General features: G+C 42.5%; 16 protein-coding genes across 19 annotated transcripts in view; 8 read left to right on the plus strand and 8 right to left on the minus strand.

Moving 5' to 3' along the window:
* LOC120019294 (cation-independent mannose-6-phosphate receptor-like) overlaps positions 1 to 2,980 on the minus strand; it is a 34,915-nt gene extending 31,935 nt beyond the window's left edge. Inside the window, exons 1-2 of the mRNA XM_038962598.1 lie at positions 2,838 to 2,980; positions 1,483 to 1,622 (exon numbers count right to left, since the gene is read on the minus strand). Coding sequence (XP_038818526.1) covers positions 1,483 to 1,622; positions 2,838 to 2,980 — 283 coding nt within the window. The remainder of the gene's footprint in view (positions 1 to 1,482; positions 1,623 to 2,837) is intronic.
* Positions 2,981 to 3,615: 635 nt separating this feature from the next.
* On the plus strand, positions 3,616 to 6,035 carry LOC120019436 (uncharacterized protein C1orf198 homolog). Its single transcript, XM_038962725.1, has 4 exons — positions 3,616 to 3,970; positions 4,427 to 4,477; positions 4,591 to 5,277; positions 5,503 to 6,035. The coding sequence occupies exons 1-4, from the start codon at positions 3,665 to 3,667 to the stop codon at positions 5,557 to 5,559; spliced, it is 1,101 nt and encodes a 366-aa protein (XP_038818653.1). The 5' UTR covers positions 3,616 to 3,664; the 3' UTR covers positions 5,560 to 6,035.
* A 744-nt stretch (positions 6,036 to 6,779) lies between these two features.
* Positions 6,780 to 8,675, plus strand: LOC120019726 (C-type lectin domain family 11 member A-like). The gene is made up of 4 exons (XM_038963145.1): positions 6,780 to 6,987; positions 7,249 to 7,348; positions 7,449 to 7,640; positions 7,760 to 8,675. The coding sequence occupies exons 1-4, from the start codon at positions 6,877 to 6,879 to the stop codon at positions 8,158 to 8,160; spliced, it is 804 nt and encodes a 267-aa protein (XP_038819073.1). The 5' UTR covers positions 6,780 to 6,876; the 3' UTR covers positions 8,161 to 8,675.
* selenol (selenoprotein L) lies at positions 8,543 to 14,541 on the minus strand. Of its 2 annotated transcripts, none has more exons than XM_038963142.1 (9): positions 14,354 to 14,541; positions 13,910 to 13,988; positions 13,644 to 13,697; positions 13,478 to 13,523; positions 13,226 to 13,350; positions 11,812 to 11,926; positions 11,153 to 11,275; positions 10,876 to 11,013; positions 8,543 to 9,141 (listed from the first exon to the last, which is right to left on the minus strand). In XM_038963142.1, exons 1-9 carry the CDS (start codon positions 14,457 to 14,459, stop codon positions 9,007 to 9,009), a joined length of 921 nt encoding a protein of 306 aa, XP_038819070.1. In that variant the 5' UTR covers positions 14,460 to 14,541; the 3' UTR covers positions 8,543 to 9,006. The 2 variants fall into 2 exon arrangements, with proteins under 2 accessions (XP_038819070.1, XP_038819069.1); XM_038963141.1 differs by having other exon boundaries at positions 13,226 to 13,353.
* A 227-nt stretch (positions 14,542 to 14,768) lies between these two features.
* LOC120019727 (tetratricopeptide repeat protein 13-like) lies at positions 14,769 to 31,879 on the minus strand. Of its 3 annotated transcripts, none has more exons than XM_038963147.1 (23): positions 31,685 to 31,878; positions 29,251 to 29,345; positions 29,071 to 29,146; positions 28,918 to 28,988; positions 27,931 to 27,996; positions 27,597 to 27,689; positions 27,145 to 27,261; positions 26,931 to 27,041; positions 26,735 to 26,817; positions 26,465 to 26,606; positions 25,477 to 25,651; positions 24,651 to 24,807; positions 24,320 to 24,450; positions 23,891 to 24,023; positions 23,632 to 23,724; positions 23,411 to 23,494; positions 21,851 to 21,935; positions 20,278 to 20,384; positions 18,744 to 18,879; positions 18,241 to 18,320; positions 17,997 to 18,075; positions 17,759 to 17,838; positions 14,769 to 15,936 (listed from the first exon to the last, which is right to left on the minus strand). In XM_038963147.1, the coding sequence occupies exons 1-23, from the start codon at positions 31,848 to 31,850 to the stop codon at positions 15,822 to 15,824; spliced, it is 2,475 nt and encodes an 824-aa protein (XP_038819075.1). In that variant the 5' UTR covers positions 31,851 to 31,878; the 3' UTR covers positions 14,769 to 15,821. The 3 variants fall into 3 exon arrangements, with proteins under 3 accessions (XP_038819075.1, XP_038819074.1, XP_038819076.1); XM_038963146.1 differs by having other exon boundaries at positions 20,278 to 20,387; XM_038963148.1 differs by lacking the exons at positions 14,769 to 15,936; positions 17,759 to 17,838; positions 17,997 to 18,075 and having other exon boundaries at positions 18,744 to 18,953; positions 20,278 to 20,387; positions 31,685 to 31,879.
* Positions 31,463 to 39,062, plus strand: LOC120019728 (protein ARV1-like). Its single transcript, XM_038963149.1, has 5 exons — positions 31,463 to 32,130; positions 32,490 to 32,609; positions 32,771 to 32,924; positions 33,164 to 33,385; positions 38,019 to 39,062. Exons 1-5 carry the CDS (start codon positions 32,038 to 32,040, stop codon positions 38,144 to 38,146), a joined length of 717 nt encoding a protein of 238 aa, XP_038819077.1. The 5' UTR covers positions 31,463 to 32,037; the 3' UTR covers positions 38,147 to 39,062.
* A 9,876-nt stretch (positions 39,063 to 48,938) lies between these two features.
* Positions 48,939 to 53,035, minus strand: LOC120019729 (protein FAM89A-like). The gene is made up of 2 exons (XM_038963150.1): positions 52,621 to 53,035; positions 48,939 to 51,380 (listed from the first exon to the last, which is right to left on the minus strand). The coding sequence occupies exons 1-2, from the start codon at positions 52,870 to 52,872 to the stop codon at positions 51,120 to 51,122; spliced, it is 513 nt and encodes a 170-aa protein (XP_038819078.1). The 5' UTR covers positions 52,873 to 53,035; the 3' UTR covers positions 48,939 to 51,119.
* Positions 53,036 to 54,765: 1,730 nt separating this feature from the next.
* Positions 54,766 to 58,465, minus strand: LOC120019730 (DNA-dependent metalloprotease SPRTN-like). The gene is made up of 5 exons (XM_038963151.1): positions 57,795 to 58,465; positions 57,509 to 57,608; positions 57,251 to 57,379; positions 56,852 to 57,170; positions 54,766 to 56,727 (listed from the first exon to the last, which is right to left on the minus strand). The coding sequence occupies exons 1-5, from the start codon at positions 58,103 to 58,105 to the stop codon at positions 55,739 to 55,741; spliced, it is 1,848 nt and encodes a 615-aa protein (XP_038819079.1). The 5' UTR covers positions 58,106 to 58,465; the 3' UTR covers positions 54,766 to 55,738.
* A 317-nt stretch (positions 58,466 to 58,782) lies between these two features.
* Positions 58,783 to 61,350, plus strand: LOC120019731 (exocyst complex component 8-like). Its single transcript, XM_038963152.1, has one exon. It carries the CDS (start codon positions 58,920 to 58,922, stop codon positions 60,987 to 60,989), a length of 2,070 nt encoding a protein of 689 aa, XP_038819080.1. The 5' UTR covers positions 58,783 to 58,919; the 3' UTR covers positions 60,990 to 61,350.
* Positions 61,351 to 67,297: 5,947 nt separating this feature from the next.
* On the plus strand, positions 67,298 to 85,399 carry LOC120019523 (E3 ubiquitin-protein ligase TRIM9-like). Its single transcript, XM_038962818.1, has 10 exons — positions 67,298 to 68,056; positions 73,939 to 74,034; positions 74,752 to 74,874; positions 77,289 to 77,399; positions 78,678 to 78,831; positions 79,884 to 80,044; positions 80,401 to 80,539; positions 81,766 to 82,069; positions 84,904 to 85,066; positions 85,349 to 85,399. The coding sequence occupies exons 1-10, from the start codon at positions 67,298 to 67,300 to the stop codon at positions 85,397 to 85,399; spliced, it is 2,061 nt and encodes a 686-aa protein (XP_038818746.1).
* A 55,741-nt stretch (positions 85,400 to 141,140) lies between these two features.
* On the minus strand, positions 141,141 to 381,109 carry LOC120019504 (exostosin-1-like). Its single transcript, XM_038962801.1, has 11 exons — positions 380,142 to 381,109; positions 183,764 to 183,857; positions 181,208 to 181,315; positions 174,437 to 174,556; positions 171,382 to 171,514; positions 168,078 to 168,196; positions 167,630 to 167,725; positions 153,068 to 153,157; positions 148,759 to 148,919; positions 143,704 to 143,875; positions 141,141 to 141,326 (listed from the first exon to the last, which is right to left on the minus strand). Exons 1-11 carry the CDS (start codon positions 381,107 to 381,109, stop codon positions 141,141 to 141,143), a joined length of 2,247 nt encoding a protein of 748 aa, XP_038818729.1.
* A 39,111-nt stretch (positions 381,110 to 420,220) lies between these two features.
* Positions 420,221 to 466,622, plus strand: LOC120019552 (scavenger receptor class A member 5-like). Its single transcript, XM_038962852.1, has 8 exons — positions 420,221 to 420,332; positions 422,701 to 422,832; positions 437,883 to 438,557; positions 445,282 to 445,362; positions 446,020 to 446,127; positions 449,312 to 449,368; positions 461,236 to 461,424; positions 466,373 to 466,622. The coding sequence occupies exons 1-8, from the start codon at positions 420,221 to 420,223 to the stop codon at positions 466,504 to 466,506; spliced, it is 1,488 nt and encodes a 495-aa protein (XP_038818780.1). The 3' UTR covers positions 466,507 to 466,622.
* Positions 466,623 to 473,100: 6,478 nt separating this feature from the next.
* LOC120019734 (lymphokine-activated killer T-cell-originated protein kinase homolog) lies at positions 473,101 to 481,378 on the plus strand. Its single transcript, XM_038963154.1, has 6 exons — positions 473,101 to 473,201; positions 473,410 to 473,600; positions 473,791 to 474,100; positions 474,737 to 474,866; positions 480,448 to 480,627; positions 480,763 to 481,378. Exons 2-6 carry the CDS (start codon positions 473,422 to 473,424, stop codon positions 480,993 to 480,995), a joined length of 1,032 nt encoding a protein of 343 aa, XP_038819082.1. The 5' UTR covers positions 473,101 to 473,201; positions 473,410 to 473,421; the 3' UTR covers positions 480,996 to 481,378.
* LOC120019733 (N-acetyltransferase ESCO2-like) lies at positions 481,374 to 486,186 on the minus strand. Its single transcript, XM_038963153.1, has 11 exons — positions 486,084 to 486,186; positions 485,454 to 485,519; positions 484,441 to 485,338; positions 484,266 to 484,353; positions 484,130 to 484,169; positions 483,828 to 483,957; positions 483,576 to 483,707; positions 483,284 to 483,373; positions 482,701 to 482,844; positions 482,076 to 482,260; positions 481,374 to 481,884 (listed from the first exon to the last, which is right to left on the minus strand). Exons 1-11 carry the CDS (start codon positions 486,182 to 486,184, stop codon positions 481,752 to 481,754), a joined length of 2,007 nt encoding a protein of 668 aa, XP_038819081.1. The 5' UTR covers positions 486,185 to 486,186; the 3' UTR covers positions 481,374 to 481,751.
* A 61-nt stretch (positions 486,187 to 486,247) lies between these two features.
* On the plus strand, positions 486,248 to 491,376 carry ccdc25 (coiled-coil domain containing 25). Its single transcript, XM_038963155.1, has 8 exons — positions 486,248 to 486,434; positions 486,811 to 486,858; positions 486,970 to 487,009; positions 488,752 to 488,879; positions 488,997 to 489,100; positions 490,228 to 490,430; positions 490,538 to 490,583; positions 490,720 to 491,376. Exons 1-8 carry the CDS (start codon positions 486,410 to 486,412, stop codon positions 490,747 to 490,749), a joined length of 624 nt encoding a protein of 207 aa, XP_038819083.1. The 5' UTR covers positions 486,248 to 486,409; the 3' UTR covers positions 490,750 to 491,376.
* A 26,083-nt stretch (positions 491,377 to 517,459) lies between these two features.
* On the minus strand, positions 517,460 to 529,062 carry LOC120019295 (scavenger receptor class A member 3-like). The gene is made up of 7 exons (XM_038962599.1): positions 529,056 to 529,062; positions 524,227 to 524,262; positions 523,903 to 523,947; positions 523,238 to 523,357; positions 519,528 to 519,608; positions 518,060 to 519,103; positions 517,460 to 517,896 (listed from the first exon to the last, which is right to left on the minus strand). Exons 1-7 carry the CDS (start codon positions 529,060 to 529,062, stop codon positions 517,460 to 517,462), a joined length of 1,770 nt encoding a protein of 589 aa, XP_038818527.1.
* Positions 529,063 to 536,478: the final 7,416 nt, after the last annotated feature.

Here is a 536,478-nt window from a genome sequence, read left to right on the forward strand (position 1 = left end):
GTGTGATTCAATTAGTTTGATATCAGTGCTTCCTCTGTTTACAGCAAAAGCTGAGGATAAGGCTCCTGTGTTTTCAGTTTGAGGATTTTATCACATTCATTACAAATACTACAGGAAAAGCCAAGCTTCTGTCATCATTGAGGATGACAGATAAACTCCCAGTAAAAGGTAGCCTACGTTTTAAGTTGTTTCACTGACCAGAGCTTACTCTTGACATATAATCATTAAGCAAACTTGGTCCTTTATCACAACTTGTGTCTTCGTGGAACAGCATTAAACCGACACATCACTGAAACAAATAAACTGAATCAAAGGACATTATGACTTGACTGGCATCTGACTGGAAGCCTTTAAGGCCCATCCTTACAAGGTGTTCATGTTGCTAATGCTGACCCTTACTGTGTCCTGACAGCAACATCTCCTACAGTGATCTATTTTCCATCAGAAAAACATTGTGCCTTGTCAGCAGGGCAGCTCATCAGATGCCAACCTCACTTAATGAACCATCAGCACATCCTCCTGACAGAAGCAGAGCCCTGTACTAGACTTTGGGCCAGTCCGTTAAAGTGCGACCAATTTTGGCGGGAGCAACTACACTACCAGGCAGCCGTATTTGACATGAAACAGGTGGCAGCCCAAGCCGGTAAACAGGCAGAGCTAATTGAGATAGAAATTCAATTTAACACAGCATTGCCAAAATGGAGATGGCTTTTACGAAATTCGGGCCCATGTTACCCACCCAGAAAAATGATGGATTACAAATCAACCCGACATATGGAGAGTCCTGCAAAAACATTATTGGTACCATCGTGGACACTATACGGGAAGAGGGTAAGTGCTATCCGGGATCCTTGGGACATCCCTACTCTAAACCCTAACCCTAAAAGCAAGTTGATTAGTTTTTCTGAGAGGAGATTAAACATTTATTTAGTTATCCAAGTATAAGTTCTGTCAGCATGTTTCCTTGTTACAACATTAATATTATTACACTGTTTTGTATTGTTAGTTTTATGATTATTAGTTATATTAGCTGAATGCAGTAATGGATAACAGTTTATAGTTGCACTTTTAAATACAATAAAGGTTATGTTTTAATCACCTATATCAATATGGTTGCTGTTGCACTTTTGAATAATTATTAAATGTTGTTTTTATTCTAATGTCTTGCTCAATCTCTAGTGATGCGTTCTACATCATCAAGGTAACAACTGACGACAATTAAGAATGATAGGACAGTCATTAGCAGGAAAAAAGAGAGTTTTTTTTCTGGTGCTCCTAAATGTTGTCTGGTGTGCCTTCCTTTTTCCAGTTTGGAAAAATTATCATGTAGAGCCTTGCTTAGGGCCAAGAGTTTTCCCACAGCATAAGTTACCAGACCAGGAAAAACTCTGGAGCCTTCTAATGAGCTACAAAGGCCTGTTCCCAGTTGGTCCTGACCAGATCACCTTATCTGGGAAAACTACTGTTCCTAAATATACTCACCCACTGACTGATTCTTTTGACTGGTGAGGTTGCGGGCACAGACAGCACTACCGGCTCCACATCCTGTGTTAGGTGAGGAATCACAGAGCTTCAGTGTGTATTTCACTTTGCTGTCCCGGTCTATAGCCTCCCATTTGTAACTTGAGCAAAAGTGGAGAGAAAAAAAAGAAAAGAAAAATCACATGTAGAAATTCATTTGTAAACATTCACACAATCTCAAAGCTTACAATAAAGCACACATTTTACTGTTTAGTTGTCCATGTGTCCTCAAAATATGGGGGGACTCTTCCTGGGGTCCAAACAGAAATCAAAACACAACAAATAAAATACATAGCACTACATTTACATCACAATTTAGTCATTTAGCAGATGCTCCCATCCAGAGGGACCCACAGCTAGTGCATTCATTTCAAGATAGCCAGGCTAGACAACCACGTATCACTCACTACACAATACAAAATACATACAAAGTGTCTCATAATACCCTGATCAGCCAACTGACTAGAGACACCACCTTTCTATAAAAAACTGCCTTGTCAAAACTGGACCAGGAACTACGCTTGCCTAATAAAATCAGACTTTTAATACCAATTGGATTTTAGATACAGTCAAACAATACACTGCAACATCGTGGGAATGAGCCTTACAAGATAGAATGTTGAATACAATTACATTTGAACTTACTCTACCGGTTGTCCTTCAGCTGCTCGACATTTGAGACAGAAATGTCAAGTTCAGTAGGCCTACTGGCGCTCTAAAAAGTCGGGTAAACAATATTTTCATGTGGATATTTTATCACTTGGCACATGCACAAACCAATGTTAACACCTGTTAGTATGCATGCATCGCGTGCATGTACCTCTTGCGCACCTACCTTCCGTCATGAGCAAACATCTTGATTGCCACATAAATATACCAGCGTTTTGAAGTTGGTTTAATAATCATATCCTGTGGATATGTGTCTAATTTCGACTAGCTGAAGGACCATCACCACAGACAATAGACAAAGTTCAAATATAATTGTATTCAACATTCGTGTCAGACGTGCGTGGTGTTGCCTACACAATTGAAGACATCGCCACATTTCGTGACTAGGGTTACAACAGATGAGGAGCTGCTGGCAATGGAGACAGACAGACATACATACACATACATACATACATACATACATACATACATACATACATACATACATACATACATACATACATACATACATACGGAAACATTGTATAATTGTACTGTATCACTCTAAATGCACTGTATAAGCTGCGTTTGTAGCTAAATACACTTTCCATTTGCTAAGAAGCTTTATACGCTCTTGTTTATTGCCATGAGAGCGAGCAGTGCCTTACCTGCAGAGGTCTTGGTACCACTGGCTGACATCAGAGCCCGTTGTATCCGAGGGAAATGTAACCAGGACCGTTGTGATCGACACAAGTAACGTTACAACGATTTTCCAAGGCGCAGCCTTGTTACAATTGCACGGCGAGTCCATGCTTTGTATCCAGTATTATAAACTAGACTCTAGAGCACTATGTCCGACATCATACAGCAGAAGTCCTCGGGTAGTCTTACAGGAACTAGGTGAATCACATGATAAACTCAACACGCGAAAGAAGACGTCACGTGGTATGACCTTCCATGAGTCATCGTGAAAACATATATTTGAATTTAGAGCACAACAAATGTCTGGAGGAACAAAAGACAGCCAAATGAAATGGGGTTAGAATCACAAGTCATCTATGCTCTTTTTGTATTCTCAGAGCACTACAAAATGAATACTAGACAGTCCATCATCAGCCTTTGATGTTGCGCTGTTACACTTTTTCCATTGTGTTATTTATTCCTACCGTAGAACTAGCCCAACTGGACACTAGATGTCGCTAATATTCCTTATGGACTACCGTAGAACAAACATTTCTACAGAGCGAGATGGCTGAACTGCAATTCAGCCACAGAGTTTCTAAATCTGTCTTTGGTGTAGCTTTAAATGATCCACTGTTTGTTGCGATGAATGATTTTGAGAAACTACTTCCTCTCCTAAAATGCACATAAGGCATTGTTTATTTCTGGCGCCAGATGGCGCTTGCACATCCGTGAAATGATGTTTACATGCAAACGTCATCAATGACTGCTCCATTTCAACGCCCACAGAGAGTACTGTACAGCTGGTAGAAAAATGACTGCGGCGTCGATGGAAGGGGCCGATGTCCATAGGATGGAGCAGAAAAAGTTGGAGTATTTCTCATCCATCAACTCCATGGCCAGGAAAATAATGCAAGAAAGGGAGAACATTAAGGAGAGACATGGATCCGATTGGGAGAAAATGACACCGAATGAACAAGACAGCGCAATCGACAATGGAATGATGGACCCCCATATTCGTGCTCGATATGCTATGCATAGGGTTGACCGAGAAGAAGTAATTTGTTATCCTAAATTACTCATTCAGACAGGACAGAAAATAGTCCATTTTGGTGACGAGGTATGGACTTTTACCCCATTTGCATTGGTAGCCACATATATTAATTTTAGAGAATTAGCTACGTTTTCTTGCACGATTCCAGCTAGTTAAAATGGCTAAAGTAGCATGCTAGCTAGCCACGACGAATATTTGGGCTGGTGGTAAACGTCACACCAACAACACAATGCAAGAGAGCGAGTTGGATCAGATGGCAATTTTCATCATGGTCTTTGCCATCCCCATGGGAATAATTATTTATACGATACCATGCGCTGTCTGATTTTGACAAAGCTGGGGAAATAGACATTTATGTTTTGCACTCAATTCGCTGGATTATCAAAATATTCAGACAGCCAGGTAGTACAGTCCTACAATCCAGTAATCTGATTTGCAGACTGTTTCTGCGTGTGAAGAGTAGTGGTTTATCACGAATCATCACACTTTTACGAAAACATCTGTTTTTGTGTTCAATTTTAGGACATAACTTGGCAAGATGAGCACTCTTCCCCATTCTCCTGGGAGACCAAGGTGCGTATGACTGTCCTTCATGTTTTCTTCTATCATTCACAAGATTACCTTAAATTGATGTAGGACTACACATTTTATTTTTTGTCAACACATCATCTCCCCTCATTTTACAGAGCCAGTTGGACTTCAACCTGACAACAGGTGAATCTGTGCAGGGCATCTCCTCTTCGACAGCTGATTACAAGCCAAGCAAAGTCACCCAGAGCAGCCAGCTGAGCAAGGTGACCCAGAGCAGCAAGGTGTCCAATGGCGAGAGCCTCGGCCTGGGTAGGAAAGAGGAGTCCTCCTCCTTCTGGAAGATCAGTGCTGAAAGATCCAGGCTGGAGGGTGAACAGGCAGACTTCCACTCACTAACCCCCAGCCAAATCAAGTCCCTGGAGAAGGGGGAGAAGCCACTGCCCTCTTATCTCCGTCAGGAGCCCACCCCCAAGGAGACAGAGGACACTCCACCTCCACCACGAGTAACCAAGCAGCGAGCCACCAGGCCGCCTGCGCCTCCTCCCCCTGTACCCATCAGTGTGCCCCCCCTAACAGCCATAAGTGTGACCCCTATGAGCGTGACCCCTACCCCTGCTCCTATCAGTGTGTCATCCACAGTGGCTGGCTGGGAGCGTGCTCAGAGCACCCTCCCCTCAGTCAGCAACACAGTGGAGGAAGTTTTCACTTCAGGGCTAGCCAACAAATCCCCGGGGCTGCCCACCAAGTCCCCTGCCCGCTCAGGCAACACTGCCAGAGACAGAGAGGAAAAGGCTGCTGCTCAGACTGAGTCGCAACTGGCCACCAGTCCCACCTTCGCTCAGGTGAGTTTCTGGAACAACCTATTGTGAGCGTCTGCTAAATGACTAAAATGTAAATGTTAAAACTGATCAAAGATATTTTGATCCAGAAAAATTGGCAACAGCATTTACCTGTGTATTAACAGTCTAATTACTCTACTAACAACATTGAACTAACATGTTACATAGTACATTTACTTCAAGTTGTGTGCTCAGTTCTAATTGAGATTTCCTATTTTCTCCTACCAGTTTAATACCAGCAGTAACCTCCTGAAGACCGGATTTGACTTTCTTGACAACTGGTAACAGCAGCTTCAAGCAACATAACTTGAGTGACTGGATCAACTCAACACTAGAAGGACCCTTGTGATGACCATTTTAATACATGTATTAAGGAAAGCCAACTATTGAACTGACCATGTCTATTTATCTTAAATGGCTTGTTATGGCATATCTCACTACATGCGTGCTTTTGTTTCCCCACTGCCAGAACCCCCACCTTCCAACTGTTTCTCTACCTTTATTACTCAGACCTTGTATTAGTGCTAAGCATTACAGTAGTGTACACTAATGAGAAGCACTCAAATTGGTATGTTTAGGTAAGCCAGCATGTTAAGTGATTTATACCACTTGCAATGTAGATCTACAACCATTTTACAATACGAGAGTACTATTTTACTGAATTTTGTATGTAAACTATATTCATTGTATCATAATATGCTATATTGCACTCATGCATTTTGAAAACACAGATTCAAAGCAAATAAATGAAATGGAACCAGGTCATTGTTCAGGGATGAAGTTATTTTTAGACACAGTGACAATATCAGTCCACCATGTGGCAGCAGAAAACTTGTGGGTTCAGTTGAGAAAATCTCTAAATCCACAAATAGAGAACGAACTGTGAACTATCAATTATTGCAAAGGGCAAATGTTTCAACAGAACTTCCCTTGCCCTGATGAAATTGAGATGTAAAACCAGCAAAGCATCAGACCTATAGGTACTTTATATCTCTGTTGGTCAAGTTCCTCCAATCAGAAGTATATACTGTCAAAGACATGCATACGGAGGATACTGCAAATCCTATTTTTGTATTGTACTGAGTTATTCTCTCACAGCAATCTGAACATTTCAGTTAAGCCACACACCCAGCCCTTTCAGTGTCTGGCTGTAGCCACATGCTAGTAGACCTAGCTAGCTCATATCCAAGTCCTGGGGCCTGTGGAATGTAAACTGATTTGTGTGGCATTTTAACTGGCGTTCCTCATGTCTGCCATGGCTTCAGCACATACATTGACTCTCATTTTCCCTGCAATTTAATCACCACAACCCTGCCTCTATGATTTATTTCCATTGGCAAAGCCTCGCAGGTTAGCCCTAATAAGACCATTAAATGTGGACTGTAGGAACATGTGTGCCACCAAAGGTCCTTCTCTGTAAAAGTACACTTAATACAAAGCGTGGAAGTGGGAGGTGATAGGAAAAACAAAGAGATTTCCTGTTGTTGGGGTGGTGCGCTCAGGACAAGTCAGAACGACAGAGTGTGGAGGGAGTGAGATTGAAAAAGTGAGGGCAGGACAGAGGAGGGATACTGAGGAAAAACAACGTTATTACAGAGGAAAATGGGAATAGCAGCCGTCCTAGTCACCGTCGTGTGTATGTGTTCACTCAGCTTGAGTGCTCCGGACGGCGACACCAAAGTTGGAGATCCTGTCGATGCAACACCAACTGAGGTGAGTATTCACTTGCACATTTTGAGCTAAGACATCAAATCAGTTGAGGTACAGCAGCACCCTGCACATGAACACAAATAGAGTACTGTAACATCTTCATGATATTGTCATAATTACATGGAAACCCCTAGACTGGTTTTATGTACTTTTAACTCGTGTCTTTTTGTGGAATAAGTATAACAGCCTCACCATTATAAAGACAATCATCAAAGGAGCAAAGGAGTATCGATTCCACGGTTTACTATTAACGGTTTCCTTCAGATTCCAGAGACTCAGGGGAAACAGGCAAGAGGAGATGTACCGGAGGAGCCAGAGCCAACCAGTCCTGTCTCGGACTTTGACAACACATACAACTATATTTGTACGTCTGCGCAAAATCATCAAAAGTATATGCTACACACTGTACAAATTATTGCTGAGTTGTCAGACATTAACATCTTGTGAGGTCTTCTCTTGCACAGTGTCCAGGCTGTCAGCGATGGATCAGGCCATCCACAGGCTGAATGTGGGCCACTATACACTGGACGTGAAGGTGACCCAGCTGGTGGACAGAGTGTCCCAGCTGGACGGCACCATTGGGGAGGTACAGGACACCATGCAACAGATATCCCTCCTCACCAAGGAGAACCGCAAAGAGATTGGCCGCTTGGAGGGTATGTCTTCATATACCTCCCTTTTCCTCTGTTTAGTTCAAATGTTTTACAATGGAATACTGAAAAACAATGACAAAATCATGAAAAAGGAAAGGTGAAATGTTTCCTCCACTTCCTAGGATGTCAGAAGGGCCGGCGGGTGGGATATAAGTGCTATCTGATCTACCGCACATATGAGACGTACCCAGGTGCAGCTCAGAAGTGCATGGAGCGGGGCGGCAGGATGGCCATGCCTCAGGACAGGAAGGAGCAGGAAGCCCTGGCAGACTACGTCAAGGCTTTCTTCCAGCCAGGGAACTGGCCTGTGTGGCTGGGCATTAATGACCTGCGCTCTGAGGGACTCTACCTGTTTGAGGACAACACACGAGTCACCTACTTCCAGTGGCGCAAGCACTTCCTCTCCAGCCAGCCGGACGGTGGCAAGCGGGAGAACTGTGTGGCCATGGCGTCAGATGATGGGGACTGGTGGGACAACTATTGTGACAGGAACATGTATTACCTCTGTGAGTTTGATGCCTGATCCTTTTTCTTCAAAAGTATCAGAAATTTCAGAAAAACAAATCCAGCCAAGCTTGACGACAACTTTGAGTGGATAGTCTATCGTGAGTAGTTATGCATCTTATATATTTCATGTAAAATCTTTTTATTTTTTTAAAGCAATAGGGGATGTCGCTGATCTACAAAGAAAATGTTAGTTTACTAGCTGATGGTGCTATTGTTGAATAATAATCCACAACACATTTAACATACTGTTCACAATATACTGTACACAAGTTAGACAGATGGTGCTCATATTAGTCCACACTGAAAAAAGAAACATACGGAACTCATTACTCACAGCAAGCTAAGCCAGTCTCTTTGGCTGAATACTTTGGATCGAAGACTCACACAATTGTTTTTATTATCAATATATTTATTAAAGGTATCATGATTAAAAGTATACCATTTATTACTGTACTTTTTCACAGTTAGTGTAAACCCAAGAACAGCATAGTTCTAGTACAAATATTGTGCAATAAAATATTTGAAAAGGTTCCTTTTTTTCACATGATCAAGATCTGGATTATTTTTACTCAGTTAATGATTATTCTTAAAAATCATAATTAAGTTCTGAATTAATTTAAATAAAATGTCAGTAAACATTAGAATCGACAATCTTAGAATTCAGTCAGGAATAATAGCAGTAGCACAGCACTGATCCCTCAGCAGGAAGGGAGGTTGTCATTGACTTGTGAGTTGCCATCAGACACTGCTCTTCATGAGGTCATGAGTGTGACCAGTGTCTTCATCCACATAAGCCAAGGTGGTGCGCTTCCTCTGAGGGGTCAATGCCATGTCTACTCAGATGGAGTGAGTCACTACTACATTAGAAGCTGGTAGGACGGCCAACAGATGAGATGGTAGCCACCATCTGTGCTACTTCAGGCCTGTCCATTGGATTCTTGCAGGGATGAGAGAAGAGCACTGTCCCGCCTTCATCCAGGACAAAGTCCCCGCCCATCTGAAATCATATCAAAAACTGAGTTAGAATGAGGACATGGATTATACAAACCTATCCCAAAATAATTGGGCATTGTATGGATACTTTTCTAAGAGGAAATATTTTGTGTGTTTAATGTATAGCTACTGTAGGTCGTATCTTAAGTAGGATTAAATATGTTCAGTTAGATATCTGAATTAGAGGTCGACTGATTAATCGGAATGGCCGATTAATTAGGGACGATTTCAAGTTTTCATAACAATCGGAAATCGGTAATTTTGGATGCCGATTTTGCAGAATTTTATTTAATTTATTTTTACACCTTTATTTAACTAGGCAAGTCAGTTATGAACACATTCTTATTTTCAATGATGGCCTAGGAACGGTGGGTTAACTGCCTTGTTCAGGGGCAGAACGACAGATTTTTACCTTGTCAGCTCAGGGATTCAATCTTGCAACCTTACGGTTAACTAGTCCAACGCTCTAACCACCTGCCTCACAAGGAGCCTGCCTGTTACGCGAATGCAGTAAGAAGCCAAGGTAAATTGCTAGCTAGCATTAAACTTATCTTATAAAAAACAATCAATCAATCATAATCACTAGTTATAACTACACATGGTTGATGATATTACTAGTTTATCTAGCGTGTCCTGCGTTGCATATAATCGATGCAGTGCACATTCGCGAAAAAGGACTGTCGTTGCTCCAACGTGTACCTAACCATAAACATCAATGCCTTTCTTAAAATCAATTATGACATAACATTGAAGGTTGTGCAATGCAACAGGAATATTTAGACTGATGGATGCCACCCGTTAGATAAAATACGGAACGGTTCCGTATTTCACTGAAAGAATAAATGTTTTGTTTTCGAGATGATAGTTTCCGGATTCGACCATATTAATGACCTAAGGCTCGTATTTGTGAGTTATTATGTTATAATTAAGTCTATGATTTGATAGAGCAGTCTGACTGAGCGATGGTGGGCACCAGCAGGCTCGTAAGCATTCATTCAAACAGCACTTTCGTGCGTTTTGCCAGCAGCTCTGCTGTTTATGAATTCAAGCTTATCAACTCCTGAGATTAGGCTGGTGTAACCGATGTGAAATGGCTAGCTAGTTAGCGGGGTGCAAGCTAATAGCGTTTCAAACGTCACTCGCTCTGAGACTTGAGTAGTTGTTCCCCTTGCTCGGCATGGGTAATGCTGTTTCGAGGGTGGCTGTTGCGATGTATTCCTGGTTCGAGCCCAGGTAGCGGCGAAGAGAGGGATGGAAGCTATACTGTTACACTGTCAATACTAAAGTGCCTATAAGAACATCCAATAGTCAAAGGTATATGAAATACAAATGGTATAGAGAGAAATAGTCATATAATTCCTATAATAACTACAACCTAAAACTTCTTACCTGGGAATATTGAAGACTCATGTTAAAAGGAACCACCAGCTTTCATATGTTCTCATGTTCTGAGCAAGGAACTTAAACGTTAGCTTTCTTACATGGCACATATTGCACTTTTACTTTCTTCTCCAACACTTTGTTTTTGCATTATTTAAACCAAATTGAACATGTTTCATTATTTATTTGAGGCTAAATTGATTTTATTGATGTATTATATTAAGTTAAAATAAGTGTTCATTCAGTATTGTTGTAATTGTCATTATTACAAATACATTTTAAAAATCGGCCGATTAATCGGTATCGACTTTTTTTGTCCTCCAATAAATCGGTATCGGCGTTGAAAAATCTGAAATACCTGATAGAAGTCTTCCAGGAAACGTGGTGGGATGTCAGGAAACTCTTGGCCTAACACAACATACTCTGCATATTGAAGCAAGGAGTCGAAATTCATCACATTTGAATAGGAAGATCCCAGGCCAAATGCCTTGTAAATCTGAAACAGAGAATATGTATCCAGTTGTCTAAACATTGGCATAACACTGAGTACATAAAAGCTTTACATTCAGCTACCAGAGGTCAATAGGTCATGATCAACCCTGAGTGACCCTCTATAGTGGCAGCACACCTCTTACCTTCCTCTCTGGGTCAAGCAGCATGTCGTACTTGCAGCCCGTCTGATCTAGCCAAATCTGAGCACCTTCCCGACAGCCAAAGGAGACCACCAGTACCCGAGCTGACTGAGAATCTAGAAGTCCCTGAAAATGAAGGATTGGCATTTGAAAGAATGTCTGTGTTTCGAGTGCTCTTGTGCAAATCATTTTATGTACTCAAGTACTCGCTTGTTAGCATATAAAATGGGTCTGAAATGCAAAATAAGTTTGTGCTATGCTATCGGTTGTTCCAATTAGGTCTACTGGTTGTTCCAATACACAACTGAAAACTAAATGTAAAATGTTTTCACTGCATTTTACATACTCCACAAACAATAATCATCTTAGAGATTGACATTTTGTCAGTGCTTATCAATTCAACATGCTAAATAGTTGCATTTGTACATTGAGTACTTGTATTTGATTATTAACAATCGAAGACAAACCTTGAATCGAGTACTCAAACATATTTGAGTACTCGTGCCCATCCCTACTGAAGATACATAGTACAATAGGGGCACTGACACTAGGCTGCTAGAGGACGTTACAAGTTAAGGGCACTGAAAGATGGTAGGTGATGTTACATGAAATCAGAAGCACTGAGAGATGATAGGAGATACGCTCCTCTCAGATTGACTGACCTGTTGGGTCGCAAGCTCAGCCACATGCTCGCGTCACGGTAGTCATCCAAAGTGTCGGATCAGGACCAGCAGCAGATTCTCCCCTTTCCCAAAGTACAGTCCCAGAGTCACATTCCTGCACAACACAACAACATAGGGTCTGTTTGGGTAATTTCTGTCTAAATAGCAGACACGATTTTCTCTGTAACTTTCTCCTAGTTCTTCGGAGAGTTTATTTAAAAAAAAAATACACTTCACAAAAATATAAACGCAACATGTAAAGTGTTGTCCCTGTGCTTCATGAGCTGAAATAAAATATCCCCAAAAAATGTCATACGCACAAAAAGCTTATTTCTCTTATTTCTTGTTTACATCCCTGTTAGTGGGCATTTCTCCTTCACCAAGATAATCCCTCTACCTGACAGGTGTGGCATATCAAGCAGCGTATTAAACAGCATGATCATTACACAGGTGCACATTGTGCTGAGGACAATAAAAGGCCACTCTAAAAATGTGCAGTTTTGTCACACAACACAATGCCATAGTCTCATGTTTCGAGGGATCGTGCAATTGGCATGCTAACTGCAGGAATGTCCACCAGAGCTGTTGCCAGAGAATTGAATGATCATTTCTCTACCATAAGTCACCTCCAATGTCATTTTAGAGAATTTGGCAGTACGTCTAACCAACCTCACAACCGCAGACCATGTGTATGGTGTTGTGTGGGCGAGCAGTTTGCTGATGTCACATTGTGAACAGAGTGCCCCATGGTGTTGGTGGGGTTATGGTATGGGCAGGCATAAGCTATGGACAATGAACACAATTGCATTTTATCAATGGCAATTTGAATACACAGAGATACCGTAACGAGATCCTGAGGCCCAGTGTCGGGCCATTTATCCGCCACCATCACCTCATGTTTCAGTAAAATGCACAGCCCCATGTCGTAAGGATCTGTACACAATTCCTGGAAGCTGAAAATGTCTCAGTTCTTCCATGGTCTGCATACTCACCAGACACCCATTGAGCACGTTTGGGATGCTCTGGATCGTGTACAACAACGTGTTCCAGTTCCCGCCAATATCCAGCAACTTCGCACAGCCAGGCATTTAAGAGGAGTGAGACAACATTCCACAGGCCACAATCAACAGCCTGATCAACTCTATGCGAAGGAGATTTGTCATGCTGCATGAAGCAAATGGTGGTCACACCAGATACTGACTGGTTCTGATCCATGCCCCTATCCTTTTTAAAGTTATCTGTGACCAATAGATGCATATCTGTACTCCCATTCATGTGAAATCCATAGATTAGGGTGTAATTAATTAATTTAAATTGACTGATTTCCTTATTTGAACGGTAATTCAGTAAAACCTTTGAAATTATTGCATGTTGCGTTTATATTATTGTTCAGTATCTATCTATGCTGACTCACTCTCCACTCCTGGCATCTGTGAGGGGTGTATCAGCACTCAGATTCTGTGAAGTTGGGCCTCCTGTGAGCCGTTTGTCACTTGTCTTCAGCTCAGTATCTATGCGGTCCAGAAAGGCATCCCATTCCTCCTTCAGGAGCAAAAGCACACACACACACACACACACACACACACACCCTCATCTCTCAAGTCTTTCCAAGGGTACACCTCAACCACAGGTAACAATGGACCATTGTGCAGACTGGAAGACTAACCTCCAACTGCAGGAGCTCCTCTACTTGCTCTTGCACCTTGGCATGGCTGGTGAAATATTGGGAGAGAGAGGTGTCTGTCAAAGAGAGGTGTCAGTTTCATCTAAAATAACATTTGTCTGCAGATTTGTGGTCACACAGTTCTTTGATACTTGATCTTCAAACTCACTGATAAGACTTCTTCCACAGGTCTTCAGCATCGATCCTCTTCTTCACACCAATACTAACAAATGTTAACAAAATTATTCAGCAGAATTGAACCAAAATGACCCCAACCCTCAGTATGTCAGCAAAACAAATGAGGAAAATAAAATAAAGTAGGCCGAACGTCTCTAAAATGCACCCACCTGTTGTAGAAGTTGGTACCACAACGTCTCTAAAATGCACCCACCTGTTGTAGAAGTTGGTACCACAACGTCTCTAAAATGCACCCACCTGTTGTAGAAGTTGGCAGCACAAGTCATTAGTCCAAATAAAGTTGTAATTTTATTTGGGACAAAATCTTCAATGGAACCTGAGGAATGACAAAGTAACAATGTAGCCAGCTGATTGTGAAAATGTCAGTGTTGGCAAATGCATGACAGGGCTTAGTTCCCTATTGTTCAATTATTAATCCCCAACACACTCTCATACTTAAAAGAACATGCCCTGTAGGCTACATGTAATGTATCAGATGATTTCAGGGGGATAAAAAAATAAACTGATGGTAGCAAAATTCACTCTAGTGCTTACAGACACCACACTGTCAATATTAATAGCTATTTATAGTCTGCTGCTCTTGGCTCACTTTACAATTTTGCGTAGGTTACATGTGACAGTTAGCTAGATAATGGAACAAGATATCTACAGAAATACTGGTAGTAACGTTATATACTGTACCTGCTGCTTCTTGCTTGCCATTTTCAAGTAGGATTCTTCCCATAGTATTCAAGGCTTTTAAACCATAAATAAGAGTATCCTCTGCCTCACTGATATCTTCAGCCATGTTCGGACCCGGTCAGGCTCCTTCAGCAGAGCAGAATCACTAGTGTTTAACTGCTACTGTGCAGCAAGCAAGCAAACCATATCCTTGCTTATTGAACACCACATGACTTGGCTAAGGGATGGTGGTTTACAGTATTTAGGAGCACTTGTGCGACATCTGCTGACCTGAATCATGAAGTACAAGTAAGGTGTGTTGGAAAGGTTTAGCAAGCTCATTAATTAAACATCTTTGTGGGTGATGTGGCATAACTGTAAATAAGCATATAATTATCACCTCTGGTTGACTTGAAATAAGAAACAAACAAACCACTCATTTGTCAACCAATTGTATTGAACATACCAATTCCCCAAAATCTCCAGATGTCATTCCTTCAAGTTTAAAACTTCAAGATGGGACATATTGCTCGCTTAAAAATCCACATTTGAGCTTTAATAAACATAGCCAATTCACCCAGTGCTAAAATACAATTTTAAAAATCCCAGCAATTCAGCACAATCATTGATATGGAAACATTATAACAGTAGTTCTGCCAAAAAAAGTCAATTAAGCAGTTCTCTGTTGTTGGATGTGATCTTCTGGAGCTCATTCAATAAGGACCCATGCAGGCAATGCATATTCTATCCTGTCATTAACAGTAAAAGGGTAAGTGGGGAACAAACTGAAAACCAAAGCTTGTCCTGACATGAGGTTCTTCAGAGCAATTGAACAAAATCCCCAAAATGTATCCCTGAACGTTTGTTCTAATGTTGTGTCTATAAGACCATGGTCAAATTATTTACAAACATTTTACAGAAAAAAGAAAAGCAACAATGAAAATCACAGATGTCTCAAAATAAACCCAGAGGAATGATATCATGGCACAATGTGTTCTTTTCCCAAAACACGTTGGACACAACCTGAAACCAACCCTTCCTCGTGCCCTTTTTGGGTCAAGTTAAAAACAATTCCAAAAAATGGCAATGGCACAGAGTAACACTGTCCAATATCAACAAGACTAAATAAAAAGATTGCTTCACTTTTCTAAATGTTCAAGTATCCCAAGTGGAACTGCATAGCCCTGAAGTTAAGTTAACATCTTTCTCTGCTTATAAACTGAATAGCTGCGAGGGTTGGTAAAAACAGAATTGTGGCAATCACGATCGAGAGATTACCTCTCATTCAAATTAATGTAATTAATTACATTTCGTAGCTTTTACATACTAGACACTAGGGTTTTGCTGGTATTGCATACATAGGGCCATACCTGAACAACATGTAGTTGCTCTGAATCATGTTTAGACAGACGTTGTGCTTTGGGGGTTGAGCTTGGCCAGAGACTATGAGCAGACAGACAGGCCTTTGTTCTCATCAGAAGAAGTGGTGTTAGGACTTCTTTGGACAGTGCGATGTGGAGTCCGTGTTGAGGACCTCAATCATGGTTCTAGTCGTTGGGAAGGTTCCTGCTACTGACGGAAGACTCTGGTACCACACTGGTAGGCTAAGAAAATAAATATAAAAAAAATAAATATATACACACAGTACCAGTCAAAAAGTTTGGACACACCTACTCATTCTAGTGTTTTTCTTCATTTTTACTATTTTCTACATTGCAGAATAATAGTGAAGACTATGAAATAACACATATGGAATCATGTAGTAAGCAAAACATTTTAGAAATATATCCAAATATATTTGAGATTCTTCAAAGTAGCCATCCTTTGCCTTGACAGCTTTGCATTTTCTCAACCAGCTTCATGAGGTAGTTAGCAGGAATGCATTTCAATTAACAGATGTGCCTTGTTAAAAGTTCATTTGTGAAATGTATTTCCTTCTTAATGCGTTTGAGCCAATCAGTTGTGTTGTGACAAGGTAGGGGTGGTATATGGAAGACAGCCCTATTTGGTAAAATACCAAGTCCCATATTATGGCAAGAACAGCTCAAATAAGCAAAGAGAACAGTACATTACGTTAAGACATGAAGGTCAATCAATCCGGAACATTTCAAGAACTTTGAAAGTTTCTGCAAAAACCATCAAGCACTATGATGAAACTGGCTCTCATGAGAACTGCCACAGGAAAGGAAGACCCAGGGTTACCTCTGCTGCAGAGGATAAGTTCATTAGAGTTACCAGCATCAGAAATTGCAGCTCAAATAAATGCGTCAGAGTTCAAGTAACAGACACATCTCAACATCAACTGTCCTCAACTGAGGAGACTGTGTGAATCAGGCATTCATGGTCAAATTGCTGCAAAAAAACAGACACCAATAATAAGAGGAGACTTGCTTGGGCCAAGAAACACGAGCAATGGTGGAAATCTGCCCTTTGGTCTGATCAGTCCAAATTTGAGATTTCTGGTTCCAACCGCTGTGTCTTTGTGAGATGCAGAGTAGCTGAACGGATGATTTCCGCATGTGTGGTTCCCACCGTGAAGCATGGAGGTGGTGGTGTGATGGTGCTTTGCTGGTGACACTGTCAGTGATTTATTTAGAATTCAAGGCACACTTAACCAGCATGGCAGCCACAGCGATACGCCATCCCATCTGGTTTGAGCTTAGTGGGACTATCATTTGTTTTTCAACAGGACAACAGGCTGTGTATGGGCTATTTGACCAAGAAGGAGAGTGATGGAGTGCTGCATCAGATTTTTTTTATTTAACCTTCATTTAACTAGGCAAGTCAGTTAAGAACAAATTCCTATTTACAATGACGGCCTACCGGGGAACAATGGATTAACTGCCTTGTTCAGGGGCAGAACAGATTTTTTTTTTTACCTTGGCAGCTCGGGGATTCGATCCAGCAACCTTTCGGTTACTGGCCCAATGCTCTAACCACTAGGCTACCTGCCGCCCCCAGATGACCTGGCCTCCACAATCCCCCAACCTCAACCCAATTGAGATTGTTTGGGATGAGTTGGACCGCGGAGTGAAGGAAAAGCAGCCAACAAGTGCTCAACATATGTGGGAACTCCTTCAAGACCGTTGGAAAAGCATGCCTTATGAAGCTGGTTGAGAGAATGCCAAGAGAGTGCAAAGTTGTCATCAAGGCAAAGGGTGGCTACTTTGAAGAATCTAAAATATAACATACATTTTGATTTGTTTAACACCTTTTTGGTGACTACATGATTCCATATATGCTATTTCATAGTTTTGATGTCTTCACTATTATTCTACAATGTAGAAAATAGTAAAAATAAAGAAAATGAGTAAGTGTGTCCAAACTTTTGACTGGTACTGTATATGGTTATCAATACACAGAAATAAATAATTGGCCAACTTATGTGTTTAAAGGTGATGCAAGTGGATATGCCGAGCTACTCACCTCTTTAAATTCATCCAGTTTTTTGCTGTTTTACTAAAGCTGTCAGGACTGTGTGTTGTCATGGCTTCAAAATCAACCAACTGGAGGAATTTAAAAAAATAATAAACAAGGAAAATGCTTAAAAACAGGCTCATTGATAACTACATATAGTATACATAACCCATTTTCCACCACTGGAAAATGTAATGTATTATAATGACGTGGTGTAAAGTAGAGCAAAACTATTCAGCAGTATTACCTTCCCTTTGGGGATTCTGCCTATCACCTCCTTCCCACTGGCCATCAGTGCTCCCATGACAACAGAGTATGCCACAACACTGTAAAGGGAAATGGGGACAAAATATAGAGAAATTAGACTGATTTCATAACTAAAAAACCTTTCAAAGTAAAATCACAATTCAGACAGAACCAAACTGAAAACTGTGTCGTTACATCATGTCTTGATGGTTACAGCAGAAAATATGACTTGGATAACACCTTACCTAGACCCTCTGGAGAGGGGCATAAGATTACAGAAGTAGTAAACCAGGGAGAGAATTAAATTACACACTGCATCTGCATCCTGAAAGAGAGAAAACAAAACCAATTCATACTACAGGGTCCACTTAGAGGTAATATCATTATACAACCATGGGAAACTGATATTGATACTGTATGTGGGCCGTCATGATTAAGTCATATCTGAAGTTTGTTAACTGAATTTTAACTTGGGAGGGATCTACTAAGTTTAATAAGGAACGGAATAATGAACAGGTTAGGTAGCCTCATGCAAAACTGTCCGCTCCCAATTTTTCAGTGGTAGAGAGTGAATCTATCAACACAACAAAAAGGACAATTTTGGATTTACATCAGATAGTAGAGCAACATTATGGATCGAATTGTTGAGATGGCAATTCATTTCACAACTGGAAGCCAACACTGACAGTCAGACAAAAGAAAACAGAGGGAATGGAAAACAAGCGATCGAGAGAGAGAGAGAGCATACCCCAAGTTCAGTGGACAGCATGAGAGCCTTGCCCTTGGCAGTCAGGTCTTTGTAGATGGATTCAATCTCAGACTGGTACTGCTGAGTGCGCTCCTCTGTGGTCTGGGTCTCCACTGAGAACAGCATGTTGCCCACTCTAAGGCCACACAAATACACACCGTCTGAACAAACACTGTGGTGTGTAACATGGTCTGTACAACCGCCGTGGTACTGTACATCGACATTCATCAAGGGACAGACAACAAGGTGCACTTTAGTGAAAGCTACAGGGTTAGAGCTGAGGAGAAGCTGAATCATAGTATTTCAAGACTTTCATTTCAAAATGTCTTAGAAAGTTTGAGCTGAATGACAAAGAATTCATATCGGTTCAAATGATTTAAATAGGCAAGTCAGTAAAGAACAAAAATATTTATTTACAATGACGGCCTACACCGTAGGGGCTAGGCTGTTTATATTTCATTTCTCAAACGCAACCATTTATTTTTGGGATAATCTTCCACACTTGAGGAATCCTATACAATATGTTTCTCACTGCAGCTCTTGCCTCTTGCAGTTTCTGTGTTTTTGTTCTGCAACCCCAAATGGACTGATTGTCTGGTTCTTTCAAAAGCCACCACAGGGCTTTTGGGAAAGTTAGATTTTATTTCCCTGTTCAACATGGTTTTAGCAAGGAAAGGATTAGTTGTTTCTACTACATAATGTAACTGGAATGCAATGTCAACAAACAGACCTAGAACATTTGTTAAAAGTTCCCTGACAGAAACATCTGAGCTGTGAATTCAAATGAACAAAAATGTTATTCATTGAAGCACAGGTAACTGCCAAAATAAAGGAAACACCAACAAAGCGTCTACATAGGGCATTGGGCCACCACGAGCCGGTGAACAGCTTCACAGCACCTTAACATAGACTCTACAAGTGTCTGGAACTCTATTGGAAGGATGCGACACCGTTGTTCCACAAGGAATTCCATAATTTGGTGTTTTGTTGATGGTGGTGGAAAACGCAGTCTCAGGCGTCACTCCAGAATCTCCCATTAGTGTTCAATTGGGTTGAGATCTGGTGACTGAAACGGCCATGGATTATGGTTTCCATCATTTACATGCTTGTCTAACCATTCAGCGACCACTTGTGCCCTGTGGATGGGGGCATTGTCATCCTATGGGGGCATAGTCATGGTAGCCAAAATAAATGGCCTGACAAGCATTTTTATACATGACCCTAATCATGTTAATTGCTTAATTAACTCAGGAACCACAGCTGTGTGGAACCACCGGCTTTCAATATACTTTGTATCCCTCATTTACTCAAATGTTTCCATTATGTTGGCAGTTACATGTATTTAACTGCTTTCAACTAACCCAAGTTGCAATACCAAACCCTGCCGTTTTTGAACATTAAATGATGTACCATGATGGGAAAAATTCTCAAATTTCCATTTGATTGGAAAATCTTAGGTAAACCACTAATGGAGGTAGACTATAATGTCAAGAGCTCAGTTCTTTACTCATGTATTAGAACCAAATAAACTGACCTGTCTCCCGTTATGGTGATTGTGAAGCCGTCATATTCTTTGCCAGGGTCTTTTAGACTGGGCACCTTGGAGTTAACTGTGAAGCCATCTCTTGTTTTACTGTTAAACTGCTTCAGGATAGAAAGGCAAAACAGCAGCATATCAGGCATTCTATCAGCGTTGAAACACATGCCAAGTTGACCTAGATCTCAACTCTGATGTACATGATATCACACACACACACACCACTCAGTAGTTCCTAGCTGCTATTCCCATGAATACATCAGGCCTCAAACCGAAAACACTATCATACTAATTTGAGGAGTCAATATTTTCTTATCAGGGTGTTGTTCCAGGGCTCGACATTCAAGTAAATTTGCCAGTGGCTCACCAGGACAGCGCCAACTGAAAACTACTGACGCAAATGAAAAAAAATACTGTCCAGAGTCAAGATCTGACAGGAAAGTGAATGATGCTCCCATAATTTCAATAGCAAGTGATTTTAGATTTAAATTTGCAGGCTAAGCAAGTAGCCGTATACACAGTTCATACTGGCAAGCCAAATTCAAGGACCTACATTTTACATTTCATTGTTGTTAGATCCCAGCCCCACCCCCAACAAAAACCACATTATACAAAAAAAGTATGCATTACCACTTGATGAATAATGCATTTTTAATATCCCTACCCAATGGAATTATACATTGACATTCACATTATGTTTACATTCTAAAATATGTCAGAATAATGTGGGCATTGACTGACTAAATACAGCATGCCCCAATAAATTATCCTGACACAAACACACTAATAAAGTCTGTCCATGTGGTAGCTTTACTTGGTCTCGCCATTTGAGAAGAGTTATTGAGGGGTTATTGTATCATGTTTTAAAACGAGAAAGCGAAATAAAAACGAGTACCCTTTGTAATTGAACGCTTTGTATGGAAAACCAAGTTGTAGCCAACATTTGACGTTGTCTCTCTTGCTCATAATGCTCGGCTTTACCTTAACAAAAGGCAACAGACTAGCGCAACACCCGTCAATTGAAACGGGCAACATCTCTCTTAAAAACCGATCAAAAATGAAATCACGGAATAAGTATATTGCTATTGGAGCAGCAGAACCTCTAAATTGGCAATAACATCAAGGACTTTTAAAGGTCCAAATAGCCTTGAGGAAATGTCTGATTTTTATGGTCGGATATTCAATGATGCCTGCATTGTGCGTCGCAAATATTCAACCAAGACTTTGAACTTCAAAAATCTTGCCTTAGCGTTTACTGGTGAGCTAGATATCATAACTTGTAACATCTTTCCTACCCCCACTGTCGGTCTTTGGTGAGCTGCTCCACCAAACAACCATCTGTTTGACAAATTATCTAGGCTGTGCGTGTGCAAGCGCATGTGATAAATAATCAACAAACTAACAGCTTCGGGAATTTAGTTTTTTGAATCAATTATATAGCCTAGATTAAAAATAGCATTATTACAACAACAAAAATCACTAGCCCAAGCGGGCCACTGACGGGTATTATCGACGGGCCCGGAGGGTTTCCTAAACCTCCCTTGTATGTCTAACCCTGTGTTCTTATTACCTTCATTATGGGGATAAGGTCTTCCACCGTGTTCACATTTTCCAGTGCTTGTCTAACTTCCAGTAGGCCTCTTGGGTTGTATGCCCTGAGGACAATGCATCAGTAAGTCAACATACAGTGCATTTGGAAAGTATTCAGACCCTTTCCCTTTTTCCACATTTTGTTAATTAAGTTACAGCCTTATTCTAAAATGGATTATATTATTCCCCCCCATAAATCTACACACAATACCCCATAATGACAAAGCGAAAAACATGTTTCGAAATGTTTGCAAATGTATAAAAATTAAAAAAAAAGAACAAATACCTTATTTACATAAGTATTCAGACCCTTTGCTATGAGACTCAAAATTGAGTTCAGGTGCATCCTGCTGCCATTGATCATCCTTGAGATGTTTCTACAACTTGACTGGAGTCCACCTGTCGTAAATTCAATTGATTGGACACGATTTGGAAAGGCACACACCTGTCTGCTTAAGGTCCCACAGTTGACAGCGCATGTCATTGCAAAAACCAAGCCACAAGGCCAAAGAATTGACTGTAGTGCACCGAGACAGGATTGTGTCGATGCACAGATCTGGGGATGAGTACCAAACTATTTCTGCAGCATTGAAGGTCCCCAAGAACAAAGTGGCCTCCATCATTCTTAAATAGAATAAGTTTGTAACCACCAAGACTCTTCCTAGAGCTGGCACCTGGCCAAACTGAGCAATCGGGGGAGAAGGGCCTTGGTCAGGGAGGTGACCAAGAACCTGATGGTCACTCTGACAGAGCTCCAGAGTTCCTTTGTGGAGATGGGCGATCCTTCCAGAAGGACAACCATCTCTGCGGCACTACACCAATCAGGCCTTAATAGTAGAGTGGCCAGACGGAAGCCACACCTCAGTAAAAGGAGTTTGGGACTACCGCTGGGAGTTTGCCAAAAGGCAACTAAAGAACTTTCAGACCATGAGAAACAAGATTCTCTGGTCTGATGAAAACAAGATTGAACTATTTGGCCTGAATGCCAAGCGTCACGTCTGGAGGAAACCTGGCACCATCCCTGCGAACCCCAAGCACACAGCCAAGACAAAGCAGGAGAAGCTTCGGGACAAGTCTCTGAATGTCCTTGAGAGGCCCAGCCAGAGCCCGGACTTGAACCCAATCGATCATCTCTGGAGATACATGAAAATATCTGTGCAGCAACGCTCTCCATCCAACCTGACAGAGCTTGAGAGGATCTGCAGAGAATAATGGGAGAAACCACCCAAATACAGGTGTTCCAAGCTTGCAGTGTCATACCAAAGAAGACTTGCGGCTCTAATCGCTGGCAAAGGTGCTTCAATAAAGTACTGAGTAAAGGGTCTGTATACGTTTATTTTGTATACATTTGCTTTGTCATTATGGGGTTTTGTGTGTAGATTGATGAGGAAAACATTTTAATCAATTTCAGAATAAGGCTGTAACGTAACTAAATGTGGAAAAAGTCAAGGGGTCTGAATACTTTCCGAATGCACTGTATATCACCATGTAGAAAATATTTCTCTAATAAACAATCTGTATTTTCTTTAAAAAGGCACACCTGTGGTAAACCAATATTCTGTCTTTGATGAAATTGAGTATGTTGTCAAAGTAGGCCAAGTATCTTATGTTGATGATTTGTCCTCTGTGGAAACAAACAAAACAGGTAAACCACATAATCAAAAGGATTATCTAAAAATACAACTTGACTCAACAGTTGTGTGTCAGATTTACACAGCGACTATCTTTGAGACGATTTGATGTCATTTTCCTTTAGGTTACCTGATGAGGTTGATATGGTTATTGAACCCTCGGCTGAGACTTCTGGCAGGCATCTGGTCCAGCCACAGAACAGGCTGGTCTGGATCAGCGATCCTTCACAGGGACAGAATACCACAATGACTTGAAACATGTACCAAACCTCAGACTGACAATACAGAAACAGTAGACAGGGTGGTGATTGATACTGCAGATGCCCATTGTGGTAATAACATTTTGTTTAAAAAGGTGACTATAAAACAATCTCACACCCAAGCCTCACCTCCTCCATTTGACGGCAATATCGAACATGTCTCTCCACTGCATCTGCCTGGTTTTGCCGTTGACTCGCACCTTTGAATTGCTCCAGGTGCGCTGCATAGCCTGCATGACCTCCAGGGTTGCTAGGCCCATGGCTATTGAGTTGAAACACAGCACACATTCAATTTCAGAACTTGGAAATATACTGTTATGGAGCTACTGGATTAAAGCCATAGGATGGGGTGAGACAATATGTATTCGAGAAAGACCAACATGTACAATAGTTTGTTATCTTGAAATTAGTTCCAGCATGCACATTGTTTTTAACAAAGGACATGTTGTTCAGGGCTGATAGTCACATTGAAACTGACATAATTACTTCATCTGATTTCAGCCAAGAATGTACAACAGATTTGAGGCTGAACTCAAATGTGCTCAGTATCTCACCCACCTCTGTGTATTCTGCGATTGGGAAGAAATCCTGGTGTGTCGTATTGCATAAGGGCACCAAGGTGATCAGCAGCGCAAATGAGCTTCTGAACTTCAGTGTTGTAGCTTTCAAAGTTCTGAGGTAGAACATCCCTACAACGGCAAGGCACAAAACAAGATCAGTTGGGCAGGTTGCAAATGGGTTGAATAGCACAAACACTCAGTAGGTCAAAGTCATCTACTGTAAATGAGCCTGCTCCATTACCCATCAGTTAGCCTATACTACTATTATACCTGACACAAAATACTGAACTATGTTCAGTCAGCAGCAGGTTCTATCCCTTTAAACTCACTTAATATGAGGCTGCAGTCCTGGCTGCTCCTCATAGTCCTCTATAAGGAAAGGAAGGTGTTTTGCCCAGTGGTTTTTGAAGTTTCCTGGAAGATCCTGATCAACATTATATTCTGCCACAGGTTTGTCGAGATGTGAGTGCAAGTAGCGAGAGTATTCTGTGGGGGGAAATGACATGAGGAAAATTCTAACCATATCTCCATAGGCAAGAAATGATCAAAGACACAACATTCCGCTTCAAGTTGAAATTTTTGTTCGGAGGTCACTATAGCTGACTACACTCCTCGGTGAAGGAAGTTTCTGATGAACTCCACCAATGGAGTGGAGCAGAGACCAGGCTTTGTGGAATTCAGCTTAGACTACATCGACTCACTCAAGGTCAATACTTACATTTCAATTATGAAATGCTTACCTTGTACCCATGTTTGTCCTCCGTAGTTGCGTGCCTTTCTTCGTTTGCTGAAATCCACACTTTTTCAATAAACAATCAAATACAACCGCCGACTGTTTGCTCATTGCTGTTGCTCTAAAATGGCAACTCAGCGCAAATGCGACCATTGAATCTCAACAAGGAAACAGTCGGTGGTTGTATTTTATTAACGTTTACAGAAAAAGTATGAATTTCAGCAAAGAAAGGCACGCAACTACAGAGGACAAACATAGGTACATAGTAAGAATTTCATTTTTTTTTTTTTAAGAATTGACCTTGGGTGAATCGATTTTAGCTGAATTCCAGAAAGCCTGGTCTCTTCTCCACTCCGTTGGTTCATCAGAAACTTCCTTCACTGTGGAGTTTAGTCAGCTAAGGTCACTAATGCTACGCTCACCTCGGAGGTATTTCACTTTGAGATATTCCGAGCTTGCCTTCTGGCCCAGCAGAGGGTCATTCAACATGACTTTAGTCTGAGCCTTGATTCCTTCATAGAACTGCCCCATGGACACGTGGCTCAGACCCTTCATGTACTGACATACCTCGTTGTAGGGCTCCAACTGTAGACACCTCTGAAAAACACAACACGGAAGTGTTACACATCAAGTCCAATGACACACATAGGTGTAAGAATAAAAAAACGGAGGGAGGGAACCTCAAATTCACACATGCATAACTCTGACTGAAAGTGGATGTCACTGCAGTCACTTAACCTTTCGGTGTTGACTGTGTGAACGGCCTGAGGCTAACAGCTCTAGCACGGTGAGTCATGACCCCACCAAAACACATTCTCCACAGGCAGCCTGGGAAGCACATGACACGGTCATATAAGGTGATGTGTTGGGGGAGGTAACAGTAACCATCATAGTAACGCGTGAGGCCTACTGAGTCGCCACAGCGGGGCTGCTGATGGGACAGTAGGCAAATAGGCAGGGCGTTTACACTGCCAAATGCTATCTTGGGGACAGAGAGAGGATATGGAATGATGACGACAGTCAAAGTGTGGCCTACGTGACACGAGTCTGATCAGGGGCACGGCACTGCTGCTCGTTAGACTGCGATGCCATCAACCGCCTGATGCCACAGTGAAGACAAAGCATTAGCAGAAACGCTTGTAACGGCTGGATTGATGTTATAAAGGGAGTGGGACAAGTATTGATCCGAGGGGGTTCTCTCTAGACAGCATGCTTAGAAAAACTGATGCAAATGAGAATCATTTGAATGGCAGGCCAGCCCCATCCTAGCCAGTACTATTGCACATACAGCGCACAGTAAAGCAGTCTGTTATCATAAGAGGGTAGACGCAGAATAACTAGTTCAGCTATACTGTAATTGGTAGACTGATATCGTGTCCGGAGAAAGAAGCTGTGCGACACGGCCATTACCTTGAAGTTGCCGACTGCCTCCTGGAGACTGCCGTGGTGGTACAGCATCATGCCTCTCAGCTGCAGAGACTGGATGTGGTTCTGGTTGAGCATCAGGGCTTTCTGGAAGCTCTCCATAGCTGCCTCAAAGTCTCCAAGCTCCCTACAGACAGGACACAGGGATCACTCACTGCATTGGCCCATGAGTACTAAGGCCCTGTCCTTTTCCTGACCACGATGTGAACAGACCAGGTTGAAACCAAAGCAGGTCATAGAGCCTCCCCAATGTACCTGTAGGCCTGTCCGAGACTTTTGTACGCATCTATGAAGTCAGATTTTAATTTCAGGGCCTCCTTGAATGTTTCAATGGCTTCCTGAATGGGGGGACAAGATTGTGTCGTAAACATGCAGTGATTTAACCAAAAACGGGTTACACTGGCAGTACTCAAAGTTGAGCAACTATGGTTTTCTACAAAAATGTCTATACCTTTAGCATTCCTCTGTGGAAGAATGTTAGACCTTTGTATAGCATGGCAATGGGCTGGTTTTTCTTCAGATCCAAAGACTGTTGAAAATCCTCCATAGCTGCCACATAATCCTATTCGGGGAAAAACAAAATCAGAAAACCAACTATGGAAACTTTATATATCAACGCCAGCACTCAGAGGCCCCATATACAGATCATGGTTTGTCAGTCTGACCTCAGCGATAAAGAGCAGAGTTCCTCTGTGTCTGTAGAGGCGGGCGGAGGGCTGGAGCTGGATGGCTTTGGAGAGATCACTCAGAGCCTCACTGATCCTCCCAAGCGGAGAAAGGATCTGCAAGTATATTATTCAAGTAAAACTTGACACACATGAAATCCAAATGGTCTAATGGTCTAGTAACTAGACTACTTCAAGGCATAGCATTAATACAACAGTAGTTGCCTCCCGTGTAAGATTTTTTTTTTTTTTTAAAGCCTGCTTGAGAATAATACCGCCCTCACTCATTTGTAACCATTTTGCATGGGGTGACACAGAAACTTGCTCCATTTTAAAACAGACATGCAATTCAAGCATGATAGTAAACACCAATGAAAACCAATACCCAAACAGGTATAACACAAACAGTGGGTTAACCCATGAAGCATTAACAGGCCTAGCATTATCCTCACCTCTGCCCGCTGTTCGTATACCTCAGGGCGGTTGGGCTCCAGAGTGATGACTCGGCTCAACTCGAACAGCGCCAAGTCTGCATTCTTGATGTCCTTCCATAGAAGGAGAAAAGAAGAGACAGTGTGACCCCTATTGGACACCAGGACAAAAAAAATAAAAAAGGCCACTCGCAGCCTTCATCAATCACATCCACTGACAAGCACATATGCTAACTGCTGAGCATTGCAGATTATATTTTTATTTATGATGTGTCATACTGAAAACATTTGCTGTGAATAAAACTGCTGGTATCAACATTCTGTGAACTAGTATCATGCCGCTGTGATCACTTACCTGCAGACTCTTTTTCCCGTATGCTATCCCTCTCCCGTAGATGGCACTGACTACCTCTGGATCCCCCTAGTAGAGGACAACACACACTGATATGTCCTCCATTGCAAACCACACAACATATTCAAAGCAGGGAGAAATGAGGGGAAGTATTGTAACGTAAACAAGGCAACAGTAAACATGTCGTCCCCCACGAATGATGCAATTAGTGGCAACAATTTAAAGCAGACTACACTGACAGTAACAAAACATGTGCCCGTTATAGCGCCATGAATGTTCTCGTCGATATGAATGTTCTTGCATATGTTGTGTCTTGACAGTGTTTGCAACATGTGTACCAAATGTTGTTACAGTATGATTATCTGTGACTGATTTATATGCATTTATGTGCCAGACCACACCCATGTGAATGTTCATTGGTCAATGTTATTTTAGGTACTAGTCTGGAAAATATTGCATTGAGAGACCTTTGTCCTTGATGCCACATAACAAGTTTTGTGCGGATTGGTCATTCTTTGCTAGGAGAGTACCGTTTTAAGTGTTTAAAAAATTCAAAATGGTGGAAAAGCCATCATGGCGGGACTTAGGGGTCCCTGAGGCGCATTTGTTCCTTGTGAGGAGAGGGACCTACGTACTGAATTTCATGACTTTAGCTCAAACGGGGTGAGGGGCGTGACCTTTCAAAGTTTGCATTTTCAATCGCTTGTTATAGCGCCACCATATGGCCAATCAGTGTAATTTAGTAAATGCAGGATCTCTACGGCAAGACGCATCATTCACCCAAGTTTAGTCAAAATCGCGCCAGTGCTGTCAGAGTTTGAGTGTGACGAACGGAGACAAATCGACGATGAAGTCTGTACGTCTGTCTCTCTACTATTAATATATTTATCTAAACAAAAAATATGCATTATTCAAACTGTCAAGAAGGCCAGACCAAGACATGTATAAAGATGAGTGTTGTAATTCATGCATCTATGAATGTTAACCAACCTGTAGTAACAAGGAGAAGTGTTTGATGGCTTCATCGTACAGGCCATTGCCAATAAGAACATATCCTATAGCTGCAATGAAATGAATAATGAGAGTCAAGCAATGTATAGCTAACACTCCACAAACCAAACTCTTTCAGGAATAACTTCTTACCAAGCTCCTCATTTGTGTTGTGGTTGTCCACTGCAAAAGGGAATCGCTTCTGCTCTATGAACAACTTGGCTTGTCTCTGTTTGAATGAAGACAACGGTAGTTACTCCACTACAATGAGTCAGTCAAACAGAAATGCCCAGGCAAAAGCACTGAGATCTCAGTGAATTTGGTGCATCTCACCAGGATTTTCTCTGCGTTGAGAGAGAAGACAGACTCGCATGGTGGGTTGCTTCCTTCCTCACAGTCTGGGTCCTCCAACTGTAGAATAAAGGACTCTGTAGGGAAATATACAGCATCAGACAACAAAGCACCTAGACTGCTGCCAACTTGGTCATTATGGTGACGCACACACACAAACTCAGAAAAAAAGGAAACGTCCCTTTTTCAAGACCCTATCTTTCAAAGATAACTCGTAAAAATCCAAATAACTTCACAGATCTTTATTGTAAAGGGTTTAAACACTGTTTCGCATGCTTGTTCAATGAACGATAAACAATTAATGAACATGTACCTGTGGAACAGTTGTTAAGACACTAACAGCTTACAGACGGTTGGCAATTAAGGTCACAGTTAAGAAAACTTAGGACACTAAAGAGGCCTTTCTACGGACTCTGAAAACACCAAAAGAAAGATGCCCAGGGTCCCTGCTCATCTGCGTGAACGTGCCTTAGGAATGCTGCAAGGAGGCATGAGGACTGCAGATGTGGCCAGGGCAATAAATTGCAATGTCCGTACTGTGAGACACCTAAGACAGAGCTACAGGGAGACAGGACGGACAGCTGATCGTCTTCGCAGTGGCAGACCACGTGTAATAACCCCTGCACAGGATCGGTACATCTGAACATCACATCTGCGGGACATATACATGATGGCAACAATAACTGCCCGAGTTACACCAAGAACGCACAATTCCTCCATCAGTGCTCAGACTGTCCGCAATAGGCTGAGAGGCTGGACTGAGGGCTTGTAGGCCTCTTGTAAGGCAGGTCCTCACCAGACATCACCGGCAACAACGTCGCCTATGGGAACAAACCCACCGTCGTTGAACCAGACAGGACTGGCAAAAAGTGCTCTTCACTGACGAGTCGTGGTTTTGTCTCACCAGGGGTGATAGTCGTATTCGCGTTGCATTGCCAGTGATGTCTGGTGAGAACCTGCCTTTACAACAGGCCTACAAGCCCCCAGTCAAGCCTCTCTCAGCCTATTGCGGACAGTCTGAGCACTGATGGAGTGGGTCGGACCCCCTTTTGCCTCTAAAACAGACTGCATGGAAATGTTGCTCAATTGGTATCAAGCGACCTAACATTTGCCAGGAAACATTCCCCATACAATTACACCACCAGCACTAGCCTGTACCGTTGACACCAGGCAGAATGGGGCCATGGACTCATGCTGCTTAGGCCAAATCCTGACTCCATCAGCATGACGCAACAAGAACCGGGATTCGTCAGACCAGAGCATATATTTTTCCATTCCTCATTTGTCCAATGTTGGTGATCGCCCAGGAGCTGCTTCTTCTTGTTTTTAGCTGATAGGAGTGGAACCCGGTGTGGTCGTCTGCTGCAATAGCCCAAACGTGACAAGGACCAACGAGTTGTGCGTTCCGAGATGCCGATTTTCACACCACTGTCGTACTGTTATTTGCCTGTTTGTGGCCCGCCTGTTAGCTTGCTCCATTCTTGGCCATTCTCCTTCAACGAGCCGTTTTCACCCACAGGACTGCCACCAGCTGAATGTTTTTTGTTTGTCGCACCATTTTCGGTAAACTCTAGACACTGTCATGTGTGTCGTCCGTTTCTGAGATACTGGAACCAGGGCACCGACGATCATACCATGCTCAAAGTCACTTAGGTCACTCGTTCTGCCCAGTCTAACGTTGAATCAAACAGTAACTCAATGCCTCGATGCCTGCTTTATATAGCAAGCCATGGCCACGTGACACTGTAGGAGCGAACCATTTTTGTGAACAGGGTGGTGTACCCAATAAACTGTCCCTGGGTGTATAAGGATCAAACATTGGCAGGATTCAAGGCTTCTACCTGCAATGAAGGGACTGCTCATCAAATACTAAACCTGTATTGTTGATTTGAGTCATAAAAGCCTTAAAAAGTTGTGACACTTCAGTGGGAAACCCATAGGATGATCTCATTCATTCATTCAGCTGGATGTTTTTTATTCATTTGCAAATCAATTTGATTTTCTTTCGCTACAATGCACATTCCAATACATAACCTGTTCCAGCAAGACAATGAATGAGTCAGCGCGAGCTTTGAGGTGCGCTCTGGGTTACGTTCACGCTCAGGAAAGGCGTGTACTTGCTGGCATCGTGTTAAAAACTTAGATACATAAGGATATCATAGCACTGCATTATTCGGGGAAACTGGGGACCTTGTCGAAGTACTTTCTGTTAGTCTTGAAAGATTAGTTGCGGGGTCTCTGATTCCACCCTGACCTTTACAATCAAATCCTAACCTCTACGAGAGAACGAGTTCTCTCTCGCTTACTATGTAACTTCCTGTCAACGGGTGCGGAAGAATAGGTTTGGTTAGTTTAGCTAGCTGCCTACACAGCGAGTTACGAGGACGTGGCAAAACTGTGTTAAAAGACCGCTTACCGCAATCCGTTGTGTATTCCTCCCACTCTGACGGAGAGCTGCAACCATGTTTGTGCAGTTCGCTATTGAAGAAAGTGAGTGTAGAGAGGTATTCCGTGGAAAATATAGCACGGGATAAGTACAGAAGTGAGAGAGCTACCACAACAACACTACCAGCAGGTGCCATGTTGTGTTTGATGTGTAGGTGAGGAGCGCTGGAGCTTTGGTAATGTAGTTCCCGTGTTCCTACTCCCCATCGTGAACTGAGCTACCAGTCAAACTGCAAACGACTACAACTCCCAACCAATCACGCACAAATCCAGGAAGTCAGGTTTTTCAAGCCGGTTTCTATATCGTTACCAACATAAAACAGAATGGCAAAGCGGTTTACATGTGTTGAATGCAATAAGGACGCGCACGAGCTTCACAGAGATTACAAAAATGGGATCTTGAAGATAACCATATGTGTGAGTTGACTAGCTGGCTCATGTTGATTTATTGGTGAAGATATTAGCTAGCTAACTGGTGATGCTAAGCTTAGCTAGAAATTATCCAAAGGGACCTGTGACTGCCAGCTGTGTAACTTAGCTAGCTGGGTTTCTCTGCTCTGTTTCTATTCAAGTTATGATGCCTGATGATGGATAGCTAGCAGAAATGTATATAGAGTAAGTGTTAGTGGTTGGGTCTCTACCCTTATAACAGAGAAAACAGTAAGCTAGCTATCTAGTTTAGCCATAAAAGATGGAGAAATGCTTTTTAAATGTTTAATTTAACCTTTATTTAACTAGGCAAGTCAGTGCTTGTGGTCTGTCTCTATTTCTTTCAGGGATCCTGCCAAAAGCCTGTAGACAAGTATATTGAATATGATCCCGTCATTATTCTGATTGATGCCATTTTATGCAAAACTCAAGCATTCAGACACATTCTGTTCAACACTACATTGAACGTAAGTACAGTAAGACACTGAAAAGCTATTCACTAGAGTCAGAGTACAGTGCAGTTTAGACAATGTATGCAGCTTCATCTACATTGCATTGCATTTGCATTTACTCTGCAGACAGAGACTCAAGAAATGATGCCATGTCTTGTTGATGGTTTCTTCCACAGATTCACTGGAAGCTGTGTGTGTTTTGCCTGCTATGTGAGGCCTACCTGAGGTGGTCACAACTTCAGGGATCTGAACAGAGCAATGACCCTGCAGACATCATTAGATACACCAAGGAATGGGATTTCTATGGCATGTTTGGGGTGGCAGCTCTTGGTGGGTATATAAAGCATGGAAAAATAACAGCCACACTATTATTATTATTATTATTATTATTATTACTACAACTCATGCATTTTATTAGCAAACATGCATATGACAATGTTAATAGCAATGTTATAACAATGTTTCCAAGTGTAGGGGAAGTGACAAATCCTGCTTTCTTTACACATTCATTCCATACAAATGACAGCCTTCTGATGGTTGGTGCTGATTTCATGTTCATTTGTCCACAGAATTGGGTGCGTTCTCTGTCGGAGTGCTGTCCTTCCTGTGGCTGGTGCAGTGGTTGCTTGGCTTTGACTTTGAACTGAGCTTACTGCTGAAAGCCCTCCTGCTGTCCAGCTATGGCAAAGTCCTGCTCATCCCTGCAGTCATATGGGAGCATGACTACTCCCCACTCTGCTTCAGCCTCATCAAGCTGTTTGTGCTCACGTCCAACTCTCAAGCCATAAGAGGTACATTAAACAATTCCTCCATCAGTGTTGCAATGCTCCCATTAGTCACTCACATTTAGCTCCATCTCTGTTCTTGACAATTCTGCGAGGGATTTGGAGGGAAAATTGGTTGAAAGTTCTAATTTCTCATTATTGATACTAGAATATAACCTATTTCATACACGACATGACCAAAAGTATGTGGACACCTGCTCGTCGAACATCTCATTCCAATATCATGGGCATTCATATGGAGTTGGTCCCCCGTTTTGCTGCTATAACAGCCTCCTCTTTTCTGGGAAGGCTTTCCACTAGATGTGTGAATATTGTCTGCAGGGACTTGCTTCCATTCAGCCACAAGAGCATTAGTGAGGTCGGGCACTGATGCTGGGAGATTAGGCCTGGCTCGCAGTCGGCGTCCCAATTCATCCCAAAGGTGTTCGATGGTGTTGAGGTCAGGGCTCAGTCAAGTTCTTCCATACCGATATCGTCAAACCATTTCTCTATGGTCCTCGCTTTGTACACGGGGGCATTATCATGCTGTAACAGGAAAGGGCATTACCCAAACTGTTGCCACAAAGTTGGAAGCACAGAATCGTCTAGAATGTCATTATATGCTGTAGCGTTAAGATTTCCCTTCACTGGAACTAAAGGGCCCGAACCATGAAAAACAGCCCCAGACCATTATTCCTCCTCCACCAAACTGTACAGTTGGCACTATGCATTGGGGCAGGTAGCGTTCTCCTGGCATCTGACAAACCCAGATTCATCCGTCGGACTGCCAGATGGTGAAGCGTGATTCATCACTCCAGAGAACGCGTTTCCACTGCTCCAGAGTCCAATGGCAGCGAGCTTTACACCACTCCAGCCGACGCTTTGCATTCTGCATGGTGATTTTAGGCTTGTCGGCCATGGAAACCCATTTCATGAATCCCCCCCATGAACAGTTCTTGTGCTGACATTGCTTCCAGAGGCAGTTTGGAACTCGGTAGTGAGTGTTGCAACTGAGGACAAAGATTTTACGCGCTTCAGCACTCAGCAATCCTGTTCTGTGAGCTTGTGTGGCCTACCACTTCGTGGCTGAGCCGTTGTTGCTCCTAGACGTTTCCACTTCACAATAACAGCACGTACAGTTGACTGGGGCAGCTCTAGCAGGGCAGAAATTTGACGAACTAACTTGTTGGAAAGGTGGCGTCCTATGACGGTGCCACGTTGAAAGTCACTGATCTCCTCAGTAAGGCCATTCTACTGCCAATGTTTGTCTATGGAGATAGCATGGCCATGTGCTCAATTTTATACACCTATCAGAAACGGGTGTGGCTGAAATAGTCAAATCCACTAATTTGAAGGGGTGTCCACATACTTTTGTATATATCGTGTACATAAATCACCATAGATATCACATTTTCAATTAAAGGGTAAATGGACAGCTCACAGGGTATTGATTGGGAGGCTAGGAGCACTAGTGTGCACCAGCAGATGGCAGCTCTTACTCCTAGCTTGAATCTATGTTAGAACATGAATTCAGTTGTTCCCTAGAGTTACTAAAATAGGCAGTTTATAAATAGTTCCAAAACTGTCCAAAGCTAATCCATTAATTAACTGGCTTACTCTTGCATTATGCTTTTTTTTTTTTTGTTAAACAATCAGCCGTGCAAGGCAAGCATTTGTCTCTGTGTGCCGCTGTGATTTGTCACATTTCACAGGATAATGCCCTATTGGATTTTTGTATCTGTTTATTGCACTGATGGGTTATTCAGTTTCCTGACAATAATGATTAAATGGAAGTATTTCTGCAATGGATTTGATAAGTTGATTTAATCATTAAACCCTATTTGTATGGGATTCGTTTTACTGGGGGACGGTGGGTAATGTAATTGTGTGCACGAGCACAAAACACCACGTCTGTCATTTTAGTCCCGTCCAAATCTGCCATGTCAGTAATTTTGGGATGGCAGGAGAGTAACAATTCCAGCCAGAATAACCTACTATTTTTTTTGGCAAACTCCAAAGTCCTTTGATAATACTAGTCCCTTGTGAATAGACATTCCTGTGTTTTGAGAGTAATGTCTGAGTTTGACAGGTGTTGCTCACAGTTTGAGCAAGAAAACAATAACTGATTCGATAAATTGAACAAAGTGCTGCACATAGTTTATATATGAACGGCTTACATGTATCAACTTTCACAGTGAATGCTTTTATGTACAATGCCTTCAGAAAGTATTCAGACCCCTTGACTTTTTTCACATTTTGTTAGGTTACAGCCTTTTTCTAAAATTGATTCAATTGTTTTTTTCCCTCATCAATCTACACACAATACCCCAATGACAAGCAAAAACAGGTTTTTATAAATTTTTGCTAATTTATGAAAAATAAACTGAAATATCACATTTACATAACTATTCAGACTCTTTACTCAGTACTTTGTTGAAGCACCTTTGGCAGTTATTACAGCCTTGACTTCTTGGGTATGACGCTACAAGCTTGGCACACCTGTATTTGGGGAGTTTCTCCCATTTCTTCTCTGCAGATTCTCTCACGCTCTATCAGTTTGGATAGGGAGCGTTGCGGCACAGCTATTTTCAGGTCTCTCCAAAGATGTTCGATTGTGTTCAAGTCCGGGCTTTGGCTGGGCCATTCAAGGACATTCAGAGACTTGTCCCGAAGTCACTCCTGTGTTGTCTTGGATGTGTGCTTAGGGTTGTTGTCCTGTTGGAAGGTGAACCTTCGCCCCGGTCTGAGGTCCTGAGCGCTCCAGAGCTCTCTTCATCAATGATTTCTCTGTACTTTGCTCCATTCATCTTCCCCTCGATCCTGACTAGTCTCCCAGTCCCTGCCGCTGAAAAACATTCCCACAGCATGATGCTGCCACCCATGCTTCACCGTAGGGATGGTGCCAGGTTTCCTCCAGACGTGACCCTTGGTATTCAGGCCAAAGAGTTCAATCTTGGTTTCATCAGACCAGAGAATCTTGTTTCTCAAGGTCTGAAAGTCTTTAGATGCCTTTTGGCAAACTCCAAGCAGGCTGTCATGCCTTTTACTGAGGAGTGGCTTCAATCTGGCCACTCTACCATAAAGGTCTGAATGGTGGAGTGCTGCAGAAATGGTTGTCCTTCTGGAAGGTTCTCCCATCTCCACCGAGAAACTCTAGAGCTCTGTCAGATTGACCGATTGCTCAGTCTGGCTGAGTGGCCAGCTCCAGAAAGAGTTTTCGTGGTTCCAAACTTTTTCCATTTAAGAATGATCTGTGCCTCGACACAATCCTGTCTGAGCTCTACGGACAATTCCTTCGACCTCATGGCTTGGTTTTTGCTCTGACATGCACTGTCGACTGTGGGACCTTTTTATATAGACATGTGTGTGCCTTTCCAAGTCATGTCCAATCTATTGAATTTACCACAGGTGGACTCCAATCAAGTTGTAGAAACATCTCAAGGATGATCAATGGAAATAGGATGCACCTAAGCTCAATTTCGAGTCTCATAGCTCCCGAGTGGCGCAGCGGTCTAAGCCACTGCATCTCAGTGCTAGAGGCATCACTGCAGACCCTGGTTCGATTCCAGGCTTTATCACAACCGGCCGTGATTGGGAGTCCCATAGGGCGGCGCACAATTGTCCCAGCGTCGTTAGGGTTTGGCCGGCGTAGGCCGTCATTGTAAATAAGAATTTGTTCTTAACTGGCTTGCCTAGATAAATAAATAAACAAAAATACAATTTAAAATAAAATCATAGCAAAGGGTCTGAATACTTGTGTAAATAAGGTATTTCCGTTTTTTATTTGTAATAAATTAGCAAAAATGTCTATAAACCTGTTTTTGCTTTGTCATTATGGGGTATTGTGTGTAGATTGCTGAGGATTTTTTTTTAAATTTAATCCATTTTAGATTTAAGGCTGTAACAACAAAATGTGGAAAAAGTCAACGGGTCTGAATACTTTCCGATGTTTTGGGCGCATGAATTGAATACTACCAAATGCATCAGTTAAAAAATATTGTGCCTATTAAATGTAACCCTTGCTGTTAATAGATGGCAATGCAGCATACAACTGACCTAAACTTTTTGAAATTATAAATTTACTTTTTCATCCATAAAACGCATCTCAAGTGCATGTGCACTGTTTAGCTCGCGTCTGAAGGCTGGGGGGCATTTAGGACATCTACTGCGGATCGCTAAAATATCCGAATGATTATGATCACACTTCCTCAATTCAAATATTATGGCGACACTATACCAATGATGGCTGGTATGGTTTAGAAACTCGGGAACCAAGCTCTATCAGTGTAGCCCTGTTATGGCCTGGACCTATTGAAATATCTTCACACCTAGGAAAAAAACTCCAGCTTTCCATCATAACTGTCAATATATTGAAAAAAATGTAGAATTACAAGCTGCAGTTTTGAAAGAACTAATCACGTCCGAATCGTCCTCTCGAATAACGGACATTCTGGGGTAATAATTATATAATCAACGTTCTCTAGTAATACTAGTCCCGTGCGAATAGGGCTTTAATCTCATTCTTATAAATGTTTTTCTATTCTACAGCAAGTAGGAGTTTACCATGATTTCAAAGATGTTCAGAAGAAGTACTTTTCCTGCATATTGTCATGTTTGTGTTCTTGCAAAATGTGATCATTTTCTCTCCTCTCTTTTCCAGTCATTCTAAACTGCAGCAGAAGGCTCTCCCTGATGGCTGTGTGTGTGGGTCTGCTGTTAGAAACGTGCGTAGCCCAGGCGTTGCAGACGCTTCCATGGAGCATACAGGACTTCCTGCCGTTCCAGTGACCTGTTTCAGGCCAGTCCTGAAGAACACACTGTTACAATGGCACCTATTATACCCTGGACCAGAGTGGTGAGGAGAAACTGGCAGTGCTGTGTGGAGTGTGCCTAGTGATATACAGTGATTTCCAAAAGTATTTGGACAGTGACAGTTTTTTTTTACAACACTTTGGATTTTAAATTATACAATGACTGATGTTAAAGGCCCAGTGCAGTGAAAAATGATTTTTTTCTTCATATTGTACAACAGCTGATGAAACTGACACTGTAATAATGTAAACAATTTTATCAGTGTTATTTCCTGATTTGTTTCTGGTTGAAAATAAAAATCTACACATGACCTTCTAAATCAGCAGGTTTGCATGAGCGGGAGCTTTGGCTTGCCTGGTGACATCAGCAGGTGGTAATTGGTTAATAAACCAACAACAAAGAATTCCAAACATATCTGCCAATAACAGCTAGTTTTCAGTTTTCTCTTCCCTACTCAGACCACTCCCAGATAGTTCTAGCAAAATTCCTGCTTGATAAATATTTGTTTGCTAAAAAAACCTATTTTTGTTAATTTTGATGGAAAACTAATACAGTAAGGTACCTAATTGTTACCCAGAAATTATTTGATCTTGTTATAAAAAATAGTTGCATTGGGCCTTTAAAGTTAAGACTGTCGGCTTTAATTTGAGGCCATATTCATTCATATCAGTTGAACCGTTCAGAAATTGCATAACTTTTTGTACATTGTGCCCCCATTTTAGGAAACCAAAAGTATTTGGACAAATTCACTTATGTGTATTAAGGTATTCAAAACTTTAGTAGTTGTTCCCATATTCCTAGAATGAAATGACTACATCAAGCTTGTGACTCTACCAACTTGTTGGATACATTTGCAGTTTGTTTTGGTTGTGTTTCAGATTATTTTGTGCCTAATAGAAATGAATGGTAAATAACGTATTGTGTCATTTTGGAGTCACTTTTATTGTAAATAAGAATATAATATGTTTCGGAACAGTTCTACATTAATGTGGATGCTACCATGATTATGGATAATCTTCATTGTAATTAATCGTAAATAATGATGAATGAGAGTTACAGAAGAACAAATATCATACCCCCCAAGACATGCTAACCTCTGACCATTACAATAACAGGGCAGGTTAGCATTTTTTGGGGGGGTATGATATTTATGCCTCTAACTTTCTCAATAATCATTATTTACGATTTATTCAGGATTATCTGTAATCATGGTAGCATCCACATCAATGTAGAAGTGTTTAGAAACATATTCTATTATTTTTTACAATAAAAGTGACTCCAAAATGACACAATACATTATTTACCATTCATTTCTATTGAAGCACAACCAAAACAAACTGCAAATGCATCCAACAAGTTTGTAGAGTCACAAGCTAGATGTAGTTAGTCATTGAGTGCTAGGAATATTGTACCAAATACTAAACTGCTGATACACATATAAGTGAATTTGTCCAAATACATTGGTTCCCTAAAAGGGAGGGACTATGTACAAAAAGTGGTGTAATTTCTAAACGGTTCACCCAAAACATTTATAATAATCAAATAAAAAAACCTGATAGCCTAAACTGCACTTTTTAACCTCATAGTCAATGTATAATTTCAAATCCAAAGTGCTGGAGTACAGAGCCAAAACAACAAAACTGTGTCACTGTCCAAACATTTCTAGGCAAATACTGACACTGTGGACCTGACAACAACCTCTCTGTTGGGATTGGAGTTACTGAGGACACGGGACATTCCTGAGGCTATATGTGAAAATATCTACCATTATAGAAAGCAAGGTAGCACATAGTGAATGTATTCTTAATTCCATGCAATGCCAAAAACCACAAGCTGTGTATAAGCAAAACATACTTTGATATGGAACAGGTGTGTGTGTGTGTGTTACAGAAAGAACTTGCATTGATGGGCTTTACAGTAATCACATGTATTGTCTTAAATTGTTTTGAATTTAAGCTGTAAAAAAGAGCAATACTCTCTTGGTGATCAAGCCTATATGATTAAGACTAGGAACCGTGGAATGATAAGCATTTGACACACATGCTCACAGAGGCTGGCTTTATGTGCTAAGGCCCCTTGAGACCTTCTAATCGGTTATGTAGTGCATAGCCAGATATCAGTCTGCATATTTCCTGACCAAAGCCAGCTGCTTTGTTAGTATTTCTTAACTGTATAAAGCATACAAATCTGTCCACTGGAAATGCTGTTGTTGTATGCAGACAGAGCCTAAAGTCAGTGTGAATAAAAGTATATTTTTGATAACGCACTGATTTTTCCAGCAGGTCTCATTTGTTGTTTCTCTCTTCCTTTTTTTACAGTGATATTTTTTTTTTTAAATACATGTTTCTCATTCCTGCCATAACTCGGGTTCAAATGTAATGCTAAGATGCATGGTGTGCTCACAAGTTGTAACAGGACTTTACATTGTTGAGTGAACTTTGCCTTGGAATGTTTTGTTTGGTATCTTTACCTTGATACCTCAACTGGATCTGAGCATCTGTCAGGCTGAATGGTCCAGGATGACAAACAGTCATTGTTTTTAGACCGCTTGCCTTTCAAGCACATGTGGAATGAGAGGAGAGAAGATTAAAAAGTGTATCCTGAATAAATACTGAGTATCAGTATCTTATCCAATCAAGAAGGCATGTCAAGTAGAAGCTAGCAACCTGCAGTCTGCAGTGCTAGAACAGAGATTCATCCCCACATGTTCTCAGGGCACATACTGTTAAAACCAATAAACAGAGATCTCCTTAAGCCTTGCGTGCTGACCCAGCCCAGTGCTTTCAAACAGTGGGAACGTGTTATGAAAGGCCTCAGGTGGTCGCGGGTAATTGTAGATCCATGCTTTGAAAGATTCCAATGCTTGTGAAATTGACCGATGTGCCTTAAGGACATGTCAAAACTGGTTTTAAACCCCTGTAATAATCCTTCCAAATAAAATACACATACCTAGCTCAGTGTTGGTAATTGAGAAAGTCAAAGTGTTCCAGCAAGCTGGTGGGTGAGATTAGCAAGCTTGTAGTGAGTGTTGTACTAGCATTATTCAACCTGAGGGGTATACTACAAAGCAGCATCAAGCAGCATCGAGTTAGCCAGCTACCGTGCCTAAATATTCTGATATACAGTGGGGAGAACAAGTATTTGATACACTGCCAATTTTGCAGGTTTTCCTACTTACAAAGCATGTAGAGGTCTGTAATTTTTATCATAGGTACACTTCAACTGTGAGAGAAGGAATCTAAAACAAAAATACAGAAAATCACATTACTTTTCCACATTTTGTTATGTTGCAGCCTTATTCTAAAATGGATTTAAAAAATAAAATAACCTCATAAATGTACACACAAAACCCCATAATGACAAAGAGAAATCAGGTTTTTAGACATTTTGCGAATTTACTACAAATTAAAAGAGAAATACATTTACTACAAATTAAAAGAGAAATACATTTACATACAGTAGAAGTCGGACGTTTACATACACTTAGGTTGGAATCATTAAAACTCATTTTTCAACCACTCCACCAGTTTCTTGTTAACAAACTATAGTTTTGGCAAGTTGGTTAGGACATCTACTTCGTGCATGACACAAGTCATTTTCCCAACAATTGTTTACAGTCAGATTATTTCACTTATAATTCACTCTATCACAATTCCAGTGGGTCAGACGTTTACATACACTACTATGCCTTTAACAGCTTGGAAAATTCCAGAAAATGATGTCATGGCTTTAGAAGCTTCTGATAGGCTAATTGCCATCATTTGAGTCAATTGGAGGTGTACCTGTGGATGTATTTCAAGGCCTACCTTCAAACTCAGTGCCTCTTTGCTTGGCATCATGGGAAATTCAAAAGAAGTCAGCCAAGACCTCAGAAAATAAATTGTAGACCTTGACAAGTCTGGTTCATCCTTGGGAGCAATCTCCAATCGCCTGAAGGTACCACGTTCATCTGTACAAACAATAGTACGCAAGTTTAAACACTATGGGTCCACACAGCTGTCATACCGCTCAGGAAGGAGACGCATTCTGTCTCCTAGAGATGAACGTACCTTGGTGCGAGAAGTGCAAATCAATCCCAGAACAACAGCAAAGGACCTTGTGAAGACGCTGGAGGAAACAAGTACAAAAGTATCTATATCCACAGTTAAACGAGTCCTACATCGACATAACCTGAAAGGCCTCTCAGCAAGGAAGAAGCCACTGCTCCAAAACCGCCATAAAAATGCCAGACTACAGTTTGGAACTGCACATGGGGACAAAGATTGTACCTTTTGGAGAAATGTCCTCTGGTCTGATGAAACAAAAATAGAACTGTTTGGCCATAATCACCATATTTATGTTGGGAGGGAAAAGGGGGAGGCTTGCAAGCCGAAGAACACCATCCCAACCGTGAAACATGGCGGTGGCAGCATCATGTTGTGGGGTTGCTTTGCTGCAGGAGGGACTGGTGCACTTCACAAAATAGATGGCATCATGAGGGAGGAAAATGATGTGGATATATTGAAGCAACATCTCAAGACATCAGTCAGGAAGTTAAAGCGTGGTTGCAAATGGGTCTTCCAAATGGACAATGACCCCAAGCATACTTCCAAAGTTGTGGCAAAATGGCTTAAGGACAACAAAGTCAAGGTATTGGAGTGGCCATCACAAAGCCCTGACTTCAATCCTATAGAAAATTTGTGGGCAGAACTGAAAAACCGTGTGCGAGCAAGGAGGCCTACAAACCTGACTCAGTTACACCAGCTCTGTCAGGAGGAATGGGCCAAAATTCACCCAACTTATTTTGGGAAGCTTATGGAAGGCTACCCTAAACATTTGACCCAAGTTAAGAAAGGTAAAGGCAATGCTACCAAATACTAATTGAGTGTATGTAAACGTCTGACACACTGGGAATGTGATGAAAGAAATAAAAGCTGAAATAAATCATTCTCTCTACTATTATTCGGACATTTCACTTTCTTAAAATAAAGTGGTGATCCTAACTGACCTAAGACAGGAAATTTTTACGAGGATTAAATGTCAGGAATTGTGAAAAAGGTGTATGTAAACTTCCGACTTCAACTGTAAGTATTCAGACCCTTTGCTATGAGACTCGAAATTGAGCTCAGGTGCATCCTGTTTCCATTGAATATCTTTGAAATGTGTCTACAACTTGATTGGAGTCCACCTGTGGTAAATTCAATTGATTGGACATGATTTGGAAAGGCATACATCTGTCTATATATGGTTCCACAGTTGACAGTGCATGTCAGAGCAAAAACCAAGCCATGAGGTCGAAGGAATTGTCTGTTGAGCTCCGAGACAATATTCTGTCGATGCACAGATCTGGGGAAGGGTACCAAAAAATGTCTGCAGCATTGAAGGTCCCCAAGAACACAATGGCCCCCATCATTCTTAAATGGATGGAGTGTAGAACCACCAAGACTCTTTCTAGAGCTAGTTGCCCGGCCAAACTGAGCAATCGGGGGAGAATTGTGGTCAGGGAGGTGACCAAGAACCCGTTGGTCACTGACATAGCTCTATAGTTCCTCTGGAGATGGGTGAACCTTCCAGATGGAAGCCACTCCTCAGTAAAAGGCACATGACAGCCCTCTTGGAGTTTGCCAAAAGGCTCCTAAAGTCTCTCAGACCATGAGAAACAAGATTCTCTGAATCTTGGCCTGAATGCCAAGCATCACGTGTGGAGGAAACCTGGCACCATCCCTACAGTGAAGCTTGGTGGTGGCAGCTTGGTGGTGGCATATACAGTATACAGTAGCAGTCAAAAGTTTGGACACACCTACCCATTCAAGGGTTTTTCTTTATTTTTACTATTTTCTACATTGTAGAATAATTGTGAAGATATAAAAACTATGATATAACACATATGGAATCATGTAGTAACCAAAAAAGTGTTAAACAAATTCTTCAAAGTAGCCACACTTTGCCTTGATGACAGCTTTGCACACTCTTGGTATTCTCTCAACCAGCTTAATCTGAAATGCTTTTCCTACAGTCTTGAAGGAGTTCCCACATATACTGAGCACTTGTTGGCTGCTTTTCATTCCCTCTGCAGTCCAACTCATCCCAAACCATCTTAATTGGTTTGAGGTCGGGTGATTGTGGAGGCCAGGTCATCTGATGTAGCATTCCATCACTCTCGTATTTGGTCAAATGGCCCTTACACAGCCTGAAGGTGTGTTGGGTGATTGTCCTGTTGAAAAACAAATGATAGTCCCAATAAGCGCAAACCAGATGGGATGGCGTATCGCTGCAGAATGCTGTGGTAGCCATGCTGGTTGTGTGCCTTGAATTCTAAATAAATCACGGACAATTTCACCAGCAAAGCACCCCCACACCATCACACTTCATCCTCCATGCTTCATGGTGGAACCACACATGCAGAGATGATCTGTTCACCTACTCTGTGTCTCACAAAGACACGGCAGTTGGAACCAACAATCTCAAATTTGGAATCATCAGACCAAAGGACAGATTTCCACCGGTCTAATGTCCATTGCACGTGTTTCTTGGCCCAAGCAATTCTCTTCTTCTTATTGGTGTCCTTTAGTAGTGGTTTCTTTGGTGCAATTCGACCATGAAGGCCTGATTCACAGTCTCTTCTGAACAGTTGATGTTGAGATGTGTCTGTTACTTGAACTCTGTGAAGCATTTATTTGGAATGCAATCTGAGGTGCAGTTAACTCTAATGAACTTGTCCTTTGCAGCAGAGGTTTCTCTGTGTCTTCCTTTCCTGTGGCAGTTCTCATGGGAGCCAGTTTCATCATAGTGCTTGATGGTTTTTGCATCTGCACTTGAATAAACGTTCAAAGTTCTTCAAATTTTCCGGATTGATTGACCTTCATGTCTTAACGTAATAATGGACTGTTGTTTCTCTTTGTCTACTTGAGCTGTTCTTGCCATAATATGGACTTGGTCTTTTACAAAATAGGGCTATCTTCTGTATACCACCCTTACCTTTTTACAACACAACTGATTGGCTCAAACACATTAAGAAGGAAAGAAATTCCACAAAAGGGTGGCTACTTTGAAGAATCTTGAATATAAAATATATTTAAATTTGTTTAACACTTTTTTGGTTACTACATGATTCCCTATGTGTTATTTCATAGTTTTGATGTCTTCACTATTATTCTACAATGTATAAAAAATATTCAAATAAAGAAAAACCCTTGAATGAGTAGGTGTGTCCAAACTTTTGACTGGTACTGTATATTTTATAAGATAAGATTAAAATGGGTTTGGTCTAATTGATAAAAAAACAAAACATGTACACGATATATGCAAAAGTATGTGGACACCCTTTCAAATTAGTAGATTTTGCTATTTCAGTCACACCCATTCCTGACAGGTGTATAACATCTACCATACAGGCATGCAATCTCCATAGACAATCTTCAGACATTGGCCGCAGAATGGCCTTACTGATGAGCTCAGTGACTTTCAACGCGGCACCATCACAGGATGCCACCTTTCCAACAAGTCAGTTCGTCAAATTACTGCCCTGCTAGAGCTGCCCCGTTCAACTGTAAGTGCTGTTATTCTGAAGTGGAAACATCTAGGAGCAACAACGACTCAGCTTTGAAGTGGTAGGCCACACATGCTCACAGAACGGGACCGCCGAGGACTGAAGCGCGTAACGAGTAAAAATTGTCTGTCCTTGGTTGCAACACTCACTACTGAGTTCCAAACTGCCTCTGGATGCAACGTCAGCACAAGAACTGGTCGTCGAGAGCTTCATGGAATGGGTTTCCATGGCCGAGCAGGCGCACACAAGCCTAAGATCACCATGTGCAAAGCCAAGTGTCGGCTGGAGTGGTGTAAAGCTCGCCGCCATTGGACTCTGGAGCAGTGGAAAAGCGTTCTCCGGAGTGATGAATCACGCTTCACAATCTGGCTGTCCGACGGACTAATCTGGGTTTGGCGGATGCCAGGGGAAGTCTACCTGCCCCAATGCATAGTGCCAATTGTAGAGTTTGGTGGAGGAGGAATAATGGTCTGGGGCTGTTTTTCATGGTTCGGGCTAGGCCCCTTAGTTCCAGTGAAGGGAAATCTTAATGCTACAGCATACAATGACATTCTAGATGATTATGTGCTTCTAACTTTGTGGCAACAGTTTGGAGAACGCCCTTTCCTGTTTCAGCATGACAATGCCCCCATGCTCAAAGCGAGGTCCATATAAAAATGGTTTGTCAAGATCGGTGTGAAAGAACTTGACTGATCTGCACAGAGTCCTGACCTCAACCCCATCAAACACCTTTGGGATTAATTGGAACGCCAACTGCGAGCCAGGCCTAACCGCCCAACATCAGTGCCCGACCTCACTAACGCTCTTGTGTCTGAATGGAAGCAATTCCCGCAGCAATGTTCCAACAGCTAGTGGAAAGCGTGGAGTGGAGGCTGTTATAGCAGCAAAAGGAAGACCAACTCCATATTAATGCCAATGATTTTGGAATGAGATGTTCGACAAGCAGCTGTCCACATACTTAGCAGCTGTCCACATTCTTTTGGTCATATAGTGTATCTAAGTTTAGCTTTGTTAATGAATCAGAAGTAATCAATAGTAATTTCTGGTTGCTTGTCAACGTTAGCTAGCTTATTGATCCTGCTTTGCAGTATACCCCTCTGGTGAAGTGATTGATCATGAGTCTGGATAATCAGATTAGTATAACAAGAATCACATCAGAGGCATTACAATTTTGAGACCAGTGTATAAATGTGCCCTTAAAGGGAAATAACATTTGATTCATAGGGACAAAAGATGTCATGAAGAATAGATCATGTGTGATTTATAATTCTCTATGTCAGTGAAGGAGATGAACAAGAGCTCAGTGTAAGCTCATGATGATAATTCCAGCCAGGTCCAGGGCTCAGAGAGTAAAAGTCAGACAGGATCACTGAAGCAGAGCTGACTGTTCTGTGCCAAAGCCAAGCTGTGAGCTCTAGACAAGTTAACCAAGGACGGTAGGTAGCCTAGCGATTAAGAGCGTTGGGCCAGTAACCGAAAGGTCGCTGGTTTGAATCCCTGAGCCGACTTGGTGAAAACTCTGCCGATGGGCCCTTAAGCAAGGCCCTTAACCCTAATTGTTATGCTTAATCAACTTGGTCTCATAGACTAGACATAACATAGTAAATCTAAATCCGGGACACTCAAATTAGTATGATATGGTAACATAAAACAGAAGGTTACTAAAGGCAAAAACAAAAGGAGGACAGCTCGTGGTAATGGCTTAAGCGGAATTAGTGGAATGGTATCAAATATATCAAACACATAGCTTCCATGTGTTTGATGCCGTTCCATTGACTCCATTCTTAATTCTATTGCAGCCCAATGCTAGAAATGTGAAATAAGCAATAAGAAGTGTGCTCCATTATTATGATCCTACACAAAACACAGCCCTTATTTTAAGTGTTTGTAAAATCCCCTATGTGAAAAATGAATGGTGTATACTACTTCATCTGAAAACTCCTAAACTGTACTAGTTACATGGTTTATACATTTACATTTTAGTCATTTAGCAGACGCTCTTATCCAGAGCGACTTACAGTAGAGTGCATACATTTTTATTACATTTTACATACTGAGACAAGGATATCCCTACCGGCCAAACCCTCCCTAACCCGGACGACGCTATGCCAATTGTGCGTCGCCCCACGGACCTCCCGGTTGCGGCCGGCTGCGACAGAGCCTGGGCGCGAACCCAGACTCTGGTGGCGCAGCTAGCACTGCGATGCAGTGCCCTAGACCACTGCGCCACCCTGGAGGTGTGAAAACACTACTTCAGAGTGTTTTCTGGAGTTTGTAAAACCAAGGGAATTTAATTGTTTTTTCCCCCATTAATTGATTAAGCTTTGAGGTGAGTAGTGTGTTTGTGGTCTGAGTGTTGACACAGCCCGGTTGCACATAGCCCAGTGCTTGTGTGGCAGAGTCACGCATACTGTACCTTGGATTTACTTTCAATGAAGATTATGTTAATCCACCACAATCTCCTCAACAGATGCTCAGCCCAGCACAGCACAGCACAGAGTCGTGTTCAGTACAGGCTGCATTCCAAAAGGGCACTTCTCATCTGAATACATGCAGCCCATACTGTACTCTGAGGAACACACATAAGTCTGAGTGTGTGGAGAGGAGATTAGTTCTGCCCTGATATTAACTGCCCAGCTGGGTTGCTTGGTATATGACAATGACGGTTGACGCTCACTGCCTGTGAGAAGATACAGTAACAGGGAAACTATCTGAGGGTCCACCAGTGTTGTTCACATGATTTGTCTACGGAGCCTTGACCTAATAAGAAAACACTTGCAGAGCCAGATTGTGCAATAGCTCGCTACTTTATCTGAGCAGGACATTCCAGAAGCTTTGCTTCTCAGTTTTCACTATGAGATAGAAACACTTATCTTCAGCAGTACATATACAGTAGATGTCTAGTTACTTGTCACACTTCATATACATTAATTGGTGCTTATTTTGAAAAAGACAATCATTCTTTAAACTGTCAAACAGCAATAGTGTTGAAATTGCACACAATTCTCTAAACACAGTCAAAGAAGAATGTCTCTATGGCAGCTATAATAAACTATCCAAAGTCACTCTAAAGTGCAATGATGCAATGTTCTGTTGGTGCCAAAGGTGGCATTTGATCAATACCCTATCAAGTGGTGCATGCTGACCTGTAAAGCCAAAGCTCATTTTAGAGCTACAAAGTAGAGACAGTTGTGTTCAGTTGCCTGTGAATAACAGTTTCATTCAGGAATAACAGACAAATCTGAGTAAAGTCATTTTATTAAATCCATAAGTATAACTATCACATAAAAGAGCATAAAACCAAATTTCCAAAAACAGTAGTATGGTCATTCACTGAAAAATAACAAATATGAGGAATGGATTGAAACAAAACATAACCTTCAAATATTGTCTTTGAGTTCTGTCGGAGGGAACAATCAAATATACATCATAGATGAAATTCATATTACGTAGATAACAGATTCATTCATCTTGACTTTTTTCATTCAAAATATGGACTGAAATCATTGAGTAGAGAAGCAAATCTAAACTTAAAACACATCATTGTTCTTCACACTTTGATCGTAAAATGTTTGCTAAGATTGAAGTTTAATTACCTTGGCTTGAGGCCTATATTGGCTCTCTGTAGATTCTGATTCAACGCTAACTCCTTGAAATGACTGTGGTAAAAGAACAGCTTTCTGACTGGATGAAATCAAGACCAATCAAATGTATTTATAAAGCCCTTTTTACATCAGCAGATGTCACAAAGTGCTATACAGAAGCCCAGCCTAAATCCCCAAACAGTAAGCAATGCAGATGCACAAAAACATTGTTCATCTGGATATCACCACATGAAACCGAATCTCATCGGGATGCAGTTGTATACATTTCACATCTGTATTACTCTGGATTATTGACACTGGTGAAGAAACCTTGTTTCCTTTTACGGTGGGAATTAAACAAGTAACTGTGCTGTAGTTACAGCATACTATGCACCACGTGTGCCATCAGACCGTCCGAAAGACATGACCAGATTGAGAAAAGTGCTGTGAGATGAAGGGACAGATAACAGCAATAGCCAAGGTTGGAGACCTAAAGGCACAAAAGGCACTAAGTGTGGAGATTTGTTTAGTGTGATGCAGAAAAATAAGAGACTGCTATCCTGTAATACTGACTTTCAATGTGGGGCTGGTGGCAGTAATATATACATTTTCGGTGAAGCTGGAGGTAGAAAATTTAGTACATAACACATTGAGGCATAGGAGTTACCAAGGATATTTTCTTTTAACTCCCCATTTTGAAAGCCTGCTGTAGCTGACCTCCAGTCATCCGCTGGTGTATATTGTCAAATGGCATTAATCATAGTCAAGAAAACACATGTCTAAACAGATCAACCTCCTGTACTACAAAACATTCATTATATTGTGTAACATTGGAGAAAAATAAAACTGACTAGGAGCATCTAGAAGAACATTGCACAATATCATTCCTAAAAGACATTACAATTCAGCCCAGGTGTGTCAATTGTACTCTTTGGTTTGCGTACCACAAACACATGAATTGTGGACCAGTTTACACAACAAAAAAGTCTGGATACAAAAGCTAAATTTCACTTCTAGAATGGACTTCCTAGCCTATATTATTTTGATGAGCAGTCTACACAGCTAAATGTTGAGAGTGCAGACTTGGTGTCAGTTGGCTATGGAACACCATAATGGACACAATTGCCATACGTGCACTAAATGCATGTCCTAGTGGGGTCAATATATGAATTCATGAGTACCCTGTATTGATTTGTTAAATGAAAACAATGGTTACGATGGTGATAACTGTACTTAAGTCGACAATCTAGTTTCATTGAAGAACTGTTAACTGAAAAGGTATGGAGATCCACAGCACAATATGAAATTAAGCACACCATAGGGCTTCGAAGAAGCACATGCTTACTTACCCCGGTATAAAACCATTCCAGAAGTAAGCGTTTCCAGCATTTTAATACTTTTTCACATTTCTATACTTTTCTCCAGCCTACTCCACCCAGTCCACAAATCCATAACAGTCAACATTGCCACTACATGCCATCTAAAAGTTCATTTCCTCCCTCACTGATTGCAGGGACAGGAATCCCATCCCTTTTGTTTATTAAGACCTTCCCAGTCTCTGGGATTTCAACCCTGTAAACATTGTGTTGACAGAGCTTGGAAGTACTCACAACGAATCATTAAAAAAAAACTCAACTAAAAATGTCCATAGTAATGAGAAAAAAAAAGACCATATTATAATTTATAATAAATAATGAACCTTTGTTTATATATTTGTATGAAAAGGTCTGCAGAAAAAGTACTATAAGCCAGCAAAACAATGCATGGCACAGCTCTTTATTAAAAAAAGCATATTGCCTCAAATGTGTGGAGTCAAGCAGCTCAGCTCTTGAGTTTCTCAGATGGTGATGTGGAAAGAGTCTCCTAGCCAGGAGTCCTTGCTAGTCCCGTTTTTGGGAGATGTCGCCTCACTTCCCTCCGGTTGGTCAGTTGGTGTTGTGCTCGTCTCCTGGTAGTATTCATCATCTTCATCAAAGTAGCCATTCTCTATCCCGTGCCCGGCACTGAGGTCATGGCAGCTGCCCTTGTACTCCTGGATTGACTCGTGAAGGGACCAGAGCTGACACAGCAAAGACATATCCTGCTGACGCAACCCCACCTGGAAAATACAAAATTAAACCAGGATTATTTTAAGTGCTCACCTAAACTTTAGAGATTAGACAAAAGAGCAGATCGTACTTCATGCCTAGCCCAATATTGGACTAAAGGAGCCTAACATTGCTTCTTCTCTACCCAACGACTAAGGAGTAAAGGTGCAGTCTATGCATCTAAATGTTCTGTTTAAAGGGTGAATTGGCTCAGGAAGCCAACTCCATCATCCAAAAGGTGAATCAGTTGCCAATTGTAGTTTGGTTCTTGAAACATAAATCCCCCTACTTTCATAACACATCTAAATAATTTCCCAAGTGCAAAATACACACTTACTGCTCACTTAAACCGATTTTAACAGTAGCAGCAGACAGTATTTCAGTGACAACATGTGTATGGCTTCTGTCTTCTGCAGACAGCCAATTAGACGCGGATAGCTAATTAGAAGGTAGTTAACTCTGTATTCCATCTGTTTTCGTAAACAAGTACTGTAGCATAAAATATGGCCGTGTGGGAACTCTACCCCTATAAAGTTATGTATCAATGCAACATTTGTTGTATTATGTTTCGCCGATAATAGCTCCTTCATATTATAAATGAGAAAGTCCTTATGCTTCCAAAACCGTACTGCAAGTGATGCCTGTTAATGTTCAGACCGAGCGTCGCGGCTCCCACCCTACAGAAGATAGCTTCATCCAGTGAGTTGGGTAGTGTAATGGAACAGTCATGACCAAGGGCTACTTCCTGCCTTCAGCTAGAAATATTTGTTTCTCTCCATTCAATCAATATTTTATGGGATAAAATATTAATCATAAAATAAGCCTACAGTGAGGATTTCATTTCGATTTGTAAGCCTTCAAATAGCTACTCAAAGAATCATCTGTTCACAAATCAAATTCACAAATTTAGTATAGACTGTAGGCTATCAAAGAAAACCAAACTGGCATCAAATCCTACAAGCAACAACAATGTATCATGTTTCATCGTGGTCCTGCCACCGTTGAGTATTGGCTACAGTGTTGCAAATCTTATCACAGAAATTGGAAACTGCTAGTGTAAAATTTCTGTTTACATGTTTCAGCTGACTATAAAAATTACGGTACTAATTAGACCATGAATTAATTTGGAGTAATTTCGTGACTGTCAGAACAGCGGTTCTCGTGATTTCACCATTCTGCCTTGTAAAATGAGATTGAAAACAACCCATCACGATCCTGTTTGCAATCAGAAATCACATCCCCTCCACTTACCATTTCTTTTCGGAGGAGTGCTAAAGCCGCATCAAGGTTGGCCGGTTTATTCGCAAGCAGATTGTCGGAATTGTTTCGCCCACGACTAAGGTCGTCTTGGATCATGGTTTTCTTTGCATACATCCTTTCCATCTCTCTCCAAGACCCGCCGCTTGAATTCAGCAAGCCGCTCAGGCTCTTCGGCAGTGGGGGTAGCCCCTCAATGAAGGCCAGTGTTCCGCCCGCTGTGCCGTTCGCCGATTTACCGTTCATCGTTATACCTTTACCTTAAATTCAATACTTTAGTGGGAAGACGTTTTAGTGGTTATAAATAACCACATTCGGTAAAGAAATTCGCCTCTCCGACGAGCACCATGCAACAGTAGAATTATTCGTTGACGCCAACAGCCGTAATCTCCTTTATGGCTCTGGCTCGCACTTCCTGTCCCTTTAACACATTCTAGTTGGATTGGGCGTCACCCACGGTGACGGACAGGAAAGTGTGGTTGAATATTTACAACCTTCACCAGTATTTTTTTTGGGGGGGGGGGGTGTTAGAGACGCTCCTATCTAATTCATGCTGTTTATTGCTAAAGTGAGTCACAGCTCTACAGTGTGAGGATTTGATTTATTTATAAGACAATTGGCTGGATTCACACAGACAGTCCAATTCTGATATTTGTTTTCACTAATTGGTATTTTGACCAATCAGATCAGCTCTGAAAAACACCTGCTGTGAAAAGATCTGATGTGATTGGGCAAAAGGCCAATTTGTGAAAAAGGTCAGAATTGGACTGCCTGTGTAAACGCAACCAATGATAATGAGGAACCACCAAATAGCCATAATTTCATATTTTATCAAATGAAAGTTATCAAGCTTATTTTCTTGCAATTCTCCAATTGTGGGATACAAGTGCATTGATATAATGTTGTTTAGTATAATGGCACACTTCGCAAAGAAACAAACATGACATATGCTACATGAATACGGCTGAGAATAGTTCAAAAGGCATTACTTAGGCTGAGGTCTTCATGACACGTGTCTGCAGAACAAAGGTTTTCAGTATGAAGGACAGATGGTGGGATTTCCAACCATGGTCCTGTTTCATTAACAGCCCCTCAACAAAGAGACAAAGCCCACCCAACAGAGGCACATGTGGCCTATACTAGGGCAGATGACATTGAAGAAGCAAGGTCTCAACAAATTATGTGTAATTGTAAATGTGAAAAACTAAATGATCAATGTATTCCCTTACTTAAAAAACATTATTTTATACTCTATGAATTGGCAGTGCGTCAATACGAGTTGAAATGTACTCACAATGTGTTTTTGATGATACACTGCACAGTCAAGACAAGGACAGTTATTGAGTGACTACCCCATTAGGCCTTCCTAAGTGTTGGTGACTTTTGACTGCAGTGCACTCAAGATGAACGGATTATGAATTTACCCCTGTGGACATGTGCTTTAAAAACAGGCTAGAGGAAACAGGTGCAACTTATCTTAGAGCTTCTCATTTGTGTGTCTTCTCACTAAAATGCATTGTATGCTATTTTTCACTGTGCTAATCATCTGGGATGTCCTCAGAATCTAGCAGGTCAGGATGAGCAGAAGTTGTGACACAGCTGCCTGCCTCATTGTTGTGCCTTGAACTCTACTGCCCTCCCTCTCTGCCCCTCTGCCATGACATATCTCACCCCACTGCCCCTGCATCATCCTTCCCTAAATAACATATGCCTTGATTTTATTCCAGAATGAACCAGAAATCATTCAGGGAAAACCTTCCTTTGTACATGTAAGACCACAGACAAAAATAGCACTATTGGTATTATATTGCACAAGCAGTTTTTCTTTTCGGAAACTGTCATTGCTCTCTTGGCCCGGTCTAGTTACATCCCCATAACACCTTCCTGTACTCTTTGAATGTGAATCAAAAGAGGATTCTCAACAATGCTCTATGACCTTGGGAGGGCAGGAATTCTATTCAAATGTGTCTAAGCATGTAAGGGCATTGAAGTATGTGTCTGAGAATTATGTCATTTTTCAGTTAATTGAATTAGTATAGTTATATGATGAAATGGTATTTGAGACCATCTTATTGATTTCTATTAGTCTGCCATTGAGGAAGGAGGACTATGAAGTCACATTCAGTCAAAAGACACATAGAAGGTATGTAAGAACATTTAATTGTCCCTTCATAAACATTCCAATTAAAACATGAACGTTGGTCTTACTTCATCAGAAACAAAACAAATCCAACATTCAATTTAACATTTATATCAGCAGCACACATGCAGAAAATAATCTGCAAATACATTAATACTATTTCAATGATGGTATTACCAATGAAAATTTAAAAACAAGACAACTAAAACACTAAATATCTTCAATAACAGCCTTGTTACTGGTTGGCTACACACTACTACTACGGATAATTTACAGAGGCTTAAGAGAAATTCACATTAGTGCTTTCCATTGAACAAGGCATTAAACTATTATCGATGACATGAGTCAGCACATGCCCTTGTAAAATACTTGACCCTGTCGAATGTGACAAATTCTAAGGCCTAGAGAAGTGAATAGCAAGCACGTGTGAAATTCAATACTGCCCGATCAGCATACCAGGAAGACACTTTCCAAATTCAAGACCGCAGCAAATTGCCTATGCAATGGCAACATTGCCTTGACCCATCAAGTCAAAGTGGCACCAATGAAATCAATTATTCATGAGCGAAGACCAATGCTAGAACATTTTCTTAAACATGGTTATCTGAGGTAGCATTTCACAATTGATCAACGTTTTTGGAAATATTTACATGGATCTACTAAGGCACAAGTCTCTCTGCAAACTACCATAAACGTAACAACCCGGTGCAGTCCAGATGTTCTTCTTTAAGACTTAAACCAACAGGGTTTTTCAGAGGGTTTTACATGATGTAGGAGATGCAAACTGGAAAACTGGAAAACTTTATCTCGAATTACAGCAGTACTACATGAGATACAAATGATATTTCAACTTATTAGCAAAACCGGCTTTGAATTCAGGGAAACAAACTATACAACTTAACCTATGCTTAGACCTGTTAGAGGTTGTGCAATATAAAACAGCTGCAGGGCATTCTCCTCACATTTCAGTTCTCACAAGAGACAGGAATCTAAATGTCCATTGATTTTTGACTCTTGCACCATGGCTTGGCATACAGGGCAGCTGACGTTCACAGTAAGGCTTGTAGAGCTGGCAGAGTTGTTCTGAACTGCAGGATGGGCTGCTGGGGTTGTCGGCATGGCAATGTCCTCCCTTGTACTCCTTGACGTGGATGGTGATGACTCACCAATTGTCTGCTGAAAGAAGTCAAAGATGTGAGCAGAGGTGCGGTCTTCCCAAGGCCTCTTCCTAGAAACTGGAATGTTGACTCCACTAGGCTTTTTAGGGCCTTTGAAATATTTTGAGGGGTGAGGCTCGAGGGACACGGCAGGTTTTGATGTGGCCGCAACACCAGAGAAATGGCTATCCAGTTGTCTGGTGTCTGAGGAACTGACAGCTTTGGCTGGTTGTCCAAAGTTCAAACCACCCACAGATGAAAATGCACTTTTAGTCTCATCTGGAGGTTTTGAGACAGTGGAGGTACTAGAACTAGCTGCACTTCCAGACTTCCAGCCACTGGCGTTAAAGAGGTCTTGGACAGACCTTTGCTCTGTTTTGGCCTTGAAAGTGTCTGAGGAGTCACTATGTGGCTTGGACACAGTGGTGTTGGATTTGTAAATCCTAACAGGTGAGCCACTGATGTTGACAAATGCCTTGGTGTTGCTGACAGATTTTTTAACAGGGGGTTTCGGTCCTCTGAATGGACCGTGTGCTCCCCCTGCTATGGAGGTTGTGGTGCTTGTGCTCCCCTTCTTCTGTGGGCAGCTCAGACCTGGCCGTCCAGGCGAGTCAATTCCTTTTGCCGTCGCTTGAGCTGGAGGTGACAGCACAAGCCTGGGGGACACAGGAGTAGTGAAGGGTGTTGTGGGACTGTTGACAATAGGTTTCTTGAGTTGAAATGACGATGTCTGCGAACTCCCTCCAAGCAGAAAGCCTTTGCCACTGAATGGGATGATATTCCTTATGTCCTGTAAACCAGAGCCTGAGACAAAAACATTGGAAATAAAATGTAGATTCACCAAGACACATTCACTAAGCCATATTTTGAATTATAAATTATATTACTGCTCTCAGCATTCATCAAATGAGAAAGAGACATGTATTACCTGCAATAGCTGTACTGGAAGGCTTGCTGTTGCTTGTGGGCTTGTCTGTAGGCTTCTTGTCTTTGCTGGTGTCTGTCTTGCCTTGGCTGGTGTCTGTCTTCTTGCCTTTCTTTCCATAACCCTCCGGCTCCTTGACCTTGGTATAAGTCCCCCCACAGGAACGCAGGTGGTCCCCCCACCATGTGTCTTGGGCTGAGGGGGCACGGTTCATTGCCCTCTTCACGTATCCAAAGTAAGGCTTGCGAGTTCGACAGGGCCCATCACAGCGCCACCAGTGCTGACGGTAGAGATCCACTTCATCGTGGAACGTGTGATAGACCTGGTGGAACACCGTTGATTCAGAAGTCAGATGCATATCAACACCAAGTACACTTTGACTGGACACAGAGAAGAACCTACTGTGATTTTAGTGCCAGTAGCTTGGTTGATTCTGTCCATGTGCTTGCAGAACTCAGGTCCATGCCCATCACGATCCCTGTTGTTTAGAGTCACGAAGAGCAGTGCATGGATCATCTCATGCAGAAGTGTCTGGAATAAATAAGAGTATTTTTCATGTTATGCTATACTGAATAAATGCCACCACAGCCACTTTGCATGTGTTAAATCTTATACAATTGTTATCAATCTGAGAAGGTTCAGGTTGGTTAGTCAAAGTACCTGTACAAGATCCCGACGGGGTCTGAGTTTCAGTAAAGGTTCACTGAGTCGAATAGAACACAGTCCACCTCGTCCTTCATAAGAACACACACCTGCACACCTACAATTTAAGATTTTATGAGGGGACAGGCATTGAATAATATAACATAAGGGAATACTCTAACCACAAGAAAACAATCACAGTTCGAGTTATACACGGATAGTGAATGGGCAACATGTTCTAATGTAAGAGCTCCAATCAGAAACACGTGAATCATATCTGATGATTGATACAACAATGACTTACAGTGTCATTCGGGGGCTCCATTTGACTTCAACACCACTGAGCTTTCCCCAGAAGAACGTCTCATTGAACTCCAGGAACATCGCCCTCACATCTGGGCTTGGGTCAAGCGTCTCCCACGACTCATCCACGATTGACATGGGTTTCTCTGGAGCAATAGATGGACGTGGATAGGGGATGACATCGCTGCTAGACTCAACTTTCCGTTTTTTGGTGGTTTGGCCATAGCTGTTGTCATCATTTGTTGAATTTGTGGATGCCTCGGAATTAAATTGCTCTTGCAGCTGAATGGCAAGCAGGAAATCTTCGTCCATGTTCAACTACTGATGGATGAACATATAATTCAAGTTAGATGGATATAAGATAGCTAAACTAGATAGCTTGTGATTTAACGTTGACTAACTAAATAGCTAACGTTAGCCAGTAGGCTAATGAACACACCAAAACCCAATCATATGATTTGGCGCTGGATAGCTCTAACTTTAGCAACCATCAGATGACTGTCATCGCGGTCTAATCAATTTGATTGTCATATAGCTATATCTACGTAAGAGTATCTCAATATTCAGCTTAAGTTAAATGTAGATTAATTTCTGTAATTATTTAGCTAGTTAACGGCCAATACTACAGAAAAAATGTTTTCGCTCTTTTTCAAAATACTTCCTGTGTACGTGTTTTCCTAGTTTACGGTGATATCCTTCATTCTATGGTACTGTTGGGAACTCTGGGATACGTTATTCCGCCACAGTGGCACTCGCGAATAAATGTTGTCCAACTAAATAGTTACTCGGGATTTTATATAAATACGCTGAAATGAAAGAACATTTATAAAATACAAATGTTGACTGTAATTTTTATCTCTCAATATGACTATAACTTAAATGACTAAGCGCACAATTTATTTTATTTATTTTATTTTACATTTATTTTTTTAACCCATAGACCTTCTATTGGCCACCTAATTTCCGTCTAGTGACGTTTTGGGCAAAGATGTTGTTCTGTCTGTGTTTTGGGTGTTAACATATTTCCTGTTAGCGCAGCAGCTAAAAAACATAACATATTTATGTATATTAATCAGAAGAAGACACCTTTTTTTTTATCAGAAGAAGACACCCAGTAACCTGGGAGATGGCAGAGCAGGCGAACAGACTGCGCAAGCAATTAGAATCAGCTAATTTCGACCCGCAGAATTATGTCAAGCATCTCTCACAACAATCTGATGGCGACAGAGATTTGCAGGAACATCGTCAAAAAATACAGACACTGGCAGATGAAACGGCTCAAAACCTGAAGAAAAATGTCTACAAGAATTACAGACAGTTCATCGAAACTGCCAAAGAGATTTCATACTTGGAGAGTGAGATGTACCAACTGAGTCATATTTTGACAGAGCAGAAAAGTATAATGGAGAGCATTACCCAGTCTTTGCTCTCAACAGATAAGGATGAAACTGCGAAGGAGATGCTGGCAGCATTCCCTAAAGACACAGAGGAAGTGAAACAGAGAACACTGACTACACTGCTTGAGAAAGTGGAGGGGTGCAAAAACATTATGGACACCCCAGGCAGGTATTTAGTGTACAATGGCGACCTGGTTGAATATGATGTGGACAACATGGCACAACTTCAAAAAGTGCATGCCTTCCTGATGAATGACTGCCTTCTCATTGCCACCTGGTTAGCGAATCGCCATGGTACAGTGAAGTACAAATACAATGCACTGTATGATCTGGAGAGCTTTGCCATTGTCAACGTGAAGGACCACCCCCCAATGAAGGACATGTTCAAAATCCTGATGTTCCCCGAAAGCCGCATATTTCAGGCAGAGAACAGCAAGATTAAAAAGGAGTGGCTGGAGATCCTTGATGAGACCAAGAAAAACAAAGTGACAAAAGAAAAACACAAGAAGGAAGAGGTAGAGGTTCCCAACTCACCTGTGAGACCAGAAGCCTCGGTTTCGACCAACCCTTTTGATGACAAAGAGGCCAACCCTTTTGACTCAGAGGAGGCAGTGGATCTGAGCTTGGAGTGGATCCAGGAGCTTCCCGAGGACCTGGACGTGTGCATTGCCCAGCGGGACTTTGAAGGTGGCGTGGACCTTGTGGACAAGCTGAATGACTACCTGAAGGACCAGCCTGTCAACCTTAGGGTGAAAAACCTCAGGGTGAAGGTGGATGAGCGTGTCCGACAGCTGACGGAGGTGCTGGTGTTTGAGCTTTCTCCTGACCGTTCCCTCCGCGGAGGACCCAAAGCGACCCGTCGGGCCGTCTCTCAGTTAATCCGGCTGGGGCAGCCCACCAAAGCCTGTGAGCTCTTCCTTAAGAACCGAGCCGCTGCTGTGCAGACCGCCATCCGCCAGCTGCGCATTGAGGGGGCTACTCTACTCTATATACACAAGCTTTGCAACATCTTCTTCACTAGCTTGCTGGAGACTGCCAAAGAATTTGAGATGGACTTTGCCGGTAACACAGGCTGCTACTCTGCATTTGTGGTCTGGTCCCGGTCATCCATGAAGATGTTTGTGGATGCATTCAGTGGACAGGTGTTTGACAGCAAAGAGAGCCTCTCCACTGCAGCTGAGTGTGTCAAGGTGGCCAAGGAGCACTGCAAGCAGCTCAGTGAGATTGGCCTGGACCTCACCTTCACACTGCAGTCCCTCTTGGTTAAAGACATCAAGTCAGCCCTGCAAAGCTACAAGGAGATCATCATTGAGGCCACCAAGCACCGCAACTCTGAGGAGATGTGGAGGAAGATGAACCTGATGACTCCAGAGGCTCTGACCAAGCTGAAGGAGGAAATGTGCAGCTGCGGCATGAGCAGCTTCAGTCAGTATACAGGAGACGACTGCTGGGTCAACCTCAGCTACACCCTCGTGGCCTTCACCAAACAGATGATGGCTTTCCTAGAGGAGGGGCTGAAGCTCTACTTCCCAGAGTTGCACATGGTGCTGCTGGAGAGCCTGAGGGAGATCATTCTTGTGGCTGTACAGCACGTTGATTACAGCCTGCGGTGTGAACAGGAGGCAGAGAAGAAAGCTTTCATCCTACAAAATGCGTCCTTCCTTCACGATACTGTACTCCCTGTGGTGGAGAAGAGGTTTGAGGAAGGAGTGGGGAAACCTGCTAAGCAGTTACAAGACTTGAGAAAGAGTGCACGGACCATTCGTGTCAATCCTGATAGTACTATGTCTCAGGTCTAGTGGGTGGATGATTATCTGGTGTGAACAGCACTTTGATGACACTGTTGAACTTCAAATCTTTGGCCAGAATTTATGAAATCTATTATTTCTGTCGTATAGGTTATTCAGTGATGCTTCTTTCTGTTTTAATATGATGTTGAAGAAAATTACATCGAGATAGTTTGTCATTTTGAATTTCCCTTATTTTTTCTATGCTTGATGATATAGCATTATGAATAGTAGGCTAACTGCAATAGGATGACTGATTAATGTTTTATCCTAATGCATTGACAATGTTATTGATTTGTACAAATGCGCCTCTGAAAAACACTGGTATCCCACAAATTCTCTCACAAAATAAAAAGGGAATGCATTATAACAATTTTGTCCAGTTTATTGAAAAAACAATTTGTTTATATATACTGTTTTGATTTCTGCCAAAAAAAAATAATTGTAAGGATTATTGAGCCAAATGGTGAAAAAGGATTTAGACTTTATAATATAGCTTTGGACCTAGGCTTTGCAAATCTCATGATTTTCAAAATAGGTAATGGATTGGATATTTAAAATATTTAAATTGGTTGAAATTTGTGCCCTGCCTTGAACTACATGCTGGGATTAGGCTATGGGAGTGAAGCTTGCTTTTGGGGATAACCTGACCCCACCCCTTAAAATCTTCTAACTGCAGTTCTGAGAAAGGTTTCAAGTTTTATCAGTCGTATGTATGGGATACGCATGGTATTCATTGTCCAACGAAATGCTTACTTGCAGGTTCCTACTCGACAATGCAACAACAATAAGAAATAATCAAATATAAGAATAAGAACATATACAGTTGAAGTCAGAAGTTTACATACACCTTAGCCAAATACATTTAAACTCAGTTTTTCACAATTCCTGACAATTAATCTTAGTAAAAATTCCCTGTCTTATGTCAGTTAGGATCACCACTTTATTTTACGAATGTGAAATGTCAGAATAATAGTAGAGAGAATGATTTATTTCAGCTTTTATTTATTTCATTACATTCCCAGTGGGTCAGAAGTTTACATATACTCAATTCGTATTTGGTAGCATTGCCGTTAAATTGTTTAACTTGGGTCAAATGTTTCGGGTAGCCTTCCACAACCTTCCCACAATAAGTTGGGTGAATTTTGGCCCATTCCTCCTGACAGCTGGTGTAACTGAGTCAGATTTGTAAGCCTCCTTGTTTGCATACTTTTTCAGTTCTGCCCACAAATTTTCTGTAGGATTGAGGTCAGGGCTTTGTGATGGTCACTCCAATACCTAGACTTTGTTGTCCTTAAGCCATTTTGCCACAACTTTGGAAGTGTGCTTGGGGTCATTGTCCATTTGGAAGACCCATTTACGACCAAGCTTTAACTTCCTGACTGATGTCTTGAGATGTTGCTTCAATATATCCACATAATTGTCCTGCCTCATGATGCCATCTATTTTGTGAAATGCACCAGTTCCTCCTGCAGCAAAGCACCCCCACAACATGATGCTGCCACCCCCGTGCTTCACGGTTGGGATGGTGTTCTTCGGCTTGCAAGCCTCCCCCTTTTTCCTCCAAACATAACGATGGTGATTATGGCCAAACAGTTCTATTTTTGTTTCATCAGACCAGAGGACATTTCTCCAAAAAGTGCGATCTTTGTCCCCATGTGCAGTTGCAAACCGTAGTCCGGCTTTTTTATGGCGGTTTTGGAGCAGTGGCTTCTTCCTTGCTGAGCGGCCTTTCAGGCTATGTCGATGTTACGTTCCCCAGTTTCTGTGTTGTATTTGAGTGTGTGTGTTTCAGGAGATGGCTTCCTGGAAGCCTCCCCAACCAACTGATTGGTCGACCCCAGGCTAATTGATGATTGGAGCTGACTCCGCCCCCTCGTCAAGAAGCAGCTGACTCTAATCACCATTGCCACCAGAAGATATAAAAGCCAGTGTTCTGTTCTGGAGAAATGATTGGAGGTTAGAGGGTAGAGATTTGGAGATCAGAGATAGAATTGAATATTTTGGAGAAAGATTAGAGGGAGATTGAATGTTTTGGAGAGATCATTAGAGAGAGAAGGAGAAGAGATCAGAGATAGAATTGAATATTTTGTATAGTGTTGGTTGTGTATCAGAAAGTGTTGGTATGTACTATATTAGTTGTTGTTGGTAGCAGCTTTGCTATGTCCTGTGTTTGTGAGTGTTTGTGAAATTGTTAATAATTATTCTGTTTCATTTGTTCCCAGGGGGGAAGGGGAAGGCACTTTGGGAGTGCTTAGGCAAGAGGCCCGCGGGCATACATATACCCGTAGTATATTTACTGTCTAGGCACACTAGGTAAGACCTGGGCGGACCACCCCCTGTATTTTGGTTAGGGCACCAGGTGGTGCTAAGTTAGGTAAGTAAGTGGGTAGGCAGGTTAGATAGGAGGGGGAACTTTGATATTTACTTTCTTTGCTTTGGTTCCGTCCAGCCCCTTTTCCCCATATTACCGTGTAGGAAATAAATCCTAGTAAATGGTAAATTCTGCCTTTGTCGTCCTTTCTCGCACCTACGGTCCATACCTCTTTTGCTTCACGGAGAGTAGAGTTGCAGCAGGGAGTTGCGTTCCCTCTTTTTAGAGGTGTGCGTAACAGTCGATGTAGGACTCGTTTTTACTGTGAATATACCTACTTCTGTATCTGTTTCCTCCAGCATCTTCACAAGGTCCTTTGCTGCTGTTCTGGGATTGGTTTGCACTTTTCGCACCAAAGTACGTTCATCTCTAGGAGACAGAACGCGTCTCCTTCCTGAGCGGTATGACGGCTGCGTGATCCCATGGTGTTTATACTTGCGCACTATTGTTTGTACAGATGGACGTGGTACCTTCAGGCGTTTGGAGATTGCTCCCAAGGATGAACCAGACTTGTGGAGGTCTACAATTTATTTTCTGAGGTCTTGGCTGATTTCTTTTGGTTTTCCCATGATGTCAAGCAAAGAGGCACTGAGTTTGAAGGTAGGCCTTGAAATACATCCACAGGTACACCTCCAATTGACTCAAATGATGGCAATTAGCCTATCAGAAGCTTCTAAAGCCATGACATAATTTTCTGGAATTTTACAAGCTGTTTAAAGGCACAGTCAACTTAGTGTATGTAAACTTCCGACCCACTGGAATTGTGATAGAGTGTATTATAAGTGAAATAATCTGTCTGTAAACAATTGTTGGAAAAATTACTTGTGTCATACACAAAGTAGATGTCCTAACTGACTTGCCAAAACTATAGTTTGTTCACAAGAATTTTTGGAGTGGTTGAAAAACGAGTTTTAATGACTCCAACCTAAGTGTATGTAAACTTCCGACTTCAACTGTAAGTATAATACAGGAAGGCACAATTTATCGTCCAATATTTACATGTGTTTTGGGGAAAGGACACGAAGAGTGCAGATTTTTCAAGGACGCTCTTCAGCCACTTGCTGAGTGGTGTCACGCCCTGACCATAGAGAGCCTTTTTATTCTCTATTTTGGTTAGGTCGGGATGTGACTAGGGTGGGTAATCAAGGTTGTTTTATTTCTATGTTGGCCTGGTATGGTTCCCAATCAGAGGCAGCTGTGTATCGTTGTCTCTGATTGGGGATCATATTTAGGCAGCCACTTCCCCACTGTGTTTTGTGGGATCTTGTTTATGTGTAGTTGCCTGTGAGCACTCCATAGCTTCACGTATAGTTTGCTGTTTTTTTATTGGTTTGTGCGTTTCACAAATAAAAATATGTGGAACCCATATCACGCTGCGCCTTGGTCCAAATGTTATTTCGACGATCGTGACAAGTGGTTCATTTTGAGCAAACCAAATGAATCAGTGAAACTTATTGTAACAAACTCACATAGTAGGCAAGGTGATAAATCATATTCTGTGTGATGAAGCATTTCGAGACAATTATTTTCCATTTGAAATAACTGCTATGGATATGATTGACATTTTTGGGGAGAGAGTTGTGACAGCTACCATATTTCCTGCATAATTGGAACCAAAGATTACTCTTGAAATCATGAAATTAAAGATAGCTCGTCTTTTTTTGATTGTCTAATTTGGGATTGTGTCATACAAAGCATTAATTATGAATTGTTCATGTTGTGATGTTTTTCCCATTGTATGAAGCAATTAGAATCCTAATATGACAGCCCTTTGATTGGATCTCAGGTAATCTGAGACCAATTGATTTATAAACTGCCACAATGGATGTAACTGCTGCAATGCACATGTTAGGGCCAGAGGACACATTATATTGTCCTGACTGGTTAATTATGCCTGACAGTTGCACATTTCAATGACAGTGACACAGTAATGCCAACCAATCTGACAAGAACAACGGGTGCGTATGCAAAGCATGTGAGTCATGGATAGATATACAGTACATGAAGTATGTGGACACCTACTTGTCGAACATCTCATTCCAATATCATGGGCATTAATATGGAGTTGGTCACCCCTTGCTGTAATAACAGCCTCCACTCTTCTGGGAAGGCTTTCCACTAGATGTTGGAACATTGTTGCCAGGACTTGCTTCCATTCAGACACAAGAGTACTAGTGAGTTCGGCTACTGATGTTGGACGATTAGGCCTGGCTTGCAGTCGGAGTTCCAATTCATCCCAAAGGTGTTCGATGGGGTTGAGTTCAGGACTCTGTGCAGGCCAGTCAAGTTCTTCCACACCAATCTCGACAAACCATTTCTGTTTGGACTTCGCTTTGAGCATGGGGGCATTGTCATGCTGAAACAGGAAAGGGTCTTCACCAAACACTTGCACAGAATCGTCTAGAATGTAATTGTATGCTGTAGCATTAAGATTTCCCTTCACTGGAAGTAAGGGACCCTAACCTTAAACAGTCCCAGACCATTATTCCTCATCCACCAAACTTTACAGTTGGCACTATGCATTGGGGCAGGCAGCGTTCTCCTGGCATCTGCCAAACCCATATTCGTCCATTGGACTGCCAGATGGTGAAGCCTGATTCATCACTCCAGAGAACGTGTTTCCACTGCTTGTGAGCGGCTGCTCGGACAGTTCTTGTGCTGACGTTGCTTCCAGAGGCAGTTTGGAACTCGGGAGTGAGTGTTGCAATGGAGAACAGACTATTTTTATGTGGTACGCGCTTCAGCACTCAGTGGTCCCATTCTGTGAGCTTGTGTGTCCTACCACCTTGCGGCTGAGCCGTTGTCTCTCCTAGATGTTTCCATTTCACAATAACAGAACTTACAGTTGCCCGGTGCAGCTCTAGCAGGGCAGAAATTGGACGAACTGACTTGTTGGAAAGGTGACATCCTATGATGGTGCCACGTTGAAAGTCACTGAGCTCTTCACTAAGGCCATTCTTGTCACGCCCTGACCTTAGAGAGCCTTTTTATGTCTCTATTTGGTTTGGTCAGGGTGTGATTTGGGGTGGGCATTCTATGTTTTTGTTTTCTATGATTTTGTATTTCTATGTTTTGGCCGGGTATGGTTCTCAATCAGGGACGGCTATCTATCGTTGTCTCTGATTGGGAACCATACTTAGGTAGCCCTTTCCCTCCTTTCAGTGTGGGAAGTTGTCTTTGTTTGTGGCACTATAGCCTTAAGCTTCACGGTTGTTTTTGTATTGTTTATTGTTTTTGTCGGTGTCATCCTAAATAAAAGGAATATGTACGCTCACCACGCTGCGCTTTGGTCTACTTCTTACGACGGCCGTGACAATTCTACTGCCAAATTTTGTCTATGGAGATTGCATGACCTGTGCTCGATTTTATACACCTATCAGCAACGGGTGTGGTTGAAATAGCCAAATCCACTAATTTGAAGGGGTGTCCTCATACTTTTGCATATATAGTGTAGTTCTGTCCGTATGTATGTCAGTGAGAAAAGGGAAACGTTCTGGGAAAATTGGCAATTTTATTAATTCAGAACATGCATCTTGAATTTCATTAAAAGATTAGGTTGAAACTCTAAATAAAATAAAATCACCACCAACATATACATTGCACATTCAATAGTCTCGGAAATGTGCAGGGCAGGTGCCACTGCTACCCTTTGGGTTAGATACTGGTTAATAACAGATTTATCACCAAGGTGTGACTTGCCTCCACAATACTTTTCACGGCTGCTCACTTGGATTACGGGTCTTGTAGTTTTTTGTTCAAAGTGAACTTGTTATTGTGGAGATGCGTTTTCAGAACCCATCCACTCGGACTACAACGCCAACAACCCCCCCCTCGCGCGCGCCTGCGTAAACCAGTCGAGGGAGCTGTTCGTGTCATATAGTGCTGGTCTGTTTTCATTGATCGCTGCTCTTGTGTACTGTGTGAGGAGCGTTTTATAGAAGACACGATGGATGAAGAATTAAAATGCCCCGTTTGCGGCTCTCTTTTCAAGGATCCTATTCTTTTACCTTGCTCACACAATGTGTGTTTGGCGTGCGCCCGAAATATCATTGTACAGACCCCAGAAGGCGAAACACCTCCACAAAGCCGTGCCTCCGGGAACTCGGACTACGATTATTTGGATATGGACAAAATGAGCATGTATAGTGAAACGGACAGTGGCTATGGATCATACACGCCGTGCCTCAAGTCTCCAAATGGGATACGGGTGTTTCCTCCGACTCTGGTGCACCGCCACTGCTCCATAACGTGTCCTCTCTGTCACCGTAGTGTCTCTCTGGATGAGCGGGGACTGAGGGGCTTCCCACGTAACCGGCTACTGGAGGCGATCGTGTCTCGTTATCAGCAGAGCCGCTCTGCCAACGTGAAATGTCAGCTGTGTGACCGCAACCCTGTCGATGCCACTGTGATGTGCGAACAGTGCGACGTGTTTTACTGCACACCATGCCAGCAGCGATGCCACCCTTCCCGTGGACCGCTGGCCAAACATCGATTACTGCCACCGACCCAATCGCCCGCGGCTGGAAGCCAGCAGATGCCCGCCGGCACCATACGCAAACAAGGAACGTGTGCAGACCATGACATGGAGAACTTTAGCATGTACTGCGTCAACTGCAAGACTCCAGTGTGTATGAAGTGTCTTGAGGGTGGCAAGCACGGGAGTCATGATTTAAAACCTTTAGCTGCCATGTGGAAACAGCACAAGGTAAGGATGAAGGCGGTGGGGATGGCCAGCATCATAATAAGCTGCTCTGCAGCATCACATCATCACATGTCATCAGTGCCATTTAAATCACTCCAACTGAGTGCATCAGTGGTAGCCTTTACTTACAGTAACCAGGCAGCAACACTGTATAGCCTAATCACAGAGAAAGAAAACAAATCCGCCCAATAGCCTGACTCACCAGTGTCAGGTCACTGTTCTCCAGTTTCTATCCCAGATTGTTCCTGCCAACAGCTCTGGGTTTGCCATTTGAATTTGCGAATATGCCCCATGGTTTCCTCAGCGCCCACTACATGGTGAAGAGGCATAGGATGCCTATAGGCAGACTAACACTTTGATAGATAGTAGAGATGCACATTGATCTATCACACCCAAATTCACCATTTAAATTGGGTCACTAATTGTACATTTTGTGTGATTTGGAGAGTTCTGCGGTATTCTTCCCATCAAACAGCATGCTTCCTTCCCACTCACTGATAAGGGTTGTTATGAATACAGTTCACCTTTATCACACTAGCCTACTGTCCCACAAATGGACCATGAAAATCACATACTGTAAGTGTAAAGCGGTGTTTATAAGTGATGAGCCCTATAAATACCAAATGCAGAAGTGCTTAGTTAATATATTTCCTGGAGTTGAGTGAGATCGAATACACTCCAGCATGCTGTCCATTTTGTGCTGTATTTTATGGCCAACAATCTGTATTGACAAGAATGGGATGGTCAAGTGAGCTCTGCTCAGGTTGGAGGGAGTGTGTGTGTGTGTGTGAGAGAGGGAGAGAGAGAGGGAGGGAGAGAGAGATGGAGGGAGAGATGGAGGGAGAGATGGAGGGAGACATTAGGTGATGAAAAGGACATGAATGTATTGGCCTACTATTATGGCAAATTATCTCTGAGTCCTCTTGAAGCTACACTATCCCTCTTCACTGTAGATGTTGGTTTGGGTCTACTCTGCATGCCTCCCCTTGAATGATTCTACTGCACCAGGCAGCTATCTATGTCACTTGGATGGGATTTTGTTGTGACACTGGGGACTAATACAAACCTATTACTCACATTCCTTCCCATCCACAGCTCCAGATCCACCCTCAAGCTCTGACATGCTTTCCTATCAACTGTCCTCTTCTAGGAGCTGACAGAAAACTCAGTTGAACAGATTCAACAACCAGTCTGTTAGTTAGGGTAGGAGGGCTTGGAGATTGCAGTGTTGAAAGGAGAGAGAGAGAGAGAGAGAACGGCTACTCCTCCGAGGATTGTTTTATGACCACAGATAGATTGTGTCTCAGAGGCAATTGTCATCCTCCATGCTGCAGAGATCCTGATAATGGTACTGATAATTGAGACGCCTGTGTGTGCTGACCCACGTCCACAGGGAATGAGAGCCCCCATTCGTTTTTTGCTGGACCTTCAGTAGTCAATCTTATATTCCTCCTTGGGGGATGCTTTTACAAACATTTGAAAGTAATGTCAAGTTGTGTTTATGTTATTTACAGTATGTCAAATGGAACAAACGGAAAACAAGGGACTGCCTTAGGGTATCAATGACATTTGTCTCCCCTTTAACAGTGGCAGTGTGAGTGAGTGACAAAAATGCTTGCTGGGAATACATCATGAATATGTATTTACTAGCAGATAAGCCTCAGATAAGGGATTGGATGAAAAGTCACGGTAGTGAAGTTTCCTATGGATGTCCTGTGGGCAGCCAAGCAGAAACACCCAGATTCAGTGTATAGTATATTTAAAGCCCCCACACATGCACTACACACTGGTACCAAACTCTGCACATGTGTACACAAGGCCAGGGCATTGCTCACCAGGCTGCAGCAGGCATGAGCAATTGAGCCCTGCCAAGTCCAGTGAAGGGCCCAACCGACTACTACTGAGCAATTAACCGAAATGTCAGTATTTAAAAAAATGTTTTAACAACTTATTGACCGACATCAGTAAAGAGACAGAAGATGACTAAGAGTGATAGAGAGCAGTTGCTTTGCGAGCTACTGTATCTCTACCTGAAAATACACAAGTGATTGATAGTTGGTATTCAGCAGTCATAAAAGTATGCCTTATTTACTTTGAAGAACTTCTAAAATAGTGATTTTGTCAGACAGCACAGGTAGCAGCTCTATAGAGATCAGATGATGACATGGAATGAAATAATAAAGTCATCAAATAAAACAAATGTAATATACACAACAACAGAAGTAAAGTCATGTGAATAGATGATGGTTAATAAGTGATAAGCAGTAATGGGCAGTCTCTACCATCACGGAATTGGATTAAATGTTTTATTCTGTGTTGTTACAGCATTCAACCCACATAATGCATAGTGCATTTAATGTAATTTTTTTTTATATTGAATCCGAAATTGAAAAAAACGTTATTATTTTTAAAATTATAATACCGAAACCGAACTGACCTCAAAAAGCACTAATCACTCAGCACTACAACTGACTCAGGTCCTTTAGTTTTGTCCTGAATTCCCAAATACCGCACATTATACATGACCACAAAGAACCTTTTAGGAGATGAAAGAAACCATGGTTCCTCTCTTTTCAATTCCACATTTTGTGAAATGGGGTTGTTATCTTGTCAATAAGAGAAAGGATGACATATTGGGAAGGCCTACATTTGAACTACATCAACCTAATTATGGACCAATGTCATGGATAGAATCTGATCAACGCATTTGTAGAGTACTATTGGATAATGGAGGATGGGGCTACATTCCAGTGCGGTTAGGTGGATAAGAATAGATACAGAAGTCTTTGGTTTTGACCATTGAAAGAGATTCATATAGGAGAGGATGCCCCCAGCTTGTACAGTACAGTACAGGAAAGGGCTAGCCAAGTAAGAGCACAGAGTCTGGCCGGGTCAGCTGGCTGATTCAGATGGTACTGTAGCTAATGTAGCTAATGGTACTGTAGCTAATGACGGGTTGTTCTGCTACCTCAGGCATACAGAGCCCCTCTCCCAGACCCTGCAACCGCATTGGCTCCAGAATGTAGGTTAAGTACAGTGCAGTATCTCCCATCCCATTGAATATATGTGCTGTGCATTACTCTAGCTGTACAGTACCCAGTGCACAAGACTTGGTCCATGTTGTGTTGAATAAATGTTTGGTGATGGGGTAGCCAGGCATAAAAGATGAGTATACTATATGTGTGCAACTACTGTAACCAAAGGCATAGGAACAGGAGAATCATTTTGAGCTATTTTTAGAGGCAAGAATGAGTGCTTGGACAAGACCTTTGTGTAGTGCTGTGTGCGCATACCTCAAGGGTTACCATGGATACATGGAGGCAAGTTACCAGACTGTTGCTGAAAATGAGGCCTAATGGATAACATGACTCTACCTTTTGAAATGTATGTAACGAGCTTTACAATATGTGATATCTCAAATAGATGTTATACTTTGCGTTTATCAATGATTGTAACACTGTCACTTAGTATGAAAAAAGAAATAATTAATTATTCCTTGCAAATGTAATTTGTACTGGTTTTTAATATCATGAAATGTGTCCATATTCTGCATATTCATACACGCAATATATTAATGTAGCAAATCCTATCAATATTTGATTAATTGTTAAGGCAATATTACTTTTACTACATTTTCGATTGAATCATCCTCTGGAGATTTTCCTAAACTGGTAAATATTGTGTGTGCTCTGATTTAATGCTTTATTTGGGTTGTTCTTAATTTGCCTGGCAGCGTGTGCACTCTCTCTGATGCTATGCTTCAAATGAAACAAGAGGCTTGGTGTAGCAGGACTGTACTGGCTGTACTGGCTGTGCTGGTCTGTGATGGGGCTGTGCTGGCCATGCTGTGCTGGTCTGTGATGGGGCTGTGCTGGCCATGCTGTGCTGGTCTGTGATGGGGCTGTGCTGGCCATGCTGTGCTGGTCTGTGATGGGGCTGTGCTGGCCATGCTGGGCTGGTCTGTGATGGGGCTGTGCTGGCCATGCTGTGCTGGTCTGTGATGGGGCTGTGCTGGCCATGCTGTGCTGGTCTGTGATGGGGCTGTGCTGGCCATGCTGTGCTGGTCTGTGATGGGGCTGTGCTGGCCATGCTGGGCTGTGATGGCTGTTGTGGCCATGTTGTAAAATATCAGTGGTGGAGCAGTGTGCCACACGGCCAGAGGATTTGTGTGAGGCTGAGCCGGGGAGGGAGATTGGTTCTGCTCTCATCCAGATGTGGAGCGCTAATGACACAGCTGCTGAGTGAGGGAGGAGAGGACGGAGGAGATGGAGGAAAAAGAGGGGAAAGAGAAAGAGGTGGAGGCGGTGGGGCTTCCTGAATATGACCCAGTCCTCCTGGCGTGTCCCTGAGGACCCATTTGGAATCAAGGTCAACACCGCAGATCAACACTGCAGCTATGTATTGTCTTACTCCGATCCCCAAACACTGCGTTAGAAATTGATAACACACCTTCCCCCCTACTTGAAACCCTCTGCTCTTGAATGTCACGCACATTACTTAAGTGTTCTCTCTCCGATGACTTTACTGAGGCTCCTTCAGAGGAAGAATGCTGCTGACAGGAAAAAGGATGCCTCTTCCTATTTTTCTGGAGGAAATACATTTACAATGAAGGGTACTTTTTAAAATGAGTAATTTAAATAGAGCCTCACCTTTCATCTTATGACCCTTCCCACTGACCACACACGGGTTGAATCAACACTTTTTTCACGTCATTTCAACGAAGTTGCGTCGAACCAACGTGGAATAGACGTTGAATTGACGACTCTGCCCAGTGGGATATTGCTCTAACAGGTTTCTCCTGCTATAACTGACCTGTCATCCTTAGTGACAGGGAAGGGGCTGGTGCTGTATTCCACCACCACTAATGAGGTCATTGCCAGTTCTGAGCCACACGAGGGCAGCATCCCGATCCTAATTACACTGAAGTTTAATATTAGCTCATAAAGAATAACTACATCTTACAAGGGGGGCTCATGACAAGACTGATAAAACCTTGACGATATGGGTCCCTTGATAATGTTTTCATGTTAAGCAGTAGCATCCTTCTGGTCCATATTGAATCAAACTCTCACATTATACACTGTTAGGATAAACGAGCACAACCCAGTGAAAGGACATGAATTGGTGATATGCAGGAGGTTGTCAAGTGACAGGCTCTCTCCCCATAGGAGGGCCACCAGCCCCCTCCCCCTGACCCCTTGAGGTCACCCTGACACAGTGTCACAGAGAGAAAAAGGGCTGAGCCGATAAACACTGGGCCGGCCCCCTTGTCTTGTCTGGAGCTGTGGCTGGGGCCCTGGTGGAAAGAAACCACACAGGGGAGCGGAATCACTCATCCCCTTGTTAGCGGCGCGGACAGACAGCTTGCTGGGCCAGATGGCACATGAATGAACCGTGGAGGGCTGGCTTGATTTGTGTCCCTCCTGAACCCGACGCACGCAGCCCACAGAGGCCCAGCCCCAGAGAAGCCCTGACTGAGACTGATAGAGAAACCCAGAGGAATAGGGGCAGGTGGGAGGAGCGGGAGGGAGGTGGGAAGAGGGAGGTGTGGATCCGGGCCAGATTGATCACAGCAGGGTTGGTGTACACCATGATTACCCTTCACTCATGGTCCATGAGCCTCAGCTCAGAGCAGATCTGCTGAAAGGTTTGACCTCTAAACATGGTTTTGAGGCCCTCGTTTGAATTTGTAATCTCCTTGATTACTATGACCTCAGAGGTCGTTGCTGTGTGGTTGGGCTTAAGTACGGGGTTAATTAGTATAAATTACTGCCCATACTGTATATTTCTGGGACAATTGGCTTTAATCATAACATGTTAGAGAAGTGACATGGAGAGTGTTTTGATTAGTTTTGGATTAATAATTGCCAGTTTTTCATTCACAGTGTCAACTCTCCCAAGCTTTGAATGGTGTGTCAGATAAAGCCAAGGATGCCAAGGAATTCCTGATGCAGTTGAAGAACATGCTTCAGCAGATACAGGTAACATTCTCTTTTTGATTACGTGTCTGGTAGATCAAATGAGAATATCAACATGTATAGAAATATCAATTTAACCTGTATTCCCCATAACCTACTTACCTGTGCCTGTCAGCTTTAACGAAATACTAAAAAGAAAGAGGAAGGATGCTCCAGAATCATACAATGTCACATTCTGGACTCTTTTTATTCTGCAACGAACACTGGCACTACATCTAAAGCACTTCTTATCGCCTGGTGGGAACAAAAGTATCTGTTTGTGACCACGCTAAGAGCTAAAGTAGGAAAGGGCTGCTGTGCACATGGACTGCCCCAGCCTATCACAGCTTTTATACACTTACTGCACTGCCATGTCTTATCAGTCGCAGCAATGCTGTGTATTAAGACTCTTATTCTGGGGTTGAGGGGATTGTATTTGAGTAAAATCCCAGCTCTGCTCAGCTCAGTAGAGTTAGAGTCTTTAACCATTTTCCTCATCCTTGAACTGAGGTGCAGAGTGTAGCTAGAATAGAATTCACTATCTCATCTGCGCTTAGGTAAATTATTGATATGCAGTGGTGATGATGGAAGATTTAGCAGCAATCACTGTGGTGTTATCATATGTAGTCCGCTAGTGTCCTTGCCCCCCCTGTCCCCTCTGTGCCTGGCCCTAGCACCCTGTACCTTCCTGTACCTCCCTGTTCTTTTATTGAGCGATGTGTTGTGTTGTGTCCCTCGCAGGAGAACGGGGTGGAGTTCGAGGCCTGCTTGGTGGCTCAGTGTGACGCCCTGATTGAGGCTCTGACGAGGCAGAAAGCCAAGCTCCTCACCAAGGTCACCAAGGAGAGGGAGTACAAGCTCAAGGTGGGTCAGAAGGATGGACGCTGCGACGGCTAATGGATAACAACGTCATGTTGACTGCCCCAGACACTTCTTCCCAAGCTCAGATTGTATGTGCACCATTATCCTGGGGACAAGGTCATGTTGACTGTAACATACAGGTGGCAGGATTCAGATGGGCGGACAAACACAGCAGGGCCATGGTTTATTGATAACAATAATCACAGTACTCTCTCTGCATTAGATATGTTAACCATACTTTGCATACTTAACACAGATGATCAATAGATACAAATTATTCATATTACAACCCTAAGAAGTGATAGACTGCCTCTTTTACCTCAGCTGGCAGCTCTTTCATGACACAAAGGGCATCCAAGGTTGTGAACATGTCTTGGCCCAGGTCGAGGTGCATCTGGACGCAGATTTCTGTCCTCTCTGCCTCCCTGTCCTCTCTTCTCCCCCTGAAGCCTCAGCGGAGGGCCTGGGCCTGCAGGCTGGCTGGTGTTAAGTTCTTAGTGGGTCACATGGATCCAAGCCCAGGCTCAATGTGCAGGCTTGGGGATTGGGGCTCCAGAGGACAGCTGTTGTGTTTAGCAGGGCTGAAGCTGAAGAGCAGCTAGGACTGTTGCAGCATCACACAGCAGAAAAAAGGTCTCTTCATTTCACTATGATGAAGGCTGTCAAACTGATGTGTCCTTTTCAGAAGATTACAATGGGAAAATAAGAGCTTTTTGGAGTTTAGTACACTACCATATGGTAACGCCAGTAAAGAGCAATTGTCTTGACAGCATTCGATATCAATACCATCTTATCTCCCACAGTATGGTGGAGATAGATGGTTGGTGATTAACTTGGATTTATGAAATTTTTTAGGATCACCATTAGCCAATGCCAATGGCGACAGCTAGTCATACCGGGGTCTGACACAAAATAAAAATACATTAAAGACAAAATCCAACTCACATACATTTAAGAACATGAACATGTAGTGTGCGTGTGTGTGTATCTATCAGTTACACATACATGTCAGTACATACACACAAAAAGTAGGTCACATGGGGAAAGGCGTTGTGAGGTGTTGCTATATTTGTTTTTTTAAACCAGGTTTGCTGTTCACTAAACCAGGTTGCTGTTCACTAGTGAGATGGAAGGGAGTAACATGCAATCACGGCTCTGTAGAATACTGTACGTTTCCTTGAATTTGTTCTGGACCTGGGGACTGTGAAAAGACGTCTGGTGGCGTGTGTGTCAGTGCTGTGTGTAAATTAACTATGCAAACAAAACGCATTATTGTTTCTTATTAAAAAAAGAAGCGATGCAGTCAGTCTTTCCTCAACTCTCAGCCAAGAGATCCTGGATTGTTAGCTTTGTTTGATGAAATCCTTTTTTAGGAACAGTTGTGACGGTAATCTGTTGAGAATAACTACTTTATGTCATCTACAGGACAATGTTTTTTTATCATGCAATCCCATCTGTAGGGCATTTGTTTCCCCCTGTTCAATAGTCTGGAGTGTTGTGTTTGTGTGCCGGTGAACGTCATTTTCTACTCTAATTAATTTCATCCGAGCCATTAATCTGTCAGCAGTATTTTTATCAGTGGTCTCTTTCGCCACACTACACATTCCCAGGGAGAGAGTAATTTTTGTGACTTGTGACAGTCTAGTCCAGGCATAATCCATAGACCGCTGGAGTGGCATTGTTTTAATGTTGCGTGATGTAAGGATTATATAGTAAATTCAATCTGAGTTGTTATATATAATTTGATTTACCTAAATGTATATTAATTATGATTTGATAGACATGACTGTTCCTGACTGTCCTCTGGTATGTTTATATTTTGGGGTTATTTTATTCTGTCTACCATTCAGGAATGTTCATTTTATGCTTATTTAATTTTTAATATTTTTCATGGATTTATTTAAATAATGAAACCGGTTGACAGGTTTATGAACATTTAATTAATGATAGGCTAATGGCCTGAATGTGTCAGTGGATTAATCTAATTATTTCTTACATTAGTTTTGAATTCTAAGGCTTAATTTGATAGAGTGATTAATTACCTTCCAATTAATCAACCTTTTCTGACCTTTTCATTTATAATCTTATAAACAGAAAAATCCATACTTTTTCACAGAAATGCAGAGATAAGTTAAACACATGAGCAAGTATAAGTGGTCTGCCCAAACAAAGGCTCATAAAATGTTGACAGTCCACTGAATTTCAATTAGCTGTGAATGAAGGGCTTTGACACCCACCCAAATCCATTTTCCCCAGTGCTTTGTGTTTAGCCAAAAGGAAAAACGTGCGCGTGTGTGTGTATGTGTGTGTACGTGTGCATGTGTGTGTGTCTGTATGTGTGTGTGAAATGCCTGCCTAGTATTAATATTACATTAAAGGGTGTCCGTCTGTGTCCTCCTGGCCTCTCCTGTGTTCAGGTGGTGCGTGACCAGATCACACACTGCACTATGAAGCTGCGTCAGACCACGGGAATGATGGAGTACTGTCTGGAGGTGATCAAAGAGAACGACCCCAGTGGCTTCCTGCAGGTACAGTAGTGGTGTATGGATGAATGGGGCTAGAGCTCTGCTAGTAGGCTGTATCATGTTTGAAGGTAAGACCCAGGTGCAGACAATGTCGAAGTAACAAAAGTTTATTAATTCGAACACGGGCAGGCAAAGTTACAGGACGGCAGGCAGGCTCGGGGTCAGGCAGAGGTCGGTAATCCAGAGTAGTGGGGCAAAGGTACAGAAGGGCAGGCAGGCTCAGGGTCAGGGCAGGCAGAAAGGACAAAACTGGGAAAACTAGAAAACAGGAATATAGACAGGGCAGGAGCAAGGGGGAAACCGCTGGTAGGTTAGAAGAACAAAACGGGCGACACCTGGAGGAGGGTGGAGACAATCACAAAGAGAGGTGAAACAGATCAGGGCGTGACAGGCTGTGGATGAGGCTAGCCTGCTTGCCTCACACAGAGGAGACTTCCCTCACATTCCCCTCAGATGTCCTTGTTTCCTACTGCTAAATTCTAAGGCCAACAACTATTTTCCCCAAATATTTTTCCTAAAACGGGTTGAAAACAAATAATTTAAAGATCATTAGAAAACTCTAGCCATAAAAATTCTTAACATCAAGACCTTTGAAAGAACCGCTTATATATTTTACTGTACAAATAAATATTGATTCAGAGTGCATATGATAAGCTTGTAGCAAGATGTTGATTAAAATGTGTTGTTGGCTAAATGTGAATGAATTGATACTTAATAGGTAATAAATAGGTAATAGGTAATAAATAGGTCATCCCAAACCAATACTCGTTGACTTGCGCTGATAAAGGTTAACCTGATAATGGTTAACATTGGTATGTGACACCCATTATCGAGTTAAACGTTGACTTGTCGTCTTTAGTTCCCCTTACCATTAGCTGGAAGCCATTGATTCTTCTCTTTTTTTTAAAAGAACGGTCTGAATAAGACGAAATAGAGATGAAAGACTCTCTTCTGTAAATTGGTGCTTCCCTCCCCCCTTGAAATGTTTATGACGATATTGATTGTACAGTTTCTTATAACCCCTGAACAAAATCTGTGCTCTGTATCATAAAAGCTTATTTAAATCCTTACAAAAGCTGGTAACCTACAGGGTTGGCTATACCTTAATGCAGCACATTTCCAGCTGGCATTTTTCAAGAAGCACAAAGCCTCAGAGACACCATAAAAAGTCTGTTAAAACCATGTTGCACTTTGTAATAGTATATTACACTGTAGCTGAACCTTTTAGTGGAGTTGTAGCTGGTTTGAAGCGGTTCTCCCCTGATGTGTGTCTCTATGTAGATCTCAGATGCGCTGATCAAACGTGTGACGTCGTCTCAGGACCAGTGGGTCAAAGGGGCTTTGGAGCCCAAGGTGGGCCCTGAGTTTGACCTGACCCTGAACACAGACCCCCTTCTGCAGACCATACTACAGCTGGACTTTGTCCAGAGCAAAGGTAACCAATATGTGTTCATTTCTAAGTCATATTCATATACTTGCTACTGTTTGCGTAGTGTGAGTCTATTCGTACACATTTTCATACAGTATATTGTTACATTGTTAGATAGTCTTGCAGTGGACTCATCTTTCAAGTGTGCCTGTAATGTATTTTTGTATGGCTGTTCAGCAGTTAAGTAGACACACTTGTCTCTTGTGATATGCATCACCTGTACTCATTCTGTGCTTTATAGTTTGGTGAAGTGGTAGAAATGCTTTAGGAAAACTGACCAAAAAGGTCTCCATGTTTCACACTCCAAATGCTTAGTTGATGTGAGCAAGTTCAATATTCTGAGTATCTGATTCAAACATACTGTGTGTCCACAGCAATTTTTTCATTAGTCTATTTAAATATTGTGCTTGACTAAACCTGAGGAAGATTTATAGTGCACAGTATATCCCCTGGCAATGTCCTAGAATACCATGATATATTTTTCATATAAATAGGATGTATTTCATTTCGCTCCAACACTTTTCTATATCTGTCTACTGAAGCAGACACGATTTTCCCATACACAGTTACCAACTTAGTCTGCTCCAAATACAACGTCATATAAAACCAAATGAGATTTGAAACCATGGGAAATGTAACCAGCATTCCCCTGAGAAAGCACAGTAGTTGATCAGTTCCACTATGTTGCAAACTAAGTCAAGCACCACACATCAACCCATGTCCAATATCATGTTTCAGATATTCAGGAGACTCCATTATTGAAACAAATGCATGCAGGTGGATTGAAAGAGACGGAGAGCGCAGGAGGTATTTCAGAGTTGCTATATGATCATCCAAATCCCCTTTTCCTCCTTGAGACCTGCCAGCCCACACCAGCCCACACCAGCCCACCACGTTAAGGGGATAGAGTGCTCTCCTCCCATGCATGTTTTACCGCACTCTTCCCTTACAATATTCTCACCTGCCTGACAACAACAACAACTATCAACCACAACCAATCCATGCAGAGATAGATGTTAACTCCTCTGTGATGTTCCTGCCATCCGTTTCTATTCAAGTGGAGTCTGCCACGGTGCCCCCGGCCCCCCTGCTGCAGCTGGAGAAGTGCTGCACCCGCAACAACAGTGCCACCCTGGCCTGGAGGGTCACTGTGCCCCCTAGCAACCCCATCGAAGGCTACATCCTGGAGCTCGACGACGGCAACGGGGGTCAATACAGGGTCAGATAATCCTTCACTTCACACATTAGAGAACGTGTCATCATGTCCGACGCTCCATGTAGTCTGACACTAGGATGGGTTTTAACAGTAGATTAAGTCAAAGAATGTAAACGTTTGATGCTCATTATGCAATGAAAGGTTTGCATGAGCTGTGTTTTATTTAGCCAGGCTCATTTCAATATGCGCAATACAGTTCCACTGTAATTCTATGTGCAGTAGGGTGTCCTACCCGTTTCCTATAGATAACAGTTGTCGCCTCTGCCACATATTTTATTATTCATAGTGCACATGCTGCAGTCAGAGCTCTAACTAACGCCAGATGGTCCTGTGCTGTACTGTATGTCTCTGTGTCCCAGGAGGTGTATGTAGGGAAGGAGACCGTGTGCACTGTGGACGGCCTCCACTTCAACAGCTCCTACAACGCCAGAGTCAAGGCCTACAACTCCACCGGGGTGGGGCCCTATAGCAAGACTGTGGTGCTGAAGACATCTGATGGTGGGTGTTCTGTATTCTCTCACTTTGTGTTGACCTAACTGTAGACATGAAAGGGAAGGAAGAGAAGAACCCCCCGCCCCACCCAACTGGGGACCAGGGGACACCAGGCTTAATTAGTGCCCGGGGTACAGAATGATACTCTTTATTCACCGCTCCTGAGCCGAGCTAGTCCTCTGGGACATCCAGGCCTGCTGTTTGCCGACAAAGCCTCGCCCTCCCATCAACGCTCTTGTTTGTGTCCTTAACTACGGAGTTCTATTCCACAGCAATGGTGGATTAGAACTGGTGACTGGTGCAATCTGTCACTGTCCTGGCTGGGTGTGGTGGTACTAGTCAGCTCTGGGTCCCCAGAAACCTCAGGTTTAGAGCAGTAAACACCATGCCAGAGCCAGAGCTGAAGGAGCTCCACTAAAGAGGTGTCCAGTCCTGATATAGGGCTGACAGACTGTGGAAGTGGTCTCGCAGTTTAGCAAAGTATCACAGCGACAGAGTGCCAGACTGTGATTACTCTAGCCTGCCAGCTGTCAACGCATTGCCGTGCTCTCCCCGTCCATCCCTCCACTCCCCATCCCAGCCTTGCACTCAATCAATGGCATAAACTGCCTATCCTCTCTCCCTCTCCTCCTTCTCCCTGTCCTCCCATTACTGGGATGGGGAGTGGAGGGATGGACAGGGAGAGGGAGAGAGGATAGGTTGTTGATGCCATTGATTGAGCTGACAGAGCAGCGGGACAAGGAGAGAATTTAGACTGAGCAGAGTACAGGCGGCTCCAGCTCTGGCTCTGCCAGCTGCAATAACAATGGATCTCTGCATGTGGAGGCCTTAGTGAGTGCCTGTCGTGTGCCAGTTAACTGTTTATTCTAACATAGCAGTGCCTCTTTGAGGAATGGGGCTAATTAAGGCAATACACTGCAATGGTTTGACACAGCAGTGCCTTATGGGCAAGGAGCTGCTGAAGGAAAATTAATCCAGTGCTTGACTTTTAAATGAGAAGTAGAATTTTTTTGTGGTGCTTTGTGAATATTTCATGTGTCATCTCACAGTATACAGCCCAGCATGGGGTCCTAGCTGACCGTGCCGTTCTATAATGGCATCATCATGTTTCATGCTCTTATGGGGCTCCATCCTCCAATGAGGTTCACTCAAGACAGCCATGCCCTAGAGACCTGGAAATGCTCTTATCTTGCTCTGACTCCTTCTACTGCTCTACTTTGTCTCTCCTGCAGTGGCCTGGTTCACCTTCGACCCCACCTCGGCTCACAGGGACATCATGTTGACCAATGAGAACCGTACAGTGAGCTGCAACAGCTACGATGACCGTGTGGTCCTGGGGACAGCCGCTTTCTCCAAGGGGGTCCATTACTGGGAGCTCAGGGTGGATCGCTATGACAACCACCCGGACCCTGCGTTCGGGGTGGCGAGGATCAACACGATGAAGGACATGATGCTGGGGAAGGATGATAAGGCCTGGGCCATGTACGTGGACAACAACCGCAGCTGGTTCATGCACAACAACTCCCACACCAACAGGTAGGTGGGACATCTCTGGGGAGGAAGGCTGACTCCTGCTCCTCCGCAGCTTCAGAGTTTAGAAATAGCCATCATGTGCTTTGTGTGTCATGCTGTCAGGACTAAAACACGTACGCACTTACAATACTTGGCAGGCAGTATCAGACCTCAGGATAAGACCCAGTTGCAGACAGTTTGAAGTGACAAAAGTTTATTACAAAAACAGGGGGGCAGGCAAATGACAGGTCAAGGACAGGCAGAGGTCAGTAATCCAGGGCAGTGTCACAAGGTACAGAACAACAGGCAGGCTCAGGGTAGGCAGAGGTCAGTAATCCAGGGCAGTGTCACAAGGTACAGAACAGCAGGCAGGCTCAGGGTAGGCAGAGGTCAGTAATCCAGGGCAGTGTCACAAGGTACAGAACAGCAGGCAGGTTCAGGGTAGGCAAAGGTCAGTAATCCAGGGCAGTGTCACAAGGTACAGAACAACAGGCAGGCTCAGGGTAGGCAGAGGTCAGTAATCCAGGGCAGTGTCACAAGGTACAGAACAGCAGGCAGGTTCAGGGTAGGCAGAGGTCAGTAATCCAGGGCAGTGTCACAAGGTACAGAACAGCAGGCAGGCTCAGGGCAGGCAGAGGTCAGTAATCCAGAGCAGAGTCCGAAAGGTACAGAACAGCAGGCAGGTTCAGGGTAGGCAGAGGTCAGTAATCCAGGGCAGTGTCACAAGGTACAGAACAACAGGCAGGTTCAGGGTAGGCAGAGGTCAGTAATCCAGGGCAGTGTCACAAGGTACAGAACAGCAGGCAGGTTCAGGGTAGGCAAAGGTCAGTAATCCAGGGCAGTGTCACAAGGTACAGAACAGCAGGCAGGCTCAGGGTAGGCAGAGATCAGTAATCCAGGGCAGTGTCACAAGGTACAGAACAACAGGCAGGTTCAGGGTAGGCAAAGGTCAGTAATCCAGGGCAGTGTCACAAGGTACAGAACAGCAGGCAGGTTCAGGGTAGGCAGAGGTCAGTAATCCAGAGCAGAGTCCGAAAGGTACAGAACAGCAGGCAGGTTCAGGGTAGGCAGAGGTCAGTAATCCAGAGCAATGTCACAAGGTACAGAACAGCAGGCAGGTTCAGGGTAGGCAGAGGTCAGTAATCCAGAGCAATGTCACAAGGTACAGAACAGCAGGCAGGTTCAGGGCAGGCAGAATGGTCAAAACCAGGAAAACTAGAAGACAGGGACAAGAACAAAAACAGGAGTACGGGAAAAACCGCTGGTACGGTTGACGAGACAAGGTGAACTGGCAACAGACAAACAGAGAACACAGGTATACATACACAGGGGGTAATGGGGGAAATGGGCGACACCTGGAGGGGGGTGGAGACAAGCACAAAGACAGGTGAAAGAGATCAGGGTGTGACAGGCAGTTAGTTGGAAATGGAAGACATTATTCTCAGGGCAGTGCTCTTATGTTTTGTGAATATCCGTTTTGATTTAATTTTACACAGGGTAACATAGAGTAATATTATACATAGATTCAAAGACAAAGAGGCCACAGGCTTAGCAACCTACAGTAGCCCCAGGGACATGAATATCCAGAGCAGAATCCTCCTTCCTCGTTAAACCAATAATACAGTAGTAGTTACTATTTTCAGTCGCTGATTAAAGAGTTTCCCTGTTTTTGTCTTTCATAGCACATCATCTTTTTGTTTCTCCAACCTCATTATTTATCTTCCTGTCAGCTGTTACGTTGGAGCCTATCAACCACAATGACTCACTCATTTCCCTCATTAAAGTGCCAACGATACATGTACTGTATGTCAGGTAATCATCAAAGGCTGATCGTGCCGCAATCCTGCTTGTTTGTTTCTTTAGCCTAGCGGATTTCTCTGGAAGCCCCTGTAGAGCCCAGTTAGTGTCACGTTCTGACCTTAGTTCCTTTTTTATGTCTTTATTTTAGTTTGGTCAGGGCGTGAGTTGGGGTGGGCATTCTATGTTGTTTTTCTATGTTTTGTTCTGTACGTTATATTTCTATGTGTTTGGCCTAGTATGGTTCTCAATCAGAGGCAGGTGTCGATCGTTGTCTCTGATTGAGAATCATACTTAGGTAGCCTGTTTTCCCACTATGGGTTGTGGGTAGTTATTTTCCGTTTCAGTGTTTGCACCATACGGGACTGTGTCGGTTTTCATTTATTCTATTGTTAATTTTGTATTCATTTTTGATTAAATTATATTATGGATATGTACCACGCTGCATTTTGGTCCTCCTCTCCTTCCACCAACGAAAGCCGTTACAGTTAGCTTTGTGACATAGCTGTTTGACTGGGGGCACACTTTCACACGTCCACCATTTTGTTGTTTGAGCTGCTCACTCTCAAAAACAAAAACACTGCTGGCTTTTGCGGTTTCCAATGAGTTGACTGGTTTGAGTGTAACTATTTACATACGGCTTTGCACTGCCAAAGTGTTTCAGATGTTTGGATATGGATGCGTTTATTGACTTAGTGCCTAAGGTTGTTTTCTTTATTCCATTGGAATGGAGAAAAGATATACACCCTGAAGGAGAAGCTTGGGAATGTTTTCATATATTTGTTGGACTACAAGTATTCCGAATATATTAGGGATTTACTGTACATCAATTCACACATAGCCTACATACAAACACGAAAGATTTAGCAATTAGGTCAAATCTAATGTCTTGAATAGAGAAAACAATTATCCGCTCAAAGCCATTTGCTCCAAACTGTATTTGGACTCATTGGGATCCCTCTACCCATCAGAGATCCCAGACCACTCTCAAAGGGCCTGTGTGATCTGTTTTGATATAGTACATTAGGCCTAGACTCTGTGTGTGTGTGTGTGTTCTGCAGGGCCGAGGGGGGCATCTCTAAGGGAGCCACTGTGGGCATCCTGCTGGATCTGAACAAGTATACTCTAACGTTCTTCATCAACAAAGAGCAGCATGGCCCCGTGGCCTTTGAGAACCTGGAGGGGGTCTTCATGCCTGCTGTCAGCATCAACAGAAATGTCCAGGTGAGCACTGATAGTCAGACAGAGCTGATTAGATTTCAGAAATTCATTCAGATAGTTTTGTCTCGAAATTCAAGGATTATCGGCTTATTTTATAAATGAAATTCATCTCCAGATTAAGGATATGCTAAACTACATAGGCTGTACACATATATATTTTTCAATTGTTACTAACCAGCAAATATACATCATGCTGAGTAAGTGAGCTCTGTGGTTCAAATCCTGGACCTCGAGTCAGCAGTTTAATCTGTCATGATCTCATTTGGAACTGTTTGTCCTTCGCAGGTCACCCTACTAACAGGAATGGAGGTGCCAAAGAATATTAAGCAGCAGTAGCCTCCCAAGGTGTCTAGGCACAGTCCCACCAATGTTAACATCGATTCCTCCTGCTCCTGATCCCCCCCCCCCCCCCCCCCCCCTCTTAGTTCTACTATATATCTTATGCTGTTCAATGCCTATGATCAAATATCACCCTTAGAGGGAATCTTATATACAAGGGACTTTTGTACATCAATTATATTGTTTTTTATAATTTTCCAAGTCTTAATTTCATCTCAATCCGTACAATCAGATTCTGTGTTTACAGTCAAAATGCCACCGGGTGCTTTAATTAAGTGCATCTCTGAAACAAAATCCCATACTAGGGTAGAGTCATGAGATGCCCTACAGTACAATGTCTCTACTGTATTCATCTTCTTCTCTCAGGTTAGTTCATAGAGAGTTTGTATACTCCTATTTCTTTAGAGGAAACGGAACGTCAGCCTATCTAACTCATAAGTAGAGATTAATAGAGCTTTTCTCAGACATATTATTGGTGATATACTGTATTGTCTTTTCAACTTTACAAAGACTTGCCAGAGTTGGAGTAAATTCAGTTTCAATTCTGGTCAATTGAAAATGACGTATTGGGGATTTTATACCCTATAAATTCCATATCATGAAAATGAAATGGAATTCACCCCAGCCTCACTTTCAATAAGAGAGTAAAGGTGGTCAGATCAGTATAAAGGACAAATCAGTATAAGGGACAAATCAGAGGACAAACTGTATCTTATCAAACACAAAATTCTGTCACTAGAGGACAAAACTTGGGTCGAAGTGAAGCCAAACCACTGTGACATTGAGATGTAACATTGCCATGTGTATGTTGTCAAACTATCTACATACAGCAGATAGTATCTTCTTTCAAAGTATTTATTGTTTAATGCATTGACTTTTACTACACTATTGAAATATTTATTAAGAGGGTGTATGCTCATGTGATGTTTGAATGAACAGGTATTGTTAAAGGTATTTTAAATCAGTTAAAAGTATTGTATTGACAGACCACCAGAGGGTCAAGTTTGCATGATATGTAAGGAAACTGTAAATACGACTGTCTCCCAAGCATGTATTCTAAGCTAACTAGTTAACTTAAAACTCTATCTGTATATAGTAAAACAATACACAACAGTGCTATGCGGAAGCCTTTCAAACGACCTATTACAGTACAATAACAGTTTGCCCCCTAGAGTTTGAGTTAGCATTACAGCTTCAGATTAATTTCACCACAGTATATCGTTTATCTTTATGTGACACGTTAAATCATTTTATGGGGCTAAAGCATATTAACATGCCATGTCAGATGACAAAATGAATGAAGAGGGTTAAGCAGTGCATTTGTGATTTGTCAGAGGGAATCTTTATGGAATTGTAGATACTAGGCGGGCTTATTATCCCACATTTAGATTTGACCATGTCCTCATTATGTTTGAGTTCACGTACAGGTATATCATAAATCTGCATTAGATGCAGTTAAGAGTTTTGTATTATATTCTTTAATTATAATTTTGTGAACATCTTGATCTCTTTCTGCTACTAAAAGTGTTGCTTCAAAGTAATGTGCCCATAATCCAAAATGGTAATATGTTTTTGGATTAAGGATACCAAAGCTATTGCCATTAGAAGAACATTCTGCTCAGAGTCTGTGTTGAAGTACTGTGGTACACTATTGGTGAAAATGATTTGTACTGCTTTCGCAATATTTTCTCTTTGTAAAAACACCAAATATAGTACTGGCATTTTTTAATAGTCTTTAAATCTAATATTGGGGTTATTTAGCTGTGTTAATGGTGTTTTCTGAACAGAACCATTGCCTTGTACATTAAACATGTTGATATGATGTAGAGCAGACTGTCTGATGGAACTAAAGTATGTCCAAAGCTAAAACGTGGAGGTGACCATTCCCAGGGTAAATAAAATGGATGGGAAATGTACATGAAATGTTGACAGCTGTTAGGCTGGACTGATCATTGGCTAGAGCCATTTTGTATTCCAGCATGTATTGAGTTATTGGACCCAATTTTGGGTTAAGTGGACCCCATTTTGAGTTAAGTGTCTCCAAGTGAATGTTGTCAATTACAGAACCGTCCCTTTTATGAAGACATTCATATAAAACGGAATTAGTGCTTGTGACGGCAACTACAGTATAGGGAAATGTGAGGTGTGACGAAACCCCAAAGGCAAACAAAATGGGGTCCATGTAGCCTCTCAGCAATCACTATGGAAATGGCACAAAAAAAACACTGCAGTTGCAGACCATAATATCAAAAGAACCTTAGTAGTAAATGCAGATAGTAGTTTATCCTCTCTAAGTGTTGTATATTAGTGTGTTTGGCATGGATTTCCCCTCCCCAACATGGTAGCCTGCTTCTGAATGTGAACCCCCAAAAAAGAACAAAAAAATGGTGCTAGAAAGTCACTACTGTCAGATTACGTTTGCATTTGAATCTTTTTATTTTTCCCATGTTTACTGTTCCCACCCTGACTATGGCATGTGGGGGGAGGAGATGTTGCAGTGTCTGTGGGGCATCTCTCTTCTAAAGGCAGGCACGCATCTCATGCCCTGGGGTGCCTGTTGCCCTCACTGCCACACTACCAGAGAACTAGGCCGGGTGCACCGCCAAACCTCATGGGGAATATCAACTGGTCCTTTAGGACACTGTGGCATCTATGTCCACAGTATGTGTCCACAAAAAGCTGTGCTTCTTTTTCTAGAATTCTGTTCATGTGTATGTTCTTTAGTTTTCATCTCTCCTACAATGTAAACGTTTTGTACTTCTAAGTGGTTTGTATATGAAATGCGTTGTACTTGGCATTGTTTTCATATTATACAGTGTAAAAGAAAAGCAAAAAGCAATGTATTTTTTTTCCTTTTTTTAAATTAATAAATGAGTAACTGTGATGGAATATGAATGGGCTCGTCAGTATCTTTTTCTGTAGTCTTCCTGGGGTTATGTTGATTGAGGCGTGGACATCAATTGTCCAATCTGTATCTTCATATGAACTCTGCAAAACTCCTAGAAATGCAACAAAAATGCAACTCTTCATCACTGTTTTCAATTCTTCACATTGGACGGTTTTATTTATCCAACCTATCAGAGCAAAACACCAATCTCAACGTCAAAAGCGAAGAGGCCACTCTGGGATGGTGGCCTTCTAGGCAGAGTTGCAAAGAAAAAGCCATACCTCAGACTGGCCAATAAAAAGAAAAGTTTAAGATGGGAAAAAGAACATAGACACTGGACAGAGGATCTCTGCCTAGAAGCCCAGCATCCCGGAGTCGCCTCTTCACTGTTGACGTTGAGACTGGTGTTTTGCGGGTACTATTTAATGAAGCTGCCAGTTGAGGACATGTGAGGCGTGTGTTTCTCAACTAGACACTCTAATGTACTTGTCCTCTTGCTCAGTTGTGCACCGGGGCCTCCCACTCCTCTTTCATTCTGGTTAGAGCCAGTTTGCGCTGTTCTGTGAAGGGAGTAGTACACAGCGTTGTACGAGATCTTCAGTTTCTTGGAATTTCTTGCATGGAATAGCCTTCCTTTCTCAGAACAAGAATAGACTGACGAGTTTCAGAAGAAAGGTCTTTGTTTCTGGCCATTTTGAGCCTGTAATTGAACCCACAAATGCTGATGCTCCAGATACTCAGCTAGTCTAAAGAAGGCCAGTTGTATTGCTTCTTTAATCAGTACAACAGTTTTCAGCTGTGCTAACATAATTGCAAAAGTTTTCTAATGATCCATTAGCCTTTTAAAATTATAAACTTGGATTAGCTAACACAACGTGCCATTGGAACACAGGAGTGATGGTTGCTGATAATGGGCCTCTGTACGCCTATGTAGATATTCCATACAAAATCAGGCGGTTCCAGCTACAATAGTCATTTACAACATTAACAATATCTACACTGTATTTCTGATCTATTTTATTTTATTTTATTGGACAAAAAATGTGCTTTTCTTTCAAAAACAAGGACATTTCTATGTGACCACTAACTTTTGAATGGTAGTGTATATATATATATATACATTCATAGCAATTTAGAAATAGCCCAAAAACCCGCAACCCGTGGCCAATACTTGTTCACCCGGGACATCTTTTTCAAAGTAGCCCAATTTGACTGAAAACTACGAACATGGCAACACTTAGCTAAACAGAAACTTCTGCAGTGCATAGCAAACAGACTGGACTGGCCAATGGACTGGCGAACACTGGACTGGCCAATGGTAGGCATTTTTTAAGTTCATCCATCATTCCAGTGAAAGTGACCAATCGAAGGTTTCTAGACACCCATCCACGGTAAACTCAACCTCCATCAGCCTGAAATCCAAACCCAAAGGTGCCAAGACTTGAGAGAGCAATTTGATCAATTGAGAAAGTTTTATTTTTGATCTGTGACAATGAAGCTCTTAAGTTTAATGTGCGCTCTTGACTGACCTGTGCACTCGCTGGACCCGTCTGCTCGCGTGCCCATTTTCTTCTCTCGATTGCGTTTGCTCGCGCAATGTTTCATCTTGCTCGCGCGCGCCATCTTGTGCTCGTTCAACTCTTGGATCGGACTTGAGAACATATTTAGCTGCCATTGTGTTTTTAACGTTACAGCAAAGGGAACCGACGCTAAAAAAGAGAGATGACTATGAAGACATTTTGGAAGAGAGGAGGAACTCCAGCGACTTGAAATATTCACCGGTTCTTTACAAGGGACTCACTCCCTGCAATGCAAACATGCTCAAGAATATCGTCTATTCTGATAAACTACGCTATGTGATTAATCAGGTAGGTAATTAATACCATCGGCCGCATGTGCAAAGGTTGTCATGGTTGTTATAGGTTGTGAAGTGTTAAAATCTCAGTGTTTCTATTGAGCCTCACACCACAGTGACATCTCGACCCCTCTGATCCACAATTTTAGTCTACATGTGTAGATGACAAAATGTGTTGATCAAAGTGTGCAGGAATGTAACTTTGTATTGCTTTGCATGCAGGGTCATACTTGACCTTATCACTCAAGGGTTAATTCCATCCCTTCAGTGTTTAAACCAGTTTGACCACCAATGACTAATGTCTTGACAACTTTCTCTGAAACTGTCTTTGGGGTTAGGCAATGCATGTATTATTAATAGTTGGTAGGCATAGTTGGTAGGCATACTTGACCTCATACTTGACCTTATAATACATGCATTGCCTAACCCCAAAGGCAGTTTCAGAGAAAGTTGTCAAGACATTAGTCATTGGTGGTCAAACTGGTTTAAACACTGAAGGGATTGAATTAACCCTTGAGTGATAAGGTCAAGTATGACCCTGCATGCAAAGCAATACAAAGTTACATTCCTGCACACTTTGACCAACACATTTTGTCATCTACACATGTAGACTAAAATTGTGGTTGATGATCATGCCCAGGTGTCACAAGAGTCTGGCGAAGCCCCTGACATCATCCAGGAAGAGTCCTGTGTCATTCTGGAGGAGATGGCCTACCGGCTCCAGATCAGCACCGTCCACTTCTTTGCCTGCACCCTCAGCAAGGACTTCAAAACGCTCTTGCAACATGTCTGTATTAACATGTATTAATGCAACTATTCTGAGTCTGAGGTCTGTTATGAATGTAATGCAAAGTAGTACATTAAGGATTATGGGGCATGTGGGATATTAACTATTTTCCCTGTTAATAAAGTTAATTCATATCCACACATTCTTCATTTCTTCAGCTCAAACAGGCCATCCAGGAGCATCCTGTGGTGCTGCTCCCCAGTCACTGTAGTTTCATGGACTTCCTGTTGATGTCCTACATTCTGTACACCTATGACCTTGTCCTGCCTGTCATCATAGCCGCGGGAAGTATGGGTGCTGAGGGTGCTACAGCACCCCCTGAAAAATCTGAATAGAAAAGGAAATATATACAGTACCAGTCAAAAGTTTGGACACACCTATTCATTCAAGGATTGTTCTTAATTTTTTTTTACTATTTTCCACATTGTGTAGAATAATAGTGAATACATCAAAACTATGTAACCAAAAAAGTGTTACACAAATAAAATATATTTTTGATTCTTCAAAGTAGCCATCCTTTGCTTTGATGACAGCTTTGCACACTGTTGGCATTCTCTCAACCAGCTTCACCTGGAATGCTTTTACAACAGTCTTGAAGGAGTTCCGACATATGCTGAGCACTTGGTGGCTGATTTTCATTTACTCCGCGGTCCAACTCATCTCAAACCATCTCAATTGGGTTGAGGTCAGGTGACTGTGGAGGCCAGGTCATATGATGCAGCACTCCATCACTCTCCTTCTTGGTCAAATAGCCCTTACACAGCCTGGAGGTGTGTTGGGTCATTGTCCTGTTGACAAAACAAATTATAGTCCCACTAAGCGCAAACCAGATGGGATGGCGTATCGCTGCAGAATGCTGTGGTAGCCATGCTGGTTAAGTGTGCCTTGAATTCTAAATAAATCACTGACAGTGTCACCCCCACAACATCACACCTCCTCCTCCATGCTTCACGGTGGGAACCACACATGCGGAGATCATCCTCTCACCTACTCTGCATCTCACAAAGACATGGCGGTTGGAACCAAATATCTCAAATTTGGACTCATCAGACCGAAGGTCAGATGTCCACCGCTCTAATGTCCATTGCTCGTGTTTCTTGGCCCAAGCAAGTCTTTTCTTCTTATTGGTGTCCTTTAGTAGTGGTTTCTATGCAGCAATTTAACTATGAAGGCCTGACTCACGCAGTCTCCTCTGAACAGTTGATGTTGAGATGTGTCTGTTCCTTGAACTCTGTGAAGCATTTATTTGGGCTTTTGTAATGTTTTGTTGTTGAATTGAGACCCTGTTTAATTTGAGTTGGTTTGTCATGTTCTTCAGTAATCACTGGTCCTCCTAACTGAGTCCTATCCTGTTACAGACACATCCCTATGAAGCCCTTGGAGGAGACCCAGTAGTTTGTGAACGACACGGCCTACAGGATAGTGCGTCTGGACTGGCCTCTCTCCTCCTGCAGAACCTGGCCCTGTCCTATGGTGCCTTCCTGGACTGGTCTGGTAGGATCCACACCCAGCCAAAGGCATTCTTAACTCCACGTTTATTGTGCTTCTGGCTTTAACTCTCCAGTTGACCTCAAATGATACAGTAAGCTCCTTATTGCTGTTGCTTAGTGTTTTGTTATTGATGTAGCCTCAGCACAACTTAGCCTAAATATAAATGCAGCACATCTGGTGCCACTCGAGGCAGCAAGTGAATGTCATACACATTGCTTTAGAATGTAATCAAAGGCAATGTAATTATCTTTAAAAAAAACTGCCCCGCAAAAACCCAAGATATGTAATCAGGGGATTGATTGCAATATGGTCGTATTGGAATTTAGCCAGGGAATGAATCTTGATTTCCTTGCTGAAGTCTTTCTCGGACAAAAGTGTTTCATGAGCCATCTGAATGTTCAGAATCTCAGTTCACTCACTGACTTTGATTGGACTCATATGATTTATTACACCCATTGCTCCTGATGCAATATGATGTTTGATATCCAGTTCCCTTTGATGTCAAAATATATAATTAGCTCAGTGTGAACCTCTCGGCTTGCTAACCAGAGCCAGATGGTGCTCTCATGGCCCTTCAAGGCCTCAGATGAGTCCCTTGTCATTGCTTTGGGGATGTCACCTGCCATCCATAATGAGTCACTGGTGTTGTGACAAGATGTTGTGTCTGTAGGATCGTCTCAGTTAGACACCCTTGGCGTGCCTGTCCAGACGGAGCTCACTGCTGGGCGTCATGTCACCTTGTTACTTTGTCTGACTCCCTTTTCTGTTGTCTATCTGTCTCTCGTTGTCTTTGTCTTTTCTCTCTCTCCTCCAGACCATGCTCCCACAACTAAGGTGGTGTCGTCCAGCCTGGCTCTTCATAGGAGCTTGCTGTGTGTCTCAGGGGGCCTGGATAGTCTGGTGGTGGGGGAGCCCCAGGGCCCGGTGACCCCAGATGAGGCTCTCTTTAACCGGGCCATCAGCGTGCTCTCCTGTGCCTCCTACAGGAACCAGGTCTCCCACGTGTTCCTCCGGCCCACCATGCTGGCTGTGGCCATGCACACCGCAGCCTCCTTCAAGAAGGGTGAGTGCCTGGCTGTTGCTCTCATTTGTAATAATACACAGGTTTTATATAGCGCTTTTCATGGACCCGAAGAAACTTACTAGAAATATTTGATTAGGGTTGAAATAAATGTATAGTCCCAGTTTGTTTCCACTCAATATAGCTGCTTTTATGTCGTCCCAATAGGGTGCATGGCTGAGGTTTTGAATGTGTGTTTTTCAAACTGTCTCTTTCATCCTTTGTCCTGTGGACACTGTCCAGGAAATACTTAGATGCAGAGTGATGATTTTTGTGTAATATATGGTGACTGGAAGGCGTGCGTTATGATTCTGAACAGTCAGATAGCTAGCAACAATGACAAGAAGCTGCCATGTGGGGAATCATAGGTGTCTCGTTTCAGCTCATTCTATCTTGCTATTATTGACGCATGTCTTGTTTTGAGGTGTGTTGACTGATGTCATGTCTAATTTGCTAGCTAGCTAACCAACAACTGTAACGATGTATTTGAGAGAAGACAAGTGTTCATTGCGCATATGTAATTATCTTTTCAAGTATAGTTTACATGTTGTCAACAGCCTATAGGAATATCCCTGCAGGACTTTGAGGTACCGTGTTACCTGCTGGTGAAGACTGGTGCTGTTCAGATGCTGCAGCAGGACATAGTGATGACAGACAGAGGTCAGCCCCTACTTTCCTTCTTCAATGGCTTGCTGGAACCATTCCTTTAACACTACCAGGTACACTGGCCCTCTGTCTAGCAATAATGTAATGTTTCTATCTGAGCATGATACTTCCTGATAGCTTTCTAATAGCTTTATAACATCTTTTTACATTTCACTCAAAGCGCTCAAGAGACTTGTATTGACCTGATGATTGAGCAGTATTGTGGACATTGATAGAGGTACGAAAAGCTTCAAATGCATTTCACAGTGGCAAACTGTCTTGCCTATATTTTTTTCTTGCTCAGTCTCCAGTAGAGGGAGCTCTATAACCAGAGCATTGTCATATTATAGTGTTACTACTGGGTGTCTACAAAGCAGCACTGCACTTACACATTCCTCTGGATAGTGCCACTCTGTGTTTGTCAGTGGCTGTGTGTGAGTTGACTGTGGTGTTGAATTCCTGTGTGTGTGTGTCCTCTGTAGGTGGTATGTCAGTACCAGGTACCAGGCCAGTACCAGGCCAGTGAGGGCCTTACAGAGAAGCAGTACATCCCTGCTGTCCGCAGCTTCGCTGTATAACTCATCCAAGCAGGTACCTTCAATTCACTCTCTGAAAAGTTTTGAGAGTGGTCTGGGTTCAGTCAGCTGGACGACAACATTATCACTTTATTTGGATAGTCCTAAATTAATAGTTTGAAGATGTTCAGTAGATGTTCATTGTCAACAACATTTTAACTTACTATTCATTAACCTTAGCCCTAACCCTTACCTTAGCTTTATGTCCACATCCTGGGTCAGCCCTAACCCTGACCTTAGCTTTATGTCCACATCCTGGGTCAGCCCTAACCCTGACCTTAGCTTTATGTCCACATCCTGGGTCAGCCCTAACCCTGACCTTAGCTTTATGTCCACATCCTGGGTCAGCCCTAACCCTGACCTTAGCTTTATGTCCACATCCTGGGTCAGCCCTAACCCTGACCTTAGCTTTATGTCCACATCCTGGGTTAGCCCTAACCCTAATCCTAGCTTCATGTCTACACCCTAGCTGAACCCTTACCTTAGCCATAGCTATAACCCTTACCTTGGCTTCATGTCTACACTCTTGCTCTTGGTTTATATGACACAATGAAAACTGCCGTCTAGTGGCTGTAGATGACACTGCCACTGCCAACTCTCAGATATGAGCATTCTGTGTAGTATTTTTTCACAGAAAACCTGAGGAGCGAGGTAGAGAGTGGGGTGGGGGATAGGAGAAAGAGAGGGATGAACGTGGAGTAAGGGAGAGGTAGAGGTTAGGATGGGGGACAGAGAGAGGTTTAGATGGTGGAGTGGTGGAGAGGAGGGTCAATGGTGGGATGAGGGTACCTACTAAATGTATCAAATCATACTACATAGCTGAAATGCATTAGAAGTGTTGGCACAGTGTCTGTTAAGTTGGAGCGTCATGGCAGTCTTGCCTGTAAGTGGTGGCACATTCCCTTAATGCATTTGACCAAGGCCTGCACAGTGTAAACAGTATAAACAGAGTTGTTTTTACCCAGTGTCCTCTTCAGGCTTGAGACTAAAGCTCAGTTGGCTCTCAACAGGCTGCTTGCCAGGTCACTAAGCTCTCTGTGTCCCCTGAGCTCTGAAAGAGGAAGAGAGAGGGAGAGAGAGTCGGAAGCGAAAGACATACTGCTCTTCCTGGACCAGGCCCAAGTCCACGTCATTCGTTAAAAGAGGGCGGCGAGCTGGATACCTGACGAGTGGATAACCCGCCTTTACCCTCCGTTCTACTGGCAAACGTGCAATCACTGGAGAATATACTGGATGAGCTCCATTTCAGACTATCCTATAAACGGGACATTAAAAACTGTAATATCCTATGTTTCACTGAATTGTGGCTGAACAAGAACATGGATAATATATAGTTAGCTGGGCCTTTCCGTGCATCGGCAAGACAGAATAACAGCCTCCGGTAAGATCAGGGGAGGTGGGGTGTGTCTCTTTGTCAACAGCAGCTGGTGCGCAATCTCTAATATTAAGGACGTCTCGAGGTTTTGCTCACCTGAGATAGAGTATCTCATGATAAACTGTAGACCACACTATTTACCAAGAGAGTTTTCATCGATATGTTTGGTAGCTGTCTATTTACCACCACAAACCGATGCTTGCACTAAGACTGCACTCAACGAGCTGTACAGGTCCATAAGCAAACAAGAAAATGCTACTGGGGATTTTAATACAGGAAAACTGAAATCCATCTGATCTAATTTCTACAACTGTGCAACTACAGGAAAAAAATCTCTAGTTCACCTTTACACAGAGACTCATACAAAGCTTATAAGTGTAAAGGGTGCGTGTTGGTGACAGGGACATCAGGCGCAGGAGAACGAACTTGGTTTAAACGGAGTCGTTTAATAAGTGCTCATAAAACTCCAAAACCAATATATACAAAAAATAATACACTTGGGTACAAAACTCGTCGCACACCGAACACATGACTTGCACAATACATACAATCAAACAATCTTCGACAAGGACATGAGGGGTTAAATACACAACATGTAATTGATGAGATTGGAACCGGGTGTGAAGGAAGACAAGACAAAACCAATGGAAAATGAAAAATGGATCAGTGATGGCTAGAAGGTCGGTGACGTCGACCGCCGAACACCGCCCGAACAAGGAGAGGGACCGACTTCGGCGGAAATCTTGACAGTAGCTGCGCGTCGGCACCGACCCCAGGGACGACGCGGAGGGCGAGGCGCAGGGCGATCCGGATGGAGACGGTGGAAATCTCGCAGCATAGAAGGATCCAACACGTCCTCCACCGGAACCCAGCATCTCTCCTCCAGACCATACCCCTCCCAGTCCACGAGGTACTGAAGGCCCCTCGCCCAACGTCTCGAATCCAGTATGGAACGAACGGAGTACGCGGGCCGGAACAAGTCGTCCACCGCAGGAGCCTCGGTCTGACTCTGATGCCAAGGAGCCAGAACCGGCTGATACCCCAATACACACTGGAAGGGAGAAAGGTTAGTGGAGGAGTTCTGGGCCATCTCTGCCCAGGGCACGAACGCTGCCCACTACCCGGCCGGTCCTGGCAATAAGACCTCAGAAACCTACCCACATCCTGGTTAACTCTCTCCACCTGCCCGTTACTCTCGGGGTGAAAACCTGAAGTAAGGCTGACCGAGACCCCCAGACGTTCCATGAACGCCCTCCAGACCCTCGACGTGAACTGACATGAACCCCGATCAGACACTATATCCTCAGGCACCCCGTAGTGCCGGAAGACGTGTGTAAATAGAGCCTCCGCAGTCTGTAGGGCCGTAGGGAGACCGGGCAAAGGGAGGAGACGACAGGACTTCGAAAAACTATCCACAATGACCAGGATTGTGGTGTTACCCTGTGAAGGAGGAAGATCAGTCAGGAAGTCCACCGACAGGTGCGACCATGGCCGTTGTGGAACGGGTAAGGGTTGAAACTTACCCCTGGGCAGGTGTCTAGGAGCCTTGCACTGGGCGCACACCGAGCAGGAGGTAACATAAACCCTCACGTCCTTAGCTAAAGTGGGCCACCAGTACTTCCCACTAAGACAGCGCACCGTCCGACCGATACCAGGATGACCAGAGGAGGGTGACGTATAGGCCCAATAGATTAGCCGGTCGCGGACAGCAGACGGAACGTACAGACGCCCAGCCGGGCACTGAAGGGGAGCGGGCTCTGTACGCGACGCCTGCGCAATGTTCGCGTCCAGTGGGATCCATGGGCCGCTCCTCTGTGTCATATAGCCGGAACAATGCGTCTGCCTTAGCGTTCTGAGAGCCTGGTCTGTAGGAAAGGGTAAATATAAAACGGGTGAAAAACATGGCCCACCTTGCCTGGCGAGGGTTCAGTCTCCTCGCCGCCCGGATGTACTCCAGATTGCGGTGGTCAGTCCAGATGAGAAAAGGGTGTTTAGCCCCCTCAAGCCAATGTCTCCACGCCTTCAAGGCCTTGACGACAGCCAACAGCTCCCGGTCCTCCACATCATAGTTTCGCTCCGCTAGGCTGAGCTTCTTCGAGAAGAAGGCACAGGGGCGGAGCTTCGGTGGTGTACCCGAGCTCTGAGACAGCACCGCTCCTACGCCAGCCTCGGACGCGTCCACCTCCACTATGAACGCCAAAGAGAGATCCGGATGGGCCAACACGGGAGCCGAGGTAAACAGAGCCCTCAGGTGACTAAAAGCCCTGTCCGCCTCAGCTGACCACTGCAAGCGCACCGGGCCCCCCTTCAGCAGTGAGGTAATTGGAGCCGCCACCTGACCAAAACCCCGGATAAATCTCCGGTAGTTGTTGGCAAACCCTAAGAACCGCTGCACCTCCATTACCGTGGTGGGAGTCGGCCAATTACGCACGGCTGCAATGCGGTCACTCTCCATCTCCACCCCTGAAGTGGAAATGCAATACCCTAGGAAGGAGACGGACTGTTGGAAGAACAGGCATTTCTCAGCCTTGACGTACAGGTCATGCTCCAACAGGCGACCAAGCACTCTGCGCACCAGGGACACATGCTCGGCGCGTGTAGCAGAGTATATCAAAATGTCATCAATATACACCACTACACCCTGCCCGTGCAGGTCCCTGAAAATCTCTGATGGCGCATTCATCAACCCGTATGGCATGACGAGGTACTCATAGTGCCCAGAGGTGGTACTGAAAGCCGTCTCCCTCTCGAATACGCACCAGGTTGTAAGCGCACCTGAGATCTAGTTTTGTGAAGAAGCGCGCCCCGTGCATTGACTCTATCGCTGTGGCTATGAGCGGTAGCGGGTAACTAAACCTCACAGCGATCTGATTCAGACCCCGATAGTAAATACACGGGCGCAGACCACCCTCCTTCTTCTTCACAAAAAATAAACTTGAGTGGAGTGATGTGGAGGACCGAATGTACCCCTGACGCAGGGATTCTGAGACATATGTTTCCATACCCTCCGTCTCCGCCTGTGAGAGGGGATACACGTGACTCCTGGGAAGTGCAGCGTCTACCAGGAGGTCTATCGCACAATCGCCCCGTCGATGAGCTGGTAATTGAGTCGCCTTCTTTTTGGAGAAGGCGAGAGCCAAATCGGCATATTCAGGGGGAATGCGCACGGTGGAGACCTGGTCTGGACTCTCCACCATAGTAGCACCAACGGAAACCCCTAAACACCTACCTGAGCACTCTCGCGACCACCCCGTGAGAGCCCTTTGTGGCCAAGAAACAGTGGGGTTATGACAAGCTAACCAGGGTAGGCCCAGCACCACGGGAAACGCAGGAGAGTCAATGAGGAAGAGACTAATTTTCTCCGTATGACCCCCCTGCGTCACCATGCCCAAAGGCACGGTGACCTCCCTAATCAACCCTGACCCTAATGGTCGACTATCTAAGGCGTGAACGGGGAAGGGCACATCCACGGGAATGATGGGAATCCCTAAACTATAGGCTACAGCACTATCAATAAAATTGCTGGGAATGCGGGGAAAATTCAGGGAACGTGACAGACACCAACATATGAACAACAGAGGGCTCTGTGTGAGAGTGGTGCCGGCTCACCTGGGGTGACGCCAGAGTGCCCTGCCTGCTGCCTCGCTTCCCAGAGGAACCAACCCAGCACCGACCGGCAGTGTAACCTCTGCGGGCCACAGATGGTACACGAGCGGGAACCCCCTCCGGTCTCTCTGCGCACCGCCCCTCCCAGCTCCATGGGTATCGAAGAGGGAGTGCGGGAGGATGGAACAACCAGACCCTGATCTGAACGTCCGCGAGTAGCCAGCAGGTTGTCCAGCCGGATGGACAGGTCCACCAGCTGGTCAAACGGGAGGGTGGTGTCTCTGCAGGCCAGCTCCCGACGGACGTCCTCGCGCAGACTGCAGCGGTAATGGTCGATCAGGGCCCTGTCGTTCCATCCCGCGCCGGCAGCCAGGGTCCTAAACTCCAGGGCAAACTCCTGGGCGCTCCTCGTCTCCTGCCTCAGATGGTAGAGGCGCTCACCAGTTTGAGGGTGAACTCCTCAAACTGATCCAACGCCGCATCTCCCTCTCTCCACACGGCGTTGGCCCACTCCAAGGCTCTCCCAGTGAGGCACGAGACGAGGGCGGACACCCTCTCACGGTCCGATGGAACCCCTGGCAGTTCGCAGCCCCCCCGTCGTACTCCTGGGACAAGGAGAGACGGATCCCACTGTTTTCAGGCGGGAAAGGGGCGCTCAGTGGAGATCCCAGTTGTGCTGGTGGAGGCGCAGGACAAACTCCCTGTCTCTCCCAGCGGTTCATTTTCTGGACAAAGCGATCCATGGCGGCGCCAAGACGGTAAAGCATAACTGCATGCTCCTGGATGCGCTCCTCCACCTCAATGGCCGGGGTACCCTCTCCTGCTGACTCCATAGTATTGGTCGGAGATTTTGTAAAGGGTGCGTGTTGGTGGCAGGGAAGTCAGGCGCAGGATAACGAACTTGGTTTAAACGGAGACGTTTAATAAGTGCTCATAAAACTCCAAAACCAAATATACAAAAAATAATAAACGTGGGTACAAAACCCGTCGCACACCGAATACGACTTGCACAATACATACAATCAAACAATCTCCGACAAGGACATGAGGGGAAACAGAGGGTTAAATACACAACATGTAAATGATGAGATTGGAACCGGGTGTGAAGGAAGACAAGACAAAACCAGTGGAAAATGAAAAATGGATCAGTGATGGCTAGAAGGTTGGTGACGTCGACCGCCAAACACCGCCCGAACAAGGAGAGGGACCGACTTCGGCGGAAGTCGTGACAATAAGAAATCCTGCTAAACCCTCTGACTAACCATCTAACAGGCAAAGCATCAATACAGGACTAAGATCAAATCCTACTACACCGGCTCTGATGCTCGTCGGATGTGACAGGGCTTGCAAACTATCACTGATTACAAAGGGATATCCAAACTGCCCAGTGACGCGAGCCAACCAAACGTGCTAAATTCCTTCTATGTTCGCTTCAAGGCAAGTAACACAGCACCAGCTGTTCCGGACGACTGTGTGATCACGCTGTAGCTTATGTGGGTAAAACAAGTTAACATTCACAAGGCTGCAGGGCTAAATGGATTATCAGGACGCGTACTCAGAGCATGCGCTGACCAGCTGGCAAGTGTCTTCACTGACATTTTCTTTTTTCTTTTTTCTTTTAAAATATTTTTTATCCCATTTTCTCCCCAATTTTCGTGGTATCCAATCGCTAGTAATTACTATCTTGTCTCATCTCTACAACTCCCGTACGGGCTCGGGAGAGACGAAGGTCGAAAGCCATGCGTCCTCCGAAGCACAACCCAACCAAGCCGCACTGCTTCTTAACACAGCGCGCCTCCAACCCGGAAGCCAGCCGCACCAATGTGTCGGAGGAAACACCGTGTACCTGGCCCCCTTGGTTAGCGCGCACTGCGCCCGGCCCGCCACAGGAGTCGCTGGAGCGCGATGAGACAAGGATATCCCTACCGGCCAAACCCTCCCTAACCCGGACGACGCTATGCCAATTGTGCGTCGCCCCACGGACCTCCCGGCTGCGACAGAGCCTGGGCGCGAACCCAGAGACTCTGGTGGCGCAGCTAGCACTGCTATGCAGTGCCCTAGACCACTGCGCCACCCGGGAGGCCCTTTCACTGACATTTTCAACCACTCCCTGACCCAGTCTTTAATACCTATATGTTTCAAGCAGACCACCATAGTCCCTGTGCTCAAGAACACCAAGGTAACCTGCCTAAATGCATACCGTCCCATAGCACTCACACCTGTAGCCATGAAATACTTTCAAAGTCTGGTCATGGATCACATCAACACCATCAACCCAGAAATCCTGGACCACTCCTATGTAACTCTGTAACTTAACATGCCATTGGTTGGGTGTAACGCTGTAACTAAACATGCCATTGGTTGGGTGTAACTCTGTAACTTGAAATGTCATTGTAGTGAAAATGCAGTACATGTGATTGATGTCATGGAATGGTCTGAAGTGTAACTTAACATGTCATTGGTTGGGTGTAACTCTGTAACTTACCATGCCATTGGTTGGGTGTAACTCTGTAACTTAACATGCCATTGGTTGGGTGTTACTCTAACTAAACATGCCATTGGTTAGGTGTAACTCTGTAACTAAACATGCCATTGGTTGGGTGTAACTCTGTAACTTGACATGTCATTGTAGTGAAGATGCAGTACATGTGACTGATGTCATGGAATGGTCTGAAGTGTAACTTAACATGCCATTGGTTGGGTGTAACTCTGTAACTTAGCGTGCCATTGGTTGGGTGTAACTCTGTAACTAAGCATGCCATTGGTTGGGTGTAACTCTGTAACTTAACATGCCATTGGTTGGATGTAACGCTGTAACTTTACATGCCATTGGTTGGGTCTAACTCTGTAACTTACCATGCCATTGGTTGGGTGTAACTCTGTAACTAAACATGCCATTGGTTGGCTGTAACTCTAACTTAACATGCCATTGGTTGGGTGTAACTCTGTAACTTAACGTGCCATTGGTTGGGTGTAACTCTGTAACTTAACGTGCCATTGGTTGGGTGTAACTCTGTAACTAAACATGCCATTGGTTGGTTGTAACTCTGTAACTTAGCATACCATTGGTTGGGTGTAACTCTGTAACTAAACATGCCATTGGTTGGGTGTAACTCTGTAACTTAACATGCCATTGGTTGGATGTAACGCTGTAACTAAACATGCCATTGGTTGGCTGTAACTCTGTAACTTAACGTGCCATTGGTTGGATGTAACTCTGTAACTTACCATGCCATTGGTTGGGTGTAACTCTAACTAAAAATGCCATTGGTTGGGTGTAACTCTGTAACTAAACATGCCAATGGTTGGGTGTAACTCTGTAACTTGACATGTCATTGTAGTGAAGATACAGTACATGTGACTGATGTCATGGAATGGTCTGAAGTGTAACTAAACATGCCATTGGTTGGGTGTAACTCTGTAACTAAACATGCCATTGGTTGGGTGTAACTCTGTAACTTAGCATGCCATTGGTTGGGTGTAACTCTGTAACTAAATATGCCATGGGATGGATGTAACTATGTAACTAAACATGCCATTGGTTGGGTGTAACTCTGTAACTAAATATGCAATGGGATGGGTGTAACTCTGTAACTAAACATGCCATTGGTTGGGTGTAACTCTGTAACTTAGCATGCCATTGGTTGGGTGTAACTCTGTAACTAAATATGCCATGGGATGGATGTAACTCTGTAACTTTACATGCCATTGGTTGGGTCTAACTCTGTAACTTACCATGCCATTGGTTGGGTGTAACTCTGTAACTAAACATGCCATTGGTTGGCTGTAACTCTAACTTAACATGCCATTGGTTGGGTGTAACTCTGTAACTTAACGTGCCATTGGTTGGGTGTAACTCTGTAACTTAACGTGCCATTGGTTGGGTGTAACTCTGTAACTAAACATGCCATTGGTTGGTTGTAACTCTGTAACTTAGCATACCATTGGTTGGGTGTAACTCTGTAACTAAACATGCCATTGGTTGGGTGTAACTCTGTAACTTAACATGCCATTGGTTGGATGTAACGCTGTAACTAAACATGCCATTGGTTGGCTGTAACTCTGTAACTTAACGTGCCATTGGTTGGATGTAACTCTGTAACTTACCATGCCATTGGTTGGGTGTAACTCTAACTAAAAATGCCATTGGTTGGGTGTAACTCTGTAACTAAACATGCCAATGGTTGGGTGTAACTCTGTAACTTGACATGTCATTGTAGTGAAGATACAGTACATGTGACTGATGTCATGGAATGGTCTGAAGTGTAACTAAACATGCCATTGGTTGGGTGTAACTCTGTAACTAAACATGCCATTGGTTGGGTGTAACTCTGTAACTTAGCATGCCATTGGTTGGGTGTAACTCTGTAACTAAATATGCCATGGGATGGATGTAACTATGTAACTAAACATGCCATTGGTTGGGTGTAACTCTGTAACTAAATATGCAATGGGATGGGTGTAACTCTGTAACTAAACATGCCATTGGTTGGGTGTAACTCTGTAACTTAGCATGCCATTGGTTGGGTGTAACTCTGTAACTAAATATGCCATGGGATGGATGTAACTATGTAACTAAACATGCCATTGGTTGGGTGTAGCTCTGTAACTTAACATGCCATTGGTTGGGTGTAACTCTGTAACTTAACATGCCATTGGTTGGGTCTAACTCTGTAAATAAACATGCCATTGGTTGGTTGTAACTCTGTAACTTAGCATGCCATTGGTTGGTTGTAACTCTGTAACTTAGCATACCATTGGTTGGCTGTAACTCTGTAACTAAACATGCCATTGGTTGGGTGTAACTCTGTAACTTGACATGTCATTGTAGTGAAGATGCAGTACATGTGACTGATGTCATGGAATGGTCTGAAGTGTAACTTAACATGTCATTGGTTGTGTGTAACTATGTATCTGAACATGCCATTGGTTGGGTGTAACTATGTAAATATACATGCCATTGGCTGGGTGTTACTCTGTAACTAAACATGCCATTGGTTAGGTGTCACTCTGTAACGAAACATGCCATTGGTTGGATGTCACTCTGTAACTTAACATGCCATTGGTTGGGTGTAACTCTGTAATTTAATATGCCATTGGTTGGTTGTAACTCTGTAACTTAGCATGCCATTGGTTGGGTGTTTCTCTGTAACTAAACATGCCAATGGTTGGGTGTAACTCTGTAACTTGACATGTCATTGTAGTGAAGATGCAGTACATGTGACTGATGTCATGGTCTGAGGTGTTAGAGGTGGAACCTGTGTGAATTACAGTGTGTGTGTGTGTGTGTTTGTTTGTTTGTTTGTTTGTGTATAAGGTGTATGACTAAGCTATGTTAGCTACCTGTCTAGGCTGGTCGGGAAGGCAGGGATGGCTGTTTTCAAGGCTGAACAATCTTTGTAGCTCCTAGGTCAAATTAGTTTTACTTTGTGAAAATCCGTTTTTTTACCGCACTTGCTTTTACCATTTTTTCCATAGGGTTTCCTCCTTCACAGACTCTATGAAATGATGACCTCTTCCTAAGTATTTGGCAACATGATTCATTTTGTGTATGGTTCCCTAGGAAAAAGGGGTGGCTCAACTAACTCTTTGGCTCAACTTACTCCACTCTCCCCTACTGACTGAATAAGTTGTTCTGTAACAAGTTGTTCTTTAACTTCAGAGCTTATCAAGTCACTCTCAAAGTTAACAAGATGGCTGTGAACTCTTTAGAAGATACACTGGGTAAGAGTGGAATTATATCAAATCAGAGTCAGATCAGTCCACGTCTCCTGCTTATTACTGTAGTCGAAGAGATGTATAGAGATGGGTTGACAGGAAGTTAGATAAGAGGATGGTATACAGTATTTCATGCTATTTGGGTCACATAGGCTTGTTAAAGTGCTGTTTCATTTAAAATGGCTGCATCAGTTTCTCCTCAGAAGACATTATGATAATACTGAGGGCTGGCCTACTTACACTTTTTGTTACATACATTTTTATGACCCACTTTGGATGATGTGGCACTGGCACATGCATGACAGCTAACCTATAGTGGGTTTCCATTACGCAACACAAGTGTATGAGTCCTGATGGTAGATTTTTTTCTCTCTCTGTTCAGGAGAAAATGTCCCACTCGGAAAGCTGTCCATGCTCGACTGTAATTCATTCACTTCGTGGGCCAATGAAAACTCTGGAGAGTAAACTCTGCCTTCATTACCATAATGCCACATTTTCCAGGAGAGCACAGCTTAGCCAACTACAAAGGCTGTTTGTCATCGTTTTTTAAAAGGGACTTCACAGGGCTACCATCTGGGACACTTTTCATACACACAAGCTCTTCGAATTTTGTATATGACAACGCTTGAATAATTTCTGGAGGTTGCCAACCAAATTGCCAACCAAAATGTTTGCCTGCACTACAGATGGTTATATCGTGCTGCTAATACAGGACTAGTAAAGGCCCAGTGCACTACTTTTGGGGGGGGAAAATATATTTGTTTTATTATGATTTTTCAGGGGGTGCTGCAGAACCCTCAGAACCCCTACTTCCCGTGGCTATGGGTGGTGTGGACCTCTCCCTTTCTCCTCCACTGGGATCGTTTGCCTTTGTATGTGTTTATCGGGGAAACCGTTGTTCCAAAAGTTGGTCGGATCATGTAGTTTATGGACCCAATTGAGGATACCAGCCTATTAAGATAAAGTAAACACTGGCTAGATAAGAAATTGTATTTACTATTTGATTATATTATAAAAACAGATTTGGAATAAGTGACACCCCCTCTTGTGATCAAAGCCAAAAGGTTTGTGATGATTTCATCAGATATGCCGAGGGGAAAATATCCAAACATGTTCCATGAGAGCCTTATGTTGTTTACATCAGTTTAATACACATAGGCAGCGTTACATATCCAACTGCTATGGTTCTGTAGCATCATTGTTACATCATTGTTACTCTGATATATGACGACTATTGTGTAATACTCAGTTACAATTTAGGACCTAATATCACACAGGTAAGCCGACCACTGAGGATTTGCCATTTTCTATACTGCCTGTTTCTAAACTGTTTTGATATGACTGTGTTTAAACTGCAGATTTGACAAATACATGAAGAATGTTACCATGGGCTCTGTTACAAAGATCTTTGTTACCAAGTCCAGCAGATGCATGGACTCCTGGTTTCCTGCCAAAGTATATATTTACATGTTACAGTATGGTGCAATGTGTATGTGTGTTTTTGAAGTGGAATTAATGTTGTTCTAACATTAGTGACTGCTGTTTCTGTAAAGTAACATTTAACTATATGATGCTGTTAAAAAAAACTTGATCAATGATGCCTTTTGAAGTAGATCTACAGGCCGAAAATGCCACATTTAAAAAATAAGATTCGAAATCTAATGTTAGATGGTCTGACAGTTCTGTGGAATTTTTTACAATTTCTTTTTAATATAATTTTTTTAATTGAACCTTTTTTTAACTAGGCAAGTCAGTTAAGAACAAATTCTTATTTACAATGACGGCCTACCCCGGCCAAACCCCGACGACGCTGGGCCAAATGTGCACCTCCCTATGGGACTCACAATCACAGCCGGTTGTGATACAGCCTGGAATCAAACCAGGGTGTCTGTAGTGACGCCTCAAGCACTGAGATGCAGTGCCTTAGACCACTGCACCAGTGTTGTGGTTATCTATAGGTAGAAATGTATTTATGACTTGCCCATAGATGGCAGGCTTGTTCCTCTTTCTATGAAATACTGTTGTCGATTTCCAGGGAAGTAATGTGGACGGACGTGTCATATCAGGGAAGTATTTTTCATCATATTGTTTTGTGGTCATGCTGCTGAGTAAGAAAATATGGTCAGCCAATCCCCCAGCTTCCATCCATTTCTCCCTGACAAACTGTTGGGTTCTCTAAAGTCATCACACTCCTCAAACACACTATTTTACCTTCTCAATCCAGCCCTCTGAGCTCTTTTAACAGCTACAGTATATCAGCACTTTATTTCTTTCTCATGACATACTTTATTTAAGGGCCTTGAACCAGATAAATGATGCTCAACTGGGGTGCTGCGGCTCTGTGTAGAACAGATTAGGCCAGGTGTGTTGTCCATCTACATCTATGGTGTTTATTGTTTTAAACACCAATCTTTGCTTTTCCTATTAGGCCACTCTTCCGACCCACCTCTTGATTTGGTCTGTTTTGGGTTTGTGGTAGTGTGCTCCTGGGAGTTGTGGCCTCATCATTAATGTGAGATATTCACTGAAACACTCCCCAGGGGTCGTTGCCTTGTAGTTAACCTTGGCCAGTCTCTGACTGATTTCATTCATTTCCTTGAGTACTTCCTGCATAAATATGAACACTGTAACCCTTGGCAATTTCCATAGGTAACCTTGCACCGTAATATCCACCTGAGCATGTATGACAGTGATGTAATGCTTTGCGGTTGAGAGAAAGAATAGATTCAACCTTTCTATGCTGTCTCACACCCTGGTTGTAGCAGCAGGGAGTAGTTTGAAGACTCAAAAGACTCAAATGTTGTTGCATGAAACAGTCAGTGACAGCATTGCATTAGGAGAGAGTTCTTGATATGGCAGAGAGCAGGGGAAAATTGGGACCAGATATAGGCTCGGGAATTTAAAGTGTACCAGCCCCAGTGGATAGTGGCATGGCACTGTTTGCTGTTGTACTCCCTTAGTTCAGCCTGTAGGTCTGTCAATAGCAGGCTTAATAACAAGACAGTAAATTTAATTCTAATCACAGGTAGACTAATTTCTATTTGTCAATTTTAGAAACCATTCACTCAATTGAGTCCACATTGAGTCTAAAACTGAGTCTGGTGCTCTCTAATGCACTCTGGTCAAAGAGTGATGATAGGCACAGAAGCCCAGTCTAGGAGTTTAATGATGAAACAGAGTATACACTCGGTCTGTATACAGAGGGAAACAGGATAAAATAAATAGAGAATTACTACAATGTAAATCCAATAAACAATATGACATTAAACAGTGATGTCAGCTATCTCTGTACACAATTTACAATAAGAGAAAAATAACACACCATACTTCCTTTCAAGAAAATTAACATTACAGTTACACCAACTGGTAGGCTAATCACATAATTGTACAAAATGGTAAGAGAACTGGTGAAGAAAGTTACCCCTCTACACACTCATTTATTCTATTTACATATAACAATAGCAACAGGAATATTATAAAAGTAAAATAAGTATTTGTTCTGACTTAAATTTGTTAAAAAACAAACACAAACACAACATCTCCACGAAAGCCAACCGAACTGAGAAAATTTCATTTTTATACTAACACGTGGTTGCCATGGTGAATAATCCAATAATAATTGGTAGGTCACATGAAAGGAAACGTCAAAGAGTTTACCAGAATCTCTAAATGAAAATACTGGCAGATCAATAACGTGTCCATGTGGATCTAATTCAATTCAGAGGATTCTAAATTAAAATCTAAGGGGCTTTTATACAGAGTCATATCTCAAAATAGAGTCAGCATTTTCATCCAAACTCCTTGGAAGAATGTCCTACCTTACAAGGTCAGCAGGCGGCGCAGCAGTGCAGTTTTCTCTGCAACCCTGGCAATAACCCATCACTGTCTAGGGCCAGAAGTATCTCTTTCTCTGTAGCCATCAACATGAACCCCCGCCAAGTGGTCTTGGGACATGGTGCTTCTTTACAAACTTCAGAGTAGACAAACTCCTTTCACATGCCACTTGAGTGACAGACAGAGTGAGGAGGAATATTTAAGTGTGATATTTATTGTCCCATCTATGCTGCTGCATCTGTTCTCCTCTTTGGGCTGACTGATTTGGGAACAAGAAGCATCTCCCTAGCAATCCCTATTGGCAGCAGCCAGCCTAGGCCTACGGAACATGTCTGGCCGGTCCGTTGTGTTGTTGCGCTTGGCAGAATCTGCCTCCCGAGACTGTTGCCTTTCTCTCTTCATTTCTCCGCACCACCTTTTTTCCCCTCTCCATTACGACAACACATTACGGCTACTCAGAATAGTTCTTTGCAAAACATGCGGAAGACGGAACGAATACGAAAATAAACTTTGCTTAGGCTATTGACCAATACCGTTCTGCAAGTTCAATTATGGACCCCCTTAAATATTGTAATATCGGTCGTTCCAAGAGAGGCCGTTGTGTGTGTGTGTGTGTGAGAGAGAGAGAGTTAAAAAAAAATGCCAGTCGAGCGCCGCCCACGCGGCTCAGACCGCCTACCGGGAATAGACCCGCACTTCCCGAACGGCCAGTCCACCCCTGGCAGAGAGCCACTCCAAGATGTCTTCCAAGTGAGGATGTCCCACGATGTCGAACACATTGTATTAAATTACACCAGGGAGTGTATCCATTAGCAGTCATTTCTTACACCGTCCTCTAATCCTCTCTCTTCTCAGAGCAGCGTGTCAGCTATGAGGAATTTCTGGAGATGCCAGTTTGACAGGAAAATAAATAATAATCCTCGGATGGCGACCGCAATGAAGTGAGCCCGGAGACGATTTAATAAAATTCAATACAATCTAATTGAAGTGGTGAGTTTGGTTAACTATTTAACTAACACCTCAATGAGTTATTTCCTTTCCAATACTGAGACATGAGGATCACAGAAGTCTGTTCAGCTCTGAAGGTACAACATGTGTAGAGATAATGTGACATCTATTTATTGTAAAGGCACCTGCATTTTGCTCTTAAACTCATACCTCCCATTGTAATAAATACACTGTATTCATTCTACCCTATGGAGTAATATGCTCCCAGTATAAGGGACAAAAACGGCATTAAACTATTTCCTGCTTTGGTTATTCAAGGGAAAATGCAGATTGCTGGGCACAATGGGGAGTTGTATATGTTAAGTGCTTAAGCCACAGAGAGGAAATTACATCTAATGATCTTTTGTATTCACTATGGCTCAGGAGGAGAGGAAGCCATTTCTTAAACTGAAACGATCTCATAGATTGTCATTTGGTGGGTAATGCTCAGATTGTTTCAGGGGTGAAACTTTCACTCGGGACATGTCCCCCCCACATTCTGAAATAGCATTTTTGTCCCCCCCAGTTTTATCATTGGAATGTGATACAAAACGAAGCAACAGGTGCTTTAGGCCCATGCAGATGCCTCCGATTAAAATATTCCCCCCCACTTCTAAAACCAAAAATGCGCCTCTGGATTGTTTAGTTGTATACGACATCCTCTCTCCTAGCCTGCCCAATGATTGTAGGCTACATGCAGCACATTCCTGGAGTTAACTTTTGCTAGATTTCCTCCTCCCACCTCCTGTATACCAGCGCTATATTTAATCAGAGTCTGTTGATGATGCATTGCCTAGCCGTACCCTCAGGCAACAGAACTGCAGTTCTGGAAATGTAATTATGAAATTACAAAGCAGCAGGTTGATCAGCACAATTCAAATTAGTGGGTACACAGCATTAGGCTCGCTGGCTGTGGCCTTTCAATTAGCATGACGAAATGAGTTCCATTGGGTTTCAATGAGCCTTTTCATTAAGTGAATAGCAAACCTTAGTTAATTAAAATTAGTGGATAGGTAAACTTCCCCTCTCGTTTTACGAGTGCACTCAGCTGCCAAAATAGTTTTCATAATTACAATGACACTGATCCTCTTTTTTTTCGGTCTCCAGAGGCGTGAGTATATGAGGAGGAGAATATCAGTCTGAAGTTGTGGAGTGATTATATATAAAATATGGAAATAAGCCTTCCCGAGCTGCGCTGTCATAGTGGTTTGCTCAACTCTCATTTGAAACATTCTAGGACGGAGGGAGGGGGGGTCAGTCATGCCAATGATCATTTAACTATTTGATTTAGATTTTTAAGACCCTTTGAATAATAAAAAATAAAATAAAAAAATTGAATTTGGCCTTGCTGGTATTAGCCCATACATACGCATTGAATAACATATTCACTACATGGAACAAAATAAAATCTAAAATATGTTTGTTCTTAAGTGTCTGTCCTATATCTGAGACACATTTCCGTTGATTCTAAGCAATGTTGTGCTGCTATTTTTATTGACTTGGCCAAAGCTTTTGATACGGTAGACCATTCCATTCTTGTGGGCCGGCTAAGGAGTATTGGTGTCTCTGAGGGGTCTTTGGCCTGGTTTACAAACTACCTCTCTCAAAGAGTGCAATGTATAAAGTCAGAACATCTGCTGTCTCAGCCATTGTCTGTCACCAAAGGAGTACCCCAAGGCTTGATCCTAGGCCCCACGCTCTTCTCAATTTACATCAACAATATAGCTCAGGCAGTAGGAAGCTCTCTCATCCATTTATATGCAGATGATACAGTCTTATACTCAGCTGGCCCCTCCCCGGATTTTGGTTTAAACGCTCCACAACAAAGCTTTCTTAGTGTCCAACAAGCTTTCTCTTTCTAACCTTGTTCTGAACACCTCCAAATCAAAAGTCATGTGGTTTGGGAAGAAGAACGCCCCTCTCCCAACCGGTGTGATTACTACCTCTGAGGGTTTAAAGCTTGAGGTAGTCACCTCATACAAGTACTTTGATTTAACCTTTATTTAACTAGGCAAGTTAGTTAAAAAACAATTATTATTTACAATGATGAACTACCCCGGCCAAACTTTCCCCTAACCCGGACAACGCTGGGCCAATTTTGCAGCCTTATGGGACTCCCGATCACAGCGGGTTGTGATACAGCCCAGGATCAAACCCGGGTCTGTAGTGATGCTTCTAGCACTGCGATGCAGTGCCTTAGACTCCTGTACCACTCAGGATCCCCTACTTGGGAGTATGGCTTGAAGGTACACTGTCCGTCCCTCAGCAAATATCAAAGCTGCAGGCTAAGGTTAAATCTAGACTTGGTTTCCTCTATCGTAATTGCTCCTCTTTCACTCCAGATGCCAAACTATCCCTGATTCAGATGACCATCCTACCCATGCTAGATTACGGAGACATCATTTATAGATCAGCAGGTAAGGGTGCTCTCGAGCGGTTAGATGTTCTTTACCATTTGGCTATCAGATTTGCCACCAATGCTCCTTATACAGTAGGACACATCACTGCACTCTATACTCTGTAAACTGGTTATCTCTGTATACCCGTTGCAAGACCCACTGGTTGATGCTCATTTATAAAACCTTCTTAGGCCTCACTCCCCCCTATCTGAGATATCTACTGCAGCCCCCAACCTCTACATACAACACCTGTTCTGCCAGTCACATTGTGTTAAAGGTCCCCAAAGCACACACATCCCTGGGTCGCTCCTCTTTTCATTTCGCTGCAGCTAGCGACTGGAACGAGCTGTAAAAAACACTCAAATTGGACAGTTTTATTTCCATCTCTTCATTCAAAGACTCAATCATTACTGACAGTTGTGGCGCTTCACCTGATGTATTGTTGTCTCTACCTTCTTACCTTTGTGCTGTTGTCTGCCCAATAATGTTTGTACCATGTTTTGTGCTGCTACCATGTTGTTGTCATATGTTGTTTCTACCATGCTGCATTGTTATGTGTTGCTGCCATGCTATGTTGTCGTCTTAGGTCTCTCTTTATGTAGTGTTGTGGTGTCTCTCTTGTTGTGATGTGTGTTTTGTCCTATATTTTTATTTATAATTCCAGCCCCCGTTCCCGCAGGAGGCCTTTTGCCTTTTGGTAGGCCGTCATTGTAAATAAGATTTTGTTCTTAACTGACTTTCCTAGTTAAATAAATGTGACATAAAAATGAAATAAATAAATAAGAAAGATATGTTTGGCCTCATAATGGGCCTTAGGAATTCGTCATGTATTTCTTTGTATTCAAATTGCCATCAATAAAATGCAATTGTGTTCATTGTCCTAGTCTTATGCCTGCCCATACCATGACACCACCGCCACTATCGGGCTCTCTGATCACAACGTCGACATCAGCAAACCGCTCGACCACACAATGCCATACATGTGGTCTGCGGTCGTCTGCTGTTAAGAGCGTTGGGCCAGTAACTGAAAGGTGGCTAGTTCGAATCCCTGAGCTGACTAGGTGCAGAAGCTGGTTGGATGTACTGCCACAATCTCTAAAAAGATGTTGGAGGTGGCTTATGGTAGAGAAATTAACATTAAATTCTCTGGCAACAGCTCTGGTGGACATTCCTGCATGTCAATTGTACGCTCCCTCAAAACTTGAGACATCTGTTGCATTGTGTTGTGTGACAAAACTGCATATTTTAGAGTGGTCTTTTATTGTCCCCAGCACAAGGTGCACCTGTGTAAGGATCATGCTGTTAAATCAGCTTCTTGATATGCCAAGAAGCTTTTTGTGTGTGTGGAACATTTCTGGGATCTTTCATTTCAGCCCATGAAACATGGGACCAACACTTTCCATTTTTTCAACTGGTACCAGGGGACCTTCAGACGAGTCTTGTGAGGCCTGTGGGTGTCCTAGAGAAAAACAACCAACATGAGTGTGTTGCCCAATCTGTTCAGACGCTTTAAGTTGGCAGATTGGCTGTACAGAAGTTGGCAGATTGGCTGTACCGACTTCAGACGAGTCCCAAGACGCTTGTGGGGGTCGTAGATTACCATCGTGTTTGTGAGAGTCTCATCTTTCCATAGAGGGGTCATAATAGTTTGTAGGCCAACTGCTAAACTGCCTATGCATCTAGGTAGTTTAGCCTACTGAAACACCCGGCTCAAACAGAGAGGGTTGTTATGTTGCCTAGCTGACTATGGCTATCCAACACTGGAACTCTTCCTAGTCAAGGTAAGCGTTTGGTTTTATTAATTTATTGCCCCCGGGGCCCACCGGTGTAACTGCTAAACTGCTTTCTGACTGTACACTGTACTGCGTGATTGTAGCGGGTTTTCTAACGTGTTAGTTCTAGTAGTTCTAGTTGACTATGACGTGACAACGATGTAGCTGTGTGTAGTGGTTAGGGAAAGGGAAAGGGGGATACCTAGTCAGTTGTACAACTGAATGCATTCAACTGAAATGTGTCTTCCGCATTTAACCCAACCCCTCTGAATCCGAGAGGTGTGGAGGGCTGCCTTAATCGACGTCCACGTCCTCGGCGCCCAGGGAAGTTATCGGTCATGATATGAGGGTTTGGCTTGAAAAGTTTTTTTTCGCCTGGTCACAGACAGCTGATATGTTGTGCAATGAAGTCCACAAGCAAAAGGAAAAGGTGAGAGGAGGAGAGCACGTAGATAGTTGCGAGAAGGAATTATATATACAACGAGTAAAGTGATTATGCTGTTTCTATGCGGCTGCTATGAAAGTGAACTGTTTGCATGTGATCAGGGGTGTATTCATTCTGCCAATTCTGTTGAAAATGTTTCTTAAACGGAAGCAAATGGAACGAAACAGGGATAAACATACCTGAATTTGTCCAGTAGAAAGTCTAATTTGCAACTGTTGGACTAATGATTACACCCTTGATCAGCTAGATGCAGGCAGGAATGTGCAAGCCGGTATTGAATGTGTCACTGTCTGTCACCTGTGCACCTACGTTGTAAAATGTAATTCGTAGGCTAGGTTGTAGCAACCTCATGATGAGTACAGGGAAAATTAGAGTATCATGTAGTACCCTAAACAGATCAATGTTGCATTGAAATGGGTGAATGGAATAGGAATGACAGTCATCCAAAATGCTGTAAAATAATAAGGTCATGCTCATAATTTTTTTTATCATCCTCCCTCATCTTAAACGGCATCGACCGTCACTGATTGAGACGCATCCAATGCAAAAACCCCAGCTATCTCTTGCTTAAACTGATGGATCTTTGTGGGGATTTGTTATTATGCGGGGGCATGGAAATCAACTCTAGGAGGTTCAATTGGATCAGTTGAAGAAATTTTAATCAGTTTTAAATATGGTTCTGACAAGAGACATGATAGGTTGGGTGATGTTTGAATTGTTTGATTGAATAGGGTCTGCAGGATAGCATGGTTCTCCTTGTTTGTACAGTTAGTACATACATCCACTAACAACCTCTGGCTGTTTTAATTGACTTTGTACTCCCCTTGCCAGAAAAAACACAGGTCCTATAGCCTTTCTATGTCAGCTCCAGTGACTACAGGCTAAACAGATGCCACAGTGATGCATTCTGGTAGTAGACTGGGGTAGATAGTGAAGTCTTCTCACTGCAGACAATTCACCTTCTACTATTCTCCCATTCCAACTTGACGTTGCATCCTGTATGCTGAGGAATATGAGTTTGTCATCATCAATGTTCAGATGGCCTGATGGTGAGTGACTCACATGGACTCTATTCTTCCTCCCGGACAATGGCTGGGAATGTATGTGGGAGAGAGAGGAAGCCAGCTAAAAGTAGGTCCCTGATTGATATCGCTTTGCGTTCCCATTGGATATCTCCATCTGACTTATTTGCAATGCAAAGAGACATTTACATACACATTTGAATATGAAGCTATATATGTTTGTTAAATTCAATGCTTGTTTTAGTGTAATGCAATTTACGATGCACAATTTTTTTCACAAGTAAATATTTGAATGTTATTCCACAAGGGTATGTGTATAGTAATTTGATGAGAAAGGAGGCAGTTCATTTCGGTTCTTCTCTCTCCATAGCTCCATTCTTCATCAGCTTCATCTGAGGGAAACGTGGATAAAAATGACAAAAAATAATCATAAAAAAGGAATTGGAACAACCCAGAAATGATGAGTAAGGCAATTTTACAAGTAGTTTATTTGAACACCCCGGGCATGCGACCCGATACATCACTCTTTCCTCCACGACTGATTTGCTGTTCTCATGGAAGGATGGGGCGCCCAGAAGATGAAGTGCTGCTCTGCAATGTGACAAAGAGTGCCTCGTGCGCACACTTAGCAGACACTCTTATCCAGAGCGACTTACAGGCGCATCATCAACATATTTTTCACCTAGTCAGCTCAGGGATTCGAACCAGCAACCTACCTGCTGCCCACGCACAGACACATGCGCACAGGCTTGGCGCGCAAGCACACACACACACAGTATATTTTTTACTATCCTTGTGACGACCTTACATTTATTTCCATTCAAAATCCTATTCACACACATGCACACATGCGCACACATACACTCTTCCTCTACCTTTGAGAGTGTTCCCGTCACACACAGTGACAGGGTCTCTGCAGTTGCTAATGTGCGCCTGTGATCTGTGGGCTGGAACAAAACGAGCGCGCCGGCGCATCAGCAGACGTTGTCAAATGGGTTAATACTGGCACGGTTCAGGTCCCTCTTAAAGATGTCAGATCAAACCACCAGATTGTCTGTGGTGGATTTGAAGCGTGCACCCAGGAGTGCTTGGGAAATTGCATTTGCTGCTGCTACAAGATTCCGATAAGAGGAGATTTGTTCTAAGAATGCAATGACAGGGCAAGGTTATCTGAATGCTGCAGTGAAGCAGTGCGCTGTGTGCCTCACCTCCCCAAGAGGTCAGCCTCTGTCATCAGTGAAGTGAGGGGCAGCAGTAGAAAGACAGGCTGCTGAGGTGGTGTGGGGAGTACAGGGACACTACTGGAGGGGGCCGAGTCTCATGTAGTAAAACCATGAGCAGATGGCTAGAGGGTCACAGCTGCGCTCTCGTTCCCCGTCCTCAAACTTCACTTAATGCTATTAATGCTATTATTGTATGACTCCAAGGCCAATAGGTTAATAACTTCATGGTTAATAGTACAGCATGAGCCTGTATGTATACTCAGTGTTCCAGAAAGTGACAGTTCAATCAACTTGACAGTTCAATCAACTTGGTTCCATGAAGATGGGCATCTGTTACAGTTGTACTAGCTTATTCACAGTTGCAAAATTTTTCTTGATTTATTTTATTTAACCTTTTATTTAACTAGGAAAGTCAGTTAAGAACAAATTCTTATTTACAACGACGGACTATACTGGCCAAACCCGGGCCAATTGTGCGCCGCCGTATGGGACTCCCAATCACGGCCAGTTGTGATACAGCTTGGATTCGAACCAGGGTGTCCTGTAGTGACACCTCTAGCACTGAGATGGAGTGCCTTAAACCGCCGCACGACTCGAGAACCGAAGAACATGTCACAAGAACACATTTGAATCAATCTATGAATACAAAGACGCTTGTAGGTGTTCATAAATGTTCATGTTTGGAAGTTTGTCAGTATAAGAAGTTCTCCACTCTAGAAAATCTTTCCTAATCTGTACCCCTGACCCAGAATGAAACTCTGAGTTTCACCCGACAGGGAGTTCCTCAAAAGCAGCACGCAAACAAGATCATTGTCTCACTCCACTAAAGTTTTTGGCCTTGTTGAACGCTGTCGTCTGGCGGTGTGATGGTTCCCAGGTAATGGTGCTCCCGGGGGAGGGCAAAGCGACAGCTGTCAGCGCTGTCAGCGCCCTCAGCTCAGAAGTGACAGTTAAAAAGGGTTGTGTCTGACAGTGTGTCCCTCCAACAGGGTGTGTCTCCTCACTGTTCATCCAGGTTAGACGAACCATGAAATATTAATCAAAGGAGGGTTGAGAGGTAGCTTACAGGAGATAGGGGACACCGGGGTTGGTTGTCACACTTTTTAGTCTCATGTGTATTTTCAGCACCAGTATATCTTAAAAGACTATTTTCAATATTAGTAGAAAGACCAAGGTCTTGGGTGAAATGGGCACCCGTTTAATCCTCATATCTTATTCCAACATGGAATTATAAGCTGTCAAAGACATTCTGTCCACTTGTGACAACCAGCCCCATCGCGGAGTTGGATGTCACACAGTGTGGGGTTGATTGTGTGCTAGTAGCTTATTCCTTTTGTAACAGGAAATTAAGCAATATAGCATGCAGTCTTAGAAATAGCCTTTCTTTGATCGAATGATATTCCTAACAAAATTCATCATTTTATGCCGTGAGAATAACGTATGACATTTTGAGTAAATGTGTGTGTGCTTGCATGTTTTTGCAGATGCGTGTGTGGGTGATTGACAGAAAAAAGCAACGAAGGGAGTTGATATTGACAACCAACTCCACATTCCATGTGACAACCATCCCCAAGCACCATTAGGTTTGAAATATAGCTCTCCCTTTCCCTTTTCAACAAACATAATTGTTCATGGATAACAATTCAAACATTTACAAAGAAAATACCAATATGTAAAAACATATATTTCACCTACAGTGCCTTAAGAAAGTATTGATACCTTTTGACTTATTCCACATTTCGTTTACAACCTGAATTCAAAATGGATTAAAGATAATTTCTTTCTCACCCATCTACACACAATACCCCATAGCGACAAAGTGAAAACATGTTTTTCGAACATTTTGCAAATTTATCAAAAATGAAATACAGAAATATCAAATTTACTACATAAGTTTTCACACGCCCTGAGTCAATACTTTGTAGAAGCACCTTTGGCAGCAATCGGATTACAGCTGTGAGTCTTTCTGGGTAAGTCTCTAAGAACTTTCCACACCTGGATTGTGCAACATTTGCCCATTATTCTTTTTTAAATTCTTCAAGGTCTGTCAAATTGGTTGTTAATCATTGCTAGACAACTATTTTCAGGTATAGATTTTCCAGTAGATTTAAGTCAAAACTTTAACTCGGCCACTCAGTAACATTCACTGTCTTCTTGGTAAGCAACTCCGGTATAGATTTGGCCTTGTGTTTTAGCTTATTGTCCTCCTGAACTCCTGAAGGTCTCCCAGTGTCCGGTGGAAAGCAGACTGAACCAGGTTTTATTCTAGAATTTTGCCCTCTCTTTCATCCTGAAAAACTCCCCAGTCCCTAACGATTACAAGCAAACATAATAACATAATGCAGCCACCACTATGCTTGAAATGCAGCCACATAATGCAGCCTGAAATGCAGCCACAGCTTGAAATGCAGCCACATAATGCAGCCACCACTATGCCCATAACATAATGCAGCCACCACTATGCTTGAAAACATAGAGAGTGGTACTCAGTAATGTGTTGTATTGAATTTGCCCCAAACATAACACTTTGTATTCAGGAAAAAATGTAATAGCTTTGCCACATTTTATGCAGTATTATTTTAGTGCCTTACTTCTGAACTTATTTAGGATTGCCATAACAAAGGGGTTGAATACTTATTGACTCAAGACGTTTCAGCTTTTTATTTTTTATTAATACAAAAAAAATACAAAAAACAATTCCACTTTGACATTATGGGGTTATGTAGGCCAGTTATGTAGGCCAGGGACAAAACATCTCAATTGAATCCATTTTAAATTCAGGCTGTTAACACAACACCATTTGGAAAAAGTCAATGGGATTGAATACTTTCTGAAGGCACTGTATGAAAAATACATACATTCCCCTCACCTCAATGTTTTGTGATGCGGACATGAATTGACCGGGTGGATGAGTTCTTTCAGAGAATTCACACATTACATTTTTTTTTTTTTGTATTTTACCCTCTTTTTCTCCGCAATTTCGTGATATCCAATTGCGAACTTGTCTCATCGCTGCAACTACCCAACAGCCTCGGGAGAGTTGAAGGTAGAGTCATGCATCCTCCGAAACATCCAAAACGCACTTCTTAACACCCGGCCGCTTAGCCCGGATGCCAGTTGCACCAATGTGTCGGAGGAAACACTGTATAACTGACCACCGAAGTCAGCCTGCAGGCGCCCGGCCCTCCACAAGGAGTCGCTAGAGAGTAATTTGGTTAAATTAGCCAAGTAAAGCCCCCCCCCGGCCAAACCCTCCTCTAATCCGGACAACGCTGGGCCAATTGTGCGCCACCCTATGGAACTCCCGGTCACGGCCGGTTGTGACACAGCCTGGGATTGAACCCGGGTCTGTAGTGATGCCTCAAGCACTGCGATACAGTGCCTTAGACTGCTGCGCCACTCGAGAGGCCCAAATTCACACATTTTAACTTTAAATATATGACACTGCACCATTTAGATTGGGAGTAATTAGCATTATGAAAACCAACCCTTGAGACAACCAACCCCAGTCTCCCCTACAGGGGAAGAAATACCTGTGCTTTAGGGGTTGAGGGGATGGTAAGAGTGATTAGCTGTTGGTGTGTGAATCACTGGTTGTCTGTATTTACAATGTTAACAGGTGGCGGTAGTTCAGGCTCATTTCAAAGGAGGTGTGTATCTTACTGCAGGGGATGGTACTATGTTTATTCTGCATGACTTCCCTTACATTGAAGGATGCCAGATGAGAGGTGAGGATAAACATCAGCTAATCGTTGGGGAAGCATGACTCACATTGAGAGTCATCCCTCTGGCTGCAGTGATTTAGCAAAGAAATCTATACTCTCTAGGCCCACTAGACAGACATCTTAATATGCATATCTATTGTTCTACACATGAGGAGCAGAATGAACACATTTGGTGCACACATGGTTCAGACATCTGCAGCCATGCAGTGAGCAGGTTGACTCGTATCGTTAATGTCAGGGTGTGTTTATTAGGATGAATCACTTCATGTGCCATTGCCATCAGGCTCCGCTCTATCCTGGCATGGCCCAGAGCCTCCCTATTAAACACTAGGATTAAAGGCCTCAGAAGTTCAATGCCTGCTGCTTAAATCCTCATATAAATCTGTCTTGTTTGCATTGCAGGAGAAGGTAGCATTGTGCTAAATGTTTCACATCACTGATCCAGCTGCATAGGCAATGTAGGTACTTTGATTTACTGCCTGGTGGAGTAAATTAAAACATTTCTCAAGGCCTCCCCACTCTGGCTTGTCCAATAAAAAGACCCATTGTCCAAGCAAGTCCTCCCCAAACAAATCCTGCTTGGGAAGCAGATGAGCAACTTGTCGGGAAGAATATATACTATTCTACACAGAAGCCAAGGTGGTGGCTCATCCCTGGTATGAGAATATGCTCTGACTAAGGCATGAAATGAGGCATGTAAGTCCCTGGACTTTGTCAGAAGGAAAATACTACATTTTTCCTTCAACTCCAGGATAACCAAGCAGAAATCCATTGATAGATGGAATCTTGTCATCCAACAAATCACCCACTTAATACACCTTGGGACCTATGTGAATACCAACAATTCCCTCAAGCGATCATAAGATAATGCCTTTTTTAATGTAAAGGTTTAATACTTTTACTTCCACATGTATTGAATAACAGAAATACATACACTCAAGTGATTTATCTATAAAATAACTGGAACCTGCAAAGTGAATGAATCTGTTAAATCTGTTACAAGGAGTCCAGTATGTGTCTCTACACGGGAGGCTGTGTAGAGTTCAGGTAAAATGGATACTTCTCAGTACAGATTTTTGTGAGTGTGACCCTCCCCCGTTATGTTACAGCCCCACTATTGCATGATTGATGGCATTAAATTGCATTTATCCAAGTTTTATCAGGATTTACAGGGCTCCCTTACCACAGGTTTCCACCGCCACTCTTTTAATAAATCATCGCAACACCTCTCCATTCCACTGCAAGGCTGCGTCTGGAAACTGAAGATTGATGACCTGACCAGCACCGTGTGCCAAAATCAACCGCACCCAACACACTGATGGACGAACATATGTACATTTTAAGTTTGTAATGGAAAATGCCAATCTTGGTCTTTGGGGCCAGGAAATAGTTTTTCTCATTATTGGGAAATGCCACTTCATTTCCCATATACAAGCCCTTGATTAATTTCAAAAGGAGACAGAAATGGGATACATCAAGTTTGTCAATTTTGTTTTTGTCTTTCTGAGTGGTGAACAATTACGGTTTGAAAAAATGGTAAAGCTAAACTTTGACCTTTCAGTATGGAGAGGCTTGGTCCCATGTCGGCCCTGGCTAGTTAATTTAGTGAGGCTCTCGTTACAGAAACAGTCACAGCACCGTACTGACCTGGCCTCTATCAGGACAGGGAGGAGAGGAAAGGCGATGCGACGTATAAATAATCAGAATTAGATACAACACCAGCCTGGCTGTCAAAAAGGGATAATCCAAACAAATGACTCTTAAATTGAATGTTGAGGCATAACAATGAACCCTCTCCAGTGGACGGCTGAGCCACTTATACCTTTGGGCTTAATAGTATCAGATACAATCTTCACACAAATTTCTCTGTGATGACAACCGGATTCTTTCAATTTGAATACTGATTAATTTTCGTTTGCCTTCTCTCCTCAGTGGACGGCCATAGACAAACAGTATGGTAGATATTCTATGTTTTGTTGCTTAGTGTACGATAAACCTCAAGGCCTGGTGTTGAATGTAAATAATCTAAAAGGAGTTGCTCATACTGAAGCTATTATAGCTGGAGGGTTGATTGGGAATATATATCTCATCACCTGAGAGATGGTGAATGGGTTGAAAGAGCATTGAACACTGACATCAGTGTTCCATAGTTAAAACCAATGGTCATGTCATTTCTACCCAGAGAGCAACACCTGTTAGCCAAGGAGTAATGGATTTTATTTATCTTACCTCTTGGTTATTGGCAGAGCTGTTCTTTCCTTTTTTCTGTATTCGTTTTGACACCATCATTGCATTTACTGAACCCGTGTAGGCATACTTGAGATTCTGATGCAATCAGATAGGCAACAGCTACAGTGCCGTCAGAAAGTATTCTCACCCCATCACCTTTTCCACATTTTGTTGTGTGACAGACTACATCTAAAATGGATTAAATGTAGATTTTGTGTCACTGATCTACAAACAATACCCCAAAATGCCCAAGTGGAGTTATTAAAAAAAGAAAATTACAAATTAATACGAAATTGAGTCGATAAGTATTCAACCCCTTTGTTATGGCAAACCTAAATAACTTCAGGAGTACACATTTTCTTAACAAGTCAGATAATAAGTTGCATGGACTCACTCGGTGTGCAATAATGCTATTTTGAATGACTACCTCATCTCTGTACCCCACACATAAAATTATCTGTAAGGTCCCTCAGTCGAACAGTGAATTTCAAGCACAGATTCAACCACAAATACCAAGGAGGTTTTCTAATGCCTCGCAAAGAAGGGCACCTATTGGTAGATTGGTAAAAAAAAAGCAGGCATTGAATATCTCTTTGAGCATGGTGAAGTTATTAATTACACTTTGGATGGTGTATCAATACAACCAGTCACTTCAAAGATACAGGCGTCCTTCCTAACTCAGTTGACGGAGAGGAAGGAAACCGCTCAGGGGTTTCACCATGAGGCCAATTGTGATTTTAAACCAGTTACCGAGTTAAATGGCTGTTATAGCAGAAAACTGAGGACGGATCAACAACATTGTAGTTATTCCACAATAATAACCTAAATGACAGAGTGAAAAGAAGGAAGCATGTACAGAATAAAAATATTCCAAAATATGCATCCTGTTTCCAATAGGGCACTAAAGTAAAACTGCAAAAAATGTGGAGACAAATCCATCTTTCAGCAGGACAATAACCTAAAACACAAAGCCAATTAGACACTGGAGTTACTTACCAAGACGACATTGAATGTTCCTGAGTGGCCTAGTTACGGTTTTGACTTAAATCGGGCTTGAAAATCTACGGCAAGATTTAAGAATGTCTGTCTAGCAATGATCAACAACCAACTTGACAGAGCTTGAAGAATTAAAAAAAGAGAAATGTGCTAATACAAAACATGAGCTGGTGCACACCCAGAGAACATTATTTAGTGTAGAGGTGCTGACTAACGGCGAATACACTGTAAACTATAAAAATAAAAAAAAATTGTAGATTGTTGACAAAAAAATGACAATCCAATCAATTTTAATCCCACTTTGTAACATTAAAAAAAAGTCAAGGGGTGTGAATACTTTCTGAAGGCACTGTATATATCTACTGTATAGAAGTAATTCTACTGTATAGGAGCCTGAACTTGTCCTCATTTTATTAACTTTAATATTCACAGTAATCCTGGTTGACTGAATCATATGTTCATTTCAGGGAGGACTGTCCCAGTTGATCTAACCGTCTGATGACACTAGGTTATCATCAGTGAATCACGAAGTCTCCGCCAGGTGTGAACATAGTAAGCTCCTAGGTTAGAGTATACAGTGCATTCGGAAAGTATTCTGACCCCTTGACTTTTTCCACATTCTGATTACAGCGTTATTCTAAAATGGATTCAATTGTTTTTTTCCCTCATAAATCTCCATACAATACCCCATAATGACAAAGCAAAAACACGTTTTTAGACATTTTTGCACATTTTTTAAAATAAAATTAACATCCCCACAGCATGATGCTGCCACCACCATGCTTCACCTAGGCATGGTGCCAGGTTTCCTCCAGACGTGATGCTTGGCATTTAGGCCAAAGAGTTCAATCTTGGTTTCATCAGACCAGAGAATCTTGTTTCTCATAGTCAGAGTCTTTAGGAGCCTCTTGGCAAACTCCAAGAGGGATGGCATGTGCCTTTTACTGAGGAGTGGGTTCCGTCTGGCCGCTCTACCATTAAGGCCTGATTGGGGGAGTGCTGCATAGATGGTTGTCCTTCTGGAAGGTTCTCCCATCTCCACAAAGGAATTCTGGAGCTCTGTCAGAGTGACCATCGGATTCTTGGTCACCTCTCTGACCAAGGGCCTTCTCCCCTGATTGCTCAGTTTAGCCGGGCGGCCGGCTCTAGGAAGAGTCTTGGTGGTTCCAAACTTCTTCCTTTTAAGAATGGCCACTGTGTTCTTGGGGACCTTCAATGTGCTGCAGAAATGTTTTGGTACCCCTCCCCAGATCTGTGCCTCGACACAATCCTGTCTCGGAGCTCTAAGGACAATTCTTTCTTTGGTTTTTGCTCTGATATGCACTGTCAACTGTGGGACCTTATATAGACAGGCGTGTGCCTTTCCAAATCATGTCCAATGAATTTAATTTACCACAGGCGGACTCCAATCAAGTTGTAAAAACATCTCAAGGATGAACAATGGAAACAAGATGCACCTGAGCTCAATTTCTAGTCTCATAGCAAAGGGTCTGAATACTTATGTAAATAAGGTATTTCTGTTTTGTAGTTTTAATACATTTGGAAACATTTCTAAAAACCTGTTTTCGCTTTGTCATTATGGGGTATTGTATGTAGATTGAGGAGGAAAAACATTTATTTAATACATTTCAGAATAAGGCTGTAAGGTAACAACATGTGGAAAAAGGAAAGTGCTCTGAATACTTTCCGAATGCACTGTATGAGAAAGCAACATAATGCCGATGGGAACAAAGATATAATGTATTTGTCCAATGGATCTAACATTTGGGCTAATAAATCCAGGTGTTTTGTGCATACAGTTGATATATGCAGTGTTTGACTGGAAATTGAACCATTAATTCATATCTACAGTACCAGTCAAAAGTTTGGACACACTCATTCCAGGGTTTTTCTTTATTTTTACTATTTTCTACATTGTAAAAATAATAGTGAAGACATCAAAACTATGAAATAACACATATGGAATTATGTTAAACAAAAAATATACTTTATATTTGAGATTCTTCAAAGTAGCAACCCTTTGCCTTGATGACAGCTTTGCACACTCTTTGCATTCTCTCAACCAGCTTCATGAGGTAGTCACCTGGAATGCATTTCAATTAACAGATGTGCCTTGTTAAAAGTTCATTTGTGGAATTTTGTTCCTTCTTAATGCGTTTGAGCCAATCAGTTGTGTTGTGACAAGGTAGGGGTGGTAAACAGAAGATAGCCCTATTTGGTAAAAGACCAAGTCCATATTATGGCAAAAACAGCTCAAATAAGCAAAGAGAAGACATGAAGGTCAGTCAGTGCGGAACATTTCAAGAACTTTGAAAGTTTCTTCAAGCGCAGTCGCAAAAGCCATCACGCTCTATGATGAAACTAGCTCTCATGAGGACCGCACAGGAAAGGAAGACCCAGAGTTACCTCTGCTGCAGAGGATAGGATCATTAGCGTTACCAGCCTCAGATTGCAGCCCAAATAAATGCTTCACAGAGTTCACGTAACAGACACATCTCAACATCAACTGTTCAGAGGAGACTGTGTGAATCAGGCCTTGATGGTCGAATTGCTGGAAAGAAACCACTACTAAAGGACACCAATAAGAAGAAGAGACTTACTTGTGCCAAGAAACATGAGCAATGGACATTAGACCGGTTTAAATCTGTCCTTTGGTCAGATGAGTACAAATTTGAGATTTTAGCACTAACCGCGGTGTCTTTGTGAGACGCAGAGAAGGTGAACGGATGATCTCTGCGTGTGTGGTTTCAACCATGAAGCAAGGAGGAGGATGTGTGATGGTGTGGGGGTGCTTTGCTGGTGACACTGTCAGTGATTTAGGCCAGGACCATACAGTGTTGAGCTCACTCACTTTAGCTCAACACTGTTTGGCACATTTTTATACTTTTTTTATCAAGGGAGGCCAAATGCTTGCTGGCTTCCCTTACCTTCAATGCTATGGGCGGCAACAATGTAATACTCATTTGGACCAGACAGCATCAGATAGATGGCCAACACGCAGAGAAACAGAGGCCTGCTGTTTCACTCGCTCGGGTGCTTTCTCCTGTGAAATACATTCAGCCTATTGCGAATTGAAGGAAAATTATAAAACACAGAGACGAAAGATAAATTATGTATTTTTTTTCAATTATTTTTGGTCCATTTTTTGGGAAGCCTGGCTTCCCTTGGCATCCATGAATACCCCTCACTGGCTGCCACTTGTGGGAAAAAGTTCTCATACAGTAAAAGCAGAGGTCTGTCTAATTGTAATCTCCTCATTCATCATTCAAGCATGACTCCAACATGGCAGGACATCAGACAGAACCTAGGATGAAACTAATACTTCTGGGCTTGTGTGGAGACCTGCGCTTGTTTAAAAGACCTCTGCTAATCTACTGTGCCCAACTAGAGAGCCAATGTCCTTTCTCTGGGGGTATTTACAGCCCAGATTAACTGTAGTTTACCTCTCCGACTGCCCTGCCATCTCTCTCTCTCCCTTTCTCTCTCTCTGTTCTCCTTTCTCTTCTGGAGAAAATGAGGTGAGGTGAGAAAGAAAAGGAGTGTAGCAAAATTGAAACGTTTTTTTTCTCAAATTAATTTCCTGCAGTGGAGGTTGCTGAGGGGAGGGCGGCTCACAATAATGGCTGGAACAGAGTTATTGCAATGGCATCATACACATGGAAACCATGTGTTTGATGTATCTGAAACCATTCCATTTATTCTGCTGCAGCTATTACCACTCGCCCGTCCTCCCCAATTAAGGTGCCACCAACCTCCTGTGATTTCCTGTTATGGGTCTGCACACAGTTTATTCGTCTCGTTGTTGACAGATGGCAGAAGGAGCTATTATTACCAGCTAGATACTGCCATTTTCTCAGGTTTATGAGAAAATATTGTAAGATATAGTCTTTATGTCAGGGGAGAGTGTCTGTTAAATTGCTGAGTTGTGTGTGTAATAGGGAGGTACCCTTACTGACTGAGACCCTTCATAATTTCCTGTGAGAGAGCAACATGGAACAATGACTCTGTAAAATAGGTGAATGAATGGGACTCAGTGGTAACAGCTCAGTCTATACATCATTTGTGGAGGCTGAATCAACCTAACCAGATACACAGAAAAGGTAAGTCATTGGTTTGTGATTTTCGGTCCCTGAAGCATTATCCTACTAGAGCAAAAACTGGTTGAATCACGTTGTTTCCAAGTCATTTCAACCCCCCAAATTTGTGTGTTGATGTTGAATCAATGTGGAAAACTGATTGTTAATTTCACGTTGAATACACGTTAGTTGTAAATCAAATGTAAATCAAGACTAGACATTGAACTGCCATTAGTGCCCAGTGGGGTATTACTCCTAGGATATCAATAGGATAATTGGATATCACTAGGAGTTTGGTATAAAACAGAGTTATAGTGTACATCATCGTTCGGGTTCCTGCCAATAAAAAACATACTAATAAGCTAGTTAAAAGCTAAGATTTAAAGTGGGCTTCTTTTAAAATAATAGCAGGAAGCAGATTGTACAGTCAGTCCCCTTTCCTGCCAGTTCTTGACTATGTTGACACAATTTACCGGAATGCAGCAGCCACTACTCTTAAACCTTTGGGTCCCGTCTACCATAGCGCCCTTTGCTTTATCAAAGGTGACAGTTTTAATATTCCTCGCTGCATCCTGTATCAAAATGTTGGCTGATCCTCATTAAAGTCCTGTAGATCACTTCACTATTCCCTGTTTGTTTACAAAGCTCTACTACACAAGCTTCCGAATCACCTAACTTGTTGTTGAAGTATAAAATGTAAGTTACCAAACCCGATCACAGGGTTGGTTAACTCGAGGTTCCTCGGGTCTCCACCGAATTAGGTAAATCCACCTCACTGCTGGAAAGATGTGTTTTTCATAAATGTTGTGTTTGGTATTGATTACTGTTTTGTTTTACATTGTATTGGTTGTTGTATTGTTGTGATCAGGGCACCCTTGGGAATGAGACCATGGTCTCATTGGATTTTTCTTGAATAAACAAAGAACAATAGCATGTACACTATTTACATCAAGAAGAATACTACTAGAGTCACAAGAACCTATATTCATTGAAACCCATGCTAACATCTTGATTCAAGATGTAAAATGCATACCTCGTCCTGAACATCAAATGTTAGCTTTGCCTCAGAGCCATACAAAACATACTTTATGTAAACTCAGCAAAAAAAGAAACGTCCTCTCACTGTCAACTGTGTTTATTTTCAGCAAACTTAACATGTGTAAATATTTGTATGAATTTATCAAGATTCAACAACTGAGACATAAACTGAACAAGTTCCACAGAAATGTGACCAACAGAAATGGAATAATGTGTCCCTGAACAAAGGGGGGGTCAAAATAAAAAGTAACAGTCAGTATCTGGTGTGGCCACCAGCTGCATTAAGTACTGCAGTGCATCTCCTCCTCATGGACTGCACCAGATTTGCCAGTTCTTCCTGTGAGATGTTACCCCACTCTTCCACCAAGGCACCTGCAAGTTCCCGGACATTTCTGGGGGGAATGGCCCTAGCCCTCACCCTCCGATCCAACAGGTCCCAGACGTGCTCAATGGGATTGAGATCCGGGCTCTTCGCTGGCCATGGCAGAACACTGACATTCCTGTCTTGCAGGAAATCACACACAGAACGTGCAGTATGGCTGGTGGCATTGTCATGCTGGAGGGTTATGTCAGGATGAGCAGGCAGGAAGGGTACCACATGAGGGAGGAGGATGTCGTCCCTGTAATGCACAGCGTTGAGATTGCCTGCAATGACAACAAGCTTAGTCCGATGGTGCTGTGACACGCCGCCCCGGTGAGACAAAACCGCGACTCGTCAGTGAAGACCACTTTTTGCCAATCCTGTCTGGTCCAGCGACGGTGGGTTTGTGCCCATCAGTCAAGCCTCTCTCAGCCTATTGCAGACAGTCTGAGCACTGATGGAGGGATTGTGCGTTCCTGTTGTAACTCGGGCAGTTGTTGTTGCCATCCTGTACCTGTCCCACAGGTGTGATGTTTGGATGTACCGATCCTGTGCTGGTGTTGTTACACGTGGTCTGCCACTGCGAGGACAATCAGCTGTCCATCGCCTCTCCCTGTAGCGCCGTCTTAGGCGTCTCACAGTACGGACATTGCAATTTATTGCCCTGGCATCTTTCCTTTGGTGTTTCTCAGAGTCAGTAGAAAGGCCTGTTTAGTGTCCTAAGTTTTCATAACTGTGACCTTAATTGCCTACCGTCTGTAAGCTGTTAGTGTTTTAACGACCGTTCCACAGGTGCATGTTCATTAATTGTTTATGGTTCATTGAACAAGCATGGGACACAGTGTTTAAACCCTTTACAATGAAGATCTGTGAAGTTATTTGGATTTTCACAAATTATCTTTGAAAGACAGGGTCCTGAAAAAGGGACGTTTCATTTTTTGCTGTGTTTATTTCTAAGCATTTCCAAGACGTATGATACCTACTAATGGTCTAGTTACTTTAGACAGAAACTAAAGTTGTGTGGTTGGTCGGGGAGGATGGGTCGGCGTAATCCACAACCATCTATGTTCAAGTCGCTTCGGGGACAACTGTAGCATTTTTGCTAACCATTACCACAATTCTCCTTTGTTGATAGAATGCAACAAGCAACCTGGTTTCAGAAAAAGACGTATAGTACCATACTTGCTCCAAGACGTATGATAACATCCTCTAATTCGTATGATATTATACGACCGCTATTCCATTCATAATGTAACTTAATGTAACATATTATACTAAATACAAATACAACAGTTCTACTATAATCAATAAATTAATATACATAGTATGTAGTTTTAAATACCTTTCTTTGTTCATAATGTAAATGGTGCTTGTCACCCCCATTTTCATCTCACTTTACTTTGAGTCCAGTCACATGGAGGGAAGACCATGTCCTCTCTGATGTTATTTGACTGGATGATGTTTGCTAAGAGATGTACGACTGAGGGACATGATGCCAGAGCTGTACAGCATATAGAACAGAATGATAGGAACATCAGAACACCAAACAGCCTGATATAAACCTAGTTGGAATCTTCAAGATATGAAGTTTTAATTCAACAGCCTCCCTCATCACTCATTCAGATCACAGGACGGCTCTCCTGTTTAATTTGCGGTCCAGAGAGCTCCTCTGTTGACCTTTTGCCTGGTACATTTTTTAATATGGCCCTGCACACTCTCTCTCCCTCAGCAGAAAGTGGGGGTAAACACAGGAGAGCTAATTACAGGACCACTCGGAGGACATCGGGCGCCGCCGAGCAGAAAATGTCCGAGGGCATCTCGTGCACGCGTCTCCGACACAAGGCACAGGACCGGTGGCAGCCAGCTAGGGCCCCTGCAGTGAGGCAGCAAACGCATGAAACATGTCAGATCTACAGATGCAGAAAATTGGCAAGATAGTATGGGGTGAGAGATGGGAGCAGAGATTGCTGGAATTTAGCAAAAAAAAAACAAAAAAAAACTGGTCCCTGGAGTGAGCGTGCTGGAATATTCTCCAGCACTTCGATTTCTGCAGAGCGATAAAAGTATGCACTCAGTGTCTGTGACTCAATTCCAATTCATAGGTTCAGGTAGAGCAACAGAGGCTTCTCATCCCACAGCATGAAAGGCAGACATAGGGCATACATGCTAATGCTGGAATGGCTGTCTTTTCCATTACATTTGCAGTAAATCACTGGCATTTCTTTTTCATGATGTGAAGCCATGACTTGTCTATTTTACATGTAATTAATACTTTTGACCTTGGAATGCTTTTGATGTCTTTGACAATTGAAAGTTGTCTACACTGCACGTAAGAAAAGGCTGTCCTGCTCCTCTCCTCTCCTCTCTACCTAACTTCCCCTCACAGTCCCTTCAGTTTCCCATAAGTCCCATTAGTTTGGCTGCTCAGCCCACCACCTTAGTTATCCCTCACCCATCATAGCCCTGCCATTCCAACCAATCAGATCGCTTGGAAATGAGCATCTGGACACTGAATCCGCCCAATCAGGTCAGTGTTATCATCGTCTGAGGGAGAAGACATGTTTCTGAGAACCTTTTTATTGTTGATAGTAACACAAATGTCTGAATGTTGCATCGAAATAACCACAACAATAAGATTGCAAGTCATTCTGATTACCACAGTCATATAAACATCTTCAAATGGAAACAGCTGTGTGTGTTTGTGATGGACCTCAACATCATGTTCTAACTGGACAGCACTATAGTGGGCAGAACCAACCAATCAGTTATAAGTATATAGCAGGTGAGGGTATTCACAGCCAACTGCTCAGAGTGAGTGCATACCTGAGGGCATACCTGCCAACCATTTTTACACGGTCCTTCTAGCTGGATTTAGTGACCAACAATTTTTTACATGGTCATTCATTTCTCCAGATTCAGCGACCAATAGTTTTTACATTGCATTTATAGCCTTAAGATATATATATATATATATATATACACACACTACAGATCAAAAGTTTGGGGTCGCTTAGAAATGTCCTTGTTTTTGAAAGAAAAGCAAATATTTTGTCCATTAAAATAACATAAAATTGATCAGAAATACAGTGTAGACATTGTAAATTACTATTGTAGCTGGAAACGGCAGATTTTTTATGTAATATCTACATAGGCTTATAGAGGCCCATTATCAGCAACCATCACATCTGTGTTGTAATGGCACATTGTGTTAGCTAATCCAAGTTTATCATTTTAAAAGGCTAATTGATCATTAGAAAACCCTTTTGCAATTATGTTAGCACAGCTGAAAACTGTTGTACTGATTAAAGAAGCAATACAACTGGCCTTCCTTAGACTAGCTGAGTATCTGGAGCATCAGCATTTGTGGGTTCGATTACAGGCTCAAAATGTCCAGAAACAAATAACCTTTTTCTTTAACTCATCAGGCTATTTTTGTTCTGAGAAATGAAGGCTAATCCATGCGAGAAATTGCCAAGAAACTGAAGATCTCATACAACGCTGTGTACTACTCCCTTCACAGAACAGCACAAACTGGCTCTAACCAGAATAGAAAGAGGAGTGGGAGGCCCCGGTGCCCCAGTTTCTTGGCAATTTCTTGTATGGAATAGAATTTACTTTTGAACCACATGCTAAAATGACAAAGATGCCCTGAACATTTCAAAGTTGACAATGGGAATTCAAAATAGATTGAGAATGTTGTTTTTTCATGCTCTTAATGGACATTTCACAATGTCGTGGACTGTTCGTCTGAATACGTTCCTCAATGGTATCTGTGTGCTCTAACAAAATAAATGTCACATTACCATTGAAAGCACTGATTGGAAACACCAGTCCCACATGCGGTGTGTTTAGGACCATTAGTGTCAGAGTGGAGAGGTAATTCTGTTGTCTTTTTTTCATTTACCACAATCACACCTCACTGAGAGGCAAAGAAATTGCAACGGGTAGATCATTTCACTACTCCCACCTCCTCCTTCTTGGTCCTGCACGCACGCACGCACGCACGCGCACACACACACACACACACACACACACACACACACACACACACACACACACACACACACACACACACACACACACACACACACACACACACACACACACACACACACACACACACACACACACACACACACACACATTTGTTTCAGGTTGTTTGTTTATTTTTTGTATATGAGAATTCTATTTCCTTTCCAAATCAAATTTTCTCCAAGTTAGATCTGGGGGGAATAGCAGGAAGGCTGCCACAAAGCCCATGGTCAGGTGCTCTGTAATGAATACTTGTTTTCATTTCAGTGAGACGAAGGAAGGAGGTGGTAGGATACTGGCAGTCCTGACCTTAGCAGAATAGCTTAGTTCACCCAGTGAGCAAGGACTGCTACTGAGTAGTCTGTGGCAGTAGCAGGCCAGAGGGGACAATGGAAATGTATTCATCTGTGTGCTTTGTTTGTTGTACCCATCTTGTTGAGACTGAATCCTACATATTACACTTTAATCACAGTAAATCAGGATAGAGAATTCAGTTGTTTATTTACAGGAGAATATAGTTGAATTTAAAACATAATTCTAGTATTATAGCTTCATCGTACTGTATTGATGCCCATGTTAATGAAATACATGAGAACAGAATCAACCTTTTTTTTCAAGTTTCCAGGGTTTTTCCTTTTTGACAATTAATGTATAATGAACAAAATTATAAACGCAACATGTAAATGGCAATTGCACGCTCCTTCAAAACTTGTGGCATTGTGTTATGTGACAAAACCACACATTTTAGAGCGGCCTTTTATTGCCCCCAGCACAAGGTGCACCTGTGTAATGATCATGCTGCTTAATCAGCTTCTTGAGATGCCACACCTGTCAGGTGGATGGATTATCTTGACAAAGGAGAAATGCTCACTAACAGGGATGTTTACAAATTTGTCCACAAAAGTTGAGAAATAAGCTTTTTGTGCTTGTGGAAGAATTGTGTGGGATCTTTTATTTCAACTCATCAAACATGGGACCAACACTTTACATTGTGTTTATATTTTTGTTCAGTGTAGATTGAATTGCTGTATACATGATTTTCACTGAAAGTTGTGAGCCCCAGCAGGCAGGTTTGATTCAGTGTCCCAGGGAACAGCCAGCCAGAGGAGGGCTTTATTAAGCGATTGAGGGACCTGGATATGGCAAATGGCAACTTCTCTCTGGAGAAGTAATTCTGTCCTATGAATCACCATTTTGGCATGTCAGACCTTGGCTACACCCAATTCACTCATATCAAGCTCCGACAGAGTATAAGGTGCATCGGAGGAGGGCATCCACATATCACCAGGAAGAATAGCTGACAACACTGCACCCTAGACTGAAATATCAGAGGAATAGACTTCAGACACAGCATCGCCTGTCAAAGCCTGGACTATCACCACATCAGCACTCTCTCAGTCATAACACCCTCCTGGTAAAGTGATTGCGTCTAGGATCTCTCACAGAGACATGGTGCTATCAAATCCTCAAAGTGATGATGCTGTCCACCCACCCACTGATGAGGAAAAAGTGCTTAAAGTAAAAATTATTTTCAGTCTCAGTCACAATCAATGTGAGGAGTGTCCGTCTTGGCTTCGGTGGATGTGGTGTTTCTCTGGGCTACGGACGGTGCCGGTCTGCTGCAGCCTACAACAGGGCTATACCAGGGGGTGGAATTAGGCTGGTGGCCTCTCCATCCCTGATGTCCATTACAGAACAGCCATCCCTGCAGTCCCAATCTGACAAATGTAAAGAGACAGGCCATGATGAGCAATATTGTGGGACTCCAATAAGAAGAAATAGAGGTATAATGGCTTTTTATAACACAATTACAGCAGAGGAGCCATATCGCATCTCCCCCCGCTACAGAATCAGCTCCAAACTTACCATAACTAATATCTGGGGAGGAAGAAGAAGTATTTGTGCTCTACTTGCAATCATAACTCAATTTGGGCTGTGTGGATTTCCATGGTCCTTCCCCCCTGTCACCACAGCAATTTGGTGAGCCCCTCTCAGTCTCCAGTGAGGGAAAGAAAATGATCAATTTGACGCCATGGAAACTGTTGACGTTTCAGAAAACAAACAGTTTTATCAAAATGGAATTATAATTCAAGTTCCATGAATCTCAGCAGTTTTTCTAAGTATTATTTATGCAGTTATTTGCAGTGTTGGTTCACAACCAGAGGACCATTTCAAAAAGGATGAATATTTACACTTTTTGAAATTATAATCAACATGCAAGCAGTGATGGAAAAAGTAGGCAATTTTCATACTTGGGTGAAAGTAAAGATACCTTAATAGAAAATGACTCAAGTCACCCAGTAAAATACTACTTGAGTTAAAGTCTAAAAGTATTTGGTTTTAAATATACTTAAGTATCAAAAGTAAAAGTATAAATCATTTAAAATTCCTTATATTAAGCAAATTAGACGGCACCATTTTCTTTTTCTTTTTTACTTACGGAAAAGCCACGGGCACACTCCAACACTCAGACATCATTTACAAATGAAGCATGTGTTTAGTGAGTCCACCAGATCAGAGGCAGTAGGGATGACCAGGGATGATCTCTTGATAAGTGTGTGAATTAGACAATGTTCCTGTCCTGCTAAGCATTCAAAATGTAAATCAGTACTTTTGGGTGTCAGTGAAAATGTATTGGGTAAGAAGGACATCATTTTCTTTAGGAATGTAGTGAAGTAAAGTAAGTTTTCAAAAATATAAATAGTGAAGTAAAGTACAGATGCCCCCAAAAATGACTTAAGTAAAAATACTTCAAAGTACTTCTTAAGTACTTTACAGCACTGCATGAAAGTAAAGATTAACAGTTTGGTGCAGCTCGACAAACAGGCCGCCAGCTAACTATATTGACATAAAGATACAGTGAGCTCCAAAAGTATTGTTACAGTGACCAATTTGTTTTGGCTCTGTACTCCAGCACTTTGGATTTGAAATGATACAATGACTAGGAGGTTAAAGTGCGCACTATCAGCTTTAATGAGGGTATTTTCATCCATTCATCCAGCATACAATGACATCAAGCTTGTGAAGCTTGTGATTGGGGAATAATGATGAGTAGGAAAGTTGGGGGTATGATATGTATTCCACACCTGCATTGCTTGCTGTTTGGGGTTTTAGGCTAGGTTTCTGTACAGCACTTTGTGACATCAGCTGATGTAAGAAGGGCTTTATAAATACATTTGATTGATTGATTTTCCTCTAAGACATGCTAATCTGTTGTTATTGTAATGGTGAGAGGTAGCGTCCAATCACGGTAGAGTTCACATTAATGTAGAAGTGTTAAGAAGCAAAACCAAAAAACTAACTGCAAATGCATCCAACAAGTTTGTAGAGTCACAAGCTTGATGTAGTCATATCATGCTTGGAATATGTGACCAAATGCGAAACGTTTGGCTACTTTAATAAACATAAGTGAATTTGTCCCAGTACTTTTGGTCCCATAAAATGTGGGGACTACGTACAAAAAGTGCTGTAATTTCTAAACGACTTACCCGATATGGAGGGAAAATACCCTAAAAACAAAGCTGTCAGTCTGCACTTTAACCCCATAATCATTGTATAATTTCAAATCCAAAGGGCTTGAGTACAGATACAAAACAATACTTTTGGAGCTCACTGTAGATAGAAATATTTATAGACAGATGGATGGATTGATCATCAGCATTCTCTCCTCTCCCCAGTGTAGCTGTAATAGGTGTCCAGAGTCATGACTGTGACCCGTGTCTCTGTCTGACGCCAGTGCTGCAGGAACACAGACTGACATACCGTACTCCATAACGATGCCACGGCCTTTCCTCTCTCACCTCCTGGACTGTCTATGGATGTACGTGTGTGTGTGAGAGTGAGAGTGAGAGAGAGAGGAGAGAGAGAGAGTGTGAAACAGAGAGAAAAAGAGAAATGAGAGATATAAACAGAGAAAAAAGAGAGGGAGAGAGAAAAGGAATGAGAAATAGAGACCGAGCGAGAAAGACAGAGAAAGATAGAGCATTTCCAGTTATTTTCCATTTACACCAATTCAATTAGTTTACTTTACTCTGTGGCTGAGCCCCAGGGAAACACGCACAGACATATAACAACGGCCATGATGATGCAACACTCTCTGGAGAAATGGTCCACGGCTGAGCCATCCTCAACATGAGCTTGGACCATCACAGAGAGAAAAGCTTTTGGTTCACAGAATGAGTCTCCAGGCACAGACCTTGATAAAACCCCATCTGCGACGGTAATGGGGCTCTGGAGAGGGTTTCTCAGGGCCCATAAAGGAGACGTCACTGCATGCACACCTATGTGCCGAAACACATCTAGTGCTTAGACTGCCCGTTATGAGGCGGGGGAATGTCAGCTGCTGTCTGCTTGTCCTCTCATTTGATGTGCGGAGAATTGGGTCTTTATTTTTTATGTCTGGGTGCTCCGGTGTGGCATGCGCTGAGCAGATATGTCACAGAGGGCTTTGCTGCCATACCGCCCTGAGATGGGATGGCTTGATGTCTACAGTCATTGGCTTTTTTCTCCTTTCCTGACAACTCCTCGGCTCCAAGCCTGTTGGTATTTGAAGCTCCCTGACCTCACACCCAGCCAAGCTGGAGATAACAGCTATACATCAACTTTGGGGAGACCAGTGAAGGGTAGCTAGGCCTCTGAAGATAGCAGACACCTGACAGGAAATGTCACGCTACTTCTAGGAAAATTTACTTGTAATGCCAACATTTCTTCAAGTTTTACCATCATTGTAAAGGCCTAGTAATTTTGTTGCTTTGATAGTCATTTCTGAAGATTATTATGTATTTCATGTGATTCATTTACGTCTAAACTATTCCCTTTTAAACAACTGCCAATCCCTGTTGTACACAACAAGCTTCCATTCCTCCGTCAAAAGGGGATTTGTGGCTGATTAAAGAAGAAATCAACCCTGGTACAGTCAACACTGTTACTATATTTTAAACTTAATAGGTACTTAACTTGTTTTTTAAATTCAGCCTCTTGAGATGGGAAAACGTGTTTTTTTAAATTAAGTTGAACATGCGCTCTGTATGACAGAATGTAAAAATGAAGTGAAACAAGGCACCGAATTGGTGGAACGACCCACATGGTGTTCGACTGGCAGAAAGCGCTAAAACAAGAATATATGCAAACCTTATTACCATTTCAATATAAAGGCAGTAGAATATGAATGTATAGCACTGAGCTTGTATGACACCAAGCCTGCACTAACACCTAAATTAGAAGTATGCAGTCACATTTGTATTAATTGTGAATCAACTGCTTTGCAGGGCGGACAAGTTAATTTCAGAGATATCAAAAAAGAGAGTGTGGAATTGTAAATGCTGTTCTTGTATGTCGTGACATATACTATAAACCATCTCGACTGGCACAGTAATGAATGAGAAAACGGAATCTAATAAAAAGCAAGCTGCATGATAGTAGAACGTGCTAAATGTGTCAGAGCTAATTCAGGCCATTATAACCAATACCCTCAGAATAGCCCCTCGACGACAGAACATTGACATTTTCATAGACACAGAAATAGATTCATGAACACAGACATTAGCCCTGCTCTTCCTCGAAAAACAAATAAAGGCTGGCTCTCCATTTGGATCAATGTGGATCAATGGCAGCCTCATTCTGTGTCCTCATTCCTATTCCCCCAGGCACTACAGGCAGAATGACTGGTAGTATGTATCAGTATCCTTCCTACACCACCACCTCTTCTCTCCTCTCGTTCTTCATCTCTCCTGTGTTGCCTCTGAACAGAGCAGACGAAGAGAGAAGACACTTTCAAAAATACTATCAAATGTTCTTTCCCTCCCTTATGGGGGTGATAGAGATCAATACATCTATTCTAAATCTGTTCATTCATATTCAGAATGGACTCGACTCGGTGTAAAATAGCCTTGTCTGGGTCCCACTTGAGAGAGAGGCACTCGTAGGAGACAGGTCCCTCAGAAGCTGTATTGAATAAGTTCTGGGGGAGCGTCGACATTATCATGCATCATCGTGAGAAGGCAAGCGAGAGATATCCCCTTGGCCAAACTGAAACAAAAACACTCTTGCCTGCCTGCCATTAGGCCCCTCATTAAATCATTGGTTATTTATGTGCTGGGCAGAGCATGGTGTTTAGACCAAAGTGTAAAACCCATTACCTTCAGAAAGAAATCCCTGGTTGCAAAGGTAAGCTCATGTCAATGTTATTCATAATCAAGTTAACTTCCTTACCGTTTTACTATAATACTTCTGAGCCACAGATACAACGGGTATGGTCAAAATATCAATGCCTATTATTGAACTTAAATGACGTTGGTAATGTATACTTCGCTGTACACAGGGCAAGAGTGAATAACATGGCCGACGCATACATTAACAACATTATTTTAAACTCCCAACAGGCATTGAGACTTTGATGCTCAGAGGTATTATAGTACAATGATAATGAAGTAAACATGATTATTGGATGTGAGAAGGAGACGAGGGGTGTACAGGGAGTACCATGCAGAGGCCAGTCCCCTCCTCTCAGACCCAGCTGAGCTGTGGGTGGGGTGGGGGTTGGGTTGGTTCTCTGGAGGGACATGATGAAAGATGCTTCAAACCTCGAACAGAAATCAAAGATGCTTGTCAGTAGCATCACCACGCCTACACCCGTGGCTAAGCACCATCTACCTAGTATCCAATGTCTACCTAGTAAATGTACCAGCGGATGCAGAAACCCACACCCTGTTTATAACTAGGCAGGGTCACAGTGAGTGGCATGTCTCCAGCATTTAGACTGACAACCTGGAGGAGAACAGCAAACAGATGTAGAGAATTAGGATGGTGTCCTGAGGTGGTCTTTGATGGGAAGAGTTGTTTGTTCAACTTTTGCATATTTAACATTTCACCAAGGCAGAAGAACATGGTAGTAATTCCTTCTAAACAGGTTGTATACCGCCATCATCGCTGAAACAGAGAATAAATACAATAGGCTGTATACATTTCAGCATCTTTTATCAGATTTGCTTTTTTGGCAATTTAATGCTCATAGGAGAACGAAGCAACCCCCCCCAAAAAAATCGAACAATTCCAAATTGAAAGCCCAATAAGCCCCAGAAATGAATAATGGAAAGCAACATATACAATGTTAGAGAAAAACTTTATAGATCTCATGGAGGACAAACAATGCACTGTGTTCATTTTTGTTTAAGATCACACTGCCACAGAAAATATCTGAAACCAAACAGGAGTGCACATTGCAGGCTTTTGTGACCTCACTTCCTGGTTCCTCTGTCAGAGAAGGAATTGACAACGACAATCTGTCTGGTGTTGAAGCGTGTGAAAAGTCACAATATAATTTTTTTGACAACAACGACGACAACAACGACACAGTCCAACTTACTGACATTGAAGATGAATCATCTTCAATAGCCAAGATCATTACCTCTGGATAACGGTCCTGGTGTTGCATATTTCATAATAAATTACTCTGTAGAGATTTCACATATTGTTCGGACAGTCTGACTGACTGAACAGGCTGGTCAAAAAAGGCAGTTCTTTTCACTTGCAGCTGGGAAGGAGATTTGGCCCAAACCCACACCACTCAAGTTTCTTCTGTGTGTATGAGTGTGTGTTGGGTTCACAGCCTCTCGATGTCCCTGTACTTCTTCCTCAGAATGGAGACCTGGTCCTTGAACAGCACAGGGTCCAGTCTCATCTGGGAGTGCAGCAGGGGCATGAACCCAAACCAGCTGCTGAACGAGTTCATACACGTCTGTCTCTGGGCAAAGTGGTCCGGGTCGGCCCACCGGGACGTCTTAGAACCCTGTGGACAGACACACAGACAGAGGAGATACGTCAGTTCAGCACACCAACCCCACACAGGTCACGGTACGAACTGACTCTGCATCAGTTTAAAAGCAGAAACATGTACTGTGTGGAGGATGGTACATTAGAGCTGTGTCGTCTGATGTAAACTGTTTTCCCTCCAAAGACGGCCTGGAAATACATAAAAAGGTTGCTGAATGGAGTGGAACCCTGGTTTTCAGACAACAGCTCATATTTACTGTATACATACACACAAATAAAACTACATGTAAGAATAGTTATATTTTGTTGCCTTTTAACTCCCATTCAACTGATAAAGTGCCGGCCAAAATCTCCATAAGTCTCCCGCAAACATTCCCATGTTTCCGATTAACTTTCCTGTGTGATCTTGAAGCAGGGCAACAAATGTTTCAGCACCGATGACTGCAGTGGAAAAATATGCCTGGAAAGGGTCTGAAGATGCTATGTGTTGAGAGAGATGGGAGAAAATCCACCACTGGTACGCTGCTGCCTACACAATTAAGACATTAATCACAGAGCCGATAGAGGCGAGTCATTGGGCTGCCCCGAGCTGGGCCATCAATCAGGCCTGACGTGGGCCGGCCCCGGCTCAGCCCGTGCACACCAACCAGACGGGGAATCACACAGGGAGACTGTTGGTGCGCTGCAGCCTCCTCCGTCCGCCTCCACCTCTCTCTGGAGGCTCCTGAGTGAACCGGTCTGTAATACTGCAGTCCCTCCTCTCTCATATCCCACCTCACAGCACGCATCACAGGCTCTGTGTCTGGCTGCAATTTCAGGCTCATTTCAGACTAGCAGGCACATTGAGATCAGTGGAGGCTTCTCAGAGGAGGAATGGGAGAACCATCCTACTCAGTAAATTTCATAAAAATAAAAGTAGTGAAACATAAAAATAAAAAAATAACATTTTTAGATAAAACCATACTAAAAATATTAATGTCACCAAATAACTGATTAAAACACACAGTTTTGCAATGCAGGTCAACAGTAACCTCAACAGCACCCTCTAGTGTAGCACCATGGTGTAGCCACAGGACAGCTATTTTCAGTCCTCTGGGTACACTGAAAATACAAAACCTAGGAGAAACACAGTAATTATGAAGACTTCCAGAGGACGTTCTCCAACCTATCAGAGCTTTTGCAGTATGAACTGACAAGTTGTCCATCCAATCAAAGAATCATTCTTCATAGTTTACCTATCACTTAGCCAATGCAACTAATTTGTTCTACTCAACAACCTGACTCAAACAGAGAGGAATGCCATTTATGTTAGCTAACTGGCTAAGGTTATCCAACACCGCAACTCTTTTAAGTCAAGGTAAGCTTTCGTTTTTTCCCCTCCAGAGTAACTGCTAAACTGCTTGCTGTACACTGTACTGCATGAATGTACACATGGATTGGATTGTGGGTTTACTAACGCGTTAGTTCTAGTTGATTGACTAGAACGTTAATATGGTGACAACGACGTAGGCTATGTAGCGGTTATGGTATGAAGGTTTGGATGGAGAGGTTTTTTCGCCTGGTCACAGACAGCTGTTGAGTTGTGCACTGAAGTCGAAGGTGGAAAAGGTGAGAGGAGGAAAGCGTGTAGATGGGAAAAGGAATGATAAAACTAGCAAAGTGATGATACTGCAGGTGGCTGCTATGAAAATGAACTGTGTGTGCGGGTGATCATGGTTATATTCATTCCGCCTGGTTATGTTGCGAAACATTTCTTAACGGAAGCAAACAGAACAAAATGGGGAGGGACCTATCTGAATTTGTCCAATAGAAACTCTTGTTTTAGTTGCAAAACAACCTTTTGGACTAATGATTACACCCCAGATCAACTACATGCAGGCAAGAGCGTGCAAGGTGGTATTAAATGTGTCAGTGTCTGACACCTTGATTACTCAAATTTGTCTCATGACCTGTGTGCACCTACGCCTTAAACTTTCAATTGTAGGCTTGGCTGTGGCTACCTCATGATGTGTATAGGGCAAATTCGAGCATCATGTCGTAGCCTAAACCTATGGATGTTACATTGAGCTGGATGAATGGAATATGAATGACAGTCGTCCGATCTGATGTAATAGAAATAGTCCATGCTCATGGTACGATACCGCAAATCTTACTCCCGAATCTTAAACGGCACCGCCGCCAAAGCTTGAAATTGTGCCCTGACCCAAGCACTAGATACCTGATATCTATTGAAATTGGCCGTTGGATAGTGATTTATGCTGGGTAAACACAGGGTTTCGCGGACAGCATCTTCAACAAGCTAGGATCGTCAGGTCAAACGCTCATGCTCAGGCACACACACGTACGCACAAACGCAGGCAAGCACACACTGTTACCACGAAGACCTACTGTACCTGCTGCATCATTGTCTCCTTGTACTGCTTCTTCTGGGTGACTTTGATTGGTGGGAGCTTAGTGACAGCAGACACCAGGAAGTTCATCAGGATATCCTCACAGTTAGCCATCTGGTCCACCATGGTGAGAAGGCTGGCTGGCAAGTAGTGAGTGTACAAGTAGTGATAATACCTAGAAACACAGAGAGAAAGAGGGATGGATACATTCATAAAAGGACACCACATTGATATACTGCATAGTGCAATATTGCAAATGGAAACAGCAGTGACTACACAGGAAATCAAATCTCCTTAATTCCATTCTCAGTGCCATTTCCCGAAGGTTCACCATTTCTCTGGATAATGTCCCTTGTTGTTTTCTATTCACAGAATATGGATGGTAATCTGTCTGGTGGAGCCATCCTGCAGAATGAGCGGAGCCAGCCCAGAGAAGAGCCACCCTCCCTTGCGGCCTCATCCACCCGCCTGACGACACCCAGAGACGGATGTTTTAATTTCTCAGAGTGAGACACTTCGCCCCTCTCTTTCTGGCAGCCCTGATTGTACCATGTCTCATTTCCCATCTGTTTATTATGTTGAGGGCCCTGGCTGTATGGCTGACAAAGGAAGGCGCATCATTTCCTGTACGTCTGTGCTGAGGGATGGGCGTCAGTCGGGGTGGGCCACTCTATTTAGATCCAGAGGCAGTCTGACTCGTGCCTTATCTCTCCTCCTCCTCTTTGGTAGCTCCGCTGGGCTCTTGGCCTCTACAGCATCAGCCCAGCTATCACTGTCAGCCTCGTGAAGGTGAGGTGTCACAGCCAAGGTCTGCCATCAGCACCATATGTCGGTCTCATCCGCGCAGGAAAGATGAGCACAAGGACTTTCCTTTGAGACAAACTCTGTGGCTTTCTCTCTGCGAAGCTATTGATCTATGTGCTGTCAGTTATCTTGTCAACGTTGTCATTTTGCAGATCTGAATATCACACTCTGCCTGATATCTTTGTTCATGTTGATATCTTTGGATGGGAAATGTACACTGAGCAAAAATATAAATGCAACATGTAAACGTGTTGGTCCCATGTTTCATGAGCTGAAAGAAAAGATCCCAGAAATGTTTCATACGCACAAAAAGCTTATTTTCTCTCACTTTTGTGCACAAATGTGTTTACATCCCTGTTAGTGAGCATTTCTCCTTTGCCAAGATAATCCATCCACCTGACAGGTGTGGCATATTAAGAAGCTGATTAAACAGCATGGTCATTACACAGGTACACCTTGTGCTGGGGACAATAAACGGCCAGCCTAAAATGTAGTTTTGTAAACAACACAATGCCACAGATGTCTCACGTTTTGAGGGAGTGTGCAGTTGGCATGCTGACTGCAGGAATGTCCCCCAGAGCTATGGCCAGAGAATTGTACGTCCATTTTTCTACCATAAGTCACCTCCAACGTCGTTTTAGAAAATTTGGCAGTATGTCCAACCGGCCTCACAACCACCGACCACGACCCGCGGGATTGTCTGACTGATTTACTTGTATGAACTGTAACTCGGTCAAGTCTTTGAAATTGTTGCAGTTTGCTTTGATATTTTTGATCAGTATAGCGATCTAATTAATGACACAGATTTGTTAATTGTGCTGATCTGATAGGATTGTTTTTACACTTGCTACTGGTGACAATATGGTAGAAACACTTGCCACTTGACTATTATCACAATGCCTCAGTAGACAGACCCTTGAGAGCCTTGAGAGCTGAATAATAGAGGCATTTTAAAACCACACAATAGATTACAACAATGACATGTTCCATGAGAGTAGTTTATCTGCAACTGCCCGATAAGACATGAGTTGAAATCTCTCATGAGAGGAAAATACTTCTCAATTCAATTTGCTGCATGGCTTAATAGTTTGTATTCATTGTGTTGAGGCATTGCATTTACAATCAAATCTTTTATGGAAAAAGGAAAGAAAAAAAACAAAGACGTTATTTCCTTTTCTATTATGCTGCTTATATACAAAAACTGTCAGTGGTGTGAGGAATTCGGATTAGTTTTCTAAATGGCACTTACTGTACTGAAAGACGTAGACTACTCCTGAATAAAACATATAAACTCAGCAAAAAAAACAAACATCTCTTTTCCAGGACCCTCTCTTTCAAAGATAATTTGTAGAAATCCAAATAACTTCACAGATCTTCATTGTAAAGGGTTTAAACACTGTTTCCCATGCTTGTTCAATGAACCATAAACAATTAATGAACATGCACCTGTGGAACGGTCGTTAAGACACTAACAGCTTACAGACAGTAGGCAATTAAGGTCACAGTTATGAAAACTTAGTACACTACAGAGGTCTTTCTACTGACTCTGAAAAACACCAAAAGAAAGATGCCCAGGGTGCCTGCTCATCTGCGTGAACGTGCCTTAGGCATGCTGCAAGGGAGACATGAGGACTGCATATGTGGCCAGGGCAATAAATTGCAATGTCCGTACTGTGAGACACCTAAGACGGCGCTACAGGGAGACAGGACGGACAGCTGATCGTCCTCGCAGTGGCAGACCACGTGTAACAACACCTGCACAGGATCGGTACATCTGAAAATCACACCTGCGGGAACGGGAAACAGGATGGCAACAACAACAACCCGAGTTACACCAGGAACGCACAATCCCTCCATCAGTGCTCAGACTGTCCGCAATAGGCAGGTCCTCAGACATCTCCGGCAACAACGTTGTCTATGGGCACAAACCCACCGTCGCTAGACAGGACTGGCAAAAAGCAAAAATTTGTCTCACCAGGGGTGATGGTTGGATTTGCGTTTATCGTAGAAGGAATGAGCGTTACACCGAGGCCTGTACTCTGGAGCGGGATCGATTTGGAGGTGGAGGGTCCGTCGTGGTCTGGGGCGGTGTGTCACAGCACCATCGGACTGAGCTTGTTGTCATTGCAGGCAATCTCAATGCTGTGCGTTACAGGGAAGACATCCTCCTCCCTCCTGTGGTACCCTTCCTGCAGGCTCATCCTGACATGACCCTCCAGCATGACAATGCCACCTGCCATACTGCTCGTTCTGTGCATGATTTCCTGCAAGACAGGAATGTCAGTGTTCTGCCATGGCCAGCGAAGAGCCCGGATCTCAATCCCATTGAGCACGTCTGGGACCTGTTGGATCGGAGGGTGAGGGCTAGGGCCATTCCCCCCAGAAATGTCTGGGAACTTGCAGGTGCCTTGGTGGAAGAGTGGGGTAGCATCTCATAGCAAGAACTGGCAAATCTGGTGCAGTCCATGAGCAACAGATGCACTGCAGTACTTAATGCAGCTGGTGGCCACACCAGATACTGACTGTTACTTTTGATTTTGACCCCCCCTTTGTTCTGGGACACATTATTCCATTTCTATTAGTCACATGTCTGTGAAACTTGTTCAGTTTATGTCTCAGTTGTTGAATCTTGTTATTTTCATACAAATATTTACACATGTTAAGTTTGCTGAAAATAAACACAGTTGACAGTGAGAGGACGTTTCTTTTTTTGCTGAGTTTATGAACCAGTGTGTGTCTGTGGCAACGTGTGATGCTGGTACAAAACAATACAAACCTCATCACACCCCTCCGTGGTAAGAGTAAGTGACAAGTGCAGGAGTTTCTGCTATACAGTGTTAACAGGTCTCGATATGTATTCGGGATTTTTATAACCACCATGCGTGCCTGCCTGCCTGTATGTGCTCAAAGTAATTGGTATGTGTTACCGCATTCCCCTCCTTGAGCTATTATCATGGCCCCTACACCCCTCACAGAGCAGGCAGGGGTTCTGAATGTACAGTGCCTTCAGAAAGTAACATGTTGTTGTGTTACAGCCTTACTCGAAAATGTATCAAATAAAACTAAATCCTCAGCAATCTACACACAATACCCCATAATGACAAAGCGAAAACAGCTTTAAAAAAATTCTGACCCTTTGCTATGAGACTCGAAACTGAGCTCAGGTGCATCCTGTTTCCATTGATCATCATTGAGATGTTTCTATAACTTGATTGGACATAGACACACCTGTCTATATAAGGTCCAAGAAGAAGGTGGCCTCTATCATTCTTAAATGGAAGAAGTTTGGAACCACAAAGACTCTTCCAAGAGCTGCCCGCCGGGTCAAACTGAGGATTCGGGGGAGAAGGGCCTTGGTCATGGAGGTGACCAAGAACCCGATGGCCACTGACAAAGCTCCAGAGTTCCTCTGTGGAGATGGGAGAACCTGCAGCACTCCACCAATCAGGCCTTTATGGTAGTGACCAGGCGGAAGCCACTCCTCAGTAACAGGCACATGACAGCCCTCTTGGAGTTTGCCAAAAGGCACCTAAAGACTCTCAGACCATGAGAAACAAGATTCTCTGGTCTGATGAATCCAAGTTTGAACTCTTTGGCCTGAATGCGAAGCGTCACATCTGGAGGAAACCTGGCACCATGCCTACGGTGAAGCACATGCTGTGGGGATGTCTTTCAGCAGCAGGGACTGGGAGACTAGTCAGGATCGAGGCAAAGAGGAACAGAGCAAAGTCCAGAGAGATCCTTGATGAAAACCTGCTCCAGAGAGCACAGGACCTCAGACTGGGGTGAAGGTTCAACTTCCAACAGGACAACAACCCTAAGCACACATCCAAGACAACACAGGAGTGGCTTCGGGACAACTCTCAATGTCCTTGAGTAGCTCAGCCAGAGCACGGAATTGAACCTGATCGAACATCTCTGAAGAGACCTGAAAATAGCTGTGCAGCAACGCTCCCCATCCAACCTGACAGAGCTTGAGAGGATCTGCAGAGAAGAATGGGAGAAACTCCCCAAATGCAGGTGTGCCAAGCTTGTAGCGTCATACCCAAGAAGACTCAAGGTTGTAATCGCTGCCAAAGGTGCTTCAACAAAGTACTGAGTAAAGGGTCTGAAAACACATGTAAATGTGATATTTCAGTTTTTAATTTGTAATACATTTGCAAAAATGTCATTTGTCATTTTGGGGTATTGTGTGTAGATTGATGAGGAAAAGAAACAATTTAATCTGTCCCTGTGAGCACCATGTTACTGTACCTGTGATAGAACGCAGCCCCTGTGAGCACCATGGAGTACTGGTTAGTCCACTTGGAGGTATAGCCCCATCTTGATTTGCTGCCGTCCCAGTAATGGCTGCGTGCTGGGTAGCCCACAATCCTGTCTGGGAAACTGTGCCAGACGATGAAGGCAAAGTCAACCTGGGGTTCAAATGAAAAGACATCTTTCAAAATCGCTAATAGACAGATTTACTTCTGCATTAGATCAGCTATGTCAACTACAGTACAATGTAGCAAAAGAGTAGATTTGAATTCCAAAGGTCTTCTTCTCAGGAACACCAAATATCAAAAGACAGTCGCTCAAGTCCAGAGAATATGAAGAACACCACACAGTAGAATACACTTCCTGACTTCTGTTGGCAGAGTGGCACAAAATTCATTTCCAAAACACAAGAGAGAACAGAGCCCCAAAAAACAGAAGGTCCCTTAAAATAATCGCACACATCTTAGCTGTGTCATGATGCATGTGTGCTCAATTATGAAGAAATGAGACCACAAAAGCTGAGAAAAAGGTTGGAAACATCTTTCTTAATGTAGCATTTGATTAATCGCCGAGTTAGACATTACCTCAGTGCAGGATTTATGATATCATGCAAATAATTTTGCCTTTTGGAATTACGCTCTTATAATGCCCTGATTGTGCCTCGCATCCTTTGTGACAGACTGATTTGGCACATTCACAATGTGTCTTAGTTAATTATGGATTGGAAATAGGGACGGAGATTAATGACATACGCAGAGGGGAAATGCTATCCTTGCAGAAAGACTTTCCAAGGGCAACATACATTAATCCCATTTAATACATAAAATGGTTTCTGAATATGGCTTGCTAAGAGTCGACATCACAAATCTCTACCGGCATATCAATTACCTGTGGCATTTGATGTGATATGTTATTAAATAATAGAAAAGTACACTCTTAGAAAAAAGGGTTCCAAAAGGGTTCTTCGGCTGTCCCCATTGGAGTACCCTTTTGGGTTCCATGTCGAACCCTCTGTGGAAAGGGTCCTACCTGGAACAAAAAAAGGTTTCTTCAAAGGATACTCCTATGGGGACAGCCGAATAACCCTTAGGTTCTTGATAGCACCTTTTTTTCTAAGAGTGTATAGTCATATAGGAAAGAAAGACATGCAGCATTTGGTTTCCAGCATATTCACTAGTATTGAGTTCTCATGATCTGAAGGAAAGTAAACTTGTGACATTAGATCTTGTTAAATGACAAAGATCATGTCGTTGTGTTATGTTCCATTCATTCATATCCACAGTTGATATGTTCCACTGGATCCCTGGAGAACATTTGACAGACTGACTGTTTTACTGTTATCTGTACCCTGCTCTCTCATGGGCAGCCAGACAGTGTCATGATAGGAACATTCATATTCCACGCTGCATTCTCTCTTAAAGCATAATCATGTGATTAATGAGTTGAAGCAATGCAATTATGAATTCTGTCCTGTCACTGTTCTATGTAGTTATTGTAATATGAAAAGTCCCATTAAAAATGCTCTACTCGCTCACATTTCAGTTATTTTCAATTAAGATGCTTTCAATGTTTAAAGGGCAATTACTGAGACAGATTATTAAGCAGATGAGGGATTTGCATCTGACTGGTTCTTGGCTTTTTCGACAGACATCTGTAGGATTCGTCTTTTTTCTAAAATAACCTCATAAAACTTTTGTAACATCCGTTTTGTAATCTTGCACCGCGATACAATTTAAGTGGATCCTCTTGGAAGGTGAAGATTGTCTTGGTGCAATTAATAAAATCTCAAATAGATAAATTATATTTTGCAGGTCTCTTATACGCTGATAAGACTCACAATTCACTAAGGATTAGGTCTTAACTCACTGAAATCTTATGGGAGCTTCAAATTTGGATAGCCGCGGTCTGAAAGGTGTTTATTGGCAAAACCCTTCCCTTTCACCTGCATGAAACATCTTCATTAAAGCCTTGTTGGGGCTCTAGCTTTTAGATGGTCTCATTCTTAATGCAGGCATTGGATGGGGTGAACTAGCCCAGAAAGAGAAACATAGCCTTCTGTGTCTGTCTGTCTGTCCATCATGTGTCAAAAAGGTATGACGGAAATACATGTGGAACGTAATCATTACACCGACATGTTGGTCAGTTTTGAAATTTTACATTTCCCAAAGCAGAACCTTTTCTTAATTAGATTCACAGCAGAAATTGTATTTATACACACCGAAACAATACAACAACATGTGCTTAGAATGGAAAGCAGCAGGTGCAGGAAACTATTATCACTCAACCACCAAGACTCCAATTTGATGCAGAAAACAATGGATTTCCTAATGAGCTTGATTTAACAAGTTCAATATTTGTAACACAATAAAACCCTGCAAATCCAACTTGTACATTGTGTCACACACAAACAACGTCAACATTTCCAAGGGCTCAGCCAAAAGAACTCTGCAAATGTTTGAAACCTTTGCAAAAAAGAAAAATAACATAATCTTCACACTGAGAGGCAACTGCTGCTTTGGTTCATTTAGTGATTTTTTACAACTGCCAGCAAAATGAGCCACTCTCGCCCTTTTTCCCCTTCAAAGACGTGAAGCTTAATCAAACTGTGACTTCATGGTTTGACAGTCTAATGATCATCGCAGAGACTAGCATGCCGGAGAGGTAATAGGTTTCACAAACCTCCTGATTGCTTGAAACAACTTGGGCTTTCATTAGTTTCTCATTCCAGGACAGATGGTGAATACATGTTTTTTGAATTGGCACCATGGTCACCGAATTTGCATTTCACAGCATGGGAAGATCCTTTAGCTAACTGCATCCGGATAATGAAATCATCAGGAGAAAAAGACCCTCGTTCAAGATGTTGCCAGTCAGTGACTCAATAACAGGAATCTTAAATACAGCAAATTTCCTTTAGAGGGGCAATCAATCCGTCCCGACCACGAGAGATAAATTGGTTATTACGCAATGCTTGAGAAATGAACTCCATTGCAGAGATTTCTCTCTTGGACAAGGTGTGTTGAAATTACCTCATCAATATAACATGCAATGTAAAATCAATAGGGCGAGAGAAACTTGGAGACAAGATACCAGACCATTTCACTGATACTGTTTCATGGAGAAACACAAGGGTAGAATTTATCAGATAAGGCAAGACAGGTTGTTGGCACCTTAATTGGGGAGGACGGGCTGGAACAGTATCAAATACATCAAACACATGGTTTCCATGTGTTTGAACCCAGTCCATTTGCTCAGTTCCAGACATTATTATAAGCCGTCCTCCCCTCAACAGCCTCCTATGAGGCAAGACATCCCCGTGGCTCAAAAGGCTGAGATGTTTTAGTTAGAGAGGATGAATTACACTTTACCGTGAATGGTTAGTGTGAAGGGTGGGCATCCACCTGGACCACAGACTTGATCTACTAATATAACCTGTCACCATGTTTCACCTCCCTCTGTCTTGTTTCCTCTACAGTAGGTCATGTTACCAGCGTTGACTTTCTCTGTAGAGTGCAGCCCCAGTGCCAGTTTGAACATTAGGCCAGAGCAGTTACTCTGAAAGAGCCAACTTTGAGTCTGAGATACTCCCTTTGGCCATGTTCTAAGGGAGTAATATTAATTCCTGATCAAATTATATGGGAACAAGCAATTAAAAAGAGCTTTAGCGCTTTGCTGATTCTGCAATGTGCAAATATTATACAGAGACTAATTGAATAGCAGAAATGAGAATTAACAGGAACAACATGCAGGCACAGAGACGGAGCACAGCGTAGCAACAAGCAGAGCGACACGGCACTCTGCATAACAACAGACTACAAACAAAACAAGGAGTTGCTTTGAAGATGAAGGAGGTCGGTTGGTGTTCATCTCCACTCCTCTGGGAGAGGGACTACTTCCAAGAAACTGTCTGGAAGTTCTGTTACTTCTTCAGATGCTGCTAAATCTCACCAGTTGGTGTTGTTGTGGGTGTCAATGTCAGATAAGAGACACGAAACGCTGAAGCTGATCATACAATGTTAATTGTTGGCTAATTTTCACACACAGGCTTGGGACTCAAGCCAGCTTAGCTTTTTCCCCCCCATTATCAAATGAAATCAGAGAATGTTTTTGGGTACTATAAAATTCTACTTGTACTACCAGGTAGACTCCCCTCACAGTTACCTTCCAGTTCTCACAATAAGAAGAGTGCATGGGTAAGATACTGCATAACATTGCTAGATGAGGATGGATTGAATCTGGTCTTTGAACGTTAAAGCCCCAGGTAGAATAGGGAGACAGAAGGGGGAATAATAAGTAATCCTCCTACCTCATTGGTCGACAAGACGGAGTCCTCGTCCAGACTGAGGACAGCATCTGTGAGGATGACGTCATGGGGGGAAAAGCGACTGCTCATTGTCTGGGGGGGGGGGGGGGGGGGGGGGGGAGAGGGAGAGATGTGGTCAATTGCTACAGTCGCAAACTCCAACAATCCATCCACTGGCTCGGATGTCAGAACCTCTGACTGTGTGGGGACCTATTCAATCACTATGGTGAAGTATTTCAGGTGCAGTATGTTTGAACGGGCTTGGCTAGAAACTGTTCGAGTGGAGTCACGTTTTCATGCTGGGTGAAAAGAAGAGCAAACCATTTAATCAATTCATCCTGACGCACCCAGAGAGTAACCTTAACCTTCTTCTCTGTTTGAAACATAATTGCATTTCTTTAGCTCTCCGTAACAGCTCATCCATAGAAGGCCAATCTTTGCTATTTCGGGCCTCACATTCCACTCCTCTGTAGGCTACTTCTGGAAAGACTCTATTATTGAAGGACTATTCATTTTAAGGAGGAAATATTGCTCTGATTATTGGATGAAAAACCTTGTTCTGTTGAGTATGTGGGTGAAGGCCAATGAGATATTAAAAACACCACAATTGCCTGGCAGTATCTTCTGCCCAAAGAACCACTTCACAATAGCACATGTCCTACTAATAAATACAGTGCAATAACAGTGTAGGTACACAATGGAAAAATGTATTTGCAATAATATGACATATTATGAATAAAATGCCTCCACTATATCTCCTGTTATTGACGGTGTTTCTATTTGAAACGACTGATGGCTGTTTCTCTCTCTGCGGCCAGCGTTATTGGTAGATTGCCTGCTGCAAAGTATGTCCTATAATATTAGGGAACACACACATCGCAGAAGTGAACTGTCAGCAGTGGCCTCCTGAGAGGGATCTCAGGGTAATCCTCTTCACTGTCTCTCTCTCTGGGAGGCTGCCAGCCAGAGTGTGTGGTGTGATGCATCTTCACTAAAACTCCCCCTGCCTGCCTGCCTGCCTGCAATGCTCTTGACACCAAGCTTAAGGGGTTAATACCGCCCTCTCTCTCCCTCCTGAACTTCACTGGCTGCTGCCTCATTCATCAAATCAGAAAGTTATTGATAGGAACCTGTTGACTTGGAGATTAGCCTCGCCTCGGGTTGGCTGCTCAAGAGCAAGTGGGCCTGGCCGCGCTTTCGACAGGGCCTCTTGTCATTATTTTGCAGCGGCAGCGGATGACTCGAGGTGCTGTGGACTCACATCACCTCGGCTTAATGGGCCCTTTTCAATGCAACATTATTTCCTATTCGCTTTAACTACCCCTGCCTGGTGTGTCATAGCAGGATAATAGTGACAGCGTACCGCTGGCATGGCCACATAGCACGGAGCCGAGCCTCCTGGCTCAGGAGAGCCCTTCATGGGGCCTATTGAAAAATCATTTAGCAGCTGAGGGCTTGATTAAACGAGGAGCATTTGGTTACTTTAAGAGTCGTTTAGGAGTCGTGTGGTAAAAAGCTCTCGTAGGAACATATTGAGAGAGACAGAGTGGCAAAGTACAGGCTTTCAGTATAACTATTATACACTCAGTAATCAGCCATTTATCAGCTGTGGAGGGCCCTTGGGATGAATGACAGCAATCAGACCTGACTCTCAATGACAACGATACACAATCAAGTAACAAGACGACGTTCCTGAGAAAGAAGGGTGTGGGGGGGGGGGGGGGGGGGGGGGTTGCTTCTTCTGATAGGTAGCTACACTATATAGGTTAGCTCATAAAAGGCTATATCTGGCCTCCCGGGTGGCGCAGTGGTCTAGGGCACTGGGTTCGCGCCTAGGCTCTGTCGCAGCCGGCCGCGACCGGGAGGTCCGTGGGGCGACGTACAATTGGCCTAGCGTCGTCCGGGTTAGGGAGGGTTTGGCCGGTAGGGATATCCTTGTCTCATCGCGCACCTGCGACTCCTGTGGCGGGCGCAGTGTGCGCTAACCAAGGTAGCCAGGTGCACGGTGTTTCCTCCGACACATTGGTACGGCTGGCTTCCGGGTTGGAGGCGCGCTGTGTTAAGAAGCAGTGCGGCTTGGTTGGGTTGTGTTTCGGAGGATGCATGGCTTTCGACCTTCGTCTCTCCCGAGCCCGTACGGGAGTTGTAGCGATGAGACAAGATAGTAATTACTAACAATTGGATACCACGAAATTGGGGAGAAAAGGGGGTAACATTTATTAAAAAAAAAAAGATTTAAAAAAAAGTCTATATCTGTGCATAGAATCGGTTTGGTATTCATAAGAGTGCTCAGATGAATCGTGAGTGAGGATATTTTTTTCTGACGAGGTAGAGGAAGCCGTTGATCTTGTTCTCCGGGATTTGCCAACTTTATCTTATGTTTTCAGACTGTCATGTTAAATATGAATGATGTATATTTATCCTATCTGTCTTCTGTGCTTGGGGGCTTGATTGAATAAAACCCGTTTAATAAAATACTTGGGCTGCAGCGTTAACCCTCATGGGACTGCAAATCCATTTTACATGAGGAATGAATATTTCTATGCTAATTCTTCCAACCACAGTTTTACGGGATCACCGTATTCTGTAGGAACTATCGATCTGCAGGCTGGGCAAATACGATGTGGATGCCCTAATCCATTACACTAAACACAGGCTTCACAGAGATCGCTGTAATACTGCTATTGACTCATAATTAGAGGATTTTTATTATTTAAGTGTATTTCTATAAACGAGGAATAAGGGGACTCCAGCTTTAATAGCTCCATGTTCAGAGACTCAAAGTCCTCTCGCGAAATCCTAATGAATCCATTGCTATTACGCGCTAATTAGATTCCCTCTGTGGAAACAGGAACTCGGATATCCAAGGGCAAATATATTTGGTCAAAATAGAAATTAACAGCAAATATCACAATGTGAAATGAGTATGACTCTTTAGTTGAAAATCATTTCATCAATTGAACAGGGCCAAATTTGAAAAGATTTTACATGACATGGATTCCTTTAATGTCAATAAGTTTACAGTTTGTCTATCAGCATGCCTGTAATACTGTATGGATTTCACAGCGTTTTTCAGAGTAAAGCCTGGAGGACACTCACTAAAGCTAAACTAAACTAAACTGATATCCAAGATGGCGTAGCAGTCAGATGTCCTTTGTCCTCATCTTGTCCCGTGTATATATATTTGATATCTTTTTATCTTTTTCCTCGCATATCTTTTTATATATTTTTTTCTAAAAACTCAACTTCAAAACACTCTCCTGCAACCCGCCTCACCAAATGTGGTGCGGATCAGTTTTTTCCCAAAAGTATTATTCATCTTGTATCTGAAATCCACAACAGAATTTAGCCAGCTCACTAGCTAACATTAGTATTCAGCTAACTACGGCTAGCGGTCATCAGCTATCCTTTAGCTCGGAAAGCTATCGCCAGTTTTGTACAACGCGACTCAGACCAGAGCATACCTGACCTATTTTCTTTCCATATCCCCGGATTTCTACCGCAAGCTCTGGACATTTACACCTGGATCTTGCAGCTAACTGACTGCTATCCGAGTGACTATTTGCTAACGTCGATTCCGGAGCAAACACCAATTATCCCGGAGCTAGCCAGCTGAAGAGTTCCATCAGCCACTCCTGGGCTACAATCACCTATCCGGACCCGTTTTACTGCCGATGCGGAGCCCCACCGGGCCTTCACGACTGGAATACTTATATGCCCGAGGGAGTTATTCAACTGGCCCCTACATCACGACGTAACCTGAACGCCCATCTGCTAACTACGGCCCGCTAATTGTTAGCTGTTTTGAGCATATCGGCTGCTATCTGAACAGGTCTATCGAACAATCTTCTTGGGCCACTATAACCATAACTATTTTGACAATTGGATTGGTCCCCTCTACCACACGGAACCCCACTAATCTACCGACAGAAACGCACGGGGTGGCTAAAAACAGACCTCCATCTTCTGCTAGCTTGCTACCCATGGCTCGGCTAGCTGTCTGAATCGCCGTGACCCCAACCAACCTCACTACTCACTGGACCCTTATGATCACTTGGCTAAGCATGCCTCTCCTTAATGTCAATATGCCTTGTCCATTGCTGTTCTGAATAGTGTTTATTGGCTTATTTCACTGTAGAGCCTCTAGCCCTGCTCATTATACCTTATCCAACCGTTCAGTTCCACCACCCACATATGCGATGACATCACCTGGTTTCAATGATGTTTCTAGAGACAATATCTCTTTCATCATCACTCAATGCCTAGGTTAACCTCTACTGTATTCACATCCTACCATACCTTTGTCTGTACACTATACCTTGAATCTATTTTAATCGCCCCCAGAAACCTGCTCCTTTTACTCTTTGTTCCGGACGTCCTAGACGTTCAATTCTCATAGCTTTTAGCCGTACCCTTATCCTACTCCTCCTCTGTTCCTCTGGCGATGTAGAGGTGAATCCAGGCCCTGCAGTACCTAGGTCCACTCCTATTCCGCAGGCGCTCTCTTTTGATGACTTCTGTAACCGTAAAAGCCTTGGTTTCATGCATGTTAACATGAGAAGCCTCCTCCCTAAGTTTGTTTTATTCACTGCTTTAGCACACTCTGCCAACCCGGATGTCTTAGCCGTGTCTGAATCCTGGCTTAGGAAGACCACCAATAACTCTGAAATCTCCATCCCTAACTACATCATTTTCAGACAAGATAGAACGGCCAAAGAGGGTGGTGTTGCAATCTACTGCAGAGATAGTCTGCAGAGTTATGTCCTACTATCCAGGTCTGTACCCAAACAATTTGAACTTCTACTTTTAAAAATCCACCTCTCTAAAAACAAGTCTCTCACCGTTGCCGCCTGCTATAGACCACCCTCTGCCCCCAGCTGTGCTCTGGATACCATATGTGAACTGATTGCCCCACATCTATCTTCAGAGCTCGTGCTGCTAGGTGACCTAAACTGTGACATGCTTAACACCCCGGCCATCCTACAATCTAAGCTTGATGCCCTCAATCTCACACAAATGATCAATGAACCTACCAGGTACAACCCCAAAGCTGTAAACATGGGCACCCTCATAGATATCATCCTAACCAACTTGCCCTCTAAATTCACCTCTGCTGTTTTCAACCAAGATCTCAGCGATCACTGCCTCATTGCCTGCATCCATAATGGGTCAGCGGTCAAACGACCTCCACTCATCACTATCAAACGCTCCCTGAAACACTTCAGCGAGCAGGCCTTTCTAATCGACCTGGCCCGGGTATCCTGGAAGGATATTGACCTCAACCCGTCAGTAGAGGATGCCTGGTTATTCTTTAAAAATGCCTTCCTCACCATCTTAAATAAGCATGCCCCATTCAAGAAATGTAGAACCAGGAACAGATACAGCCCTTGGTTCTCTCCAGACCTGACTGCCCTTAACCAACACAAAAACATCCTGTGGCATTCTGCATTAGCATCGAACAGCCCCCGTGAAATGCAACTTTTCAGGGAAGTTAGAAACCAATATACACAGGCAGTTAGAAAAGCCAAGGCTAGCTTTTTCAAGCAGAAATTTGCTTCCTGCAACACAAACTCAAAAAAGTTCTGGGACACTGTAAAGTCCATGGAGAATAAGAGCACCTCCTCCCCGCTGCCCACTCCACTGAGGCTAGGAAACACTGTCACCACCGATAAATCCACTATAATTGAGAATTTCAATAAGCATTTGTCTACGGCTGGCCATGCTTTCCACCTGGCAACCCCTATCCCAGTCAACAGCACTGCACCCCCCACAGCAACTCACCCAAGCCTTCCCCATTTCTCCTTCTCCCAAATCCAGTCAGCTGATGTTCTGAAAGAGCTGGGCAAATCAGCTGGGCTAGACGATCTGGACCCTTTCTTTCTAAAATGATCTGCCGAAATTGTTGCAACCCCTATTACTAGCCTGTTCAATCTCTCTTTCGTGTCGTCTGAGATTCCCAAAGATTGGAAAGCAGCTGCGGTCATCCCCCTCTTCAAAGGGGGGGACACTCTTGACCCAAACTGCTACAGACCTATATCTATCCTACCCTGCCTTTCTCAGGTCTTCGAAAGCCAAGTTAACAAACAGATCACCGACCATTTCGAATCCCACCGTACCTTCTCCGCTGTGCAATCTGGTTTCAGAGCTGGTCATGGGTGCACCTCAGCCACGCTCAAGGTCCTAAACGATATCTTAACCGCCATCGATAAGAAACAATACTGTGCAGCCGTATTCATTGACCTGGCCAAGGCTTTTGACTCTGTCAATCACCACATCCTCATCGGCAGACTCAACAGCCTTGGTTTCTCAAATGATTGCCTCACCTGGTTCACCAACTACTTCTCCGACAGAGTTCAGTGTGTCAAATCTGAGGGCCTGTTGTCCGGGCCTCTGGCAGTCTTTATGAGGGTGCCACAGGGTTCAATTCTTGGGCTGACTCTCTTCTCTGTATACATCAATGATGTCGCTCTTGCTGCTGGTGAGTCTCTGATCCACCTCTACGCAAACGACACCATTCTGTATACTTCTGGCCCTTCTCTGGACACTGTTAACCCTCCAGACGAGCTTCATTGCCATACAACTCTCCTTCCGTGGCCTCCAACTGCTATTAAATACAAGTAAAACTAAATGCATGTTCTTCAACCGATCGCTGCCTGCACCTGCCCGCCCGTCCAACATCACTACTCTGGACGGTTCTGACTTAGAATATGTGGACAACTACAAATACCTAGGTGTCTGGTTAGACTGTAAACTCTCCTTCCAGACTCACATAAAACATCTCCAATCCAAAGTTAAATCTAGAATTGGCTTCCTATTTCGCAACAAAGCATCCTTCACCCATGCTGCCAAACATACCCTCGTAAAACTGATCATCTTACCGATCCTCGACTTTGGCGATGTCATTTACAAAATAGCCTCCAAAACCCTACTCAACAAATTGGATGCAGTTTATCACAGTGCCATCCGTTTTGTCACCAAAGCCCCATATACTACCCACCACTGCTACCTGTACGCTCTCGTTGGCTGGCCCTCGCTTCATACTCGTGGCCAAACCCACTGGCTCCAGGTCATCTACAAGACCCTGCTAGGTAAAGTCCCGCCTTATCTCTGCTCGCAGGTCACCATAGCAGCACCCACCCGTAGCACATGTTCCAGCAGGTATATCTCATGTGTCACCCCCAAAGCCAATTCCTCCTTTGGCCGCCTCTCCTTCCAGTTCTCTGCTGCCATTGACTGGAACGAACTACAAAAATCTCTGAAACTGGAAACACTTATCTCCCTCACTAGCTTTAAGCACCAGCTGTCAGAGCAGCTCACAGATCACTGCACCTGTACATAGCCCATCTATAAATAGCCCAAACAACTACCTCTTCCCCTAATGTATTTATTTATTTATTTTGCTCCTTTGCACCCCAGTATTTCTACTTTGCCCACTCATCTGTCAAATCTACCATTCCAGTGTATTTACTTCGCCACCGTGGCCTATTTATTGCCTTACCTCCCCTCATTTGCTCACATTGTATATAGACTTATTTTCCTACTGTATTATTGACTGTATGTTTGTTTTACTCCATGTGTAACTCTGTGTTGTTATGTGTCGAACTGCTTTGCTTTATCTTGGCCAGGTCGCAGTTGTAAATGAGAACTTGTTCTCAACTTGCCTACCTGGTTAAATAAAGGAAAAAATAAAATAAAATTAAAAAAAAAGCACTCTCAAACAAAACTCCCTCAGTAATTAGAGGTAAAAATGATCAACACACTATTCACAACAGTGGCATTCATTTAGTTCTGCATTGACAATTACCATACGCAGTATAATGTACTTATTGCTCTAATTTCCCCATCCCCATGTTGTGATGGTTACTCACTGCTCTGGATGTCAGGCCAGCTGTTGTTGTTGTTGTAATATTGCTCACCCCTCTGTTTCACCCACAGCTCTGCCTTCAGATCTCTATATACTCTGGAACTCCGATTCCAATACACATCTTCAGGGACTGTTTGTCCTCCACTCTGCCCATCTCTCTCTCTCCCTCTCATCCCCCGTGTCTGTCCCTCTCCGCCTCCTCTGTCCCAGGGCCCACCGTCCTTCGTCCTTGCCCCAGGGCTGCTTTAACTGGTCCCACTGAGACAGGTTCTGAGCTCGCTCTCTCTCTCTCCTTTCCTCTCTCCTTTACTTTCCTCTCCTCTCCTTTCCTCTCCTCTCCTTTCCTCTCTCTCCCCTTTCCTTTCCGCTCTCTCCCCTTTCCTCTCCCCTTTCCTCTCTCTCTCTCTCCCCTCCTTTCCTTTCCTCTCTCTCCTCTCCTCTCCTCTCCCCTTTCCTTTCCTCTCCTCTCTCCTTTCCTCTCCCCTTTCCTCTCTCCTCTCCTTTCCATTCTCATTTCCTCTCTCTCTCCTCTCCTCCCCTTTCCTTTCCTCTCCCCACCTTTCCCCTCTCCTCTCCTCTCATTTCCTCGCTCTCCATCTCCTCTCTCTCCTCGCCATCTCCTCTCTCTCCTCGCCATCTCCTCTCTCTCCTCGCCATCTCCTCTCTCTCCTCGCCATCTCCTCTCTCTCCTCGCCATCTCCTCTCTCTCCTCGCCATCTCCTCTCGCTCTCCATCTCCTCTCTCGCTCTCCATCTCCTCTCTCTCTCCATCTCTCTCTCTCTCCATCTCTCTCTCTCTCCATCTCTCTCTCTCTCCATCTCCTCTCCTCTCTCTCTGGTCCGTGTCAATGGATTTCCCCCCTAGGCAGATATAAATTGATGTATCTCTGAGTCACCTGGTGAAGATGTGTCATCATTCTCATCTCTATTGACTCCTGCTACTTCAAGGCCAATCTTTAGAGGCTTTTCAATTATTTTCTTTATGGGTTAATCCGATTTGATGCCTGGCACACTCATAGTCAAAGTTCGAAGCTCAGCAGGGAAAAGTATTTCAACGGCTCAAGTATCATTTCTGAGATTCATTTTTGTCATAGCCCATCTCTTTATAAAATGTACTTCAAGTGCTGTCATAGTGGGGTAAAGATACATAAAAAAAAGTATAATAATCTGAGATTAAATATGCATCGCATTTTTGTAAACTAAAATTGCATTATGTTTGATAAAAATCCCAAATAAACAATTTTGAAGTTATGGCTAAATATAAAGCCACAAATCAAGTGTCTTTGTCATCTGTTTGCTAGTGGCCCTTAGTCTGACGAGTCTCTCTCTCTCACCCTGTGTCTAGCCTGCCTGGGAGACTGTGTGTTCTGGCCTCCTCTGACCTCAATGCATTATGGATCATTAGACACCCACCTCAGGGGCCCAGGGAGCCAGAGACACCACCATAGAGTACAGACCAGGGATAACCTCAACCTGACCCATGACCCAGAAACCCTAACAGGCCCACAGAAACCCATCTCCTTCACCACTGCTGTTTACACAGACTCTGATTGGAGTTTAAGGGGAAGTGTAGTGAGATAGTTTAGCATGTAGGCATGCTTTTCGTCAATATAAATAGATTTCCTCCACTTTCAGGATACTTAAAAAACAAACAAATTTGCATTCAAAGTGCAATCAAGTGCCATTATTCCTCACACGTAACCTACAGCTTGATTTGATTGCATGGTTAGGTGATAAGGAATATTGTGAATTTATAAAATGTGAACAATATAAGAAATATTGATGAGTAATGAGAAGCCTAATGACACAATTCAGTCAATTCTGAACTCTGCCCGCCGACATTTAACGCAAATATAAATGAATGGACTGAATTGATTCTGAGGATCAAGTTTTAGTTTTTAGAGAAACTGGCAGTGTTCAAAAGCATTGGACTCCAACGCAACGATTCAACGCTTTGCAGTAGATCTAACACTTGGACGTTTCACCTAATTTCTTTATCTGTTCTTATTAGCCATGTTCCCTTCTGATGAGACATCTTGTGATCCAGGCTGTGTATGAATTTAGCAGGTGATGAAAATAGCTATCTGACGAGGATGGGGAGATGGAGAGGTGCTAATGAGACAGTGAGCCCTTCTTGAGGCGTCACATCGCAGGAGAGGAGCACACTCAGCCAGCCACCCACACACAGCTGTGGAGATGCTACTGTGGAGATCTCACGCACACACAGAATCAGACACCCCCCCCCCCCCCCTGCCCCCCCCCCCCCCCCCCCACACACACACACACACGTCAGTGAAGGGCTTAACTCCAAGCCGTCAGGCCCTGGGAGTGAGTGGCAGGTCTACCGAGAGTAAGGATTGTGATTTAATGTCAGCTGGATATAATGTGATCCATGGCACGGATGCGGGTCAACTTAATTAGCCTTCAAATTGAAACCCACTTGAAGGAAAAAGATGAGGGGACCTATTGTTAGATGTGTTACTTTCCTGAGGATAGAAACACAGAGGAAAAATCGATAACATAATAGGTTGGATTTTAATTGAATGGTGCCGGTGACCTCTACTCATGGCTGATTAGCGTGTACTATGGAGCCGCAGTCTCTCCATTGAAATAAAAGAATGGAGGGGAGAAAAAAAAAGATAAAAGAGAATGATAGATTACAACGGAGAGGAGAGGGCCTGTGGTTCATCAAGGCCCTTTCACAGCAGCCTGTGTTTTCCCTTGTCTATCACACAATGCATTCATGCAGCAGCATGAAAATGATGCCCCTGCTTTTCACACTACAGATGTAGGATCTTAATTTGAGCCAGTTTGCTACAGCAGAAAAATTATCCTGAATTACAGGAAATGTGAATTATTATGTGGATTATAATAAATGGACATTTTTCGTAAGGGAAAAATCAAGCCTGAAATTTCTAAGTGGAAATTACAAACTTCAGAAGCCTTTATAAACCTCAAATACACTACACGTTTAACATTTCCTGCATTGCAGGAAAGCTCTCTTGCAACATTGATCAAATTAAGATCCTACATCTGTAGCTTGCTAAAAATGAACAGTGCAAACACAATGGCGAGTATAGGACCGAAAACACAATAAATGGGGTCTAGGTTACTGCGTAATAACTCATGAGCCTCTAGTCCTCATGCTAAATAAATAGGTGACATGTATTTAGGAAAACACAGCCTAATTGTTTAAAGAGTATGCCGGCCTTGATGAGATGTAAACCATTAAGGACACACCAGATAATAAAAGCCTCTAGATACACAGCCGCCCTGACTAACATACAATTACTTTGTTCCATTGAACACGCCATACAAAGGCATTTTAATTTATTTTTGATACAATTACTTTCCTTTATTTCTCAGATTACACGAGGGACAAGAAAAGATGCACAACAGCAGTACATGGAACACATCTGCCGTTAGCTATTACTCTGTCTCCAGGCAGCACTCTGATTCAGTGTGATGTGAACGTTTCAACACGCAAAGCTTTTATTGTTTGGGGAGAGAGCTGCAGAGAATTACTACTCTGGAGCAGCTGTCTTGTTAGGCTACAATACTCAGAGTGAGTAATTAGGGGCACATCGATGCCTTTTAGAAAAGCTGTTTATTGTTATAGTGGAAACACATTTTTCTCCATTGCTGTGTTTACTACATGGGAATAAACAGAATCAATTAAGGGAGCTGCCCATAGGGTTTTAGGGTCCTGTTCCTGCCTCTATGGGGCAGAATGGAGAGGGCTGCAGTCAGCACTACTCTGTGTTAGTACAAGAGCTGGGCTGCTGCTTGGGTATGAAACACACTGCGGGTGTGCGTGTGTGTATTTGTGTGTGAGACAGAGACAGAGACAGACAGACAGACAGACAGACAGACAGACAGACAGACAGACAGACAGACAGACAGACAGACAGACAGACAGACAGACAGACAGAGAGAGAGACAGAGAGAGAGAGAGAGAGAGAGAGAGAGAGAGAGAGAGAGAGAGAGAGAGAGAGATTTGACTGAAGAGCGAGAGAGATTTGACTGAAGAAAGAGAGATTTGACTGAAGAAAGAGAGAGATTTGACTGAAGAGAGAGATTTGAGACCAAAGAGAGAGATTTTTGACCAAAGAGAGAGATTTTTGACCAAAGAGATAGCGATTTGACTAGAGAGAGAGAGCGAGCGAGAGAGAAAAAGAGAGAGAGAGATTTGACTAAAGAGAGAGAGCGAGAGAGAGAGAAAGAGAGAAAGCGAGAGAGAGAGCGAGAGAGAGAGAGAGATAGATTTGACTGAAGAGCGAGAGAGAGATTTGACTGAAGAAAGAGATTTGACTGAAGAGAGAGATTTGACTGAAGAGAGAGATTTGAGACCAAAGAGAGAGATTTCACCAAAGAGAGAGAGATTTGACTAAAGAGAGAGAGATTTGACTAAAGAGAGAGAAATTTGACTAAAGAGAGAGAGATTTGACTAAAGAGAGAGAGATTTGACTAAAGAGAGAGAGATTTGACTAAGAGAGAGAGCGAGCGAGAGAGAAAAAGAGAGAGAGATTTGACTAAAGAGAGAGCGTGAGAGAGAGAAAAAGAGAGAGAGAGAGAGAGAGAGAAAAAGAGAGAGAGAGAGCGAAAGAGAGAGCGAAAGAGAGAGAGCGAGAGAGAGAGAGAGCGAGAGAGCGCGAGAGAGAGCGAGAGAGAGAGAGTGAGAGAGAGCGAGAGAGAGAGAGAGCGAGAGAGAGTGAGAGAGAGCGAGAGAGAGAGAGAGAGCGAGAGAGAGCGAGAGAGAGCGAGAGAGAGACAGAGAGCGCGAGAGAGAGACAGAGAGCGCGAGAGAGAGACAGAGAGCGCGAGAGAGAGACAGAGAGCGCGAGAGAGAGACAGAGAGAGAGAGCGAGCAAGAGCGAGAGAGCGGGCGAGCTGGTGGAATTCTGTGGTATGCAGTAAGCATGACACTGCTGATTGGAATTCCACTTGGCCTTCGAGTAATATTTATTTTGTAAATGGAATGCGCCAAATAACACAATCTGAGTGATTATTTGGACTCAATGAACGGTTGGAAGAATCGTACTGTATTACATTTTAATGAAAATTGTTAGATTGAAACCAAATCAAATCAAACATTATTTGTCACATGCGCCAAATACAATAAGCCCTTAACCAACAGTGCAGTTCAAGAAAGAGTTGCGAAAATGTTTACCAAATAAACTAGAAGTAAATAATAATAAAAAGTAACAAGAAAATAACGAGGCTATATACAGGGGGTACCGGTACCGAGTCAATGTGTGGGGATACAGGTTAGTTAAGGTCATTTGTACATGTAGGTAGGGGTGAAGTGACTATGCATAGATAATAAACAGCGAGTAGCAGCAGTGTACAAAACAAATGGGGGGGGCAGGTGGGTTTTAATGTAAATAGTACGGGTGGCCATTTGATTAATTGTTCAGCAGTCTTATGGCTTGGGGGTAGAAGCTGTTAAGTAGCCTTTTGGTCCTAGACTTGGCGCTCTGGTACCGCTTGCCTTGCGGTAGAAGAGAGAACAGTCTATGACTTGGGTGACTGGACTCTTTGACATTTTTTGCGGCATTCCTCTGACACCGTCTAGTATAAAGGTCCTGGATGTCAGGAAGCTTGGCCCCAGTAATGTACTTGGCCATACGCACTACCCTCTGCAGCGCCTTAGAGTCAGATGCCGAGCAGTTACCATACCAGGTGGTGATGCAACCGGTCATGATGCTCTAGATGGTGCAGCTGTAGAACTTTGAGAGGATCTGGGGGCCCATGCCAAATCTTTCCAGTCTCCTGAGGGGGAAAAGGTGTTGTTGTGCCCTCTTAACGACTGTCTTGGTGTGTTTGGACCATGATAGTTCGTTGGTGATATGGACACCAAAGAACTTGAAACTCTCAACCCGCTCCACTACAGCCCCGTCGATGTTAATGGGGGCCTGTTTGGCACCACACTGCCAGGTCTCTGACCTCCTCCCTATAGGCTGTCTCATCGTTATCGGTGATCATGCCTATCACTGTTGTGTCGAAGCAAATTTAATGATGGTGTTGGAGTCATGTTTGGCCACGCAGTCATAGATGAACAGGGAGTACAGGAGGGGACTAAGTACACACCCCGGAGGTGCCCCAGTGTTGAGGATCAGCGTGGCAGACGTGTTGTTGCCTACTCTTACCACCCGGGTGCGGCCTGTCAGGAAGTCCAGGATCCAGTTACAGAGGGAGGTGTTTAGTCCCAGGGTCCTTTAGTGTGTTATAAGATGCTTGCATTCAGTAAGAGCATTTGTCCTCTTTGGAAGTATGATGTCTGGTGTACTTACTCCTATTGTTTTCAAAGCTCATAAGAACACCGCAAAGGTGTACCTTACTATAGCATTACTAAAACGATTCAGCTGAGGCTTGGCACAGTAATGGCCCTTTGTGTGTTTCAACTAGAGACCTCCTGGAACGCCCCTGGAAGCAGCCTCATGCTGTGTCATGGCTCAACAGTCAGGGTAAGCTTAGCTCAGATCCCAGGAGGCAGCCACACTCAGTCATGGCCAATTCCAAAAAGTAGAAATGAACGAAAAGCTTGAATGGATTTTATGAGGCATTTACGACTGCATTTTATCTCCCCTGACTATAACGACCACGCTCATTCCCGCTGAATGATCAAGACTCAATAAAACACATTAGAATCGATAGCGAAACATGTCGTCTCAACGCCGGCATTACTAGGAAAACTCGTACCTTTCTCTCTCCCTCAATGACAGTGATAGGCACGGTGGTGGAGGGCCACTTGCTCTTCGGAGGTAAAGGCTTGTCACAATTCCACAGCACAATGATCTGCGAATAAAACAAGACAGTGGAATCTCAATTCAAAGTGCATTGACCCCACTGTACATGTAGCCATTGGTTTGTAGCAGCGGATTCACAGCCGAGTTGAGTCGGTCTTATCTTGCAAACTTTGATCATATCTAGTTCAATATAACACGCGGCGGCATGCCATGACTACAGTATAGTTGTAAAGCTTTATCCTACATCACAACTGAATTCTGTCCTTTCATACATTAATTACAGTATAAAAAGCAATGGTCTCCATCCCTGCAGTTTCGCCTCAGCTCACAGGTCTGCGCTCCATAGAATTAGCAATTAGATACTAATTTCATTTAATAGGATCTCTATGCTGAGCTCTCACCTGTGCACAGAACTTGGATTTGGCAACAGCGATGATGAGCTTGACTACGGGCTGCAGCTGAGACTGGAGAGGAGTCACAGCCTGGATAACAGCAGTGAACTCCTGGGACGGGCTCTTCCCTGCAACCACACAGAGAGACACACACCTTAACACAAACACTTCAACACATTCACCTTTTGACCCACAGCTTCAGAGTAGACTGAGACCGGACTCTCCAGTCCATCTACCTCCTCACGCCTAAATGGGCACCTAGTGCACTTACAGCATCCCAATCAATCTCTCTGACACGGGGCTGTGGGTCTCTCCAGCCTCTAGTGTACTGGCCTCCATTTATGGATCTACTCCTGTTAATGGGGGTGGAGGCTGTGTGGTCACACAAGGATGCCCCCTGGACGTGGGATGTGATAGCTTACTTGTGCTGACTGTTCGGATGTCTCTATTTTTGGAGCAGAACATTTGCCTGAACAGGAGGATTGCCCTTTGCAGACATTGTCGCATGAGCAAAGAAAGCTGTAGAACATATCTGGCGAATATCTTCAGAGGGATTCTGTACTGCATTAGGACCTTGTTCTCATCCTGTCATCAAAAGCCTTGATAAAGTGTTTTACTCTGGCAACACTTGTGTAGAAGAAATGTTTCCTCCGGGAAACCCCACAGTCATTTCTGGTAGCCATTTTAAGTTCAAACAAACGTTCGAATCAAACATTAAACTGCAAATATACCAAGCAGAACAGGCCCAAAAATATTTCAAATGGCTTTCATTGAAAGAACTGTGATCAAAGTTGCTTGAAAAGTTTCCCCAACTGTTGTTAAGATGGGGGGAAAATATTTAACATTCCAACAAGGTATGCTCTTGCATTGATCCAATATTTATTGCCACTCCACTGGCTTAAATGCTCAATAATTATTGAACACACCTTAAACAACTGCAGCAGAGTAGGCACATTTGTGAAAAAGGAGCCTCATTTCGTGGTCCCATCGTATCTTGAGTGACTGCCCTTTGCAGGTTACCCTACTACTGTACACATAGTGGAGGTGGGTGTCGCCGTGTCACTGGATTGGTTACGCTGGTTACTGGCCTTTACGCTGGTTACTGGCCTTTACGCTGGTTACTGGCCTTTACGCTGGTTACTGGCCTTTACGCTGGTTACTGGCCTTTACGCTGGTTACTGGCCTTTACGCTGGTTACTGGCCTTAGCGAAGGAGCTCTAGAAATGGTAATCAGAAAGGTTCAGCGTGGTATGGAACGTGCTCAGAAAGTAGACCCTAATATTGACAGAACAAAGTCAAACTGTACTATGGCAATGGGGGAGAAAATCACACATCGCAATGGACCGGAACAATCATGCTCAGCAAACGAGGCAATTTTGAGGGTTTTCCAGACCATAACAGAAAGCCAGGTCAGATCAAAACAGACACAGACCTTGCGGACGCTGTGGCATAATTATCACTACTTCACAAAGAGCAGTGGTATGACTGCAGAGGAGAACGCTGTTAGGGGTTCCTGAACCTCGCTGAGATCTAGTTGCTGTAGTCGTCGTGGTAACCTTGAAAATAATTAGTGGTGCCGGGGAAGTGAGGAGGTGTGGTGACGTGGGCAAGTGTTACTGCCTTTTCACACAAGGTGGTGGTGGACATGTATAATGACTGTGCTTCTGACTGTTAATCTAACAGCAATAACTTGCAGTTTCTTCGAGCAGCTTCCTGGAACTAGTCCTTCTCCACGATGCCGACTTGGCACAATGCAATGAGAGAAGACTGTGTGGAACCGCATATGCAGCAGTCAGATGAATTCACATTGTTTTTGATGCCTTGCCAATCTAATCCAAAGATTTAGACAAGATATATTTCCCCCCTCATGTGAAAGGCTATAATGAAGCTTCAGATTGAGATTGATTGACAGCTCATTAGTGTCACTGTTTGCTGGATAGCTTGCAGAGAAAAGATAGCTTGACAACAATTCCTGCTAATAATAAAGAGTGCTTCAACGTGGTCCTGCTGATCATTTTCACTCAACATTTTTGAGTTCAAACAAAATTCAGTTGAGACATTACATCTCATGAGTAAAAATTTGAACTCAAATGGCGATGATAATTGGTTTTGATGACTGCGGATAACAAGCAGAGTTTCTACAGCGAACATTCAAACAGTTTTTTTTTTGCAGTGAATGGGCCTATCCTTTCTCATCCACTGCTTTGGCATGTCTTCATACATTCCCAGTAGCTTTAAACACGGTTAAAAGAGAATTGTGAAGCAAACAGCCTGTGAAGTACATGATAGGAGGTGCCAAAGCAGCTGGACTCTCTACTTAACAAGTTGGAAATCCAATTTGTGATTTTGAGGCGGTATACCCAGTCATCAAGACCCCCAGAGATGGAGCCCAACATCGCCTTCTTTCCTACTTCTCAGAGAAAATATGATACGGCACAGATGCTGTCCTAATAGCAAAATATTGTAACATCAACGTTCAATTCCACAGAGACAAATAAAAGCTTTAAAAACAGTAAAATCGCCAGTAGAATTTACATAGGCCTAAACCGCAGACGTGAACTTTTGAACTACCTAGAAAAGTTTTGAAACCCCTTCGCCATTCAGAATTACGGAAAGAGAGACTGATAACGCCTGTGTATTACCGGCATTGACGACAAGTTATTCCTCCAGAACTGGCAAAAACTTTATTTACCGCGGTAGCATAAAGCAAACTGCCCATTCCTCCTGTCCTTAACTCCTTAGAGAAAGACAAGCATCTATCTGAGTTATGGCTTCATCCCGGCTTTCCTCACAGGACTGCGGCAGCAGCTCAGTTCATAGCGCACAGCTCCACGGCACTCCATGCAGGAGGGAATGCACAAGACACTGACTGCTCTGCTGCAGAACAGTTCCATCTCAGTGACGCCTGGCTGACTGACTCTAGGCAGGACTTGAACCTCGCCAGTAAATGGCACTGCAGATAGAATATGGGATAACATACACCAGTTCCCAAAGATTAAATCCATTACACTTTCAGCTGTAAAGTACATTGGTCGGGTGCCAAACATGAACTTCAATTAACGTACAATGTGTCTGTGGTTGGTTAGCATGAGCAACAATTTCATGGAATGTAGCATTTGGGGGATAGAAAACAGGATGGAGGAAGAGGTGACGAGCACACATTGACATTAGGCCCTCCGCAATGAACTGGCTGTGAATGAAGACCTAAAGGACCGATCCTTTTGTGATGGCATGTCAACAGCTCCCATGCGTAGAGAAGAGGAGTCTGTTATACAGACACATAATACCAGGTCATTAACAGGCTCCAACTCACCCAGTGAGGAGTAATAGAAGGGGAACACTGCAGCGTCGGTGGAGAACTGAGGCAGAACGTACAGTCCACCAGGCAACGAATTCCACATCAACTTGTTCCTGGATATGTGTGAATTTATTCTGTCTTGGATTAGCTACAGAAAAAGAAACAACACAGAGAGAAGGAGAGAGGAGAAGAGAGAGAGAGAGAGGATTAGTGTTTAGAAGCTGCTCGCTCTGCAGGAGGCTGGGTCTGACGGACGTGGCCATGTGGTCGAGCAGCGTCTCTGACGCAGAATACGCCTCATACCCTCAGCTGGGACGGACTCCCACTCACCCAGGTACAACCGTTACCCTGCATGTTGCCTGTGGAGATTGGACCTGTATCTCCTCCCATGTCGCAATATGTGATAAGTATGATGACTGTGCTGCTGACAGTTTTATCTGACAGCAACAACTTGCACAGTTTCTTAGTCTGTAAGGACTCATTTGCATGCAGTGGTGATGCTTTACATGAAGATCAGCCATGGGTCCCAATACTAGTTGTGTCAATGGAGACAAAACACAAAATAAAATGTTAATCAAAGTCATTCACATGAACAGTCATTTCATATCAGCCATATACTTTTGATTGCTCTTTCCAATGGACCCCTGACTCACTGCCTGTCCTGATATAGAAAGGCTACAGCTCCACTGCCAGAGACAGACCATATGTCTCCTCTCCTGCCTCTCTCTCAGAGCCTGGTGCTTTCCAGGCTGCTTCCACCGTTTGTACTGTGGTTTCCTAATGAGGTTGTGAGATAGGCCTTAATAAGCACCCTCTGAGTTAAAGGAGGCGAGGGGTCGACCCCTTACCGCTGTTTACTCACTGCTAGGTGATGATCTTCATTTCTGTTGCTAAAGATACCCCCGCAGTACAAAGGCACCTTCTCTTCCAGTTGCTACAGTTTCCTCTGTCTGGTTTACACTTTCTCAAAATGTATCTGAAAACTCCATTGACAGATTCAGGTCTGATAAACCTGGCTGAGGGAAGAGTAACGTCTGGCTGTTTGTAATGCGGCCTCCTCGGGTTGATTTGCATAACAGTTTACAGTCCATGTGGCCGTCCAGTCCCAGGAACACTGACATGACAGATGCCTTTTGATCTATATGGAGAGTTAGCTGGCACTTCCTGCAAGCCTCACAACAGCACTGTGTGTGCCTGGGGATATTTAGGATGCCTCATTTCCCCCATTTTGTCAGTCGGCATGTAGCCCGAGCATTTAGCACTTCTGCACAATGGTAAATATGCATGGAGACGGGCCTAATTTTGTCCCTGTTGGATTTGGACTAGGCACCTGGTGGTGACGTTCGCCCGGCAACACATAAAACCAACACTCGGCCCTAATCCCAAACCCAATTCATCACAAAGTGCTGCTGTGGCTCCCTTTGAAGAACCATGACGGAATGCCTAAAATATACCCGACTCACTTCCTCTTTTCCCCCTCCTTCTGTCATTGTTTCCTTTGATATGAAGTGGTGAATTGTGGGTATAGTACAAGGAATGGAGTAAAGACAGAGACTGGGGAAATTAAACACCGACACCCTCCTGAAGAGAAGAATAAACAACAGGAACAAAGACATATAGGTGACAGGTTGGAGTGTCTGTTGAGTGAGTTCTAAATTAGGGCTTCCAACACCATTATAACTAATAAGAGTAGTTTCTGAATGTATAAGTGATACAGTAAATTGTGTAAGTAGGTTCATACACTGAGTGTACAAAACATTAGGAACACCTTCCTAATATTGAGTTGCACCCCCTTTTCCCTTCAGAACTGCCTCAATTCGTCAGGACATGGACTCTACAAGGTGTCGAACATGTTCCACAGGGATACTGGCACATGTTGACTCCAATGCTTCCCACAGTTGTGTCAAGTTGGCTGGATGTCCTTTGGGTGGTGGACCATTCTTGACACACAAGGGAAACGGTTGAGGGTGAAAAACCCAGCAATTTTGCAGTTCTTGACAGAAACCGGTGCGCCTGGCACCTACTACCATACCCCGTTCAAAGACACTTAAATATTTTGTCTTGCCTATTCACCCTCTGAATGGCACACATACACAATCCATGTCTCAATTGTCTCAAGGCTTAAAAATTATTCTTTAACCTGTCTCCTCCCCTTTATCTACATGGATTGAAGTGGATTTAACAAGTGACATCAATAAGGGATCATAGCCTTCACCTGGATTCACCTGGTAAGTGTATGTCATGGAAAGAACAGGTGTTCCTAATGTTTGGTACACTCAGTATATAAAAATCCATTGAAAAAAATCAGACCAAAGTAAAACCATTCTCCCCAGAAGAAAAAGACAACGCTAAACAGTTGAGACAGTGGGGTGCACAGAGAGCCTATGAGAATGTTCAGATGTTACCCTGCTCTGAACTGTACCTCTCATACCTGCAGGCCAAAACACTTCACACCTGGGCTTCTTCTCCACACATCTTACATCTTATCAAACACATAATACCATCAAACAAAAAATGTTACTTCTGTTTGTTCTAGGGGAAACATGATCATTATTTAAACTTTGCTCTGAGGGGACACTATATTTGAGGGTGTGACAACAACAAATGGTAGCAAGATAACACAAAGGGACGTTTTTTTAAGTAACCCCAGCTACCCGTCTACGTACTGTAGTCCCCACACATTTAAGTTGCCAGAGGAAACTGTTACACTGCAGTCTCTTCTGATCATGGCAGGTTCTGACTAACTGTCTGTTCTGGGGAAGAGCCTGATGAAAGCCCTTTGTGTCGGTTTCCCCCCAGAGACTGAGACAGAAGAGAGAGTATAGTGAAAACCCTCCTAAAGTAAGAGCCAGACTGTCAGCAGTAAGAAAAAAACAAACCAGGGGAAATTAAGAACTTGGTTGGGAAACGCTGTTGTACAGCCACCATCAATTTATCCTGGCCACTTGTGCACATTATAGAAAAGTCTATCCGTTATCCTGGCTGCTGGCTGTCTGGCCCTGCAATCCTCCCAACCCGCTCCCACCCACTCCCGATTCACATGAACAGTTCTAAAAATGGGAGAGCTTACCTCTAATGTAGTTAATACTATTTTTGCTACCGAAGAAAAATAAGCATCCCAGAGGAACTGAGTCTGCTGCCTGAGCGCCAATATTTTGTCATGGTCCACAGATCTGGTAATTGAAGAAACCTGGGGAAAAAAGGACAGAGTAAAACATTTAATGAGTGTGGGGGAACATGGGTTATTCTCTGGGCAGATGTGATTAGGTGAAATCCTCCTTCCCGAGGGAGGCCCATGGACACACTGACTCCTCCCCTGGGAGCCATAGCAACACTCTCTGTAGGATTCTAACCTCCCTTTAGTGGCTATTTACTTGAGGGACCAATGGCATCGTTAACGATGGTACTCAACGGTCAAATTACACTGTCATTTGTGTGGCAGAGGACTAATGGAATTTGCTGTCATATCGTTCCAATTGAGGACTATCCTCTCCAGTGGTATCTCCAAGCATAGGCCAAACTGCTAGAGGGAAACAGAGGTGTTGGTATGTGCTGGTAAACCAGCCTTGTGTGAGAGAGGGTGAGCCCCTCAGTTAGGGATCATGTCACTCCTGTGGCAAACACACAACGCTGCTAACCCTGCTAACTAACAGACAGCATCACTGTCCTGTCCTGTCACTTCTCATCTCTGAGTCTCCTCATCAATTATACAAACACGGAAACATACAATTGACAATGTGACACGTGGCAGGAGAGGGGGCAAGAGAGACAAATCAGCGTTGTCACAATGAACGTCACATTTCTTACCCCCAAATCACAAGGACAACCCCCCTCCACCTGAAGCCTGAAAACAATGTTTGTCTGAGCTGATGTTTGGCAATGACAGTATTTCTAGTTTTAATACAGTCAGAGGCAGGATATAAATAACGGCAATCTAATCACACCCCCTCTCTCCATTAGTGTTTATGTGTCTCCACTGTGGGGGAATATGCTACTCCACATGTTGTGCTGAGTTGTTGCGTGTCATTCTTCAACATAATTGAACGCAATGAGATTCCATTTTCACAGCAGGTGCAGCAACTTGATTGTCGTATAAAACCAAAACAGTGGATTGACTTAAAAACTCTCCTTCACTCTCATTATGTCCCAACACACACCACACAGCAGTATGGTGTGGGAGCCATTTACAAACTGTGAATAAAGCCGGATGTACAGTGGGGTCCGGAATTACTTGGTTCCTTGTTAAAGATGAGCAAAAAAGACTGTATAAAATAAATAATAAAAATACTGAGCTATATTGTATGATCCAAAACATGGAAAAAATATATTATTTTATACTAATACAATTGCTCAGAGAAAGAGATTCTGTTTAACGAGTATTAAAACAAATCTCAAAAAGCTAAGGGTCAAAATGATTGGATTCCTTGTTTTCGATAGTCCAGCATCCTCCCCTTGCGAGGATAACTACACTGAGCCTGTTTCTAAAATGTTTTATGAGATTGGAGAACACATTGGGAGGGATCTTAGACCATTCCTACAGAATCTTTCCAGATTCTTGATATCCTTCGTCTGTGCTTATGTACTGCCCTCTTCAATTCAAATTACAGGTTTTCAACAGGGTTCAAGGCCAGAGACTAAGAGGGCCACTGCAAAATGTTGATTCTGTGGTAAATTAACCATTTCTTTGTGCTTGGGGTTATTGTCTTGCTGGAAGATCCAAGTTTCAGCCTCCTGGCAGAGTCAACCAGGTTTTTGGCTAAAATGTTCATGATGCCGTTGACCTTAACAAGGGCCTCAGGACCAGTGGAAGCAAAATAGCCCCAGAACATCAAAGATCCACCACCATATTTTACAGTAGGGATGAGGTATTTTCTGCATATGCACTGTTCTTTCGAATGCGAAACCCACCATTGGGGTGCGTGGCCAAAGAGCTCTATTTTCATGTCATCTGACCGCCTGGATTTTACTAAACGGCATTGGCACTTGGATTGGAACCGGTGTTATGGTGATTATGACATGAAAATGGAGTTCTTTAGCCACGCACACCAATGGTGGGTTTCACCTTCGAAAGAACATATACAGAAAATATCTCATTCCCATGATATCAAGTATCTGGAAAGATTATATATGGAGGAATGGTCTAACATACCTCCAAATGTGTTCTCCAATCTCAAAACATTATAGAAAAAGGCACAGTGTCGTTATCCTCGCAAGGAGAGGGTGCTGGAGTATGGAAAACACAGAATCCAATCATTTTGACCCCTAACTTTTTGAGATTTTTTGTATTACTTGTTAAACAAAATCTCTTGCTATGTATTAGTATAAAATAATATAATTCTTCATTTTTTTGAGCATACAATATACTGTAGCTCAGTATTTGTTTTATTTATTTTATATTGTATTTTCTGCCCATCTTTAGCACGGGATCCAATAATTCCGGACCCACTTCAAGTTATTATCTTGATGATCATAACCATGTTTATATCTCTGTTTGTACATAGGAGTTTATCTTACATGCATAGAAAGATCACAACGGCTTATCTTACTTACAATGAATCATGGTAGAAGATTATCTATACACAGATACATGTAAACAATCTCAATAGCCATTTATTTGTAATTTTTGGAGTGTATAAAAGTTGCAGTGCCGTTACAAAAGTTTCTGATTTGTTTTTAATCAAACACAGTTAGCTGGTTCTTTTCCATAAACAACTCATGCAAATCTTCATCATAAGCAAGTTGGGTTTTAATAGGAAATTAGATTTAAATGGAAAATACATTTTCTCAGGGAAAACCACTGACATTTACATTGAACAATCTAAACACAAAATGGAACTACAAATCAGAAGTGTTTTAACCCTTCTAACTTCGACAACATTCCTCACCTTTTAGCATCCTTTTGTATCTAACTCCCACTGAATGCCTGAGGGCTCCATGGCTTTTCTTCTGACGCCAGTGTGAATGCAGTTCTACACAACTTGTAAGGAAATCATTTAATTACATGTAACAATTATTTGTGCTTTTAATGCCCAAATACTGTCATTATTACTGTCATTGTGTTTTTTAAAATTTTGTTCTGAAGACAAAACGTCCATAAGTGCCTCATATCCTGTCACAGCATATCATACACATACACTACATGACCAAATGAATGTGGACACCTGCTTGTCGAACATCTCACTCCAAAATCATGGGCATTAATATAGAGTTGGTCCCCCCTTCACTGCTATAACAGCCTCCACTCTTCTAGATGCTGGAACCAGGGCCGTAACTATAATATATATTGGGGGACACACATCCCCCCAATATTCAAATATGCTCAAAATGTCCCACCCAATATATTGATATAAAAAAAGAAAAGATAATTGCTATGCTATGACAGGCAACCACGCACCGGCGCCCGAAATAATCATTAGCAAATGTAATCAAAATCATAACTAAACTTAACAAATTGCCATTATTATTACTACCGGTTCTAGTATTACAGGATAGGGCCTTCCCTAAACTGTTGCCACAAAATTGGAAGCACAGAATGGTCTACAATATCATTGTATGCTCTAGCCAGAACCATGAAAAACAGCTCCAGAACGTTATTCCTCGTCCACCAAACTTAACAGTTGGCACTATGCATTGGGGAAGGTAGCATTCTGCTGGCATCCGCCAAACCCAGATTCATCCGTCGGACTGCCAGATGGTGAAGCATGATTGATCACTCCAGAGAACGCGTTTCCACTGGTCCATAGTCCAAATGCGGCTAGCATTACACCACTCCTGCCGATGCTTGGCATTACGCATGGTGATTTTAGACTTGTGGCTGCTCGGCCATGGAAACCCATTTCATGAAGCTCCCATAAACAGTTCATGTGCTGATGTTGCTTCCAGAGGCTGTTTGGAACGCAGTAGTGAGTGTTGCAACCGAGGACAGACGATTTTTCGCACTTCAGCACTCAGCAGTCCCGTTCTGTGAGCTTGTGTGGCCTACCACCTCGCGGCTGAGCTGTTATTGCTCCTAGATGTTTCCAATTCACAATAACAGCACTTACAGTTGACTGGGGCAGCTCTAGCGGGGCAGAAACTTAACGAACTGACTTGTTGGAAAGGTGGCATCCTATGACGGTGCCACTTTGAAAGTCACTGAGCTCTTCAGTATGGCCATTCTACTGCCAATGTTTAGCTATGGAGATTGCATGGCTGTCAGTGGCGTGTATTCATAAATTCCAAGGGAAGCCAGGCTTCCCCAAAAAATAGGCAAATAACAAAAATGGAAATCTATCTTTCGTCTCTCTGTGTTTCATAATCTTCCTTCAATTAGCGCGACGCACAATTGGCCCAGCGTGGTCTGGGTTTGGCCGGGGTAGACCGTCATTGTAAATAAGAATTTGTTCTTAACTGACTTGCCTAGTTAAATAAAGGTAATTTTTTTTGCAAGAGGCTGAATGTATCTCACAGGAGAAAGCATTCGGGCTTTCGAAACAGCGCCCCTCTGTCTCTCGACGTGTATGCCATCTATCTGATACTGTCTGGTCCAAACGAGTATGACATTGTTGCCGCCTGTAGCATTGGAGGCAAGGGAAGCCAGCAAGCATCTGGCCTCCTTTGACAAAAACATTTTTGAAAATGTTTTGCCAATCAGCGTTGAGCTAAACTGTGAATGGTCCTGGCACACCCCCCAAAAAAGTGACAAGGGAAGCCAGCTTGGATTTGGCGTCACTCTTATCAAATCCCATTGAGAGCATACGTCATCGACGGAAAAACTAGAATTGTTGCATCTTGTTGTGTTGTTGTCCTCTGGTGGATAGCTACTCAGCTAGCTAAAATTGTCCCTTTCCTAAATTAGCCATGGATGGAGATAGGGATTTGGGCTTGTGGTTTTACTTAATTCTTTGTACTGGCCAATGATTATAACAGCAATTCCGATCCAACCATTAATTAACTAACTGTTGTGCCCCTGGCCTGAGAGAATGGAAGTTCAAAATGTAGCTAGATGTAGAAGGTTAATGTTAACTAGCTAACATTGCCCATTAATGGAAGTTAGGCTAGTGAGCAAGCATTTTAGCCAGGTAGCCTCGGACAACAAAAAATAAAAGTGTGTACTGTATGAGAGTGATACCATCAACATGAAAGAGAGGAGGATGAGATTGGCGTTTCTCTACGAGTAGGGTGAGTCAACATGTTTTTCTACTTGCACGAACGCGCACACACAAGTTGATTGGACTAAATTGTTTTTGGTATCTTATAGGTATAGTTGAAATGTTGCTGGAATAGTGGAGGCAGCTCCTGTTTTCTTTGTGACTTGCGGTAACTCTCTGTGGTTCTAAATCAATAGTTGTTCAGTGGTCTGAAAATGTCGGAATCATTCACTTGCTTGACCATGCTGTAGTTCTGTTACATGCAATATGCTTTGTGGACTTCACTGGACTGGGGTTGCTATTCGGTTTTGTGATAAAACAAAGGTGTTGTTGAATTTATTCTGCTACGGTTTTCTTATTGTCTCGGCCTTTAGGCATATATATCACGGTCGCAAGGCATATGAATTAACAGGTTATAGAGCAAACAACGCAATAAATCACAACACAAGTCGTAATACGGCTTTTTTTGGTGGGGGTGGGGGGCTTCCCCAGTGATTTTACCCACACTCCCCTACTGATGGCTGTGTGCTCGATTTTATACACCTGTCAGCAATGGGTGTGGCTGAAATAACTGAATCCACTGATTTGAAGAGGTGTCCACATACTTTTGTATATATAGCGTATCTGACAACAATTAGCATGCTTTTAGGACGGGGACTTTGTAACGAGAGGGTGGAAAGGGAGAGAAAAAACATTTGCTTCTCTGAATGTCTTTCATTCAACAGTGTGTAGTCACAAATAATTACAGGACTTGCAATAAAACCATTTACGACTTTTAACAGGCTGCTTTTGCATTGTGTGGTCTCAATAGTGCAATTGATTGTAAATCTAATTAAAATCCAATCTTTGTGTGAATCAGTAGTATGAGAAATATGTGTCAAGTTTCTATAATGTGTCAGGGCAGCTCCTTTACGGCAACAGGCTAATTAATTGTGCTGATTTCATAAGTGGGGGTAGAGCTGACAAGAAGGGGAATAGCACCTTCAAGCTAAATCCTGTCATTATATCTCGGCACACATCCTTTCCTCATTCTCTTCACTTTCATGTCCACATGACATTTTGGCTGTCGTATTTCAAACCCATCTCTTTTTCACCACATTAATAACCGGCAAGCTCAGAGTCATGAAAGGGCAGATAGGTAGCTGCTACTAATAAATGCAGTAATGAAATAATCTAAATATCATACACCTTGCATGACATAATTAATGGGAGAGTTTATTGATACAGGGACCTGGCTACGGGAGACAGGCAGGGGTGCGGTGGATTAATATGTGCAGGTACACTGGCATTTCATTACACCCCTCTGCAAAGAAGCGCCTCTGAAACCGTGGGTGTGGCTGGCAAGACGAGGAATCACTTCCTCTAAGGACGGTTAGTCAATGAGGCTAACAAAAGTTAACTGTAGGAATGCCTGACTAATGCGGAGTGATACAAGAGAGTAGCTTGAGGTAACACAATTTGCCAGTGCTGTGATAGGACAAAATGTTGACCCCCCCCAAAAAGTTACTATATCGCATTTGCAAAGAATTATGAATATATTCATTTGGAGAGAGAGGTAAACGTTATCCACCACAGTGGTCCTTACAGTGGTCCTTACTAAAAGCACAAAGTGAGTTGTGAGGCCCTTGTGTTCTAGCCTAAGGGGCAGTATAATAGCAGTGAAAAGAGAGAGAGATCAGTGTCACAGGGAGGAGGTCTCCATCAGTAGCTACCTGCAGTAGGAGCCTCTCGTCCCCGATGACAGCTGCTTTGCTCCAGTCGATGATCTCAGAGAAAGGCAGCTCCCAGCCGTTGCTCAGTATGACAGGGATACAGGCAGCCTGGGGGAAGAGGAGGTGGAGGACGGGGAGGAGGGGGGTAGGCCAGGCAGAGGAGGCACAGAAAGGGTCAGGGGTAATAGGATATACACAGACACCTTTATTATGGTTACCTCTCTACACTTCTACTGGACTGTTAAGAAATAGGCGAGGTTATCCAAGAGCTAGTCTTACTTTACACACTCCTCTGGTATTTTGTGGGATTTCTCTCTGGGAAAGTGAAATATCAGATTCTTCTGCAGTCATGTCTACAAACAGGTTAATCTGAATGCCTTTCACACAGAGTAAAAGGTGGACTATTAGTCACACAATGGTAGGGCATATTGTGTAAAGTTTTTTTAGTTGAAGCCATTGGTTCTTATCAATAGTGCAGAGAATAAGTCACTAGCAACACAAACAAACATGCGAACAATGACACAATATTATTTTGAGTTTTGTTTTCTTTGTTTGTTGAACATACATCATCAAGCCTGTTTTAATATTCAGAAATAGATGTGGTTTTCCTCAAAGCAGCACCTTTATAATGAAATGGAAATGAGAAATGGTTTAATCCGTAAACTTCTTTACACAAATTAATTAAAGGAAACACCACAGCAACACATAAACCAGTTAATCACTTAAAGACAGGCTTTTACAGGGATCAAATTCTCTACGGAGCTAAATTTACAAAGGATTCACTATTAATGGATGTTCAGAGGTGAGAAGAGCGAAGTGGCAACCATTTTTAGGGAGAATCAACTGGGTGTGCTAGCACTTACGGATAAATTAATATGGCCTTCTTCATTAGAATCCTTTTTAATTTCCTATACAGTGGCACTGCATTAGTGGGATCTAATTTGGTGTGGTTTGTAGTCATCAACCATGCATGCAGAGTTATAAAATAATAAAAACCAAGGCTGCGTACTGAATTGTAGAGAACCATGCATTTTCAACTAAGACTTGGATCTCCATCATTAAAAGTTTGACACTCATTTGGGGCTTAAGGAGACTCTGAGAAATGCCAAGTCCATGATTGGAGGCCTGTCTGTCTGTTTAAATCCCCTTTGCTCTTTAGTGATTTGCCTGGCCTGGCTCAGTGTCGTGGCCTCGTCCCCTCCCCTCCCCTCCCCTACCCTCCCCTCCCCTCCCCCTTTCCTTTCCTCTCTTATCCTCCTCTTCTCTCCTGTGTTGTTGGAGGGAAACACGTTGTCTGCAGCCAAACCAATCTCTGTCTTTCCCTTCCACCATCTACATAACAGCCCTCCTTTGAGCCTCGCTGACAGATAGAGATGACAAATAGGAGAGAGCTCCCACACACAATATGAAAGCTCAATCTGTGTCATGTCTAAAACCTGTTTGATGTTCCTGTTTCAAAGTGTCCCCTCTGAAATCTGGGTGCGGAATGCAACTGCCTCACACTTAAAAGGCAGCACAGAACGCAACATTTGGGGGCCGCAATTCCGACTAGCTCTCAGTCGGCACTGTGAGATGATTATTTCCACATTTTAATTGTTACCTACTGCTGCCTAACTGCTGCACTGACCCCTTGTAGAGAGTGGGGTAGAAATGACTAGGCTGCTTCCTTCATTCTTTACTTTTTACCCAGGCCTCAGTGTATCTGGATGTGATAACACTATACTTTCTTATCAGATTCCACATTGAGTATACAGTACACAACATTAAGGACACCTTCCTAATATTCCAAGTTGGCTGGATGTCCGTTGGGTGGTGGACCATTCTTGACACACAAGGGAAACTGTTGAGCATGAAAAACCCAGCAGCGTTGCAGTTCTTGACACGAACTGGTGCGCTTGGCACCTACTATCATTCCCCGTTCAAAGGCACTTAAATATTTATTTATTTTTGTCTTGCCCATTCACCCTCTGAATGGCACACTTACACAATCCATGTCTCAATTGTCTCAAGGCTTCAAAATCCTTATTTAACCGGTCTCCTCCCCTTCACCTACACTGATTGAAGTGGATTTAACAAGTGACATCAATAAGGGATCATAGCTTTCACCTGGATTCACCTGGTCAGTCTATGTCATGGAAAGAGCAGGTTTACCTCATGTTATGTATACTCAGTGTATATAGACACATGCATATCCATAATGGGATGGTTCCAAGTCATAAACATTCCTAAAATACTTCTATAGAGGCTTCTGTCAGTCCAAATAAACATGCCAGAGATGAGAAGACCAGGTGTTAATGGAAGTGGGAAGTGTTGGAAGATATAAAAATAGGGCTACTCTGTTATCTACAGCACAGAAATCGTCTGCGGCTGTTTTTGAAAAGATGACAGGTTGTCAATACCAATAATCCAAGCATCAGGCCTGGCAGCCTGCAGGACCTGTACAACTCCCAGGCTCCAATCCTGGCTGCTGTGCCGACGACTAGCATCCGTTACCAAGGAAACCACTTGGAGCCTCGGAGGGACAGGGTTTTGACGGGGAAACGACAAACTACGTACCTGGAGGGCCTCAAGAAAGCGAAAGGAACCCAGCCTGCGCCCGCGGGGCACCAGGCAGAAGCTGGAGTTGTGGAGCAGCTCCTGGTAGTCGAACCTGGAGACAGACAGAAATAAACTTTGTCAGACTCATGGAGACATCACACGCGCTAAAATGTACTCCTTTGAGGTCCAAAGGACGAAAATGTTCAAAAACCCCATCAGTGAGTTTTGTGGAACAAGTAGAGAGAAAATGTACAGCAGAAAGAGACAGGTTAGTTTACAGTAAATGTGTCCTTAGATGAAATGTATGCAAACAACAATTACAGCATTAAAAACATTCCTGTGTCTCTTTGTTAACAGCTGCTGGTGCGCGATCTGTAATATTAAGGAAGTCTCGGGGGTCTGCTTGCCTGAGTTAGAATACCTCATGACAAGCTGTAGACCACACTATTTACCAAGAGAGTTTTCATCTGTATTTTTCGTAGCTGTCTTTTACCACCACAAACCGATGCTGGCACTAAGACTGCACTCAACGAGCTGTATAATGCCACAAGCAAACAAGAAAATGCTCATCCAGAGGTGCCGCTCCTAGTGGCTGGTGATTTTAATGCAGGGAAACTGAAATCTGTTTTACCTCATTTCTACCAGCATGTCACCTCTGCAACTAGAGGCGGAAAAAAAACCTCTAGATCACCTTACCTCCACACATAGAAACACATACAAAGCTCTTCCTTGCCCTTCATTTGGCAGATCTGACCATAACTCTATCCTCCTGATTCCTGCTTACAACCAAAAACTCAAACAGGATGTACCAGTGACTCCTAATACGGAAGTGGTCTGATGAAGCGGGTGCTAAGCTACAGGACTATTTCGCTAGCACAGACTGGAATTGTTCCGTGATTCATTCGATGACATTGAGGAGTTTAACACATCAGTCACCAGCTTCATAAATAAGTGCATCGACAACGTCCCCCCCCCCCACAGTAACCATACGTACATATCGCAACCAGAAGAAATGGATTACAGGCAACATCCGCACTGAGCTAAATGCTAGAGCTGCCGTTTTCAAGGAGCGGGCCACTGATCCAGACGCTCAGCCCAGTCCAAGCTCTTCTCTGTACTGGCACCCTAATGGGGGAACCATCTGGGTTGAGCCGTTGTAACTTCAAGGGATATGTTCTGTGTTGGACTGTGATGTTATGCTTTTCATAGACTCCTGGTATGTCTGCACCCTAACACAAGGCCATTCTGTTCCGGAACAGTTGCTTGTATAAAATAACGGTTGTGTAAACAATGTGATTGTATTATCACCTCCCACTATATAAGGGACATGTAATCGTTCATGTAACCACACCATTCATGTAACCATTCACTCTGAGTTCTTTCCTCTGATATCAGAGGTAGATCTCCCCTGCAGCTGATTACTATTGATAATGCATCCACCCAGGTGAGTCCTGTTTGGGCACATATTTTTTACAGTTTATTTGTCAGAACACCATTATATAGCGTTCTACAAGTCCAGAACTTTCCGTGTGAAGCAGTACATGTAAATTCCTCTTAACTTGCAGCATGTCCCACAGTTCTTTCATTATCACCGAGGTGAAATACGTGACTCGTTTCAGGAAATTAGGCGTATGTCGCACCTCACTAGTTCACAGGAGTGGCATTGGAATGTGAACATTTATTTTTTTATCAAAATGCGTTATTTGGCAGAAATGCCTTCTGGAACATGTGAGCTTTCATGTGTCTTAGTAACAAACTTGTATTCCATCCATAAATATGAATAAAATTGTTAAATTATGAGCCTAGTTGGTTTAGCCATGGAAAAAGCCAGGAACCTTCCCGCTAGCCATGATTGGCTGAGATAATAGATGGGCAGGAAATGCTTGGAGATGAGTTTGGATTGGTCTGCCATGTAGCATGCTTCTGTCCATTATGTGAGCTGTTCAGGATGTGTTGACAGTCCTTTCTACTGCGCCAATTTTTAAAGATATGTTAGCCCTCGAGAACTACAAAAGTTTTGCTACTTTTCTCAAAAACATTGATGCCCTGAATTTAGCAGGAGCTATCGACAGATCAGTTGGAAAAAGTGATGGGCTACTTACTGCACACGCAACGGTCAGTGTGAACTGGAGTGACTTGACACAAAGCTGACCAAACAAAATAAAGTTAAATGGTTCCAGTCTGCCGTGAAGCGTTCATCCATGTATACAGGTAAGAGTCAAGCTACATTCTCAGATATTATACGTTTCTAATTTTGTCAGAATGTAGTTTTTATTGCAAGCTAAAGTGTACTGTTAGTTAGCGAGCAAATGTTAACTTGCTGGCTCGCTAGCTAACGTTACATGTATGATCTATTATTCCAAATCAGAAATCCATTTGCATTGCTAGTTATAGCCTAATGTTAGCTAGCTAACGTTGAACCTAGTTTGTTAGCTTTAGCTACCTGCAGATTAATTCTACAGCTATGACAATGTTTGTATTGGTAGTAGTATGAGTTGGGATTATGATTATGACGGTTCATTGTTTAGCTAGATCACTACATGTCTAAACAAAAGATTCCACTTCTGCCGGATTATTACATGACCCATCAAGTTAGCCAGGTGTGTCTGGGGGTGATTACAACCTTCTATTGTATTTCATGAACATGTGTACATGTCTAGACAATAGTGACCCATAGTGACATAGCTAGATGTGGCTGGGGGGTGGTTATAGCATTTCCTTCACATGAACCATCAATTTAGACAAGTGTGTCAGGTAAGCGTCATCTAATAAAGATAAAATATTTATTAAAGATTTGCATCTGGACACTTTCTGTTTTTGATATTGCTACTATGCAAGTAACCACTTCATTGTACTGTTTACACCTTCTGTATCCTGTGCATGTGACAAATAAACATGGCCTCACATGTGAATCCTTAAAGAGATGGGTGGGGCTAAGGCTTAAGAGGGTGTGAATGATGCTGAATGGGTGTAAACAAAGAAGAGCTCTCCAGTAGGTGTACCAAAAAATTCAAGGGCCATTTTCTCAAAAGTTTATCAACTTTCAAAGCAGAATTACTTTCCCATTGTTCCTCAACTGCAGTGTATGATTTACCATTTTCTTGCTCTGAGTCTCTACTTTTATCCAATGTAAAAAACACAATTTCAAATTTTGCTACATAAGACCGAATCTAGGCGTTTGGTCACATATATGTACCCTTATCGCTATCTAAACTTTGTGGTACACCGAATAATGGAACAATGTCTTGTAACAGGCACTTACCCCCAGTCTTTGCTTCCTCATTTGACGTGGGGAAGCCTTCAACCCATTTGGAATAACTGTCAACCATTACCAACATATTTTTTTTCATTTTACAGACAGGTGAACAAAATCAATTTGCATATTAAAGGGCCCCAGGGGACTGGTAGGCTTGACAAAGAGGTCGGTACTTTCTTCCCTGCGTTGTATTCTTGACAAATTAGACATTGGGCACAGATTTGGGTGTGTACCATGCTTTTCTACAATGATTTACCATTCCCCCTTCGGACACATGACTCACACCTTGATTCATGTGTCCCCCCCCCAAAAAACACTGCCGGTTAAATAAAAATAAACTGTTTTAACTTCTCAAGGGACATGTTCTGTGTTGGACTGTGATGTTTTACCTTTCATAGACTTCTGTTATGTCTGCACCCTACCACAAAGCCATTGTGTTCCCAGAACTGTTGCTTGTATAAAATAACTATTGTGTTAACAATATGATTGTATTATCACCTCCCACTATATAAGGGACATGCAACCATTCACTCTGAGTTCTTCCCTGTGAAATCTGAGGTAGATCTCCCCTGCAGCTGCTTGTATTAAAGCTTTTTCTATTATACAATTAAATAGACTCTGCCTTCATCTTTGGATCTAATTTTCAACAACAACCTGAAGCTAGGAGAGCAGAGTTCCTGCCCCGAATTTCTTAAATAATCACCTCGAACCCACCCCAAAACATTTTTTTATTAAATAAATACACAAAAAAAGTACTTTCCTGAACCAACACTTGCACTTGACTCATACCATGGCTCATTTAACTATTTGATTTAGAATTTTAGGACCCCTTTAAGTGTCAAAAAAATATACACTGCTCAAAAAAATAAAGGGAACATTTAAACAGCATGTGTCTGCTCAAACGGTCAGAAACAGACTCCATGAGGGTGGTATGAGGGCCCGATGTCCACAGGTGGGGGTTGTGCTTACAGCCCAACACCGTGCAGGACGTTTGGCATTTGCCAGAGAACACCAAGATTGGCAAATTCGCCACTGGTGCCCTGTGCTCTTCACAGATGAAAGCAGGTTCACACTGAGCATATGAGCACATGTGACAGACGTGACAGAGTCTGGAGACGCCGTGGAGAACGTTCTGCTGCCTGCAACATCCTCCAGCATGACCGGTTTGGCGGTGGGTCAGTCATGGTGTGGGGTGGCATTTCTTTGTGGGGCCGCACAGCCCTCCATGTGCTCGCCAGAGGTAGCCTGACTGCCATTAGGTACCGAGATGAGATCCTCAGACCCCTTGTGAGACCATATGCTGACACATGCACATTTGTGGCCTGCTGGAGGTCATTTTGCAGGGCTCTGGCAGTGCACCTCCTTGCACAAAGGCGGAGGTAGCGGTCCTGCTGCTGGGTTGTTGCCCTCCTACGGCCTCCTCCACGTCTCCTGATGTACTGGCCTGTCTCCTGGTAGCGCCTCCATGCTCTGGACACTACGCTGACAGACACAGCAAACCTTTTTGCCACAGCTCGCATTGATGTGCCATCCTGGATGAACTGCACTACCTGAGCCCCTTGTGTGGGTTGTAGACTCCGTCTCATGCTACCACTAGAGTGAAAGCACTCAAAAGTGACCAAAACATCAGCCAGGAAGCATAGGAACTGAGAAGTGGTCTGTGGTCACCACCTGCAGAACCATTCCTTTATTGGGGGTGTCTTGCTAATTGCCTATAATTTCCACCTTTTGTCTATTCCATTTGCACAACAGCATGTGAAATTTATTGTCAATCAGTGTTGCTTCCTAAGTGGACAGTTTGATTTCACAGAAGTGTGATTGACTTGGAGTTATATTTTGTTGTTTAATTGTTCCCTTTATTTTTTTGAGCAGTGTATTTACAAATTACTGCTGTAGCCCATAGAATCGCATTGAACAACACATTCATACATGACAAAAAAGACAGGCAAAAAATAAATCATAAAGAATAAGGTTTTGAAGTCTCTGTCCTATATCTAGGAGATAAAAGAAAGCTCAGGAAATATTTGTTTCTTTGGACACATTTAATCCCTTATTTCTGTTGGCACAAAACTACCTCCATACTTCCATTCATTTGTATGGGTTACCTAAAAACGAGTCACGTGACACTTGTGAGGGCCGTAGAGCAAAACGGAGGACACCATCATGTTCATGATTCTCATCTTTTAGTTTGTAGGCTGTTCGGATGCCACAGGCATTTTTGTGAGAACACCGATTTTCGGGATGTCTCATGGTCTGACAAACACCGCTGTAGCTCGGCCACTTTCCACCGCAGATGCGGAAGGCCTACATACGCGGGTTCTGCGGATTGAGACACAGACCATGCAAAAAATCTCTAGCTTAAACTGACGTATTTTGATGGGGATTTAAAAAATAATTATGGTACTTAAACTGAACAAAATATGTATAGTGTTGGTCCCATGTTTCATAAGCTGAAATAAAAGATCCCAGAAATGTTCTATGCACACAGAAACCTTTTTTCCCCCCAACTTTTGTGCACAAATTTGTTTACATACCTGTTAGTGAGCATTTCTCCTTTGCCAAGATAATCCATCCACCTGAAAGGTGTGGCATATCAAGAACCTGATTAAACAGCATGCTTACACAGGTGCACCTTGTGCTGGGAACAATACAAGGCCACTCTAAAATGTGCAGTTTTGTCACACAACACAATGCCAAAGATGTCTCACGTTTTGAGGGAGTGTGCAATGTGCATGCTGGCTGCAGGAATGACCATCAGAGCTGTTGCCAGACAATTCAATGTTAATTTCTCTACCATAAGCCGCCTCCAACATCGGTTTAGAGAATTTGACAGTACGTCCAACCGGCCTCTGCACCTAGTCAGCTCAGGGATTCAAACCAGCGACCTTTCGATTACTGGCCCACCGCTCTTACCCGCAGACCACGTGTATTGCGTTGTGTGGACGAGCGGTTTGCTGATGTTAATGTTGTGAACACAGTGCCTGCCCAATGGTGGCGGTGGAGTTATGGTATGGGCAGGCATAAGCTATGGACAACGCACATAATTGCAAGTTCTGAAGGAGCGTGCAATTGGAAAGCTGACTGCACGTCCACCAGAGCTGTTGCTGGAGAATTTAATGTTAATTTATTTTCCATAAACTGCCTCTAACGTTGTTTTAGAGCATTTGGCAGTATGTCCAACTGGCCTCAGAACCGTAGACCACGTGTAACCACATCAGCCCAGGACCTCCACATCTGGATGCTTCACCTGTGGGATTGTCTGAGACCAGCCACCCAGACAGCTGATGAAACTGAGGAGTATATCTGTCTGTAATAAAGCCCTTGTGTGAGGAAAAACTTTCTGATTGGCTGGGCCTGGCTCCCCAGTGGGTGGGCCTATGCCCTCCCAGGCCCACCAATGACTGCACCCCTGCCCAGTCATGTGAAATACATAGATTAGGGCCTAATTCATCAATTTCAATTGACTGATTTATGGACTGATGATGGACTGTAACTCAGTAAAGTCGTTGAAATTGTTGCACGTTACATTTATATTTTTGGTCAGTATAGATTGACACACGGGTGCATCAATAGATTTAAGGATTAAACAGGTTAACAGTCACAAGGCCGCAGGGCCAGACAGATTACCAGGATACGTACTCAGAGTATGCGCTGACCAGCTAGCAAGTGTCTTCACTGACATTTTCAACCTCTCCCTGTCCGAGTCTGTAATACCTACGTTTCAAGCAGACCACCATAGTACCTGTACCCAAGAATGCCAAGGTAACCTGCCTAAATGACTATCTGTAGCCATGAAATGCTTTGAAAGGCTGGTCATGGCTCACATCAACACCATCATCCCAGACACCCTGGACCCACTCCAATTCACATACCGCCCCAACAGATCCACAGATGACAGAAACTCTAATGCACTCCACACTGCCCTCTACCACCTGGAAAATATGAAAACCTGGCAGTGTGATTCCAGGACAACAACCTCTCCCTCAACGTCAGCAAGACAAAGGAGCTGATCGTGGACTACAGGAAACGGAGGACCGAGCACGCCCCCATTCACATCGTTGGGGCTGTAGTGGAGCGGGTCGAGAGCTTCAAGTTCCTCTGTGTCCACATCACTAAGGATCTACCATGGTCCAAATACACCAACACAGTTGTGAAGAGGGCACGACAATGCCTCTTCTCCCTCAGGAGGCTGAATTTTTTTTGGCATTATCCCTCAGATCCTCAACAAATTCTATAACTGCACGTTGCGATCATCTTGAGTGGCTGCATCACTACTTGGTATGTCAACTGCTTAGCATCAGACCGCAAGGCGCTAAAGGGTAATGCATATGGCCCAGTACATCACTGGGGCCGAGCTCCCTGCCATACAGGTGGTCACAGAGGAAGGCCCTAAAGACTCCAGCCACCAAAGTCATAGACCGTTCTCTCTGCTACCGCACGGCAGGTGGTACCGATGCACCAAGTCTGAAACCAGAACGACCCTGAACAGCTTCTAACCCCAAGCAATAAGACTGCTAAATAGTTAGTTAAATAGTTAACCAAATAGCTACCTGGACTATCTGCATTGACCCTTTCTGCACAAACTCTTTTGACTCATCACACATGCTGCTGCTACTGTTTAATACTTGTCACTTTATACCTAGTTTTATGTACATATCTAACTCAATTACCTCGTACCCCAGCACATCAACTCGGTCCTGGTACCCCGTCTATATAGCCAAGTTATCGTTACTCATTGTGTATTTATTATTATGTTTAACCTTTTTATTATTTCTCTGTTTTCTTTCTCTCTGCATTGTTGGGAAGGGCCCGTAAGTAAGCAGTTCCCTGCTTATTGTATGTGACCAATACAATTTGATTTGAATAAGTCATTGTCTCACTCAAAAACAAGACAATCACAAACAAAGCGATGTCTCAGTAGGTGGAACAGACGTGGGAAATCGAGGAAAAGCATTCTCTAACCCACACATTCGGAGAAATTAGGCAACCTTCAAAACACTTGTCAATTACACGTTTCAAGACTTATAATCACAACAATGAGACCGCACTATACACAAAGAAAGGTTTAGACTAGAATGAGGTCCTCCACTTCACTCCAACCTACAGTATGATCAATGTTACACGACGAGCGTATTACAAAGGAAGACATTTTGAGATTGATCTCCTTAAGCACTCCCAGTCTTTCCCAGTGAGCCAAGCCAGGGGATCGTCAGCCCATCTCTATAGCAGGCAGCACATCCCTTCTCCCCACACTGCAGGCCAATAGAGAGCGAGAGAGAGGTAATTTATGCCCCTGTTCCCCACCACCGTCTCATCCCAAGGCCCATCCAATAATGATGAGCAGCAGCTGTTTTATCTGACACTAAATCACATGAAATAATAGGAGAGCTTTTAAGCTACATAAATCAATCCCAGAACACACCAGCCTGTCGCTACCTATGACGCCCTGCAATCTATAACCAATTCTGTCTGTGATCCTCATAACCCATATTGTATGAATATCAGGCAAGGAATTCTTAAAAAGAGGCTAAGGATGATTCATGGCACTTCAACGGAAACATACATAACACTTTCTTTGTCATTAAACAAGACAGGGATATTTTCAAGAGGGTTAATTCTCAACAGAGACCAGGCTGTCTCTCAAATCGGTGTTTCTGCGATCAACTGGCTAGCCTGGAATCATGACTGCGGTTGATCATTTCGTTAATGAGACTATAATTGCATATGTTTCATCCAGTGTTAGGCTACGCCATGATGTCATACATAAACATAGCAGTATTTTACAGTAGTGTATGTCTCACAGTGGGTTGTTAGAATCCCCATAGGGCTGTCTCTAGCCATCCTTCAACCACCCTGAGGAGAGCCCAGAGGTGCTGATTGAGCCCTGGCCCACAGAGACATCTGATTACGGCCTAATCTGTCTGGGGATCAACTGCTTCCACAGCCTCGGGCGGGACCAACCATCTGTATATGTGTGCTGAAAAGGTGATGCACGTGACAGTCATCCATTTTTTTTCTTGTTAAAAAAACAACTACTAGGTGTCATTGTATGACATCAGACTGGAGCACAAGGTCAACCACAGCAACCTATAGAAAATGGATACAGTAATGTGGCAAGAATGTTGAGGTTCAATCATAGAGAACATACAGCTTGTTATTCTGCCCTATTAGGATTCTGCTCAGACAGCTACAGTACAACACAGTCGGTCTCAAAAGGCGGACTCCAGTCGATCATGTGATGTTTCAATTCCATGCCAGCCAGGTTAATCATAGATGAGCTAAAACACACATTTTCAAGAATACAAAAGCATAATCTTTACTAGACACAAAATATGCTCGGACATTTTTTATTCACTCATCGTGGTAGCATGATTCAACATCCCATCAAACTCTGCCCACACACAGCCACTCAGTCAGACCATTGCTGGTGTGCATATTGCTGCCACTAGGGGGACTCATGCAATAGCTCAGACACCTGTCAACAACTGAAATCTACAGCTACAGGTTGGGAGAGAGTTGATTTGCATAGTGATAATCAGAAATGTCTGCATATTTCAAAAACAATGGCCGTACACTAACAAAACAGCTGTCAAACAAACATCAAATTGTTTAGTCTTCAAGTTATATGCGTTAGAAATGGGCATCGGAGGCTACTGTAGCAATCGAGGCAGGAAAAAGGGGAGAGGGGCTTGAACCCTGCTGGCTTGTACTGGCCCTTTAATTACCTGGCTAGTGCACACCTGTGACACAAAGGTCTGGACCTGTAGCCAGAGGACATAGTACGCTCACAGTAAGGCTACAGTTAATGGTTATTTTAGTCTGGAGGCCTGTTTGATTGTGACGCCTAGCTGTGGCCTGACTCGGTGCCCGCAGCTGCCTCTCATCAGATCGGATAGATACCGGACCTGGTTATTGTGCGGATAGATATTAAGCTCCAGGCCAAGGCTCTCTTGCTGTGACTGACTAGTCTGGGTCCAGAGGGGAAGTAACTGTCTGTCTAACAGCCCTGCTACATCCCTGGGGTTACCTACCGCTCAGGACTACAGCCATTACTGAGAGATTCAGCCAAAGGTTGTAGGTATACTGAAGGCCTATGCCCTATAGATTGTATAGGAGCAGCAATATAGAATTTAATAACAGGTGGTACTGTTCTGTACAAGTGTACTGATTGTATTGTCTTTAACCTGCCTACTCCAAAAGCAGGAAAACAGAGAGCAGTGCATTCATTATATTTACATGATCTTTCTAAATTTGTTAATTGGTACCCTTCACAGCCAGTCACATCACATTGTGCAATACGCATATTCATCTATGAATAAATGTCCTCATTGCATACCCTGCTGAATAGAGAGAGGCTACCTCCTAGCAACAGTTGCTACATAAGAAATCAGAGGCAGTGATATTACTTTAATTTCATTATGGATTATATGGCAGAAATAAATGAGGGTTCACCCTTTACTGTAGTCAGAGCTCACATCATGACATGTGAAATACATCCAGAGGGGAATCAATAGGTCCTGTCAAGTTGATAGCCCCTACAAATGTCAAAATCCAATTACACTGGGATGGCAGCACTAAAGAAAGAAATTAGTGGCAGACACTTCTAAAATACAAGCGCCACAATAAATTGAACATGTGTGGACGTGCTTTGTATTTAAGTTGCACTGAATAATTATAAAACCAAACTTAAACAGTACCTAAGGTATTTTATTTTATTTCTCACCTTTATTTTGACAGGGAGTCTTGTAAAATGAGCCTTTTACAGATGACCCTTGTAATTACAAAAATATACACAACTATACACATCAATACACTATGAAAAGAGATTAAAAAAAACCCACAATCATAGAAAACAAAACACATTCTTCAGTAAAAAGATCCTCAATCAGCTGTCTCAAAACCCCTTCCCAAGTTGCGCAGTGGTCTAAGGCACTGCATCTCAGTGCTAGAGGCGTCACTACAGACACTGGTTCGATTCCAGGCCGTGATTGGGAGTCCCATAGGGCAGCGTACAATTGGCCCAGCGTTGTCCGGGTTAGGGTTGGACTGGGTAGGCCGTCATTGTACATAAGAATTTGTTCTTAACGGTCCTAGAGGTACCAAATCATCTCGTTTTAGAGATTATTCCACAAGGTGGAATAAAACTAAAAGCAGATTTACCTAACTCAGTGGAGATCGACGGGATCTCCAGAGTTAGCCATCCCTGAGACCGAGTCTGGTAGCTCCTAAATCTGTAGGTTAACAATGAAGTAAGGTGCGGCGGTAGTTTGTGCACGAGGGCTTTATAAACAAAAAAGAGTGCAATGCATCGATCTACGAGGCTTCAGAGGGACAGCCTTCGTTCTGATACAGAGCGCAGTGATGTGTTCTGAACCTTTCGCACGCAATAAAGCGGAGTGCGCGATGATAAACTGTTTCCATGCAGTGGCAGAGCTGCATTCATATAGATGATATCGCCATAACCTATAAACGGTATGAATGCCGACTGAATGATATCTTTTCTGCTATTTAACTAAAGGCATGACTTATTCCTATAAAGCAGGGGTGTCAAACTCATTCCACGGAGGGCCTAGTGTCTGCAGGTTTTTGGTTTTTCCTTTCAATAAAGCCCTAGACAACCAGGTGTGGGGAGTTCCTAACTAATTAGTGATGTTAATTCATCAATCAAGTACAAGGGAGGAGCGAAAACCCGCAGACACTCGGCCCCCCGTGGAATGAGTTTGACACCTGTGCTATAAAGGAAGCCCATTTTAATTCTTAACTCATCAACATGATTTTTGAAAGATATCTTTCGTTATATAAAGTGTCCGGACTTCAGTTAATTATCGCTTTCGGGCTCCCTCTATGCGTGTGTGCGCGCGCATGTGAATATAAGTGTGTGGCACCTGTTTGAGCAAATGCCCTACCGGGTAGCACCTCAACCCCACCCTTTTCCTCAGATAAAATTCCTCCCATCAGTTTCATTCATAAGAGCCCTAATCCCAGGGTGCATTTCATCACTCCATTCCGACTGGCCTCATGCGTTTCAAGTCAATAACCAAATGGCTCTTAATTTCACAAAACGTCAACCAGTATACAGACATTCATCCTGAAACATAGTGGTGTGGTGTCATTTTGATATTTCAGATCAGGAGGGAGGAACATTCTGAACACATGCAAGCCAAAGCTACTGTATGTGATACTACAGTATAACGTTACTTATTATTTAATTAACAGAATGCTGAGGTCAAATATACAGTAGTGAAGCACTCAGCCCTCTTCATAGCAGTGTAGCGTCTGTAAACACAACGATACGATCATTAAATATTTCTAGTCATTACGCCTTTTTTACTTTCTGAAGTACTTTCTGTATGAGCTAATCTTTACTCAGTACCCATTTTCCCATTTCAAATGACACATCTGATACGGGCCTGAATTAAACACTAAGACAGAGAGAGAAGATGGGAAAAGAGCAAGGGATGTCTTCTTCCTTTATTTGCTTTGACCCTCTCATCTTCTCCTCATTGTTCTCACTACTCATCTCTAATCCCGTTCAAAGCCCACATTTTCCAATCTAATTATTTCAGCATTATTTGAGGCCAACCACCTGCCTTTCATTCTGCTTCACGGAGGAATGAAGGAGATGTCAGGTGAATAAATCTAAGCGATTACTGGGAGAGAAGACATGCAGAAGTAATGAATTAATTTTTATTTTATTTTTTATCGGGAGCCACTGGAAATCTTTCCCCCGAATTGATGATGACCCATGATGGGCTGCAGTAACACAATGGATCAGCCGTGGTCAATATAATCCATTTTATCCATACATTACAAGACTGACCTACAGGGGAGTTACTCTACCAGTCTCCACAGAGGATCGTATACTCTCTGAAAATGCATTTTTAAACTGCGTATTTACATCAAGAGGTTGAAACAGAAGGAGCTTAGCTACTGTATATGATACACACACTCATACTAACACCATAATACCAACATCATATCAATCTATAACAATGACTTAAAATGAAACAAATGCAACACAGCTAAATAATCTGCTGAAATAATTACCATCTTCATTGAATTATAGAAGACTGTAGACTGCATAACTCAATGGATTGATGAGTGCACTGAACAAGATTAAATTGTTCAACTGTTTTAATTTAATACAGAAATACTTTTGTGTGTATAGTGTATGTGGACACCACTTCAAATTAGTGGGTTCGGCTATTTCAGCCACACCCCTTGCCTGAAAGGTGTATAAAATTGGGACTGCCAAGTGCTGAAGTGCGTAAAAATCGTCTGTCCTCCTTTGCAACAGTCACTACCGAGTCCCAAACTGCGTCTGGAAGCAACGTCAGCACAATAACTGTTCGCCGGGAGCTTCATGAAATAGGTTTCCATGGCCGAGCAGCCGCACACAAGCCTAAGGTCGCCATGCACAATGTCAAGTGTCGGCTGGAGTGGTGTAAAGCTCGCCGCCATTTGACTATGGAGCAGTGGAAATGCATTCTCTGGAGTGATGAATCACGCCTCACCATCTGGCAGTCCGACGGATGAATTTGGGTTTGGCGGATGCCAGGAGAACGCGTCCTGCCCCAATGTACAGTCGTGGCCAAAAGTTTTGAGAAAGACACAAATATTAATTTCCACAAAGTTTGCTGCTTCAGTGTCTAGATATTTCTGTCAGATGTTACTATGGAATACTGAAGTATAATTACAGGCATTTCATAAGTGTCAAAGACTTTTATTGACAATTACATGAAGTTGATGTAAAGAGTCAATATTCGGAGTGTTGACCCTTCTTTTTCAAGACCTCTGCAATCTGCCCTGGCATGCTGTCAATTAACTTCTGGACCACATCCTGACCGATGGCAGCCCATTCTTGCATAATCAATGCTTGGAGTTTGTCAGAATTTGTGGGGTTTTGTTTGGCCACCTGCCTCTTGAGGATTGACCACAAGTTCTCAATGGGATTAAGGTCTGGAGGGTTTCCTGGCCATGGACCCAAAATATCGATGTTTTGTTCCCCGAGCCACTTAGTTATCACTTTTGCCTTATGGCAAGGTGCTTCATCATGCTGGAAAAGGCATTGTTCGTCACCAAACTGCTCCTGGATGGTTGTGAGAAGTTGCTCTCGGAGGATGTGTTGGTACCATTCTTTATTCATGGCTGTGGTGTTAGGCAAAATTGTCAGTGAGCCCACTCCCTTGGCTGAGAAGCAACCCCACACATGAATGGTCTCAGGATGCTTTACTGTTGGCATGACGCAGGACTGATGGTAGCGCTCACCTTGTCTTCTCCGGACAAGCTTTTTTCCGGATGCCCCAAACAATCGGAAAGGGGATTCATCAGAGAAAATGACTTTACCCCAGTCCTCAGCAGTCCAATCCCTGTACCTTTTGCAGAATATCAGTCTCTCTGAATGTTTTTCCTGGAGAGAAGTGGCTTCTTTGCTGCCCTTCTTGACACCAGGCCATCCTCCAAAAGTCTTCGTCTCACTGTGCGTGCAGATGCACTCACACCTGCCTGCTGCCATTCCTGAGCAAGCTTTGTACTGGTGGTGCCCCGATCCCGCAGCTGAATCAACTTTAGGAGACGGTCCTGACGCTTGCTGGACTTTCTTGGGCGCCCTGAAGCCTTCTTCACAACAATTGAACCCCTCGCCTTGAAGTTCTTGATGATCCGATAAATGGTTGATTTAGGTGCAATCTTACTGGCAGCAATATCCTTGCCTGTGAAGCCCTTTTTGTGCAAAGCAATGATGACGGCACGTGTTTCCTTGCAGATAACCATGGATGACAGAGGAAGAACAATGATTCCAAGCACCACCCTCCTTTTGAAGCTTCCAGTCTGTTATTCAAACTCAATCAGCATGACAGACTGATCTCCAGCCTTGTCCTCGACAACACTCACACCTGTGTTAACGAGAGAATCACTGACATGATGTCAGCTGGTCCTTTTGTGGCAGGGCTGAAATGCAGTGGAAGTGTTTTGGGGGGATTCAGTTCATTTGCATGGCAAAGAGGGACTTTGCAATTAACTGCAATTCATCTGATCACTCTTCATAACATTCTGGAATATATGCAAATTGCCATCAAACAAACTGAGGCAGCAGACTTTGTAAACATTAATATTTGTGTCATTCTCAAAACTTTTGGCCACGACTGTATAGTGCCAAATGTAAAGTTTGGTGGAGGAGAAACAATGGTCTGGGGCTGTTTTTCATGGTTCGTGTTTAACCTTACAGCATACAATGACATTCTAGACAATTCTGTGCTTCCAACTTTGTGGCAACAGTTTGGGGAAGGCCCTTTCCTGTTTCAGCAGGACAATGCCCCCTTGCGCAAAGCGAGGTCCATACGGAAATGGTTGATCGAGATCAGTGTGGAAGAACATGACTAGCCTGCACAGAGCCCTGATCTCAGCCCCATCGAACAAATTTGGGATGAATTGGAACGTCGACTGCGAGCCAGGCATAATCGCCCAACATCAGTGCCCGACACCACTAATGCTCTTGTGGCTGAATGTAAGCAGGTCCCTTCAGCAATGTTCCAACATCTAGTGGAAAGCCTTCCCAGAAAAATGGAGAATGTTATAGCAGAAAAGGGGGGACCAACTCCATATTAATTCCCATAATTTTTGAATGAGATGTTCGACAAACAGGTGTCCACATACTTTTGGTCATGTAGTGTATGGACACTGAACAAAAATACAAACGCAACATGTAAATTGTTGTTCCCATGTTTCATGAGCTGAAATATAAGATCAGAAATATTCCATATGCACAAGAAGCTTATTTCTCTCAACTTTCGTGCACAAATTTGTTTACATCCCTGTTAGTAAGCATTTTATGCTTTGTCAAGATAACCCATCCACCTGACAGGTGTGGCATGTCAAGAATCTGAGCATGCTCATTACACAGGTATACCTTGTGCTGGGGACAATAAAAAGGCCACTCTAAAATGTGCAGTTTTGTCACACAACACAATACCACAGATGTCTCATGTTTTGAAGGAACGTGCAATTTGCATGCTGACTGCAGGAATGTCCAGCAGAGCTGTTGCCAGATAATTGAATGCTCATTTCTCTACCATAAGATGCTTCCAACGTTATTTGAGAGAATTTGGCAGTACGTCCAACCGGCCTCACGGGGGAGTGCTGAAGACTAGTTCTGTAATAAAGCCCAATTGTGGGGAAAAACTAATTCTGTTTGGCTGGACCTGGCTCCCCAGTGGGCCGATGCCCTCCCCAGCCCACCCATGGCTGTGCCCCTGCCGAGTCATGTGAAAACCATAGATTAAGGCCTTTGAATTTATTTCAATTGACTGATTTCCTTATATGAACTGAAACTCAGCAACGCTTTGAAATTGCAGTATCACTTACAATATTTCCCATTGTGAAAAGTCAAGTAGCTGAAAAGGCTTCAGCAGGGATTCTCTTCGGTGCTTATTGGAGAGGGAAGCAAGTTATATTAAACTACTAGAGAACTGTTTGGCAGTCAAAGCACCAACACAAAATAGGCTAAACTAAAGCCCTGCAAGTGAGACACATTGCTCCTTATTCAGATGATTATAAACCACACACATTCAAGAGAGCACTAAAATGTCACAGTGAAGGTCTACAGAGAATGACAAAAGGCACCAACTTTTGTGCTCGAGGCTCACAACCTTTTCTGATATACTTTGTTACAGTTGTTCAAAACAATAGGAAAAACCCCTCCAACCTGCTCAATGCTGTCACTGGGAAAGAATAATTACTATTCACTGAGATTGCTCCTGCCAGCCAATGTATTATAGTACCAATTCACAGGACACTGGCCAAGACTTCTGGAAAATAGGTGACATTAATGTGTATTGTGGGTTGATGCCTCGCATTGTGAAACCATTAGCCTGCCATTTTCGTTCGAGAAGAAAAATAAATAAATAAATAAATATGGACTGATTGTGGCATAAAAGCTTTGAAAATGCATGTTGATTCACAAATGTAACCATACTAAAGAAATGGGCATGTTGTATCCTTATAAATACACTGTATAATAGTACCAAACATATCCAATGTCTATACAATCAACTCATGAGTCCTATATTCAACATAAATCAGCACAATATGACATAATGTGTATTGCTTTGAACAGTAAATACAACATAGGGTAATTATCTATGTACGGTATTGAAAACAACAGAAGTGAAACGCTTTGAAAAGCACAGACAGAGACAAATAACCCTTTGTGTAATTGGTTTATGTCTATAGCGTAGTTCACCTTGTACCGAGCCATTAATTACAGTGCACAACAACATTTACAGAAGACCTTGTGTGAGAAGAATAAACACATAAAAAATGAAAGGGGAAAGGGGGATACCTAGTCAGTTGTACAACTGAATGCCTTCCACTGAAATGTGTCTACGCATTTAACCCAACCCCTCTGAAGCTTGAAATAGTCAAATGAAATAGTCAAAGAAAAACAGGAAAATACTTTGGATTTTAATTAGACAAAAAGCAACCCACTTTAATTTTCCGCTCATTGGCCTATTATTTGGGTGATTGTTTTGCTGAATCACAACAGCAACCTAATGAAACGTAATAAAGCCACGATGGAGAACATGTGGATGTATAATAATATGGACCAGACTTTCCCACAGCAAACCGTCCCGTTTTCCCTGCTGACATCCCAGTGTTATGGACCTATAGTGGGAAGCCCCGAGACACAACATTACCTCCGAGGCTGCTGTTTCAACAACCCTCAAAGCAGTGTTTTCTTAACAGAGGAAAATAGCAGCTGATTGGGTGAAAATGAGACCACAGTTCTATTTCCCGTCCTCTTTGCGATGTGCGACACAAAGGGCAAATGTTAACAAAAAAAAGCAGGGAGCGGGACAGATGCAACATCTGTGCGAGCGAAGCTATGAATTTTTTATAAGACATTAATCCATTCCTTGTATAAATCAAATTACCAGACCACAACGCTGTCAGTTACTATAGTAATTAGATGGGGGTTCTCTTCCCAGGGGCAGGGTGACCTATAGGTAGCAAGCGTGAACGGTCACAACATATTTACACCTGCATTTTCTTTACTGCCGTGAAGGATTTGCCTCCTACTAGACTATCCACACTTTCCCCTGGAGAAAAGGGGTCAGATTAATTTGTTTCTAAATGGGAATCACTAGAGAATACGTTTCACCAAGGCTGGGCTCAAGCATCTGTTATTTGTTAGATCAGCCTGGGCTCCCGAGTGGCGCAGCGCTCTAAGGTACTGCATCTCAGTGCTAGAGGTGTCACTACAGACCTTGGTTTGATTCCAGGCTGTATCACAACCTGCCGTGATTGGGAGTCCCATAGGGCGATGCACAATTGGCCTAGCGTCCTCCGGGTTTGGCCGTCATTGTAAATAAGAATTTGTTCTTAACCGACTTGCCTAGTTAAATAAAGGTTAAATAAATAAATAAAGTCTACTCTGTTCCATGCTGGGGACATAACAGTAGTAGGCTTGGTGCCACAGACTGTGGAAACCAGAGGAGTGCTATTACATGAGCATTTTCTCTGGGTACATCATTTCAAATCCACTTTGGTGCTGGAGCTGTGCCAAATATGGTTGTATAGTTAAAGGGACACTTCGGGATGCTAGCAGATACCCATAGACTTCCAAGCATTGCTCTAACACTAGTTAGCATTGGCTTGCAAAACTACCTAGAACTTCCTTCATACTGGACAGAGACATAAAATGGTATCCACAAGTTCATCTGACTCTGGGGAAGTAGATGAAGGGCCTCGTTGCCCAAACCCCAAAGTATCCCTTTAAGCTTTGATCTGGTGACCTATGAGCTTTACTGTCGGCTGTTCGAGGGGTTACATACTCTTTATATATTACTGCACCATTAAGCAAATGAGAGACAATACTTACACCTTGTGACTGACTCTTGTAGATTAGCTCTCTGTAATAGAGTGTTTGTTGGACCACAACAGACCCCTAGACACTGAGTGTACAAAACATTAGGAACTTGTTCTCCATGACAGACTGACCAGGTGAATCCAGGTGAAAGCTATGATCCCTTATTGATGTCACCTGTTAAATCCACTTCAAATCAGTGTAGATGAAGGGGAGGATGTTAAAGGATGTTTAAGCCTTGAGACAATTGAGAGTTTGTGTATGTGTGCCATTCAGAGGGTGAATGGGCAAGACAAAATATTTAAGTGCCTTTGAACAGGGTATGGTAGTAGGTGCTAGGAGCACCGGTTTGAGTGTGTCAAGAACTGCAACGCTGCTGTGTTTCCCATGTGTATCAAGAATGGTCCACCACCCAAAGGATATCCACCCAACTCGACAACTGTGGGAAGCATTGGAGTCAACATGGGTCAGCATCCCTGTGGAACGCTTTCCACACCTTGTAGAGTCCATGCCAAATGGACTCTACACTTGCATAGTTAAATAAATAAAATAAAAAATAAATGCCCCAATGAATTGAGGCTGTTCTGAGGTGCAACTCAATATTAGGATGGTGTTCTTAATGTTTTCTACACTCAGTGTACAACAACATTGTGTCTAAGGTTAAAGAACTGGTAGTTAAATGATTTCAACAAGTAGAGCCTCTTTACCGTTCTATAATGTAAAAAGCCAGTATGAGGTTCTGCGCTCAGGCTACAATTAATGGTGGCCGGTGTATGAGAGAAAAAGCATCTATAGAGTTCAATGTGATCTCGTGCTCAGACCATGAAAAGGGAAAAAAACAAGGAGGATGAGATGCTAAAATGTACTTAATTTAATCCATCCTCGAAAGAATACAAAAGGTAAAAAGTGAAGTTTTGTTTTTGTATGCTACTTTTTTTGGGGCACTTTCACCTATGTATTCCTTCGAGCATGGAGTAAATTAAGTATATTTTTGCATCTCGGCCTCCTTGGCCACACTGAAACCTTTTTTTATGATGAAAAGAACAGAGATAAAGTGTTTGTGATACAACCATTTGAAGTCAGTGTTGACATTGATATTGAGAGAGAAAACTCTTCAGTCAGCATCAAAGCCCTAGGCATAACTGGCTTTGACAGGACTCTATTCATGTGATAGCAATTGCATTGCCTTTGTTATTGACACAACGGCAGTACTGTTCAAGATGATGAAAGGTAAAAAGTAGTCACTAGGCAGATAGCATAGATTGGGGTGGAAGGAGGGAGGGGTTCCACGTTTGTAATTTTCTTAAAAGCTCCTGAGGAGAATATTGTCATTACTAGGTCATCAAGGTTCACAGTAGCAACCTGTCAGGTCCCACAATGTCTGGTGCTAGGACTTCAGATGCCTGAGCAAAACAACACCTCAGCCAAAACAAGCCTAGTGTCTGCTTTCCAGCTGAGTTGAAACAGAAGTCTCTGCTTAATTTGCAGAGCCATCCACTGAATATTTATACCTGGGCTCAGCCCTGCTCTAAGAGCCATTGATTACCTATGGGTAGGTAGGCTCCACAACTGCTCTATTCAGACACTTTGGTAGCCCTTTACACTCGTACCCGCAGGGCCAGACAGATTACCAGGATGCGGCCTCAGCTGGCAAGTGTCATCACTGACATTTTCAACCTCTCCCTGACCCAGTCTGTAATACCTACATGTTTCAAGCAAACCACCATAGTCCCTGTGGCCAAGAAAGCCAAGGTAACCTGTCTAAATGACTATCGCCCCATAGCACTGACATCTGTAGCCATGAAATGCTTTGAAAGGCTGGTCATGGCTCACATCAACACCATCATCCCAAACACCCTGGACCCACTCTAATTCGCACACCGCCCCAACAGATCCACAGATGAAGCAATCTATAGTATATTGCACTTCACACGGCCCTTTCCCAACTGGACAAGAAGAACACCTATGCGAGAATGCTGTTCATTGACTACAGCTCAGCATTCAACACCATAGTGCCTTCCAAGCTCATCACTAAGCTAAGAACCCTGGGACTGAACACCTCCCTCTGCAACTGGATCCTGGACTTCCTGACGGGCCGCCCCCAGGTGGTGAGGGTAGGAAACAACTCATCCGTAACGCTGACCCTCAACATGGGGGCCCATCAGGCAGTGGTGTAGTGGTGCCTGGAGATGTGCGTATACTCCTAATTTGGCAAAAAAACATCCCAAACGGCCCTCCTGGAGAAGGAAACCCACTGGGCCCACACTGGTTGAATTAATGTTGTTTCCATGTTATTTCAATGAAATTACGAATCAACGTGGAATAAACGTTGAATTGACGTCTGTGCCCAGTGGGAAGTCCCAAAGTAAACCTTTTATGTTTTCCTATCGTTTATCTTTTTCTTTACGGTTTTCACTCAAAATAATTTTTTGGGGTGTGAAAACAACACAAATGTAAAATTCTAGTCCACTCAATGCTTAAACCACATCAGGAGATACTTTTTGAGGTCTGGGAAAAATATAAATATTTTTGGGAGGGTGTAGCTGTCAATTGGGCACCTTGCAAGAGACGTTTGGCTCGCTTTGTTTCTGTACTGTAGTCTACAATGTAGGCCTACAGTGTACATGTGATGGCAGAACTTGCATAACCGATTGATAGAAATCATATGATATCATTCTGCCAAGAAGGCCTACTTTGCAGTCATAATTTAATTGGGAAGGTTTTTTTGTGAAAGCCTTCAAAAATGTTTAATTCAGCACGATGACTGAATTGCGCATTGCAAAGATTCAACAAAGACTTCAGACAAAACTTTTTCAATACCTGGTTTGCAGACCCATTGATGCCTTAGTTAGCATTTACTGGTAGATATAAAAGTTGAAACGTCTTTCCTACCTACTCTAGTATATTCTGTTGAAACTAGGCTGTGTGTTCTACAGCTGCACCACTGAGAGCATCTTGACTGGCTGCATCACCGCTTGGTATGGCAACGGCTTGGCATCAGACCGCAAGGCACTACAGAGGGTAGTGCGTACAGCCCAGTACATCACTGGGGCCGAGCTTCCTGCCATCCAGGACCTCTAACCCAGGCGGTGTCAGAGGAAGGCCCTAAAAATTGTGAGACTCCAACCACCCAAGTCATAGACGCACCAAGCGGTACCGATGCACCAAGTGTAGAACCAACAGGATCCTGAACAGCTTATAACCCCAAGCAATAAGACTGTTAAATAGTTACTTAAATGGTTAACCAAATAGCTACCTGGACTATCTGCATTGACCCTTTCTGCACAAACTCTTTTGACTCATCACACACGCTGCTGCTACTGTTTAATATTTGTCACTTTATTCCTAGTTATATATATACATATCTACCTCAATTACCTCGTACCCCAGCACATCAACTCGGTACTGGTACCCCGTCTATATACCCAAGTTATCGTTACTCATTGTGTATTTATTTTTATTATTCCATGTTATACTTTTATATTATTTCTCTATTTTCTTTCTCTCTGCATTGTTGGGAAGGGCCCGTAAGTAAGCAGTTCACTGTTAGTCTACACCTGTTATTTATGACGTATGTGACGAATACAATTGGATTGGATAATGCAGTCATGACTCCATTCTATGTGCATCAAAATAACAAACTGCTTCTCTGAATTGCATTGTGAAAGCCTAACACTGTAAGATCATATTTAAAAAAGTGTAGCTAGTAATGTTGGCAAAAGCACACGCTTTCAAATTATGCCCACCTGACCCAGATTGTGATTTATAATGGACCATTTTTGGATTGCATAAACAACAGTAATTGTGTAATTGCGGGGATGCAGTCAGAACAAGTACACGTGTGCTCGCTCTAGTTCCTCAACGACACAGCTACAGTAGGACAGCTCAAATAAGCACCTTATAGTTGAAGACTACTCTTTGAGTCATAAAAGTACATTGAAATTACTTAGGAACTGTGTAAACTTTTGAGAGGCGTGTGGCCACTTGGAAACACCAGTTAGACCTCTCACTCGAACCCTTGTCATTGTGTCTTATGTTGCACCTATCCCAAATTTTCCAAGGATATTCTTAGTTACTGGATGTATCCAGAATATTATCAACAAATGTGGCATAAAGTACAGTAAATGTCAAATGCACAGAAAATCAACAGTGTAATATTTGGATTCAGTCTTGTGTCAGGTGAACTTTTGTGTCCTCACCTTTAGTCAAATAATGGTCCCATAATCTCCAAACTGTTCCTTTTTAATTGCTACCATGGTTATGCATATGCTTTACATATTTCTTCTGTAAGAAACATTTTAAAGTTGCCCTATCTATATGGGCCAATTCCTACGATCGTAAAAGGGTTCAAATGGCTGGGATAAAAAGGAAATAAAACATTAATTCATACTTTGAGTGAAGTGTCTGGAAGAAGTAAGGTAAATGGACTATCAGTATTGGTTTCCTTCTCCCAGGCAGCTGCAACAATGATTCAGGGGGGGAAATGGATTTACACACCAAAAATATAAGTATGCTCAATTTCCACATGCATAATTCATCATATCAATTACTGGAATATGTAATAGTTGTAGTATACATTTTCATAACTCATACATCGTTAATAGTATTTGCTAATAATAGATCCAGACAAAAGAGTTGGATTCAGTGACAAATTGAAAGTTAAGGTCAAGTGTAAGGTTGAGGAATAGGCTACACACTCCAGACAAATCTATATGTGGAAACATGGTTTCTGTGGAAACATGGTTTCTGTGGAATCTTGAGTTGATAGAACACCAACATCACTGCTTCCAACACAATGATACACAGATGGGAACAATCAAAACCTTTGTCTGAGGGTGTTTGTGATGCCTGTCCAATAATGACACCAGCACAGATGAACCCCCTCCCTTCACCTAATCACTGCAAAATACGCTACAAAAAAACCCGCACAAAAAAACAAAACTAAACCCTGGTTCCAGGAAATCAAAATATAAAACACAACAGAACACACATCAGAGACAAAGAGCCAGACCAAATTGTTTTATTTTTCTTGGTAAAGGCTGTCTAAGCCCAGTCAACATAGCGTCACTGAGTCACAGCCCGCGATTAATATCAGATGTCGCCCAGATCCACCAAATGAGCCACAGGCTTCTGAAGTGAAGGAGTCTGGGAGATGCAGCCAGTCACACAGTAAACACATTATCAACTCAACTTTTCAATTTTCAGAGGAAACAGCCTTTTTCCCCTCCAAGGTGACTCTGACGCCACGGTAAGGCAACCTGCTCTTCCTGGGGGTGGCGGGGCTAGTCGCGACTGAGCCACCACGGTAGGTCGCTGGCTCTAGTCTAAGCCCCATCAGTGGCAGGCAGGTCTCGGCTGCCCCCTATTCCCCCAGGAGACCCTAGTCCCCATTCCACTGGCTAATCCATTACGGTCTGCTCGGATCACAGTCACCAGGGCAACGGGGGGAAGAGCGCATGCTTCACATTTAGATAACTCGCACAGGATGATGATTGTCAATGATTGACAGGGCATGTAGCATCACGGTGTGAGATTGCCGGCCACATTGAATCAAAAGCGGGAAGGGGTGTGAGGGTTGTGTGACTGTTTGACATTGTGTGTGTGTGGTGGGTGTGGAGACGGGAGGAGGCGGGTGGACAAGGCTTCACACATACTATTCACTGGAGGCCCAGACAGGCAGAAATGAACAGGTTCTGTGAAGATACCGTGCCTGGTAAGGGGAGTTGATCGATATAAAGAGATGGTGTGGGGGAGATAAATGTTTGATCACCTTGCCACCATCCAATCCCCCGCCGCCCCAAGAAGAAAAAAAATCAAGGCTTTCCCAGGCAGGCAGGTCTGGGTGTTCAGAGTTCTGCCTGATCACTGGTGCATGTCTGATAATGAAACAGCGCCCTGGTTAGGCTCTGACTGGCAGAATTAAACTCTCAGAGCTGTTTAAGCCAAGACTTAGCTGCCTTCAGAGTAATCCGTGTAGACATGATATATGGGATCTTCATATCCATGACAGCGCTGGCGGTTGAAGTGGAGTTAAGGGATGTGTTTCATTGAGAGGCTGCCACGCTGACTGCTTAGCTCTGCAGTAGAGCACTGACATCACTGGGCACAGGATGGATCTGCCGTTGAGCTCATCCCAATCATCCATTCCACTGTACCTTCAGGTCGCCTTCAACACTGAAAACCTGTTGCATACATATGATAAGAGGCTACAGAAGCACATCAAAAGAGTCTCCTTTACATGGCTAGCGCCGGGGTACTGCACACAACTCAACTAATCTAGTATATTCATAAGGTTAGCAAATTATGAACTCAACTGAACTCTACATTTTTATACCGCCAAGGAAAGACTTAAAACACAAAACAACACACAAGGACACTGGGGTGCTTAGAGAGAACCCTGTAGCTTGTATGCCATGTAGTCAGCATGGAGCATTCATCATCACCAGCAGCTTCCACCCAGGACGAGACACACACACCCAGAGAGCTGCTATGGAGTGCTGACACTCCGTCTCTATGCGGCAACCTCGTATTCCAATGCAAAACAGGCATGCAGAGAATAGACTGGGTCTAATGGTTGAGGCCTGCCTGTGTCGGTACAGCAGAAGTAGTCATTACGGATAGAAAGATTACATATGGCTGCCGTAACAGAATGTCCTAGATGTGCATCTCTGTTCTGCTCCATCTCATCCGTTTTCACCAGAGCTGTTATCAGTGTAAGGCCTTTCCTCTCCCCCGGAAACGTCATCTTAAAACATAGGAAGAGCATCTAAACACGGACTGTGCTACACATACACTGAGTGTACAAAACATTAGGAACACCTTCCTAATATTGAGTTGCTCTCCCTTTTGCCCTCAGAAGAGACTCAATTCGTCAGGGCATGGACTCGACAAGGTGTCCAATGCATTCCACAGGGATGCTGGCTCATGTTGACTCCAATACTTCCCACAGTTATGTCAAGTTGGCTGGATGTTCTTTGGGTGGTGGACCATTCTTGATACACATGGGAAATTGTTGAGCGTGAAAAACCTAGCAGCGTCATTGCAGTTCTTGACACACTCAAACTGATGCGCTTGGCACCGACTACCATATCCCGTTCAAAAGGCACTACGATCTTTTGTCTTGCCCATTCACCCTCAATGGCACACCCACATTCCATGTCGCAATTGTATCAAGGGTTAAAAATCCTTCTTGAACCCGTCTCCTCCCCTTCATCTACACTGATTGAAGTGGATTTAAGTGACATCAATAAGGGATCACAGCTTTCACCTGGATTCACCTGGCCAGTCTATGTCATGGAAAGAGCAGATGTTCCTAATGTTTAGTACACTCAGTGTACATGCAAATGTTTCTGATTTATGTCTTACTGTTAGATCCTCCAGAGAGGATTTGTGTACTAGAGGCAACTTCTACCCACCAAAACAGGCCCACGTCAGTAAACAAGGCAGCAATCACCACGTAGACATTCTCTCTGAATGAGGAGATAAATGGTTTTCTGTTGCTAACAAAGCAACCGTGACCTTTAGGGTCTTCATCTCTGCCAACAAATGGTGATAAATGCAGAAAAACAAATCCAAACCACAGCATGTGTACAATATCTGTGAAACAATCAGCAGGCAGACATTTGACATTTCCATTCAGAGCAGGTAAGCAATTATTGCATATGCTATCAGTACAATGGGGAACATTAGTGACATTATGTTTGAAACCTTCACATCAGCATTTTTGCTTCTTTTTTTTTTAATGGCATATTTAAAAGATGAACTACAGGCCAAACGCTGAGGGAATATCAGGACATGTAGGTTACTGAATGTTGATGAAATGCATACAGTTTTTTCTCTCTCAAATTGATATATGAACATCCACATTCCCCCCCCCCCCCCCCCTTTCAGTACATCAATGTTCCATGATAAATTATCAATATTGGAGCCTAACTAAAAGGAAAAGAACAAAGCTTTAAAAGATAAAACGGAGTGGATACAAGTACAAAGAGAGACCATAAAAAAATGATGAACAATATTTTTGAGTGTTCTTAGTTCTGAGACTATGTTCGGTTCAATGCTCATACTAATGTAATTAAGAGTGTTTTCTGTCAGCTGAAAGCGTCATGGCACTTCAATAGTTTGAATGAATTATTCTTACAAAATCCTTTGAATAGCAGCACACACAAACAAACACACACACAAACAAACAAACAAAAACAAACACACACGGTTCTCACAGCCCTGCACATGTACAGTAAACAGTATTTTTAATGGTCTTATATACACAACAAAATATATGTTTTTTAGTCTCTAACTAGGAAGACAATTGAAATATAGTTTGATTTTTGAGTATGTGGACTGTTTTATTTTCTTGAGCAGAGCTGTGTGAAAAGTGGTGCTGTTAGTCCTCTTGTTTGGGAGTCAGGCACTGCATGTCACAGAACCTGCATGAGTCATCAGGCACTGCGTGGCACATAGCCTGCATGAGTCACCAGGCTAGGACGTTATGCACTGGGTGGCATATAGCCTGCATGAGACCCCAGACTAGGAAGTTAGGCACTGTGTGGCACAGACCCTGCATGAGTCACCAGGCTAGGAAGTTAAGCACTGCGTGGCACAGACCCTGCATGAGTCACCAGGCTATATAAGGCACTGCATGGCACGGACACTGCATGAGACACCAGGCTATATAAGGCACTGCATGGCACAGACACTGCATGAGACACCAGGCTATATAAGGCACTGCATGGCACAGACACTGCATGAGACACCAGGCTATATAAGGTGTTAGGTTCTAGATAGCACCTCTTTTTCTAGAAATGTAGTGGGCCAGGGGTACCCAGCTCTCTCTTTGATAGAACAATTGACTCAGTTATCGGGGCTCCCGAGTGGCGCAGCGGTCTAAGGCACTGGATCTCAGTGCTAGAGGTGTCACTACAGACACCCTGGTTCGAATCCAGGCTGTATCACAACCGGCCGTGATTGGGAGTCCCACAACACACAATTGGTCCAGCCTCGTCCGGGTTTGGCCAGTGTAGGCCGTCATTGTAAATAATAATTTGTTCTTAACTGACTTGCCTGCTTAAATAAAAATGTATAAAAGTTATAAATCGTAAACCACCTGATAGAAAATCATGCACACTATACACTGAGTGTACAAAACATTAAGAACACCTGCTCTTTCCATGACATAGACTGACCAGGTGAAAGCTATGATCCCTTATCGATGTCACCTGTTAAATCCACTTCAATCAGTGTAGGTGAAGGGGAGGAGACCGGTTAAAGAAGGATTTTTAAGCTGGACTTCTGAACTTATTTTTAACTTTGCAGGAACAGCTATTCAGTTAAGTCTGAGTATCAAAGGCTTTTAAGACTGGCCTTTTGGGCTGAATAGCCTTCAATACACTCGCCATTATGGTTACCTGCCCCTGCAATTATAAAGCAGAGAAATATTTTATATATCATTTGTGCAAGATCTTAAATAGTGCAGAACTGACTGTCCCCCTTATTTGGTTAACGAGCATAACATAACTCACATTAATGTAAATTTCATGAGATAAAAAAAACAGTTCCATTTTGTAGATCCTCCTTTTGTAGAATATCATCCTCAAAATACTTCTGAAGCGTGAGTGAAGGCCTTTTTAACTAAGACGTTGTCAAGGAAACATTGCGTCTTTTTGTTCGTTTGATATGTCCTTCTCAGATGCGTTGGCAGCAAATTATATCACAAACGGATCACGAGTGGCACAATAAAACAATTCAATACGTTGTAAGAGTCAGCTAAGACTGCAGCGCTTATGGAAGTTAAGAGAAAGAAAGCGAGAGAACGCGAGAGAGACCGAGAATGCTAAATGAGTGGGCCTGGGAGACAGAGCTGTGATAAAAATAAAAATATTCTCACATTTGCGCAGCACTGTACTGTACTGTAAGTCTCCCACTGACTCGCCTTTAGCAAGACAGCTGCTTATGGGGAGCGAGGGATCCCTAAGGCCTTGTTTGCTGTTTGCACTAATTTCCTCCCATTTATCCCACACTAGGCATCCTCTCTGACTTCACACACTCTGCTTCCTCTGACACAGCCCTCTGGCAGCTCCCAGAGATCTCTGGGCAACCAGGAACACTGCTTGCCTCCTCCCTTCTCTCCGCGGACGGATATTTGGTCCCCTCTGGGTAGCTTTGTAAGACAGTACAGATTGAGTGTAAGCATAAACTTCTGACTGAGCCTAAAGAGAAAAAACAGAGCAGAAGTGTTGGATTAGGAAGCGCAGGCGACATCTCAAAGGAGTTGCCAGGACCCTCAGATCATTAGCTGCTGCTTATTGTCCTCTTTCCTCTGGCGGGCTAACCACAATATCTCCCCTAGCTGGCCACATCACATCCTCCCATGCCTGCCTGCCTGCCTCCCTCCGCTTGTGGGCACAGACAGAGCCCCCCGCTGAGAGACAGACCACCAGAGAATTCCCTCACACACACAAAAAGGCGGATACACATCCTCCCTGGCTCCTAGTGATTTGTCAGTGCTGCTGGCTGGCCCACATTATCCCCTGTCAGTAATGCCCCTGAACACACATTCCAACAGATGACAAGACAGCCTGCTGTTTTCAGCACGCCCATTCAAGCTGGTGTGGCCTTTTCCAAATCTCTGGGAGACATCATGTAATCAAGCATTGAATCCCTTGTATTTTCTACAGTAATGACACAAACTGCATGACAGACAGATGGACGCTGCCCTCAGATACTTCGACAAAGCCAATCCCCTTATTATAATCCGATGAAATTTGCATCCTATACAAGAGATGCCACAATACCCTCAGTATCTGACTCTCTATACACATAGAAAACATGCATGTAAAGTACCTGAGGGACAGTTTAAAGGACGGTCTGGATGATATAAGCCAGTGGTAATTGTTTCAGTGAAATGAGATTTTCAGCTGATGAAACCAGAGAAACACATGGCTACCTTTACAGAAGCTACCTACAGACCACAGGTTAAAGCATCCCAAGTACCGCAATAAGAAAATCCTGAATATAAGAACATGACTGTATATTTGTCACTTTATCAACAATCTCTGTAAGAAGCCTTGACATTTAGCAACACATTTGTATGACAAAGGTTGACCAAATAAGAAAACCCAACGCATAGCAATCATCACAAGACATTCAATGTATTCTTATTAAGAATAGAAAGTTAAAGTATTAAAGTACCATGTCTGGGCTCATCACACCCTTATACTATGTATAGATAGTTGTCCAGACAGCCCCCAGAGGGAGGTAGACATGTAGCGATGCCCCAGAGGGAGACGGTATGATGTCCCAGCAAGGCCATTAGCACCCTGCCTCCAGCTGCCCCTGGGGGTCCACGGAGGAGGAGGAAGAGTAATCAGCCTGTGAGGTGTGACGGGACCACTGAGGGGCTTCACACAGCCGCCCCACAACCCCCTGGGGTTCCCCTGTCCAAGCCCTCATTCTGAATGGCTGGACCCAGTGGGCGGTGTTGGATGGTAGGTGGTGGGCTTCCTCTATTAGCTACCCTCCAAATCAAGTCAGAGCAGAAACACCTTGATTCAAATAAAAACCTTTTTGAGATAATATATATGTTTGAGTTATTTTAAGGCCCAGAAATGAAAAACATGACGTTTTTCTAACCTAGCGTCACGGCAACGAGAGCACACGGCTGGCTACTTTGTTTATACAACGCGCAATAAGGCAGCCTTGACTAAATAACCCTCTCTATCTCCCCATGACAAACATGTACTGTATGAGAGGGGGATCGCTTGGTAAAAATAAAAAAAGTGAAAGAAAGAAGCGGGGAGATGACTTTCTACAGGAGAACAGTGTGCAGTTAGCAGTCATCTCATTGTCTCAGCACATGAGTCTTTATCATGACTCCACAATACCTGCTAGACCTGAACCTACCAGAGAGAGAATCTTTAAATGGAATGCTCTGTCTGAAGTGCACGAACAGAACCCTCCATGCTTAAATAAAAAAGGTGCATAAAAGCTCAATGGACCTCAGAGTATATCATTATGATTTCACCAGGCATAGTAAATGCTAAGTCCTAACATCATAGCAGAGACTATTCATTAAATGTGCCATTTACTATTTGTTCAAGTGTTTTCAAAGAATTCATTAAATTTCACTGGCATTAGACAAGTTCGCAAAGGGATATCAAAGTTGGGATTAAACTTCAAAGTTGAATTCAAGTCACCTGTCAATGTACGTGACGCGAGCCCATGCCAGATCTGCTTGTGTTTAACGATTGGCATGCAACCAAACTTTTAATGGCATTTCCTAAAGTCTCTAATATCCAGACACCCCCCCCCCCCTCACCAACTACTAAATCACTGAAACACAGTCCTCCACGTGGTGACGCTCAAGTGGACGTGAGCAGGCTAAAAGCATTTTCAGGACAAACCCGGCCTTGTTTGACTGGGCAGTCACCTCAGACGGGTCTTGATCCAGTTACAGTGAATATGCACGTTAGTGGGGATCGGGACAGAACACAGTAGTGGGAAGGAGATGGGCTTGTTGCACGAGCAGCCAGGGTTCACTCTCCGGCCAGGGTTCACTCTCCGGCCAGGGTCTGCTCCTCCAGACCCCTGGCACATTAAATATGTCCTCCTAAATGGTGCTGGTTGTGAAAATGAATTCTTGGCATCTGGCGACTTTTTGAGACTGACGGATATGTACAGCGGGCCCATACTCAAGAGGTTACTTTCAGTGCAGGCTGCTGAAAATCAATAGGGCTGTGAATACGCACCACTTAACGCTTTCATAGTCGCTGACGCTGTGCTATTCCTCCTAGCTCTCGTCGTAGAAACAGTGCATTAACAAGAGCACTGGGAAATCAAACACATAGTTTCCTTCCCTAATTATTACTGGTTTGGTATTTAGAGGTCTAACATCAGTTTACCCTTTTTTGGACATTGCTTTTGCCACATTTTCTGTCATTCTTCTCTCTTTCTTTCTCTCTCAGCCTCTCTCTCACTATGCAACCTGGACTGAGAGGAAAATGTAATATATGGTACTAAAATCCTCCACACTCCATGTTACATTACCTTGGCCTACCAATGAAATAGCGGTCTTACAATATATGAATTGTAGGACGTATAGTACATTACGTTTACAATTTGTATGATAAGTTACGAATTCCAATTTGTATGATATGTTAGACTGTAAACTCTCCTTTACATTAAGCATCTCCAATCCAAAATTAAATCTAGAATCGGCTTCCTATTTCGCAACAACGCATCCTTCACTCATGCTGCCAAACATACCCTCGTAAAACTGACCATCCTACCGATTCTCGATTTCGACGATGTCATTTACAAAATAGCCTCCAACACTCTACTCAACAAATTGGATGCAGTCTATCAGTGCCATCCGTTTTGTCACCAAAGCCCCATATACTACCCACAACTGCGACCTGTGCGCTCTCGTTGGCTGGCCCTCGCTTCATACCCGTCGCCAAACCCACTGGCTCCAGGTCATCTACAAGTCTTTGCTAGGTAAAGCCCCGCCTTATCTCAGCTCACTGGTCACCATAGCAGCACCCTCCCATAGCACGTGCTCCAGCAGGTATATCTCACTGGTCACCCCCAAAGCCAATTACTCCTTTAGCCGCCTCTCCTTCCAGTTCTCTGCTGCCAATGACTGTAACGAACTGCAAAAATCACTGGAGCTGGAGACTCATATCTCCCTCACTAGCTTTAAGCACCAGCTGTCAGAGCAGCTCACAGATCACAGCACCTGTACATAGCCCATCTGTAAATAGCCCATCCAACTACCTCATCCCCATACTGTATTTATTTATTTATCTTGCTCCTTTGCACCCCAGTATCTCTACTTGCACATTCATCTTCTGCACATCAATCACTCCAGTGTTTAATTGGTATATTGTAATTACTTCGCCACCAAGGCCTATTTATTTCCTTACCTCATCTGCACACACTGTATATAGACTATTTTCTACTGTATTATTGACTGTATGTTTTTTTTTTCCATGTGTAACTGTGTTGTTGTATGTGTCGAACTGCTTTGCTTTATCTTGGCCAGGTCACAGTTGTAAATGAGAACTTGTTCTCAACTAGCCTACCTGGTTAAATAAAGGTGAAATAAAATAACATAAAAAAAATGTGATAACATATGATATGTTACACATTTTTGCTAACATTGGCATGGATTTTAGTAACATATAATACGCTTTGCTCTAAGACCAGGCTGCACTATAAGGACAGTGACCCATGAAAGCAGGCTGCGCTTGACTGAGGAGTCAACAATAGAGCATGAGCACATATCTCTGGTGTTTATGGGAAAGGAGAGAGTCAAGAGAGAGAGAAGGAGAGAGAAGAAGAGAGACTGTGTGGGAAGGTGTTGGAGGACATGCTGAGCGATGCCATATTTAGAATACATTCACCACACACACACACACACACACACACAGAGTGCCTGGTGGTGTTACTGGCTCCCTATTTACTGGTATGAGATAAAGCTACAGGCATTGTCTTCCTTCCTCTCGCTCGCCACATCAAAACCCCAGAGAGAGCAGGTGCAATGCAGGGAACCTGAGATCTGACAGTGCTGTTCCTGCTGATAAATTATTGAATGGTACAACGGTAGCGCTTTTCAATGGAAAATCACAATACTCTTGGTCTAGGAGAAACCTGCCGCAGATGGAATTCCAGACAAGTCTCCAGATAAGTCAGATAATAAATGTTCCTATTTCTCCCCGGTGACAGTAGTTGACAGAGAGACTAGAGACTATCAGTGTGCTGGGCCCAGGCTAGGGCATACTTTGGGCTTGCATTCCGTTTGCCTCCACCTACAGTAATGATCAGTGTTTGTTTATTCTGTATGGTGTTTAGCTCTAGTTTACATCCCTGTAAAATTGATATCTTCCATACAGGGTTCTAGCCCGATGCGCCCAGAACAGTGTCCCACCACTACAGAGTAACTATAATTCGATACTTGTAATTCTTTAATGCTTTCCTTGTACCTGTTTTTGTCCTGTATAACTGTGTGCTGTTCTTTGGGTGCTGAAATCTGTAGTTTTTAATGAAAACGTCTGTCAAAATGCACCCACTGTTTTCCAATGGAGTAGAAAGTCACGACTTCAAGCGTGCACTACCACTCTATAAATATCCATTATTTAATGCTTACTGTGTACCTGTGCTTGTACTGAGTGTTATAGAGTTGACAGTTAGATTTGGAATCCATAGCTCTTCATAATAAATTGCATTCTATGTGCCCCCTGCCCAAAAAACAAACCGTGCAAAGACGGGCTGCTTCTTCTCCGTTAACAAACAATGGCTCCCTGGGCAGAGGTCGGGTAAATAGCTACTTTTATCAAAAACAACAGATTTTAGCACCCAAGGAAAAGCTTGCAGTCACACAGGACAAACATAGGTACAAGGAAAGCCTTAAAAGAATGACATTATCGACTGATAGCGTTTCCATGTAGTCGGTGGTACACGCCGCCGACACTCAACGTAACTCAACTCTGTTGGATGGAGTTGAGTTTACTAAGCTCTATGGTGCTGGTCAATGTTTCATGCATTTCAATCAAATGATATCAAAAGGAGAAGAGTAGAGCTACTCACCTGTTTAAAGTAGGTCAATGAAGAGAGCAGGAAAACAGCAGCAGGCCATGGAGAAAGAGAGAAAGAGAGAGAGAGAGAGAGAGAGAGAGAGAGAGAGAGAGAGAGAGAGAGAGAGAGAGAGAGAGAGAGAGAGAGAGAGAGAGAGAGAGAGAGAGAGAGAGAGAGAGAGAGAGAGAGAGAGAGAGAGAGAGAGAGAGAGAGAGAGAGAGAGAGAGAGAGAGAGAGAGAGAGAGAGAGAGAGAGAGAGAGAGAGAGAGAGAGAGAGAGAGAGAGAGAGAGAGAGAGAGAGAGAGAGAGAGAGAGAGAGAGAGAGAGAGAGAGATTACTTTACTAATACAGCTCTCATGACACATTTTCAATCTAATGGTGTACGGTACATGTTCGTTCAGTACGTTCAGAACCGACTCAGTTATCTGAATCCCAGTGGAGGCTGCTGAGGGGAGAACGGCTCATAATAATGGCTGGAACGGAGTGAATAGAATGACATCATGGAATCGATGTGTTGGAGTATGTAATACCGTTCCACCTATTCCGCTCCAGCCATTACCACGAGCCCATCCTCCCCAATTAAGATGCCACCAACCTCTGTGCTGAATCAAAAAGAAAATCACGAAACAGTTTAACCCAAAGTGACTGAAGAGTGTAGGCATTTCCCTGTGATCCTGCATGTCATAGTAACGCTAGCATATGGCACTGGTCAGCCTGCTCGCTGGTGATTCTTGTAATTATACCGGAATCATTATTCATTATCGATGAACGAAGGCAGGATGTGGAATCAACGTTTAGGATCCAACAGATTGCCCTGGTAGGTAACTTGGTTAATTTCTCCACTGCCTTTTGGAACGTTTATTTCAGTTGAGGTGAAAAATTAGGGTTTGGCTATCATCCGTTTCATATAGATTTTTCTGTTCAAATGGTTAATTGAAGTTGTTGGGATAGATATGTGTTATTTTAATGGTAGTCCTTCGGCCATGTTTCATTGATGGGCTCAAGATGGAATTGGAGCTCTGATGGACTTCATTTTGAACAATTCAGAGGGCCAGAGTAACAGGCTAATCATCACCAACGTTAAAATCAGATTCCCAAAACCACTTTCTAAAAAAATCTCTGATATAATCTATCCACACACGTCTTCGTCATTATTCCCATGGTTCCCTTTCTGGATTACTGTTGTAATTCATCAGGTTACTTTAAAATACCGCAATTTAAAATGAAATGGGATTATAGTGACAGGGTGATAATCCAGAGGTACTATAGATAGTAATTAGGCCAACCCAAAGAGCATACAATACAGTCGTGGCAAAAAGTTTTGAGAATGACACAAATATAAATTTTCACAAAGTCTGCTGCCTCAGTTTGTATGATGGCAATTTGCATATACTCCAGAATGTTATGAAGAGTGATCAGATGAATTGCAATTAATTGCAAAGTCCCACTTCGCCATGCAAATGAACTGAATCCCCCAAAAAACACTTCCACTGCATTTCAGCCCTGCCACAAAAGGACCAGCTGACATCATGTCAGTGATTCTCTCCTTAACAAAGGTGTGAGTGTTGACGAGGACAAGGCTGGAGATCACTCTGTCATGCTAATTGAGTTCGAATAACAGACTGGAAGCTTCAAAAGGAGGGTGGTGCTTGGAATCATTGTTCTTCCTCTGTCAACCATGGTTATCTGCAAGGAAACACGTGCCGTCATCATTGCTTTGCACAAAAAGGGCTTCACAGGCAAGGATATTGCTGCCAGTAAGATTGCACCTAAATCAACCATTTATTGGATCATCAAGAACTTCAAGGAGAGCGGTTCAATTGTTCTGAAGAAGGCTTCAGTGCGCCCAAGAAAGTCCAGCAAGAGCCAGGACCATCTCCTAAAGTTGATTCAGCTGCAGGATCAGGGCACCACCAGTACAGAGCTTGCTGAGGAATGGCAGCAGGCAGGTGTGAGTGCATCTGCACGCACAGTGAGGCGAATACTTTTGGAGGATGGCCTGGTGTCAAGAACGGCAGCAAAGAAGCCACTTCTCTCCAGGAAAAACATTCAGGGACAGACTGATATTCTGCAAAAGGTACAGGGATTGGACTCATGAGGACTGGGGTAAAGTCATTTTCTCTGATGAATCCCCTTTCCGATTGTTTGGGGCATCCGGAAAAAAGCTTGTCCGGAGAAGACAAGGTGAGCGCTACCATCAGTCCTGTGCCATGCCAACAGTAAAGCATCCTGAGACCATTCATGTGTGGGGTTGCTTCTCAGCCAAGGGAGTGGGCTCACTCACAATTTTGCCTAAGAACACAGCCATGAATAAAGAATGGTACCAACACATCCTACGAGAGCAACTTCTCCCAACCATCCAGGAACAGTTTGGTGACGAACAATGCCTTTTCCAGCATGATGGAGCACCTCGTCATAAGGCAAAAGTGATAACTAAGTGGCTCGGGGAACAAAACATCGATATTTTGGGTCCATGGCCAGGAAACTCCCCAGACCTTTGAGAACTTGTGGTCAATCCTCAAGAGGCGGGTGGACAAACAAAAACCCACAAATTCTGACAAACTCCAAGCATTGATTATGCAAGAATGGGCTGCCATCAGTCAGGATGTTGTCCAGAAGTTAATTGACAGCATGCCAGGGTAGATTGCAGAGGTCTTGAAAAAGAAGGGTCAACACTGAAAATATTGACTCTTTGCATCAACTTCATGTAATTGTCAATAAAAGCCTTTGACACTTATGAAATACTTGTAATTATACTTCAGTATTCCATAGTAACATCTGACAAAAATATCTAAAGACACTGAAGCAGCAAACTTTGTGGAAATTAATATTTGTGTCATTCTCAAAACTTTTGGCCACGACTGTACACTACACCAACCCCATGCTCCTTCACTCCTAGACACATGGCAGGATCCATTCTGATTGGAGGGTGAAGAGAGGTCCACCACTTTGGCACAGTGTGCTCGGGCCAAGATTAATTGCTCTCCGTGTTAATTTTGAGCTCGCCCCCTACACAGCATGTCTCCATTGATTAAAATTAGCTTGATTTTGTGCTTTTCTTTGTTCATTTAGCTGGGTAATTGATGGGGATCGTTGGCTCGTTTTAGGATAGTGCTGGATACACACTGCCGGCCCAGGCACTCCTCGCATCTCTGGCTACTAAATCATTCTGTTTGCAAGTTGTCCCCGAGGGCACTTTAATGAGGGGAGGGCACCACACAGTAGCTCCTACTATGGTCCTCTCTTCTCCTCTCTCACTTCAACCATGTCTGACACCTGCCTGCCTGCGCTCCCTCATCCATCCATACTTACACAACTAGATCTGCCACAGACTCTGACTCAAGTCCTTTTGTGGGCAACTTTTTCTGTTCCCTTTTTTATCTTTTAATGCCCTCTTTTCTTTTGAAATGGAATTCCATCTAAACTTTTTATTCACTAAAAATGCTCCTCATTGTGACATTTCATAATGTCTTTTTAGGGCTCGAGGTGGCAAATAAATAGCTACAATGTCTCACATTGGGTCTGCTGCTTGTTCCTTTTATTGTATTTATTCAAGCCCCAATCTATAAAGAAGTCACACAGAGATGAAAGCAAGCACACCATGGACAAACTCTTAAAAACACCACATGACCATTTCACCATGTTATTTCTTCATAGCAGGGATATGGTGGAGTGTATTCTATTGTCCAATAATAAAGCTGAAAATAATACATTTGGAATTATTCAGACGTGTTCTAATAAATCTTATAGTTGCTGTAATGAATCAAAATTACACATTAATGGTACCAATTAAGGTTACAGTTACAGACGTATTGCATCAGATGGAAAGTATTGCAGGATTATTACATACGTAGATGTACAAGTCCGCTAAGAAGCAGTGTAAATGAGGAAGTCGATCTAGGGCACACAAGCAGTAATTGCCTTCCTATGTGCCCCTCTGTAACGGAGTCACTGGCCACTTCTCATTGAGCCACTTGAATGCATGTCCTGTGTTTGATGGTGTGACTGCTCGAATGACGCAGGCCTATTTCAGGAGAGTGGCCCTCTGTGGGCTGGACCCACTTTAGACCCCAGGGGCTCCTGCAGGATGAAGACTAGTAGTCTGGTAGACCTCGAAACCAAAGAGCTGCTACTCTTAACTATTGAGTACCCATGTAGCACTTCCTATCCCTCTTTATTTCTAGATACACCAACTTCTTTCCCTGATCAATACCCTAATACACTCTGACCCATACAGGCACGGCCATATTGAATTAACACAGAACCCACTGGGCACAGACGTCAATTCAAGGTCTATTCCACGTTGGCTCAACGTAATCTTATTGAAATGACGAGGAAACCACAGTAATTCAACCAGTGTGTGCCCAGCGGGAAGTCTTTCCTTTATTCCCACTCACTCTCCTTATGCTCTTGGCTGTTAACCTTTCCTATGGAGGGTTTGTATTGTGTACTGTAGAGTACAGTAAAAGCGCACAGCCCCTCTGAGGGCTAGCCTATCTTCCCTGTTCCTGTGTTACATCAGACAACTGGTCTGCAGCACTATCAATAAGACTCTGGTTTAAATAATACAGCCAGTCCTGACAGTGTAGACACTGATTCACAATGAGTTCCCCCCTTCCCCTACTAGATCTGTTATTCCTGATGGGTACATGACAAGCGACGCACAGGTGGCTACATTAAAAGATGAACTGCCTTCAGAATGAATAAACTCACAGAGCGAAGGCAGTCATGTCGCGTGTCTATTTTTACTTCTGTGTCATTACAGCTGTTTATTTGAAACGATCAGATTACTTCCACTGAGTAGACGAAAAACAACTTTAAACACGTTTCACTAGAGAAATATGTGAGTGTGAAGAGTAATTGGCAATAAGCATCGAAAATATTCAAGCATCTGAGAATGTTCTTCAAATTGGTATCCTCTCACAACCATCACATGGTAGGGGTACTACCTAGGGTCAAACAGTCTCCTACAACATCGTTTTCCAATTATATATATATATTTTTTATCTCTAGTCAATTCCCACAATGTCTCCCACCCTGAGGGGTTTCTCTCTGTTCCCCTCTCAATTCAACCTCTGCTTCCGACACAAAACAACCATCACACAAGCCATTCGCAGTTCTCACAGACACAGATTCATACAGTCACCAGCAACATATGGAGATCATTTCAGTAACGCCAGTGTACCTGTAATCCAGATCACATTGCAGTAATGAAAACTTGGAAGGAAAGCAGTGATTTCATCAAGGAACTTTTAGGGGGATGATTAAATTAATAATTTTAACAAATCAAATTGAGCTGTCGCCCCGGTGCCCAATCTGCATTGTTGGCAATCTCTCATAAGTAGCTTTCAATTTATGCAAATGTCAGCAGAATAAATCTGGCAGAGGCCCGCCAAGGCAGGATCAGATAGTCATAGATGTTTAGTGGCCTTTTCAGCGTTATAAAACACAGAGGCCTGCTCATTAGGATGCTGTCAGGGTAGCAGGCCCGTGCGACAGAGGATGTGCTCAGGGGAAGTTGGAGCCACAGCATTAATCAGACATTCAACATGCTTCTGCAGACGTATGTGCTGAGGAGACACACATCAACCAAGAACAAAGTGTCATCGCCTGGCCCTGTGCAACACAGCACACCGGCCATGACTGAAGGCTACTACAAGTTGAGCACTGCCAAGAAAATCTATGTTTCTTTCTTTGAACCTATTCTCTGTGCTACAAGGCACCTGCAAGGCATATGAGCATGCTATCTGGCTAGCTACTTGTTAGCATTCAGTAAGGTGGTCATGATGAGATGTCATTTGAGGAGACAGTACAGTACGGAGGTAGTGACAGAGATATGATAACTGCTATTTATGCTGCACTGCATGCTAATATAACATGACATGCATTTTTACATAGGTTGTGGAATGGTACTTCTTTCCAAGATGTCACTTATTAGAGAATATAAGGATAGACTCACTGGCCTCAAGCCCTACAGTGTAAACTGTCCTATTCCCTGTCCTATTCCCCTTCTGTCCTCTACTCTGAACCCCCCATATCCATTATCCATTCTGAATGTTAAGAGCGTCAACATGCGGAAATGTTAAACATTCATTGAGTACAGAGTAGGGATTGGCATAGTATTCAATTACTTGAGTGAGTGTTCATTTTTGGAGAAAAACAATAGAACTATTTTAATAATGAAAAAGCTGTCTAAATTAAATTTGAATTATCCTTGTGACATTGTTACCTACAAGCATATACCATGACATTTGAAATTCTTAATTGAATAAAACAAGAAACTTTTGAATGTTTTTATAACGGTGCTGAGCAGTACTTCATTGGTATACTATTTTCCCCACTTCAAAAAGCAATTACAGGCACCCGCCTAAAATAGTTTCCACAAGACCTGACACAGATCAATGCAAAACACTCACCAGAAAACCTTTTGCATCAGAATCAATAACATTATGGTGAAATTCTCTTTCACTGTTGCTGTCAGTCAAAACCAGCAGAGAAAACCAGCCTGTCCACTGTTGACGCAAATGCACATAGCAGAGGTAATTTTGATTGGTCAAGAGAGTCAAGAGCAATTGTTCCATTTCATTTTTTAACATTTTGACTGTCTGGATATTTAATGATATTATTTGAATAGTAAAATCATTTAAAATGCCCAGTCCCTAGTTCAGAGAGTTTACTCGGGGATGGCAGAGTACCAAATGACTAGGCCACGGAGATTAGGGCAGTAGCCACAGTAGCTAGCCTGGTATACCCTGAAGGGGTTAGAGTGGCTAGATAGTGTAAATGCTAGATAGTAGCGCCCCGGAGGTGCTAGGGATATGCTCCAGGGTACAGGCCTTTGATTTCACTGCCATCCCAGAGTGGCCTCTTAATATGAAACTGCTCGCTCAGATAGAAAAGGGACCCCTACAGTGGACACGGGACTGGAATCAGAGCTCTGCTTGTCAACATGGCCTTGATCTCCTACCCTGAGCCTCATACACTGTGTCAGGTAAACACTGCACTGTACCACACAAAACAAAGCAGAAGCAAATGAGAAACACAAACTTGAGTAAACCGTTGGAGCCTGAGCTGTGTGTTCTCTGTGTTGAGTTGAGTGGCGGTACCTCAGATGTTTAGCCGTGGCTCTGTGTGTTTCTGGCAGGAGGACGTCCACATTAACTAAATCGGAAATAAACATTTCAATATAGCAGGGAGTTGATGTGTTTATTTTTTTCACTCAGTTATTTCAAATGAGCCACTGGTTGTGTTTTGTTTTCACTTTCAGACGATACTTTCAGCACACGTTATCAGCACACTCCGTTCCGACACTTAATGGCCAAACTGCTATGAAGCAGTGACAGACACTCATATCGCTCAAAGCCTCTGTGGTCATCTCCAACTAAAGGAGCACACTTTGTCATAATCACATACTTCTTGTCATCACAGAACAGAAAACGGAATAATTTACTTGAAACTCTTCCGTACATAGTACAAAACGATTCTAGATAAATTGAAGACTCGCTTCTCTAAGAATGTTTAACCTACACTCACTTTTTTTATAGTGAGGGCTGTTGTTTTCTTTTCATGGTGCTCTGAGTGAGGGTTGACATTACCTAATGAGCAGAGTATTTTGTACTTCCAACCATGTTGGATTAGACATGAATCTCTTTTTAAAACCGTTTGACTAGCAGAGATAACCATTGGGAGAGCGCAGCTCAGTGAGTGGGTTCTCAATTACTGCAGGGCCCATACGGCTGCCTGGCGCGGCTCAACGTAAGCTGTCTCAGAACGCACAATCCTGAGATACAGTGTGTGTCGAGGGAGGACGTCAAAATCTGTGTTTATTTGAGAGAATGCTGCTGTGGAAAGAAGTGCTCGGTGTGTGACTGTCTCTCTGTTAGAGGGCACGGAGCATGGAGGATCCATCCAGCTGGTCCATGCTGCTGCTGGCCTGATACAGGCTGATGACATGGCCAGTAGAGCAGAACCACCCAGACTAACACACAGGTGCTCAGCAGATGAGACCCCACATGACCAGCCAGCGCACGTCGTGTTGAGGTGAGACGAGCGTTAGTGCACAGTCCTGTCCAGAGCTCACAGAAACACAGTGGTTTTAGACTGGGAAATGGAGGGAGGGTATAACCGGTGTTGTTGACATGCATCCCTTATTTGAGGAGAACAGGTTTGTTTATAGGCCTATGAAGATGTCCTCAAGCAGTCTGATACTTTGATTTGCTTAACACTTTTTGGGTTACTACATGATTCCATATCTGTTATTTGATCGTTTTGATGTCTTCACTATTATTCTACAAATGCAGAAAATAGTACAAATAAAGAAAAACCCCAAAAGTTCAAACTTGACTGGTACTGTATATTTGTATGTATGCATGTCTGTATGTAAGCCAAAAGCTAGTCTTTTTCCATGTCTGGAGCTAGTCTGGAGCTAGCTTGAGATGCAGACAGGTTATTTGAACGGCTGTGCTAATATTTTTTGCCACATACCCAGAGGGTAGTATATTTGCAAACATCACGAGGAGCGTGGTATTTTACATCAACCCTCCAGGGGAGCCATCTCTGGTGCCAAAAATAACCCCCTTGAAGTTTAGGTCTGGTCCACTTTCTTCCCCTTCAAACTATTCGACATTGTAATAATTTCCAACTCTGGAGTCAAAGTATTCTGTGGATATGGGTGCAGCAGTTGCTTTGAGAAACTTCCCATCCTTCGAGAAACATCCCATCCTTATTCTAAACACAGCACTTCATAGAGCAGTGGCAAATATTACAAATATTAAAACAAGTTTCCCTGCTGAAATAACTTGTCATGCAAGAAGCTCTCTGTAACCAGAAGTGAGGTTACAATACTGTCTGCCTTTGTGAGAAACAACGCAAGACAATGCACAGCAGAGGCAATTAATGCTACTGAAAGAAGCAAACCATTCAGTAAATGAAAGTGTAAAGCCTTCTGCAGTGGCTTAACACAGCCCATTATAATGTGGCTTACACAGGACCATGCCCTATTCCATATGGCCCGGTGCCGGGGAAACGGTTCACTAGGCGGGAATAAACAAAACAGCTCACAATAAGCCAGGGACTTGTGGCACAGTCAACTGTCACTCTCAATTGTGGAGTCACTCAGATGTCTCCTTATCCTGTCAGAAAAAGCAGGCTTCTTATTTCACACCGAGTGCTTCCCCTAATTACCACTGTAATGTGAACAATGCCAATTTACATAGCCAATCCTATCTGGAATAGCAGCCCCTCTATAGGCCTGGCACACTGGCATTCTCTGAGCGGCCCTCGGCGGCAGGCATGGGGCTCAGGCGGACCCGGTGAGCCTCATCCTCCCCTTCCTTCCTCTTCCTCACTGTAATGATGCAGATAATAGGCTGCTTCACACTCCACTGTAGCAAAACTGAAATCCAAACACGGTTTATTTAAAAATCTAAAGCATTTACCTCTGGGTTTTCCCTCCTCTCCTCTGAAGTTGACGATGTGGCATGGGTGTGCTGTTGCCTGAACAGTGAATTCTCAGCTAAACAGATGCAGGTTTGGAAATGCATCGCTTTTGGTTTTTAATCTGTATATATATATATATATTTATAATTTCTTTCACTTGATGGAATTTTGGGGTTTGACTTTGATACGGTCCTTTCAGGCTGACTAAAGAAATAATTCTACCTGATCCAACAGAACAAAGAAGCTCTGGGAAATTATACAGTTTAATGTTGTCCTTTTCTTCAGTCTACAAAAAGTGCAAAAGGATTCACTTCTTTTTGACTAATCCCTCATTTCAGAAAGTAAAAAAAAATAGCAAGGCGGTTTTAATTACATGCACGTTGGCCTTCCATAAACACGCTAGGAAACAAGCTTAGGATTTCCAGGGGTGACTAATGACGGTTCTCTATATACTGATTCATATTGATGAGGCTGACGTATGATGTATTCTGATGGGTGGTCACAAGAAATCCTCTCACTCCGTACTGAACAACGGAACCAAAAGCACATAATGACTTCAGATGATAGATGGCGAGAGTCGACAGTGCTTCAAGTCACAGGACGATGCTAAGCTGCCGCCTGCTATATCAACATATGTAGACATCTGTCTCCACCAGATTGTTATATGGTCAGCTCTGTAGAGGGGAATTTCTCCGTCTGAAATATGTGAAGTCAGTCTCAGATGATGGAGGATCTCTGGGCTGGCCTGACTTCAGTTATCTTCTTCACGGTCTGTCAGTAAGCTGATGAGGGCATCAGAGACAGTAGATCACATTCCTCTTGACCAATCAGTGATCTGATCGAGCTAAACTCTGACTCAAACACAGATTCAGAAGAACATGACGTTAGCCTGTCATCTCTGCACGGCCCAGACAATTCCACCTTCCATATCATCCTTATAACACACTCAGAATATCCTGCACTTCCAGTTCCAATCCAGCCAGGAGAGCATTAGCATCAGTGACTGTAATTCAAATGAACGGTTGCCCATCATCATCATCATCATCATCACAGTCTTCCACCACAACCAGGCTGTTGCTCACCCCTCTATCGTAGGAAGTGATATGATTAATTCTGCTGTTCATGCAAGTTCACAAGTCTGTTGTAATACAGCAAGAACCAGAGTCCTAGTTTGGATTCCTAAACCGTGCTCATAAAACCTAGGGGAGCCTGGAAGCCTGGCCCACAAGGTTAGGTTTGTTCTAGTGTGTGATCAAGTGAAGAACCGATCTCTCTGTCTAAAAGTGTCACCCGCGTTGGGATGTGAGAGCGTGTGTATAAGCTGGTTCTAGAAGAACGGAAGTCTTTTGACAAATGGTTATTTTAAACTCCAGAGAAATATGCATTGCTAAATAATCAGAACACTGTGGAAAACATCCAAAGAAAATTCAGGCAAAAGAATTGGTGGAGTAATGAACCATTCTAAGGTGCAAGCTGTTAAAATTCACACACGTTTTTTACTCATAACATGTGCCATTTTGGATTCTGATGCTGGCACTAAAAGATACTCAAGACGACTCAGAGTATGACAAAAATATGTGTTGGGACTTGAGAATTAATATAGTGTAATTTCTGTTTTAAAAAACAACTACAGAGCACATACAGGGCCTTCAGAAAGTATTCACACCCCTTGGATTTTTCCACATTTTGTTGTGTTACATCCTGAATTTAAAATGGAATAAATTGAGATTTTGTGTCACTGGCCTACACACCATACCACACGCAATATGTTGAAATGGGATTAATAAAACATGTATTCAACCCATTTGTTATGGCAAGCCTAAATAGGAATAACACTGTTATCAACAAGTCACATAATAAGCTGCATGAACTATGTGTGCAATAATAGTGTTTAACATGATTTTTGAATGACTACCTCATCTCTGTACCCCACACATGCAATTATCTGTAAGGTCCCTCAGTTGAGCAGTGAATTTCAAACACAGATTCAACCACAAAGATCAAGGAGGTTTTCTAATGCCTCGCAAAGAAGGGTAACTATTGGTAAAAAAAGCAGACATTGAATAAACCTTTGAGCATGGTGATGTTATTAACTACACTATGGATGGTGTATCAATACAACCAGTCACTACAAAGATACAGGAGTCCTTCCTAACTGTTGCTGGAGAGGAAGGAAATCGCTTAGGGATTTAACGATGAGGCCAATGGTGACTTTAAACAGTTAAAGTCTAATGGCGTCGATAGGAGAAAACTGAGGATGGGTCAACAACATTGTAGTTACTCCACAACACGAACCTAAACGACAGAGTGAAAAGAAGAAAGCCTGTACAGAATACAACTATTCCAAAACATCACTCCTGTTCGCAATTAGGCACTAAAATAAAACTGCTAAAAAATGTGGCAAGAAATGTACTTTATGTCCCAAATACAAAGCGTTATGTTCGGTGCAAATCCAACACATCACTGAGTACCACTCCTCATATTTTCAAGCATGGTGGTGGCTGCATCATGTCATCGGCAAGGACTAGGGAGTTTTTAGGATAAAAATAAATGGAATAGGCCAAAGAGGAAAACCTGTCTGCTTTCCAACAGACCCGGAGACAAATTCACCTTTCAGCAGGACAAGATCTTAAAACATATATATAACTAATATAGACTGTGTACAAAACATTAGGAGCACCTCCTCTTTCCATGACAAACTGACCAGGTGAATCCAGGTAAATGCTATGATCCCTTATTGATGTCACCTGGCAAATCCACTTCAATCAGTGTAGATGAAGGGGAGGAGACCGGTTAAAGAATGTTAAAGCCTTGAGACAATTGAGACATGAATTGTGTATGTTTGCCATTCAGAGGGTGAATGAGCAAGACAAAAGATGAACGAGGTACCATAGTGGGTGCCAGGCGCACCGGTTTGAGTGTGTCAAGAACTTCTACGCGCACCGGTTTGAGTGTGTCAAGAACTTCTACGCTGCTGGGATTTTCACCATCAACAGTTTTGTGTATCAAGAATGGTCCACCACCAAAAGGACATCCACCCAACTTGACACAACTGTGGGAAGTAAACACGGGCCAAAATCCCTGTGGAACGCTTTCGACACCTTTAAGAGTTCATGCCTCAACAAACTGAGGCTGTTCGGAGGGCAAAAGGGGGTGCAATTCAATATTAGGAAGGTGTTCTTCATGTTTTGTACATTCAATGTACACTAGAGTTGCTTACCAAGACGACATTGAATGTTCCTGTGTGGCCTAGTACAGTTTTGGATTAAATTGGCTTGAAATCTATGGCAAGACTTGAAAATAATGGGCAAATATTGCACAACCAGTTGTGCAAAGCTCTTAGAGACTTAAATCAAATCAAAAATCAACCATAATGGCACTGACAGATATGACAGCTCTGCTTCTAGCTCCTAGACTTACCCAGAAAGACTCAGCTGTAAACGCTGCCAAAGGTGATTTTCACATGTATTGACTCAGGGGTGTGAATACCTATGTAAATTAGAGATTAAATTTTCAATAAATGTACAAAGATTTCAAAAACATGCTTTCCCTTAGTCATTATTGGGTATTGTATGTAGATGGGTGAGAGAAAACTAGATATTTCATTCTGAATTCAGGCTGTAACAAAACGTGGAATAAGTCAAGGCGTATACATACTTTCTGAAGGCACTGTACACGCATAACAGCAAATAAAGTGTACCTATTCAATTAGTTCACTAATGAAAATCCGACGGTAGCACCTTGTAATATGGATCACTGTAGGTGTATGTTAATAAAGAAAGCATTTAATCCGATACAACATGTCTAATTCACACACGGCACCTGCTGGCGTGCTTCGGAGGCGGCGCCAATAATCGGTGTGTGTACGGGGAGATCTCTCACTCACGTCACTGACTTGGTGTCTGTCGGCTGCTATCAGACACATCCCTGACACCTCCACAACTCCCATCTCATCAGAAGGCACATCTGTTGTCTCTAGAAAGGAAGTAGAGCCTGAACACTTGTGAGCTCCACCACGTACCTTCACAAACAAACAGACGTTTCAATCCGGCAAGGATCTTCGTCAGCTCATTTCGACCTTCAACCATCTGTCGTCTCTGCCATCTCTCCTCTATTAAATCGATGTGCTTTTTCATCCCTATAAAAGCAACTCCATTATCGCAATACATTATCCTCCTACAGGTCTCTTTGTCAGTGTCACTGATGATTTGGTTGCAACAAGTGTTACACACATTATATAAAAAAGGTGAAATGAGGTATATTAGCTAACAGATCAGATGACTGATTTGGGATCAGGTCAATGGAACTGTTACCCAAAAGTATTGCACGAAGGCACATGAATGACCATGATGCTGCCAGCCTGCAACAATTATGGACAGAGACATTTACTTGACTGCTAAAGTGGAAATGGAGGTCAACCAAAGGAACTTATTGTCCTCCATTCTCACCTAGTAGTTTTAGAGGCAAAATGTGCAGAAAGCTGATGCAATACCTGACATCCTGCTGTGGAGTATGTACAGAGGGTACAGTATACTGTGGATGGTATGGCGCCTCATATCAAAGGCCTCAGAGAAGAAGAGACCTTCAGGGGCTATGGAGAAGATCTGATATCCCGCTCAATCCATGTCATTCACATCAAATGGGAAAATATTTCAGATTTTAATGGATGAAGCTAAAAAAAAAAATCGGCCTTGAAAGCTTGAGCTACACCACTAGCCGTCAGCAGCTAGACCCAACAGGAGTCGTTTTTAAAGCCTTTGATCAAGAACATACCAGCAATTTCCTCCTGAACATCAGATTGAATGGAGAGGTCAGATATTTAAGCCCGATGTGGTCTTCACTAGAATCCCTGGATGCTGCTGCACGCCGTCCTCAAAGATGACCCAGACAAGACCTCAAACAAGACCTAGTCGTAATGCTACAGCTAGCAAACGGCTACACAAAGGGTAACACCATATTTCAATTCAGTACCATTGTGTCCCGCTGTACAGCCACTCACCTCAGGTACATCAATCCCCTGTTCCTACTCCACCAGGGATTAAGCTTTAGCTGGAGAAGCAGGCAAACAATTGCTTTCAAGGGGGGGGATTTGAATAGAGCTGAGTTTCAATGATTCATTACTCAATGACTGCCGTGCTTCATGAAACATGCTTTAAAAAAAACACGGCACAGGCAAGGGGACTGCTACATTAATAATGAACACTTTGACTATAATGTTATAGGCTGCCAGGAGAGAGGTGCTCCATTCTTGTGTGAGATAAGCGGCTACTTAAAAGCATATCTTTGCTGAGAAAAATAATAATTTTGCAAAAATGTTGTGTTCATTCATTGTACCCTATTCCTTTAATTATTTACACTTTGACATGACACCTCTGGCTGTTTTAGAGTGGAAACATACTGTATTTATTATACACTGAGTGTACAAAACATTAGGAACACCTGCTCTTTCCATGACAGGTGAAAGCTATGATCCCTTATTGATGTCACCTGTTATATCCACTTCAATCAGTGTAGATGAAGGTGAGGAAACAGATTAAAGAAGGATTTTTAAGACTTGAGACATGGATTGTGTTTGTGTGCCATTCAGAGGGTGAATTGGCCATACAAAAGATTTGAGTTCCTTTGAATGGGATATGGTAGTAGGTGCCAGGTGCACCAGTTTGAGTTTGTCAAGAACTGCAACACTGCTGGGTTTTTCCTGCTCAACAGTTCCCCATGTGTATCAAGAACGGTCCACCACCCAAAGGACATCCAGCCAACTTGACAACTGTATTTTGTATTTATTATGGATCCACATTAGCTGCTGCCAAGGGGGTCCGGCAAATGCCCCGACGAATTGAGGCTGTTGTGAAAGCAAAAGGGAGTGCAACTCAATATTAGGAAGGTGTTCCTAATGTTTCGTACACTCAGTGTACTGTATATACCTTTCATACTCAGACCAAAAGCTCACTTGCTTTTTCTTTGTACATCTGAAAAGGGGTAGAGGTAAAAAAAAAAAAAACAGGGTTTATTAAAACCCACCTAAAGACCTAGTCAAGATTCCTGCATTTTCACAGACCTTGTATACACTTCCATAAACAAGGGGTATACCTGCAAGAAAGTGGTAAATAAGGGGATGTTTGAAAGGGGGTCATATAAGCATGGCCTTATATTTTTTACAGACAATATACCACATCTCTCTGATATGTGTATATGAAAGGGATAACATAGAACAGCAGAGGTTATTCCATACCATTATCATCAGTGTGGTTTATTCACTGATCAACAGTAAAGTTGGTCATTTGCAGTGTGTACAGTATGTCTAACAAATGAGAAATATCATACAGAGAGGGGGGAGAGAGAAAATCCCATACTGTGTAATATTTAAATATAGGGTAAACATTCTCAGATTGTCAACTCTCTGTGGTGATGAAGACAGACCACATTATGGTCAGCTGGGTATTAGAGCCCAGTTTAAAGCCTGGTTGCCAGGTTGGGCCCATATTGTCCCGGAGAGCTATGCTGAGTGTCCAATGGGGGATCAATTAGAGCAGTCTTTGGGTTGGAATTCTCCATGCTGGCTCTTTTTCACACTGACCACCTGTGAGGCACTGAAGCTTGCATAATGAATACAGACTCCGGGATAGTGTAGTAGGAGACGTAGTGTAAACAGCCTGGGAGCTGTTTGGGATGCAGTCATCAGGGAGCCATGTTATCGCTGTGAAATGAACACACAACAGCCAAGGCACGCTCCTCAGAACAGACAAAACCAGGCTCTCAATAACCATGTTTCAACCCACAGTGTTTGAGTTGTCATACCTTATATTTAAAAAAATCACGACAGCTGTGATGGAAACAGGACGTTTCGGTACAATTGTATAACTAAGATAATTTGCTCGTTCGACACGGTGGGATCTTTTTCTGTCTGTAAAATGAATTATGCCAGAAATAGTGGAAACGCCTTAATGTGCAAATACTGATATAACCATCATCCCGAAGTCAACTTGGAGTCATGCGATGACATGGTGTGTGGTCCTCCGACTATGACTCTGGAAACCATGCAGTTTATTAGGCTACAGATGAAATAAATACTGCTGAACTTTACCCGTGGTGAAAGTGCACAAGTATCTCGATGCTGGAGCGCGCGTTCCAAAACCAGAGTCGGCACACTTGCCATTTAACGCAACAGTTTTTGTGACAAAACTAGAGTTGAAAATGCAATGGAAACACATTGAACTTTAGATTTTTATTTGGTACATGAAAGATTAAGCGAAAAAGTACATTTTGTTTGCACTACGTCATCACGCACTAACTTTTATGATGGGATAATGTGCATATTTTCTTTATGCGTATTTTAGAATAGTCACATGTAAATCTGTCACCAATTGGATGGAAACCCAGCTATAGATGGAGACTGATGGGGGAAAAAAGGAGTCGAAGTCCCTGTCTCAAATGATAGCCTTCCCCATTTCCTATAATGAAATACTTTTGGTCAGAGCCCTATAAGTAGTGCACTATTAGGCTATATAGGAACTAGGGTGTCATTTGGTTGCCTAGCTCTCTCACGTGGCCTTGCTTTCTCCTGAGGTGGCTGTTCTACTGCCTGAGTTTACTGAGCAAGCACATATGGGTTTACACCAGGATCTTTCTCGAGCACATAAACCTCCACCTTTGCCACTTGTTGGAGCCGTATGCTTGATGCAAGCAGAAGGGGCAAAGCACAAAACCTTAAATCCAAACTAATTTGTCAGCACATCAGCCACTCTCCTGGATGAAAACTGACTTCAATAACGGACAGGGTCATCCATTTTCCCTCAAAGTAAAAAACAATATAATATATCTGTATATAGAGACACAATCTGGCCCTTTTCTAGGATTGTCACAAGTTGAATGTATCTGAATGCACGCACAGGTTGAGACAAAATTATTTCAATAACTGACGTGAGCATTTCATGCATTTACCTCAGAAATAAACAATTTGATGTATAGAACTAGAAAGACTAAAACAAGGAAGGTATAACATTCCTATACGTGTTCAAGGTCTCAGGTATGCACTGACATATTTGAGACGAGTCCGAATAAAAGTACTGTAGACTCCACCACCACAGTGCTGTGAGACCTCACAGAGAGCAGCGAGGGTACCTGTCCTTGACAGCCTGGGCAGACATGACACGGAGGGGGGAGTCTGGGGCTTAAGGTCCTTACCTACATCCATCCCTCAGCACCTCTAGCTGCACTGGGCTAGTCATGGCCCAGGGACAATTGTTATGAGAGTATGTAGGTTAGAGGAGGTTCGATAAGGAGGAGCACAGTGCAGAGCGATGCAGCTAGACCAGCCGCGAAACACTGCCCATACTCATTTAGTCATAGCCGTCACTGGAACAGGGGGTCTGCCACTGACAGGAGATAAGAGAACGTGTAATCTTAGACATTGTCATGGGTTTGTCCACCTTAAGTTTCTTTACTGAAAGGTTCAGTCGACCACTCTCACTTCCCATAAAAATGACAATCACGAGGGTCGAATCACTCCAATAGCTTAGTTTGATGCAGTATGTGCAACATTTGTGATGAATTGACATGGGCAATACATCAAAATGGGGTTAAACTTGCTCTCTGAATGAACCAATGAACAAAACACTACATTAGTTTCCATAGCTACTGTAGTAGTGTAAACTGCCATCCATTTCTCTAGCTAACTAAACTCCACGGTGAAGAATACTTCTGATGAACTCCAACGGAGTGGAGCAGAGACACGGCTTTGTGGAATTCAGCTCCGACTACATCAACTCGACCAAGGTCAATACAAAAATAAAAAATAAAAATGTAATTCTGAAATTCTAACTATGTACCCATGTTTGTCCTCTGTAGTTACCTGCTTTTGTTTGCTGAAATCCATACGTCTTCAATAATTGATCAAATACAACCACCAACAGTTTCCTTGTTGAGATTCAATTGGCACATGCACATTTGCTCTGAGTTGCCATCTTAGAGCAACAGCAATGAGCAAACAGTCGGCAGTTGTACTTGATCAACGTTTATAGAGAAAGTTCCCCATAAACTTCCTTCCCCATGGAGTGGTGTGGTATTGACAATGAAACAAGAGCACATACTCGAAACAACCTGCCAAGCACCACACTTAATAGCACTACAGCTCCTGATTTTCACTGAACAGAATTCCTTTTCAACAGCTGACATTCACAGAGAGGACCGGGCGGGCGGGCACACTACAAGCAGAACCAAGATGCCGTCGCTCACTCCAAAACCCACAATGGCGAGGGCTGGAGGTGAAATGATTTCATCATTCAAAGTGACAGGCTCTAATGACAAGAGATCCACTAATAAATCATTACAACGTGCAGCGGCCTATCTGAACAGTCCTGTGTTTGCCTGCCTGGGCCTCACCAGCACCAACACCCTTCTGTCCTGACCATTTGACAAAAACCTTTAACCTGCCTATTATGTTTCCAGGGGGTTCTATCCAGCGGCCCCCAACCAAACTACCAAACTACAGGAAGCATGAGAGTCTTTTCTGGGTCAGATTTGATGAGCACATCTGCTAGAAAAAGCAGACATTCACTAAAAAGACTGAGGTTAAAATCCCGGAACTTCGTCTCAAGTACTGTTTTTGCCGGGAGAAAGCCTACTCCAGTGAAATAAGGCAGACAAATGAAAGACAACCCACACACTGTAGTGCCTATGTGATATAAACCTCTTTCTTTGCCCACAGGTGGACCAAAACAGACTAAAAGCTCCAACGGCAGCTGCTTCCCTTTGTCATCTCTGAAAACGGATTTGTCATTAATCCTGATGTAGGGTGTGCAGAGGGACTCCCACTCCCATCTGCAATGAATACATCAGGTGCTGGTGCCACATGGAGCCCTGATATGCTGATTGGTATTCAGTGTAATGAAGCTGTTTTTGCTGTCAGAAGACATGTTTAATAAAAAGGCAGTGATTTCTAGCCGCTAGCCCCTCACCCTTCTGCTGCCAAACAATGGGCTCTATGGACAACAGCTGGGTGTCAGCAGCTGGACGGGATTACTATATTTACATACTGAATTGGCCCCCGAGCCTCTTCTGTTCTGGGGCAACTGAATAAAGCATTGTATGTGGATGGGGATGGGAAGGCTACAATGGAAGCGTGTTTGTACATTTCTAAGAGAAAGAGAACGCATATGGCTCTGTTATTTAGGATTGTGTGACACCTTCTCCCATGGGGGACAGACAAAATGATGCCAAAGAGCGGCAACAATGCAAATAATGGAACATAATTTGCCAGACAATTTGTTGTCTGAAACTGCATTCTATTGTCCCATCATAAAGATGAGGAATGTACTTATGTAAACATACAGGCTATTAAGATAGGAACATAAAAATGGAAGCTACTATAAACCAAGACATTTCATTGGGTTACCCTCAACTTGACCCGTGTGCCCTTTCTTATACCCAATCCAATACAGAGGTCTAATGTGAGTAGTGGGAAAACAGACCGCTCGTCTATGAAGGACATTTGGAAAACACAAGTGCAACAGGATTATGTGAAAATGCGTCACATGGTCATTTCCCTCCATATTCTCCCACAGAAATAGACTGATTGTTTTGGTACAAACTTTACTTGCTAAATATCCTATGCTATTGCTAGTCCAATCAAACATTGTGCTTTATATATTGAGTGGGCACAAATCACATCATTTACAGTACCTTCAGAAAGTATTCACACCAGTAAGGAAGGACGTACCTTTGTAGTGACTGGGTGTATTGATACACAATCCAAAGTGTAACTTCACCATGCTCAAAGTCATATAATGGTTTTTATTTTTACCCGTCTACCAATAGCTGCCCTTCTTTGCGAGGCATTGGAAAACCTCGCTGGTTTTTGTGGTTGGATCTGTATCCGAAATTCACTGCTCGACCTTAGGGACCTTACAGATAACTGCATGTGTGCGTGCGGTACAGAGATGAGGTAGTCATAAAAAAAAGAATGTTAAACACTATTATTGCACACATAGTTCATGCAACTTACTGTGTAACTTGTTAAGTCAAGTTTTACTCCTGAACTTATTTAGACTTGCCATAACAAATGGGTTTGAATACTCATTGACCCATTCCTATGGTAGTGATACGAGGAACAAGAAAGCTTGAACATGGAAAAGTATTGCTCAAGTCCAACAAAGTGGAATACAACATTCTGGATAAAGAGCGGAATAACACAATTTAATGTGTACAACTCTAAAGGCCTGCATTGCTATACTAAGAGGGTTGTCGTTCCTAAAAGGACGTATTTGGGGAGTTTTGTGGCAGACGTATAATTATTCCTGAAAGAGACAGAAACAACTCCAGCATCGTTTCCAGAGTGGTTATCGTGGAGGTGAGCAGTGTCGCAAAAGGTGACTCACTCTGTGGACGCTTTGCTTGGCTTGTGACAGTAGGCTGCATTTTTTCCATATAATTGGACAACAAGAGCAAGCAAACAAAGGAGTTAGATGATCAGAGTTGGATCATTACTAATTTACACATTTGTTTCCCTACACCCTGTGTTATTACTAGGGGCTACCTTGTGTATTATACAACACAACATGCATAAAGTGAATATGGTTTTGGAGAGTTTGAAAAAAATCCTCAGCGAAGTGCACCCATAACCAATTAAACATGGAACATTGACACTTAATGAAACGTTAAATCGCCATCCATTCATTTCAATTGCAACCAATACCTCTCTCCTTCATTCTGTAAGGTTCAGGCATGGAATTGCCCTAAATACCTCGTACATTTTCCATCGGCTATGGACATTTGGCTTTAGTCTAAATGCTACATTCTCTTTTACCATCTACAGGATCAAGAGAGAAAATGAGTCCACATACACAATACTCGGCATACTAATGATAATGTGTATGGCCCAGACATATAGCTTCTTTACAAACGAGAGACTCAGAGTAACGCCTACCCTAGTACACATTCTGCACTACAACAGTGGGTTTGCATTGAGCCATACAGTAGAACACTGCTATCCCAACCTGCCGATCCTAGCACATTAATATTAAAATCACACCACATAGTAGATCAAGTACAATATCCATAGGTCTTTAATCTGGTGTGTATTAACATGATTTGGAACGTTCCGGTCATCCGTTTTTTATTGTGAGACCTTTAGATTTCAAGCTGAAAGGGGAAATTCTAGTCATGGCTGGAAGTTGAACCTACTCGCTCTCGAAATCAATGAGGATGCGTGGATTGTTAAAAGAGTGATGCATTTACTCAGACATAACCACTGATTATCTGTTTCCATGCCTACCTACCCGACAGGCTCCCTCTCTCCATTAACAACGCAACCAGAAAACAGTAATTAAATGAATCACTACTAATCACAACCCTTAAAAAAAGTATTTAATAGGTTTCTATTTTCCTGTTGTAACAAAGCATGGTCCACTACAGTAAGTACTATGATGACAGAAAGCACAATTTATTCCTGTCCTGTGTTTATAACTAAATATGCCTAAAACAACACATTGGTACCACTCAATTAAAGTCTAACCATAGAGCAACATGGGAATCCAATAGAAACTTTTATTTTCTTCCGTCTCTGAGCCATCTGGAACTCTGAAATGGAAGCCAGTGGCTGGAACGTCAAGTCACATTTTCTATCCGATGTGGAGTGGAAGGGAGGCAGAGGTGGGAGGGGGAAAGAGAGGGCCATGGGGCCTTTGGTCCCACAATCATTTGGTAAACAGAATGCAGCCAGCGGAGCATGCCCCTTGAGAGATAAAGCAAATATGTCCGAAAAATGACTTATTTCATGGGGCCAGATTTAATTAATTCAAATCTAATAATTTATGGATTCAGGGGAAAGAGTAGTGTTGCACAGAAATAAAAACGAATACCAGAAATGAATAGGGGAAAAAATGAATACAAACATAGAAAGGGGAAAGAAAAACAGAAAACCATAGCTTACTGGAAATGATTGCGGTGATGAGGTACTTGACATGATATTAGCTTTCATTATGTGTGTGTCGAAAGACCACATTATGTGTCGACTGTCGATACACGGCAGGTCCCAGATTGGCTGTCGAGAGGATCAGTGGGAGAGATGGAGAGCACAGGGGATAATAAATGGAACTATTGGCTCCAGTGAAGAGAGTTAGTTAACCACACTCTGTTTTCCACAGACAGACATTACACTCAGCTGTAGTGTGCATCTCTCCTCACATTGTTCCATCATATCTCCCTGTAACACACTCAGCCTCCATCGGTAGAGGAGCAGGAGATGTATAGCCACAGGGGGTTTGATGTTAAATCAATCCTTCACCCACAACGTCTGGAGATCAGGCGATACACTTCTGATGCTGCTGTGTTGACGCCTTTGAAAAAGGAGCCTGATTCCTCACTGGGAGTCTAATATTCATCACCCGAAATCCCCAGCCCATGACAAATGGATCGAGGCATATAATCAAAGAGCCCTCTTCTTCCCCAGTAACTTTAAAACACAAATAATGACACCGTAATTACATCATGAACCAATTTTCCAGGGCAGTTCGCTGGACAAGTGAAGCTTGAAGGACACACTAAAGGTCTGTAAACTGTTGATAACAAATGATCTGTAAATGTCACTGGTAATTGGCCTAATGATGGAATGCCTTTTCTGGTTAAACTGGTCATCAATTGCCACTTCGAGAGAGACGGCAGAGAAAAACATTTTATCACTACGCCTACTATTACATCGAGAATATAGATTTGAGGGAGAAATCCTGCCGCGATTTAGGGTATGCAATCGTTAAAGCTAATCAATAGACCTCATTTGAAAATAAACAATGTTTCAATGACTTTAACTTTGCTCATGAAAAACTCAATGAAAGCAGCTATGACGAAAAGGAAAAACGATCTAAAGTCATTAAAACCAACAGTAAATATCCACCTCATTAACTGCAAAAAATACAGAATTTGTTTCATTTCGAAGGGGGAATCATTTCACAGGATCTATTTGTCCTAAGGCCTTTCTTTCCTCAGAGCAGTCATCTTGAAATGTGTTACATTCAGGAGGCAGAGCAGAGCAGCGGGACAAAACGGCGTAAACACAAATGGAGGCATGGTGTTTCCCTTAAAAGCGTTCTCAGGTGGCTTCTGCATGACGTCAGCTGGTTGGAGGTGGAAGGAGTCTCCCTCCTCCCTTCTCTCTCTAGCTACAGTCACAGGGCATGAGTAAGAGGATCTTCTCTGGCTGGGTGATGTGTGAGTAAATATTATCAGTAATTGATGCGAGGTTGGCTGGTTAAAGCAAGGGGGTGACAGGCACTTTGACCGCTGGCTCTACAGGAGAGGGAGGCTACGATTTACAGTCGCTCTCCTCAGGGATTTATGACCTCCATGTAAATCAGCATTACCGATATGCTCACTGCGTCTGACATGAGCTGGCATGGGTGGACACTTTAGCTGTTATGAGGTACAGACACCGCATACTAATCCAAATGCCCTGTCCATCAGAGCTACTGTAGGAACCCCTGGTTGTGGAGGACATACTGTAGGTCCAGCAGAGTTTTACAAACAAGCAAAACACCTGACTCAACTCATCACCTCACCAACTTAGCCAATCACTGGTGTTGATCAACTCAAAGGTAAATTCAGCTTACCTGCTCACCCAGGTTAAAAAGGTAGTGTAGCAACTATTTCTCAATGCCAGAAATGTATATAATACTAACTTAGAGTACTCCAAGAAAGCATAAATGGTCTGCCCAGTGCGGTCTAAACTGAAACGCGACAGGTCGGCAATGGATTCGATCGCGGATCGGGTGGCATTTCGGAGAAGCCCCGGAGCCATGCCTTCTTTGGAGGGGTGAATTGTGGTCCACAGGAACATTTATTTTTGGATCTTAGGATCAAAGTGATCACATTTGCTTCTTGTTGAAGAGGCAGCAGATATACAGTTGAAATTGGAAGTTTACATACACCTTAGCCAAATACATTTCAACTCAGTTTTTCACAATTCCTGACATTTAATCCTAGTAAAAATTCCCTGTCTTATGTCAGTTAGGATCACCACTTTATTTTAAGAATGTGAAATGTCAGAATAATAGTAGAGAGAATGATTCCCACAATACGTTGGGTGAATTTTGGCCCATTCCTCCTGACAGAGCTGGTGTAACTGAGTCAGGTTTGTAGGCCTCCTTGCTCGCACACGCTTTTTCAGTTCTGCCCACATATTTTCTATAGGATTGAGGTCAGGGCTTTGTGATGGCCACTCCAATACCTTGACTTTGTTGTACTTAAGCCATTTTGCCACAACATTGGAAGTATGCTTGGGGTCATTGTCCATTTGGAAGACCCTTTTGCGACCAAGCTTTAACTTCCTGACTGATGTATTGAGATGTTGCTTCAATATATCCACATCATTTTCCTTCTCATGATGCCATCTATTTTGTGAAGTGCACCAGTCCCTCCTGCAGCAAAGCACCCCCACAATATGATGCTGCCCCCCCAGTGCTTCGCAGTTGGGATAGTGTTCTTCGGCTTGCAAGCGTCCCCCTTTTTCCTCCAAACATAACGATGGTCATTATGGCCAAACAGTTCTATTTTGTCCTCAGACCAGAGGACATTTCTCCAAAAAGTACGATCTTTGTCCCCATGTGCAGTTGCAAACCGTAGTCTGGCTTTTTAGTGGCGGTTTTGGAGCAGTGGCTTCTTCCTTGCTGAGCGGCCTTTCAGGTTATGTTGATATTGGACTAGTTTTACTGTGTATATAGATACTTTGGTACCCGTTTCATCCAGCATCTTCACAAGGTCCTTTGCTGTTGTTCTGGGATTGATTTGCACTTTTTGCACCAAAGTATGTTCATCTCTAGGAGACAGAACGCGTCTCGTTCCTGAGCGGTATGACGGCTGCGTGGTCCCATGGTGTTTATACTTGCCTACTATTGTTTGTACAGATGAACGTGGTATCGTTAGGCGTTTGGAAATTGCTCACAAGGATGAACCAGACTTGTGGAGGTCTACACTTTTTTTTCTGAGGTCTTGGATGATTTCTTTTGATTTTCCCATGATGTCAAGCAAAGAGGCACTGAGTTTGAAGGTAGGCCTTGAAATACATCCACAGGTACACCTCCAATTAACTCAAATTATGTCAATTAGCTTTTCCAAGCTGTTTAAAGGCACAGTTAACTTAGTGTACGTAAACTTTTGACCCACTGGAATTGTGATACAGTGAATTATAAGTGAAATAATCTGTCTGTAAACAATTGTTGGAAGAATTTAGTGTCATGCACAAAGTAGATGTCCTAACCGACTTGGCAAAACCATAGTTTTTTAACAAGAAATTTGTGGAGTGTTTGAAAATCGAGTTTTAATGACTCCAACCTAAGTGGATGTAAACTTCCGACTTCAACTGTAGCTAGTTATAAACCTCTTCCTCCATTTGAATGAATTTGTGGCTATTTCTTTATAGCTGGGAAAATAAATGAGTTAGATTTTGTTTGTGTGCTGCCATATGTCGATAACATAGCTAAGTTGTCACTGGTATGGGATGGTAAATATTATAAACCTAGCAAGTTAGACAGTGATAGCCGCAAGCTAAAACCGTGGAGAGAGGAAGGAGAGAATTCACTTTCTGTTTCAGCTGCTGCTGGCTTGCTAATGTTCACTCAAATAAGTTTTTCCACATGCAATCACTGAAATTCGATTTTTATTCTATAAAAAGATTGTATTTGTGTCAATATGTTGCGAATATATGTTGAAAGAACATCTGTTTTCATATTAATAAGTGAGGTGGCATTTCGTGCGCACCATGTACAGTAGGCTACAGGTTTTCCCAGCGTGTTTGCTTACCATGTACAGTAGGCTACAGGTTTTCCCAGCGTGTTTGGTTACCATGTACAGTAGGCTACAGGTTTTCCCAGCGTGTTTGCTTACCATGTACAGTAGGCTACAGGTTTTCCCAGCGTGTTTGCTTACCATGTACAGTAGGCTACAGGTTTTCCCAGCGTGTTTGGTGCTTTCCGGCAGTCTTCGTGGTTATTATATGCAGGGAGCATAAATTGTACAATTGTAAACTAACAGTTCATATACAGCACCAACAACAACAAAAATATCTGTTGTCCATTATCTGCTATCTGGACTTTAAAAGGTGAAAAATGGTCATAAAAAACCTGAAGAACCTAGGTCAGTCCAGGACCAGGGTCGCCTGACTGATTCCCATTATATTTAGTAGCGGTCAAGCCTTTCAATCCCGAGTCATACAAACACAGCCCCCTACTGTGTATATTTACATGTATTTTATCTACAAAACACTATTAGGGGAACGTCTACATGAAAAGTGTTCAACTGTGATTCTGTGGATGTGATGGTTACTTCACCAACCCCTGAGAGTAATTAAACGCATGGATGAGACATGCTTGATGCCCCTGTCGTCTTGGGTGTTTTAGGTAATGAATCATGAAATCTCCTAGGAGAGTTATTCCACCATTTTGCGCATCACTTTCCATCCAAGCCTAAATTCTTTGTTTTGTTTCCTCTCCCACTAACATCTGGCATTCTCCACATACTCCCTCCCACTTTCTCTTGCTTGTCCTTCAGTCCGAGCTGTTACGGAGGAGAGCAGGAGACTGGAGGAGAGGAGAGAGAGGCAGATGCCGGAGGCTGAGATGAAAACTTTGTCTTGGCATTATGGAGTTGGAAGGGAGCCAGACTCAGAGAAGCAGGCTCAAAGCAGCATGGGAAATATCAAACCCCTCATTAGGTGAAGTAATAGCACTCACACGCACACTCTTCCTCAAGGATTTGAAAACTAGTTTATATACCGATAAGCATCGAAATGTTAATTAAATTCTTCTGTTCCCTGTCATTTTCTCACTTTGGAGAAAACAGGGCATACTGAAATGACATGAGAGGTGCCACAAGCAAAAACCTTTATGGGAAATTCTGATGCAGGCCTACATCATTGTGTCTAGATGACTAGCCTACCTCTTCACAAAACGAGACACTCATACATACACCATGCATCTCTCAGTATGAAAGTGTATGACTTTGATTGCTGGAACTTATGAAGAAACAGTAGCCTAATGAAATAACTGAATAAACAGTCTTGTACTGAAGACATTCTACTGCAAGTCAGCAAGGACCTATAAGATTTAGCAATAGCACCTTTGACTTTGAGTAAAGTTAGGCTTCCAGAACAAAACAACATACAGTTAACTGCCAAGTAAACACCAACTACCCATAAGTGTTTAATTGGGTTGAGATCTGGTGACTGAGACAAGCACAAATGCACGCACACACACACACACACACACACACACCATTTAAAACTACCTATGCTCCTTTGAGACCCCTCTTTCAAAGATACTGAGATCTCTTCTTCTAGCCATTGTAGTAAAGATAATGGACACCTGGACAATTCTGATAAACCTGTTTTTGCATATATATATATATATAATGTATTGAAAATTAGTAACAAATACCTAATTTACATAAGTATTCAGACCCTTTGCTATGAGAGTCGAAATTGAGGTCCGGTGCATCCTGTTCGATTGATCATCCTTGAGATGTTTCTACAACTTAGAGTCCACCTGTAGTAAATTCAATTGATTGGACATGATTTGGGAAGGCACGCACCTGCCTATATAAGGTCCCACAGTTGGCAGTGCATGTCAGAGCAAAAACCAAGCCATGAGGTTGAAGAAATTGTCCGTAGAGCTCCGAGACATGATTGTGTGGAGGCACAGATCTGTGGAAGGGTACCAAAAACATGTCTGCAACATTGAAGGTCCCCAAGAACACTGTGGCCTCCATCATTCTTAAGTGGAAGAAGTTTGGAACCACCAAGACTCTTCCTAAAAATGGCCGCCCGGCCAAACTGAACAAATCGGGAAAGAAGGGCCTTGGTCTGGGAGGTGACCAAGAAACTGATGGTCATTCTGACAGAGCTCCAGAGTTCCTCTGTGGAGATGGGAGAACCTTCCAGAAGGACAAACATCTTTGCAGCACTCCACCAATCAGGCCTTTATGGTAGAGAGGCCAGACGGTAGCCAATGCTCAGTAAAAGGCACATGACAGCGTGCTTGGTTTGCCAAAAAGCACCTAAAGGACTCTCAGACCATGAGAAACAAGATTCTCTGGTCTGACGAAACTATAGCCTGAATGCCAAGCATCACGTCTGGAGGAAACCTGGCATCATCCCTACGGTGAAGCATGGTGGTGGCAGCATCATGCTGTGGGGATGATTTTCAGCGGCAGGGACTGGGAGACTTGTCAGGATCAATGCAAAGATGAACAGAGAAAAGTACAGCGAGATCCTTGATGAAAACCTGCTCCAGAGCGCTCAGGATCTCAGACTGGGGCGAAGGTTCATCTTCCAAAAGGACAACGACCCTAAGCACACAGCCAAGACAACGCAGGAGTGGCTTCAGGACAAGCCAGAGCCCAGACTTGAACCCAATTGAAAATCTCTGGAGAGACCTGAAAATAGCTGTGCAGCGACTCTCCCCATCTAACCTGGCAGAGCATGAGAGGATCTGGAGAGAAGAATGGGCGAAACTCCCCAAATACAGGTGTGCCAAGCTTGTAGCATCATACCCAAGAAGTCTCAAGGCTGTAATCGCTGCCAAAGGTGCTTCAACAAAGTACTGAGTAAAGGGTCTGAATACTTATGTAAATGTGATATTTCAGTTTTGTATGTTTATTACATACGCAAAAAAATATTTTTTGCTTTGTCATTATGGGGTATTGTGTGCAGATTGATGAGGGGAAAAAACAATTTAATCCATTTTAGAATAAGGCTGTAAAGTAACAAAAAGTGGAAAAAAAATCAAGGGGTCTGAATACTTTCCAAATGCACAGTACACACAGTACCAGTCAAAAGTTTGGACACACCTACTCATTCAAGGGATTTTCATTATTTGTAATATTTTCTACATTGTAGAATAATAACAGCTTTGCACACTCTTGGCATTCTCTCAACCAGCTTCATGAAGTAGTCTCCTGGAATGCATTTCAATTAACAGGTGTGCCTTTTTTAAAGTAATTTGTGATATTTCTTTCCTACTTAATGCGTTTGAGCCAATCAGTTGTGTTGTGACAAAGTAGGGGTGGTAAACAGAAGATAGCCCTATTTGGTAAAAGATCAAGCCCATATTATGGCAAGAACAGCTCAAATAATAAAAAGAAATGACAGTTTCTTCAAGTGCAGTCGCAAAAACCATCAAGCACTATGATGAAACTGGCTCTCATGAGGACCACCACAGGAAAGGATGACCCAGAGTTACCTCTGCGGCAGAGGATAAGTTCATTAGAGTTAACTGCACCTCAGAAATTGCAGGCCAAATAAATGCTTCAGAGTTCAAGTAACAGACACATCTCAACATCAACTGTTCAGAGGAGACTACAGTAAGTGAATCAGGCCTTCATGGTCAAATTGCTCCAAAAAAAACACTACTAAAGGACACCAATAATAAGAAGAGACTTGCTTTGGCCAAGAAACACGAGCAATGGACATTAAACCGGTGGAAATCTGTCCTTTGGTCTGGAGTCCAAATTGGAGATTTTTGGTTCCAACCGCCGTGTCTTTGTGAGACGCAGAGTAGGTGAACGGTTTCCACCGTGAAGCAAGGAGGAGGAGGTGTGATGGTGTGGGGTTGCTTTGATGGTGACACTGTCAGTGATTTATTTAGAATTCAAGGCACACTAAACCAGCATGGCTACCACAGCATTCTGAAGCGATACGCCATCCCATCTGGTTTGTGCTTAGGGGTTCTATCATTTGTTTTTCAACAAAACAATGACCCAAAACACACCTCCAGGCTGTGTAAGAGCTATTTGACCAAGAAGGAGTGAAGGAGTGCTGCATCAGATGACCTGGCCTCCACAAATCACCCGACCTCAACCCAATTGAGATTGTTTGGGATGAGTTGGACCGCAGAGTGAAGGAAATGCAGCCAACAAGTGCTCAGCATATGTGACCGACCGGTTCAAATCAGTCTTATGTAGCAAAATTTGAAATTGTGTTTTTTACATTGGATAAAATTAGAGACTCAGAGCTACAAAACGGTATATAATACACTGCACTTCAGGAACATTGGGAAAGTAATTCTGCTTTGAAAGTCGATAAACTTGTTAACTCACTTTTGAGAAAATGCCCTATAAAATTTTTGGTACCTACTGGAGAGCTCTCCTTTGTCTACACCCATTCAGCATTGTTCACACCCTCTTAAGCCTTAGCCCCACCCATCTCTTTAAGGATTCACATGTGAGGTCATGTGCTAAACAGTGAGTAGTGTAGTAAAGATTAAGACTAAAAGTGGTAAAAGTAGTAGCCTACAACAAGGAAAAATTCCAGGTAAACAGAAAGTGTCCAGTTAAACATATTTTATCAATATTAGATGACGCTTACCCAGACACACTTGACTAAATTGATGGGCCATGTGAAAGAAAAGCAATATCAGAAATAGATAGTGTCAATATAAAGAAAATAATATACAGTATGTACAAGAACAATATTCGAAACAATATCAGTGATAGATGAGGTAGTTATGCATACAATCAGGGGTAAAAAAAAAAAATAGTAGCAGCAACATATAGTATGGAGTGTGTGTTAGGAGAGAGTAATTTGAATAGAGGCACTGCATATAGTGCTGATGACTGGTCGGTCCGAACAAGGGAATATTTATTAGGAGAGCCTGTTTCTGTCCTGCCTGTGACTTTGGTGCGGGACATGCGATGTCCATAGCCTCTTTGTCGCAAAACTCCCTGATCTTCTCAAAAATATAAGTTTGTCTAGCTGTGTCCAGTGGTGCTTGTACAGGCAGACCATCTATAGGATGAAGGATGTCAGCGTTGTGCAGCAGCTGAAACCTGGTCCTGACTGAGTCTGAACGCTCCTTGGTGACAACAACACCAGGCTCCAGAGCATTGAAGCTGTAAAACAGGAAATAACAACAAAAAATGTAGACGACATTACAACCTTGCATAACATCAATTCACCTCCCAAGTTTAGATAAGAATAATAACCTCATACAATGCAAATGATATTCACCTGAAGTGCTGGTATTGCTTGAAATGTGGCAGCGGCCTGAAGTACGGAGTCAGGTGTTGTTGCCAGCCATAGCTTTCCACCAGCAGCATACCATCCTCCAGTCCAACCAGCTTTGGGATTTTGACCCGTCACAGTGCTGTCCTTCACAACACCAGCAATCTCAGACAAAGTGCTCACTCTGGTCTTTCTGAAGCGCTGCTTGATGAGGCCAAAGCACCAGTTGGGGGCAAACTTGGTGTGGTCTGTGATCAGGAAGTGAAGGTCCAGATTGTGGTGGAGCTTGTGCGTGGTCCGCCAGGCACAATACCAGAGCACAAACTTGTTCTTGTTTTGGCCACTGCAGTTATCACAATTCAGGTCCACACAACTCCGTAGTTGGTGAAGAAATGGTGCATGTAGTTGACGGCGCTGCTGCCTTTGCTGGATGACATGCCTTCATCCATCAAGTAGTTGACTTGTGGTATTCCTTTACAGCAGACACCAAACAAGCCACACTTGCGAGGAGTTAAAAAGTAGATGGAACCTGGTTGCATAGGGTCAGAAGGATAGTGCACCTGCAAACAACAAAAGAACATTAAGATAAGTTAATGAAAAGAAAATGTAACGTAAAACGTAATATCATTGTTTTATGCATCCTTATCAGGTAAGTTTCACTTACCTACAAATGTGCAGAGCAGCAGCACTGCATACAGAAACATGATCTTGGAAACTGGAAATTAAAATGATGACACACAGCCTGACTACACGTACCTCTGGAAAAAACAGAAATAATGTGAGATCAATAAAAGTAGTGCCAATCGTGTCGGAGGTCAATTAAATAATCAAAACGTGTTGTTTATTCTTTACATACCAAGTGTTGTCATCCATTCTTGTAGACGCGCCACACTGCTGCTTTTGTCACATGGGATGGCAGCTTTCCACAAAAGTGTTTGTGTCCTGGATGGCGTCCTGGTAATATCCTCTGCGTAGTTGTTGATGAAGTTCACCACTCGCTGCAAGTCCTCATGCTTCAGGTGTAACCTGTGCTTGCTTGGGCCAGCTAGCTAAAGTTAACCAAAATAGGTAACTAGCTAACATTAGGCTATAACTAGCAATGCGAAATGGCATTCTGAGCTAACATTACTACACACAGATCATAAACGTAATGTTAGCTAGCAAGCCAGCAATCTAACGTCAGCTAGCTAGCTAGCTAACAGTATGCTTGAACTTGCAATGAAAACGTAAACTTTTTTTAAAACTTATAATATCTGAAACTGTACCTAGACTCTTACCCTTATACTGTTAACTAACCCCATTCTGTACGAATTTGCGCAACCTGGAAGTATTATGTTTTCTGGGCGCTAAAATAAGGTAAATTGTATGTTACAGCGCAATGTACAAAAGTGCCTTAGTTAACTATACATGGACGAATGCTTCATGGCAGACTGCAAACCCTTTCATTAAATAAGACGTCTTGTGTCGTTTCCGTTTTGTTTGTACAGCTTGCTTGGCCAGTTGTGTCAAGTCACTCTGGTTCACACTGACCGTGTGCAATGCCATAAGAATCATTTTAAGCTTTAACCCCCACCCATTTTACTCGCCCTAGCAGAGCTGGTTAGGCTGTTTTCATGTTATTCAGAGTGTTGGTGACTAACTGTGCCCCTAGCAACAATTGAATTACGCTTTTTTTGCCGACGTTTACTGACACCGGCCATATTCATCTGGTGTAGAGCGTTCGTAAATTCATCAGTTATTCTGCACTCTGGCACACTCAGAGGAGAGTGCTATCAATAGTTGTTGCAGACGTTCTATTGAAATGGATACTTGAATAGTTGAGTTGACGTTAAGTTTTACAATGCGATACATACAAAAAAAACTGAGTTAGACAGGATTACCTACACAAACTGACCAGCTCAAATAGACAGAAGCGTGATATATGGCAGACCAATCCAAACTCATTTCCCGGCATGTCTAGCCCACTCATTATCTCAGCCAAGGTTGCTGTCTTTTTATGTGGCTTAACCAACTAGGCTCGTAATTTAACCATAATATTCGTATTTACAGATGGCATACAAGTTTTTTATTAAGACACCTGAAAGTTCACATGTTCGAGTAGGCATTTCTGACCCCCCCCCCCCCCAAAAGAAATTGATAAAAAAGTTTACGTTCAAACAACTCTCCTGTGAAGTAGTGACCTGCGACATACGCCTAGTTTCCTGAAACGGGTCACATATGTGGGAACTCCAGGTGAAGCATTCCAGGTGAAGATGGTTGAGAGAATGCCAAGAGTGTGCAAAGCTGTCATCAAGGCAAAGGGCGCCTACTTTTAAGAATCTCAAATATATTTGGATTTGTTTAACACTTTTTGGTTACTACATGATTCCATATGTGCTATTTCATAGTTTTGATGTCTTCACTATTATTCTACAAAATAGAAAATAATAAAGAAAAACCCTTGAATGAGTAGGTGTGTCCAAACTTTTGACTGGCACTGTATATATTAAACTTATTAGCTTTGGTTATCAGTCTGTCTCCACTACATCCTCTACACATCCCCACCCTCTATTTACTTATAACTCTGAATAATTCAATGATGGCACTTGTGGATGTTCTGCATCCGGTGCGTGTTTTATCTGCAGAACATTAAGTGGTATTTACAGTTAATAATAAAAGGCTCTTTACCCTGGAACAGCCCCCAGCATCGGCTCCATACAGCATATTTGATTGCATTAAGTCAGAGAAGACAAATTATCCCTCAAAACTGATCATTATCTCATTACCATTCATAACTCAATTACCCAGCACTCTCTCTGCTCGGAGCTGGTGGGGCGGGCTGTGGGAGGGGAGCGGGGCGGGTATGGGGTGCCATCTCAACCCCCCTGCTAGGATGTGACTGTGTCTGCCTCAAACTCCTGACGTTCTCTATCAATCACTGCATTCATTCCTCCAGGGATTTAGAAAATGTATTTCCCTTTATTGTCAGGCAGCGTAACAAATATTTGCTGTTACATCTCCCATAAAGCTCTATGAGGTAAAAGTAAAGCATCATCAACATTTGAAACATGTAAAGCCCACGACATTCCTGTCAAATAACAGGAATCATTACTTCATTCTAATTTGAAATAAAAATGGGTGGTCTGTGTACTGTTCTATTACAAGAGACAGAGAACACAAGAGAGAAGTCTCCTTTGATAAGTGCCAGTCGGTATCTCATACTACACTATGCATGGCACAATCTAAGTAAGTGTGGCATCACAGAACGGACCAGCCATGCAAAATTCATTGAAAATACAAGGACACTAAATCACCACACAAAGTTTAAGAACTTCTATGAGTCTTCATGAGTTGATTGCCTATTGTGATGTGCTTGAGGAATGAGGCTTGTGCTCCAGACTGTCTTGCCTGTTTTCCTGTGGACCCGTCAGCTTGCCGAACCTGTACATTCCACACAGAGCTCTAGTACATTGTGGCATGTTTCACTGTGCCTCACCAAAGTCAATAAGACTGTAAGTGATGTGTAAACTCAAAAGGTGTCTAATTAGTGAATGATGTGAATGATCACCTGCTCTCCTCTGGAGAGCCTTACGGTTGTGGGCGGAGCAGTTGCCGTACCAGGCGGTGATACAGCCCGACAGGATGCTCTCGATTGTGCATCTGTAAAAGTTTGAGTGCTTTTGGTGACAAGCCGAATTTCTTCAGCCTCCTGTGGTTGAAGAGGCGCTGCTGCGCCTTCTTCACAACGCTGTCTGTGTGGGTGGACCAATTCAGTTTGTCCGTGATGTGTACGCCGAGGAACTTAAAACGTACTACCCTCTCCACTACTGTCCCGTCGATGTGGATAGGGGGGTGCTCCCTCTGCTGTTTCCTGAAGTCCACGATCATCTCCTTTGTTTTGTTGACGTTGAGTGTGAGGTTATTTTCCTGACACCACACTCCGAGGGCCCTCACCTCCTCCCTGAAGGCCGTCTCGTCGTTGTTGGTAATCAAGTAAACATGAGAGGGATTTTGGGTCTCTGAATAAATTGGACTGGCTTAAGGGCAACATAGCAGAAACCCCCACACACCAACACAGCTCTATACTTGTCAGATACCACCTCATCTAACTAAAACAAACAGACAGACGTGGTTTGCCAGACGGTGTGTATCTTAAACATATTGAAATCTAAAATTGAGCTAAGGTTCGTGGAAGGGAGACAGGTCGCCAGTGTCATTTGTACCAGTTGTTTACTCAGGGCTATTAATGGCCGTATACAAATCTTCCCCAGGCGATGTCTGTTGAATAATGGAGAAGGCATGACACTAGATCAAACAACAGCTCTGCTCTGCTAGCCCCTGGGCTCCATCCCACACCGCCAGCCCCAGAGAGCTCCTCCAAGGTTAAACATGGGCGGGGTGCGAAACAGGATCCCTGTCGATATGTTATAGAAACAGGACCGGGGATCACCATCCCCTTACCCACCTTTTAAGATGAGAGGAACTGTTTTTAGTCCTTTACCTCGTCACTGGGAGCGGGCCATCAAAATGATTCAATGAGTTTGATCAATATTGGTCATTTCAAGTGGATTTTAAATGACTATTCCAATACCAAGTACATATAGATCAATATGAATCTTTGTGTTATTATGATTGTTTGTTTGCTAAATCTGGTGCCCTTTCCCACTCAGCTAAACATTGTTCCTTGTTCCTCGGTCTAGTCCCTGGTCCTCTATTATTCATGAGATTAGAAAGTGAAAGCTGTGACCGTGGCCCTCAGTGTTGGAAGTTTCACTTACAACACTACACTTCCAGGGGGTTGTCATGATCACCTGCTCTTCCTAGGAGGTGGATAATACATATAGTATGCTAATAACAACAGTGAAATATACCTATGGTCTATAGCCAATCAAAAAAAGTCAGGAAATGTAGCTGAAGAGGCAGGAAAGAAAGAAGTTGGGTGATTTGAGTGTTCTGCAGCCCAGGTGTTTGAACTCTGTGGCAGCTGTGACAAATGGCTGTAGACACAGACGGAGGGAGCAAATTCATTTTTAATTGACTCCCTCTGTGTGACTTCACTTCCTTAAAGAATTGCTAGAGCTCTTCCTACAAACATATGTCTGAAACCCAGAGAGCAGAACCTATAGTGAATTTTGTGAACGTTTGCTTTTCCTGTTTGGTTTTATTCAATTTGGTTATTGCAGAGTTTGTAAAGTGTCCGGGGGAGTAATTCCATTGCAGAATGTACAAACTGGCCCAGATCTCTGACATTTAAACATACAAAACATATTTCTATTAATTGGGAAATAAATGTAAAATGTATCATGGCCTTAAAGATGCACTATGTAGAAATCCCTCCGCCATTTCCTGGTTGCTAAAATTAATAGTTTGCCTAATTTCCGTATATGTGACAAAACAAGCAAGAATAGTGTAGAGAATCATTGTACCATCTATACTGCTGTGAAAAATATTTTCTATAACCAAAACTATTGCATTTCCAGTTGTTTGAAGTTGGTGTACAAAAGCAGAAGTAAAAGAAGCAAAAATGTAACTTAAGAACGGGAATCATAGATATAGCGCACATAGAGCATATCTACCGTTTTTTATATACTCTCTTTCAATAAGAAATAAATATGTTATAGATATGTATGTCAATGTGAATTTGGTCGTCGGGTCACTCAAAAAGTTACATATTGCAGATGTAATGTATGAATTTCTCTATACTACTGTATATTCCCCTTTGTTTAGAGTTTCCTTGTATATCTCAAAAACCTGCATGTTGAAAGCGAGAGAGAGAGAGCGAGGGAGTGAGATAGAGGGAGGGAGGGAGGGAGTGAGAGGGAGAGAGAGAGAGAGAGAGAGGAATGTATGTATAGGAAGATGGGAGAAGGATGCTGGCTGATGGGAGGCAGCATCAAATCATTACTCTGGACACGGGTTGCCATTCCAGCTGGGTGAGAATGGTGCCCTGTGCTGCTGACTCCCGTGTGGGGCTCCTGGTCAAATAGGCAGTGTTAAATTTACTGATCAATAACCTGGATGTCACACAAATCCCCCCTGAAGATGGCTGACGGCGAAAACCATCCCAGAAGCAATTACTGTACCTCTGCAGGAATCTTCAGACGATGTCTCGAAGGGCAGAGCCGCTCTGATAAAAACAAAACATTGAAGCCATGCCAGGTCACTATCCCAGCCTTGTGCTGCTATCAAGACCGATGGGCTTCATAAATGTGACTTGTACCGATGGGTCGCTGAGTTGTGACGACAATTTTTGTCCTTCCTTCTCAATAGAGCAGCCTGTTAATTTTCCAGAGACCAGGCTATATTAGTGAACAGAGAGGCTTAGACTAGGCTAAAAACACAATCAATCTGGCTGTAAGTGCTGTAAGCCAGGACATGTATCTCCACTCAGCGGGGGCCATCGTTACGGTGGACATGTCAGTTCAGACGGACAGGTGGGTCTGGCCACAGCATTCATTAGCAGCCCAGGGCTAACAGATTGCTAAATGAAAGATCCAAATGGGTGAGAGGGCAGGGGATCGAGGGAGCGCTGGAGAAAGCAGTCAACCATAAGGGACAGGAGCCAGAAACATGCTGTGTTAGAATATGAAGTAACATTTTACTGGTATACCATCCCATGTTTAACTATTACAGTATATATTATATATACTTGTAATACCCTGTTAAAACCATGTATTAGAAACACTACGTTGTACTACAGCCTTTGCTGTTGAGCCTATGTTATTTTGCATCAATCAATCAAACACTTGTTAACTTTCATGTGCAAACGTCAAAAGACGCAACATGTCAATCATTTGAGAGTCACTGTTGTTTGAATTCTGTAATGTGCCATCCATTTACTTATTTTGACGTTTTATGTTTATTTGAACTAAAGTAACCTGGTTTGGTTTTGCCAATTAGAAGCCTAGTTTTTGGTCCAATCATGTGAAATTTTGAGTTTTCTTAAAAATACTTGCTTAAAACTTCTTATGGCTGCAATTCCGTCACCGGGATCGATATGACAGCAGCCAGTGACAGTGCAGGGCGCCAAATTAAAAAAACAGAAATCTCATAATTAAAATTCCTCCGACATTCATGTGTCTTATATCATTTTAAAGGTAATCTTGTTGTTAATCCCACCAAAGTGTCCGATTTCAAATAGGCTTTTCAGCGGAAGCACTACAAACGATTGTTAGGTCACCACAAAACCACAATAAGCACAGCCATTTTTCCAGCGAAAGATAGCTTTCACAAAAACCAGAAATAGAGATAAAATGAATCACTAACCTTTGATTATCTTCATCAGATGACACTCATAGGACGTCATGTTACACAATATATGCATGTTTTGTTTGATAAAGTTCATATTTATATAAAAAAATCAGACTTTACATTGGCGCGTTAGATTCACTAGTTGCAAAAACATCAAGTGATTTTGCATAGCCACATCGTTTCAACAGAAATACTCATCATGAATGTAGATATGATAATACAAGTTATACACATGGAATTATAGATATACCTCTCCTTAATGCAACCGCTGTGTCAGATTTCAAAAAAACTTCACGGAAAAATAAACCATGCAATAATCTGAGATGGAGCTCAGAACAATAGCCAAATTAGCTGCCATGTTGGACTCAACAGAAACCAGAAAATACATGATAAATGTTTCCTTACCTTTGATGAACTTCATCAGAATGCAGTCCTAGGAATCCCAGGTCCACAATAAATGCTTGATTTGTTCGATAATGTCCGTTATTTATGTCCAATTAGCTACTTTCGAATTGTTTACCAAACCCCCTAACCAAAGTTTCAAAGCGCGTCCACTATAACGTGACGAAATCTCCAAAAGTTCCGTTACAGTCAGTAGAAACATGTCAAACGATGTACTGAATCAATCTTTAGAATGTTGTTAACATACATCTTGAATAACGTTCCAACCGGAGAATTACATCGACTTCAATTGAACGATGGAACGGAGCTCACTCTCACGTGAACGCACAAGTTCAATGCGTGGGCACCTCATGGAAATGATTACTCATTCAGGTCTCCTTCGGCCCCAATTCACATCGGAGTCATCAGACAAAGTTCTATGGACTGTTGACATCTAGTGGAAGCTGTAGGAAGTGAAAACCCATCCATATCTCTCTGTATTTTCAATGAGAGCTTGGTTGAAAATCTGGCACCCCCAGAAAATATCCAAACAGGAAGTGGAACTTCTCAGGTTTTTGCCTGCCATATGAGTTCTGTTACACTCACAGACATAATTCAAACAGTTTTAGAAACTTCAGAGTGTTTTCTATCCAATACTACTAATAATATGCATATATTAGCAACTATGACATAGGAGCAGGCCGTTTACTCTGGGCACCTCTGTGCACCTTTCATCCAAGCTACTCAATACTGCCCCTTCAGCAATAAGAAGTTAAAGGGATACACCAGGTTTTTGGCAATGGAGCCCTTTATCTACATCCCCAGAGTTCGAGATTAACTTGTAGATACCATTTTTACGCAAGCCAATGCTAACTATCGTTAGCACAATGACTGGAAGTCGATGGGTATCTGCTGGCATGCTATCTATTACAGAGATGTCTTTTAGCTAGATGTTTTCTACTTCCCGTGTTTTTGTCATTTGAGTTTGCAAAGTTAAAACTGCCAAATGTTTTTTTCTCTCTCACACAGCCAACACCAGGGAGGAGAGTAATATAAAACAGTAACTACCACTCATTGACTTTTCTCTTTCCTCTACCACCTCTTCACACTGGGCTTGTTTCGTTCTGTCCACTTCCTCCCCTGGAAGGAAAGGCAGTCTGTAATTAGCACACATGATGAGACCTTCTCCAACTCTACAAGCTCACACAAATACAACCCCCGTCGAGCAAATCCATCAAAGAATTAGTTCAAAAAGGGGGTTTGATTTTCCTACCCTGGCATGACTGTGTTTCATAATACCTCAGCATGGGCCCAATTTGGAGCTGTGTAGCCGGGCCAAGGCCCCTCTCTGGGCCACATGCTGCCCGTGGGGCTGACAAAGAGGGAGACTCGAAAGGGTCTGCACAACCTCCTGGTGGTTATATCATTGTACGTCCACATAATGATCCTCACTCAACCCCAACATAATTAGGAGGGTCTTTTTTTGTTGTTGCCAACATCAGAACCCACGCAGACAACATGATTTACAGAATGCTCCTGCTTATTGCTACCAACAACAAAAAATCGGAATAATATTCTGTAGTCTGTGCCCAAAATGGTCTGAAGATGACAGCTAGTCTGTCATATTCAATAGGACCATAGGTTTACAAGCCAGTACATCCTTGGTGGTTATTGACTGTTATGTTCTATCCTTCAGTGACCTCAGAAGCAGCAGCAGGAGCTCAGCTGTGTATCCCACATTAATGAGATGTTACACTGTACGGTTACCACAGAGTATGTCAATAGAGAACAAATAATCAGTATCTTACCACAACTATGAAAGGTTCCAGCCTCAATAAGAGTAGCAACATCAAAAGACCAATTCATCTCAGACATGCATCTCAGCAGCATTGTGTCAGCTAACCACAGAAACACCAAATACAACGGCCCCATGTGCGAGTCGGGCCTGTCGGACTCCATTTCAGACTCCTCAGCAGTTGGTGAGCTGATCACTTTACATGGGGTTTCACTGGATAGGCCCAAAGGTTTCTGCCCATCATAAAGTTATTGATTTCCTTTCTTGTCCATCAGGAAGTCTTGTCAACAGAGCGTGCCGCACATCAGAGATTGAATAATACATGAGCAGAGCCTGCCAGGTTTTTGTACACAAATACTTAAGTAATATTGGCCTCTTAAACCACAGCTGTTAGGGTTGGTACAGTAGGGCTCTGTGTGTAAATGAGGACTTGGGAGAGAGCGAGAGAGAGCGATAAGACAGAGATGTTTGCATCTCTTGCTCTGTAGAGGGCAGCACTCTAACCTCAGCGAGCGTCTGCCGAGCCTTGCCACAATCCCTCTCGTGTTATCTTCATTCAGACCAAGATACTATCTCCAAGACACAAAACAAAATCTCTCTCCCACTACTCTCTCTTCGGGAGAAATAGATGCCCCTTCGACCGGGCTGCTGCAGAACATTTATAATTAAGTCACACACCCAGGCGCAAGGAGCTTAATGTTAAGATATTCCTCCTAGAACTACCCGCTACTGAATAAACAAATTCTCCTCATTAGCTGGGTATAATCTCCTTGTTTGAGTAAAATGACACTAGGATAGAGTTGACTCTGCCTGTCTCTGTAATTGTCGATATTGTACCAGCCCCCTATTAGGCAGTGCATCTGAAAAGGTCAATTGCTGCGCCTGGTGTCTCTTTCAGTCTGTATCCCTCTACTGTACCACAACTCTATTTTAACATCGGAGCCCAATCAGGGAGAATGAAGACACATTGAGACCAAAGTAACACAGGTGCTAGAGGAACAGTGTGCCTCAAAGCATCTTCTAAGCTAGACTACAGACATGTTCTACACATTCTGAGCCAATACTATGTTCTACTTCAACACTCTTGCCTTTCATGCTGTATCAATCAGATAGACGGATCCATCTAATGAGCTATGACATCTTCCATTGTTATCTGGGATTTATTTTAACAGGGAGTCCCATTGAGACCACGGTCTGTTTTGCACTGGAGCCCTGCATCGTACAATTACACAACAAATTACACATAGGAAATACACCAGAAAATGTAAATACAAAAGTGAATACTATTTCAAATTAAAATTAAAAATCTCTAGTACATTCTTCACAATCACATAGTAAACACCAATGCAACGACACAGCAAAGCTAGTCTTACTCTGCAAGGGGGTGGTTTGTATTAGGCTGCATTCCGATATCAGAGCAGACTAATACAACAGCTAATCGTAGTGTGCCACTGACCAGGGCTTCCCCTGGACAGGCAGGCCCAGGTATGCATCTGGCACTGCATTGCCTACCTCTCCTCTCTTCTCCTCTGGCATCATCCACACAGATTAATTACACTCCTGATTCATTATACATGAGGCCCTCCCAGACGGTCCTGGCTCGACCTCAGTGGTTGACACGGCAGAAGGCACGACACTCATTAGGAATTTACAATGCAAAGGAACTACAATATTTATAAAGGGCAGAGAACACTGAAATCTGAATTATGTTTAATCATCCAGGAGGGGGAGAGAGAGCGGGAAAGAGCGGGAGAGGAGAGAGCAAGAGCAAAAGAGAGAGTGCTACAATGTTGTGGTATTCCTCATTATCATAAATGTAATTGGTTGCTAGAAGACCACAGGAAGGTAAAATATAGGGAAGTAGGTAGGTAGCCCACTCCATGTGTGCTTGGCAGGAGCTGCTGAGAAGATAGTATTTGTAGGAGAGGACTTCATTAACTGTGTGCTGATCACTGCCTAGAAAAAAAATGTTGAGGTCAGCGCTGTCAGAACAGAGCACATTCAGTATAATTTCATCAAGTTCAGAAGAAACATTTGTTATAAATATACTCATACAGGGCCTTCAGAAAGTATTCTCACCCCTTGACTTTTTCCACGTTTTGTTGTGTTACAGCCTGAATTTAAAATGGAATAAAATTGGAGATTTTTTTGTCACTGATCTACACACAATACCCCATAATGTCAAAGTGGAATTTTGTTTTTAGGAATGTTTACAAATTAATAAAAAATGAAGCTGAAACGTCTTGAGTCAATAGGTATTCAACCCCTTTGTTATGGCAAACCTAAATAAGTTCAAGTCCTTCCTAACTCAGTTGCTGGTGAGGAAGGACACCGGTCAGGGATTTCACCTTGAGGCCAATGGTGACTTTAAAACAGTTACAGAGTTTAATGTCTGTGATAGGAGAAAACTGAGGGTGACATTACAGGTTGAAAAGAAGGAAACCAGTACAGAACACAAATATTCCAAAACATGCATGCTGTGTGCACTCAAGTTATACTGCAAAAAATGTGGCAAAGAAACAAACTTTTTGTCCTCAATACAAAGCTTTATGTTTGGGGCAAATCCAACACAACACATCACTGAGTACCACTCTGCATATTTCCAAGCATGGTGGTGGCAGCATTATGTTATAGGTATGCTTGTCATCGATAAGGACTTTGACAGGATAAAAATACATTGAATAGAGCTAAGTACAGGCAAAATCGTAGAGAACAACCTGGTTCAGTCTGCTTTCCACGAGACACTGGCAGATGAATTCCCCTTTCAGCAGGAAAATAACCTTAAACACAAGGCCAATTATACACTTGAGTTGCTTACCAGGACAACATTGAATGTTTCTGAGTGGGCTAGTTACAGTTTTTACTTAAAATGGTCTTGAAAACCTATGGCAAGACTTGAAAATGGATGTCTAGCAATGATCAACAACCAATTTGACTAAGTTTTAGGATAATACAATTGGCAAATATTGTACAATCAGGTGTGCAAAGCTCCCCAAAAAGACTCACAGCTGTAATCACTGCCAAAGGTGATTCTAACATCGATTGAATTTTTCATTAATACAAAAGTTAGAAGTTTTGTTCCACTTTGACATTAGAGTATTTTGTGTAGACCGCTGACAGAAAAATTACAATTAAATCCATTTTAATACCACTTTGTAAAAACAAAATATGAAAAAGGTCAAGGGGGTTTAATATTTTCTGAAGGCAGTGTATCTACTGTATATATTTTTGGATCATCCATGCTAGAGAATAAACGAACGCACACACCCCAACCCGCCCCCCACACACCCCAACCCACCCCCCACACACCCCAACCCACCCCCCACACACTCCAACCCCAATCCCTAAACACACATGGCCACCAGCAGAGTAGAGCAAGGTGAATATACCATATCAGAGTTATGGCAATCCATCTTGTTGGGGATTAGCCTGCTCTTACCTACAGCAGGCAGCTTGCACTCTGGCGTCCCAAATAACAGCAGAGGCTCCAAATCCCTCCTGTCCAAAATGAATTGGCTGCCTGCTTGGGGACTTAGTGCCAGATTGCTTTCCAACTCTACTCCTGCGTCTGTCAGGAAATCAAAAAACAAGCCTATCTTGATCCAACCACTGCCCCCCAACGACAGAGTCCCTGCTCAGGGGCTGAATTATCTTAACTCTCATTGGTATAAGAGAACCTTTTATGGACTCTGACTTTGATACAATCAGAGTGTCAACAGGCTGAATGGTATTAATATCAATATTTTCTTTACCAATGACGACCCATTATACATTGTTGTAAATGTACTTTATACTTACACTATTGCAACCTGTTTCAAAGACTTTTGCAATATATTCCACTTCAGTAAAGCACTTTGGTTAGGTACTAGTGCAGCCAAGAGTATAATTTTTCCAGGTAAAGGGAGGTAGAAATGGACGAGATGTCTCTCACAGGTTGATTAGATTAAATCTAATCCTGAGGAGGAGGATGAGGAGAGTAGTGGGAGGACATCAGTCTGCCATGTGTCCCTGATCTCCAGGAGGCCTTGTGTTCCTGACATACTTCAGCTTCTTCACAGGACATCCAGCGGGGTGCTATAAACATGCCAACAGCCAATCAACAATAGAGGCACAGAAGCCATCGCTCCACACACCCAAATGCAAGCATACACACACAAAACAGTCACAATACACCAATTTGGCTTCAGCGGTATGGCTGACAAACAGGCTTGTCGCAAAAATCACACACGTACCCTGCTGCACTTCATTGTGCACCAACATTAAAGAGGATTTTTCAGATGGCAATGTCGGTGCAGTCTTAACACAACAGTCTACCTCATTACCTACCTGCAGTACGTCTAGAACAGCCTGCTACATCGGGCATCAATATTGTTCCTGTTGGACTAAACTGTAGGGCGGTGCTGCCGACTCCAATTAGCCACTGATTTGATTACTCATCCATCATTCCAGCAGTTTAGCAGACCAGAGCCAGGGAAGGAGGCTGGCTAAATGCAAAACGTGACTAGAGGAAAAAGACACACATTTGTCTCATTTCAGAGGTGGCTGCTGTGGGAGCTCTCCGGCCATCCAGTTAAAAACCCAACGAAAGAAAGAAAGAAAGAGAAAAAAGAAGAGAAAAGAATGGTAGCCAGGCCATGTGGTGAGATCAATCTATTCTGTGCGGCCAAGAAATAGAGGGAGGAGAAAAGGAATGAAGAAAGAGTGAGAAAAAAAAGAGTGGGGGAGAGAAAGATTCAGGAGGAGTAGTCTCCTGAAGCCAAATGAGAATCAGGTGACTGGCTGGACGAGCTCCAACTCTGCATGGATTTGGCCTGAGGAGCTATTGCAGTTCTGTGGAATAATTCCTTACAGACACAGTTTAAGACTTCGCATGATTTATAATGATAGGCCACACTGGAAAAAAGTGGAACGAGATTAGTATAAGCAGAAGATAAATTGTTACTCGGAGAGAATGCATTATTAACCCCAACTCTTATATTTCCATCTCAAACAAGCAAAAAACAACTTCATTAAAACCTTCCCTTTTTTGAAAACCTACATATTTCCATCATACCAAAAATAACATACCTCACTCCTTTCTAAAGACAGAGCAGACTGGATTTGTCCTTGAGCACTATTTCTGAATCCAAATTTTGAGAGTCCCTCTTAAATGTTAAGGAAGCCATATATCATTGAGCATGTGTACATGCATCTCTACCTCCTGCGTGTGGCCATGCTTATGTGAGGGCAAAATTCATCCTCGGTCCTTTAGTTTTAGCATGTTCATCATCACAAACGTGTGCACTGTGTTTTTGCAGCACAGCGCCATAACAGCTGTAGCCATAAATGTATGCGCCCCCACATCTACAGATACACCACCCGCCTCGACACTTTGATTCCACAGGATAATGGAGATAATGGGAATTGTTCTAATTCTATTCAAATCAATTATTCACAGGTTCCTCTTGTAATGGTATCTAAGGACATTTCTGGACGCTCTCCTCAACCCGAGTCAGAGGGTTTGGGTTAAATACGGAAGACACATTTGGGTTGAATACATTCAGTCGTGCAACTGACTAGGTATCCCCTATCCCTTCCCTGGGACTGGCCCTGTCAGAGCGGCCTACCTCCCCAGAGAAACCACCCAGCACTGAACATGCAGGAAACATAGGCAATTCATGAGCCATCAATGTCATACTCCATCTTATATGAACGCAATTACTCTTGACGTTAACACTTTTCAAGGGAATGGAATAGACGTGAGCACTATAAAGGCAACCCCTGTGCTGTGTGTGGCTCTCTCTCTCTCTTCAGGTCTTGGGCATTGGCTCTGAATAGGGAATGAGACATTCGGCGGTTACAGCGTCATATGAATCTTTAGGTGGAGGAAGAATACTTCTCTTGCCTGCACTTTGTCACCAAGGAGATGCATGTTTAGCCCTGGAAACAAAGGCGGGTAGAGCGAAATGGAGCCTCAAATAGGCCTGCCAGGAGAGAAAAAAGGAGCGCGTTTGCATCTGAGCCCTAATACATCAGGTTCTGATGAGCCCACAACTTTCCATTACAAGCTGGTGTCATCTTGTATTGATCAGCTGGCGCAGCCCGGCCGAGGATTAGTCATCCCAAAACGCTGGGCTCTTTTATCATGAGAACCTGGGAACCTAAGGTGTTTCCAAGAGAAACAAAAAGGGGAGGAAACAAATCAAATGGTTGTTGATTGAGCCTCTAGGCATGGGCCCCGACGCCAGCGACTGCTCCAAGAGGGATAACGTGAGGTCACAGAGGGGAGCAGGAGACAGCACGAGGATAAACGACAAAAACTCTCGCAGTAGACTAGAAAATGTAGAGTTGTTCCACTGACCCAATCTGCCCGGAAGTGCTCGAGGAACAAAGGCAAGTGTATGCATGTGGCTCCCTTCCCTATGAGGCATCAATCAATTTTCAATCAATTTTATTTTATATAGCCCTTCGTACATCAGCTAATATCTCGAAGTGCTGTACAGAAACCCAGCCTAAAACCCCAAACAGCTAGTAATGCAGGTGTAGAAGCATACTGGAGAATTGAGCCACTTCATCAATGAGACAGTCCCATCGGAATAAGTCAGACGGACTTGTGGCAAAATAAGCACCTCATTCACAATAAAGCAGACCCTTTTACTGGCAAGCCCCAGGAAGAGAAAGCGAGAGAAATAATTTTTTTTAAAAAGATGGAGAGAGAGAGGCTGGTGTCGTTGGCTCATGTTGCCGTCAGAGCAGATGAACTGCGGTGAACCTAGACATTCATGGGCCGTAGGTAAACAGCACCCACTAATGGATTTATGCCCCTCACTTCCCCTCTCCTCTCTCGATCCCTCTCTCCGTCTGTCTCCTCCGCTACAAGGACATTTACTTCCTCGATATACCAGCACCTTAAAAACCTCCTTGTTTTATTTCTCCCCTCTGCAGAGCAGATGCAGGATATTAACAAATAATGACCCTGTGCTCCCTGCCAATGGAGGACGTAACCTTTACAGCAACATGCAAATCAGCTCCTAACTCTGAGCGATAGTTGCGGCAGGGTTTGGAAATAACATACTTTTTAATCTGTATAACCGTGCTATCAATTATTATGAGCTGCACATCTATCATGTGCCGTTTAGGTCAGTTCTGCCATAATGACATATTAATTATTGAAGTTGACCAACATCCAGGCAACGTTGGCGGTTAGTATTTTCTGAGCTGTACAGCAGCACATCAGAAAGGCTAGAGAGGAATATATTAAAGTTGTATGATGAATCAATCAACTACTTGTACTTAGTTGCGGTCATCCAGCCTCAATACCTAAAGATTGTATCCCTAAGTGTCATGGGAAAAAAACACAAGATATCTAAGAGTTATGAAGGCAACCTTTAAGGGGAGTGCTACTGGGCACAGAGAACACCAGGCTTGTGTGGGGAACAACTAAAGCCACGCCTCATTATGCATGAAGCGCATTAAAGCACATCAGTGTTTAGAAACAGAGAGAGGCCTGAAATGATTTGTCACAACAAAGGTAGTTAAGACTCAGCGCCCAGCTCAAACCTCATAAATCCCCACATACTGTGGTAGTGTACTGTAGAGAGGCCAGACCAGTACAGTCCTCCACTGAGGTCAACAAAAGAAATACTCATCAACTTCAAATATAAAGAGGAGTAGCCGGGAAAAACAACAGCCTGTGTCTGCACATCTGGTTTCTATTTCTCTCTCTGTCTCTCTCTTTTTTTCTGTGTGTGTATATGCGTGTGTGCATCTATGTGTGTGTCTATGCAAAAGTGTGTGCATGTTTGTGTGTGCGAGCCTGTGATTGGGAATCAATTTAGTACGGTAAACTCAGAAATGCTTATGTGCCTTAAATAAATAGCAAGCTGAGAATGTCTGGAGACGAAGCAATTACAGCTGCCCATGGTTGGATAGCATGCTGGAGTGTGTAATGGTCTCAATCAACAGATAATCAGAGAGAATATAAAGTACTGGAACTCTGGAGAAAAACCTATCTTCCTCCGTCAGCAACACTGAGGAGAAGGTCCTACTAGTTCAGATGAAACGTCTTTGACGACTTCATGTACGACGCGGGCCTTTACTGGTACAGTACAGGAATGTTTATAGAACCCCAGTGTCACCTCATCTCTACTGCAGCAGAGTACGTACAGTCATTGCTATGAGGATGACACAATGAACGAATGAAGGTTAGTGAAACACAAGACTGAACTAAGGTATCGTGGAGAGAACAACATCCTGATGTGACAAAATGTTCCTGGAAACATCCGAGTGTCAGAAAGACTTAGCACACATTGCTATAAAAAGGTCAGGACACTTAGTGTAATATCATGTGACGTCATTGTAGATTACCATCAGCACATTCAAAGATAATAGCCACAGGGTTTTATAACGCAAAAGCAGAGGATCATGTTGTGTTATTTATATTACGGTAAATATGCACGACTATGGGATTCATTTAATGTAATCTTAATCGAAATGAGTTTGAGAGACACAAGTCGGTAGTCTGTGGCCCCAGTGGTGGTTGCCAATGCCATCAGTACCGTGCAGCGACAGGAAGAAGCAACAGAGACAGTGAATGGGAGCGGAGCAGTGGGTGTACTGTATAAAGAAAGAATGATGAGAATAGATATGAAAAAATAAAAACAGCCGGAAGCTGTTTGACCTTCAGAAATTCAATTTCAAAAAAGACACCAGCTGCTCACATTTGACACAGAGAACTGCGAATGTTCGTCCTGCGAACGTGCTAGTCATTCAGCTCGGCCGATATTAGTTATCTAGGTGGCGCACGCAGGCCTCTGCTACTAATAACGAGGTTCATGTGTGCCAGTGGGGTGGTTCATCATTAGCAGTGTGCTACTCATGCCGTCCGCACAGTGGCGGACGGCATCTTCAACAGTACCATATTAACCACCGTGCTCAGTGTCCTGGAATCAATAAACTCCTCGGCTGAGCCGGATTGCAATATGCAATATGTGACAAAACACGTATACTGCTAATGCTAAACACTGAAAAATTCAACACAATGCTATAACATTGGAATTATAGGTTAAAATCTATACACTAGGCCCTAGAACGATATTTCACCATCAGGCTTCACTGTACGCCAATTAATAACATGGTACAATAAAATCATAAACAACCAGTGAGAGAATATATTGCCAATATGCATGACAACGCAGGTTGTTACCATGTTTCCTGGCTGGATTCTGCATGACCGAGTCCCCATCATTAAAACGAGTGTTGTTTACAGTGCCACCAGGCAGCCCAGCTATCACTGATGCTGTACCATCGGAGCTCTCAGGTGTTACTGTTTACAGCCCTAACCTTGTCCTTCCTCTGGGACACACCTCCAACAGATGTTGTTTTCTTCAAACATTTGTTCTCATCTAAGGGGAAAAACACTGTGTTTAAAAAAAACTTATTTAATCAATTAGGTAATGTTAGGGCAGGTTATTTGCTTTAATCCATCTCAATTTAACTGTTCCCTGTTTAATTTATAGACTTGCACTTGGATTTGATGGAGTTCATAAGATAGGATCCAGGAATGTATTTTCAATGTGGATGAATAGTGCATTAGAGGACATTAGTGACCCTAAGTGTTCCTGCATTACGTCTTTAAATAGATGGAAGTAAGAGACTACATTCTTTAAAAACATGTTTATTTATGCAACTCATTGAAACAGCTCGTCATATTTAATGGACGCATACATTAGGCTTCCTGTGGCATCTCAAAGAAGTGCTTTACAAAGCAACTTTGATTCGCTCATCCTTTGCAAAAGAAAATGGGTTAGCTGACATGTAATCACATTAAAAACCCGGCCTTGTCTAACATAAAATATGTAACTACATAACATACATATTACAACAATTCTTTCTTTGAATAGATTCAAACACAGTAAATATTTTAGAGTAGTTTTGAACTCTCTCAACTAAGAAAGCAAGCATATAAATGTTGATATTCCAGAAACTCCATAGATGCTGGCAGAAGTGTATGTGGAAGTCAGCAGTGACGTATTGGGCCCCAAAACGCCCACCTAATCCAAACGCACCCAGACACACTCCATCACACTTCAATACTTGGCACAGAAGCCTCTTCAGCCACCCAGAGAAGAGAGAAGTTGGCAGCTCTATGGGCATCTCTTTAATAGTCTATTCAAATGTTGCCACTTTCAATTTTTAAAGACAATTCCAAAGTTGTTTAATCTCACCTCTTTAGCCCATTCAACAGTCAGTGTGTGATGTCTTGATGTAACCCCTGGCAGACATGGAGACACCTTTCTATTACTGCCGGCTGTTGAAAGCCCTCTAGAAGGCAATAAGGGTCCAAATAAAAACGTGTTATTCTATAACAGAGAAGGATTATGGAGTCGGTTGATTAAGTCTCACTTTGCAGCTGTCGAACGTATCTGCATCCTCATAGAGAATGATGGATATAAAACCAGAGACGTTATTGTTCTTATTTTTCACGAAGCAGCCAGCTGTCTGTGTTCTGTAGAAACACAACACAAGATGCCTATCAGACAGGCCAATAACGGTCATTCAGCCGTGAAGTCCAAGTCTTCATATTTTCCCATGGCCTTTACTTAGACCTCAAATAATCCCTAATAAATGGAGGAATTCAGACTACAATGGTGATACTGGAATGTGACTGAGTTTTGTAGCAACAGATTATTCTGAGCAATTTCAAATAATTGACCATACGTATTTAAATTTTAAAACATTCCACTAATGTACAGTATTGAATCGACATACCCTAATTTCAATTTGCTATTTTTAGCCAACTGCTTTGTTTGATAGGAAAGAATGTTGTTATTCCCATTAGAATGTTTTAAGTGAGCAAGACTGATGTTAAAAGAGTAAAAAACATTAAAACCCTCTGCGGATGGACACGTTAACCTTCCAGTTATCTTTAAATGTCATGTGTGCATTTACTGTCCGCATACCGGATGTAATTCAATAGAGGGACCTGTTCCAACTGAACATAAAATCTATCAAATTATGCAGTCAAAGATGACGGATTGCCTAGCTAACATTTGTAGCAATTATATTCAATTAACCAATTAAGAAACATCTTGGGATACAGACTGGCCTTTTCAATTATTCAAAAATACTTTCCCAAAGATTGTAGGCTAGAGGAAACTCTTTTCACAATGCAAAAATGCATTTTTTGGTAGGTATGGGAGGGTGTGTACCTGTGCTGCTCAAATACAAAAAGTAAATCGCTACAGAGTGCCACCTGGCAGTTCAATCCCTCATTAGCTCTCTCTGGTGAAACTGTTCTGGGACAATGGAGCCATTTCTGGCACCGTCAGCTGAGCAACCAACTGGCCCACCAGATGGACACCGGACCTGGGGACATGTCCTGTCCAAAGTCCACACCGACTCTGCACATTCAGGAGTAAAGACCTGGGCCCTCCTCTGACCCAACCAAGGACCAGACGCCAAGACCTGGGCCAAGCCAACAACACATGGGATCTAATAGGAGGCAAGCATCCAACTTTAAACTCATATCCAGGTTTGTAAAGATATAATTCACTTACACAAGCAGTGGGGACCTGTCATTCAGGGCAGGTGGAGCAGAGCCCTCCTGTTTTGAGCCCCAACCTTTTTTTTGCCTATTTTGCATGTTATTTTAACATTAATACGTGTCACATATCACAATGTCAAATTTTTTGTTCAGTTAATAAGTCCGCATACAAACATGGTCTCTTTTTTGCTATCTTGAGTAAGGCAGCTCCAAAATGCAGGTGTTTCAGCCTAGCTCAGTGCTTTCTGTGGTGGCGGGGCTGCCAGCGGAAAATACAGAGAGTAGGGGTTGGCAATTGCGCCGTCATTGGCTCAGTGTTCTGTCACTCATGGTGACACTACGTCATCGCAAAATCTATGGGGAGAGCTCGAAAATTCAAGCCCCTAGGGTGCTGCCATAGAGTTACAGTAGAAGTGCCCATCCAAGAAGGCTCAAGGTCTTTGGCCACAGATTAAATTACATCAAATCACATTATATCTACAGTAGCTTTGATTGCACTGATCATGTCAACATCATACTTTCAAAATCTTAGCTAGCAAGCTAGCAATCATCATCATGAATCAAGTAGACAATCTACTGGAAAATTATTTTTAGTCCTTGTCATATGAAGAGAAATAATGAAGAGAAATTATAGATGAAATGTATTGGTGCTCATCGGCCATTGGACATTACACAACAAGTTGGAAATCGCAAATTCAACAACCCAAGGGTCTCTTTTCCAAGCTTAAAAGTATAAACATTCAACATTGGCCATGCTGTTAATTCAGCATGACTTCTTCCACGCTCAAAACAACTAAACTCAGAACTGGGAAATCTGACTTCAGTGAATTCAAGACAACTGGGAACTCTGGGGGGGAGCTCTGTCTGGGAAAATACGTTTTGCACGGTCAGAACTCAGGCCTCTTTTTCTAGAACTCCGACCTGAAGATCACTGAGATCATCATGATTCGACTTTGTTCCCCCCCCAGAGAACGCCAGACTTTGATGACAAAATGTAACCATGAAGGGCCGCCACACCACCTTCCTGTTTAAGTGAGCACAGCACAAGAAGGTGAATAGAAAAATGTCTTGCATGCTACCGCATAAATTATGTTATATGCCAGGGAGAAATGTATACTGTAGCTAAGAAAGTAATGACTAAGTGTATGTTATGTAGTAAGCTGTTAGTAGCCCATGTGTCTCACCTTAATAATTTGGTCCCTTTTCCCCCTCTTAATTTCGCAAACTGTTCTGACTTGGTGGTGCACATTTAGCCTATAGCCTGTTTTAGAGAAATGTCATCATCGGATATTGTAAGAGCTTTCATTGTCTGCTTAAATGCCACCTTAATTTATCCTGCGGTTCTGACTTGGTGTACAGGGAGAACACTGTAAGAACGGACCATGTTCTGAATTCTGTCGCTGTACATTTCAAAAGTGCTGAACAAATAGTTATATTGACTACTTCCGTCCTAGCTCGCTCATTAATGTCTTAATCGAAATTACGGATCGCCTCTTATCCGCTTGTCGTCCCATTATGCCATAGCTTGTACATCTCAATTGTCAGTAGAAACCACATTTGTTTAAGCAAGACCGCCATATCAGCTATGTTTTTTTAAAGGCAGTAAATTAGGCTGAATGAACTGTTTCGCTGCCAGACAAGACTCCACTGATAGCCATGTGTAGCAGTGGTAAGGTATTGGTAGTGCCGGACAGCTTTATGTAGGCCCTAAAAGTTTGTGGGCACCGTTTTCTCACCGTTATAGTGCAATTAATGTATTGTGTCTTGTTGTGGCTTTACTGGCATGCAAAACATTTTCTTTTGTTGCCCCACCAAGATTTACATGCTAAAATCACCACTGTACACAAGGTATAGTGAGTAACATGTTGGGTAACATACATTATTTCCTGACCATGTTAAAAGACCAGGATCAACTCCTGGACCTTGGTATACGGTATATGTAATGCCCACAAATAGGGCAGCAGATGTTAGGGGTAGAACAGAGTAAATGGTGGGAGATTAGTTCTGGCTCTGCTGTTGCCTCACTGCTCTGGAGATGCTGCCTTATCAGCAGGAGGGATTTGATCAGAAACAATACAAAGCCAATTTCTGAGTACCAACCAAGGTCAGGGAGTTAGACAACAGTACTGCTCAGCATTCCTTAAGTGATCATACAGTAAATATGAGAACAGTGCACTGAACAGGCCTCTGACTGCGATTACTCACCACGGACTAGCAGAATCCTATTTTTCCTTTCACGACAGACGAGCCTGACGCAAAGGATACACTGCTTCCTCGGGAACAGGCCCGAGGCGGAGAAAGAGGGGGAGAAGGTCGGAATGCCTTCTGAGAATTCGTAGGCGATCGAATAAACCCCCACTTCCTTCCATTCTGCTACCAAACGTGCAATCTTTGGACAAGAAAATCGCAGAGTTACGCAGAAGATTGAACTACCAACGGGACATTAAAAACTGTAACATCTTATGCTTCACGGAGTCATGGCTGAACGACGACATCAACATACAACTGGCTGGTTATACGATGTACCATCAGGATAGAACAGCAGCGTCTGGTAAGACAAGGTGCGGCGGTCTATGTGTTTATGTAAACAACAGTTGGTGCTGTTGTTTACAACAGGAAGTCTCGAGCTATTGCTATGTAGCTGTTTACATACCACCACCAGTCAGAGACTGGCAGTAAGACAGCATTGAATGAGCTGTATTCGCCATAAGCCAACAAGAAAACGCTCACCCAGAGGCGGCGCTCCTAGTAGCCGGGGACTTTAATGCAGGGAAACTTAAATCCGTTCGACCAAATTTCTAACAGCATGTTAAATGTGTAACCAGAGGAAAAATAACTCTGGACCACCTATACTCCACACACAGAGACGCATATAAAGCTCTCCCTCGCCATCCATTTGGCAAATCTGACCATAATTCTATCCTCCTGATTCCAGCAAAAATTTAAGCAGGAAGCACCAGTGACTAGTTCAATAAATAAAGTGGTCAGAGGAAGCAAATGCTAAGCTACAGGACGGTTTTGCTAGCACAGACTGGAATATTTTCCGGGATTCCTCCGATGGCATTGAGGAGTACACCACATCATTCATTGGCTTCATCAATAAGTGTATTGATGACGTCATCCCCACAGTGACTGTACGAACATACCCCAACCAGAAGCCATGGATTACAGGCAGCATCCGCACTGAGCTAAAGGGTAGAGCTGCCGCTTTCAAGGAGCGGGACACTAACCCGGAAGCTTACAAGAAATCCCACTATGCCCTCCAACGAACCATCAAACAGGCAAAGCATCAATAAAGGGCTAAGATCGAATCGTACTACACTGGCTCTGACACTCGTCGGATGTGGCAGGGCTTGCAAACCCTTACAGACTACAAAGGGAAGCACAGCCGAGAGCTGCCCAGTGACACAAGCCTACCAGATGAGCTAAACTACTTCTATGCTCGCTTCGAGGCAAATAACACTGAAACATGCATGAGAGCACCAGCTGTTCCGGACGACTGTGTGATCACGCTCTCCGCAGCCGATGTGAGTAAGACCTTTAACTTTTTATGGCTGCAGGGGCAGTATTGAGTAGCTCTGATTAAAGGTGCCCATTTCAAACGGCCTCGTACTCAATTCTTGCTCGTACAATATGCATATTATTATTACTATTGGATAGAAAACACTCTCTAGTTTCTAAAACCGTTTGAATTATATCTGTGAGTCAAACAGAACTCATTTGGCACAAACTTCCTGACCAGGAAGTGGAAAGTCTGAAATCGATGCTCTGTTCTACTTCCTGCCTATACATGGGCATGATACGTAAGAGTCTACGTGCACTTCATAGACCTTCCCCTGGATGTCAAGAGGCTGTGAGAGAAGAAATTTAGTGTTTATCTTGGTCTGAAGTTGAATACAAGCTCTTTGTATGACGTGTCCCTCATTTCCGGTACTCTTGGGAGCGCGAGGTGGACAGTGGGATTGCCTTCTGTTTAGCTGCCGTTATGGACGACCAATATCTCCGGCTTTGATTTTATTTGATACATGTGACCATATCATCGTAAAGTATGTTTTTTCAATATAGTTTAATCAGATTATTGAAATTTTTTCGGGAGTTTTGCCATGTTCCGTTCTCTGACTTTGTTGACGATGGAGAGATCCGTGCCACTTGGCTAGTGCGCGTGCTAATTGAAGAGGGAAAGTTGCCGTTCTAAATCCAAACAACGATTGTTCTGGACAAAGGACACCTTGTCCAACATTCTGATGGAAGATCAGCAAAAGTAAGAAACATTTTATGATGCTATTTCATATATCTGTCGTACATGTGAACTAGTCGTGGGCGCCCAACGTTTGGGTACTCTAGCTATACCGAAGCTGCATATCGTAATGAAGTTATTTTTAGAATTCTAACACTGCGATTTCATTAAGAACTAATGGATCTATCATTTCCTATACAACATGTATTTTTTAGTTATGTTTATGAATAGCTATTTGGTCAGAATATGTGTGTCAGAAAAAGTGTCAGGAAAAATCCGGACGTAGTGGGAAAAAGTAGCTAAGTTAGCACAATGTGTAACCATTGATTTCAGCTCTAAATATGCACATTTTCGAACAAAACATAAGTGTATGTATAACCTGATGTTATAGGACTGTCATCTGAGGAAGAAAATCAAGGTTAGTCAAAAATTATATATCTTTTGCTTGTTTGTTACGATCGCTTACTTTTGCTACTGGGAAATTGCTTGTGTTTTTGGCTATTGTGGTAAGCTAATATAACGCTATATTGTGTTTTCGCTGTAAAACACTTGATAAATCGGAAATATTGGCTGGAATCACAAGATGCCTGTCTTTCAATTGCTGTACACTATGTATTTTTCAGAAATGTTTTATGATGAGTATTTAGTTATTTGGCGTTGGTGTCTGTAATTATTCTGTCTGCTTTCGGTGCAATTTCTGATTGTAGCTGCAATGTAAACTATGATTTATACCTGAAATATGCACATTTTTCGAACAAAACATAGATTTATTGAATAACATGTTATAAGACTGTCATCTGATGAAGTTGTTTGTTGGTTAGTTTGGTTGGTTCTTGGTTAGTTAGGTTGGCTTTGTGCATGCTACCTGTGCTGTGAAAAATGTCTGTCCTTTTTTGTATTTGGTGGTGAGCTAACATATATATACACGTGGTGTTTTCGCTGTAAAACATTTTAAAAATCGGACATGTTGGCTGGATTCACAAGATGTGTACCTTTCATATGCTGTATTGGACTTGTTAATGTGTGAAAGTTAAATATTTAAAAAATATATATTTTGAATTTCGCGCCCTGCACTTGAGCTGGCTGTTGTCATAAGTGTACCGACGTCGGGCTTGCAGCCATAAGAAGTTAAACAGGTCAACATTCACAAGGCCGCAGGGCCAGACGGATTACCAGGATGTGTACTGCGAGCATGCGCTGACCAACTGGAAAGTGTCTTCACTGACATTTTCAACCTCTCCCTGTCCGAGTCTGTAATACCAACATGTTTTAAGCAGACCAGCATAGTGTCTGTGCCCAAGAACACTAAGGTAACCTGCCTAAATGACTATCGACCCGTAGCACTCACGTCTGTAGCCATGAAGTGCCTTGAAAGGCTGGTCATGGCTCACATCAACACCATCATCCCAGAAACTCTAGACCCACTCCAATTTGCATACCGCCCAAACAGATCCACAGATGATGCAATCTCCCTTGCACTCCACACTGCCCTTTCCCACCTGGACAAAAGGAACACCTATGTGAGATTGCTATTCATTGACTACAGCTCAGCATTCAACACCATAGCGCCCTCAAAGCTCATCACTAAGCTAAGGTCCCTGGGACTAAACACCTCCCTCTGCAACTGGATCCTGGACTTCCTGACGGGCTGCCCCCAGGTGGTAAGGGTAGGTAACAACACATCAGCCACGCTGATTCTCTACACAGGGGCCCCTCAGGGGTGCATGCTCAGTCCCCTCCTGTACTCCCTGTTTACTCATGACTGCACGGCCAGGCACGACTCCAACACCATCATTAAATTTGCCGATGACACAACAGTGGTAGGCTTGATCACCGACAACAACAAGACAGCCTATAGGGCGGTCAGAGACCTGGCCGTGTGGTGCCAGGACAACAACCTCTCCCTCAACGTGATCAAGACAAAGGAGATGATTGTGGACTACAGGAAAAAGAGGACCGAGCACGCCCCCATTAAGATCGACAGGGCTGCAGTGAAGCAGGTTGAGAGCTTCAAGTTCCTTGATGTCCACATCACCAACAAATTAACATGGTCCAAGCACACCAAGACAGTCATGAAGAGGGCACGACAAAACCTACTCCCCCTTAGGAGACTGAAAAGATTTGTCATGGGTCCTCAGATCCTCAAGGTTCTACAGCTGCACCATCGAGAGCATCCTGACTGGTTGCATCACTGCCTGGTATGGCAACTGCTCGGCCTCCGACCGCAAGGCACTACAGAGGGTATGGCGAACGGCGCAGTACATCACTGGGGCCAAGCTTCCTGCCATCCAAGACCTCTATACCAGGCGGTGTCAGAGGAAGGCCCTAAAAATTGTCAAAGACTCCAGCCACCTTAGTCAAAGACTGTTCTCTCTGCTACCACACGGCAAGTGGTACCGGAGCGCCAAGTCTAGGTCCAAGAGGTTTCTAAACAGCTTCTACTCCCAAGCCATGAAACTCCTGAACATCTAGTCAAATGGCTACACAGACTATTTGCAGTGCCCCCCCGCCCTCTTTACACCACTGCTACTCTGTTGTCATCTATGCATAGTCACTCTACCTACATGTACATATTACCTCAAATAACCGGTGCCACCGCACATTGACTCTGTACCGGTACCCCCCTGTATATAGTCTTGCTATTGCTATTTTACTGCTGCTCTTCAATTACTTGTTACTTTTAATCTCTTATTCTTACCTGTATTTTTTTTAAACAGCATTGTTGGTTAGGGGCTCGTAAGTAAACATTTCACTGTTGTATTAGGCGCATGTGACTAATACAATTTGATTTGAACATTGCAGCTATAACACTACTGTAGTTTCTCCCCATACTACATACTCATCACGTTCACTGTGGTTGCTCGATGCTAATGCTGGGTCCTGCTAATTTCAGACCTGCAGCAAACAAGCTGTTGATACACACAGTACCACTGATCCCACTCACCCCAGCCTAACAAACACATGTAGAAAATGGACTGAAACCAGGAGGAACCGGATCTTGTCACTCCTCAGCAGAATCAATAGGACCTCAATTAGGACGGTGGTGGTAGTGGTGGTGTAGGGAATGTATCTTGAGAGAGAAGTGTGTGTGGAAACATTCCCTTATCTAGGGGGCGACGTTGCCGTTGTCCTTCCTGAGCCATCTTTAGTTGGCTGTACTGTGTGTTTACAGAGGGAGCTGGAGCAGAGCGTTGTGGTGGCACTGAGCCAACGTCAGCAGGTCCACCGTCCACAGGAAAGAGACCCTCTATGGGAGCCGTCAGCACAGAGCAGACGGATAGATAACAGCCTCAGTCCTCTCTCCAACTCTCTGCATGTGTCTCTCTCTCTCTCTCTCTGATATATTCGGAAAGAATTCAGGACCTCTATACCAGGCAGTGTCAGAGGAAGACCCCTTGACTTTTTCCACATTTTGTTACGCTACAGCCTTATTCTAAAATGGATTAAATTGTTTTTTGCTTGATCAAGCTACACACAATACTTCATAATGACAAAGCAAAAACAGATTTGGACATTTTTGCAAACGTATTAAAAATAAAAAACTGAAAATCACATTTACATAAGTATTCAGACCCTTTACTCAGTACTTTGTTGAAGCACCTTTGGCAGCGATTACAGCCTCGAGTCATCTTGGGTATGATGCTACAAGCTTGGCAGACCTGCATTTGGGTAGTTTCCTCCATTCTTGTCTGCAGATCCTCTCAAGCTCTGGAACGGTTGGATGGGGAGCGTAGCTGCACAGCTAATTTCATGTCTCAAGAGACTTTCAATCAGGTTCATCCGGACTCCGGCCGGGCCATTCTAAGACATTCAGAGACTTATCCTGAAGCCGCTCCTGTGTTGTCTAGGCTGTGTGCTTCATCAAGGATCTCTGTACTTTGCTCTGTTCACCTTTCCCTCGATCCTGACTAGTCTCCCAGTCCCTGCCTCTGAAAAACATCCTCACAGCATGATGATGCCACCACCATGCCTCATGGTATGGACGGTGCCAGGTTTCCTCCAGACGTGATGCTTGGCATTCAGGTCAAAGAGTTCAATCTTAGTGTCATCAGACCAGCGTATCTTGTTTCTTATGGTCTGAGTCCTTTAAGTGCCTTTTGGCAAACTCCCAGCGGACTACCATGTGCCTTTTACTGAGGAGTGGCTCCCGTCTGGCCACGATACCATAAAGACCTGATTGGTGGAGTGCTGCAGAGATGGTTGTTCTTCTGGAAGGTTCTCCCATCTCAGCAGAGGAACTCTGGAGCTCTGTCAGAGTGACCACTGGGTTCTTGGCCACCTCCCTGAGCAAGGCCCTTCTCCCCCGATTGCTCAGTTTGGCTGGGCAGCCATCTCTAGGAAGAGTCTTGGTGGTTCCAAACTTCATCCATTTAAGAATGATGGAGGCCACTGTGTTCTTGGGGACCTTCAATGCTGCTGACAAGTTCTGGTACCCTTCCCCAGATCTGTGCCTTGACACAATCCTGTCTCGGAGCTCTACGGACAATTCCTTTGACCTCATGGCTTGGTGTTTGCTCTGACATGCACTGTCAACTGTGGGACCTTATATAGACAGGTGTGTGCCTTTCCAAATCAAGTCCAATCAATTGAATTTACCACAGGTGGACTCCAATTGTAAAAACATGTCAAGGATGATCAACGGAAACAGGATGCACCTGAGCTCAATATTCGAGTCTCATGGCAAAGCGTCTGAATATTAACATAAATACGGTTTAAAAAAAATATATATATTTTTTTTATCCTTGTTTTCGATTCGTCATTACGGGGTATTTTGTGTAGATTGATAAGGAAAAAAGTTATTTAAAACATTTTAGAATAAGGCTGTAACGTAACACAAGGTGGAAAAAGTCAAGGGATCTGAATACTTTCCGAATGCACTGTGTGTGTATATCAAGGGTGAAGACATACTCATTCAAATAGTGAAGACATCAAAACTATGAAATAGCACATATGGAATCATGTAGTAACCCAATTGTTAAAAAAATCAAAATATATTTTATTTTAGATTAATAAGAGTAGTCACCCATTGCCTTGATGACAGCTTTCAAACTATGCATTCACTCAACCAGCTTCACCTGGAATGCTTTTCCAACAGTCTTGAAGGAGTTCCCACATGTGCTAAGCACTTGTTGGCTGCTTTTCCTTCAATCTGTGGTCCAATTCATCCCAAATTGGGTTGAGGTCAGGTGATTGTGGAGGCCAGGTCATCTGATGAAGCACTCCATCAATCTCCTTATTGATCAAGTAGCCCATACACAACCGGAGGTGTTTTGGGTCATTGTCCATTCTGCTCCAGAATGCTGTGGTAGCCATGCTGGTTAAGTGTGCCTTGAATTCTAAATAAAATCAGACAGTGTCACCAGCAAAGCACCACCACACCACCTCCATTCTTCATGGTGGGAACCACACATGCAGAGATCCTCCATTCACTTACTCTGCAACACAGCAGATGGTACCAAAAATCAAACATTTTGACTCATTAGACCAAAGGACAGATTACCACCGGTCTAATGTCTATTGCTCGTGTTTCTTGGCCCAAGCAAGTCTCTTCTTATTGGTGTCCTTTAGTAGTGGTTTCTTTGCAGAAATTCAACCATGAAGACCTGATTCACACAGTCTTCTCTGAACTGTTGACGTTGAGATGTGTCTGTTACTTGAACTCTGTGAAGCATTTATTTAGTCTGTAATCTGAGGTGCAGTTATTCTAATTAACTTATTATCTGCAGCAGAGGACTCTGGGTCTTCCTTTCCTGTGGAGGTCCACATTAGAGCCAGTTTAATCATAGCGTTTGATGGTTCTTGCGACTGCACTTGAAGAAACTTTCAAAGTACTTGAAATTTTCCGAATAGACTGACCTTCATGTGTTAAAATAATGATGGACTGTCGTTTCTATTAGCAGAGACAAAATTGAGTCACAATTCAACGGCTCAGACGTGAGACGTATGTGGCAGTGTCTACAGACAATCCCGAACTACAAAGGGAAAACCAGCCGACGTCTACCTTCCGGACAAGTTAAACATCTTCGCCCGCTTTGAGGATAACACAGTGCCACCGACGCGACCCGCTACCAAGGACTGTGGGCTCTCCTCCGTGGCCGACGAGAGTGAGACATTTAAATGTGTTAAGCCTCGCAAGGCTGCCGGCCCAGACGGCATCCCTAGCTGCGTCCTCAGAGCATGAGCTGACCAGCTGGCTGGTGTGTTTAAAGACATAATCAATCCCTATCCCAGTCTGCTGTCACCACATGCTTCAAGATGTCCACCATTGTTCCTGTACCCAAGAAATCAAAGGTAACTGAACGAAATGACTATCACTCATTTCGGTCATCATGAAGTGCTTTGAGAGACTAGTCAAGGATCATATCACCTCTACCTCAGCTGACACCCTAGACCCACTTCAATTTTCTTACCGCCTTAACAGATCCAGAGACGATGCAATCTCCATCGCACTACACACTGTCCTATCCCATCTGGACAAGAGGAATACCTATGTAAGAATGTTGTTCATTGACTATAGCTCAGCATTCAACACCATAGTACCCTCCAAGCTCATCATTAAGCTCGAGGTCCTGATGGAGGTGCTGATCGTAGACTTCAGGAAACAGCAGAGGGAGCACCACCCTATCCACATCGACGGGGCCGCAGTGGAGAAGGTGGAACGTTTTAAGTTCCTCTGCGTACACGTCACTGACAAACTGAAATGGCCCACCCACACAGATAGTGTGGTGAAGAAGGCGCAACAGCAACTCTTCAACCTCAAGAAAATTAAGACATTTGGCTTGGCCCCTAAGACCCTCACAAACTTTTACAGATGCACAATTGAGAGCATCCTGTCGGGCTGTTCGGCAACTGCGCTGCTGGCAAACGCAGGGCTCTCCAGAGGGTGGTGCGGTCTGCCTGTCTGCCCTCCAGGACACCTACAGCACCTGAAGGCCAACAAGATCATCAAGGACAACAACCGCCCGAGCCACTGACTGTTCACCCGGCTATCATCCAGAAGGCGAGGTCAGTACAGGTGAATCAAAGCTGGGACCGAGAGACTGAAAAACAGCTTCTATCTCAAGGCCATCAGACTGTTAAACAGCCATCACTAGCACATTCGAGGCTGGTGCCCTATACACATAGACTTGAAATCACTGGCCACATTAATAATGGAACACTAGTGACTAACAATGTTTACATATTTTGCAATACTCATCTCATAAGTATATACTGTTTTCTATTCGACTATCTTAGTCTATGGTGCTCTGACATTGCTCATACAAATATGTATATATTCTTAATTCCATTCCTTTACTTTAGATGTGTGTATTGTTGTGAAATTGTTAGATATTACTGCACTGTTGGAGCTAGAAAAACAAGCAATTCCGCTACACCTGCAATAACATCTGCTAAACACATGTATGTGATCAATAAAACTTGATTTGCTTTGAGCCATAATATGGACTTGGTTTTTTACCAAATAGGACTATCTTCTGTACACCACCCATACCTTGTCACAACATAACTGAAATGGCTCAAAAGCATTAAGAAGGAAAGAAATTCCACAAATGTACTTTTAACAAGGCACACCTGTTAATTGAAATGCATTCCTGCTGACTACCTTATGAAGCTGTTTGATACAATGCCAAGTGTGCAAAGCTGTCATCAAGACAAAGGGTGGCTACTAAATATATTTTGATTTGTATAACCCTTTTTTGGTTACTACATGATTCCATATGTGCTATTTCATAGTTTGGATGTCTTCACTATTATTCTACAAAGAAGAAAATAGTAAAAATAAAAACCCTTGAATGAGTAGGTGTTCTAAAACTTATGACCGGTAGCGTACGTATGTACAGTTGAAGTCGGAAGTTTACATACACCTTAGCCAAATACATTTAAACTCAGTTTGTTTTTCACAATTCCTGACATTTAATCCTGGTAAAAAATACCCTGTTTTAGGTCAGTTAGGATCACCACTTTATTTAAAAAATGTGAAAAGTCAGAATAATAGTAGAGAGAATGATTCATTTCAGCTTTTATTTCTTTCATCACATTCCCAGTGGGTCAGAAGTTTACATACACTCAATTAGTATTTGGTAGCATTGCCTTTAAATTGTTTAACTTGGGTCAAACGATTCAGGTAGCCTTCCACAAGCTTCCCACAATACATTGGGTGAATTTTGGCCCATTCCTCCTGACAGAGCAGGTGTAACTGAGTCAGGTTTGTTGGCCTCCTTGCTCGCACACACTTTTTCAGTTCTGCCCACACATTTTCTATAGGATTGAGGTCAGGGCTTTGTGACGGCCACTCAAAAACCTTGACGTCCTTAAGTCATTTTGCCACAACTTTGGAAGTATGCTTGGGGTCATTGTCCATTTGGAAGACCCATTTGCGACCAAGCTTTAACTTCCTGACTGATGTCTTGAGATGTTGCTTCAATGTATCCACATAATTTTCATTCCTCATGATGCCATCTATTTTGTGAAGTGCACTAGTCCCTCCTGCAGCAAAGCACCCCCACAACATGATGCTGCCACCCCCGTGCTTCACGGTTGGGATGGTGTTTTTCAGCTTGCAAGCCTCCTCCTTTTTCCTCCAAACATAACGATGGTCATTATGGCCAAACAGTTATATTTTGTCCTCAGACCAGAGGACATTTCTCCAAAAAATACGATATTTGTCCCCATGTGCAGTTGTAAACTGTAGTCTGGCTTTTTTATGGCTGTTTTGGAGCAGTGGCTTCTTCCTTGCTGAGCAGCCTTTCAGGTTATGTCGATATAGGACTCGTTTTACTGTGGATATAGATACTTTTGTACCTGTTTCCTCCAGCATCTTCACAAGGTCCTTTGCTGTTGTTCTGGGATTGATTTGCACTTTTCGCACCAAAGTACATTCATCTCTAGGAGACAGAACACGTCTCCTTCCTAAGCGGTATGATGGCTGCGTAGTCCCATGGTGTTTATACCTGCGTACTATTGTTTGTACAGATGAACGTGGTACCTTCAGGCGTTTGGAAATTGCTCCTAAGGATTAACCAGACTTGTGTTGGTCTACAATTTGTTTTCCTGAGGACTTGGCTGATTTTTTTTGATTTTCCTATGATGTCAAGCAAAGAGGCACTGAGTTTGAAGGTAGGCCTTGAAATACATCCACAGGTATACCTCCAATTGACCCAAATGATGTCAATTACCCTATCAGAAGCTTCTAAAGCAATGACATGTGATACAGTGAATTACTTGTGTCATTCACAAAGTAGATGTCCTAACCGACTTGCCCAAACTATAGCTTGTTAACAAGAAATTAGTGGAGTGGTTGAAAAACGACAAAATCTCTTTGTCTCTCTCACACTCCACCCTCTCTGTCTCACTTCCTGTCTCTCTCTTCCCATCGCTCTCCACGTCTCTCATTTCCCTTGTCCTATACTCACAATATGTTCCAAACAATGAACTGTGCACACAATAAATTGTTTTCCTATGCTTGAGTAAAGGCAGAGAGGGTTGGACATTTGAGTCCATATGTGCTCTGTGTTTTGTCGACTGATCGGCTTCCGACTGGGAACCGATGTGCCACGGCAATAATGACTTCATTGATTTTCCTGACATTGTGGCTCAATCTAACTGATCACTAACGTGCCTAATGATAGGCTGTCCCGATGATAAGAAAACAGCATCTGTGTCAGCTATGGCGCCGTTTCAGAAACGCTTAGAAAACTTTATCACCTCATAAATCATTCATTAAAAAAAAATACACAGACAGCATGAAATACAATGCAACATTAACCCTTTCATTGCTAAAAAAACAACAACACTGGCACTTTTTCCAGGAAATGTATTCCTACAGAATTTATATTTTATATAAGTGGTGCGTCAAGCCACACATGACAGCAGAACATAGTATGATTTTGTTTGTGATCCATGCTGTGACAGGGAGGAGGTGCTTGTCAGATTGTGTGAGGTGGCAGCAGTAGGCTAAGACAGGAAGGGACAACGCAGTTCTCCATGCCACAGCTATCACAGTCTGAACCGGTCTCATGCTGAGGTGATGTGTGAATGGAACATTGGTCCATCTTAACCTATTGGACACAGTACTGTCTTTCTGTTTTGGAGAGTGGTCACATTCCATTGGCTTGTTACAGATGACTAGAGTACAGTTAATGGTGCCAAAGAACATACAGTAGCACTAAATGTGATGCATCTCTCATTGTACAGACCTGAATCAGTGTAACAGTGTGTAGCTCAAACACAACTGCATGTTCACTTGTTGTAACAGCGATGGTGGTCACACTCCAGTGTTTTCAATCCCAGAGGTAAATATGTAGACATTTATAGCATCCAGATTCACCACCTGCTAATGACAATAATCTGGAACTAATTACAGTGATATTAATTACTTAAACAAAGCCATGTGTTTACCTCTACTATTTCTTCACAGAACAGGTTGGGGCTGGCATAGGTTGCACTGAGAACCACCATGTGTGAACATACATATGAATACGTACATGCATACAAATGACTGTGATCATTTTGTTTGCACATGAACCAATGATATTTGATATTGATCTATGGTTACTGTACGTCTTCAGTGCTTCTGGTTGATTTTTTTTTCAGTAGAGTTCAACAGTTATCTATGACTACTTCACTCCAGTCTCACCCTGTTGCCCCCCTGCCTTACCCTGTTACCCTATAGGCGCATGAAGGGGGTAGGGCATACGGCCCAGGACAACACTGGTGCAAAGCTTCCTGCCATCCAGGACCTCTGCACCAGGCAGTGTCAGAGGAAGGTACTAAAAATTGTCAAAGACCCCAGCCACCCCAGTCATAGACTGGTCTCTCTACTACCGCATGGCAAGCGGTACCGGAGCGCCAAGTCTAGGACCAAAAGGCTTTTCAACAGTTTCACCCCCAAGTCTTAAGACTCCTGAACAGGTAATCGAAAGGCTACTCGGACTATTTGCATTGTCCCCCCCAAACCCCTCTTTTACGCTGCTGCTACTCTCTGTTTATCATATATGCATAGTCACTTTAACTGTACATTCATGTACATACTACCTCAAATTAGCTTGACTAACCGGTACCACCGCACATTGGCTACCCGGACTATCTGCATTGTGTCCCGCCACCCACCACCCGCCAACCCCTCTTTTACGGTGCTGCTACTCTCTATTTATCATATATGCATTGTCACTTTAACCATACCTACATGTACATACTACCTCAATTAGCTTGACTAACCGGTGCCTGTATATAGCCTCGCTACTGTATATAGCCTCGCTACTGTATATAGCCTCGCTACTGTTATTATTCATTGTCTTTTTACTGTTGTTTTTTTATTTCCTAACTTATCTATTGTTCACCTAATACCTATGTTTTACTTAAATTGCACTGTTGGTTAGGGCCTGTATGTAAGCATTTCACTGTTGTATTCGGCGCACATGACAAATACACTTTGATTTGAACCCTGGAACTGTAAATTACAGTACCTCCCTTTGAGGATGAAGAAGGTCCCCCTAGCATTACCCAAAAAGCTATGTCACGCCTCAGGCTTTTAAACTAAAAACCTTTCAATATTCAAACATCCAAAATCCCTCGTCACCGAGACATAGAGTGAGGGTTTATTTTCCATTGGTGCATGAAGTATAAGGCATTCCAATCTTTTCGAAGTGTATTCAAATGAGAACTGTGGGAGGAATATTATGTGCTGTGAATGTCATTTACAATGAAAATTAACATACCAAATGTTTGATATTTCAAGGACAGATGATATCTTATTTAAAAATATCTCGCCACTTGTAGGCATTTTCTGTGCTTGGAATAAACAAAAACACACACACACTCCTCTACAAGACTGATGGTCACAATAAATGCCTAATTTTTAATAATTTGCAAAGTGTGGGAAACCCGAGAAGCAGAGCATCTGAAACAAATCCCAAATCGAGTTCCTCTTTGAACGCACGTAAAGGCCTGATTTTATTCCCAGATCGGGTTTAATATGATATATTTGTTTTTCTTCCCTGTGTTTTCACCAAGAGGCTGCATGAACGTCTAGGACCAATCAAACCCTCAAATGTAATAAAACTCCAATCACAAGCCCCTGACATCCAGATGTCTGCGAGCTACAGCGACGGGCGGAAAGTGTCAGCTCAGCAAGTTGTAGTGGTCTCCCGGCGCCCCAGGGGCTAACAAATAAGATCTGGCACTTGTGTTACTTATTAAGAGCATTTGCATGGGACCAAGAGAGCTCACGTTCAGCAGACTACAGCAGTTCCCTGGTAACAAAGCTACGAGCTGTGCCACACTTTTTCGGGTGACCATTTCCCTAATAACTGGCACTCTGTACATCACCACAGGTAATTTTGTTTTTTCCCCATTTGCTGATCATTGTAAAATAGTGCTCCTGGAAATTGTCAGAGGTAAAGGGATTCTGCTCTGTGTGTATGAATGTTAATCTACCTGTATCTGTCTGCCTGTCACTAGTCACTACCTTAGCATAGTCTGTTCTCTGAGGGGGTTTGGTTAACCTTTTCACTCGTGTCCCCACTTTTTTGTTGTTGTCGAGAGCCCGTTGTCACTGACTAGCACGTTAAAGGTCTGATTTGCTGTGGAAATAAGAGGAATTAAATCATGTGTGGAAGCACCGAAGCAAAATAGATTAATAGAGCAACATTAGTTAAATTATGTATGAAATGCGTTTCTTAGCCAGCAGCCTAAAACCCTTAAAATATTGGGTAATGTGCTTAATGAACTTTACTCTGTACTCAATTACCAGTGGCCATTGTGACCTTGCAGCCTTTTAAGGTGAAAAAGAGCAGGGCTAAGGGATTGAGGATTTCTATTTAGATTCATAATGGAAGTTCAGAGCCACCAGCCACAACTACCGTCAGCATTAACCAGATGCCTGAATGTGCTACTATTTACATTGTGGATGGATGGATGGATAAAGTCAAACTGGAATGGGGTATCATTCATAAAACCAGTTGTTATTCCCAAAGAGATAATGTAAATGCAAGTCAATAAAGCAGGAGAATGTATATAATTAACTAATCAGTGATTTTGAATATAATACTTGTTTCCTGACTGAGACACCTGTAGAAAACCAAACAAAGGCACGCTGGAGAGCAGACCAGAAATAACACAGAAGCGTCAGGGGACTGACAGTAGGTTTTGAGACATATTGTCACTTCAGGCGCTTCTATTTCGCAGCCCTCTGAGATGGTCCCAACTGTGACAGATGCTTTTAGAGGCAGACTGACTGTCACAGAAAGGTGGGCGATGACCTATAGATGACCTATTCTTCCCTTTGTACATAGTCATAAAACCCTGGTCACTTTAAGAATGTTTACATACTGTTTTACCACTTTATATGTATATATTGTATTCTAGTCAAAGCTCTACTGCTGTACACACCTTTTCTGTGCATTCTACAAAGATACAGGCATCCTTCCTAACTCAGTTGCCAGAGAAGAAGGAAACAGCTCAGGGGTTTCACCATGAGGCCAATGGTGACTTTAAAACAGTTAGAGTTTAATGGCTGTTATAGCAGAAAACTGAGGATGGATCAAAAACATTGTAGTTACTCCAAAATACTAACCTAAATGACAGAGCAAAAAGAAGGAAGCCTGTAAAGAATAAAATATTCCAAAACATGGACCATGTTTGCAATAAGGCACTAAAATAAAACTGCAGAAAATGTTATGTCTTGAATACAAAGTGCTATGTTTTTGGCAAATCCAACACGTCACCGTTTACCACTCTACCTACACTATATGGCCAAAAGTAGGTGAACACCCCTTCAAATTAGTTTATTTGGTTATTCCAGCCACACCCGTACACCACAGTGGTGTAAAGCTTGCTGCTAATGGACTCTGGGGGAACGCGTTCTCTGGAGTGATGCGTCACGCTTTACCATCTGGCAATCCAACGGACGAATCTGGGTTTGCCGGATGCCAGGAGAATGCTACCTGCCCCAATACATAGTGCCAACTGTAAAGTTTGGTGGAGAAGGAATAATGGTCTGGGGCTGTTTTTCATGGTTCCCGGGCTAGGCTCTTTAGTTCAAGTGAAGAAAAATCTTAATACAACAACATACAACATACATTCTAGACTGTTCTGTGCTTCCAACCCTGTGGCAACAGTTTGGGGAAGGCCCTTTACTGTTTCAGCATGACAATGCTCACGTGCACAAATCGAGGTCCATACAGAAATGGTTTGTCGAGATCGGTGTAGAAGAACTTGACTGGCCTGCACAGAGCCCTGACCTCAACCCCAATATACACCTTTGGGATGAATTGGAATGCCGACTGTGAGCCAGGCCTACATCGCCCATCATCAGTGCACGACCTCAATAATGCTTGTGGCTGAATGGAAGCAAGTCCCCGTAGCAATGATCCAGCATCTAGTGGAAAAGCCTTCCCAGAAGAGTGGAGGCTGTTATAACAGTAAAGGGGGGGACCAACTCCATATTAATTGGCCATGATTTTGGAATGAGATGTTCGATGAGCAGGTATCCAATATACATTTGGCCTGTAGTGTATTTTCAAGCATGCTGGTGGGCGCATCATGATATGGGTATGCTTGTCATTGGCAAGGACTAGGGTGTATTTTAGGATAAAATAGGAACGGATTAGAGCTAAGCACAGGCAAAATCCTAGAGGAAAACCAGACACTGGGATACAAATTCACCTTTCAGCAGGACCAATAAACGAAAACCACAATGCCAAATATACACTGGAGTTGCTTACCAATACGACATTGAATGTTCCTGAGCGGCCTAGTTACAGTTGACTTAAATCGGCTTATAAACATCTATGACAAGAATTGAAAATGGCTGGCTAGCAATGATCAACAACCAACTTCACAGAGCTTGAAGAATTTTTTAAAGGATAATGTACAAATATTGGACAATCCAGGTCTCCAAAGCTTTTTGAGACTTACCCAGAAAGACTCACAGCTGTAATCACTTCCAAAGGTGATTCTGTCCTGTATTGACTCAGGGGTGTGAATACTTCTAAAAACATATTTTCCCTTTATCATTATGGGGTATCGTGTGTAGATTGGTGAGAAAAAAATCTATTTAATCAATTTTGAATTCAGGCTGTAACACATAAGTGGCATGAAAACTTTCTGAAGGCGCATCTCTCTCCAGAATGTACTCAGCACTCCAGAATGTACTCAGCACTCCAGAATGTACTCAGCACTCCAGAATGTACTCAGCACTCCAGAATGTACTCAGCACTCCAGAATGTACTCAGCACTCCAGAATGTACTCAGCACTCCAGAATGTACTCAGCACTCCAGAATGCGCTCAGCTGTCTTCCCACCAATTCTTGCTGCATTAATTGTTTCATTGTGTGAATGGTTTGACCTTTGATTGTTAATTTGTATCAATTCTCCATTACATATGTCAACAGTAGTACATTTACCGTTAATCCCCGTTGTTTGCTTAGGCCTACATTAATTTATGTATTAATCAGTCATTTACTTTTCTCATTCTTGGAGTGGAAACGTTGTTTGCAGAGTTCACAACCTGCTAAACTTGTGAGAACTATGTTTTGGATTATTTAATACCATTATTCAGGCCCTACGAGTTTTATCAATTTCATTGTCTTTCGTTTGGAGCGCTCCATGTGTCTGGAATCTGGTTGATTTCTCTGTCCTGTTAATGTGTGCACGCCTGAGCAAGCATAAAGTAGGCTACCTGGCCTGCTGCGCGCAAAGTAGGTAAGGGCCAAGGGATGCCTGATTTCTAACCAACACTAACAATAAGCTGAGCCTCTCAGTAATGTTTCTTCACCTACACAGTAAGTGAACAAAGTGTTTTTTTAACATCCATTGCGAATGATAGGCTAATAGTGCCTCATAGTATTTGAAAAATCTTTCCAACACTCTCCCCCTCAATAATCACCAGACCTCGGTGTGAAAGCAAAATGTCATGCTCTGAGCATCCAATATATACAGTGGAAATGTCATAAATTGCCTGAACTCTTTTCCCTTGAGTAAAAACAGCTGTCTGTCCCGAGCTCACTGGCGGGAAATGCTGAGGGCCCCGAATAGTTGATTGAGGGCCCAGAATAGTAGCACTTCACCAGCGATAGCTCAAGTCAAGGCAGATAGAAAGGGAGGCAGACAGGCGGAGTAGAGAGATTAATGTGATTGAAATAACCTGAATGTATTTTCTACTTTATTTGTCGGCTTTATGTATTTTTTACTTAGTTTACAATGGAAGTTATAAGCCTACCGCTGCATTGGTTCATGCACTCATTTCTTTAGCTGCCAATGGCTCACGGTGTAGGCCTAACATTGTGTCCATATGGCAGAGGCTGGTCCTCTCGCATTAGTTGAATTTGTGATTTGTTTCAGGAAACTAGGCTTACGTCGCACGTTACTACTTCACAGGAGCGGCATTTGAACGTGAACATAGATTATTTTATCTTTTTGGCAGAAATGCCTTCTGGAACATGTGAACTTTCACGTGCCTTAATAACAAACTTGTATTCCATCCATAAATACGAATAAAAATGGTTAAAATTACAACTCTAGTTGGTTTTGCCACAGAAAAAGAGCCGGAACCTTCCCGCTAGCCATATCTTTCAAAAACAGCTACCGCACCATTTTTGAAAGATATAACGTTAGCCATCGAGAACTACAAAAGTTTTGCTATGTTTCTCAACAGCATTGATGTCCTGAATTTAGCAGGCACGATTGACAAATCAGTTGGAAAAAGTGATGGGCTACTTTCTGCACATGCCACAGTCAGTGTGAACTGGAGTGACTTGACACAACGCTGGCCAAACAAGTTAAATGGTTCCAGTCTGCAGTGAAGCGTTCATCCAGGTTCTATATACGGGTAACAGTCTAGCTACATTTTCAGATATACGTTTCTAATTTCGGCAGAAAGTCGTTTTTATTGCAAGCTAAAGTGTACTGTTAGTTAGCTAACAAACGTTAGAATGCTGGCTTGCTAGCTAACTTTATGTGTATGATCTGTGTAGTAATATTATTCAAATCAGAACACTATGTGCATTGCTAGTTATAGCCTAATGTTAGCTAACTAACATTGAACCTAGTTTGTTAGTTTTAACTACCAGCAGATTCATACTAGAGCTATGACAATGTTTGTATTGGTTGTAGTATAAATTGGGATTATGACGGTTCATTGTTTGTCTAGCTAGCTAGCTACCTAGCTACCTAGCTAGCTACATATCTAAACCAAAGACTCCACTTTACCAGATGATTACATGACCCATCAAATTAGCCATTTGTGTCTGGGGGTGATTACAACCAACTATTGTATTTCATGAACATGTGTACATGTCTAGACAATAGTGACCCATAGTGACTTAGCTAGATTTGGCTGTGGGGAGGTAATAGCACTTCCTTCACAAGACCCATCAATTTAGACAAGTGTGTCAGGTAAGCGTCATCTAATAAAGATAAAATATTTATTAAAGATTTGCATCTGGACACTTTCTGTTTTTGATATTGCTACTATGCAAGTAACCACTTCATTGTACCGTTTACACCTTCTATATCCTGTGCATGTGACAAATAAACATGGCCTCACATGTGAATCCTTAAAGAGATGGGTGGGGCTAAGGCTTAAGAGGGTGTGAATGATGCTGAATGGGTGTAGACAAATAAGAGCTCTCCGGTAGGTGTACCAAAACATTGAAGGGACATTTTCTCAAAAGTAGGGTTACAAGTTCATCAACTTTCAAAGCAGAATTATTTTCCCATTGTTCCTCAACTGCAGGGTATGATACACCATTTTCTAGCTCTGAGTCTCTACTTTTATCCATGTAAAAAACACAATTTAAGACCGAATCGAGGCGGTCGGTCACATTTGAACTTTTAGATATTTATAATTTAATCCAGATTTGTATTGTAGCGACGGAAGGGAGCGGGAAGCGAACTTGGATCTCCGGCTTGAAAAGCAAACACCCTACGCATCGCGCCAATAGGGTTAACCCACTTGGTGAGAATTCTTATGTGGCTCATATAGCACTGCCCCCTCCGAACCGGAAGGCAAGTCCCTGTGCTTCGACTTTCTTTCAAGCCCCTTCACACGTCCACCCATGCGCTCCGATGGCCTCACAGCGCCATACCAATTCTGACACCAATGTAGCGAATGGGAAGCGATCCCTGGTCTCCGGCGTAAAACACAAACCCTACTCATCGTGCAAATAGACATGGCAAATATGTATTTGATAGGGCGCCATTTAGGCTATTTGATTGGAAACACAAAGTATGTAAAAAAAAAAAAAAAATGATGTCACATGACTGTCATAAATTCGGTTTCCCTAGGCTACAGAAAAGGCCACTGAGGCTAAATACTCGTTCTATCATACAGGCTAAATCAGGGCTCTCCAACCCTGTTCCTGGAGAGCTACCCTCCTGTAGGTTTCAACACCAACCCCAGTTGTAACTAACCTGATTCAGCTTAATTGGCTAATTATTAGAATCAGATGCGCTAGATTGGGGTTGGAGCGAAAACCTACCGAACGGTAGCTCTCCAGGAACCGGTTGGAGAGCCCTGGGCTACATGATTTGTTAGATGACTTTGATGGAGCGTTGGTGGAATGCCGCAGCGCTGCGTCTCTCCAACAGCACCAAGGAGAGGCACACTGAGCATGGACAAGATACAGTGCCTTCAGAAAGTATTCACACACACTGGGGAATTAAAGTGGATTTAATTGTAATTTTTTGTCCACGATCTAGACAAAATATTATACTACACCTGTTGACTCAAGACATTACAGCTATTCATTTTTTATTACATTTGTAAAAAAAATCGAAACCATAAGTGGCAAGACATCTCAACTTAATCCATTTTAAATTCAGGCTGTGTTATTATTTCAAAATGTCTCTCTCTGCATTGTTGGGAAGGGCCCGTCAGTAAGCATTTCACTGTTAGTTTACACCTAACAGTGAAATGTGACATACAATTCAATTTGGAGGTGCGTCTTGGTCAGTTTTGCTTGGAAAATGCAGCCCTCGTCAATCTGCTCTAGGCGGCTGACTAATCCTACCTAATGGGCGGGCCGGCCCTGCGCAGTGCACACCTGATTTCGCCCCCACCCCCTGCACAGCTACACCCAATTTCTCCCCAGAGGAATTTCAGCTATGCGCAGCAACAAAGGGACATCACCACGGATCTGGCTTTGAGCAGAATAGAAGCCTACGTAAACCAAGGAAACACAACAAAGATCATCACAAAAGTTGAGACAAACACAGCAAAATGACAGCTTGTAGTTTCTTAAAGCATGGTTGCAATCAGATACAGTATGATGACAGAGTGAGGTAAAACAAAAAGGAATGCTGCAAAAAGAGAGAGGGAGGCTTTGTGATTTCCCATCTGACTGAGAAATGTGAAATTAATATGACAGCAGATATTTAACACTGACAGGGTTATTTGGGCAGGTTGGTTGCACACCACTGAATAAGAACACATTCCTACAGGTCTGTACTAGTGTAACTACAAGGCAGCTAAAAAGGTCAGGTACTGTGCTTCATTGTCACGTTAAACATGTCCTTTCCACATGCACTTCGCAGTGTACAGCAGGTCTACTCTATGCTACTACAACAATGCCCATGTATGATTGATTTACTGCCACTTCAGTCAAAACTGAAGGAGGGTTTCTTCATTCTTCATAGCCCAGTATTTCAAATGTCCAACAGAGTGGCTAGCAGGCAGGCAGCAACCTCTCTCCACTGCCTCTTTGACAGTTACGAAAACAGAAAAGCCACTGCTTTGGAGGGCTTTCTGGTTGAAAGCCTTTTCAATAAAGTGATATAACTTAAGCTTGGCCGCTTTCAGCTTATTTTCTTTCCATCACCTTCAATGCCGACAGAAAAACATTTGTGAAGTGAAAAGCATCTTACCGTATTAGTTGTCTTTTGATGCATGACGTCAAAGTACTTTGGATCAAATGTGGGCAACCAGTAGTGTTTTATCTCCCAATCCAGTCATCGGAAAGAGGAAGTAATAAGATGCTCATTAAATAAAACTGTCTGACCCTTCCGACACCCAACACAGCCGGCGATTCCGGAGCAAAGCCGGATATCCTGGATAACAAGCTGTGAAATTATGATAGAATAGGCTGCTAAAATTACAATAATTACCCACAAAACTGCAGTCGTGTGTATTACCTAAGGTATGGTGTGGAAATATAATCCCTCAAATATCCTGCTAGCAGAGTGAATCTACACACGAGGAATGACTAATTAAATGTATTTGAATACTGCATCTCAATGTACTGATGACTCTCGTCTTGAAGTTGAAGACCAGTTTTCTTCAATTGATTGGGTAATCTTGCAAGTACAACAGGAAACGATAGCACCCAGATGGATTTTATCATAAGGTGATGAACACTGACAACACCAAATAGCAAGCATGTGCCTTGCATCCCTGAGGTCAATGAAAATACAATGGGGACTGGTCGGAAACAGGCGAGAACTACAGTGTGCTCAGTTTGATTGAGATACAGTCAGAGTTGAAAACACTCTAAGCCGTTCCATTTGCACAGAACGGATGAGAAAGAAATAACATCATATTCTCCACATGTTAATTCAAGTGCAGCTGTCTGAGTTGGTGAGGAGGAACCACCATCATTAGACCTGTAAATGCAGACAGACACTCGGTTCAGGTTTGTGCTTCGCTAACTTCCACTTGCATTAGACGTACAAGACGGACAGAACAAGATTACACAGATCTTAGAAACCTATGCTCTACAGAACCATATCTTTGAGACAGTCAGTGGAAATATTTCCCCTCTAAAATGTGAGTGTATATAGTACGCGATACAGAAACAACACACATACTGTACCACCGAAGTACTTATACCACCGACTTATCTCCTTGGAGACGTTTACAAATCTTCCTTTGTGTTTCGGGTACATAGACATACCAGCTGTAACCTTGCCACTCTGTATACAGACACAGCTTCCGCATGTTGCCCCCTGTAAGAGCTACCCACTTATCCTTCAAAGCCACCCCGACCTGGTGTGTGATCCTGCATGTCCTCTGTCTCCCTCTGCCCCCACCCCTGGACACTCTGGCAGGGAGATAGCCACGTCACTCAAATGCATCACTGAGGTTAACAGCTCGCGCAAACCATTTAGAGAGGGCCCTTTCCCTACACAAATGTTAGCAAGGTAATTTACTGCTTGGTGAAACACAGTCAGATTCCATCTGTACATGCAGTCCAAGCTAGCAGCTCTGGGCCCCTGGGGCGCTGCCAGACACTGTAATGGATGTAGATAGCAGCCAGGCAGACAATAAGAGCAGTGATTTACAGAGCTCTACACCTGTACTGTGACCTCTCCCTTTATTTATTTATCTACGGCTACGCCAGACGAAGCGAAACAAAGCAGGGCTCTTCTGCCGTGATACCAGGGCCAGCCAGGGTCTTCCAGGGAGCTAGTCACAAGAGCTCTATTTGTGGAAATGTTTCATGAGGAGTATCTTAAGTGAAACCTGTTGAAATCATCATCGACACAGAGAAAGAGAGACAGAGAAAGAGAGAGAGAGCTAAAAGCCAGCGAGTGCTGCAGCCATCCAAAACCACACTAATAGCTCTACAGTGGGTTTACATTGGCTGGGAGGGCGAGTTCGTTTTATAATAACTGACGATGAGACTGCTAACTAAGATCTTATGATGTAACTACCCCAAATTATTCCAGCTTCAGTCTGTTTCTAGAGTAAAGTGGAAGTATTTTATGTGTTGAGCAAAACCAGCATGACCTCGATGTAGAATAGACTATTGCTGAAAAAATTAATCGTTCTATCGTCAGCTATTATCAAATTAAATAACTCATTAAAAGAAATGGAGCCATTTGTTAGCGCCTGCTCTGTGATGAACATTAACCATGTCCTTGAGCTAGGCCTACTGCATGTCTGAGAATACAACATTATTAATCAAGTCCTTGGAGACACACGGTTAACTGATCTGCAGTGTTTCATCTATGCCTAATGACGATGCCACAATCATTTAAAACCAGCCAGTAGTTCATGTGTTTTGATGTAGTATTTCTCAAGATCAATTTGCAACTGAAACTGCGAAAGTGAGCACTAGCATTTTGATACGGCACCCTAAGCCTCTCTTGTAGGTGTGTGTGTGCCATAAAAATGTACACAGACTCCCTAATTACTCCCTTTCACAGAGTCTCTCAAATCAAAGCCTTCCCATCTCCTATGAACTGAAGACTCAGAAGGGACTGCCCTCCTGGAGGTAGCTATTAGATGGGTGGTACTGGAAGTGTCCTCACGCTGACATGAAGAAGAGTAGCTGAAGACTCAGAAGGGACTGCCCTCCTGGAGGTAGCTATTAGATGGGTGGTACTGGAAGTGTCCTCACGCTGACATGAAGAGGAGTAGCTGAAGACTCAGAAGGGACTGCCCTCCTGGAGGTAGCTATTAGATGGGTGGTACTGGAAGTGTCCTCACGCTGACATGAAGAGGAGTAGCTGAAGACTCAGAAGGGACTGCCCTCCTGGAGGTAGCTATTAGATGGGTGGTACTGGAAGTGTCCTCACGCTGACATGAAGAGGAGTAGCTGAAGACTCAGAAGGGACTGCCCTCCTGGAGGTAGCTATTAGATGGGTGGTACTGGAAGTGTCCTCACGCTGACATGAAGAAGAGTAGCTGAAGACTCAAAAGGGACTGCCCTCCTGGAGGTAGCTATTAGATGGGTGGATGGAGACGTGCTTAGCCAAGTCAACCGCAAGCCCACCCGGCACTGCTGGGCTAAGACGGCTGGCGACAGGGGGTCCCAATGCTCTTGACTTCCGGGGCAAATGTGTTTGTTATCCAAACACAAAAGAGGAAAAGAGTCGTTTGGCAGCCATGTTCACAAAGTAATCCTATCATCTGGCCAGCACAAACCCAAAATGACAGATGAGGGCTTCTTAAGGCTTATGCTTTTTCCCCCTCTCCCTCTCTCTTATTTACGGCTTTCTCACCAAATCCATCGGCGCCCTCTGAGCCTGGGCTCAACACTCCAATGTCAACCCAAACCAGGTTTTTTTTTTTTTTTTTATAAATAGAAGTGACTCGCAAAGTTTGAATTTCATTACCGTTCGGGCAGAAAATGACAATCAAACTGACAGCAATTCGGTGCATATCTTTTGGATAATAAGAATGGTATGTGAACCTTTTTGATGGGGTTGGTGTCAACAAAGACGCAGGTAATGAGGACAGACGGTCACCATAGTCTCCTGTGAAAAATTAAAGTGGCCAAACAACATAACAGTACAAGTACAGTGGGTGTTTTATCAGAAAGAGCCATAGAGTTTAATCAGAAACACAATAACAGTCTGTTTTAACAAGTCTCATGGTTCATGTGGCTTTGTGTGATTGCAGCTGATGGTGTTCTGTACAATAATGAGGCTCCCTGCTGTCACCTAGTTTCTTTCTAGCCTCCCAAGGACTCTTGGGAGCTTTTCCTCAGTATTCCTCAGAGGCGTGTGTAGAGGTTAGCAGGCCATGAGTTCCGTTATAATGTTGTGCACTACCACCTACTGAGCCTGTTGAGCCTACTCCCTTAGCCACCCTCTCTGTGTGTGTGTGTGTGTGTGTGTGTGTGTGTGTGTGTGTGTGTGTGTGTGTGTGTGTGTGTGCACGGCACGTGACAACGGTAGAGTGTGTGTGCTTGCTTCCTTTTGCACCATCTGCTCTTGGTAACTTTTCTGTTTAAATACCTGATATTAAGGACAACACAGTGGAACACTTGGTAATGATTCCATGACAAAGCCCACATTTAAAGCATTGGTTAGTGTGAGCCACTAAAACAGTGTGAGGCACTAAAACAATACAGCACTGAAACTAAACACTGGTGACACACAAGTTGTGGTTAAGCATGGAGAACTTAAAATAAAAACGTACCACATTCATGTGGGGGAGTTATTTTTATACGAGGGTATTATAATTTAACATGAGTCTCATAGGAGTTGAGTCATAAACACATTGGCGCTGTATAAGTTGGTGAGTCGGTGCCTCGTAGCTGTTAAAGTGCAATTAGGTAATTAGTGGTCTCTGGTCACTTGTCTCACAACCAGAGAGACTGTGGTGAGACTAATGTGTCAGTGATGGAGAGCTGGCTGTCTCTCCAACCCAGGCCTATACAGTAACAGTATGTCAACTCAGGCCATACTGTAGGTCCCGTACAGTTTCACCAAAGTCTGGTTTACTGCCTGTCACTATTTCACATGAAGTGCGCAACTCAAATGACGAGACCAGATAATGTGAAATAAAGGCGGAAGGAAAGCTGAAGTTCTTTTTGGTCTTGTACAACAGTGAAGGCAGACTGATGATGAGTGCTTGCAGAGGAAACAAAGTGCAAAACAGAATAATCTAATTTAGTGAGGAATTTCAAGGTAAGACACCCTTGGCCATGTTGGGAAATAACAAGGTATAGTGTTGTACATAAGAGTGGTGTGTGATGTTTCTGTTTTCATGTGGATAAAGAGAGATATACTGTACATCTGGAGAGACAGATCCACTGCCAGACAGACAGGGAAATAGATAGATGGCTAACTCCCTGGTGGCAGGTAAGGACACACAGCTCCCTCTTCAATTCAGCAGGCAGCTGTAGAGCCAGATTTAGACAAACGTCATGGCAGCAGGACAAATTAGCCAGTAGACAAGTGAACTGAACCTGCCTTGAAAATATGTTGTTGTACACACTCACTCACACTCAGGCACACACTCAGGCACACACACACACACACACAGATTACACAGATTCACTCAATTAAACTGTCATTGTCACCTCCTCACAGCAGTGAATTCCCTGACTATAGTGCATTCCGTCTCCTGACACGAGTGGGGACGTTCTCATTGTGTGTCCTACAATGGTATTTGGTGCAGGCTTTTCTGCTCGCACAGGAGGAGGAGAAAGGCACAGGGTCTTAGCCGGGATTGCCAGCGCTCGGTCTGTCACGCCTTTGTTAATGGGACATGGAGGATCGCGTCAGAGAATCGCTAAAGCGCTCCTCCACTGATTGATTTCTGCTGGGGGGATCAGTGGGGGTTTGGGCCTGTTTTCCCTGCCAAACACACAGATACATAAACGGATGAGCATTAGTCACATATGCTGTATATTGGGAGGGTGAGGTTGCTGGCTGAAACAAGGCTTTCTTTCTGAATAATTTCATCCTGCTTTAACCCCAGTCCTGTGAGTCGCTCTGTGTGTGTGTGTGTGTGTGTGTGTGTGTGTATATACAGTGGGGAGAACAAGTATTTGATACACTGCCGATTTTCCTACTTACAAAGCATGTAGAGGTCTGTAATTTTTATCATAGGTACACTTCAACTGTGAGACGGAATCTAAAACAAAAATCCAGAAAATCACATTGTATGATTTTTAAGTAATTCATTTGCATTTTATTGCATGACATAAGTATTTGTTCACCTACCAACCAGTAAGAATTCCGGCTCTCAGACCTGTTAGTTTTTCTTTAAGAAGCCCTCCTGTTCTCCACTCATTACCTGTATTAACTGCATCTGTTGGAACTCGTTACCTGTATAAAAAGACAACTGTTCACACACTCATTCAAACAGACTCCAACCTCTCCACAATGGCCAAGACCAGAGAGCTGTGTAAGGACATCAGGGATAAAATTGTAGACCTGCACAAGGCTGGGATGGGCTACGGGACAATAGGCAAGCAGCTTGGTGAGAAGGCAACAACTGTTGGCGCAATTATTAGAAAATGGAAGAAGTTCAAGATGACGGTCAATCACCCTCGGTCTGGGGCTCCATGCAAGATCTCACCTCGTGGGGCATCAATGATCATGAGGAAGGTGAGGGATCAGCCCAGAACTACACGGCAGGACCTGGTCAATGACCTGAAGAGAGCTGGGACCACAGTCTCAAAGAAAACCATTAGTAACACACTACGCCGTCATGGATTAAAATCCTGCAGCGCATGCAAGGTCCCCCTACTCAAGCCAGCGCATGTCCAGGCCCGTTTGAAGTTTGCCAATGACCATCTGGATGATCCAGAGGAGGAATGGGAGAAGGTCATGTGGTCTGATGAGACAAAAATAGAGCTTTTTGGTCTAAACTCCACTCGCCGTGTTTGGAGGAAGAAGAAGGATGAGTACAACCCCAAGAACACCATCCCAACCGTGAAGCATGGAGGTGGAAACATAATTCTTTGGGGATGCTTTTCTGCAAAGGGGACAGGACGACTGCACCGTATTGAGGGGAGGATGGATGGGGCCATGTATCGCGAGATCTTGGCCAACAACCTCCTTCCCTCAGTAAGAGCATTGAAGATGGGTCGTGGCTGGGTCTTCCAGCATGACAACGACCCGAAACACACAGCCAGGGCAACTAAGGAGTGGCTCCGTAAGAAGCATCTCAAGGTCCTGGAGTGGCCTAGCCAGTCTCCAGACCTGAACCCAATAGAAAATCTTTGGAGGGACCTGAAAGTCCGTAATGTCCAGCGACAGCCCTGAAACCTGAAGGATCTGGAGAAGGTCTGTATGGGGGAGTGGGCCAAAATCCCTGCTGCAGTGTGTGAAAACCTGGTCAAGAACTACAGGAAACGTATGATCTCTGTAATTGCAAACAAAGGTTTCTGTACCAAATATTAAGTTCTGCTTTTCTGATGTATCAAATACTTATGTCATGCAATAAAATGCAAATGAATTACTTAAAAATCATACAATGTGATTTTCTGGATTTTTGTTTTAGATTTCATCTTTCACAGTTGAAGTGTACCTATGATAAAAATTACAGACCTCTACATGCTTTGTAAGTAGGAAAACCTGCAAAATCGGCAGTGTTTCAAATACTTCTTCTCCCCACTGCGTTGTATTGCGTTGTATTGGGCTGAGGTGTGGCTGATTCCTCGGTTAGACTGTGTCATCCTGCTTGGGGCCACAGGGATGCTCTGGTGTTTCTCTGCTGAATCGACGTCTTGATAGAATGGTCTGACAATGCTTCAAATTCCCCACTCTGGTGTAATGTATTGGTGCTTGACCCTTAGCAAATTTAAGTAGGGAGACCATGGGAATGACACTTTTATTCACACTTCATACAAGACCTTTCACAGAAGGGGGTCTTTTTGTTATCCTGGTGTAGACAACAGAGTATGAGTTCAACAACAGACCTGTATGTTAACATAAACCTTTTCAACCAATGTAAGAAAACCACCTCGAGGAAAAACCCAATGGTTTGTTTGACTTTGAGGGTGTTTCCGCCTAAACAAGCCCTGTTCTCCCTAGTGAGCTGAGGGGTTGGGGTTGTACGGAGCCTGCTGAGAGACGGGTCACTGCTCTGCGCCTCTCTGCCCCACACCTCTCACAGGAAACCATGAATAGGTACAGCAGAGAAACTCTCCCCCCCCCCCCCGCCCTGCTGGTCTACTGTACCTGGTTTAGCGCTTATCCAGTGCCTTAGATCCTAGAGAGGTGCCTCCGCAAAACCCCTCACCTGCAAATCCTATTAAGGGCCTCAGTGCTATAATAAATGTCTTTCACCCAGCATTCTCTCTCAGCAGACCCATAAAGAGAGCCTTGGCTGGGCCACAGAGACAGTATGAAAGGGGATCTCAGTCTTTGTAACCCAGTCATAGGGTAGTGCGTACAGCCCAGTACATCACTGGGGCCAAACTTCCTGCCATCCAGGACCTATATACTAGGCGGTGTCAGAGGAAAGCCCAAAAAATTGTCAAAGACTCCAGTCACCCAAGTCATAAACAGTTTTTTTTCTGCTAACGCACGGCAAGCGGTACCGGAGCGCCAAGTCTAGGACCAAAAGGCTCTTTAACAGCTCCTACCACCAAGCCATAAGACTGCTGAACAATTAACCAAATGGCAACCAGACAATTTACAATGACACCCCCCCCCATTTGTTTTGTACACTGCTGATACTCGCTGTTTATTATCTATGCATAGTCATTTCACCCCTACCTACATGTACAAATTACCTTAACTAACCTGTACCCCCGCACATTGACTCGGTACCGGTACCCCCTGTATATAGCCTCATTGTTATTTTATTGTGTTACTTTTTATTTTGTAAATATTTTATTATTAACCCTTTCTTGAACTGCACTGGTGGTTAAGGGCTTGTAAGTAAGCATTTCACAGTAAGGTCTACACATGCTGTATTCATCGCATGTGACAAATACATTTTGATTTGATAGAAGGCCTCCACCCCCCCTCAACTTCCACTGTCATTTCTCCACGGACTAATACCTGCAGTACGTGACCGTGCAATAGCCAGATGCCGTCAACTTGACGTCTGTGACACAGTAATGGTTCAAAGTGCTGACCTCACACTGGAAAACGAGTCAGAAAGGGTTTACCTGGCTGCCAGAAATGTCCGCACCACCACGCTGTGGCGGCCGCGCTCCAGGCCTGTCAGAACTACACGTAGTGCTGGGGGCTAATGCAGCTGGACAAACTGTCCAAATAAACAATGTCACAACAAAGAAACTCAGAAATATAAAGAGAAATGGACTAAATGGCCATGGTGAACTCGCTGCCCAATCGTCTGTGGTGATTGGTCTATTAAAAGTCCAAATGCAGATCTCAATATCAAATCATTTCTGAGTAACAAGTACCTAACTGTGATTGTTTTCAATTAAAATGGTCATAAACATACAAAAATAGCTTCTTCGAAAATAACTACTCCCTTCACAGAAGAGCGCTAACTGGCTCTAACCGGAATAGAGTGGGAGGCCCCGGTGCACAACTGAGCAAGAGGACAAGTGCATTAGAGTGTCTAGTTTGAGAAACAGACGCCTCACAAGTCCTCAACTGGCAGCTTCATTAAATAGTACCCACAAAACACCAGTCTCAACGTCAACAGTGAAGAGGCGACTCCGGATGCTGGCCTTTAGGCAGAGTTGCAAAAAAAAAGCCATATCTCAGACTGGCCAATAAAAACAAAAGATTAAGATGGGCAAAAGAACACTGGACAGAGGAACTTTGCCTAGAAGGCCAGCATCCCAGAGTCGCCTCTTCACTGTTGATGTTGAGACCGGTGTTTTGCAGGTACTATTTAATGAAGCTGCCTGTTGAGGACTTGCGAGGCATCTGTTTTTCAAACTAGACACTCTAATGTACTTGTCCTCTTGCTCAGTTGTGCACCGGGGCCTCCCACTCCTCTTTCTATTCTGGTTAGAGCTGTTTTGTGAAGGGAATAGTACACAGCGTTGAACGAGAAATTCAGTTTCTTGGTAATTTCTCACATGGAATAGCCTTCATTTCTCAGAACAAGAATAGACTAACGAGTTTCAGAAGAAAGTGCTTTGTTTCTGGCCAGTTTGAGCCTGTAATCGAACCCACAAATGCTGATCCTCCAGAAACTCAACTAGTCTGAAGAAGGACAGTTTTATTGCTTCTTTAAATCAGAACAACAGTTTTCAGCTGTGTTAACATAATTGCAAAAGGGTTTTCTAATGATCAATTATTCTTTTAAAATGATAAACTTGGATTAGCTAACAACGTGCCACAGGAGTGATGGTTGCTGATAATGGGCCTCTGTACGCCTATGTAGATATTCCATAAAAAATCTGCCGTTTCCAGCCACAATAGTCCTTTACAACATTAACATTGTCTACACTGTATTTCTGATCAATGTGATGTTATTTTAATGGACAAAAAAATATGCTTTTCTTTCAAAAACAAGGACATTTCTAAGTGACCCCAAACATTTGAACGGTAGTCAAATGCGTTTTTAAAATGCACTGGGCCTTTAAGAGTGTTGTTCGGCCAATGCCTGCTTACAGTATGATAAAAAATGATATGACTATACACTGAGTGTGCAAAACATTATGAACACCTGCTCTTTCCATGACAGACTGACCAAGTGAATCCAGGTGAAAGCTATGATCCCTTATTGATGTCACTTGTTAAATTCACTTCAGTCAGTGTAGATGAAGAGGGGGAGACAGGTTAAAGAAGGATGTTTAAGCCTTGAGACAATTGAGGCGTGGATTGTGTATGTGTGCCATTCAGAGGGTGAATGGGCTAGACAAAAGATTGAAGTGCCTTTGAACGGGGTATGATTGTAGGTGCCAGGCGCACCGGTTTGTGTCAAGAACTGCAACAATGCTGTTTTTTTTACGCTCAATAGTTTGTCAAGAATGGTCCACCACCCAAAGAACATCCAGCCTACTTTACACAGCTGTGGAAAGCATTGAAATCAACATGGGCCAGTATCCCTGTGGAATGCTTTTGACACCTTGTAGAGTCCATGCCCCAACGAATTGAGGCTGTTCTGAGGGCAAAGGGGGGTGCAACACAATATTAGGAAGGTGTCCTTAATGTTTTGTACACTCGGTGTATGTTAAAACGGCTTTCCATACATTACAGTTGCCTGCTGGGAGAGAGGGGATGGGGAATGGAAAAATCAAACTAAGAACTTCTGAAGGCCAAAAAAGTGGCCAAGTACAGTTGAGTTATCAGCCAATGGAAAAATGACTTCATTGCTGTTTGCTGCCATGGCTCTCATTCCAAGAAAATATATGTACTGTAGCATCGCTGGTGGATTTAAGAGAGACTCATGCATATTTTCACTTCATAATAACAAATAATCACTTGACATCAATAAACTTCAGACACTTTCACACTCCCATTTTAGGAATGTTTTCTGTCGTTTCTCTGCTGAAATCCATAAAACCTCAAATTGTGACATTTACAAAGATCATGCCAGGAAAACTAAAACACAGTTTCTCAACAGATAACAATACTTGCTGCTCTCTCCTATATTGAATACTATGTAATGGTGTTTACAGTGTGACTGTGTGCGTGGGCAGAAAACCACACTTAACAGTTAAAACAGATAATGAAGTACAGTTTATATTAAAAGTATGTTTATATAAAAATTATAATCATTGAATAGTGGTGTAATACCTGCAGGAGTTTTCAAAACCGAACTAAGGTATTCAAAATGTCATTCTTACAGCAGGGAGTATATAAAGTAAAATACATTGAGAAGCTGTATTAAGGAAATGAAATGGCTGCCTGCCTGTCCTTTGACCATTAAGCGCCCCGACTCCCCTGTAGCCCGAGCACCTGCCCCTTTGCCCTCCCACTCGCCAAGTGCCCTTTTGGGTGGTGGTATAGTGCCTTCAGAAAGAAGTTTATCAACATTTTAAGCTAAACGTTCTGATCTGTTGCGTCAGCCTCATTGTGTAAAATGCTAGTGATTCTATTAATTTGGGATCTATCGCAACCCACAACTGTCCCAGAATATTTATTTATTGCACAGAATAGGTCAATTTTTGTACTACGGGGGATAGTAAATCGACACAGGCTAGTGTTTTGCTGTTCGTTAGGCCTACTCATCTTGTTGGCTGACGAAAAGTAAATGTGGACAGTTCTTCCAATATCTTCAATATGCACCTCAGAATTGGATAAGGATGCATGCAGTTACATCCCCGAAGTGTCAGTCTTCACTTGTAGCCTATGAGAAACACCCAATCACGTGATGGAGAGCCATGTGAGTGAGAGGTGCTTCAGAGCAGCAGTACTCAGGGAGAAGGGAACAACAGCCACTGGTCGCAAAAGGCAGGTGCATTACGACCACACAATGGGGATGCCGCCGGGAAATTCAAGGCATTATCAAGTGCTTGTCAAATTGTGAATGAGAGACTGACAAAGTGTGTATGTACAGCCTGCGCAAAAAAAACAAAGTTCATGCCTTTCAAGCCACTTTTTTCAAATCATCATTAGTGTCGCATCAATGTATTAAAAATCAAAACACATAGCCCAACGTTTGTAGAACTAAAGTTTTCTTCTCTAGGATAGGGGGCAGCATTTTCACTTTTGGATAAATAGCGTGCCCAATTTCAACTTCCTTCTACTCATCCCCAGAATATAAGATATGCATATTATTAGTACATTTGGATAGAAAACACTCTGAAGTTTCTAAAACTGTTTGAATCATGTCTGTGAGTATCACAGAACTTATGTAGCAGGCAAAACCCCTAGGACTAACCATTCAGATTTTTTTTTTTTTTTTGAGGTCACCGTCTGTTCAATGAGTTTTCATTGGGATCCTAGATCAACCTGTTTGCAGTTCCTACCGCTTCCACTGGATGTCACCAGTCTTTGGAAATAGGTTGAGGTTATTCCTTTGTGCAATGAAGAAGAACGGCCATCTGGAATCAGTGTAACGTTATGTGTACTGTTTGAGAGTTGCGCAAGACTAGAAAAGTAGAGTTAGTTTGTTGACCTCCTGTATTGAAAACAGATAGACCTGTCTTCAATTTGATTGATTATTAACGTTTACAAATACCTTAAGTTGTATTACAAAAGTAGTTTGAAATGTTTTGGCAAAGTTTAGAGGTAATTTTTGAGATATTTTGTAGTGACGTTGCAAAAATTGTCTAGCTGTTTTTTTCTGGATCAAACGCGCCAAATAAATTGACATTTGACATGTATGGACGGAATTAATCGAACAAAAGGACCATTTGTGATGTTTATGGGACATATTGGAGTGCCAACCAAAGAAATTCGTCAAAGCTAAGGCATGATTTATATTTTATTTCTGCGTTTTGTGTTGCGCCTGCAGGGTTGAAATGTGCTATCATCAGATAATAGCATCTTAGGCTTTCGCCGAAAAGCCTTTCTGAAATCTGACATGTTGGATGGATTCACAACGAGTGTAGCTTTAATTTGGTATCTTATATGTGTGATTTAATGAAAGTTTGATTTTATATAATTTTTTTTGAATTTGGCGCTCTACATTTTCCCTGGCTATTGGCCAAGTGGGCCGCAAGCGTCCCGCCTATCCCAGAGAGGTTAACTTCTTACGGCTGAGATTGGCTGAGATCCCGTTAACGGGATCGACTTGACAACAGCCAGTGAAAGTGCAGGGCGCCAAATTCAAACAACAGAAATCTCATAATTAAAATTCCTCAAACATACAAGTATTTTACACCATTTTAAAGATAAACTTGTTGTTAACTTCTTATGGCTGGGGGCAGTATTGAGTAGCTTGGATGAATAAGGTGCCCAGAGTAACACTGCCTGCTACTCAGGCCCAGTTGCTAATATATGCATATTATTAGTAGTTTGGGATAGAAAACATTCAGAAGTTTCTAAAACTGTTTGAATGATGTCTGAGTATAACAGAACTCATATGGCAGGCAAAAACCTGAGAAAAAATCCAACCAGGAAGTGGGAAATCTGAGGATTGTAGGTTTGCCTATCCAATATACAGTGTCTATGGGGTCATATTGCACTTCCTAAGGCTTCCACTAGATGTCAACAGTCTTTAGAACCTTGTTTGAGGATTCTACTGTGAAGTGGGGGCTAATGAGAGCTGAATGAGTCAGGGCTCTGCCAGAGTGGCATGAGCTGATCACGCGCGCTCACGTGAGAGTTAGCTCTGTTCCATTGCATTTCTACAGACAAAAGAATTCTCCGGTTGAAACATTATTGAAGATTTATGATAAAAACATCCTAAAGATTGATTCTATACTTCATTTGACATGTTTCTACGAACTGTAATATGACTTTTCGTCTGAACTTTCGCCTGGACTTGCCCGCGCGTCGTGAGTTTGGATTGTGTAATAAACACGCAAACAAAAAGGATGTATTTGGACATAAATTATGGACTTTATCGAACAAATCAAACATTTATTGTGGAACTGGGATTCCTGAAAGAGTGCATTCTGATGAAGATCATCAAAGGTAAGTGAATATTTATAATGCTATTTCTGACTTCTGTTGACTCCACAACATGGCGGATATCTGTATGGCTTGATTTGTTGTCTGAGCGCTGTACTCAGATTATTGCATGGTGTGCTTTTTCCGTAAAGTTTTTAAAAAAATCTGACACACAAATCTGACACAGCGGAGAAGTGGATCTAAAATTCCATGCATAACAGTTGTATCTTTTATCAATGTTTATTATGAGTATTTCTGTAAATTGATGTGGCTCTCTGCAAAATCACCAGATGTTTTGGAACTACTGAACATAACGCGCCAATGTAAACTGAGATTTTTGGATATAAATATGAACTTTATTGAACAAAACATACATGTATTGTGTAACATGAAGTCCTATGAGTGTCATCTGATGAAGATCATCAAAGGTTAGTGATTAATTTTATCTCTATTTCTGCTTTTTGTGACTCCTCTCTTTGTCTGGAAAAATGACTGTGGTTTTCTGTGACTAGGTACTGACCTAACAATCGTTTGGTGTGCTTACGTCGTAAAGCGTTTTTGAAATCGGACACTGTGGTGAGTAAAGATGTCCTACCCGACTTCTCAAAACTATAGTTTGTTAACAAGAAATATGTGGAGTGGTCATGACTCCAACCTAAGTGTATGTAACTTCCGACTTCATCTTTAGGAATACCTATTTCTTTGTTAACCGCTCAACACAGAATAGCTGCATGTGTGCACTCCTTCAAATCATTTGGAGAAAATATTCTTTCTATTTTATTCAGCTTTGTTCAATTGTGTTCTTCATACTATAAAATAATGTCACAGAATTCTAACCAAATCCTGTCTGCTAAATTAACTAGTGTAGCCCACAGCCATATGGCATAGTCAGATCAGTCCCTAACATAAGGACAACTCCGAGTATGCTATTCTGTTATTCTGAAATATAATTTTATGTTCATATCATGTTTCTTTAGACCTGTCTAAAATAATGGCTTTATTGTGAAGGTGTGGGCTATATCACATGGATTTCTTACTTTTTAAAATGTAGATGTTCCAAAGGTCTGCTGCATCAGTGGTGTGTAGACGCCAGGAGATGCTAAATGTGTTTATGTTAATTACCGTGAGACCGACATTTATTCGCTTGACAATCACCGGCTGACAAAATGTTGTGACTGCCACAGCCCTAGTAAGGACTAGGGAGTTTAAAGTTAAAAAGAGACAGAATAGAGCTACGCACAGGCAAAATCCTAGAGGAAAACCTGATTTAGTCTGCTTTCCAGCAGACACTGGGAGACAAATTCCCCTTTCAGCAGGACTCCAGAGCGGCGCAGCGGTCTAATACCCTGACTACACCGCTTTCGTCGCGTGCGAGAGCATTGCAAAATAAATTTAGGAATCTATGTTATTCAATTATTGCACCCACTGCTCGCGAGCGTCTGCGTTGCCAAGGGCTAAAAGAGAAGTAATTCCTATTTATGACGCAGATCGTGCAGCAAGTCCTGCCTCTCCCATCTCCTCATTGGTTTATAGAAGCAGGTAATAACGTGCCATCTCCTCATTGGTTATACCCACGTGGGTGATTGAAAGACGAAATGTTGCCGGTTGTCGTGGTAATACTATGTAAGTTTAGATGCCAATCACCATATAAGTTAAACGATGAAAAAGCCTGGAAGGAGGAGAGATGAATAGAAACGATTCGGTTTACCGTTTTTATGTGTGGATTAATTGTCGGAGTAGAGGACCTTGTGCATTTCAGGTAAAATAACAACCTAATGTTTATATCCCAGGACAAATGAGCTATCAACAGCAAGCTAGCTAAATAGGACAAATTAGGTAGCAAGGGCAAGCTAACTAGCTAAATTGCCATAAATGTTTAATGCTTTTCGACCTGGCCCCAAATTAATGTCATTGGTTCAGAGTTTGTTTTGATATTTTAACCTGCACGTCATGATCGCGTTTGGTGTAGGGGGACAAAATAAATGTATGCAGGATGGTGCACGATTGCGCACGCGCGCAGCCGGTTTGGGTTCCATGTAAGGCTCTGCATCTCAGTGTTAGAGGCGACACTACAGAACCTGGTTCAATTCCAGGCTGTATCACAACCGGCCGTGATTGGTCCCATAGGGTGGCACCCAATTGGCCCAGCGTCGTCTGGGTTAGGGTTTGGCCGGGGTAGGCTGTCATTGTAAATAAGAATGTGTTCTTAACTGACTTGCCTAGTTAAATAAAAGGTTAAATAAAAAATATAAAAAACAACAACCAAAAACAAGGCCAAATACACACTGGAGTTGCTTACCTTAGACGCCGTTGAATGTTCCTGTGTGGCCTAGTACAGTTTTGACTTAAATTTGCTTGAAAATCTATGGCAAGACTTGAAAATGGCTGTCTAGCAGTGAGCAACCCAGCAAAAAACAATAACGTGCAAATATTATACAATCCAGGTATGCAAAGCTCTTAAAGACTTACCCAGAAAGACTCACAGCTGTAGTTGCCAAAGGTGCCAAAAATGATTCTAACATGTATTGACTCAGGGATGTGAATACCTTTGTAAATTAGGTACTTGTATAATAATAAAAATAAAACTTTGTAATTATGGTGCAGTGTATTTATATTTGTATTTATTATGTATCCCCATTTTTTTCCTGGGGTCCAGCAAAATTAAGGCAGTTGTATCATTTTTAAAACAGAACACTTTCACAACACAGTGTGCCCTCAGGCACCTACTTTACCACTACCACATATGTGATCCAATTCAGGAAACTAGGCGTATGTCGCAAGTCACGACTTCACAGGAGAGCTCTTTGAATGTAAAAACAAATTTGCTCAAAATGCGTTTTTTGGCAGAAATGCCTTCTCGAACATGTGAACTTTCATTTGCCTTAATATCAAACTTGTATGCCATCTGTAAATACGAATAAAATTGTTATATTACGAGCCTAGTTGGTTTAGCCACAGAACAAGGGTGCAACCTTCCCTCTAGCCATGATTGGCTGAGATAATGAGTGGGCTGGACATGCAGAGAGATGAGTTTGGATTGGTCTACCATATAGCACGCGTCTGTCTATTGAAGCTGGTCAGTATGTTTAGGTGATCGTGTCAAACGCAGCTTAATTTTTTTTTTATTGTGTAGTAAAACTGCATAAACCTAATGACACGTTAGTGTACTGTTAGCTAGCTAACGTTAGCTGGCTGGCTCGCTAGAACCGAGTTTTGAAATCAGTGTAATTCGAGTATGATAGCTAAGGAGATGGAGAAAACACTAGTCTGGATTACATCTTCAAACTAAGGCAACCATGCATGGCATCAGACAGGAGACAAGTCCAACCACGATGTATACTGGTAAGATTTTCAGATATTACACGTTTCTAATTTTGACAGAAAGGGGTTTCATTTGAAATGTACTGTTAGCTAGCTAACGTTAGCAGGCTGGGTCGCTAGCTAAAGTTATGTGCATGATCTTATTCTTCGTATCTCAAACACATTTCCTTGACAAGTTATAGCCATAGAACCTGGTTGGTTAGCTACCTGCATATTCATGCAAGGTAGTAACATCATGAGTTGTGATTATGGTCCATTGTTTAGCTAGCTAGCTAGCTACATGTCTTAAAAGACTCCACTCTAATTCTGACAAAGTATTTTAATTTCAAGTTAGCTAGCTAACGTTAGCTGGCTGGCTCGCTAACTAACGTTACATCATGCGTTGGGATTCATTGTTTACCTAGCAAGCCATCTAGCTACATTTCTCGTCTTAGTGTGTTCTCGTCTTAGTGTGCCAGAGCGCACAATAACTGATGCATTTTTGGACGCTCAACACCTGTTGAATATGTCCAGTGTCAGTAAACATCGGCAACAAAGCGTAATTCAAATTGTTGCCAGCAGCACAGTTACAGTCACCAACGCTCAGGATAACATGAAAAAAAGTCTAACGAGCTCTGCTAGGGCGAGTAAAATGGTCAGAGTGGGGTGTTCTCTCATTATGTGTCTGGAAGCAGCTAGCCAAAGTTTGCCAGTTAGCTTGGGTGCTTGACTGTAGTTGTGAGGTCAGAGCTTTTGGAACAACCCTACTTATTGGCCAGAGTGTCCAGTGTGCGCTCTGAACGCGAAACCACAGAGCGATAGGGCGAGTAATGTTCAGTGAGCTGATCTCTCTCTCTCTTAGATGTCTGGAAGTAGCTGGCAAGTTCGTACAGAACGGTTGGATCAACCCTTAAAGAGATGGGTGGGGCTAAGGCTTAAGAGGGTGCTGAATGGCTGTAGACAAAGAAGGGCTCGCATATAGTTGTACCAAAACATTGAAAGACGGTTTTCTCAAAAGTGAGTTTACAAGTTGATCAACTTACAAAACAGAATTACTTTCCCATTGTTTCCTCAAATGCAGTGTACGATATACCATTTTGTAGCTGAGTCTCTACTTTTATCCAATGTAAAAAACAGGAATTCAAATGTTGCTACATAAGACCGGATCCAGGTGGTGAGTCCCATATCTACAATACAAAATTCATGTGTACGTGTGTGTATAGTGCTTATGTTATCGTATGTGTGTATGCATGTGTCTGTGCCTATGTTTGTGTTTCTTCACAGTTCCCGGTGTTCCTTACGGTGTATTTTTCTCTGTTTTGTTTATTAAATAATTTTTTACTGCTTGCATCAGTTACTTGATATGGAATAGAGTTCCCTGTAGTCATGGCTCAATGTAGCACTGTGCGCCTCCCATAGTCTGTTCTGGACTTGGGGACTGCGAAGAGACCTCTTGTGGCATGCCTTGTGGAGTATGCATGGGTGTCCGAGCTGTGTGCCAGTAGTTCAGACAGACACCTCGGTGCATTCTACATGTCAATTCCTCTCATAAATACAATAAGTGATGCAGTCAATCTCTCCTCCACTTGCAGCCAGGAGAGATTGACACGCATATTTTTTATGTTAGCTCTCTGTGTACATCCAAGGGCCAGCCATGCTGTCATGTTCTGAGCCAATTGCAAATTTCTTAAGTCACTTTTTGTGGCACCTGACACACGACTGAACAGAAGTCCAGGTATGATAAAATTAGGGCCTGAAGGACCTGCCTTGTTGATAGTGCTATCAAAAAGGTAGAGCAGCACTTTATTATGGACAGACTTCTCCCCATCTTAGCTACTGTTGTATCAATATGTTTTGACCATGACAGTTTACAACACAGGGTTACTCCAAGCAGTTTAGTCACCTCAACTTGCTCAATTTCCACATTATTTATTACAAGATTTAGTTGAGGTTTAGGGTTGAGTGAATGATATGTCCCAAATACAATGCTTTTAGTTTTAGAAATATTTAGGACTAACTCATTCCTTGCCACCCACTCTGAAACAAACTGCAGCTCTTCGTTAAGTGTTGCAGTCATTTCAGTCGCTGTAGCAGCTGACGTGTATAGTGTTTAGTCATCCGCATACATAGACACACTGGCTTTACTCAAAACCAGTGGCATGTCTTTAGTAAAGACTGAAAAAAGTAAAAGGGGCCTAGACAGCTGCCCTGGGGAATTCCTGAATCTACTTGGATTATGTTAGAGAGGCTTCCATTAAAGTACACCCTCTGTGTTCTGTTAGATAGGTAACTCTTTATCCACAATATAGCAGGTGTAAAGTCATAACACATACGTTTTTCCAGCAGTAGACTATGATCAATAATGTCAAAAGCCGCACTGAAGTCTAACAAGACAGCCCCCCCAATCTTTTTATCATCAACTTCTCTCAGCCAATCAGTCATTTGTGTAACTACTGTGCTTGATGAATGTCCTTCCCTATAAGAATGCTGAAAGTCTTTTCCATCCAAGTCTGACAACTACTGAGGGTAATAGCGGACAATATTGCCACTCGTATTTGCCATTTAAATTTAAGCCTACTAGAAAGTGTGTGCCCACAGACCTTGGGGGAAGCAAAAGTAATTATGTTACCTAAGAATAGTAAAGCCCCATTTACTGGCTCAAATAGCCAACCAATCATCTTGTTACCAACTCTGTGGAGATGGGACAACCTTCCAGAAGGACAACCATCTCTGCAGCACTCCACCAATCAGGCCTTTTTGGTAAAGTGGCCAGACAGAAGCCACTCATCAGAAAAAGACACGACAGCCCGCTTGGAGTTTGCCAAAAAGGCACCTAAAGGACTCTCAGACCATGTGAAACAAGATTCTCTGGTCTGATGAATATAAGATTGAACTCTTTGGCCTAAATGCCAAGCGTCACATCTGGAGGAAACCAGGCACCATCCCTACAGTGAAGCATGGTTGTGGCAGCATCATGCTGTGGGGATGTTTTTCAGCGGCAAGGACTGGGAGACTAGTCAGGACCAAGGGAAAGATGAACGGGGCAAAGGCCAGAGAAATCCTTGATGAAAACAAGAGTGCTCAGGACCTCAGAATGGGGCAAAGTTTCACCTTCCAACAGGACAACAACACTAAGCACGCAGCCAAGACAACGCAGGAGTGGCTTCGGGACAAGTCTCTGAACGTCTTTGAGTGGCTCAGCCAGAGCCCAGAATTGAACCCGATCAACATCTCTGGAGAGACCTGAAAATAGCTGTGCAGCGATGCTACCCATCCAACCTGACAGAGCTTGAGAGGATCTGCAGAGAATAAATCGGAGAAACTCCCCAAATACAGGTGTGCCAAGCTTGTTGCGTCATACCCAAGAAGACTCCAGGCTGAAATACTGCCAAAGGGGCTTCAACAAAGTACTGAGTAAAAGGTCTGAATACTTATATAAATGTGATATTTCCATTTTTTTCTTGCAAAAATGTCAAAAACCTGTTTTTGCTTTGTAATTATGGGGCACTGTGTGTAGATTGATGAGGGGGAAAAAACTATTTCATCAATTTTAGAATAAGGCTGTAACGTAAAAAAGTCAAGGGGTCTGAATACTTTCCGAATTAACTGTACGTTAACGTGGGCTATTTTGAGCACTTTTCTTCTGGGATGCTCACTTGTTTTCATTGCTTTACTGAGAAAGATGGATGAGATAAATAAATAAATAAATATTTAATAGATTTTGAATTCAGGCTGTAACACAAAATGTGGGATAAGTCATAGGGTATGAATACTTTCTGATATTTTTGTAAACATTTTGTTATTGCTGTTCGGAACCCACTTCCACAAAGTTGCCATGACACTGTCTAGTTCGCCACCCCTACCCTGTCCATTTGTCTGCCCTGTATGGAGAATGCGCACGCCCGGTATCCAAACAAGCATTGCTTGAGATGCGCCCACTGGTTGAGTGTGTGTAGCAAGCTACCTAAATCAAAATATCAACAGTACTGCCATAACACTTGATAACACTTGATTTACATCATCATCAATATTCGGTATTGTTGGTTGACATGCAGCAAAGAGAGGCAGAACGACCGAGAGGAGCGGCTGCATCAACGGCACTTGCTCCGACCAAACTCCCTCAGTTGGCAGCAGCAACACAGGTAGTCTAGACCCAAGCTAACCACCATTTACTAAAATATCCACACAAGCCACTAGTCAGCCAGCCATATATCTTGAGTTAGTAATATAAAATTCATAATCTAAGTTATTTAAGAGTTTTGAAGATAAATCACAAAATCAGTACAAACATTTAATAATAATCGAGCTAGCTAACTCCAATAGCAGATTTACATCAATCATCAACGATCAGCCGATAGCCCACCCTCTTTTCCTGATGTCAATCATGTCTTAAGGAGGAACTTAACAAGCTCGCTTACAATGTGGTGAGTGTTTTATTTCAGAGATAAATAGGCCTACGCTCCAAAAGGTTTACATTTTGGTATGTTATGAATTTCGAGATATGAATTCTGAAAGTATTTGAATTATGGAAGAGTGTTTCCCAAACAAGCACGTAGAGTGAGCCTGTAACCGCGACAGCTAACACTGTTGTTTGGGGCATGTTCGGTATTTCACATGATCCCGTTGGGGGAGTTGTCCAGTTCCCAGGTGCGGAAATCGATGCGGCTTGCATCATAAGCAAACACGATTAATAACCCACATTTAATGTGAAACGTAGGCCTGACGAAGGCTCTGTGAAACGCCTCAGCTACTAAAGATACATCACAAGATAGTTCTAACAATAATCTTAACGCTACGAAGGCTCGGGGAAACGAGGCACAGGTCTTTAAGAAGCACAGGGTGTCTTATCCACCAGGGATCCCTGGACTAACATATAGCCCAGCAAGGGGCCTACTCACCCAGACCCGGCATGTTGTCTGTGAAGATCCATGAACCACATATGAGGAGCACCAGGAAGCCCACTCTAACCCTGCGCTCTCTCTCAGAGATGGCTTCATTTCTACCATTCCCCCGGCTATGCTAATAAAACATCCAACAGCAAGGACTCTCTCGCTCTCTGGCCCTGCCTAGCTCCGGAAGGCACAGAGACACGCAGCCAGCGAGCCCAGGGATATGAAATGGAAAAGTAATATCAGCTTTAAAAGATTTGAACTGTGCTAATGACTCCACTCCCTGTGGGCAGCGGGCCAGAGATCAGTGGAGCCAATACAAGCAGACCGCCTCACGGTTCCAGGAAATGTTCCTTCCCTTCAGCTGTAGGAACAAAGGGGACTCAAGTGCTTAAATCACATTCCATCTCTGTGTCTGTGAGTCACTTAAAAGATGACATGGTCTATAGGTTTTAGGAGTGGGACTTGGTGGTTTTAGTAGTGATACTAGTGAAGGCGTGGAACTCACAACAGTTTTAGTCCATAACTTGTTTTTGCGTGAGGCTCATAATGCTGTCCTTTGATGGAATCAGACTCAAGCCACAACAAACTTAACTGTGATCACTGATAATGCATTTGTTACTTCTTGCTGGCTCTTGAACAGGTTCTGTAATGACAAATATTACTTTAATGCACAACAGGGACCGGAACAGGTCTGAAAACAGTCCAGGAATGATTTCATTATGGTTTAAAATGAATAATTTCAATTAACTTGCATGCTGGGAAGTGTGGATACTTTTTCAAAAGTGCAAAAAATAAAATCAGTTCTCTCCTGACTGCAGGAGAATTGGGAGAACAAAAAGGTATTCTCAGTGCCACATGATATAACTGCAGGGCTGTATCATTTCATGCCTCTAATACGAGCAGCGATGTCGTAAGGAGAAGATTAGTGAGAGCGCCTGCTGATTCCATTCAGTAAGAAATGACTCATTTCAGCCCAACGTGAAGGTTTGTTTCTGTGAAGTATCAACCAGGTCCTTATTAAACAATACAGATAAAAAAACACATTTGTCAAGCCCTCCTTGCTCCTTGCTCTGAAAGTGGTCACTGTTCTGCAATCAAGAGGAAGCGAGATGGGAGCAAACGCTCTGAAGCACCATGAATCAGTTGGCTCGCTCTCCTCCATAATCTGTCGAGAGAGAGGGTTCTAGAAGACATTCTTCATGGTGAGAAATGCATTCACAACATATACATCAACGTGCACACAGCTTTACAGGAGCAGCGTTTATAGTCGTGTTACTTTCTAACATCAAGACTCGCTGATTGAAGTGGTACAGCAAACATCTGAGGCATTTTTCTTCCAGCGAGTGATTTGGTATTCTTGCAAATCAGCAGCATTAATTCTAATTTACTGAACATGAAGAAAAACAGCAATACAATATCAAAGCTGTCCCAGATATCTTGGAGATATCCTTTCTTTGTCAGTCCAAGAATGGGAGTGGAGTGAGAAAGAAAAAAAAAAAAAAATCGGTCATAATTGCTTTGTCAATGGAGTTTTGTCACTACAAAGTACGAACACATCTCTGTAGTTTCTAAAATAATTCAGGAAGCACACACTTAAATGAACACCCTGAACAAACGCTGCTAATGAGGCCTCTCTTCATGGCTGCTAACTGAATACAAAACCTACCTAAGAGAGGATGCAATGTAGCCCTGATTAGCTGGCAATCTATGCACTGATTTATTGTTGCATGTAGCTAAAGTCTCCTCAAAGACAATCTACAGTGTACTAAGCGAACCCACCATATTCAGTGCCTTCAGATAGTATTCACTCCCTGACTTATTCCACATTTTGTTGTGTTACAATCTGAATTCTAAATCTTTTTTTTATTTTTATTCCTCACCCATCTTCACACAATACCTCATAATTACAAAGTGAAAACATGTTTTTAGAAATGTTTCCAAATGTATTGACAATGAAATGCAGAAACGTCTCATTTACATAAGGATTCACACACCTTTGTTTGTCCTTCGGAAAGATTCTCCCATCTCCACAGAGGAACTCTGGAGCTCAGTCAGTGACCATTGGGTTCTTGGTCACCTCCCTAACCAAGGTCCTCCTACCCCGATTGCTCAGTTTGGCCGGGCGGCCAGCTCTAGGGAGAGTCTTGGTGGTTCCAAACTACTTCCACTTAAGAATGATGGAGGCCACTGTGTTCTTGGGGACCTTCAATGCTGCAGAAATGTTTTGGTACCCTTCCCCAGATCTATGCCTCGACACAATCCTGTCTCGGAGCTCTACGGACAATTCCTTCGACCTCATGGGTTGGTTTTTGCTCAGACAGGCAGTGTCAACTGTGGGACCTTATATAGACAGCTGTGTGCCTTTCCAAATCATGTCCAATCAATTGAATTTACCACTGGTAGACTCCAATCAAGTTGTAAAACATCAAGGATGATCAATGGAAACAAGATGCACCTGATCTCAAGTCTCATAGCAAAGGATCTGAATATTTATGTAAATAAAGTATCTGTTTATTTGTAATTCATTTGCAAAAATGTCTAAAAACCTGTTTTCACTTCTTCATTATGGGGTATTGTGTGTAGATTGAGGAATTGCGGGGGGGTTAGGCTGTAACGTAACAAATTGTGGAAAAAGTCAGGGGGTCTGAATACTTTCCGAATGCACTGTACATCTAGATAGAACACTGCATATACAACGCATACAAATGGAGAGTATATACGTTTTAGGTCTTTTGTCAGGTCGATATTTGACTGGGCAGGGGGGAGGGTAGATCTGTTTTTTTTCTGGTGTGAACTGGGTGAGATGTGCTTTAATTAGTGTTCTGTCTGCAGACTGGAGCTGGGCGGGGCAGGCGGGCACAAAATAACTGTAAAGGTTAATGAGGGGGGGACCCGCTATGTCTTGTACTCCAGCAGACTGGCTAAGGACAGGCTTCCCTTTAAATGTAATGATGTGAGACACGAGTTGCTGGTCCCCATCCACCCAGCCCGTTACAACGATCACTTGTACTCTATGTAGCGGTAGGTAGCACAGCTCCGACACAGAGATGATGGGGCTGGTACAGACAGGCAGGGGATGCGTGAGGCCAGAGGCTGGTGTTCTCAACACACAGTCTAATTACCCTAATGGAGTGGACGAGAAGTACACCGTCATGGCATCCATAATGACTCACTGAAAGGGAGGGTTATCAAAGATTTATGAGGAAGAGGACCATCATATTTATCCATTCTATCAAAATCACAGTAATGTATGGCTTCTCTTGCTGGAAAATAAGTATCCTTAATTCAACGAATTCCAAAGAAATGTTCAGTTATTGATTCAAAGAAACATTTTATGAACGCCAACAAGGGAGGGAGAAAAACAAAGTGGGAGCAGTTCCATGCCTGGCTCAGTATTTCCTGCCACTGGTTTGTGAGTACAGCCAGGTAATGATATAAGGGTATGAGCAGTAAAACTGCTACAGCATTAAATTCTTTAAAAAAATCTAAATCCCTAAACGCCTGCGGTGTGATCACTGTTAATACAGTGGAGGAAAGGAGCTGCTGGCACTAAAATAGCAGGCCACTTTTCACCAAAGACGGTCCAAGTGTAAGATCTACTTTGTCAAGTCTATTTCTTACTCCATGGTTACACGTTTTTTTCAAGGGTCTTTATGAGAAGTACAGTATAAGAGAAAGAATGGTAAATAATCCTTACTTTACATTGAATACGTCGAACCATTGAATCGTTCATGTCTATTTTTGCGCAAGAAACAGAAATAGATTTGTAAAAAAGCTAAAAAGAGAATCTAATAGCTTTCGACAAAATCAACAAACTGTAGCCAAACTGCCAGAGAACGGGGATCGCTGCAGTTCATCATCTATAAGTGGATGTGAAGGTATTGGGCTGCCAAGCAGTGAGAGGGTTAATATACCAGACTCAGGTTTCATTTACACTGGCCTTTACGGTAAAGCACCATGAAGAGCATCAGAATCAGGTTTAATTTACACTGGCCTTTACGGTAAAGCACCATGAAGAGCATCAGAATCAGGTTTAATTTACACTGGCCTTTACGGTAAAGCACCATGAAGAGCATCAGAATCAGGTTTAATTTACACTGGCCTTTACGGTAAAGCACCATGAAGAGCATCAGAATCAGGTTTAATTTACACTGGCCTTTACGGTAAAGCACCATGAAGAGCATCAGAATCAGGTTTAATTTACACTGGCCTTTACGGTAAAGCACCATGAAGAGCATCAGACTCAGGTTTAATTTACACTGTCCTTTACGGTAAAGCACCATGAAGAGCATCAGAATCAGGTTTAATTTACACTGGCCTTTACGGTAAAGCACCATGAAGAGCATCAGAATCAGGTTTAATTTACACTGGCCTTTACGGTAAAGCACCATGAAGAGCATCAGACTCAGGTTTAATTTACACTGGCCTTTACGGTAAAGCACCATGAAGAGCATCAGAATCAGGTTTAATTTACACTGGCCTTTACGGTAAAGCACCATGAAGAGCATCAGAATCAGGTTTAATTTACACTGTCCTTTACGGTAAAGCACCATGAAGAGCATCAGAATCAGGTTTAATTTACACTGTCCTTTACGGTAAAGCACCATGAAGAGCATCAGACTCAGGTTTAATTTACACTGTCCTTTACGGTAAAGCACCATGAAGAGCATCAGACTCAGGTTTAATTTACACTGTCCTTTACGGTAAAGCACCATGAAGAGCATCAGAATCAGGTTTAATTTACACTGGCCTTTACGGTAAAGCACCATGAAGAGCATTAGTAAATGACATGGAGCGTCTGGAAGATTGATTATAGCCAGATAGAGTATTGCCATAGGACGGCAGCAGCAGCTAGTGTCTCTGGGTATAGATGGGTTGTAACTGAACCCACAATTAAAAATGGGACATTTTGGGGAAAGTATATACCATTAAATATGCATATTGAGGCAAGGTGACGTATAATCTGCCTTTATATCACATGGAGTGGCAATCCCATTTATCATGCAGTGGCTGGGGTGAATGAGAGGCTAGTAAACATCTTAATGGGGACAGAGGAATTAAAGAAGCAAATGGGTCATTGTTAATGTCGAATTCAGTAAAGCAGTAAGATTTGTCTGAGATATCTTTGTCACAACAAGTTAATTGCTCTCACGTATTGCACATAGAGGCATGCATTCTAAGGAGAGAATGGCTGTGATCTTGCAAGCAAAACCTTGCCTGTGCACCATCAAATCTTAGACATCCTCACCACCAAGACTATTATTTGCATACATCAACCCAATGATACCAATTATACTTCATCCCCCATACAGCAATCTGCACAGCACAAAGTTAATTAAACTAAATCTGTTGTTTCTAAACCATTACATCAGACGTCATCACATTGGCAGAGATCCCTATAATTTCACTCTCTCTGCACATCATACAATATAAAAGTAAACAGCTGAGCAGAAATCTTTATAAAAGCACAGAAACCCTCAAAACTAGCGTCAGCATATCACCAACCTCTTATTTTATTTCCTGGTAGTCAGAGTTGTGTGATGTCGTCTTCACGTACAAACAAAGCAAAAGGTACAAAGCTGGAGTACCGAAGGTTTGCGTGACAAGGGTGTGGCATCTTGCTTATTTTTCCAGACTTCTGGAAGCGGATTAGGTATGGGGGAGGATTTTTTCAGGAATGTCTTCTGGGAATGGTGCTTTAACTCTGTGCCACTTGGGACCAGGCAGCAACTGCGTAGGAGTGTCATCTCAGTCAACATGTTCCTCCATCTCCAGTCTCTCTTCTGTTGTGAGGATCACAGATAGACTGCTCACTGCCCTCATTTAAAAAGCAGGCTGGGATGTGTTCTGTCTCACCTGCTGCTCACAGTCCCCTCACACTATAGAACTATATTCCTACATATACTGTACACTGAGTGTATAAAACATTAGGAACATGCCAGATTGACCAGGTGAAAGCTATGATCCCTTATTGATGTCACTTGTTAAATCCACTTGTTAAATCCACAGTGTAGGGGAGGAGACAGGTTAAAGAAGGATTTTTAAGCCTTGAGACAATCGAGACATGGATTGTGTATGTGTGCCATTCAACAGTTTCCCGTGCGTATCACGAATGGTCCACCACCCAAAGGACATCCAGTCAACTTGACACAATTGTGGGAAGCATTGGAGTCAACATGGGCCAGCATCCCTATGCAACACTTGACACCTTGTAGAGTCCATGCCTGACAAATTGAGTCTGTTCTGATGGCAAAAGGAGGTGCAACTCAATATTAGGAAGGTGTTCCTAATGTTTTTACACACAGTGCATTGTGCAAATGACATCAGCTATTGGAATACAATCTTGTTTATTTTTGTTCCCAATTATCTAAAGTAGCCTATGTAAAGGGGGAAATATTTGTACTGAAAACAAATTGGCCTGTCTAAAATTCAGATAATCCCATTCAAAGGGATGGTGATTTATAAAAAAAAATATATATATATATTGAAGAACGCTACATTCTGCATCCAGCCGAATTCCAATTTCCTTGAAAAATGGAAACCATGTTTCCTCACAAGCCATAGAATGACAAAATAGCGCATAGGATTTGATTCTAGTGGTATGATTTGGAAGGGAAGCTTCACAGACAGCCTTGGACTTGAAGAACGTCCATTTGCTGTCCTCCTGCGCTATGGCTAGGGGATTCTTGAGAGGAGGGCGCACTGAGCTAAGAGAGTACGTATGGGATTTATAACAGAGACAAGGAGAAACCCAGAAGACATGTAAGAATGAGGCCTGAGGGGATATGCCTGGGGCTAGTGTCTGCCTTCTACAGGACAACCTCTAACACCTGTCCATCTTCAAAGGAGAGGGTAAGAGAGCTGGTCCATCCTCTGCCTGCATACTGAACTTTTCATCCAGCTCCGAAGCTCACACCTAAACCACATACTGCAGATATCTGAGAAAAGTTCTAAGGTAAGCCATGTCTGAACCATTTCAACAACGTCAAGTGAGACGACTGGGATTTCGGATTTGTGAGTTTGAGGACGGAGAGACCGTTTTCGGTGGGTTAAAGATTATTATGATGCAGCACCACCACGCAGATGAAGACATGATAAATATGGAGACGGTTGCCTAGACCACGCCGGTTGTCTCTGATGAGTAGAGTCTTGCTCCTGTAATGTCGGAGGTGCTGCCATAATGAAGTCAGATAGGGATCTGTGGTTGAACGCACGCTGAATGGGCTGTATCCAGGGGGGGGTGGGCGCACCGGCTGTGCTGCTGAGAGGAAGTGCTCTCGCTCTCCTGCAGGTTATCGTTTACGCATGGCGGCTCAGCCAGAGGCCCCTTAATTGTGTAAGGTCTACATTAGGAAATCAGCAATTTGCCTGAAATAGAACTACAGGTGGAATATTAATGACGGCCGTGTTGACAACGACGCAGTGGCATGAATCACTGTGGAAACGGTGGTGAATGTAAGAGGAGAGAGGACTAATTTATGGCATTATGTAGAATACACATTCGTGGATAATGGTATGCACTAAGCCTGGTAAATAAACTTGAAAAATGCAGAGTTGGCTACCTGTTGTTTGCATGGGGGGGGGGGGGGGGGGGGAGTAGATTGCGTAGCCACGTAGTGTAGATGTCTGCTTCATTCCACAGGTTCCTGCATAGGATACATCCTGGAGTGTAACAGGCAGGCCTTGAAGAGGTGCCCAATCTGCCAGGGCACAAAGGCCATCTGTTAGGGCACTAAGGCCATTAACCAAAACAGCCAATTAAATTGATTTGAAAACAGAATATCTAGTGTTTTTTGGTTAAGAAAAACTAAGTGTAGGACAATGTACAAAAGTATTTAGCCAACATGTAAAGTGTAGGTGATAGTCAATGCGTATTGTCTACAGTTTGTCATGTCCAGACCGACGCTGACATCGGGGGGCAAAACCTTTTTTTGCCACACTTTTAAGTCATATACTGAACAAAAATAAAACGCAAGATGCAACAATTTCAAAGCTTTTACTGAGTTACAGTTCATAAGGAAATCAGTCAATTTAAAACAATGTATTAGGCCTTAATCTATGGACTTCACGACTGGGAATACAGATACGCATCTGTGGATCATAAATAGAGTTTGCATAGAGTTGATCAGGCTGTTGATTGAGGCCTGTGGAATGTTATCCCACTCCTCTTCAATGGTTGTGTGAAGTTACTGGATTTTAGCGGAGACTGGAACATGCTGTCGTACAAGTCGATTCAGAGCATCCCAAACATGCTCAGTAGGTGACATGTCCGGTGAGTATGCAGGCCATGGAATAACTGGGACATTTCCAGCTTCCAGGAATTGTGTACAGATCCTTGCGACATGGGGTCGTACATTATCATGCTGAAACATGAGGTTGATGGCGGCGGATCAATGGCACAACAATGGGCCTCAGGACCTTGTCATGGTATCTTTGTGCATTCGAATTGCCTTCGATAAACTGCAATTGTGTTCTTGTCCGTAGCTTCTGCCTGCCTGCCCATACCATAACCCCACCATGGGGCACTCTGTTCACAATGTTGACATCAGCAAACTTCCCACGAAAATTATCTAAAACATCTTTGGAGGCAGCTTACGGTAGAGAACTTAACAATCAATTCTCTGGCCATAGCTCTGGTGGACATTATTGCAGTCATTATCCCAATTGCACGCTCCCTCAAAACTTAAGACATCTGTGGCATTGTGTTGTGTGACAAAACTACATATTTTAGAGTGCTCTTTTGTCCCCAGCACAAGGTGCACCTGTGTAATGACCATGCTGTTTAAATCAGCTTCTTGATTTACCACACCTGTCAGATGGATGGATAATCTTGGCAAACGAGAAATACTCTCTAACAGGGACATAAACCAATTTGTGCACCAAATTTTAGAGAAAAAAAGCTTTTTGTCCGTATCGAAAATTACTGGGATCTTTTATTTCAGCCCAGCACTTTACATGTTGCATTTATATTTTTGTTCAGTGTATATACAGTGCATTCGGAAAGTATTTCTACGTTACAAGTTACGTTACAGCCTTATTCTAAAATGTATTACATACTTTTTTCCCCCCTCAATCTACACACAATACCCCATAAAGACAAAGCGAAAACAGGTTTACACATTTTTGCAAATGTATTATAAATAAAAAAAACAGAAATAACTAATTTACATAAGTATTCAGACCCTTTGCTATGAGACTTGAAACTGAGCTCAGGTGCATCCTGTTGCAATTGATCATCCTTGAGATGTTTCTACAACTTGGAGTCCACCTGTGGTAGATTAAATTGATTGGACATGATTTGAATGATCGACTATGAAAAGCCAACTGACATTTACTCCTGAGGTGATGACCAGTTCCACCCTCGACAACCACTTTGATTATTATTATTTGACCCTGCTGGTCATCTATGAACATCTTGGGCATGTACTGTTATAATCTCCACCCGGCACAGCCAGAAGAGGACTGGCCACCCCTCATAGCCTGATTCCTCTCTAGGTTTCTTCCTAGGTTCTGGCCTTTCTAGGGAGTTTTTCCTAGCCACCCTGATTCTACACCTGCATTGCTTGCTGTTTGGGGTTTTAGGCTGGGTTTCTGTACAGCACTTTGTGACATCAGCTGATGTAAGAAGGGCTTTATAAATACATTTGAATTTGATTGATTTGGAAAGGCACACACCTGTCTATATAAGGTCCCACAGTTGACAGCGCATGTCAGAGCAAAAACTAGGACATGAGGTTGAAGGATTTGTCAGTAGAGCTCAGAGACAGGATTGTGTTGAGGCACAGATCTGGGGAAAGGTACCAAAGAATTAAACAGCATTGAAGGTCCCCAGGAACACAGTGGCCTCCATCATTCTTAAATGGAAGAAGTTTGGAACCAAGACTCTTCCTAGAGCTGCCCGACAGGCCAAACTGAGCAATCAGTGAGAAGGGCCTTGGTCAGGGAGGTGACCAAGTACCTGATGGTCACTCTGACAGAGCTCCAGAGGACAAACATCTCTGCAGCACTCCACCAATCAGGCCTTTTTGGTAGAGTGGCCAGACAGAAGCCACTCCTCAGTAAAAGGCACATGACAGCCCGCTTGGAGTTTGCCAAAAGTCACCTAAAGGACTCTCAGACCATGAGAAACAAGATTATCTGGTCTGATGAAACCAAGATTGAACTCTTTGGCCTAAATGCCAAGCTTCACGTTTGGAGGGTACCTTGCACCATCCCTACGGTGAAGCATGGTGGTGTCAGCACCATGCTGTGGGGATGTTTTTTTAGAGACAGGGACACTAGTCAGGATAGAGGGAAAGATGAACGGATCAAATTACAGAGGGATCCTTGAGGAAAACCTGCTCCAGAGCACTCAGGACCTCAGACCTCTGGGGCGAAGGTTCACCTTCCAACAGGACAACGACCCTAAGCACACAGTCAAGACAATGCAGGAGTGGCTTCGGGACAAGTCTCTGAATGTCCTTGAGTGGCCCAGACAGAGCCCGGACTTGAACCTGATCGAACATCTCTGGAGATAACTGAAAATAGCTGTGCAGTGACACACCCCATCCAACCTGACAGAGCTTGAGAGGATCTGCAGAGAATAATGGGAGAAACGCCCCAAATACAGGTGTGCCAAGCTTGTAGCGTCATACCCAAGAAGACTAGAGGTTGTAATCGCTGCCAAAGGTGCATCAACAAAGTACTGAGAAAAGGGTCTGAATATTTATGTCACTTTTCCCGCTAATTGCATTTTGGAACAATCACACTTATAGCCTACTGCTGTGTGCGCATTTCTGCGCTTATTATGTGAAGAAATAGCCTTATAGTTTAACATTTTAAGCTTAAAAAAGGTTCTGATCTGTTGCATCAGGCTCATTGTTTTTAAAATGTTTTTTTTTTAATGTACAGTGGTTGTATTCATTTTGAATCTATCACATCCCAGAACTGGCCCAGAGTATGTTTTTAATCATTTTTTTGTTGCTTTTGTACTATGGGGGATAGTAGATTGACATTAGCTAGTGATTTTGCCGTTCGTTACTTATCTTGTTGGCTGACGAAAAGTAAATGTGTTCTTCTGACGTCTTCAATTCATCCCAGATGTGTCCCGTCTTCACTTGTAGCCTACTTTGGAGCTGATATGCCTCTGAGAAGGACCAGGTCACGTGACTGGCATAGATATCTTATAGAGCCACGTGAGTGAGAGATGCTTCGGAGGATGGCGATTGGAATTATTATTATATTCAGCCCAAGGGCACAACGGACACTTTGGCCGCAAGACATGGATTTTTGTAGGCAGCATTACGGCCACACAAGGGGGCATTGACGGCCGATGGTGCCCGGGAAATTCGAGGCCTGGTAACAGGTGTCCAATTGGCTTCGGGTCTTTGACTCAACAAAATCATAATAAAAATATTTTTACGATGCCATCGCTACACCGTGCCCTCAAGATGCCTTGAGGGCACGGTGTAGCTTGGCCTTAAATGGACTGGACTCTGGTCGGCTGACCATGCATCTCTCACCCACAATGAAAGGGGTCTTTACAAGGCACTGGAGTTTTACACTCTGTTTCACATGCCACTTAGCATCCGGCCCGCACTGGAGGACGGACTGCCTTTCTTTGTGAGCACAGCGGTACACAGCAGCCCAGCACTCCTCTGACCATAGTCAAATGCATGCACTGCAATGTACTCACTGCTGTCTACTGGCATAGGATAAGTACTGTAAGCTTTGTAGTGGCTAATGAGTACAGTTCTTTGTTCCCACTCTGTTTTTTTACAATGTTTTAGTGTAAGCATGGCATACCTCTTCTAAATGTTGATTTTCAGTTTCGATGCCATATGACAAATTACAGCATTTTAAAACACTACTGTATTCTGACAAATGTCCTGACAACCAACAGTATGTGTGTAATCAAGCCATTTGTCCCTCCATAGATGGAGCAATGGCAGTCCAAACATGTGTAAAGCTCTTATTCTTAGAGCATCTTCCACTGCCAACAATCAGTTGTGTTGACATTAATACATCAAGGAGTGATTTTTAAAAAGAGGCTTTCTCTACGGTCACCCATAGTCAGATAAAGCCCGGCTGCTGCCCCCAAACGTCAGGTCCTATGAGCATCATATTTCATGGTGTTACGCAGCCCTAAAAGAGACTTGCGGCTGTCCTGCGTATTTTATAAGCCCATAAAAATGATAAAGCCTCTCGTGGAACCCCGAGCGAGGGAAAAGCCACACTCAATACATTAGTGGCACCAGCTGTTGATGGGAAGAGAGACACTGTGACACGACGCTGAGTGTCTCAGCGCCTCAACCCCCCAATCTCATCAGATGGACTGGCTGACTGTAACACACTTGGCTACAACTCCACGACATCAACAGTGACTCCGCTCTCTGCTCCAACGGTAGAGCCCAGTGACGACCCACCTCACAAGATACAGGTTTGGTTTGATGACATTTAAAATGAGAGCAAACCTAATAACCATTTGCCGAGCATAGTAGTACATGTTTCAGTGGACTGAGGTTCTCCATTTAAATACATTGGGATGAGGGGTGGTTCACTGGGATAAGGAGTTACATTGGAACAAATGATATAATCTCTGAAGACAAACATGTAGCAAACATTAAAGCACTTCATGATGCCATTTTAGTTGTAGTGGACATAAAACAATTACGGTGGACTATATAATGTTATGTGTAAATCACAGTAGGGGATGTCAGGAGGAAAAGTGCCTCAGCGGCTTACTTTTTCAATTACATAAAAAGGGTCAACAGTGATCTTTCACCTCCGTTGTTAATCATATTCTCTGATGGAAATTTTCAGACCATAAACTCAAAGAAAGGGTTGATTACAGCAGCATGATACAATGAATACAGTCTCTTTATATATGAAGCGTGTTTGTGGCAGCGCAAGACCACCTTCTAATCTAGACTGCCACTGTAGCTTCTAATCTAAACGATTACATCACACCCTAATCACAGATTCAAAATGTTTCCTTTATTCGTACCACAGGTGGACAAACCGGCCAAGTACTGCTTAGCTTTGCCTAATGATACATTTTCTGCAGCATAGCAGTCGGAAGAGTTAAGGTGGCAGAGGCAGAAAAATAGTCAAATGTCAAAGTCTGCCATTTGTCAGGGATGGAAAACAGCTCACCCTGGATTTCCCCTGATGCCAGCCTCTGGGCGTCTCCGATGATACAAGGTACCAGTCCTTATCAGGGCAGCAGCTAGCAGCCAGCTGGGGAGATTGAGAGAGAGCAGGGGAGCAGGCTGCCTCCACTTAGCACAGGACGTCTAATCCATCACAACCCCGCCTGTAGTCTGCCCTTGGACTTCTCTCAACTGGTTCATTAGAGAAGCGAGTGCCATTATCACAGAGGTTCAGCGGGATTCCCATCACCTACTGATAGAGGCGTCACCAAAACTGAAGTTATCTGAGGCAAAGTGTGAATTATGGAGGGCAGACACTTAAGAATTACCGATAGTGTAGCTCGGCCGGCCCTGGGCTGTCAGGGAGCAGTGAGTCTTCATGTAATATTGAACAAGATCCACACTGCTTTGCGCACAAAAATGGGCCAAGTTCTCTCTTTAAGTCCCTTCTTTTGATTTGTTTTTTTGGGCAGGGGCGGTTCAGAAAATAAAACAGCGTTTAGCCTAACATTCCAAAAATGCTTATGTTGCCTTGCTGCCATTGCAATTCGTGGCAGTGAAATCCAATGCCTTTAAAACAGACAACGAAACCCAGGTCCCATCCAAGCCATTTTTACATCTGAGTGCAGTTGAAATCCTCTAATGGCAGCATATTGTCAATGACTGTGGTTATGGGTCTGTCCCTTTGTTGCCGGTTTGTCTTGGTGCCAGGTGAGCACTGTCCCGCTGTCAGGCTCCCATGGAGAAAGTGTGTGTGTGCTGCCCAGCATTCCCCTCACCCAACAAGTCTCAGGCCTGGCATCACGATGTGCGTTGGCACACACTGCTAAGTGCTGACACATGACTCAAGCACACACACCAGCAACCCTGCACACACACACACCAGTGTCTTCCATCTCAGTGTCCAGACATTCTGAGCACTGCCATGGTGACGCTCCAAAATCACACACAGATGACCGACAAGATATCATCAAATACAATCAATGGTACCCTCACAATCAATGGTACCCTCTCAATCAATGGTACCCTCACAATCAATGGTACCCTCTCAATCAATGGTACCCTCTCAATCAATGGTACCCTCTCAATCAATGGTACCCTCTCAATCAATGGTACCCTCACAATCAATGGTACCCTCTCAATCAATGGTACCCTCTCAATCAATGGTACCCTCTCAATCAATGGTACCCTCACAATCAATGGTACCCTCACAATCAATGGTACCCTCTCAATCAATGGTACCCTCTCAATCAATGGTACCCTCTCAATCAATGGTACCCTCACAATCAATGGTACCCTCTCAATCAATGGTACCCTCACAATCAATGGTACCCTCTCAATCAATGGTACCCTCACAATCAATGGTACCCTCACAATCAATGGTACCCTCACAATCAATGGTACCCTCACAATCAATGGTACCCTCACAATCAACGGTGTGGAGTGGTGATCTTTGGCTTCTAGCGCAAAGGCAAAGCTTTGGGGTTTGTACAATATCAGATACTGAACCGAAAGTCTGAATTTGGAGGATTGTTTCGTAACATCCCATTGGCGATGTCGACCCATGTGCATGCCAGGAACTAGTGGGAAATGATGGAGAGAGAAAACCCAAGCTTGGGTGAACTGGCAAGCAGAAAAGCTTTCTCACAGCAAGACAATACCAACCACAATACACAACAAACAGGCTAATATGGGTAAACAAATGACGGGAACCATCATGCGGTTGTTGTCCTGTTGTGGTACTAATGTGGAGTCATTCATTCATGAGGTTAGATTAGAATACCAGGTTAGATCCGACTCAGACAGGCATTACTACCCTTATAAGGACATTCTCTCATTACTGAAATTATTCAGATTGTACATGTAAGGAGCAAGGACACGCGCACACAAAACAGGGGGTGAGGTTGGGTGAGTGCAGAGAGCAGCAGGCGGTGTGTGCGAGAGGCGCGAGCACCAGCGAGCCTCTATAATCCTGAACAACTCTGCTGCCAGGAGGGCTGGCTCTAACAAGGACAGGCCGCTCCCTCGCCCCTCATCCTGTTCTCCTCTCATCCTTTCCCTCCAATCAGAGCACTACTGTCAAAACATAGGCCCAGGCCTGCGCTTGGGCCGCACCCTCTACAGAGACAGATCGAGCCGACACGCAGCTCAGTTTGATGGTTGGAGTGTCCAACACGACATATCAGCGCATGCTCAACCTGTACAGTGCAGCTAATTAATGCTCTGGATGGGTCTGCTAAACACTTGTTAAATCAGCTGGCTCCCATGGCAGAGTAATGGACGGATGGCGTGTTTGTGAAGTGGTCTTACACCACCGCCGCTACATTAATAAGCAGAGATCACAGCTCGCCGGTCTTCACACTTCCTCCTCCTCCTGTCGCTGCTCGCCACTGTTCAAGCAGGCAGCTATGCCCGTCCGTCAAGAGAACAGCTCACAGATGGCAGGGTAACCTGGGAAGAGAGAGAGGGGGGGGGGGGGGGTCTGTTTTCTCAACGCTTCCCTCCCCCTGGTGAATTGATTGGTGGATGTGGAGGAAGTGGAGGACGAGGGGGAAGTTAGGCGCTTGCGAAGAGTAGCCCCAATTAAAGTTAATGGAGTGGCAGGTACTTAAAAGCTTAAAATGAAGTAATGCCACTGACCACACAGAGCGAGCACTTACTCTGAGGTGGATGAGCCCCCTGCTTGAATCCTACTCGTGCTACTCCTACAGTAAATGCTATTTACTACTACACAACAAAAAGAAGACTAAAAATACACTCACACTGGTACAACAGTCAACAACCGCAAAGGAGGCAAGCAATTGTACAGATAATCCTAAGAGTTTTGCTTCTCAGTTGATACGCAAGTGATTTTTCAAAAAAGATGCTGAAAGCTACTTCTTTGAGCTACAAAGCTGTTGCTGGCAACTACGTTTCAGATAAACCTTTACATTGGCAAGCCTGACGACGCACTGCCAATTCCAAACAGGTGTTTATTCCCACAAACCAAGGCGTCTCAGCTATTGGAAGTGTCTCAATGTTCCATCATGGTAACAGTCATATCTGCAAGGCCATCTCCGAGAAGAGGATTGTGGGTATGTACGACTAATTGCCAGCACTAAAGATGTCTGCAGATGCTTCATGCCATCCGTCTCTCAGCCTGTCAAGCCAGCTTTGTAAGATGAAACCTGGTGGGGGAAGATAGAGATACTGTGGTTCATAAAGAAAGAGGAGACCTCCACATAACGTCACTCAACGTTCAGTGAAATCTCCACACTTTTTATTTCCTGAACTCCAAAAAGGAAATGACAAATTTTAAGAAACATAAACTATCTATTATACCATATAAAAATGAAATACGGTGTGAAGCTAGTGGTAAAGGAGATACATGGCTGATGTAAGGGGAAAATACTTTATTGTTTAAGGAATGATGCAAAACGTGTTATAACGGCTGCATTTCCGGTGAATACCTCAGATGCACGTGAAACCATGAAATGACTCCGGGAATCAATGCACAAAAACAATAGAAAACTTTCAAAATGGGTGAATCTTTCCTTTAACCGATGAGCTACATGGGGAATTAACCTACATACATCACAGATCATTTTAAAACAGATTAAATCTGATGGGTCTGGAATATTGTGGTAGTCTAAGCATAATACAGGAATAAGGAAGTAATGGAAGCAGTCTCTCCAGTAGCCTGAGATTCTAAAGGTTAGTCTAGGGTCAGTTTGTGGGGACATTAAGGCTTTCCCTGAACTCTTGCCTATCAGGACCAATAGTGAACCAAAGAATTGGAGTCCTTGGATATAACACAGGCTGATATAGCCTTATATGGACTTCTGGGTGGAGGTGCTATCAAGACAGAAACAGACCGTTTGAAATGCAAGTTCTATTCAATTTACATTCTAGCAAAGTCTAGCCAAGTGTAGAAAATGCACTTCATGCACAAAATCTTTCAAACCTTTTGGCTATAGAATCATAACATATTGACAACCCAAAGACCTTGACGAAGACTGTGAAACTTGCTGCCTCAGATAAGGAAAAGGTAGAGAAACAACTTTGCAAGAGGAAAATCTGCTCCAAGCCCCAAACTTTCTTCTCATCTCCTAGTCGCTCTGCTAGGAGTGTCCAACGATCAGTGTGTCCACACCAAGCCATACAGTAGACTGCTGAGGGGACAGGCCTCCCATGTCCTGATATGTGTTGCTATCAGAGCCTCATGAATACTGAACACCGGCCATGTATCGCCGCGTTCACATAATGACTTTCCCATTGACATCTGCTAACTAACAGTCCCACGCATTGATTTCCTGTTACACTCTTCAGCCTAGAGAAATCTACATCAGGCAATTACCCCCTCGTTTAGATTGTTTAGAGGAGAGGTGGTATGGAACAGGTTTAATATTTAGTGCAACAAATAGGACCAGTGGCTGTAGTGAATGTAAAGATTCATTCAGAAAGTAGCTCAATTGGCAAAACAATGTGGGTTTTTGCAAGATAGTATATCATACTCACTGCTATACTGGAATAGACTGTTTGTTGTGTTTGCATCCAATACATTGCAGTATAAATCTAGTGACCGTATCGGTTTGAAAATATTTTCTTTAGATGCTAAGTTATGGCTACTACTCAGATGTTCATCTTGGATCTTTCTCCTTCGTGAGATCTGAGCCTATGTAATCTTCTCTAGTACCATAATACACCTCAGATCTTACTTGTAAGATCTCACTTTTACAAGTTGAGAGGCAATCTCTTTTCACAGATCACAGTCCACCAGGCCTCCCGTCTGCCTCTTCTCCTTGGCAACACTCATCACGCTGACACAAATATAATACATCTGTAAAAGTAGCACACAGCTAATGTGAAGTCATCCACCGTGATCAACATGTCACGACTCTCTCCGTCTTTGACAGAAGCATTATCCCGTGCCGCCTGGAGTTGTGAAAGAGAGGCTGAGAGTGAGTTGGTCTCGCCGGTAGGAGCACAGACAAGACAGAGGATGACACGTCCAGTCAGTAGGCGAGACCGTTTAATCACAGAATCAACAAGGGGAGAAGCTGGTGGGAGGAGCAGGAGAGTAATGGAGAGGTCAGAGGTTACCTGGCTGCAGATGAATGGCTCTTTAGTCTCTAATGACTTCCACCTTGAACTGTGACAAATCAGCCTCTTTCTCCCGCAAAGGGTTTCAATGAAAAAAATGGATCACAACAACCCTGCAAGTGCTCTTTCCTGTCTATAACAAAGGAGAAAAATGCTAACGCCTTGAACAAAAATTACTCATATCCAATATTTCATGTCCTTCCGGTGAGAACAGGCATTCAGTACAAATAAAACTTTTTTTTATTTTTATTTTATTTTTTATTTTTTTAAATACAACTTGAGTGTTTAATGGAGTAAACATTCAAGGGAAGGTAAACATTTCTATTTCACAGGAAATCTCTCAGAAAAGTTATGACTATATAATAACTTGCATTATAAAAAATATCAGACATATCCTGACTATAGAACAACAACCAAATAACAGCTCTCTAAACAAATTCCAGTATTTCTCCCTCTATTATTACAAATGAGTGAACCCAGCAGCAGAAATGCATTGGTAGACCTTTACTAAATTGCATGAAAGAGAGCATATGGGGGGAGAGATAAACATATTAATACATTTACCAAGCCTCCATTAGGGAGAGTCTACTTTTCCAGCTTGGCCTTTTCAGGGGTTTGATTCATTTCAGCCGCGAAGCGCAACCATTTCCATTAGGTATGCGGCCCTCCATCTGTACAGCCCGGGAACAATCAATACCCCACACACACACACACACAATCAATACCTGGCATGCTCACCATGACAACTATTTATTGTTTCAAATATGCTAAACTACTGCACTTCATCAAACAGGCCTGGGTAGGACTGCCTATAACACCTCTCACATATTGTGCTCTTACAGTGTAAATGTTCAGGGAATTATTGTGGAAAGGTAGAGATAGGACTACAACAGGAAAGGGTAACGTTCATCTTGAAGATGTTCGAAAAAGACTTATCCTGCAAGGAGGATGTGATCCGATAAATATTATTCCCATTCCAAACGAGTTCCTTCTTCCGTGTCAAAGACTCAACATCCAATTACTCACGTCATCACCCGACCATTCCGCCACTATATTGCTTTAACAGGCATGATAATGGTTCTAGATTGAGAATTCTTCTTCCTGGCTATATATTTACAGTGGAACCATCAGTCCGTTGGGTCCATACATTTGCCATGTCATTGGAAATGAATACGCGAAAACACAAGCAGATCCAGCTTTTAAAAAACATCAATCAAATGTGTGTTCACCGGAAATAGGTGGTGAGGGTATGAGACGAGATATGGTTGTCAACAGGTAAATTGAGCCACACGAAGCACAAACCAAAAGGTCAAGGACAATCACAGACCACAGACAGAGGCATAACAGGGTATGGTATTTCATATCATTATTATGAAAAACAGTCGCACTGGGATTTGAATATTCAATACAGACATCAGCTGAATCGAGTAATCTGTGCTGCGGTCATTAACCAACTAAGGCAATGCAGGACACAGGATTTAGTGAGAATCTGACATTGCATTAACTACAAGAATGTAGGCAATACCAGGAGAAGAAAAAAAACCTTCCTCCACTGAATGCTCATGAATCTGTTGGCCTGGGAATCTGTAAGACGCTCGTTTCTTCTGTTCATTCTGAGGTTCTGTCAGTGCGCTGCCTGCACAGGATTGATGTTTTCTCAGAGCATGTCTTAGAAGGCTGATTTCAGTTCACACAACTGTCTTGGGATGAGAAGAAAGGAGTCAAACTGTAAAAGAAAAAACGAGAAACGAAATGAATCTCAGAAAGAGCGAGGCCCATCTGGCCTGCTGTACTAGGGGCCACGCGCTCCTGGATGGGGAATCTGCCACTTCACAAACGGTCCTACTCTCCACCTCACACTTTGATACGGCACAGCTTCAGTTTTCGCATTACAGCAAAGGGGCTGCTGTCAAGAGTGGAGCGAAACAGCAGGGTTGCACTGCCAGAGGTACAGAGGGAGAATCAAGAAGAGAACCTCCTGCTTGTCAGATTGTCTCATTACACAACTGCCTTCACCTCCATAGGCCTGACAGTTCAAAAAGCAACAAATGGAGTCAGATAAAAGTACCCCTGGATCCAAACCCTCTTTCTCATTTTCACACAATTAGTTATTTATCAGTCTATCCTCCTCCTAATTCTCACTCACCCTTGAACAGCTGCTGTGCTGTAGAAGTAGTGCAAGCTTTAACGAACACAAGTACATGTTATGAAAAGTGAGCCAGCCGGCTGTAAAGATGAAGGATAAGCTAACAGGGGTCAGGTAGAGGTGCTTTGTGGGTAATTGTGTCTGACGTGCTGTGGTGAGACAGCAGAGGGATGTAGGCTGAGTATTCCATGATCTCTCAGCTAGACTGTATTGTGCTTAGATTTCATTCAAACTGTCAGACAGCTACACGTACAGTAATCCTCAAGAGCCCAATTCATTGTCTACCATGTAAGCTTCAGACAAGCAACAAAATGTAAGATGACAAAATTCAGCACTGTTATTTTGGATTTTCAACCCTTCCATCTGAAATGTTTTGACACCCCCATCACGTTAACAAACCCCGTATCAAGTGTTTTCCTAAGAGGTGGATGGCAAAGAGTTGAAGATTAAAGTATTGTGGACCTCTAACACACTGGGCATGGGAGCTGGAGTCCTCCTCTGCTATGACCGAATGCACGTTGACATTCCTTCATTAACTTCTACCGAGGTAGTGGCGCGGCACTAACAGTGACAGTGGTAAAGGCTGGCTCACTGAGAAAGGTCCACTGAACACACCTAGCATAGATAAGTGACAGTGGATCAGAGCTTCGCTCTCTCTCACACACACACACACACCTCTCTTCCCCCGTCTTTATCCCTCCCGCTGAGGCTGCAATTAATCATTAGAATTTTGAATTGCCATTAAATTGGCCATGGTACTAAATAAACTTGTGGTAGGTGAAATTACTCAGCGCCTTAAGAGACAGAACAAAGCTATATTCTCCCGTTATAGTGTAATTTCATTACCAAGTGCGATCAAAGGATGACAAAATGTTTTCCCTAATGCTTGGATTTATGTCACCCAATATAATTAGGGTTCATTTGCTCGTCACATATTTCAGAGACGAGTCACCTACCTACAGCACAGCTAGAGACACTGCTTCAAACTGTGATGGCGCGTCATGCATGTTTTAAAGACAAGCCTCCATGCAATTTAGGCCATCCACACAGCCGTTTGAATGTTTTACCATCGTCAATCCCCTGAGCACCTCTGGAAAACGTAGCATCTCAAGAATTTATCCTGGAGCACAAGGTTTAAATAACTAAATAGCCAACCTCCTTTAATGTGCATTCGTTATGCACTCCCTCTGATATCATCTCCAATAATCCCTTTCACAGCTGATTTGACTCTGGAGAGATACACCAGAGTTCACAGGTGCATTCACTCACTGACTTCTGTCTTAATCTGATCTCCACCCCTTTGTGATTATTTTATTGTAAACAACATAAACACGGGCCGTGTCATCGGAGAGCAATAGGAAAAAAAACAACTAATTAGCTCTCAAGTTTTTTCCCTGAGTAATACATTCCCACCTTGTTAAAATGACTTGTTGACCCATCTGCTTGCTATATCTGGTGTAATCAGCTCGGGGTGTTGGCAGAGAGAAATAGACAACAGAGAGAGGGTGAGGAGGGAAAGAGAGCCTAAGATACGGTAGATGAGAAAGAGAGGAGAGGGAGACGCTAGATCGGGGGAATAGAGTGTCAGAGAGAGAGAGAGAGAGAGAGAGAGAGAGAGAGAGAGAGAGAGAGAGAGAGAGAGAGAGAGAGAGAGAGAGAGAGAGAGAGAGAGAGAGAGAGAGAGAGAGAGAGAGAGAGAGAGAGAGAGAGAGAGAGAGAGAGAGAGAGAGAGAGAGAGAGAGAGAGAGAGAGAGAGAGAGAGAGAGAGAGAGAGAGAGAGAGAGAGAGAGAGAGAGAGAGAGAGAGAGAGAGAGAGAGAGAGAGAGAGAGAGAGAGAGAGAGAGAGAGAGAGAGAGAGAGAGAGAGAGAGAGAGAGAGAGAGAGAGAGAGAGAGAGAGAGAGAGAGAGAGAGAGAGAGAGAGAGAACCGAGAAAGACACAATGAGAGGAGAGGGGCCCTGAGTGAGCAGTGTGTAGTGTGATGGCAGCTGGGTAGCCTGTCATCAGCAGACAACAGATCCACAGAGCAGATGGAGGAAGAGCTCTCTCTCATTATGAGCCTCCCCCATCCAAAACGTGTTCAAAACTAGGGCTGTTACGGTGACCGTATTACCACCACACCGGCGGTCACGAGTCATGACGGAAGTCAAATTCCACGTGACCGTTTAGTTACGGTAATTAGGCTTCTCCAAGCTCTGATGCTGCTGATGGTCATTAGTAGCCCACCAAACCTTCTAACTGCCTGGTACTCAGCACTCTATTGTCCCTCTAATCAATGCAAATGCAATCTAAAATGTATTCACTTGGGATCTATCACATCCCACAACTGTCCCAGACTAGGTTTGGAATATTTATTTCTGGTCAACTTTTCTACTATGGGAGGATAGTACATTGACATATTATAGTGCTTTTGCTGTTTGTTAGGCTTACTCATCTAGTTGGCTGATGAAAAGTAAATGTGGACAGTTTTCCAATATCTTCAACATGCGCCTCGGAATTCGATAAGGACATGCGCAGTTGCGTCCCCGATGTGTCTGTCTTCACTTGTAGCCTCTGAGAAAGACCCGATCACGTGACGGGCATTGTCTAATAATAATTGAGCTATCTGAGAGAGCCATGTGAGTGAGAGGTGCTTCGGAGCACGCAGCCGGCAGAAGGGAATTATAATTATACTTATTTCAAATCATTAGTCGCATCATGCAGCCTTAGAATGTATTAAAAATCTAAACATGTAGCCCAATGTTTGTATTACAATTAAAGTTACATAAATAACTCTAAATTAAGTACATAGGAGTACCTACTTCTTTGTTAACCACTCGACACAGAACGATCGCATGTGCACACTCCCTCAAATCTTTCAGAAAATATATTTTCTATTTTATTCAGCTAGGTTCAATTGTATTCTTAATACTATAAAATATTATAAAACAATGCCATGGAATTCTAAGCAAATATTTTCTGCTAAATGAACTAGTGTAGCCCACAGCCATATGGCATAGCCAGATCAGGACCTAACATAAAGACAACTCAGAGTATGCTATTCTGTTCTTCTGAAATAGACTACATTTTCATCATATCATGTTTCTTTAGACCTGTCTAAAATAAATAATGGATTTATTGTGATAGTGTGGGCTATATTACATGGATTTATTAGACTTTTTAAAATGTAGATGTTCCAAAAGGTCTGCATCAGTGGCTTGTAGGCTGTGTGTGGAAGACAGGAGATGCTAAATGCTAATTGTTAATTAACGGTCAATTACCGCGAGACCGGCATTTATTTGCTTGACAATCACCGGCTCACGACCGCCACAGCCCTATTCACAACCACTCACCAACCACACACCAGCGGCTCCCGGCAGGCCAAGGCATGCTAACTGTTTAGACACTATACATCAATCTATCCTGGGGGTATGAAGTTTATACAGCTGCAGGTCAAAGGTGACAGGGAACCACTATGCTGCCGGTCCCTGACTGGGTTCCATAAATATCCCATGAGGGCCATATCTAGTCTTAAAAACACAACCAAAGCTCATGCTGTACTATCGCTTTATTCATTGCTTCGACATCATTCCTGAAGATGAAACCCTGCCAGTGAGCCACGGCTTGCCTCCTCGACAACGTGCAGAATATCATCAACATTTCTGAGTTACATCTAGAGAGAAAAGGTGCAATATTAATGCAATCCATTATTATCAACTCTTGGGACTTTTAGCGGGGGGGGGGGGGCAGATGGATCATGTTAATGTCTCTCTGTGTATCGAGCAGCAACAAACACTGAGCAATAACTCCCCAGGATTAGGAGCACCATGGAACCAAGGCTGCTGGTTAAATGGCTCCTTGTGATTCAAGATGCATAGCCACCTGGCAACTCAGCTGGAAAAGCGCACTTGGGCCGTCTCTAGTTTAAAATGAAACGTCAGTCACATGTATCACAGCATCATCGGCTGCTCACTCAATTTACACCGGACTGGTGTCAATCAATTTGCAAATAACATCGTCGCAGCAGATATAGCGCGGTATAAGAAGGTGCAAATGGAACATCATACCACACCCGGAATGGTCGGAGGATACTTACATTACTAATATAAAAAAAGTTATAATATTTATATGGACCAGCTACTACTGTACGTTACAGAGGGACGTTCCATTTCCACACAACATATCTAGAGTAAGAATGAGCAAAAGTATTTACAGCCATATATGAGTACATGCCCAACATAAAAGGCCACTAGACATTGTTATGGTAATACATTTTATGGTATATGCTAGCAACGCCCACCTACACTGATATACTCCTACCACAAATAGCAAAGGTCCGTGTGCCTCTCACAAACAACATGCAGGACATAAATCATTCACTGCCTCTACAGTCAGTCTATGCGTCTCAAACAGTAGAACGCCAGCCCAGATACAGTACACAGTGCTAAACACACGTCAGTGCACCGTTAAAGCAACGTGGTCTCAAACACGGTTAGACCTGGCTTGCCATCCAGGTGAACCCCCCCCCCCCCCCCAACCAACCAACCAACCAACCAACCAACCAACCATACCCTGTTCAGAACTTCTCTCTCTCTATATAAGTTTGAGAATGAGCGCTGGGCATCTCTACCCCTCGCCATCAGCTGGGCAAATGAACTGGACATGAAAGAATCTGTAAATAAATGACCCGAGTAGCTGCAGACGCTTTGTTGATGCTGTTCAATTACAGCAGAATCAATGGCCTTGCCACGCCGCCCTGACAGGCCGCCGCGCCACCAATTGGGGAGCGGAACGAGAGGAGGTCAAGACTATTCATCACTGGGCTGCCTGGGAGGCAGTGGGAGCCCTGCCTGGTCGGGTTGCGCTGGAACAAGGATTCACCAGCCATTTGAGAGACATTTAAGATGCTCCTAATGGCATGCAGGATTACCTTACCTGGCTCAGCTGCAGGTCGGTGGCTGTAGAAAAACAGCAGAGGTAAATAAATAAATTCAAGGTTATGGCCTTCTGCGTCGCCGACACACTCAACAGCTCGACTACGCCGCTAACGAGGAAAAGTGGAGGAAACGTTTAATGTGGCTGTTTTGGTTATTTTCCATTGTCTAGTCTGACACTGGTCACACGCTTGCTCTGTGGGAGGGGAGAGCTGTTACACAATGACAGCATGAAACTGCTCAGGGATCTTACCATGAGGTCATTGGTGATTTTAAAAACAGCTACAGATGCCTGTGATGGGAGAAAACTGAGGATGGATCAACAACATTGTAGTGACTCCACAATAATGACCTGAATGACCAATCCAAAAGATGCATCTTGAAAGCAACAAGGCACCTCTGACATATAGAACAATAATATCACTATTTGGTTTTGTTCTGGTGGCTCCGGGCACTATGTCTGGTGTCTCACATACATTTAGATGTATGGAACAACAAAACACAGCAAAACGAATACACGTTCTGGCTTAAATGCTAAGCCTTATGTTTGGGGCAAATCCAACAACCAAGAAGCAAATTTACCCAAGAAGACTCACAGCTGTAATCGATACCAAAAGGTGTTTCTTACAGGGAGCGGAATACTAATGCAACAACTATATTTTAGTTATTTAATTTTTATCAAATCTGTAAAACACTCTATTCACTTTGACAGAGTATTTTGTGTATATTGTTCACGAAACATGAAATCAATTGTAATCCCACTTTGTAACACAATAAAATGTGACAAAATCCAAGGGGTCTGAATACTTTTGCAAGGCACTATTTCCCCCATTCCACACGCCACACGTGTGCATGTCTATAGGTGTGTGTGGTGTGTGTGTGTGCATGTGTGACAGTGAGAGGGGAGTGGAGAAGGGGGAGAATGAGACATTTAAAATGCATCTCCAGCTGCACAGGAGAAAATGGAACTAGCTGTCATTTGTAGCAGAATCTCAAGGACATTCCAGTCATTAGTTCTGCATAAAGATCACAAAATGCCACAGTGAGGAATCTTAACCCTTCCCTACATCTGCTTGTCTCAGCACACAGTGCAATCCCATCCCACATCGCTAGCTTGTTAACCAGAAATCCTAATCCAGCCAAACTGCTGACAGTTCATCCCTCTTCATTTGGGCCTTTTTATTTTCCCTTTTCCATATCTGCTGCAGCGTTTTATTACATGAGCTGACGAGCGCCAACTAATAGAATAACAAACCAATAAAAACCCACTAATAGAATAACAAACCAATAACAACCCACTAATAGAATAACAAACCAATAAAAACCCAGAAAACGGAGTCACCCGTCAACAAAGATGCAAGGAAAAAAACGATGAAAAAGCCACGTGGTAGTTTAATCCGTTTCTATAGAGTAAGGGGCTGCTTTCCCAGGCCCAGTTTGAGTCTACTCCCTGATTGAAAGGCATTTCTTGTAACACTATACTCTTTTGGCCTACCTGTGCTGTACCAACATAATTACTTTGAAACAAACATTGTATTAGCATGTTCCAGTTTATGCTACCGTGTACATTACTGCCACTGCAGCACAACTAACAATGCCCGCATCATAGCTTGACAGTTAAAAACATATGACCTGTTGACATACACCGAGTATACAAAACATTAAGGACACCTGCTCTTTCCATGATAGACTGACCAGGTGAATCCAGGTGAAAGCTATGATTCATTATTGATGTCACTTGTTAAATCCACTTCAAATCAGTGTGGATGAAGGGGATGAGGCAGGTTTAAGGAAGGATTTTTAAGTCTTGAGGCAATTGAGGCATGGATTGTGTATGTGTGACATTCAGAGGGTGAATGGGCAAGACAAAATATTTAAGTGCCTTTGAACAGGGTACGGTAGTAGGTGCCAGGCGCACTGGTTTGTGTCAAGAACTGCAACGCTGCTGGGTTTTTCATGCTCAACAGTTTCCTGTGTGTATCAAGAATGGTCCACCACCCAAAGAACATCCAGCCAACTTGACACAACTTTGGGAAGCATTGGAGTCAACATGGGCCAGCATCCCTGTGGAACACTATCAAAACCTTGTAGAGTCCATGCTCTGATGAATTGAGGCTGTTCGGAGAGCAAAAATGGAGCGGAACTCAATATTAGGAAGGTGTTCTTAATGTTTTGTACATTCAGTGTATGGTATGTTCAGCTCCATAGGCAAATAATGCAAGAGCTCTCAAGCAACACACTCCCTAACATGCTCACAAATGTGGAACGGCACACTTACACAGTCCACTTACACAGTCCTGATGAGCATGGATGATGACAAGCTCATCCACCGTATCTCTATTGGTCTCCATCTCTGCTGAGACGCTTCTGGGTACATTGTTTAAGGCAAAATTATATATTAGCAGTGTACTGACAGTGTGCGTGTGTGTGATACGAGTGTGTGTCAGCGCCGTGCTCGGGAGGAGGAAACACTATCCAGTCTCTCTCATCTTCAGGTTTGAATTGGAATGTGTGATACGGCAGGGGAGCGCGGCCCAGGCAGCCGGGGACAGATGTGTGGGTGAGCTCCTCTCTGATACATACCTGGATGCTCACCACCCTGACGATTAGAAGAGGGAGAATCAGTCCATTGAGAAGGAGGACCAGGTGGAGGAGGGAGGAGGAGCAGGAGAAAGGAGGAGGTGGTGGAGCTGAAGGAGGAGGTGGAGGAGCAGGACGAGGGAGGAGGAGGAGCAGGAAGAGGGCAGATGAGGAGGAAGGAGGTGGTGGAGAAGGAGCTGGAGACACAGGGCCTGAAGAATGTGAAGCCGCAGACTGACTCACTGTTGCATCCTCAAACCTGGGTGTCTGCTCTGGGCCTCCATTACCACAACTCACAATTGCCCTGAAAAAAGACACTATAGCAATGGAGGCTACAGCCATATGAGGGCTACAGTTGGTCGGAAGTTTACATACACCTTAACCAAATACATTTAAACTCACTTTTCTGACATTTAATCCTACAAAAAAATTCCCTGTCTTAGGTCAGTTAGGATCACCACTTTATTTTTAGAATGTGAAATGTCAGAATAATAGTAGAGAGAATGATTTCTTTCATCACATTCCCAGTGGGTCAGAAGTTTACATACACTCAATTAGTATTTGGTAGCATTGCTTATAAATTGTTTAACTTGGGTCAAATGTTTCGTGTAGCCTTCCACAAGCTGGGTGAATTTTGGCCCATTCCTCCTGACAGAGCTGGTGTAAATGAGTCAGGTTTGTAGGCCTCCTTGCTCGCACACGCTTTTTCAGTTCTGCCCACAAATTTTCTATAGGATTGAGGTCAGGGCTTTGTGACGGCCCCTCCAAAACCTTGACGTCCTTAAGTCATTTTGCCACAACTTTGGAAGTATGCTTGGGGTCATTGTCCATTTGGAAGACCCATTTGCGACCAAGCTTTAACTTCCTGACTGATGTCTTGAGATGTTCCATCAATATATCCACATAATTTTCCTCTCTCATGATGCCATCTATTTTGTGAAGTGCACAAGTCCCTCCTGCAACAAAGCACCCCCACAACATGATGCTGCCACCCCCGTGCTTCACGGTTGGGATGGTGTTCTTCGACTTGCAAGCCTACCCCTTTTTCCTCCAAACATAACGATGATCATTATGGCCAAACAGTTCTATTTTTATTTTTTTTCATCAGACCAAGGGACATTTCTCCAAAAAGTACGATCTTTGTCCCCATGTGCAGTTGCAAACCGTAGTCTGGCTTTTTTTATGGTGGTTTTGGAGCAGTGGCTTCTTCCTTGCTGAGCGGCCTTTCAGGTTATGTCGATATAGGACTAGTTTTATTATGGATAGATATTTCCTCCAGCATCTTCACAAGGTTTTTGCTGTTGTTCTGGGATTGATTTGCACTTTTCGCACCAAAGTACGTTCATCTCTAGGAGACAGAACGCTTCTCCTTCCTGAGCGGTATGACGGCTGTGTGGTCCCATGGTGTTTATACTTGCGTACTATTGTTTGTACAGATGAACGTGGTACCTTCATGCGTTTGGAAATTGATCCCATAGATGAACCAGACTTGTGGAGGTCTACAATTTATTTTCTGAGGTCTTGGCTGATTTTTTTTTATTTCCCCATGATATCAAGCAAAGAGGCACTATGTTTGAAGGTAGGCCTTGAAATACATCCACAGGTACACCTCCAATTGACTCAAATTATGTCAATTAGCCTAGAAGCTTCTAAAGCCATGACATCATTTTCTGCAATTTTCCAAGCTGTTTAAAGACAGGGTCAACTTAATGTATGTAAACTTCTGACCCACTGGAATTGTGATACAGTGAAGTGAAATAATCTGTCTGTAAACAAGTGTTGGGAAAATGACTTGTGTCATGCACAAAGTAGATATCCTAACCGACTTGCCAAAACTATAGTTTGTTTACAAGAAATTTGTGGAGTGGTTGAAAAACAAGTTTTAATGACTCCAACTTTAGTGTATGTAAACTTCTGACTTCAACTGTACCTGAATGGCTGCTATAGAAGGAAGCAGTGGTGGAAGGACAGATCCATTAGCATCATTAATATCGCTTTAAGTGCCTCCTAATGACCCGTATATCCCATCTAAGTCTCTGATAGAAGGCTTAAAGGCTTTTAAGCCATGATGTATTTTTCAATCTCTTTCCTCAAACATCTACATAAACTAACGTTACAAGCCATTTTCACCCCTCCTCGCCTACGGCGAGACCTTGGGGTTTTACAATCTCCAAGTAAAAAGAAAGAAATAGGGCCTTTAAATCTCTTCATCCGTCCCCTTTTATCAGACAGCCCGAGCAGCCAGGCCCACAGGCAGAGGGGATTTGCTTAAGTTGTGATTGAGGCTGCCAAGGGGTTATCCCTGTGATGCGTGAAATGTGACGAGCTGTGATGAACACAAGTCAGAGCTGTCAGGGTCCATCTGCCTCCCTGAGACAGACGAGGACTCCAGCGTTTAGTGGAGCAACACAGGCCAGCACGGAGGAAGGCAATAAGAATGGAGATTGGACTTTCAGATTAAACGCTCCTCTCTCCTCATTCTCTCTCTCGGTGAGGTGCGGAACTGTGGAGAATTTAGTTACAGCGTTACGTTTTTCAGTTTACAAAAGAAAAGCGTGTCAAAAGGTGGTGCTTTTTTTTTGGAACTAAGTGAAATATGTTTGGTTTTCTCGACTAGCATTGACTTTCAGGGAAATGCACATCTCTTCTATTGAGGGAAAATTGGATCTTCAGAGAGGCGAGATGTGATAATGGGCGATAAACAACAACAAAGGAGCTGTCATCCTAACTGACATGTTCACAAAGGACAGAACCAGTCACAGTGGAGCGGCTGACTGACAAGCAGCTGGCATATGTACATTTCAGTGATGAGATGCAGGTATGACAGGGATTGGAAGCTGCAGCGTATATGAACGGATTGTAGATGGGGGCATTCCCTGCATCTCTCCGCGCCTCCCTGTCATCTTTGGCTAATAAAATATTTGTCTCACCCCGCTTTCCCCACAGGGAACCTGGGTTGGTAAAAAAGCTTCTGTGCACACTATTTGGCAGCTCCAGAGTGGGAATATTATTATGAAGATAAATATTGAATGAATTCATAAATAAATCATGGAACGCCACACTGGTAGAAAGGAGAAAAAACACCTCTTAATTACTTCCCCAGCTAATGAAAGGAAGCTGCTCTGATACGTGCTTCTTACTTTGGTGTACAAATCAGCTATACCATAGAGGGGCATCTCGTTAAGAGTAAACTGTGGTTTACAACTCCTTTGTAGTTCATTCTCTGCTTTTAATGAGGTTACACTAGTTTTACTGGGCCTCAAGAGAAACAATCCAACTGACCAATCAAGCGCCATATCTTCCCAACGGACCGAAATAACATAGGGTAGCATGGGGATTTTCTGGAGAGGAGAGAGAGATGGACAGAACATGAGAGATTTGGGCTCAGATCTCAATTTTTTTGTAACGTTTTCTATAAAAAATTATATACAGTGGGGAGAACAAGTATTTGATACACTGCCGATTTTGCAGGTTTTCCTACTTACAAAGCATGTAGAGGTCTGTAATTTTTATCATAGGTACACTTCAACTGTGAGAGACGGGATCCAGAAAATCACATTGTATGATTTTTAAGTAATTCATTTGCATTTTATTGCATGACATAAGTATTTGATCACCTACCAACCAGTAAGAATTCCGGCTCTCACAGACCTGTTAGTTTTTCTTTAAGAAGCCCTCCTGTTCACCACTCATTACCTGTATTAACTGCACCTGTTTGAACTCGTTACCTGTATAAAATACACCTGTCCACACACTCAAACAAACAGACTCCAACCTCTCCACAATGGCCAAGACCAGAGAGCTGTGTAAGGACATCAGGGATAAAATTGTAGACCTGCACAAGGCTGGGATGGGCTACGGGACAATAGGCAAGCAGCTTGGTGAGAAGGCAACAACTGTTGGCGCAATTATTAGAAAATGGAAGAAGTTCAAGATGACGGTCAATCACCCTCGGTCTGGGGCTCCATGCAAGATCTCACCTCGTGGGGCATCAATGATCATGAGGAAGGTGAGGGATCAGCCCAGAACTACACGGCAGGACCTGAAGAGAGCTGGAACCACAGTCTCAAAGAAAACCATTAGTAACACACTATGCCGTCATGGATTAAAATCCTGCAGCGCACGCAAGGTCCCCCTGCTCAAGCCAGCGCATGTCCAGGCCCATCTGAAGTTTGCCAATGACCATCTGGATGATCCAGAGGAGGAATGGGAGAAGGTCACTCCACTCGCCATGTTTGGAGGAAGAAGAAGGATGAGTACAACCCCAAGAACACCATCCCAACCGTGAAGCATGGAGGTGGAAACATCATTCTTTGGGGATGCTTTTCTGCAAAGGGGACAGGACGACTGCACCGTATTGAGGGGAGGATGGATGGGGCCATGTATCGCGAGATCTTGGCCAACAACCTCCTTCCCTCAGTAAGAGCATTGAAGATGGGTCGTGGCTGGGTCTTCCAGCATGACAACGACCCGAATCACACAGCCAGGGCAACTAAGGAGTAAGAAGCATCTCAAGGTCCTGGAGTGGCCTAGCCAGTCTCCAGACCTGAACCCAATAGAAAATCTTTGGAGGGAGCTGAAAGTCCGTATTGTCCAGCGACAGCCCCGAAACCTGAAGGATCTGGAGATGGTCTGTATGGAGGAGTGGGCCAAAATCCCTGCTGCAGTGTGTGCAAACCTGGTCAAGAACTACAGGAAACGTATGATCTCTGTAATTGCAAACAAAGGTTTCTGTACCAAATATTAAGTTCTGCTTTTCTGATGTATCAAATACTTATGTCATGCAATAAAATGCAAATTAATTACTTAAAAATCATAATGTGATTTTCTGTTTTAGATTCCGTCTCTCACAGTTGAAGTGTACCTATGATTAAAATTACAGACCTCTACATGCTTTGTAAGTAGGAAAACCTGAAAAATCGGCAGTGTATCAAATACTTGTTCTCCCCACTGTATATCAAATCAGATTTTATATGTCACATGCGCCGAATAGAACAGGTGTAGATGTTAGTAAAATTCTTACTTACGAGCCCCTAACCAACAGTGCAGTTTCAAAAAATACAGCTAAGAATAAGAGAAAAGTAACAAGTAATTAAAGAGCAGCAGTAAAAAATAACAATATATACAGGGGGGGTTAGTTGAGGTAGTATGTACACGTAGGTAGAGTTCATTAAAGTGACTATGCATAGATGACAACAGAGTGGCAGTGGTGTGGAGGGGGCGGGGGGGGCAATGGACAGTACACCTAATTTCAAAGTCAGGAATAATCGAATGAATTCAGGGCTTGTAAAATTATACCTAGGCTAAATATAAGCCTTCCACAAACATAAGACTCACTAACAATTAAATTATTTCATCAAAATAGTTTTTTTTTTTTACAATAATCAATGTCTGTGATGTCTATGAAAATGCCATTTTTGGTACAAATTTAACCAGAACCATGCACATTCACTAATAATGACCAACTTCTGGTAGCAGGTATTATAGAAAATTAACAAGGGTGACATAAACAATCTCTCAAGCACAAGTCCACGTGCTAGTGAATAGCCAGCTAATCTTTATATTTAAAAAGTCAACACAACATGGATCTATTTGATTGAGACAGAACAGAACTGTTATGAATACACCCTCCTGTCCGTCTCCAACTGTTTCAACAACATGGCCTGTTCACTTTGTTAGACGTTGAAATCAAGTGGCCTACCTGGATAAGAAGATGCTTTTTATCTCAGAATGAGAACAAGTTGCCAATTTCTTATATAAAATGTGCATTTTTATGCTCATTGCAAATTAATTAAACACAGACAACACAAAACAATGCCTTCGGAAAGTATTCAGAGCCCTTGACTTTTTCCACATTTTGTTACCTTATAGCCTTATTCTTAAAGTGATTAAATACATTTATTTCCTTAGCAATTTACACACAATACCCCATAATGACAAAGCAAAAACAGGTTTGTAGAAATGTTGCACATTATTAAAAATATAAAACAGAAATACCTTATTTACATAAGTATTCAGCACCATGGCCATGAAACTCAAAATTGAGCTCAGGTTGCATCCGGTTTCCATTGATCATCCTTGAGATGTTTCTACAACTTGATTGGAGTCCACCTGTGGCAAATTCAATTGGTTTGACATGATTTGGAAAGGCACACATCTGTCTACATAAGGTCCCACAGTTGACAGTGCATGTCAGAGCAAAAACCAAGCCATGAGGTTGGAGGTATTGTCTGTAGAGCTCCGAGATAGGATTGTGTTGAAGCACAGATCAGGGGAAGGATACCAAAACATTTGAAGGTCCCCAAGAAGCATTGAAGGTCCCCAAGAACACACTGGCCTCCATCATGTTTGGTCACATGACAAAGCTCTAGAGTTCCTCTTTGGAGATGGGAGAACCATCTCTGCAGCACTCCACCAATCAGGTATTTATGGTAGTGGCCAGACAGAAGCCACTCCTCAGTAAAAGGCACATGACAGCCCGCTTGGAGTTTGTCAAAAGGCACTTAAAGACTCTCAGACTGTGAGAAACAAGATTCTCTGGTTTGATGAAACCAAGATAGCCTGAATGCCAAGCGTCACATCTGGAGGAAACCTGACACCATCCCTATGGTGAAGCATGGTGGTAGCAGCCAGGATCGAGGCAAAGGTAAATGGAGCAAAGTACAAATATAAATATACATTAGCAACATTTTCTAAAAACCTGTTTTTGCTTTGTTATTATGGGATATTGGGTGTAGATTGATGAAAATAAAAGATGTAATACATTTCTGAAAAAGCCTGTAATGTATCAAACTGTGGAGAAAGTCAAGGGGTCTGAATACTTTCTGAAGGCACTGCAACAGTCTGTAGCTAAAATGCTGCTACCACAATGCCACGAACAACAGACACTGAGCATTCATTTTCCACAATCATGTTAATTGATACTCCCGTTTCAGTAGGGTCTGCTCTATTCAAACTTTTGGGAGTTGACACATAAAAAGGGTATCGTTAGAAAGATTACAGTCAAATAATGTTTCAATTTGTTTCAGTGTCCATATGACCGATTCTGTTGGACAAAACATCAAATGCAAATATTGAGTTGAAACTGCTTGTTGTCAGAGAGAAAGTGATCTTTCGTCTAAAATGGCACCGGAAGAAATGGCAGCAGTTTTACGGGCCCTCAACCAATTGTGCTATTATGTGGTTTTTTTCGCGTTATTTGTTACTTATTTTGTACAACCGTATCTTACGACAAAAAAGAGCTTCTGGGTATCAGGACAGCGATCACTCACCTCGGATTAGACATCGATTTTTTCTACAAAAGGAGGACGCACAGGACATTCTCCAAACACCCCACAGGGCCGACATCCCCGTTATTTGCAAGAGGAAGCGACGCAGGTACAGAGGACAAAGAGCCGGATGCCTTGTCAGGACCCGGAGAAGGCGCGTGGGAAAGCTGCCGTTACCGTCAATACTACTCGCCAACGTGCAATCATTGGACAATAAATTAGACGAGGTACGATCACAAATATCCTACCAACGGGACATCAAAAACTGTAATATCCTGTGTTTCACGGAATCGTGGCTGAATGACGACATGGATATTCAGCTAGCGGGATATACGCTGCACTGGCAAGAATGAACAGCACACTCCGGTAAGATGGGGGGGTGGTCTGTGCATGTTTGTAAACAACAGCCGGTGCACGAAATCTAAGGAAGTCTCTAGAGCTTGGTTCTAGAGTATATTGTGATAAATTGCAGGCCACACTACTTGCCTAAAGAGTTTTCAGCTATACTTTTCGTGGCTGTTTATTTACCACCACAGACAGATGCTGGCACTAAGACCGCACTCAGTCACCTGTATAAGGAAATAAGCAAACAGGAAACCACTCACCCAGAGGCGGTGCTCCTAGTGGCCGGAGACTTTAATGCAGGGAAACTGAAATCAGTTCACCAAATTTCTATCAACATGTTAAATGTGCAACCAGAGGGGAAAAAATGATATATCACCTGTACTCCACACACAGAGACGCGTACAAAGCTCTCCCTCGCCCTCCATTTGGTAAATCCGACCACAACTCTATCGTCCTGATTCCTGCTCACAAGCAAAAATTAAAGCAGGAAGCACCAGTGACTCGGTCTATAAAAAAGTTGTCAGATGAAGCAGATGCTAAACTACAGGATTGTTTTGCTATCACAGACTGGAACATGTTCCGGGATTCCTCCGATGGCATTGAGGAATACACCACATCAGTCACTGGCTTTATCAATAAGTGCATCGAGGACGTTGTCCCTACAGTAACTGTACATACATACCCCAACCAGAAGCCATGGATTACAGGCTAAAGGGTAGAGCTGCCGCTTTCAAGGTGTGGGACTCTAACCCGGAAGCTTACAAGAAATCCTGCTATGCCCTGCGACGAACCATCAAACAGGCAAAGCGTCAATACAGGGCTAAGATTGAATCATACTACACCGGCTCCAACGCTCATCTTATGTGGCAGCGCTTGCAAACTATTACAGACTACAAAAGGGAAGCACAGCGGAGAGCTGCCCTGTGACCCGAGCCTACCAGACGACCTAAATCACTTCTATGCTCGTTTCGAGGCAAGTAACACTGAGGCATGCATGAGAGCATCAGCTGTTCCGGACGACTGTGTGATCACGCTCTCCGTAACCAACGTGAATAAGACCTTTAAACAGGTCAACATACACAAGGCTGCGGGGCCAGACGGATTACCAGGACGTGTGCACCGGGCATGTGCTGACCAAATGGCAGGTGTCTTCATTGACATCTTCAACATGTCCCTAATTGAGTCTGTAATACCAACATGTTTCAAGCAGACCACCATAGTCCCTGTGCCCAAGAACACAAAGGCAACCTGCCTAAATGACTACAGACCCGTAGCACTCATTTCCGTAGCCATGAAGTGCTTTGAAAGGTTGGTAATGGGTCACAACACCATTATCCCAGAAACCCTAGACCCACTCCAATTTGCATACCGCCCAAACAGATCCACAGATGATGCAATCTCTATTGCACTCCACACTGCCCTTTCCCACCTGGACAAAAGGAACACCTACGTGAGAATGCTATTCACTGACCTCAGCTCATAGTACCCTCAAAACTCATCACTAAGCTAAGGATCCTGGGACTAAACACCTCCCTCTGCAACTGGATCCTGGACTTCCTGATGGGCCGCCCCCAGGTGGTGAGGGTAGGTAGCAACACATCTGCCACGCTGATCCTCAACACTAGAGCTCCCCAGGGGTGCGTGCTCAGTCCCCTCCTGTACTCCCTGTTCACCCATGACTGCATGGCCAGGCACAACTCCAACACCATCATTACGTTTGCAGTTGACACAACAGTGGTAGGCCTGATCACCGACAATGACGAGACAGCCTATAGGGAGGAGGTCAAAGACCTGGCCGGGGGGTGCCAGAATAACAACCTATCCCTCAACGTAACCAAGACTAAGGAGATGATTGTGGACTACAGGAAAAGGAGGACCAAGTACGCCCCCATTCTCATCGACGGGGCTGTAGTGGAGCAGGTTGAGAGCTTCAAGTTCCTTGGTGTCCACATCAACAACAAACTAGAATGGTCCAAACACACCAAGACAGTCGTGAAGAGGGCACGACAAAGCCTATTCCCCCTCAGGAAACTAAAAAAGATTTGGCATGCGTCCTGAGATCCTCAAAAGGTTCTACAGCTGCAACATCGAGAGCATCCTGACTGGTTGCATCACTGCCTGGTACGGCAACTGCTCGGCCTCTAACCGCAAGGCACTACAGAGGGTAGTACATCACTGGGGCTAAGCTGCCTGCCATCCAGGACCTCTACACCAGGCGGTGTCAGAGGAAGGCCCTAAAAATTGTCAAAGACCCCAGCCACCCCAGTCATAGACTGTTCTCTCTACTACCGCATGGCATGCGGTACCGGAGTGCCAAGTCTAGGACAAAAAGGCTTCTCAACAGTTTTTACCCCCAAGCCATAAGACTCCTGAACAGGTAATCAAATGGCTACCCGGACTATTTGCATTGTATGCCCCCCCCAACCCCTCTTTTTACGCTGCTGCTGTTTATCATATATGCATAGTCACTTTAATTATACATTCATGTACATACTACCTCAATTGGGCCGACCAACCAGTGCTCCCGCACATTGGCTAACCGGGCTATCTGCATTGTGTCCCGCCATCCACCACCCGCCAACCCCTCTTTTATGCTACTGCTACTCTCTATTTATCATATATGCATAGTCACTTCAACCATATCTACATGTACATACTACCTCAATCAGCCTGACTAACCGGTGTCTGTATGTAGCCTCGCTACTTTTATAGCCTCACTACTGTATATAGCCTGTCTTTTTACTGTTGTTTTATTTCTTTACTTACCTATTGTTCACCTAATACCTTTTTTGCACTATTGGTCAGAGCCTGTAAGTAAGCATTTCACTGTAAGGTCCACACCTGTTGTATTCGGCGCACGTGACAAACTTTGATTTGAGTGGCTGAGGGAGGTGATTGGTGTCTGTGTGCGAAGTTACAGTGCACACAGCACAGAAGGAGCGAAGGAGAGACAAAATGACAAACATCAGAAAAATGTACAAAATGTCAACCTTGATTCTTGCCATACAGGCATTTGGAACATTGCGCTAAAACATACATTTCAATTTATAAAACGAATTCTATAGAAATCGCCCAGTCCTATGGGAGATCGACAGAACATGAGAGACAGAACATGAGAGAGATACAGATAACAGGACAGCGAGTTAAAGAAAGAGAGGGCTATGTAGGAAGCAGCATGAAATGGCTGCACAGTGACAGATGCTGGCTGACATGCCAGAGGGATGCGGAACAACAGCTGTGTACATAAAACACAACGGTATAAAACGCCATTACAAGCGATTAGATTAGAGAGGAACCGGCAATGCCATATGCTGGGCCGTATAGAGCCATATTCAGTTTGACAAAGCCTGGGTAAAAATTCAGCAACACAAGTCGTTGAGCAGTTCATTCCAATCAGCAAGAAACCACAGTCAGGAAGAGAGAACTCAAGACAAGATAATGATTGTCTTCATAACACAACCTATGCAGTTCAAACAAAACCTTCCCGGAATGCACTGGGGGTCATACAGAGGTCAACTTTAAACCTGGTCACCTCTTCACCTGTCAGTCTCCCTTTGTTGACTAGTTTGAAGAGCGGCCCCTCAAACAGACTCCCAGAACCACACAGTGTTTCCCTCTGTGTAGACGCCAGGTCTGAGGCCTCTGGCTGAGGCATCCAACTCCAGCAATCACAATCTGGGCTTCTCTCTACAGTACAACCATGGCAGGAGCTTCACACCAGCAGCAGCCTTTAGGTATGGGATTCACTTGTTAAGAATGCATGGCTGACTGAGTCTGGATAGCCAGATCACTGTGCCTTACTCTCAAGAGAGAGAAATTCGGAAAATCCAAGGAGAAACAGATGACTTTTCAAGCGCTGTGCCAGTTGGCAACAAGAACCAGGCTTAAGTTCGGCCTTAAAATTCTTTCTCCTGAGAGAGCTGTAAGAGGTGATTCGTTTGGGGATGAAAGTAATAAAAACCCATGAACAAACCTGTCCATTGTTCTGGTGTGTGTTCAGCCTCCAGAAAAAGGTAAATCCTATCTGCAAGTGGAGAAAGTGTTACAGTAGGCCTGAGTAATATGTGTTAGAACCAGCGGTGTAAAAAACCCTGGATTAATGATGCTCTGTATTGGCCAATGAGGGGCTTTGAAGCCACCTGCCGCCATATTGGTGGTACTCAGAAGGAGCAGTGCTCCATAGGAATTAATGGAATTCTACAGTATTTCAATTAAGGGAGCGTTTGTAAATTCACTCTGGCTTTCTACTCCGATTTCAGAACTCTCGTCTAAGTGTGCCAGAACACAGAATAACTGACGAATTTACAAAACGCTCAACACCAGTTGAATACGACCGGTGTCCGTAAACGTTGGCAAAAAAAACATTTTTAAATTGTTGCCAGCAGCACAGTGACAGTCAACACTCTAGATAACATGAAAACAGCCTAACCAGCTCGGCTAGGGCTAGTATAATGGTCAGAGTGAGATGTTCTCTCATTTGTGTCTGGAAGCACCTAGCAAGCTAGCCAACGTTAACCAGTTCGCTTGGGTGCTTGACTGCCGTTGTGAGGTCAGAATGATCAACCCTACTTTTCACCCAGAGCCTCCAGAGTGCGCTCTGAATGCCCCGAGAGCGAAACGCTCTTCATTTGGCACCCCAGATTGAATTTACAAACACACCCTAAATGTTTCATAACAAAACTACATGTATTTAAGTACTTATTTGTTTTAGTGGGGACAGTAACATTAGTACTCATCCAGAGTCACATTGATTTATTTTCAAAGCTATAGCAGACAATATTTTGCAAACAACAGGTTTTTAAAAGGACCAAAGCGTTTGGTCTGCTTCATGTTTTCATTTTTGCCATGGAAAAATGATTGCGATACTGGTATCATCACAGCCCTGTTAGGACTGAACAGTAATCTCCCTGTGTTCAGCTCCCTGTCACTCCATCACTGTCTACTTTCTCCACCATCTTCCCATCTTCCAATCCTTCCCATCCTCTGGCAGCGTCACTCACAGCTCCTATACATCCTCTACAGCTTGTCACAACCTCCCCCCCCCCCGTACATTACGTACAGTAAGCACCTCTGGGTACTGTACAAGATTTACAGGCTTCACCTTCAGTCAGAGCTTTCTGTCTTTGATGTGGCTAAATAGGGAGATATGTCTCTGTAAGAGAGGCAATTGAGTCTTTGCGGGATGTTAAAAGAGATAAGAAAGCTCCAATGGCAGCCACTGCCTTTGTTCTGTGATCACGGAGACTCAGTGAGCCTCACAGAGCAGCTGTGTCTTTTAGATCACTGATTACCAGGATGACTTGTAACGTTTAAAGACATCTGCTTATGCTAACAATGTAATCCCCCCATCTCTTATAAGTCCAACCCCTCCCCAGATGATGCGGACAAGATGCGGTGTCATCACATTCTTCAAAGCACTGAGACCCATACTTGTGTGAGGCTCTTGTGTAGAATGTTATGCTTTGAGATTTATACTGAACTGTACTTTACTGTAGACACAAACGGTCACACCAGTTGATTCTCTTCCTCTGTCTCTCATTTGTACAACCTTTCAGGCAATAGGCTTTGCAATAATATAACGCAAACTACACAATATAAGTATAGCCATGTGCGTTAATATTTGCCAACATTAATACCATCCACACTTAAAGGAATACATACAAATCTCTATTGTATAAATTACATGCAGTGGTTGACTGTAAACACAAGTGCTGGAGAAACTCATTCATATTTTACCCGTTTTTTGTTGTTGTACAACTCCTTCAGGCCTGGTCCTCAGCATCACACATCATGTGTGCAGAATCTACAAGGTAAACTCTCAATACACAATGCAGACCATGACGCCTCAGCATCAACAATCAACAGAGAGAATGAATGAATCATACCTATATTCCTATTCGCCACAAGCTTCTCCCATATCTGTTACTTGCTACCTGCCATTATTTCTGTGACATGCTGTGAGGCTGGCAGAGACTGCTGGCTGGATCATTATCTCAGGCTACTGAACAAGCTCTTCATCTGAAATAATCTCACACATGCAGCATACATTATTGCACTTCGGAATGTCCTGGAGACATTTGGCACAATGATGGATTTAACATCAGAGTAACCTCTGGCTACTCCAACCCATTAGAAGCCCGCTGCCGTTGCCGGCACCAGAATCAAATCATACAGCCTCTAAAACCGCCTCAGCACAGTGCCAACGGAGAGAAGAAAATCTCACAGTGCATTTCATATTCCTGTTGTATCCACTGTCTGACTAATTTACTGTTTCTCTGTGTCTTGCATTGATCCGACAGGTTAGGATGCACATATCTTTGGAGACATTGGCACGTTCCTGAGCTCAGACAGACAGAACTGACCCGGTAACAAACCATCCCTTTTTTACTGGCATGGCTGAACGTTGCCCCCTTGCTCTCCGGAGCCTCATCTGCCATCCGAGAGACATGGAGAGGAGAGACCACAACACTGTAGTAAAGCCTGTCTGTTAATGTACAGGACGAGAAGGATACACATTACAAACAGGTATACGTAACCTCCACTTATAATGGATAAGGACATTTCAATGACACGCATGCACTCACTCTCATACACACAGACACACCGTGTGCTAAGCAATTCACAAATCAATATCTGTCATGTCATTGTATACTCGTTGCAGTGTGAAGTAAAGCTTGTAGATGAGACTACAAGAATGTACTGAGTGCCGATCTGCCTGCACTCCAACCTCTTATCTTGTGGCATCCGAGCTCACAGCTATATTTACCTCCCAATCTTAACTACAATTGTGATCAATTTCGGTGCACTTTCAGTTCTTGAATTCAGAGTGGACAATTGATTGAAACATGGTCTAATACAGAGACTGTCAGCCTCAAATTGCAGAGAACAGACTAGAGGTTGAATTATATACCAGCAGGCTGGCGCTGTGCTACTGGCTCCAATTTGTGCATCATCTCACTGTGAACTTCTGTGCGGCGGCTCTGTCAGAGTACATCACGGTGTTCTCCCACGGAAGGCAGGTATACCGGCGTGTTCTTGAAATGAACGCTGTAAAAAAGGGGTAAGAGAGCCCCAAAAAACTGAAGAGAACACAATGTATTTTGGCATGATCTACTGAGACGTCTCTCAATTCCAAGGTGAACAACTTGATCAGTATGTTTTTAACATTTCAGGATAATATTTGCACAGAAATGCCAATTTTTTCATAAATGATGTTATGAGATAGAAGAAAGATGTCTCTATCTAGACTGAGACAGAATTATAATTATTCTAATCAACCCAAAGAATGTACACTGAGTATCTAAAAACCATTAAGAATACCTGCTCTTTCCATATTGATGTCACTTGTTAAATCCACTTCAATTCAGTGTAGGTAAAGGGGAGGAGACAGAAGGATCTTTAAGCCTTGAGACATGGATTGTGTATGTGTGCCTTTCAGAGGGTGAATGGACAAGACAAAATATTTAAGTGCCTTTGAACGGGGTATGGTAGTAGGTTTCAGGCACACCGGTTTGTGTCAAGAACTAAAAACACCGCTCAACAGTTTCCTGTGTGTATCAAGAATGGTCCACCACCCAAAGGCCATCCAGCCAACTTGACAACTATGGGAAACAATGGAGTCAACATGGGCCAGCATCTCTGTGGAACGCTTTCGACCCCTTGTAGAGTTCATGCCCTGACAAATTGAGGCTGGAAGAGGGCCATTGACATTCAAAGGATACCTTAGTCATTAGGAGGAAAAGGTACAGTACTTAGCATTTCCATAATCAAACCCTCAGGCTATCCCCTGGCACCTTCACTCCTCTGGAAGTTTCTTTCTAACCCACCTAGAAAAAAGGTTAGCCCTCTCTCCTCGCCTTGGGCACTTTAGGCTCCGAGCATGCTCCAGTGAACTGACAGGTGTCATGTGGAGATGGCAAAGAGCCTTAGCATCACACCCCCATCCGCTGGTCAGACCACAACCTTCAGATGACCTCAAACCAAATCATGCTGTGGGCTGCCACAGTAACTCACACATGCAGAGGTATGTGTGAGGGGTCAATGAAACAGGAGGTTTTCAAATGACAGAATTTTGGCAGGAATCAATCTTTTTTCAGGTTCAACATGGTGTCAGCGGCTCTGAGGGGATGCTCCCGTCTCCATCACAGTGATTGGTCGGCCCAGGGAAAGTTGTGAAAACCTTCCACCTGAGAGAACTGTCATGCTTAACTGTACAGGAAGCTCTCCTGTGATGTAGCATAATTACTAAGGGTCTATGACAGGGGTGGGCAAACTTTTTGGCTCGAGAGGCCACATCGAGATTTTGAAATTCAACGGAGGGACGCATTTTTTGGAGAACCAATTGTTTGATAAAATCAATTTGCGGGGGCCTCCCGAGTGGCGCAGCGGTCTAAGAGTGCGATGCAGTGCTTGAGGCTTCACTACAGACCCAGGTTCGATCCCAGGCTGTGTCACAGCTGGCTGTGACTGGGAGACCCATGAGGCGGCGCACAATTGGCCCAGCGTCATCCGGGTTAGGAGAGAGTTAGGCAGGCCGAGATTTCCTTGTCCCATCGCGCTCTAGCAACTCCTGTGGCGGGTCAGGCGCATGCACGCTGACACAGTCGCCAGGTGTATTGTGTTTCCTCCGACACATTGGTGTGGCTGGCTTCTGGGTTACGCGGGCATTGTGTCAAGAAGCAGTGCGGCTTGGCTGAGTCGTGTTTCGGAGGACGCACGGCTCTCGACCTTCGCCTCTCCCGAGACCGTACGGGAGTTGCAGAGATGGGACAAGACTAACTACCAATTGAATACCACGAAATTGGGGAGAAAAGAAAGAAAGAGGTAAAACATTAAAAACATATAAAATAATCGCGGGCCGGATTGAATTGCACAGTAACGTAATAGCGCCGAGACTCAGATTTTTCACTTGAAATGTACAGTATGTCAAACAAGTTAAACAAACCATAAACCTCTATGCACAAGGACTACTAAACCATTAACAGACATTTTTACAAAAACACATTTACTGGAAGAACAGAATTTAGGTCAAATCTCCCTCAGTTTTTTGGGTGTCCACGTTTTCAAAAAACTCTTAAATATCTGCTCCGAATTAAGATTCAATGATGACTGCTGAAAGAAATGGGGTGTCAGCTATGACATGACATATTGACTTTTTTTTATTTTTTCAATTTTGGTTAATGAAATACAGTAAGTGAAATGGATTTACACCTGGTAATTTCAGTAATGGAATTTCATCATTGGTCTCGGATCTGTACTAAATGCATAATTACGGATATAAAATGTCACTCTTCATGGTGATGTATCCTAAATAAGTACACAAAAAGTTATAAATACAGTTGAAGTCGGAAGTTTACATACACCTTAATGACTCCAACCTAAGTGTATGTAAACTTCCGACTTCAACTGTATGCAATATCCTCCTTTGCTTATTTGGGTATTATTCTACACACTAGCTATTATTTTAATGATAGCAAACAAGACCAAATTTGGTTGTTCCAGACCAAATCTGAACCAATCCTAGACGTCTATGTTTCACAAGTTTAGACATCAAAGTACAGCACAGTAGAGATCAGTAGAGTACAGTACAGCAGGGTTCAGTACAGTAGAGTAGAGTCCAGTAGAGTACAGTACATTAGTGTGCTCTAGTGTGTACTGTACTCTACTGTGCTGTACTGTCCAAACTTGTCACAAACCACAGGTTCACTACTATGATTTCCCATTGTAGCAAATTAAAATGACAGAAACTCTTACCGATTTTTCGGAAATTCCGTTACCGATTTGGTAACGGAATTTCGAGCTTTAATCACTTAATTCATAAACAAAATTGATATCACTAAAATGACTGATAGGTCTACCTTTACTTGTTACTTCAGTGAACATTCATTATCCTCCCTCATGATGGAGAGAAATATAAAAAAATATCTTAAAGACGTGGGTTTTTGGTAATGGAATTTCACGGCACAAGGCAAACTTTCTTCAACTTACAGAAGGCAAATATTATTGCATTTTTGGAGAAATATAAATGTTGATATTAGTTGGCAGGTGTCTTTACTTCAACATTATTGTGTTTTGAAGTATTTCTAATACGTTTCCGGTAGATGTTATCGAAGACCCCTTTTCCATCGGTTTGACCAGAAATCAAAGCCTTTACTTATTCCAAATTCTTACATTGAAAATGGTTGAAAAATGTATATATGCCTTGATTTCTCACAAATATAGACTCTTCACTTTCATTCACATGGGTCCTTTCACATGGAAATTACCAATAATAATAATAATAAATAATAACTGATTGCATTTTATATTGCGCTTTTCTGCCTACAGTAAGTCCTCAAAGTGCTTTACATACCACTTCCACCCCCAATGTGTAGCACCCACTTGGTGATGGAGGCAACCATTTTGCGTCACCTCTTCACACACCTGAGACTGAGGCAAGTCGGGAGATAGAAGAGGAAGAGAAAAGAAGAGCAGAGCGTTGCTCCTTTTGTGGTTGGAGGTGGGATGAAGTAGGATGGGTTCCAGTGAAGGATGTCTGTCACCTCGCTGCCCCCTGTGAGCCACTTTAATAAAGCCTGATCCCACAGAGGGGAGGCAGGTCAGATCTGTGGGTTGAACAATGGCATTTTCACATCCCATCACAAGGATGAAGGCACCCTCTGCAACAACTCCACTGCTCCACGATACCACTGTTAACTTGTGCACACAGTAGGCTACGCTGGTGACATGAACATTGTCTGTTAACTTCTGCCCCTCATGTGGTCTCGTATGACACATACGTGTCCATCGGGGGTGAATATTGGATTGCCTGAGCTGCTATGTATGGGAATGGGAATATGTAGTTGTGATTGTGTAGCAGTTCAGTGGGAGGCAGCAGGCAACACATCTCCCTGGGATCTAGAGACAGAGTTCTCTGCTCTGCTGTTGAATGTGCCAATACACGATAAGCCCTATTTGTCACTGGTGAAAACAGGATGAGAGGTAATCTAGACTGATGACACACTCAAAGAGCATTTACACAAACCTGTTCTCTGCTGTGCAGGGCTTTCCTGTCTGTGCATACTTTATGACAGACTATGACCCAACAGAATATCAGAAACAGTCAGACGGGGAAGAAAAATACTATATAACCTTGTATGTGTATAATTATAGAGATAGTTAGAGGCAATTTCAGTACTTACATCCTAAAATATAGCCTTGGAGATTTGAGAAAATAAGAGGTATGCTCATAATCTGACCAACGAGGGTATTCAGAGAACATTTCCTGAAACGTTTATTCCACTGGACATTGTATAATTCTGCTCTCAAATTATCCATACAATGCATACTGAGAGAGGACAATAGGGATTAGGCAACATGGATTTAAAAACATGACACTGTAAATGGATAATAGTAGGCCGAGGGTAGTTGAGAATTACTTCTTTTTTTATAATAAGGGTCAACGTGCAATAAATCCGTTCCGACTAAGTTATGGTCTTAGTATGGCTCATCACCTTATATTGAAAACATAAAGCAAGTGCTCTATGACACGACAGCATTAGTGGAACAATGAAAGTTCCTGAATCCATGCCAAAACAGCAGCTTGATGTTTTATGGCTCCACTTTATGACCAACACGTTGCAATTAAGCAAAACGTACATTGCCACAAGGTTTTCAAATCATACCAAAATTAGAAGCTGCAGATTTTTTACGACAACCATTGATTATTTTGTTTACATTTTTTAATACATTTGCTAAATTTTCTAAAAACCTGTTTCCACTTTGTCATTATTATCAAGGGGGCTAAATACTTTCCGAATTTTTTAAAAGTAATTCATATTTAGCAGTAAAAACAATTAATTTGAATGTGCTGCAAATTTTTCACTCCACTGCCTTCATCTTCAGGGGAAAATAAGGGAAGGGCTGTTTGGTTTCTCTTGTATGAAATGTTAGATAGGTTCGATAAATTTGAATTGACAGGAGGAATAAAGCCAGAGTTTATTCCTTGAGGTGTCACTCTTCATAAAGCAGCTGTAAAGATGATTGACCCAGCAGCCTTGGTAATAGATGGAGAGGCTGGCATGTTTACTCAGTGCTCAAACCATGGCTGGTTATAGATAGAGATTCACCTTGCCAGCACCTGAAGGCCTCTCAGGACCGACTGACTGACTGCTGGTCTCCTGTCCTCACACATCTCATCCATTGGTTTACTGTGCTGTACCTGGTCCAGCAAGGACCCCTGAGAACAAGGCCTTTTTAATGCCTCTGGAGAGATGTTGACACACAAAGGGAATACTACTTCCGCAGGTTTGCTAAGTACAACAATTCCAGTATGACACGCTCAAGGGTTGTTTTAAATGAGCCAGGTGATTCTGTATAGCTCTCACCTAGTCCATACTGAGAGCTGTTGAGGAGCTAGAAGTACCCCCCCCCCCCCCCCCTAGTATACAGAGCAGAGCTGCACTCTGCCTCCAGTATGGGTGAGTGACTCACACACACAAATTAAATGTATTTGGTGGGCCCTCCCCACCAACGTAGAGAAATAAAATAAAGAAATAGAAAAGTAATAACACACAATGAGAAACGAAAACTTGGCACTATACACTGGGTAACAGTACGGAGTCAATGTGTGTACGAGGTAATTGAGATAGATATGTATATAAACACAGCAAAAATAGAAACGTCCCTTTTTCAGGACCCTGTCTTTCAAAGATAATTTGTAAAAATCCAAATAACTTCACAGATCTTCATTGTAAAGGGTTTAAACACTGTTTCCCATGCTTGATCAATGAACCATAAACAATTAATGAACCTGCACCTGTGGAAGGGTCATTAAGACACAAACAGCTTATAGACGGTAGGCAATTAAGGTCACAGTTATGAAAACTTAGGACACTAAAGAGACCTTTCTGCTGACTCTGAAAAACACCAAAAGAAAGATGCCCAGGGTCCCTGCTCATCTGCGTGAACGTGCCTTAGGCATGCTGAAAGGAGACATGAGGACTGCAGATGTGGCCAGGGCAATAAATTGCAATGTCCGTACTGTGAGACGCCTAAGACGGTGCTACAGGGAGACAGGACGGACAGCTGAACGTCCTCGCAGTGGCAGACCACGTGTAACAACACCTGCACAGGATCGGTACATTCCTTACATCACACCTGCGGAACAGGTACAGGATGGCAACAACTGCCTGTTCCTCACAAGAAAACATTGCCTATGGGCACAAACCCACCATCACTGGACCAGACAAGACTGGCAAAAAGTGCTTTTCACTTGACGAGTCGCGGTTTTGTCTCACCAGGGGTGATGGTCGGATTCACGTTTATCGTCGAAGGAATGAGCATTACACCGAGGCCTGTACTCTGGAGCAGGATCGATTTGGAGGTGGAGGGTCTGTCATGTTCTAGGGCGGTGTGTCACAGCATCATCGGACCGAGCTTGTTGTCATTGCAGGCAATCTCAATGCTGTGCATTACAGGGAAGACATCCTCCTCCCTCATGTGGTACCATTCCTGCAGGCTCATCCTGAAATGACCCTCCAGCATGACAATGCCACCAGCCATACTGCTCGTTCTGTGCGCGATTTCCTGCAAGACAGGAATGTCAGTGTTCTGCCATGGCCAGCGAAGAGCCCGGATCTCAATCCCATTGAGCAAGTTTGTAATGCCAAACTGTTTCTATTATGATTAACTTCTAAATTATACTGCTATTAAATGCGCACGGTATAAAAAATATCAATGTACTTATCCTCTTAAGTTAGTTAGGATCGGAGGTAGAGGGCTATGGCCATTCCCCCCAGAAATGTTTTTGAACTTGCAGGTGCCTTGGTGGAAGAGCGGGGTAACTTCTCACAGCAAGAACTGGCAAATCTGGTGCAGTCCATGAGGAGGAGATGCACTGCAGCTGGTGGCCACACCAGAATCTGACTGTTACTTTTGATTTTGACCCCCCTTTGTTCTGGGACACATTATAACATTTCTGTTAGTCACATGTCTGTGGAACTTGTTCAGTTTATGTCTCAGTTGTTGAATCTTGTTATGTTCATACAAATATTTACACATGTTAAGTTTGCTGAAAACGCAGTTGACAGTGAGAGGACGTTTCTTATTTTTCTGAGTTTATAACTAAGAATAAAGTGACTAGGCTACAGGTTAAATAATAAAAAGTAGCAGCAGTCAAAGTCAGGGCCAAAAGCATCAATGCAGATAGTTAACCAAATAGCTACTTGATTAACTATTTAGCAGTCTTATTGCTAAAATAAAAACAATTTTTGTGCTCATTTTTGTACGCAGAAATACGTAGGTTATTGTGTTTGTTTAGGAAGTATTGAAAATTATTTCAGTAATTTGGTTGTCTTACCGGTCTTAGTTAAATGCACTGACTGTAGGCCAAGTCACTCTGGATAAGAGCGTATTCTAAATGACCTAACTGTAGATTGATTAAGCTGGAGGATGATGGAGACTTACACAATCGTTTTTTAAATTAAATGCTCCACACATATTTCCGCCCCCAAAAAACGCAGTTCATAACTTTTCCTGCACTCCCCGTTCCTGTGGACTGTTGATCCGGTCCCGAACTTGACTCTAGAACTTCACTCCCATTCCTGACAGAATCCTGCGGGACACGCGGGAGGACTATTCCCATGCCAACCTCTATCCTGGATGGCAGGGATCACAGCACCAGTGATGCACTAGGCCGTACACAATACCTTCTGTAGCGCCTTGCGGTCGGATGCCAAGTTGCCGCCATACCAAGCAGTGATGCAGCCATTCAAGATGCTCTCAAATGGTGCAGTTGTAGAACTTTTAGAGGATCTGAGGGCCCATGCAAAATCTGTTCAGCCTCCTGAGGATGAAGAGACGTTGTCATCCCCTCTTCATGACTGTGTTGGTGTGTGTGGACACTGAGAAACCTCAAGCTCTCGACCCACTCCACTACAGTCAATGTGATGTGTGGATGGGGACGTGCTCGGCCCTTCGTTTCCTGTAGTTCACGATCAGCTCCTTTGTCTTGCTGACGATGAGGGAGAGGTTTTTGTCCTGGCACCACACTGCCAGGTCACTGACATCCCTATAAGCCGTCTCATCATCATCGGTGATCAGGCCTACCACCGTCGTGTTGTCAGCAAACTTAATGATGGTGTTGGAGTTGCGGCCACGCAGTTGTGGGTGAACAGGGAGTACAGGAGGGGACTAAGCACACAGCTCTGAGAGGCGTGGTGTGTTATTGCCTACCCTCACCACCTGAGGGCGGCCTGTCAGGAATTCCAGGATCCAGTTGCAAAGGGAGGTGTACAGTGTCATGGTCCTTAGCTTAGTGATGAGCTTGGAGGGCACTATGGTATAGAACGCTGAGCTGTAGGCAATGAACAGCATTCTCACATAGGTGTTCTCTTGTCCAGGTGGGAGAGGGCAGTGTGGAGTGCAAGAGAGATTGCGTCATCTGTAGATCTTTTGGGGCGGTATGTGAATTGGAGTAGGTCCAGGGTGTCTGGGATGATGATCATGAGCCCTAACCAGGCTTTTAAAGCATTTCATGATGCTATGGGGTGATTGTCATTTAGACAGGTTACCTTGGCGTTCTTGGGCACAGGGACTATAATGGTCTGCTTGAAACATGTAGGTATTACAGACAGGGTTAGGGAGAGGTTGAAAATGTCAGTGAAGCCACTTGCCAGCTGGTCAGCGCATGCTCTGAGTACGCGTCCTGGTAAACCATCTGGCCCTTCGGACTTGTGAATGTTAACCTAAAAGGTGTTACTCACATTGGCTACAGAGAGCATGATCATACATTTGCCCGGAACAGCTGGCACTCATGTATAGTTCAGTGTTGCTTGCCTCGAAGCGAGCAGAGAAGGCATTTAGATCGTCTGGTAGGCTCGCATCACTGGGAAGCTCGCGGCTGGGTTCCTCTTAATAATCCGCGATAGTTATCAAGCCCTGCCACATCCAACGATCGTCAGAGCCGACGTAGTAGGATTCGATCTTAGTCCTGTATTGACGCTTTGATGATGACTCATCGAAGGTCGTAGCAGGATTTCTTATTAGCGTACAGATTAGTGTCCCGCTTCTTGAAAGCGGCAACTCTAGCCTTTTAGTGGTGTGCGAGTCAGCCGTTTATTCACCTGCACCCATCCACAATTGCTAATAACCCATCCGCACGACTATGTGATAATACACTATAAGTGAAAATCTTAGGCACCCGACCCCAACCCGCTAATATAGAGAATGCGCTCTAGGCTACAGTCAGACAGCAGAATGATTTTGTTCTCTACTTTCTTGCTGTTGTCTGTGCCCAATAATGTTTGGATCATGTTGTGCTGCTACCACGTTAGGTTGCTGCCATGCTGTGTTGCTACCATGCTATGTTGTTGTCTTAGGTCTCTCTTTGTGTTGTGTTGTCTCTTGTCATGATGTGTGTTTTGTCCTATATTATTTTTTTTTATCCCAGCCCCCATCCCCGCAGGAGGCCTTTTGGTAGGCCGCCATTGTAAATTATAATTTGTTCTTAACTGACTTGCCGAGTTAAATAAAAGGTTAAATAAAAAAAGATGAGCAGAACCTCGAGACTTTCTTAATATCAGAGCTCACGCACCAGCTGATGTTAACAAAGAGACACACACACACACCAAGCTCGCGCGCATGTGCACACATACACACTTCACAGTAAGCTCTACACCTGTTGTATTCGGCAAATTACATTTTATTTGACACATTTGTTTTACGATCCTTGTGGAGACAATTGATTTATATTAAAAATCCTACTTTCCCTAACCCCTACGCCTAATATAGTCTTTTTTCTTGTGGCGACCGGCGAAATGTCCCCACTTGTCCGAATTGATGTTGTTTTACTCTCCTTGTGAGGAATTCTGATCTCCACAAGGACAGTAAAACCAAAAAAACACTCACTCACATATTCGCAGGTCAAAACCTCTTGATCCTTAAATGTAATCAGCTCACCTTAACTGCAGTGAGTGGCATATGATGCTTTGCCTCTTTAGACCCACTTTAGTTTGACATGAAAGCATACATGCACTAATTGTTGGAGCCAATTTGTGTGCCTTGATGAAGTAGTTTAGGATCAAAGTACCCCGCTTGTTTGCTTTTCTCAACATTTAGAAAATGGCTCTAAAATTACACTCGATAGTGCGTTTTATCAACTTAAAGGGTTGGCAAATGTTAATTGGATAGTGCTTCAGAATGCCAAAAGTAAGAATTGGAATTACAGTATGTTATTATTTTGCATTGAATTGCATAAAGCATTGACAGTTCTCTAATTATACAAACTTGCCTAAGTAATTCACCAATCACAACATAGAAAGTTTTTTAAAAAGCCTGGCTCTTGGCTGTCCAGATGGGAAAGAGCGAGAAAAAACAAAAACCTGTGATTGAGCCAAGTCCCTATATTACTTATTTGGAGTCAAGGTGAGGTTAGGGCTGGGCGATACAGTATATTGAATTAACTTGATTAATGTTTTAGAACAACGTTTCAAATGCCTTTGTTGGAAGAATCAAGACCCCTCACAACAAAGATCACTTCCTCTCTGACAACAAGCAGTTTCAACTCACTATTTGAGGTTTGGTCCAGAGTCAGTCATATGGACGCCGAAACATTATTTTACTGTAATGGATAACTTTTTTACGACACCTTTTTTGTCTCTAACGATACCCTTTTTTTGGCCACAAACTGTTATGTGCTATCTGTCTAGTAGTTTGCATTTTATACATTTTCAAGAGCATAAAAATACGCATTTATATAAGTAATTGGCAATTCGTTCTCATTCTGAAAGGCTGGGTTGTTCAAACAGTTGGAGACAGAGGGTGTATTCCTAACAGTTCAATTTGTTAGCAAGCAAATACAGCCAAGTTGGCTAGACTTTATATACACTGAACAAAAATATAAAACGCAACATGTAAAGTTTTGGTCCCATGTTTCATGAGCGGAAATAAAAAAAGATCCCCAAAATGTTCAATAAGCACAAAAAGCTTTTTTCTCTCAAATGATGTGCACAAATGTGTTAACATCCCTGTTAAAATGAGCATTTCTCCTTTGCCAAGATAATCCATACACCTGACAGTTGTGGCGTATCAAGAATCTGATTAAACAGCATGATCATTACACAGGTGCTCCGTGTGCTGGGGACAAAAGGCCACTCTAAAACGTGCAGTTTTGTTATACAACACAATGAAAACAGATGTCTCAAGTTAAAAGAACATGCAATTGGCATGCTTACTGCAGGAATGTCCACCATTGCTTTTGCCAGAGAATTTAATGTTAATTTCTCTCTGCCTCCAATGCTGTTTTAGAGAATATGGCAGCACTTCCAGCCGGCCAGCCCAGGACCTCCACATCCAGCTTCTTCACCTGTGGGATCGTCAGACAAACACCTGGACAGCTGATGAAACTGTGGGTTTGCACAACCGAAGAATTTCTGCACAAAATGTCAGAAACCGTCTCAGGGAAGCTCATCTGCGTGCTTGTCGTCCTCACTAGGGTCTTGACCTGACTGCAGTTCGGAGTCGTAACCGACATCAGTAAGCAAATGCTCACCTTGGCCACTGAGCACGCTGGAATTCTGTGCTCTTCATGGATGAATCCCGGTTTCAACTGTACTGGGCAGATGGCAGACAGCATGTATGGAGTCGTGGGGGCGCGCAGTTTGCTTATGTCAATGTTGTGAACAGAGTGCCCCATGGTGGCGGTGGGGTTATGGTATGGGCAGGCATAAGTTACGGACAACAAACACATATTAACACTTTCAAATCCAGTTAAAATTGCTACACTATAATTTGAGATTATGGAGTTAGTCGAGATGGCAACACATCCACTTGACAGAAAACGCAATTACTAATTTTACAGCACAAAGCAATCCAGGTTTTTTCATGCTCTCCTTGGTTTTTGTTGATCAAGTATTGATCTTGCCGCCAATATTCTCAACTACAAAAGGTAGAAGGTGATTGTCAATCACTCAATAATAATCTTGCTACCTTCAAGGTGTTGAGTCAGTACATTAGACTCATTAAGCCTTTCCAAAATTTCTCAAATCATATTCGTACTCCAGTCAGTGTGGACGTCTTCTAAGCCAATAAGCCTTTGCAGCTTGTAGTTTGTCTTAAAAGACCCTGTAATGAACCCACATACTGATAGAGGGGCAATTCCACAGTAATGTAATTATGCTTTTACTCAGTTTTTTCACTTTAAAATGTATGCCAAACAAAAACCACTGATTTCAACATTTAACAAACCATACAACTATGCACAAGGACTACTTTTAACAATTTCCACTGAACATTTTACAAAATGAATTTAGTGGAAGAACTGTGCAGATGCAGACTTTGGTAACAGAACTACAGTAAAATATCCCTCAAGTTATGCAACCACGTTTTCCATAAAACTCTTTAAAAAAATGTTCTACTTCATAATCTCCAGCACCACCCCAACATGTGAAAATGGCAAGTTTCTATGTCCTGTAGTAAAAAATAATCATAAGTGTTTCCAATGACATCAACCAATTAGTAAGCAATACCTACTCAAAATTGGTCAAAATCGCATGCTGCACACCAGTGATGTCATTGGAAACACTTATCTTTCACTATCTTTTTTACTACAAAACAAAGAAATGAACCATTTTCACATATGTTGATCTTGGGTGGTGCTGGAGATGATGAATATGAAGTTGAAAAATTGAGAAGTTTCCCTTTAAAGATGCGCTCCGAATTAGGATTCAAAGATGTCTGCAGAAAGAATGGGGTGTCAGCTATGACATGACACCTTGAGTTTGAAAGAAATATATTTTGGTTATTGAATTACAGTAAGGAATTACGGTAATGAAATTACAGTAATGGAATGACATCATGGGTCCCTGATCTGTTCTCACAGAAATGCATAATTATGGATATGAATGGCATTCTCCTCATGTTTCATGAGTTGACATCACAGCGCAGCACAGTAGAGTACAGTAGAACAGAGTAGAGTTCAGTAAAGTAAATTCAAGTATAGTTCAGTACAGTACAATATACTACTCTACTCACTGTGCTTTACTGTACTGTCCTACTGTATTGTACTGTACTACACTCAGTACTGTACTATCCAAACTTGTGAAACATACAGTGCCTTCATAAAGTAGTCATACCCCCTGACTTATTCCACATTGATGTTACAGCCTGAACTCATAATATATATATATATTTTTTTTTTATCTATATAAAAAAATCTCACCCATCTACACAATAATGAAATATATATATATATATTTTTAAAGGATTCACACCCCTGAGTCAATGCATGTTAGAATCATCTTTGGCAGCGATTACAGGTGTGTCTTTCTGGGTAAGACCTTTGCACACCTGGATAGTACAATATTTGCACATTATTAATTTAAAAATTCTTCAAGCTCAAATTGATTGTTGATCATTGCTAGACAACAATATACTTTCCAGCAGATTTAAGCGAAAACTGTAACTTGGCCACTCAGGAACATTCACTGTCTACTTGGTAAACAATTCCAGTGTAGATTTTTTCCTTGTGTTTTAGGTTATTGTCCTGCTGAAAGGTCCCAGTGTCTGTTGGAAAGCAGACTGAACCAGGTTTTCCTCTAGAATTTTGAATGTGCTTAGCTCTATTCCGTTTCTTTTTTTGTCCTAATAAACTCCCCAGTCCTTAACGATTACAAGCATACCCATAACATGAAAGCATGCCCATAGCTTGAAAATATGGAGAGTGGTACTCAGTAATGTGTTGTATTGGATTTGCCCCAAACATAACACTTTGTATTCAGGACAAAAACTGAGAATTTCTTTGCAACATTTTTTACAGTATTACTTTAGTGCCTTGATGCAAACAATATGCATGTTTTGGAATATTTTTTATTCTGTACAGGGTTCCTTCTTTTCACTCTTTCAATTAGGCTAGTATTGTGGAGTAACTACAATGTTGATGATACATCCTCAGGTTTCTCCCATCACAGCCATTAAACACAAATGCTCATTAAACTGTTTTAAATGTCACCATTGGCCTCATGGTGAAATCCCTGAGCAGTTTCCTTCCTCTCTGGCAACTGAGTTAGGAAAGACGCCTGTATCTTTTGTAGTAACTGGGTGTATTGATACACCATCCAAAGTGTCATTACTAACTTCACCATGCTTAAAGGGATATTCAATGTCTGCACCAATAGGCACCCTTCTTTGAGAGGCATTGGAAAACCTCCCTGGTCTTTGTGTTTGAAATTCAATGCTTGCTGCTGAGGGACCTTACAGATAATTGTATGTGTGGGGTACAGAGATGAGGTAGGCACTCAAAAAACCTGTTAAACACTATTATTGCACACAGAGCGAGTCTATACAACTTATGTGAATTGGTAAGCAATTTTTTACTCCTGAACTTATTTAGGCTTGCCATAACTAAGGGGTTGAATACTTACTGACTCAAGACATTTCAGCTTTTGATTTTTTATCAAATGTATACACATTTCTAAAACCCTATTTCCACTTTGACATTATGGGGTATTGTGTGTAGGCCAGTGACACACATTCTCAATGTAATCCATTTTAAATTGAGGCTGTAACAACAAATGTGGAAAAAGTCAAGGGGTGTGAATACTTTCTGAAGGCACTGTATTTCCTAATGCCCAAAATGTTGATGAGTCTATTTCTGCAGAATAGAAGATTCTCAGCTTTTCTTTCAGCTGTCAACGTACGTCTCAAAGATCTGCATCTTTGGCTAAAATAATAAGATTTACTGTGTCAGATATATGCACAAAACAAAAATATAGAGCACTGAATGTGCAGTCTGCAGTTGTCCATTGAATGTAAGCCACTTTTAGTGCAGGCGTCGACTCCAGTTGTTCGAGAAAAAATACATCTCGTTATGAAAGGGATTTGAGCATCCCTGCTTGGTCTTTTAGTTGCCTTTCTCAGGATAAACCAGACAGAAAGTTAAATCACTGCACATCTAGTACACCTCTGCAATCTGGTTAGAACTGGACCTCAGACAAAACTAGGCCACAGGAAATATCATTGTTCTGCTATATAAAACTGAGATGTTAGTTCAACAGCATGAATGACAGTTGGAAATAGGGACATGACAAATAAAATAAAAAATGGCTTAATGTTTAAACTGGAATTTTTTAAAATTAGTTTCCTGTTAAAACTAAGAAAAATTTATATAATTTCACAATGATAAATATGGTCCTACTGTGACCTACTGCATAGGACCGCTAGCGGGCAATGAAGTTCTATCTTCCGGACAATGGCACTCACCTTACTGCTGTCCCCCACCCACTCTGCTAGGTGCCACTCCATGTTTTCAGTGGTCAGTACATGGGACTTTATGTCCCACTTCTCATCAATATGATGGCTCGTTGTAGTGACGTATGACAGCATGTTCATGGACGTCCAACAATCTGATGTTAACGCCGTGTATGGGGTTTTTGAGAGATTGCGCGTTGTACTTGCAGAGAAATCATTGTACAATTTCATCACCCGGGCCATCACAGTTTTCTGACATGGCACGTTGTAGTCTGGTTCTAGACATGCCATCAGGGCATTGAAGACGACATGCTCAACCTTTGACAACGGCTGCATATCAACCGATTCTGTAATGAGCGCTGCAAATTTTCTAACTCTGTCCCTTATCGCACTTCTTTTGTGTGAAGCCGTCTGTCTGTTGTTGCTGCCAGAAACAGTTTGGGTCTCACGGTGCATCCGTTTCCGATGGTTAAGCATTGCACCTGTACTACCATTACTGTACCTCAATTTCACCTCGCAAAGTTTGCATTTCACCACCTTCTCACTTAACTTCTCAAAGATTTGGCATAAGGGACTTCGCTGCTGTCGCTTGCCATACTCTGCCCTTTTTCCACCGACGATGACATGCAGAGCGCTTTATGTCCGTGGCAAATCAATTGAAAGATGCACATCTCCAACCATTTTCCCCTTTATGATGATGATCAGGACCTGTTAGTGGTAGTTTTGATTTTGTTAAGATTTATTTTATTTATTTTTTATTTATTGATTTTCGTTTATGGATTTTTTTCTTAACGTTCCCAATTTTGTTTATGTTTTTAGTCTTTCCAAGGCCTCTTACATGACAAACCTGTTTGAATGGATTGTAACATGTATTTACAGTAATAGCAGGAACTAGTCTAGACCTTTTCACTGCTAGCAAGGCCGGGGAACAACATGTTAAATTGTAGTCTGTAATTAAAACACTGTCGGAGGACCGTTACTTTCATGGCTGGTGATGGATCTGCAGAAAGCACCCAACAGTGAGAAACTAATTTAGAGCCTATCTATACATCTTATCAGCAGGGTCTCTCTAGCCTAAGGCTGAAAAGAACAAGGACCAGACAAATAAATCTGACTGGCTTCTGAGACACACAAGCTTTGATGACTTCTTCCACACCATTTTGATAATGAAATAAGTGTCATGATGTAAATCTTCCATGTTAAATAGGAACGCTGTGTCCTCATGTCTAAACTGTGACTGAGACACGTGGGCCTGTCGTGTGGGGTTCTTGGGGGATGTTATCGCAGTATAGTGAAATCATCTGACTTCAATCCATGGCTGCCCCGCACGGGGTGGGATCATCCTCGATCCCTCAGCCTTGGTTTAATTCAATCGAAAGCCAATTATTGACTCTTCTGACTGAGGCTTTGAAATCCCCTTCAATTTTATTCACACAGTGAGTATTTTCAAGTGGGTACCTTGTTTTGCCCACATTGTATCTGTATTGATATACAAAATATTGTGGATTTTTTTTGTAACTGTCAGTGTTATTTGATATCTTTGGTTATCAATCTTTTGGATTTCTACTGTAGGCCACATCTGTTTCTCTTCAAACAGTGGTATTCAATCTCTCTCTTTGTGAGCTTGAAGATCATTTTAAGATGGAGGCAATCTGATGTTTAATATTACCGATTTCCAGATGAGCCCAGCTGTCAAAATCAAACAAAGTTTTGTGACATGATTTGGCACAGAGCCTGAACTGTAATAAACCCCCCTAAAAGATCTAACAGGATGTGTTCCACACTTCAACTATCTGACCATTCTAAAAACACCTGTGGGACATTCATTCATACTAATAACCAATGAGGGCGAGCCAGGCAGTGAAATAACAGTGAGGGCTGGAATGTAAGTTAAAAACGTACGTAAGACTGAGCATTACCAGTGATGACATTGTCTTCACTGCACAAACATGCCCGTCCTGCAACAATGGCAAGCGGGGAAAAACCCAGCCATACAAAACAAATCAGGAGAGCCCAATACAATGGGAGTCAGTGCTTCCCATGTCGTTCCAGGTTAAATGAGGCAAGTTTAAACAGTCACATGGTTCCGTATGAGATTAGTACATTTCGTTTTGGGGAATTTAATAGCTTCTTGACAGCACCCCCGTTGATTTGAATGAAACCGTCCATGCATATTTGTCCACTGAAGGAGAGCTCAGAATTGTACTTTTTGGACCTGAATGCCAAAACATTCCAGAGATAAAGGTGCTTAAAATTCCCCCATTTTGAAAACCCCACCATACCTTTAGACATGCATGTTGTTTTCATCACTGGAAAAGATAAATGGTTGAGCTTTATATCATTTAAAAGCTTACAGTGTTGTCAAACTATTGTATTATTTCTTGAAAATAATGTTTGGAATAAAAATTGTCATATTTAAACCTTTAATGTCAATCATCTTAAAACACATATACTTGTTTTTTCCCCCTATTTGCATATGTTGTAGTTTAGACCGTATTTCACATAATCTAAGGTTTTTGTGTTGTGCCCGCCATCGGTTAAGTCAACATCATGTTTTGACTGATAAACGTCCTAAAAAAATGGGAATAAAATTGAAATTTCAACTTTCAAATGGTACCACAAAGATGGTTGGATGTCCACACATCAGATAATGTTGACTTGAATGGGAATATCCATTGTTTTAAATGATACTGTCAATCCTCCATAGGAAACCTATTGAAATATAGATAGAATATGCATTACCATTCAAGTTGACATTAGTGGCTCGTCTTTTTGGTGGCAGTTAGAAGTTTCAATACGACACAAATTTCAAATGGTGTTCCAGCTAAATTTGCAGTGCTCTAAATGGATAGGCCCATTCCATAAATTATTTCCATGATTGAAATGACACCCACCCTGTATTCAAGAGCAGGTTGTGTCTAAACTGATGGCGGCCACAACACAAAAACCTCAGATTATGTGAAATACAGTCTAAACTACAACATATGAGAGTATGATAAATTTTTTCAACATGTTTTTAGATACATGCCGATAAAAAATATATATATAGTTTGACAACACTGTATGTAAGATTTTAAATGATGAACTCAACCGTTGATCTTTTCCAGTGATGAAGACATGGATGTCTTATGGTATGGTATGCAAAACGTCACCTTTATCTCCTAAATGTTTTGGCATCCAGAACCAAAACGTCACTTTCTGACCACTTCTTCCATTGGAAAACATGTATGAACAGCTGCTTAAGTCAAAAAGCATGCCGGCAAAAAGTGATTGAACTCAAATGGATTTACCCTGAAGTAATTTTACTGAAGCACGCGTTTTAAAAAGAGTAACAACTTTTTTGCGCTCTGATTCAAGAAAGGCCAGTGAATGTGCAATCCACTGAAAAGTTTGATCATATTTGGTGAACACCAAAGAATATTATTTTCAGGGCAAAACATTTAACACCTGCCACTTACATTATACAGACTAACTGGAAAAATATGAAAAGTTGTGTGATGAAAACCTACAGTACCAGTCAAAAGTTTGGACAAACCTACTCATTCAAGGGTTTTTCTTTATTTTTCCTATTTTCTACATTGTGGAATAATAGTAAAGAAATCAGAACTTTGAGATAACACACATGGAATCATAGCGTAACCAAAAATAAATCTAAATATATTTTATATTTGAGATTCTTCAAAGTAACCACCCTTTGCTTTGATGACAGCTTTGCACACTCTTGGCATTCTCTCAAACATTCTCTTTTCCTTCACTCTGAGGTCCAACTCATCCTAAACCATCTCAATTGGGTTGAGGTCGGGTGATTTTGGAGGCCAGGTCATCTGATGCAGCACTCCATCACTCTCCTTCTTGGTCAAATAGCCCTTACACAGCCTGGAGGTGTGTTGGGTCATTGTCCTGTTGAAAAACAAATGATAGTCCCACTAAGCACAAAGCAGATGGGATGGCGTATCGCTGAAGAATGCTGTGGTATCCATGCTGGTTAAGTGTGTCTTGAACTAAAAATAATAATAATCACTGAGTGTCACCAGCAAAGCACCCCCACACCATCATACCTCCTCCATGCTTCACGGTGGGAACTACACATGTGGAAATCATCCGTTCACCTACTCTGCATCTCACAAAGACACAGCAGATGGAACCAAAAATAGCAAATTTGGACTCATCAGACCAAAGGACAGATTTCCACCGGTCTAATGTCCATTGCTCATGTTTCTTGGCCCAATCAAGTCTCTTCTTCTTATTGGTGTCCTTTAGTAGCGGTTTCTTTGCAGCAATTTAACTATGAAAGCCTGATTCACGCAGTCTCCTCTGAACAGTTGATGTTGAGATGTGTCTGTTACTTGAACTCTATGAAGCATTTATTTGGGCTGCAATTTCTGAGGCTGGTAACTCTAATGAACTTTTCCTCTGCAGCAGAGGTAACTCTGGGTCTTCCTTTCCTGTGGTGGTCCTCATGAATACCAGTTTCATCATAGTGTTTGATGATTTTTGCGACTGCACTTGAAGAAACGTTCAAATTTCTGGAAATGTTCCAGATTGACTGACCTTCATATCTTAAAGTAATGATGGGCACTTGTTTCTCTTTGCTTATTTGAGCTGTTCTTGCCATAATATGGACTTGGTCTTTTACCAAATAGGGCTGTCTTCTGTATACCACCCCTACCTTGTCACAACACAACTGATTGGCTCAAACGCATTAAGAAGGAAAGAAATGCCACAAATTAACAAGACACACCTGTAAATTCAAATGCATTCCAGATGACTACCTCATGAAGCTGGTTGAGAGAATGCCAAGAGTGTGTAAAGCTGTTAAGGCAAAAGGTGGCTACTTTGAAGAATGTCAAATATAAAATATATTTAGATTTGTTTAACACTTTTTTGGTTACTACATGATTCGATATGTGTTATTTCATAGTTTTGATGTCTTCATTATTATTCTACAATGCGGAAAATAGTAAAAAATAAATAAAAACCCTTGAACGAGTAGGTGTGTCCAAACATTTGACTGGTACTGTACCTTCCTGTCATCCTGAACTCCTCTACCCGGCCCATAACGTTTTGCTCAACTGCTTACAAACTACTTTCATTTGTCAGCTGTTGATGCCGAGTTGTTATGCAGCGAGGTTTTTTTTGTGCACAGATCTCTTAAGTGTGTTGCACTGTGCTTTTACTCAGGCTACAGAGCAAAATAATATTGTTTGACTCTATAGCAGACTAGCAGTACTCTCATGGGTATTCTAAAGTACTTCTTTTTTTAAACAGGCAGAGCATCACACCCAACCTGTAACAAACAAACCTGCTTTAAAATATTGGTAGATAGATACTGTAAACTGTAGCAAGAAATGAAAGTAAAACTGGATGCAAACATTGAGAGGAAAAACAGCATGTCAGGATAATCCAACTAACATGGATGAGCAACTGTAGTCTGATAATATCCACAGTGCTAGGAATGTGTCATCCAGAAATAGGGATTAACCCCTTGATATGTTGTGTCAGACTGTCGGTCTACATCCTGTGCTGTAGAGTGAGAAACATACCATTGTGAAATACTTGACTCACTTTCAGTGGTTAGCCCCGACAGACCCTGAACCAGTGAAAGGACATACAAGAGGGGAACTTACTTTGAGTATTCTTCATTGTCCCGGTCGCATCTTGCATCCTTATGCTTTTCCCAGTCCTTCCCATGCTTGCAGGTGGTCAATAGAATGATATCTTCCCCATTGTGAATATGATATAAAGCATTTCTGGTTTCTGAACCGATACCAGTCAGATACCTCTTCCCTTTGAAAACCAGTAAATATTTCCTTGATGGAGGGACATTTTTGAGTGTCAAATAACCCTTGTCCCCTCCTTTTTGAGAATGGTCTTTTGAAAACAAAGGAATGGACACATCAAAGTGTGGCCTAAAATTATCCATATCAATGCTGGCTTTGGCCAAAATGGCCTGGCCAATATCAAAGCCCAGCTCCTCTGTGTAATATGGCCAGGTGCCAGAGTAGAGGTTGAAAATGAGGTGGTTCCTCCCGTCATTCCACGTTGGGAGGCTCTGTACTTTAGCCTTGACATTGTGAATGTACTGGCTGGACAGCTGGTCCCGGTCCAGAGTGTCAATGCCTAGCACATACAGACAGGCCTCGTTGACGTCTGTGGTGTGGAAGCGGGAATCCTCGACAGCTGTCAGGATCTTCTGGTAGCTCTCAGACACCGTCTCCCCCTTCAGCAGGGGGTAGACGTACACCTTGAACCCCCTCTGGCAGCGGCTGAAGTCGAAGCATGTGTCCATGCGGCATCTCCTGCTCTTGTAGATGTTGTTGCGGATCTCCCGCCTCTCCCTGGGAGAGGTGTGCTGGTGGTGGAGCAGAGGGCTGTCCTCCTCCTGCTCTCCGTCCTCCAGGTAGGTGTTGAGCGGGTGGTTCCACTCAGGCCAACGCTGTCTGAGCAGGCTGAAGCTGGGGCTCTGGGCGACTCTAAAGAGGTGCTGGTGGTGGTTTTGATGATGGAACTCCCCAATCTGAAGTCCCCACAGGTAGGCAACCAGAAGAAGACAGGCCCCTAGAGACACGACCAGGTACCTCTTCTTGGCCTGCATGTGGACAGTAGGGCTGAAGGTGATGGGAACCGAGGCAGGAGAAGGAGCAGGGAGGACGTGGGGGTCCACACTCAACCCACGGGGCTCACTCTTACCCACAGGTAAGCATGCTGCTGGTCTGAGTCACTGTGTGCACAAGATAAAACAGAAAGCGTGAAAATCACATTATAGCTGGACTCCATTTCAGATAATCAGAGATGAGCATTATGATGGATTGCATAGACAAGAGATGCATTTGATATCACTGACAGTGTTTGCTTCTTGTTTTACAGCACATTTGAGACAAATCAATATTAATATTGTCTGATGATTAGAATCAATGGCTCCACTAGCTACAGATTGGTCATATCACATTATCTGGTGTAACAAAGATTTTTGGTTTCCATTATTGTCCATTAAAGGTTTGCCTATACAAAATCTCACCACATATTTTTCAACTACCCTGGTATTTGCGATACTATCTTCGTTCTCGATTCAGCCAAAAATGTCAGTGTCCAATTGCAGATGGTGCGTTTGAATTTAGAAAATGCTGTTCAAATAAATAAAATGTTTTTCTTCATGAAGTAGTCCAACAATGTGTACGCCACCATCTTGTCTATTTCAAATCTTCTCTCATTGACTGAGACAAGTGACCATCATCGAGACATTCAGCCCTTTGGGGTGGACCCACCTGTCTCAATCAATGAGATTTGAAATAGACAAGATGGAGGTGTACACATTGTTGGATTACTTCATGGAGCAAAAAAAACATACTTTTTAAAAATAATGAAGCATTTTCTAAATTCAAAAACGCACCACCTGCAACTGGACAGGACATTTTAGAAGATACATGTTTGCCCGACTCAAGAACGAATATAGTATCGCCAATAACAGGTTAGTTGAACAATCTCTGGCAATGTTTTGTATAGGCAAACCTGTAACACCCAGTTATGGATACCAAAAATGTTTCCTTATAACACATTATCTGATGTAACAATCTGTAGCTAGTGCCACACCAAAGCAATATTGTTCAGACACTTCCACCCATGCGCAATTAGCCTGCGGGGACGAGGCTAACGCCAAAGCAATTCGACAAAAGTCTAATCATGAATTATTTCAGGTCACTCATCATCAATTTCATTGAACTTCGAAGCAAAACCAAATGTTTGGTGAATTAAGTAATGTATCAGGGAAAACATGTGCCCTACCTTTTGTAACAAACACCTGCGATACTGTTGGTTTTCGAAGCTTCCAGCGTTGATTGATGCCCTCTCACCCGGATGAACACGATGTAAACACAGCATCCTAAATGATCTGAATAGCTTTGGGGCCACTTAACTAACAAAAATCATTATTCGTGTGGATAAAAGCCAAAGAAGTTGGAGAGGCATTGGAAGCCATCCGATGCAGGGTCACTTTTTTCCTTACCTAGAAAGTAGAATGTGGTACTTTTACATCATATCCCAGAGAAATCATGCAAAATACTGTTCTTTCATTCTCAAGGGCCTCTGAGTCGCACTTCTTGATGAACATGTCATCACTTGCGATAAAGGTCACCTTCCCATATGGGAGACTCATTCCATGCTCATTACATTTACCGCTAAAAGGTATTGTTTTTATCATAAGCAATTGATCGAGTATATTTTCATAAGCAACCCCCCCATATGATTTACTTAGAAACCTATATTTTCTGTATGCATGCAATTTTATAGTGGTGTTTACAACTGTTTGCTGTCATCTTTGTGTGCGTCGGACTCCGGCATAAAAGTTTCCGAGCAAAACACTAGTTTCCAAAGTGCGCTCTTAACGCGTGAATCCGAACCAGTGAATCTAGAACTGTCTCTCCATACTTCTCCGGCCCGCGTAGACTGGCTATGTCAATAACAATCGCTACGATTGTGGATCATACAATGCATTGGCACATTCTTCGTCTGATGACAGTCCATGATTATGTCTATCCAACTGAGTCAGATCCACAAAGCGCACATGCACACCGTGCACGAATTTCTACTGAGATTTATTTCAGGGGTTATTTTCTCAATCTCTATAAATGCACGCTAAAATAATGAGTGACAGTTCAATAAATCCACATGATCGTCATTTTAGGGATCCAATGTAGACTACATCCACTTGCTCCCGATTACATCGTAGATAAATGATACACAGTCCGTAAAGTTAACGGTATGTGTGTCACCTGAACGACACGCGCCTCAACAGTCAGCAGTCCAGCACAGAATCTTGCAACGATTACGCGTCAAATCTACTCCAAAATAATGTAGTGCGTCAAGCTGCAATCTCTCCGTCTTTCATTCACCGGGCTGTGAACCACTACGAATACAACCACAGTTCGCAGATATGGGCTCATTCTACATATTCCACGGGTCCTGTGGAGTTTACGAATCCTTCTGCATCCCCCTCCACTCTCATTCAGAGCTGAGGACCATGCGATGAACCTCCCACAACGAGAGGCTGCGCCTCCGACCGCGGTTATTGGTAGAGGATGCGCGGTGAGCAATGGAAATGGATGGTGGAAGCGTCGATCATTTCAAGAGGCGTTGGCAGCAACTAAAGCTATTCGATAAGAAAGCATGCTATCAGAAGTTGGTGGTGTATGGTAGTCTACTCATGACGTGCCCAGAGCCCTTTTTTTTGTATCAGTCGCCCATATTAACTATTTAGGGGTGTGCTCGAAATATTGCAGATGCACACCTGCACATGCGTTTTTCTATCTCAACCATAACAAAATATTCTATGATGTCTTCCTGTATCTATAGCCTATTTGAGTGAATCCGGAATGCACAGACTGAGAACTAGATGTTGAGTAGATGATTCAATGGCTGATTCATAATGATGATAATGCATAGAAATACGTGTGATAATAATGTAATAACTCTGTAATATGGTCCAGTATGTCATCGTGTATGTCATCGTTGTAGTGCGCTATGACTTCAGCAACACCCCATGCTAGATTTACTTGTAAATGTGTCACAAGCTTGACAGCTTGCAGTCTGTTCTCGAAGCTTTCAGGGAGGTTATAAAGCATTTCCCAATCTTTTAAGCCACGAGACATTCAGCAGGATTCATTGCAAGTCTATTAAATAAACCATAAGGATATCTGGGAATGCCACATTTATAACATAGTGAAAGTTAAACGTTTTTATTTAGCATAATAGTGACACTTAAAGTATGACTAAAGAGATGCTGACCTTTGCTTGATGCCATGTTATGCTCGCTGGATATTGTTCTGTAATTTTCATTGGATTTCAATATTGTTTTTTGATTTATTGGTAAGTGTACTTTAACAGTTCACCTTGTTACAGCTGGCTTCATTAGATACACAACTTGTTTATACAGGAAGCTGCTAATGTTGATTCAAATAAAGATTGTTAGATTAATTGATTGATCATGATGCATTGTACTTTTGAAGAAACTATTCATAATTGTCATTCTGAATTATAATTCTGAAATATAATTCTAACAGTTAATTTAAACTATCAATTAATGATAGAGGTGCTAAGAGTACGGTTCACGTATCAGCTCAAATGCAATAAATGATGCCATCTTGTGGCCTGAGATGTAGCAAAAAAAATCTATGCATAATTCAAAAAGCTTTGGATCACTGTCCGAGTGAGTATAACTGTTGGTATGCTAGATCAACAAGTGGTAAATTAAATATTGTCTGTTTTTATTTATGTTCAAAGGTAATGTATGGCAGAATCAAATGTACATGCATTCAAATCTCTACAAGCAGACTTGAACATCTGTTCACAACATGTAATAATAATCAGTTGAAATCAATCCACATAAAATAACCACGTCTCATGCAAAAATAATTTGCAAGTCAGAGTGTAACTTGAGAGTTCTATTTAGTGCCTGAATGATACATTTTAAAATATTCTGTGTGCTCAAGTGAAAATCACGTTTTACTTTTGCATTCTGCCCCCGTATGGGTTCATTGAGTTTATCAAGCCATGACCACAGGCACAGGGGCAGGCCATGCACCACCGCTATGATGCTATGAGGGAGCATTTTGTCAACACTTACAGAAAGAAGCTGAATCATCTCAGTTCTGCTCTACTGAGAGGAATACTCACTACTGCCTTTGGGTCTAAACATCAACCACTGTTGTGAATGTTCCCCTGTAGTGTTGCATTGGAAGGCTGTTTATGCTCACACTGTTTCCTCAACTTGTCCATTATGTGTTGCCAGTAGGATTTCCTCATTGGTCAAAGGTCTCAGCTGTGGCTGCTAGCTGACCCTTAACTACCCCATCTCCCTCCAATGGGATGATAGCATCAGCCGTGCCTCAGAGCTCTCAGAAACTGGTGGTAAGTGACCATCAGCTGACCTGAAGATATATATTGTGGCAGGTAAACTATAGTATGAAGGTTGGCCCGTAGGGTTATACAGTATATGCTGGCCGTCTGGGGTGCATGTTATACGCCCTAATGGCAGAGCAGTGGCCCAGGTACAGTAGGGATTATCCCACATGGGAGCTCACCATCCTCAGGGCAACAGAGAGCTCAGTGGAGCATCTCAGCTCTATCAGTAACAGCTACAGGTCAGCGAAACCACAAGTGGGTTTCAAGACAAATCAGGTGCTATCAAATAACAAATACCCACAGTATTTGTGCACAATTACAGTACTTACTGTTTGTCCAAGTGAGTTGATTCCATTGCTCTAGATCACAACTGTGAATGAAAATAATAATATCCAATGAGACGGAATTTTCTGGGTTAAGAGCAATTAACTATTCACGTCAGGCATAATGTCTCCATAAGTATTTTAATTCAGAGGAATAAATACTGTATACATCAAGAATGCAAACACAGCAACAGGGTATTGGAGTGACAAATAAAATTCTGTCCCAGCGCCATATACAGTAGTCTATGCGGTATAAGACAGTGTGAAAGCCTGCCAGCCGTCAGGTGCTGTTTAGGAGCTGATTGAAAAATATTCTGTGCATTTTTTTGGAGGGTGGTTTATTACACAGGCCATATATCATTGTCATATTGGTGTCCGTTTTGGTCCTGCATGTTTAGACATGCTCTGTGTGTCAATCTGTAGAGCAGTGTCCATTCACCAACATTTTATAAGTTCAGCTCAGTGCTACTCATTCTTTCTGCTTTAGAATGCTCTGTAAACAATTTTTTCATCTTTGAGATTTTACTGCGGGAATGCACTACTTACCTGACTGAAAATCCTTTAGTTATTATTGTGTAATTCTTATGCAACTGTCTAGGATATTAACACACCATTAGCAATTCACATATTTGGCTCATTCTATAATATATGCATCTGTTTCCACAGCCACTGTTTTCCTTTCTGGCAAATATAGTCCTCTATCATCTGGTGAGGAAATCATGTGATGAAGCCTGTGCCAGCTTCCTCCTGGTGCTTCCCAGCAACCCCTGGTGACAGTTGAAGGTTTCAGGTTTTAATACTGGCCTGGGAAGAAGCATTGACACCCTCTAGGTTCAGAGGTACTCTATGTGATGGACATCACCCGGATGTCTTCCAGCCATACTGATAAGGATGTCCTAGGGGGTGACCATTAAAACATACCTAATGAGAATGTATCTTTAAGGCAGGATTTGGATCCACTTTGTGATTTTTTTTTTGTATCACCAAGCACAGTGCGCATTCAGTACTGCTGCTGGATGAGAGAGCCTTGTGAAGCTTCCTATCACCTGTGACAAAGTGCCCACATTCATCCCTCCTTCACTCTACACGAATAGGGCTTTTGAACGTGTCCCCCTTGAACGGTAATGCTGGGAAGGTCCTGTTTAATCAGGTCGTGGGAGGCTGTAAGCGAGGCAGATTGTCAGTGAGATTCCCATAGGTGCAGGGACACTAGCCTTTGGTCTACCTGCGGTTGATTCTGGATTGCTAACTATATACTCTGTGGGACAGTGAGAACAATCTTCCCTGCAAACAGTCCTGCTGGCCTAAAACCTGACCTTGTTGCTCTGATACAATCCGGTGAAATTGTGTTTACCTTCAAGATAAGCAGGACTGAGTCTTGTAAGAATATTGAAAGGGATTTACACACAAAGTTTTAGATAGGCCTAAACTTAGAATATATATTTGAATGGTTATGGAATGTGCATGCAAGGCACATGGTATTGAAGTCTAGAAAAAAATACAGTGCAGCATGATCTCACAAACCCACTGCTCGAATCTTGGTTTTTTTAGTCTTGAAGAAAAATGTTGTCAAGCAAACAATAATGGACAAATTGAGAATGATGTTGTCTTGTCTCGCACAGTATTACAGTGCAATACCCATATTTAATGGAGGGGTAAAAGACTGGACTGTTTTGGAAACTGTAAAGCAAGACAAAGTACTGATGTTTTAAACTGAATTACATATGGATTGAGTGGCCTTTTATCAATGTGGTTGTTCTGTTGAGATTCCTCTGGCAGTCTCCTGGGTTAACAGATTATTAAAAACAAAGTAGCGATTTGGGTCCTGTGTGTCTGCCTCAGTCTTGACAAAATAAATATCCCTCATGAAATATTGATCCACCTTCCCAACTCCTTTCCCATTAGCTGTATAAAGAATTTCTGAAACACAAAGTTATCAGAGTACACATACAATTTGTGAGAGAGCAGACAGAATGTTGATGAGATGTTCCAAGAAAACATGTCTTTGATTCATCAAGGCCTCCTGGAGTCAGGTGAGGATGAACCACTTCAAACTCCATACAAAGATTGACTTCATCAAAACAGCACTGGTTGACTCACTAATGCACTATGTTCATTTCATCTTGCCGGCTACTTGTTACATCAGAGCAGATCCCCACCAGCTGCAACCTGTTCCATAATCAAGACCACTACAAATACTCAGTACTGCCACTTCCACACTGCCAGATCGTAATCTCTGCTCAGTCAGTCCACGTTTCTAGCCGTTTGTTACTATCTAGATCCTGTTATCCTGTTGTGCCTGTTTTCCTTGCCTGACACAGTTCCTCTCCACTACAGTTCTACCCGCTCTGACTCTGGTCCCTATCTCCAGTCCCACGTCTCCTCATCCTGCTACTCTGCCCTGGATTCCCCACTCTACTGCTCTCTTCGATTCCCCTCCGGACCTGCTTACCCTGTCCCAACCCCTCTCGCTCCAGCCTCAGCCTCCGCACCTGGTTTCCTGCAACCCGCCCGAGCTTCCCCTGGCCTGCACTCCATCTTCCCCGTGTTTCAATAAACACCTTGGTTACTTCATCCCAGTCTCCTCGTCTGAGTCTGCTCTTGGGTTTCCTTGTTCCGTAACACTACTTTTTGTTAAAAATCACATTCGACCAGATGAGTTCATGACACCAACATGATTGGACTTTTTCATTTGATAATGGTGCCTTAGGATGTAAGGTATCCCATTTTAAATGTATCTGGCATGTAATTTAGACTGACTGTGACAAGTATCTGACTGGTCAAAAGTAGTATCGCTACTGCCCCTATTTTCCTCTGCATTAAGAGGTATGATATTGTCCTCTGAAAGGGATCAACTCATACACCTGTCATGTTATTTGGTGAATTGTAAAAAAAGATCCACATAGTTTTGGGATTCTTGATATACTGAGAGGAATAGTTTTCACTCTCAGGAAAGGATTTGACTTGCAAGAATTCTATTTGAAATAGTGATGTAAAATCCAAAGACGTTAACTGAATCAAAAATCGAATAATGTTTTAGTAGCACATATGTCTATCAGATGTTCCAACCTGTTGAATTTAGGTAGAACATTTTCTCAGTTATGTTTATTCGTTTCAATGACACATCCAGCCAGTCAGCCACACATAAAATGAAAAAATATTCAACAGCCATCTGTGGCAACTTCCATAGTTTCTTTTGTTTGGATACTTGATTAATGGTTTTTGAGCGTAAACATCAGTGAAATAATGTGCTGTTTTGTTTGACGGCCATCTGCTTGTACTCAATGTTGTGATATTCCCCATAATTAAGCTCAACAACATCTAGACTAAACAGCTAAACCCACTTGATCCAGAGAGTCTGACAACAAACAGTAGGGTGGAACAGGTAGCAGAACATCCTATCAGGCAAAGGATGAATTTATACTCAGACATACCGCTTGCTGAAGTGAGGACACACACAGCGATAGTCTGTCCTATCTGTGGCTGGAGTGCAGATTACATGAAGAGAGTGGTTTGAAGACATACAGTACATGTAGAAATGACAAGCTGGTTGTAATGCCACACTGTCATTTCTGTAGCGCTCTACTTTAATTGACCTTCATAGTTCAAACCCCAGATGGTCTGTAAAAGATGGAATGCATTAGTACACCCTGCCGGCTAATTTAGCACTTTAAAGACTGATGTTTGATAGCACTAAAAACAACACATCTGTCGTAACCACATGGATGCCATCAAAAATGGATGAACAAGCAAAGCAAGTAAACTATATTATGCTGAAAGTAAGGTGAAAGTGACAGAAAATGTGATGTGTTGCATTTGTCACTGAAAACCTTGCAAAATTGGATTCGAGGGAGTTGGGTTATATGACTGATTTATATTATTTGCACTGAATAAGACCACCACAAGCATAAACAATACATCCTCTATTATTTTCAAATGATAAACTATTCTGGTGCTAAAAATGCATACCTCTTCTCAGGATAGCTTTGCTGCATTATGAGGACTTGGAGAGTGTATGGATGCACTGAAGCTGTGAGGTTACTGCATTACATGGAGGATGAGGGTACTTCTCGCCTCTGTTGCGAAAAGGGGTCTGCTGCATTTCAGCCATGGTGTAAATTGATTTCTCGTGTTGCCACCGCTGGTGCTATTGGGGGAGAAGAAGCGCCATGTCGAGGAACTCACAACATATTTGGGTCAATCAATAAAAAGAGCAGAACCAGCTCTGAATACAGTCCCTCGGGTGGTGTCCTTTAGCTCTCCCAAGAAAATGTCAGAGTACACCGGGGCGCGTTCCTCAGTCGAGGAAGTATCAGCTGGTGCAGTGAAATATCAACCATCAAGACATTTCAATGCCTGATGACTCCGAAAGGTCGCTAGTTTGAATCCCTGAGCCGACAAGGTGAAGAATCCCTGATTGCTCCAGGGTCGCTGTTGTAATGGCTGACCCTGGCCGTGACCCCACTCTCTGAGGGTGTCTCAGGGGGAGTTGGGAAATGCAAAAAACACATGCATATAATACACACTTGTAAAAATATGACATAAGCACCCAGCAAATTATCATTATTCAAGGTCCAGTTATAGTTATACAAGACATGATTTTGGCATTAACCTAAGATTTGAAAATGGATGTGATTTTAATCCATATGAAATGTGGATTGAAACATCCACCAAATCAATCAATAAAAATGTCTGTATAAAGTATATAGCGACTGTAAACATCATGAATGCTCTTGCACTTTTCATAAGTCTATGAATTTATTCTGAGTAGTGGCAGCACTTCAGTAATTGTACTGAACACCTACTGAAGATGTTATCTTACTTTTTAAACCCAGTGTGGTGTGTCATTGAGTTCATCTTTGCACAGACACACATTCTGTCAAAATGAAAAAGTGGCTCTGGATAAACAAAGTGCCTTCAGACACATTTAATTGTCACTAATTTTTTTTGTTTTATGTGGTGCAGATAAATTATACGCTGCAGGTGTTCGGATAACAGAACCTTAGTTATTTCTACTAACTGCCCTAGCATGATTATCTTTTACCGTTGATTTGGAGAGTAAATCATCTGCGGTCCCTCTGATAATGATGTAAAAGGTAATAGGCAATTATAGTTGTAGTAATCTCCCTAATATTATATAGAGACTTAGGCCAGTCTAAAGAGTCATTCTAAATTTAAAATAACAATTCATATGACATGATCGGTGCAGATCTGGGTTATAAAGAGCTGGTCTGGTCATCCTGGTTGTTCAGATGAAGATGCTACTGTATGTTTGATCATCTTTAGGGAACTACCATGTTAGAACATATTCTGTATGTGAATACAAATGTCATCTCAAGGAGACATTTTCCAAGTCAAATCAAACTTTCTTTTCCACGTGCCAAGTGTAGACTTTACCTTGAAATGCTTACTTACAAGCCCTTAACCAACAGTGCAGTTCAAGAAGAAGAAAATATTTACCAAGTAGGCTAAAATAAAAAGTAATAATAAAAAGTAACACATTAAGACTAACAATAACGAGGCTATATACAGGGGGCACCGGTACCGAGTCAGTGTGCAGGGGTACAGGCTAGTTGAGGTAATCTGTACATGTAGGTGGGGGCGAAGTGACTATGCATAGGTAACAAACAGCGAGTAGCAGCAGTGTATAAGAGAGAGGGGGGGGGGTGTCAATGTAAATTGTCCGGTGGCAATTTTTATGAATTGTTCAGCAGTCTAATGGCTTGGGGGTAGAAGCTGTTGAGGAGCTTTTTGGTCCTAGACTTGGCACTCCGGTACCGCTTGCCGTGCAGTAGCAGAGAAAACAGTCTATTTCTTGGGTGACTGGAGTCTCTGACAATTTTATGGGCTTTCCTCTGACACCACCTATTATATAGGTCCTGGATGGCAGGAAGGATTGGCCCCAGTGATGTACTGGGCCGTTCGCACTACCCTCTGTAGCGCCTTATGGTCAGATGCCGAGCAGTTGCATACCAGGCGGTGATGCAACCGGTCAGGATGCTCTCGATGGTGCAGCTGTAGAACCTTTTGAGGATCTGGGGACCCATGCCAAATCTTTTCAGTCTCCTGAGGGGGAAAAGGTTTTGTCGTGCCCTCTTCACAACTGTCTTGGTATGTTTGGACCATGATAGTTCGTTGGTGATGTGGACATCAAGGAACATGAAACTCTCGACCAGCTCCACTACAGCCCCGTCAATGTTAATGGGGGCCTATTCGGCCCGCCTTTTCCTGTAGTCCACGATCAGCTCCTTAGTCTTGATCACATTGAGGGAGAGGTTATTGTCCTGGCACCACACTGCCAGTTCTCTGACCCCTCCCTATAGGCCGTCTCATCGTTGTCGGTGATCAGGCCTACCACTGTTGTGTCGTCAGCAAACTTAATGATGGTGTTGGAGTCATGTTTGGCCATGCAGTCGTGGGTGAATAGGGAATACAGGAGGGGACTATGTACACACCCCTGAGGGGCCCCAGTGTTAAGGATCAGCGTCGCAGACGTGTTGTTGCCTACTCTTACCACATGGGGGCGGCCCATCAGGAAGTCCAGGATCCAGTTGCAGAGGGAGGTGTTTAGTCCCAGAGTCCTTAGCTTAGTGATGAGCTTCGTGGGCACCATGGTGTTGAACGCTGAGCTGTAGTCGATGAACAGCATTCTCACATATAGGTGTTCCTTTTGTCCAGGTGAGAAAGGGCGGTGTGGAGTGCGATTGAAATCGCGTCATCTGTGGATCTGTTGGGGCGGTATGTGAATTGGAGTAGGTCTAGGGTGTCCGGGAGGATGTTGTTGATGTGAACCATGGCCAGCCTTTCAAAGCACTTTATGGCTACCGACGTGAGTGCCACGGGGCGGTATTCATTTAGGCAGGTTACCTTTGCTTCCTTGGGCACAGGGACTATGGTGTTGTGCTTGAAACATGTAGGTATTACAGACTCCGTCAGGGAGAGGTTGAAAATGTCAAGAAACTTGACAGTTGGTCCACGCATGCTTTGAGTACATGTCCTGGTAATCCGTCTGGCCCAGCGGCTTTGTGAATGTTGACCTGTTTAAAGGTTTTGTTCACATCGGCTACCGAGAGCATTATCACACAGTCATCCAGAATAGCTGGTGCTCTCGTGCATGCTTCAGTGTTGCTTGCCTCGAAGCGAGCATAAAAGGCATTTAGCTCGTCTGGTAGGCTCGCGTCACTGGGAAGCTTGCGTCTGGGTTTCCCTTTGTAGTCCGTAATAGTTTTCAAGCCCTGCCACATCCAACAAGCGTCAGAAACGGTGTAGTAGGATTCAATCTTAATCCTGTGTATACGGTTTGCTTGTTTCATGGTTCGTCTGAGGGCATAGCGGGATTTCTTATAAGCGTCCGGATTTGTCTCCTGCTCCTTGAAAGCGGCAGCTCTAGCCTTTAGCTCGATGCGGATGTTGCCTGTAATCCATGGCTTCTGGTTGGGATATGTACAGTCACTGTGGGGACGACATCATCGATGCACTTATTGATGAAGTCGATGACTGAGGTGGGTTATTCCTCAATGCCATTTAATGAATCCCGGAACATATTTCAGTCTGTGCTAGCAAAACAGTCCTGTAGTGTAGCAACCACGTTATCTGACCACTTCCGTATTGAGCGAGTCACTGGTACTTCCTGCTTTAGTTTTTGCTTGTAAGCAGGAATCAGGAGGATAGAATTGTGGTCAGATTTGCCAAATGGAGGGCGGGGGAGAGCTTTGTATGCATCTATGTGTGTGGAGTAAAGGTGGTCGAGGATTTCTTTTTTCCTGTTTGCACATTTGACATACTGGTAAAAATTTGGTAAAACTGATATAAGTTTGCCTGCATTAAAGACCCGGCCACTAGGAGCGCCGCTTCTGGGTGAGCATTTTCTTCTTTGCTTATGGCCTTATAGTGTTGGTTGAAAGCGGTCTTAGTGCCAGCTTCGCTTTGTGGTGGTAAATAGACGGCTACGAATAATACAGATGAGAACTCTCTTGGTAGATAGTGTGGTCGATATCTTATCATAAGGTACTCTACCTCAGGCGAGCAATACCTCGAGACTTCTTTAATATTAGACATCGCGCACCAGCTGTTATTAACAAAAAAGACTCACGCCCCCACCCCTCGTCTTACCAGAGGTAACGTCTCTGTTCTGCCGGTGCAAGGAAAATCCTGCCAGCTCTATAATGTCCGTTTCTTCGTTCAGCCACGTCTCGGTGAAACATAAAATGTTACAGTTTTTAATGTCCCGTTGATATGATAATCTTAATAGTAGGTCATCAATTTTATTTTCTAACAATTGAACGTTAGCAAGGAGAATGGAAGGCATTGGGAGTTTACTCGCTCGCCTCCGGCTTCTCAGAAGGATTCCCAATCTGCGTCCTCTTTTCCGGCGTATTTTCTTCACGCAAAAGGCATGAATCTGGGCCTGTTCCAGTGAAAGCAGGATATCCTTCTCGTCGAACTCGTTAAAGTTTCTTTCAGTCCGTGGTGAGTAATCACTTTTCTGATATCCAGAAGTTATTTTCGGCCATAAGAGACGGTAGCAGCAACATTATGTACACAATAAGTTAAATAATAATTTACGCAAAAAAAAAAAAAAACGTGTGGAATGAAGATATACTGTAGATATTTAGTTTCAATGCTGGTTGTCAATTTGAATTATGAAAACCATGCAGCCTACCATGCAGCTCTTTGCACACTACAAGTATGTATGGTTGCCCAGGAGCATAGGAAGATGAAATCTGAAGCCAGACCATCTGGCCCCTCCAGACAAGGCCACAGCACTCTCTCCACCCCAGTGAAAAGCACTGGGGCCAGCAAAGACGCCAGCGGTACCCCTGGCCAACACCCGTGATCTAGACACCCCTCTCTCACACCCACAGCTCTGTGGGGCCCACTCCCAGACCAGCACCAGAACAGCTACAAACACCTGGTCAAACTGCATGTACTCTCAGTAGGGAGCCTCAGACAGGATTTCCTGAAATTGAGATATTTTTTCTGTGTTAGAAAGAGATTGTCTTGAAATGTTTCATAGGATTGAGTACAGGCCTGTGCTGATGATCTGTGCTTCAGTGTTGTTATTTCTTAGGAGTGGGGAGCCAAATTGATGTCTTTGCTCATGGGCTACTTGTACACTGTGTATCACAAATAATAATCACAATGGAGGCTTGTAACCACTGGGGAAAACATATTTAGACATTTTATTTATACATATTGTAGGACTGTATTTATTACGGATGAACCAATAGCTGTTTCTCCCCTGCAAACATCTGACAGCGCTCTGACAAAATAGTGGAAGAGACTACAAACTCAGGTCAGGACAAACTTGAACTTAACATAAATACTATAATTGTTATATTTACTCTATGAGGCTAATAGTGGCTGCATATACCAAACATTGCCATCTGGATGCTATTGAATGAAGACATTTTGAGAGGAAAATAAGGGTGAGGCAGTGAACCAAAGATAGAGCTAACTATTCATTCTTCATGTTTTAAAAGTCTTACATTCAGAGAATGGATAATTTTGGATAATTGGATAATGGATAATTTTTTTCATAACAAAGGCATTTTGTTTTACAGCGAGAGCTGCTGATGCTAGCATAGCCCCTCATATCATAACTGGAGGATGGAAAGTGCTTTGTGTTGGGGTGGACTCCCAATGTTTGGTGCTGTGACACTTTATATTTTTGCAGAGGACTGTCGGGACATCAACAAGGTAGTTAGAGTCAGGCTGTTTTTACCTGTGGAGATGTCTTCTTACAATTGAATCCTGACTTGAATGTGCTGCGCTATAGTAAATGTTGGTTGAAACCCAGTTTCAAATGCCTTTACAATGTATTACTTCTCTGTGTGTGGTCACTGCTTGATATAGACACTTATCAGTGGAAATGCTCTCATACTCTTGCCTGGCTACCCAGACTCTTTGCTCAGGCCTAACTCCATGCCCACAGACGTTAGTTTCTTCTCCGCAATGAGTCTGGATCTGAATTACTCCCTGATGATTTCTAGAACGCAAACACATTCTAACAGTTTTGATTAGTCCCAGAAACTGATGGGTAGGGCCAGAGACAGAACACGTGGGTAAAGCACTGTTTTGAAAATGTGTCACTGGCTTAGATACTCTGATTGGTACAACTTTGTTTTGTACAACAGCCCTTGTTTTGACGTCCCCAAATGACTTGAACGATGGCCGTCTCAGACTGATGTAGGTAGCGAACATAGAGCAGCGTAACAATTCAGTTTTACTCATGAAAAGCCATGAAAATAAAGACTTAAGAATTCAGACTTCAATTGGTTTGATTCACAGCATGAATCCAAGTAAAACATTTGGACACTAGACCTAAAACAGATGACATCTTGTGTTTTCTTAATTTCATTTTAACCAGACACTCGGTCAAAGGGACTACGTAAATTAACAGAAATGAGAGATCCTGATCTCACATATCCCCTCAGAGCTCCAGTGGAATGATCACAGGAATTTCCAACAGGATATGTAAGATTATACTGGTATTATTACAGTCCGTTCACTAGGGTGATGTGAGCAGGAGAATATAATCCATGTTTTGTATGCAATAAAGTACAACTCTCTCTCTCACACACACTCACTCACTCACTCACTCACTCACACTCACTCACTCACTCACTCACTCACTCACTCACTCACTCACTCACTCACTCACTCACTCACTCGCTCACTCACTCGCTCACTCGCTCACTCGCTCACTCACTCGCTCTCTCTCTCTCTCTCTTTCTCTAGTGTGCAATCCCTCTTCACCAGTCGTGAATATTTATCTTCATTCTGACAGCTCAGCTTGAATTAAACTCACCCATTCTCATTAGCATGCCCACTCTTGACAGGGACATTAAGTGCTATATCCCATGTACGACAGGTCTTGAAGCTTGATTTGTATGCCCTGTGAAGGCAGTATCTCTTTCACATCAGACAAGAGATAATTCCAAAGTTTAATTTTCAATAACAAGAGGTCCTGGGAGATCATGTCTCAGACTGACAGAATCTGTCAATGCTGTCAAGAAACTGATGGGAATGACATTTTAATTCTCCCAAACACAAGAACACTCAAAAACTCAAGACAGAAACTGGATGCAAACATATAATTTGAGAACTATGACTATTCAGACTATTTTTGTATCATCATTCAACAAGATATAGCATTTTCTAAACATCTCCATAAAGATATTTGCCACTAAGGACCAGACCTGATATACTAACTGTAAAATAATTAGAAAGTGAAGCACCCGTATCAGAGCACCAATTACCTCCAACACTTTACAACATGTCTCCCTGCCACCATACATTTTTCAAACCCCCCTTTCCCCCTTGAGCTTCATGTGCAACATGTATTGCATTTGATGTGCTTCACTGACCAACCGCTGTAAAATGTTTATGCAATGCCATATGAATGGCATATTCATACATTTGAAATTAGTTTGGAAACAAGAATAATTGAGGAGATATCCATATTAGGCATTCATTCATATTAGGCATTCAAGTTACTGAAAATATTATAGCCAAACATGCGTATGATGGGAAAGATCGATGATAACACTTGATAGCGGAATATCTATACATCCCCAAAAAGACGATGTCCATGTTGCTCAGCTTTGTAACAGGTTGTATAGCCATTCTTTTATTAGATAAACTTTTATAAGATTTTGCCAAATACATACAGCATCTTTACCAGAGGCATTCCTTTTTTCTTTATATAGACAGGGCATGCCAAGCCAATGAAAATGGAAGATTTCTCTATCAGAACTTTTGCAAGGCTTTGCAACTATAAATTACAACAACCAAATGAGCCAAGGCAGCTCTGCCCTGAAACCCTTTCTCCAACAAGCCACTTGTAGATGCTCTCACACAATCAGTTTGAATACACCAAAGATAAATTATCTGCCAAAGGTCCATTGATGTCAGGCAAATAAATTGCCCTTGCCTGTGTTTTGAGAGAACTAGTTTTCCTCACCTCGGTAATAAACTACATGGTAGTTTGGCCTTGCTAGAAGCCTGCCCATCAGACCCAGAGCTGTGTACCTCATTTGTCTTGACAAATGGACATATTCAATAACAGGCTGTGCTCTTTAACCTGGAGTTAGTGTGAAGACTGCTTCTAGGTGTACTCTATGCTAATAAAAGTACCAATGTCTTGTATGATTGCTTCCTTCAATCATAAATTCTTTCCCCCTCTCCTTTCCTCTCACCTGGAGTGAAGGTTTAACTGAATGCATGGATGACTTGCAAATTACGCCACATTAATCACAGAGAACCCATCGAACCAATGTCTTATGAGGATACGGAGGCCATTCCGAATGTCTCCTGGAGTAACTTGATTTGCTCCCCACAGAAATGCAATCGCCAAGCAGCCTTGCAGCAGGAATCCAATAAGAATTTCAAGAATCCTAATAAACATCAGAACAAGGAACAAGTTAATGTAGCTTTTTCTGCCAAATACTTTCCAAAGATTTTATGGGTTTTACTTTAAAAACGGTTTAATAATCATTAATGTCAGTCAAAATTAAGTATGGCACCTTAAAGCTAGAGTCCTTAATTGAAACAATAGCAAAGCGGTGACCCCCCAGTTTTGTTAAAAAGCTGAGGAATGGGCCTAGAGAAATGTAACCACTCAAATTCACAGAAAAAGCTATGAATGCAAGGACTGACCATTCATGATATCAAAATTGTAGTTCTAACCATATTTTGAGACTATACAGTGTGTGTTTACATTTACATTCCCACTGGGCACTGACGTAATTTCAACGTTTAGTTTTGATTTACATTTGGTTGAGTTGTGAACTAACGTGAATTCAACGTTACAACGTGAAATCATCCAAAAATGTCCCCCTGCCATTGGATTTAGATTAGATGTTGAGTGGAAAAAAGAAATTCTCTTACGTTGATGACTTTTTGCAAATCCAATCAGTTTTCCACGTTGATTCAACATCATCACGTTTTTAGTTTTTGTTGAAAGGACGTGGGTTGCGTACAAACATTGAAGTAAAACCAGCTTATTTTTGGGGTTCTGATGGGGTACGACAGTTGAACTAAGCTCTTGAGGCATTTTATATTCTTCAAGAATCAATAGGTACACAGTATATAATTAACGGATGTAACAACAATGGATTTAAGAACTAAGGATTCAAGATTTCCATTCTTCAAGCTTTATCTCAACCTAGCTTAAATCTAACAATCAATGGGATGAAACCCAGATAGGATGTCATAGATACAGACGCCATACATCATTTTAATTTATGTTCCAATTCAGATATTTTCAAACTATTTGTCATGTAGCAAGGGAGATCATTTCCATAGCTTTCCATTTTATAGGATATTTAGGGCCAAATGAATAAATTGCAAGATGTAAATTGTCTGTAGGCATACGGATGCACCAACCTCCTTGCTTTATTTTTCCTATGCAGTAGATCATACATACATATACTTTCATATGCGTCTCTCGTGTGGAGGACAGCAAATGTATAGAAGCATGTCAGGGATATGAGAGGATAGTTGTTACTTTTCACAAATAAATTAATTTACAGTCTAATTCTACAGTTTACCAGCCCCCGGGCCTCAGTGAACACAGCTTGATTTCATAAGCAGGTACACTCAGAGAAAATCGAATAAATATGATTTCCTATCTTGTTGCTTCAGAGTGACAGTTTGGGTGCAGTAAAACTTGTTATGGTGGTTCATTCTGTTATAATGTCACTGTCTGCCTACACACACACACACACACACACACACACACACACACACACACACACACACACACACACACACACACACACACACACACACACACACACACACACACACACACACACACTCTTCCTCCATGGAACATTTGAAAATAATCTAACTTGGGTTCTATGGTTTGTCTTGTGGGTGTATGGAGTGACTAACACATTGGTCACCAACGTCAGAGTTATTTCTTTGGCATAAAACACATCAGCAGGGAACAGGTTAAATCTGCTCACTCCACTTTAGGGGGCCAAAATAAAGCAGCTTCCTGGCATGGCCTCTTCAACCTCAATATCACTTCCAGGACTGTTTCCACTGTTTATTCTCTCTAATCCAAAGATGGATGCATCGCATGCCCTGCCACTAACTCATTTCTCTGTCAGAATGTATTGATCCTTTTTCTTGCAGTTGCAGCTATGAATAAATTACAAGACAGTGACAAACAGTCTGCAGTGGCATCAGATGGATGTACTGCTGGCTGGCTGACTTGGGGGTGATAGGGATGGGATGCACTGCCATTTCTACAATGCGAACACAGCAAACAGGGAGCGAAGGGAAAAATACAGGGTTGTGATGAAAAACAACGACATACAGCCCCTTACTGGCAGCAAATGATTTAATTGCTGAGGGAAATGTCACTACTTTGTCCGGCCCGGCAACAGTGTTTTTTCCTCCCACTTTCAAAGACAAGGGAACTAATTGGTTCATTATTCTGAAAAGAGCCCTGTCATCCTTTTCCCAATCTAAAGTCTACCCAACCCCTGGCTGCCTGTCTGTGTGACCGATAGGCATCAGTAGTGTCATTACAGTAAAAGCAATGCCTGTCAGGCTGAGATTTAAGGCCCATCTCCTCTGAACCTCCCCAGGTATCCCATTAGAAACACATCTCTATGGCGATGTGCTGACCCAATGCAGTCATGATCAACATGCACAAAGATCTGTAATGGCATTCCTCTGATGTCCTGTCCGTCTCAGTGTAGCTGAGGATCATCTGTGAGTCGTCTGCTCTGCCGTGCAGCCCTGCTACATCGCCTGAATTAAGATTGTAACCTGAGCAATAAGATCATGGCATGAAGTTCAGACAGGAAATAAATATATTTGTAGCTGCATAATGAAGAATGAGTAACGTATAACCTTTAATTGACTCCTGGTTCAAGTAATTTTGTAAACATCTTGTTAATGTTCAACTAAAATGAGAATCGGAAGGTCATGTTAAAAGTTCAACAAACCCTTAATAATTAAGTAGATGCTACAAAGCTTCCCTGTTTTATTTGCTGCCTGCATTAAATATTGATCCAGTGGTGCAGACAATGAACTGTTTATGCATTATCTCTTAGTAGAGGGAAGTATAGGTTTTAGTCAGGCCTTTGCATGGTGTACTCTCTTTATGGCAACAGGTTGTCAATTAGATATGGAATATAAGACAGACCAGAGACTCCACATCAACAAAGCCCTGATGGCATTCTTGAACTGACATTTGAGTCCAAAATAAACAAGACCAATACTGTAGGTTGCCCCCGGATGATTGGAACATTATGTTGGTCAGGAAACTTCAGTCTAACTACAATAAGCCTGTTACTACCGAGTCTGTACACTGAGCTCCAACAGTATTGGGACAGTAACAATTTTGTTGTTGTTTTGGCTCTGTACTCCAGCACTTTGGTTTTGTATTTAGTCCCATATTCTTAGCACACAATGATTGCATCCAGCTTGTGACTCTACAAACTTGTTGGATGCATTTGCAGTTTGTTTTGGTTGTGTTTCAGATTATTCTGTAGCCAATATAAATTAATGGTAAATAATGTATTGTATAATTTTGGAGTCACTTTTATTGTAAATAAGAGTAGAATATGTTTCTAAACACTTCTACATTAATGTGGATGCTACCATGATTATAGATAATCCTGAATGAACCGTGAATAATAATGCGTGAGAAAGTTAGACGTACAAATATCATCCCAAGACATGCTAACCTCTAACCATTACAATAACAGGGGAGGTTAGCATTTATCTGTAATCATGGTAGCACATTTACAGTACCAGTCAAAAGTTTGGACACACCTACTCATTCCAGGGTTTATTTTACTATTTTCTACATTCTAGAATAATAGTGAAGACATCAAAACTGTGAAATAACACATATGGAATCATGTAGTAACCAAAAAAGTGTTAAACAAATCAAAATGACAGCTTGGCACACACTTGGCATTCTCTCAACCAGCTTCACCTGGAATGCTTTTCCAACAGTCTTGAAGGAGTTCCCACATATGCTGAGCACTTGTTGGCTGCTTTTCCTTCACTCTGTGGTCCAACTCATCCCAAAACATCTCAATTGGGTTGAGGTTAGGTGATTGTGGCGGCCAGGTCATCTGATGCAGTACTCCATCACTCTCCTTGGTCAAATAGCCCTTACACAGCCTGGAGGTGTGTTTTGGGTCATTGTCCTGTTGAAAAACAAATGATAGACCCACTAAGCGCAAACCAGATGGGATGGCGTATCACTGCAGAATGCTGTTGTAGCCATGCTGGTTAAGTGTGCCTTTAATTGTAAATAAATCCCTGTCAGTGTCACCAGCAAAGCACCCCCATCCCAGCACACCTCCTCCCCTCCATGCTTCACGGTGGGACCACACATGCGGAGATCATCCGTTCACCTACTCTGCGGCTCACAAAGACACGTCGGTTGGAACCAAAAATCTCAAATTTGGACTCATCAGACTAAAGGACAGATTTCCACCGTCTAATGTCCATTGCTTGTGTTTCTTGGCCAAAGCAAGTGCTGCCATAGAGTTACATTAGAAGTGCCCATCCAAGAAGGCTCAAGACACAGACATTTCAGCACAGGGTGGATGACATGCCAGGTGGCATCGTGGTAGGCACACACCTTGTTCCATGAATTAATCACAAAAACAGAGGATTAGCTGATAACTACGCAACGAACATTCTGGATAATATAGAGATTCTGGAAGTATTTATTGATCAGCATTTTGATATGCTCGAAAAAGAAACGGATACATCGAAGCGAACGAGAAGATCTTTCCTCGAGTTCTGCGAGCGAAACGGGAGGAAAGCCGCCGTCTAAAATTCTAAACTTAACATTGGAGGGGAGCGTTTTTATAACTTTCTCTCCAGAAGATAGAGCATTGCTTACAAGCATGAGCAAGCAGTTCAAAAAACTGGGTCTATTGCCTGGGCTACTGGGGGAGGTTGAGGCCTTAAAAACAGGAATGGATTACAGTAATAAATGATGGAAATAATACGAGCGTAAAATAAGATATTGAAAACTACCGTGGACTCCCTAAAAGACACTACAGAGAGTCTACGGTATGACAATAAAAGAATGACAGCTGAATTACTTGATCTAATGTGCAGAAGTATGAGAAATAATATTGTTATAATGGGAATAAAGGAGGATGAATACTATCAGTCAACGGAGGAAAAAGTCAAGGTGTTCATGAAACGTAATCTCTAGATGACTTACGAACAGGTGGAAACAATTGATTTTCAAAGAGCTCACCGTTTTGGTGGCAGAGCAGATTTCAAGTTTTCATAACAATCGGAAATCGGTATTTTTGGACACCGATGTGGCCGATAAAAAAAATAAAAGTAAAAATAGATATATATTTTTTTGTACACCTTTATTTAACTAGGCAAGTCAGTTAAGAAGACATTCTTATTTTCTATGACTGTAACGCTCCTCCTCTTCATCTGATGATGAGGAATAGGAATCATCGGACCAACACGCAGCGTGGTAAGTTTTCATAGTAAATTTAATCAAATAAACTGAACACTGAATGACAAAAAACAACAAAGAGAGTGAACGACACGAAACAGTCCTGTAAGGTGAAACACAGGTGGGAACAGGCTACCTAAGTATGGTTCTCAATCAGAGACAACGATTGACAGCTGCCTCTGATTGGGAACCATACCAGGCCAAACACATAGAAAAGGACAACATAGAAGAAAACATAGAATGCCCACCCCAAAACACGCCCTGACCAAACCAAAATAGAGACATAAAAAGGATCTAAGGTCAGGGTGTGACAGTACCCCCCCCCCCCCCCCCCCCCCCCCGGGAAGCAGAATGTTTGTCTCGTGGTTGATAAATTATATGTAAATAATCAAATGTTCAAGGACTCGAAGATTACAATGTGGCTGTGAGTGATCACTACCTCCTGTTGAAGTAGTCCCCGATACATATTTGCACCGCATTACACAGTACAAATATGGATTCATTGTTCTTTTACAAAAACAATTTTCTTGTATGAACTACTTTTTGTTTTGTTTTATATTCATGCATTATGGAACCGTGGACTATGTGGACTTAAAATAAGGTTGGATTTGTGGTAATGCAGAATGGGTATGATGAACTTATCCTTTTTCTATTTAGGCCATATGGAACTTTGGACTATATGGATGTGGGGTATGGCTGATTTTTTTTTTTTTTCATGATTGTTTATGTATTTAATTTGAAGATTTTACATCAGAAATAACAAGGCACTTTTTTTAGTTTAATATAATATGTCCTAATTGAAGAGGTCGGGTATATTATGACTTAAAAGCTGTTATATAGTGCGGCCCTTGTTCGCCGTTGTGAATCGGAATGATTAGCTTTTAAGATAAAACCTAATAAATATGTATAGATGTATTATAGGGCTAGGAGAAAGGATTATATAATTAAAAACCAGCCTAGGTTCTCTATTGGAATAGGCATATACAATCCTTAAATAATTGCTATTACCCTTTTACACTTAAAAAATACATCTATATATAAAATATGTAAAGGATGATTATTGTTCCGATACACACCGGCAAATTGATTAGGTATTGTCAACAGGGTTGTTGTCTCTAGTGTGTGTGGGCTCGTTAACACTGGGATAAAGAGATTAAAGTTAACGGTAGAACTAATACAATAATTGGCTAGTATAGTATATTTTTCTATATAAGCTATTTATGCTACCTTTTATATTCCTGATCCTAATGATATAGGCCAAGGTGTAATGTAAAACAGTCGAGGCAATAGAGCAACGACCCTGGAATAAAAAACAATGTGTAGGGTGGAGAGAGCATTGGTTTTACAGGTTTACTTACTCTGGATTGTCAGTACTGCATGTGTTCTTGGCTGTCGTGCCATGGCTGTGTCGGAATCGATTGTGAGTTGAACTTGAGTATGCCTTCCCATAAGGGAGTGCCAGGGGTTGGCTTGCGGTCGGCTCTGGCACAGCCATGGCACGATACAACAGGATAATGATATAATGTGATGCCTAAGACACATTTTTTTTTTACTTGCGGCCGTTAGAATCTATGTTCCTTTTTCCTTCTTCCTTTTTTGGTCGGAATACAACAGGATATAATGAGGACTACATGAAATATGTCTTGCATGTAATGGGCCTAAAAAAAGGGGACTGGTCTTGCGATATATTTGTTGTCTTCTCTTTTTTTCCCATTTTTAAAACCTTTTTTTTTTTACGAACAATTGAATCCAATGAACTGAGCAGGCTGGGCTGACATGCTTATATCCTTGCTAGGACTTTCAAATATGAGCATGCATGTTTAAGATTGTGCTGTTATTATTTATATTAATATTATATATTATTGTTACTATTTAAAAAATCTGACTGTTTTCCATGTTATTTGGTTAGTTCTCATAAGCACCCTCATAGATAATTGTTATCATGGGACTGCCCATATTTCGCTCTGGCCAACGCCATTTGGCGGCCAAGGGTTTGCCTTAGGACGCAATGGTGCATCACGAGTCAGGGAGAGGGTCTGATGGTCTTAGTGACAACAGACCTAGATATGGGGGGAGGTTTTAGTGGGTGGAATATTAGGACAATTGGAGGTTTACAAAGATCATGGATACATTAGAACTTGTGGAGGTTGAAAAACCCTGACCTAGTGAGATATTCTTGGAGGAGGCTTAATCAAGCTAGCCGTCTTGATTACTTCCTAGTCTCGTTCTTGCTGGCATCAAAAGTTTTAAAAAGTATTAATAGGAGACCGAAGGAGATCGGACCACCATCTAATTGGCCTTCATATAACTCTTACAGAATTTCCACGTGGACAGGGATATTGGAAATTTAATCTGTCACGTTCTGACCTTTATTTTCCTTTGTTTTGTCTTTAGTTAGTATGGTCAGGGCGTGAGTTGGGGTGGGCAGTCTATGTTATGTGTTTCTATGTTTAGGTTTGTATTTTGGCCTAATATGGTTCTCAATCAGAGGCAGGTGTTTTGCATTGTCTCTGATTGGGAACCATATTTAGGTTGTCTGTTTTCACTGTTGGTTTGTGGGTGTTTGTCTTCCGTGTCAGTGTTTGTGCCACACGGGACTGTTGTTCGGTTAGATTCTCTTTTTAATTTTGTTTTGTGTAGTGTTCAGTTTTTTAATAATAAAACATGGACACTTACCACTCTGCGTTTTGGTCCGATCCCTGCTACACCTGCTACACCCACCAACCAAGGACCAAGCAGAGTGGTAAAGGACAGCAGCAGCAGCGGCAGAAGACACAGGATTCATGGACTTGGGAGGAGATTCTGGACGGCAAAGGACCCTGGACTCAGCCAGGGGAATATCGCCGTCCCAGGGCAGAGTTGGAGGCAGCGAAGGCAGAGAGGCGCTGGTATGAGGAGGCAGCACGGCGACATGGTTGGAAACCCGAGAGTCAGCCCCAAAAATGTATTGGGGGGGGGAACACGGGGAGTGTGGCTAAGCCAGGTAGGAGACCTGAGCCAACTCCCCGTGCTTACCGTGGAGAGAGAGGGCGTCGTACTGGTCAGGCACCGTGTTATGCGGTGGAGCGCACGGTGTCCCCAGTACGCGTGCTTAGCCCGGTGCGATACATTCCAGCTCCTCGTATTGGCCGGGCTAGGTTGGGCATCGAGCCAGGTGCCATGAAGCCGGCTCAACGCATCTGGTCTCCAGTGCGTCTCCTCGGGCCGGCGTACATGGCACCAGCCTTACGCATGGTGTCCCCGGTTCGCCAGCACAGCCCAGTGCGGGCTATTCCACCTCGCCGCACTGGCCGGGCTACGGGGAGCATTCAACCAGGTAAGGTTGGGCAGGCTCGGTGCTCAAGAGCTCCTGTACTCCTTCACGGTCCAGTATATCCGGTGCCACCTCCACGTACCAGTCCTCCGGTGGCAGCCCCCCGCACCAGGCTGTCTCTCCGTTTTCTCTCTACAGTTGCTCCCGCCTGTCCAGCGCTGCCAGAGCCTTCCTCTTCTCCAGCGCAGCCAGAGTCTCCCGTCTGTCCTGAGCCGCCAGAGTCTCCCGTCTGTCCAGCGCCGTCTGAGCTGCCCGTCTGTCCAGCGCCGTCTGAGATGCCCGTCTGCCCAGCGCCATCTGAGCCGCCAGAGCTACAAAAGTAGTTTAGGTCATTAAAAGACTCCATTTACACTCCGTTTGACTCTCCTGCGCCTGACTTCCCTGCCACCTATACACACGACTCTGACATCCATACAGATTACAACTTCTCATTTCCGACTATTTGAAAATGAAATTTTGTTTAAAGTATTGCCCTTTCTTAAACAAGCCATGCAAAGCTGGTTACAATTTCAGTTTTATCCTCCAGAAAAGATAGAACAAATAATACAACAAATGTTATGGTTAAACTAAAATATATTGATTTATAAAAAAAACACTCTTTATGGAAAAAAATGTTTAAAAATTGTATTATATTTATTAATGAAATTATGAATAGAAATGGAGGAGTTATGTCACATATGCAGTTATTGAAAATATATGGTAATATCTGCTCAATACAAATTTACAACCAACTGATTGCAGCACAACCACAAAAATGGAGGAGGCAAGTGGAAAAGGGAGAAGGTAAGGAACTTGTTTGCCTGCCATATATTAAAGATACAAATTGGCTGAAAGGAAATGGCATAAATAGAAAAATATACCAGTTTATCTGAGGACAGAAATGTTGACAGCTGTGCCATACAGGGTGCAAAATAAATGGGAGGAGATCTGATGTACCAATTCCATGGCACATGGTTTATGAACTGGTACTAAAAACTACACTTGACTAAACACTTAAGAGTTTTTCAATTTAAATTATTATATCAAATTCTTGCCACCGACAGAATGCTACATATATATGGGGCATACAACAATCTCATCTCTGTAGATTTTGTTGCGAAGAGACAGAATCAATAGCTCACTTATTCTGGTATTGCCCCTATGTAGCTTGTTTCTGGTCACAGTTTCAGGAATGGTTAAAAAAAATCACAACATGCACTTAAAATTAATCTTACAAATAGCAGTGTTGGGTGATCTGGAAAGCCATAGTCAGTCAATAAATAATCTAATAATACTCGTAGGAAAGGTTTTCATCTTTAACTAACAATCTGTGGACAATATACGATTACAAAGATTCAAAAAAGTAGTAAAACATCACAGCACAATTGTAAAATATATGGCACATGGAAACCAAAACGAGGGTGGTCTATGGTGATAGGTGGGATGGGCTGAGAGTGGCTGAGGGTTGGGATTAAAGAGTTTGTTTGGTAATGTATTGTTGGTATATATAAAAGTACCATGTATGTAAAATGTATAGGTACAACGTATGTATATGGAGCAAAAAAGCTGTAAAAAAATATATATACTTTTGTCCTCCGTTGAGAACAGCTTTTTTGCTATATATACATACATTTTACCTATACATTTTACATATACATATACATTTTACATACATGGTACTTTTATATATAACAACAATACATTACCAAACAAACTCTTTAATGGAGGTGTAAAAAAAAAAAAGGAAAATAATTATTTTATTATTTGTGTCCTTTAGTAGTGGTTTCTTTGCAGCAATTCATGCAGTCTCCTCTGAACAGTTGATGTCGAGATGTGTCTGTTACTTGAACTCTGTGAAGCATTTATTTGGGCTGCAATTACTGAGGTGTAGTTAACTCTAATGAACTTATCCTCTGCAGCAGAGGTAACTCTGGGTCTTCATTTCCTGTGGCAGTCCTCATGAGAGCCAGTTTCATCATAGCGATTTAAGGTTTTTGCTACTGCACTTGAAGAAACATTCAAAGTTCTTGAAATGTTCCTGATTGACTGACCTTCATATCTTAAAGTAATGATGGACTGTCATTTCTCATTGCTTATTTGAGCTGTTTTTGCCATAATATGGACTTGGTCTTTTACCAAATAGGTATATCTTCTGTATACCACCCCTACCTTGTCACAACACAACAGCTTTGCACACGATTGGCTCAAATGCATTAAGAAGGAAAGAAGTTCCACAAATGAACTTTTAACAAGGCACACTTGTTCATTGAAATGCATTCCAGGTGACTACCTCATGAAGCTGGTTGAGAGAATGCCAAGAGTGTGCAAAGCTGTCATTAAGGCTACTTTGAAGAATCTCAAATATAAAATAACACTTTTTTGGTTACTACATGATTCCATATGTGTTATTTCATAGTTGTAATGTCTTCACTATTATTCTACAATGTAGAAAATAGTAAAAATAAAGAAAAACCCTGGAATGAGTAGGTGTGCTCAAACTTTTTACTGGTACTGTAAGTGAATGTGTCCCAATACTTTAGGTCCCCTAAAATGGGTGGACTACGTACAAAGAGTGCTGTAATTTCTAAACGGTTAATCCGATATGGATGAAAATACCCTCAAATTAAAGTCTGCACTTTAACCTCATTGTATCATTTCAAATCCAAAGTGCTGGAGTACGGACCCAAAACAACACAATTTTTTTTTTTTCAACCTCTCATTTGTTGCATGCCAAACAATACACAGCCCAGTTTCATATTTTTTGTTTAATCTCTTTGGGTCGACGGCACGATTTGCTAACCTTTGGAATATTCGGGCAGCCCTCTTTCTGTCAGCTATGATTTAGTATCTCTCCCCGAGGTATATTTACATTTAATATGAGTCAGCGCTTTCCTGATGCACCACTGCCCTGAATGGAAGAAATCAAATGCCATGCATCTCTGAGGGATATTAATCAGCCCGTCTAATTTGGTGTACCCCCCGCTGGGACCCTAGAGCCACAGGCTCAGCACTTGCTAATGTCCATGGAAGGTGAGGAAATGTAAACACTCCTTTTATGGGGCACATCAGATTCAGCACGTCAGTGCTGGGCTGCACTTTTCAGGGGCTGGATTACTGAACAAAGAAAAACAAATCTGAAATTCCCGTAGAGGTGTTACTTTCACTGAACAACATGTTGTTGCTTACATTCGGCTGTCCTCAATATTTTTGGTCTGCCCTTCAGAATAACGAGGAGATTGCAAGTTTGGGTGGTCTGACAAGTTTGTGGGGAAGTGGAAAGATGTATTGTGAGTCATGTAATAAAGACAAATGGACAGTGTCTAGGGCAACAGTATGTCTCTCAAGATTTAGGCCACTGGCTGATTCTACATATTGATTTTTAGATAATTATCATTGGAGACAATTATTTCAACCCAACAAGGATCAGACTTGGTCTTCATTAGAAAATAAGGTGTCAAGTCAGATTCCTCCACTAAATGGAGCTCACAAATGCCATACTTTGTTTCTTTCCTGAGTTCTAGGCTGGATATAGCAAATGGATGTCTTCCTGTTTTTGAAAATACTACACTATAATACAGGTATAGTGGTTTAGAGTTGGATTGCATTGTAAAATACGCTAAGGTATGAGCTTCAGATTTGACAGTCCTGCAGTTTTTCATGTGCATATACTGTCTAGTGAAACATGGAGAACCTTAGGGATGCACCAAAATACTTCAAGTGGAGCAAACAAATGTTATCATTGTACTATGGGCAGAACATTTAAGTCTGGGGAGGGATTGCTCTGAGCAAGAAGGATTTGAAAGAAACAGACTTAGTATTTGCAAACTTAGCACTTTTATTTTCTCAACTTGAAAACATCTTTAATATGCCAAACCAGCACTTTAAACTAGCACATATAATACACACATGATAACACAATGGACTGTTACAGTAATATGAATATGATTCGGCACCAAATAAAAGAGGAAATCTCTGCCTATACATACATCTCTGTCTGGACGGTTTCTATACATAGTTGTGTTTCATTCCAAGATGTGTCAGTGATTGCATTGTATGTGATCGACAGAAAAAACAGCTGACATCTTACAAAACACAGCTGACATCTTACAAGCATGAGGTTCGGAGCAACAAAAGACAAATAAAGATGACGACACCAATTTCAGTCAGAAGACACAACATCTTTGCTCCAACATCGAACTTATAAGCAAATACATTAGACATTTTGTCTCTGCCGGAAACCTCCCATTAAATGATCCCCCATTACCGTCCCTGTGAAAGACCTAATAGCTTGGAGCAGCATTTGGGATGTTATCTAAATTATGGCCATGTGTCCCTACATTTAACTCAAGGCTAATTTACTTACTCTCCCTTCTAATTCACACAGGGTCTCCTGAGAGTAATATAACAGGCCATTAGATAGCCAAATCAGCACTGAGTAAGGGATGGCAACATTTAGTCCAGATGAGGGATGCACTGTATCCCCTGTTCAATGGGGAATTATATTCTCCCTCTGTAATAACTGCCACATAGTGTATTGAGTATTGTGAAAAATAAGACTGCAAGAGCAGCACAGAGCGAGAGGCAAGGACTTGATTCACAGAAGTGTCCGTGAAAATACCACTGTGCCAAAACCAATCTGGCCTTTTTTCTTCAGGTCAATGATTCCTGAAAGCAAATGCTTTTGTCTTCTCTAGACCTCCACATAGTAGATGGGGAACATAAGAATATCAGAGACATCTTCTCCTAGTCATGAAGAGAAACACTCAAAAGAGAAAGCGATAAAGAAACCTTTGGTTAAAAATAAATTTTAAATGCAAGCATACCCCACTGTGAACAAAAACCCTGGTGAACGTATTTTATCTATAGTATTGAACTTGAACTTGTTTTATGTATCCACGCCAAATAACGTAACTTGTTCTGTCTTTTCTTTTCAGTTCTGTTGAATAATCCATCAGAGGCTTTCTCTTCTCTTTCGATGTCAATCTATTCTTGGCAGGGGATATGTATCTCTAAGCTAACCCTCTTGATGAAATACATGTCTGTCAATCATGTTGGCTGATGATGGAACCTTGTATGACTCTCTCACAGTATTTGCACTGTCTGAGTTTATATGAGCCAACTGATATAGGCTACAAGTGAATTGTTTTATGCAATCTAAAAGGACACAGTAGATGTCTGTCGCTTTATGATACAGTTTTAGACAATACAGTAGTTACTTCTTCATCAAAGAAGATGCCGTTGATATAGGCTACAACTGTATTCCTGATAGTTTAAAGGGATAGTTCGTCATTCTGGCAATCAAACCCTTTTTCTACTTACTCAGAGTCAGATGAAATCATGCTAGCTGCTCCAGTAGAGGACCAGTCATTGTGCTAACGCCAGTTAGCAATGTATCCAGAAACGACCTTCAACTTCCTTCAAACTGCACTCAGACATAAAAATGGTAGAGTGGAGTAAGTAGAGACATGTTTTACATTCAGCATCACACCATCAACAGAAATATAGTATTCTTTATAACAAAGACACTGTATCTATATATATTTTAGGATGTGGTGTATCCCTGGAAATAATCTGAATTAATTTAAACATTACAGTTTTGAAAACATAGCTTGTCCAAAAAAAGTGATCTCTTTGCACAACTTACCCGTTATGGGTTAAGTTGAGCCACGGGATAGGTTAAGTTAAGCCCCCTACAAACTTCTGTACTGAATGAAATATTACCACTACCTTTCTAAAACCATGTCTATCTTTATTTCCCCAAACACAATTTAACACAATCACAATAATTGTTTGTCTTTTAATTATTTTAAGCATCATTTAACACAGGCTTAACAACTACCAAACCCTTTGTACTTAAAAAAAACAAAAAACTTTTAATATAGGCTAGGCCCTGTTGGTACCTCATATCCCAGCGATAATGCCTTGTATTATGCCTGGGTAGAAAACACTTCCATTTTCTAAACTTGCCATTGGCACACCCATTGGCTCAACTTACCCCAAGGAAAACATTTTGACGATAATCCCACACAGCTACAAGGATGCACTTTCATGCTAGGTTTAGGACCTCATATTGAAACTTATAGAGACCCCAAATGATGCATAGAAGATCTTAAAATGATCTACTTTGGTTTAGATACAAACATCATGAAACATCTAACACAATAAATTAATTTGACTTGTTGAAAATCTTTTTTTTGGACCTAACTTGCTTACCATTTTTCCCATGTGATTTCTTCCTTCGGACTCCATGAAATGATGACCTCTTCCTACATTTTGGTCAAATTATTACTTTTGTGTATGGTTTCCTAGAAACAAGGATGGCTCAACTAACCCTTTTGACTCAACTTACTCCACTGTCCCTTATCCATGAGTTCATTTGACTCTGGGTAAGATTACAAAATGGCTTAACTGCCTAAATGTCTAACTATCTCTTTAAGAGGAGACTGTAGAATCCCTCACCAGAGAAGATGTTGTTGAGGTTCTCCAGTTCCTCCTGGACCCTGAGGTGAAGAATGTCCAGTAGGATGTCCTGAAGATGCTCCCCCTTCACCCCCATCCTCTCCAACTGGTGCTCACCCATCATCGGCAGAGCTCAGCCTGGGGAGGGGCAGAGCAAGGAGGCAAGAAAGGTGGTGAGGGGAGGCTACTAGAGTAGTAGGCAAAATTATGCCTGTCAATTCAGGCTGGGTGCATGGATTTTAAATAGAATATTGGCTGAATTGCATGATAAACTTTATTTGTGTTAAACATGAGCTCTGTGTTCGGTATGATTAACAGCAATTGGGAAGATCATTGGAGGCAGTTAATGTTCCATGTCATTTTGTGGTGAACTATCTGCATACAGTACAGGGCTGGAGTAGGCCAGGGATAAAATATCACGTATATTCACCATTTTTAAAGATTTTTTAAGATCATAGCAGTGTATTAATAATGACTGTTATACATGACCATAGCTTGTTTTGTTCTAGGACAAGATTTGGTAAGTAGAGGAGCTACTGAAGATAGTTACCGGATATGTCATGCTTCACGATGGCCAGTTGGAGGACACTCTTTTGGTAGGGGTGCTTCTCCTTGACCCAGTCAAACACATCCACCATGGTCCAGAGGGAGACCCTTTTCGGGAGGCTCATTGTGGATTTCTAGCATGGGCTGCAATGTATATGCCAGGGGAGGAATAAACAGCGTGAGAAACTAGTATAAATCTGAGATTAGCATCACACAATGGATCCTTGGATACATTCCTCAAAAAGTGGCAACCCACTTTCAGTACATCACTGCATTCTATACCAGAAAATAGGCTGGTACTCTTTGAAGTCATGTACAGTAGGTCGATTCATTGCTGTCTTTTTATGTATAAAGCTCTCTTACAAAAACTTCCGTCTTTAGACGTACAAATGACCATACCGAGTTAGGTAAATCTGCTTTTAGTTTGTTCCATACATGGGGTGCAAACAATCTACAGAGTTCCCTACAACTAGATGCACTGGTGCCTCTCAGACAGTTCAACATGTTGATTGGGAACATCTTTGCTGAGGAATGTGATTGTTTCTCTTGAGTGTGTTTTGAAATTGTGTATTAAATTGTGTATTATGTTGGATTAGTGAATTGTGTATATGCAGGGCTCCCTTGTAAAAGAGACCTTGTCTCAATGGAACTCCCTGCTAAAACAAAGGTAAGAAAATAAATGAATACTGCATTCGCAAATGTTATGACAGTGAGATTGTTGCTTTTGTAAATCAACTTCATTATAGTACTATTTCCTCAGCCATATCACCTAGGGTTCAACCAGTAACCTTTATAGAGCTAAAACTGCATCAATGTTTATTTGGCCTTTACATGCTGTGGGGCATAGTATTGTTTTTGTGATGTTGGATATATAGGAATGTAATTTTCTGATTTAACAAAGAGACTGATCTATGATGGAATGAGCTCCCATATGAGTAATTACTGGACCACCAGACCAGACAGTGAGAACCTCTCTCCTTGTACAGATGTAATTTGATCGCCCTGTGCAGGGTGTAAAACGTGTTGTGTATTGAAGGTTTAAAAAGGCTTCTGAAGTTTGTCATTTCCATTTTACACTTGATTTTCCCTTACGAAAAATGTATCAACCCCTACAAAAGTGTCCATTAATTATAATCCACATAATTAATATTTCCTGTTACTGCAGGATTATTTTCCTGCTGTAGCAAACTGGCTCAAATTAAGATCCACATCTGTATAGTATGTATCGGCAGGAGTTTTTTCGGCCCACATAAAGAAAGCTCTAAACACTGTGAAATGTTGCAGTAAGATGTTCTCTCCGGAGCTAGGGGCAGTGGGATTAGGCTTTGACATCTGTATACAAACCTCACGGCAACATGTATGAAACAATTTGAGCAGAGAAGCATCTTTCTTTATCAGTCTTGCTGCTTTCTAGAAGGATTACATCACCATCTTCCTGATCTGACCGGAATGAAACCACATAATCTGACCCAGTGCATTTATGACTGGTGTGTAATTCAATGTTTTGTGTGATTCAAAGTCTAGAGTATTTAATTTCTTACAATACACCCGGGTTAATCACATGATACTGGAGAGATAGGATCTAAGTAGTGAAAAATACATCCTGTGCATATTGACCATTACTCCCAACCCCAAATCTCCCATTGGGCAGTTCCCTTCTGTTTGTTTTCACAAACTCTTGGAGGGGTAGACCACGGACCAGACGGAGTATGAGGTCAATGTCGCTTAATTTAAGACTGACCTAATCAAACACTATATATCAATTTTAGAGTAAAGCTCTGCGGGCCTGGAATGTTATAAGAAAAAGGTTCAATAAACATTATATGGGTTGGTGGAATAAAGATACAGAGGAGAGGAGGGAAAATGAGAGAGGGAGATGATACAGTACGTTTCTATGTGAGGAGGTGCATACAGTAGGTCCCCCTTGCTCAGCTAATTAATCAAACTTGCCAAGTAATTGAACATACCTTAAACAGCTGTTTAATGTTTTGAAGGACCTGGGTATACAAGAAGTGTATATATATTACGGACAGTCTTTGCCAACAGAACTCCCAGTGGGTTTTTACTGAACAACATTGGGCCCAATGTGAGAAATACACCACCTAGTGGTGATATGCAATATCACAGAACATTCACCTCCCAAATTCTACTACTGACGGTCATTCAATGACGTTATATTGTACGTTCACGCGCTACACAGGTATACATGGAATTAACCTTTCACTGCAGTGGGCTAAATCAGGGTCACACAGAGTGTTTCTTGGTAGTCTTAAACAAATCTACTTTGAAACAAAAGAATACACCTCACACACATGGTTATGGGCTTAGAAAAAAGAAGACACCTGTACCATGTCAGATATAGAGTTGAAATGTATTCCCATAAAATGGGGGGGGGGACTATGTACAAAAAGTGCTGTCAATTCTAAACGGTTCACCACGATATGGATGAAAATACCCTCAAATTAAAGCTGCACTTTAACCTCGTAGTCATTGTATAATTTTTTTAAAAGTGCTGGAGTACAGAGCCAAAACAACAACAAAAAATGTCACTGTCCCAATCCTTTTGGAGCTCGGTGTAGACATGGTTTTAAAAAGGTAACCTTAGTGGTAATATTTAATTAAATACAGGCAAATGTAGGTGGCTTTACTTTGTGGTCAAACCTGTAATGTTTATATGAATTCTGAATATTTTCAGGGATACACAACACCCTGAAATATATGCAGACATCATTGTTAGGAAGAATAATATATTTCCCTTGATGGAGTGATGCTGAATGTAAAAAGGGCTCATCTTAACGATACCCCAGTCGCTCTACAGTAATGGTAGCCTACAGTCTGCCATTCACATGAAATGTACTGAACTGCACTAAAGACCGACAAAGGTCTAAAAGGGGTGAAACCAAATCGGTAGTCTTTGTTTACTAGGGCCACTAGTATACAATCTACTGTAAATCCTACCACGTCGTATTTGTAAATTAAACCTGGCTCTGGTAAGGCAGACTTGAGTAGGCTAGTCCTTGTCGATGTACTGCTTTCACTATCACTATCACTATTCACTATCTACTAGGCTAGAAATTAATAACAGTAAAAGTTGTTGTAGTGTTTAATCAAGTACAGTTCATCGTTTTATCGGCAGTCAGATCTTACCTGCCCAACCTTTCCTGTCTCTGTCACGCCCGCGTCCTGCAGTGGGTGCTTGCGCTGGTCCGTGCACACCTGGTTGGAGGAAGAACCACTACCCGAGGGCGGCCTCGTGTGGAAGGAACTCTAACTAAAATGTGATCTTGGACCACAGCCATATTCATCCAAATAAAAATCCCATTTCACGCAGAGGCAATAAAAGCTATTTTATGAAGGACATGCTTTAATATAGATTATTTATATACTGGGCCCACAGAGTCATGTTTACAAAATAGGCCTAAAGACACAAATTAACATTAGTCTATTCTAATATTTTTGCAGACGAATTACTTTCGATTAAGAATAGTTTATTTTCCTCTGAAGATATTGAACTATGTATGATGTATGTATTTTATGAGGAATTAGGATGGTAGTCTTTGTATAGGATCTGTAGATATACAGTGCGCCTTTTCTGTAGGCCTGACGTGCCATGCTTAAATGCCCAGAGGAGGGCGCATTTGTTCAGAAATGTGTAAAAAAGTTTTGCCGCGGTACATAATTTATACTGGACCCTGCCCCGGGCGCATGAATTGAGAAACTAGATACTATATAGAATGAGATACGAACACGTCTAATCAGAGTTGTCCAGGAAGCGGTATTCGTCACATCGTAGTCTCCATGCCTCCACTACAATTTTTAAACAGGGATTAATTCACCCAAGCATCACAGACTGGCTGTTGCACGGATCTCCACCCTGCGTTCATCTGCTGAGAGAGACTTCAGTGAATTGTCTTATGTTGAGAGGAAACATTTATTGAGATGTCAGTTCATTGGCAAAACATGCACCCTTTTTAGATAACATTTTGTACTACTTTTTAGTCAGAACGTTGACAAGGTGAGTGACAAACTTTTCGAAATGTTGCATCTATTTCTGTAGTGTAATTGTGACACCTGTTCTATGAGTTATTTGAAAACATCAACATAGTGAACCTGAAATGCATTTATCCCTGCAGACCTTACATTCATTTATGTCCATAGACACATTATTTTCAGTGTTTTTGCATCATGACTTTGAAATTACAAAAAAAAAACGAGACAATTCACCTGTAGCCTCTTCATAATGACATCTGAATTAAATTACTGTATGGCCACGTTATTTTACACCTGTGCTCTGGTATCCAAAAAAGAACGGGTCTGTGTTCCTCGTTGACTTCATGCCAAGAAAATGCACATCCAAAACCACTGAACGTTTTTTGTTCTATATTTCTCCACTCATGGGTGAAGTGTCCGCGCGTTTAATTAACTGGGAAATGGGTTAATTCCCCACGGACGGATGGACACGGGATGTCTCTATAAAAGTTTCCGCTGATGTGAGACCTCTGAGACCACACGTACTGCTGACCCCGTGCACTCTGCAGAGAGACGCCACTCAGCTGTGAGGTGCACCCGGGGACATTGGACATTTTAATTGTTTTCTCTCCTTTCGATTCCATCACTATCCATGTATGCAGGTTTTCAGTGCGTCTAGTCTATTCAGACCTACCTGGCTGGCAGAGAGAAGGCAAATATTACAATGGCATAGTCATAGCCCACAGTGTGGCTTTTTGTCACAAAGATGGATAGAGAGCTCTGTCTTCTCCCTTTGCCTATAGGGACTATCTTTTTCATGATACATAATGACCTCATGGAGATTGGACATGCTCAAGGGTTTGTTCCTGTATTTGAGGAGACATAACAAGGCTCACTCATTGCCAGGTAGAGCAATACCATGGAGGAGTTGTACTGTAGCTTCCGATCGCAAAGGAAGTATACCATGGTGGGAACCTATCAGTGCCCTGCCTCTGGGGGAAAACACACAGAGATGTGAATGAAGGCAGGATGGAAGGGATGTACATTCTCATAGTCCTGCATGGGGTGACCATGATCAGTGATGGTGTTAGCATACTGTACAGGTTTCCTAGCAGCCTGGTTTGGTAATGGCTGTCTGCCCCCTATCCAAAAATGTCAACTGACACTCCCTCCGCGTAATGAAAAAGGCCAGATTGAACTCTTTTTAATGACTTTGTTCAACAGTCCCACATCCGTCTCTGTATTCACTATCTATTCTCTATTACGGAGTTATTAATGACCTACTCCCCACCCACTAAAGTCCAAATGGCACAGTTTTCTCAGCCATAGCATACCGTACATGTACATGCACCTTTCTCCTAAATCTAGTGGATTATTATAATATTTTATATTATAATTCTGGTTCTGGTTTATTTCCAGCTGCTTCTTGTTCATAGGGGGAGGAGTCCATAGGTCTGCCTCTGCTGTGGCCCAGGAATGTGGGGGAGCTTCTCTCTCTCACAGCTGTTCAGATGGGAATGTTTGCTCTCTCTCTCTCTCTCTCTCTCTCTCTCTCTCTCTCTCTCTCTCTCTCTCTCTCTCTCTCTCTCTCTCTCTCTCTCTCTCTCTCTCTCTCTCTCTCTCTCTCTCTCTCTCTCTCTCTCTCTCTCTCTCTCTCTCTCTCTCTCTCTCTCTCTCTCTCTCTCTCTCTCTCTCTCTCTCTCTCTCTCTCTCTCTCTCTCTCTCTCTCTCTCTCTCTCTCTCTCTCTCTGACTACAGTCTGATTTATGGCACTAGATGGCAGCACAGGAGGCTTTGAACCCTCTACATTCTTGCCATTGATTATTATAATTCAACCCATGCCACTTGCTTTATGTTTTAGATTCTCTGCTGTTTGCTTTAGAGACAAAAGTTATGACCTAGGTTTTGTATTCCATGCTAAAAAGATAAGGTAATAGATTGGTAAGGATACTTGTAATAATATGTAGTAGTCTGAGAGACAGAGGTACAGTGCTCGACCGACGGCCCTACATCCACACCTCAACTTCAACTTAATAACGAACGCTTTGACACTGACAGCCAGCCACATTAGTGGTCTGGTGATGATTTAAAACTTGAGATTTGTAATTGACACTCAGCCATGGCGTATAAGAGACAGATCACTCAGATCAATGTTAGAAACAAGAGTGGGGAGAAATAGAGCTTGATAGAATGTAATAAGTCAGCTTTGTCCTGCCAGAAGTTTTACTGGAACATTTCATCTATTCATGCAATCTGGAGTGCCTTCATTGCAAGTATTTTTTCTCTCCCCTAAAGCAAAGACAGTGACTTCATCCAAGTAGTTCATAATCAGAACAACAGGCAAAGGGGGGGAGGGGCATGGCAGTGGCACACTAAATCTAAAATAGGCCAGTAGAATAGAGCGGTGGTCTGGTCTCTTTAGTGCTCCTGAGCTGCTATGGACTGCCAGACCATTACAGCCTGATTGTAATAGCTGTTATTACACTGGAAGGTAGTGTGGTTAGTCTGGTGTCTGCTATTGTATGCCAAAGACAAGCATTTCTGAAGGAGATACATCATCTTGTCCAGGGGGGTTAGAATCAGCATGTCAAGATGATGAATCTCACGTGCTTTACATTACATTTCGGCTGTAATTCTCTGTTCCATGAATGATTATGAAAGTACATGCATACAGAGAGCTTTTTATTGTTCTCTTGCATATTGCTTTGGTTGCATGGAAATCATCTGTTTTGTCCACCCTACAGTTCCTGAATGGAGAATAAGGCCATGTACCTGAGTACATACGAAGAGAGGGAGAACGGATCCTTCTATGAGGAGGGCTACGATGGCAGGAACCTATCAAAGCTGAACCTGTGTGAAGACGGTAAAGAAGCAGTTTCCCTTATGTCCCGTATAAATCCTTGCCCCTTGACCTTTCACACATGGGCCCACCATGTATAATCACAGCATATTAGAATCCTCTTTGAATTCTGCCATTGATGTAAGAATTAATTGAGTGCCTCCATATGCGATGTGCTCGTATTTCAGCTCATGAAGGGATGCAAGCAGAGTTCCTTTGACCCAACTTAGTCATTACCTTTTTAGAGGATATGCTTGTAACTGCGAAGATAAATATGGGAAATCTGACTCCTGTCCCTCAACCCTCCTGGGGACTGAAGAGTTCACTCACCCAGCGAGCGGTGAAAAAACACTAAGTGCTGATAGTCTGTTGTGTGTTAATGTGTGAGGGTTTCGGGCATGGACAGTTGTAGCGGAGAAAATCGACTTTAGTGTTCTCAAGTTATGACCTCCGGCATGCCACGCTGGTGGGAAAGGCTTAACGAGTCTTACCAGTGAAATGGTTAAAATTCTGTTGGCCTCTTCTTGCCCAAGTCAACTAGTTTGTCCCTAAACTTGCCAAGCATACTCACTGTAAACACTGAAGGATATTGTTGCCATCACACCCCCTTTTAAAAAAGTGAGGCTGTACATGCAGCCACATACTGCCAATTTAACTTGTGGTCTTTGGTGTTGTGTCTAAACGTATTACAATTTCTGTCTTCATTTTGCAGGATTTTTTTTAGAAGTCGAAGCTGTTCTGCTCCACTTCCTCTATAAATATTCAGTCTCACTGCCTGATGTCAGCTTGTGTTTAGACTTTATTGACCCCTATGAATGTCTAAGATAAGTAAATATTGTAATGCACAGTATATATGGTAAATACTCGGGGTGTATGGTAGGATATATGATACACATGATGCCATGAAGAAAACACTTAAAAGCACCAATGTTTTTCTGTGGAACATTTTTATTTACGTGTTTCTGTTCCACAGAAAAACTAGTGTGATTTAGTTAGCAGGCAAATTTTACTGAAAAATGTCAAACGAGTCACCCTTTACATGACCAGCATACATACCTTCTAAAATGGAAATGTATTTTAAGTCTTGCACTTTTATGTTTTCACACTAACATTCAAAAAGGCACATTTCAACAAACAAATGCTTATTATTTGTATCATTGAGGTCCACGTTTGCATGGCTCAAATATGCAAAGGCCTCTAAATTTCTATACATTCCACATATTTGACTCGCTTAAACAGCAGTATATTTTATTTTGCCTTAAGAAAAGGTACTTTATCATGGAGCTCAGCCTAGTGGGATGTGATGTGAAGTGGCTCTTCTGCAAGGTTTTTGTTCACACAGAATCCCAGCAGCCACAGCATGTGTGCAGCACAGATCCACTGCCTGTCTCCACTGACATGACATCACCAGTCTTAGTACAATTGAAACCGGGCTGCAGAGCAGGCACAAGACTGTTTATGGAAAATAGGCTGAGGGCCTTGTCTTCTACAGCAGGCTCCTCTGTGACTTCAGAGCTATATGTTCCACAGAGAGGAAGAGAAAGACCAAAGGCACATAGAAGAACCATGTTTCAGCCTGTTTCTAAAAACAAGTCATTTTTTGTCTTGTGGCTGGGATGAGTTGCCAGGAGAACATAAAATCAAAGTGTGTAATACTTTCCCCTTGGTCTCTCTCAGGGTTTATGTCGCCTTGAAATAAGACAATGTGCTTCATGTCCTAATAGCATAATACACTCTGGAATTGATACCAAATTCCTATTAGACTGAAATCTTCTTAGCATGACTAATGATGTCTTCTGTCACCATTTTTTGGGCCTATTTGACCAGCACTGAATGTTCTCTTGCTTGCTCAGTAATCCTTGCTTGCTCACACACGACGCACACACTTCCAACTGGAATTTCACGATGACAGTTTTATCAAAATGAATTCTACAAGTGTTTAATGAATGTATATATTGCTCTGTATCTGTGTGGCAGCCCTGTGATGTATGGTGGTGCAACAGGGGCCAATAGGCCAAATGCCAGACTTGCAGACTTTGTTTTGACTCTCATGCTCACTACAATATCAGCCCAGTGGAGAATCAAGGCCTCCAACTCGCTACGTCAGTACTAATAGAGCAATAACACAATCATTTGGGGGGATTTATTTGCACTCATAAAGTTGTCCTATGGAATGAGAGATGCTCATATTGTATCTGACAGCAACAATGCAATAAGTCATTCAGTCTACGGTCAGGCATGCATTTTCATGTAGGACATTTTTATTACCTCATGACATGTTATCCTAATTTCATCCAACTTCTTTTATCCTCTACCCCTCACTTCAGACCTCACCTAAGAGCCTTTATATCCATCTTTGTCGTCCATTTATAAAGAGATTTTTCTTTTTTAGCCGGCTCTGCCAAGAGGAGAAGAAAGACAGACAATTGCTGCAGCCACCTGAACTCTCTGTCTGCCATCAAGTATGCTATCGTGTCTCTATACATCCTGGTACTTCTGTGTATCCTTGGTCTCTGTTTAGCAGGTAAGTCAAATCACTTGAGTTACAAAGCATGTTGTTGCTAAACTGGCTCTTTGTGAGTTTAAATTAACAACCACATCGACCCTATCTGGGTAGTTAAAATAAGATAAAAGACTATATTGGACACTGTCAATGTTACTCTAGTACCTAAGAGGTGAATGGTGGATGTTACAATAATATCCTTGACATTTTTCCTTGTGGGATCAAATGTGATTGAAATCAATGATGTACACTGTCTGAAACGGGTATTCTGGTTGACTTGTGTTCAGATGTGTTCAGTTCTCAAGTTCTTCGAGTGAAATTCCAAATTGTTAGTCCATCTGACTTCACTTGAGAACTCTGGGCTTCAGCCGTTTGCAACCAATGACATCAGTGATCCCACAAGATTAAGAATGAATTGGTAAATGTATGGGTACTGCGACATTAAAACAGTTAGTCTGTCTGAGGTAATACATAAGGATTGTGCTTTGCAATTGTACCCCACTTTAAATTTAAGTAACTGTCTCATTCAGTATATGGAATAATGTAATTTGACACAGGCCTTTCCAACTCCTTCCATCAGGACCATAATAACTGAAGTTCTATAGGTTGAAACAGGCAACGTTTCCATGCCCTGAATAATTCAGGCTGTTTTGGAGGCAAAGGAGGGTCTGTCCCAGTACTAGATGGGTGTACCTAATAAACTGGCCACTGGGTGTATATTTATTGGTTATGCAAATCCTATAAATTAAAAGGGCCAATGTTGGTGCAATCAATTATCTTAATTTGTCAGATCAAATTAAATTTCAACAAAATAATGTTGCAGGAATGCTAATCTTATCTTTTTCTAACAACGGAAACAATTTCAGAACAATCTGAGATGGTGGGTGTCATGGCTTGATGAAACGATACGGAACGACTCTCCTGTCAAGCCGTGCCCAGAGCCTCTCCCCTCCTCCAGGCCTGAGTCTATGTGTGTCTGTGGAAGGATGTCTATAACGTGACTTGTCAGGGTTAGAACCAATACCCTGGTGACCTGTAATGCTGATATATCAGACGTGGGCAACACCTTGGCGCTTTATTTAGACAAGAGCAGCAGGACTAACAGAAAGGGGCTTGAACAGGGGAGTGATGTGAAGTCACTGTTTTGACAGGTCTTTCAAAACTAATGACCACTCTGGTGGGATGAATGCAAAACTGTGGAAAGTTTGAAGTTGGATTTATGTTAATGTGTTTTGTTTACACCGATTTTGAATTGTACCGTTGTTTCCATAGATATATTCACATTAGATGTGACCCCACTCTCCGAGGGTGTCTCAGGAAGAGTGGGATTTGCAAAAAACACATTTCCAATTCCAACATGCGAATGAATTACACGCTTGTACATGTGTGAAATAGGACTAACATAAGCATCATTCTTGTTTTAGCTTTTTTGATTGATTTGGAAAAATCCAAAGCATCTGAAAAGAATGAGGCTCTTGGTAGCCATGGCTGACAAATGAATAATATTTCACTGGTAGATACTAGGTCTGTAGCCCAGTGAAACCTTGCAGTGTTTCCCTGTAAATCACACCTCTGCATTATTAGTAAAGGGGGAAAGTTCCCGGACACAGACGTAAGCGTTTGGGTTGGTGAACAGCGGGTATCTGGATGGATAAACTCTGTGTAATATCTATGTAATTTGAAGCAGGCCTTTCCAACTCCTTCCATCAGGACCATAATAACTGCAGTTCTATAGGTTGATACAGGCAAAGGCATTATTGGGACCGACATGCAATACCAGTGACATCATTTGAAAAGGAGCCTGAAAATTGTATGAGACAAACACTGTCATGGAGGTATTTAGTAATTAGTGGTTTAAATTTAAGCTAATTTAAAAAGTAATCAAACAGAGCTTTCAGATAGTCCCTATAAAATGACATGTGGATCATTAGAGGCTGAATGAGATTAACATAACATGAGGACCGCTGTGGAGGGGGAAATTACATAGGGACCATGCCAAGCTTCCAGTGTGAACACGAACCAACACCCAGTGCACTTTTTAATCCACATTTGCTTTCATTCATATAAATACTTTGCGTTCATATGTGAATATTTATGAGGTCTCCCTATATGACCTGGGCTTCAATCTCCTAGCCAGCACAAATATGCAGACCTGACATCTGAACCTTTAATCTATACTTTTAGATAGATACTGTAAGAGAGAGAGGTCATATCACTCGATATTTCAGATGTACTCGTTGACCCATGCTGAGAGATTACATCTCTGTAAGGTCGGAGAAGGCGCGGCATGAATACAGAACTGAACACAGTGGACTGTATCAGAGGATGCTCACACGCTTTCCATAAACAACCTCTGTTGCTATACCTCTGGCCACTGCACACTGACTCAGAATGGCTGTCACAGCTGTTAAACAGTTGAACAACTTACATACAGTACAATCAAAGAAATCTGCTACTTAGTAGGATTAGTATAACAACACATTACTCTGACAATCACAGTAACTATCACCCTCCTCCTCAGGAATTGAGATGGAATGGAAGTGCCAAGGACAGTAAGGAGGGACATATGGAGAGAATAGAGAATTGGGATACTGTATAAGTCTAAAATCTCAGAGTTCAGCTTAGCAGAGCAGTGAAGTAAAACTGAAGCACTCCATGTTCTGCGGCTACTTGACCTTAGCACATGATGATGTTGAGAGTATATGAGAAGTGAGTGACCATGCTAGTATTTAGGTTCCAGTGGGGACCTCCCTGATTAAGTCTGGCTCTCTCAGCTGCCTGAAAGTGTTCCAGTGAGTTTAACAACCTTTAGGCTCCTTACTGTCTCTCATAGTTTTGATCCTCCATGTTTATGAGTAAAAGTAATGGACTTGTTCGACCAGTGTTTTTAGATGGGAAGGAACCGGTGCAGTCAAGAGGAAAAAGGCTGCAAAAAAATAAATGAAATGTCAACCCAAAAACTGTATGTAGGATAAATTTGAAGGAGGATGTCACAGAGAGTTCATGCTTTTCTACTGTCAACAGCTGAGCGTGAAGAGAGGCAGCTTCCTATTCCAGGTACATAACTAATGTGTCATGTTAGAGTTGTTCTATTTCAATAGCTAAACAAATTGCAGCTGCTTTAAAAAATGTTTTTAACTTGGCTACATTAGTCTGTATAAATGGCCCCTATGAATCATAATCAAGTGCCTAGTTAAGCTTCAGGCATTGGGAGCTATTACCCCCTTATAGTGGGTTCATGTTTCAAAGCGTGAAAACACCAGGATTTGCTGGTAACAACTGCTCCCCAAACCTTTTCCTGCATAGTCCTGTTCCAAATGCCTACAGGTCATCTGGACAGTGTCTCTACATATGAAATAAACCAGATCGACCTGTTCAGATCATCTATTGTTTTGAAGGCCGACTAGTTGCCTATTCCTTGATACGGTCATAACCCACAGGCGTCAGTTCAATGTGTACTTTTGATTTACATTTGGTTGAGTTTTCAACTAATGTGAATTTAACGTTACCTAGTTTCTTTCTGACAAGACATATGTTATGTTCTCGTATTTGGCCAAACTACGTCGGTATTTTACCTCCTGTTTTGGGCTCGGTGTGAAAATGTCTGTATATTTCTTACACACTTAATTCAATTAAATAATAACTTTTTTACTTACCTCATTTAGCCAGCAAATCCCTAGTTTGAGAGCAACAGACTTTTTTGAAGCTGTAGGACAACATTTTCCATAGGCCTGTCTGGCATACATTTGAAATATAAGAGATTTAAAAGAGCGTTGTTGGGCGTGTTTCAATGTTGTCCAAGCCCAGTTCCATGAACTAAACCTCATCCATCTGTGTAAATAGTTCAACAGAGAAGCACTGCTGAGAGAGAACATTCAACAGGAAAACCTTTCTGCTCTGTCATGAGTCATGACGGCCTCACCGTCACTTCTCCCCAGATGGTTATTAGTTGGAACGATGGTGACTTGATTTAGTTCTACAGGCTCAGCACCAGGTTAACATGCTCTGAGGCTACTTTATAAGGAATGCAGTCAGACCTGAGATGATATTGGTTTTTATGTCTAAGCAGTTCCGAGAGATCAAGATCAAGGCATCACTGTCCATGTTTTTATAGTCTTGGTAAAAAACATATTGGTCTGTTCACTGATACCAGTGTCTAGTTATTTGCTTTTCTCAATCAGAGTTTTGCTATATTTAGGGATCCCTATTCTTGGACCTTCCTCCCTGCTAGGCTGTCTGGATAGAGACTTACATCCTTCTGTTGAGAGGAAATGACCTTTTATAGATACAGGCATCTACAGTATTTTACTGTAGACATACAGTACTTAGGCTATTGCTAATCATTGGCGTCCACAAACAATGTTTAGAAATACCCTCCAACCCCTGTGTATTAATACATGTTATGTGGCATGATTCTCTACCACAGGAACCATTTCCTGCATGCCTCTGTTTACCCTATACATTTGAGTAATGTTTTCCATTTGAATGTACTGTATGTAACCAGTCAATTTTGTGCACATTTTTACTTATGGCTTTTTTTCCGAAGTGGATCGTTGGAAAAGTTGAGGGCTGCTGATTTTCCTGACAAGTTGCTGGTTAGCATAAATTACCAGAATACTGTAGGTTTCTGCTATGAAAAATCAGACCTCCGATTTTGTTTTCCAATTAACTTGGTTTTTTTCCTGACATGTCATTCCTTAGATGTTTTGCTTTTTGGGGTGGACCTCGACTCTGCATGCATGGTCAATTGAGCCGCTCCTCATAGCTCAAAGAGAACATCAATAGTACTACAACACCCAACTCTATGGTGCAAAATCTTTCTAGGGTTTAATTTTTCATTCGATTTTGAAGTCATATGATTGGTAAGACCCGTGCGCTATTGAACTTCTCCTGCCTTGTCGAAGTCAATTTGGACCAATGAAACCATCTTCCTTGTCTGCGGTATGATGTTTCCAGGATATGATCTGGACTGGGCGCTGGGGCTTTCTTGGCCCAGTTTGTGTAAAGCAGTAAAGCTTAGTCCCAAACCTCTCTGCTTACTCTCAACCACACTGCTGGCCAACTTAACCACAAACTGACAGATTAAAGGAAGGTCTGTGGTCTGATGCCAACCTTGTGGCGTTTTCATTATCTGTGACCAACTAGAAAGGCACTACTCAGCCAAATTATTAGAAGTATAGGACTTGGGCGAGGCAGGAGACAATCAAATCCAGTCTGAGTTTTTGGGAAAATAATGAGAAGTTGAGCTTAGCATAACCACAAACAAGTTTTTTACGATGTCTGAAGTTATTTATGACCATATTTACATATTTCATATAACATGATACAAGATTTAAAAAAGCATGAATCTATAACACATGTCATGCCCAGTTCATCCATAGAATAACTTTCTTCTCATACCTGAAAGAGAACATCAATAGAACTGCCACACCCAACTCTGAAAAACGACTGGGTTTCCGTGCACATTTGCAAGTTATTTCTTATTTTTATGTGTTTACGCTTGATATTAGTGAGAAGTGAACTTTTATATGGGCTTCATAAGCATTCCGAAGAAGACAAAGATTTCCCGCAAACACGTGTAGCTTGGCAACAGAGTTAAAGCCCTGGCTGGAACCCTCTCTAGTTTCCAAGTGCCCCTTTTTGCCCCAGTTTCCGTCCATTCTTCTTTGGAAAAGCCCCTCTAATGAACTTCTGAGCTGACGTTCAGGCTCCTTTGTGCCGAACTCATTACAGACATGGATGAACCCTTGGGTTCCCGCTGGATAAGTCCTGCTCCCTATAGGCTTACTAGGAAGTCATGAATGCTAAAAAGATGCCCATTCAGACAGAGAGCTAAACAGCGTGTCAATTAACATTGTAGCCATAATTGGTCTGGCCCGTTGCTGGACTGTGCACTTTGCAGTTCATCACTGTTATAATGAGTTGTCTCCATGTGCTGAGTTCATTCCACGCAGAGAGCTTTGTCAGCTGTTCTATTAAAAATAGTCAGGGGTTAGTGACGAAAGGGCCGATAAGCTCTGACCCCATATCTGGGCTGGATGTTAATAATATACTTTCATTAAAAAGTTATGTTGGGAATTGTTGATTTGAGTCTTAGTTTTTCGTTGGCTGTCGGTGGTCCCTGCTAACCGACCGGGACAAAACCCCTTCATGTCAAGAGGTTAATAGGATATAAACTATTCCACTTTCAAGGACCTCAAGTAGTTCACAACAGACACGTTTTAGAAAAATTAACATCGGAAAACCGAAACTTTTCACAAATGACTACAGTGATTCTAGAAGTCTGCAGGAGAGGACTATAAATGTATATCACACTCAAATGTCGCAGCAGGGTACAAAATTAAACCTCTAAATGTTTCTATGTTTTACAAAGAGGTAATTAAGCACAAAAGATTCCGAGGCTCATGCTGGGCTGTGTTTGTGTCTTGGCCGCCATAGGGTTTCCAGCCTCAGTGATTATACTGCTGGGAAAACACACAATGCATGATGGCTGCCATCAGGGGTTTGCATAGTTGTTACTCTCAAACAGTGTATGGGGAGTTGATTAGATGGCAAAGACAAATTAAACAAACGATTGGAGAGCAAAAACCCAAGGGATTGTTTGTCTCATGTCCAAGCCCCAGGTTATAGATAGTAAAGTTACATGAACTTGATATCTTGTTTGTGTTGACTCTACAGTAAACCTCTGAGATCAACATCATTACCTTCTATTGTGGCTGTAAAAGTTGTTTTGTGGCATTCTTATAAAAATAGTGTTTAGTCTAGGGAAACAATAGTTCGAAGAGGGAAATTTCATCTGTCTCATTACTTGGTTTACTAGTGGTTCAAAGTTGTTTGCCTCAATGCTTCTTCAAGGTACAGTATCTCATAAAACTGTAGTGTTGGCAAACCTACAGGCAATGACGTAGATAATGCCCTCCCTCCCTGAACGTCAGAAGTAGTAATGGATAGATGCAGAGATAAGCTCAGATGAATTGAGAGAGAATACTCTAATTTAAGTTTCCTTAGGCACAAGACATTTTCAATTTCCATAGTGAAAGCCCTCGGGAGAGAGCGAGAACAGGTGCTTTCTACCTCAGGGGCTTCAGGGAAAAGCTCCCCCTGTGGTCCCAGAATGCATCACTTCAACCAGCCAACCCCCCTTTCAGCAGGACTTGGCTTTGATCCTTCTCACACCAGAGAAAGTGAATCAGAATCAAACAAAAGCCTGGGTTCTATATTTCAGCAGCTAGGTTTCAGATAGCTGGTGGAAATTCCATTCCACACATCCCGAGCTAGCTACAGCCTGCTGGTCAGGTCTGACCTTCTCATTGTCCAGCAGATAGTCCCTTCATAGCCACTCCTGGATCACATGGTCCAGATAGAGTTGGTAACTCCCTGTCTGGGACACTGACTGATCTATGTAATCCACAGCAATTTAGCGCACATACCGTCCAAACGACCCTACACTCCTCAATTACGCATTCAATCCCATAAGCTTATGGGTAAGAAAGGTTGTTCCGGGAACAGGACTAAGTCAGGCCTTTGTCTTGTCCAGACAGTATGAATAATGGCTTTTCACTGATGTGAAACAAAACAGATTTAACCTCCCATAATTGTATTATTCCACCTGGAAAATGTCAAGGTCTCTCTATAGTTCCCAAACGGCTCTAGTTGCTCGGACAATTCAGTAGTGTGCACAGATTCGATTTCTCCCTTCATAGCAGATGTCCACTGGAGTACCTGACTCTCTGTTTGGGGTATTACATTCGGAGGTTGCCATCACAACATGGAACTACTTGATGTGTATCCACCACAAACAGAACTCACACCGTGGGGATAGATGGCATACTGGAAGCACAGGCAGCTGTTTTTGGTCTGCTCACTCATCCTCCCCCACAAACAGCTCAAATGCACATCAATTTGGCTGGTGGACATAACAAATAGCTAGTAGACAGTATCAGAGTCAACAATCAAGTGACACGCTGGCTTTTAGCATAGTTGGTGAAGGCCAATGTAAACCAAGCATGGGCCATGTTTTTAGACTCTGAAGAGCACTTGGGCACACAGAGGAACTTTTATCATTGATTAAAGCTCCAGGGTGGGGAAGGGTTTAATGGCATCGAAAACTGCGATTAGAGAATGTTTATTATTAGATATTAAAGTTGGACGACAGAAGGATTTTTGTCCTGGGAGAGGTTTCTAATTTCAACAGGAACGCTTAGTCAAAGGTCAATATGATAACGGTTGACCTAAAAAGGATCTCTCCAGTTGTAATAACAGCACTGAGAGTCGGGAAGCAAGTGCAGGTGAAACATTTAATAAAACAACACAACCAGTAACGAGCCAATTACATAAGGCTACACGCCGGTACACAAGAACAATACCAACTGGTGAGAAAACATAAGGGTGTGACATATAAAGGGGAGGAAATGATGAAGGTGATGAAGTCCAGGTGTGAATCATAATGATTAACAGGTGTGCATAATGATGAATCCCAGGACGGGTGGTTAGTATTCTGGCGACGTCGTACGCCGGAGGGAAGGAGCAGGAGAAGATGTGACACCAGTGGGATATTAATCTTGACTCAGGCGTCCAATATCGCTGTTTGTTGGGGCAAGACAGTCCAAAATGAATTACGCCTGTATACATTTCCATGGCCACCTCAGAAATGTCAGCAGGCCCTTTGAATAACCTTATTGAAAACCCTGAGAGGCCTAAACAGCCAGCTTAGCATCTATGGCTACAGGGTCAGGTCCGTACATGCACTGTGCAGTATACAGAGTCAATCCGATGAGACTCTTTTTCCTGACCTCCCCACCACTTTTACTGCAGCCTGAGTACAAGTTAATGCTCTGTTTAATGTGCGCGTGACACCGAGAGCAGAACACAAACTGAAATGTGTTCCAGATGACAGTCATGTCACAGCTTACACACTCTGATGTGCTAAAAAAAAAGAGTGACTTGGCACCCTGTGACAGCACTCAGTGCTGCTCTCTGCTCTCAGCGCCGAGAGGAGCACTCAGCAACACTGACGAGGCCCTGACACGCATTCCCAGAACGAAATGACGCCACTGACTCACTGCTTTCAAAATTGTCTCTCGGAGGAATGCGGCTCTAATAGTCGTCTCCGTGCATCTTCTTGACAGTGGCACTGTGAAGTGGACGCAGATGGAGCCAGCCCAGCGAGCCACCCTGTAAATGTCATGTCAGTTTGTGCGTCCCATGGCTCACATTAAGTTGTTCAACTGTAAGAGCCTGGTTGTATCTGTATGTTTTCTCTCAAAGCCCTTTAACAATCTGAGATCCCTTTGATTTGAGAGTGGGCTGCTTCTTGGCCAGTCTGTGACACTGTGGATGAAAGAGCCGAGCTGGTCTGAGCAGGATCTAGGATGGACGTCTCTCTGGCCTCCTCTCCCAGAGACAATGGTCCTATTGTGGGGTGGGTGGGTATGCTGGCTGAGCCCTAGGGCTGGGTGTGCCACCATGGATCCAGCATGGGAGTGCAGGCCTATGTGATAATGTAGTGGTACAGGTTTCTACTGGGCTCTGGCCTGGTGTCTACTCAAACATTCTGTGACACTGTGTCCTCCTCAGAAAACAAGAGCGCTGTTGTAGGCCTATTGTGTCCCTGCCAAGACATGGCCAGACCAGAGCTCCAGAGCATTGCTGGGTGGACAAGGTTGTTGATTCTCCCCAGAGAGCCCTTTCGTGATGTCTAAAACACCCAGACCTGTGCATGAGATTGTAACTAATCTGCATCGTTGTCTGTCACTGGGAGAGAATACTTTCTCATATGCAATGAGCGATGATGGAGAAAGAATGTATAATGATTTAATCAGGTGCAAGATCATCTGTAAATCAGCTTATTGGTAGCTAGACACTGTCAGAAGTATACTCATATTCCAGTTCTTTCAGTAAATGACTCATATAGGATAAATTATGTTGAACCTCTCTGAATGTGATATATAATTTGTTTTGTTAATGATAGAGCCTATGCAGAACCCAGAACCAGTCAGAGACATAACAGATAAATGTGAGGACAGGGAGCCATAACTGTCATGGCTGATAGATGGGCCTTTAAACTTCCCCAGATTCAGGTTAACCTGCTGTCTGTCTGTCTGGAGCATGAACACTGTCAGCACCTGCCCTGTCCTGCCCTGCACGGTGTCTTTCTCTATCAGGGTGATTCACTTATATGCATGCCTCTAAGCCTTAACCTTTCTTCTGAAGGGCCCTTGACCTTGGGTCAGAGGAGGAGAACAGGGAGTGACAGATAAGACAGAGAAACAGCTGTTGGGGTTGCTTTGATGTGGGTAATTGAATGTTTATTGATAAAGACTACATATGGATGTACAGTGGAACATAGACTCACCGGCCAGCTTATTAGGTACACCGTCCATTTATGAAAATTGTTAACTCCTACAGACATTGAGTCACGTGGCCATGGCTTGCTATATAAAGCAGGCAGACAGGCATCAAGGCATTCAGTTACTGTTCGATTGAACGTTAGACTGGGCAAAACGAGTGACCTAAGCAACTTTGAGTGTGGTATGATCGTGGTGTCAGGCACGCCGGATCCAGGCACTCAAAAACACCTGCCCTCCTGGGCTTTTCACGCATGACAGTGTCTAGGGTTTATCGAAAATGGTGCAACAAACCAAAAAAATCCAGTCAGCGGCAGTCCTGTGGGCGAAAACAGCTTGTTGATGAGAGGTGGAAGGAGAAGGGCAGGAATCGTGCAAGCTAACAAGCGGGCCACAAACAGACAAACAATGACGCAGTACAACTGTGGTGTGCAGAACGACATCTCGAAACGCACACCTCATTGATCCTTGTCACGGTTGGGCTATTGGGTTCCACTTCTATCAGCTAAAAACAAGAAGGAGCTGCTCCAGTGGGCACCGTGGGCACGTGATCACCAACAGTGGTGTAGAATGAGTGGAAAAACATTGCCTGGTCCGACAAATCCCAGTTCCTGTTGTGTTATGCTGATGGCAGAGTCAGATTCTGGTGTAAGCAGCATGAGTCCATTGACCCATCCTTCCTGGTGTCAACGGTACAGGCTGGTGCCATCTCGTCTGCATGGACCAACATCGCTGTGGAACGTTTCAAACTTGTAGAATCCATATGTTTACCTTATATTCACATTGAACTGTAGGCTGTATATTTTGAAGTATTAGATTCATGCTGTAATATGATGGAGATATTTTACCTGGTCATAGGTTAAGGTTCCCTTTAACTTATTCAATTATATATTCTGTGATGGATACCTTCATATATTTGCATCCTTCCTCTAGGCACGTTCAGATAGAGATGAGAAAAACCTCCTTGACTGCATTACTACTTGTACACTGAGTATACCAAACATTAGGAACACCTTTTGCTCTCAGAACAGCTTCAGTTTGTTGGGGCATGGACTCTACAAGGTGTCGAAAGTGTTCCACAGGGATGATGGCCCATGTTGACTCTAATGCTTCCACAGTTGTGTCAAGTTGGCTGGATGTCCTTTGGGTGGTGGCCAATTCTTGATACACACGGGAAACTGTTGAGTGTGAAAACCCCAGCAATGTTGCAGTTCTTGGCACAAACCAGTGCACCTACTACCATACCCCATTCAAAGGCACTTAAATCCTTTGTCTTGCCCACTCACCCTCTGACGGCACACACACACAATCCATGTCTCAATCGTCTCAAGACTTAAAAATCCTCTTTTAACCTGTCTCCACCCATTCATCTAAATCGATTGAAGTGGATTTAACAAGTCACATCAATAAGGAATCATAGCTTTTATCTGGATTCACCTGATCAGTTTATGTTATGGAAAGAGCAGGTGTTCTTAATGTTTTGTATACTCAGTGTATTTTGTAATGGTTGTCATGCATGTCAGTATGTGGTACACACTGAAAAAGATGCCACTATGAATGAACATCACACGTCCTCAGGGTATTTCTTATAAAAGGCTGATTGACAGAGACAGTAGAGGAATGCATTGCAAATTATAGTATTGGCAGTTTAATGGTTCGATGAGATTTACTTAATCCATGAGAAGATTCCAGCTGCAGGAATGTAAGCAGTTGTCCAGTGGCACAAAACTCAACATCACACTACCAGTCGGTACTCAACCCTGCACCTGTACATAGTCATTGAACACTGGTCACTATAATAATGTTTACATACTGTTTACCCACTTCATATGTATATACTGTTTTCTAGTCAAGGCTCATCCTATATAACTACTGCTGAACACACCTTTTCTATTCATATACTGTCCATAATGTCTATACACAACATCATATACTGTATATATATATATTTATATTCCGGACTCTGACATTGCTCATTCTAATATTTCTATATTTCTTATTTTCTTAACATTTTTGGGGATTTGAGTGTATTGTTAGGTATTACTGCACTGTTGGAGCTAGGAACATAAGCGTTTTGCTACACCCGCAATAACATCTGCTAAATATGTGTACGCGACAAATAAAATGTGATTTGATTTGATAACACAATGAAGCAATGTATCACTCGTCCTTGTGAACACGATTTTGTAGGATATAGCTTAACTTGTCTAACTTGAACGTCTAACTTGAACTTTAGATAAGTGTGTCATGATCTTGATGTATTATTGATAGAGTGCGGTCTAACATTAACTGGTACACTCTGTAAATTGGATGTTTGACATATTTTAACTCTTAAAATACCGAATATCAACTTTTGATTTTCACCAGAACACCCAAGGCTAAAAAGAGAGACATGAGCCACATCAGACAGTACTGTTAGAATATTGTGACATAACATGTTTAGAGTTTCAGGCACTGTTGTAATCTATCCCCTCAACTAAGGCCCATTCAGGGAGAGATTCAGTGATCCTCTGAGAGCTAGATGGAGAGACTAGTTGGCCAAGCCGCTCAGTTTGAGGCTGCTCTCGCTCTGTTCGAGAACAAATGAGTCACAGCGGGCTGTGGCGATCGCCTTCCTCACACTTGGTATGTGTAGTCCATTAGGCCGGTTCCAGACCAGCTCTGGGTGTGGTGCCCCAAACCTCATCAGCCCCAACCTCAGCCCCCTTTGGTCATTTGAGCCTCTGAGTGCACACAAGCGCTATGAGCCTAGCAAACTGCCACTATTCCTTTTCAAAAACCTGTATATTGTTTGGACTTTTCTCAGAGACAGGAATGAAGACCATGCTTAAAGCAGATTGTCCATGGATAGTTAGCAATGCAAGTACCCCCTTCCCCCTCTACTAACCCTCCTCAGGAGTTGAAGCTGTAGTCGCCCCAGACTCATGGTTCTCCAGGGACTAGTCAACTTTATCTGTCTAATCATAGTGGTTATGGTATTGTTAGTTCCAGGTCATTTGGTTATAGAACCCATTTATATTGATGTTATTATTTTACAAGAGGATGTCAGTTCTTATTGACAATAGCACACTTCCACGAGGTCAAAAGTCCCCTGCATGCTGAACTCCTGGGACAGGTACAGAACATGTATGAGGCTACTATTTTTTTGAAGAGGCTTGTTAAGAGGCAAAACAGTGGATAATCAGGGACCTGGGTGTGGGGATGTGAAATCCAAAAACAGGAAAAGGAGAGGCGCGTGGCCTGTATGTTTCAGACTCCTGTTTTTTTTTAAACTAGTTTGAGAGTAAACAGCTGCCCAGCACCTGGTCCTAGAGATGGTCTTGCACAGTATGATCCTGTAAAACTCCATGATGCACCAGAACAGTGAGGACTCTGGGAATAACATGTCCGCCACCACACTCTCACAGGGGATGTTTTACACATTGACTCCCCATATCTTTTACAGATTCCGCAGTTCTCATGGTAGGTAGTCTAGTGGAGGATTGGGGTTGTTGACCTCACCTGCTGGCTGTTTCCATGAGCAGTCCAGTTTACTGGTCGCCACACCCCTGTTTGCAATTTTGTTTGTCTCTGGTGCGCAGGTAAATGTTGCATGGGCGATGTTGAAATGTATACATCAGATCTCCTCCAGAGCATTGTTTGAAACTTAATTGGGCTCCCAGATTCTTGGAAACTGAAATACATGAATAGGAGCAAAGAGTCTTTGTGCATTTTGGAGCATTTCAAGGAATGTGTCTGTTTTCTTGTGTGAGTTCTTGCAACTGGCCTTCAGTAGAGCAGGTCACGCCAAGAGCCTCAATGTGTTACCAGAGACGTCGGTGTCACCAAGGATGAGTGATTGAATGCTAAATGAGTGCAGACCTTCACCAGCTCTATATTCACCCGAGTCTAGTTCAGGAACCCACATCTCTCTCCTCTTAATTTATCCTGCTGGGAAACAAATCCATCTGTTTTGGTTTTGTGGTTTTTGCCACGTTAGAACCGAAGTCAGGGAATTCCTGATGAATAACAATTAGGCTTATCTTCGTGTGGAAATAACATACTGTACGATAGACTGTCATTTTGGAAATGTGCACAACATAAAATGAGAAGGAATATAAAGTCCCTATTTTGCAGCCATGTAGGCAACATGTCCCTCATATTGAAATAATTAATTTAGTTATTTTTCTCTCATTGAGCAACATTACATTACATTGAAAGTATAACAGAGGATGTTGTCATTGCAGAGCTGAGAGGATTTGGTTTCAACATACTGTATCTATCTGGCTGATTGCATTGTTACCAAGAAACTTCCCTCCAACAGAACCTAAACTTTAAAGGCCCAATGCAGCTGTTTTATATCAATGTCAAATCATTTCTGTGTAACAATTAAGATCCTTACTGTAATAGTTTTCCATTAAAATTGTAAAAAATAAGAAACACAATGGCTTTTGTGGGAGGGGGAGGGCACCTGAAAACTGAAAACTAGCTGTAATTGGCAGACAGGTTTGGAACTCTCTTTGTTATTGGTCTGTTAACTTATTTAGGCAAGCCGAAACTCCACCCATTCAAGCCCTGCTGATTAGAAGATCATGTAGATTGTATTTTCAACCAGCAAATGTCAGGAAATAACATTGATCCAATTTTTTCACACTTTTACTCTAGTAAGCATTCTTCATCTTTAGCGTTTTCTATGTAAGCGTTGTAAAATCCCATCTCTCTCCTCTCTCCATGTGTCCTCCTCAGTGTCCAGGTCTCAGATGTCCTCAGAGAAGCAGGAGGCACTGATGGAGAACATGACCCGTATGGAGGACCGCTCCCGGGAGCTCCAGCAGTCCCTGGGCGACATCTCGTCTCAGGCAAACCTCCTGGAGAAAATCTGGAAGCTGGAGAACCTGTTCCAGAACCACAGCGAGTCCTTACAGCAGCTGGGCCGGGCATTTCACGGCCTGGAGAGGGACATCAGGGATCTGCAGGGCCACTCCCAGTCGACAGACAGTGCAGTAGAGCAGCTGGGGGACCGTGTCTCTACCCTGAACCAATCGTCCCAGAGGAACGTGAATGGGTTGAGCAACCAGCTGGCCCAGGCCTCTGTCTCGCTGCACGACCACGACCTACTGCTGAAGAGCGCAGCTGATCAGGTGGACCAGCTCAAGGAGAGGCTTGAGGAGGTGGGCTGGACGGTGGATGCGGTCAACCACACATTCACGAGTGACATCAGCATCCATCACCTGAAGATCCAGGACCTGCAGGTGCAGATCAGCAACGTGAGCCAGGACACACGGTACATGAGGGAGACACAGGTGCAAATGGAGGAGACACTGAAGAACGAGGTGGAGATCCTCAGCACCATCACAGAGGACCTGAGGCTCAAGGACTGGGAGCACTCAAATATCCTCAAGAACATCACCTTCCTAGAAGGTAATAACGGCCCCAACACTAATCACTGGCTAGAAGTTCATGTCATGATTATCCCCCTAGAGTCGATTGACACACCGGTGCATCAATCTAAGTTACATAACACAAAAATCCCCAGCAAAATCGGTGAGTTTAAGCTTGAGATACAGTATGTGTTACTGTATATATCGCACTTCCACAGTGAAAGGGTGGCAGAGCTAGAGCAGTGTTTGTCAGACCACGACACATCCCGAAAATCCTTCTTCTCACATAAACGTCAGTAGCATCCGAACGGTTTGACCTACAAACTATTATGACCACCCTTTGGAAAGGGGAAGATGTCAAAAACACGATGGTGTTCTCCGCTTTGCTCTACGACCCCCACAGTACCAGTTTTTAAAAAACGAATGGAAGTACATTTTACATTACATTTTAGTCATTTAGCAGACGCTCTTATCCAGAGCGACTTACAGTAGAGTGCATACATTTTATAACATTTTTACATTTCACATACTGAGACAAGGATATCCCTACCAGCCAAACCCTCCCTAACCCGGACGACGCTATGCCAATTGTGCGTCGCCCCACGGACCTCCCGGTTGCGGCCGGCTGCGACAGAGCCTGGGCGCGAACCCAGCCCAGCCTGGGCGCGAACCCAGAGACTCTGGTGGCAGCTAGCACTGCGATGCAGTGCCCTAGACCACTGCGCCACCCGGGAAGTATTATGGCAGTTTTGTACCTACCCCAAAAAAGGGGTTAAATCTGTATCTCCTAGATTTAGGACAGACACTTCCAAATCTTGTTTTTATGATACATTTTTTGACTGTCCTTTTTGCCGTTTATGAATTTGCTATTCAATGGCCGAATTCTATATTTTATCAAAAGAAAACATGAAAAATTAAAAATGTATTCCTAAAGGCGTCCTAAAATTCAGAATCAAATAGCTAAATTATCCATAGTATGACCATTTTAAAACAATTCCTTATGTCATCTTAGCACCACCTCCATGTTGAAAGGAGTTGAGTGATGTTAATCTTTGCATAATAAGAATGTAAACCAGTATCTGATGTATGCTGTTTGTAGGTGGGACAGTGGTTTATCTAGGCTGGAAACAATTGTGGGTTACATTTAGAAGCCTCCAAAACCAAGGAACTCAGCCCTGTCATTAGTTCCCCCTCACATCACATTTGTTTGTCATTAAGTGTGGGTTTAGCCAGGAAAGCTGCACCTCGCCATGGTACTTGGTGTTTCTGGCCTGATGCCTCCTCTCCCTCCCTCCATCCCAATGCCTTTTGCTTATGTTTCATGCCTACCTTCCAATTTGGCAGCGGTGGACAAATGAGAAGGGAAAAAAACATATTGCAAAAACACACATTTTTGCAAAGTTGAGAGGTGGATTAAGAAACTGTGATGTGTCGGTCTGAGGAGAGCGTGAGCATGGAAACATTTATAATCATCACACAGCCACTTGATTAACAGTATTGGCCTCAGGAGTGACCTGTTTGCTGTTTTAGTGAAGTGTCTTCAGGCTGGGAGGAGCAGTGTGTCTATTGATTTAATTCTCATGGAAATGTGATTTTCATTATATAACATTGATCTAGCGCTGTTTTCATTATTCACAAATGGTGAAACAAAATAAGGAAAATGTTCTTTTAGATAATTTGATAAATGGACATCCTGGTGTAAAACAATATCAGTCACCTAAAATAGCCTAAACTTTTTTTTAAAGCAGTCTAATGTTTTCAAATAATCTCTCTATCAGCTTGATATTAAACGTGTCAAAACTGATTGCATTGCAGCCATTTTCCCTTGACATGCAATTAGCCCATTACTAACATATGGATTCTGCTCAGCCAAATCAGATTTGCTGATCCATTATATTTTAATAAACATTCTCAATTTAATTAATAGAAGACTCTAAATAAGAAGTGATGAGTGATACCGTTGATCCTACTAAAACAAACCAGTCACCACTCAATTCAATTCAGTGTTTTCTCCTTCAGCCACCCAGGATGATATGACTTCCAAGTCAACCTGACTTCTTACTAGTCACTATTTCACTCCGATAGATGAATATTTTCCCAGTAAAGTTTCAGGCCAGGCCAGGGGATGTTGAGTGGCTCAAAGCATGGCCAGGACAGTATCTTAGGATATACAGATGTAGGATCTTAGTTTGATCACCCTGTTGCAGGAGAAATTTCCTGCAATGCAAGAAATATAAAACTTGTAGTGTATTTGAGGTTTAAAAAGTCTTCTGACATTTTTTAATTTCCACTTTATTTTTAATTTATTTATTTTATTTAACCTTTATTTAACCAGGAAGGGCTCATTGAGATTTAAAATCTCTTTTTCAAGAGCGTCCTGGCCAAGATAGGCAGCACCAAGTCATTACAAAAAATTACAGACAGACAACATGAAAAACTACAAGTAATCTAGTAAAAACCATTCATGAATTCACAAGAGTATAACAATATCAAAAACAGCAAATTAAAAACATTGACAGGTCAGGGAATCAGCCTCAAAATCCTTCATCGGAGATTTAAAAACACCAATCGGGACAAGTTCTTCCAGTTTAAAATTATTTTGTAAGGTGTTCCAAGACGATGGCGCAGAGTACATAAAAGACCTTTTACCAAATTCAGTTCGGACATTTGGAACAGTTAGCAGGATAAAGTCCAGTGAACGAAGAGAGTACCCACCACATTTCTGAACAATAAAAATGCCCAAATAAAAAGGTAGTAAACCCAAAATGGCTTTGTAAATAAAAGTATACCAGTGACTGAGCCTACGAGTGACTAGAGAAGGCCAGCCAACCCTGGTATACAAAGTGCAGTGGTGCGTAAGGGTTTTGCAGTTTAAAATAAATCTCAAAGTGCCATGGTAAAGAGTGTCAATTGATCTCAAACACTGAGCGGAAGCATTCATATATAAAATATCCCCATAGTCTAGTAAAGGCATAAATGTAGCTGATACTAGCCTCCTTCTGGCTTCAAAAGAAAAACAGGCCTTATTCCTAAAATAAAATCCCAATTTAAGCTTCAATTTTTTTGTAAGTTGTTGAATATGCAATTTAAAAGAGAGGCCGTCATCAATTAGAATTCCAAGATATTTATATGAGGTTACAACCTCAATCTCCTTGCCCTGACAGGTAGTAACAGGTGAAAGGTTCAGAGGTCTATTTCTTGCATTAGAAAACACCATTAGTTTAGTTTTGTCAGTATTGAGGATAAGCTTCAATTGACACAAGGTATGTTGAACAGTATAAAAAGCAGTTTGCAAGTTCTGGAAAGCTTTTGTAAGAGATGAGGCACAACAGTAAATAACAGTATCATCAGCATAAAAATGAAGTTGTGCATTTTGGACATTTTTGTCTAAATCATTTATATAAATAGTGAATAAGAGAGGACCAAGTACAGAGCCCTGGGGCACACCATTCAGGACAGACAATTTAACAGACATAAGCCCATCAAATTGAGTGCACTGAGTTCTATCAGACAGATAGTTAGCAAACCATGCAACTGCATGCTCCGAAAGACCTACACTCAACAATCTCTGCCTTAGTATAGCATGATCAACTGTATCAAAAGCCTTAGAGAGATCAATAAAAAGTGAGACACAGTGCTGTTTTTTTGTCAAGGGCTTCAGTGATATCATTTAAAACCTTCATGGCTGCTGTAATTGTGCTATGCTTCTTCCTGAAGCCCGATTGGTACATTGATAAAATAGAGTTAGTAAATAAAAACTCTTTTAGCTGTTCACTTACAAGGGTTTCAAGTATTTTCACCAGGGGTGACAGCTTTGAGATTGGCCTATAATTATTTAAAAAAGAGTTGGATCTCCCCCTTTTAAAAGTGGTAGGACAAATGCTGATTTCCAGATCTTTGGAATTTCATTACATTCCAGGGTTAGATTGAACAGATATGTAAGTGGTTCAGCTATGAAATCAGCTGCCAGATTTAAAAAGCAGGGATCCAAAAGATCAGGACCTGCAGGCTTTCTTTGATCTAAGGATTTCAGGGCTTTATCTACCACCTGCACTGAGAATGGCAGAAAGCTAAAAGTTTGACCAGCTCTCACTGGTTCATCCACACAGGGTTGTACAGAGACAGAGGACACTGAATCAAACAGCCTACCAGATGATACAAAGTGCTCATTGAAACAATTCAGCATTTCAGTTTTGTCATATATAGCAACAGAGTCCTTCAAAACACATGACGGTAATTCATTAACATTACTGTTACCAGACATAGACTTAATAGCATTCCAAAACTTTCTAGGGTCATTCAGGTTATCAGTGGTAACAGACATAAAATATTCAGACTTGGCCTTCCTGAGAAGAAAAGAACACTTGTTTCTTAACTGCCTAAAAATAAGCCAATCAGCATCAGAACAAGATTTCCTTGCTTTAGCCCAGGCTAGATTACGGTCGTGAATAATACAAGACAGCTCAGAAGAAAACCATGGATTATCCCGCCCTTTAACCCTGAACCTGCAGAATGGTGCATGTTTGTTTACTATTTGGAAAAAACCATCATGAAAGAATATCCAGGCAGTTTCCACATCAGGGATAAGCTCAATCTTGCTCCAGTCAAAATAAAACAAATCATGAAAGAAAGCCTGCTCATTAAAACACTTCAAATTTCTCTTACGAATAAAACGTGGATTTGTCTTTGGAACCTTAGTATTTCTAACAGCAACAACAGCACAATGGTCACTTAAATCATTACAAAAAACACCAACCGCAGAATATTTATGTGGAACATTTGTCAATATCAAATCAATCAGGGTAGATTTATCAGGGCATTTAAGATTTGGGCGAGTGGGTGAATTAATCAACTGGGTAAGATTCATAGAATTACAAAACATTTTTAAATCATCAGACACCGGCTTTAACCAACACCAGTTGAGATCACCAATCAAGATCATTTCACTGTAAAGAAGTTTAGACATAAGGTGCGTCAAAGAATAAAATGCATCACCAAGAGCAGAGGGGGGTCTATAACAGCCAATCACAGTTATAGAGAGGCCCTTTGAAACCTCAATATTCAAAGCAAGAAATTCCAACTGTTTACAAATTGTTTCAGACTTTGCCACACTTACATGGAATTTAGATTTTACATATATAGCCACACCCCCACCTTTCTTAACCCGATCTGTGCGATAAACATTGTAACCACTTATACAAATATCCTTATCAAAAATAGACTTGCTGAGCCAGGTTTCAGAAAACACAATTACATCAGCATCAGTTGATTTAGCCCAAATCCTAACCCCATCAATTTTTGACAACAGGCTGCGTACATTTAAATGAAAAATACCAAAACCAGATCTCGTTTTAAAATCAGAGGGGGTTTGGAGACATTGCATATCAGGGCCAGGGTTAGGTTGCACGTTACCTGGTATCAACAACAGAAGAATAACTAGGCACCTCTGTTTAATAACCTTGCACGGCTTCTCTTTTTTAAGAGACCTACTGCAAGCGAATTCTACAAGTGAGTTTCCAGACAATACAAAACAGTCATTTAAAACCATTAGACTTTGGTAGTGACACAAATTCGTACTGTTCACATCATGCCACAAATGCATCGGCACTTGGACGAGTGGACCGAGTGAAAAAGAGCGAGTTCCTGCAGACAAAATGTCTAATGGACGCGAGAGTACATTGTCAGATGTACTCACCCTGCGACAATGTTCGTTTTCTCCAGAGTTCAGTAAAGTCAGTGCACAAAGCAATACCACGTAAATTGTCATTTTCTCTGACCAAAAAACAAGAGGCCAACGAAGGTAAGTGGAGAGAGGGACAGCGTGTATGTGAGTCAATGTGAGTGTTTGCGCGTGTGAGTAGATTGGGTGTTGAGGGCGATAGAGAGAACGGGTTGAGCTGCCACTGACAGCCAGGCGAAGAGCAAAAAGGAGCAGCTTGGACAAGACACTCCGCGGACGAAGGAGGAACTCAGGCCAGCCAGAGATAGGGTTACTTTGGTAAACTTCAAGTAATGAAGTTCCGAGTTGAGGAGGACCCGTGATCTTTACACCAGCAAAAATAAAATAGTTTGCACTACGCAACAACGAAGTTACGCAACCATAAATAAATAGATTATTAGTGGGTTAAAATGTACTAGTCACAAACAAACGACTTGACATGCTGCCATCTTGGATTGTGATGGAATGATGTGGTTATCAATTTAAAACATCAGACTTGATTTTCTCTAATGGAAAATATGTCAACCCCTACAAAAATGTCAGTTCATTATAATCCACAACATTTCCTGTTGCTGCAGGATTATCTTCCTGCTGTAGCAAAATGTCTCAAATTAAGATCCTACATCTGTAAGGATCAGATCACACCATTATGTGAAAGGCTACTTTGGAACATGTCAGTTGGACAAAACAAGACAAATGTCTAACTATTCCATTGTGGTTCCATTGTGGTGTACCTTGTGTAACATGTGCTTTCCATCAAGGCCAAGCTAATTCTACAAACAAGTCTGAAGTCAGTCAACTGGTTCCAAGTACAACAAACCATTGAACGATGTCCCTTATCCATGTTTCAGACTCAGATTTTTCCTTAAGCTCCTCTGCTTTAGTCAGAGGGTGTGGTGAAACAAGAATGACATACCAAAAGGAAACCAGTGACTTATGGGATTACACAACTTCAATAATCATATTGTCTTCATATTACAGTATATTAATCAGTTTATATTATCTTGGGATCAACTTAATGCTTTAATTACGTTGTTTTCAACAGGGCCTCCAGGACCAAAGGGTGAGAAGGGCGATGTTGGGCCAATTGGGTCCCCTGGTGTGGCAGGCCTCACAGGGATGAGAGGTTCGTACACTGTACGGTACTCTCATTTGTCCTATTCTAGCTTTCAACATACATTACTTTCTTCAACCATTTTTGAAACACATTTTTTCTAAAAGGATCTTTCTGTAATTGGCCCTGGTCACAATTGTGAATTATGTAAACACTCATAGACCCTCAAAGACTTATTTCCAAGAAGAATGCTGAAAGCAAGCCTCCCTTTAGGAACATGGAACATTTGTTATAGCCACCCAAAACACTCCTCCTACCACATTCAAAATCTCAGTTTTTCCACTTTCCTACTCATTAAAGAGTTAGGTACTCCAGTACATTACCTTGTGAGTAATGCAGTGACAATATCTTCAATACCTAGTGAACAGGACCACTGGTGGTTTCAAACCCATAAATCCACTCTGTTTGCTAACAACCTATTAACAGCCCCTCAAACTGGGCTCAAAGCATCCTGGGAAAGGGAGTAAGGGCATTCCCTTAGATAGTCTTTCATGACATAATGAAATTATGAATAAAGAAAGAGAACATTGGAAAATGTTATGTCATGCAATGGGCCCATCGTACTCAAATATCCCAATAAGATAGGTTGTTTTCATTCTTTGAAATGCATGCCAGATATCCTGTTTGAAAAGACTTGGGAAAATACATTTATCTATGTCTTCCCGGCAGGTTTAACAGGAGAAAAAGGCATCCAGGGTCCAAGGGGACTAAAAGGCCCGAGCGGCCCCGACGGCCTACAGGGGGAGAAAGGGGAAATGGGACCCAAAGGGCCCAAAGGTATGTCTGATATTATTACTGTCTGACAGCTGTAGAATCATTAGTTAAACTATCATCTGTACCTACCTGTCTCTTTGAACCTTAAAGGGGTGCTCTCACCGATTGTGCCACCGTGCTCTCTCTTAGGCTCAGGCTCCAGAGAAGGTAATCCAAGGCAGATGGATGGAGGATCAGGGTCAATTCCGTCTGATTTGTTGTGTCTCATTGACAACTATATCTGCAGGCCCTCTGCCTTCCCAGCCTAACCCATAGCAGACCTACCTTATCAGCTGATGTGCTGAGCCAACCTAAAACCTTGAAGATAGAAATACACTTCATGACCGAAAGTATGTGGACACGTGCTCGTTGAAAAAAATCTTGGTCATTAATATGGAGTTGCCTACACCTTTGCTGGAACATTGCTACGGGGACTTGCTTCCATTCAGCCAAGTCAGTTAGATTTTTACACTCTACGCACTTCAGCACTCGGCGGTCCCATTCTGTGAGCTTGCGTGGCCTAACACTTTGCGGCTGAGCCATTGTTGCTCCTAGACGTTTCCACTTCACAATAACAGCCCTTACAGTTGACCGGGGAAGCTCTAGAAAGGCAGACATTTTACAAACTGACTTGTTGGAAAGGTGGCATCCTATGACGGTGCCACGTTGAAAGTCACTGAGCTCTTCAGGGGTCAATTAGAAATGTCCTCACATTTTTTGTCCATTAAAATAACATCAAATTGATCAGAAATACAGCGTAGGCATGGTTAATGAGACATAACAATAATAATGTCTACACTGTATTTCTGATCAATTTGATGTTATTTTAATGGACAAAAAATGTGCTTTTCTTTCAAAAACAAGGACATTTCTAAGTGACCCCAAACTTTTGAACGGTAGTGTATATAGTGTATGTCTTGCTCTTACCATACTAATAGAGGAAAGCCATGTACGGGCTTTAATTGGTCCAACCTTAGCCCTGAGAACTGGCTGTAGACTCATATGGTGCCTCGACACCATTGGAGTCTATAGCCATGTCTCAAAGCCTTCTAGAAGGCCGTTTCCTCTTTCGTCACCTTGTGTGTTGGAAAGCAGCACTTGTTTTGAAAGATATGTGTGAGAGATACTCCTCTCACACACATGATTCGAGACACAGCGCCTTATCGTATTGGTCATAGATTTGACTCTCCACAATGGGCCTATTCTATTTCTCCATGCTAACCAAACAGCTGTTCTGGATCAGTTTAGTTTGGCTGAACTGTCCGGTGCTGGAGGCTCAAACCTCTGTGAGCCAACAACATTAAGATGGGATGTGGATGCCCTGTGCTGTCTATCTGCCCTGGCCTCCCAGGCCCAGCTCTATTAGACTGACTCACTGAGACTACCACACGCAATTAACAGGGTTAGAGAAATATCAGTGATGCTTGCAAAAGGATCCTTGTGGAAAAGGCAGAGGTGTTTTGGGGCTTGTTAAAGCAGGCCTATGAATAGCCAGGCAGTTTCATTATGTCTGTTTTTCTGTGAGGCAGAGTGGTGTTTGCGGTAGGTGTTTGAACCAGAGTGAGTGTCTAAAATATCTCAACCTACGATGAGGATGTGGTCAGCACGGAGCACTACCCGACACTTGGTGCTTCTGTTTGGGCGCCACTGCAATTGGTCCCTTTCCTGTGATTTTGAATATGAAAATTCAGGAAATAAACGTGGGATAATGGTCACTTTATAATCATTGTGTAATGTTACTTTATTACAGTAACAGCTCACACCACACCTTGGGGTTTTAGACTTGTAATTACAGAGAAATGTTCCCACAGAACTGAGCGGTAGGACTCCATCAAAGGCATATCTTTAGTTTGTTATTTTTATGAATATTCTACTAAATAGTACAATAATGTTCCTTTTTGCCTTTTTGCGTGGTGTCCTCTATTATCATGGACATACTTCTGGTATTACACATTAAAATACAACAAATCTGAAGATTTTATTGAGTGGAATTAAAGATTGAAATGGAATGATTACTTCATTTTCTACAGCCTCTCTCAAGTCCAGACAGTAAATTGCATGTATGGTGCTGGCATCTGAAATCAAGAATTGCAACTGCAAGGCTCTAGAATGTCCCTGCGTCCACACTCCGATCCTCATCAGATCAACATCAGATGCCCTCATTCAGGACACAAATGTCTTCAAGGAGGATCTACTTTCAATCGCATTTATAAGACTGTTAACTGGCCTCAAGTAGTGAGGCTTTCTATGTCTGTAAAGCATATAACATCATCGGACAAGCCAGAAAGATGCCATAACGATTCTCTCCGCTCACTCTGAAAGAGGAGATGCAGGACAACTGTGCTTTCAGCTTCTCAATCCCACTCATTTTGTTAATTAAATCCTTTAATCATTAAATTGATGTTGTCTTTTGCCCTGACCCTTTTTTGTCTTTCAAAATCTGCATACAATCCACAGACAGCTGAGTTGCCTCAGATGTTGAGAGCGGAGCAACAAACAAAACAATGGCCCATAATAATGGACTTCAGATCACAGAGAATCAAGGACATATGGGTTCATGTTGACTTTTGGGGAAACATACACCCTGACCATATTTGCTATTTGTACTGTTTCTAGTCCAATGCATTGGCTAGGAAAACCAAAAGCCGAAGAGACTGTAGTTCACAAGGGGGTTGTCCTATAATTTGTATGTCTAATGACAAGGTAATTACATTTAGTTTGTGAGGCTTCAATTCAGGTTAACAAGATAATAAGTTATCCAAAGGGAAATTGAGCTGAGGGATAATGTTTAATATCAGACCTGAGGTTGGTATATCTGGCGTTCATCTCAGGGCGAGGGGGGCTATTTTAGAGCTACTTTATGTTCCCCCAACCAAGAGCAAAAAGACCCTCTCATGTCTCCCAAGTATTCCAGTAAGGCAATTTGGAAACCTCAAACCATAGCCCATCTTTAAGTCTAATCCCTGCCCACCCACATAAAGTCAACAATGACAGAGTCAACCATGACAGACGGAGAGGGCACCGCTCAGAGAAGTAGCATGCTGGAAGGTTCTGTAGGGACATACACGTAATACTGTTCTTCTTCAAGTGAATCACTTGTGTTCAGTTTAATTTTGTACTTACATGATGTTATATATTAATCTGTGTTACTTCTTATTCTGCCACTGAGCGTAACACAATATTTTGTTGTCTGTCTTTCGTTTCCAAGGTGACAAAGGAGACAGAGGACTGAAGGGTGAGAAGGGAGACCGTGGTGAAAAAACAGGTGAGACCAGTGAGCAGTGAAGAGTTATGGAATTGCTGATTCCTCCTCATCCTCCAAATGATCTTGGTCAATGATGTTGTCCATTGTTATCTGCATACATATCGCGAACACTGCTGCATCGTAAAATGAGTTATTGGAATAGGTTGTAATAAAACCCAGGTAGGCTATAGAATTTAACCCTAACTGACCTACCAATCCACTTTCACTACCTCTGCACTCCTTCGGGGGGTGAAGGAGTGCAGAGGGTCTTTTGAGGCCTTTTCCCTCTCTGTTTTGCTTTGGAATGCTGTTTACTCCATCACAACACATTCCAAAACTCAGCACCAGAGCTGAAGTCACATGCTGGTCTCAGTCTAGTGAGTTCATTACTCATTTACATCAGTAGCTGGAGGCTCTCACCTGGCAGACCCCACTTGTAAACAGGGATGCCAGTGGATCAAACAGAAAAATAAACTATTTTTATGGACCGAGCCACAACAGGCATAAATCTCTGCTCTACTTGTACATGGAACGGTCACCTCATATGTTGAAGCAGTTATTAGCGTGACGTTTTACAGGTTTCTTCCTGTATCCACACCACCCAATATGGCTTACCTCACCAAATAATAAGTATCAAAACATTTATTCACAGTGTTTAAAGCATGGGCAAACTGGTTAGTAGGCCTGGTTGTACTGAGTGGGCCTGTCGTATCGTTGTACAGTATATGCCCGCACACCCCCACTGACAGGTCATTTCAATAAAACCACAATGTGTTTTCAAGCAGGGAAAGAAAACAAACCCACAAGCCTCAATTTCTTCCCTCACACAGGAAATATTATTCTTTCTCTATGACATCATTAAACCCATTTTGGTGTGATGAGAGCTGGAACGGTGTTCTTCTTAAAGTGACAGCTACAAACATCTGAAATACATTTCTCTTCATTAGCTACAACCAGGAAAAGATCAGAACTCCACATTCAAAGCCATGTGATTTAAGAGGTTTTCTTCTGGTACTTGGTCTGGATTTGTTTCCATAATTGTCAAGCTCTCATGCTAGTGGTTGATGGAAAGCAGTGGTGTCACACAAAGTATAGGTCCTCGTAGTGAGAGGAAGGTCTGTCACAGCTCAGACACCGTGGGACTCTCCCCCAGTCCCCTTGTTCATTTATCTTCTTTACCCCGCTATACTTTTAGAATGTCACAACTGACAACCATGCTTCTCCTAGATGGCTGAGAGCTGGGGCTTACCTCCGGCTGAGGGTTAGGGCTGAGAGCTGGGGCTGAGAGTTGGGGGTGCAGTTGAACCTAAAGCCCCATACACCGTAACTAGCGTGACAAGCTGTAAAATGTCAGGTGCTTTAAAGCTTACTTGGTAATTGTTTCCATAGCGTTGCCTTTCACCCTAACATCCACACACCTCTCAAGATGGGGGTACCGAACTTTGATACGATATCCCAAGAGTCCAACAGAAACTGGAGTAAGCTTGGATTGGAAAGATTATTTTTACAGGACAGGCACAAGCTCCATTCTCCACATTTGAAGTGTCAACCCGGTGCTGAGTTACTTAGACTTTACTCATATACACATGCATGAGCAGTCACATTTACACATGAACAACCTGAAGTTGTGAACATAACACACGCACACGCCCCAAAATGCACAACATTGTCTTAGTCCATTGGTCCAGAAATGTTGTTGCAAAGGGCCGAACATTGGTTCCCTGCCAGATGTTGTAAGCTGTTACGCTAAGATTCAGATTCACTCCCCTTCCTCTTCCCTAAGAGTAGAGAGGAAGATATAAAGTTTGGTTGACTGCCAGTTTTATAGGTCAGTGTAGCCATTTTTGTTTTTTAATCGGTTATTGTTTATGGCCTTATTATGTGCTCATACATGCCAAAATCATGTCCGATATCATTTTACCCCAGTGTATTTGTAATGAGTATGATGGGAGACAGAGTGCTTGTTTCAAGCATAGGGTGCAGCAGGTGTTTATTTAGTAAAGGACCACAGGAGGAGGCAGGTAGCTGGGTCCAGGGACAGGCAGAAGGTCATACACAGGGAATCCAAAAAGGTAACAGTATAGGCAAGGAAAAAGGCTAATAACATAGTCTGGGAGATCAGGCAAGAGGTTGATGACAGGAAATCTGATCTAAAGTACAGGCAGGAAATAGGGAAAAAAACGCTGTTAGTGAGAATGGCCAAAAACTATGATACACAGGAGGACTAGTATGGCCCTAAACAGCACTCCGCCTAGACCGTGGACAAAAACAAACAATACCTCACAATGATGGGATGCAATGAACTGAGCTAAGTAGTGTGTGTAAATGGCATACAGGTGTGTGAACAGGTGATCAGAATTCAGGTGATTGGGATCTGGAGAGTGAGCTGCGTTCAGGGGATCTATGTGTTTGAGAGTGTGAGTTGGAAGCAGACGTTACAGTATTTTAATAATGAAAATACCTAGTTAAAATTGTAGCTGTAAGTATAGCAAAGTGGGCCAGTGCTCCAATCGCCAAATGCACAGTTGGAAACGTGCCTACTTTTATAAGGTATTGACAGCACTGCTTTTAGTGTTTTCTCCCATAAGACTAAACAACTCTTTTTCTAGAACAAATACTTCAGTTGTGAAACTACAGAGAGATGTCATGAGTGTATTTTAGTTGGCAGTGTTTATTATGATTTTTGTGGAAAAGCAGAAGGGAGGGTGATGTCTATGAATCCAAAAATAGTAATTATACAGATAATTAACAAAACACGAACACAACAGTATTCATACCTTAGTTTTTATGGTAAATGTGAATGAAAAAACTTTTGATAATGGTTTTCATACACATACCTTGTCCATAATGTAGAGGCCTATGTGATTTTCATTGAAGAGTTAAGGGAAGAGGATGGTACATGTGATCTGCATAACATACCAATACTAATGGACATACAGTACCAGTCAAAAGTTTGGACACACCTACTCATTCAAGGGTTTTACTCTACAAAACTATGAAATAACACACATGTAGTAACCAAAAAAGTGTTAAACAATTCAAAATATATTTTATATTTAAGATTCTTCAAAATAGCTACCCTTTGCATTTGTCACACCCTGATCTGTTTCACCTGTCTTTGTGCTTGTCAACACCCCCCTCCATGTGTCACCCATCTTCCCCATTATCCCCAGTGTATTTGTACCTGGGTTCTCTGTTTGTCTGTTGCCAGTTAGTTTTATTTGTCAAGCCTATCAGCGGTTTTCCACTTGCTCCTGTCTTTTTCTTGTTTTCCCGGTTTTTACCATTCGGCCTGTACCTTGTCACACCACCCTGGATTATTGACCTCTGCCTGCCCTTGACATGTCGTTTTTCCTGCCCCCTGTTCTAGTAATAAACTTTTGTTACTTCGACACTGTCTGCATCTGGTTCTTCTCCTGAAACGTGATAGCTTTGCACACTCTTGGCATTCTCTCAAACAGCTTCATGAGATAGTCACCTGGAATGCATTTCAATTAACAGGTGTGCCTTGTTAATTTGTGGAATTTCTTTCCTTCTTAATACGTTTGAGCCAATCAGTTGTGTTGTGACAAGGTAGGGGAGGTATACAGAAGATAGCCCTATTTGGTAAAAGACCAAGTCCATATTATGGCAAGAACAGCTCAAATAAGCAAAGAGAAACGAGAGTCCATCATTACTTTAAGACATGAAGATCAGTCAATCTGGAAAATTTCAAGAACTTTGAAAGTTTCTTCAAGTGCAGTCACAAAAACCATCAGGCACTATGATGAAACTGGCTCTCATGAGGACCGCCACAGGAAAGGAAGAGCCAGAGTTAGAAGAGACTTGTTTGGGCCAAGAAATACGAGCAATGGACATTAGACCGGTGGAAATCTGTCCTTTGGTCTGATGAGTCAAAATTTGCAATTTTTGGTTTCCAACCGCTGTGTCTTTGTGAGACGCGAAGTAGGTGAATGGATGAGCTCCGTATGTGTGATTACCAACGTGAAGCATGGAGGAGGAGGTGTGATGGTGTGGAGTTGCTTTGCTGGTGACACTGTATGATTTATTTAGAACTCAAGGCACACTTAACCAGCATGGCTACCACAGCATTCTGCAGTGATACGCCATCCTATCTGCTTTGTGCTTAGTGGGACTATCATTTGTTTTTCAACAGGATAATGACCCAACACACATCCAGGCTGTGTAAGGGCTATTTGACCAAGAAGGAGAGTGATGGAGTGCTGCATCAGATGATCTCGCCTCCACAATCACCCGACCTCAACCCAATTGAGATGGTTTGGGATGAGTTGGACTGCAGAGTGAAGGAAAAGCAGCCAACAAGTGCTCAGCATATGTGGGAACTCCTTCAAGACTGTTGGAAAAGCATTCCAGGTGAAGCTGGTTGAGAGAATGCCAAGAGTGGGCAGAGCTGTCATCAAGGCAAAGGGTGGCTACTTTGAAGAATCTAAAATCTAAAATATATTTTGATTTGTTTAACATTTTTTTGGTTACTACATGATTCCATATGTGTTATTCATAGTTTGATGTCTTCACTATTATTCTAGAAAATAGTAAAAATAAAGAAAAACCCCTTGAATGAGTAGGTGTGTCCAAACTTTTGACTGGTACTGTACCTTTGTGTGCCTCCTTGTCTGTATACCTGCAGACAAAGACACAAAAGTGAGCAGTTCAATCATCTTCACCCAAAACAGCTAGCCTTCAACATATTCTTATGGCCTACATATTATTACCTCTCTGTTGATTGATATCCATTGAATTGTGTCCTTTTTCTGTTTAAGAAAGATTTGCACAATATGAAAAGATAGATGGTATCATCATAAAACAATATCAATTTAGATAATACAAGAAACAAACCTTACCTTAAATTGAGGAGATCTTTATATTTTTCAGTTAAGTGCCAGCACCTGCTGTCCTTTCAAATTCAAATCCAAATGTTTCAGTTGGGCAGTTAGGTTCCTGTAAGAACCCCCACCAACTAAGGAGGTTCCTCGATGAACCCCACCTCATATGGGCTTTTTGGAAGAACCTTTTGGGGGGCATTTTCAGTGCCAGGAACCCTAAGGTTCATAGAAGAACCCTTGTTGAACCCCACATTTTTTGAGTGTGGTGAACAGGAGGCCCCCGGATCAGCCTCCCACTGTGTATGCTGGGGGAAAGAGACGCCTACGCACGCACGCACGCACGCACGCACGCACGCACGCACGCACGCACGCACGCACGCACGCACGCACACACACACACACACACACACACACACACACACACACACACACACACGAGGATAATGACAATACCCACCCAGAACCCTCTTTAAACAAGGCAGAACACAGTCTAGCATCAACACATACAGCGGAGGTGACCTGAGATGGAGGAGATGGCCTCAGCACAGTTACGATATCACATAGACTGGCCCCTGTGATGGCCATCTCTGGGAGGTGAGGTCTTGCATATGAAAGTCCCTTAGGGACCGTGAGCAGGGGCACCTACAGTCCAGGGTAGAACACGGATTGTGTTTGCCTAACCAAAGAACTGACAAACACATTTAGTCAATGCAAGCCAGAGAGATGTAGTGGTGTTTGTATTCAGACGTACAGATGTCAAGCAGAGATACATTATAGAGTAAATGCTTGTACAAGTAGACAAAGTCAACATGGGAGATTATTTGTTATATTGTCCTTGTTCTGCAGCAGGCTACAGCTAGACAGTTTATCTTGGTAATCATTTCACTTGATGATATGGCTAATATCCTGTCCCTGCATCTCTATTTCTTGTGACAGCATTCTCGGACCTAATTCCACTAACGGATAGGGGAAGCTTTCCTCTACTGCAGCACATAGTCATAAATGTCTCTCTGTAACAGTGTAACATGGCCCTCTAAAGTGCACTCAATTCTATTTCTCATTTCCCATTTCCCTAAAGGAAGTATTTCATGATTCACTTACAGCTGTACGACTGTTAAGTTTTAGTGATACTACAGTAAGTAGGTGTATCTCTAATTTGGCTCTGTAGGCTAAATCAATCTGACCTCATAGTCAAGTAGACCTATGCATCATTGTGCTGAATTAGCCGTTTATAAGAGCGTGGGCTTCTCCATGTCGGTTCTGCTACCTACTGCACACAGATCCTCATCCACTATGCCATGTTAGTTACCCTGCTAATACCACCATGGCTCTGGCCTAGCCCCATCACACCCCTATCAGAGATAACCTGGGTCTGCGTCTCACTGGACAGATTGAAGTTTCCTGAGCCATTACCAGAGTAAAGTTATGCCTACATATCTGCAGCAGACACATGGTTTCAGTCTGCCAGATTGGCTGCATGTCTCAGGCTAAGAGTAGAGCGGAGCTCAGGCTGCAGCATCTGCAACACATTAACAAGATGTTCCTGTGCTCTTCTCGAGTCTATCCTCCAGATTCATGTTCAGCCATTGGAGCCCCAGGCTATTCATCTCCTGAAAAGGTCAATAAAGGCTAGTTGAGTCAGAGTTAATCTTCCAATGGGAGGTGCATTTACACATGAACAACCTGAAGTTGTGAACATATACACACTCACATGTGCACTTAGACCTGCACACACACACGCCCCAAAATGCACAGCATTGTCTTAGTCCATTAGTCCAGAAATGTTGTTGCAAAGGGTCCAGATGTTGGAAGCTGTTGCACTAAGATTCAGATTCACTCTCTTACTCTCCCCTAAGAGTAGAGAGGAAGGTATAAAGTTTGGTTGACTGCCAGTTTTATAGGTCAGTGTAGCCATTTTTGTTCTTTAATCGGTTATTGTTTTTGTTCTAATTATGTTGCTCATACATGCTAAATTCAAGTCAGATATAATTTCCCCCCCAGTGTATTTTAATAATGAAAAGCCTAGTTCAAATTGTAGTTTTGATGATGTAAAGTATAGCAAAGTGGGCGAGTGCTCCAATCGTCAAAGGCACAGTTGGAAACGTGCCTACTTTTATAAGGTATTGACAGCACTGTTTTTAGTGTTTTCTCCCATAAGACGAAACAACTCTTTTTCTAGAACAAATACTTCAGTTGTGAAACTACAGAGAGATGTCATGAGTGTGGTGGTAGAAATGGGAAGTATTGGTTTTCATCTTATCAATTAGCTGGACTTTAATAGGCCCTGTATTATACTGTGCATGAGTCTCTGTCAGGAGAAGTCTGCTAAGAGGTTTTCTGTTGGATGTGTGATTAACTTAACTTAAGTTTCTTTCTGAACTTCTAAAATGATTTGAACAAACCAAGCCTCATGCTGGCGTGAAGGTAGGTCCAAACCTGGCTGCAACATGTTTTTCATTAGGTATTTTGTTGCAGGATTACAGGTCTAGGCTTCATTACAGGACTAGGCTTCATGTGCAGGGGAGCTGTAATATGACATCCTGGCTAGAAATAGCATTTTCTCTCCTTCCTATTCTTACTAAATCTTCCCAAACATGAGGGTGGACGGGAGGTCCCTCGGATCAGCCTCCCAAAGTGTGTGCTGGGGGAAAGAGACGCCTGCTGTCTTGTGGGACACACACACACACACACACACACACAGAGAGAGAGAACCCTCTTTAAACAAGGCAGAAAACAGTCTAGCATCAACACATACAGCGGAGGTGACCTGAGATGGAGGAGATGGCCTCAGCACAGTTACGATATCACATAGACTGGTCCCTGTGATGGCCATCTCTGGGAGGTGAGGTCTTGCATATGAAACAGGGGCACATACAGTCCAGGGTAGAGCACAGATTGCGTATGCCTAACCAAAAAGCTGACAAACACATTTAGTCAATTAAAGTTTATTTTGACAAACTGTAATATTTTCACTTGATTATATGGCTAATATCCGGTCCCTGCATCTCTAACAGTCGTCTTTCGTTGAGTGAGTGGACCAAGACGTAGCGGGTGCTGAATACATAATGATTTATTTAAAGCCGAAGACGAACACGAAAAACACTTGGAAAATTACAAAACAACAAAACGACGTAGACAGACCTGAACATGTGAACTTACATAAACACGAAGAACGCACGAACAGGAACAGACTACATACACGAACGAAAACGAAACAGTCCCGTGTGGTGCGACAGACACAGACACGGAAGACAATCACCCACAAACAAACAGTGAGAACAGCCTACCTTAATATGGTTCTCAATCAGAGGAAACGTCAAACACCTGCCTCTAATTGAGAACCATATCAGGCAACACATTAACCCCAACATAGAAACACAATACATAGAATGCCCACCCCAACTCACGCCCTGACCAACTAAACACATACAAAAACAAGAGAAAACAGGTCAGGAACGTGACATAACCCCCCCCTCAAGGTGCGAACTCCGGGCGCACCACCAAAAGTCTAGGGGAGGGTCTGGGTGGGCATCTGTCCACGGTGGCGGCTCAGGCTCTGGGCGTGGTCCCCATCCCACCATAGTCAATCCCCGCTTTTGTAGCCTCCTCCCAATGACCACCCTCCAAATTAACCCCACCGGAATGAGGGGCAATACCGGAATGAGGGGCAATACCGGAATGAGGGGCAACACCGGACTGAGGGGCAACACCGGACTGGCTGACGGCTCTGGCTGGTCATGGCTGGCTGACGGCTCTGGCTGGTCATGGCTGGCTGACGGCTCTGGCTGGTCATGGCTGGCTGACGGCTCTGGCTGGTCATGGCTGGCTGACGGCTCTGGCTGGTCATGGCTGGCTGACGGCTCGGGCTGGTCATGGCTGGCTGACGGCTCTGGCTGGTCATGGCTGGCTGACGGCTCTGGCTGGTCATGGCTGGCTGACGGCTCTGGCTGGTCATGGCTGGCTGACGGCTCTGGCTGGTCCTGTCTGGCTGACGGCTCTGGCTGATCCTGGCTGGCGGACGGCTCTGGCTGCTCCTGTCTGGCGGACGGCTCTGGCTGATCCTGTCTGGCGGACGGCTCTGGCTGATCCTGTCTGGCGGACGGCTCTGGCTGATCCTGTCTGGCGGACGGCTCTGGCTGCTCCTGTCTGGCGGAAGGCTCTGGCTGCTCCTGTCTGGCGGAAGGCTCTGGCTGCTCCTGTCTGGCGGAAGGCTCTGGCTGCTCCTGTCTGGCGGAAGGCTCTGGCTGCTCCTGTCTGGCGGAAGGCTCTAGCGGCTCCTGTCTGGCGGGCGGCTTTGAAGGCTCAGTACAGACGGGCGGCTTTGAAGGCTCAGTACAGACGGGCAGTTCATGCGGCGCTTGGCAGACGGACAGTTCAGACGGCGTTGGGCAGACGGACAGTTCAGGCGCCGTTGGGCATACGGGCAGTTCAGGCGGCGTTGGGCAGACGGGCAGTTCAGGCGCCGCTGGGCAGACGGGCAGTTCAGGCGCCGCTGGGCAGACGGCAGACTCTGGCCGGCTGAGACGCACTGTAGGCCTGGTGCGTGGTGCCGGAACTGGAGGTACCGGGCTAAGGACACGCACCTTCAGGCTAGTGCGGGGAGCAGCAACAGGACGCACAGGACTCTGGAGGCGCACAGGAGGCTTGGTGCGTGGTGTAGGCACTGGTGGTAATGGGCTGGAAACACGCACCATAGGGCTAGTGCGTGGAGGAGGAACAGGGCTCTGGAGACGCACAGGAGGCTTGGTGCGTGGTGCCGGCACTGGTGGTAATGGGCTGGAGACACGCACCACAGGGCTAGTGCGTGGAGGAGGAACAGGGCTCTGGAGACGCACAGGAAGCCTGGTGCGTGGTGTAGGCACTGGTGGTACTGGGCTGGGGCGGGGAGGTGGCGCCGGATATACCGGACCATGCAGGCGTACTGGCTCCCTTGAGCACTGAGCCTGCCCAACCTTACCTGGTTGTATGCTCCCCGTAGCCCGACCAGTGCGGGGAGGTGGAATAACCCGCACTGGGCTGTGTAGGCGAACCGGGGACACCATGCGTAAGGCTGGTGCCATGTATGCCGGCCCGAGGAGATGCACTGGAGACCAGACGCGTTGAGCCGGCTTCATGGCACCTGGCTCAATGCCCAATCTAGCCCTGCCAGTGCGGGGAGGTGGAATAACCCGCACCGGGCTATGCACACATACAGGAGACACCATGCGCTCTACTGCGTAACACGGTGTCTGCCCGTACTCTCGCTCTCCACGGTAAGCTCGGGGAGTTGGCGCAGGTCTCCTACCTGACTTCGCCACACTCCCTTGTAGCCCCCCCCCCCCCAAGACATTTTTGGGCTTGACTCACAGGCTTCCGTGCTAGTCGCGTACCCTCATAACGCCGGTTCCTCTCTCCGGTTGCCTCTGCTCTCCTAATCGCCTCCAGCTGTTCCCATGGGAGGCGATCCTTTCCAGCCAGGATCTCCTCCCATGTGTAGCAACCCTTGCCGTCCAAAACATCCTCCCATGTCCATTCCTCCTTCGTGCGCTGTTGCTTTCTCCCGTTACACCGCTGCTTGATCCTTTGTTGGTGGGTGATTCTGTAACGGTCGTCTTTCGTTGAGAGAGTGGACCAAGACGCAGCGGGTGCTGAATACATAATGATTTATTTAAAGATGAAGACGAACACGAAAAACACTTGGAAAATTACAAAACAACAAAACGACGTAGACAGACCTGAACATGTGAACTTACATAAACACGAAGAACGCACGAACAGGAACAGACTACATACACGAACGAAAACGAAACAGTCCCGTGTGGTGCGACAGACACGGAAGACAATCACCCACAAACAAACAGTGAGAACAGCCTACCTTAATATGGTTCTCAATCAGAGGAAACGTCAAACACCTGCCTCTAATTGAGAACCATATCAGGCAACACATTAAACCCAACATAGAAACACAATACATAGAATGCCCACCCCAACTCACGCCCTGACCAACTAAACACATACAAAAACAAGAGAAAACAGGTCAGGAACGTGACAGCATCTCTATTTCTTGTGACAACATTCTCTGACCTAATTCCTGACCTTGTTCCTGTGCTCTTCTCGAGTCTGTCCTCCAGATTCATGTTCAGCCATTGGAGCCCCAGGTTATCCATCTCCTGAAAAGGTCAATAAAGGCTAGTTCGGTCAGAGTTAATCTTCCAATGAGAGGTACTAATTGTTTTCAACACCTTCTCCTGCCCCGACAAGACCACAAATGTCACTCCAAACTCTTTATAACTGCAGTTATGGAGGTCACCAAGTATGGAGAAAGTAATTACCCCTAATAGCAAACCCCTTTGAACAAACAAGCTTCATGGAAAGCATTTCCTAAAGATTTGTTCAAGTGTTTTGTTTTATTTTCCCGGTTATGGAAAAATAATTGACATTAAATAAAGTTAGAAAGATGTTTGGCTTGTTGCTCCATACCTGAAGGATTGTTTTTGTCTACATGAAATGTACAAACAGTGTTTTGAACAAACTAATCCAAAAAGTATGACTTCACTAACCTGGTTGGGAAATCAACAGCAAATCAACTTGCCGGTGTCCTCTGAATATTACTATAATTTAGTTGACTTTACAGAAATGCACTCTATGATCCATCTTTGAGGTTAATACACTGAGTCAAGCCACCTCAATCTGATCAATGGTCTGTGGCTAGGGGTTTGTTTGGCCCATGACCAGCTTCCCCTTTCAAACCACCATCCATGTCTCTCTCCCCTGCTGTGTGTGTGTGTGTGTGTGTGTGTGTGTGTGTGTGTGTGTGCGTGCGTGCGTGCGTGCGTGCGTGCGTGCGTGCGTGCGTGCGTGCGTGCGTGCGTGCGTGCGTGCGTGCGTGCGTGCGTGCGTGCGTGCGTGCGTGCGTGCGTGCGTGCGTGCGTGCGTGCGTGCGTGCGTGCGTGCGTGCGTGCGTGCGTGCGTGCGTGCGTGCGTGCGTGCGTGCGTGCGTGCGTGCGTGCGTGCGTGCGTGCGTGCGTGCGTGCGTGCGTGCGTGCGTGCGTGCGTGCGATTTAGTGGATGAGACACTGGTGAGGCTGGTGAATGGATCAGGCCCTCACGAGGGGAGAGTGGAGGTGTTCCACGAGAGACGCTGGGGGACGGTGTGTGATGACGTCTGGGACAAGAAGGACGGCGACGTGGTCTGCAGGATGCTTGGCTACAAAGGAGCCTTTGAGATCCATAAAACAGGCCGGTTTGGACAAGGTAAGCCTTTTGGCTGTTTTTATCTCTACCGAGATTTGAACTAACTACAGTGCAGACTGTGATAAACTTGTGGAGGCGGATTAGGATTTTTACCATTTGTTTTTGTAATTGTACTTTTTTATGGTGGGTATTAGTGCACAAAGCATTTGAAAACTACTGACATTCATATACGTTTATAAGGAACATCATAGGAGCCAGATGCCATCAAAAATGTGCCAGTGGTAATATCCATCTGTTTCCTCTCTTATGACCTATTTTCCACAACCATCATTACATCATACACACACATCTATGTTTGGTCCAATCAAAATATTATGGTGTATTAATACTATTTAGTTCAAATTAATCTGGAAATTAAAAAAAAACAAATCTAATTCCAAGAACCATTCTTTAAAATGAACAATAATTCACATTTACTTTTGAGGATTAATTAAACAGTTGTAAATGTGTCTTTCATAGACCCCATTTGCGAAGCAAAATGTTGTTTCTTTATTCTTGACCTCATCCTGACCCGTATTTGTATCTATAATTATGTTAGAGATGACATTGTACATGGTCAATACAATAAATTATTCTCAAAATAAGTGTTGAGATGCTGGGTAAACCAGTTTAGGAGGCATGTCTAGTTAAAATAAACCCAACAGTGATGTATTAGGCCCAGTCCAAACATCTGTGGTGAATGTACACTATACTATACTGGTCCTGGCCAAGTTTCCTTTTCAAGTTCATGCTGCACTCAAGATGTTTCAGTTATTCAATGTTATGTAGTTGGTGGTGCTCAAACTTGGAGTCTTCTCTCATGGTGCTAAATGTGGTAGAATGACCTTAAAGCAGAAACTCTGATCATACAGAGTGTGTTTGCCAACATTCTGAGGGAAAATATTGCTCACACTCAAAGTTCAAAATGTTTCTGTGAACAAACAGATAGAGTAGATAGACGGTAGGCCTACTAGGTCCTGGTTCCTTCTCAACATTACTGCTGGTCATAAAGTATATGGAAAACAATATGGAACGATATTTCCATACACACAAAGGGCCTCCTTTGAGCATTAGTGATACTACTACTTTTGAGGTACGACACACAAATACATAAAATAAAATAGCTGAAATGGAGACATTAGTTCCTAACTACACACATAGTTCTCATTGTAGACGTATATTTATACGATATATCAGACAAGCCCTGGCATTAAAAGGGTTGATGGTCTAGTCTGCGGCCTCCAGCCAATGTAGAATATATTTGGCCTCTTATCTTTCATCAAGTCCGTCTATGAATTCCCTCACTGGTACACAGCCCCTGATAGGCCTATGGGGATGAGGCCCACATGCACATCTGTAAACTGTCATCTTAGAGTGAAAGAAATGAATGTCTGATTCAGGATATAAAAAGCATATTGTACTTTTTGTGCTCATTATGTTGCCAGCATTCGAATATAACCCTGAAGCAAAAAGAAGACCAGGAACTATAACGTGAAATCTGATTCAAATGTGGGATAAGACAGACATGCTTATGCTAATGTTAACTTTGTGGGAACCTTTTGTGGGGAGAGTGATATCCTTATGACTTATTGCATTTAAAACATATATTATTCTGGATTGGTTTGATAAACTGTATATAGTGAGTATAAAAAAACATTAAGAACACCTTCCTAATATTGAGTTGCACTCCCCCCTTTTGCCCTCATAACAGCCTCAATTTGTCTGGGCATGGCCTCTACAAGGTGTCAAAAGCTTTTCACAGGGTTGCTGGCCCATGTTGGCTGGATGTCCTTTGGGTGGTGGACCATTCTTGATACACACGGGAAACTGTTGGGCGAAAAAAAAACATCAGCATTGCAGTTGTTGACACAAACCAATGTGCCTGGCACCCACTACTATAGCCCGTTCAAAGGAACTTACATTTTTTTGTCTTGCCTATTCACCCACTGACTGGCACACATACCAATCCATGTCTCAATTGTCTCAAGGCTTAAAAATGCTTCTTTAACCTGTTTCCTCCCTTCATCTACACTGATTGAAGTGGATTTAACAAGTGACATCAATAAGGGATCATAGCTTTCACCTGGATTCACTGTGGTTTTCCTGCATGTATATTATCCCTTGTTATAAATCAAACAAAGTTGTAGTTATGTTAGGCATACAGTGCATTCGGAAAGTATTCAGACCCCTTGACCTTTTCCACATTCTGTTACGTTACAGCCTTATTCTAAAATTGATTAATATTTTAAAATCCATCTACAGACAATACCCTATAATGACAAAGCGAAAACATGTTTTTTAGACATTTTTGAAAATGTATTAAAAATAAAAAACAGAAATACCTTATTTACATAAGTATTCAGACCCTTTGCTATGAGCCTTGAAATTGAGCTCAGGTGCATCCTGTTTGCATTGATCATTCTTGAGATGTTTCTACAAATTGATTGGAGTCCACCTGGGGTAAATTCAATTGATTGGACATGATTTGGAAAGGCACACACCTGTCTATATAAGGTCCCACAGTTGACAGTGCATGTCAGAGCAAAAACCAAGCCACGAGGTCAACGGAATTGTCCGTAGAGCTCCGAGACAGGATTGTGTCAAAGCACACATCTGGGGAAGGGTACCAAAACATGTCTGCAGCATTGAAGGTCCCCAAGAACACAGTGGCCTCCATCATTCTTAAATGGAAGAAGTTTGGAACCACCAAGATTCTTCCTAGAGATGGCCGCCCGGCCAAACTGAGCAATCAGGGGAGAAGGGCCTTGGTCAGGGAGGGGACCAAGAACCCAATGGTCATTCTGACAGAACTCCAGAGTTCCTCTGTGGAGATGGGAGAACCTTCCAGAAGGACTGCCATCTCTGCAGCACTCCACCAATCATGGTAGGGTGGTCAGACGGAAGCCACTCCTCAGTAAAAGGCACATGACAGCCCACTTGGAGTTTTCCAAAAGGCACCTAAAGGACTATCAGACCATGAGAAACAAGATTCTCTGGTCTGATGAAACCAAGATTGAACTCTTTGGCCTGAATGCCAAGTCTCACATCTGGAGGAAACCTGGCAACATCCCTACGGTGAAGCATGGTGGTGGCAGCATCATGCTGTGGTGATGTTTTTCAGCGGCAGGAACTGGGAGACTAGTCAGGATTGAGGCAAAGATGAACGGAGCAAAGTACAGAGAGATCCTTGATGAAACACTGCTCCAGAGGGCTCAGGACCTCAGACTGGGGTGAAGGTTCACCTTCCAACAGGACATTGACCCTAAGCACACAGCCAACACAATGCAGTAGTGGCTTCGGGACAAGTCTCTGAATGTCCTTGAGTGGCCCAGCCAGGGCCCGGACTTGAACATGATCGAACATCTCTGTAGAGACCTGAAAATATCTGTGCAGCGATGCTCCCCATCCAACCTGACAGAGTTTGAGAGGATCTGCAGAGAAGAATGGGAGAAACTCCCCAAATACAGGTGTGTCAAGCTTGTATCATCATACCCAAGAAGACTCGTTGCTGTAATCGCTGCCAAAGGTGCTTCAACAAAGTACTGTGTAAAGGGTCTGAATACTTATGTAAATGTACTATTTTAGTTTTTTTTATATTTCTACATTTGCAAAAAAAAAAAAATGTGTTTCTGCTTTGTCATTATGGGCTATTGTGTGTAGATTGATGAGGAAAAACACAATTTAATCAATTTTAGAATAAGGCTGTAACGTAGCAAAATGTGGAAAAAGTGAAGGGGTCTGAATACTTTCCGAATGCACTGTATATATAAGGTCCTATGTCTTTCTCAAACCTGCTTATTTGGCAAGTAGGTAAATTAGATCGGACACAGTGTATTTTACGTTAGTTATCTTTTGTTTGTTTTGAATCCAATCCTTCAATTACCCTCAACCCCTCCCATCTATCTCTGAAGACCATCCAGTTTTGTTTTCTATTTGCCGTATATTTTTAACTGTGCTGTTTTACAAATGTTCTGAACCTATACATAACGATTGAAAGTTAATTTTTTTTCTCAAACCCAATGATGGATTCAGTGTCCCACCTCTACCGTTGTAACTCACAACTCATTATCATGAACAATGGAGTTTCTAAGTTTGTGTTCATACGTTGGACATTCATTTTGCACATCATTCTTCAGACAGCAATTATTACTTAAGCCATCGAGAGATTTTGACTGGGTCTTGAAATTATTTTAATTTGGACCGAGAAACAGGCACTAGAGGGTGTTGTCTCGAATATTTTTCGGCCTCTCAGTTCTGTCTTCAATGTAATTGATACCACAATAAACCCAATTTCAGACAGAGATTCCATGCCAGAGGTCCCCTCTGGTGGCTCTTGGCTATCTTGCCTGGTGGGGAGAGGAGAGAGGAGAGGCTTGCGCCAGCCTCTGTGTTTGTGGAGCCATGACATGCTCTCATCCCTCTGCCAGATATCTGCCTCACATTAACGCTTCCAAGGGCTCTCAGAGGAGAGTGGTGTGATGAATAAGAGGAGCCTGAGTATGACCAGACCAGACTCTGCTATCACACTCTCTTTCATTCAGATAAAGGCTGTGATTTGAGAAGAAAAACAATAGAATAGCAGAGCCTGATACTTGGCCGCCCCTATATTCCCGCCCTGTATATCCCTCCTTTATCGTCTTAGCTGTAAACCATACTTTTTATTAATAACAGTGGGAGGCTGAGAGGACATATGTGCACTGTTAGGTTAATCTTGACTAAAGTATTTCTGCCCTCTTCATTTCTCTCGTTCTCTCTCACTTGCTCTCTTTCTTTCTCTGTCTGTCTGTCTGTCTGTCTGCCTGCCTGTCTGCCTGCCTGTCTGTCTGTCTGTCTGTCTGTCTGTCTGTCTGTCTGTCTGTCTGTCTGTCTGTCTGTCTGTCTGTCTGTCTGTCTGTCTGTCTGTCTGTCTGTCTGTCTGTCTGTCTGTCTGTCTGTCTGTCTGTCTCTCTGTCTCTCTGTCTCTCTCTAGGTACTGGGCTCATCTGGATGGATGACGTGGCCTGCGTTGGGAACGAGGACACCATTCACCAGTGCAAGTTCTCAGGCTGGGGTAAGACAAACTGTGGGCACGTGGAGGATGCGGGGGTGACATGCAACACCTAACACCCACCATTTGAACCCCCACCGAGTTCAGTTACAAACTGCTGAGATTAGTTGCAGTTGACAGGCAGCGTGACGTAGAGCAGAGGAGCTGTGTCCTGCTGTCCTACACCCACCCACCGCTGTGGGCAACTGAGTTGACAGTTATGTGCAAACATGCTTTGATTTCAGACCCCTTAGGGCCTCTTGGATGGCTATTGTTCATGTAAAGTAGGTTTATCAATAGCAGATACTTCTTAGCTGAACTAGATTCAGTGCCGAAAATGGACCAACTTAAAAAATGGTCAGTCACAAATGTTTGTCAAATTTTTTGATAGATAAAGTGATTACAAAGAAAAGAAAGGGGAAGAGATGCCATTTTAAATGGATGTATGACTTGGCCCTGGTACGATTTATTGGTTTGTGTCTGACAATTTTACTATTTCTACCTGTAGAGCCAAGCATTGTTTTTTATCATCATGAATGAGAGTCTCTCTCTCTCTCTCTCTCTCTCTCTCTCTCTCGTTTTTGCTTCTCCCGTCAACAGTTTTTTTTGTTAGAGCGCATCCAAAAATGTCACCCTCTTCATCGATAATTGCATGGGCGGTTTGAAGATTGATGCTTGGTTTATGTATGGAAACCATGACTCTAACGACGAGTAAGACAAATTACAGCCTAAGAGGGCAAGTTACAGTTTGGGGAAAATAAAGTGAAATGGTAAAACATGCACAATGAATTGAGGTTTCTCACAGGAAATTAAACAGGGAAATATGTATTATTGTGTGAAATAAACAAAACCAACCCCTGATGTAAGATACTTTCACATGTAAATCACGTGTTGACATGATATGATGGCTGTAAGAAAAATATTTCTGTAGATGATCCCTTGCCAAATATCGATTTGGGATAAACAATGAAATGTGCTGAGGTCCTGAGGACTAGGTTTGATCCACTCTCAGACTCATGAATCTGGACTATCTCAGTATTTCATCTGGAGCAGTGGAGCAGCTCCCCTCAGAAATGGTCCTCACTTTTATCAACTTAGGTTCAAGCGGAGACAAGTGCTATAGAGGTGTTGCAATGCACTCGTTTTCTCAGCCAACAGCCAAGGAGAATACCTTACAATCTCTATATATTTTCACTCAGACTGATCATGCTTCCCTCTTGGGAAAGGTCCTTCAACAGAAAAGAAAGGAGAAAAAATGTTTTCTACCTAAAATATTTTCATACAAAACATTTATTCTGGTTTTGTAGAAATAGATATTCCAACAGTACGTGATCATCTCTATTATAATCCTTTCTCAAATATTCAACCAGGGTGCAGTTAGTCTGTGAACATAACAGAGGTTATTCTTGCATGGATTTTCAACTGTGCTGGAAATGAATCACTGTCATGCAATGCTTTTTCACATACATGTAAGGGAGCAGACTGCACACATTTGCTTTGTATAATAGGGACCACAAACCCAGGTTCCCACTTCAGGAGCATACTATCAAATGCCAGGATGGTATGATTGCTATGTGATGTCGAGATTGGTTGATTTGTTATACTATGGTTATACTTGGTTATACTGTGGCCCCAATCACCACTTTTATTGGACATCGGGACTGCTGAGGAATGTAAATATCTGCTTATCGATTGTGCTGGTCATAACACCCAGACAACAATACCTGAAGTAGTATGAAATAGATAAATAAATACAGTGAATATGTGACAAGAATATTTCATATGTCCATTAGACAATACTTTTTACTAGATTTTTCTGATTTTTTAATTGTTCATGTACCATGGAAATAATAAAAAAAAACATTTGTTTATACATGTGGACTTGATTATTTTCTGATTAAGATGAAAATGGTTGAGGCAGTTCAGTTGAAAGCTAAGTAATCCTAGCCCATACCCTAGATACTGTACATCAAGAGAACAGGTGAGGAGGGATATAGGAAGTTGGGTATGTCATCTCTGGTTTGACAACTGAGAAGCAATTACCTTAAAAGTGGTTCCACATGAAGGACGAAAATAGAAATGATTGCTGGAGAATCACCTGTTCACCTCAGCGTATGGTGAGCCTAGGGAGAACAAAGACCCTGAATTACGGCTGAGGGAAAGATGCTTCTAATCAATGTTTGAACTTTTATTGGAGGAAACATTTCTTTGGAAGGTAATAGAACATATTTAATTTTGCATTGTGAAATGTTTGGGTTAATCTGTTTCATACACTCCCATTGTGAAAAGTCCTTAGCATCTGGAACTGTCTCAAATTATTTTCTACCCTCAGTTTTATGTCAAACGCAGACAAACAACAAGTATTTTATTTGAGGTATGACCGAGGACAATATTTCTGAAGCGATAATTCAGGGGAATTCACAGATGGACACAGGAACCGTTGGACTCCATTATCCTCTATAGTTCCCAGAGGACCTTTCTCTGACATTAACATCCATGACTGTCACATTGAGTCAGCTCTGTAAGAAGGGTTTGAAATAACAGTGCAACCATTTATAGAGATTTTGTGCAAGGGGTAGTGGGCTCAATAACTATACCTCTTCAGTCCATTTATAGAAAGAAACTACATTGTTCAGAGCAGTTTAGGGTCACGTCACAGAACTCAGAGAGAGAAAGAGCAGTTCCAGTAATCAGTACTGCTAGAAGTGTAAGCTTCCCCAGAGCCCTCCTGAACTCCCCCATGTGCCCATGTGTATTCTGGACAGGATAAGTTCTATAAGAAAGAGTCCTCCCTTGAGATTTGACAAAGCTGTTTGCTATTGTAAACTAGAGAGAGTTATCGGTGGCTGTTGGCCTGGATTTCCTGAACAATCTTCCGTCTCCTGTGTCTGGGAGGATGAATGATTGAATGTTCAGATGAAGATGCTGCTGAGAGCTGTTGGAACACACATTCTGTCAACATGTCCATATCAAATCAAATCAAATGTATTTATAAAGCCCTTCTTACATCAGCTGATATCTCAAAGTGCTGTACAGAAACCCAGCCTAAAACCCCAAACAGCAAGCAATGCAGGTGTAGAAGCACAGTGGCTAGGAAAAACTCCCTAGAAAGGCCAAAACCTAGGAAGAAACCTAGAGAGGAACCAGGCTATGAGGGGTGGCCAGTCCTCTTCTGGCTGTGTCGGGTGGAGATTATAACAGAACATGGCCAAGATGTTCAAATGTTCATAAATGACCAGCATGGTCAAATAATAATAATTACAGTAGTTGTCGAGGGTGCAACAAGTCAGCACCTCAGGAGTAAATGTCAGTTGGCTTTTCATAGCCGATCATTAAGAGTATCTCTACCGCTCCTGCTGTCTCTAGAGAGTTGAAAACAGCAGGTCTGGGACAGGTAGCACGTCCGGTGAACAGGTCAGGGTTCCCACCCATAGGCAGAACAGTTGAAACTGGAGCAGCAGCACGGCCAGGTGGACTGGGGACAGCAAGGAGTCATCATGCCTGGTAGTCCTGATGCATGGTGCTAGGGCTCAGGTCCTCCGAGAGAGAGAAAGAAAGAGAGAATTAGAGAGAGCATACTTAAATTCACACAGGACACCGGATAAGACAGGAGAAGTACTCCAGATATAACAGATTGACCCTAGCCCCCCGAGACCCAAACTACTGCAGCATAAATACTGGACGCTGAGACAGGAGGGTTCAGGAGACACTGTGGCCCCATCCGATGATACCCCCGGACAGGGCCAAACAGGCAGGATATAACCCCACCCACTTTGCCAAAGCACAGCCCCCACACCACTAGAAGGATGTCTTCAACCACCAACTTACCATCCTGAGACAAGGCCGAGTATAGCCCACAATGATCTCCGCCACGGCACAACCCAAGAGGGGGCGCCAACCCAGACAGGAAGATCATGCCAGTGACTCAACCCACTCAAGTGACGCACCCCTCCTAGGGACGGCATGGAAGAGCACCAGTAAGCCAGAGACTCAGCCCCTGTAATAGGGTTAGAGGCAGAGAATCCCAGTGGAGAGAGGGGAACCGGCCAGGCAGAGACAGCAAGTGCGGTTCGTTGCTCAAGAGCCTTTCCGTTCACCTTCACACTCCTGGGCCAGACTACACTCAATCATATGACCTACTGAAGACATGAGTCTTCAGTAAAGACTTAAAGGTTGAGACCGAGTATAGCTACAGAATTGATCAATATACAGTACCAGTCAAAAGTTTGGACACACCTACTCATTCAAGGGTTTTACTTTATTTGTACTATTTTCCACATTGTAGAATGATAGTGAAGACATCAAACTATGAAATAACACATATGGAATCATGTAGTAACCCAAAAAATATTTTAGATTCTTCAAAGTAGCCACCCTTTGCCTTGATGACAGCTTTGCACACTCTTGGCATTCTCTCAACCAGCTTCATGAGGAATGCTTTTCCAACAGTCTTGAAGGAGTTCCCACATATGTTGAGCACTTGTTGGCTACTTTTCCTTCACTCTGCAGTCCAACTCATCCCTAACCATCTCAATTGGGTTGAGGTCGGGTGATTTTGGAGGTTCAGGTCATCTGAAGCAGCATTCCATCTTGGTAAAATAGCCCTTACACAGCCTGGAAGTGTGTTGGGTCATTGTCCTGTTGAAAAACAAATGATCATCCCACTAAGCGCAAACCAGATGGATGGCGTATCACTGCAGAATGCTGTGGTAGCCATGCTGTTTAAGTGAGCCTTGAATTCTAAATACACCACTAACAGTGTCACCAGCAAAGCACCATCACACCTCCTCCTCCATGCTTCACGGTGGCAATCACACAGGCAGAGATTATCCATTCACCTACTCTGTGTCTAACAAAGACACAGCGGTTGGAAACATAAATCTAAAATTTGGACTCATCAGACCAAAGGACAGATTTCTACTGGTCTAATGTCGATTGCTCGTGTTTCTTGGTCAAAGCAAATTTCTCTTCTTATTGGTATCATTTAGTAGTGGTTTCTTTGCAGCAATCCGACCATGAGGCCTGATTCACGCAGTCTCCTCTGAACAGTTGATGTTGAGATGTGTCTGTTACTTGAACTGCAATTTCTGAGGCTGGTAACTCTAACGAACTTATCCTCTGCAGCAGAGGTAACCCTGGGTCTTCCATTCCTGTGGCGGTCCTCATGAGAGCCAGTTTCATCATAGCGCTTCATGGTTTTTGGGACTGCACTTGAAGAAACTTTCAAAGTTCTTGAAATGTTCCGTAGTGACTGACCTTCATGTCTTAAAGTAATGATGGACTGTTTTTTCTCTTTGCTTATTTGAGCAGTTCTTGCCATAATATGGACTTGGTCTTTTACCAAATAGGGCTATCTTCTGTATACCACCCCTACCTTGTCACAACACAACTGATTGGCTCAAACGCATTAAGAAGGAAAGAAATTCCACAAATGAACTTTTGACAAGGCACACCTGTTAATTGAAATGCATTCCAGGTGACTACCTCATAAAGCTGGTTGAGAGAATGCCATGAATGTGCAAGCTGTCATCAAGGCAAAGGGTGGCTATTTTGAAGAATCTCAAACATATTTTGATTTGTTTAACACTTTTTTGGTTACTACATGATTCCATGTGTTATTTCATAGTTTTGATGTATTCACTATTATTCTACAATGTAGACAATAGTACAAATAATGAAAAACCCTTGAATGAGTAGGTGTGTCCAAACTTTTGACTGGTACTGTATATACACTGAATATGATCCAAAATACTGTAAAGCTAAACAATAAGCCATACATGATCAAAATGCAGTTGATTATTCAAGTAAAACAATGGACAAATAAACAATGTCTACAGAACAATGTTTGACATTGAAAACATGCATGAAATTATTAAATTGTGGATTTCCCCAAATCTACCCAATTTGAGCAGAGCCGGGGACAGCTCCTTCTCCCCAACCAGAGCCCATGCTGAGGTTTGGGTTTGACCAAGGAACACACTCTACTTTTCTATAAAAACCAACCACAACATGTAGCAAGCACACATTTTTTTGCTAATTTCCCTCTGAGGTTTATTTGAACATTTGTTTTCTAACCAAGGTACCGTGTTCTTCATATTATACTATGTTTCTGCTATATCAGGTTGAAGGAAAGAGAGGAAACTACATGTAGCCTGGCAGGTAGGAGCGTTGTGCCAGTAACAGAAAGGTTGCTGGATCGAATCCCTGAGCTGACAAGGTAAACATCTGTTGCTCTGAGCAAGGCAGTGAACCCACTGTTCCCTGGGCGCTGATGACGTAGATGTTGACTAAGGCACCACTCTGAAATGTAGAAGATACATTTCAATTGAATGCATTCAGTTGTACAATTGATTAGGTATGTCCCTATTGAAATCTTTTTTACCAAGGATTAAACAGCATGCAGTACTATGTCTACACAACGTTCCTCTCTATTTAGCGCCTAAGTCTGCTCTCTGGTGGTGTAATCAATGTATTTTACTTTACAAATATTTTTTACAAGCATAAACATAGTTTTAATCAAACCAGAAACAACATTAGCTACACCAGTACTTTATATTATACACAAAACAATGTGTTAATGCCCCTGACCTGTATTTCAGATAGTTGGGAGGCTACATATTTTAGAAACGCTTTTTTCAGTAATTTTGATAGATTGCAGTTTGTCCTTCTAGGGCGCCTGTATTTGACGTACGAAAACATTTTGGATTTTTAAAAGTTGGGCGCCTTTTCTACTGCATCTTTTGTGATCAAGACATACAAGACAGAAATATTGGTAAGAATAATCACTGAATTTGTTCATAAACCTTTATTACATTATACTGCAACGTTAGTTACGTAAAAATATAATATTCGCACTTGAGTAAATTAGGTCGTTGATCGCTAACTTTGGGTCCTTGCGATAGATTACTGACTGTTATTGAAGTTAGCCAGCCAGCTTTGCTAGCATTGAGGTACTTTGACTCTGTCTAATGTGTTCACAGATCGATGAAAGAATGGACTCTTCTATTGCCAGTGATGTGAATGCATTTAAGACGCCCTGCAAACCAGACAAGATTAAAAGCCCTCTCTCTGATGGCGCACCCAGTCCTAGAACCCCCATAACCATCCCTGCCTCCCCTTTCATGAAGAAACTGGGATGTGGAACTGGGGTGAATGTTTATCTCATGAACAGGTTTGTTTTGTGGGATAACCTTTATGTAATTCATCCTTAATCTCAGCCAACTATAGACATATTTCCATATGTTAAATACACATCATTGGTATATCTTTCCTATACATCTCTTTACAGTATATTCTGTCATTTAGCTTCTCAGTATTACCTATGGTGTTGGTATGTCATGTTCCTATGTGCTCTTTTGCAGACTTGGTACATTTAACCAGTCTCCATGGGCTGTCAAAAAGATCAACAGCAAATGTGCCTCAAAACAGGTGGGTGTATACCAGAGAAGACTCAGTGACGAGGCAAAGATCCTGAAAGGCCTGCACCACCCAAACATTGTTGGATTCCGTGCCTTCACCACTGCCAAGGACGGCTCCAAGTGCCTGGCCATGGAGTATGGTGGGGAGCAGTCCCTGAACGATCTGATAGAGAGGAGGAGAGAGGAGGGCCTGAAGGCTTTTCCAGCCGCCACCATTGACAAAGTGGCCTTACATGTGGCGCGTGGCCTACAGGTAACATCCTACTCATCTTTTGAATCCAGTTTTCACCTGGTATTGATCTGGAATGGGTTACAGGGGGAGGAATGGAGATATTGCTTGTAACATAAAGCTGTAATACCAGGAGTGCTGTAGTGTAGACTGGATGTGATCATCCAGCTCATCGATATGGATTGGCTCTATTCTCATGCTTTGGGGCAGAGAGGTCATGTAAGCAAATGTAATTCAAGATTGCTGTTTTACATTTCCCCTACTCAATCATCCTCTGACATGAATAATATGTGGTGATGAAGGGTATTTGAGTTTCTCCTCCATTAGTGTCATTACATCAACAATTTCAGGTTTAGGATTTCAAATGTTCTGTAATCCCCTGAGGGGGTGTTGCTTTATGCAGCAGTTTTTAAACAGCATCATTGCTGAGTATAGGAATCTTTGATTCATGGCCTAGCTATGACCAAATTAACTGAAAAACCACCATGAAACACCCCTCTTAAATGGAAATTATTTTCCTGTTTTCTCTTTCACTGTCAGTTACCAGATGCTTCATGTTATTCCATATTTTAATGTGAATCAAACGCATATGACTGTGTACAATTGGTATAGAAAATATATTAAGGAAACACATGAAATGTATATTTGTTTCACCTTCAGTACCTTCACAACGCGAAGAAGCTACTACATGGCGACATGAAGTCTTGCAATGTTGTCATCAAGGGAAACTTTGAGACTGTCAAAATCTGTGATGTGGGAGTCTCCTTGCAGTTGGATGAGAATATGAAAGGTAGATATCACCATCTGAGCTCAATACATACACTCAAACACTGGTAAAATAGGCAGAACTTGGTATTTTGGTCTCTTTTCTCCATCTGTTGCTGTTGTTAGACAACCTGTCTTTGTCTCTGTTTAGAAAGTGTGAACCTGAGAAATTAGCCGGATGTAAACACTGATTAGGACCTGAACAAAATGCATTCCTAGCCCTCTTTAGTTAGGTCTTGGGGTGTAATGCCAAACATCTGTTGTTCTTGCAACATAGCTGTTGATGATTTTCACAGTGTTGCGCGCACTCATGTCACGAGCCTAATGGAACACATGCCCAGTGGTTACATCATGCTCATGCTTTCTTGGAACACAGTGTTTCAATTCATAGTAGGGATGCTGTGGGGACGGGTATAGAGTAACAAACAATCTGCAGGTGGTTTGCTATGTAAACAATCTATTTTATTCATCAAATTGTATTTGTCACATGCACCGAATACAACAGATGTAGACCTTACCGTGACATGTTTACTTACAAGCCCTTAACCAACAATGCAGTTCAAGAAATATAGTTAAGAAAATATTTACAAAATAACCTAAAGTTTAAAAAAATTATATAAAAAGTAAAACAATAAAATAACAATAACGAGACTATATACAGGGGGTACCTGTACAGAGTCAATGTGCAGGGGTACTGGTTAGTCGAGGTCATTAGTACATGTGCAGTAGGTAGGGGTAAAGTGACTATGCATAGATAATAAACAGCGAGTAGCAGCAGTGTATAAGAGAGGGGGGGGGGGGGGGGGGGGGTGTCAATGTAAATAGTCCGGGTGGCCATTTTATTAATTGTTCAGCAGTCTTAGGGCTTGGGGGTAGAAGCTGTTAAAGAGCCTTTTGGTCCTAGACTTGGCGCTCCGGTACCGCTTGCCGTGCGGTAGTAGAGAGAACAGTCTGACGGGTGACTGGAGCCTGAACATTTTTGGGGGCCTTCCTCTGACACCACCTAGTATATACGGTGCATTCGCAAAGTATTCAGACTCCTTGACTTTTTCCACATTTTGTTACGTTACAGCCTTATTCTAAAATTGATTACTTAACTTTTCTTCCTCATCAATCGACATACAATACCCCATAAAGACAAAGCAAAAACAGGTTTTTAGAAATGTTTGCAAATGTATTAAACATAAAAAACTGAAATGCCTTATTTACATAAGTATTCAGACTCTTTGCTATGAGACTCGAAATTGAGCTCAGGTGAATCCTGTTTCCATTGATCATCCTTGATCTTTCTACAACTTGATTGGAGTCCACCTGTGGTAAATTCAAATGATTGGACATAATTGGGAAAGGCACACACCTGTCTATATAAGGTCCCACAGTTGACAGTGCATGTCAGAGCAAAAACCAAGTCATGAGGTCGAAGGAATTGTCCGTAGAGCTCCGAGACAGGATTGTGTCGAGGATCTGGGGAAGAGTACCAAAACGTTTCTGCAGCATTGAAGGTCCCCAAGAACACAGTGGCCTCCATCTTTCTTAAATGGAAGTAGTTTGGAACCACCAAGACTCTTCCTAGAGCTGGCAGTCCGGCCAAACTGAGCAATCAGGGGAGAAGGGCCTTGGTCAGGGAAGTGACAGAGAACCCGATGGTCACTCTGAAAGAGCTCCAGAATTCCTCGGTGGAGACGGGAGAACCTCCCAGAAGGACAACCATCTCTGCAGCACTCCACCAATCAGGCCTTTATGATAGAGTGGCCAGACGGAAACTACTCCTCAGTAAAAGGCACATGACAGCCCACTTGGAGTTTGCCAAAAGGCACCTAAAGACTCTGACAATGAGAAACAAGATTCTCTGGTCTGATGAAACCACAATTGAACTTTGGCCTGAATGCCAAGTCTCATGTCTGGAGGAAACCTGGCACCTTCCCTACGGTGAAGCATGGTGGTGGTGGCAGCATGCTGTGGGGATTTTTTTCAGCTGCAGGATCAAGGGAAAGATGAACGGAGCAAAGTACAGAGAGATCCTTGATGAAACCTGCTCCAGAGGGCTCAGGACCTCCGACTGGGGCGAAGGTTCACCTTCCAACAGGACAACGATCCTAAGCACACAGCAAAGACAACGCCGGAGTGGCTTCGGGACAAGTCTCTGAATGTCCTTGAGTGGCCCAGCCAGGGCCCGGACTTGAACCCGATCAAACATCTCTGGAGAGACCTGAAAATAGCTGTGCAGCGATGCTCCCCATCCAACTTGGCAGAGCTTGAGAAGAATGGGAGAAACTCTAGAAATACTGGTGTGCCAAGCTTGTAGCATCATACCCAAGAAGACTCAAGGCTGTAATCGCTGCCAAAGGTGCTTCAACAAAGTACTAAGTAAAGTGTCTGAATACTTATGTAAATGTGATTAGTAAAAAAAAAAAAAAAAGTTTAATACATTTGCAAAGGTTTCTAAAATCCTGTTTTTGCTTCGTCATGGGGTATTGTGTGTAGATTGATGAGGGGGAAAAAACAATGTATTCTATTTTAGAATAAGGAAAGGGGGATACCTAGTCAGTTGTACAACTGAATGCCTTCAAATGAAATGTCTTCTGCATTTAACTAAACCGCTCTGAATCAGAGGCTATAATGTAACAAAATGTGGAAAAAGTCAAAGGTTCTGAATACTTTCCGAATCCGCTGTAGGTCCTGGATGGCAGGAAGCTTGGCCCCAGTGATGTACTGGGCTGTACGCACTACCCTCTGTCGTGCCTTAGTTGTTAATACAGGTCATGAGTGGAGAACAGGAGGGCTTCTTAAAGAAAAACTAACAGGTCTGTGAGAGCTGGAATTCTTACTGGTTGGTAGGTGATCAAATACTTATGTCATGCAATAAAATGCAAATAAATTACTTAAAAATCATACAATGTGATTTTCTGGATTTTTGTTTTAGATTCCGTCTCTCACAGTTGAAGTGTACCTATGATAAAAATTACAGACCTCTACATGCTTTGTAAGTAGGAAAACCTGCAAAATCGGCAGTGTATCAAATACATGTTCTCCCCACTGTATGTCAAGACACAATAGTGAGTCATTTCAACTGTCAAGTGAAATGCAATAAGAGTTTTGTTAACCTCAAACCAAATGCAGAAAAGCTTTGTTTGCATATCGATACATGTATCTAATAGTTTCGATCCTGTCATGGTAACTTTTTAATGCTTTTTTTGGTAAATATTTTGAGCAATGTGTGTATGATTAGTTATAGACATTAACATGGGCAGGAACAAAAAGGGTTTAAAAAAAGTTTACAATACCTTAATGTATTATATAATTGGGGTTTTAAGCACATCAATTCCTCATCTGGAGAGCACCTCCTCCCAGCTGCCCACTGCATTGAGGCTAGGAAACACTGTCACCACCGATAAATCCACTATAATTGAGTATTTCAATAAGCATTTTTCTACGGCTGGCCATGCTTTCCACCTGGCTACCCCTACCCCGATCAACAGCCCTGCACCCCCCACAGCAACTCGCCCAAGCCTCCCCCATTTCTCCTTCATCCAAATCCAGATAGCTGATCTTCTGAAAGAGCTGCAAAATCTGGACCCCTACACATCAGCCGGGCTAGACAATCTGGACCCTCGCTTTCTAAAATGATCTGCTGAAATTGTTGCAACCCCTATTACTAGCCTGTTCAACCTCTCTTTCGTGTCGTCTTGAGATTCCCAAAGATTGGAAAGCTGCCACGGTCATCCCCCTCTTCAAAGGGGGAGACACTCTAGACCCAAACTGCTACAGACCTATATCTATCCTACCCTGCCTTTCTAAGGTCTTCGAAAGCCAAGTTAACAAACAGATTCCCGACCATTTAGAATCCCACCGTACCTTCTCCGCTATGCAACCTGGTTTCAGAGCTGGTCATGGGTGCACCTCAGCCACGCTCAAGGTCCTAAACGATATCATAACCGCCATCGATAAAAGACTTTACTGTGCAGCCGTATTCATCGACCTGGCCAAGGCTTTCGACTCTGACAATCACTACATTCTAATCGGCAGACTCAACAGCTTTGGTTTCTCAAATGATTGCCTCGCCTGGTTCACCAACTACTTCTCCGACAGAGTTTAGTGTGTGAAAACGGAGGGCCTGTTGTCCAGACCTCTGGCAGTTTCTATGGGGGTGCCACAGGGTTCAATTCTCGGGCCGACTCTCTTCTCTGTATACATCAATGATGTCGCTCTTGCTGCTGGTATTCTCTGATCTACCTCTACGCAGACGACACCATTCTGTATACCTCTGGCCCTTCTTTGGACACTGTGTTAACTAACCTCCAGACAAGCTTCAATGCCATACAACTCTCCTTCCGTGGCCTCCAACTGGTCTTAAATGCAAGTAAAACTAAATGCATGCTCTTCAACCGATCGCTGCCCGCACGTCCAGCATCACTACTCTGGATGGTTCTGACTTAGAATATGTGGAGAACTACAAATACCTAGGTGTCTGGTTAGACTGTAAACTCTCCTTCCAGGCTCACATTAAGCATCTCCAATCCAAAATGAAATCTAGAATTGGCCTCCTATTTCGCAACAAAGCATCCTTCACTCATGCTGCCAAACATACCCTCGTAAAACTCACCACCCTACCGATACTCTACTTCGGCGATGTCATTTACAAAATAGCCTCCAACACTCTACTCAACAAATTGGATGCAGTCTATCAGTGCCATCCGTTTTGTCACCAAAGCCCCATATACCACCCACCACTGCGATCTGTACGCTCTCGTTGGCTGGCCCTCGCTTCATACTCGTCGCCAAACCCACTGGCTCCAGGTCATCTACAAGTCTTTGCTAGGTAAAGCCCCGCCTTATCTCAGCTCACTGGTCACCATAGCAGCACCCACCCGTAGCACGCGCTCCAGCAGGTATATCTCACGGGTCACCCCCAAAGCCGATTCCTCCTTTGGCCGCCTTTCCTTCCAGTTCTCTGCTGCCAATGACTGGAATGAACTGCAAAAATCACTGAAGCTGGAGACTCATATCTCCCTCACTAGCTTTAAGCACCAGCTTGTCAGATCACCGCACCTGTACATAGCCCATCCAACTACCTCATCCCCATACTGTATTTATTTATCTTGCTCCTTTGCACCCCAATATCTCTACTTGCACATTCATCTTCTGTACATCTACCATTCCAGCGTTTTAATTGCTATATTGTAATTACTTCGCCACCATGGCCTATTTATTGCCTTACCTCCCTTATCCTACCTCATTTGCACACACTGTATATATACTTTTTCTACTGTATTATTGACTGTTTGTCTATTCCATGTGTAACTCTGTGTTGTATGTGTCGAACTGCTTTGCTTTATCTTGGCCAGGTCGCAGTTGTAAATGAGAACTTGTTCTCAACTAGCCTACCTGGTGAAATAATACATTTAAAAAATCTTTATTCTTAGTGTTTCTTACTTATGTTCTCAACTTCCAGATCTTTAAATTCTACTTTTGGATTTTCTGAGAACCACCAATACTCACAAATAAACTGTTGGTCAAATATACCAATGCCCAGTAAGCCTAAAAACCAATACTTTAATTACTGTATGACATGTTTCAACCTCTTCCTGTTTCTGCTCCTCTCTCAGTGAGTAACCCCAAGGCAGAGTATGTTGGCACTGAGCCGTGGAAGCCCAAGGAAGCTCTGGAGGGAGGAGTGATCACAGACAAGGCAGACATCTTTGCCTACGGACTGACCCTGTGGGAGATGATGACTCTGGCCATGCCTCACCTGGAGATTTTGGACAGTGAGGAGGAGGAGGAGGGAGGTAAGGAGAGTTCTATATGTCTAGAGCTCATTTTAAAGGCAATTTCACTTGTTTTGGATTTATATAAGACTTCTGTCCCGTACAAGATCATTTGCTCAATAGTTTTAAATAATTGTATAAACGTTATATTCTCAGATGATTCAATGGAGGACGACTTTGATGAGGATGCCTACTATGAGAAGTTGGGCACCCGGCCAGCGCTGGACTCTGACAGTCTTGGGGGAGCCTACCAGAGAATGGTGGAGCTCTTCTGGCTCTGCACGGAGGAGAATCCACAGAAACGCCCCTCAGCTACCCAAATAGTTCAGGTTCTGGAGTCCAACATGCAGGCGGACAACAAAAATAGTGAGGTCATTGTCATAGACTGACCAGTCTCATCAAGCCATACTGTAATGACTAGACCGGTGTCCAGAAACCTTGACTTTTGTAATATCATTGTATTATTCTGTCCTGTACTCTTCTCTAGGCCTGTACTCCTTTGTCAGGTGAAACTTGTAAATCAAATGTTGTATTTCAATATACTGCTATGAAAACAGAAGGAATTCAAAATTCCGAAGAAGCATGTTTTTTCTCCAGTTGTTTAAACTAGAGTTGACTAATACTTGAGCATTTTAGTAGTGTCCTACATGGTTTGTGCTGCATAATCTAAAATGGAATGTGTAGTGTAGATGCATTCTATGCCGGAACATTAAGGCTGTAAAGTGTCATGAATGTCAGTCGTGTGATTAAATAAATTGCTCAGATGCTCTGCCATACTCCTCTTTATTTTAACTGTTTATATTTAGGTCCCACTGCATTTCTGTGAATAGCAGTGGCACAACTGTCATATTACAGACAAACTACTAGTGAAATGGGTGTATTTTGGGGAGAAAAAAACCCATTTAGTGTTGATGGAGCATGATGTCAAGAAGTTGGGCTTTGAAGTGTGAGTAAAATTTTATTAAAACTATATACAAGCTGTAGAATAAAATATACTTGAGTTCAACACTAACGGAATTTGACTGCAACAGCCATGTTCAACAAACCTTCAACTTTCTGATTTAAATTAAACTCCTCAAAAAGGGGCAAACATTGATCAAACTCAAAGCATAAAAATAAAAAAAAGTCTTAACTTGTGCTTTAAGTCACCCAATGAAATTGTAGACCATAAATGCAGGCTTCTCGCAGTACTTTGTGGCGAACAGTTTGCCATCTGGGGTGGGGTCAGAGAAGGCGATTTCCTCCTTGGTCAGGTGGCCCCCATACATGAAGGAGTTTCTGAAAATGACAGAAATACATTCAGATTTTAAAAAATGGCCATACATGGCATCTTCCATTTAGCTATACATCCCTGAAATTGGCCCTCAAACCAGTATGCCTGTTTGGCTGATTTTAATTGTTGTTCTCCTCACTTCTCGGTTTAAATAAAAAGTAAGTTTGCACTACCTAACCTGTAATAATTTCCTAACCTGACTGTGTCGAGCATGCGTGTGGCAATGCCCTTCCTCCGGGCCAGGCTGAACACCCAGATGCGGCTGACCCCACAGATGGCCTTTTCTGGCGTGGTAGAGCAGCACCAGGCTCTGTGGTGCTCCATGAAGTCCTCCCTGGTCATGTCCTTGGTCTGCTCTGGCTGCTCCAGCACTCTGAAGCCCTGGAAACAAAAGGGCAAGATAGACTAATCACTCAGTCACTCCGCTAAATACCCCTGTAAGATAGCGAGTGAATTGCTAACTACACCCAGTGTTAACAAAGATCTGACAATCACCTCCAGCGTGCTACCTTTCTACCTCTGAAGGAGACCCTTGTTAGTTACATGTTGTACACGCTCTGTAATGATCCAGGTGATGACCACCCCTTCACTGGCCGCAAAAGCTAACGTCCGATTAATCATATTTGACTGAGCGTATATTTGTTCATTTCTTGATCAAGCAGACCATCTTTCACGTGCACACCACCAAATGTTTTTACATTATCACAGGCCTTTACATCAGCATATTGTGGTAAAAGACTCCTGATCCATTCCTGAAAAACTACGTTACACATCGGAGCAGAGTGCAAAAGTTTAGCAGCACAGGAGGAGAGAGAAGTTACCTGTCGTATGTGCTCGGCAATGAGGCAGCCGACCACCATCCTGTCACTGTTCACATAGAGGTAGGTTTTAGCCTGGCTGGGGCAGCGGAGGGACACTTGCTGGAAGCCCAACTCGTTGTCAGCAAGTCGCCTCACATCTTCTGCCTAATCAAAAAAATCATCATTAAGCATGAGCAAGTGCGTTCACGATTCCATTCACACCAAATGCATAAACACACCCTATGGGCCTAAAGTAGTGCACTATGAAGGGAATAGGGAGCTATTTCAGACCGGGCCTAAAGTAGTGCACTATGAAGGGAATAGGGTGCTATTTCAGACCGGGCCTAAAGTAGTGCACTATGAAGGGAATAGGGTGCTATTTCAGACCGGGCCTAAAGTAGTGCACTATGAAGGGAATAGGGTGCTATTTCAGACCGGGCCTAAAGTAGTGCACTATGAAGGGAATAGGGTGCTATTTCAGACCGGGCCTAAAGTAGTGCACTATGAAGGGAATAGGGTGCTATTTCAGACCGGGCCTAAAGTAGTGCACTATGAAGGGAATAGGGTGCTATTTCAGACCCAGGCACTGATATGATTGATAAACCTTTTTGACAGCGTATTTTGGATCATCAGGTAGAACCAGAATGATTTTTCCATCCCAGAACTCTGCTACCACCCGCTCTTTCTTCCAGCCCTGGGGACGAGAAGGAAACACTGATTAAGCAACCGTCAGAAATCAAGAGTGAGTGGTCAGTTTCACTTTATTAGCTAAACCACATCAACGGTTTTGGCTAAGCTTTTGTGGAAAAAAATAATAATAAGCCACTCTAAAAGCAACATGCTTAGGTCAACTTGTACGCGTCGGTGAGAGGGAGGAAATGCCTAGGCATACGTACCACAAACTTAATTCCGTCCAGAAAACTCTGGTGGAACTGTGTGTGCTGGAAGTTGTCTTCCAGGCTGTCTGCACTGTAGATCATGCCACAGGACCCACACACGGTGGCACCAAACTGCTTCTGGCCAGCATCCTGAGGTAAACACAGAACAGAACAAAGAGCATTAGCAAAGCTCACAGGTGACAGTGTGAGAGGCAGTCAACGGTCATCATAAATGTTTCCATCCATCATCTTTCCAGAGGATTTACTTACGATGATGAGTTGATCATCAGCCTCAGCCTGTTTGTTAGTCTCCCTCTTCTTCCTGGCACTAAGGGGGTGACTAAGGGCTGAGGGGGTGCTGCAGTTCACTGGAGAGTCCAGAGCTGCCTTGCTCTGGGGCCTAAAGGCAGAAAAGAGAAAGTGATAAATGCATATATACATCGATACACACCTGTTGACAGTGTGTGGAGTTACTACTATTTGTCCATGTGCAACACCGAAAATAATACCATCCCTGGAGGGCAGTAAACCATTCTAGCTAAAAAAAAAAAAAAGGAAGTGTTATTGCCTACCTCTTTGATGCAGATCCAAAGATTGGATACACAGCATCAGCTGAGGATTCCATAAAGAGGAGAGAGAAACCATGAATGAAAATTAAGACACTAAGTAAAAATATTTATGCTAATTGACCAACGATAAACAACCAACCTTTGACTGGACTGGTGATGCTGTTTAATGGGCTAATATCACTGAGATCAAACACTGCCTCAGAACCTGTATCTGTGATAAAGTCCTCCTACAAACAGAGAGAACAATATCCTAAATGTAGTACGGATACACTATGCTTACAGACAGTGTGCTATTCCAGTGATATACAGCTTACCTGAGTGTTTATTTCTGGGGATGCTGGACATGTGGGAGACGGAGATCGGCTTAACACAATCCTGACTTCCTTGGTCATGCCGTATTTCTCTGCTATAGCTCTGGGTGACAGGACCTCGAGTGACTCTGGACTCTTTGGTACATCCTGCACACTGAGCGTTGACTCTGGCTCTTCCTGCAGTGTCTTCACTACAACAGCACATCGCTGTGGAAAGGGGGCTTGTTGTACTTTTTCTTGCTTTCCCTCTAAGGCAGGAACCATTGCCTTTGTTTTCTCAAAACTCAAAGCTGGCTTGGTAGATTTCGGGGCAGACTTTTTGTACATGGAGGCAGTTTTTTTCCCTGTGCTGAAAAAGGCAGCCCCAATGAAGATTTTAGGCTTTGGCTTTAAACCGCCGAAGGTCAAGATGATGCCTTTTTTCAGCTCCACTTGCTCTGTGCTGGTGGGTGCTTTAGGCTTTGAGGAATTGATCAGGCTTGACTTGGAGTTGGCGTTTCCCGTTACGCCAGTCTTTATTCCGTGTACAGTGGCCACCTTTTTGGCCTTGGTACTTTTAATCTTCATCCTCTTCTTCTCAGCAGCGGTCGGCATTCCATAAGGATCCACACTGGTCAGCCTTGGGGGTGATTTGGTCTCATTCAGCATCTTCCTCTCCAGGGGTGTCAGGTACAAAGGTTTGCGTTTACCATAGAAGGAGCCTGTTACCACAGCAGCCTTGAACGGAGAGCCTCTCTTCGGAGCAATCTTTAGGGGAGATGGAGCTGGGGATCTCTGGGGAGATGGGCAGTTCTCTTTCTCCTGGTGTTTGACTGACATCTTTAGTGGAGACTGGGGCAACCGAGATGACTTCCTGTTTAGGGGAGCTCCTCCATCTGTAACAGGCCTTTTGGTTGAGTTGCTAAAAATGTAGTAGAATTATACAGATGTTAGGCCCTACTCAATGTTATATGCATGAATGATTGATTAGTAACTGATTTAACACATGACTTCATAATACACATCTTGTCACTTACCTGTCAGAATCAACTGAAGAGTGCTTCCTCTTCCTTGTAGTATTGGGCATCATGTTTGTAACTTCACTGGAAGAATAAATAGAAGTATTAATGTTAACTAGCTAGGCCCCGCATTGGATAATCAATAGATAGCTACAGTAAATAGTTAAATTAACCACGCATAATCAGCTAGCTAGCATATCTAGCTTTACTTGCAATGCAAACGTAATGGTAACCTTTCAACATGAAAAGGTTAATATCTTGAAAATAAATGTTGTATTATGTAGACAGCGCAGTCTTTGCCAGCTGGCTAACGTTAGTTCAGTGTCTGAGTGAATCATTATTGGCGGGATGGATCTGACACAATTACACTGTGTGGCATACAAAGTTAACGAAACGTTTGTGGGAATGTCCTTTATGTGATAAAACTTGCCGGCAACTTTTCACTAAAAGGTTACTAATATAAAAACTAACTTTAGCTAAGTTGTTATTATTGTGGTTGAAATGATTATTGGCTTGTTAGCTAGCTAACTATTTTAGCTTGCAACGTTTTGGTGCAAACAAACAGCTGACAGGCAAAACAAAATGTAAAATGCCATCTAAACAGTTAGCTAACTTTGATCAAATAAATTGTTCTTCACAAATGCATACCAAATCCGAAGTGATCCAATATGTAGCAAAGTTCTGGAATGTGGCTTGTTTTCCCCGCGGTTCCTGTGCAGACTGTTTTTGAACAGCGCGCCCAATGACATAATGAGCGCGTCCCACTTTGAAAAAAAAGTTGAGCAGCATAACCTAAGCGGAAACAGTTGGTTTGTGACCGCCGCCAACTTCCGGGTCAACTTTCCATGCGAAATTGACTGTCAGCACAGTTATCATCTCGTAATGAGGCAAATGTAGTTATTTGACAAGTGTGTAAAGTACTCCATTCATATTTTGTTTCTAAAGTTTAAAACAGTTTCTTCGATTTATGCAAGATGGTGTTTTACTTCACGAGTGCCGGTGAGTAAGTGAGCTTTTCTTTAGCTTGCTATCCCGCCCATAGTTAGCAGCTGAACTAGCTAGCCTAGAGAATCTTCTTGAATCATTTTGTTAGATAGCTACGTTAGATAGCTACTTTCTTGACAAATATAATCACAAGTTGTCATTCGTCATGGATGTTTGTTGACATATTCAGGTCAGCAGATGAAACTAGGCATTTAATTAGGAATAATAATCATGTGGAGTGGATGATGGCAGAGTTATTGTCCTATTCTGAGAATGGACAGGTATGTGTAGCTAGGCAAATTATCATATTATTCGTATTTAATTAGCCCCAAAGCCTTGTTGATATAGCTAACTAAAACTATTAATTTTGCTTTGTTTTTTTATTGTACAGTTGTTACACCTCCCTACACTATCTACATGGGGAAAGACAAATATGAAAGTAGGTAGCTGGTCATTTTAAAGTGTTGTTTTCTAACAAACCATGATTCATGTTGTTAGAGGCATTAAAGATGCCTACCCAGCTAACTGTCAACTTCTTTCTCACAATTAGATGAAGATCTCATCAAATATGGATGGCCTGAAGACATTTGGTGAGAAACTCAAATATCTCTCTCTGCTTATAACTGAAACCATGAGCCTCTTATTGTGATTTGACCATTGAGTCTGAACATTTGTCTGATACATTACTCTATGCAGTGTTGAAAAATATCCACATGGTGGCACCTAGAGCTAAGCAAAGATACAGTAGTCCTATATCAGCTAATAGGGCTGTGGTAGTATGTACAGTACCAGTGAAACGTTTGGACCCATCTACTCATTCTAGGGTTTTTATTTGTTTTTTACTATTTTCTACATTGTAGAAGAATAGTGAAGACATAAACTATGAAATAACACACATGGAATCATGTAGTAACCAAAAAAGTAGCCACCCTTTCCCTTGATGACCGCTTTGCACACTCTTGGCATTCTCTCAACCAGCTTCACCTGGAATGCTTTTCCATCCAACAGTCTTGAAGGAGTTCCCACATGCTGAGCACTTGTTGGCTGCTTTTCCTTCACGCTGTGGTCCAACTCATCCCAAACCATCTCAATTGGGTTGAGGTCGGGTGATTGTGGAGGCCAGGTCATCTGATGCAGCACTCCAACAATCTCCTTCTTGGTCAAATAGCCCTTGCACAGCCTGGAGGTGTGTTGGGTCATTGTCCATTCTGCTCCAGAATGCTGTGGTAGCCATGCTGGTTAAGTGTGCCTTGAATTCTAAATAAATCACTGACAGTGTCACCAGCAAAGCACCATCACACCTCCTCCTCCATGCTTCATGGTGGGAACCACACATGTGGAGATTATCCGTTCACCTAATCTGCGTCTCACAAAGACACGGCGGTTGGAACCAAAAATCTCAAATTTGGACTCATCAGACCAAAATACAAATTTCCACAGGTCTAATATCCATTGCTCGTTTCTTGGCTCAAGCAAGTCTCTTCTTATTATTGGTGTCCTTTAGTAGTGGTTTCTTTGCAGCAATTTGACCACGAAGGCCTGATTCACAGTCTCCTCTGAACAGTAGATGTTGAGATGTGCTGTTACTTGAACTCTGTGAAGCATTTATTTGGGCTGCAATGACTGAGGCTGGTAACTTGAATGAACTTATCCTCTGCAGCAGAGGTAACTTTGGGTCTGCCTTTCCTGTGGCGGTCCTCATGTGAGCCAGTTTCATCGTAGCGATTGATGGTTTTTGCGACTGCACTTGAAGAAACTTTCAAGTTCTTGAAATGTTCCGTATTGACTGACCTTCATGTCTTAAAGTAATGATGGACTGTCGTTTCTCTTTGCTTATTTGAGCAGTTCTTTCCATGATATGGACTTGGTCTTTTACCAAATAGGGCTATCTTCTGTATACCACCCCTACCTTGTCACAACACAACTGATTGGCTCAGACGCATTAAGAAGGAAAGAAATTCCACAAATTAACTTTCAACAAGGCACACTTGTTAATTCAAATGCATTCCAGATGACTACCACATGAAGCTGGTTGAGAGAATGGCAAGAGTGTGCAGAGCTGTCATCAAGGCAAAGGGTGGCTACTTTGAAGAATTTCAAATATAACAATTTTTTGATTTGTTTCACACTTTTTTGGTTACTACATGATTCCATATGTGTTATTTCATAGTTTTGATGTCTTCACTATTATTCTACAATAGAAAATAGTAAAAATAAAGAAACTCTTGAATGAGTAGGTGTGTCCAGACTTTTGACTGGTACTGTATGGCATTGATTATTTTAGTATGTGTGCCTTAAGGCTGTTGTAATTATATCATAATTGTGTCCACAGGTTTCATGTGGATAAACTCTCTTCTGCCCATGTGTACCTGCGAATGCCTAAGGGACTGACAATAGAGGATATTCCCAAGGAAGTCTTGATTGACTGTGCACAGCTTGTGAAAAACAACAGCATCCAAGGTAATACATTGAGTTTCCTGGTGAGTTTGATACAAATAATAGAGTAGTTAATACAATATCACAAGCAATTCCAGGAAACTTGGTGATAGCCTTTTAACTCTTAATTACTCTTAACAGGTTGTAAAATGAACAACATCAATGTTGTCTACACACCATGGGCTAACCTAAAGAAAACAGGAGACATGGATGTAGGCCAAATAGGTTTCCATCGACACAAGGAGGTCAGTGATCTCTCTGGCATAATGAATCCGTGTTACTTTCAGATCTGTCACTTTTATATGTGTCTCAGCTTTTATTGTTCATATGTTCTTTGTTTCTATAGGTTGTTATCAATAAAACGTCACAATAAGGTGCAGAGCGTTCTATTTGCCTGCTGGGTTGCAAGGAGACCCCCAGCTCTGCTAAAACCATTGATAACTGCGTGTCGTTTTCAAGAGATTGTTAAATAAATTTGAACTATTTGGTTTTTAATATCATCACCTCTTGAAGAGCATAGTCATAACTACAAATGTCCAATTATTCCACATTTAGCTCTGTCATCAGCGTTATACAGCAAGTAACTGCATGATTTCATGATCAGTAAACATCAATTGATCATGTAATTTCAGATACCTGAGGGTAGACTCACGATATCTCTCAATATTGTCCTCCATTAATTGGATTAAAGTGAACTATACCTGACAAGTATGTGTGGTTTAGGTTCATTTGTGTGCTCTGCCTGTCAAACAGCAGGACACATACAAATTATTCTCTTCAACATTGTTTTTAAGAGTGTTAAATCACAATTGCTGCTGACAGACATGATTGGCTACATTGATTGATGGACCATGTCAAATTGGCTAGCTAGCTAATAACAGATCACGTCAATATGGCTAGTTAACAAGCTAACTTTCAGTGGTGATGACAGTAGTCCGACTGAGAACTTTACCAGGACGAGGATTTGCCGATGTCAAGCTCTTTCCAAAAGCCTAATCTCTGATGAAGCAAGCTAAATGACACATGTTGTAGCTAGCTACATGCCAAATGGATAGACTACCCTAACATATCTGAAAATATATTGTCAATTGATGTTTACTGATCATGAAAGGCATGCAGTTACATGCTGTATAAGTCTAATTTATAGAGCTAAATGTGGAATAATTGGACATGTGTAGTTCTGACTATGCTCTTCAAGAGGTGATGACATTAAAACCAAATGGTTATAGTATTTAACAATCCTTTGAAAACGGCACATAGTTGTCAATGGTTTTAGCGGAGCAGCCAAATCCAACACTCTGCACCGTATTGTGACGTTTTGGTCATTTCTATGAAACGATCATTTAGACCTGTTTTGTCAACTGTTTTGTAGGTGAAGGTCGTGGCAGTAGAGAAAAAGGTCAATGAGATAGTGAACAGGGTGGAGAAAACAAAGGACGAGCGATACCCTGATCTAGCAGCAGAGAAAGAGTCTCGAGACAGGGAGGAGAGAAACGAGAAGAAGGCCCAGATACAAGATCTGAAAAAGAAAGAGAAAGATGACGTAAAAAAGAAAAGAGAGCTGGAGGAGCTCAAGTAAGTTATCTCCCTAGCTACATCATCTATGTTCGACTGGCATCCCAAAACACCATGTGTCACTTATGTGAATGATATGAACTTACACAGTAATTGTTCCTAAACAGAAGTTATTCTTCGCTGATGACGAGTGACAATATGACAACAAATGAGGTGAGTTGATTAACAAAATCCGAACAGAGTTATAATCTGTTTCTTTTAGAAATAGACTGGCCTGTTAATCGGTTATATGACTTGTTGCAATACGACCATTCATTATGTCAGAAATGGATAATGGAGTCTTTTTCAGGACGGAAATGATTCGGATGACTTCATGTAAAAGGAGAATATGGGACATCGGAGAGACACCATCCCCTGAAATTAAAAATTGTTGGATTGCACTGTTATACACACTGTTATACCGGACAGTGCTTTGACATTGTGTGTATAGATCGATAAACTTGCTACTGTATTTTTGGAACAGTACTCGTGCCAATTATGCACAATTTCAGGACCATAGTGATCTGCTTGTTTTCCCTGTGCTTCTTGAATTTCAAAGGAAAAATTCAAACATCATTGGTATCTTGTACTTTACATCCTCTGCTTGACTGACGAGGGTAACGGCAATTCCAGATTCCTCAGACAAGTGCTGTCAAGGATTTAGTCTTGGGACTGCTATTCCTTACACGCTGTATGATCTAATTCAGAATTGGTGCATGTTGACCTAATGATATGAATGAATATATGATCTCTTGACCAGTATGTCTAGCTATGGGTGAAATTAATATGTACTTTACATCTATTATAATTTACCTGGCAGATGGTGCAGACTTTGTCCTGCCCAGAGACTGGAGCCTAGTAATTGTGTCCCCATGAGGCCATGCAAAATAAGTTTTATCTTGAATGTTTCTTTGTAATAGCCCGAAAGAGCGCTGATGTTATTAATAAAATTCCCCTTGTTTATCCACGCAAAGTTCCATTTTTGTTTTAAATTGAACTGCCCAGAAGGTAGAGTAATTGCCCAGGTCATTATTTAGAAAACATGTTGACATAGCTTTGCTAATGAAGAGTGAGACATTTGAATGGTTTGAGTTACTTGGTCCTTTATTAGTCATATGGGTACAATTCTCTCCCCTACCTATTCCAATTGCTTTTTGTCAGGGTAACAGATCAGGTTTCTCTTTCCTGGGTCATGATCAGAGCTAGGATTTAACATGCTGGATTTTCAGTATAAAGCGTGACATCTCTTCATTTCTCAATGCTGTGTATGTATGAATGGAAAGCAGCTGTGGCTGACCTCTGGTCCACATCACACAGACTGAAATGCGTGGAGCAGGTTAAGGTATGAGGAGCGCGTCCAAATTAATTCTCCAAGAAGACTTGCATTTCATTTCACATCTGCATAAACAATTTCACTCCAAACAACCGTGAAAAGCAGAAGAAAAGGCCTTTGTTTCACTACATGTGATATGCCTCCCACTACATGAATAAAAGTGGGTTATTCTCAGTGACAGGATGGCATACAGTTGAAGTCGGAAGTTTACATACACTTAGGCTCGAGTCATTAAAACTCGTTTTTCAACCACTCCATAAATTTCTTGTTAACAAACTATAGTTTTGGCAAGTCGGTTAGGACATCTACTTTGTGCATGACACAATTAATTTTTCCAACAATTGTTTACAGACAGATTATTTCACTTAAATTCACTGTATCACAATTTCAGTTGACTGCCTTTAAACAGCTTGGAAAATTCCAGAAAATTATGTCATGGATTTAGAAGCTTCTGATAGGTGAATTGACATAATTTGAGTCAATTGGAGGTATCTGTGGATGAATTTCAAGGCCTACCTTCAAACTCAGTGCCTCTGCTTGACATCATGGGAAAATCAAAAGAAATCAGCCAAGACCTCAGAAAAATAAATTGTAGACCTCCACAAGTCTGGTTCATCTATGGGAGCAATTTCCAAATGCCTGAAGGTACCACGTTCATCTGTACAAACAATAGTACGCAAGTATAAACACCATGGGACCACGCAGCCGTCATACCGCTCAGGAACAAGCCGCGTTCTGTCTCCTAGAGATGAACATACTTTGGTGCGGAAAGTGCAAATCAATTCCAGAACAACAGCAAAGGACCTTGTGAAGATGCTGGAGGAAACAGGTACAAAAGTATCTATATCCACAGTAAAACGAGTCCTATATCGACATAACCTGAAAGGCCCCTCAGCAAGGAAGAAGCCACTGCTCCAAAACCGCCATAAAAAAGCCAGACTACGGTTTGCAACTGCACATGGGGACGAAGATCGTACTCTTTGGAGAAATGTCCTCTGGTCTGATGAAACAAAAATAGAACTGTTTGGCCATAATGATCATCGTTATGTTTGGAGGAAAAAGGGGGAGGCTTGCAAGCCGAAGAACATCCCAACCGTGAAGCACGGGGGTGACAGCATCATATTGTGGGGGTGCTTTGCTGCAGGAGGGACTGGTGCACTTCACAGAATAGATGGCATCATGAGGAATGAAAATTATGTGGATACATTGAAGCAACATCTCAAGACATCAGTCAGGAAGTTAAAGCTTGGTCGCAAATGGGTCTTCCAAATGGACAATGACCCCAAGCATACTTCCAAAGTTGTGGCAATATGGCTTAAGTACAACAAAGTCAAGGTATTGGAGTGGCCATCACAAAGCCCTGACCTCAATCCTATAGAAAATATGTGGGCAGAACTGAAAAAGCGTGTGCGAGCAAGGAGGCCTACAAACCTGACTCAGTTACACCAGCTCTGTCAGGAGGAATGGGCCAAAATTCACCCAACTTATTGTGGGAAGCTTGTGGAAGGCTACCCAAAACGTTTTACCCAAGTTAAACTATTTAAAGGCAATGCTACCAAATACTAATTGAGTGTATGTAAACTTCTGACCCACTGGGAATGTGAAAGAAATAAAAGCTGAAATAAATCATTCTCTCTAATATTATTCTGACATTTCACATTCTTAAAATAAAGTGGTGATCCTACCTGATCTATGACAGGGAATTTTTACTCGGATTAAATGTCAGGAATTGTGAATAACTGAGTTTAAATGTATTTGGCTAAGGTGTATAAACTTCTGACTTCAACTGTATGTAACTACAGGACCCTGTGTGTTCAACGAACTGTGAATATGCATATTTGTCACATGCAAGTATGATTTCAAGCTGACTGGAATATTGCCTACACATTCAATACATGTTTTTATGAAAGTTGTTTCATGGTTGAGGCATTTATTTAAAACATTTTCAAGACATGAACTGTTGGACAAAGGCATGATATTGAAGTTATAGCTGACCTGACAGTTGGTTGTGTGTTTAAATTGCTCTTATCACAACAGGCCTACATGGGAATCAAATCAAATTGTATTTGTCACATACACATGGTTAGCAGATGTTAATGCGAGTGTAGCGAAATGCTTGTGCTTCTAGTTCCGACCATGCAGTAATATCTAACAAGTAATCTAACAATTTCACATAAAAATATTTGGATGAGCGATGGCCGAACGGCATAGGCAAGATGCAGTAGATGGTATAGAGTACAGTATATACATATGAGATGAGTAATGTAGGGTATGTAAACATTATATAAAGTGGCATTGTTTAAAGTGGCTAGTGATCAATTTATTACATCCAATTATTAAGGTGGCTAGAGATTTCCTTTGAATCTGTCATGTTTCAGTGCTGATTAGAAGTAGCCTGCATTGTACTGTTCTAAAGAGATGTACTTCTTGAGTGGTACCACTGTGGCAGTTCAGTTGTTCCTTTGCAAGGGAGTCATTAAGAGTTCATCCAGAATTTGTAATTCTTGTCTCGTTTTATTAGTCCTGTTGTATGAGTCAGTTCCAGAACTGAGAAGACGTCCCAGTTATTTTTATAATGAGATCTACATAGATTTACAGCTATGAGTGCAGAGTCAAGAACTTATGCTACACCCATTGTAACAACATGTACTTTGTACTAAGTCTGAAAAATATTTACTGTTGCTTTATTTCACATTTTGATATTCCATTTTCTTTAGGACCACTAGATGGCAGGTTATTGCTTTATTTCCGGAGGTGCACATTTACTAAATATCACGCTAGAGTTGGTCACTCTGACATGGTAAATGGTATAATTTGTCATTCATTGATTGATTTGATCAATAATCAAACTTGATGTCGATTACAGATTTGTTTCTTTCGAAGTGTTTCTTCAATATGATCTCACAGAGACAAAGCTATATGCCTATGTTTTCCTCATATACTGCAAGTCAGCATCTATATTTACACCGTTGTTTTGTTTTGTCATAAATTAGTATGTTGTGTTAATTGGGACAGGACGATGAAAGCAAATTGGTGCCATTTTAAACAAATATATTTTTAAGTTAAAAAAAATTGTTTTTTGGGTGGGGGACTGACAAAACCAGGAATTTGGTGGCTAATTAGCTGGTGTCAGGAGCCTGTATTTTGTGGAAAATAAAACATTTTTTGGTGGGCCGTATGTAATTTGCAGCGGGAGGCAACGGTTACCCAAATCACACAAAATAATAGTTTGGCAGTGACATTCTAAAAGTAAAGCACTAAACCAGGACAAATACGGACAGGCCTCTACTAGAGATCATTCCCAGCTCTGTCACAATAGTTTCATTTCATATTTACGAGCAAATATCCTGCCAAAAAGCCCTATGTTTCCCATAACTTTGAACTCAGTGCTCAGAACTTTTGCTTCAGAAACCTGAAGGTAGCCCCGCTTAATCTCTTACAAAGCTTTTACAGCTCTGAATTTACTGTTTCTCCCACAGTAGATTTAAGAGGGTACATTTCAGAAGAGCTGGCCTACACAACATAGAGATGGCACACACAGTAATGGAAGCCTGAGAAAGGAGTTATTCTGCAAAGGAGGGCGTCAGCCATGCTGGCAGGGCGTAAGGTCCTGTGGAAAGAATGACCTCATAATGCTGCCACCTCTGATGGTCCTCTTCTCTCCACGTGGAGAAGGCAGGTTTATGTGTTTACTGGAAATATGCAGTCATCTCCTCCAGGAGCCCGTGACCCTGCCAGAGCATCAGCTTCAGCTTCATCCCAGCCCAATTCTCACAGAACCCAAGCACAGTGCAGCAGTGGGGTGGAGAGTGGAAATGACTAGAGAGAGTGTGGGAGCAAATTGTTGTTAATTTGCTTCGGTGCAGTACACTATTGAGCCAGATGCTTATGTGCTTTATGGCTGAGATTTAGGGCTGGTGGTTTCCCGGACCCAGATTAACCCTGTTCATGGACAGAAATAGCATTTTCAATGGGGATTCTCTTATTCTGGGTCCAGGAAACCAGCCCATTCAGGGTGGCAGGTAGCCTAGTGGTTAAGAGTGTTGGGCCAGTAACCAAAAGATGGTTGGAATCCCAGAGACGGCTAGGTGGAAAAAATCTGCCGTTCTGCCCTTGAGCAAGGCAGTTACGACTAGGTATCCCCCTTTCCCTGCAGTACAACATGTATCAGATACTGCTTTACCACAGTGGGGTACCACCTAGTCTAACGATGGTGCCCCCAACTTGTGGCCCATTGTAACTCCTACCCTAAACATTTCTGCTATATGGATGTATTGTTATCTATAGCTAGGCAGTCCTGTAATTTCCTGTTTAGAGAAAGAGAGGAGGAAAGTTTCCCTAACTGTGGCTTCTTTCAGCTATGCTTTACCCCTGTGCTGGTTATAATAACATCTGCCTGTGGCTGACAGAGGTAGGGGGACCACACACCGCCACGTATGGAGGGTCTGGCTCTGGAGGGCAGACTGAGCAGTACTGCCGACCCACCGACCAACAGACCCACCTGCTCTGCTGTGGTCCCCGTGTCCAGCCTGACCAGTTGAAGCCTCCAACAAAAGCAAACAAGGCCGTAAAATGCAGAGTTGGGGTGCTGTCTTTGGAAAGGCCTCCTTCTGATGTAAGGCAATATGGCTTGCACATGGGGGTGATCGAGAGCACTCCCCCACAACAAAATGGACTGTGCTTCTCTTTTTTTATATATCGTTTCTTTCTTTATTCAGACGAGACAAAAATAAACAATCAAGATACACACACAGACATATGCAGCCTAACATCAACAAGACTATTTCCATTCCCACCCACCCCATCCCCTCCAGAGGTAGGCAGGCCTACAATTAAGGGTGACAATTTCATTAATCGTCAGTTCATAATCTGGCCTAAAGTATTTTATGAAACTGCCAATAGGTCTACTGAATGATGAAGGTGCATACATCAGCAACACAACGGGAAAAAAAACTATATAAAAAAAACAATGCATGGGAGATGCCCCTGGAATTTTTACAGGTCATTCTTTCAAAATAAATGTTAAGATGGTCATCAGATACATATGGACCATCATCCTCTGCCCCAAGTAAATAAATAAATAATAATCACATATTCATTATTATACATTGAACAATATACACTTCCGTTCAAAAGTTTGGGGTCACTTAGAACTGTCCTTGTTTTTGAAAGAAAACTAATTATTTGTCCATTAAAATAACATAAAATTGATCAGAAATAGAGTGTAGACATTGCAAATGTAGTAAATGACTATTGTAGCTGGAAACGGCTGATTTATAATGGAATATCTCCATAGGCGTACAGAGGCCCTTTATCAGCAACCATCACTCCTGTGTTCCAATGGCACGTTGTGTTAGCTAATCCGAGTTTATCATTTTAAAAAGCTCATTGATCATTAGAAAACCCTTTTGCAATTATGTTAGCACAGCTGAAAACTGTTGTACTGATTGCAGAAGCAATAAAACTGGCCTTCTTTAGACTAGTTGAGTATCTGGAACATCAGCATTTGTGGGTTCTTTTACGGCCTGAAACTCGTCAGTCTATTCTTGTTCTGAGAAATGAAGGCTATTCCATGCGAGAAATTGCCAAGAAACTGAAGATCTCGTACAACTCTGTGTACTACTCCCTTCACAAAACAGCACAAACTGGCTCTAACCAGAATAGAAAGAAGAGTGGGAGGCCCTGGTGCACAACTGAGCAAGAGGACAAGTACAATATAGTGTTTAGTTTTAGAAACAGATGCCTCACAAGTCCTCAACTGGCAGCTTCATTAAATAGTACCCGCAAAACATCAGTCTCAACGTCAACAGTGAAGAGGCGACTCTGGGATGCTGACTGACGAGTTTCAGAACAAAGTCCTTAGTTTCTGGACATTTTGAGCCTGTAATTGAACCCACAAATGCTGATGCTACAGATACTCAACTAGTCTAAAGAAGGACAGTTTTATTGCTTCTGCAATCAGTACAACTGTTTTCAGCTGTGCTAACATAATTGCAAAGGGTTTTCTAATGATCAATTAGCCTTTTAAAATGATTACCTTGGATTAGCTAGCACAACGTGCCATTGGAAAGCAGGAGTGATGGTTGCTGATAATGGGCCTCTGTACACCTATATAGATATTCCATAAAAAAATCAGCCGTTTCTAGATACTACAGTCATTTACAACATTAACAATGTCTGCACTGTATTTCTGATCAATTTGATGTTATTTTAATGGACAAAAAATGTGATTTCTTTCAAAAACAAGGACATTTCTAAGTGACCCCAAACCTTTGAACGGTAGTGTATATACAATTAAGGGAGACAATATCATTAATCGTGAGTTCATAATCTGTTATGGTTACACATTGATGGGAGAATGTCATTAATGCTATCGAAATATTGCCGTATCTGAGAACATGAATAATGAGTTACTAGCTCCACCTGCTGATCACTGCAGGAATGGAGCCCATACTAGGTCACAGTCAGTGAGGAACGATCCTGCTTCCAATGTCCCTTGTAGCTCAGTTGGTAAGAGCATGGCGCCTGCAACACCATGGTTGTGGGTTCTTATACCCATGGGGGACCGGTATGAAAATGTATGTGCTCACTACTGTAATTTGCTCTGGATAAGAGTTTTGACTAAAAATTACTATTTTTGCAGAAGGGCCAGCAAGATCCACCTCCTTGTGAGAGAAGAATGAACTCTGTCACTTAATGTAGAGGCCAACATTATACATTTATTAGAAACGCAAAAATCAGTCCCCACTACTTCACAAATAGCATAGATGATACTATTGCACCAGTCTGGAATAGAGGCACAGAACAATTAAATATGAGGGATTGATCCTGTGTCTCTCTTGCATCTCCAACAGTTATCATTCGGCAATATCTTGGTTTTACACAGCTTCTCTGGAGTCCAGTGCCACCTGTGAATCACTTTAGCTTGTATACATTTGTTACCCATTTCTTTATAGGTTGTATTTTGTTAACTTTTGCCAGTGGTTCAGCCATTTCATCTGGTAGGCAAGAATTTACTGTAAAGGAGGTCAAGAATTTTCTATTGTTTTGTTTAAACAAAAGCCTTTCAAATTTAGTTTTTAGTTGAATTAGTCAGAGGTTGACAAAGGTTTTTAGCCAGACAGCTCTGCAATTGTAGGTACTCACTGGGCAAAAACTGGTTGAATCAACGTTGTTTCCACGTTATTTCAACCCAAAAAATCAGTGATGACGTTGAATCAATGTGGAAAACTGATAGGATTCGCAAAAAATCATTACATTTACATTTACATTTAAGTCATTTAGCAGACGCTCTTATCCAGAGCGACTTACAAATTGGTGCATTCACCTTATGACATCCAGTGGAACAGCCACTTTACAATAGTGCATCTAAATCTTTTAAGGGGGGGGGGGGGGGGGGTCAGAAGGATTACTTTATCCTATCCTAGGTATTCCTTAAAGAGGTGGGGTTTCAGGTGTCTCCGGAAGGTGGTGATTGACTCCGCTGTCCTGGCGTCGTGAGGGAGTTTGTTCCACCATTGGGGTGCCAGAGCAGCGAACAGTTTTGACTGGGCTGAGCGGGAAGTGGAGCAGGTTGATCATCAACGTAAGAGCATTTCGTATTTTTTTTCACCAAACTTTTAACCTAAATCCAATGACATTCACTTTTGTTGACAACTCAACCAAATGTAAATCAAAACTAGACGTTGAACTGACCTCTGTGACCAGTGGGTATTTCCAAAACTGTGTCTTGGGCAAATCATATGTTACAGAATACAGACAGATGTTCAAAGTTATACCTTGTGAGGCCGTCAGCTTCATCCAGACGCCCCAGTCTGCTGTTTTGCCCCCTATTACAATTGCTTTGTTTTTCTGTTTTTGAGATCCCATTTTATTAAAAACAATTTTTTTTATCACAGCCTCACGGGACATGGTTGGATGACCCTGTTGTCTAAGAGTTAGGGATTGAAATGCCCAGCACCAAGGTGATACTCCCTCCCACATCTCCTTCTCCATATAATACCAGTCAGTTTGTACAGCTCCATTCCATCCTGGTCTTCTACACTTAGCTGTTTAACTGTCGGGCCCAGTAGAACCATTTAAAGTTAGGGAGGTTAAAGCCACCTCTAGAGGGGTGTGCTTGTTGTTTTTTCAAGCCCAAAAACGATGGCCTCCCTTCCCCCATATAAAATCCTATATATTTCTTTAAAGTATGATTCTGGGATTGGCATTGGTAAACGAGATAAGGTATAGTCAGTGTTAGGGACTAGTGAACTACATGTAGCTGTCCCAACAGCATAGCTTTCTTTTCAGCACCATGGAGTGAATTCTTACCACCGCTACACCTGGCTATCAGCGGAGCCTTGTCTAGTTCCCAGACCCAGCAGGAGAACACAGATGTCCCTAATCTGTGCACCAGCAGGACGGGCCTCTGCCCAACCTGCTCCACTCACAGGACGACAACAACAAGGATTCCTCCAGCTCCTCTGACCCATCCAATAGGCTTTTCTGAGCCAAGAGTGAAATTATCCTCAGTTAAACACAATTATGGCACTGGAGACAAAGGCATTCATGTTTTCCATCTTCCTTCAATAAATACTTGGATCTGCCTGGCTTCTTATGAGACACTCTGTTAGTGTCATCTCTCAGACTTTGTCTGGAACATTGTCTTTCTGGATCAGATGAGCTCATAAACTCATGTCAACGCATGGTTCGTAAGTGGATGCATTCATTCACACATTTGCACATTTTTGGGACAACAGTAATCGCTCTCCCACCGGGCCAGAATAATGAGATCTGATGCTGTGCAACAACCCCCAGGATCCTGTCGGATTATGCATGAGTGCATATTGGAATAATGACTGTTTAGTTTGGATGGCGGGTGGCTCATCTGGGTTAGGAGTGAGTCCCGGCCACAGGAATCCACAATAGATTCCAGCCATGTGATGCCCTTCTTCTGTCCAAGATCACTTGGCTCATCCACAATCTCCTGCCTTTCACCATGACATCCTTTTGGCAGGGCTGCTCTGCATCTGTGGATTGGTGTGGAGCCAGAGGGAATAGTTGGAAACAACCGGACTATTTTACAAGTTATAAAACACTTTTTTTGCACAACTGAATGCTCGTTTACCACATGGAGCATGTGAAATTGTGAAAATGAGGATAATGCCCTTGTAGTGTAAGAGCTGTTTGAAAAAACCACATGAAATTTCAGCCTGTTTTGGTGGGATGGAGTTTTGGCCTCCGGTAAATTAGTTAAAGACCAATAAGAAGGTGAGTTCCAAATCTCTCTGCCAATAGCGGTTATTTTTTGGTTTTCCCCTCCCCACTCAGACCACTCCCAGACAGTCCTAGCAAAATTGTTGCTTGAGAAATTGCTCTTGGAAAAAGCTAATTTTTCTTTATTTTAGACCATTTTGATTGAAAACAATCACAGTAAGGTACTTTACCCAGAAAGAATTTGATATTAAGATAAAAATGCCTGCATTGGGCCTTTAAGTTAATGAGTTGGGACCCACATACTGCATACTAAAGATAATCTCCATGCCAAAGGAAATCAAACTCTAAACTGGCTGTGTTTGCATGTTTTACCCAACGACATTATAAATAAATCACAATTAAGTGAAATGCCTGGGGACCCTAGACTCCAACAAAGTCACAGCTGCGCAGCTATCATTGTGGTGAAACTGTCTGTCATATTTAGAGGCGCTTCGTTATAATCGTTTCTCCCTGGAAACAATTATCTTTGTGGAAGAGAGATTATTTATTTGTAACTATTATCATTTGTGTCATGTCATAACTTTTCTTCGTGGCCTGAAGTTGAAATACTTTTACACTAAATTGTCTAGGGATTTGTGTTCTGGCATCATTCTCGGGTTAATGTCATGGTTTTCGCTTTTGATCCTACACTATTACGGTGTTAAAAATGCTGCGCAAGGTACAGTATATACTGTAGTTATATCTCTGTGTTGTGTTTGTTAAATAACAACATATTTATATATATATATATATATATAAATAACAACATATTCATCTTCTTGGTGATGATGTATTTCAGATTTTTTTAATGTAGGAGAATTTAACACATTAGATCTGGTAAAAGATAATACAAACAAAACAACATGTGTTTTCTATTTTTTTGAAATGCAAGAGAAAGGCCAAAATATAATATTGCAGTTTAGGTGCAATTTAGTGTGTAAAGTTTCAAATTGATCTAGTGAAGCATTGCAATACTGGACAATATTTTGTATCAATTCGGCACATTAGGGCAGACTTGATACAAAAAATTGTCCAGTATTGCAATATGTGTATCTTATCAAACAAACCTATGCTACATTTTATCTCTGGGACCCTCAGGATGACAAATCAGCAAGATTACTGAATGTAAGTACATGATTTACCTTCAGAGTTGAATGTATCAAACCAGTTGCTGTGATACTTTTTTGTTGTTGTTGTTCAGTCTCCTCAAACAATAGCATGGTCTTTTTTCACTGTAATAGCTACTGTAAATTGGACAGTGCCGTTAGATTAACAAAAATTTAAGCTTTCTGCCCATATAAGACATGTCTATGTCCTGGAAAGTTTGCTGTTACTAACAACTGTCATGCTAATCACATTAGCGCACGTTAGCTCAACCGTCCGGGTATAGGGACACTGATCCCGTAGAGGTTAAAATGTTTTGCAACAACTTTACAAGTGGAATCCTAAGTCCTTAGTCTAGAGCGGGCTGGTGAGAGGAGCAATAGGAGGACGGGCTAATTGTAAAGGCTGGATTGGAATCAATGGAATGGTACCGAACACATCAAACACATGGAAACAAAATGTTTCACTCTGTTCCATTGATTCCATCCCAGTCACAACAATGAGCCCGTCCTCCTATAACTCCTCCCACCAGCCTCCTTTGGCCCAGTCATTCTCCTTTGTCTCTGCTGACTGGCTCTTATGATAATATGGTGTTTCCACCATCCATAATAGTCCAGAGAAACAGGCAGCTGTCTTAACAACTCCTGACCCCCTTCCCGCTGCTGTGGCTCCATCTGGATGGCGTTAGCCTGCCTTGCCAGTCATGTCCTGGCCCTCCCCGAAGGCTCTAAACAGGCAACCACAGATGATAAATTTAGCAGAAAGTGCCTGGGAGGAGGGGGGAGAGGCCCATACCCCAATGCTCCATCCCTCACTTCCATTCTTCCTAAATTGCTGTGAGGAGGAGGCCTCGCCGATTAGGGTTCTTATACTTGTGTGTACAGTAATGCAAATCTACCAACCAAATGGCACAAAGACAAGCAGATATCACAAAGCACTAACTGCTATTTAACATCAGATTACCACTTCCTCTGTGGTGGTGGTGTTATGTTCATCTAATTGTCTGATTCTTGTTACGTAACCTGCAGGGGTTGTTTATATAATTGCTAACATCCCCCTTTGATTGAGTTGCCATATTGAATCAAGGTGCCACTGCTTCACTGTAAAACAGGGAGTTGTCTGTCTCTGAAGCTGAGCTGGACTTTGTAAGGTTTGCTGGAAATACATTGTTATTCTTAAGACAAGGAAATGAAAAAGCAATTTACAGTACTCCTCCCACAAACTCTGGTTGGTTTTGGTGGATTCAGAACCATTTTGAGAGCTGGGGGAAAATGTGAATCATTCTTTGTTTAACTTTAACTGTCCTCACATGATACTTTGATATTGTTTCGCAATATACCACATTGTTGGACAGTAATGCATATTATGGTTCCACGTCTCACTCTCATTTGCCCCCCTTATATTGTGGAATTCTGTGCATCCTCTGTGAATACATTTGTTATTGAAAGGAAGGGAACTTGGAAACTATAGCATTTAAGAATGGGTAAGGTTAGAATGGTCCAAAGTCAATGTTTTGTAGCTGAATTGTGGAGTGTGGTCATCAATATGACCTGACCAAGGGAAGACACTTCAAAGATGTCTCCCAGATTGCAGAGCACCTGTGAGCCATGTGGGTCCAGATCAAAGTGGAAAATTAGAGACCCCATAGGACCACCTGTTTAGCTGAAAACAGGTTACTGCAAAATTACAATGAAAATAGGTTAATTCAGAGTTTCAGAGTTTCTTGTTGAGGATGAGTGGGTGCCTTAGTACACAGATCATAACAACGTACACTACCGTTCAAGAGTTTGGGGTCACTTAGAAATGTCCTTGTTTTTTAAAGAAAAATATATATTTTTGTCAATTAAAATACAATCAAATTGATCAGAAATACAGTGTAGACATTGTTAATGTTGTAAACGACTATTGTAGCTGGAAACGGCAGATTTTTTATGGAATATCTACATAGGCGTACAGAGGCCCATTATCAGCAACCATCACTCCTGTGTTCCAATGGCACGTTGTGTTAGTTAATCCAAGTTTAGCATTTTAAAAGGCTAATTGATCATTAGAAAACCCTTTTGCAATTATGTTAGCACAGCTGAAAACTGTTGTTCTGATTAAAGAAGCAATAAAACTGGCCTTCTTTAGACTAGTTGAGTATTTGGATCATCAGCATTTGTGGGTTCGATTACAGGCTCAAATTGGCCAGAAACAAATAACTTTCTTCTGAAACTCGTCAGTCGATTCTTGTTCTGAGAAATGAAGGCTATTCCATGCGGGAAAATGCCAAGAAACTGAAGATCTCGTACAATGCTGTGTACTACTCCCTTCACAGAACAGCTAACATAATTGCAAAGGTTTTCTAATAATCAATTAGCCTTTTAAAATGATAAACTTGGATTAGCTAACACAACGTGCCATTGGAAAGCAGGAGCGATGGTTGCTGATAATGGGCCTCTGTACGCAGGCCTATGTAGATATTCTATAAAAAATCTTCCGTTTCCAGCTAGTCATTTACAACATTAACAATGTCTACACTATATATCTGATCAATTTGATGTTATTTTAATGGACAAAAAATGAACTTTTCTTTAAAAAACAAGGACATTTCTAAGTGACCCCAAACTTTTGAACGGTAGTATAAATTAAACACTGTTTTTCAAGGCATGAAATTACAGGACTATTCTCCTGCAGCTTGGAAAAAGAAAAGAAAGTGTGCTTATTTTTCATTAATTAAATCCAACATTTATTTTGCGGAGCATTAATCTCCATTACATCCTAATTAATAATGTTTGACACATTGCTTATTAGAAGTTACTTCATTAAAATAAGCATTGAAATTGAAACACTCTATATAAATCCCTGGTGCCAAATTGGAATATTGAAAAAATGTCCCAAAAATACACAGGGAGATTTTTTTTTGTCAGCATACGTACAGTATAGCACTGCCAAAGACTAAATGGATCAGCCTTATTTGGCCAGAGACCTCTCTCCAAACATATTGTTTGAATAACTAGGGACCTATATTGTTCTCTCTGTCATGGAAAGCAAATAAATAGATAATACTTGAATTTAGTTCTCCATTTATATATTTCATTACAACACTGTAAGAGCACATTAGAATCTCTGTGGGCATTCTGCGGCCGTAGTTTTTTCTACAGCTTGGAGAAATAGTATTGGACACTGCAATCAGGGTCGACCCTCGTGAAAATTCTTGAGGGATTGTTTCCCTCTCCCATGAAGTTACTTCCAATAAGAACATCTAAACCATATATTATAGACTACAATAGTGGTCCCATTGCACTTACAAACTCACCACACAGTAGAATTATGTTCTCAACCTCTGTAATGTCTTTACCATACTGTAATTTTACCACAATGTACAGACTTTCTAAAAGTGTTGACTCACTATACTCTACATAAAAAGGCAGGTGCAAGTGCAACCACTGTTTACATAGCTGAATATACAATAATAATAATTTGGTCACCTTTAATGCAGGTCTCAGAACAGTCTATTTATACAGCTGCAACTGTAATGGGGTTCCATTGGTGTGGACAGATTCCAAGTTAGGTAATGTCTCCTGATGTCTCTCTGTCACCTACCTCAATGGTCAGACTGGATATGACATTATGAAGGGAATCAATCCCTGGAGTCTCTATGACAAAAGACCTGTGAAAACAATAATAGCAGCAGGTGTGAATTTTATGTACTGTAAGAGAGAGAAAGGAGAGAAAAATACATGGAGCGAGAGAGAAACAGAGAGAGAGATGAGAAGGCATGGACAGAGTACAAAAATAAGCTCCCCATGGACAATCCAGAGACACCTTTTGCTAACTGCTACAAAAATGGGAACGTAAGCAACTTAATCTTCCACACAGACCATCTCCTGGCAGGGCGCAGTGCTATATTAAAACACTACCCCCCCCCCCCCCCCCCCCCCCCTAAGCGAGTTAGACCACAGATTGTACTCCATATGGACTCATATGGGAAATATATACAAGAAAATGTACGTTTCCCCAAACACACAGTGGCTAAACTCTGGTGTCCCAACACTCAGCATGTCCTAGATCTGCTGTCTGAGGACCCTATTGGGTCACACATAATGGTTCACGCAAAACTTGAAAATGGTTGTCTAGCAATGATCAACAACCAATTTGACAGAGCTTGAGAAATTAAAAAAATAATCATTGGCAAATGTTGCACAATCCAGGTATGGAAAGCTCTTGGAGACTTACCCAGAAAGGTTGGTTGAATACCAACCTTTCTGGGTAAGGGGATTCTATATCTAAGCAAGATATATTAGTGTTTTATTTTGCGTTATTTGTTTTAACAAATGTTAGAATTTTTCTTTCACTTTGAAATTATAGAGTATTCTGTGTAGATCTTTGGCAAAAAAAATGACAATTACATCAGTTTTAATTCCACTTTGTAACACAACAAAATGTGGAAAAAGTCAAGTGGTGTGAATACTTTTCTGAAGGCACTGTATAACCCACCTATAGAATCCCCATACTTGAATGAACACAGTTTCTCCATCCTAGAGGGGGAGTTTAACCATTTCCAGGCCCAGGGACATGTACTAGGCTGTGGTGACCTAAATGTCAGAACTGGACAAGTACCTGACACTTTCAGCACACAGGGGTACAAACACCTACCTGGATGTGACAGCATTCCCTCCCTCATATACCCCCTAGACACAACTACGACAACATAACCAACAAAAACGGGTCACAACTCCTGCAGCTCTGTCGAATGCTGGGTCTGTACATAGTCAATGGTAAGCTTTGAGGGTACTCCTAAGGTAGATAATCCTACAGCTCATCCCTTGGCAGCAGTATTGTTGACTAATTTATCACAGACCTCAACCTAGAGTCTTTCAGAGCGTTCACAGTCAGTCCACTGACACCCCTATCAGACCACAGAAAAATCACAGCCTACTTGAACAGAGCAATGCTCAACCATGAGGTATCAAAGCCCAAAAAACTGCATGCTATTAGGATATACTATAGGAAGATAGGAAGGAAGATAGTGTAAAACCTACCAAAGAACAATTGGCCAAATACAAATCCAATCCCTCCTCGACAACTTCCTGGACAAAATGATTCCCTGCAATAGTGAAAGTGTAAACTTAGCAGTAGAAAGCTTGAACAGTATATTTGACATATCAGCTAACATATGAAATTAAAAACATTCAAGAGAGACCTGGCAGATGAACTGCAATGAGAAATGGTTTGATGAAGAGTGCAAAAACCTAAGAAAGAAATTGACAAACGTATCCAACCAAAACCCAGAAAACCAGAACATACACGCTTTCACTACGGGAAAACACTAAAACAGTACAGAAATACACTCAGAAAATAGAAGCAACAGCCTTTCAGAAAACAGCTCAATGTTACTGAAGAATCCATAGAATCAAGTCACTTCTGGGAAAATTGGAAAACACTGAACAAACAACAGCACGAAGAGCTAGCTATCCAAAATGGAGATGTATGGATAAACCACTTCTCCAACCTTTTTGGTCATAAAATAAAGCACCAACAGCAAAAACATATACAGTACATGACAATTTCGGATTCTCCAATTACATTGAATGAACTGCAGGACAAAATACAAACCTTCCAACCCAAAAAGGCCTGTGGTGTTGATGGTAACCTAAATGAAATTATAATATATACAGACCACAAATTCAAGTTGGCTACACTCAAAATGTTCAATATTATCTTCAGCTCTGGCATCTTCCCTAATGTTTGGAACTAAGGTCTAATCACCCCAATCCACAAAAGTGGAGATAAATTTGACCCGAATAATTACTGTGGAATCTGTGTTAACAGTTACCTCTGGAAAATCCTCTGCAGTGTCATAAACAGCAGACTCCAACATTTCCTCAGTGAAAACAATGTCCTGAGCAAATGTCAAATTGGCTTCTTACCAAAATACAGTATGACAGACCACATATACACCCTGCACACAGGACCACAAACATTAATTCTATCTTGACACCCTTGCCCTAGAACACACAAAGAATTACACATACCTCGGCATAATCATCAGCTCCGCAGGTAATTTCTATAAGGCTGTGAACGATCTGAGAGCCTTCTACGCCATCAAAAGAACATACAATTTCACATCCCAATTAGGATCTGGCTAAAAATACTCCAATCAGATTGTGAGGTCTGGAGTCCACTCACCAACCAAGAATTCAGAAAAAAGTGTAAACACCCAATTGATACTGCATGCAGAATTCTGCAAAACATTTCCTCAGAGTACAACACAAAACCTCTGACACGCCTAGTATATAGGTCCTGGATGGCAGGAAACTTGACCCCAGTGATGTACTGGGCAGTTGCCATACCAGGGGGCGATGAAACCGGTCAGGATGCTCTCGATGGTGGAGCTGTACAACTTTTTAAGGATCTGGGGACCCATGCCAAATCTTTTCAGTCTCCTGAGAGGGAAAAGGTGTTGTCATGCCCTCTTCATGACCGTTTTGGTGTTTTTGGACCATGATAGTTTGTTGGTGATGTGGAAACCAAGAAACTTGAAACTCTTGACCTGCTCCACTACAGCCCCGTCAATGACAATTCGGGCATGTTTGGCCCTCCTTTTTCTGTAGTCCACAATCAGCTCCCCTGTCTTGCTCATGTTGAGGGAGAGGTTGTTGTCCTGGCACCACACTGCCAGGTCTCTCACCTCCTCCCTATAGGCTGTCTCATCATTGTCGGTGATCAGGCTTACCACTGTTGTGTAGTCAGCAAACTTATTGATGGTGTTGGAGTCTGAGGGGCCCCTGTGTTGAGGATCAGCATTGCAGATGTGTTGTTGCTACCCTTACCACCTGGGGGCGGCCCGTCAGGAAGTCCAGGATCCAGTTGCATAGGGAGGTGTTTCGTCCCAGGGTCCTTAGCTTAGTGATGAACTTTGTGGGCACTATGTAGTTGAAGTCAATGAACAGCATTCTTACATAGGTGTTCCTTTTGTCCAGGTGGGAAAGGGCAGTGTGGGGTGCGATTGAGATTGCGTCATCTGTGGATCTGTTGGGGAGGTATGTGAATTGGAGTGGGCCTAGGGTTTCCGGGATGCTGTTAATGTGAGACATGACCAGCCTTTCAAAGCACCTTTCAAAGCACTCCGACGAGAGTGCTACGGGGTGGTAGTCATTTAGGCAGGTTACCTTCACTTTCTTGGGCACAGGGACTATGGTGGTCTGCTTGAAACATGTAGGTATTACAGACCCGGCAAGAAGCGGTTGAAAATATCAGTGAAGACACTTGCCAGTTGGTCCGCGCATGCTCTGAGTACATGTCCTGGTAATCAGTCTGGCCCCGCGGCCTTGTGAATGTTGACCTGTTGAAAGGGCTTACTCACATCGGCTACAGACAGCGTGATCACACCGTTGTCCGGAAGAGCTGGTGCACTCATGCATGCTTCAGTGTTGCTTGCCTCAAAGCGAGCATGAAAGGCATTTAGCTCGTCTGGTTGGCTTGTGTCACTGGGCAGCTCGCGGTTGGGTTTTCCTTTGTAGTCCGTAATAGTTTGCAAGCCTTGCCACATCCGACGAGCGTCAGAACTGGTTTAGTAGGATTCAATCTTAGTCCTGTATTGACGCTTTGCGTGTTTGATGGTTTGTCTAAGGGCATAGCGGGATTTCTTATAAGTGTCTGGATTAGTGTCCCGCTCCTTGAAAGCGGCAGCTCTAGCCATTAGCTCCCTGCGGTTGTTGCCTGTCATCCATGGCTTCTGGTTGGGATATGTACGCACGGACACTGTAAGGACGACGTCGTCAATGTACTTATTGATGAAGCCGGTGACTGAGGTGGTCTACTCCTCAATGCCATTGGATGAATCCCGGAACATATTCCAATCTGTGCTAGCAAAAGAGTCCTGTAGCGTAGCATCTACGTCATCTGACCACTTCCATGTTGAGCTGGTACTTCCTGCTTTAGTTTTTGCTTGTAAGCAGGAATCAGGAGGATAGAATGATGGTCAGATTTGCCAAATGGAGGGCGAGGGAGAGCTTTGTATGCGTCTCTGTGTGTGGAGTAAGAGTTTTTTCCCCCTGTGGTTGCACATGTGACATGCTGGTAGAAATGAGGTAAAACAGATTTAAGTTTGCCTGCGTTAAAGTCTCTGGCCACGAGGAGACTGCTTCTGGATGAGCATTTCCTTGTTTGCTAATCATCAAATCAAATAAAATGTATTTATAAAGCCCTTCTTACATCAGCTGATATCTCAAAGTGCTGTACAGAAACCCAGCCTAAAACCCCAAACAGCAAGCAATGCAGGTGTAGAAGCACGGTGGCTAGGAAAAACTCCCTAGAAAGGCCAGAACCTAGGAAGAAACCTAGAGAGGAACCAGGCTATGAGGGGTGGCCAGTCCTCTTTTGGCTGTGCCGGGTGGAGATTATAACAGAACATGGCCAAGATGTTCAAATGTTAATAGATGACCAGCAGGGTCAAATAATAATAATCACAGTGGTTGTCGAGGGTGCAACAGGTCAGCACCTCAGGAGTAAATGTCATTTGGCTTTTCATAGCCGATCATTCAGAGTATCTCTACTGCTCCTGCTTTCTCTAGAGAGTTGAAAACAGCATGTCTGGGACAGGTTGCACGTCCGGTGAACAGGTCAGGGTTCCATAGCCGCAGGCAGAACAGTTGAAACTGGAACAGCAGCACGGCCAGGTGGACTGGGGACAGCAAGGAGTCATCAGGCCAGGTAGTCCTAAGGCATGGTCCTAGGGCTCAGGTCCTCCGAGAGAAAGAAAGAAAGAAGAGAGAGAGAATTAGAGAGAGCATGGCCTTATACAGCTCGTTGAGTGCCGTCTTAATGCCAGCATTGATTTGTGGTGGTAAATAGACGGCTACGAATACTATAGATGAAAACTCTCTTGGTAGATAGTGTGGTCTACAACTTATCATGAGGTACTCTACCTCAGGCGAGTACTACCTCGAGACTTCTGTAATATTAGAGATTGCGCACCAGCTGTTATTGACAAATAGACACCCCCACCCCTCGTCTTAGCAGACGTAGCTGTTCTGTCCTGCCGATGCACGGAAAACCCAGCCAGCTCTATATTATCCATGTTGTCGTTCAGCCACGACTTGGTGAAACATAAGATATTACAGTTTTTAATGTCCCGTTGGTAGGATAGTCTCGAACTGAGATCATCCAGTTTATTTTCCAGTGATTGCACGTTGGCCAAGAGAACGGATGGTAGAGGCAGGTTACCCACTCGCTGACAAATTCTCACAAGGCACCCTGATCTCTGCCCCTTGTATTTCCATCTTTTCTTCACGCAAATGACGGGGATTTGTGCCTGGTCTCGAAGAAGCAGTATATCCTTCGCGTCGGACTCATTAAAGAAAAAATATTTGTCCAATTCGAGGTGAGTAGTCGCTGTTTTGATATCCAGAAGCTCTTTTCGGTCGTAAGAGATGGTAGCAGCAACATTAAGTTACAGACAATGTGAAAAAAACTAACAAAATAGCACAGTTGGTTAGGAGCCTGTAAACAGTAGCCATCCCCTCCGGCGCCACTTTCATTAATGAGGTGGAAACCAGTGGCGGTCAGTGCCGTTTAAGAGGAGGGAGTACAATTAATTTTTGTGAGCATGGCCTTATTTCTATGACAGCATATTGGATGACTCTCATTCATATTCCATTCATCAAGTTCAACGTAACAGCGATAGGTTTAGGCTACTACATGATACTCACATTTTCCCTGTACCCATCATGATGCTACAACCTAGCCTATGAATGAAAGTTTACAACATAGGTGCACACAGGTCGAGAGACAAATTTGAGGTGACAGACAGTGACATTCAATACTGCCTTGCATACTCTTGCCTGCATCTAGCTGACAGTTGCAAACGAGAGTTTCTATTTAGTTTATCGACTGTTTTGTTCCATTTGCTTCCGTTTAAGAAATGTTTTTCAACAGAATCGGTGGGAATGAATACACCCCTGGTCACGCGTAAACAGAGTTCACTCTCATAACAACAACTTTGTTCTCTTCCCTTCACTTGTGGACTTCAATGCACAACACGTGTATGTGACCAAGCCAAAAACTTTTCCAAGCCAAACTATGTCATAACCGCTACACACAGCCTACATCGTTGTCCCCATATTAGCTAAAGTAACTTCATAGTCAACATAGCTAATAGAACTAATGCATTAGTAAACCTGCTACAATCATGCAGTAACTTTACAGTGTATAGTCAGTTAGCAGTTACACCGGCGGGCCCTGGTGGCAATAAATTAATAAAACCAAAAGCTTATCTTGATTTGGAAGAGCTCCAGTGTTGTGTTTGATAGTCATAGCCAGCTAGCTAACATAGCATCCTTTTATTTGAGCCAGGTGCATTTGCTAGCTAAGTAAGCGAAACTGAAAGGAACAAAGATAATGATGAAATCTTTCTCTCTCTCTCTCTTGCTTCTCCTTCATTTTTGAAGAAATGTATTTGTTTAAAACTGTTAAAGTATTGTCTTTCTCTCTATTTGAGTCAACTACTCACCACATGTTATGCACTGCAGTGCTAGCTAGGTGTAGCTTAAGCTTCCAGGACTAGATTAATTCTCTGATCCTTTGATTGAGTGGACAACATGTCAGTTCATGCTGCAAGAGCTCTGATAGGTTGGAGGACGCCCTCCGGAAGATGTCATAATTACTATCTAAGTCTATGGAAGGGGGTGAAAACCAAGAGCCTCCTAGGTTTTGTATTGAAGTCAATGTACAAAGAGGAGGACGGAAGCTTGCTGTCCTCCGGCTACACCATAGTGCTACCCTACAGAATGCTGTTGAGGCTACTGTAGACCTTTATTTAAAAACAGTGTGTTTTAATCAATTATTTGGTAACCTGAATCTATTTAGTATAGTTTTATCTAAAAATAATAACTTTTTCAATGTTTTACCATTTTTATGTTTATGAAATTCACTGAGGATGGTCCTCCCGTTCCTCCTCTGAGGAGCCTCCACTGGTGGAAACAGAGATGCACGTTCTAACCTCCTACCAAACGTATGACCACATAAGAGACATACAGTATATTTCCCTCAAATAACACAAACCCACAAAGAATTCAAACACCAATCAAATTTTGACAAACTTCCGTATCTGTTAGGAAAAATACTGCAGTGTGCTATCCCAGCAGCAAAAATGTATGACCTGCTTCTGCAAGAAAAGTTTAACCAGTGGGTTAGAAACACTAATGTAAATATAATCTACTATATATTGTATGGTCCTCCCGTACGACTTGGGAAGGAATGCTTGGGAAGGAATGCAGGCTACAGATTAATTAAGTTATGATGAACTTCACTGGGTGGTGAAAGTTCAAGTGGTGATGGATGGTCCTTTTCAATAAATACTGAGGGTCTTATTCTTAAGACATGATGATCGATGCTTGGCTTCCTTTTGACAAATAAAAATAATCTCACTCTTTTGTCCATAATAATCTCATTATGTAGGATATCCTACCCACACTGTATCTGCAAGATGTGGGCTAGATCGCACATGCCAAAACCAGAGTGGGCACATTCGCAATACATTGTTTTACAAAACCATCATTAGAGTTGAAAATGCGATGGAAACCCATTTAACTTGTATTCTTTATTCGGTACATGGGAATTTACCGCAAAAGCTTTTTTTATTTGCACTACTTCATCAGGCACAGCCTTTTATCCGCAATGGGTCATTTTGATGGAAACACATCACTGGTGAGAAAATGTGCATATTGTTTATTTGCTGATTTTAGAATATTCACATGAAAATTTGCTGCCAATTGGATGGAAACCTAGCTATTGACTCTCAGGATCAACGGATGAATCACTTTTTGCCAATAAAATTACGTATATTTCAAATTTTGGTGTACTGCCCCTTTAAATGGCAGTCATTATTTCCACATAAATATGACAAAATTCATATTTACTTCAAAATTCGAAAAAACTAAATCATACTACAATCAAATGATGGTAAATAAGATTTTTTGTACTAATGTGGATTGTACTTTGGAAAAAAGCTGCATGTTATTTAAGGGATTTTTTTTTTAATTTAGCAACAAAAAACCCCAAATCTGATAACATTATTTACATGTCTAAGCATGTTTTGACAAGAATTAAGTTGATATTTTGCTATGATTGTTGCTCTTTCCAATAGTTTATTATTGGGGTCAGAATTACCCTAGTTGGTAATCAATCCATGTATGTAAAATATGTTGGTAGTATGAGGGTTAAAATCCAGCTCTTATTTTAGTCAACAATCACCTGGCAGCTGACAGCTCAGACCAACACATGGCTGTGGTGCATCACAGGAGCTCCATGCTTACATTTATAGACGTACACATTATGTAATCTTCCATCACTCGTACTAGTCCTTTTTCTCACTAACTTTTCATAGTGGACTTTTACTTTTGCCTATATGTGGGCTCAGAGTGTTTTGCATGGCTGGTGGTCGTATCCATGGAGCGTCATGTGTCTGTATGTCTGGGTTTGGAGGGGGAGTCCAGTATAGTTGTCAGCCAGGCCAGCAGCGTGACATGGTGTGTTGGTGGTGATGGCGGTGGTGGCGTGGACCTGCTGCAGGCTACAGGCCTGTCTGCCAGCTGTAGACACCCAGACCAGGGGCCTTTTTTTACCATGCAGTTAGCACACACTGAATGTAAAGGAGGGCAACAGCCATGAGCTCATAAAGAGGCCAAACAATCCCCACGCCTGTTTTCCCAGCCAACAGCGGCCACATAACAAGACCCAGACAACCAAACACAAGTTTCACTCAGTCATTACTCATTAGTGAATGCAGTCGTGTATTTTGGTGAAAAATAAGGCAATAGATGATGGTAATTGAGGTGGCATGAGTACAAAGATGTAGGATCTCTTTTTTTCCCGTCATTTGAATCTGCGGGTTTAGAGTTATGTACATTCAATGGAGCAAAATAGCAGTTTTGTGCAAATCTTACAGTACAAGGGAAACTGAAACCAGGGAAATTGGGCTCAAAAGACATGTTGACCCCCGGCCACTAATCTTCCCTCATATATTTTGGGGTATTCATGAGGGTGTATTCTTGAGGAACAGAGTGCATCTGGTGTTCAGTGGTATAGATGTGTCTTTGCTGTGAAATATGAGTGTGTCAGCAACAGACAGCATCTGTGACCCCAACAATGTGCCTAGCGCCAATACAATAGATATTATATGGAGCAGGTATTCTCCACAGACTTCATAATTTACTGTGCTTCACATTAAAATGGATTTACAGTATATGTCATTGAGTATACAGTACACTCAGAGTAACCATGTAATAAACAAGTGTCATTAAATGTTCGATTGTATGTTTGCTCAACGCGCAATGTGTTTAATTTACAGTAGCAGTTAGTTATTGCAGCAATAACAATGGAAAACGTCATTTTTTGCTATTGTAAAACTACAACGATAATGCTGGCTCCACATTGACTGTCAATAACACTGTTTCTGCCTAAATGTGCCATTTGTAATGATGCATCAAGCCAAAATATCTCCCTACACACGAGCTGTGAGTGATTTATGGTTGCACATGTGGTAATGGTTTTTTGAAAAGCTGCTGGAGGTCAGATATCTTGCGACGGCTTGCACACCACATGTGAAGGAGAAGCTCAGGCCATTTTAACTGAGTATCTTTACACAGCCAGCCACTGAAATCAGACACACCTTCTCAAATTTCATCACTGCAGTCTTTTCCTTCTTTTGAAGAATAATTTGATAGTGTATCTTCAGTCTTAAAGCCATTTAATTTTACCATCTGTTTTCCTCTGTAATATTGCTTAGGTGAAAATATAAAGTGGTCGAATCCCTTCACACATTGCAAATCCATATGACCCAAAAAATATGGGATTTGAGTGGATTTTAGGGGAAGTTTTTGTTAGAGTTCGTGTCCCTCAGATCTCACGAGATATCAGCGCGTAATTTGAAGCCATAATATCTACAGCTAATATTCTATGTGGAATATAGCTGAAACATCTAAGGCATGAGTTGTATTAAAAAACTATTGAGTAACACAGGAAATTAAAGACTGAGGTACTAAATCCTAAGAAGAAAACTGCATGTTCTTAATTAATCAGCAAAACCACTCCTTTTTCCGTTCAGGGTTTTGGACTGAGTAGAACTCTGACTCTCCCGGCAGCTACATCCGAGCATTCTACCAGACACAAATGGGAGTTTAAAATAGGTTCAAATATGTGAAGAATAGCAGAACTTGTGAATGCGTGATGTCGATACACTTTGGTGAAGTAGAATGGTAGCATTTATTATACATCTATTCAAGCCAGTCAAATGTTTATAAGAATGACACAGGTTTACAAAAATACCCACTGGGCACAGACGTCAATTCAACAGCTATACAACGTTGATTCAACTCGTGTGTGCCCAGTGCGTAGCGTCTGTCTCTTATCATTTCACCTTTTTTTTTTTTTTACATGTTCTATTTGCTGTTAAAATACACATATCATCACACGACTCTGATTATGTGCAGGGATTCATATGAGTAGTCACAATGGAAACAAGAACACACAACAAACATGATGTATATTATCTACACTTTAAAATCTGAAAACACTCTGAATGTAACATAGCAAAACATTGGCATAAAACCCCAAATATGTCTTGTAAACAGATATTTATTCCAAAACCATATATTTGAAGTATTTCAGGAAATGCTCAATTGCTGACTAAAACACAATACATCCAAAGCTGCGTACCCAAACAGATTCCTTTGGTTCTTCAGCAATTTCATTCATCCCATTATGACTATGACCTGTTTAATCATCTCAACTTCAGTCAGTATTCAGAGAACCTGCTCCGAAACATAAAAGATGCAAAAGCAAACACATAAAAACAGACTGTAGTTTCTATACTTTATAAAACCAGTAAAGTGCCATCAAACAGAATTTCACGTGTCAATGTTTCAAAAATGTGTGTACAAAATAATCGTTATTTAAGTGTACCTTCATGAAACTGCATGGCAATGTAAACCTAGATCTTTATGAAGCCCCCATAAGGGTTTTGTGGTTCCTTCAAACATACATTCAGCTGTATATGATACTGAAAACTTACAATGCATTTTTTTAAACTCGTACTTTTGCAGTCTTTATGTTATATTCAATTTTGCAGTCTCCTCTACACCCCTTCATACCTGAACATGTATTTAGGGCTATGTGTACTGTACAGTATATGCTCAAGAGCATGGGTTGTCCATTGAGTGTCCAATGAAAACAATGGACTAACATGAAGCGGAAAGCTTGAGAATGAGCTTTCCCATGCTCCATCCATCCATTCCATCCTCTTCAATTACACTCCACCCCTTTGTCAGGCTGCCAGTACATCACTACAGTACATCTAATCCTGCCCTTGTAGTGATCAGACCTTATGGGCCCCTCAAGACACTGTGGCTGGGTAAGCTGGTAGGCCTGGTGGGCCAGGGGTTCCATGTGGACCAACAGGCCCAGGCTTTCCTCTTGGACCGGGTAGCCCGTGCACCCCTGGTAGCCCTGCTTGGCCCTGTATTCCCATTGGCCCTTTGGGGCCTGGCAGTCCATCCTTACCAACAGTACCTATATCTCCCTTCTCTCCTCTTTCTCCACGGGGGCCAAGCTGGCCCACAGAACCATTCGCCCCTTTGATCCCCACTCCGCCTCTGGCTCCTATTGGTCCTGGCTCCCCCTGAGCTCCCTCCGGCCCGATGAAGCCCTTCTCTCCCAGAGGGCCACGGTTCCCCGCTAGGCCTTTGTCTCCTTTGTTTCCTGTCAGGCCAACTGGACCTTTGGCCCCTCCTTCCCCTCTGTTGCCCTTTGGACCTGGTGGGCCAGGTGCACCTGTGAGGAGAAGAGTAGTGTGAGTGAGCACAGGTGATAGCAGCAATATTAGCAAGTATAAACAGTAGAAGTGCATTTGGGGAAGAGAAGAGTCAAGTGAGCACTAATGAAACCAGCCAACAGCAACACAGCTAAATGAAGATCATCAACATCTCTGCTGTACCTTTCAGAATGGTGAAGTTCTGGATGACATGGGTGTGGTGCGTGTCCACTAGCTTCATCTCCTCCATGACCATGGACAGGTTCCTGACGTCCACGTCTAGACGGACGCTCAGGAGCATGTACTGCTGCCTCAGGGTGTCAGCCAGGTGCATCAGCAGTAGCACCGTTGTGTTCAGGTTGTGCAGGTCCTCCGTGTGGCCCCCAAGCCGCGTCTGGCACGAAGTGCTCTCGATGTTGATGTACTTGTACATGCTCTGCACGTGGCTCACTGTGGCGTTGATGCTGGACGAGATGGTGTCAATCTCCATCTCGATGGAGTTCATGCGGGCGTCCATGGTGATGAACCTCTCGCCCGTCCGGTTCTCGTAGTACTTGGAGTGGTAGTGGAGGTCGTGCATGTTCTCCTCGTGCTCGTCCATGAAGGAGGTGACGTTGTCCAGCTGCATCTGCAGGTGCATCACCTGCAGGGTAAGGTCGTGCACTATCTCCGAGCTCATGCTGATCCTCTGGTGCGTGGCCGAGATGCCGCTCTGGACGCTCCTCACCATCTGAGTGGTGGTGCTAGAGTTAGACTTCAGACCGCTCAACACCCGGCTGTAGTTCTGCCAGTCAGCGGTCATCTTCTGCAGGACCAGCGTCTCCTCATCGGTCTTCCTCTGCAGGGCGTCCATCCACAAGGAGCTGAGGGCCACCGTGGTGTTGACCTGATTCACCGTGGCCTTGAGGTCATACTGATCCTGAGACAGAGTCTTCATGCTCTCGTCCGTCTCGGTGATGACTGCCTTCCATCCGTCCACCTGGTGTACGTAACGCTCCAGGGTCTGGTTGATGAGCCTGATGGACAGGGAGTAGTTCTGCATGTCTCGGGTCATCCTGCTGCTGGCTGACTTCAGGGTTTGCTGGGTCTGGAAGGCCTGGTCCAGGACCTGCTCCTGACCCAGGATCATCTTCTGGAGGTCCTCAAACTCCCCCTTCAGCCTACTGATCTCCTCGCTGAAGTGGGCCACATTGAAGCAGTCCGAGCAGTTGCTGGCAGTGCTAAGATCTGGGAAAGAATAGAAAACAATATTATGGTGATCTGTTTATGTATCATTTAATCATGATCAGAGTTCCCATTTGTAAATTATAGTCGACTGACGGATGCAGTGCTTCCATAAATGGGTCAATGGAGGCAGTTGTCGTAGACTCTGCAAATTATGTCTCTTCAGGGAGTTGACACCCCAGAAGAGGCAGGCCATGAAGCTTGAAGAGCGGATCCTCACTGGCCCAGTGCTTCATACTCTGTCACCCATACAGTTACACTCAATGGGTGACCTATTTTAAACAGAGGGGTCCTCTTTCGACAAAATACATTTTTGAAATCTGCAGAAATGTTCAGTATGCTCTACTAGTCTTCTCTGTCAGCAGCCACATTGGGAGGCTCTGCTTGCCCAGCACATTTTGTCACGTGATTAATCATACTCTCTCACCTTGTATACTTTCCTGGACCTTGGTAATCTTCTTATGATAAAAGGATTCCTTTTCTGATAAGTTGTCGACCTTCCTAAACACTGATGAGACAAAGATAATTATGTAAATTAGACTTTCAGAATAACGGGAATGGAGGTTCCTCTATAGACATTGAAACAGACATAATACATGTAGAAAGAGGAGGAAGGGAAGCGCTACTAAGGTACACAATAGTACATTTTGGTAGATAGAAGGTGCTCTTTGGTAAAAGGGGTAAATTGGTCATCAAAAAGAAAGGAGGACCAAGGCACTCTTCATATAATTAATTAAAATGCCTTTATTAGTATGGCATGTTCAATAGAAACAAAGTTTTAAAAATCCGACGCGTTTCGGCTGCATGGCCTTCGTCAGGGAGTACAAAATCACATATTCATCTTTATCTTTCAGGACCGTATTTTTAAACAAGTCAAAGGATGTGCCATTGGAGCTTGCTACAGCCCTTCCTATGCTGGTTTGTACTTGGGTAAATGGGAAAATGACTTCATTTTGGATCCTTCTAATAACCATTTCTTTGACTGGATCATATGGTGGGGACGCTATATTGATGATGTTTGTCTGTTTTGGTCCGGCTCAGAAGAACTTATTTCCTTCCACCAATACCTTAACAGCATTAACCCTAACATCAAACTAACTATGGAGGAGGATAACATTCATTTTTTGGACCTCGACATTAGTAAAAATGACAAAGGTTGTTTGCACACATCGATCTTTAGGAAGCCTACAGATGGGAATACCATTCTGAGGGCAGACAGCTTTCACCCCAAAAGGCTAAAAGAGAATATTCCATATGGCCAATTCCAAAGAGTGCACAGAATTTGCGATCAGGAAACAGACTAGTGTCAAATCTGCTGAATTGGAGAATCGCTTCTTGAATCAGGGATACAGCGTTCAGGTCCTGAAAGATGCAGGTATAAGGGCTGGATTACTTGACAGAGAGAACTTGTTGCGAAGGGGAGTGCCTTGTGATACATCAGAGAGAGTGTATTTTGTTACAAAATACAGCACTGAAGCAGAGAACATTAAAAAAGTCATTAAAAATGATTGGGGAAACATCCAAAGTGATACGCTACTACGCCAAGTCTTTCCTGAGCCACTGGTCATAAGCTTTAAGAGATGTCCTACCCTAAATAACAAATTAGTCCACAGTTATCTTCCGGGTGACTCTCAAAAAACGTGGCTTGACCACAAACCCAAGGGCTCTTTTAAATGTAACCATTGCAACCATTGCAGAAATATTGCACAGAAGAAGTATTTTGTTGACACAGCTTCCAAAATGGAGTATTACGTCAAGCATTTCATTAACTGCAAAACCACTCATGTCATCTATAGATTGGAATGTCCACAGTGCAAGGTGTTCTACATTGGACGGACAAAGAGACCCCTTCAAGACCGCTTAGCGGAACACAAGTACGCCATACGGGTAGGCAATGAAGACTACCCCATGGCAAGGCACTACAAGTCCTTACACCATGGCAACCCTGCCTCCCTACAAGCTATGGGTATTGATCATATTCCGGCCTCTATTAGAAAAGGGGACCGTCTTAAACAGTTAAACCAAAGGGAAAGTTTGGGGATTTACAAACTACAGGCCACTAAATACCCTGGTTTAAATGAAGATATGGATTTCTCACCCTTCCTGTAGGGTTGTGATAGGTCCATTTTCTGTCATCTAGTGGACATTTTGCTCAATTGCCCTCAGCTATGTTTAGACTGTTGGTGTTCATGTTTTGCTGTGTTCTAGTGTACTATGGAATATATTGCTTTCTTATTCTTGACACTTCTCCCAGTCATATTTAAGGTTAGAACTACCTTTCTAAGTGTCCTGATACTTCTAGCTTGGAGTTGTATTTTTATGATAACATAGCTACAGTATTTCACTTTTTAATGTGTATAGTATTGCTTACTAGGTGTGTCCAATCAATTTTGTAACCACTCCCTCTTCTAATTAGGGCTAATTGGAAAAGCTGTTCAAAAGAACATTGTATTATTTTTTTGTACTCCCTGACGAAGGCCATGCAGCCGAAACGCATCGGATTTTAAAAACTTTGTTTCTATTGAACATGCCATACTAATAAAGGCATTTAAATTAATTATATGAAGAGTGCCTTGGTCTTCCTTTCTTTTTGAAGACATAATACATGTGTTGAGAAACTAGGACGCAAATGAAGTTATAGAGTGACGACAACACTTCTTTGACAATACACATCAGTGAATGGAATTAAGATGCCGCCTTGAACCTTCGTGTACGATAACAACAAGACAGTTTCTTTCTAGTACAAAGTACTGCACAAATAATGGTATTGGTTTGTACAGCTGGTTACTTCCCAGTTGATTATTTTCCCCAGAGGAAGAACAACAGTACTTAAAGCACACTTTTAAGGACTTATACTTGCATGTCATTTCCTAATCCTTGACTCTGGGGATTAATAACTGGTTCACCATAGTATGTTTGCACTCACTAACGATGTCATTTACATACCACCAGTTATGCTGCATTTGGTCTCAGGGATGTTGATTCTACACAGCCTCTCAAACATTAATTTACATTATCATGGTGTACTGGTGGACTTGAACTTCTGATATTGTTCTAATCATGTCCGCTAGCTACACAGAGGTTGGTTCGGTTCTAATGGGATGTTTTCCCCCCACCGGAATGCCTGTTATATAACACTAATTATTGGGGACTCTGAACAATGTAAAACAGATGGGCTGCATGATATGGACTTTTCTATATTTATGACTTCATGTTTTAGTTCTCGCTCAATGTTTGGGGAGTTTTAGCCAAACATCGTTTCAGACATTTCACGATATACAGTTGACAGTGCTTTGTTCTTGTTTCGCCTCATTATTGATGTGCTCTGCGTTGACCAACTCAAGCAGACCCCGCCAATAAAATGCAGTGCCACTGCAGTGTTGGAATCCCAACCCTCTGTATCAGCACTCTTGGAATTACTCAATGGCCCTCAGGGAGCTCTGAGCTGCTGTGAAAATGAGATTTATCTTTTTGAATCGCAATAATATTTTTGCCTAAATGCAAGTAACATCTGTAAGCACTGAAAAAGTTGTCAGTCAGGTAAGACCTGGCAAATCGGTTTGAAGTCGTATGTTCACTTGATCCTTGTTGGAAATTAAAGGGCACTTATTTTTTACAACAGAAACCCTGTAGGCTTGAACCAGATCTCCTCTCATCTGTTATTGTACAGTGTGGAGCACATTGTTAAGTCAAGCATTACAAAAGAGAACAGGTCCTGACTGGGGAGGAATGCCTGCTGATGTGAAGCTTGAGGTCTGTGCACACATGATACCTGCAGAAACACCAAGTCCCAGACTTCAATCTACTCATACAATAATTTGGATTTAATACGGCTTTATTAGCTTAGTTATTATATATCATCAAACCCAACCAAAGTGGTGGTGTAAAAGTGTGCCTAACAGCTCAAAATCCCCTGAGACATCAACAGAGAGTGGGGTCATAGCCAGGGTCAGCCATTATCAACAGCAACGCTGGAGAAATTATGATTAAGTGCCTTGCTCAAGAGCACATTGACAGATTTTCCACCTCATCGGCTCGGGGATTCGAACTAGTGACTTTTCAGTTACTGGCTCAACACTAACTGCTAAGCTACCTGCTGCCTGTCGCCAGATTTGGTATAATATCATAGTTACTCACCAAGTGATGCCAGCACTGCCACTGCTATGATGAGGAAGGCAAAGAAACTGTACAGCACTTTAACGGCCAGCTGCAGAGAACGTGTCTGCTGGCATTTCACACAGCCACCTCTGGTTCTTCCTGCAATCAGAAGCATGGGGCTTTAGTCTCTCTACCATAACATCAGGTGGTTAGAGAACAGAGAGGAGGGGAAATACCTGTCTTAACCCTGACACTGTGAGGACTGTGCATGACTAACTACCAGACTAGTGGCTGGCTTTGGTCAGCAGAGGCTGTGTGGAGTGAGCATGGTGGTCAGACGGGGGAAAGAGAAGGATTAAGGAGGGATATCTGAAACAGATGTACAATGCACGCACACAAACAAAACAATGATGGCAGATGTATGCAGACACACGCAGGCCCTCACACACACAAACACTGTACACACATAGCCCAAATGTGTACACAATACGCCCTTGATGGATATTCTGATGCTATTTTTCGAAGGGTTATTGTATTGTTGGGTTCTTCGTCTGAGAGATTCATGACCGACATATCGAAACAATATCAAAACAAAGGACACTTCATAGAACCTGCTTGTCTATCCACATAACAAGCAAAATAAACACAAGTGGACAGCAAGAAAGAAAGCCTGTGGGTTGTAGATTTGGAACCATGTTTCTCACCTCTAAAGGAAGTCATCTCTTCCTCCTCCCCAGTAAGATCCTCCTCTGAAAGGCAGCAAAGAAAAATGTGTCACTGTTATGGAAACATCTGATAGCACACAGAAGTTCAGCTCATGTCAGCATTCATTGACTTTTTACTTAAACTCAGCTTCCCATTAGGCACCTTAACCCTGTCCTTAATCTGACTACTCCCACCATGCAAGCATGCAATAGTAGGCCTAATAGATTTGCCAAAGCCAGGACAGTAACAAACAGATTTGTCACACCATTCTGTCCAAGAACCAGAGGATAATTTAGAAAACCAACACGCATGTTTGTCCTCACCTTTAAAGAGCTGGTTCTCGTATCCGCAATAGATTTCTGAAAAACAGACGGAGAGACTTGAAATGCGTGTTCACAGATGAAGGTCAATAGTATGAAACTTGAGGGAACAGCTCACACATTTTATTAAAGTGGTCATAAATCACAAAGTACGAGGTGAAATGCAATAAGCCCCCTCAGCCACTTTTACCATCCAAGACACAAAACATTCAACTTGGAGCTCTCAATATGAATGTGAGGTCATACTTGGCTGATAACTTATAGAAACACAATTACGCAAATTGGAAACGGGATTGTTTTCCTAGTGTTTAATCTGTGTCTCTGACCAATATATCATTCACTTCTCTAAGTATGGTGGGCTGGAATGTGGAATGTGCTGTCAGATAAAGGGCCCCATTGCAGCCTAATATGAAACACTATAGTAAGGCTGATTGTGTGTGATGCTAGCTGGGCCGGCTGTGGTGTCACCCCCCTGGTTCCAGCTCAATGTGGTAGAAGGGCCAGGGGGACATGGTACACTGATGCTAAAGAGAAGCAGCTTCAAGCCAAGACCTGAATTTGGATTCAACTTGGGTTTAAATGGCTTATTGCTGGGCACAAATTAAAGGGAAAGGGGGGTACCTAGTCAGTTGTACAACTGAATGCATTCAACTGAAATGTGTCTTCTGCATTTAAACCCAACCCCTCTGAAACAGAGAGGTACATGGGCTGCCTTAAATCGACATCCACGTCTTCGGCACCCGGGGAACAGTGGGTTAACTGCCTTGCTCAGGTGCAGAATGACAGATTTTTACCTTGTCAGCTTGGGGATTCGATCCAGCAACCTTTTGGTTACTGGCCCAACGCTCTAACCACTAAATGAACTAGCAGTGCTTACCTAATAGAACTATAACTTCAAATATATGTGATTTAATCAAAACCAAATCAACTATATATTTTTCCGAATATGCCGAATACAACAGGTGTAGACATTAGCGTGAAAAGCTTACTTTACTGTATCATTGTGATGCGATAGAGATGGACACAGGCCTTTCAATTGATTAATGGCATATGCAATTTTAGACTACAAACCTCAGTATTTCTTGTGAGGTAATCTTTCAGAATCTCATCTGAGTTATGTCAACAACTCTCTTACTAAGGTACAACATCCACAAAAGTAAAGAACATCACTCAGTTGAGTCTCTGTTGAGTCTTTTCCTTCATCGTCTTTTCCCCTTTATATTACATTCAGGCAGCCCTGGTGTTTTCACCTCTGCTGGGCTGTGCTTTTTGTGCACGGGGAGAGGAATACAGAACTCTGAGGTGAGGGTGTTTATGTGAAGTCAGCCTGTTGGAGTAGCTGAAGTCAGACTGTTGAAGGCCAAGGCTCTGACTGAAATGCTGAGATGTGCGGACCAGTGGAAAAGAGAGAGAGAGGAAGGGGTCTGGAATGGGCCCAGCTGCCTGCTGCAGCTCTTAGACTTTACATTATCCAGTCAGCCATACCGGTGGCTGTAAGCTAACCCCGGGCCTGCCCTCCACTGCTCTCCCGCCTCTGCCAACGGAGGAAAGGAGTGGTCTGCCCTGCCTTCCCTGTATAAAACATGCCTCTTACGTCAATCAGGAACTTCATCAGCACCTCACATCAATCAGGGGCACTTCACCAGCATGATCAGCAGACATGTTTTTAAGATAGAATCAGGCACTCAGGGGAGGGCTTTATTGGTCAGTGGTCTTTAGAATGTAAGATATTTAAATGTGGTGGGTGTTTGTAGTAGAATCAGTGTTCCATTGCAAATATGAGCACAGGTGCATTTGGAGGAAACGGCTGAAGAAAACTTCTGCAAATTCTAATGGACAAAATGAACATTTATATTTCATCAAACACTTCATGAATGGAATGTCCACTCCAAAAATATTTAAATATTTAGATAACTTTGTAATCCAATAACGTATATGCCAGCAGGGAGGCGAAATGTCTGTATGGTATATCCAGCAGGTACTGTATGTCCAGCAGATTTCCTTGATTAGAGGGTGTGTCATTCTTGCATTGCCAAAGAGTCGAATGTGCCTGGTAAAAACATAAATGTTATTGCACTGAAAACAGAATAACCCCTACCTATCATTAGTTTTTATAATAGATCATTTGGAATGTGAATTTGATTATATGTTCACTGTTTTAACAGTGTATAAGCCAGTGACCATGTAGCCCTCTGTCCACTATAGAACTTGCCAAAAATACCTCTCAGGTCTAATACTATAGTCCTTGAACTGTCATAATGTGTTCAAACTTTTCATTACCTGAAAGTAATGAAAATAATCTTTGTTAGGGTTAAATATTCATCCAAATACTTCCGTCATGACTCAGCTAAAGCTACGGAGACGATTGCATTTGAACAGTTGACAAACGTGTAAGTGGTGAGAAAAGATTGATACAGTGTACTGTATGGAGAGGATTAAAGATGAAAAACATTGACAATGTTTCAGTTCTAGGACATGAAAGAAGAGCTTTGACTCCCCGAAAGCAACACAGTTAATTTGTCTCTTGGCCAGATGTCTTACAGTACACAGCCATATATGAAAACACACCTTGAGCTCTGTTAACACATCTCAGCAAGAACATTTGAGGTAGCAACTGTGTTACATAGTACTCTTTGGTGCTACTCTAAACATAGTTGATTATTTGTAACCACATGCATATGAATACCTACGTAGGTATGAGGGTAAAGTTTGACAAGTTGGCTAATAATCTAGCTATCACACATTAGGCTAAATAGTCAAATGATTTAATTCTGTAACCTATTACATAAGAAAGGGCCATCAATGGGCTGGAAGAAAGGTCCATACAGAACTGCTGATAGGGCAAGGACAATGTTGACTGCCAATAGTGGCCAAATGATGACACCCTAGGGGGAGAAACTGAAGTCAGTAAAAAAGGTTCTGTTCTGTTTCCACAATAGGACAGCCACCTAGTAAGCGGACCCATTTCTAATGATGGCATTGCTGTGTAATGCCCTGGACATGAAGCCTTCCCTTAGGAGACTAATCTAGGAGAGAACTCTAGGAGACTACTCTGGGAGACTACTCTCACCTAACACCTACATCAACAACCCAGTGTTTCTATTCCCATTGCATTTGTTTCAAGTTTCAAATAATCGCCAATAAACACACAGTGAACAAAGAGAATGTTAGTGGTCTCTCATTGGCAACATGAAGTCTAAGTCCTCCCACCCTCGTTGTTATTGTGAACTTTGGGCCACACTGAGCAAGAACATGACACCAGTCAACTCCCTTCACATCCACAAACCTCATGATTTCTCATCGCTTGTGGTTACCCTATTGTGTTCCTTCTTGATTTACACTTCGCAGTGGATTTTCAAATGTTACAGTTAATCTCTCCCGATCAACCTAGAAAAGCTGATGAATATGTAAACCACTGTTTGGATTTCACACACATTCAAATGTGGAGCAGGGAAAATCCAGTTATGTTTGACTATTGAACTATAGTATAAGCTTTGGGTCAAGAGGTTATGTTTTCTTGTCTTATAACAGAAGCAACTGGCAATCCATTCTCCAAACAAACAAATACCAAGTCTGACAACCAACTATACTGTACTGTTTGAAATGTCCACCTGATTGGTGTTGACTTAAAGCTTTTAACATGGATACCTGAATCTCCAATTTGAAAACAGAGACACAATATTTCTCCAACACCAAAGAGCCCCAACTACAACTGATAAAGACTAGTGTCTCCCCAAGCCCCTGTTGACAACCAACTGTTTTAGATGCACTTCAAAGGGAATGTGCAGTTGCTTTCAAAGCAATGAAATGCCTGGAATGTGTTGATCCAAATGGTCTTGCAGCCCTTCATGGTGGAGTGAGAGAGTCCAGACTTGAAATCAAATGATACCCTAAACATGCCCTCGTTTTCTCCAGGAAAACGCTTTGGACATCTCGTGATAGAAATAGCCAGGCAATCTGGCAATACTAGCAAGGGTCTCGTTCTGTAATCTCACACACTTCTCTCTTGCAATCCCAGTAGTTTTGTATAATTAGAACCTTTCAATTTCATCTGATGACTGTCACGTGCCAAAGATTTATGATTGAATGCCTATCGAAGGAATGCATTTGTCTTTCCAAAGAAGAGAGCTGTGTTGAACAGTGTTATTCAGGTTCTTGTAAGGCAGTCTGTGTCTCCAGTCATAGTTCTCTCTACTGTACTGTACTCTATGTGCCAACCACACACCTGCTGCTTCCCCTACCGAGGTGCCTCTTTCCTGTTTCACATTAGGAATGTGTTAGTCTACATGTTCAGTAGCCCGGCTTCAATGGAGCACGCTCCAAACAAGAGATGAGGAGACCTCCTACCTGTGTGTTCCCCTGTAAATACCACAACACTTTATAACACCTTCCAAAGCTAAAGCCACATGTCGCTACTCAATTCCTCCTCCAAGAGGACTCCTCAGATTTCGAAAGCCTCTTCAGAATCTGTGAAGAGTCTTATATCATGCAATGTTGACAAAAGTTAGTCTTTAAATGTTATCCTTTCAATAGGGCTCATATAAGATCCTTAAAGGAAGCCCAAAAGCAAATGTGTGGCTTCTGAAAACAGCAAGCTTTTGAAATATGGAGCTTTCAAAGCAAAAGGGGTGGATGTCCCACATCCAAGATCAACAAACCAACGTTTTCTCTGGATGCTGTGAGGTACTGGTCTTAAAAGCGAGCTGTCTGCACATTTGTGTGCCACCGGTGCACTTTCACGTCTCCTACATAATATATTATATTCCTCCACAGTAAGCAGTAGTCTGAATTTGAATACAGCATCAACAGAGAGTCATCAATAGTCATCTAACCTTTCATGGTGATTCTTCAAGGCAGCTCTGGTGACGATGTGAAGAACTTGTCCGGACAAAAGCCTCTGACTGTCCCAGTCCTCTTCTCTGCAGTACAGTCTCCTACAGCAGAAGTGACAGAAAAACGGTGTCTAATTTACAATGTATATACTCATCCATAGGCAACAGGTCCCTCTTGTAAATGGTTCAGGGTGTCCAGAGCACTGAGCAGGAGACAGGACTTACTTGTTAATTTACGATTGCTGTATATCCAGCCAGACTTTTCTCCAAACAACTACAGTAGGAATTCTTCAGGTAGCCCATGGACTCTCTCTCGCTCACCAGCAACTTCTCACTTGAACTGCAGTTCACATACATAAAACAGTCTAGGTCTATTAGTGTGTGAAGAACAAATTCCTGGCTACATGCTACAGTTAGTCTGCGAAAGACTGCTGCTCCTCTCCCTCAGAGCCAGAGGAAACTTATACCTTGGACAGTAACCATGTGCAGCTTGGGGAAACGAGAGAGAGAGAGAGAGAGAGAGATAGAGAGAGAGAGAGAGAGAGAGAGAGAGAGAGAGAAAGAGAGAGAGAGAGAGAGAGAGAGTGAGAGTGAGAGAGAATATGTTGTAGAATGTCCGGTCTGCGGCTCGGGCTAATTGCTAACAAATGTTTAAACATGGATCATGGGCAACTTTACTATCTATGGCCTTCCTCCACTGTTCAAAAGGAAATACTTTCCTCCATGTCTGACATATCAGGGCTAATTCAATAGGCATACCTCAAGTCATTTCAGAAAACATGTAGTTAGATGGTTATAGACCACTTTAAAAGACAAACATCAGCTTAATTGAATTATAACACAATTTACACAACCAATTTGCAAAGCGGTCTCAGGGCAATTCGGATTATTCTGTTCGTAAATCTGTGACAATTTTAGTATGATATACTACGTTATGTTAGGTTACATTATGAATGGAATATCGGTCGTACAATATCATATGAATTATAGGACGCATAGTATCATATGTCTTACCCGGTCATACAATAGCCTATGAACATTACTTATCATACATCTTGGAGGACGTATGGTATTATACATCTTTCTCTGAGACCAGGTTGCTTGTTGCACCATAACAACAAAGGAGAATTACGAGGAGAATTTATGTTGGCGCTTAGGGGAACTAACAAAAAAGGTTAGGATAATTTAAGTAAAAGGTTAGTAGAACTAAAATGACAAAGGTTAGGTGAATTTACGTAGCAGGTTAGGTGAATTGGGTTATGTGTAGAATATGGGTTAGGGGAAGGGTTAGCTAAAATGCTATAGTTGTCCCCAACGTGACTTGAACACGCAACCTTTGGATTGCTAGAGTGTCGCGGATTATGCCCACATGTAGTTTCCTAATTAATAAGAAAAATTAACAGTTGTACAGAAAGACTCATGTGAAGGGCAAATTACAGAGGAGGAACTTATTGATGCAATTAAAGCCTTTTAACCTAAAACTCCAGGGTTGAATGACATACCAGTGGAGGTATACCAAACCTTTTTTGATATACTCAGAGAACAGTTATTAGCATGTTTTAACCACTCCTTTAAAAAAATGGTAGATTATCAGATACTCAACAAGAAGGTCTGATTTCATTATTATTGAAACATGATCCAAGTAGAAAATGTAAAGATCCAGTCCATTTAAAATAATTGGAGGCCCCTTCTACTTTAGAGTTGTGATACAAAAATCCGAGCAAAATGCATAGCACATAGAATTAAAAAGGTATTGTCGGTTATTATTCATCCTAATCAGACAGGTTTTTTACATGGATGATACATTGGAGATAATATAAGTACTGTAAACAATAAGACACTATCAACAATTTGGGACACCAGGCCTGGTATTCATAGCTGACTTTGAAAATACTTTGATAAGGTACGATTGGAATTTATATATAAATGCCTGGAATATTTCACTTTTGGAGAATCTCTTATAAAATGGTTTAAAGTTATGTATAGTAACACTAGGCGTAAAATAGTAAATAATGGCTACTTCTCAGAAAGTATTAAACTGTCAAGAGGAGTAAAACAAGGTTGTCCACTATCGGCATTTCTATTCATTATAGCCATCGAAATGTTAGCTATTAAAATCAAATCCAACAGTATTATCAAGGGGTTAGAAATCCAGGGCTTAAAAACAAAGGTGTATGTTGATTATTCATGTTTTCTTTTAAATCCACAATTGGGATCCCTCCACAGCCTTATAGAGAATCTAGATACGTTTTCTAACCTCTCTGGATTACAACCAAATGAAGTGTACTATATTACATTTTGGATCACTAAAAATAAAAATTTTACATTACCGTGTAGTTTACCAATAAAATGCTCTGACGGTGATGTGGACATACTCGGTATACATATTCCCAAAGAAAGAAATGAACTCACCACAATACATTTTAATAGACTGGAAAGCAAAAATAGATAAGATCTTGCTACCATGGAAAGGAAAATACCTGTCTATTTGTGGAAAAATACCCTGTTTAACTCTTTAGTCGTATCCCAGTTTACCTATTTGCTTATGGTCTTGCCTACACCTAGCGACCTGTTTTTTAAATTATATGAGCAAAAAATATTACGTTTTATTTGGAAGCCAGACAAAATTTAACGGGCCTATTTATATAATGAATATGAATTAGCAGGGCATAAATTATTAAATATTAAAGAATTAGAGCTCTCACTAAAAAAGTCAGTTATACAAAAGTTATACTTAAGTCCAAACTGGTTCTCTGGCAGATTAGTAAGAATGTCTCCCCCCATGTTTAAGAATGGCCTTTTCCCCTTTATTCAGATTACAACCTCTCACTAGCGGTTATTTTAAAATGAAATCATCTCCAAAATATCTCTATTTTTAAAACAAGCCATAGGAAGTTGGTTGCAATTTCAGTTTAATCCACAGAAAAGACAGAACAAATAATACAACAAATATTGCAGTTAAACTCAATTACACTAATTGATAAAAGACTGTTATTTTACAAAATATTTAAAATGGTATGTTTATAAATGATATCATGAATAGGACTGGGGGAATTATGTCACACATGCAGCTAACAAAAGTATGTGCTCTACCCAAAATTACAACCAACTAATTGCAGCATTACAGCAAAAATGGAAGAAGCAAGTGGAAGGGGGAAAAAGTAAGGAACTTGTTTGTCGGCCCTGCATTAAAGACCAAAATTGGTAAAAGAAAATTGTGATAAATGAAAAAGTGTACCAGTTTAATTGAAGGACCAAAAAAATGGCAGCTGTGCCATATAGATTGCAAAATAGTTGGGAAGAGATGTACCAATTTTCGATGTACCAATTCCATGGCACATGGTTTATGAACTGTTACGCAAAATGCGTAATGCCGGATTCAAAACGTTGAATTTTTAAATTTAAATTATTATACAATAGAATGCTATATATATATATATATACTGTATATGGGGATACAACCATCCCAGCTCTGCAGATTTTGCTGCGAAGAGACAGAATCATTAGATCATTTGTTTTGATACTGTCCATATGTAACTTGTTTTTGGTCGGAGGTCCAGGAATGGCAGAAGAATTGCAACGTTTACCTGGAGCTAACTCTGCATATAGCACTACTGGGTGATTTGAAAAGTCATAGACAATCAATAAATAACATAGTAATACTTTCGGGCAAAAATGTTTCTCTTAAATTCATAATCTGTAGAAACTATGAGAATAGAAAGGTTCAGAATGTTTGTGAAATATCACAGCACAGTTGAAAAATATATGGCAAATAGAAATCAAATATGGATGGTGTTAATTAAGAGATAGATGGGAGGGGTTGAGGGTAGCGGAAGAATAGGAGTAAAAACAAACCAAAGATGAGTATATATACAGGGATAACAAGTATTTGATACACTGCCGATTTTGCAGGTTTTCCTACTTACAAAGCATGTAGAGGTCTGTAATTTTTATCATAGGTACACCTCAACTGCGAGAGACGGAATCCAGAAAATCACATTGTATGATTTTTAAGTAATTAATTTGCATTTTATTGCATGACATAAGTATTTGATCACCTACCAACCAGTAAGAATTCCGGCTCTCACAGACCTGTTAGTTTTTCTTTAAGAAGCCCTCCTGTTCTCCACTCATTACCTGTATTAACTGCACCTTAACTGCACTGAAAACGTACTCGTGATACTGGTGATGCCACCACCATGATTCATCACAGGGGTGGTGCAAGGTTTCTTCCAGACGTGACTCTTGGCATTCAGGCCAAAGAGTTCATTCTTGGTTTCATCAGAACAGAGATTCTTGTTTCTCATGGTCCTAGAGTCCTTTAGTTGCCTTTTGGCAAACTTCAAGCGGGCTGTCATGTGCTTGTTACCGAGGAGTGGCTTCCGTCTGGCCACTCTACCATAAAGGCCTGATTGGTGGAGTGATGCAGAGACGGGTGTCCTTCTGGAAGGTTCTCTCATCTCCACAGAGAAACTCTGGAGTTTTGTCAGAGTGACCATCGGGTTCTTGGTCACCTCCCTGACCAAGACCCTTCTCCCCTGATTGCTCAGTTTGACCGGGTTGCCAGCTCTAGAAAAGGTTTTCGTGGTTCCAAACTACTTCCATTTAAGAATGATGGAGGCCATTGTGTTCTTCGGGACCTTCAATGCTGCATGCAGTTTTTGGTACCCTTCCACTGATCGTGCCTCGACACAATCCTGTCTCAGAGCTCTACAGACAATTCCTTCAACCTCATGGCTTGGTTTTTGCTCTGACATGCACTGTCAACTGTGGAACCTTATATAAACAGGTGTGTGCCTTTCCAAATCATGTCCAATCAATTGAATTTACCACAAGTTGACACCAATCAAGTTGTAGAAACATCTCAAGGATGATCAATGAAAACAGGATGCACCTGAGCTCAATTTCAAGTCTCATCGCAGAGTCTGAATACCTTTGTAAATAAGGTATTTCTGTTTTTTACTTTTAATACATCTGCAAAAATGTCTAAAAATCTGTTTTTGCTTTGTCATTATGGGGTATTGTGCGTAGATTGATGAGGAAAAAAAACAATTCAACTTAAGGATCTTAAAACTTGTTATGGCTGGGGGGCAGTATTGAGTAGCTTGGATGAATAAGTTGCCCAAAGTAAATGGCCTGCTCCTCAGTCTCAGTTGCTAATATATGCATAGTATTATTAGTATTGGATAGAAAACACTCTAAAGTTTCTAAAACTGTTTGAATGATGTCTGTGAGTATAACAGAACTCATATGGCAAGCAAAATCCTGAGGAGAAATCAAAACAGGAAGTGAGAAATCTGAGCTTTGTATGTATTCACCAGAGTCCCCAATGAAATCCCCTTGAGATATTATTGATGTTGCACTGCCTAGGGGTTCCACTAGATGTCAACCATCAATAGAAATTATAATGAGACTTCTATGGTGTTGTGGGAGTGAATGATAGCAGAATCTTTCAGGTGTCTGGCAGTCAGCCATTTTCTGATCACGCTTATTCCTCATGGTACCCACTTGCGTTCCATTTCTCATGAAGACAAGAAGGAATACTCCGGTTGGAACTTTATTGAAGCTATATGTTAAAAACATCCTAATGATTGATTCTGTACTTAGTTTGAGATGTTTTTTCGACCTGTAATATAACTTTTTGAAGTTTTTGTTCGATGTAACGCTGACCAGAATGAGCGTTTGGATATCTATACCAAATGCGCTAACAAAAGAAGGTATTTGGACATAAATAACGGACATTATCGAACAAAACAAACATTTATTGTGGACCTGGGATTCCTGGAGTGCTTTCTGATGTAGATCATCAAAGGTAAGGGAATATTTATCATGTAATTTCTTGTTTATGTTGACGTCAACACGGCGGCTAATTGACTAATTCTTCTGAGCGCCGTCTCAGATTATTGCATGGCTGGCTTATTCCGTAAAGTTTTTTTGAAATCAGTCACAGCGGTTGCATTAAGGAGAGGTATATCTATAATTCCATGTGTATAACTTGTATTATCATCTACATTTATGATGAGTATTTCTGTTGAATGATGTGGCTATGCAAAATCACTGGATGTTTTTGGAACTAGTGAATGTAACGCGCCAATGTAAACATATATTTTGAAAAATAAGAACTTTATCAAACAAAACATACATGTATTGTGTAACATTAAGTCCTATTAGTGTCATCTGATGAAGATCATCAAAGGTTAGTGATTCATTTGATCTCTATTTGTGCTTTTTGAAACTCCTCTTTCACTGGAAAAAAAATGGCTGTGTTTTTCTGTGGCTATATGTGGTGACCTAACATAATAGTTTATGGTGCTTTTGCTGTAAAGCATATTTGAAATCGGACACTGTGGTGGGATTAACAACAAGAATAGCTTTAAAATGGTATGAGATACATGTATGTTTGAGGAATTCTAATTATGAGATTTTTGATGTTTTGAAAATAGCGCCCTGCACGTTCACTGGCTGCTGTCATATCGATCCCGGTAGCGGGATGCAGCCATAAGAAGTTTTAAGGATCCGCCCCTTTTTTTCAATTTTCACCAAAAATGATATACCCAAATCTAACTGCCTGTAGCTCAGGCTCTGAAGCAAGGATATTCATATTCTTGGTGCCATTTGAAAGGAAACACTTTGAAGTTTATGGAAATGTGAAAGGAATGTAGGAGAATATAACACAATAGATCTGGTAAAAGATAATAGAAAGAAAAAAACAACCGTTCTTTTGTATTTTTTTGTACCATCATCTTTGAAATGCAAGAGAAAGGCCACAATGTATTATTCCAGCCCAGGTGCAATTTAGGTTTTGGCCACTAGATGGCAGCAGTGTATGTGCAAAGTTTTAGACTGCTCCAATGAACCATTGCATTTCTGTTCAAAATGTTGTATCAAGACTGCCCAAATGTGCCTAATTTGTTTATTAATAACTTTTCATGTTAAAAATTGTGCACTCTCCTCAAACAATAGGATGGTATTATTTCACTGTAATAGCTACTGTAAATTGGACAGTGCAGTTAGATTAACAAGAATTTAAGCTTTCTGCCAATATCAGATATGTCTATGTCTTGGGAAATTGTTTCTTTTTACTTACAACCTCATGCTAATTGTACTAGCCTACGTTAGCTCAACCGTCCCGTGGAAGGGACTGATCCCGAAGAAGTAGAATAAGGCTGTAAAGTAACAAAATGTGGAGAAAGTCAAGGGTTCTGAATACTTTCTGAATACACTGTATATGTATTTTATGTATATGTATGTATGTATGTATGTATGTATGTATGTATGTATGTATGTATGTATGTATGTATGTATGTATGTATGTATGTATGTATGTATGTATGTATGTATGCACAGTACTAGTCAAAAGTTTGAACACACCCACTCATTCATGGATTTTTCTTCATTTTTACTATTTTCTGTATGGTAGAAT

This window comes from Salvelinus namaycush, chromosome 24 (assembly GCF_016432855.1).
Source record: "Salvelinus namaycush isolate Seneca chromosome 24, SaNama_1.0, whole genome shotgun sequence".
In the NCBI taxonomy this organism is placed as follows: domain Eukaryota; kingdom Metazoa; phylum Chordata; class Actinopteri; order Salmoniformes; family Salmonidae; genus Salvelinus; species Salvelinus namaycush.

Coding starts and splice junctions, on each gene's coding strand:
- LOC120019731 (XM_038963152.1), top strand. CDS start 58,920: ATGGCAGAGCAGGCGAACAGACTGCGCAAGCAATTAGAATCAGCTAAT.
- LOC120019295 (XM_038962599.1), bottom strand. Junction 519,104..519,527: donor GGTCCAGGAAAGTATACAAG/GTGAGAGAGTAT, acceptor ATTCTTTCCCAG/ATCTTAGCACTGCCAGCAAC. Junction 517,897..518,059: donor GAACTTCACCATTCTGAAAG/GTACAGCAGAGA, acceptor TTCTCCTCACAG/GTGCACCTGGCCCACCAGGT.
- LOC120019726 (XM_038963145.1), top strand. CDS start 6,877: ATGGGAATAGCAGCCGTCCTAGTCACCGTCGTGTGTATGTGTTCACTC. Junction 7,349..7,448: donor CAACACATACAACTATATTT/GTACGTCTGCGC, acceptor TCTCTTGCACAG/TGTCCAGGCTGTCAGCGATG. Junction 7,641..7,759: donor AGAGATTGGCCGCTTGGAGG/GTATGTCTTCAT, acceptor TCCACTTCCTAG/GATGTCAGAAGGGCCGGCGG.
- LOC120019436 (XM_038962725.1), top strand. CDS start 3,665: ATGACTGCGGCGTCGATGGAAGGGGCCGATGTCCATAGGATGGAGCAG. Junction 4,478..4,590: donor CATTCTCCTGGGAGACCAAG/GTGCGTATGACT, acceptor CTCATTTTACAG/AGCCAGTTGGACTTCAACCT. Junction 5,278..5,502: donor CCAGTCCCACCTTCGCTCAG/GTGAGTTTCTGG, acceptor TTCTCCTACCAG/TTTAATACCAGCAGTAACCT.
- LOC120019729 (XM_038963150.1), bottom strand. CDS start 52,872: ATGAACGGTAAATCGGCGAACGGCACAGCGGGCGGAACACTGGCCTTC. Junction 51,381..52,620: donor CACTCCTCCGAAAAGAAATG/GTAAGTGGAGGG, acceptor TGTATTTTCCAG/GTGGGGTTGCGTCAGCAGGA.
- LOC120019504 (XM_038962801.1), bottom strand. CDS start 381,109: ATGCAGGCCAAGAAGAGGTACCTGGTCGTGTCTCTAGGGGCCTGTCTT. Junction 181,316..183,763: donor GCTTTCTTGAGGCCCTCCAG/GTACGTAGTTTG, acceptor CTCTTCCCCCAG/GCTGCCTGTATCCCTGTCAT. Junction 148,920..153,067: donor CCGTCTTGTCGACCAATGAG/GTAGGAGGATTA, acceptor TTTGAACCCCAG/GTTGACTTTGCCTTCATCGT.
- LOC120019733 (XM_038963153.1), bottom strand. CDS start 486,184: ATGTCATTGGGCGCGCTGTTCAAAAACAGTCTGCACAGGAACCGCGGG. Junction 484,354..484,440: donor CCCCAGAAATAAACACTCAG/GTAAGCTGTATA, acceptor CTCTGTTTGTAG/GAGGACTTTATCACAGATAC. Junction 483,708..483,827: donor CTGATGATCAACTCATCATC/GTAAGTAAATCC, acceptor TGTTTACCTCAG/GATGCTGGCCAGAAGCAGTT.
- ccdc25 (XM_038963155.1), top strand. CDS start 486,410: ATGGTGTTTTACTTCACGAGTGCCG. Junction 489,101..490,227: donor GTTTCCATCGACACAAGGAG/GTCAGTGATCTC, acceptor ACTGTTTTGTAG/GTGAAGGTCGTGGCAGTAGA. Junction 490,584..490,719: donor ACAATATGACAACAAATGAG/GTGAGTTGATTA, acceptor AGTCTTTTTCAG/GACGGAAATGATTCGGATGA.
- LOC120019523 (XM_038962818.1), top strand. CDS start 67,298: ATGGATGAAGAATTAAAATGCCCCGTTTGCGGCTCTCTTTTCAAGGAT. Junction 74,875..77,288: donor AGAGGGAGTACAAGCTCAAG/GTGGGTCAGAAG, acceptor TCCTGTGTTCAG/GTGGTGCGTGACCAGATCAC. Junction 80,045..80,400: donor GCAACGGGGGTCAATACAGG/GTCAGATAATCC, acceptor TCTGTGTCCCAG/GAGGTGTATGTAGGGAAGGA.
- LOC120019734 (XM_038963154.1), top strand. CDS start 473,422: ATGGACTCTTCTATTGCCAGTGATGTGAATGCATTTAAGACGCCCTGC. Junction 473,601..473,790: donor AATGTTTATCTCATGAACAG/GTTTGTTTTGTG, acceptor GCTCTTTTGCAG/ACTTGGTACATTTAACCAGT. Junction 480,628..480,762: donor TGAGGAGGAGGAGGAGGGAG/GTAAGGAGAGTT, acceptor TTATATTCTCAG/ATGATTCAATGGAGGACGAC.
- LOC120019728 (XM_038963149.1), top strand. CDS start 32,038: ATGGCAAAGCGGTTTACATGTGTTGAATGCAATAAGGACGCGCACGAG. Junction 32,131..32,489: donor TCTTGAAGATAACCATATGT/GTGAGTTGACTA, acceptor TATTTCTTTCAG/GGATCCTGCCAAAAGCCTGT. Junction 33,386..38,018: donor CAACTCTCAAGCCATAAGAG/GTACATTAAACA, acceptor TCTCTTTTCCAG/TCATTCTAAACTGCAGCAGA.
- LOC120019730 (XM_038963151.1), bottom strand. CDS start 58,105: ATGGACGAAGATTTCCTGCTTGCCATTCAGCTGCAAGAGCAATTTAAT. Junction 57,609..57,794: donor TGGAGCCCCCGAATGACACT/GTAAGTCATTGT, acceptor CTTAAATTGTAG/GTGTGCAGGTGTGTGTTCTT. Junction 56,728..56,851: donor TTCCAGTACAGCTATTGCAG/GTAATACATGTC, acceptor TTTTTGTCTCAG/GCTCTGGTTTACAGGACATA.
- LOC120019727 (XM_038963146.1), bottom strand. CDS start 31,850: ATGGCACCTGCTGGTAGTGTTGTTGTGGTAGCTCTCTCACTTCTGTAC. Junction 28,989..29,070: donor CAACACAAATGAGGAGCTTG/GTAAGAAGTTAT, acceptor ATTTCATTGCAG/CTATAGGATATGTTCTTATT. Junction 27,262..27,596: donor TATACGAACAGCGGGCAGAG/GTGAGGATAATG, acceptor ATATACTTGCAG/ATCCTTTCTCCGCTTGGGAG.
- LOC120019552 (XM_038962852.1), top strand. CDS start 420,221: ATGGAGAATAAGGCCATGTACCTGAGTACATACGAAGAGAGGGAGAAC. Junction 420,333..422,700: donor GCTGAACCTGTGTGAAGACG/GTAAAGAAGCAG, acceptor TTTCTTTTTTAG/CCGGCTCTGCCAAGAGGAGA. Junction 461,425..466,372: donor AACAGGCCGGTTTGGACAAG/GTAAGCCTTTTG, acceptor GTCTCTCTCTAG/GTACTGGGCTCATCTGGATG.